Source organism: Pseudonaja textilis, chromosome 2 (genome assembly GCF_049901715.1).
Source record: "Pseudonaja textilis isolate UNSWEBS1 chromosome 2, rPseTex1.2, whole genome shotgun sequence".
Lineage (NCBI taxonomy): Eukaryota > Metazoa > Chordata > Lepidosauria > Squamata > Elapidae > Pseudonaja > Pseudonaja textilis.
Window position 1 is genome coordinate 240,989,825 of NC_141991.1, and position 544,957 is coordinate 241,534,781.

General features: G+C 39.9%; 2 protein-coding genes and 4 long non-coding RNA genes across 26 annotated transcripts; 4 read left to right on the top strand and 2 right to left on the bottom strand.

The window, feature by feature from the left end:
- Positions 1-18,151: 18,151 nt before the first annotated feature.
- On the bottom strand, positions 18,152-26,918 carry LOC113445126 (uncharacterized). The gene is made up of 3 exons (XR_003375328.2): positions 26,739-26,918; positions 21,285-21,447; positions 18,152-18,366 (listed from the first exon to the last, which is right to left on the bottom strand). It is a non-coding gene; the product is annotated as an uncharacterized LOC113445126 (long non-coding RNA).
- Positions 26,919-65,268: 38,350 nt separating this feature from the next.
- NEDD4L (NEDD4 like E3 ubiquitin protein ligase) lies at positions 65,269-366,583 on the bottom strand. Of its 19 annotated transcripts, none has more exons than XM_087927429.1 (32): positions 366,124-366,583; positions 262,311-262,384; positions 213,437-213,518; positions 211,478-211,516; positions 203,410-203,463; positions 146,907-146,957; positions 139,850-139,911; positions 139,623-139,722; positions 137,587-137,753; positions 128,212-128,344; positions 125,731-125,904; positions 121,570-121,644; positions 118,582-118,641; positions 113,737-113,868; positions 112,326-112,445; positions 109,004-109,204; positions 105,150-105,227; positions 99,580-99,634; positions 99,433-99,489; positions 93,625-93,683; positions 92,159-92,224; positions 91,050-91,279; positions 87,697-87,818; positions 84,409-84,479; positions 82,860-82,955; positions 79,743-79,816; positions 79,159-79,219; positions 77,317-77,376; positions 73,806-73,913; positions 73,509-73,605; positions 71,205-71,277; positions 67,141-68,631 (listed from the first exon to the last, which is right to left on the bottom strand). In XM_087927429.1, exons 1-32 carry the CDS (start codon positions 366,169-366,171, stop codon positions 68,529-68,531), a joined length of 2,982 nt encoding a protein of 993 aa, XP_087783555.1. In that variant the 5' UTR covers positions 366,172-366,583; the 3' UTR covers positions 67,141-68,528. The 19 variants fall into 19 exon arrangements, with proteins under 19 accessions (XP_087783549.1, XP_087783551.1, XP_087783550.1 ...); XM_087927432.1 differs by lacking the exon at positions 366,124-366,583 and adding an exon at positions 278,332-278,405; XM_087927433.1 differs by lacking the exon at positions 366,124-366,583 and adding an exon at positions 278,266-278,353.
- Positions 80,640-82,320, top strand: LOC148127439 (uncharacterized). The gene is made up of 3 exons (XR_015742405.1): positions 80,640-80,767; positions 81,793-81,871; positions 81,953-82,320. It is a non-coding gene; the product is annotated as an uncharacterized LOC148127439 (long non-coding RNA).
- LOC148127440 (uncharacterized) lies at positions 95,203-99,660 on the top strand. Its single transcript, XR_015742403.1, has 2 exons — positions 95,203-95,372; positions 99,235-99,660. It is a non-coding gene; the product is annotated as an uncharacterized LOC148127440 (long non-coding RNA).
- A 439-nt stretch (positions 366,584-367,022) lies between the features above and the next one.
- On the top strand, positions 367,023-406,846 carry LOC148127441 (uncharacterized). Its single transcript, XR_015742407.1, has 3 exons — positions 367,023-367,839; positions 404,201-404,349; positions 406,718-406,846. It is a non-coding gene; the product is annotated as an uncharacterized LOC148127441 (long non-coding RNA).
- Positions 406,847-445,024: 38,178 nt separating this feature from the next.
- Positions 445,025-540,471, top strand: ATP8B1 (ATPase phospholipid transporting 8B1). Of its 3 annotated transcripts, none has more exons than XM_026715318.2 (28): positions 445,025-445,392; positions 484,347-484,538; positions 489,470-489,567; positions 491,039-491,152; positions 491,655-491,753; positions 492,346-492,407; positions 498,416-498,488; positions 498,924-498,994; positions 500,091-500,173; positions 502,055-502,213; positions 502,823-502,911; positions 504,761-504,951; positions 507,295-507,503; positions 508,984-509,027; positions 511,262-511,418; positions 514,816-515,004; positions 516,651-516,763; positions 518,563-518,727; positions 522,011-522,122; positions 522,290-522,365; positions 524,853-524,985; positions 525,692-525,980; positions 529,736-529,959; positions 531,083-531,166; positions 532,384-532,629; positions 534,248-534,386; positions 537,516-537,646; positions 538,596-540,471. In XM_026715318.2, the coding sequence occupies exons 2-28, from the start codon at positions 484,361-484,363 to the stop codon at positions 538,824-538,826; spliced, it is 3,759 nt and encodes a 1,252-aa protein (XP_026571103.1). In that variant the 5' UTR covers positions 445,025-445,392; positions 484,347-484,360; the 3' UTR covers positions 538,827-540,471. The 3 variants fall into 3 exon arrangements, with proteins under 3 accessions (XP_026571103.1, XP_087783570.1, XP_087783569.1); XM_087927444.1 differs by lacking the exon at positions 445,025-445,392 and adding an exon at positions 445,497-445,649; XM_087927443.1 differs by lacking the exon at positions 445,025-445,392 and adding an exon at positions 469,146-469,270.
- Positions 540,472-544,957: the final 4,486 nt, after the last annotated feature.

Below are 544,957 nucleotides of genomic sequence, written 5' to 3' on the forward strand. Positions count from 1 at the left end.
TTTCGACGGCGCTTGAGAAAGTGCTTCTGGATGAGCTTGTCTGTCATCGGTTGGAAAGCGGCGTTTGGGTGCTGAAGGAATCATCGCGCCTTAGTTTCATCGAAGGGGGGGCGCAGCTTCGAACAAAGAGTCGTCCTGATGGCAGTGGAGTCTCGCGTTACTCAGGAGGAGATTAAGAAAGAGCCTGAAAAGCCCATTGACCACGAGAAGGTACAAAGGAGGAGTTGAAGGTGGCAGGGAGAAGCGGGGGACGGCTGGCTGGCCGGTCGCTTGGCTCGGCTCACCTTGCCTTGGTCGTGCGTGGTGATGCCGGTACTGGTCCATGGATCATTTTGTACCGGGCCGCAAAGAATGAATAATCGTGAAACTGGTCCCTGGTACAAAAAAGGTTGGGGACCACTGTCCTAGAGCATGGAAAATAATATTGGGCATTGTAGTACCTGTAAACACCATGTTGTGGATCCAGCCCTCATGGTGTAACTGCCTGAATTTATTGAGATCCTTTGTTGATACCAAAATCTAAGGAAAGTTTCCTTTGGAAAAAAATCATTTGCAGAACATGGGCTCTCGCTACATTTGATTCATTAATCAAATGTTGAACAAGTGTCATTATCAGCAAGTGCTGCAATCAGTTGCCATGACAATTGGCAGCATTGCATCCATTATTTAAATGGAATAATAATGAAAAAGAAAACTGTTCAGGAGCTCATCAGTCTCATAAGTACATCATGACATATCAGAAAGAGACGTGATTTAAAAAAAAAAAGATTCTGGTTTAAAACTCTTTTGTGGTCTGCTTGCTGCTTTGAAAAGTATCTGGGAAAGATTTGCTCTTTATGTACCATACCAAAAAGTTTCTTGTAGGTTTGGATGTTTCTTGTAAGTTTGGATGTTTACCGAGAATTAAGGATAGTTATTTAAAACTGCAATCTTAGTGCTATAGGAAAAGTCATATTCTTTTTGAACAAAATAATAGAATATTTATTTATTAAACTGTAACATTTAATACAAATATAACATTTTATACAAATTGGGGCTATGCATGGATCAACACTTCTATTTTTATGCAAGTTGACTTCCAGAAGGGCTGGCCACAGAGAGTCACATCCTTAATCGTTACTCTGCTGGACTTCAGGTAGTCCTCAACTTACAACAGTTCATTTAGTGACTGAAGTTACAACAGCAATGAAAAAAGTGAACTTACGACCGCTTTTCGTACCGATGACCATAGCACTGATGACCCTTGGCAACTGGTTCATATATATGACAGTTGCGGTATCCCAGGGTCATGTAATCCCTTTTTGTGACTTTGTGACAAACAATGGAGAAGCCAGATTCCCTTAACAAGCCCGTTACTAACTTAACAACTGCAGGGATGCTCTTAACTGTAGCAAGAAAGGTTGAAAAATCATCCAAATGTCACTTAACAAATGTCTCACTTAGCAATAGAAACGTTGGGCTCAATTGTGATCGTATGCTGAGGACTACCTGTACTGAAATACGTCAAATAACTCAGAAGATACAACTGGTCCAGAATGCAACAGTAGGCTGGCAGGTAAGCGGATCCCATCCCTGCAGAAAAACACCTGTTCTTGATCATCACACCGGACTTCCAGGCCCTCTTTAGAGTTCTGTTTATTACCTCTAAAGCTTTACACGGTACAGTGCCAGGTTACCCTAGAGATGGCCTTTTCCAAGATGAGAGAGCTGATCTTACAAGGTCTTCAAGAGAGGTCATCATCCCTGTGTGAACGCAGGAGCGGCATGGGGCCGAATGCAACTCACCTCATTTGTGGCTCTGTGGAAGATGGCATCTCTGGAGACATGTTTGATCGCTCAGTCTCCCAGCCATTAACCATTTTTAGAAAGGAAAACTATGCTTTAGGAGAATTATGCTTTATTATGACTTCTGCTTATTGTTGTTTATTATTATGACTTCTTATTGATGTCCTTGTTCATATTGTAAGTTTGAGATTTGAGTTTTAGTACATGGCTCAGAGTTTTGATACTGAGAGTTATGAAAACACTGATAGAGTACTTATAAATACATAAATGTAGGAAAGTAGTAGTGGTCGTATTCTACCAGTTTGGCCCGGTTCAAGCGAACCGGTAGTAAAAAAATGTTACAGTTCGCCCAAACTGATAGTAAAAAAAACAGCTACCAGTTCAGCCAAACTGATATTTCTTTTTTCCCCCTCCCGACAATCAGCTGTTCCAATGATCAGCTGTGCCAGGATCCTTCTTGCTGTCTTACTGCTTCATCCACAAGGCTTCCCTGAGGTCCAGGAGGTGCGTGTGTGTGTGCTGCAAAAAAGCCATGCCCACCCAGTCACATGGTCATGCCCACTTAGCCATGCCCACAGAACTGGCAGTAAAAATATTTGCATCCCACTCCTGCAAAGTAGGTAGGGAGGAAGGAAGGAAGGAAGGAAGGAAGGAAGGAAGGGAGGGAGGGAGGGAGGGAGGAAGGACTTATGACCAGTTGCTGGTCTTAAGTTGGCCTACGACCAGTTTGCTGTCAACTTACGACCAGTTGCTGAATCGTACTTATTACCAATCCAAAAAAGTGGATTATGAGTTACAGTAGATCTGAATTTCTGATGGTTGGGGCACCCCCTTGCAATCAAATGACTCACTTCGGGCACCATAGCAAATGGACTTCATTTACAACCATTTGCAACATTCCGCGGGGACATGACCGCATTTTATGAACATTTTGCAGAAAATTGGTGGTTGCTTCTGGTTTTCGGTGCAAAATTGTACCCATAGCAAACCATGGGTTTACTTAACAACCACTGAAAAAAAGATTGTAAAATCAGGTCAGTCACATAACTGTTTTGTTTTATGATTGTTACAACTTATGACTGAAAAGGACATACTCCATTATGGCTGTAATTTAAAGACTACTTTTACATTCATTAATAAATGTTGTCTAAGATCTACTTTAAAAAAAGATCAGCTAAATTCAGTTAGACAGCCTTGGCTCCAGACTGCAGATGTGAGATTTTCTTAGGAATATTTAGTGAGACGTTTTTCCTGAATGGGCCATTATTATGCTTCACCAGAGGAGCAGTTGGGTAACAATTTCTTAAATTCTGAGTAGACTAATTCTAATGCAGACTTTTTCAGCTGGGAACTCTGGGAGTTGAAGTCAACACACCCTAACACTGCCAATTTTGAGAAACACTGTCCTAATGTGTGTGTGTGTATGCACGTGTGCAGAATAATCCATTAAATCAAGGGTCTTCAAACTTGACAGCTTTCAGACTTGTGGACTTCAACTCCCAGAATTCCTCCTCTAGTCATGTTAGCTCAGGAATTCTGGGAGTCAAAGTCCACAAGTCTTAAACTTGCCAAGTTTGAAGACCCTTGCATTAAATAATAATAAAGAAAAATTGTAGAAGCAATAAATTCTTGAGCCATGCAGTGGTAAGTTAAATTTAAAGCAACTTACTGGAGCTTTGGCACCAAACAGTCCTGCAAAGATTCCTTCCTTCCTTCCTTCCTTCCTTCCTTCCTTCCTTCCTTCCTTCCTTCCTTCCTTCCTTCCTTCCTTCCTTTTCTTGAGATATCTTGTCTGTTTTCAAACTGCTTCAATTTTGGTGAAACTGGATTTTTAATTTAGCTTTGATATATTTTATGCAATAATTGCTTTGTATTATTCTCTATTTTATCATTTTAATAGTTTGGCATGCTCCATGTTCACAGTAGAAAATGGTATGCGGATGCCTATTGCACACATAAACACGAAATGCAATTTCAGCGTGGTTTTCAATAGTGTGTGGAAAGGGAACTTCATGAAGACAGTGGTGTCACTCAAGCAGCAAAAGCCCAAAGGGAACATCAGGCCAGCCATAAAACAAACTTACATAGGAAAAGGAATCAAATAAAAGGTATTAAAGAAGCCCTTTAGACAAAAGCCCAAGTAATTAAGAAAACTAGACAAATAAGAAAAGAAAACCCTTACAAACACAGGACATGCCAAATCAGCAAAACAAACAGACAAAAGACACAAAAATATATATAAATTACAAAGGAGACAGGCAGGAGATTGCCACAAAACAAATATAAGAAACCATTGTAAAGCTAAAAGAGATTAGGAAGAAACCGATAATACAATCAAACCACCCCGCAAAGTTAGCCTTCCGCACCCCACGGAGTTTGTCCTCCAGCGGGAATAAAGACAAATCCTGACAGGATTTGAAGCATTAAAATACAAATACAAGCACTCATACACAAAAAGGAGAAAAGGGTATAAAAACCAGGGACTTACCATACGAAGGTAGCTAGCCCAAGAATGCAGACTTCTCGCTATCTCTCACCTTCCTGTAAATAAAAAGATCCAGCTTTTAAGCAGTTGTCTGTATCCTTGAGCTGGAGCTCTCCCAGCGGGAAAATCGAATCCTCGGAAGAAAGGCATTTTGACACCTTTCAACAAGTGCAAGAACAATGATAATAAAATGCATTTAGCCTTTGAAATATGAGCTTGGCTGATTGGAAATGCAACTAAAAAGAACAAAGAAGTCTAAATTGCAGATTTAATCCAAAACCCCTTGCAGCTGCCAGGAACTTTTAATAAATGTCAACTTTGGGTGTTATTTGAGTTCAAAAAGACAGATTTGAGATGTCTGTTTGAAGGAGTGCTGTGACATTCTGGGGCAGAGGAGCATTTTGCTTTCAGGGAAAAAAACCCATTTGCTTTTAAACAATGGTTAAATGTTAAGATGGTTTTTTACCACAAGTACTAAGACATGTTTAATGCTTTTAACAAAGTGCTTGGATGTATTAACTCCTCAAAAGCCTGTAAAACACAGGTGTCAAACTCATGGTGTCATGTTGCCCTCATGTGACATATCACATTTTTTCCTTCACAGAGCTGGGGTGGGTGTGGCCTGTGCCTGAAGCATTTCCACCCCACAGGCCTGTTTGATAACTCTGCTGTAAAGCATTTCATCTGTTTCGGTTCATTCCCTCAGATTCTTGTCATCTCCTATGTCAGTTTTTCTCAACCTTGGGCAACTTTAAGATGTATGGACTTCAAGTCCCAGAATCCCCCATGGCTGGCTGGGGGATTCTGGGAGTTGAAGTCCATCCATCTTAAAGTTGCCCAAGGTTGAGAAACCTTGTTTGACATGAATTACTGTAATTTCATCTACCTGGGGCAGGCCTTGATAACTATCTGGAAATGTCAATTTATGCAAAGCTCAGAGGCCTGCATGCTTATAAAATAGTCTTGTTACTGTCGTGTTACCCCTTTGCTTGCAGAAACTGCACTGACTACCAGTCTATGCAACTGAAAATAATAATATTTAGTGTTTTCACCCCTTCCCCTCCAGCAGGACCCCCTGATCCTAAATGCATTTACATCCTACCATTTTACTTCTGACATATAAAATGCAAAATACTTTCAGCTATATTTTTTTCCATCTAGCGATAGATTAAAATGGATTATTGTAGCACAGGTAGACCTCGACTTATAACCACAATTGAGTTCAAAATTTCTATTGCTCAGTGAGATATTTGTGTAATTAAGTTTTGTCCCATTTTATGACCTTTTCTTGCCACAGTTGCTAAGTGAATCACTGCAGATGATAAGTTACTAACAAGCTTGTTAAGTAAATCTGACCAGGGATAGGCTTCAAAAATTTTAGCAATGGGTTCTCTGCCGGTTGCTGGATGGGCGTGGCCATGGTGGGTGTGGCCTAGTCAGCCTCCTGCACCATGGTGTGTGGGGGGGAGGTTTTGCCCTCCCCAGGCTCCAGAGGCTTTCCTCGCGTCTCTGGGAGGGTGAAAACAGCTTCCCTGGTCTCCGGAGAGTCTCTGGAAGTTGGAAATGGGCCCATTTCCACCTTTCCTGAACTTCCAGGAGGCCTGTTTGTCACCCTCCCCGAGCCTCCGTGCACCCCCTGCACTTACCTGCATCCAAAACAGACTGCGTGGGGATTCCTGGGAGGGGCATCGAGGAGTGGGCAGGGCAGAACAGAGCAGGGCCAGGCAAGAGTGGGATTTGGGGTTTCCCACAAACTGCACAGAATTTTAGCTAGGGGCTCTCCTGAACCCCTGCGAACTCCCTGAATCTGGCATCCACATTGACTTTGCTTGTCATAAGGTGCTAAAAAGAGATCACAGTGACCACGGGACACTGCAGTGGTCATAAATATGAACCAATTGCCAAGTGTCTGAATTTTGATCATGTGACCATGGGGATGCAGCAACTGTGGAAGCAACAGTCACGTTTTTGTCAGCGCTATGGTGACTTTGAACGGTCACTAAATGAACTGTTCTAAGTCGAGGGCTATCAGTATTGAACGTTAGGATCCTATAACTCCATGAGCCCTGGCAGTTGCAAATGATGTTGCAAATTTTGATCACATGACCCCTGGATGCTCCAATCAATGTAAATACATTCCAGTTGCCAAGCATCTAAATTTTGATCACATATCCATGAGGATGCTGAGAGGATTGTAAGTTGAGGACTGCTCATTAGTCACTCCTTCCAGCGTTGTAACTTTAGATCAGGGGTGTCAAACTTGCATCCCACAGGCTGGATGTGGCATACATTGGCCACACTCACACCCATTTTAGCAGAGTGGGAGAAAGTCACGATACGTCACGTGATGATGCCGTGAGTTAGACGCTCCTGCTGTAGCTGGTCACTACACGAAGAGTTGTAAATCGAACACCAACTTTACTAGTTGTTTTCATCTACAGCAGGGCTGTCAAACTCGTGGACCGCAGGCCAGATGCCTCACAAGCTGGCCATGCCCAAGCCCGGTTTAGCAAAGGGGAAAAAAGTCATAATACATCACTTAATGACACTCTGACGACGCGAGTTTGACACCCCTGATATACCAAGATGGGCTGCAAACCCCATAAATTGGTTCACTTGCATATTTCAGGCATGCTCAAATTCTAAATTCTAAAAAAAAAAAAATCAACTAGCAAATGTTCCCATAAGGTATTTAAGCATATTTAAATGCTTAAATATAGTATTTGCTTCTGTGCACCATTCTTATTATACTCTCTGCTGGATGTTCACGAAGACCAATTATCCCTTTTAGAATGCCATGCAAAATATTTTTTTTCCTATTTCCTTTTGCTTTTGATCCCCCATGGAAATGTCTTAAGAGCAATACTGTCAGAGCAAAGGACTCTCTTGAGGGACAATTAGCAAAAGAAAGCAAACCAGCTCTGCTTACTATTCTTTTCACCTGACTGGAGAATTTCTCAAAAGAGCTTCCTTTGATTTTTGAAGTAGGAGCAGCCATTTCTCAGGGCCTTCCTCACCTTTACATGTTGGCTTAAAATTTGTCATTCAGTTTTTGGTGTTGCAAACTCATTAAAACCACAGTGTGATTGGGTTTCAAGTGAGTTTAGCTTGTTTCAGATTAATCTTTTGTAACTAAGACCTAGGCTCATCTGTTTTGTGTGAAACTGATGGCTGGATTTGTACAATTGCAAAGGCTAGTTATTGTACAAGTCATTATTTCACCTTATGTTGCCTTTGCTCAAGGTTTATGGTTTATTATGTCCTAATCCAAAATGGCCACCAGATGAGATATTTCAAATCTATTTTAACTTCATGTAATGTGAATACAGGCTATATGGGCCAAACTAAAAACCACTGTCATCTAGAAACAACTTCCATTAGTTTGAATGGGGCTTCCCTATTTGTGAATGGAGATGAAGGTTATCTATTGTTGTTATTCAATCAATCAACTATTTGTGATTATATGTTGTAGATATTCAATCAATCAAATTAAGATCAATCAAATCAAGGGGGTATAGTGGCCTAAAGGGGTCTGACGACATAGCAGTTAAGATGCTGGACTTGTTTACCAGAAGGTCGGCAGTTTGAAACCCCAGCAGCATGCAATGGAGAGGGCTCCTGTTCTTGCTCCAGCCCACCTAGCAGTTTGAAAGCATGAAAATGCAAGTAGATAAATAGGTACAACTTCAGTAGGAAAGTAGCAGCATTCTGTGTGCCTTTGACATATAGTCATGCTGGCCACATGACCACAGAAGACCATCTTCAGACAATGTTGGTTCCCTTACTTAAGAAATCGAAATGAGCACCAACCCCTAGAATCAGACATGACTGGACAAGGGAAACCTTTTCCCTTTTAAATTGTTGTTATGATTACAGTCAGCCTAAATCAATCCGCTGAAGGTCATGGATTTTAATCTTCTGGTTCAATACAGGTGCTAGATAAATGTATATGTAGATGTGGATATGAGACTATGGAGGCAGATGTAGTCAAAATGTAGATGTCGATGGACTTTCCAGTCTGAGTTGAAAGAGAGTGGCTGGCGCAAAGTTACTCAGGCTTCTTTGGTTCCTAATGGGAGGGCTAGAACCTTTTTGCTCCTACTCCAGCACTTTCCAGCACTGCAACATAGTGGCTTGCATGTACAGATATGTTTAGAATTATAATTATGAGTTTATGAGTAGATGTAGTCTTTGTCTCTTTCAAATCATTCATGCAGTTGAAATGGAATTCCCTAGATTCTTGGTGGAATTCCGAAGCTTGCATTGCAAAGGTTGTCTGGAATTGATTTTTCAAGCACAGAGATTAATGCCTAGCTTTGATTCAAAAACAAAGATTTAGGACAGGAGGAGAATTCTTGGGTAGTTGTAGTGGTACAGATATTTGAGAGCATATATCAGCAAAACCAGCTTTCCTTTTCCTTTTCAGCTTTTTAATAAATTCACCATGCTTTATTTGGTTGCTAGGGCAATATATTCTTGAAGTATCTTATTAGCTTTGCTTGAAAAGCCTATTGAAAGGGGGAAAAAAACCACTCTAAATTTTCCTGAGCTACAGTGATTTAAGGTTTTAGAGAGTTCACCCTTCTCCGTACACTATCAGAGTTATGTAACTTCTTGCAATTAGAGAGACTTACAACTCTTGATTTAAAAAAGCCTAAACCCATGTTAAGCATTGGTAAATCAATCCCTGGGTGCAATGGCTCAGGGGGTTAAAGGCTTGTTAGCTGGAAAGTTGACAAACCGGGTTCAAGTCCCAAGTGCCACACAACGGGGGGAGCTCCTGTTCCTTGCTCCAGCTCCTGCCTCCCTAGCAGTGTGAAAGTATGCAAATGCATCTAGATAAATAGGTGTCACAGTGTTGAGAAGAACCTTGTGGTGCAATAGTTAGAAGGCAGTACTGCAGGCTACTTTTGCTGACTGCCAGCTGCCAACAATTCAGCATTTATATTCTCACCAGCTCAAGGTTGGCTTAGCCTTCCATCTTTCTGCGTCCTTCTGAGATTGGTAAAATGAGGATCCAGATTGTTGGGGACAATATACTAACCCCGTAAACCACTTAGAGAGGTTCGTAAAGCACTGTGAAGGGGTATATAAGTCTAGGTGCTATTGCTCATAATGTTCCATGCACCTCAGCGTATAGTGATGGCCACAGAAGTGTCTTCTGACAACTGGCTCTCATGGTTAGGAAATTGTCATGGTCCTGTTGGAGTTTGAATCTGAGGGGGAAGACAAACACCCGACAGGGAGTGAGAGAGTGGCTCCATTGCTGTGGAAGAAACTGGGGAAGGGCAAAGTCAGGCTGGGCAGAGCAGGGAAGAGGGAGAACAAGGGAGAGGGAGTTCAGAGGAAGACCAAGGCCCACCCCGTCCTCATCATAGAGCGCTCAGGGAAGAACGCAGAAGAGAGCAACATGGATGGCATGGCTTATGAGGAAGAAAAGGGCCCCAATTCCCTTCACAAGGCACACCTGGGGAGGGCATTTAAAGGAGAGGCAGTTGGGAGGGGTGTTTGCTGAATTCATCGAGTGTTGAGAGCTGTGATCTGCATTCCTGGCTTCCTCCTGACTGTTTGAATTATTGCCGTGCTTCTGTGTGCTTATCTTGCCTTGCTGGAATTATTGCCATGATTCTTCTTGGACTCTTTATCTTGCCCTGCTGGAGTGACCGATTGCAGTCAGTCTGCTTACAGCATTTGGACTGGAGTATCTACAGCCAGAGATTGCTGCAGGTTCGTGGGAGAGCTTTTCTCCAGGCCAGAGAGTAAATGGGACGTTGGGGCAAATAAAGGGACTCATATCTGTTATCTGGCTGTGTTACCTTTGTGCCACGCCCCAGATCATCACAGAAATGGAGATGAGACTACTCCCTAGAGTTGGATCTGACTGGACAGGGGAAATCTTTACCTAAGTGAATCTGCCTGTTACCTGCTGAATTAATAATGTATTGTGGACTCACTTCTTTGTAGATAGTACTGTAGCTGGGGATGAATGTCAATCATCTAGCCATTCTAAACAAGTAAGAAGTAAAGCAGAGAGATGCATTCTTGAATTTCAGTGACTCACAGAGGACTGTCTGGAACTTGCTTGTAGTGCTTGATGAGGAGAAGAGCAACAATTGGATAGGATGCTTGAGTTCAGTGGTGTCTTTTGCTCCTGGAGGTAAACTTGGCATAATGCTGTTCTTTGGGACAAAAAAAAAAAATCTAAACCAACTGAATAGCAATAATAACAACACCACAAAATAATTTAAAAATTCACTGTAAAATTGTCAAGGGTACAGTTGTTTTTAAACAAATATTAAGCAAGAATGGTTGAAACCAGCTTCCAAAAACTGAAACTTCAATGATATCCACACACACACCCGTATTTTCCCCCTAACTTTCTATTGCATTGTATGGCCTAGAACTTCCTGTTGGTTTTTTGTCCATATGCTGAACAGATCTGATCCTGGTTAAAGTACAGGGGATGAATGCATATTCTCTTAAGTGGGGTCCTCACTCAGTACTGCCTCCTGGTTCACTTTCATGGCAGCAGAAACTTCAGGAGACCTTCTTAGACTTCTTGCAAAATCTTGTCAGACAGGGCCATCTCTGATATAATAAATCAATGGTGCACCATATTTTGTAAGAATTGTGATAGCACATTGCATTGAACTTGGAACCTTAGGGACAATCAGTGATTGATGTTACTTTGGCCTGGAAGGTTTGCTCTGGTAGCAATCTGATCTTCCCACTAAACTTTGTGCCACCTTTGGTTTCTGAGTTATTGTGATGACCCAGGGTGGGATACAAAACAAACATAGTCACAGAAAACTGGTGAAGCCCCTTTTATTCCTTCAGTTTGCTTCCAAGCTCCGAATATCTTTGACGGAAGATAAAAACACTCCCACACAAACAGTTACATGAAGAAGGAAAAAAGCAACACAAACCAGGCAAGAGAAGGGCTGGAAGATGTCCACAGATTACACAAACTGGGAAGGACACCAAACTCAGAGAGGAACTATAAACTAGAGATATTTACATGCTTTATTTCCAGCATTTGCCAGTATGCAGGTCCAAACTCTTATTCAGTTGTCACAGCTACAGCCCATGAAGAGGATCAAGGCCCTCTCCTCCCAAGTAGACCATGTCTCTCCCTTATCCTCTCCTCCCTGTGTGCATTAGGATGCATAGGGGATAGGCCTGGGTCCTCCTCTGACTGCTCAGCCAGCCTCTGCCCTTCCCCAGCCTCCTCCACAACCTCTGGAGCCACACTTCTACTCCCTGTCAGCTGTTCCTCCTCTTCCTCAGAGTCAGTCTCCACCAGGAGCATGACAGTTATCTTAAATTTTAAAAAACGAAGACAGAATGCTTTGTAACGTAACTGTGTGGAAATAGTGTGCTTCACTATTCTTCCTACACTAGGCATACCATATTTGGCATACCAACAGATACAGAACAATAACCTCCCTAGATCACAGTCCTCACTTCATTTTCCACAGAAGTTACAAATCTGGGAGGATTTCCAACTCAGAGACCTGTCATTTCATAGGAGCGTAACCTTATCTGGAACCAAAGACCTGTCTGTCTTGCTAGAAGCTCTCTGAGCTTGTTTTCCCCTATCCTGTCTGTCACAACTTCCTGGCCTTGGTTCAAGACTTGAATGGCATTTCTTGTCTGACTTGATTTGACAATATACAACTCAGTATTATCCATGTATTATTTTTATTATTATTATTTTGGTTTATATACTACTCCACTTCTCAAGACTTCAAACCAGTGGCGGAATTCAAATGTTTTTACTACCAGTTCTGTAGGCGTGGCTTGGTGGGCGTGGCAGGGGAAGGATACTGTAAAATCTCCAGTCAGAGATGGTATTTGCTGGTTCTCCAAACTCCTTTCCGCTACCGGTTCTCCAGAAATGGTTAGAACCTGCTGAATACCACCTCTGCTTCAAACAGCTTATAATGAGGTCAAAACATAAAAAGCCAACAGCATAAGTTAAATTTATGTTTTACCGACAAAGACATATTTTTAAAAACCACCTAATCTCTTCCCTGGTGTAGCCAACAAAGCGAGGGGAACCTGTGGCTTAGAGGTTAATACATTTATCTAATATGTAAGCAGCCTGGGTTTGATCCCAGAAGGGTATGGCTAGCTGATAAGAGCTAAATAGCTTGAAATGGATCTATATTAGTCTCCCTTTACTTCTTTGTCGGTAAAACATAAACTTAACACAAAAATGGTTTGTCTGGATTGGGGCTGAAAGATGAAAGTGGAAGCAGTATGCTCCATCCCATATTGGGGTAGACCAGGTTGCCCTGATAGTCTGGTTCCATCAGAGAAAAAACACAACAGGTTAAGCATTACCAGAAGACTCTGATGTGTCACCATTTGGGAAGCAGAAACTATATAAATCCATATATATGTTTTCTGAGGTTCTCGCGGGTATTTGTATGTGGATCTTTGGTTGTTTGGGTTTTCTCCCATGTAAGATTGGAAGTATCTAGGCAACGTTTCAATGAAGTCTCATTCATCATCTTCAGGCTTGTGTCTTCGGCTCTGTGCTTCTCATTACTCTAAGAAGCACAGAGCCGAAGACACAAGCCTGAAGATGATGAATGAGACTTCATCAAACGTTGCCTAGATACTCCAATCTCTCTCTCTCTCTCTCTATATATATATATATATACACAGATGTCTCTCTTGGGAAATGTGCCAGCCCTCCCAGGTAAACTAAACAGGAAACATGACTAGACAAACTAATTCTCTAATGTAAGGTTACTTTAACAGAATCTTGCAAATCTGAAAGTACAAACTTCTCACCCCCAATTTTAACCACCTGATTTATTAGGGCAGGTCCTTCCTAAGTTTCTTTCTCTGACCATTAAACTGGAGAGGTTTCCCCTTCTCTTCTCTGATTGTTACCTAGGCAACACCTGCCCCCCTCATCCCCCAATTTCATCCACACATTCCATTATATTGTTGGAAGAAATATCCATCTGGTTCAGTTCCAATCTGGGAGAGAGACACTGGAAACATGGAGGCTGATTGGAAAGATGGTTTAATGATGAAGCAGAACCACATGAATTCTGGTGCAGCTGACCACATGGAGTTGAGAGTGGGAGGAGTTTATACCTTCTCTTGGGCTTTGCACTTGAGCTTCCTGTGCAAGAACATGTATTCTATTGGCAGCTGTTAGACTCCCATGGGGCCGTGTAGGGTTTATCCAGGGGTCATAGCTGGATTTATAGGTGAAGTACAAATCCTAAAAATTTGTCTGAGCTAAGTTTCGTTGAAGTTCGGTCTGCTCTGGGGTGATGCAATGTCTGAAATACCCTTAGGAGGTTGTGCTATGTGCCTTCTGCTAAATGGCATTGGGTTAATCCTATTATGTCCTGAAGGATAATCCCATCATCTTGGAGCTGAAGGTCTTTTGTTTTGTAGATAGGCTGCTCCAGTTTTTTTTTAATGGGCACAAAATATCTGCTGGGGGCTGGGAGCTGAAGCTCTGAGTTTCTGTCTCCCTTAAGATTTTTTTATTTCTCTTTTAGGGGAAATATTTTATCTTTCCTTTTTAAAAATATTCCTCAAAATTTTTCATTTTTCTCGGAAGGGGGTGGTGACTTCCCACAATGTCATAGAGAAGGGATGGTCTAGAAGATAGACAGATAGAATTCTTTCCTGGCCAAGTGGGATCGGACACACAAGGAATTCGTCTTGGTGCAAACGCTCTCCGTGTACATAAAAGAAAAGAGACATTCGTCAAGAGTCAAGAATCATATCTAACTGGGCGTCATTTGAGGAGCCCCTACAAAGGCTCATACAGCTATCCTAATTGGGGTCCTTAGCAAAGTCTGCTGGAGGGGATTGTTTCGGTCTGTTTCCATCTTAGGCATTTGCTTGTATCTTCTAAATCAGGGTCTCCAACCTTGGCCACTTTAAGCCTGGAGGACTTCAACTCCCAGAATTCCCCAGCCAGCAAAGCTGGCTGGGGAATTCTGGGAGTTGAAGTCCTCCAGGCTTAAAGTGGCCAAGGTTGGAGACCCCTGTTCTAAATAGTTACAGGTACTCCTTCATTTGCAACCATTTCTGAGCCCAGAATTTCCATTGTTAAGCAAGACAGTTGTTAAGTGAGTTTAACCCCATTTTACAACCTTTCTTTCCACGGTTATTAAATGAATCTGGCTTCCCCATTGACTTTGCTTGTCAAAAGGTGATCATGTGACCTCGGGAAACTGCAACCATCATAAATACATGCCAGTTGCCAAGCATCTGAATTTGGATCACATGACCACGGGGATGCCACGATGGTCACAAGTATGAAAAATGGTCATAAGTCGCTTTTTGCAGTGCCATTGCGACTTTGAGTGGTCACTAAATGAATGGTTACAGATCGAGACCTACCCGTAGATGGGATACATCCCGATGCACCTGTTGTATGGCTGATTTGTCACAAAGACAAACCTCCCACCTTAGTACCCACCAGTTTCACCATCTGTCCTTTAAATTTAAAAAAAAAGTCAATAAAAAGAAGAATCTGATGCCATCTAAAGTGAAGCACCATTCACAAACCTTAGCTTTATTTCCTAGAATTCCTCTGTCCAGAGATGGCAGCTTCTTGATGCATCTCTGGGCTGCCAGAACCACTGAAACAAGTAGCAAAAAATAGATGAGGGAAAGGGCTCCTACGTGCTGTTCCTATGTCTGCCTCTCCTGCCTTTTCATTGACAAAACATTTTACTATGTGTAAAAGACAAAGAACTCTAAAACATATAAAGACAAAGAAGCTAAAACATATAAAGAACGGTTGCTGGGATTAGGTATGTCTAGTTTGAGGAAAAGAAGGACCAGGGGAGAGATGATAGCAGTGTTCCAATATCTGAGGGGCTGCCACAAAGAAGAGGGAGTCAAGCTATTCTCCAAAGCACCTGAGGGCAGGACAAGAAGCAATGGGTGGAAACTAATCAAGGAGAGGAGCAACCTAGAACTGAGGAGGAATTTCCTTACAGAACAATTAATCCGTAGAATGGCACTTCTTAAAAACTTCCAGTGTTGGAAAATTCATAACTGCCTTCAGAAGTTATGAATTCTCCAACACTGGAAGTTTTTTAGAAGAGATTAGACAACCTTTCATCTGAAATAATATAGGGTTTCCTGTTTGAGAAGGGGGCTGGACTAGAAGACCACTAAGGTCCTTTCCAAGTCTCTTAATTCTATTCTATTCTATTCTATTCTATTCTATTCTATTCTATTCTATTCTATTCTATTCTATTCTATTCTATTCTATTCTATTCTTCCCTTTTACTTATCTCTCTCCAAGATAATGTATAGCTCAATTATAAATAAGGCTCTTTTGTCCTCTTTAGCTTTTATAAAAAAATCTTCACAATCTTTTATTATATTAGCATTATAAAATTAGCATTCATTCATTCATTGATAACTAACTAAATCCTAAAACCTCAAACATAAGCAGAGTTTCTTTTTAATGGGATGTTCTGCTATTTAATTGCTCAGAGAGCTTTGGGTAGTCTGCTTACACTTATCCTCTAACAAGGGCTTATATTGAATTCAAATCTCCAATCTCTCCTCCCACATAAACCCCCTGAGCTTTCTTTTAAAAAATAAAATAAAAATAAAGGATTGGCAGCTCCAACCCAATATATTCTATAGAATCTACTTCTATCTACTTCAGAAGAATCTGGCTAGATATTCTTTATCCTTCTATTAATCCTTTATTTAAAGGATATTTAGCTAGATCGTTTAGATAGGGAGCATCCTATAGGATGGAAAAGGGACTGGAGACAGAAGGCAGATAAGCATGCTGATTCCATGGCAGCCATTTTATGAATGGTTGGATGAGCTCTCAAAGCAGCCATTTTGTGGAATAGCCCAAAGATGTATTGATCTCAGAATAGTTGTCTATGGAGATTCTCAGTCATGCAGATCATGGTTGTCCCAAAGGTTTGAGGTTGAAGAAGCTTCTTGGATGACAAGTGAAAAGTCTTCAAAGAAAAACTGGAAAATCCAATTGCTTTTTAAATAAAAGCATCTTTGAGACAACTCAGAAAGGTTGATTCAAAATCTTCTCAGTGACTGGCCTTGCTCTTCCCTGAGATCCAGCCGGTTCCTAATCTTCTAGCTTTCCAAAAAATCAAGAAGACTTGGCTTTTCCTCCAGGAGTTGGGTAGCATGTGACTGAACCCAATATAGTTGTGGATATGCAGTGATTGTTATATTGAGGAGCACCAGGATTTTCTGCATTTTTTACTGTTTTCATTGTTTTTTAATGATTAAGAAGTTTTGGAAGATATTTCCTAGTCCTGAGGAACTAGGTAATGAGTAATCTCCTAATATGATACTTTTTAGAAATCCAGAGGTTTAACCTAGATCAGAGAGACAGGAAGAGACAAAAAACCCTTGCTGATTCACAGAGATGTTTTAATTATTTGTTCAGATAGAAATGAAAGATTCTTCTTCCAACAGAGAACTTGCATATAATTGTCTAGATGCTTGTTAGTTGGCTATATCACAATCCTTTGCATTAAAATGGTTTCTCTCATGTACCTGTGATTACCAAATGGTTCTTGCTATAAAGTACAGGATGATGTATTTGAGCAGGGTAATTGAAAGACTTGAGAGGTATTTTGGAATGAATGAATGGATATATATCTGAAGTTCAGGTTACACAATAGATTTTTAAATGCAAGCCTAAGACACTTGAAGAACTTCTTTAAAAGTAGAAGCTGTAAATACAGAACACACATATTTATAAACACTTTTATTATACCAAATGAATTGGTAAGCCAGAACTGGGCTCCCCCTTGAGCAGAAGAATAGATTAATAGAAAAACTGGCTTTGATAGCATTGTTCAGAGACAGCTATGATTATACCAGCATAAAAACCTAGTAAATACATACATAAACTTGATTACATAGAGTAAACTTTACAGTGCAACCAACTGATAAAAAAGTACAGTGATCTATTATTAGAGATTTAGTAAACATTTTGCCTTTATATGAGGTGGTGATGTCAGTGATGCTTTTGATGAAATTTCCAGATCATATTGGAACAGTAGTCAACAGTGATTTAATTAGAGATTGAATATTAACATGCCCAGTTGATTGTATTTGCAGCCCAAATTTTATTTCAAAGAAATAAAGATTATGGAATGTTTATTTTGCAGTTATGGCAATGGATCTTGGCTACTTTTCTGCCAAACTTCAGACAATGTGAGAAGTTGGCTACGATTTTCTTTAATATTTGGCGAAATGATTAATGTATTCACAGCTGAGCTGCTTGCAGCTGAGTCCCCAAAAGAATTATGCTTCCATGATCCTGCTTATTTATCTCAGATCAATGCAACAATAGAGCTACTGCTTCAGGCTAAAATGACCATAACTATTAACTTATTAATAAATGGAATAAATACTTAATAATGTCATTTGGATTGGAGAGGGAGGGAAGAAAAAGAGAGACAGTGGTACGTATTTATCCCTTGACATTTTGGTAATGAAAAACAGAGTTGTCTTAACATGCTATTGTGGTATTCTCTCAGATAATGCATTTCTCAAATATTCTTATCTTCCTCTGTTACCACCAACACCTCCTCCTCCTCCTCCTTTTTTCCTGCACCTGATGGTTTATCTAACAGTAGCTATTTAGTGTGATAATGGCGTTTGACAGATTGAATACAAACACCATTGTCACACTCCAAAGCTCCAGCAGGAGAGAAATCTCAGAGGAATGAAATATTCATAACAGTCAAAAGGACCTGTAATGAAAAGAAAAAGGGCCAATGATCAAAAATGGAATAAAGACAAGTGGGGAAAAATATTATCAACAGAAACAACACCAATTTTTAAAAGAGAACGGTTTGGAATAAATTATAAACTTAACATCAGTGGCAATGTTGGTAAATTATTTTACTTCTGTTTTTGTTTACACTCTTTTCATTTCTTCCTTTTTATTGTTGTAAAGCCACCTAGAATAGACCCACAGCAAGATAGGCAGCAAATACATTTAACAAACAAACAAATAAACAAACTCTTCAATGAGTTAAGATTTGTCTGGTACTGAATGGGCTTCTGTGTCTGTTCTGATCAAAGTCACTTTATAGCTGTTGAAGAAGAAAATTATGGTATGCTTGTCAACATTTCTGCTTAGTCAACTTTCTTTTTCAACTTTTCTATTGCACTTTTCAACTTACTCATTAAATCACTAGAACATAGCAACTTAAAACTCACTATATTCTAAGAAGATTTGGAGCTACATGCTCAGAACAAGAGATTTTGAAGAACCCTGATGGAAAAGAAGTCTAGGCAAGGTCTTTAAATCTTGAAGGAGAAATCGGAGGTCCCATGAAATGCGATGTTGAGGAGGCTATTATAAATAATTCCAACAAAAAGGGAAAAAATGGAAGAAATTTATTGATACATGGAGAATTCCCTAAATGTTGTTGTGGAAAAGGGACACATATAAGAAATGGAAGGACAAAAATATAACCAAAGAGGAATTTGAGGCAGACTCCAGAAACAGTAAGGACAATGATAGAAGGCCAAGTATTCTGAATGATTTGAAGCTTGCAAGAGGTACCTAGAAAAACTACAAATGAGTTCTTTGGCTATGTTAGAAACAAAAGGGGAACCAAAGTGATTGCATATACCACTAGATGGATTCGCAACTGGCTGGCAAACCATACTCAGCGAGTAGTCCTTAATGGGTCTAAGTCTACATGGTGGGAAGTAAGCAGTGGGGTGCCACAAGGTTCCATCTTAGGCCCAGTACTCTTCAATATCTTCATTAACGACTTAGATGAGGGAATAGAAGGGGAACTTACCAAATTTGCAGATGACAGACTAGAACACTGGGCCATATCTAATAAAATGAAATTCAATACAGAGAAAAATAAAGTCCTACACTTAGGCAAGAAAAGCCAAAAGGACTCATATAGACTGGGTGAAACCAGACTCAATAGCAGTAACTGTGAGAAGGATCTTGGAGTCTTAGTGGACAACCAGCTAAATAGGAGCCAGCAGTGTGTAGCAGCAGCCAAAAAAGCTAATGCAATCCTAAGTTGTATTAACAGAGGGATACAGTCAAGATCAAGGGAAGTACTAATACCACTCTATAAAGCCTTAGTAAGACCACACCTAGAGTACTGCATCCAGTTTTGATCACCACATTATAAAAAAGATGTTGAGGCTCTAGAAAAAGTACAGAGAAGAGCAACCAGGATGATTAGGGGACTGGAGGCTAAAACATACAATGAACGGTTGCAGGAACTGGGCTTGGCTAGTCTAGTAAAGAGATGGACCAGGGGAGACATGATAGCAGTGTTCCAATATTTGAGGGGCTGCCACAGAGAGGAAGGGATCAAGCTATTTTCTAAAGCACCCAAAGGCCAGACAAGGAATAATGGATGGAAACTGATCAAGGAGAGATTCAACCTGGAAATAAGGAGGAACTTTCTGGCAGTGAGAACAATCAACCAATGGAACAGCTTGCCCTCGGAAGTTGTGGGAGTGCCATCAGTTGAGACTTTCAAGAAGAGATTGGACTGCCATTTGTCAGAAATGGTGTAGGGTCTCCCGCTTGGGTGGGGGGTTGGACTAGATGACCTACAAGATCCCTTCCAACTCTGATTATCTGTATCAGAGTAGCCCTGGAAGGAGAAACTGGCAATGGTGAGAACTTTTGAGACTTTCATTTCTTGGAAGAAAAATGGAGTCGGCCATGGTGGAACTACAATTTAGGATAGACAAGAAGAGGGTAAGAGTGAACTCAACTAATTTAAATTAATGCAGTCCTTCAGAGTCACATGGATTATATTGCAGGCTCATTAAATGAGGTGCAGTTCACTTTAACAACTGTCTTGTTTAGCAATGGAAATTTTGGCTTGCACTGAAGTCGTAAGTTACGGACTACCTGTAATATGTTCCTATCATCATCCCAGCATTATTTTGTTATAACAATAGCACTAAAAAAAGTCTCTGTAAATTGCTGGTGCAGAAATGACTCTACTGCAGAACAAAAGGGAAATCTCATGAAATAGAGGTGGCTTAATAGTGTTTCAGCAGGAGTGCCTGTAATCAGATTCAACTACATTTAAGAAGTCAGAGAAGTAGAATCTTGGCTATTACTAACACTGGATCTCCTAGGGGCATTCAATTTTTATTGACAGAGATTTTTATACTATAGCTTTTAGTGGTAACATCAAGTGATAATTGGAAATTAGAAAAAGAATAAAAAGGGAAAAATGGAAAAGTCAAAGTCAAAGAAAGGGAAAGAAAAAGACAAAGAAAAATAAAGAAGTGACTTCTGATCTTTGCAGCAGTTACAAAAAAAATGGTTATTACCCTTTCCACCCTCCCAAATTACATACCTTCTTCCCACAAGTGACTCTTTTTAATCGGTACATTCTGAAAGCACCAATTCATTTGTGTCCATTTTCAGCAAAATAACAGTCTTTAAAGACTTTTAAGTCTCTTTTAAAAATAGTTATTTTTTCCTTCCCCAATCGCTAGCCATCACCGAGTTATTATATAGCAACCTAATAATGATTGGATGATGCTTGAACAACCCTGTCTTTCAATCTTTGGAACTTTAAGACATGCATAGCTGGCTGGGGGATTCTGGGAGTTGAAGTTCATATCTCTTAATATTGTCAAGGTTGAGAAACAAGAGTAACAACGTCCACTCTAACTACTATTTTGGGTTTGAAGAGAAGTGTAATACCAGGGAGTATAGCTTTTGGAAACAGAATTACAGTATAAGTTTAAAGTTATATATTTACTACCTAGAGAACCAGTTTGGTGTAATGGCTATGGCACTGGAGTAGGAACTGGGAGTCTGTGAATTCTAGTACCACTTTGGGTAGGAACGAGAAATCAGTTGGTGAACTTGGGCCAGGTGCTCTCTTAGCCCTAGAAAGCAGGCATTGTGAAGCCACTTGTGAAAATGCTGAACTCAAAGACACACACACACACACACACACACACACACACACACACACACAACTTAATTAATGAGCATTACCTTCTTTCTCTCTTTCATTATTGTTTTGGAGTTTTGTTTAGTCTCCGACCTTAATATCAACCCAGTAAGCATATATAATCAATAAAAGCGAAGATGCATTTAAGGAAACTTCCAGGATTTTTGCTTTGAATGGGTAATCCTCCATTCTCTTGACCCACATGCTCTGCAAACAGAAGAAGAAAGGGTTTTTAAAAAAATTGAAGATAAAGATCTTTAGTATCCTTTTTACTTTTACTTTCTTTTTAAAAAATCCCACTTGAAGACGGAGCAGTTTTCTTTTTTGCTTTTTCCATCTGCAACACTTATTTTGCTTTTCATTCGAATTTCAATAGTCCTTTGGAAAATAAAATAAAATAAAGAACAGTCTTTAACCAGGCTGATTAAAGCGCTATTGTGAGGAGAGGCCATTTCGAAAATAATTAGTTTTCACTAGGAATCGGCATTTCCTTTTAGTAAAGGTCCACTTTTTATCCTTTTCTTCAGGAAGAAAACCCAGGAGATGTTTTGTCAATCTTTTGAGAAATAAAATAGGGAATTTATCAGGGAACTGAAAGGTAATGTTATCTCGCTATTGTTGAAAGCTTGGCTTTCAATAAAGTGGAAAGTCTTTCTTCTCCCTGCCCGCCACATTTGATTGAATGCTTCTGAAAGAAAAATCAAGATAATTGAAGATAGTTTGGTTGAGAATCAAAGACTGAATTAATAAAGACATTCAACTGACTCAGAGGAGAATGCCCGAATAATATTTCACCCCAAACAACCATTGGTTTGCAGGTATGCATACAAGCTTTTGCCTGCAAACTTAGCAATAACTTGTAGTGATATTACTGACAAAACTCAGTAAAAAGAAGAACATTTACTCTGAATGCTGAAGGTACCAGATTAAATTCCCAGGATATCCAGGTAAAAAGAAATGGGTTGCAAACAACTTGAAGAGCCACCGCTAACATGTAATGTTAGATTCAGTGAAAAAACTGATGTAATGTTCAGCCAGGTGTTTTGTGTGTGTGTTCTGGTGAAGAACTAGTCCACGTTCCTGGCTTTTTTTTTTTTTTTAGCCCCTGGCTGGCATTTAAAACCTGGAGTCAAAAATGGGAAAGCAAGGTGTATCAATCCAGCCTTCTCTACCTCCCCTACTTAGTACCTTCCGTTGAGTTCGGTCAATCTCCATAATTCCAAATCAACAAGATCCTTGCTTCCTGGGATTTATGCTCAAAGCATTTAAAGAACAAAGCATCCAAGGGGGCTGTACTAATTAATTAATGGGGAGGGGGGGAATCAGTTTTCTGTCAGAATCAGCTTCCAGTTAAGAAGGTGCAATCCTCCAGCCGTGTTCAAGATTTTCCAATTTTTCTCCCATTTTTTTTCTCAGCATTTTTCTTTCTAGTAAGAATCATTCTATAAAGCCTTAATAAGACCAGCCTAGAATATTGCATCCAGGTTTGGTCACCACATTATAAAAAAGATGTTGAGACTCTAGAAAAAGGTGCAGAGAAGAGCAACCAGGATGATTAGGGGACTGGAGACTAAAACCTATGAAGAACGGTTACAGGAACTGGGCATGGCTAGTCTAGTGAAGAGAAGGACCAGGGGAGACATGATAGCAGTGTTCCAATATTTGAGGGGATGCAACAGAGAGGAAGGGGTCAAGCTATTTTCCAAGGCACCTGAAGGCCAGACAAGGAATAATGGATGGAAACTGGAGAGATTCAACCTAGAAATAAGAAGAAATTTTCTGACAGTGATAACAATCAAGCAGTTGAACAGCTTGCCCTCGGAAGTTGTGAGAGAGTCATCACTGGAGGCTTTCAAGAACAGACTGGACTGTCATCTGTCAGAAATGGTGTAGGGTCTCCTACTTGGGTGGGAGGGGAGTTAGACTAGATGGCCTACAAAGTCCCTTCTAACTCTGTAAATCCAATCTAAAAAGAGGATCTGATGGAAAACCTGTTCAGTGCCTCTGGACTGACAGTGCTTGGAGCCTCTTTCTTACTTATTCCCAATGGCCAAAATGTATTTACATAAATAAGGAATGAGGCTCTTTTTCTCATTTGCAATTTACAGCATTACTACAGTCCCCCCTCAATCACATGACACAGGACTTATCCAGTTTTGTGTTCTAAATAGGCTTGTGTCCATGTTTGGAAAAGCAACAGCTTCATTCAACACCAAACCATGTATTATATAAACTTCATTATTCTTTCCCCTTTCTGGGAAAATGGTGTTCATGTGGCCTCTGCAATTTTGATCACTCATTATTACATTGAATGGAGATGTGTTGGGTAGGAGATCAACCAATCAGCATTCCCACCATATCCTAAAACCCACCCATTCATCTCCCGTACAAGAAAAGATAATCTATCTTACCAGCCAGTCTAGTCAGCAAGGAGGATAAGTAGTAAATCATCATCCTTGAAAGATATGAGTAGTGCTGAGCTAGGCAGCAGATCTTTTATAACCCACCTGTGGAAAGTAGGGTACACTGTGTACACAAGCAGGAGTGTCCATGGAGTCTCGGGGTCAAAAAAAGCCAAGATGTGATAAAAATCAACCACGTGATAAAAATCTGCCTGGTTTTTAGACATGTTGCCCAATGTACACGTCTAGTTTCTTCACATAAAAAAGAGGTAGTAAGTAAGCTTGGGAAAGGAAGTTCTCTTTGGAACAGACAAATTAGAATTAGGCAGTTATTGCTGCAGATAGCCCAAGTCTCAATAATTATTTGGAAAGAAATTAAGTCTCCTTTTTTTCCTTTAGGATCCTAGACCATAAAAAGGACCATATGAGCTGGTAGAAAGTCATAGCAAGTATAGTTTAGCTTTTGAGAGTATGGGTGTTAAGCTGACTTTTATATAGGCAGTCACCAAATCCAGGTTCAGCACTATATGAATTTTTCCACCTGGGTCATTTGTTACATTTCTCTGAACTGGCACAATATCTGTAGTTCTTTTGGAGTCAAGGAGAAGCCAAACACAAAGATCTGTGCACTTAAATCATATAGGTGTGTGCTTGTATGTGAGCACATGTAGAGGTTCTAGCTTGGCCGTCTGAATAAGACGAAGCACAGGAATAACGGGGAAAAACGGCATAGACCTAACCTGTCACCAGAAGAAGTGATGCTGTTTATTTATGGCATTTTCAAAATAAGGCTGATAATAGATAACAGATAATCAGAGTTGGAAGATACCTTGTAGGTCATCTAGTCCAACTCCTACCCAATGAGAGACCCTACACCATTTCTGACAGATGGGAGCCCAATCTCTTCTTGAAAGTCTCAAGTGATGGCGCTCCCACAACTTCCAAGGGCAAGCTGTTCAACTGGTTGATTGTTCTCACTGTCAGAAAATTTCTCCTTATTTCCAGGTTGAATCTTTCCTTGTTTAGTTTCCATCCATTATTCCTTGTCTGGCCTACAGCTGCTTTAGAAAATAGCTTGACCTCTTCCTCTCTGTTGCAGCCCCTCAAATATTGGAAGATGTCTCCCCTGGACACATCTGGTTGGCCATTGTCTGGCACTGTGGATTGGCCATTTGCCAGATCTCATAGCACTTTCCTTATGTTCTTATGAGATGAATGCAAGAGATAAACAGAATTACTCATTTTATGTTCACAAGAACTATTCCCAAAATTGGGTACCTCTTAAATTTCCCAGAGGTCTTAAGACAGAAGATTAAAATGGGACCTCAAAAATGTTTCATTAGAAAATGTGTGGGAGAAGTCCAGTTGAATAATAGCTAATAATCTATCCTGCAGATTCTCCAAGAGTGGCAGATGTTATCATTTGTAGTGTGATGCCATCTCAGAAGCCATTGTGTTCTAAAAATACATAAACAGAACCTGTGAAATATGAAAGTAGAAAAGGCTGGACAAGCAAATTTAGATAGAGGATAGCTAAAGCGAAATGTATCGGCTCTATTTAATATCACTGTGTATCCATTTTGTCACTTATTGAAGAAGTATTTTCTGTTAGCCATTTAATTCTTTTTTGAGATTTTAAGGAAAAAAAGAACCAATTAAATGTCTATCAATAAGCGACAAAGTGGATGCACAGAGATATTAAATAGAGGTCTAAAGAAATGTACAAATTAAGGACAAGAATTACAGAATCCACTTTAGGGATCAGCAGGGATTAGATCCATTTGCTGGAGCCTGCTGTCCCCAGATATCTTGGATTATGGAAAATAGGAAGAATGGACATTAATCAGCCATAGTGCAGTGAGAAAATATATTATTTGTTCCTCTGTTAAATTGATAAAAATGAACTAAATGAAACTACACCTTGTTGCTGCTATATCATAGTAAATTATCTCAATGAAAATATTAAAATGTTTGGGAAGGAGGGGGCAGAAGGCCGAACCAGCAATGAAACTAAGCTTTTTTAAAAAATGAGATTTTCTCAATTCTTTCCCCTAGTGTGGAAATCAGGGCCCCACTGTTGTGCATCGGTTATTCAAAGGAAAGCAAGCAATAAATGAAGGATTAAAAACATGTTTTGTTGCTTTATCGTTATTTCAGAATTGTGTGGTTGCAAGATGTGCAGCTGGAGAAAGGGTTATATATAAGTATAGAGTAGAAGTCTGCAAATTATTGCTGGTCATTTCTGGACATCAAAAGAATCTTTTCATCAGGTTCTTGATTTCCCTCTGGTGGAATTTGGGTTGAAAGAATGATGTGAATGCAGAATAAAATTTTCTGCTCAATCCATTGGAGACAAAATACCAATGAAATACATTGCCATCTTTGGACTGCACAGAAAGAAATATATGAAAAAGCTTCTTGTTATCATTTATACTGTAGTCTGCAATGAAAATATCAAAATATGCCTATTATAATCACCCCTTTAATTCTGACAATGACTAATCAGTTAAATTGCTTGTTAATAGCACAACTGGGTTTTTTTCTATAGCAAGAAATGAAGCAATCAGGGTTTAGTTCTACCATAACATTGGCAGCCAGCAGGAAGGGAGGGAACAGTTGTTGGGACTTCATACAAAATCCTCCTTTTTCTTTCATACATGGGAAATTCCAATTTGAGATTTTTCATCTATGGAGGAAAATTTGTGATCTTGCAAGAGTTCACCTCCCTGGTATCTGGTCTATGGAATTAATTTTTTTTCTCTCTTTAATCATGTTTTCATTGACAAAAGGTCCACTGAGAAATTGGGCTGAGAATATTTCCTTCCTTCCTTCCTTCCTTCCTTCCTTCCTTCCTTCCTTCCTTCCTTCCTTCCTTCCTTCCTTCCTTCCTTCCTTCCTTCCTGTACTGCTTGTTTGTGTAACCCCCTAAAGCAATTAGTATCAGGACAATAAGCAACCCTATAAAACCATATAGGACAATTCGATAAATATCTCAATATTATTTTGCTACTCTTCACTAACAGAGGTTTTCTTGAAGAGCAAATTGTTTAGCCTTCAAGTCCTTTTTAAGGAAACAAACCCATTGAAATCACTCACCATTCCACATAACGCTGTACGATCCTATGATTTTCATCCACCGTTAAAGGTTTATGGCCTTAACGCATTTTCTCTCCAAAAACAAGTGAGCGTCTGTCTCTCATATACGTGGCTGTACACTTACAGTATTACGGCAGGAGTTCAAAGTGTCTGTTTCAAAAAACTCAACCCTGCCTGGCCTTTATGGGATCCAGGACTTTTAAATAAACAAACCGCTCTGATAAGTCACATTAAAATATTGATCCTTGTGGGATGGTTCTCAGCCCTGTACATAAATGAGGGCTGCTACTTAGACATATGGACAGACACACAAGCAATAGCAACAACAGTGACAATAATATTCCCTCTCTTTGGTTAGGACAGTTTTAGAATAACTTGAGGGAAGAAATAAAAAAAAAAAAAAAAGATAAAGCGAGGCAATACAGAAGTACTTCCAAGCAAGTTAAGCTGAGTCTTCAAATACCTGTACATAAAATCCTGTAAAAGATAACAATTGCAGGTGTTTCATGTTCTGAGATGGAAGCCGAGATGATTAGTGGAATCCTTCAGGTGACAACTAGAAAACGTGCATACAAAATGTTTTATGAGTTGACTAGGCCCAGGCTAATGCCGGCATGTTAACTTCTAATAAATCCTTTCAGGTTTTGGGAGTGTGGCTCGAGCCTCATGATTTAATTGGAGTAAATGCCGAAATCCTGACATCAGGTGCATTAGAGCACAAATTTTACTTCTAGCCATTCTGGCAACCTTTTCGCTGACAGTAGAAAGGGGCCTTATTATTCTTATTCCACTTGCTGAAAAAAAATATAGAATATACATAAAGCATTTTTTAAAAAAATATCCAGATGTAAATTATTGTTAGGTCTAGCCCTCCTCTTAGAATTATTTCCCATAGTATCCAATCTAGTTTTACTTTATGACATTTTTGTTACAGTTGTTAAGTGACTCATGCGGTCATTAAGTGAATCATGCAGTCATTAAACAAATGTGGCTTCTCCCATTGACTTTGCTTATTGGAAATCAGATGGGAAAGTTAGAAAGGGTGATCACATGAACCCAGGACAATGCAACTGTCATAAATTCACTCCAGTTGTCAAGTCCCAAATTTTGAGTGACCATGGGGATGCAATGGTCATAAGTGGGAAAAATAGTCGTAAGTCCCATTTTTCAGTACCCTTGTAACTTTGAACAGTCACTAAATGAATGGTTGAAAGTCAAGGACTACCTGTATATAGACCCTCAGGTCACCATAAAGGTCAACAAGATTGCTGAGATATCCCATGCAACTCTTATAGAAAACAATGCAAACAACAAGGAACAGCAATCTTAATAGTTGACTTGTTAAAACGCACAGCAGTCTTGCCACTATTCTCTGCCAACCCTGTTTTTTTTTTTTTTTTGAAAAAAGAGATGTCTAGTTCTCTCATTAAACCAGCCGTGTCCAACCTTTGTGGCTTGGCGGTCCAGCTGGGGAGGGAGGGGTACTGGACTGTGTGAGTGGCGGGCCGGTATTCACGCACTCCTTGTACAAGTACATGGCCCAGCACCCATGTGTGCAGCTCGATTTGCACAAGTGGCAGACCAGCATGCACACATGTGAGTGCCCACCGGCCCTCTGCTTGTGCAAGTTGAGCTGAGCGTGCATGCACTCCGGCCAGCCACTTGCGTGGCGCAATTCTAAATAGGCCATGGCCCGGTGGCCTATTTAGAATTGGGCCACCAGGTCAGTGGTCTCCACTGGGCTGGGGACCACTGGTGGTCCACGAGAAAAATTTGGTGGTCCGCAGAGAAATGTCATCCCCAAAGCACCCCCCAAAAGCAATTAATTCAGGCAGCACGGGAACACAAGGCTGTGCCACCCTCATGGCCTGTGGGAGCACAAGGCTTGCATCGCTTGCATTGCAAAGAACATGAGGTTGTGAGGGGAGGGGGAAAGGGCAGAGTGGGGGAACTCGCCCCATGTGCCTGACCTGGCCACTGGGCTGCTTCTTTCTGCTTCTTTCTTCTTCTGCTTTTGGCTGCATGCAAGGAAACCAGCAAAAGTCTTTCTCTTCCCGCAAACTCCCCCAGAAATGAGTCTTTGGGACCCTGCAAAGTATTCTGCTCCAAAAGACTGCGCCGGCATGACAAGTCTCACAAAGACTCATTTCTGGCAGAGTTTGGGGGAGAGAAAGAAAGACTTCTGCTGTTTCTGCTGCTTTCCTTGCATGAAGCTAAAAGTCTTTCTCTCTCTCTCTCCCCTGAGAACAGAGCTGGAGCTGGTATCTTGCAATCCCAAATAAAGAATGATCGATCGGTAGGAAAACAGGGTGGGGAATTTTCCTGCAGACTTTTTTTGGGGGATTTTCCCAGGGTCTCTGGTCCACGGGATATAAAATTATGAGTTTGGTGGTTCCTGAGGTCCAAAAGTTTGGCGACCCCTGCTCTAGATGGTCTCTCACAAGAGTACTGAATGCCAGTTTTAACAAAGGTTTAGCATTGTTCCACTAGGACGAGGAATACATATTAATAAAGATCTTGCCCAACTCAGTCATCAGAAAGTAGGCCCCAACAAACAGACAGGAGGAGGTGTTCGCAGCAGCCAATAGGAACTGGGCAGTTGCTATGTCACAACCATCATTGCTGCCAAAATGCTAAAAATTGTGCACTCAGCAAGTTGGGATTGGGAGATAGAAAGTATCTGATCAATATGACATTAACTAAAAATGAAGTTACACTGCCCCAGGTATGCACTGGGGATCAGCTGAAGGTAGCCTCCTGAGGACACGTCCTTAAAGCACTGTTTCTCAACCTTGCAATTTAAAGTTCACTCAACTTCAAGTTGCCAAAGTTGAGATAATAAAGAATGGTGAGCGAAGCATCTTTGACAAGCCAGAAGAAGAATGTGTAAATGAGCCCTAAGAGAGGAGGCCTACTGGTTTTAAGTATCTTGGACCAATACCTCAGTGGAAGCATTGGGAAGCATCTGGGTGTCCTGGGTGGCAACTACACAAGAATTAAACATAGATGAGAGGCAATATTTTCTGCCTTGACAAGGGATACAATGTGGATTTTTAGTTGTTTTTCTATATGATCTTTTTGGCCTTGTGAAGTATGACCACACTATATTAAATGAACCACTGCGTTAGCATCTCAGGATGGAATCAACCCAACAACCCAGGCTTGTTATTAGAAAATTGTATTTTAGTTCTAGAACTTTGAAGTGTCGGTAATATTGGGTGAGGGGGTATTTACTTTTTTATCTTTGAGTCAATGTGGATTCCTGGACATGTCTCTGCCGTTTTCTTGGCACAACATTTTGAGAAGTGGTTTGTCCTTGCCTTTTTCCTGGGGTTGGGAGAAAGTGACTGGTCTAAAGTCACCCAGATGTCTTCATGCCTAAGGCAAGACTTGAACTCACAGTCTTCCAGTTTCTAGCCAGATGCTTTAACCACTAGAATTCTTTATAGAATTGTACACTACACAAATTTTAGAGAATTCTACACTACACCAAATTCTCTCCCACTCTAATTTTTTCCCCCCATTTTTCTCTGATGTTTCTGGCTTGTGAGGGGTAATTTTCCTGACTGGGAGGATTAATCTTAGCAACAAGAGAAACCACTGTAAGGAAGAGGAAGAATTATACACGTCAGTTGGAAACATAGAATGTAAAGGTTGGAAAATATTTAGGCTGCTGGTCTGAGCTCAAAGTTTGGCAATTTGGTTGCACGTTTCATCATCATAGTAGAGACCATCCACTTTAACCCCCTGCCAACTGCAGGAATTCATTTCTACAGCTTTCATTACAGATGTCCCTCCAGCCTCTCTTTAAATACCTTGATCAGAAGAGTCCCTAACCTCTCAAGACACTCTGCTCCATTGTTGAAAAGCTCTTACCATTACAAATGCTTCCTGATGTCCAATCATTTTTTTCCCCTAGTAATTTAAACTCATATCTTCTCCAGGTTCAATCTCCCCAACTTCTCATGAATGACATGTTGCCATCTTGGTTGTTTTCTTCCACATTCCAATTTGTCATGTTTTCCCCTAAACGTCACTGCTGTACCTTTTCAATCAGTGATTTTTTTTTTTCAACCATAGAAATCCATATGCAATATTTATTTATTTAAAGACCTATCTAAATATATTTCCATTTAAAATTGGAGCAATTTGGACAAGCTCTCAATACATATTTTGGAATCCTTAGCTGGTTATATTGGAGATAAAGGGAACTGGAGTCTCAGCACATCTGGATGGTTGAAATCCAGGCCTATTGCTGAATATTAAAACTGTCGGCCAAGGGAAATTACACCATGTTATGCAGCAATAGTTACGTTAAAGTTCTGTTGGATGACGAGATGGAAGACTGTCAGGGTATGGAAGTAATATTGGGGTAATTGTTGTTGGGGAAAACTGGAGGAGAGAAGGACATGTATGCAGCCTTGAGTTCCTAGAGACTTTCTGGGATGGGGATCTAACAGATAAATAAATAAACATGTTGTGTATCTGTGGGTTTATGTGAATAGGCCACTTCTTTGGCCAGCAATAAAATCAGGAATATTGAGAGTACATCATGGTTTATTTATAGAAAGGATCAATTGCAAAAGTTGGCAAGGATGAACAACCAGGATCAGAAATACAAGGAAAGTTGGTCTACAAGAAGAACCCATGAAAAGCAACAATTCCAGCAGGAATGTGTGTTTTGGTATTGGTGTTAGCTGTGGTAAGATGATTTCCTTAAAGAACTTCCTTCGTCCTTAAAGAAGGACATCTTGTGGGCAGAGAAAGAATGGGACTTTTTCTGTCTCATTTCATTCTTTGTGTCCCCTTCTGATATTTTACATGAGAAAAAAAATAACAACCACCACTACCAAAGTTGGCATCTCAAAAACTTCCTTTGGTAGAACTTTGGCCAGTCCAGTTAGACTCAATATGTTTAGTTCCCTTCTTATTACTAGTGAAAGACTACCATGGGGATTTCAATGGAGATATGGTAGATACACTCTTATTTTCAGGGGGAAATGGGGAACCTTTATCATATGCAGAGAGGACCCTGTCTGAAATCTAATTTAGTACTTTATGTGAAATCTCAAGTAGTCATTTTTTTCCCCCAAGGCAGAAAATAGCAACTATTGTTTTCACATTGCAGAAGAGATGTGAAATCAGATATCACCTTCAAAAGCTAACTCTTTATAAGGGCATAAGCTTTTGTAAACAGCTTTATCCAATGCAGAAAACAGATTTGTTATATGTTGCCATTCATTAACTGGGCTCTGTCACACACTTCCATATTTCAGAGTTTTAAGAATGGATTCCCAGTTGCTGGACAATTGGGCAAAAACAATGGAGAAAAAAATCTTACCAATGTAGATTATTGATGGAGGGCATTCAAGTTAGACTTCTGGACTTGGACCTCTCCTGATTTCAGAAAAAAGAGATGTTAAGTAACCCTTAAATGGGGTCGATAACTAAGAACTCTTCTACTAAATTAGATCTGTGGTCCATCCAAACCAGTTTATGGCGCCTCCCACAAAGAATTGGTGACATGTTTCTTTCTTCAATTTCCTTCTCATTTCCTCTTTTTTTTATTCTTTCTTCCTATTTCCTCTTTCATTAAGTGGCCTAACAATTGTTTAAATTCTCTGTGGAGCAAAACAGAGGAGGATGGAGAGGAAGGAAGACTGTTCTTGGTCACCACAATATAAAAAAGATATTGAGACTTTGGAAAGAGTTCAGAGAAGAGCAACAAAAATGACTAGAGGACTGTAGGCTAAAACATATGAAGAACAGTAGCAGGAATTAGGTATGTCTAGTGCCTAATGAAAAGAAGGACTAGAAGAGACATGTCTTTGGAGATTCTCAGTCATCCAGCTCATGGTTGTCCCAAAGGTGCCTTATCCAAGAGGCAACTGGATTTTCTGCATTTTCTTTGAAGTTTTGCTTCTCATCCCAGAAGATTCTTCAGCTCCATTCCATTCCATTCTCCACCATCCAGTCAGAGCTGAAGAACCTTCTTGGATGAGACGCAAAACATCTTCAAAGAAAAACCAGAAAATCCAGTTGCCTCTTGGAAAAAGCACCTTTGGGATAAAAGAGACATGACAGTAGTGTTCCAATATTTGAGGGGCTCCTACAAAGACAAGGGGATCAAACTGTTTTCCAAAGCACCACAAGGCAAGATGAGAAACCATGGATGGAAACTAACCAAGGAGAGAAGCAATCTAGAACTAAGGAGAAAATTGCTAACCGTGAAACCAATGGAACAATTTGCCTTCAGAAATTGTGGGTGCTCCATCACTGGAGGCTTTCAAAAAAGAGGCTGGACAATCATTTATGTGAAATGGCTGCTCGAGCATGGGGGTTGGTCTAGAACAGAGGTGGTCTTCAGCAGGTTCTGACCAGTGCTGGAGAACGGGTAGTGGAAATTTTGAGTAGTTCAGAGAACCAGCAAATCCCACTTCTGACTGGAAATTTTACAGTCTCTTTCCCCTGCCACACCCACCAAGCCACGCTCATAGAACCGGTAGTAAAAAAAAAATTGAAACCCACCACTGGTTTAGAAGACCTCCAAGTCCCTTGTAACTCTCTTATTCTATATTTTATATTCTCTTCTGGAATGAATGACTGATTGACTGACTGACTGACTGACTGACTGACTGACTGACTGAATGAATGAATGAATGAATGAATGAGTCTTACGTTGTTCCTATTGAATGCTGTGTCCTGCTTTTCAACATGGGGAATCAGACTCCGGCCAACATATTTTTCAGCAGAAGCAAGCCAGGATGGGCAACCTCAGGGATTCAGAAAATCCCAACCCAACGGATCTGGAGGGCACCAGGTTGTTTTCTCTCTGCAGATGTGCACACAGCAGACTTCCCAGAGATGTCAGAGTCTAATACATAAGTTGTGATTATTCGGATGCTTTTTTTTGGACGCCATATGTAGGCCCCGCCATCTGCTGATGCCTCAGAAGACTCTGCAAAGTGAAGCATCAAAGCAGGAAAAGGTTCAGGGACCCACAGGATCCCTGCTGCATTCCAGGAGCGCATCGTTGCAAAACTTTTCCAAATGCGCCAAGGCTCTATGTTGAACTAGATAAGGAAAGAGCTCTTTTGTTTGTTTGCAACTGATAGCAAAGGGGACAGATGCTGGCTTCCAAAGAAAGAAGAAAGAAAAAGAAAGAAAGGATGACCAGCTATTCTGACCATTCGGACATCGGACTCCAGACCTCTGTGACAAAGCTATTCAAACAAAACTATTCAAACAGATGCCAGCTGTGCAGGTGACATATAGCATACCTCCCCCACACAGAGAGAGAGAGAGAGGGATGAGGAGGAGAGGGAGAGGGAGAAGGAGAGAGGGAGAGGGAGAGAGGGAGGAGGAGAGATGAGAGAGGGAGAAGGACAGAGGAGAAGGAGAGGGAGAGGGAGAAGGACAGAGGGAGAAGGAGAGGGAGAGAGCAAGAGGGAGAAGGAGAGGGAAAGAGAGGGAGAGAGAAGGAGAGGGAGAAGGAGAGGGAGCGAAGGAGAGGGAGAGAGAGAGAGAGAGAGAGAAGGAGAGGGAGTAAGAGAGGGAGAGAGGGAGAAGGAGAGAGAGAGGGAGAGAGAGGGTGAAGGAGAGCGGGGGAGGGAGAAGGAGAGGAGAGAGAGGGAGGTACTGGATTATCCCAGCCTAGTTTCTTACCAGAAGCAGCCAAAAAGGGAAAGTGGTTTTCAATAATTGCTGATAGCTTGTCATGATCTGAGGCTCAACCATCCCAACGGGTTATATATTGGAGTCTGGCAGGGAACCGTTGCGTAAAAATGAGGTCTCGTCACAACACAAGTAGGCCATAGAGAAAAATGGGTGAGAGAGAGGAGAAATGGGTGAGGGAGAACTTTGAAATACAAAGCAAGCAGCAGACAAAGAGCCTCAACAATCAAACTGGATCAGGCCTGCACAACTCACATTATCTGCAATGAAACATTTTATTTAAGAGTTATTACTGTGCAAGAGTTACAGAATTAATGTAGGAGCCTCTTCAACTTTACCTACTTTCGTAGCTGCAACTGGCACTGAGAGCGTCTTATGCCGATATGCTAAGCATTGTATGGGGGAACAGGAAATATTAGCAACCCAGCTACAGGAAATGTTTATTTTCACCAAAATGCTGAGACATCTCATTTTCTTCTGCCCATCAGATAACAGATAACAGATAATCAGAGTTGGAAGGGATCTTATAGGTCATCTAGTCCAACCTCCCACCAAGCGGGACACCCTACACCATTTCTGACAGATGGGAGTCCAATCTCTTCTTGAAAGTCTCAAGTGATGGTGCTCCCACAACTTCTGAGGGCGAGCTGTTCCATTGGTTGATTGTTCTCACTGTCAAAACATTTCTCCTTATTTCCAGGTTGAATATCTCCGTGTTCAGTTTCCATCAGTTATTCCTTGTCTGGCCTACAGATGCTTTAGAAAATAGCTTGACACCTTCCTCCCTGTGGCAGCCCCTCAAATATTGGAAGACTGCTATCATGTCTCCCCTGGTCCTTCTCTTTACTAGACTAGCCAAGCCCAGTTCCTGTTTTAGTCTCCTAATCATCCTGGTTGCTCTTCTCTGTACTTTTTCTAGAGTCTCAACATCTTTTTTTATAATGTGGGGACCAAAACTGGATGCAGTAGTCTTGGTGTGGTCTTACTATAGCTTTATAGAGTGGTATTAGTACCCCACTTGATCTTGATTGTATCCCTCTGTTAATGCAAGTTAGGATTGCATTAGCTTTTTTGGCTGCTGCTGCACACTGCTGGCTCATATTTAGCTGGTTGTCCACTAAGACTCGAAGATCCCTCTCACAGTTACTGCTATTGAGCCTGGTTTCACCCAGTCTATATGAGTCCTTTTGCTACAAGCTATAGTAAGGAGGTGATTTCTTGTATCTGTTTTTAAAAATGGAATAATTGGCAGAATTGTAGAATGAGCAACTCTTAGAAGCCGCAAAGACATCCAAATGGCATCTGTGTGGTGATACTGTGGCACCAATGATACAGTGATGTCATTGCAGCTTGATGTCTGACACATGTACATAAGCCCTGTTATTTGCACACTGGCAATAACATCCCAACCCCAGTGTGAATGTTGGACACCCTTCCCTCCAGAACACTAATGAATCCAGGCCATAATGTGAATTGTTTGACTGAGACATGGTAGATTGTGTGAATGTGAACCAAGCCATTTTAGGATTTATGAATCATGTCTTATACCGTATCATGATATACAAAGCCAGCCACTTGCAATTAAAATATATAATCACTTGTTATAACGTGAACCTAGCCATTAAAAAACTGTCAACTCATAAAACATTTATATGCCTGTTTTAGAGTTGCCAGAAACAGAAAGGGAGGGGAGAGAAAGAAAGGAATTTGAAAGAACAGTGCAGCAGTTTGGAACCAAAAGTGTATTCCATTTTTATTTATTTATTTATTTATTTATTTATTTATTTATTTATTTATTTATTTTGATTTGTCAATCGCTTACAAGATAATAGGTATAAGTAAAAACATAGTTATGAACACATGGATACATATAAGAAAAATAAAAGAAACAATAGGACAGGGACAGTAGGCACGTTGGTGCGCTTATGCACGCCCCCTACAGACCTCTTAGGAAAGGGGTGAGGTCAATAGTAGACAGTCTAAGGTTAAAGTTTTGGGGGTTTGGGGAAGAAACCACAGAGTCAGGTAGAGTATTCCAGACATTGACCACTCTGTTGCTGAAGCCATATTTTCTGCAATCAAGTTTGGTGTGATTAACCTTGAGTTTGTATCTATTGTGTGCTCTTGTGTTGTTATGGTTGAAGCTGAAGTATTCATTGATTGGTAGGACATTGCAATGTATGATTTTATATACCATACTTAGATCAGACCAAAGATGGCGTAATTCAAGGTTTTCTAGGTCTAGAATTTCAAGTCTGGTGGCATAAGGTATTAAATAACGAGCAGAGGAGTGCAGAACTCTTCTTGTGAAATATTTCTGGACTTTCTCAGCTGTGCTAATATCAGATACGTAATGTGAGTTCCAGACTGATGAGCTGTATTCGAGTATTGTTCTAGCAAATGTTTTGTATGCTCTAGTTAGTAGTATGATATTACCAGAGAAAAAGCTACGTAGGATTAGGTTAACAACTCTTAATACCTTTTTGGCTATGTAGTTACAGTGGGCTCTAGCACTTAGATCATTAGAGATGAGTATTCCAAGGTCCTTTACAGAGCTTGGATCATCAACAAGATCTTGACTATTCAGCTTGTATTTTATTTTCTGATTTTTTTTTGCCAATATGTAAGACAGAGCATTTATTTGTTGAGATTTGAAGGTGCCATTTGTTTGACCATTCTGATACATAGTCAAGGTCTTTTTGAAGGGTAGCAATATTGTCTATGGTATTGAACAGCTTTACATCATCAGCAAAGAGAACACAGTTGCTCTTAGTATGATCACAGAGGTCATTTACATAGAGTATGAAGAGAGTTGGTCCTAAAACACAGCCTCGGGGGACACCACTATTGACAGGTATAGAATTTGATAGGACACTCCCAATTTTGACCATTTGTTATCTGTTGACGGGAATGCTTCTATCCAGTTATGCAGTTGTCCAGAGATACCATAAGATTTTAGTTTTAGGAGTAATTTGTCGTGTACCACTGAATCAAAGGCTTTACAGAAGTCTATGTAGATTGCGTCTATTGTTTTGCCCTGATTGAGTTGTGTAGTCCATATGTTTTTGCAGTATAAGAGTTGCAGATTACAGGATAGTTTTTTTCTGAAACCAAATTGTTTATTAGAGAGTAGGTTGTTTGTCTCTAAGTGGAGGATAATGGATTGGTTAATAATTGATTCCATGACTTTACAGGTGACGCAGCATAAGGAGATTGGTCTGTAATTTTCAACTAGGCTAGGGTCTCCCTTTTTGAAGATGGGGATGACCGAGGCTTGTGACCATAGTTCACAAGCTGCAAGGATCTGGTCCTGAAAGATTTTTCAGAGATTATGCTTAGAGGTTCTGCTATGGCAGTGGATAGCGTTTTTAAGAAGTAGGCACATATTCCATCCGGTCCAATCGATAGAGATGGTTTTAGATTGTGTAGTGCTTTTTCAACATTTTCTTCTGTAAAATCGATATGTATTAGTTCATTGTAGTTTTCTATGGTTCGACTAGGAAATACTGGGCATGATCCATTGCTGTTTATAAATACTGAGCCAAAGAATGTGTTAAAGAGGTTGGCTTTAATGGTGTCGTCGTTGCAGTCTTTACCATTAGTTCCTATCAGGGGTGGGATGGACCTTGAGTCTTTTAGTTTGTTGTTTACAAAATTGTAAAAAGCGTGGGTGGAATTGGTGCATAGAAGGTTTTCCTCTTGTTTAATGTGAAAATTGGTGCATTCAGTCTTTATCTGGTGGCATAAATTTTTGTATCGGCTTTTGAAGTTGGCAACGTGACCAGATTTGTTTTTCCGCCAGAGTGATCTCTTTTTGGATTGAAGTTTCCTTATTGTTATGCGTAATCTGTTTTTTTTTTTTTTTTGGGAGTTGTTATTGGTACATATAGTTTGATGACTCTTTTGACTTCAAGTAAAAATATGTTGTAATGGTCTTCAACAGTATTGCATCTAATGAATAGAGATTGCCAATCAAGGGATGAGAGATCATTGTCTATAAGATCATAGATGCATTTTTTGAAGCTATAATTGGGGATTACGTCATTGTGATTATTTTTGTGTGGGCCTATGTTGAGACAAAAGTCAATCATATTGTGGTCACTGTTGGAAAAGGGTTCTTTAGTTTGTATTCCGTAAATTAAATTCAAACTATTGCAGAAGATGATATTGAGGCAGTTGTTAAGTCTAGTATTATTGGTTACTAGCTGTTCCAGTCCCAGATTTGTAACAGCATTGTAGAAGGTTGCATGTATGGGTTCAGTTGTACATTCGTTTAGGGTCCAGTTAATATGAGGTAGATTGAAGTCAGCAAGAAAGATAAAAGTGTGTGGGCAGAATGTTGCCCATGTTAGTCGTGAATTTAGCTAGTTTACATGTTCGATGTCATAATGGTGCTCTGTAACATAGTAAGAATCGAAATGTGATATTTAAGGATAGTTCACAGATGATGGTCTCAGGAAGAGCAAGCTCCTGGGTCACTTGGAGGTTTTTTAGATGTAAGGACTTTTTATAGAAGATAGCAACACCACCTCCTCTACGAATTTCACGATCTGATCGGTAAACATGATAGTCTCTTACTGTGGTAATGGAGTCAGGGAGAGATGCGTTGAGCCATGTTTCACAGACAAATAGGATGTCGAATTTAGCCATATTTAGTAAGAGGAGAAATTCAGGTATTTTATTCACAAGGCTTCTTGCATTGAGTAGCTTCCATTTAAGGCCATTATTATCTTGCAAAGATTATAACTAAACAACTGAAGTTTCTGCCATGTAAATCTCCATCTGGAGAACATAACTGATGACTCTTTGGCTATGAAGGTGTTTTGTTGGAGAACTTGATGTATGATACACCCAGATGGGTGGGGGGAAACCAGGTGACAGTGAATTACATGTCTCAGAATTGGCTTTATCTAGGTCATGCCGACATGTTAAGTCCTAATAAATCCTTTGAAGTTTTTGAAGTTTGGCTCGAGACTCATGATTTAATTGGAGTAACTGCCGGAATCCTGACAGAAACATTACTGCATTCTTTTCATTTCTGGGCTATCCCTCATGAGAAAGGATTCCCACTCTCTCCCTCCATTTTTGAAGCTCCTGAAAATTTTCAAAACCTGAAAAGAGAAGAGGGTGTATAGATGAGGACAATGATTCATCTGTAAAATATTTACAGGCCCCTCACATCTGACATAAGTTTCAACTCCTGCCCCCAAAATGACACTATAGAGCACTGCACACAGTGGTGGGATTCAATTTTTTTTTTTACTACCGGTTCTGTGGGCGTGGTTTGGTGGATGTGGCAGGGAAAGGATAAATCTCCAGTCAGAGGTGGTATTTGCCAATTCTCCAAACTACTTAAAATTTCTGCTACTGGTTCTCCAGAACTGGTCAGAACCTGCTGAAGACCACCTCTGACTGCACACCAGAATAACCAGACTCAAGGACAGTTTTTTCCCGAACACCATCACTCTGCTAAACAAATAATTCCCTCAACACTGTCCAACTATTTACTAAATCTACATTACTGTTACTATTAATCTTCTCATCATTCCTATCACCCATTTCCTCCCACTTGTGACTGTATGACTATAGCTTCATTGCTTGTATCCTTATGCTTTATATTGATTGTTTCCTAGTATCATTTGATTGCTTACTTGTATTCCATGACTATCATTAAGTGTTGGTACCTTATGATTCTTGATGAATGTATCTTTTCTTTTTATGTGCACCGAGAGCTTATGCACCAAAGACAAATTCCTTGTGTATCCAATCACACTTGGCCAATAAAAGACTCTATTCTATCTATTCTATTCTATTGTGAAAAATTCAGTTTCTGTAACCACAGGGAGACAAATGTTTAGCCTACCAGATCAAAGGTGCAAAATGCCAGGTGCTCACTAGATACAGAATGTGGAATGTTTTCTACAACTCTTTGTTGCCATCAAAGGGTCAGCCAGATTTTTGCAGAGAACAAAAAAGATCAGAACACATCCTGTTCAGCAGCCTATAAACTGGGATTAACACCAGACAAATGATCAAGCAGAAAACAATATGCTAATCGAGGAACCACAAAGGAGAAAATCACATCCTCACCCATACTAGAAGAGCAAACTAATGTATATAAACCAGGAGGAAACTCCACACTCACTACCACTGATGATGTTACCTAGTTGGGTAATCAAACATCTGCAAGCAAACTGCCAAGCTCAGAAAGCACCAAGGACTTCACAGTTCAACCTTGAGCTACAAATAATATTTTTTTTCTATTGGAACTCTTCTCCAGCTTTGAACCTCAGCCTTCAACTTGCAAGAAAATGTACCCCATCCAGTGTGTGGGTTCAGGGTCCTGTGCTGTCAAACCTTTGGCCACCTGCCCACAGCCGCCCCTACCCCCCCCCCCAACCAGAGTCCAAGAAAGAGTACTCAGCTAAGGATCTCATACTATTACTGCATTGATAAATATCACATTGTGTCGGATTTCCCTTTGTCACAAATCTGGAAGATAACGATCTCTACTGAAACTGGTGAACCGCTTCTCAGAGCCATTGAAACTCTCCTATTACTTGGGTTAGCCAATCGGTTGGGATGAATTGCTTTCCTGGGAACAGCTGCTGTCTCTCTCCATTAATTCCTCATGGGATGGACCTTTGGTTTCTTGTTTGAGCTCAGTGGAGAAAGCGAGGTGGGGGGGAGGGAAGCAAAAGGGAAAGGGAAGGAAATAAGCACCTTTGATTTCTTTCGCACCAAGACAAATAAGAATGCAAATAAAATGAGGAAACCCGTTGCCTTCCTAAATGTCTGCTGTGGGGCAGAGACATTGTGTGCATCGTGATACCAGCACAAATGATACACCTCTGTAATTTTTTTTTTTCTAGAATGGAATAAAATTCTTTATTGGCCAAGTGTGATTGGACACACAATGAATTTGCCTTGGTGCAAATGCTCTCAGTGTACATGAAAGAAAAGATACATTCGTCAAGAGTCAAGAATCATAAGGTGCAACACCTAATAATAGTCATAGGGTACCATAAGCAGTCGAATCATACTAGGAAACAGTCAGTAAAAATCATTAGGATATAAGTAAAAAAGTTATGGTCGTATAGTCATAAGTGGGAGGAGAAGGGTGAAAGGAAGGGAGGATTAATAGTAATAGTAATGCAAACTTAGTAAACAGTTTGACAATGTTGAGGGAATTATTTGTTTAGCAGAGTGATGGCGTTTGAGAAAAAACTGTCCTTATGTAATTTGTGCAATGAGGACCCAGTTTCTATGATGGCATTGTGCTTCATCCCATCTGCTATGATTGCTTGTATTCTTGCACTCTGAATTCATGGTCCATTATGCTGGGGAAGGTCAAGAGAAGCCAGATTGATTGAGAAATGAGATCATTTATCAGAAGCTTTCAAAGCTTCACTTTGCACAGACAGTTTCATTTTGTCATGAATAATTCCTATAAATATACCCAGATATCCATAAATCCATGTGGTCTTTTAGGAGAAGATTCCCCACAAGACAAAGACAGAGATACTGTCAAATGTGTAGCATGGATCTCAAATTACACATAGTCCTCAACTTACAACCACAATTGAGCCCAAAATGTCTGTTTGTTAAGCGAGACATTGGTTAAGTGAGTTTTGCCTCGTTGTACAAACTTTCTTGCCATCGTTGTTAAACAAATCACTGCAGTTGTTAAGTTAGCTACATGGTTGTTAAGTGAATCTGGCTTCCCCATGGACTTTGCTTCGCAGGTCACAACAGGTGATCACGTGACCCCAGGACAATGCAAGCGTCATAAATATGGACCAGTTGTCGAACATGTGAATTTTAATCATGTGGCCACGGAGGAGGCTGCAATGGTCAAAAGCAGCTTTTTTCAGTAGTAATTTTGAACGGTCACTAAAGGAACTGTTGTAAGTCGAGGATTATCTGTAAATGAAATTATAATTGCAGCAGTTATTTCGGGATACATGATAAATCATCAGGTTCTTTCACTGGCTGTCCCCACAAGGTTTGTACAGACCTGATAAAATCTCTCCTTCCTTCCTTCCTTCCTTCCTTCCTTCCTTCCTTCCTTCCTTCCTTCCTTCCTTCCCTCCCTCCCTCCTTCTTTCTTCCTTCCTCCTTCCCTCCCTCCCTCTCCCCTTCCTTCCTTCTTTACCTATCTTCTTTTTCTTCCTTCCCCTCCTTCCCCTCCTTTCCCTCCCTCCTTCTTTCTTCCTTCCTCCCTCCCTCCCTCTCCCCTTCCTTCCTTCTTTACCTATCTTTCCTTCCTTCCTTCCTTCCTTCCCTTCCCTTCCCTTCCTTCCCCTTCCCTTCCTTCCTTCCCCTCCCTCTCTCCTTCTTTCTTCCTTCCTCCTTCCCTCCACTCCTCCCTCCCTTTCCCCTTCCTTCCTTCTTTCCCTACCTTCTTTTCCTTCCTCCCTTCCCCTTCACCCCCTTCCTGGCTAAGTCAAGGAATAGGGGCAGTTTTCGCATCTTCCAACAATGGAAAATCAAAGGTGGTCCAATTCAGCCAGGCTTCTAGGAGATGAAGCCACTGGAACTTGATATTCTGATGTTTAAAATGCTTTTAAGGATTCGACTTCTAAGGATTCAAGCTTACCCCCTCCTGGGAAGCTTATTTTTATTTCTCAAAAGCAATCTGCCCGTTTTCTCCAGTTAGTTACCCAGCAGAGAAAAATCATGTGGATGATGAATAATAGTGACTTATTTACACACACCATCTGTGCGCAGAGCTCTTTACAAAGAGCAGGTTTGACAGGTTAAGTTTTGCAATCTAAAAATAGGTCCAGGGAATCTTAGGATGAAAGATAAACATCATGAATCTGGCAAGACTCTGGGTAGAAACTCTGGATTATTTCAGTAGCACATTTGCATTGTGGTTAATAAACTGCTGTATGAGAAACTTGTAGGAACACAGAATGACGATGTTTGCTTAAGTTAAAAGCATCCATAGGATCTTGCTTCTTTTGGCATTTTAACAAAAACCAGTAACTCAGTGGCTAAGATGCTGAGCCTGTCGATCAAAAAGGTCGGCAGATTGGCAGTTCGAATCCCTAGTGCCACCTAATAGAGTGAGCTCCCGTTACTTGTCCCAGCTTCTGCTAACTTAGCAGTTTGAAAGCACGTAAAAATGCAAGTAGAAAAATAGGGACCACTTTGGTGGGAAGGGAACAGCGTTCCGTGTGCCTTTGGCATTTAGTCATGCCAGCCACATGACCACGGGGACGTCTTCAGACAGCGCTGGCTCTTCGGCTTTATAACGGAGATGAGCACCACCCCTAGAGCTGGAAACCATTAGCACATATGTGCAAGGGGAACCTTTACCTTTACCTAATGTTGTATTGCAAACTCTACCCATCTGGGACATGCATGCAATATTGTGGCACATATAGGGAAAAAAAAGCAAGGCTTGCACATTGTGCAACTGTGATGCTGCTGGTTAAATCTGATATCCATTGTTTCGTCTTAACATGGATGCTATTGGCATATATTTTCCGAATTCAGAAAAGAATATGTGAATGAAAGACTATGTCGATCATGATTCTATTTTTAACTCCAGCTTTCAAGGTTGTATTCCCATGTAGAATCCCCATCCTTTTTATGATTTATTTGTTTTTTGGAGACCTGGGGAGTATTTCCGAGAGCAAACAGATGTTTAGCCTTGAAGAGAAGATGCCTTGTAGCCCAGACCAGACAGGCCAAAAGCATTGGATCACTAGATAACACATTCAAAAAATTCACAAGTCTCTAAATGTTTGCAGTGTCCCTGTGCCCTGGGTGTGGACACGGAGAAGGGAGCATGGTGTATGATAAGGAACATTGGGCTGGTTCGTCCAATCAAGCAAGAAAGGATATTTGAACTCCCACACTCTGCTGAGCTTCCCAGTCTGATGCTGGCACTCCATTCTGAAGTTCCAAGACAAATCCAGTGTGAATTGGGAATCTGTCTATTATTCCAGCTTTGCTGGCTGAGGAATTCTGGGAGTTGAAGTCCACAAGTCTTAAAGTTGCCAAGGTTGGAGACCCCTGTATTATTCCATCCAATTACTCTCCATCACCACCTTCATGCTTGAGGCTTCCTCAGCTATGGAAATGTTCTCAAAGTTAGACTGTTTAGTTAATTAATGGTAGCATGCATGAAAAGTCCAGGCTCATAATCGACAAGGATTGAGAGTGGAAGAGAAATCCATTAGCATTTTCCATCTGTACACAGCTTCTCAGAAGAATTGTAACAGAAGGCTTCAACGTTTCAGATCCGGGAAAGTTTTTCTTTTCCAGAGGTTTGCTTGAGCAAGCATTGCAAAGTATGAACCTTATTTGCAAAACAAAAGTCCCAGATGACATTTGCCCATATATTATTCATGGACCAATTGAGTTTTGCAGCATACAGGCCGCTCCTTGTGTTGTTGCTGTTTTTAAATTCCTGCCTTGTTGATTTCATTAATGTATTAATCAAGCTTACAAGATGGGAATTATCCTCCCAAAGAAAACACATATTTAATACAATTAAAAGATATAAACCCTTAAGGTAAATGAAAACAGCACCTTTACCTTCAAGACATAAATTTATTTCAAAGGGGCCTACCTAAGGAAGGTAATAATCTTACCTCCTCAATGCAAGATCAAAGGACTATTTCAGAAGTTAGGAGCAATACAAATTTGTAATCACAGAATCATAACATTATGAAGTTGGAAGGAACCCTAAAAGTCACCAAGTCCAACTCTTTGCAAGATACAGGTAGTCTTCAACTTAATTTTTTTTCATTTAGTGACTGTTCAAAGTTACAACGGCACCAGTGGTGGGATTCAATTTTTTTTTTATTACTGGTTCTGTGGGCGTGGCTTTATGGCATGACAGGAGAAGGATACTACAAAATCCCATTCCCTCTTCACCAGTGGTGAGATTCAAATTTTTTTACTACCAGTTCTGTGGGCGTGGCTTGGTGGGCGTGGCAGGGGAAGGACACTGTAAAATCTCCAGTCAGAGGTGGTATTTGCTGGTTCTCTCAACTACTCAAAATTTCCGCTACCGGTTCTCCAGAACTGGTCAGAACCTGCTGAATACCGCTTCTGCTCCCCACCCCACTAACCTACTTTCCAGCTCTGTTCTCCTGGGCAGGGCAACAAAAGAAGACCCAGCCAATCAGCTGGGGAGCTGATCATCTCAGGAGGCAGAGAATAGATGGGCGAGGGGCCAGTCAGAGGTGGTATTTGCCGGTTCTCCGAACTACTCAAAATTTCCACTACTGTTGTGGTTAGCCGGCAGCAGGTGCGGACGGCTGAGGAGAGCGAGGATTCAGATGAGGGGCCAGGACCATTAGGGAGTGGATTGCTGCCTTCAGAGATTGTGGAGGCTGGCAGCAGTGATGAGGAGGTTCTCGAGGAGCCTGTGCCAAGTGCGCATGCGCGCAGGATTGCTCATAGGAAAGAGCAGTTACAACAGCACAGGCGACTTGGGAGTAAGGCTGCAAGATAATGGGTCCTCCTTCAAGAAGATAAAAGCCGGTGGTGAAACTAACCTTCTTTGCAGAAGGCAAAGACGTTTTGAACTCAGCCTTGTGGACATTCTAGTATCCTGAGTTTGTATTTGAAGATTCTTATTTTGCAAATTATTTCTTGTCTGTTACCTTTTGGCAAGTCTCGCACAGTTTGGCAAGGCTTGTGCTTATCACAGCTAATTATTTTGTAAAAGCATTACAAGGTTTCTGTTCTTTTTGGAGTGTGTTTGATTTGTCAGAAAAGGGCATGGGTCAGAACAGGTACTGGGTCTCCAGAACTGGTCAGGACCTGCTGAATACCACCTCTAAATGGCACTGAAAAAAATGGCTTATGATAATTTTTCACACTTATGACCACTGCAGCATCCCCATGGTCATATGATCAAAATTCAGATGCTTGGCAATTGACTTATGATGGTTTATGACGGTTGCTGTGGATCATGTCATCCCCTTTTGTGATTGCCTAATAAGCAAAATCAACGGGGAAGCCAGATTCATGTAAGAATCATGTTATGAACTTGCAGTGATTCACTTAGCAACTGTGGCAGGAAAGGTTGTAAAAGGGGGCAAAGTTCATTTAGCAACAGTCTCGCTTAGCAATAGAAATTTTGGGTTCAATTTTGATTGCAAGTTAAAGCCTACCTGTATAGGAAAACCAATTAAACTATCCTTAAGGTGGGTTATTCAGCCTTTCCTTGCAATCCTCCAAACCTTCATAGATTATCCCACAGTTTTGCACATCTCATCATGAAGGAGTTTTTCCTTACTGAATAGTTAAATGAAACCTAGGAAGCTGCCCCTTATACCAGAGGTGGTATTGAGCAGGTTCTGACCAGTTCTGGAGAACCAGTAGCGGAAATTCTGAATAGTTCCGAGAACCGTCAAATACCACCTCTAACTGGCCCTGCCCCCCTGTATTCTCTGCCTCCTGAGTCCCAGCTGATTGGCTGGGTCTTCTTTTCTTGTCCTGCACAGGAGAACGGAGCTGGAAAGCAGGCTAGTGGGGTGGGGAGGTCAAGAGATTTTGTAGTAACCTTCCCCCAGGAGTGGGGAGGAGATGGGATTTTGCAGTATGCTTCCCCTGCCATCCCCACCAAGCCACGCCCACTAAGCTATGCCTACCAAGCCACACCACGCCCACCACATCATACCATGCCCACCAAGCCACGCCCAAAGAACCAATAGTAAAAAAATTTGAATCCCACCACTGCCTTATACCCATTATTCATTGCCCTAGTTTTTGTGGCAATTGAAATACAGATAGTCCTTGACTTGCAATGGTTTGCTTAGTGGCCATTCAAAGTTACGGTCAACCTGGAAGAGGGGATTCTCCATTGACTTTGCTTATCAGAAGACCACAAAAGGTGATCTCAGGACCACAGGACACAGCAACCGTCATAAATACAAGTCAGTAGCCAAGTGATTGAATTTTGATTATGTGACCATTGGTGCTGCAACGGTCGTAAGTGTGAAAAATGGTCATAAGTTCCTTTTTTCAGTAACTTTGAACTGTCACTAAATGAACTGTTGTAAGGGCTATCTGTATTTGTCAGCCTAAGAACTGCATTTTTTCTATTTTTTGCTGTAATTTTTTTTGTCATAGATGCCAAGAAAGAGTCTGTCCTCATTGTTCAGGTTTCTGAAGCCATACTTGCTTTTCTACCTATCTCCAATTTTTCTTTCCCTCTGTACCAGGGGTGTCAAACTGAAGGCCAGATCCAGACCATGGGGTGCTTAGATCTCACCTGCAGGGCCGCCCTGGAAACAGCGAAGGACCGGCCCGCGGTGCTCCTGTCAGCGAAAACAGAGCTCAGGAGAGCCACATACGGACTGCAGGATGCTGAGCTGGCCACGCCCACCCTGGCCACGCCCACTTAGCCCCCCCAAGGTCAAACACAACCCTGATGTGGCCCTCAATGAAATTGAGTTTGACACCCTTGCACTAAGGCTAATTTTCAGCCTGAAGAAGAGTTATACAAAAATTGGGTTGGTCCCAACTTGGTTTTCCTTTCGATATTTTTTATTCCAACAGATCAACGAAGCAGCAAACCTTTCAGAAATAAATCAAATTACTTTAAAACTATTTCGTGTTAAAAGTGTAACTTCAATCTAATCTGTAAGTTTGTAAGTTTGTAATCTGTAAGTTTATAAACGAACCAGATTGCTTAATTTTTCTTTCCCAACTCTTTTTTTTCATGTCAGTGTCAATCAACAATATATTTAAGAATCTAGAGAACTGAACACTTTTTCAGTGAAACTTAAGTTTTTATTTATTTGGCCAATCCCTTTAACTATGTTAAATTGTGCTAAATGCCAATTCCAGGTACAAAGTTTCCGTGAATTTTTAAAAATGGATACGTGTCAATGTGGTTTTGGGAGTGTCGTGTGTTAACCAATGAATGATAAAATGAGAGGGGTATATCCATTTAGCTTTGAGTCTGTAAATCACTAGCATTGGCTCCTAGTATGTCTGAGATCGATATTTCTGATTATCGCATCAGCTCTTTCATCTGCTGGTCCTCCCTCTGACCTATGCACTTTTGGAACAAGTAGTTTTTGTTGCGAACGAGTCACCCACAGAAGTACAAACATTTCAACCTTTGGATCATTTAAGATTTGATGCCAAAAAGATGCTTGCAGGAAGTATAATTGCATAGCTAACTCATGACTCCAGAATTTTATCTATAGAGATTCTCAATCATCCAAGTCATGGTTGTCCCAAAGGTGCTTTTTCAAAAGGCAAGTGGACTTTTTTTGAAGGCATTTCACTTCCTGTCCAAGAAGCTTCTCCAGTTCTGGGAGTTTAAAGAGTTTTGTACCATACTTCTGTACAGTACAGCCTACAGCTGCCGTGCAATTCAAGAAAAAGATGTGGCTGTTTTCAAGAGTGGCAGAAAAGTGCTAGGTTTGATTTCCAATTGTGTCATAAGTTGAGGACTACCTGCATGCATATTGCCTATTTCAGAGTGGTATTCAGCAGGTTCTGACCAGTTCTGGAGAACTGGTAACGGAAATTTTGAGTAGTTCGGAGAACCGGCAAATACTGACTGGAGATTTTACAGTATCCTTCCCGCCATGCCCATCAAGCCAAGCTCACAGAACCGGTAGTAAAAAAGTTTGAATCCCACCACTGGCCTATTTGTATAAAATAGGGACGTGGTGGCTCAGTGACTAAGACACTGAACTTGTCGATCAGGAAGGTGGGCAGTTCAACCGTTCAAATCCCTAGCACCATGTAACAGAGTGAGCTCCCATCATCTGTCTCAGCTTCTGCCAACCTAGCAGTTCGAAAGCATGTAAACATGCAATAGAAAAATAAGGACCACTTTGTGGGAAGGTAACAGCATTCCATGCGCCTTATCAGCGTTCAGTCATGCCAGCCACATGACCACGGAGATGTCTTCGGACAGCGCTGGTTCTTCGGCTTTGTAATGGAGATGAGCACTGCCCCCAAGAGCCGAAAATGACTAGTACGTATATGCGAGGGGAACCTTTACTTATAAAATTTCTATTTCTATTTCTGTAAAATATGAATAAAACTGGTTCAAGAGGAATGGCTTGATAAGAGATATGCCTGAAGAGAGAATCAGTTTTGGATGAAGGAAGACTGACATGAGAACACATCAATTGATTCTCCCTTCAGGCATATCTCTATCAAGTCACTCCTCTTGAACCAATTTTCCCTATATATATTTCCAAGAAAAACTGATTTGAGTATTTAAAGAAATAGCCAATATAAAGTACTGATAATCCTCGACTTACAACCACAATTGTCCAGAATTTCTGTTATTAAGCAAGGCAGTTGCTCAGTGAGATGTCCCTGATTTTACGACCATTTTTGCCATGCTTGTTCAGCAAACCCCTGGAGTTGTTAAATGTGGTCATTAAACGAATTCAGCTACCTGCATCGACTTGGTTTGCCGGAAGCTGGCTGAGAAGGATCACTCTGGGATGCTGCAACTTTTGTAAATACACACTGGTTGCCAAGGATTGGTTGTAAATCACCTTTTTCAGTGCCATTGTAACTTCGGCTGCTAAACGAATGTAAGTTGAGGGCTACCATAACCATAGGCAGAATCTCATGAGGACTTTCGCTACTTTAAAGTGATAGTTTTTTATAGATGTGTGTGTGTGTGTGTGTGTGTGTGTGTGTGTGTGTGTGTGTTAGAGGGAATGGTTTGCAGAGGGAAAATGACATTTTTCAAATTGGAATGTCCACAAGTCACACACAACCAATATTTGCCAGGCATTGATCCCTCTTTGTTTGTTATTACTCTTTAACTTTGAGCTAAGGTTCAAAGTTCTGCCCTTTTGTTTAAAAAACTGATTTCATGGCTTGTCCTCCTCCTAATCTAACACATGAGAGAATGCCAGAAGGATGGAGGGTAGAGAAATAAGGCAGAACCAGCCGAGTGGAGTTGCTTCTCATACCGGCACAGAAAAGGACATAAATTACAATTAGGCCCCTGGACACGACAGAACGTGGCTAAAATGAGCACATTATATAGTATAGGAATGCAATGGGAAACATCACACAAGCTCAATTTTCCTCCGTGTGAGCTTGCACGAAAGAGCGGCCTTTAGGCGTGTTGCTGGAAGATGCCCCTTGCAGAAACATGTTTCCAGTGTTCACAGCTGTCATGCTTCAATGTGCACTGACTTGTTGTCTGTGCAAATGCACATCAAGCCTGGAAGGTGCAACTTTTAGTCGTTTCAATGCAGTGGTTTTCCATACAGAAGAAAGTTCTTCAGCAAAAAAACCTTCTCGATCAGTGATGGATAACCTTTTCCACATCGCGTGCTGAAAGTGCCTGCACCCATGATGCAATGTGTGTGCTCCCCCCGCCCCCTGCACATGCACGTATGACCCCCCCATGCCGCGTACCTCTGTGCATGCACATGCGACCCTCCTGCACACCACGCCCCCTGCGTATGCGTGCGCATCTTCTGCGTATGCTTTCCCCCACGCATATGCAGCACATACCGGACAATTAGCTGGTTGGTAGGGGGCACACATACATGCACAGTGGGGCTCATCTGGGTGACCTCTCGCATGCCAGCAGATATGGCTCTGCCGGCCACTTCTGGCCCGCAGGCCATAGGTTCGCCATCACGGTTTGAGATTTTAGGCAAGCTTCATTCAGGCTTAATATTTGTTTTTACAAAATGACACTCCTACTGACTTTATTTTTATTATAGCTATATCACTCTAATCCATGGGTGTCTAATCCACCACTCTAATTACGGCTATATCACTCTAATCCATGCCGTGTCACGTTGCCGTCATGTGATGTTTCACGGTGTTTTCCCCTTTTGCGGAGCTGGGGTGGGCGTGGCTTGCACGTGATGCATCTGGCCCGTGAGTCGCTAGTTTGACATCTCTACAATCCATACGGTCTCTGAGAGGCTTGTTTAGTCATTGTCTCTAAGTAAAATTAAAAGAATAGAGCAACAATTACAATCATAATGAAACATCTGGTTTCACTTACACCCCAGGCACTTAAAAACTAGATAAAATAAATACCTCACTAAAAGAGGGAACATATTTATTCCCCCCCAGGGAGGTTTTCATGACTTTCCTACTGCCCAGAATAGGGGTCAATTGGATGTTGAGGAGTATATGCCAATTTTTTTAGAGCTTGGATTTGTGGCTGGGAAACAGACTGGCACTGCAAGAATTCAGGCATTGCTCTAGTCTAGGGCTCTCCAAATTTGGCAACCTTAAGACTTGTGGACTTCAACTCCCAGAATTACCCAGCTAACCATGCTGCCTGGAGAATTCTGCGAGTTAAACCGCAAGTCTTAAAGTTGCCAAGTTTGGAGATCCCTGTTCTAGTCTATCCTTGCGCCTGAACATCTTCTCAAATGAACTAAATTATGAATTAATTTGTGGAGGGTATTGTTTGGTAGGTAGGTGTCAAGGAATAGGACAGTGATGGTGAACCTATGACAAGGTCACCCAGCTGGCATTCACGCCTAAGGTGGGACTAGAACTCACAGTTTCCCGGTTTCTAGGCCAATTTCTCTTATGTGACGTCTTGGATGACAAACTAGCATTCACCAACATCCAACAACTGTTCTTGAAAGAATGCTCCATTCTTACATGCTTTTCAAAGGCTACGGAGGCCATGCAAAAATGGGGTGTACTCTTGTGCAGCCTCCAGGTCAGGGGTGGGCAATTTAATTTTCCCAAGGGGCCACATGAGAACCTGGCCTGAAAAAAACAGAAGACTGTGATTTCTAGCCCCACCTTTGGCCATGAAAAACAGCTGGGTGACTTTGGGCCAGTCATTCTTTCTCAGCCCAACGTATCTCACAATGTTGTTGTTATGGAGGGAAAAAGAGGAGGAAGAAAGATTATGTATGTTCACCTGCCTTGAGTTCTTTATAGAGCAATAAAGGCAGGATACATTGTTTTTAAAAAGAGCAGATGTCGAAAGATGGTATAAAGATAATCAAAGACGATTGAGCCTAAAGATCCAAGAAAGAACATTGGGGAAGAAGATATGCTTCTACAGGAGCTGATAGGAAGTGACAGAGAGCCAATGTGGGGTGGCACAAGAGCTCAGACATAGAGAAGAGGCTTCAAGGGTGAGTGCATAAGGTCACTCGGGAATCCATAGAAAGGATCTGGTATCCTCCTCTCCAAATTAAAGGCAGGGCAGGGGTGTGTGCAGGGGTGGGCTTCAAAAATTTTAGCAACAGGTTCTCTGCCCGGTTGCTGGGTGGGGGTGGCCATGGTGGGCATGGTCTAGTCAGCCTCCTGCACCACGGTTGAGGGAGTTTTTGCCCTCCCCGGGCTCTGGAGGCTTTCCTCAAGCCTCTGGGAGGGTGAAAATGGCCTCCCCAAGCTCCAGAAGCTCTCTAGAAGCCAGAAACAGGCCCACTTCCGGCCTTCCTGAACTTCCCGAACCCCTGCGAACTCCCAGGGTATGTGTATGTATGGAGTCTTCCCCCAACTGGTCAGTAAGACAGACTGGTTACTGGGGGACGTACATTATATGAATGATGGGGTACACAGAATGTTGGTTCAGGCTGGCACTGAGAACTAGCGCTTAAGTGTCATTGGAGTTCTCCCCAATACTTAATACCATGTTCTGGACCTCTGACCTCATGCTCAGAACCTGGACCCTCAGAGGCCCAGACCTTTGGCTGCTGCTGCTGAACACCAGTCAGTCAAGTACAAGCCCGCCCCCCCGTTATTTTTATCCCAATTGGGGAGGAACAAGCCAACCTGGCATGCACTACTGAGACCAGGCTGACACCAGAGTGTCATTCTTCTCTTGGAAATGCATCTAGTTGAGTTTAGGGTTTGGATCCAGCCAAGGCCACAGGGCAGGGGAAAGAAAGAGAAGTACTTGTAGTCCAAATACAACCTTAAAAAGAAACAGCCCAGAGATTTGTTTATATTTTATGATAATATTTCGTGTTGTTTGTATTGTAGCAGTGAATTCTTTGGTTAAATCAGGGACTATTGATAAGTATATAAGGTAGATTTTTTTTCCCCTTCTTAATTTGTATCTTTAGTTTGTATTTGATTAACTTTCTTTTTTTTGCACTATTAAAATTTGTTTTGTCAGGAAAAAGAAAAGTGAGAGAGACCACATCATTTAAGGTACAAAATGTGTCAAATTCTATAACTCTTTATTAAACTTTTTAACAGATTGGATCATTGGGGTACAACACTTCATTTTGTCATATCGATCTTTTGCCATGAAAAAATAATAATCAAAAGACAACTGTTTCTCTTAACAAAATACAGTGGGGGGGAAAAAAAGGACGATCATCAATGAAAGAACATTTTTTTTTTGGTACCAATATAGCCATATATTTAAACAGATTCCATTGATGCACATGGACTTGTCTACAAGACGACATTCAACACCGTGTATGTGGACTTCAGCTTATACAACTGACCTTCTTTTGTTCTCCTTCCTCATCTGCTACTTTGTGTGGTTCCTACCGTGATCTGAAGAGCTTCCTCAAGATTTGAAAATAGAAAATATTCGATTTGGGGTGGAGGTAGAGATGCTAGGAGGAAAGTACTCTCCCGCTTATAGGTAGTCCTCGACTTACAACCACAGAGGAGTCCACAATTTCTGTTGCTAAGTTAGACAGTTGTTAAATGAGTTCTGCCCCATTTTACAACCTTTCTTGCCACTGTTGTTAAGTGAATCACTGAGTTTGTTAAGTTAGTTAAGTGAATCTGGCTTCCCCATTGATTTTGCTTGTCGGAAGGTCGCAAAAGGGGAACATGTGACCAGAGGTGGTATTCAGCAGGTTCTGACCAGTTCTGGAGAACCGGTAGCAGAAATTTTGAGTAGTCCGGAGAACCGGCAAATACCGCCTCTGACTGGCCCCGCCCCATCTATTCGCTGCCTCCCGAGTCCCAGCTGATCAGCTAGGTCTTCTTTGGTTGCCCTGCACAGGAGAACGGAGCTGGAAAGCAGGTTAGTGGGGTGGGGAGGGAATGGGGATTTTGCAGTATCCTTCCCCTGCCACGCCCACCAAGCCACGCCCACAGAACCAGTAGTAAAATAATTTGAATCTCACCACTGCCCGGGACATCATAAATATGAGTCACTTTTTTCAGTGCTTCGAACAGTCACTAAATGAATGGTTGCAAATCAAGGACGACCTATAGCCAGCAATGTTGAATAGAAACTTACAATCTGTCAATCTGTTTAATTTACTTTATGGGTATTTATAGATCACTTTTCTATCTACAAAGAATTCAGGGTACGTTGTATTGCCACCTTGACTTTTGGAACTACAAACAACTTGCAAAATAATTGTTTCAGGTTGCTTCTCTTTTTCAGAACTGGTTTTACAATCCCAAAAGTTAGGCCACGTGGCGAATTTCATTGGGAACAACTAGAACCTTTTGCTGTGATCCTCACTCAGACTGAGAGATTGTTTTGTAAATTTTTAAAAACACAGCGAGGTCACCTTCCAAAGGTTTCACGTGGATTCTGAAGCAAGAACAGATCTTGCTTACATTCTTGTTTTATCTAATTCATGGGTCTCCAAACCTGGCAACTTTAAGACTTGTGGACTTATGTAGCAAGTGGCATAAGCAAGGAGTAAGGAATAGAGAATTAATAGAAAAAGTAATATGCAATAATTGCAATGTAATAGAAAATTAAGTATAACACTATGGTTAAGAAATGTAAATGAAGTCTTCAACATTGATGCAACTGTTTTTTTTAAAATTGTTGGAAAAACTGAATAAAGTTTAATTTAAAAAAAAAAACTTGTGGACTTCAACTCCCAGAATTCCTCAGCCAGCATAGCTGGCTGGAGAATTCTGAGAGTTGAAGTCCACAAGTCTTAAAGTTGCCAAGTTTGGAAACCTCTGATCGTAAGAATAGGATTTGGAGGGTGGGGGGAAAAGAAATTTCACTGACTCTGCTTGGGATATTATGTGCCTGGAAAGATTTAAATAAAAATAAAGAAATCTACGGAAAAGACCAGTTTAGGATTATACATTGAAATCATGGACGTGAGGAGAGGACAACCAAGTTGTTTTCTTTTGCCTTGTCTCCCAACACATATGTATTATTGCAGCAAAAGAAAACAAACTGCTCATGAATGGGTTTTTTCTTCTAAACAGTGATGGATACCTTTTTCAAGATTCAACCATCGGTTCCAAGTGGCTTGGGAACAATCACAATCAATCAGCATTTGTCACCCTGGCTTTACAAACCCCTCTCTCTCAGCAAAATCAGGAAGAGAGATGAGTCCCATTCATCCATCACTTCCTCTCTAAAATCCAGCAGTGAATTTATTTTATTTTATTTATTTATTTTGTCAAGCAATTATAAGATTACAGGTATAAGTATAGACATAGTGATGAGTACATGAAATGGATTCATATAAGAAAAATAAAAAGAAACAATAGGACAGGGACGGTAGGCACATTGGTGCACTTATGCACGCCCCCTATATTATATCCTATATTGTATGGTATTGTATTGTAATATTATATTATATTATATTATATTATATTATATTATATTATATTATATTATATTATATTATATTATATTATATTATATTATATTATATTATTATATTATATCCTCGGCCTGTCAATTAATATGTAGTTTCAATAGAAGAGAATATTTGAAGCTCAGGGTTAAACTGTGTGGTCCTTGATGCTCTTTGAGCTTGGTTGTTTTTTTACCCAACTAGGAAACTTCATCAGTGTCTACTTGGGTAATGAATCATCTGCAATAAAACAACAATGTGCAGAAAGCACCAGGGACCCCATAATTTGTAGTTTAACACTAGAAGTTCTTACATAATCAGAGCTAGTGAGTGTGGGGTTTGATCCCTGTATATATACTGTTTATATACCTGTTTATAATTATATAATTATAATTATATGATCAAGGAACTACCAAAGGGAAAAAAACCCCGCACCTTTACCAACATTGACAGGGCTAGTTACTGCATGTAAACCAGGAGCAAAGCCCATACCCACTAACTCTGATTATGTTACTTAGTTGGGTAATGAGATGTTTTCAGCAAATAACCAAGCTCAGAGGACATGAAAGACTCCACATTATACATGACTTAGTCCTTCTAATTTCTTTTGGGCAGGTTTACCAAAATGAAGAGAATCCTGATTTTATGATACCCCAGCCAAGAGAAGATTAAATACACGTGTGTGTGTGTGTGTGTGTGTGTGTGTGTGTGTGTGTGTGTTCAAAGTCTCTTTTGCCTCCATTATAATATCCTCAGCGAATTTAAGCCAATCCTTCAATTAAAGCTTCATTATTCAGGGGACAAGACTTATGGGTCTTTTTTTCAGGTCAGTACAGTAAAAGGAAAGAATGAGTGCATCTCAATCAATTCTCTTGGTTTTCTTAGTCAACAGTATCATCAATCAAGATATATTCAGATGGAAATCTGACTTTTCATATTTTCATTCTCTACTTACTATAAGACACAATTGACCTAAATGATTGGGTCTGACCTTGGAATCACTTCACAATTGTCATCATGTTTTAAATTTAAAGGTAACAGAAAGGTTGGGAAAGGTTCAAATACAGAGCATGTAAATTTAACTGAAATTCACTGAATGACATATTCGGTTAAATACGTCAGTCCCTCCACACTCAATGGCCATAAATGGATAGATCACAAGACAGGACTTGCGGTTAATGGCACCATCAATTCAGAAAATGTGCTCCTTTCTCTCTCCATGACAACACGGCTTTGCTCAGGTTGCAACAAGAATTTGCTTACCACCTTAAATTCAATTAACTGCAGATTTGCCTTAGTTGTTTTTTTTTACATTTGTTTCAATTCTCTGGGATTTCATTTTCTTTTAAAGCATTGTCTTGGGTTTTCAAACCTTTTCATAACTGGATTAGACTTAGATACTTAGCTGCACTTAATGAAATTATTGCACCCAATTAAAATTAACCTAATAATTAGATCTTTGTAGCAGTGGGAAGAACTTGAAGTCTTCAAATCAACTTTTTCCTAGAAAGTGGAAAAAGAATGAAACTTCTATGGGCATTCTCTAAATTTATGGGAGTGCTTTATCTCCAAATGAAGGTTAAATTCCCAAAATATCCACATTTGCTAATGTGGAGCTGCTTTCTTGTCTCTTTGGCATCTAAAACCCTGGAAGCATAAATTAATTTCTAAAGTGATTTAAATTCATGGAAGCAAAGATCACCAAGAGGGGAAAAAAAGCTCAGTTAAAAGAAAATACTGGCACTAATATTAATATCTAAAGATGCATATCCTGGATACTCATGCATACAAATTGATCAGACAATAATAATGTTGCTTTGAAAAGATAGCCTGTAATTATAAATAAAACCCTGCAGGTAGGGTTGGTAAAATTCTTCCCTAAAATCCTAGATTCAAATTCAAATTAATGTTTACAAGAGTGCATTTAATGGAGCAGTGAGCTGGCTTGCTATGGGTGATGACTTTTGAATTTCAGAAGGCTATTTGCCAAGAGAAAAGAGGCAAATCTTTCTCAGGCTTTCTGCAGAAGCAGCACAGCCAAATCTTGATCAAAATTGGGAATTCTGTCATTTAAAACTTAATTCGCTGTAGCTGAAGGATCTAAAAAGTGACTAACAATTCAGCCAAATGGATAAATAAGGTCACCCAATGGTTTTCAAACATAGACTGGACAACCGTTTGACTGGTTATAAGTAGGGGGTTGGACTAGAAGATTTCCAAGAACCCTTCCAGCCCTATGTTTCTATGATTTTATGGTACTTCTTCACATCATATTCCACTCTGCTCTGCTTCCCAATCTGAAGTTGGCACTCTGTTCTGAAGATACTGTTCTGAGTACTTGAGATTTCACAGCCTTGCATGACACATTAATAAATCATGACGTTAATTAATATCATTTCAATTTTGGAAGTTGCCTTCAAAATGTCAGCAAAGGTCTACTAACACCATTCTGTAAAGAAATAAATACAATATTTGGGAACTGAATAGGATGAACAAAACTAATTTAAAAATAAAAAGCTCACGGTCCAACTCATCCTTTTAGAAGTACTACTGAACACAATAAGACTCAATTGTACAATGCTTAGAATTGTGCCTGTAAGGATAATACTGCAATTTCATTCTTTCCCTACACTGTCCCAGTCAATAGTGCTATTAAATTGGGGCAGGAATCCAGGACAGCAGATTGATGTAATCTTTCACAAAATAGCACTAGCACTTAGACTTATATACTGTTTTGCAGTGCTTTACAGCCCTAAGTGGTTTGCAGAGTCAGCCTATTGCCCCCAACAATCTGGGTCCTCATTTACTCATCTCGGAAGGAGGGAAGGCTGAGTCAACCTTGAGCCTGGTGAGATTTGAACTGCCAAATCACAGGTAGCCAGCAGTCAGTAGCAGAAGCTTGCAGTACTGCACTCTAACCACTGCACCACCATGGCTCAAATTTGCTTGTCAGAAGGTTGCAGAAGGGGATCATATGACCCTAGGACACTGCAACAGTCATAAATATGAGTCAGTTGCCAAGTGTCTGAATTTAATCAGGTGACCCGAGAGATGCTGTAATGGTTGTAAATGTAAAAAGAACGGTCATGGGACACTGTGGCTCAAAAAAACCCAAAAGAAATGTATGCATGATTGCATACTCTCGTTTTGGTACACAAATCCTATTAGGAAGAAATCACAAAGAAGAAACCAGTCTTCCATAATATTCAGCCAACATGAATCTAGCATACAAATTTGTAGCCAGTGATGATGGTTTCTAAAGTTTTTTTTTAAAGTGTGGAAACCAAGATTGTTTCAAATAACAAAAATTATGTTCAGTTGATGACATCAAGATTATGGAAGGGGGAAGAAGACTTATGAACAATTATGATGAAAGCTCCAGATGTTTTAAATGGAAATGAAAATATTCTTGATATCCCCAATATATAGTCCCATTGAAGAGACCAATTATTTGTTTGCCACTCCAGAGGGAGAGATAGTTCATATGAACTCATAGTACAGGAAATGAGAATTGCTTGATAGTAAAATGTAGCTCAACAATGGGAGAAATTACTGCTAGGGTTAGAAGAGCCTATTTCCCTTGAGATCTTCAAACATAAACTTGAAGATTAGCTCTCTATATCCCGAACAGAACAAAATGTTCAATCAAAGAACCTATCATGGCATTTCCAATATAATACCCTTTAGATGTGTTGGGCTACAACTTCCAGGAGCAACAATCTAAGTATCTGACAACACACTTGAGCTGGTTAGTTGAAATTCAGACAATGGACTTCAGTTGGTTACTAAATCATGCCATATTTTAGACTTGAACAATACCCTAAACTAACCAATGAGATTGTGTGCATGTGCACTCAGTCACCTCCATGACCTGTTTAAATGCATTGTGTACCTTTGAGTTGTAATATACTTAATTTGGTGTGGTAGTTAAGACTTCCTGATTATATAGAAGCTGCAATTCCAAGGCTATTAATAGCTGTATTGGAAGATTATCTGCTTGCATATCAACCTCAGCCATGCTACATACAAAGTATTGGAAAACTGATATTTCCCCCCACAATCTCTCCATGCATTTTTCCCCTTCAATTTTTAAATGTAGTTTTCTTTCTAAAACTTCAGAATAGTAAAGAACTTTTTTTTTGGGGGGGGGGGGCAATATTTGAGCATCTTAATCTCAGCAACTGCCCCAATCTACTGGTCTAGCTTGTTTTCATGTTACTTGTAGTAACTTGCATGTTATTAAAACAGCAGAGCTGCGTGCTAGGCTGCTTATATTTCCATCAAAGCATACAAATGAAGAAATCCAATCTTCTTTCATGGGTTAAAGTTCCCATTGCAGATAAAATGCCAACAAAAAGAGCAAGCTTGGAGATGGACAGTCCTGGCACCACATGAGTGGAAAGGGCAAGTACACAACCAGTTATCAGATCAGTGGCCTATTGGGGGAAGAGCAAAGGGCACAAGGTGAGGAGAGGCACAGATATTTTGATTGATATTTTCATTGATCAGTCAGCGGTCTAAGATGAAAGAAATAAAAAGAATCTTCAAGACAATTTCCTTGAAGGGATAGTGCCTGGTTTTAATGAGGTTTAATCCTAGCTGTCTCCAGATTCCTAACTTTAGCTACCATTTTTGATGCCCACCATGTACCTGATGGAAAGTGGGATGGGGACTACTGATAGGTGACTGGTATCAGTGGTGATACAGAAGATTACTGGCACTCACTGACTGTGACAAGAGCACACTGGGATTTAGCTTGCTATCACAAACCTGGAGGTTGTTTTGCTTCCCATAGCTATTAATCTCAAAGCCTATTTCCATCATGAGTTGTCTTTCTAACATTATCTTTTGGTAGTTCACGGCCATTCCACCCTGTTACCCAACCACCAACAAGGAGTTCTCATCACTTGTGAAGATGGCTCCTTTTCATACAGTAACAGTTGACTGTATGGGAAGATAAAAATCCTATTTTAGTTTCTTTTCTGAGTCTGGTGAAGCCTGGGATTCAACCAGGCTAGATATGAAGAGGAGAGAAATAAAGAGATTGAAACTCATTGCTATGCCCCATCATTAACTGAGATCTATTCAACATTTATTTCCAAAAAAATGCAAAGAAATTATACCATTTGGGAAGGAGGATATGAACCACCTCTCTAAAGGTACATCTGGCAGTTATGACTCAATGTCAGAAGAGTTGGTAAAACAAACATATTTTGGATTGGCTCATAGGCAATTCAGTTCAATATTTGTATTTCCCTGGCCACCAAAACTCTGGGTTGCTTCTGTACTTATCAATGTACTTGACTGGGCCAAAGTTCAGACTTTGTTCATAGCAGGATCTGTACTGGACATCTGAAAGTTCCCGAATTTGTTCATATATACATCTGTAATTTCCAGACAAATGACTGAGAATGGAAGAGAATAACACACAGCATTTCTCTAAAATGTAATATTGTTATTTCCTTAGAGATGTTGTCAAATTTTCTCCACGTAATTTAACTATGAACTAGAAATGGGGTTGTCTCATTCACATTGAAGATTCAAAGAAGATGCTTGAAACAAAAGAAGCTAGAAGCTCAAAGGAGGGCATACCACCTCACTATCTAACGGGTCCCCAAATTTGGCAACGTTAAGACTTGTGGACTTCAACTCCCAGAATTCTCCAGCCAGCTATGAGAATTCTGGGAGTTGAAGTCACAAGTCTTAAAAGTTGCCAAGTTTGGAGACCTCTGATCTAAGGGCAGTCACCTTTGAAGTGTGATTCTTGGAGGGTTTATTTGCTGGATGAAATCAACTCTTTCTGAATTCCTTCCCTGCCCAATTATTATGGTAGCTTCATCAAGTTCCCGTGTCTTTCCTCTTATTCCAGAAGTTACACTGTACCTTTTATTTTTGATATTACATTTATTTGCCTTCAAACCATCTCTACTCTGTATTGAGGTTGGGTTGTTTTTTGCAGTTCCTTTGGAAAGAGAGGAATTAAAACAGAGACTGTTCGGTCTCATATATACATATGTGGTCATGGAGGGGGCTTTATTTTATTGAAAATTAAATTTGATGAGTAATTATAACTATTATTCATCTATTTTGTTGCCCTTGTCTGCCTTTGTTCAGTATCTAGCAGGAGCATGCAGACACAAATGCTTGGAGCACATATTTATTCAGGGAACAAGTTTATTTTGCCTGAAGTTGACAAGTTTCATTGACAAAACTGAAACTGGGCTTTGCATAAGATTTTTTTCTGGGGTTATAATTCACTTCTACTCTTCCCTTTTTGTGAATAAATGAAATTTAGGGTCTTCTTCCTTTAAGGTAAGCATGAGAATAAAAGCACAGCATTAGAATAGGACTAATGGAAGAGTATACAAGATGCGTCTGTTTTTGCTGCCAGGGCATAGAGATGCTACTTGGTATCTTTGTGCATTCACAAAAATTAGGGTATGAAGACTTCAGACATTTCAGAAAAATAGCTGAGTCCTTAGAACTCAGGTTTGTGACACCAAAGTTGAATAACAAAGATACCGTTTTCTCTAACCTAGCAACTTCAGATAATGTTGGACTATAACCAGCAAACATAAAGTTCTATCTCAGGCCTCATTAAGCCAAAGGCAAGTAAAGGTTTCTACTTAGATGAGTTTTTCCTTCGTCAATTACTTCCATTCTGCTCCTCCATTCTCCAACAAGATGTTCCCCATTAATTTTGGAGCTGAGCTGAAATATAGCTTTGTATCTCCTCCCCCTCTCTGTGACAGACAAACATGCAGAGAGACACACTGAAATATCTATGGATATTCTCAGTCACCCAGGTCATGGTTGTCCCAAAAGTGCTTTTTCAAAAGGCAACTGGACTTTGTTTTTCCTTGAAGATGTTTTTGCTTCTCATCCAAGAAACTTCTGAAGAAGCTTCTTGGATGAGAAATATAATGTCTTCAAGGAAAAGCAAAGTCCAGGTGCCTTTTGAAAAAGCAACGTTGCGACACACTGAAATATTTTCAATGGGTCCAATTATAGCACCATTCCTTAGGGTATAGACCAAAATACGTTCCACCTGAAAAATTGGGAGCATGGGAAACTCAACATGGTAGTACTAATGTATCTGTAGATAGATTAGTACTTTAGGGAATACTAATCTATCTGTATTTTCAGAAGACTCCCAAGGCAAAAAAATGGCTAACAGCTTAGGATCAAGGTCCATAATGGACTTTTGATGATGTGCTGAAAGGTCATTTTCCAAAAAAAGCGGGTGAAGTCCAAATAAAAACTAACTTAGATCTGTTTCATTGACATTTATGCTTTAAGTAGTTAATATCTTTGCAGGTATTCCTTGATTTATGACATTTGGGACCAGAATTTCCATGGCTAAGCAAGGCAGTTGTTAAATGAGCCAATTTTACAACTTTTGCCATATTGTTAAGCCAATCACTGCAGTTGTTAAAGAGAATTAGGCAATTAGTAAGCAAATCTGACTCTCCACTATGGACTTTGTTTGTTGAAAAACAGCTAGGAAGTTCACAAATGGTGATCATGTGACCCCAGGATTCTGCAACCATCATAAATACATGCTGCTTGCTTAAGGCCTGAATATTGATCATGTAACTGTGAAGGAGCTGTGATGGTCGTAAGTGTGAAGAATGGTCTCACTTTTTTTTATGTGCCATTGTAATTTTGAACTGTCACTAAATGAATGGTTGTAAGTTGAAGACTACCTGTACATGAATACGGAGTAATTGCACTGATTTATTTGTCCAATTGATTGCTTACTGTGCCCTATGATTACCATTAAGTGTTGTACCTTATGATTCTTGTTGAATGTATCTTTTATGTACATTGAGAGCATATGCACCAAAGACAAATTCCTTGTGTGTTCAATCACACTTGGCCAATAAAGAATTCTCTATCTATCTATCTATCTATCTATCTATCTATCTATCTATCTATTCCTGCAACCACTTATCTCAATCCATTTTAATATTTCCCCTCTTCTACATCATTAAAAGTTACAATGGTTAGTTTCTGGACTTCTTTTCAGGTTTTGCAATTCCTTATTTGTTGTATCCTCATAATCAATGACCAGAGTAGTTTTCTGCTGGTCCTTCTTTCCGTTCCCTTTGGCCTCCATTGTGTCTCTGGGGCTGCAAATAAATGCAAAAGATTTAAGATTTTATTCAGCCTGGTTCTTTGATCCAATATGCTGCCTTGGACACAACATATAAGGAACAGGGTTGTTAAAATTGTGGTAGGGGAGATAGAAGGGAAGAAGTACTTAAACAAGATTTCACCCAACTGATAATGTGATTGTTTTCCTGTGAATTGGGTGGGTTATTTTTTTTTCCAAGAATATGCTCATCTGAGCGTTGCATTATCTTGCTAAATATTTACTGACCTTTTTGTGTGTGTTACAAAATTGGTCCTTTTAAGTCTAGGCATAGAATGATTAGCCATTTTTAAACTAGTTATTTATTTTTAATTATTGCTTTATAAAAAAATGTTTGATCCCATCCTTAAACAATACTCCAGCCACAGAGTTTTTAATCCTCACAAACTATTGAGACATCCTAAGGCATTCCTTTTTTTCTCATCTCCCTTTTCCACTAGGTTTTTTTGTTTTTAGTTAATTAATTCTACATTTCAACCTTTCTGATCTGGCTGACCATGCTGCCTCAAGAGTTCTGGTGTTGGGTTTTAAATTAGATCATGTACCAGAATGTTTTCTATTAGGGATCCTGTCAAAAAAAAATACAATAAGGATGAGCTATATTTGATTATACATATTATTACTGCAGCAAGGATAGCATTTGCCCAGAATTAGAAAGAGACAGATATACTGAGTGAAGACAAAGTAATAAACAAAATCTTGATATGCGCTGAAATGGACAAGCTAACTTTAGAGTTGAAAAATAAAGACAAGCCGGCATTATTATGCAATTTGGGATAGATTCTATCACTGGTGGGAGCAGAAAGGAAGGTCTTAAGTTGGTCTGCTGAGAGAGTAAATGAATGTATGAGATGAAAATAGGACCAATGATGTTGGAAAATATATGAGCAAATAAATGTATATATGCATATATTTGAATAATTGTATATAGGAAAATATATATCTATGCAACACTGACCAAAAGTTAAGTCAAACCGACTTCACTATGTTCAATGTTTGAATTGTTTTATTCAATAAAATATTTAAAATAAAAAAAAAAGAGTTCTGGAGTTGGAATCCCCACATATCTGGAATGCAGCTTCTTGGAAACCCAGTTACATGAGACCAAGCCTGACTGAACTCATTGGCTCTTATTTCTGAATGTGCCACAATATATTGATAGGGTCAGCATTCCGGCAGTTATTCCAATTAAATCATGAGCCTCGAGCCACACTCCCAAAACTAAAAAAGATTTATTTGAAGGTAACATTCTACATCTGGCATTTACCTGGCGTAGCCAACTCTGAGATACGTAATTCATTGTCATCCTTGATCCTGCTTTTCCCCCCACCCCTCTGGGGGTATCATCCAATGAAAAATGTCCATTGCCAAGAGTCATCAATCATGCTCTCCAATTAGATTTTTTTCCCCGGCAGAAGCTTCAGTCATCTAGTGTTTGAAGAAAATATGAATGGAATGTACTTTCGATTCTACACTGCTGCCTGCTCTTTGAAACTCCCACCCCCTTCTTTCCGTTGTCAACTATAAAATGTGTATACAAAATGTTTTATGAGTTGACAGCCAGCCCAGGTGGGAGAACCAGAAGTTGAAAAAGGAAAGTGGACTGAATGACTATATCTGTTCTTTCACTGTACCTTTGAAATGATCTTGTCGGAGTATTAATTTACTGGCAGAGACATAGTTAACTGTCAGTGAGTAGGCATGGTAACAGACCAGCCAATGGGAGCTGACCTGGAAAGTGAAACTGGAAGTTTTCTCTGCTGAAGTTACTTGCAACATGTTTCTGTTTGAGTTTGCTCCATATTGGAGAAATCTACAACTGGTTTGTAAAATTTACTTATTATGTTTATAAAGACATTAAATGAAGCATCAGCCATCTGTTTTTATTTTTCTGATGCTGAATTAATGCTGCAAAACTCTGAATAGATCTGATGAGAGTTTACTCTTCCAGACTGCCATCAAATCATTTCAAAATGCACAGGTAAGTTGAAAGAACAGAAAGGGAAAAAAAAGGTCTTTTCTACCATGGATATCCAGTAATTATTCAATTAAACGTGCACCTGTGGTATAGCAACGTCTGAAAGGTATGCTGTACTTAGAAGAAATCCAGTAAATACGCTTGTTGTCTTTACTCTGAGCCAGAAGGTGCTTCTGATCTAAACTGGGTTGTACCAATATTTCGGAGAGAATCTAATGAAAAGAAAGACTAGGAGGGATGACCTGATAGCAGCGTTTCACTATTTGAGGGAGTTTAAGTTGTGGGTGCTCCATCACTGGAGGTTTTAAAGAAGAGATTGGACAGCCGTTTGTCTGAAATGGTATAAGATCTCCTGCTTGAGCAGGGATTGGATAGAAGACTTCCAAGATCCCTTCCAACTCTTACCAAATCAAGGAATGGGGAAAGAAAAAGGGAAGCACCACTACTACGAATCTTGTTTGTGAAAATGCCTACAGTAATTACTCAAGCATGAGCATTACCTCCAGCAAACAGTCTATTTTGGCTGAGTGCATTTCTAAGTTTCAGATAGTGTTGAAGGCAAGTACTCACAACACAGTTTCCACTGGGCTGAGCTGGGCATTTACAAAATGGCTGCCATGAGAATAAAATTTTCCTCCAACTTGTTTTGCCTTTGTCTAACATTCCTTGCTTTCTTCAAGTGTATCCTCTCTCCCAAATCCATGGACAAGCCATCATGTATCTACCCAGCAGTTTCTAAGAATGACTGTGAAGCCTGTGTGATGACCAGTTATAATAATGAGCAAGGAAGCAGTGAACAGTGTCAAAACTGGTCCTTTGCTTAGCTGAATAGCAACGCGTCCATTTACTTTTCCTTAAAAGCCATATTTAGAAAAACTAACGCTTGTATGCCATAGAGATGTTTAGAAACTATCTAGCATCATCTTAGTAGCCTATTTAAGCCTTCAGCCTTGTTGGATAGTTACTCATGGGTTGAGTTTAGATTTGAGGGCAAAATTACGTTGCTCAGCTTTGTGGGTTTATCAAATATGTTCTGCTCCGAGTTGTCTTCCCATGGATGAGAAAAAAAATCTGTTTGTTCTTTCCCTCTTAAACTATTACATAACATTTACAAGACAAGCATTATCATTTATTCATGCAACATGTCATACGTTATAAAAGTGGCTAGATAACTGCATTTATTAAATAAATTTTGGTGGGGGTGGAGCCCAACACCACAAAATACAACTAATATCTCTAAGTTCAGCTCTCTCTAGTTTTTCCCCCTCCGTACTTCAACAGCCATTGCCAGATTTCACAACTGAAAGATATTGCACCAAAAAGACATGGGCAAGGAGAAGGCATACTATCACATTAATATTTATGATTTAAAAAAAGAAAAAGATCTCCATGTGGTACATAAAGTGCTTCTAGAAGTGGTGCAATCAGAAATTAAGGGAAAAATCCTTCTCATTTAGATACTGACAAATGCATACAAACAGAAAAGTACTTTTTACAGCCTTGAGATCAAGCAAGATCAGGATTCATTCAAAATGCCTCCATTGCGAGAGGAAAGAATTGGTAAATGTCACTATACAACGAACAATCAAACATTTCCCCCACCCCACCCTCAACGACAATAGTGCCCAAACCCATCACCAAAAATGCTATAATACATATAAATACTATTAAGAAATAGGGAAGCAACTTCATTACTGAAGGAGAGATTTGGCATGCTGGAATATGTCATGGTTTTCCTATAACTATCCAGGCGGTTTGTAGAAATATTGTCTCCACCCCATCACAAATTTTGCTTTTGTTGCAGTTTGTGAAACCACAATGCACACATTTAAAAAGGCATTTGGTACTTTAGGATATTTCCAATTGCAGAAAATATCTTACAAAAAAATATTACTTATTCTAAAAAGACCAGAAGAGCATGATGCTAAAAACAATAAAAAGCAGATTTTTGGGCAGAACCGAACGCTTATGGCATACATACAGTCTAGACAAATTAAGAGGAAAACAAAATGAATTCATTCTTCCAGTACATTATTGTTTGTTTTAATTGCAAGGAAATAAAACTCGAAAATCACTGTTCCAAAGTAAACGTGAACTTGTAATACTATACCTGTAAAATGATTAATTCCATTCATTGCCATTAAAAAGTATGTAAAACATTTATTAAGGGCTTTTGCCTACAGAGGCATGACATAAATAGACAAGTCCTGTTGAAATGTCATTAGAGTATACATCAACCAGTGGGTAATTTGTTGTGGAAATTTCAGAAATCCACAAGTGAAAGACAGTTATTTCCCATTGCTGGCTTCAGACATCGGCAATCGATAGAAGCTTCTTGCTCCACTGTGCAATCGTTCTGCTCCATCTCCTGAAAAAAGTCTGCTGGAAAATCAAAAAGTGCTTGCAGAACTTGCTCCGAGAACAAAATCTTTGTTTTACTAATAAGATAACAAGAAGAATAACAACAAGAAGTAGTAGCAGGAGTAGGCGCCCACTTAATCCACTCCTTCAAATCCTTGAGCGTTTTCAACAGCCATAAGAAGCTTCTCTCGCAATTCTTCGAAAGATTCATACGGAGGTAAGTCAAGGCGATTAAAGCTGCAATGGAAGAGGGTTGTGAAATGGAGTAAAGGCAGGATTGTGTTTGTTTCAAATTAAGTACCTGGTTTTTCAGACAGTGAAAAGACTCATGGCATTTCTGAGGAATTTCACCTTTTTAAAAACAAAAAAAACCATGTTTGGAAGGAACCGCTCTTGAGAAGTGACCAATGAGCAAAATTCCTAGCTAGATGTTCAGGTAAAACCTGGTCAGTTCTAATTCTGCAATGAATTTGTGTGGCCCTCAAACGAGGAAAAACTAAGATTTGCAGTATTACATGTAGCCAATTGACAGACTAAATCTGAGTTCTTATGTGGACTTGTAGAGAACAGAAATGGAAGAAAGATTAGGTTGTCATAGTTTGATAGATTTCTTGGGTGGAATTCTGTGGGTGACATACCACAATTATAACCAATAGTGGCCTTAGCTTTTTTCTCCATCAAATCCTCCATTTTTTACCACCAGCCCTCTCCCTCTGTGCCATTTCCCAATTTATTCAGAAATACCTCCCAATACTGAGATGTAACTTTTCAACAGAAAAATTACTATCTGCTCTGATAAAGCTATAAAATCAGTATTATGGCTCAGCAGTTATGATGCTGGGCTGGAAAGCTGTCAGCTCGGGTTCAAGACCCAAGCATTCTGTGATGGGGTGAGTTCTTGTCCTGTTCACCTAGCAGTTTGAAAATATGGCAATGTAAGTAGATAAATAGGTACCACTTTTGTTACAGCACTCTGCAATGTCATGCTGGCCACATGGCTGAAAAATGTCTTTGGACAGCACTGACTCAATGGCCTTGAGATGGAAATGAGCATTGTCCCCTATAGTCAGCAATGACTAGTGGTGTAAAATCTGCAGGGACTCCATCCCCTTCTTCTCTTTCCTTCCTTTCCCTTTTTTAGATATAAGAACTGCATTTCCCATGTTAGTAGCATGTTAGATAAACCTGGGAAAAAGTGTTAAAGGCAAAAAAAAAATTATTTAAATATAGGCTAAATATAATTAATATTAGTCCTCGTTTATTTAATAATAGTACCATGACCCAGATATATCAAAATTACATTTTGATGTAAATATGGAACACACATATAAGATCTCTGAAAATTATCCTCTTCGCTAGATTTCTGGAAAAATGCGAAGTAATCATCTTTCCAATTCAAATTTAACTGAAACCGCTATCCTATCAAATCATTCTGCCATGGGTAGGCAACAAGTTCTTCTTTGGATCTCCTGAACTTCAATATCTTTTATCCCTAACAGCAAGTCCAAAGGAGAGGATTTCTGCCAGCTGTATTCCAAATTTTATGGAGGAACCAGACCTTTTATTCTTGCAGACTGTCCTTTCAGGTGCAAATTAGGTATGCCAGAAGCAACAGCAGCCACAAATACTTGAGCACATGGTTGCCATGATCTTAGCCTGTTGATTACTAATACTTAGTTCTTTCAAAGAGTATGACAATCTGTGCCTAAGAATTGCTTCTGAAACATCCCTTGTTTCCTTGAAGGGAACTCTGGGGGAAAGAGTGACAGGTTTCTTGACTTGTATGAGATTGGAAACCCCTTCCAGATAATTTCATCTAAGCACAAAAATATCTTGGTGGACCCATTGAAGAATACACTTTCTTCAGCATATATTTCAGTAAGTTCTCAGCACATGCAATTTGTGACAATGAGAAGCCTCAGTCGATGCCTTTTTCACTCCCACATTTTCTCCTTCCTTCCTTCCTTCCCTTCCTTCCTTCCTTCCTTCCTTCCTTCCTTCCTTCCTTCCTTCCTTCCAATTTTCTAGAGAAGAAGCAGGTCTCTGCTCTTTCAGATTTTTCTCCCCTCCTTTATTTTCCCCCCAATTATTCCATTTTTTTTTAATAATGAAGGAAAGAAAAGAGTTACTTGTTTGAGCCTACTCTGAAAGAAGCGCATCGGAAAAAAATTAAAACGCTTATCAAATTTGACTTCTTTCTATAGACTATTTTTATTTTTAAGAGTTTTGGTAGACTGTCTTAGAATTAACATTTGCTAATATTTCTCCTTTTCTGAACTACTCTGGAAATATGGCATAAGGTCACCTGGAAACTTTTCACCTAAAAGCTTCTGGATTGATGTATGAGAGATCAGATTTCCTTACATCTGTAACCACAATATATTAAAAACGGGGATTGGGGATTGCCTAGGTTGTATTAACCAACATATATTTGTAAGGAGGGGGTATTCTTTAACAATTGGTGCTCAGAACACAGTTCTTTTATCTCTGCTTAATTCTTTACAATTGCCTGTAAATTTTATGGAGTGAATTTTATGAGAATTTTATGGAATGAAAAACAGTAAAGTTTTATGGCTGTGTCTTCTAAAATGTCTCCCTTTTCAAGATTTCACAAGAGTCTTAATAGCAAGAACATTTTAATTACTGCGTTTTGCATCCATAAATACAACACATCTAACATATAAAGGTTAACGTGGAAGGTTTACATAGGGAAGAACTCCTATCTCATTCAACTGAAAGTGAATTCCTTGGAAATGTCTAGAAAAATGTCAGATTTAATTACTGTAAATATAATGCTTGATTATACTCACCAGGTGTGAGCTCTGGGTAACTTATCAGGGCTTCCCCATTGCTCTATTGTAAACAGCTGAGGACCGTTTGAACCTAGTTCAAGAGAAGGACATCAATGGGTCATATGGTCATATGAACAGACTTGTAAAATTGCAGCTTGTAACATTGTTTACCTCGTTGACTTCAACTCTGCTTTTCAACCAGTTAGGAGTTTCAAGCAATCCCACTATGCCTAAAGAAGCGAGGTTGAGGAAGACTGTTCTAACTCAGCTGAGATCTCTAAAGCAGTGGCCCCCAACCTTTTTTGTGCCACGGCCCGGTACCAGCATCACAAAATGATCCGCGGCCCGGGACCGGCATCAGCACGTATGACAAGGCAAGGCGAGCCGAGCAACCGGCCAGCCAGCCGTCCCCCACTTCTCCACGCCACCTTCAACTCCTCCTTTGTACCTTTGTCAATGGGCTTTGCTTTGGGATGGCTTCAGGACGATCGCTCGTCTCGCCTTGCCTTGGGTGCTGAAAGAATCCTCGCGCCTTAGTTTCATTCAAAGTCCCCCCCCTTCGATGAAACTATGGCGCGAGGATTCCTTCAGGACCCAAACACTGCTTTCCAACCGGAAAAGCTCACCCGGAAGCACTTTCTCGTCAAACAAGATGGCGGCGCCCAGCAAACCAGCGGCCCGGTAGGAAATGTTCCACGGACCGGTACCGGTCCGCGGCCCGGTGGTTGAGGACTCCTGCTCTAAAGAACAGTGGCTCCGGTTACAAATATGTCTAATAATGTGTTTGCTTTTCCTATTAATGAACTAAACTATGAAGAGGAAGCCAAGAATTAAGTAGATCAAAAGGATCAGGGGCTGAGAACAAGATCACATATATGCTCAAGAATGAATTAAGCCCCAAACCAGTCAGTCAGTAGGGTTTAAAGTAGAAGAAAGCATCACATGGCCCAGATTCTTCTAAAAGACTCACCCTCTTTATACGTTGATCAAGACATGCTTAGTGTTATGAGTTGAGAACCAATGAATGAATGAATGAATGACCGACCATCCATCCATCCATCCATCCACCATCTCATCCCTCCCTCTCTGTAGACATTCAGTGCATTCACCATTCTGTGTATGCTGAATTCTGTTTGCTGAATGCTTAAATTCCAATCTTCAGCAATTTCCATTGAAAAAAGGATTTGATTTAGGAAAAAAAAGCTGAAAATATCTGGATTCAATATCTGGAATCTTGGCAAGTCCTTAGCAGGAGGAACTACTTTTTACCAGAAATGATAATCTTCTGGTAGTGTAATGTTTGTTTTATAACTTTCACAGAGTTGCACTTTAGTATTACTTTTCCGACTTTTCCAACATTAGCAACAGAGTGGCCCCCAAGGCAAATAATTATCAAACATATGAAGTGGAGCAAGCAGTAAAGGACACTTCCCGGTGTACTCATGTGTTACCACCTCTACATAAATTGCATTGGTTGCCAGTAAGTTTCTGGGTGCAATTCAAGGTTACCACTTTAAAGACCTTCATGGCATAGATTTGCTTATCTGAGGGACCATCTATCTCCAGTGGCTTCTACCAGCCCAGTAAGATTTGGGCAGAGTGGGTTTGCTCTAGGTCCCTTCAATTAAATGCTGTCATAAGGGATCAAGAAAGTGTTCCTTCTATCATAGCCCTTGTCCTCTGGAAATGTATCCTCCACCCCAAGACAATGACAGTGTCTTTTTCTTGGAGCTCCAGAAAGGCCTTAAGGCCTGGCTGAACTCCTAGGCCTGAAGGTCAAGGGACTGCTATCTATTGGTCCTGTTCACGCCCATCTTAATTTTGTACTGTCTGTAATTCTAATTGTTGCAGTTTGAGCTGCTTGTTTCTGTTAAGAAACTTTCAACTGTTTTCTGGGGATTTTGTAAGCTGCCCAGAGTTTGGTTGTGGGCCTGGTCTTTTGGAATGCCCTCTCCCCTGTGGACATATGATTTCCATGTTGATAGCTTTCCAAAGTAGTTCAGAACAGAACTTCATTTGGAGGAGTTTGGGTCATGTCACCATCTTAGTTGGCTTACAGATTATCTTGGTAATTCAGTTTGTATTCTTTTTAATCATTGGTTTGAGAATCTTTTTAACTGTGCAGTTTTATTGTGTACTTTTTCCTTTGAACCAACGAGAGACCTTAAGGATCACGGAGGTCTATAAATGGGGTTAATAAAGAAATATTTTCATACCTTTGTATTTAGGATGGAAAGAATAGGTTGTTCACAAGAGAGCAATTTTCCCGATATCCCATGTAAGTAATTGGAGACCATCAAAATCACTTTCACAGAAACTCACCGTAAAGTTCAGCAAATCCGTTCATAGGCACTCGTGACGTCCCAGTTACAAATTGCAAAAGCCGGATACGTTTTTCAGCATCCATCAGTAAAACAGCCTATAAAACATATTATTATGGAAGTTGATGAATGAATTACCAGTGAATCTCACACCCAGGGGCTTACTGCTTTTAATAAGGACTTTGCAAGTGGTAAGGCAATTTGAGAACAGGCTGCAATCTTCTTTTTTTTAAAAAAAATAAATAAAGCGGTCAAATGTTGGGAGTTAAAGCACAGCATCAGAATGAATCATTGTTACCTTCCAAAACCACTGAATGACAGGGTGGTTTGGACAATATCCGTTCTTGTAGATTGCGTGTTGCCTCCAGTCATTCACATCAACATCGCCAAGACCGCACATCAGCAACTGTGAAGGAATGACATTGCTGAGAAAGGAAATCAGGACATGGACTAGGAGCATTTTGGGGGCTTTGATTAAAGAAAAAAATGCATATATTTTTATTTCTACTTGGAAACCACTTCTGGATTTTGTGCTTGAGGCGGGAAAAAAATGAAACTTTGATTTTGGTTACAAATTGTATCAGATAGATTTGTTGTGATAGAAATGGCTTAATGCCATATTTTACTCCACTGAAGGAGTTGGAAGTCAATGCCCCCTTTTTCCTTTTTCCATTGTTGTCATGCCCCTGTCGGAGTCCGAATCCAAGGAGGAAGACGAACAGCTGACAGGGAGTGGGAGTGTGGCTCCTTTGGCTGTGGAGGAAACTGGGGATGGGCAAAATCCGGCTGGGCAGAGCAGAGGAGAGGTAGAACAAGGGAAATGGAATTCAGAGGAAGACCCAGGTCCACCCCCTCTTCATCCTAGGGCACATAGGGAGAAACAGACAAGAGAGCAACGTAGGTTGCGTGGCTTACGGGGGAGGAAAGGGCCCTGATTCCATTCATTAGCCACACCTGGGAATGAGAGTTTAAAAGAGATGCAAGTTGAGTGCGGCGTCTGCTGGGAACAAACGTGAGCTTATCTTGTGTTGACTTTGGTTATCTGCGTTCCTTACATCCTCTCAACCGTGTTACTACCTTCATGTCTGGCATTCTTTCTCTTGTTCTGTTGGACTAATTACCTCATCTTGCCTTGACTGCATTTACAGCTTTTGTTGACCACGTTTTGGACTTGATTCTCTGCAGCCAACGGCTGTTCCTGGGAGAGTTTTTCTCCAACCCAAAAGGTAACCAGGACATTGGGGGCAAAGTTGGAGCTAATAAAAGGGACTCCTACTGATTATCTGACTGTGTTGCCTTTGTGCCATGCCCTGGGTCATCACACTTGCTTTCCTTCAATATCCATTTCCCTTTTTCCTTTCCTAATTTCCCTAATATTTGCTTTTGCATTCTTTTTGTATGTCATATTATAAATTAATAAAACTATGTAAACATGTTATGAGCATTTTTGCCTATTACAGAGTTGTGATCAGGGAAGTATATACATAGGTACAGTATATACGATATACATATGTGTATATTAGTCTTGCAATCCTTGTAGATTATGCACCAGTCAATATTTTGAAACCTTTCTCTTTCAGTAACATGCATAAATAGAACTGTTTTACCTCTATTAAACAAAAATAATAATTTCAGAGCAAACGTTGCAACACATTAGTCTCAGTTAAAATACAAGCTCACATATAGTAACAACAAACAATCCTTTCTGTGTCCCAAAGATACTTCTTTTTTTCAAGAGGCAAATGGACTTTCTTGTTTTTTCTTTGAAGAAGTTTCGCTTCGCATCCAAGAAGCTTCTTCAGCTCTGACAGGATACTGGGGGATGGAAGAGTTGAAGAAGCTTCTTAGATGAGAAGTGAAAACGTCTTCAAAGAAAAAAACAAGAAAGTCTTGTTGCCTCCGGAAAAAGCACCTTTGGGACAACCATGATCTGGATGACTGAGAACTTCTACAGAATCCTCTCTGTATTTACTGAGTACTAAGGATTACTATATTATTGTATACGGGACCAATATATTAATTTTTATTTATTAAAGTTGCATAACTGCCCATCTCACAAGAAGTGACTTTGGGTGACACTTAATATTACAGGCTGTGGCAGGCTGCACGAATTCTACTAACTTTTTTTCTATGGAAAAAGAACAAAACTTCTTTGTTTAGTTGATTTGTATCTTTTTTTAAAAAACATTCCTTCGAGGAACATAAAAGTTTGAAAACCACATTCTACGTTTGTTTCCTTCATTCCCCTTTTATCCTCTGCATACTATGTTTTATTCGATCCATACCCTGGAAAGCAGTCATTGCTGCTGTAAGCCCAATTTTTACTTTTACCTGCTTAACTAGGAGTAAGTAGGTGTGAATGTAATGAGATAATTTTCTGAGTAAAATCTTACACCTGTCTGTGCAGATCAATTTTGCACAATTCCAGCTAAGAAGCTTCAGGGAAGCAATTACACATGATCATGTGATCGCCATATAAAAATCTTCTCTGATGGTTTCCCCAGAAAGTCAATGGAGAAGCAGACAGGGAAGACCAGAAGGTTCTGCCACCTTCCAAGAAAACTCCCTCTCATCTCTAGGGGCAGCTGAAAATGCTTCACTCCAAAATCCAAACTGGTTTTTCAGTTGCAAGGAGAAAATCTTCAGAAGCCAAGCAGTCCTAAGGCCCTTGGGCACTGTTGTGGCCCACCAGTGGCCAGCGGAGCTGGCGGCAGACTTGGGCAGTGAGGAGGTTGGGGGGAGGAACGTGGGCCAGTCCTGGAATCTGGGGAAGGCTCCGATGAGTGCTCTGCATTGGAGGCAGAGATGAGGCCAGGGCCGTCCGACAGTTATCAGCTGCCTTCAGTGGGGCAGAAGAACAGCTGGAGCCTGTTCCCGATGTGCGCATGCACAGAGCTGCCAGGAGAAGGGAACAATTAAGGAACAAGGGTCGACTCAGGAGTAAAGGCACAGGTGGACAATGAATGGCCCCCCTCCCATAGGGAATAAAGAGGAGCAAAAGGGGAGTGGTTTTTGCAGGAGACAATTAGTTCATTCATTTAGATTTGTTCCCGACTCCTTGCCAAGTATTTTTGCTTGCACTTGGAAGCTATCGGTCTGGCAAATCTCCAAGCCTGATAAGGTCTGTGATTGTAAATCACTCTTGAAAGACTGTTTGCCAGGACTCTGCTGGATGTGAATGAGGGGAATTCATAGCCTAAATAAAAAGGGATTTTGTCAGGCCGAGGAGTCTGCTTCGTGATTTTGTGAAGCCTAGGTCAGAACAGGCACCTTCCCTGAACCCACCCCCTACTCTCTCGTGCCTTTGCTCCCTTCCCAACTGGCAGCACCTGTGACTTGCAAGTTCCTGCCAGCTTTGCCATGATTATGGGAAGCTGCAGGAAGGTGATTCACTTAATGACTGGAACATTCATTTAACATTGGCAATGGGGACTGCCTGGATTGCTGTCATTAAGTGAAGCAATTGTCATTAAGTGAAGCAATTGCACTTGACGGCCACTTACCAATGGCAATCCCAGTTCCCAATTGCTGTCATAGGTCAAGGACTACCTGTACAGGATTGGGCTATGGCTTGTTTTATTTTTTTGTAACTTACTTAAATATTTAGCTGGCAATAGGAACTTCAAAAACATGCTTGTGCGTTCTTAAATAGACTCATCTAAAGCAAGAGAATTGTAGGATGGCTATTTATGCATGGAGAAATCTTCACAGAATTTAGGCCAACACGTTTTTTCCCACTCCACTAAAGACATGCAAAGATCTTTCAAACTGCTTCCACCAAAGAAACCTCTGGCTTAAAGGCAACTAACCTCCAGTTCGTTTTCATCAAAAATTTTAATTAAGTCTGTGGGCAGGAGTTCTGTAAATCCCTGAAACAGGAATGGGGAAACAAGAGAGAGAAAAACAAATGGATTTCAATACATTTTAAATATATTTACAGATTAACAGAGTTGGAAGGGACTTTGTCGGTCATCTAGTCCAACCCCCCGCCCAAGCAGGAGACCATACACCATTTCTGACAGATGGGAGTCCAATCTCTTCTTGAAAGTCTCAATTGATGAAGCTCCCATAACTTCCAAAGGCAAGCTGTTCCACTGTCAGAAAATTTCTCCTTATTTCCAGGTTGAATCTCTCCTTGTTCAGTTTCCATCCCTTATTCCTTGTCTGGCCTTCAGGTGCTTTGGAAAATAGCTTGACCCCTTCCTCCCTGTGGCAGCCCCTCAAATATTGGAAGACTGCTATCATGTCTCCCCTGGTCCTTCCCTTCACTAGACCAGCCATGCCCAATTCCTGCAACCAGCCATTATATGTTTTAGCCTCCAGTGCCCTAATCATCCTGGTTGCTCTTCTCTGCACTTTTTCTAGAGTCTCAACATCTTATTTATAGAATGGTGACCAACACTGGATGCAGTACTTTAGGTGTAGTCTTACTAAGGCTTTATAGAGTGGTATTAGTACCTCCCTTGATCTTAATCCCTCTGTTAATGCAACCTGGGGTTGCATTGGCTTTTGGGGATGCCGCTGCACACTGCTGGCTCATAGTTAGGTGGTTGTCCACTAAGACTCCAAGATCCCTCTCACAGTGACTGCTATTAAGCCTGGTTTCACCCAGTCTATATGGGTACTTTTGGTTTTTCTTGCTTAAGTGTAGGATTTTACTTTTCTCTACATTGAATTTCATTTTGTTACGTCTCATAGTTTAGCACTGCTGATGCATTTTAACAAGTAAAAGCTCAGAGGAGAGCTACAATAAATCGCTTTAAATTCAGAGAACTTGGGAGATGTGGGGAAAAAGTGAAACACGGGAGGTCTGGGGAAAAAATGTTGTCCTGTAATCTCAGATACTTAGGCAGCTTCCACAGGGAGTTGCTCATCCTTGCCAAGAGTAATTCCATGTGACAGATTGTGTGCATTCAGCTCTGCCATGGGTTCGGGTTCCTAGGTCTGTTTGAATTGGAGCTAAAATGGTTTATGCCAATCAACGAGGAAAGAAAGAACGACAGGCAACCTTCACCCATTTCTTCTGCTTCTTGAATCGGAACATAAAGAATGATCATGCAGAACTCAGAAGGATTTGGCGGTGAAGGAATAACTGTGATTTTTAAGATGAAGTTTGGTGTTCTGAGTAATAAGCATGGCTGGGTCCCACCGCAATGGACAATTTATTCTCTAGGTCATAATTTTATTTTTGAAGGCAGGGCACTAATTTCCTACTCCTGCCTCCCCAACTTTCCCCACAGAATTCACTGTCTTCCTTTGATTGCAAGGATGTAGAAAGAAGAAATGGAAAATGGCTCCACTGAGCTGAGGGAAGAAGGAAGGGAGGGAGGGATGCAAGATATTCATCTAGGAGTTTATATGAGTACATATGAAAAATCATACAGCACTGATTTTCATATGCGTTCACATAAACTCCTAGATGAATATTTTAAATCTCTCTCTCGCCCTTCTCTGTCTCCCTCCTGTCTTTTCCTCTCTGCCTCCCTCCTTTTCTTTCCTCCCTTCCTTCCTCCCTTCCTTTCTTCCCTGCCTCCCTCCTTTTCTTTCTTTCTTTCCTTCCTTCCCTCCCCCTTTCTTTTCCTCCCTCCCTCTCTCCCCAGAATGGACCAGGTGGCAAAGACAAACAATGTATTGTCCGTGAAATATCTCACCTCAAGAAATGCATTCATCTGCTTTTGAACCCTGTTGACAAATCTCCATTGGATGACTAAGCTACAGGACACAAAGAAAAATGCAACATTTCATTAGGACAAAAACACAATTATTCAAATAGCTTAAACCACTTCCCCTAACTTTATCTTGGTTTCCATTTTGACCTTCAATAATCTTTCATTTAACTGAAATGAAAAAGTAAATAAAAGAGATGAGGCAAATACAACCTTCACATTTCAAGATCCGATTTTACTATCTACAAAACACATGAATACATAGAGCATCTGGGTAATTCCTAAGATATTCTTTTAGAGTCCAATGGGATGGTTGTAGAATATTATTGATGAATTTAAAGGAGTAATTCAAAGCGAGTTCTGTTCTATTTTTATATCCGGGTATTTAAATAAGATTTGCTTATGTCCCTTAAAGTGAGATGCCCAAGTCTACAACTGCTTCTAAAAGAGTCTGAATTTGTATGGTTTCTATGGTAGTCTTCTTGAAATCCATTTTCACCTTCTAAGCCATCCCAATTGCTAAAACTTAAACTGACCAAGTAAATAGTTTTTTTTTTAAAAAAACTTACTCTATATATTCCCTTTTATTTTCATTTGTGACCATGATTTCTGACCCGTTTGGCTTCAAGTCAACTTGATACGTCTGCAAAGACAGAAAGATAGATAAATAGACTTATTTTAGAATGATTAAACCGGTTAGTTAACAGACATTATACTTTGAAATGCACCATTTCTTGCTCTTCTAATACAATTTTTTTACATATAATGGGGATCAAGCTATTTATAGAAGATTCTGATTTTAAATATCCTTTCAGTTATTTAATTATTTTAGTTGTTATTGACAAAATGTTCTGGGCTAAGGTTCCAAGAAGAGTTGAACAGATGTAGTTTAATTGATCAATCCGAATCAAGCACTGTGTTTCATTAACAAGCTAAAGAGAAGACAGATTGGCATGTCATCTGCTCTGTTATAAAAGGATTAACAACATTCCCTAGGGACATCAATGGCAGTTTTTGGAATACCAATCAAGTACTGTTGGGTATCTCTGCAGACCCAACAGAGCTGTTTTGTTTTAGCTGTAGGATTAAAAGAAAATGGATGGCTTAAACTTCTTCAAATAAAGTCATAAATCCCAAAGGAAAGTGTGCTGATCACGGGCAAATGTTTCCTAGGTTTTTTTTTTTTTAACTGATAAGCAACAGGCAGACATCTGTACGTACATTTATAAATTCAGTTTTACACAGTAACAAGAAAAAAAAGTACACGTTGCAATTTTTGTTGTTTAAAAAGGCAAATCTAAAGCAATGCATTTGAATAAAAGTTGAGTCACACATGCTGCATGAAATGAGCCTTAACTATGTTTCCAACACACACACACACACAGACACACACAAGATTAAATACCTAAGAAAGGCAGTCTACTGGGCACATTTTCAACAATTAATTAGCCAAGATAAATAGAAACCAAGAAGTACTGAACTACAGCTAGCAAATAAAGAATACCATACAAGGAGTTAAAGAAACCAACCATCTAAAATATAACAGGACACCAAAATTTTAGCCACTGGGCACCAGATCCCCATTTCACATAAGGTAACAATTTTTTTAAAAAAAAAGCTGCTTAAAATTACATGGTGTTTTATTTGAAAATGGAGTGGTTGTGAGACTTAATTATCTTAAAATATTCTGACCATTTAAAATTTATTGTTTGAAAGTCGGTGGGATCTATCAAGGGATATTATAGGTTCTCAACTCCCAGAATATAAAAATAATACGCCAGACAAAATTTTAAATGTTCTACATATCAACCTCCCAAAAGAAAGTTGGTTTAATCCAAGGGTCTTCAAACTTGGCAAGTTTAAGACTTGTGGACTTCGACTCCCAGAATTCCTGAGCTAACATGACCGGAGAAAGATTTCTGGGAGTTGAAGTCCACAAATCTTAAAGCTGTCAAGTTTGAAGACCCTGGTTTAATCCAAGGAAAGGGGTTGAAGAAAACGAGTTAGACTGCAATCTAAATCTAATTTCCAATCAGTTTCAAAGAAGAGTATTATTTGAAATAACCAAGGTACAACATTCTGGTACTGTTCACATTATGGCATGGATGCTGCAGCATTTGAGCAGTGTGGTGGCCTAGAGGTGGAGCTCTCGCCTCACAATCAGGAGGCTGTGAGTTCGATCCTCAATTGAGACAGATATTTCTCTCTCTGGGCAGGATGCAAATATATCTGCTCAATATAGCTCTGCATTGGTGACATGAAGGGCATCTGGCCAGTAAACACTCAGCTCCATTCAGCTGCCCAGACTCCACCTCGCAAAGGATTATGGGGTTGTTAAAAGATGATGATGATGATGGATGTTGCAGGGTTACATATCCAAGGTTGCAAATAATCAACATAGTTAAGGGATTTGTCTGGGCAGGCTTCTCACCCTTCAGGGAAAAATAAATGTTTTGAGAAGCTCAGATAAGCAAACATGCATACATTTTGAATTTAATATTTTTTATTCCCACATTGTGGGAAAGCTCCAAATTAGGTGTTAAAAAAAATGTTACCCTGTCACGGCAAGCTAATTATAAAGAAATATAATCACGGGCATGCTTTTTTCCTCTGTTTCAGGTCTGAAATAAAAAACTGACCTCAAAAGCAAGGTACAAAAACCATAACAACCGCAACAACAATAGCCCATTGGAGATGGGTAGGTAATACATTCAAATTAATAACAATAATTTATTTATTGTAAAACTTATGTGCCTATAACATCTACCATGCATTCTAGTCTTCCATTAAAAACATTCATCTTCACAATGAAGGAAGCTACAATGGCTACTTTTCCAAGTTCATCACAAGCTTACTCATCTGTGACTTCAGATGTGGCAATAAGCCGTTGCTAAGGTACATTCTGGCTAATAAGTTTTTTTCTCAAATTACAGCATTTCACAGGAACATCAAGAGTGCCTGTTAGCTTGTGGGGGTTACCCAGAAAGGACATTTTCATACCTGACATTAAACACTGGCAAAGTTAACTAACACATATCAAGCTTCTTAATGAGAATAATTCAGAGAGAAACATTACCGTGATACAATCTCCAGGAAATGTAGAAGTGAGATTTATATAAGAAGCTTTTAAAAGAATCACAAGTTTTAACTTGCAATGTTTACTTCCTTGTTCTATGTAAAAGAATATTCAAATCCAATAGCTAAACGTTTAAAAATCTGTTCATGACTAAGGTAGAAAAACTTGGACTGAATGCCTTTGCTTTGAAGGACTGAATGATGGCAAGAGTTTTCAAATGTTGGGATTACAAAATACAAATATTTCTTCTTGGGAAAGAAATCACACATTTTGAATAATTACAATTTAATCAATATATTGGGGACACAGAATATATTATTTATTGAATATTCTTTCTTCCTCCTGTTTTATATTATATAGGTAGCCAGTTTTACATAGTGATTAAAGTAGCAGACTAGAAATTGGGTGACCATAAATTCTTGTCCTCCCTTGGCCACAAGACAACTGGCTGACTTTGAGCCAGGCCCTTTCTCTCAGCCCTAGGAAGCAGACAATGGCAAACCACTTCTGAAAAAACCTTGATAAGAAAACTGTGGGGACTAATTTAACCAACATTGAAACCAACATTTTAGAATAATGAAAGAAAGCTGCTGGAATAACATGAACATACCTGTCCAAAGTTTTCTTCATCTATGCAAAACATGAGATCCAGTTCTGTGGGATCATTTTCCAGAATCCATTTCAAGGAATTATAATATTCACTATCCTGCGGGAAGAACATTGTTTTCCATTAATCAATTCTTTTTGGAAATGTAACATTAATATATTGAAAGATGTCTACCAGCTAATTTATTTTGGCTCAACCAACTTGACATATACCTAGTTTTCTTAAAATGTGTCAAAAGGTGGATAAGGTGAATGTGATAGAAGTCATATAATCAAGGATTTAGTTCTTTTACACAGCAAATATAACTTCTAAATTGGTCATTTGAATCTTTCAAATGTCAGATAGCCAATTTGAAAACCCATCAAATGAATCATTTTTATTATGCTTCTGGGCTTCTTCAACGGCTGCTTTCTTTTGCCATTAATCCTATTAGCTACTCAGAATTCAACACAGTGAACTATTTTTATTTTCTAAAAGTGAAATAATGAGATTGAAAATTGTAATACAGGCAGTCCTTGATTTGAAACTGTAGTAGAGTTTAGAACTTCTGTTATAAGTCATGGCAGTCGTAAGTCAAGGCACGCAATTTTATGATCTTTTTACAAAATGGTCATTAAGCGAACACTGCAATCATTAAGCGAGTCAACCCACCTATGGGTGGGTTTTTGTTTTGTTTTTTGTTGGAAACTGACTAAAAAGGCCAGCAAAAAAACATCATAAATCATGTTACATGACCATAGATTGTAAAGCTAAGATGGCTGCTAAGTGCTCAGAATGTGGTCATATGACCACGAGGGGGGAGGGTTTGCTATCGTCAGAACCCTGGAACCAGATTGTAAAAACAGTTTGGGAGAGTCCTTTGTAATTTCAAGGGATTGCTAAGTGACTGGTCGTTAAGCCAGAACTACCTCTCCCTCCAATTTTTTAAAAAAAGGATCAATGTAGTATTTGGTAAATTGACACGAGGTTGATGTATTGCACACAAGATTGAATACCACCCTTGTCAGGTTTCCAAGTGATGAAATATGTCTTAGGTGGCTCTATTCTCTCTTCGATGAACCTGTATAAAGCCATCCTGTGAAACTATTGTGTAGGATGATTTAAACATGAGTCCAAGCACCACATTTTCATCAGTGCATCCAAATGCTTGAAGTGAACTGGATAATTAAATTCTTCACCCTTTATTAAAAGAGTGCTAAATTTATTCAAGAATCCTAAAAATGCTCATTATTTTCTTTCATGGAAGTGCTTCGAGCAGCTGTCAAACATCTAATTTAAAAAAAAAGCCTTATGAAAATATTTTGCTACTTGTTTCATTTCATGCTGAATCTAATCATAATAGAAATTTGAAATTGTTACCTTGGTAGGTGTATTTTTTTAAAGAGAGTTAGAAAGTAAAATCTAAGCAGTACCTATCCCTGATCTCATGATACTAGTCAAGCATTGAACGTTAAGAGTTTCTGGGAAATAGTGACATTAAAAAAAAAATTCTCCACAGAAGAAGCAATATACATAATTGAAAATGTTAATAGGGTTTCCAGGATTTACTCACCACAGATTCCATGTCGTTTAGGGTTATTGGTTTTCCCAGCATCATCTTATAAAAGGGCCTAATGAAAAAACCTGTGCACAAAAGAACAAAGTTCAATTAAAAATGGTTCCTTCTTATAAATGACCACTTTATTATCTACAACAGGGCTGTCAAACTGGCTGTCCGTAGAGTGGATGCATCATGCATCTGGGGGGGCGGCGGCGGGGGATCCCGATACGTCATATGACGATGTCGTGACGCCGTGAGTTTGATACCCTGATCTACAAGGTTTGGTTTTAATGAATAAAAAAAAAATTAATTGTGGATCTAGCTCTTAATTTATGAGTTGATTAACCTGAGGTGTGTGTCAGAAAACATCCATGGAGTTACATTTCTTGAAAATCCAGAAAAAAATGAGCAATTTCTAATAGGAATCAAGTGAGAAGAAAAAGTTATATTTGTCTGAGTTTGGGGATATAATTTATTTCTTGTGTGTGTTTTTGTGTAGCAACAGGGAAGAGGAAAACAGCTTCAAAAAAAGATAAACGATCTTTGCTGCAGATGATCCAAATTTAAAAGATGCATTGGTATTTATTTCAACTGAATGTTTTTCTTTATGTAAGGAACAATGGTTGGGATTTATCTCTTTGAGGCCACTGTTAGCTGTGGGTAGAAAATTATGATAATCTTTCTCCCTCAAATATGGCTGCTGGGAAGAATGAACAAACTGTAAGTTTTTGCTATCCACAGAGTAGCTAGGTCTTGAAAAAAGATAAATGATGTTGGTTTAGTGCTACATGAATGCATTCAGTATGAATCATTTTCTGAGAACAAGCTTAATGATTCTCAGTGAAAAAGTTCTCCAGAGCACAAAATTATACTGTTTCTTTGTATGACTTTGTAGCTTAGCTTGAAGATACTAATCAACCATTAGTGTCTACGCCTATCTGGAGAATCCCAATACTGTATTCAAGGTATTATCTGATTCATGTACTAGAGAAGGGACTGGGAGGTCTGTTCTATATAAACAGGACAACAAAAAAATAAAAGTAGAGAGCATATCTATACAGTTATGTGAGGCAAGAACTAAAGAATCAGGTTGAAATTCAAATCATTTCTTAATTGCGTAGCTTTAGTCCCAAAGGTGCTTTTTTCAGGAGGCAACTAGACTTTCTTGTTTTTTCTTTTGAAGACGTTTCACTTCTCATCCAAGAAGCTTCTTCAGCTCTGACAGGATGGTGGGAAATTGAAGGATTTATATTCTTGGATATAACCAAGAACCAGGTTAGGTGACCCTGAGGGCACAGATAAACCTCCAAGTGCTTCAATGACACTCTAAAAGGATGCAAATTACCAGCTGCCTGCAAGGAATATAAATCCTCCCATTCCCCCACTATCCTGTCAGAGCTGAAGAAGCTTCTTGGATGAGAAGCAAAATGTCTTCAAAAGAAAAAAACCAGAACGTCCAGCTGCCTCCTGAAAAAGCTCCTTTGGGACAATCATGACCTGAATGACTGAGAATCTCTACAGACTGTGTAGCTTTAGGAAACTGACTGAACATCTGGGTAGAGATCTGCATCTTATTCCAACCAATCTCAAAAGACTGTTTTTCATTAGGAAGAAGACACAGAAAGATTATACTGCAGTGCACATCTGGCTACCTTTTACAGAGATTTTAAACACTTCTGCGGACAAAGAAAAAAGAACATAGTTCACAATGTGGCCCAGTTTATTATCTTTATAAGGTACTGGGGGAGAGGGGGGTCAGTCCTTGAAACTGGTCTTAAAAAAAAACCCAGCAGCTGAGAAGGGCCATCATTTGTGTTGAAAAAGAGCTACCCAAATTGCTGGTGACTTTTTAAGCTGAATTGAAGGTGTTCATTTTGATGTAAAATCCTTCTTGTGGCTTAGGTGAAATTTATCTGCAGGACTGGCCATTTCCACACAGCCTGACCCACCATCTTAAATCTTCAGCAGGGCATTCTTTCAAGTTTTACCATAGGTTTGTGCAATCCTAATAATGCATTCATTAGAAGTCTGAAATTCACACTGAGTAATATTTCAGAGAGACTTTTTTATAGCAAAGTGTACCGTTGATAAATGACACCAGAGAAATTAACTAAGGACTTCCCGTCACTGAAGAAAATGTGAAAAACATGAATGAACTTGTGAAAAGGAAAAAAGGGGAAAAAAGCAAAGAAACATAAAAATATTCTTCGATAATGCAAATAACTTTGAAGATTAGTATTGACATCAGAAATCATTTTATTGGGATTCGTGGGCAAAAAAGACTTATGAGAAGTCTGGTTTTATATAGCGTAAGGGTAGCAAGATTATTATACGCACAACGATGGAGAAATATTCAAATATTCACAATGGAGAAATTGATTGTGAAGAGGGTAGAATTAGAACAGCTGGCAAAACTAGTCCGATAAAACAATAAGAACTTTTTATAAAAGTCTGAAAACCTTTAATTGCCTTTTTGCTAAAACACAGAAAAAAGATAATTGATGATTTCTAGATTTGAGGGATGAAAAAAGATCAAACAAAGGCCTGAAGGGATTATTGTAACATAATAATAAGGAGGGAAGAGAGATAATGAGTTTGTTTATACATGTAACTGATATAAAGAAGTGTGGGAATTGTCACTTTAATTTCTTTCTTCCTTTCTTTGTTCCTTCCTTTCTTTCTTTTCCTTCGTTCCTTCTTTTGCTTTTTTGTTTTTCTTTCTTTATAAACTTCTGCATTTGACTTTTAGCTATGTAAAGAAAACTTAATAACACCTTCAACATCCTCAAACAATAACATCTGCTTCACCCAGGTCCTTGGAAAGGACTAGATAGGTGAATGAAAATGCCAAAACTAAACATCTGGCTATGTGAACAACCATAAAGGACTGAATAGGTGAACAAAAATGCCAAGTCCAGTCTGAACATTTGCTGAGTGTGTGATGAACTACAACATAATAATAAATATTAGAAACAGGCATAGAGTTCTATTTGGAAAGGGGTGGCATATATAAACTACTGAATAAAAAAAAAACTCAGCTCAATGGGGAAAAATACTTGAAAATTATTTAAAAGGAGCACATGGGAAGAGAATTTCTTTTTTTTTTCCTCACACACTTTCTGCTTTACAGCTCCATCATAACAATTTTATTGTTTTTCAAGGCATTTATGGGAAGGAAAATATGTTTGTACTCGCAGATTCTTCTGAATGATTTGTATCTGTTACAGTATTTTACTTCCATAAAGCACTCTACTTCTGAGGCCCAAATTCTCTTTTAGAGTTATCCTTTATTCAACTCACCATCTAAAAGCTTTCCATGATATACAGCCAATCCAGCAACACGACCAATAAAGGTGAAGTAAGATAAATGGTCTTCATTACAAAGTCCAGAATTAGGATTGATCTGAAGAGTATAGTTGTCCCTTATTGAAAAAAAAAAAGAAAAAGAAAGAGAAATGAAAGGATGAGTTTCTTACGTACTTGATTTGCATTTTCCCTCAAGCTACACAAATATACCTTTATATTACTTGAATGCTATAACTTCCGGATCCCTTCACAAGTGGATTACTGCCTTCCTGTCGAACAGGCAACAAATAGTAAAAATAGGAAATGCCCTATAAAACCCTGTACCAGTTGTCAGCGGTGTCTCCCAAGGGAGCGTTCTAGGATGCAACATTCTTTACACTCTATATAAATGACCTTTGTGATCACCTTATTAGCAACTGCATCCTCTTTGCTGATGATGTAAAACTATTCAACACCACCATCAATGCTACCATCCTTCAAAAAGACCTTGATTATGTGACTGAATGGTCAAACAGTTGTTAACTCCAAATAGAATAGAATAGAATAGAATAGAATAGAATAGAATAGAATAGAATAGAATAGAATACCTTTATTGTCATTGCATTCTACAAATACAATGAAATTTGAAAGCTACTCCAGCACAGTGTCTTAAACACCACATCACAATCACACTACAGAGTATTTAAAAATTAAAATAATACAATAATAATTAAAAACCTAGTCTAAAACCTATCTAAAACATATAGTAAGTTAGATAGTTTAAAAATGCCACTATATACATAGGGCTAAATCACATATGCATTGTTTGATTCAAGACAATTATTGCCTTGGAAAAGAAACTGTTTCTCAGTCTATTAGTCCTCATTTTAAGACACCTATAATGCCTCTCTGATGGTAACAGTTCAAAATATGAATGTCCAGGATGAGAATGGTCTGTGGAGATTTTTAGTGCTTTAGAGAGGAGTCTGGTCTTTGCAATCTCTTCCAAAGAAGAAAGAGAGCAACCGATGATTTTTTTGTGCTGTGTTTACAACTCTCTGGAGCATCATCTTATTCACTACAGAGCATCCAGCATACCACACCATTACACAGAATGCCAAAATGCTCTCGATGGTAGAACGGTAAAAAGTAACCAGCAACTTCTCACCCAGACCACTCTTTTTCAGCAGCCTCAGAAAGTGCAGCCGCTGTTGGGCCTTCTTTGCAGTGGCCATAGTGTGGACTGACCAAGTAAGATTGTCAGAAATATGAATTCCTAGAAATTTAAAACGTTGAACTCTTTCCACACAGTCTCCATTGATATATAGTGGGAGAGGCTCTGCTTTGCATCTTCTGAAGTCTATAATCAATTCTTTGGTCTTTTTGATGTTCAGAGCGAGGTTATGACTCTAGCACCACAAGACCAGTCTGAGAACCTCTGACCTATAGGCCGTCTCATCTTCTCCTGATATGAGTCCCACCAACGTGGTGTCCTCTGCAAATTTTATTATAGAGTTAGTGGGACAAGAGGGAATGCAGTTGTAGGTGTAGAGCGAATACAATAGGGGGCTCAGCACACAACCCTGTGGAGAGCCAGTGCTGAGAGCAAGAGTGGAGGAAAAATAGCTGCCAATCCTAAAAAATCTTGACCAACTAATGTTCTGTCCTACACATAGAGACACTGGTTGAATCCCACTCCTGGTTAAAATGGTGAGATAATACTTCTAGGAAAGGAAGTATTGGTGAGGACAGTTTTAATGCAAGAGTTTGGGATGAGGTGAACTATTATGGGGTTGAGATTATGAAGGCTTATCAGTATCTCTGTGCATATATCTGAACGTATAACTAGTACATTTTATTAATAGTTCATTGTACCCAATGGCATGTCTCCAGATTCTAACATATTTCTACGCTGATTCTTGAAAAATCTTCAAAAATAAATTTTACCTGCAGAAACATTCTCCCTAATTCTTTACTGATTTCAATTGAGAAATCAGTAAGGAATTAGGGAGAATGTTTCTGCAGGTAAAATTTATTTTCAACCAGGTCTCTTTCTAGGTAAGCATGTTATTAAAAATTCTTACTCTACATGATAAGGCGGCTCCTGGAATTAGTTTTTTATATGTGAAAATATCTGAATAAGAATTTGTTTTCTATACTTCTCTCTTTATGTGTTTTTTATTTATTTATTTATTCTAATTCAAAATTAGAGAATGGAATACTGGAAACTCTTGTTATCTTTCTTGCTTCTTTCACTACCAGACAAATTTTACTTGAATTCATTAAGCACCTTACATGTGATTTTCAGCAGAAAGGGAAAAGGCAAACTGAAACAATGAATAAATAAATATTTGGTTTGAACACAGTGGAATGTGTCCCGACTGGCAGTGCCACTTAATTCAGGGAATTCTTGTTTCCTATCATTAAGGGCTATTTCAAAATTGTTCTCTCTTTTATGTTTGGTACTGCAAAATTCCAGCAAAAACAGCTGGTCCTTAATTAAATCTCTTCACAAAAGAAAAGGTTCTTGCAAACTAAAGCCAGACTAGGTAATATACATGACTAACAAACAAAAGGCAGCAGCTGGAGACAACTGGCCCAAATCAGTATTCCTTAGTATAACGTAGTTCAAAGTTCAAAACGGTACCTCTTCTGTTGAGCAAACACATTAAGATTTTAAACATAAACACGCTGAGGGAAATAAATTCATGGCATGTACTATAAAATACACTGTCCAAATTACACACTGAAAGTTATGGAAAACATTTATTACAATTAAAGACAACAGAATCCAACATTTATGTTGCTAAGCGAGACAGATATTGAGTTTTGCTTCATTTTATGACCTTTCTTGCCACAGCTGTTAAGTGAACCACTGAAGTTGCTAACATGGTTGTTAAGTGAATCTGGCTTCTCCATTGACTTTGCTTGTCAAAAGGTCATAAAAGGTGATCACATGACCCCAGCACACTGCAACCATCCTTAATATAAACCAGTTGCCAAGCAACCACATTTTCATCACATGACCATGGGGATACTGCAATGGTCATAAGTGTGTCATAAAAATGATCATAAGTCACTTTTTAAAGTGCTATTGTAACTCTGAACTGTTACTAAATGAATGATTGTAAGTCAAGGACTACAGTACCTGAACAGAATGATTTTTGTATTACTAATTTGTCTTTCTCTTGTAAAGTGGTATGGATGTTGTTGTTGGCTTTCTACCAGAAAGCAATAGTGAAAAACAACAATATAAAAAAAATGACTGAATTCATCTAGTGTAGCTGTAGGACTATGTCATCACTTATCTTACGGTAAAACCGACGGCCAATAAATGTCATAAACAAATACATAAATAATGTACTTACGTTGCTGAATATTCAAAGAGGCCATAATAGGGGTTAAACATTTCCTTGGACAACAGGAAGAACCATTCTCTGGCCACTCCTCCATAGTCAAGGCCTTTTTCTGATTCAAATTCTATCCAGAGTCTGGCTTTTAATACATCAGGTCTCTTCACTGACATGATTCTTCTATACGATTCTTCAAAAATATTATTTCTGTGGAGTTTCATCTCAAATCTGTTTGGTATATCAGCCTTCAGGGAAAAAAGAATATTCTATATATTGACTGGTCTGACTGCATTTTCCATATCAGCTATTTATAAAATAAATTGTCTAAGAAATATAACTAGGCCTTGTTTTCTTCTTTTGAATATAGTGCAGTGTTGGTGGGGGTTCAATTAAAAACATGTAGACTTCTTCTAGGTGGACAATGTGTCCTGTTGAACTGCAAATATTTCATGAAAAACATTACTCAAGGGCCTTTCTCATGGCCAGTCAATGAGTAGGTGTCCAGTCTTTCTTGTGGCCAAACCTAAAAGACCAAGGAGATGGACTGTCCAGTGACTGGACAGTGAGGGTATGTTTCCACAGCAAACTTGCTCACTCAACTGAAGTTAAGTAGATCAATGTCACCTCCAGGCTCATGCCTGAAGTCCCTTAGATTGCCTACTGTACATGGGAACTTTTGTGATGAAAGAAGAAGGAAAGAAATTTAACAACCAGGACAATTAAAGACAGGTGTTTGCTGTCTTAGCAATGGACTGGGGATGACATCAAGGCCCTCAGAAACGGTTACTAAAGAATTTTTCTGCTATAATGAGCAAGATATGTAGACGAATCCTTAGTGGCTGGAAAAAAAAAACAGTAGCAAAAATGCATGTGGATATGGTTGACCCTACTTTACAGGTAAAGAAAAGGCCGCCTGTGAAGTGATTAAATGGAAATTATGGGCATCTGGCAGCCTAAGGAACAATGGAATGGAAGTTGAAAGAGAAAAAAAAGGAAACAGAGAAAAATTCTGCAACTGCAGAGTGCCATAGCAAAATATATTGTAAAAATCAACATATATTAAGGAAGGTTATATTCCCTATATGGAGGCTACCAACTTTATTATAAAATAAATATTTACTTACTGGTTTCTTTAACTTCTTCCTGAAGTAGTCATATTTTTGTTTAAATTCTCTGGAATATGGAACAGCCTGGAAGACATGAACATTGTACTGTTAGTGTAAAGAATAAAATGATCATGAAAGAGCCATATTGGGGTCATCCATTTCTCTCTAATTATTCATTTCCTTAATCCTTCATTTCCTTAAACCTGTTGCCAATGAATCACTATGATACATATTCTACACCTGTTGAGATCTGTGATTTCCTACCCTTCCAGGGGCTGAATTTTGCACATTTTAAATTGCCCAATTGTCTCAGTACATATTGAAATAGTTCTGGTTACATAGTTAGCTAAGAAAGAAAGATGCATTCTAAAAAAAAAAAAGAAACTTGGGTGAGCTAAACTTTCACCAGAGCAAGAAACAGATGGAGTTTTTATGTGTTTGTATGATGAGGTCAGGACAAAACAAGAGCGTGTGGTCCCATGCTATTTTTGATCATTCTTCCTGAAGAACAGCAGAAACATGAAAGAAAAGTTCGCTCCCTTGATTTTGATCTTAGAAAACACAAATGTCAATGAGGCAGTTGTCCATATTCAGTGCACTCTTACTAAATAAATAAATTTATCTTTTTTAAAGTCATGTCCTTGGTCATGTGGTCACTGGTAGATAGTAGTCAGCTTGGATATTCGTCTACTTTGGTAACTGTAGAATGAACAATTATGATTTGTTTAAAGTTCATGGATGGACACTTTTTATGTTGGAACACACTTCATTCAATACAGGTGGCACTCAACGTAACCAACCTTAAAAAAGACTGTCTTCTGTCTATCAGATTCCTAATAGGCAGATGAGTATGACTAGAAGCTTATGTATGATTTGGAATGGGTTATAATCCTCTCTGCAAAATTAAGTTGACTGTTTGGGATTCTTTTTTCAGCATTTAGAACTATCCAAAGAGTGGTGGCTCAAAGGGGACATGGTGGCTCAGTGGCTAAGAGCTTGTTGATCAGAAGATCGGCAGTTCAGCGGTTCGAATCCCTAGTCAGTGCGGTGTAATGGAGTGAGCTCCTGTTACTTGTCCCAGCGTCTGCAGTTCCCAGCCTAGCAGTTCAAAAGCGCGTAAAAAATGCAAGTAGAAAAATAGGGACCAGTTTGGTGGAAAAGTAACAGCGCTCCGTGTGTCTTCAGCATGTAGTCATGCCAGCCACATGATGACGGAGACGTTTTCAGACAGTGCTGGCTCTTCGGCTTAGAAACTGAGATGAGCATTGCCCCCTAGAGCCGGAAAGGACTTATCATGCATGTGCGGGGGGAACCTTTACCTTTTTAAAGAGCTAAAGTGTTGGATGAGAAGCATGGGAGATACTAGTGCCACTGTAAGGGTGGGCAGAGGTACAAACATCAAAGTCAATCATTTTCTTTCCAAGTTAAAACTATTAATCACAGCAGTTTTTGCAAAAAATAAAAAATATCCATGCAGTACTTACTGGACCTGTAATAGCAGGATTCTGCAACCTGGGATCTTCCCACTGGGTAATTTTATTATCTGAAAATTAAACAAGAAAAATTGCAACACTTTTTTCCCCCTCTCGCATTCCATTTTTAAAACAAAAACAACCACAACCAAACAACAACAGTCAGGTACTATCAAAGAAAAAAAGGACTTTATATGTGAATATGTCATTTTAAAAAGCAGCAAGAAGGATTCGACTATTTTTCGGTCTCATGTAGCCATTCCAAATCCTGTATAAACTATTCTATAATGCAGAGACTGCATTCTGACAATGGGCAAAGTATTTTGAATTGAACCATTTCAGCCAGCTGTTCTGGGCTTGAAACAGCTGTCTGACGCTTCCAATGTTTCCAAAGTGGTTGAGGAGGGGAAAAAATCCTCTATCAATGTAGAGCAGTAATTTTGCACTTGGAAATTTTGAAGTTTGAATGGTTTGAATTCAAAATATTTTGCACTGCGATGGCAAATCCTAAAGGGAAAATATTTGAGTACACTGGTTTCAGCATGATTGCAATAGATTTATTACATATATTATGTGATGTATTTGCAATCCCTAACCAGCACTGGATTTTACTTAGGGTATTCCAACCCTCCTTTGGAATAACAGAATCCTTTAAGAAATGCTTAAGTCCTTTTCTTAAAGGTTGATTCCATCTTTTTTAGAAAGAGGAGTGTCAACTCAAGGCCTACAGGCTGGATGCAGCCGGCGGGGTGCTTAAATCCAGCCCATGGGGCCAGTCCGCAAATATCAAGGGACTGGCCCACTGGCAGCTAAAATGGGCCACCTTGTGCCTCATTTTCACCCTCCATGGCCTCCTGCAGTAGTCTGCCAGCTGAAACCAGGCCAAAAACAGACCCAAAACAGGCTGAAATGCAGGGCGAACATGGGCGAAAAATGGGCCACACGGCCTGTTTTGGCTTAGCAGGGTGCTGCAAGAGGCATCTGTCCTACCCCCCCCCCCGCCACCAACCCGCAGAGGAGAACTACGATGCTGATCCATTTACAGCATATTTATTTGCCTACAATTAGGGAAAAGATTTCTTTATTCTGAAATCTTTATTACAGAGACCAGAGCAAGGTTAGGAATTTAAGGCATGCAATAAAGAAGTGACATAAGAATCTGGAAAAAGAGTTCCAATAATTTGTCATTCATTTAAAGCTCTCCTTCTACGCTCTAATAACCTCTAACCAATTCTTTTTTAAAAAAAACAGGGTGTTTTATGATGGTAAAATATAAAACAATGGATGTTGCTGTCCATGTTATGATGGGGAGGCACTTAAGCTGGTACTCAAATCATGAGATTGGGCAATCACAGGAATTCTGGGCAACTAATATAAAACTGCTTTCCACAGTTAGTTGCCAAATGCTCTCCAGCCTGGTTGTTTGACTTCTAATTGCTGGTGTTCTAGCAAAAATCTAATAGAATTGTTTGGAAAGCACACTTTGCTATTTTTCCTACCCTAGCTACAAGCTATTTTGTTTGTTTTATACTTTTTGGTATCTTTTTTTCCCCACTGTGTTGAACACCTTTTAATAAGGAACAAACAACCCTTCTCCTGTGCAAATAATTTAATACCTGAGGCAACTTCTGTTAACCATTGCTGCCTACAAGGCTGAGCAGAGGGATTTGCCTTACAATATTCTCACAATGACTCTTCCAGGGAGGGAAGAAGGAAGGAAGGAAGGAAGGAAGGATCATTATTGTTCCCTCATCAACCAAGTAAGTTAAGAGGATGTGGGCCCTCTTGCTAAATAGAATTTGGTTACAGTGCAGAGATGTTTAAAGAAACTACTGTCATTTATTTTTACTTCTCTCTATCTAGTCTAATTCAAAATTCTTATTTCATAAAACAGATTGTATATTTTCTTAGTACAATCATTTTTTCTTAGGAAACAGCTTTATGGGCAGCCCCCACAAACAAGGAAAAAACAAAATCTTACATGGCTTTCTGGAAGGATAAGATTGAAACGGGTTTCTAAGTACAAAATGCATTTTTCCAGGAAATGGCACAGCACAACATTACAACATATTGTTGACATTCAAGAAGCTATTAAGGACCTGGCTATTTTCCCAGGCTTTTCCAAAGTGACGGTGGAACCCCCCTCACTGGATGTGGTTTTTCTGATTATGTGTTGTTTTAGGGATGTTCATGATTTCTTTTTGTCTTTTGTAATTAAAAACAAAACAAAACTGTAAGCCATCAGGAATACTTGGAAATTGGACAGCCTGTCAATTGTATGTATGTATAAATAAATCAAAACAAAATACAGGTATTCCTTGACTTATGACTTGGTTGCTTAATGACTGTTTGAAGTTATGATGAACCCTCTCCAAAATCCACGTAGAGCCTGATTTAAAAGTTACAATGGCTGACACAACCTATGGTCATGCGATTTTATTTTTGGTGCTCATCTTTATGGCAGTTTGCAGCATTCTGCAGTTAAAGTGACTGCAAGTTTCAATGTTTTTTCGACTATTTCTGGTGATTACTTCTGATTTCTGGCAAAAACACCCTTGGGTAAAATAGATTCATTTCACAACTGCAAAAATGCCAAAAAAGAAAAAAATGAAAATCAGATCCGGCCATGTGATACCTCAACTTATGACTGTAACAACCTATGACTGAAATCTTAGGCTTAATTACAGTCATAAATCGAAGACTATCTGTTGCACTACTGTAAACTTGTGTTATATGACTGGGCTGCATTTCCCCCCTAGAAACTCCTTCTAGACTGATGAGTCAACTGAGGACACATTTATCAGAGGAAAATTATAAATGATTCATATTGATAACACCCCATTCCACTTTGCTAATTGGCGAAGTGGTTTAGATGAAGCGCTGTTTGAGAGCACGATGGAATCAAGAATGCTTAAAACCATTTTTTTTAAAAAAAAGACAGCTGTAGTGGTTAGCCACAAAAACTTCCATCATTCACAGTTAAAACTACCTTTACTTTGGCCCTAACAAATGAATTTCCCAACTGTAACTGTTAGGAACTTAAAAGTGAAGTAAATTAAGATTTCTTTCAAATTTTCAGGTGTATGCAATTGGTAGTATTTATTTGCTAGATTTATATCCTGTCTGTCCTTTGGGAGTTTAAGGCAATGTACACAAGCAATATACCAAACTTATATGGTAGGTTGGTCTGAGTGATGGTAATGATCCTCAAAGTTATCGGAAAGGTTATATGGACATTATCAATTCACAACTGCAATGTGTCAAAAAATCATTGTTTTTGTTGAGACCTTCAGTGATTGCCTGAAAATGTCTGATGTATGCAAGTTGAACTTAAAAATCCACTTTTCTAAAACAGTCACTGTTTTAGAAAAACAGTCTTGTTTAGTCTTTTTTTTTTTTTAGAAAAAGAGTTTTATGACTGTTGTATCATCACTTTCACAGTTGGGCTCAAATGATCTCAACCAGTTTTGGAATCTAGGGCTGATCTTTTTCCAGTTGGGTTATGATTCCTTGTAACCTACAACTGCATAACAAACTTGTCTCCCTTCCTTACCTACCCACCTCCATCATCTCAGTTAAAATCCTGGATCAGTTTCTCAGCCTTGGCAACTTTTAAGTGCTGCCTGGGGAATTCTGGGAGTTGAAGTCCACACATCTTAAAAGTTGTCAAGATTGAGAAACAGTGGGTTAGCCACTCTATGATGAAGATTTGATGGAGTGGGCTGCAGCTCATGAAAGCTGATGCCTTTTAATAAAATGTGTTAGTTGGAGAAAGTGATACCAGACCTCTCTTGATTATTTACTGTTGTAAATTTAAAACAGACCTCCTCCTGCAATGCCAGAGTTAGACTTCAGCCTATGTCCTGAGTATTAACCCAACAACGTAAAGTCTGGTCCTCTTAATTAGCAAGTAGCTCAAAAGAACTGTCTGCTCCAGTTTTTGTTACATAAATGCTGCTTTGACCAATAAAGTTCTATCTGGCTTGGCATCTATAGCGCTAACTTTTCCAACCAGAATAGAAGTTCTGGGGGAAGGAAACTGTTTTTCTTCCCGTAAGTTATTAATCATTCCTCATTTCTATGAAGTGAGGATGCTGAGGCCAGCAGCAATTCTTCTACTGCTGCCCTGATCCTATGGTTAGTATCAGATATGCTCCTTCCCTGATGGGATTTGAGAAAATGCTACAAAGACTTAATGCATAATTGCTGCTATTGTTTTCATGGGATTGTTTATATGTTGAAGTTATTTGGTTTGGAGGAGTTGAAGTTGGAGTAATTTATTTTAACATGCGTTTACTTTCTTTGCAGCATCTTAACATTTTCTTACATTTTCATTATCGTATTTATAATGCTTTCTCATGTTATTATTACTGTAAACCTCCAGGAATCCATATGGTGCATTCATATAAACGTGATTCATAAAATAAAATCATTAAAATAAAATAAAGTCTGAATCCAGCACTAAACTGGCACGGCCATCTGTCTTATCTTACAGGATAAAAAGATGCACCAAGGAAGGCGAGAAATATAAATGATTGCAAGGCTGCAGTGATTCAACCAAGCTGGTTTTAAGACATTTTTAATTCCAAACAAGGCTGAGATTCACTGAGCTGTGCCTGATTTTACTCTACTGTCTTTATGGCAGCAGAAAACATACGTATTTCTACTGCTGCTACAAAGGGCAAGGCCTTAGAACTGATGATGACAGGAAATATACAATGTACCTATTTCAAGGAAATATACAATGCACCTATTTAATATACAATGCACCTATTTCAGTATCAGTGCAAAATTTTTAAAAAGGTGACAACCATCTGAGGAAGAAGAACTATTTAAGAGGAAAAGGAGGGTCAACAATAGAAAATGCACTTCTGTCTTCCAAAAGTAGTGAAAAAAAAATTGGCCATGTAGCACTTAGGCATTTTTTTAGTTAATTCTATAACAAATCTAGGAAGAGGTTAATCTGGTTCTAAATGTTGTCCCCATTTTTATTTTATTTTAAAGGATATGGTTTTGCTTAAAAACTTCATGCATTTTCAAGATTCAGCAGCTACTTTATCCAGGCATTCTTTATAAATAAATTAACATTATGCAACTAAGTACCATTGTTAATTGATGGATATTCAAAGACAACAGAGATTAAAACACTGATGCAATAATTTTAGAAGGTTAATTTTTCAAGTTTCATACAGATGTTTTCCTTTCTATATTTTCGCTCAAGGGCATGTTGAGCAATTAATATGCATTTATGATTTTTTTTAAAAAAAATATCACAAACATTCCCAGTTGAAGAACAATTATTTCTGTTGCCACTTGAAAATCAAAACACAACAAAGATCCACACACTTGTTCAGAAGTGCTGTAATAGGACATATCTACAATGAAACGCCATTTAGACTAGGACTTCAAGGAACAAAAGTAGATAGAGATTAACAGGGTGGGTGCAAACTAACATGCCACAAATAGAAAATAAGGTCAGAACTGGTGTTGCCCCCAAGACCTACTTTAATTAATTTGTGAGGAGAAAGATTCTAGCAAAAATTTCTTCTACTACTTGTGTTATATTCAGACTCATGGCTGCATTATTCTTTTTTTTTTTCTCATCTTATTTTCTATTCCTAGAGTGTGCTTCCATTTATTAATAAGTGCATATAAGCCATGGGATCCATCCACAACATCAAAGAGAAAAAAAAGAAAAGAAAATCCAAAAAAACTCAACAAAAACAACCACAAAGAAGAAATGTTAATGCTTCACAAGATCAAATAGGGACAAAGCTTGATGAGCCAATTAAAGCAAGCTTTTGGTGAATTGTACAGTACCGTAAGAGGGCACTAAGTCTCGGGTATGAATCTCGCCACATAGTAACACCTGGCTTCCTAAATGAAGAGTAAAATTACAAAGCTTTCACTTCAATAAAGATTACCGCCCTTCATCTATTCGCTTGTAGAGCCTGCATGCCTACTTACTATGATCTATATAAAATGTTCTTCCATCCAAATGAATCCTTTCCTCCCAACCAGGCTGTAATTAAAGAACAACAAAAACAACATCAGCAGCAGAATTAATATTTATTCCAGCATTATTATGTTCAAACACTTCTAGACAGGCATATATTGTAGCTTCATTTATTCTCCCTTACATTTTAAAGAATGTTTCATGCATTATATACAAAAAATTGAAACTGTGGAGTTCACCAATATGACCTAATCTGTGTCTAGCAGAGTCAATTTTGGGGGGAAATGCTATCTTCTGATGTTGAATAAGAAGGAAACTAATTCCAAAGGACTCTATGGGGATTTGTTTCTTCCAGTAAATAGATTGTTGTAACCAATGGTTTATTGTCAGTCCCCTGACTTAGGGTGCCACTGAATCTTGCCTATAAAGAAGAATATTTGTAGCTCAGGGTTGAAATGAAGGATCCTTGGTCTCTTTGAGCTTGATGGTTTCCTTGCAGATGTTTCATTATCCAAACTAGCTAATGTTGCATATGTAGAACACATATGTAGCACTTATATGTGAAATTATTCTTGAACTAGTCCAGAAGTAGCACCCTTTTGAGGTGGAAGGCACCTCTGTACAGTTTTCCCACTGTTTCTAACACTCCCCTGAATCCAAATTAAAGAGTACAAATAAAATAAACAGGTGAATATAATTTAAATAATTGAAAGGTAGCCAAAATATGAGATGTATCGTAAGGACAAAGAAACCTTCTGAAAATTGGCAATCTTGTGCATAGTGATCATTTTAATTAATCCATGTTATAAGAGGTCAGGGATTAAAGCAGTACCAACTCTCGAGCTATTTGCTTTCCAGGAAATGCTACGTCATTTTGCTTTTCCAGGTGCCTATAAGATCTCAAAGGGAGAAGAGAGAAAGCACATCTTCCTCTCTCTGCATCAGGCGTGGGAATGAGATGGCTTCTATTTCATTAAAAAGAATTACAAATGTAATTTAAAAAAAATTATTCATTTCATATGGGTATGTATGTATGTATGTATGTATGTATGTGTGTGTGTGTGTGTGTGTAAAGAGATGGCTTCTATTCAGCAGTGGGATCCTACCTGTTCCACTACCAATTCGGTGATCGCGTGTGCATGCGCATGCACCTAACACGTGCGTGCACCTTTCCTCACACCAGTTGATGCCTGCAGCACCAATCAGCTGACGGGATAAAGAGGAGAAAAGCTCAGGGTTGGGTGGGAGGGCCATCCTGCGCTTTTCTCTTCTTTCTCCTCTCAGCTGATTGTCAGACTTTTTCCCTCCTCTCAGCTGATCATTAGGGGCTTTTTTTTTTTTTTTACTACCGGTTCGAACCGGTAGCATGCCACCACTGCTTCTATTTCTTAAGTTGTGCATAAGTGGAAATGGCCAAGAGTACAGCTGCTTATGCAGCTGCCTCCTCCAAAGCTCGTATGTTCCTAGACATTAACTTTCTTTTTAAAAAAAAATCAAATAATTTCGTTCCATCTCATTAGCATTTTGTAAGAGGGAAGAGTCAGAAAATGTGTTTTTCAGGAAAATGCCCAACTTGCCGGTTGGAAGCTTCCATCGAGAAGATGACACATTTTGCAGGACTTTTGTTTGGGAAAAGGACTTTTTTGTTTCCTCCTTCTCCAGGGGTGGGGAAAATAAAAGAGAAGAAAGGGTATTGTTCTCACATAGATTTTTTTTTTTTTGGTCAAAAATTGCGAATATGTCTTCTTCCCATCTCCTCACACTGGGATGCAATACTTGTGAAGTCCCTATTTGCTGTGTTTTTTGGTGCATGGGATGTGCTTTTGTAGCTGGATTGAATTTTCTCCTTACTGTTTTCTGAGTTTAATTGTTAGCTATCCAGAGTCATTCTGGAATTAGGTACATCTTAAAAAAAATACCAGCAACAATGACATTGCAGGAACTAAAAAAAAAAAAAAACACCCCCCATAGAAAATATCATGGATTAAACTACCCCTTTTCCTCTAATGAGGACATGATATACTAAGGTTGTGTTCCTCCCCACTGTGTTTTTTGTAAGAAGGAGCAGCAAGAGATGGCTGGAAGTTTCTGTGCTGGCCTTAAGCAGAGAGTTAAGCCATTTTTACTCTCCACAGTTGAGGAAGGAAAAAGAAGTTTTTCCTGTGAATTAAAACTTTTGTAGACAGAGGAGAAAAATCTGAACAAAAAAACAGAAAACAACTACCTTTTGTTCATTCCACAGAAAGCAGCAAGGAGATGCTGTAGGTATGCTGTAAGAATTCTTTTAAACAGCCCAAATCACAAGAAAGTAGACAAAAAAGCCCTTAAAAATAGAGCTTTTGAGAGCACTGCAAGGGCTTGCTAAGTGAGAGAAGGCATTCACTTAAAGAAAGGGGATTTATCTAATTGTAATTGCAACTAATGGAACCTTTTACATATAATCTGGAGTATCTACATTCATAAGAACAGCATGGTAAGGATATTAATATGTTCTTACAAATGAGAAATGTAGAATTAAATAGAGAGATAATACAGTAGGTGATGTTAAAATAGCAAAAGAACGAAGGCTTTACTGTGGTGTGCAAGACAGGGAAAGGAATTTTTATTCCATTCCTAAAAAAGATGGATGTGGATATTTTTAGGTTTACAATAGAAGAGACACACTTTAGTATCTTGACTTGTGAATAATATTTCTCTTGCTTTAGCCAATCATTAAAAAGTGAATTCAGATGTTCTAGAGATTCATTATATTGTTTAAAGTCTGATAATGAAAAAATGATAATTTTGCTCCTAAGAAAGTTAATGTAAGATAATAATGCAGAAGCCCAGGTTTTGAATATATATATTAAATATGGTTTAACTGAATTATTATCTAATGCAAGAACAATCAATACAAAATGACTCCCTGATGATGATGTATTTTATCATTATTTTAAAAATGAGAACCAGGAACAACACATGGATATAACAGACCCAGACTATAAGCCTTGGGCAGAGATTCCATACCAATAATACCTGAATATATACAGTAGTTATTTCCTGGTTTTGAGAAACAAATCTTTAACCACAGAATCAGACCTTCCAATTTCTACTCTAATTATGGAAGACTTTCCTAGTATCTCCATGGAGATCTCTGACTAAAAGCTGGGACAACCATTGTCAGAATAGATAGCCCTCATTTAGACCTCTACTATTTACTCTTCTTTTTATATTATTATCCCAGTACCCAAATGAATTTAATGGGACTCACAACTAAATCTTAAGGTAGGGTAGTATAATAAGTCCTATGGAACCATGGATGGCATAGGAATCTAGCTGTGTTTTTTGATGATTCCTGGATCCAATCTGTCAGAAATGGTGTAAGGTCTCGTATTTAGGCAGGGGGTTGGATTAGATGACCTACAAGGTCCCTTCCAACTCTGATTATCTGTTATCTGTTACCCTTACTGTATGTGCCTCCCCAAAGAGAAGTGGGTCCTGAATAAAGGTGTGACTTTTCCTGTAACAGATGCCAATTATGGTTAGTCCTTGTTTAATGTTCACTCATCCAACAACTGTTTGAATTTAAGACAACTCTGAACAAGTGACAGTTACAAACGGGCCTTATACTTACTATACTACTCATACTATACTATGGTCACGTAAATTGCTACCTTGCTTGATGGCTTCTCATAGGCAAAATCAATGGGGAAGCTGGCAGGAAGTTGGCAGATATGATCTTTGTTTAATAGCATGTGTGGCTCTTGCTTAACAGTGGCAATTGGATAAGCCAGAATTGCCATCACTAAACAGTACAATCACATACCCTTTTGACTTACTACAGTAGTACATTGCTTAAGGATTGGTTTTCTGATCTCAGTTAGCATAGTTTAACCCATATGGAACATTTGCTCAGGGAAATTCAGGCCAGCTTGTCTTCCCTGTTCTTAAGTGGCTATAAAGACCATGCTACCTGTCCTACCTATTGGTTTTATCATAATATATATCTTTGTTTCTGTTTTTTAATCTTACTTCATTATTTGTAGCTTTATTTTTTAGATTGCATTTGATGAGCAAAGGGTTAATAATGAAGGGTCAAAAATGAAGTAATGCTAGACTCCAGCTTTAATTCTAGAAAGGACACATCTGTCCATAACTGATATGGATGCAGCACTCAGGATCCAAGGGAAAACTTTAATATGCCTTCAGAAACAGGTGTGCTTGCCAAGAGACACACAGACAATCTTTTTGAAGCAGGCTATCCTGGTCTTATAAGAACAGACAGTTGTTTTCAATCTTGGAAAAGTATTATACATTTTGGATGAGAAGTGCTCAATAGTATATTGCAGGGGTCTTCAAACTTGACAGCTTTAAAACTTGTAGACTTCAACTCCCAGAATTCCTCCTCCAGTCATGTTAGCTCAGGAATTCTGGGAATTTAAGTCCACAAGTCTTAAACTTGCCAAGTTTGAAGACCCTTGGTATATTGTAACAGTTACTGATGATGGATTGAGAGAACATGCTTGCAATATTGAGACTTTTTTCCCGTGAGACACAATTCTATTTTTGAGACATAAATAATAGAATAAATACTGTTACTCAGTAAATGTTTTTATTTAAACTAATCTCACTAAGTTCAGGTCAAATTGATTTGAGTTACTTGCTCAGCGTTCCTCAAACTTGACAACTTTAAGACGTGTGGACTTCATCTCCCAGAATTCCCCAGCAAATATGCTGGCTGGGGAATTCTGGGAGCTGAAGTCTATATATCTTAAAGAAGCCAAGGTTGGGAAACACTGCTTTAAATAGATTGAGCTACATTAAACTAACCTGGTTATCGGTTCTTTTAAAAAGTCTTAAAATGTATAGACGCCTAGCTGTGATGAAACTGTGGTTTATCTTCAAGAGGCAAACAAACTGAGAAGGGGAGAATCCAGACCACTGAAAATAACAGGTTCCTATTCTTTCTTCTGAAAAGAAAGCAAAATGGGAGCATTTTGCCTCTAAGTGTAATCTTGCAAAACATCTTCCACTCAGAGAGAGGGATGAAAGCTAAAATTGCAAATGAAGCCAACCAAATAATCGGCTGAGTTTGCAAAGATCAATAAAACAGAGAAAATGGAAGCAGACATTTAAAAGCAATCTGCTGTCTATATTATGAAAACAGCCAACTTCTCATCCTGCAAGTAGTATTTTACTTCCAATTAAATCCTTTTAATGGTTTTTGATGGTTATGATGGCTACTACTCAAGCAAATACTTTTGTTTGAGAAATAGCCTTCATAAATGTGGGACCTGCAAAACCGTAACCTTTGTTTTATGGGAAATTTGCCATGTTGTATATCACAAAGAAAGCTCAGGGGAACCTATCTGTTCATAGTGAAGCTTTTTAGTGCTGCAAACAAATTAGAGTACTGATATAATTATTCAAACCATACATATACACACACCCTTCTCTCTTTCTCTGTCCTAACTGGGGTACCTTCCAGATAGGTACACTCAACAATTCTGTGAAGTGCATCCATGTAAGGAAAAGTTGCCCAACTACATTTGCAACATGCAAAATGCTCTATTATTTCAAAGAGTTCAGGGTGCATACTTACAGGAAGAGGGCCCAAGTCATTTGGGTTTAAAGCCGCTTTTGACCGCAAATGAACTGGAAATTTCAATCGGGGATCTTCCTGAAATGATAAGCAAACTGTTGTAAGAACATCTAACTGGAGATACATGTTTATCAAGGCCTATGATACTGAACTTCCTCCCTCCTTTCCTTCCCACTTAGATTTCAGAGTGTATAATTTTTTTTTTGTGGCAAAACATTTAACATTACTTCTTTTGCGCATTAATGCAAGCAAGTTATGCAGCCAATTTCAATAGAGTGTGATATAGTTACTTTTTCAGTAAATTAGGTTAGACATGACTTCATTTACCAGAAGATTGTATAACAAACTATTTCTTTTGCTCCTGTATCTGCAGAAAAATTGGAAAGAGAAGCACTGCATTATGCCTTGGCTGTGATCCTGAGAAAACTCTAAGGAAAGAGATTTCTACAGCAATGAGCAGAATCAAGTTATTCTGATCTCATGCAGCTATATTTAAATAGTAGAATAGAATAGAACTCTTTTTTTTTTGAAAATTTTTATTGATTTTTAAAAACGAACATAAACAAACAAAACATAAAACATAAAAACATAAAATATCTTTTTTGAAAGCAGCATAATCCCGGGTTACATCTCTTCATATAGACACAAATTCAAGTTCATGCTCATTTTTATATTCCATTCTATATCTTATTACTATTCTACATTTTCTATATAGCTTCTCCCCTCTTTTAACTTTCTTAATTCTATTTTATTTATTTCATCTCAATTCAAATCATTATACTTATATTCTTTATCTGTCCTGTTTCAACTGCCTACTATCTTTTCTCATTAAACAAAATTTCTCCTGTAATCACTGATTCGAGTATGATGCCTTTATATCTTTCCCCTAAAATTATAACACTGTATTTTGAAAAAAAAAAAAAGATAAATGTATAATATAATTAAAACAACAATCCATTCCAATTCAATTCTATCATTAATATTCATTTAAATCTTAACATTTTACACATTACTTTTCAGATAAATATCATAGTTCCTACGGGAACACTTATAAGCTTTCCATAGTTAATTCCCCCCCACTTCACTTATATTTTGTAGAACACTGAGTAATTAAAATGTTTCCGTTCCTTCTTAATTCAATTCTCTCATTTATTTTATTTCATTTATTTTGTTCACAAAAGTTTCACTAAATTACACTGACTATTTTATCCCTCTTTTTAATCATATGTTGTTTCCAATTTTCTAACATTTCTATTACAGATATAACAATACAATCTTATGTACCTTCACAGAATCCCCTTTTCAGTTAAATTTTCACCCATTATCTCTGAATAGGTCCTGTTTCTTTACATCTTGTTCCAAACCTTTATAACTTCTCTTCCTATCCTTCTTCCCTTTCTTCTTCTCTCTCCCCTTTTTACTTCCCTGTCCTCTTCTGTATTCCCCTTTTCTGTTGCTTTCCAACATTATATCCACTGTTCACCTTATTTTTCCCTTTTTTGGCTGTTTTTTTAAGTCTTAAATTCTCCATTCTCTTTCCCCCCTTTCCCCTTTCTTCCCTTGTTCATTAAAGATGGCTTCTTCTTTGTCCCAATCTTCTTGTTGCGCAGTCTTTTCTTGTAGTTTCTTGTAGTTACAAATCACCATTTCTAAGAATTGAAAAACGGAGCCAAAGGAGCCCTTTCCTTCTTGTGCCTCTTCTTTATATTTTTTAAATTCCATTTTCAGTTCATCCAGGGGTAATGCCATTGTAGAATTTTTTAAACAACCACCCAATTGTTTTTAGTCATTCAAATATAATATCCAAAAATCCAAAAGTCACCAAGCAATCCAAATATACACAAGTTGTTTCTTTTTACACTTTCTTCTTTTTTCACTTTCTCTTCCTGGAGTTACTATTTGGTTACAAAGTTCCAGTTAAAATGTATCTTTTAGAACTCTTATTGAGATTTTACTTTAGATTCTTTTAAAGTCCGGGCAGTCTCCTCCTTCCAGATCCTGCCCTTATTCTTTTCCTCTCCCTTCCTGCTTATAGAAAAAAGGATTTTTTAATGTCCATAAATCTTTATTGTCCCTTTGGCATTTAATTAAATTTTCAGCTTAATTACCTATTGGTGCCAAAGCGGATTTTTCCCATTTCTTATTCAGCTCTCTTCGTTGTCAATGTGAGGAAAGAGAGAGAAGAAAAAAAAAAACACTTTCCCTTTTCACTTTCTTTCGCTGCTTCTGACTCTTCTTTGGGAACGATGTTATCTTTTATAAAATTTAAATTCCAGGGTACCTTACTTGTTGTTTTTTATCCCGGTCAGCCAAAACTTTCACTTCTTATCTTCCTCCTGCACTTTCTTTTCCGGTTGAGTGCTTCTTTGAGGTGGCCATTTCTGACCACCGCTCCTACTGCCTTCAGGAAAGGGAGTTTGACCAGCTGAGGAGGAGAGATGCAGCTCTCCTCAACCCTGCTTGCGATCTCCCCCCTCTTCACCACCTCTACGGGGTGGCTTATCCCCAAAGCCAGCTGGCTCGGGGCGCTCCAGCGGCGAGCCAAGGCAGAAACCGCGCACGATTGCGGATTCCTGCCCGCCGCCGAAGCCCTGAAAACCCGAAGCCAGAATAGAATTTTTTATTGGCCAAGTGTGATTGGACACACAAGGAATTTGTCTTGGTGCAAATGCTCTCTGTCTACATAAAAGAAAAGATACATTTGTTGAGAGTCAAGGATCATAAGGTACAACACTTAATGATAGTCATAGATTACAATAAGCAATCAAATCATGCTAGGAAACAGTCAGTATAAATCGTAAGGATATAAGCGACAAAATTACAGTCATACAGTCACAAGTGGGAGGGGATGGATGATAAGGAGTGATGAGAAGATTAACAGTAATAGTGCAGACTTTGTAATAGTTGAACAGTAGACTAGGGATATCAAACTCGCATTGTCATGTGACGTATTGCGACTTCCCCCACTTCATTAAACTGGGCATGGATGTAGCCAGCACATTACGCATCCAGGCAGCGGGCCGTGAGTTTGACAGCCCTGTATTAGACACGTAAGAGAGCCAATTTGGTCATGGTTAAAGCACCTGGTTAGAAATCGGGAGACCATGAGTTAGGACCCCTGCCTGAGGCATTACTAGGTACTTTGATACTTATTTAATTGTAGACTGCCTCTCTCATGGCTCCTTATTCTACAGCGATATGAATAGCCACACAGGAGTTAAAATAACAAATCTGATTGTCCTGCATGTTTCTTAAGACAAGGAAATATATATGGCACTTGCTTCTCTTTTATATTACTCCAAAATGCTGTGTATTATCATGTAATCTTTAGTTCCTGTTGGAAATGATGAAAGACTGAATATTTTTAGCCAGAGTATGATTTTGGGTAAGAAAGAGATGCAAGGTGGATAGACTCAGTTACAGTAGCAAAACTGTAATCCACTTATTGGATTGTGGGAAAACTGAAGGACCAGATTAGGGACAGACCATCATAGAGAAAGTCAGTCTACATGACTGCAATGAGAGAATGATTTTATAATCAATCAAATCAATCAATAAAGCAATGATCTGGGGCACAACGCCAGATGTTTAAACTATTATAAACTGAATCCATAACAAGAAAAACACGGTTGAAACTTGTTACCAGAAAACAAAAACTAGAAAATTTGGAAAAAAAACAAACACTGTGACCAACCACCCCGCCTCCAGCCTTTACTTAATGAAATTCCATTTTAAAAATAAATAAGTTGTCTAATCTTTGGATTGTCCTCTGCTTAGTGATGATGGGAAAGTAGTGTTTCTCCCTTCCTCTGCAACCTACTTCTACTCACCCAAAAAGTGAAAGTTCATCTTACCCATGTTGTGGTCTTGGTGTTGTGGTCAATGAAAAAGGGTCTGCCGTTGGGTGCTATTCGCATCTCCCAGCCAGGAGGTAAGAAACTTTGGGTCAATTTATGCTGTGGTTTTGGAGAATTATATGGAGATGGCTGAGGAGACTGTGGATTAGAAAGGGTGTCCTTCACGGCTCTTCGTACAGGAGAGTCCTTGAGAAGTCCCTAAAGAAACAAGAGATGTTAAGACAGCCATCACTTTGGGGTGCAGTATGAGTACCACAACCTACTCAAGATTCAAAAATTTAAATGACAGAAGATGCCTCCAACATTACAATGCCTGGAAAAGAATATACTTTCTATTTTCCATCGAAGATTCTTTGAAAATTTCCCATTCGCACCAATTTAGCACTGTACCAATTAAGAACATTGGGTATGGAATCCATGGGATTTAAGTTGGTAACAATTCTAAGAAAGATGAAGTATCTTGGATAGTTGGTTGCTCTGTTCTATAGCTTCCTTATTTTATAATACAGGTAGACCTCACTTAATGACCATTTGTTCAGTGATTGTTCAAAGTTACAATGGCACTGAAGGAAAGTTATGACCAACCTTCAAAGTTATGGCCACTGCAGCATCCCCTGCAGACACACGATCAAAATTCAGGCACTTGGCAGCCCACCCATATTAATGACTACAGCATGTGCTTTAATACAAACCCCCACCCCATCCACCTATCTCCCTCTCCTCTCTGCCTGTCTGACAGCCCTGCACTCTGTGCCGCTTCCTACTTCTGCTGCCCCGGCTGACTTTTGCAAGGGCTTCTGACACCACGAGGCTCCACCACTCTCCGCAAGGCTTCCCTGAGGCCTCTGAGAGGCCTGGCAAAGTCTCCACCACATGTATAAATATATAACTGAGTCCTGCCAAGTACTCCAGTGCTGGTGACCACAACAACAAGCAAGGCCTCCGTGAGGCAGAACAATAGAGTTGGAAGAGACCAACTCTCTTCTCAAGCAGGAAACCTTATATCATTTCAGGCAAGTAATATCCAAACTCTTCTTAAAAGCTTCCAGTGTTCAAGTACCCACACCTTCTGGAGACAAGTCATTCCACTGACTAATCGTTCTAACCATCAGGAAATTTTCTCCTTAGTTCTAGGTTGGTTCTCTCCTTGATTAGTTTTCTTCCATTGCTTCCTCTCCTGTTTTCAGGTACTTTGGAGAATAGACTGATCCACCCTCTTCTTTGTGGTAGCCATTTGGGCAGCTGCTAGCCATTTGGGAGGCCGCATTTGCCCTTTCTAAGGGTCAGCAACTGTCTCAGCTCAGGACACCTCATTAGCAGTGGAAGGAAGAAGATGGAGGAGGTTAGTAGGGGTAGGTCATGGCAGCAACGACAGAGTGGAGGGCAGTCAAAGGGGCAGAGGTGAGGGGAAGTTAATCAGGTGGGGGAACTGAAGCCGAGGCAAGCATAGAACGGTAGGAGAAGCCTGAGGTCCTTGCCTAATGACCACAGCAGGGACGTTTGGAAATGCCATCATGAAGTGGTATGGTCATGTGAAGTTTCGCCTAACGAGTGCTTTACCTAATAACAACAATTTCACTCCCGATTAGTGTAGTTAAGCAAGGACTACCTGTATTTTCTTTGAGGTTGATAAACAATCCTGCATACAATATTCCAAGTCTACGGTTGCACGCTATGTTTATAGAAGCATTTTGGTTTTCTATCCCTTTAACAATGACTCCCACCACACTTTTAAATGTATAACTGAGTCCTGCCAAGAGCTCCACTGTTGGTCACCACTAGCTCAATTTCCATCACAGGAAATTTGGATTCCCCTCCCTTTCTATATGCATCACTTCATGTATACTTATCTTGAAATGTATCTGCCTCTAATACAATCTTTCCAGTTTGAAGAGTCCCTTTTTGTTGCATACAAGATAGCAAAGAAGTGATAAGCTCATCTGCTTTACAGTAGGGGGTGGGATCCATGAATTTTCTAAATTCTCTTATCCAGTCATGTTTCCCCTCCTAGGTTAGACATGCACAGATAGTTCTTAACTTACAAGCATTCATTTAGCAACCATTTGAATTTACAACAGCACTGAAAAATGTGATTTACAACCAATCCTCCGCACTTTTAAATACTGCAGCATTTCCATGCTCACATTATCAAAATTGGGAATTTGGCAACTGGCATGTATTTAGAAGAGTCAATTGTGACCTTTCCAGCTGGCTTTGCTTTGAGTCACGGTGGCGCAGTGCAGTATTGCAGGCTACTTCTGCTGCCTGCCGGCTGCCTGCAATTTGGCAGAACAAATTTCACCAGGCTCAAGATTGTTGGGGGCAATAGGCTGACTCTGTAAACTGCTTAGAGAGGGCTGTAAAGCACTGTAAAGCGGTATATAAGTCTAAGTGCTATTGCTATTTGCTTAACAACTGTGTCATTTGCTTAACAATCATGTCAAAACAGAAGTAAAATTGGGTGTGACTCTGTGAAGATGATTAGCAGTGGAAATTCTGGTTGCAACTGTAGTTGTAAGTCAAGAACTATCTCTAGTACCCAACCACTATCAGTGGAAACTGCAACTAATGCTAGTCAGGAAAGAGAGTGGGAAGCTCACAGAAGATAACTAAACAGTCTAATAACCCTTGAGGTGGAGGAATTTATCAATCAACCAACTAATCGATTTGGATGCCATCTCAATCACAAAGTGACTCTGGACATTTTATAGCATAAGATGAAAACTTCAAATTAAAAGAAGGACCAAAGTCAGTCGCTATACTCCACCAAGGGAATGTTGGAAGAGCCAGGTTTTTACAGCTTTATGAAAGCACATCAGGACTGGGGCCATGCTAACCTCGGGAAGTACACTATTCCATAGGATCTATTCCACTATTCCACATCATACAGCTATTAGAAATCAAGCCCTCACTTTTCAAACAAATGGAAACAATATTGAAAGTAAAAAACATCAAATGTGAAACATGAAATACCCACAGAAGGCACCAAAATGTGTAGAACGTTTCTGTTACAGTGAGCTTACGAGATGTGAAGGAATACTCAAAGGAGCACATTACCTATCAGAAGATGAATATATTAAGGTTGAAGGGAGATAATCACTGGAAAAGCAAACCAATCTTAAATTGTTAAAGGCGGAAAAGTAGTCAGAACAAGCAAGTGTAATCTTTCAAAATAAAGACAGGTACAAATATGACTGAGATACAACAGAGACATTGTAAAGCTGGCTGGAGAAGAGAAATGGTGAGGAGAATTAATGAGACGGGAAGAATGAAAACGCAAGAGGCAATCAGGCCTGGTTTGGGGAAGAGAACTTCTCACCTCAAGCGGTGCAGATAGTGTGACTGTGGGAGTACTGAGGCTACGAGGCCGTCTTATCTGAGGCTCGCTTAGATGGTTGTTACTGTTTGATGTTGACCCAGAAGCACCATCTTCAGCAAGCTATATTAGAGGCAAACACAAGTTAGCTACAAGTTAAGACTTCCTTTACCAAAAACTGAACTATATATAATAAAGGATGTCTGAAATCAATAAATCATGATGAGCACTCCTTACTCATTCCCGCTTTCAATAAAGCATTCCAGTGGTGGGCATTCCAATGTAGGAAACATACTATAATTGGAACAATCTTCTATATGCATCCCAATATGGTTATTTTACTGGTATTTTTGAATGAGTTTTCTCTCAAACTGGAGATGGCATGGATGGCTGTTGTCTTCTACATGCCCCACAGAAACTTCTATTTAAAAAGTCATTTATGACTATGTGCTTGAACCAGTCTTTTGTCTATTAATCAAAATTTGGAAAAAACCTCCAATTATATACTGTTACCTATAAGTTCCCTTAACTGGTGTACATGCCAACTTGTTTAGGTAATATCTTTCTAGCAGTTTCCTCTATTTCAGGGGTGTCAAACTCATGGTGTCATGTTGTTGTCAAGTGATGTATCACGACTCCTCCTCCCCCTTTGCTAAACTGGGGTAGGTGTGGCCAGCGTGTGATGCATCCAGCCTCCAGATGGCGAGTTTGGCACCCCTATTTCTATGATTCTAAATTATTGTCTATGTGCCTTTCCATGTTCCTTGATAAATCATTTACATTTTTATTTCATTGTATTTCTTGGCTTAAGAAGTTCAATGGTATTAATCACAGATAGCTATGGAAATGCAAGAATTAGTAACTTAAAATTGAGGTTTGAAAAGGACTGCTTTAGAATGGAAATTTATTAGAAAATTATGTTTAATTTGATCTCATGTTTAATGCAGCTAAACTGTAATTAAGGAGTGGGTTAACTCCGAGGAGGAAAGAAGTGCAGCTTGGAGCTAGCTTCAGTTTGTTAATTGCAATTAACAATGTTATAGCCCCAGGAAATTGCACTTGCACTTGCACTCATTGCAAGTTGACAGCTACAGTTTCATTGAAATGAGCAGGGAAAGAGAAATCTGCTTTTAATCATCTGGTTGAAAAGAACATGGTCTTGCATCGCCCACCTCACTCCTATCAATAGTGTGGGCTTGTGTTATGCTGCAGACCTGCCAAAGTTTGATATACATGAGATTTGGCACTGGCCCTGTGCCATAGCAGATTCTGCCATAGCTAATGCACATCTCTTTTCACTGAGAGATAATTATTTCATCAGAACTTGTCCTCCCCCATAGTTTCCATCTGGAATCTGAAAGAACTGCAAATGATTATCAAAATCTCACTGCTTTGCTGGAGAAGAAGTTCATACCTGCATGACAGGCCGAGTCCAGGTTGTAGTGCGATTGTTATGATTGACATAATAAGTACGTCCCTTAGCATCTTTCCTTTCTTCCCAGCCTGAAGGTAAGCCCGGTGTAGTATGAACATAGGCCACTGATGGCTGTTTATGCAAGAAATTACCATAGAGTTAACTTTGTGGCAGTGAGTCATTTTTACAATCAACAATTGCAACAGAACAACTGAGAAGATATGTGTTGGCAGAACCCTTCCTTAAAAGGGTCCCTTTCGGAAAAATAAAGATTCAGTTTTAATCACAAAAGCAAAGTTAGCACATTCACACAAGTAGATAGCAAGGCCCTGAGATTCACAGACGGTATAAATGCTGTCCAGTTTGACAGAGGTAATTGCCATTTTATCCTTGCTGAAGATGAGATCTGTTCATTAAAGGTAGACAAAGGAGCAGAAGAATATAAAAAGCCTGGACATAATCAGTGCTCAAGTACAGTACTAGAAGGAATGAGAACAAAGACAGTTAGAAAAGCTTTTATACTTTAAATGATGAAAAACTTATTTCATTGGCTTCACTAAAACGGTACCAATCAGAAAAAATGGTCCCTAGTGTTTTATTGTAAGTGACTTTGGCTAGGTCACAAGCTGTGTAGTCTTCACTTCAAAGACATCAGTTAATTACTAAACTGACAGGTTCATTATATTGTTTAATATATTTAATTGGAAATTTCCAACGCTTTGAACATTTTTCTTTAAAGCTTCCTGCTAATGGCTGCATCCCCTTTGAGCATTTTGATGTCATTAAATATGATTTAAACGTGACTTCCATGAGGAAGAAGTGCCCTGTAATGATCAACTTTGGAATCTAGGATTCTCGTGTTGCAACATTTTGCCCCAGTTTGCACAATGAACCCTGAAATAACTGGAAGATTGAGACAGCCTGCCATTCTTAATATGGACGAATAAGATATACAATGCAACCTGCCATGAGATTCTGCCTGGACAAGAACAATAAAAGAGCCGTGGTGGCGCAATGGTTAGAACGCAGGACTGCAGGCTACTTCTTCTGCTGCCTGCTACCTGCCTGCAGTTCAAGTCTCACCAGACTCAAGGTTAACTCAGTCTTCCATCTTTCTGAGGTCGGTAAAATGAGGACCCAGATTGTTGGGGGCAATAGACTGACTCTGTAAACTGCTTAAGAGAGGGCTGTAAAGCACCGTGAAGTGGTATATAAGTCTAAGTGCTATTGCTATTGCTAATAAACCATATAAATATGCATCTGTACATGCATGAACTCTATATTTATATACACTAAGAAATGGGTACATATTTCATGACCTCATATGCATGTATGCAATCATACATCCTTTTTTTTAGAAGTTAATGAAACAGATAGGAGCAAGGGAAGCTTTTGATTGAAGCTGAACAATCTTTAAAAATACCAAATAATGCTTGTAGTTTTAATGACAAGCTAAAACATGGTTACTTGTGTAGATTAATATTATTAAAAAAAATACTCCCCTTTCTTCCTTCCATGTTAAACATTACTTGTGTAGATTACAAAATATTATTTAAAAAAAATACTCCCCTTTCTTCCTTCCATGTTAAACATTACTTTGCAATTTTGACAATCTGATTTTGTATTGTTTTCTGATTCAGAGTCACTGTGTTATAAAATAATAGCAGGCCATGTTTATTAAAGCTTGTGATCTTTATATGGAAATAATGACACCTTGAAATAATTTCCCGTACATGAAATGAACAAAATTTACTATTTTTTACATAATGATGCCCTGATACACATTTGCTAGAATGAAAACAAACATTTTTAAAACTCCTTGTAAAAAAGTAGCTAAGGAGAAATATTTCCTAGTTTGTAAAAACATGGGATTCTTTTAAAATGAGGAAAAGGATCATTGCATCAGTCTAAGATGAAAAAAAAACAACGAACTAGGAAAATGGGCTACTCAGCGACATCAAGTACAGTATATTAATAGAATAATGCCAGAGTGTGTTAAATCAGTTTGAAAGCCAAACAAACTTTATTCTCAGGTAGCACCTCATTTTTATGCATAGGCTTTTGTTCCAAAAGTGACTTCCCTGACTTGAAAACCCCCCTAATTTTAATTAATATTTTGCAAATGGAAAAATATTGTTTGGAAACTGAGGCCTCTGGATGCTATCTAGAACTCCTCCTTCTGTCTTCTCAAAGCAGTATGTTCAGTGTTGAAAGCTTTGCTAGCGTATCATGCCAATAGCTGCCTAGCCCATGACTATGCTCCAGTAATAGTGGGTTAGGAATAGGAGATGTTAAGAGATACAAATTCGTCCACCATAACTGAGGAAAATGCATGTGACTGCATTCCGTTCACATAGTATGAAATACCACATTATTGTTCTTCTAGATCACAGTGTCATGTGACATATTGCAACATTTTTTTCCCTTCGTGAAGCTGGGGTAGGTGTGGTCTGAGCATGACGCATCCGGGTCGCGGGCCACCAGTTTGACACCCCTATTCTAGATTATAAAATCATGGTGAGATAAATAAATTGAATAAATAAAACACTTCTTTAAAAAACCAACAGTGGAACTTGATATCACAAGTATTTCCTTCCTTCCTTCCTTCCTTCCTTCCTTCTTTCCTTCCTTCCTTCCTTGGCAGGAAATTACTAAACCATTTAACTGGATATATTCCAACACAGTCTGAACCTTTTAAAATAAAAAATAATACTAAAATGTGATTATTCCTGATTGTTTTTAATTCTCCCTCAACTTGAGTCATGTTTTTTTTTATTTTGGATTGTAACATAAATTTGGTAAATTTAGAACTTCCTTTTTCAGCAGGTAAGCCTCCTCCCCCCCTCAGATGGGCTTCTCTGATGGCTGACAGCTGTGGAATCCACTATAATAGGAATCCATAATGGATTCATCCTACTGTATCATATAACAATGTACAGCAGGTTCAAAGGGAAAAATATTCAATGCACGAAAATTGTCTAGTTTTCATTGACATTTCAAAATCTGTAGGTTAAAACGTGGATGAGACCTCAATAAACAGACTAGTACAGAAGCGAAACAATGTCTCTTGGAATAAAATAAATTATTTGCTATTCAAATGAGAGTCCTTTCATGGAGTGTTCTTTCCCCCAACACATGTGATACCAAGAGTAAAAACTACTCTTTAATAACAAGAGATTTTCCCTGATTCTTTCTATTATCATTACTCCTCCTCTATCCTCCAATTTATAAATAAACATAGACAATGAGAATACTGGCTCCCTGTCTTCTTGGCATCTCTATTCTTGAAGAAAAGCCACTGAAAACCATTGCAATTCATTCTGATTACTCTTATTACTTGTATTGTGTCTTACCGGTAGATGCCTGTTGGACTTTTGCAATAATCTGATTTATAAGTTTTTGAGTTTGGGAAATACTTGAAGTAGCTGGTTTGCAAAACCTGCCAGCACAAACGAAGCATCTCTCTCCAAATAATTAAAGCTTTTTTTTTTTTGACAAGGCTCTTATAGTTACTTTGAAAGGAGTTCAAGTTTGCCTTCACATGGGTGTGCATGCTTCACTTTGTTGCTGTACAAGAGTGAAGGAGGTGTGTGCATGCACAATAAGTCCAAACAACCCACACCAGGCAGTTGTAGCAGTTGCAAGAAACATGATTGGTTTAATAATTCAAAGGTTTGTGCTGATACATGTTGCAAACCACTCCCTTTAAATGCTCTGTGCAACTTCATTGGTATAAACCAAGTATATTTCTTCAAAATTTGTTTTAAGAATTTTCTGCCCCTTTCTGTTTTCTACAAAATTGACATCCCTGCTTTGTTGCAATTATCCATTCCTATTTTGCTATATTCTCTGCTTGATTCAAATGAGACAAAACTCACACAGGTGCATCTCCGCTACGTGGAAGTCAGAGATGGGATAATTACTTGCTCATTAGGTAATCTACAGCTTGTGAAGGGGTAAATTCTACTCCACCTCTAATTTTTCTGCATCTAAGCACACATGGATGATTCTTTTGTCTTTCAGTAACGTCTCCAATATAAAAGAAGAAGCTGGGAAGCAACATTTTAATAAACTTTCAAAATGCCACATCTGGAGGAAGAGAAGAGAACTTGCTATCAGAAGTAACACCATGAGAAATATCCAATTAGATACTGAGAATGTTTCCATAGCAGGCTGAAGTAGCCGAACAACTACAGAAGATACTCAAGCTGGGAAAATGGTGGGAAGATGCAATCATTTCACTACCACCAAGGTATGAAAATGTGTCTACGGAGATTCTCTCAGTCATCCGGATCATGGTTGTCACGAAGATGCTTTTTCAAAAGGCAACTGGACTTTCTTTGTTTCTCCTTGAAGATCTTTTGCTTCTCATCCAAGAAGCTTCATTATCATTCTTCAGAACTTCAGAAGAAGCTTCTTGAATGAGAAGTGAAATGTCTTCAAGAAAAAACAAAGAAAGTCCAGCTGCCTTTCAAAAAAGCACTTCTGGGGTATGGATGTATGGTATCCGTAGAGTTGCCCAAGTAGGGAATCTTCTAAAAGCAAACTGGGCCCAGTCTAAAAGCAGAAGCATCTCCAGCAAATCCACCAAGGCCAAAATGACAAGAGGTGTCAGGTGAACTCATTGTGCAAATGCCACACCTGCCCACTTGCCTTCCAACGTTTGATACAAGTATTTTCATCATGACATCGCATATGTTTTGTCACTTGCTTTGTTTTGTCACCATCCATCCCTGACACTCTGAAAAAGTGATATTCTGACAACAAAAGGAAAAGAAAAGAAGAGAGATTTGAAGAAGAGAGGAGGAGAATGATATAGATTTGGCTGGATAAAATTATTATTACCGTCGACTCTTCACCCCCAGTGACCGTGGAAGAACGAAGTCTTCTAGAGGGGCCACTTGGCTGTTAAATAATAATAATTGTTATAGTTAAGGGATGATCAATAAGCTAATTTGAAATAATGGCATCTTGATAAACATCTTCATTTTATAGCAGAGAACAGCAGAAATATATATATATATATCTTTTAGACACACCATTCTATTGTCTATTATATACTAGCCCTGGCTAAATATGTAGAGACTACAAATCACATAATTCCTTGCCATCATAGTAGTTGGGTAGGTATATATAAAATAGGCATCAGAAAAGAGAAGGCAATGTGTCCTTGATCATGAATTTTTTCTCCCCTGCAGAGAAGACAAAGACAGTACCTACAACGGGAGTGTGAACAATTAAATGAAGCAAGTTGGATTTGGCCACAGCCAATGCAAAGATTTCAGTAGAGACAAGCTGAAAAAGAAGAAGCTGAGCTTAATGATTTTCCCAGAAAAAAATCATAATAAAATACAGAAAAAACGGGATGGGGTGGGGGTAGGGAGAAACCTTAGCTGCTAAAAGGAGAAAAATGCTGTGCATATTTTTTTTTACTGTTCAATCACATATAGGAATCCCAGATTAAAATAACGAAGAGTTATATTTTTGCCCGTGAAATTTGCCCCAGGTTAGTGTGAAATTTGTATTCCCAGAAAAAAAAAAATCTTTGTGGAAACAAGATAGAATAAGTGAATAAAGCATGTTGCAATATAATTTTCATATGGATTAAAGTGAGAGAAGACATATTGAGGATTACAGCAAAGCATCCAATCCAAAGATACAAGCCGGAGACCTAATTTAGAATTACCCAAGACCTACATGTAACAGAGATTCAAGTTTGCACAGAAAGAAGAATGCGTAAATAATTGTTTGATCCATATCCAATGTGAACCAGCCTTATCTTTTCTATCTAGGACAACATCTGTTCCACCTCAAATGTTGGACTGCAACATATATCGGCCCAATTAGCATTCAATCACAAAAAACAGGTTCAATGAGGTTAAGATTCAAATCATAGTGAAGTGGCTCACAGATACTCTGTTATTATTGATATTTTGTATTGTATTTTGTTTTGTATTTGTATTGTACCCATGAAGCCCAAAGTTACCCAAAGCATATAAAATATGCATTTCAGGATAAAATATACATAGCAATGACTATTTCTTGATGAAATACTTTTTGAAATACATACACTGAAATTTTATATCTTTTCTTTTCTTTTTTTTAGAAATAACTAGAGTGGAAAAACTCTGTTTCAAGGGTGACATACATATTTTAAATATACCCCTAAATAAAAAGGAAACAGGAGAGCATGGATCTGAAAATGGACTGATGCAAAAATGATGACAGCAAGCTGCTCAATTGGGCTTATTTGTAGGAGAAGAGCAAGCAGAGGTAGTGGGCAGAGTTAAACATGTCATTAGCTAAGCATCCTTACCAGAGGTGGTATTCAGCAGGTTCTGACCAGTTCTGGAGAACCAGTAGCGGAAATTTTGAGCAGTTCGGAGAACCAGCAAATATCTCCTCTGACTGGAGATTTCCCCTGCCATGCCCACCAAGCCACACCAACAGAAGGGGTAGTAAAAAAAAATTGAATCCCACCACTCGTCCTTACATTGCCACGAATGATTCAAGTCCAACTTCTCTTAAATTCCATTGATCTTATCAGGCACCAATTTAGTACTGAATTTCAATTGACCAGATTCTTGGTTATAGCCTTGAATCAAGCTTCTGCCCCCCACAACTCTCACCTGCTCTTCTCCTATAATTTCCAGGTATGGTTCCTCCTAGTAAGCAAGAAGTTATTTTATTTTGTGTAAATCGGCTTGATGGATAGGCATTTCTTAAAATATGCCCACACTGCCATTATGTGACCTGAGGGGGGGGGGATTGTCCCCCAAATAAAGTGTGGTACCTCCAACCCCAGGTGATATAAAGTACAATCAATGGTGTTCATTTTAGAAGGGCAAAAGCAAAGGAACATTCAAATGAATCAACAATTTAAAACAAATCTTTAAATAGCAATAAATCCCAACTCCAGGATTGTGGAATTAGAGATGGAAGGCCTAAAAAAAAAACCAGAAAATTTTGAGGGAAAAATGGGGGGAGAGAAAGCCCCCGTTTTCCCAATTTTCCACTATTATGTATGTGGAATACATATTCTTTTAAAAAAAGAAAACACTTTTTAGATGGTTGACAGGCTTCTTAATGTTTGACAGGAAAACTCTTTCTGCCTTATCAACCTTCCCTTTCCTTAGAAGCTCTCTTGAGACCATGTCCTGAGTCCCTCTCTCTAGCAGATTCCTACATTTCTATCTTTGTACAAATGACTACAAACTACATTAAAACCACTAATCCAGAACTGCCTGGTTTTTAATTGAAATGGCCTTCATTCACAGACATAAACCCACAGCTAAACCTTCTGTCTGTTTGGAAGCTAAGCAGGTATGATCCTGGTTTGTACTTGGATCTGTCCATTTTTGACCAATTTTTTTAGACTGGACTGGAAATGTTGTGTTTATGGTAAAGAAAAGTACATAGTAGCCACGGGGAGTGGGAGCTCAACTCAAGGACAACAATTTTTTTGTACACATGGAAATACATCTATGGTTATTGTAAACAATCACCTTCCAAATGGGAAAAAAAAACCCACCAGCACTGAATTTCAAGGATGGTTGAGATCCTCTAAGCCCATGTAGCAAAGTGATGATACTACCATCATAGAAAGGATTTTTCCAGCCAGTAGAAATGGTATTTTTGCTCTGCATTTATTGAAGTTAACTAGCCTTTTGATTAAACTCTCTTTCCCAGAACTAGGCATTGATATCCATAGCAAAAAACAAAAAACAAAACCCTCCTATGCAGCCAAACGTATTTTAATAGAAATGCATTCCTAAAATTTGCTAAACAAACAAACAAACAAACAAATACAATAGCCAAGAAATGTCTACTTACCAGTGATAAATGTGACTGTTCGGCAACAGCATCAGTTACACTACAAGATCTCAACCTTGCAGAGGGATCTCTTTGCTGGAATAAAAAAAAAAAGATTGTTTTATATACATTGTGACTGCATCCTATATACATTTTTCCCTGGCATCCTATAGCCTTCATTCATCCACTTGGTAAGTTGACCTTTCTTCCAGCTAATAGGTTAATCTACCCTTCTTTCGCTTGATTTGATTGCCAGAAAACTTACTTTCCATTTCATGAACAATATCTTGAATTCAATTTTAAATGGCAGAAATATATACATTATTAATTTATATATAGTATTGGAAGGAGCCAGCATGGATAAGATAAAAATGGTACCCTTGCTGGAAATTTAATTTCCTCAATTCTGGGCAGACTGTTGATAGGACAAAATAAATAAGGTGGAAAGCTATTCATGAGTGAAAGAGAAAAAAAAAAGATTATTTCACGAACATTCACTTTTCCCCATCTTCAGTGATTCCATTTATTATTTGGGGAATGTGAACAATTGTCAGTATTTTCTAAGGATGGTACAGAGAAATAGCTTAAAATCGTATGAAGCATCTTGCAAGATGATGAAGATTCTTGCAAGATTGGTGAAAAATATTTGCCTTTGAAGCATGTACAATAAGTAACTTAAAATATGTTTCCATGCCAGAGTTGTGCTTCCTTACTAGTAACAGAGTCCTCCTATTTTTCATAGTGGAACACTTAAATTATACATCAAATAAATCCACTTACAAAGGAATAATTCCTCAGTACAATAAAGATAGTCCTCAACTTATGTCACAATGGACCCCCAATTTCCTATTGCTAAGGAAGACAGTTGTTAACTGAGTTTTTACAACTTTTCTTACCACAGTTATTAAGTGAATCACTGCAGACATTAATAACATGATTGTTAAGTTTCCTTATTGACTCTGCTTGTCAGCAAAAGGGTGATCAGGTGACCCTGATTTATTTAGTCATAAATAAATGTCACTTGTCAAGCATCTGAATTTTGATCACGTGACCTTGGAGATACTGCAACTGTTGTAAGTGTGAAAATCAATCATCACTTTTTTCAGCGCCATTGTAATGTTGAATGGCCACTACACTCATCATAGGAATATCAATTTAAGTAGAACTTCACAGCCTTCGGACAACAAAATAATCTTTTTTGGAATGTTTTCTCTGAGCTTAACATCCCTATTTGTTGAGGGTCAGGGTTGTTAGCCAGATAAGATGTGAAACTGATATGTTGCCTAGAATGTCTTAAATGAAGGATTTTTGTAGGAAAAAGGATTTTCTTAGGAAAAAGCATAAATTAAGCCTTCATAGAGTACACCAATTCTTTTCATATCAATAGGAGCACAATGCAATGTAGCAAAATCAAAGTGGAAATTTAGGAATGTCAAATTAATTTTGATAGATTTCAGTTTGAAAATTCGTATTACTGGAAAACTAAATGAAATAGATCATGGGTAAAACTGATTTATTCTTAACTCTCCATTAGACCGAACCATTATAAATCTATAATCACAGCTATCATTAGAAGCTTGGTTAAAATGGAAATATATTTCCATTTCACTATTCAAATGCAAGGATAAATTTGCTCTATTAAATGTTTATCACAGAAAGAACAGAGACAAATTCCAATGTGGTTCAGATTAAGCAGTTTTTTTATCTTAATCTTCATAAATCATTTGAATAGTAGCATGTTCATTATTTTTTAATCATAAGGAACATTACTTTTACATAAAGAATTTACATCTTGGAAGTCTTAAAACTTTGGTATTAAGATTTAGGAGAGGAAACTGAATGGAGCTAAGAATGCTGAAGAATTCCTTTTAAATACATTTCAACAAATCATAAAGAAATGGTTTTGAAATGTCTAGAGTAGACTAGTAATTTACTGGCAGCATTATTTTCCCATCATACTGCATCATATTAATCTAAATCATTTTAGACTGAAGTCATGAGCAAGTTTTGGTGTCAACGTCTGAAGTGTTTGATTAAAAGTTGATGAAATTGAGAAAATTTCACAAAATGTCTTGAATGAGAATGCTGCAGTAAGTCAGCTGTTCGAATTTCCTAAAGTACAAAAAATGGCAAAACTGAAGTACTTCCTAAAATACACAAAATTAAGAAACTAGTTCAACTTAGATTATTAATAGCTAGATTTGTTTTTACGATGGGACTGCACAAAGAAAGCACAGCATTGGCTCAATGGTAATCCACAATGTGGAAATGGCACTGAAGAAAGAATTATCTCAACAATTTTTGTTTAAGAGATCCTCTGATAAAGATCAGGCTTACTCATACATGAACACTATTTAGTATTGATATTAATACATGCTTTCCTGATAAGTTACACCCATCAATTCAAATGTCATGTTGGGTAATGTTTTTATTCTCCTCAACTGTATTTGTACATTTTATACTCCTTTATAAAATATAAATTTTCTTGTTAATTATGGATTACATATTTTTGTTCTTTCATAATATTGAATGTTGTACAGACATTTCTTAAGGCCCCCCCCCCACTTTAGTTTTGAAAAAAATATTTTCTATACTTTGGTTTCTTATTACAGTACTTAAATGTTAAAAGGGCAAGGTGATGTGCTGTCCCGTTAAATGTATAAATGACAATTTGCTAAAAGAAACTTCCATTGAAACTGAAACTGTTGTTTATAATTAAAACAGCCCAGTACAATTCTGTATGGTTTGCCAATTGCACAGTGGCAGATAGGACAGCGCTGCAGAGGGTTAATGTCATTGCCAAGAAGATCACTGGTTGCCCTCTCCCTTCTTTGGAAGAGCTTTATAGCTCTCGCTACCTTAAGAAAGTTCAAAACATTCTCAAAGATCCATCTCATCCTGAGAACCCTTTTTTCGAACTATTACCATCTGGCAGACGGTACAGGATAATGAAAACAAGGACAAATAGGCTGAAAAACAGTTTCTATCCCAGGGCAGTAGCTCTATTGAATTCTACTGTATAGTGCAGTGTTGGTGCGGTGTCGGGGGGTTTCGGTTCAATGTGTGGAGTGTGAACAATATATGTTTGTGTTTATTTTCACGGTCATGATATCCACTTACGATGGTGTTTGATTTCATTGTACGAGGTGCAATGACAATAAAGTAAACTAAACTTACACTCACTGGTGTAATATTCATCCCAGCCCATTAATGCAGTTAAGTTAAGAAAGCAAGCCAAACAACCTTTTGATGCACTAACATACTTATCTCAATACACAGGTGTTAGTATAAATTTTCCAGTTGTATGCCACATTTATATATGAAAATAAATTATTAAAATTGTGAATGAGGACAAATGTACGTGTCCCAGGATAATGATGCAGAATGCAATGTGGGTGAGTCGGTCACCGAGAGCAGAGGTTTATCTAAAGAAGTTTCCTGAGGATGGAGAAGTTCAGCGCGAGTCTGATAGCTCAGAAAACTAAATCTCTGGTCCCTGTGAGGGAACCAGATTGGATTCTGTTAAAATTATTATATGAATTTAACTTCTAAAATTAAAATTCAAAAAAAGGAAAGAAAATTCCACCTGGTGTTTATTTACTTATGTCAATGAAGCATTCAGAGAACTTCTACTTGTTTTATCAAGTCCGCTAAAATTATGAGTAAGAATAAAATCTCTTCCAAATGAAATCACAATACACATTTAATAACATAAATATTATTACTCATAAATATTAATATTATGCATAAATATTAATATTATTACCAGTTATGGTCTTTACTGAAAAGTAGGCTGACTGAATTAGGATCAAAATTGCTTTGATTTATTTGCTCAATTTGCAACCTTGAAAGATGTATGGACTTCAACTCCCATGATTGGCTGGGGAATTCTGGGAATTGAAGACCATACATCTTAAAAGTTGCCAAGGATGAGAAACTCTGGCTTAATTCAATGACTGAATTCTGTGGAAATTGCCCTCAGGGTAAGTATGCTTTGCATCATAATTGTGGAGTAGAATGGTCCAATAGTTTCAATTAAACTAAGACAAGCAAAAATACACCCTTGTAGCCTGAAGCACCATATCCACACAACATTACCAGTTGTGCTGACTCGGAGGTAAGTTCTACAAATCAGAACGAGCATGTTAGAACAGTAGTAAAACAAAAGTTCAAGTCTCTTACAATTATAGAAGAGAGTTGTTCCCCATTTGAATCTGGAGTGATCTGAAGTCTTCTATTCAATTCCTCAGAGAACTCCTGAGGGCTGGTCCGAGAGACAGGGGAAGCAGGAGGAGGGGGCAAGGACAGGCTCAAGGAATCGCCACTGTTCACTTCTTCAGAAATGGTTTCCCAAGGCTGATAAAAAGAAAAGGCATCAACAATGAATATGCCGATCTTCTCTACAATTTGCTTGGCTATCAATTAAATCTAAACATCAATTATATACTTTTAAGACTTAGAGCACAATTAACCTCTGACAATCAACTTTGGCTCTCTCTATAGATCCCGACAGATGAGGGTGTAATTAAGAATGTGCAGAAATGGATAGACTAACGCTTACTATTAAGGACAAAGAAGAAACTGAATACTTTTTGACATGGGACTTATTTTATCCATGGTTAGACAATAAAAACATAAGGTAGAAATGCAGGGACATAAAAAGGATAAATGTTAAAATGGAAATTTGATAAAATAGACAAGCTAAATATTTTACTGTGTTTCTCATATAATAAGGCTGGGTCTTATTTTTTTTTTGAGCCCCGAAAAAATGGCTAGGCCGTCTTTTCGGGGGTGACTTAATTCCCCCCTCTGGCATCTTCGGGCGGGTGGGCAGCGATGGCTTGGATGTTGACCTTGGCGTTGGTGGGGCACTTCGTATCGGGCACCATATCCAGGTGTGCAACAAAAGTACTTCCAAACGGCAGGCCTCCACACCATTCCCCCCCCATTTTGCATGTTTTAATATAGGCCTTAATATGGGGGGAGGGGCTTAATTTCATTTCATGCCTTTAAAACATGCTAGGACTTCCTATTGGGGGAGGCTGTATTGTTGGAGAAACAGGGTAGTTATTATAGTATTAATGTTATTGTGATGAATGCTATTGTAAACATTTTTATTACGATTGCCTAAAAACAATTGTACCCAGACAAAACACTGTTTGATTGGAATAGAATTTTTATATGTTATACAAATAAAGTAAATAAAACATGAAAAAAAAAACTTTGGCTCTCTATATACTATACTTTGAGGATTGTGTAAAACATTATTTCTCAACCTTTGCAACCTTATGATACTAAGGTCTTCAACTCCCAGAATTCCCCAGCCAGCATGCATGCTCACTGGGGAATTCTGGGAGTTGAATTCCTAACATTTTAAAGTTGTAAAGTTTGAGCAACCAGGGAGAAGTACAGGGAGAAAAAAATAAAGCTGGCAAATAGCAAAAAGCAGGGTTCATACAAAGGATAAAAAAGTGTAGTTCTCCATAACCATAGATAGCAATCAAGGAAACTATGAGAGGTGTATTTATTTATTTAGTCAATTTATTTGCGACCCATCTCAACCACAAGGTGATTCTGGATGGCTTACAATATTAAGAAGAATAAAACATGGGAACAATAAGTATACAACAGGAGCAAATACTATTAAAATGTGAATTATCAGCTATAAATAAAGCGAAAAGATGGGGGAAGGGAGTAGGCTGAGGAGGGAAGGAGGTTGGATCTGTTATTAATCAATTAACACCTCCAGCATGATGTTACTCCATTGGAGCCTGGTCTTCAGGCTCTTGTGGGAAGTTAAGGTGGATGGGAGCTGACCTCACTCTTGGGCACAAGATGTTCCAATGGCTAGGAGCAAAAGCTGAGAAGGCTTTTCTCCTTCCAGTTGTCTCTCCCCGCCTACTCTTTTACTTTTATGTCCTAGGACATGGATTATTGAAGTATTTATACTTCTGAGGAGTGGAGGATAACATGTGTCCTAGAAAATACACACTTTGATGGCTATTAAATGCTCCATAAACTTACACAATTTATTCCCTATAATTTCCTTTATTCAGTAGAACAGCAGTCTACTACTCTTTAGCGGAGTCTATTCAGAAACTCAATCCGGTTGTTCAGATAGTTTACTGTTGCAAACATAGCACTACTTTTCTGCAGGATTTTGGGTTGGGAATGACATTTAATCAGTAGAAGGGGCCCCGATTGGTGGTTTAATGTTTTATTATATTTTATCTTTGATAGCTTTTTATTAAGTGATTTTAGCAGCTTTATGCCTTTTATGTTGTTAAAATGTGAGTTTGCTCGATTCGTTTTACAATACCATGGCATATACAAATTTCAATGGATTAATTAATCTAATTCAGTTTTTCTTCTTAGCTCAAGTACCATTAATAATCAGAAAAAGATGACACAAGAGCAATCATTTACATTATTTCAACATGTCTGTTCTTTAACTCTCCTTATTTGTGTACTTCAGCCCTATCTTTGATACAAATTTCATTTGAAAACCTGTAAGTCCAAATTAAGGCATTTTAAAGGGTCATTTTGGGTTAGGTCATGAGAAATCAGGGTGGTACATAAGTTTTAACACGGCAATAAATAAACAAATGAGTACATTTAGTTGGCCAAAACTATGAAAGGATCCATTTCAAATCCTGCACGTACTTCAGGGGCATCACCACTCTCCAAGGGCTCAGGGTCCAAATCCTCACTAATGTGTCTCCTTGATCGAAACCTTCGGTGGGCAGCCTCTTGATTTATCTGCCTGATATTATTGTCAGATTCAGAAGCCACATCCCTGAAATGTCAACGGTTGGTGAAAGAGACATGAGTCAGAGAAGGAAGGAAGACATCACTAGCTGAAATACTTCCAAGTTAATACAAACACCACACACACACACACACACACACACACACACACACACACACTCACTCAGCTATTAAAATGTCAGAGCCTCTCAAGTCTCTTCTGCATCTGATAGTTATTAACAATGGGAGACAAATGATAAATTATGTCTCAAAATCTCTGGCAACTCAAATTGAATAATGATCAGTTTGTCCTTCAAAGCAAATAAAAGCTTGTTGTCTCAAGCGATTAGCCTGATTAAGGGTAAATTTCAATAATCAAAGCAGCAACAATTCAGAACGAGGTCCAAGCTGATACAACACACTTGAGGCCGTGTATAATTTCAGCTCATCCTGTTGCCTTATTGATACAACTGTGTTTGTTGTGCATCCTCTTTAATTCAAGAGAAGATCATCTCATGTTCTATTCCTTTTTTTTCTCTTTTTTTTTTGAAGAAAATTGGTTTTAGTGAATGTTTTAACTTACTACATCTTTAATAATAGTTTGGTTCTGCATGTGAAATAGTCTCATGAATGATTTTTCTGGGAATTTCTCACTCTCCCCCAAGATTTACTGGATAAGTTGGGTGGCAATAGGAAACAATAGAAGATAAAAAAAAACCTACAGACACAAAGACATAGTTGTGTTCTGGATGATCACAATTATTTCATATAAACAAATTTTGGACACAGTATGTTTCATATCATATTTTAGCTTTCACCAACTGAATAAATAAAAAATCCATAATTTTGAAAAGGATCTACAGGTTACTGTCAGACAACATGTTGTCTATACATACATTTCTCAGTTTGGTTCCTGGCATTCCCAATTAAAAGTTCACACAGAGAAACTACATAAAACCACCACTGGTATAAAACACCATTCTCAGAGTAGATACAGCTCAAGAGAAGTTCACAATTCCTCTCTATTCTGCCTGGTCTGCCTGTACCAAGAATACTGTATCCAATTCTGAGCATTATAATTTAGAGAATATGTTCTCAAAATAGAGGGTACGCAGAGGAACCAAAATGATAGGGGCCTTTGTAAAAAGAAAGCTTATGATAAATGTCTGGAGGTCTTGAGTGTGCTTAGCCTGGAGAAGATTGTAAAGCAGAGATGTCAAACTCAAGTTCTTAGATCTGGCCAGTGGGGCCATCCTGGAAACAGTGAAGTGGTGCCTCTGCCAGCGAAAACAAGAGCTTGGGAGGGCCGTGTGTGAGCTCCATTTTCACCAGCAGAGAGCTAGCAAAACATACTAGCAAAAGTGGCGTTTGATCACACGAGTGACATCGAGCTTGCCATGCCCCTCCCCCCGGTCATGCCCACCCCTGGTCCTCCTAGGTCAAGCACAACCCTGATGTGGCCCTCAATGAAATCGAGTTTCCTGCTGTAAGGAGACATGGCATTTGTCCTTAAGCGTCTGAAAGGCTATCATGTAGAAGATGGGGCAAAATTGTTCAAATTTATTCCAGAAGGCAGGAAAAAGAAGCAGTGGATTTCAATTAGAAGGAAGGAATTTTTGGCTGAATATCCAGGAAAAAAAAATTCTACTAACAACAGCTGTTTAGCAATGGAATAGCGTACTTAAGGAATTGTGGGCTCCCTTTGGCTGGAGATGGTTACAAAGGCTGGATGGCCAGTGGCAATAGTTTGGAGTAGATGATAACCAAGGTCTCTTCCAACCCTCACATTTTATATTTCTAGAATTTGCAATGTGACACCCCATAAATCTTTGTGACTACAAATTCCGTAATACCAGCTAGTATGGTAAACGAGCAGGAATATTGGGAGTTGTAGGTAAAAAGACTAATGGAACACACTCTATTGTAGAAAGATGGAACTTATTATATTGGGCTCATAGGTATCTTTTAACTTATATGTTCAAATACTTTTACCCTTAAATATATTCCATATCACAATCCTTTTATTTGGTTTAACACTTTTAACTTTCAATTGCTATCAATGCCACAATCTTAGATTTAATTAAATCAACTTCCCCGCCATACTGAACAGCACAGCTATTTTAATAATTTGGTAAACAATAATCTATCTAGGTTATTTCTACAACTGAATGTTATAGGAACCAATGAAGATCAAACAAACAAGCTGGAAAAAAAAATCAAATGGCATAATGAGTCAGACTCAAAGGATAAACAAAACACTTTTCCTGAAATATCTGTATCACAGTGGACAGAAGCAAACAAGCAAACCACTTGCTTGTAAAAAAAACAACAACTCTGATATATAAAATACTGTATATCCAGTCTCAGAAAGGATTCAGAGTTAAACTTTGAATGTGAAGAATTTGTGATTTAAAGGCTAATGAGCTACATTTTCTTGCCTGCCTCATAATGATTATTTACCCTTCCAAAAGAATTTCCAGAATTCTCTTTGATCCTGTCCAACCACTTGCTTCTAGTTCTTCAATCTCTACTTTACTTTCATTTATTAGTATCAGCCTTTAGATGTTCAAAGGGCCCTGTTAAGGCATGCAAATCGTGAATCGCTTGAGCATAAATCTCATGTCCAAAGAACGGGCTGGTTAATAATCACTATTTCATCACTGCTTCAATCACTAAAAAGGGTCAGAAACTAGAGGCTACTGAGCTTTAAAGGGCCCTGTTCCAGACCAGAGATTAAGTTATCTCTCTGTCTCTCTGTATATGTGTGTACATATATTGTGGGCTGTTGCAATAGTGGAAATCCACAGCCCTTCTTTAAAGCATTATTTTTATTTTGAAATAAAATCAAAAGTATACACAATGGTAAAAAAGAATATACTGTATATATAAACCATTTTTGTTCCTTTTTACAACCCTGTAATCTCTTAGTTCAGGTAGAGTCAGGGCAACTGACGGAGCCGAGCATTTACTGGCTGGATGCCCTTGCTAACCCTATGTGGAGTTTGCAGCAGATATTTTTTCTTATTTTTCCCTAAGAGAGGAACATCTGTCTCTACCTAGGATTGAATTCGCAACCTTCCGAGTGGGAGGCAAGCTTCTTCACTGGTAGCCCCCACTGCTCACACCTAAAAACCCAGTAATGGCACTAAAATAGAAACAAGGGGAGCTATTTTATTTCAGGCGATAGTTTACGGAAGCATCACAAGCAGGATTCACAAAGCATACATAGTAGTTCATAAAGTACAGGACCAAAAGATAGAAAAAAAATAGACATCTTTCCCCTTGTGAAGAGAAGGAAGACATGCCACACTAAAGAAAGCCACCATTTCCTTCCACTCCAGTATGCAGGCCATGAAACAAACACAGGAGCAATTTCATTGAACATCAGGAACAACCTGTTACTAACAAGAGCAGTTTGACAGTGCAATCCATGAGCCAGAGAGGTCATGAGCTCCTTTCATTTATTTTATTTATTTAACAAATTTATTTGCTGCCCATCTTGTGGCTCAAGATGACTCTGAGTGGCTTTTCAGTAAATGTGCACAATCAAAGGTTACACATCCATTTACTGGAGATTTTACAAATTGGAATCTTGTACTAGCTGGTCCCTTCAAAATAATTCTATCAGCAAAACATGTGCAAATCATGAGGCTGTAGCTTAATCAGAAAAAAAATGCACAGAATGTGAACAAAACCCCTAAAAACAGCACCTTTCTATGGAACAAACTGAATATGTGGCACTGTGTAATTTTCTTTAAAATGAGAATTTCTTCTAGCTGAATAGATGTGTACATCATTAACGTCTTCCAGATTTTAGCAATCTGCTGTGTTTAGAAGTTTGCTTGAGAGGCATTTACTCATAATGCTTTAAAAATGATTTACTGTAATATGGCCTTACTGTTTCCAGAATTGTTTACAAAGGTCTCCACACAGGCATCCAGGGTTGTAAAGTTTAAAATCACAAAGAAGCATTAGAGAAGTGCCATTTAAGGTGGCAGTATTGCTGGCCATAATCAGGATTCTTGTTACAGAACTCTGCTGAGCATGCCAGCTGAAAGTAAACATCTAAGTTCATCTGCCTTCCACTCCTTCCAACAGCACAGGTAGTTCTCAACTTCTAACTATTTGCTTAGTGGCCATTAAAAGTTAACATGGTATAGAAAAAAAATCCAACCAGCCCCTCTGAAGCTCCATTTCAGCCTGCAATGAGCCGGGAGAGGCCTCCCAGAGGCCCAAATGGAGTCCCTCTGAACCTCCATTTTTGTCCAGCAACGTGAATGTTGCAGAGCCTTTGCGGTTGTTCATAAGGGCCAACAACTGCCGTGGTGCTGCAAAATTTGTAGTTTCGGGACTTGTTTGTAAATGCTAGGGGGCGGTTATCACATAACTTTGAACATTCGCTAAGGTAATGCTCGTAACCCCGGGATTACCTGTACTGATTAATCAATTCACAATTTGCAAGCTGTTTACAGATTCTAGGCAGCTTACCCTGAATGACAGAGCATCAGGTATAAAATACAGAGTATTTCATGTATAATTTGACTCTCCACAGCCAGGCTAACACTGAGAATTAAGGCGACTGTCATTCTAATTTGCCCCAAGTTAGAGAAGGCTGCGCTCAATGAAAACTAAAACAAGGCACACAAATGATGTGCCCAGATAATGTATCAGGACTGAAAGATGCACTGAGATTGTCAATGTGTCCGGCTGATATTAATGCTCAGGGAGGGAGGGAGGGAAGGAAGGAGAATAATAGCCAAATTGTTCTATGCATGCCTATCAGTGCTCAGTAGAACAATTATCTTTCCTAAAAGGAATCTGACCTCAGTAACAGGATAATATATTTCTACACAAGGCATTCCAAATTTTATGACTGCAGAGTGCCATTTGCTTTGCCCTTGGCTTTGGTTCTGGCCAAGCAAATGTTGACCATAATTTGTACCATTTGGCTAGGATTAGAATCGACGGAAGAAATGGAAATTTATAGAACAAGAAAAGGCTGTTATTATTGAGCCCAAAACTTCTGTGGCTAAGCGAGGCATTTGTTAAGTGAATTTTGCCCCCATTTTACAACCTTTTTAAACCAAAGTTGTTAAGTGAATCACGGCAGTTGTTAAGTTACTAACGTTAAGGGAACCTGGCCTCCCCATTGATTTTGCTTGTCACAAGGTTGCAAAAGGGGATCATATAACCCCTGGACACTGCAACTGTCATAAATATGTCTTAGTTGCCAAATGTCTGATTTTTGATCACATGAACAAGGGGATGCTGCAATAGTTGTGTGAAAAAAAACAGCCAAAAGTCACTTTTTTCACTGTTGTTTTAAGTTTGAATGGTCACTAAATGAACTGTTGTAAGTCAAGGACTATCTCCACTTCACTGAGTTAGCATTAGTTGATTGTAAACTGCCTTGAAACCTGGGGGTCAGGACCACGGGTGGGAGGCAAATAATTTCACTACGGATTCTGTGGGCGTGGTTAGGTGGGCGTGGGTAGGTGGGTGTGGCCATGGGACTGGGTTGGCATGGCTTTTTTAGCCCACACACCCCCGCGCTCCATTTATTTGCTTATTGGGTCTCAGGGAAGGCTCCTGGGAGGCTGTTTTTGCTCCCAGAAGGCTTCTCTGAGGCCCAGAAGGCCAAAAATGAAGTGCTGGAGGGGGGGGGGGGGTTACTCCCCTTTTTTGCTTTCTGGGTCTCAGGGAAGCCTCCTGGGCAAAGCAATAAGATCCCGGCACAGCTGATTGTCGGGAGGGGAAAAATAAATAAATAACGGTTCGGCCGAACCAATAGCTGTGTTTTTTTACCACCGGTTCGGCCAAACAGTAATACTTTTTACTACTGGTTCACCTGAACCAGGCCAAACTGGTAGAATACCACCACTGGTCAGAACAAAAGACAGGATATAAACAGCAATTTACCATAACCACATTCGTGATGGAAATTCTCAAGAGGGAAAGACTTTTAAAAGAGGTCAGACATGCAATGGTGTTTTGTGGTTTTGAAACAGGTAATTAAAGACGGATCCAGAATGAAGATAGCATGTTACACATTCTAAATATTCCATAGGAATGGGAAATGAAGAATTGAAAGTCTATGCAGTTTCTCGTGCTTTTCCAAAAAGAACTGGACTTTCTTGGGTTTTTTTCCTTGAAAATATTTCGCTTCTCAGAACTGAAGAAGCTCCTTGGATGAGAAGCAAAATATTTTCAAGGAAAAAACCCTAATAAAGTCTAGTTGCCCTTTGGAAAAGCACCTTTGGGAGAAGAATAGAAAGATAAGCTTAATTGAAAACTACAGTTCTACAACAGGAATGGGCAATCTGTGGCCTTTGTTTGCTCTCTTTTTGGTGCAGCCCTCAAGCAAACATCATAACAGAGATTCATCCATTTGCTTTTATTGCACAGAGAGGAAGATAGCAAGCAGACACTGAAGAAATCAAAAAAGAAAATAAAGTTTCAGAAAATGATTTGATCCTTTTTTTCTATCCCATCCACCTTTGGGGTTCACTCCCCAAAATTTGCTCTGGAGAAAATCTGCCCTAAAGTAACAGCATTATTTCTACTGTGAACACACACTATGTATTCTCTCTTTCTCTCTCAAGAAAAAAAGAGCACCATTTACTGAATCTATTATCAGCAATATTATAGTGGAGACAACTCCCAGATAGAGCAATAAAATGTGACAAATCTTTACAAGAGCAAGAGCAAGCATCCATCCTAGAGGGATAATTTCCTCCTCATTTTGCAGTTTCACAGCCCTGAAGACTTCTGAGAACTAATCAATACAGCGAAGCAGACTACATTTTATGGAACTTAATTGGAATGTTGACAGGAAGCCCATTATAAAGCCATGCTATAATTAAGGCTGAGAATCAGTCTTTTAGAAATGCAGCCAACTTTCCAGAAAGGTCCTTGCTTCCAAAGAGTGCAAAATTTGACAAAAAAAATCTAGATCACAGTGCATTTAAAAAACTCTGTTTTAAGACAATGCACATTTATAAACATGCTATGTAGCAGATGTATTGATTTCCTGTATAACTCAGGTCTTAGTAGCATTTCAATTATGGAGCCCTACTCCCGAACACAATAGATTTAACAGTCCAATCATATTCATCTTTACTCAGGGGTAAACCCCACTGGACTAAAATAGATTTAACCCTGAAGTGTTTTTCAGATTAGATTAGAGCCTGCAAAACATCAATAAACCTTAATAATTTAACTGAGCTTTGAATTGGGCGGCAAATCACATAAAGTTGGAAGGAAAATAATGAACAAATTAAAGAAACAAGAATTGGGATAAGTATAAAAGAGAGAAATTATATGAAAAAATATTAGGACATTAGACTTTTATTGTAACTATTTTTTTTTAACCTATCATGCTCCATAGTCAGTAAATTACAAGTTAGGTTTATAAATTAATAAGGTTTTAACTATTTGGACTGCAAAATCACCCCTTGAAGATCTAAGGAACTTGAGGACTTGCATGGGAGTCACTGAGGCTCTCCCCACATTTTGGGGGGCATGCTCAGAAAAAAGAAAGAGATACTGAAATAGATGAACAGAGCCTTTAAGAAGACACAGTACATCATAATCATAAAGTGGTTAGAATGCAGTATTGCAGGATAATTCTGCCCACAGCCAGGAGTTCAGTCATGACTGGTTCAAGATTGACTCAGACTTCCATCCTTTCAAGATCGGTAAAATGAGGACCCAGATTATTTGAGGGCAATAGGCTGACTGTAAACCACTTAGAGAGGGCTGTGAAGCACTGTAAAGCGGTATATATGTCTAAGTGCTGCTGCTATAACTGCAAGCGTATTTTTGGAAGGACTCCTCTGAATTGCTCCTCCAAATTTAGGCTGTTTGCACAGCCTACAAACAAACTGACTGTAACTGCAAAATTGAACAATGTGAACTGAAAAAAGCCCCACCCTTTATAAAAATCACAATTCTCAAAAGAGTCACAACATGAGCTTGCTGTAGCCCCATGATTATTATAGGTTAATTCATTAATCGCTGCAGAATGTTTGTAAACAATGCTTCCTTTATTAGAGACAAGATTTTAACCCAATTGACAGATTCAGATCATTTTACCTCAGTTTAATAAATCTTAATTATCTATGAGCCTTTCCACACACCACTCTTTTGCACTTCCCATCATTGTTGAAGACATTGAACTGAAAAGTGGAATGGTTTCCTGTTCTTTCTTTCTGAACTGCATGCTACCTGTGTGATGCAGCAAGCCAGGAAGATAAACCAACCATTGCTTCCCAGTCAGATGAAATAGGAAGCTGAGTTAATTGGAGGCTTGATTTCTATTATATAACACAAGGAGAGAAAATCTGTAGGCAGATGTCTACAAATAAGACATATGCCTATAACATGTTTCCTCCTTCAACTGCATGGCAAAAATCAGGCCAGGATATTAAGTTTAGATTATTTGTCTGCTTGTTTTTATTCTGCCTTTATTTTGGTTAATTACAAAACACATACTTAATGCTCCCAGTTGTTGTTTCCCCCACATCAACAGCTTTGTGAGGTAGACTGGGGTGAGACACCAAATTGGCTAAGGAAGGACTAGAACTTACAGTCTCTTGATTTCGGGGCCAGCATCTTCACCGCTACATCAAACTAGCAGTCAATTAGATTATCTCTATCTATCTAGTTAGCAATAGTATAGTCTACAAGCAGCAATCCCATTTCAGAATATGAAGTGGAAAGAAAACCTGGTTAGATCAGATCAAATGTCCAACTTGTTTTCAATTATAATGAACCACTGAAGAAAACCCACAATCATGCTATGATAAAAGCACGTTTATCCTATGATCATAATACGAAATAAATGAGAGCACATGTTTATCCCAGTATGATTCTTTGGAGTTCACTGCTTATGACCACAGAGATTCTAGCTGCTGATTAAACCTGCACTTCAAGATTAGCCTTTTAGACTGTTGTTTCTCAACTCAGGAATTTAAAGTGTTGGTGTGATGTCAGAGGTTCAATGTGTGAAGGGTGAAGGATGTGTGTTTGTGTTTATTTTCATGGTCATGGTCATGATGTGCACTGAAGATGGTGTTTGATTTTGTTGTACGAGGTGCAATGACAATAAAGTAAACTAAAGATGTATGGACTTCAACTTCCAGAATTCTCCAGCCAGCCTGGGAGAATTCAGTTCTGGGAGTTGAAGTTCATACATTTTTAAATTGCTGAAGTTGAGAAACACTGTTTTATATCAATGGATACAACATATATACAATAGCGAAGATAGGCTATGTTCAAACAGGAACTTACATCAAACTTGGTCGATGCCACTGTGTTGTTCTGTTATTATGATTGACATAGTAGGTACGTCCAAGGTTGTCCACTTTCTCTTCCCACCCAGGAGGTAAGGGAGGTGGAGGCAATTCTTCTTGGCGCTGAGAGGGGGAATCTCCAGAGTCAACTACTTCCCAGCCATGCTTTAAAGAGAACAAATTAAAAAGCTACGTTTAAAGCCTGAAAGTCTTTATGTGCACAATTATCATTATAAACAATGGAAAGAATCTTTCATTGCCTCTATTTCTGATCAACATATTAATCTAAAATGAAGATGAGCCAGAATTTAAGATGATCCTTCAAAAAAGGAAAAACGGTCAGAAAAAGCATGTTTACATGACATTCCCAAGTGAAAGATAAATTATTCGACAAAATATCTGCTCCACTTTACAGAGTCGATTGCATCAAATTTGTAGCACTTATAGAGCAAACCATTTGGACAAGATCTCATTCTGGTGAATGCAAGGAAACAGAACAGAGCTTCTATCCATAAATCTAAGACAGTGATAGAAAGAACATGTTAAAGAAAGTGCTTCTCTAAATGCACTTTCAGAGATGTGATTGCCAGGGATATCAGAATTGCCAAATTCTCAAATCCCTGGCAGGAACATTAACTGAGTCAGGTACCTATTGCTGATCCTACAGAGCATCTTTAAAGTGGAAGGCAAGGGTGCAGTTTCCTAGTCAACCTAATCACCTTTGAAAGCAGTCTTATGCACACAGCACATTAAAGTATGCATGGGGTTACCAAAGATCAAGCTGGAGTCAGCATTTACATGCAAATGCTTATATTTGGAGCTATATTTTAACATGAAGCTCTGCAGAGTTTTACAGTTGCCCCCACCAAGCTAGCACTGCTAATTAGAATAACAATTCAGTTCTGAAACGATGCAGGAAGGAATGCATGCTTGCTTCATATCCTGGAAGAAGAATTCATACAACTAGGTTTGAAAAAAATGCTTCATGATAAAGGCTTGTACATAAAGGCTAAAATAGTTCAGATCGGAATTATTCATCCTGAGGATGATGAAAGTAAACTTATTCTGCTTGCAAGGCTGATTTAGTTTAAACTGTGATGTAAGAAGGGGGCAGTATCTACAATGGTACTGCTTAATCACTTTCTGAAGTCACAGTAGTCCACATATTGTAGTAAGGTATTGGAGGCCTCTTCAGTTTTGGCAATGTAATTCCTCGCGGTGACCTAGCTAGGTGACCTGAAAAGTAGTAGGCTAATCCTCTAGACTAGGTGTACTCAACTCTGGTCCATGGACCGTCACTGATCCGGAGCCCTCCAGGAACTGGGAAACATAAGCAAGCAAAGCCCCATCTGCGCATGTGTGGGATCTAGGCATCTCACAAAACCACACCCAAGATGATTAGGGGACTATAGGCTAAAACATATGAAGAACTGGAGGAACTTGCAGGAACTGAGCATGGCTAGTCTAGTGAAGAGAAGGACCAGGGGAGACATGATAACAGTGTTCCAATATCTGAGGGGCTGCCACAGAGAGGAAGGGGTCAAGATATTTTCCAAGGCACCCGAAGGCCAGGCAAGGAATAATGGATGGAAACTGATCTAGGAGAGATTCAACCTAGAAATAAGGAGACATTTCCTGGCAGTGAGAGCAATCAACCAATGGGATAGCTTGCTTTCAGATGTTGTGAGAGCTTAACCACGAGAGGCTTTCAAGAAGAGATTGGACTGCCATTTGTCAGAAATGATGTAGGGTCTCCTGCTTGGGTGGGGAGGGAGAAGGGTTGGACTAGATTACCTACAAGGTCCCTTCCAACTCTGTTAACCTTTTAACCTGCCCCCACCCGTAGAAAAAACGTCCTTCATGCAACCGGTTCCGATAACCCAAAAGGTTGGGGGCTACTGCTCTAAACCAATATTTCCCAACTCTAGCAACTTTAAAATGTGTGGACTTCAACACCCAGAATTACTCAGCCAGCAATAATCCAGTCAACTTGGTGGGGGAAAAAGACACATATGTCTGATTCAAAGGGCTTACCTCTGAATCTTCTCTCTGATCACTGTCATCCTCCTGACCACCATTTTTGGGCATGTAAGCCATCTTCAGCCTCAAAAATCCTTTTACTCGAGATTTGTGACTATAGAAAGAAGAAAAAAACCGTTGTAAATATAGTTGTGATTTAGAATACTGTACTCATTGGAGCTAGATAAGCACTTTAAACAGAGGGAACAAATATATATAGGGTATATAAAAAAAGATCTCACCTTCTTGGCCTAAGAAGGAAATCTTTAAACGTATAAGGTCTTTCCATAGTTGGGTCTTCAGTCTATTGGTGTAATAAGAATAGCAAATAATTAATGCTGAAGGGCAGATACCTAAATATCCTGGTGACAATAAATTAAAATCTTAAATAATAATCAGAAGTGCTTTTTCGGCATGGACAGCAGTTCCATAACTGAGCATTTCCACTAGATGTCACCCTCAATGCCATTAATTGCTCAGAAACAACTATCACAATTTTGGTGTAAAAAAACATGGGGGCTGGGAAGATAAAGACGTATATGTTGAATAACAATTGCTATAAAATTACATGTGCAGGCATTCACTCAAACTTTCTCATGAACTATTTACTGGGATCAAAAAAAACCAAAAAAACCATTTGACCCTGTATTGTCCAACAACTTAACTCTAAATAATATCGTAATAATGGATTAAAAACAGAATGGCTAAGTTTACATGTTACAGCTTGTCAAGTGAAAATACACTCTTCAGAAACAAATTCACACTACCTAAAAAATACCATGGAGAGGAAATTTGAAAAACGTTGTTTGAAGAACGTGAGGTGGAAGCTCCAGTTCTGGGCCTAGAATGGTCCTCAGTAGCCTCTAAAATTCAATCCCTGACATCTTCACATAAGTTTGAAAAGGACATTGTCTGAAAATGTGGAAAACTGTTTCTAATATTGCTGAACAGATGAACCAGTATTTTTTTATATCAAGTATAAGTCCACGTCTTACATTCTTTCCCACTATCACCCGACTCTCCTATAACAGATTTTTCTCATAAATCTTACTTTTAATAATCTCCAGACAGTTATTATTTGTGAACGAGCTGTGATAATGTTACGACTCAGAGATGTAATCTTTCGAATGGAAAGACTTTGCATGTTTCTTCAATAACTCAACATGTTCAAGCAATTCGCCCCTAGTTTAAAGCAGAGATCTGAGGACAAAGAGTCTTCCCAAACAATTCACATAAAAGACCTGGTGTGTGTGTGTGTGTGTGTGTGTGTGTGTGTGTGTTATGTCTATGGGAAAAAGATGCTTCCTTTCATGTGGAAAAAGAGAATGAAATGGAGAACGGTAATTCTGGTTTTAATACTGAAGAAAGCTGTTTCAGGATGAAACAAATGCATTAGAAGTTACTCAAGGCTAGCTACCACAGGTTCTAAAGGTGTTAAATTAAGAAATATTTCAGGTTTAAGATTGCAAAATAATTTGCAATTCCACACCTACATTATCAGTATTTGGACAGTTGTCAAATTTAAATAAATATAAATCACAACAGGGCTCTTTCTATTTGAATAGTTTGTTACTTAAAGATACCTTTACAGTATGTTGATTTTCTATCCAGCTATGGTTTCTTCTGGAAATGGTTATATCTACAATTACTATAATTCCCTAAGAGCTTTAGATGGTGGAAGGCGGAGGTGGCATCGCGACGATACGGCATGCGATCTTGGAGGTCTGAGATCGCTGCTGATATCTTTGCTCCTGGACGGTCCTATCGGATCTAAACCGTCCCGAAGAGACGGTGAATGTAAAGAGCGCATCCTGTTGATCCCAGGGATACCGCAAAATCCCTGGTAGTTCCAGGAGAAGCTCTTCTTGCCAGCGGCAAAGAGGCAGCCATTAAAGCTGCTGAAGTTGGGACAGCTCCGAAACAAAAGAGAATGGAAAGAGAGAGTGTGCCGGTTTGGTGAGAACTTTTTCTTTATTCTAAGAGCTGAAAGGACACCCTAAGGAAAAGAAAGAATCTGTAAAAGTTTTGACAGAAGTGATTAAGCGGCAATTTTAAACAGGAATGTCAAATAATGTTTTTTTTTCTCATTGCTGGATTTTCTATACATGATCTTATATTTTGAAACTGGACTGGTTTTTTCTTTTACATCTATTTTTTTTTCCTCCTTTTTGATAAGATAGAGGGAAGAGCATGGGAAAGTATTATTGCAGGTGCTCTTCTGGGTTTCTATCAACAGCTGGAATCTGGTGTTGAAATCTAGGGGGGGGAAAGGTGATAAGTTTTTGGAGAAGAGAGCTATAAGAGCCTTGGATAATTAAACAAAGTGCAGTGTGCTGTTTTTACTTTTTCGAAGTTGTGCTATCCCTCCTCACCAGCTTTATTGTATTTCATTTTTTCTTTTTCTTGTAATAACTATTTGAGTTTTTGGCTTTGTTGGAGCTTGTCTTTGTTTTTCTTTTTTTCTTTGGAAGTTCAATCTCTACGTTTGCTTTTTATTTTAAAGGGAAAGCTTTAGTATTAATGTTTTTTTTTTAAGGGAATAGCCTTTTTTCCCCTTTCCTGGTATTTTTGTTTTTTCATCTACCTTTCTGGTTTATTCTTATGCACTCTTTTCTATTTGAGACCTTTCAATTGGATTAAGGTGTTGAAGAACCTGAAGAATTTTTCCTTTTCCTTTTTTTTCTTATTCTTTTTCCAAGCCTTTTTCTTCATCTAACTACTGATTGGATTAAGGTATACAAGAACCTGAAGAAATTTTGTCCTCCCCCTTTCCCCCCCCCCCCTTTTTCCCTTTTTTTAAATCATTATTATTGGGCTTCTTTTTTCTACTATTTTTATTTTGAACTATAATTGGTTACTTCACAATTGGAAGAAGAACCTGAAGATTCTGAATTGCTTAAAATGAGTAGGAAATTTACAGCTCCTGGTTCTTCAACTTCTGCAAATCAAATTCAAGTTTTGTTTTAGATTCTAGTCTTCATTTTGGAGGGCCAGAAGGGAAATGCTGCGCATCCTTTAATTCTGGTGACACAGTGTATTGAGAATGGCAACCCCTCTTCAAATAATACAGTCTCCATTGCAAAAGAACTGAAACAACGCTTAGCTTCACTCTTCCATCAGTAACACTTGGGCAGCAAATGGCCTTAACATGTGGTAGCAAATGACAACATTTTCAAGAATTACGGGATGACTTATCATTATTGTTAATCATCATGCTGGTGACAGGCCCTGCTGCGATAATGATTTTAAAACTCAGAAAATGTGATTGGAAGAATATTAAGGAAAATGTAAAAGAGGGAAGAGATGTAGCATGTAAAAAATAAACCTCAAAGTAGGGGGAAAAAAAACCCTAAAATGGTTCCATCTTTGTTTTGTGTACCAGTGCAATTACAAGTCCTCTCTCACAGGCCAATGGAAGAACAATAAGTGAGATTAAAATTGCAACGCACTCTGTACTGTTAGTAATAATGATTAATGATAGGAGCAAAGAGGTGCATTAGCAAATTAAAGAAACTGGAAAGATCCTGGGAAATGTGGCAAATGTTTAATACAGATACTTAACTCTAAAATGAAACTGCATGGACATGTCTTTAAAACCTCCAATACTTAAGGAAATCGACTAGAACAGCTGCAGCAAAGACGTACTAAATTCCCAGACAAAGATGAATTTATACGACTCAAGACACCAACGAAAGTCCTAAAACAGTCTAGAATTGTTCTCCTTTTCCACTCATTACCAACTGCAAGTCTCAGCAAAAACTTGGACTCTTTCCTGACCCAATATTTTAGTTGTCGACTTAATACCCAAAAGTTTCCTTATCAAAATACTTGGCACTGACTCCTTCCCTAAAGGAGAATTATTTTTCCCATTATGACATGATTCAGTTTCATTTATGGGGAAAAAATGCCTTTCAGAACTGGATTTGTATGTTATATGCAGGGACCAGCAAAAGTGTTTTCTCTGGTTTTCTCTAAAAAGCCCCAACTGAGAACAATCGAAACGTATCAACCAGCATGTCCTTTGTGGGAATACTTACTTTCCTAAAGAAATTCTTGCAAATTCATGTGCACAACACTATCTCTATCTCTCCGTCCATCTATCTATTTATCTATCATCTATATTTTCTTTCTGGTTCTTTCAAATACCTATCCAGACATACATCTTGAATTTATTGCTGAGAAGCTTGTGCAGTTAAAATTTTGCCAGGTAACATCTGCTAATAATTTTACACCCCTCTGGAAATTAGATATTTACTTCTTTACTGGACCACCCCAACTTTCAGCCTCTTAAGGAACTATAATACCCAAGGCTAACACAAATATACTGGGGGGAAAAACAGCTGACAAAGCTGAAAGCAGCAAATTAATTCCTACAGAACAGCTGCCTGGCAAATAATTGAAAGTCTCCATCTAGTCTGTTATTGCTGAGTTATATAGGCCTTGAAATCCACTATCAAGCCTCTTCCCTGAGCACCCACTCCTTATAGGTTCCTGTTTTTCCCCCACATCAGGAAGATGGAAAGGAGGGCTTCTTAGGAACTAGGTAGGGATGGACCAGAAGGGGCCAATCTAACTTTCTATCATGATTCTAGGAAAAATTTACACAAGCCCTTTTCTAAGGATTAAACACATGATATTTAGATTAAGATTTTCACTGTCTGCAACAATTTGTCTTCTTAGTGGAACTTGCTAGCCAAAATCCGTAATTACCAGCATGAGGTGGGAAATGTCCAAAATAATTCTCCATAGTTTATTTTCAGTGGAACAAATTCCATTTTTAGAAATGCATTATTTAACATCATCACTGATTAGTATTATATAAATGAAGGAATGCACATTTGAATTGGATGCAAATTTAACTATTTGGCATTGAATACCACAAGCTGGAATAAGAGTAAATTACTATTATCATCTATCTGTCCATACAAAGCACATGTGCATGCAGCTGTCTTCCGTGGATTCAACTTTTTTCTTTAAAATCTGAACAATGTAAAGAAATGGTTTTGTACTGAGTTACCAACTCTAACCATGTAAAAAGTTGTATTTGGTGCTGGTTATTCGGTAAATGAGAAACGCCTGATAGGGGAGCCGAAAGAACAGCATATGAATAATGTGACTATTTCATCAATGCCACAGAAAAAAATATCCCTCTTCATCTTAACACAAACCAGTACGTAGCTGATCATGGGGAAAAAAGGGGAAAAGACTGGCTTCTTTCTTTTCAGTTGTTTTAAGTGAAAGATCCTAAACCTCTTTCTTAAAAGATTATTTATTTAATTTTTTAGTATGATTATGGTTCATTGTACAGTCAGCCAGAGTCCAATTCCACTGGATATGGAATTGTTATTCCCTAGGGCAGTAGTGGCTAATCTTTTTGGGCTCCTGTAATGAAAATTGTGCATGTGCTTACGCGCATGCCAGCACCCAGAAGGCAATGTGCGCGCCCCCACTCCCCTGCACATGCACATGTGCACACGATCTCCCTGCCACTCCCTTACCTGCACTGCGCATATGCACGCCTCCTGGCTGATTTTTGGCCTGTTTGAGGCCTTTTTCGGCCTCAAGAGGCTCGAGGGAAGCCTCTGCAGCCTTTGGAGGCCAATAAACAGGCCCATTTCGGCCTCCCAAGGCTGCAGAGGCTTCCCTCAAGCCTCTGGGAGCCCAACAAAAGCCTCAAATGGGCCAAAAATCAGCTGGGAGGTGCACGCATGTGCAGGTAAGTTTGGCAGGGGTTCACGTGCCCACACAAATGACTCTGCGTGCCATAGGTTCGCCATCATGGCCCTAGGGAGTCCTTCCTAAGGACCTGGGATATAGTATTATTACAATTGTTTATATTTCAATACTATATATTAAGCTCTGCACTACATAGTATTGAGGCATCACTCCAAACAGTTTGGCCAGCTTACCACAGCAGGCTATACAATTAAAACTATTGAAAGCACAACACAACATAACCATCTCAACTAAAACACAAAAATAGCAATACAAGAAAACAAAGCAAGGACTTCATCAACACTCTGGGGAACTGAACTGGATTTTAAAGGCCTTCTGGAACCCAGGAGAGTCTGGACTTTTCTTATTCATTGCACAGCTCAATACATAGTTTTCTTTAAAATGCCAGCTCCATGTGAAATCCTTAATTTGTCAAGATGCAACATAATATTTTAAAGTTCTGAACCACTGCAAGCCAATGGTAAAAAGAAAAAAAGATTTCATTTAACAGTCAAACTGAAAAATCAATGTGCAAGAATTCATATGCAACCATAACTGTTTGACATTGGAAAACACGCTAGTTTCTATTTAAATTTCTGGGTTTGCTTCTTAACTAATGTTCATATTTATTACAAAATGTTCACACTTCCCTTTTCTTTCTGGTAAGATCAATAAAACCACAAAGCACATGAAAAACAAAAAAGATGAAGAGGCTTCCTACATTTATAGCAAAGTTGTCTATAACTGTTAAATAAATCTATAAAATTAGCCTATAACCTATTCAAGTTTAAATAAAAAATCTGCTAATATACACCTATGAAAACATTCGTGCTTCAGATCCACATGTGAAGAGTTCAATTAGCTATTTTATTGCTCGTGCCTATAACACAGGAATGTGTTCTCAGATTGGTGGTTTGAATCTGAGCAAGACTAAATAAGGTTCAACAGCGTTAAAAGGGGGGGTTAGACCTTGCCCTTTTGTGCCTATATAGAGATTCCAGACAAATTCCCACTTGACTCCTCCCCCAATTCCGCCAGTCTCTTTCCAACAAGTTGACAATGGATTTTGTCATTTTAAAGGTTCATCATAAATCATAATTGGGATGGAAACATGATATTCCCATTTGACTAAACAATAACAGTAGATATGGAACATCTTCAGACACTTCACTACTTTTTAGAATCAATCATGGTGCCGCATTGAATCCAAACCCATATAAATGCTAGACAAAATGCAGAATGAGCAAGTAGCTGTCTATAAGCAGCCCTCACTTAATGACTGCACCATTCAAAGTTACGACAGTGCTGAAAAAGTAACTCACATTCATGACCATCACATTTAAGGTGCATGGACTTCACTCCCAAAATTTCCAAGGTAGCATGCATTCTTGCTGGGGAATTTCGAGAGTTGAAGTCCGCACATCTTAAAGGTGTCATGGTTGAGAAACCCTGCTCGACAAGGTGAACTTTGTGGACTTCTAATGAATAACAGTAAAGATCTTACAAATTCTGCCAGTTTTGACTTAGCTCACTCTTGATTTACCTTCTACAAAATAGAGAGGCCAAAGCATAAAAATTTCTTACCGGAAGATGATTAAGTGGCACATCCACTTGGCCCAGAAAGTCGTCTCTGGTCTGTTAACAAAATAGAAAAGATTTATTGTTAAATCAGTATAGATACTGACATTAATATCAAGTCAGTTTTTTAAAGCCATCTTAAATTATACTTTAATTATTATACACTTTAAAGTCTTGGCTTTGTCAGATAATTTCAGTTACCTATATTTTATCTAATACTTTTGTCCTTGAGCAGCACGATTAAATATGTAAAGAGACAGACCCTAAAGCTAATAGTAAAGGGAGATATTTCATTCTCCCTGCCAATTTCAAGCAACCATGGTCAAAACCCCCCCTGCAGAACTGAATCTTGGAGGTAGATGAAGTCACCTGATCATTTTATCTTGCTTGATTCACTTCAAAACAGGCATTCTATTCTTTAATGATAACATTTGATAAAAAGAACAGAAAAACAGTAATGCTTATTATACATATGTACAATGCGCACTCCAGGATGTTCCCAATGAATATTAGGATTCTCATGCTGGGAAAAGCAAGTTATTCTGCCTGAAAAGATTAATATCTCATTTAAGAATTACACGGATCCTGTCACTTCCTCTATATGTCATCTTCCCTGTTTGCTGCAACAGAAATATCTAACTGATATGGAAAGCACCAAGAAATTTCTAAAGAAGGAAAAGGAGGTGGAAGAGAAGATGATATACAGAGAGAAATTAATGTGTGTACAGTATACAGTAGAACCTCTGGTCACGAACGTTTCTGACCACAACCAAATCAGGTTCCAATCAAAGAATTCACAATTTTTTTGAATCTGGTCATGAACACATACTTGGGTGGCCACTGATCCAGAAATTCCTGAAGACAAAACATTAGAAGATTAAGAAATCGCCAAAATTATGGAACAAATTATGATCGTGACCAGAGGCTCTACTACAGCTGAAACACAGGATATTGGCATCAAAGTTTGAATCCCATTAACTTAATATTTCCTTCCTGTGAAGATCTCCCCAACAAGAATTTTCTAGAGATGACAAGAATTGACTTCTGCATGGAAAATGTGCTCAGCTATTTAGCTACAGCCGATTCCTGCTTGATAGTAAACTCTGGATTGGTAATGCCTCCCAGTGGACAGTTTGAGGCAACCCCAAAGAAAACAGATATTTTAGGAGTGACAAAACCAATCTCCGAGTTACTTTTAATCCCTTTGCTAATGTATTGCTAATGGACTGTATTGCTCAGATACGAGGAAGACTAGTCTATAAACACTATTGAAATTAAACCAACTATCAGTCAGTCCAATGCTAGTACTGATTGGGTATGGACTGGAAGAGGCTTGCAATAACACTATAGCCATTCTCCACATGCATTTAAATATGGATAAAATGCCTCCTCAATTTTTTCCGGCCATGCTTGTGTTGGGCCATCTTCTGGACCAACTTTAGGAGCTAGGTCTGGAGGTACAGTCTACTTCTTCTAGGGTAAGTCTCAGCCAGGATGGCTTGATGCTTTTCCTGTTCCCATTTAAAATCTACATGAAACCACTGAATGAGATCATTCATTGGCATGGGATGCCGCTGAAGATACACTGATACTCTGTCTTGATATTTGGAGGCTATAGGTCTTTGGTGAGGAAGAACGGCTTCTGCAAGACTTTGGTTTTTAAAGCTTCCTAGATCCAGGGATTTTCCATCTTTGGTTGTGACTGACACTGCATTCCCACAGAAACAACTGGTGTGCAAATTAGGTGTACTCTTGGGACTCATGGCTTCTTGGCTCCTAAAGAGCAGGTAGCAGCTGTGACCAGGAGTGCTATGGGCACTTTTACATTGTCCATGAATTGTGCCCTTTCCTGGGCCCAAAGATCACAACACATGGTCATTCATGCCTTGATCCCATGGTATGTACATCCTTTCTTTAAAATAAATTGTATTAATTTTCTATTAATTACATTTCTTAGTGCTTATTAAACATTGTGTGGTTATTTTGCTTAACAATACAGATCCCATTTTCACTCTCCACTCCTTTTTTCTGACCACTGCTAAAATAAGTCCCATGTTTGATAATATTCTGTGTCTTCTTTCTGTTTGATTTTTTAATGTAAGTCTATCCATTTCTGGACAATATAATATCTTTTTAATTTTTCTCTTCGTTTTCTGGTGTTTCTTCATTTTTCCAATAGTGCATCCTGAACTATTGTAATGCTACTCTACATGGGCCAACCTCGAAGAACATCTGAAAATTGCAAATGGTTTAAATCGTAGTGGTATGGGTGCTTCCTGTTCACCCCTGTTACAACTTTATAAGGTGAGTTCCACTGACCGCTTCCCAATGAACTTCTGGATGCAATTCATAACATGGATCCTGGATCCTTGAAGGACCACATCTTTCTGGTTCAAGGGCATGTTTTGGCCTGTCAATTAAAAATGTCTCCTTTCTATCTGTGAATCAGCTGTCCAGAAGAGTTGTTTGACAGTGGGATTAACCTGGGAGGAAAAAAACCCACAAAAAACATCCAGCAGCTGATCACCGGAGCTGCCAGGTAAAATGAGAGAATATCTCCACTTTACTAAGAAAATTCTTCTCCCTGTGGATCAGCTGTCAGGTTTGGGGAATTATCAGGTTCTGCAAATAAGTTACCTGCAAGTCTAGCCATTTCTCTCTACCCTCCGCCTCCCCCAGTTTATGCCCCAGTTACAGCAATCTTGTGAACGGTAAATGGCTTTTCATGCTGTTAACAGAAAGCAGGAGGCTTTTACCAATGATTTTGCTTGACTTGTCTTGCATCTCCAAATTCATACTGCCTTCACCCAGCAGTACAACAGAATGGGGGGGCTATACTCCCAAGACAGGAATCACTAGTGAGCATTAAAAAAAACAACTCTATTTCGGAATAGTTTTCTGTCTGCTCAAGAACGACTGGGAAGCAGCCGATAGCATTTATTTTAAGATAAAGAAGAACAGAGAATCCATCCCTAATATCTGAGAATATTTCAGCATGTACAAACAGGAAGGAGATACAAAGATGCTGTAGCCCAGAACTCTGCATAGCTATTATAAATAATCTCTCTATTCCCATCTGGAAACCTGAAAATTTGCAATCTCAGCAAGTGCAAATTCAGAACCCAAGAGGCGTTTCACTTTGCAAACAGATGTCCATAATGCAATTAATATCAACAAAGGCGGAGAGAGCATCATGTCACAAAAATGTTTATTCTTTAGAAAGCTAATATTTTGCTTGTTTGTATATTTATATTTTTGTTAAACGTGGTGAGTATATTTTTAAATACAGGTCTTTTACAGAAAACGAAAGACTTTGAAGCAGAGAATTGTAGAATTCAGATTAGTCAAATATTATAGGACAGAGTTAATAATACAAAGCATTTGGAAACATGTAGTGTAAGCTAACACAATGGCTAATTCCCACACTCCATTAAATCTTAATTTGTTTGGATTTAATGTGATGTGTGAACTTGCTCATTAGGGCTTAGCATCCCACACAAACATGTTGTGATTTGCTTAAGAAAACCACAAAAAATAATTCTGGCTTAGTGTTATTCATGGTGGCAGCCAGAATATTATAATCTTAAAATACATGTCAGCTTCACCTTATATATGCACTGAAAATAACAATAGATTCATTCGTTAGCCTATTTTTAAAACTAGAAAATCTGAAAAAGGCTTCTTGAACAATTTGGAACAGGATTTCCCACTATAATTAAAAAAAAAAGGTTTTCCATTTTTATTTTGCTCCTGAAGAAGTAAGGATTCTGTCCACTTCTGTATGTCCGTGTATACCTCTCCTAATTGTGTCATGTCCTATTATGGAAGGACCTCTTAAAGGCCTACACCCATCATACACAGAGAAACCTCACCATACACAAAGGAACTTCTCAAAGTTGTGAACCATCATCTCACTGGTGTTATCTGCATGATTAATGAAAACAGAATCAAGCATGCTAATGGCCCAAGGCTTCGCCTTTAATTTCCATCACTGATGTATCCCTTGATAAAAGTAGATTTTGAAACCATTTAAATTGCTATCTTCTTATAATAAGGATTAGGCTATAAACTACCCCTAACAGCTACAGTATTTCATACTCAGCATGATGTCCATAACTTCAAGCTTCCCAACTGTGAACACATTCAAACCTGCTGCTATGACTAATTTGAGATTGCAAACAGTGATTAATCTTCATATACCCTGTTGAAATTAAAGCCAGTCTTAGTATAAACCAGACTTATTTTAACCATTATTTGTTGAACAGCTACAGTGGATTGGTCCAACACAATCCTAAGAACTTCTTCATTTGTTTGCTTGCAATGGTGTAAAGACCTCCTGCAGCCATTTGTCTAGGTCAGGGGTGTCAAAGTCAAGGCCCCGGGGGGTCAGATCCGGCCCATAGGGTGCTTAAATTTGGCCTGCAGGGCCGCCCTAGAAACAGCGAAGGACCGGCCCGTAGTGCCTCTGCCAGTGAAAATAGGCTTATGAGCTCCATTTTTGGCCACATGCAATTCTCCCAAGATCTGTTTTCGCTGGCAGAGGTGTGCAGGAGGCCATTGCAGCCAAAAACAGAGCTTGGGAGCCCGTTTTCATTGGCAGAGCACTTGGGCCACCACAGCCACCCCTGACATGAGTGACATCAAGTTGGTCGTGTCCACCACAGCCATGCCCACTCCAGTCCCCGGAGGTCAAACACAACCCTGATGCGGCCATCAGTGAAATTGAGTTTGAAACCACCTTGGTCTAGGTCCCAGGAGATGGCCTTCAGACTTCCTGTTACATTCCATCTCTGGTGTGTTTCTGATTTTTATGCTTCCTGTATAACAAAGAGCAATCTTAAAGTGGACTGGAATTATGGAATACCAACTGGTTGGAATATACTTTCCTTCCTTAGCTGCTTTGATTCAAGAATTTGTCACTTAGCACTATCTCCTATCCCATATAAGTATATGCCTGATTGGATTCTATATATGAGTCTGACTGAATGTTAGCAAAAACTTCCTAACTATTAGAACAATTTGACACTGGAATCAATTGCCAAGCTAGGTGAGAACTCCACTTTGTTGGAATTGCTCTGGGAGAGGATGAGCACCTGTTGTGGATATTTTAAACTGGATTCTTGCACTAAGCAGGGGTTGACTCCAATAACTTCAATCACTCTTTCAAGCTGATACCCAAGGAAGAGGGAAAAGGAAGGAAGGAAGGAAGGAAGGAAGGAAGGAAGGAAGGAAGGAAGGAAGGAAGGAAGGAAGGAAATCTAATTCACTTTAATTGGCATAATATTTTGAGCTACTTCTTCTGTCCTTCTACATTTATATTCCCATTTCCCTCTTCTCCTTTTTTCCTCCTTTCTATCTTTTCGTCCATCTCACTTCATATAAGCAGCAGGGAGCAATATCCAATGTTTTCCCCCTTATATTGTTCTAAAAGCTGCTTTTAAAGGTCATGAAAATTAATGTAATATAGTGAATGCAAATAGAAACAACGAACTATGTTGGTTTCATGTATCGCCCCAGGCTAGTTGCTGTTTGCTACAAGGTTTTCTGAATTCTGTTCCATACATTCATGGGAACAGTAGAGATTCTGGGTGACCTAGAAAGCCAAACAGGGCCAGCTCTGGTTAAGGTTTGGATGGGGAAATCATCTGGGAAGTTAGATACCATCACAGTAGAGCAGGAAACCAGGAAAAGGGGGGAAAACATGAATAAAGCAGAGTTCTCCAACCTTGGCAAAGCTGGCTGGGGAATTCTGGGAGTTGAAGTCTGTCAGGCTTAAAATGGCCAAGGTTGGAGACCCCTGGAATAAAGCAATAATTCATTTCTATGTTACACCAGGAAAACTGCATGGATGTATCTGTGTAAGTCATCAGGAATCATGCTCAACTTGAAAATGATTATACATTCTTTAGGTCTAAATGTATCACAGTCTGCCGAAATTAAACTCTGCTTCTTCATCCTAAATAAAAACTAAAATTAGATCTTCTGTAGTTTGGCTAGGACATTCACATTCCACGGTGGTGTCCATATATAGCTCCTTAAAGAGTGCTTCCCAGGCCTCCAGGGAGGATGTGGCAGTCCACCATCAATGGACCATTGCTTTGGGAGCTTGATGTGATGTGCCAGAATAGGGTTGATTGAATAGGGCTGATTGTTTGGATATGACTGCCTGGGTGAGATGTGTCCAGTTGTTTCTCATGGCTTCCTTTTCCTTGCATGCCAGCAGTTGTTTATAGCATTATTATTTTCCTGTTGGAGAAGGTCCTGTGCAGCTGTCACTGTTGCGTTGGATATATAGGCCTGGTAGGTTGTAGCGAGAGCTCTTTTGGCATCCTGACAAATTGACAATTAGATCTTGGCTTCCGATGCACTCAATTATCACGTCCAAACGAGAAACGTCCCATTATGAACTGATTTAAATGTGGGGTACGGATCATGGATGGTCAATTGAGGTCCATGAGATGGTTAACCAACTGTGACGTTCCCACATTCACAGGGCAGAGCCTGCTTGGAACCTCAGCCCTGGTTTCTTGACTGTACCTTGACAGTCTACTGAAGAGCACCTTCTTACTGATTTAGTTCCCACCTCCCCATATGTTCTTTGGCTGGTTGGTTCGCAAGAAGGAAATAAGCAGATTCACTATGACATAACGCAAGGAACACCCTCCCCCCCACAAATTTCTCAGAATATATATAATCTCCCTTCCTTGTCATTCTTGTATGTGTGTGTGTGTGTACACACACATATACAGGCAGGGGTGGGATTCTATCGGTTTGGGCGAACCGGATGTTAAATTTACATCTGGTTTGCCGAACCAGTAGTGGAACCGACCAGCTGGCCCTCCCCTCCCTTCCCAGGAACCTCCACGTAGCCCATTTTGGATGCAGGTAAGTGCAGGGTCAATGCGGAGACTCTGGGAGGGTGAAAAATGGGCAGAACTAGAAGATCCAGAAATCAGGAAACGTCTCTGTTTCCTGAGGCCCTCTGGAGCCTGAGGGAGGCCATTTTCGCCCTCCCAGAGGCCCATGGGAAGCCTCCGGACCATGGGGAAAGCGAAAAATGGCCTCCTGGAAGTTCCGGTAGGCCACGCCCACCATGGCCATGCCCACCCAGCATCCAGGCAGCAAACCAGGTGCTGGGATTTTTGATTCCAACCCCTGCGTACAGATATGACCCTTTTTCTGAGGTTTTATTTGACTTCTGTCTCTTGTTGAAGACAGGGAAAATTTTCCATTTCTACATAATGAATATTTTCTGTAGTGTTTTCATCATATTGACCACAGCAAGCAATCCATGAGTTATTACATCCTTATCAGAATAATCTCCTAATTATTGATTCCCAATAAGGATAGGAAAAATGGCGATGAATATCAAAAAGAGGAGCCGATGTCTGTTGCATGAGTTGAAATGGGACAGGACAGGACAGGACACAATGATTTGCTAATGGTAATCCAGTAAATTTAATAATCTGGAAATAAAATATCAGGGCTCTCAGTTTCCAAGTTCAACCCTTCATTAAATCTACTACTTTGGATCCATTGCTGGTATGGCTATTGAGACCTCAGCAACACACATTGCAAAAATTAAGGCTGTAATCCATTATAGTTATTTAATACTGAATTCCACATAGTGGGTTAAAAGTTTCATCCGAGCAACAGTTCACAAGACTGTACTACAGCGTGAAGATATTTATCAGCAAAACAACCTTGCTTCTTTCCAAGAAAAAAATAGCTCATATTCTGCAATATATATATATATATATATATATATATATATATATATATATATATATATATATATATATATATATATATATATATATATATATATATTTGTTTTCTGAGGTTCTCATGGTATTTGTATGTGGATCTTTGGTTGTTCGGGTTTTCTCCGCGTAAGATTGAAGTATCTAGGCAACGTTTCGATGAAGTCTCATTCATCATCTTCAGGCTTCTGTCTCCGGCTCTGTGCTGCTCAGAGTAATGGAGATTGCAGCTGCTTCCTCCTTTTAACTGCCAGTGGGGGTGGGACTTGATTGGGTGGGGGCTTGGCTGTGTTCTGATTGGTTGGGGGGCTAGCCGTGTTCTGATTGGTTGGAGGCGTGTTCTGTTCAGGTGGGGGCTTGGTTGTGCTCAGGTTAGTCTTAGTTGCTGGGGGATTTGAGCTGGAGAGTTGTGATCTTGCTGTTTGGCTTCTAGTTCGTGGTCCTGCTGCATCTTCATAGTGGGTGTCGGTTTGCTTCATGTATGGCTCAGAGGGGTTTGAAGTGGGTAGTGATGCAGCTGCAGTGCAGCTTCTGGTCCATGGTCGTTTCTCATTTTCTGAATGGGTGGGAGTCTGTTTTCTACATGGAAGTGTGGTGGTGGCATCTTGTGTGGCTCTCATGGGTGTGGGTCCGGTGTCCTTCTTCATGTTAGGTACTGTCTGTTCATGAGGGCGGGTTTCCAAATGGCTGGAAGGCGGGAGGTGTCATCTCGTTTGTTCATGCTGTGTGGCGTTTTTCTATCTCTATGGCTTCTCTGATTATTCTGCTGTTGAAGTGTTCGGTTTTGGCGATAGTTCTGGTATTTTTAAAATCAATTTCATGTCCTGTGGCTTTGAGGTGTTGGACCAGGGAAGAGGTCGTTTCTTCTTTTTTGATTGAGTTCTTATGTTCTTCAATGCGTGCACTTATTCTTCTGTTAGTTTGTCCAATGTATGTGGTAGGGCAGGCAGTGCAGGGGATTTCGTATACTCCTTGGTTTTCTAATTCGATTTTGTCTTTGGGGTTTCTTAGGATGGTGGATATTTTTCTGTTTGTGCAGAATGCTGTTTTGATGTTGTGTTTTTGGAGGATCTTGCTAATTTTGTCTGTAGTGCCTTTTATATATGGGAGGAGGGCTTTGCCGTTTTCTTGTTCTCTGTCTTGGATTTTGGTTGGGGTTTCTTTTTGGATTAGGTGGGTAATCTTCTTTCTTTGGAATCCATTGGCTGCAAGTACGTTGGTGAGAGTGTGTAGTTCGGTTTTTTGGTGTTGTTCATCATGCTAAGCATTTTGTTCTGGAGATGAGTGTCTTGGCTACGGAATTGATCTGTGCTGGGTGGTGGTGTGAGAGTGCATGTAGATAGCGGTTAGTATGTGTTTTCTTCTGGTAGATGGTGTGTCCTAGGGAGCCATTGGATCTTTTGTATACCAAGACATCTAGGAAGGGAAGTTGATTGTTGGCTTCTGTTTCCATGGTGAATTGTATTTTGGGGTGTAGGCTGTTGAGGTATGTGAGGAAGTTGTTCAGTTTTTCTTTCCCGTGTGGCCAGATTATGAAGGTGTCATCTACGTATCTGAGCCGGAGTTTGGGTTTGTGATCGTATTTTTCTAGAGCTTGTGTTTCAAAGTGTTCCATGTAGAGGTTTGCGATGACAGGTGAGAGGGGTGATATATATATGTGTGTGTGTGTGTGTGTGTGTGTTTTCTGGGGTTCTTCGGGTATTTGTATGTGGATCTTTGGTTGTTCGGGTTCTCCCACGTTTCTCTTCTTTCTACGCGGGAAAACCCGAACAACCAAAGATCCACATATATATATATATATATATATATATATATATCTTTTAAATCCTCTGCCCTGTTCCTTCTAAGACTATCTATTGATATTGTTTCTCCAAATATAGTGTAACAGCTTGTTAAGTCACACTAAAGGGATTCTTCTCGTTAATCAGAAATATTTGTCACCTTTGCCTATGTACTGCACAAATCACACATCGCAAATCAATGCACAAATCAAGTCGTCATAACGACTTGGGTAACTGACATTTTTGTTGCTATTTTTAAGGTGCTAAAATGCTGCCAGTGCCTCTTTCCACCTCAAGTTAACACCTAAGTTATTGTGTGCAAGTACATGCCCAGGAATATGTGTGTGTGTGTGCGTGTGTGTGTGTGTGTATCTAATATGAAGACTACACTGAGACCTCTTCAAGTCCAATGTAGAATATAATAACTCTTAAATGCCATGATACTTTCAACAGTGACAAATGAAGAAAAAGCAACTATTTGTAGAATGTACTGTACAGTAACACAGGTAGCTTTTGACTTACAACCACAATTCTGTTCTTAAGCAAAACATTTTTGTCCAATTTTATGACCTTTCTTGCCACAGGTATTAAGTGAATCACCGCAGTTGTTAAGTTAGTAACATGGTTGTTAATGAATCTGATTTTCCCCATTGACGTTGCTTGTCAGAAGGTGGCAAAATGTGAACGCATGCAACTGTCATAAATACATCCAAGTTGCCAAGCATTTGATCATGTAACTATGGGGATGTTACAAGGCTGTAAATATGAAAACCGGTCGTAAGTCTTTTTTTTTCAACACTGTTGTAACTGTGAATAGTCACTAAATGAATGGTTGTAAATTGAAGACTCTCCGTATGGTGTAACTAACCATATCTTCTCAGAATCATTATTGTTAATTTTAACATGTTGCTTCTCTGTAGTTTATTCATATAAAGTCATGTACTAATGGAATCTATGGAGATTCTCAGTCATCCAGGCCATGGCTGTCCCAAAAGCGCTTTTTCAGGAGGCAATTGTACTTTTTTGTTTTTTCTTTTGATGACGTTTCGCTTCTCATCCAAGAAGCTTCTTCAGCTCTGACAGGATAGTGGAGAATGGAAAGATTTATATTTCTTGCAGACAGTTTGCTGGTCACTTGTATTCTCCACCGTCCAGTCAGAGCTGAAGAAGCTTCTTGGATGAGAAGTGAAACATCTTCAAAGAAGAACCAGAAAGTCCAGTTGCCTCTTAAAAAAGCACCGTTGGGACTAATGGAGTCACAGGAAACGGCAACAAACTGGAATAAAATATATCCTGCTTTGATCCTTGACAGGCTTTTCTCTATTGCTAAGTTAAGTGTTCTTCACTCTGCCTTGAGTTGTATCACTGTAGCAAATTTTACCAACCTGAAATATTTATTTATCTAATTTCTTTATAAAATTTATAGGCCTCCTATCTTACCTCAAGGTATTTTGCTGTCCTCAGTGCTAATCCTTTATCCTACTTCTATTGCCTTTGTTCTCCATTGCCATAAGTCAACTTACTAAATTCTGTCAGAGGTAATGGGCAGCAGACTTTAATAGATTTGCTTCACTTTGAGTTTGCCCTTGGATAGTGTTGGAATAAAGAAGAAAACCACCACCTTAAAACCTACAGACAAACTACAGATATCTTAAGCCTCTCATTCAAGCACTGGGAATAAAGTAAAATAAACAGCAGAAAACAGCTGTTTCCAAGGATGTTTATGACTTTCTAGGCAACTATCTACAACAGGGGTGTCAAACTTGATTTCACTGGGGCAGCATTAGTGTTGTGTTTGACCTCGGGAGGCCGGAGCAGGCGTGGACATGGTGGGAATGGCCATCTTGATGTCACTTGTGTCAGGGACACCTGTGGCGGTCAAGTGCTAAAATAGGACTTCCCTCAGACCAGTGGTGGGATTCAGCCAGTTCGCACCACTTTGGGAGAACTGGTTGTTAAGTTTCTGACCAGTTTGGTGAACTGGTTGTTGGAAGAAATCATTAGGACAGAGAACCGGTTGTTAAAATATTTGAATCCCACCACTGCCTCAGACCATCCCTCACTCTCTTTATAATCTCCTTCTTTCCTTCCTTCCTTCCTTCCTTCCTTCCTTCCTTCCTTCCTTCCTTCCTTCCTTCCTTCCTTCCTTCCCTTTCTTTTTCCTTCCTCTTTTCTTCTCCTTTCTTCTTCCTTTCCGTCTTTCCTTCTTTTTCCTTCCTTGTCTCTTCCCATTTTCCCTTGTTTTTCTTTCCTCTTTCCCTTTCTCCTTTCCTGTCCCTTCTTGCATGCTCATTTCCAGGGCAGCCCCGTGGGCCAGATCTAAGCACCCTGCAGGCCAAATCCAGCCCATGGGCCTTGAGTTTGACACCCCTGCTCTGCAACAAACCTTTGTGTTAACGAAAAAGAGTTAACAATATGTTTACTTCCAACCAAAAGCAGAAAGTTGTATTTTCACCTCAAACAACTGCCAGAACTCTGTATTAGGTGATCGTTAATTGATTGCCTCTCCTTTCAAAGAAGTGCATGTAACAGTTACCCTAATATATAACTTATTAAGCAACTTATGGACTTTTGACATCAGTCAGGAAGGATCTAACCATTTTCCCCACATCTTCTTTGCTGAAGGATTGTTTCTGAAATTAAATTGCAATTTTGGAGTAGATTCTGAAGACTTGTCTGCTAGTGTCTTTACATGCAATACTGTCATCTTAAACTTGAAGAGAAAGTACACAGAAACAATCCTCTCCTAATTATTTCTTACAATTATTCTTCCCATACAAATTGTTAATATTTATTTATTTGTATCCTACCTTTATTATTTTTACAAATAACTCTCGGCGGCAAACATATCCAACACACCTTCCTCCTCCTATTCTCTCTACAACAACAACCCTGTGAGGTAGGTTAGGCTAAGAGAGAGTGACTGGCTCAAAGTCACCCAGCTGGCTTTCATGGTTAAGGCGGGACTTGAACTCCGAGTTTCTCACTTTCTAGCCTGGTACCTTAGCCACTAGACGAGACTGGCTTTCTATTTTCCACCTCATCCTTCTATTTTCCTTTAATGGTTCATCCATCATCCATGATGGAGTTTGTGCCTTTGGTTTAATGACCTGTGAGACTCCATGCCAAAATAAATGAAAGAATCTATTAAACCACAAGGAGTGCTTCACAGCCCAGTGTATGAAATAGGTTTACAGTATAAAAATAAAATCTGTAGAACTGGCACTTAGTTATAGAGAGAAAACAATGGGAATTTCAGTGGAAGCAAAGCATTAAATGTATTTTGAACATTACATATAGAGAGAATTGATACAAGATTTTCCGCCATTGGTGCATTACTCCATGATTAAATGAATAATTCATTTTTCTAAAAACTTCTAGAAATGTAACAGACTGGGTCTTTTTTTAATAGTTGAGGTTAATGCAGTAAAAAAGTGGGCCCCCAACATTTTGGGCACCAGTTCTGTGGAGATAGTTTTTTCCCACAGACTGGAAGGGACGTGGTTTCATGGGTACCTGCATCCCGCGAATAAGGCTTTGCTTGTTTGCATGGCCCAATTTTTGCCATGTCATGGCCCAGTGCCGGTCCACGGACCAGGGGTTGGGGACCCCTGCTGTAAAACCCAACAATACTGGAAAATGATTAATAAAATAATAGAACTGGTTTTGAAAGTTCTAATTCCATTATATACATGGCCAGATTAGAAATTTGATAAGCAAAATAAAATAAATTACAACCTGGGATGTTCTTATTAAATTTCATACGATATATTCCTTCAAAATTCACTGAACCAGCATTGTGTATAATATTGTCCCATTTCAACATAAAGGCAAAACTCCATATCAAAATCAATAGTCCCCAAGGAGGTCCTCACTTCTTTTTAGAGCAGCGGTCGCCAACTGGTGGGCTGTGGGCCACTGGTGGGCTGTGAGAAAATTTTAGTGGGCCGCAGAGAAATCTCACCCCCAGAGCACCCCACCAAAGCAATTAATCCAGACTGCACAGAAACACAAGGCTGTGCCACCCACATGGCCTGCGGGAAACCTCCCTGCCCACTCACTCCTTACCTGGTAAACTTGCCTGCTAAATTGCTATTTTTTCTTTTTCCGACCATTATCTGTTCTGCTGTGCTGGGAGATTTAGATTAGCTAGGAAGCAGGAAATGGTTGGATTTCTTGCTTTCTAGCTAGTCTTTAGACCTTCAGCTCAGCACAGTCAAACCTCCCTTAGGACTGAAGGTTTGTTTGCAGGCAAATTCAGTGCAGACTGACGGCAAGCAAATTTGAGAGACTGAGCTAGCCGATGGCAGATAGATAGATCACTGAATGATTCTGTGAGCAACTCAATCTGCCTGCCTGCTTTGCCTACTTTGGGGTAAAAGTTGCTCTTTTTTTAAAATAAAAAATTCAATATTTACATGCATGGTGTGTTGTGAGTTAATTTTATGAGTTTGCTTTCAAGCAAATTTTATGTGACAGACTGAGCTAGCCAATGGCAGATAGATAGATCTCTGAATGAATCTGTGATTCTGTGAGCAACTCAATCTGCCTGCTTTGCCTGATTTTGGGTAAAAGTTGCTCTTTTTTAATAAAAATTTCAATATTTATGTAAATATTTATAATATTTGCATACAAGCCATGCCCAGCCAGTCACATGACCACCAAAACACACCCACAAATTAGGCCATGCCCACAGAACCGGTTAGTGGTCCCTGGGATCTAAAATTATGAGTTTGGTGGTCTCTGAGGTCCAAAAGGCGACCCCTGTTTTAGAGGACTACTCTCTTATTGCTCTTAATAACCTGGAGGCATCAAACTATTATTTATTAATAATTTCATTTGTATTATGAAATACAAGATAGGTGTATTAGATCCTGGTTCACTGGATTCTAGCCTTATGATGAAAATCATATCTAATTTCATTCACCTCTATAATGTACTGTATTTATCATTACTCTATTGGTCTTTCAAAGGTTTCACTGAACTTTTGAAGCTTTACAATGCCCTTCAAAATCAGAGCTTCTTGCAGTCTCTGTATCACTGATTATGCATCAAGGCTTTATGATATTAGCAGTATTGTTCTTATACATGTTTAACAAATTTAACTCTTTCTGGAATATGTTTTGATTGTTGGTGTCATGGTGCCCAGAGTCACCTCTGAAAGATGGGCACTCACACATATTTCATAAGTAAGTAAATAATGCTATTTTTTAACATTGTATTGTTAAAAAAATAAACTGGGTTGACTTTTTCTGAGGGATGCATCTAACAAAACTCCAAGGTAACCTTTTGTGATGAATCCTCAGTTTGGACTTTATCACTCTTTATATGGTAATAATTTTTCCTCCCATGTGCATTGTTTGCCATGGGTTTACTGTGAATCACCTCTATTATGTTATAAGGCCTCTTCAGTTTGAAGAATTGCCTTCATAGCAGTGGTGGGATTCAATTTTTTTTATTACCGGTTCTGTGGGCGTGGCTTGGTGGGCGTGGCAGGGGAAGGATACTGTAAAATCTCTATTCCCTCCCCACTTCTGGGGGAAGGTTACTACAAAATCCCATTCCCTCCCCCATTCAATAGCCTGATTTCCAGCTCTGTTCTCCTGTGCAGGGCAACAAAAGAAGACCCAGCCGATCAGCTGGGAGTCGGGAGGCAGAAAATAGATGGGGACGGGGCCAGTCAGAGGTGGTATTTGCCCGTTCTCCGAACTACTCAAAATTTCCACTTCCAGTTTTTCAGAACTGGTCAGAACCTGCTGAATACCACCTCTGCTTCATAGCTATTTTCTGTTCTCTGTGTTTTAACTCTTGTCTGGAATTATCTGCAAATTTGAATACTTCACTCTCAAGTGTAATTTTAGAAGACTTAGGAAAGTGAAACAGCAATAGTTTCAGATCCCAGGAGGTCTCCATTAATCGCATTTCAACATCTGACTGTCAATTTATTCACAATTTCCTTTCTATTCTTTAACCAGCCATCAATCTACTAAAAATTCTTGCTCTCAACAGTTAGAATTCTACACTGGCTTTATCAAAATTATTTTCAACACCCAGATAAAATCTACCAATCAGTGCACCTGAATAGTTCTTTACTTCTAAATGTTACTTTCTGGAAATGTTACTTGTCATCAATATATTTTGTTCTGCACGTTTAATATTGTATGGAATAATGATTATAATAAGGAATTAGTGACTGCCTGCTGTTTTAGAAATTTGTTTGCTTCTAACATATTCTGCCTATATAATTGCAGGAAATAGATACTATAATAATATTTAACGCTCAGCTGTTACAAAAAGAAAAAATCTATCCCACAATGGACAACTTTAGAAATTCAACTGTATTGTTTTATTGATTTATGTATTCATACAAGTATTACACAGAACATCATCTCTCCTAACAGGTTCAGGGCAGTTTATTAGTTATTTATTTACATTTATTGATCACCCAACTACAGTAGATTCTGTAATATCCCACTGTGAAATTCTCAAAGCCTATTTAACCTAAATAAAACAGCCCAAGACTATCAAGCAGTCAAATAGTCTGTGGAATAAAAGATGGCATTTGATTTGTTTGTTTGTTTTATTAAATTTATATGCTGCCTATCTCCACGATAAGTCAACTCTGGCCAACTTATAGATCATAAAAAGATAAATAGAAGCAATTAAAATTTTAAATTACTGTAAAGTCTTCCTGACAACCAGAAGATTAGGGGCATTCTTCTTTTCAGCCAGCAAGGTGTTCCAAATGGAGAAGAGCAGCCAACATCATTGACCTCCCAATCCCTCACTTTCCATGATGGGAGAAACACTCAGAGAGTAGAGTAGAGTAGAGTAGAGTAGAGTAGAGTAGAGTAGAGTAGAATAGAATAAGCTGGAAGGGACCTTGGAGGTATTCTAGTCCAGTCCCCTGATCAGGCAGGAGAACCTATACCATTTCAGATAGATAAGTGGCTGTCTAGACTCTTCTTAAAGACATCCAGTGATGGAGCGCCCACGATTTCTGGAGGCCAGCTGTTCCACTGGTTAATTGTCCTCACTGTTAGGAAGTTTCTCCTAATTTCAGGTTGGTTCTCTCTTTGATCAGTATATGTCTAAGACTGCTGTCACGAATGAGACAGATGGAAGAAGGTCTTTGTGTGCATGTATGTATAATTTCTAAGAAATGAAAAGTGATAAAACTTAAAATCCCAGTTGGGAAGAGAGAAATGAAAGAGAAGAACGGAACTGGGTTTTGCTTTGGGAGCCACTGAGAATTTGATAGGGGCCAATGGAGTTGCTGCTCAACTTGTTTATATATAAATAAATTGAAAGCTACTATAGCAGTTGTCTCCTCAAAAGGAAGCCATTAACAGGTACACATTGTCCTTGAAGCTTCTCACCAGCTCTGGGAAGCCAAGACACACAATATATGATATTATACAAATCTTTCTTGATGCATGTTCAGATGTTCCATTGTGCTCTTCTTGTCATTTTTCTTAATTTACTATTTCAGCTGCTGGTCTTCACCAGAGGAAACTGTTTTAGCAAAGTCCCACTCCAGTTACACGCTGGTAACATCCCATTCCATATCATTAAGTTCTCTCTCAGCACTGCTTCATAAAATGCCACCCATGCACTTCCCAACAAAAGTTGATATTATATTTGAAAAAAAGCTAAGGATATGCTCTTACACACACACACAGACACACATCATCACCTGGGGGTGGGGGGGGAGAATTAAAAGACTGAAAATATTAGGCCCAGCAACTGGGAATTCTGATCTATATCTTTCTTTGAACCATGTGAGAATGGCAAGGCAAGGATCACACGCTCTGCTGAAAAATGCCTATCAAGGGAGGATTGGCTGCAGCCATTAATGAAAATCTTGGCAGTGCAACAACCAGCATTCATTGCCCTTTGGAAGGGCTAATACTTGTGTAAATGTTAGTCTCGTTGTTCTTCTGACATTTGTTTCTGTTCTGTGTCAGTATCACAGACCAAGAGAGATAAGAAGGGCGTATGGCTTGGAGGTTGGAGGTGAGACTTCAGGATTGAGTGGGAAGTGTTGAAATTCCTAGAACGGGGCCCTGCTGATGTGAGGAAACAACACTTTAAGGTTACTGACCTGACCAGCACATTCATGCTCAGTGTCAGAGTACAGATTTCATTTAGTGTTACATGACAGCTTATTATCCGCCTGCCACCACAAAATGAGAGTCTATCAGGCTCAATGCAGGAGGGAAACAGGCAAAACGAAGAGCAAAATGTGAATATTGCTTTGATGACCGAAACACTGGCTGAAATACTTTATATAGGAAGTTAGGATATACAGGGGCCCTCAACTTACGATCATAATTGAGCCCAACATTTCTGTTGCTAAGCGAGACATTTGTTAAGTGAATCTTGCCCCATTTTACAACCTTTCTTGCCTTTCACTTGTTAAGGGAATCACTGCTGTTGTTAAATTTGTAACCCAGTTGTTAAGTGAATCTGGCTTCCCCATTAACTTTGCTTGTCAGTAGGTCGCAATGATCACATGACCCTGGGATATTGCAACTGTTATAAATATGAATCAGTTCACAAGCATCTGAATTTTGATCACGTGACCATGGGAATGTTGCAATGGTCGTAAGTGTGAAAAACGATCACTGGTCATTTTTTTTCAGTGCCATTGTTAACTTTGAATGGTCACTAAACAAACCGTTGTAATCCAAGGACGACCTGTCTATGCTAAGAATAAAAGCAGTTGGGGAAAGTATGCATAGCATGGCTTTTCGAACACTTTCCAAGCATCTGTATTTCTAAGATGGATGTATTTTTATGATGATTATGATCAAGATTTATGACTTATAGCTTTGATGTACACTAAGAGCTTATGCACCGAAAACAAATTCCTTGTGTGTCCAATCACACTTGGCCAATAAAGAATTCTTTTTCTTTATTTAAAAAAAATCTGTTACTGAAATTCAAAATATTAAAAAGTTTACAAAATTCAAAATATTAAAAAGTTTACAAAAATTTCTATAATAGAAGATGCATCAATACCTTTCAACATCATTCTATTCTATTCTATTCTATTCTATTCTATTCTATTCTATTCTATTCTATTCTATTCTACTCTACTCTACTCTACTCTACTCTACTCTACTCTACTCTACCCTACTCCATTCCATTCCATTCCATTCTGCATAATGAAATAATGTGTGGTGTTTGGGTGCAGTATTTCTGTTCTCCTGTGACTTCCATCTGTCTGTGTTTGTCTGTTTGTTGCATGTGTTCGTCTGCACTGGGAAAGGCAGGCTGCATCTTCTGTAAACCATGTGACTGGGTGGGAAGACGGAAGGGAGCTTAGAAAGAAGCTGTGGGCAGTATTTTGAACCCTTGCCCAACTGGTTCTCCCCCGAGGATGCACTGGGTGCGTTTTTTTTCTCTGCAGCCCCCAGATGGACTTTGAGCTATTTTTAAATGCTACTTCCCCCAACCCACCCCCAAGCTTCTGTTGCCATACCGATATTCATCCTTGTCTGATTTCGGATAGTTAACTTGCTGACAAACGTCCAAACTCTTTACATAATTTCTTTCCGAGATACTATTGGGTTGGAAAAAAAGATACAGGGAAAGTAGAACCTTGCCTGAGACTATCTAGAGATACTTCTTAGGATGAGGTTTCTGCAGGGGTGGGATGCTACCAGTTCTGCCCGATTCTATAGAGCTGGTAGCTCTGAAGAGCAGCAGACACCAAACCGCTTCTGTGTTTGATGCTGTTTGGCCCGCCCGGGCTCTTACCTGTCCTTTATTTCCTGCTTTTTCAACCTCAGCTTCTTTGCCCGGCACAGCTGAGGTTGAAAAAGCAGGGAAAAAGAGGCTTTTCAAACACTGCGCACGTGTGTGCAGTGCTTTTCAGCTGTCCGGGCGGCACGGGCTAAGGTTTTTTTATATATTTTTTTTTATGCACGTGCGTGCAAAACATAGTCACCAAACCGGTAGTAACGCCGGCTGAATCCCACCCCTGGGTTTCTGCTAAGAATGTAAGCTGCATTGGCTGTCATTTGTCAAAACTTCCTGACTTAGATTTATGGAGATTCTCAATCATCCAAGTCATGGCTGTCCCAAAGGTGTTTTTTCCAAAAGGCAATTGGGCTTTGTTAGTTTTTTCCTTGAAAACATTTTGCCTCTCATCCAGGAAGCTTCTTCAGAATCCATTCTAACTGATTTCACACCAGTCAGTTAAAACTGAAGAAGCTTCTTGGATGACAAGAGAAACATTTTCAAAGGAAAGAAAAAACCCAAGAAAGTCCAGTTGCCTTTTGAAAAAAAAAAGCACTTCTGAGACTACCCTCGTTAGATAGGACAACTCTACTACTTTAAGTTTTTTACTTACTTCCAAAGATTATTTTTCTCTGCAGCTAAGCTGTTTAGGACTAAGAACTGAACATGCAAGAAAATGTTTTTTTTTTTTTCCAAACTGAAGAAAACACAAGTCAAGAAACTATGCAGTCTTTCACAGTACTCACAATTTAAGAGTGAATTTATAATATTATATCAAACACTTCTGGACATGGAAAAAAGCCTTGGACACGAAATACAATAATAAGTACGTTTAGACCTATCACTGTACAAGGAACATAGCTCACAAGTGCAGATTTAGTTTTGGATACTGTGGAAAAGTATCTTAACTTGATTTTACCTGGAATCTCTCTAGATTAGGAGTGTCAAACTCAAGGATCATGGGCCAGATCTGGCAGGGTGCTTAATCTGGCCCAGGGGCCACCCTGGAAACAGGGAGGGACCAGCCCGCAGTGCCTCTGCCAGAAAGTTGCAGGAAGCTGTCATAGCTGAAAACAGAGCTCGGGAGCCCGTTTTCGCTGGCAGAGCACTTGGGCCACCCCAAGCCCCCCTGACACGAGTAACATCGAGCTGGCCCCCCCCATCCTGCCCCTCCCCGAGGTCAAATACAACTCTGATGCAGCCCTCAATGAAATCAATTTTGACACCCCTGCTCTAGATACATTGGAATTCAACTTCCATAATTGATGGCTAAAGTTTGGTTTGATTGATTCTGATGTTGGAGACCCTGCTATTCCAGCATTTTAGGAGCCAGGAAGTAATTAGGATATATTCATGCCCAGTTTTGATTATCATTTTTTTTGAGAAATGTATGAAATACGGATAATACTGACAAACTATCAAAAAAAAATTCAAAATCATTTCAGATTATATTTATAAAAGAGGTAGAGGACGATTTGTGTCATTGAAATTGTCACATGCATTCCCATGATGTATACTCTTGCTCCGAGCTGTATAACCCTCACGAGATTCAAAAGTCAGTAAGTATATTTTAATAAATACTGTATTTGTCATTTGAGCTAAAACTATAAAACCGGCTTATAATAACAACGGCCAATGTGATCACTAGCACATCTCCATACATTATTTTCCTTTCAAATAAGCTGCTTGTTCATTTTAGCTGACAACTAATTTGGTTTACTTCTCTTCGATCAGTGGGTAGAATTGGAGCACCTTTTATATTTTGCACATTTCTGTCCTTACAGAGCAAGCTTCTCTGTTTAAAAAATACATTTTATATGCAGATAGCAGTTGCTTAGAAATGAATAGGTGTAGCTCTAATATACTGTACATTTCAACCAGCTTCTATTGTAGGGAAGTACAGTAATCCTCAGCTTACAACAATTTGTGTAGGGACCATTCAAAGTCACAACAGAGCTAAAAATAGCGACTGATTACTATTTTTTTTCACACTTACAACCATGGCAGTATTCCCGTGGCCATGTGATCAAAATTCAGATGCTTGGAAACTGGCCTGTATTTATGATGGCTGCAGTGTCCAGGGCGATCCCCTTTTGCAACCTTTTGACAAACAAAGTCAATGGGGAAGCCAGATTCATTTAACAATCGTGCTTCTAACTTAAACACTGCAGGAATTCATGAATTCACTTCACAACTGTGGCAAGAAAAGTTGCAAAATGGGGCAAAACTCACTTAACTGCCTTCCCAAACAATCGGAATTCTTGACTCAATTGTGGTTGCAAGTTGAGGACTACCTATAGATGTAAAATAATATATATTTGTAGACAGAGTTTTTTAAAATAAGGAAATGGAACAGAAAGGACTGAACACTTATAAACAGATAAAGGGAGCAGGAGGAATGGATGGACTTATATATGCCTACATTGAACCAATATATGTAATTCATCAATTATGGCCATTCCCATGTGCAATATTTTATCTTAAACAAAAACTAAGAACTAATCCAATTTATCATTGCTTTTCATTTACTGATCAAGAGTTATGCATAATTATAATTTTGATGAGGCAAACATTTTGTGTTTGTTTCATTGCTTTTCTGAGATTCATCTTCAAGAATGCATGAAAATCAAACAAAGTGGGGAACTAATTTTTATATTCTGGAAGCTAACTGGCATGCAATCCTCTTCCAAAATCCATGTCTCCTTATGAAAAATAGGGTCACTCAGCCAAAAGAAAAAGAAAAAAAAAGCTAATAAGAAGATAGAAGCTGCTTTGCTAACTTAAATTTATAGAAAAGGAATTGGAGGAATTTTAGGACTGTACCATTGCTAGCCTTAGGATTTCTACACATTATGACCAACATTTCTTCTTTTTTTTTAAAAGAGAAGCATGCATAGTTCTCAAACATTTGCATACTTATACTTCAAAAAAAAAGTGCAGTGCATTAACTATTTTAAATTTCAGACTTTAGTTTGTTTGGTTTAGCAACTGTATTGCAAAAAAGTGTTTATCCATTATTATGCCATCTAAAAGGAAAGTGTTTTTTAAATTAGAATAACTCATTGCCATCTTGTCAACTTTTTGTCTCATCAAATGCTCTAGTTGTGTTGCTACACTCATTTGCACATTTCTCCGAGTGCCGACTATCCAATTACTCCAAGATATTTTTAGCCTGAATATTTAAAATAAACGTTTTATCCTCTGCTGTCCTTTTCTTTGTAAACAGTGGATCTTGCAGCAGAACAAGCCTATTCTTTTCATAATGCAGTGAACGGGACACTGATTGAAAAGGGATGAATATGCCAGACAGAGAATGTTACAGAATGTTAAGCGAGTGTTTATAGAAAAAGCTGCCTCTTATTGGTTTTCAGTTTTGTAATGCAAATAGAAAATTCTGGTGTAAACTGGGTTAAACACAGACCAAATTCACTTAACATGCTAAGCATGGCTTTGAAGAAACTATGGCTAAAACTCTCACTTGGTCAACAGAGTCCAAGATGATCCAGCAAAATAATATACTGGTCTCTTTTATTTTTACTGAAGTCCCAGCAATCTTTAGCCAGGCTAGCATTTTCTAAATTTCTTTTGATTTTCACCTATTGTGATCTGATCCAGGTTTGGGAAACAGCACACGGGTTGAGAGCAATTTGATATTTCCACTAGTCCCTTTGTTTTCAAAGCAGCTCTATCGAAAAATAAAATGGCAGCTGCTAGTCTCTAGTTTTATTTGAAGTTAGAAAGTCAATTCCACAAAACCTTCTTAAAGATAAATGGACCTAGTACGTGGATTTGAATGACAAGTTACAGCAGTCCACACTGAACATGAAGTGGTTCAAATCTGAAGCCTTTTGTACATCCCAGCTTAGCACAGCACTGTAACATTATTGTACATAGTATAATGTATTGTACAGACATAGTCAAAGTCCTGCTTCCCAATAGGAAAATATATTTAAAAGTATCATAATTAGTTATAAGGCCTTGACTGAGTGTTATGTTTTAGCAGCCATGTGAAGCTTGGAAAAAGGCAAGTGCACAAAATTGCACAGTCACCCCTCTGCAAATATTTCACTCATTCCTACAGTCACGGCAGAATACCAAGTAGAGAAACCTTTTGAACACTTAGAGTACATAAATGCAGGCATGGAAATATGTCTCCCACAGAAATATGTGACCTCTGAGGCAACCGCAAATGACACATGAAAAGGAATGCTGTAGAGCTGGAAAAGGTACAAGAAAACACAACCCAAATTATTGTGGCACTGCAGGAATTTCTTCTTTAAGAGGAAAGCTGCCTTCTGCTCTTAGGAAAAATGGCAAGTGAGGAGGTTATGACGGAGACACATAAACTATTGAAGAGAAAATATATGGAAGATGCTTCCCCAAAGGGGAGGCTATGAAGGTTGGTGGTCTAGGAGTAAAGATGGTGGAACCTGAAGCGGAGTGATAAGTCCAGAATCCCTATGTAGCCACAAGAGAGCTAGATCCAATCCCACTTGAGTGCTTTTGACCCTTATCTAACTTGTAGCAGGTGCTGACTGTTAGTTTAAAACAGTGGCCCCCAACCTTTTTTGTGCCACGGCCCGGTACCGGCATCACAAAATGATCCGCGGCCCAATACTGGCATCAGCACTCATGACAAGGCAAGGTGAGCCGAGCGACCGGCCAGCCAGCCGTCCCCCGCTTCTCCCCGCCACCTTCAACTCCTCCTTTGTACCTTTGTCGATCGGCTTCGCTTCAGGACGGTCGCTCGGCTCACCTTGCCTTGGGTGCTGAAAGAATCCTCGCGCCTTAGTTTCGTTCGAAGCCGCCCCCCCCCCCTTCGATGAAACTAAGGTGCGAGGATTCCTTCAGGACCCAAACGCCGCTTTCCAACTGGAAAAATTCACTCAGAAGCACTTTCTCGTCAAACAAGATGGCGGCGCCCAGCAAACCGGCAGCCCGGTAGGAAATGTTCCACGGACTGGTACCGGTCCGCGGCCCAGTACCAGTCCGCAGCCCGGTGGTTGGGGACCCCTGGTTTAAAAGATTCCTGCACCTGATCATTGGACAATTTGAAACTCATAAAAGAAAGCATGGAGGCAACACAGAAACTGGATGTCACACAATACAGGATACCTTAAGGAGGGATTAAACCAATTCATGGAAAGTAAGATTAATACTGACTACAGTCCTGTCATTCCCTCCACAATCAGACACAGGATGCCTCTTTATGTCAGTTATTGGGATTCAAGAACTTCATCAAAATGGATTCAAAATTGGCTTTCCCTAAAATTCTAGTTGGCCAGGATTAAAAGAGAATGATGAATAGGTCAGATTGAGGAGCCTATGGTCAGTCAGAAACTATTATTTCTACAATTTCACTCAACTGATTTTCATAGCTAGAGCTGTGATGACCGGAATTCACCAACAACTAGAGGATGATTTGGTTGACCTTGTAGGGTTCTTCCTATGTTTTGAAGTATCTGAGTATCCACTGAAAGACTGAGGGTATTGCAAACTAAGAATACAACTCAGCTTAATCTATTTTAGTACCAATTATCAATAGCTATATAGAAAGTTACAACCATTTATGATGGTGCACAGTGTCTGGTAGTGCTTACAGATTCTAAAAGCTGCACAATTTGGAAAGGATGCTGTCCATACTGTAGAGATATATTCTCTTGCCTCCAAAGATATTAACATGTCATTAGGTTCCCATTTTACATTATACTGGAATCACATTTTAACATTCCTGTATGATGTAGGACTGTTATTCCAGGGCCAGTAGCAGTAGATACCTTTTCTGAATAAGCTTGTTCTATGTAATGCCACCACACTGGTTGTTCTATAATTTCAGGAATTTCAAGTATATATGCAATGAACCTGCCTTCTCTAGAAAGTGATCTTACCAGTTTGGTTCAGAACAAAACTATTACCAAGCAATCAGCAGAGAAGGATATATGTGAAGAAGTAAAGAAATCAATAAAGGAAAATAGGATAAGCTCATCACCCATGCTTTTGTCAACTGTAAAAGCTGTATGTACTTTTCAGTCAGCATCAAAAGGAAAAAATGTGCAAAATGTGTAGCAACGTGCACAAACAGCCCCTAAAGTATTTGGATAAATATGGCATTCTGAATGTTTCAAAATATAATGTGCTTTTTAAGTCTTGGATTCTCCTAATAATACAGTTTTATTTATCTGGGTTCTATTGGGCATTCTGTTCTCGGATACTCAAGGCAGCATTTATTTATTTCTACAATAAAATAATTTAGACCGATATATAAGACTTGCTTAGCAAAAATTGAGCTGTATTATTAATTGATTCAAATGGTTCATTTTTTCTGTATCTGGCCACCCTAAACTGTTAATAATGAAATGCCTTTAAAGGAGACAAGCACGTCTCCTTTAAGCACCATCCCACCCCCAACCATTTTTTCCACTGTTAATCCCCTTGTGTTTTCTGCAGGAAGTCTCCCTAGGAGGAGAATCCAATGTAAATCCATTCTACAGAGGAATTATTGAGTCTGTCATCTGCACCTCTATAACTGTCTGGTACGGTTCTGCAACCCAACAGGACAGACACGGACTTCAGAGGATAATTAGGACTGCAGAAAAAACAATTGCTACCCACCTGCCTTCCATTGAGGACCTGTATACTGCACGAGTCAAAAAGAGGGCTATGAAAATATTTACAGACCTCTCAAATCCTGGACGTAAATTGTTTCAACTCCTACTCTCAAAACGATGCTATAGGGCTCTGCACATCAGAACAACAAGACACAAGGACAGTTCCCCCCGCTCTCCGAATGCAATCACTCTGCTAAACAACTAATTCCCACAACACTATCAAATTAACTGTTAAGACTGTATGACTATTTGTCTTCTCATCCTTACTAGTACCTATCTCTTCCGACTTATGGCAATATCCATGTTGCTTGTATCTTTACAACATATTGTTTTATTGTTTCCTAGTATGATTTGATTGCCTATTAGTATCCTATGACTATCACTAAGTGTTGTATCTTATGATTCTTGATGAATATACTTTATTTTTTCTTTATGTACTCTGAGAGCACATGCACCAAGACAAATTCCTTGTGTGTCCAATCATACTTGGCCAATAAAGAACTCTATTCTATTTTATCCACCGACTGAAATTATACATTTTAGAAAAGGACATGCCATGATTTGGCTAGGGAGGTTATGACAGAGACACATAAAATAGGAAAGAGAAAATACATGGAAGATGCTTCTTGGTACGACAGCAAAGCTAACAGGGTGTTCTCATAGCACAGCGGCACAGCATATGCCTCGCATGCAGAATTTCTCAGATTCAACTCCTGCTACCTCCAACAAAATATTCTGGCACCCAGAGAAGAGATTCCTCCTCTCTGATATCAAGAAGTTCTTCTAGTCCAAAGATACACCCTGCTCTTTCTCTTGGCTGAGTGCTACAAAAGTATGCAGCAATTTGATGTCACCAAATGCTATTTATGCTGCATTTATGCTATTAAATGCAGAATGCAGACCTTCTCAGTCACCATTTCCAATCATTAAAAAAGTCTTCACTTCTAGCCTAGAAATGTAGAAGAGAAGCCTCATATATTGGAAGATTCTTGCTTTCACCCATGGTTTTTCAGAGCAGAAAACCACGCAGGTTGGAGTAAAACAAAATTGCAAAATTAAACTCATTGCAAAATTCAACTTTTTACAATCAAAAGACTTGCTATAGAATGTGAAGCTTTTTACACACGGCGTAAACGTATTTCTGAAGCAATGTTTACATTCTCCAGAGCACAATTTTGCTTCCAACATGATACAACATGGAAATATTTTCCCTACCATTCCCTTATAACCTCCCCCAAAGTAACATGCTAATCTATAAGATTAATGCATAATATTTAGGAAAAGATAATCATGGAGAAAATCTATTCGGTCACTAAGAGCTATTCTGACTGATGGCATATAACCAATCTAACATAAACATACACAATACACAACCTTTTCTAAATCAGGAATGGTTCACTGTTTTAGAAGCCTCTAAAAAGTTGTGTGAGAATGTAATAGTACAAAGAAGAAATCAGATCACAGGCTATGGATGGACTGATGGACTGAAACTAGTTATTTGATGAACTGGGAAGTTGATAACTTTTGATAACTCAAGAGAGAGACAAATGAGCTGAAATGCATCAAGTTTTAAAATATCAATTTTGCTCTTGATTTTTAACAGGGGGGCGGGGGGAAACTGTGTGTCTACCTATCTCTCTGCCTAAACTTATTTTGTCCAATTATAGCACACAAATCTGAGGATACAAAATGGATCCTGTTAACTTCCATGCGTCTTGCATTCATTATTTATTTACTATATTTTAAACAACATTTGCATCTTACCCTCAAATGTCTGTAATAGCAAAGGATTCTATCTGTAGCAAGAATATATTCAGCAATTACAGTTAGATTTGCTCCTATTTTCCCATTATGAAAATCAGGAGTCTAGTGTTTAATTTCAGTAAGATTGCTTCAAAGTCTGCATAATGAACCTAAATTAATGTGCTCCAGTGTCCACCTCCAGCTATAGGCTCCTGTTAGGCTCCAATTTTTAACACTAAATATGCAGGTTATGCCAACTACCTTTTACTCCTGCTGCTAATCTTACTCTGACTCCCTGGAGATGGGGTAATTGTTTTGTTCCCACAAGAATATGAAATAAAATTGCACAAAATATTTTTTAATTCAAACTACGTTAAATTCAACCCACACCCTGTTTTGAGTTTGAAATAGCTATCTGTATGCAAAACAGGCATTTTGCATTGGAAACCAGGCATTTCAATCATTTTGGAAGCCTAAAATTATTTTAAGCCTAAAATATTTCCATTATGATTGAAATAGCCTGTATTCTGAATATAAATCAATGGTTTCACATTCAAAACAGGGCACTTTGAATTTTAAAATGGTTTATTTGAAATATTTTGCACATACCTGTAGGGAATGTAAACTAAAGACAAATACAATACTGCTTGCTTTTCAGTTTTTAATTCCTACGCGAAGACCCTGAAGCCCGAGAATATGGAAAAATATCACATCTTCAAAAAGATTACATTCATAAATATCTGCATCATACACAAATCTGTTGGGAGAAGGAAAGTGAGGAGAAAAAGAACTAACCATTTAATCTTGAATCTTTCATACATCTATCATAGTAGTGGATGAGAGGAAAACAAATATATAGCCTGCCTGCCTGCCTGCCTGCCTGCCTGCCTGCCTGCCTGCCTGCCTGCCTGCCTATCTATCTATCTATCTATCTATCTATCTATCTATCTATCTATCTATCTATCTATCTATCTATCTATCTATCTATCTATCTATCTATCTATCTATCTATCTCAGTAGCTGGCATTGTATACATCTGCACAGTGTATGGTCTAGATCAAACTTGGCACAATGAAACTGACACCCCTGTTTTACACTAGCTATGAAAAGTTTTTCTACAATGACTATATGAAACAGCAAGCAGACTTCATCCAAATGTAGTTTGTTGTTATTTATTTAGTTAAAAGTAAGATTTAGATACTGACCGTTTATCATATCACAAGAGGATTTTGAAAAGCAGCCTGGCTTAATCTTAGTGCACATTATTAAGAAATATACAAGGCTTCCCTACAGTCCCTTAATTACAACATCAAAATCACAATAAAAGAACATATGCCCCCATCCCTCAAGCAAGAGATGAGCATTTCAAGTAAGTCAGGTGGGCACATCTGACCAATTTTGTTGCGGTTTAGAAAATAAGCAGGGTTGAACCTGGTTAGTATTCAAATTGAAGGACCTGAGGGAACAGCAGGGTATAAGCAAGTCTAAGATATTGAGAAACAACTTCTATCCTATTGACCACAAAATTACATAGCTGTAGCTTATGGCTACCAGGATTTCAGCCCAACTGAAAGGAGGACCTTATTTTAAGAAATGAAATAATTATTTTCATGGTAGGGAAATGGTGAATTTAAGGCACATGCCAATCCCCTTACCCTAAACCACAGCAATTAATTTAGCCAGCACCTAAACACAGCCATTAATTTTGAAGATTTAATGAAATTAAACCAACGTAACAAAGGACAAAATAAGCAGTGAAAAGGACAAAGCTGCAGAGACAATATAAACTAAACATTAATCCAAAAACAGTGTGTCCTTCAAAAGTGGAATTTATAGTCACATAATGATTCACTATTCTTGCACCAATTGCTGTTAATAGCATGTGTAATGCAAGTTAGTTCTGAGAATTTATATACCAGAAAAGAACTCTTTGCATATGCTCTCTGTCTATACAATCTGAGTTTATAAAGTCAGTTATTCATTGTACGTTTAAACTGGAATCAGTTGAAACAGCAGTTTATGAGAAGCTGACAAACTTAGAAATCAAGTTTTCTAACTGGTTAGTATCCGGTTTGTAAAACACAGATTTAACTGGGGTTTGTTACATCTGACTATATAAAGAAGTGATGAATCATAATTACTTATGAGACACTACTGGGACAGGCTGCTTTATAGAGATATAAGTCAATCTATCGATGGACAATGAGAGATAAAAGCAGGGGTGGGAGTCTACCAGTTCAGACCAGTTTGGGCAAACCGGATGTGGTTCGCCGAACTGGTATTTCAACCAACTGGCTGGCTTCCCGGCCCCTCCCAGGAGTCTCCACACAGTCCATTTTCAATGGAGGTAAATGCAGAATTCACGCGGAGGCTCTGGGAGGGGAAAAACGGGCTTTCTGAAACGGGCCTGTTTCCGGCTTACGGAGGGCCTCCAGAGTCTGGGGGAGGCTGTTTTCGCCCTCCCAGAGACCCAAGGGAAGCCTCTGGACCTTTGGGAGGGTGAAAATGGCCTCCCCTGGGCTCTGGAGACCCACCGGAAGCCGAAAATAGGAAGTTCCGGTAGGCCACACCCATCCAGCAACCGGGTAGCAAACTGGTTGCTTTGATTTTTGAATCCCACCCTTGGATAAACCACTGACACCACTGACTTTTTTGAAATCTCAAACTGTGATTCTAACAATTGTTTGCTGACCATTACAGTTGAGACCCAAACCAATCTAACTACTGATCTGGTCCATCCACCTAGAACTAACACTCTGCACTTCGATTTGAATGCAGCATTCCAGAAAGTTCCCATCACCTCCCACTTGATACTCTTATAAATAAAATGCTACTGAAAATCCAAGTGGTTCAACTGCAAAGCTTATATACAGTGTGAACTGAGAGTTGATTCTGCTAATGTTTCAATGAGCGTTTTTTTTATATATATTCTCTGCAATGTCCTAACAGCGAACAGGTTTGAAGAGTGGACAAGCAAATTTGTTTGATGCTTGTTTGTGTTTGTTTATAACATTTAAATGGCCACCCAACTCAGCCAAGGTTATTCTGGATAGTTCCACTCCCTCACCCCTTATTAACAATACTTAACAAAAATAACACAAAACCACAACACATGAGCCTATGAATAGTTATGAAAGCTTATACCTTATTTCAGATTTTATTTTTTTTAATCTTCTACATCTAGATTTGGGATTATGCTACTATTATTACAGTTGGTTGCAGTCATCCAGATGTTTAGAGCAGATCTGGAGTTGAAGTTCATAGGTCATAAAGGGGCCCTAGTTATCTGCCATCCAACATAAATCAAACATGCATACATGTGACATCTGAATATACTGCTTCCTAAATTCAACTAGGTCAGTCCCTATCTATTTTTTCTCCAGATGAAAAACAACAAACTTGTTTTAGTAACAGGAAAATCCTGCAAAAAAATTAAGGAGGTTAAAGATCTTCAGGAAGCATAATTCTACAATCCTGAAGTTACCTGACAGGAGATTGTGATTCCCTTCTTCTTGGACATAGGGTTCTTTTTAAAAATTAAAATTAGGTTTATACAAGTCCAGTTAGCCACATAATGACCACAAAGGAGAACTAGAAAACCATAAATCTGTCACTAAGAGGTTCTCCAGATATTGGTGCCTAGATAGGCCAGGAGGTGGAGATTGGTGCCTAGATAGGCCTTGGAGGATGACATTCAGAGGTGGTATTCAGCAGGTTCTGACCAGTTCTGGAGAACCAGTAGTGGAGATTTTGAGTAGTTTGGAGAACTGGCAAATACCGCCTCTGACTGGCCCCGCCCCCATCTATTCTCTGCCTCCCGAGTCCCAGTTGATTGGCTGGGTCTTCTTTTGTTGCCCTGCACAGGAGAACGGAGCTGGAAAGCAGGTTAGTGCATTGGGGAGGGAATGGGGATTTTGCAGTATCCTTCCCCTGCCACGTCCACCAAGCCATGCCCACAGAACTGGTAGTAAAAAATTTTTTAATCCCACCAGTGATGATATTATAGTATTCTAAGTTTGACCACATTATCTATGTTTAATAGTCTTATAATCTATAATTATGATAAACTTTTACCACCTGGAAAATGTTACATCTGGGGTCAGTAAATTAAGGACAGAAACAGATCTTTGGGAAAAAAATCAGAATTAGAAACCCAAAGCGAGCAAACAGAGCCGCAACTGCAAGAAATGATGATGGGATTGAGTACATAGTGAAGAGAATCAAGAATCAGAACTTTCAGCTGATCTAAGTTGGCTTGGTCTAGTAGACTTTTGAAATGGTGTTAAGAAAACTGAAATAGGTCCACCGTGCTTGTTGAAGGATTCAATGTTTCTGAGAACACTTCAAGTCATCTCTCATTCAACCCGGAGTTCATATATGAAAAGTCTTCATTACAATAATCCTTTGGCATTGTTTCTGTCCTTCAAGGGCAGTGCATTATGAGCTGCTCCCACATGGAATCCAAAGATACTACCAACGTGCTGATCAAAAGTCACACTCTGGCATTCTTTAGCAATGTTTAGCATCCAGAAACTGGACCCATGTGGATTAAGGCAGGTTGAAGCTTCTGTGACCAAGGGAAATAGGAACCACCAAAATAGTCACAGCAGAGTGAAAATAAACACAAAGCACAGACAGGCCAGCCAGCACCAACATTTAGATCTGTACTACAATTAAATCAGTTTTGCTCTTGATCATCTCTCCAGAAGTCTGGCCATTCAGGAGTTTTTCCAAACATATTCGAAAACCACCATGCTACAAAAAGCTGTGCCAAGCTTTTGAAGACAAGCTGATTTGTATTCCCAATAATTAAAGAGATAAATTCTGTATCTTGTGAAGCTCGGGGTGGGGGGGAGGGGAATGAGAATGGCAGATTGTGATCTAAATAAAGAATGCAAAATTAGTCTTCTCCAGGCTTTGTATTTTTGCATCAGTTCTACAAAACGTCTGTGTGTGAGTTTGTGTTTTCTAGGAACAGAGACACACACAAAAGCCTTTTTAAAAGCTTAAGGAGTGTGGATGTAGATCCAGAGTCTGAAATGCTACCTTCTTTTTTGTCCATAAGTATGAGAAAGGGCAGAAGATTCAAGGCAGAACATTTAATTTTCAGGCAAAATGTCTCCACATTCAATTCTTTCCCTCTAGCAATTCTATCTATGTCCATTCCTCTACTCACAATGGAATTCCCTAGGCCTCCAGGCTTGAAATTTTGGACTTGGGACAATCTGGAACTGCGCCGCCTGAGGTCCAATCTAAGCATAGTACACAAAATTGCCTGCTACAGCATCTTATCTGTCAACGACTTCTTCAGCTTCAACCACAATAATACACGAGCAAACAATCTATACAAACTCAAGGTAAACCGCTTCAAACTCGATTGCAGAAAATATGACTTCAGCAACAGAGTGGTCAACGCCTGGAATGCTCTACCTTTCTCCGTTGTTACAGCCTCAAACCCTCACAGTTTCAAGCGCACCAGCGTGCCTACTGTCCCTGTCTTACTGCCCCCATTTATCTGTATTTACTTCCTTTGTTCATGGTTATGTTTATACCTACACTTGTTATCCTGTACATGTTTGACAAACGCATAAATAAAAATCAATCAATAAAAATAAAAAGGTGATTTGAAGATCTACTGATGGCTAGCTACATTCAGAGGCCATCCTAAGACTAGGGAAGTCTAACTTAGAACATCTAAAGGTAAAGGTAAAAGTTCCCCTCGCACATACATGCTAGTCGTTTCTGGTTCTAGGGAGCGGTGCTCATCTCCATTACAAAGCCAAAAGAGCCAGCGCTGTCCAAAGATGTCTCCGTGGTCATGTGGCCGGCATGACTAAACGCCTGAAGGCGCATGGAACGCTGTTCCCTTCCCACCAAAGTGGTTCCTATTTTTCTACTTGCATTTTTACATGCTTTCGAACTGCTAGGTTGGCAGAAGCTGGGACAAGTAATGGGAGCTCAGAAAGGTCAGCAGTTCGACCTGCCGAGCTGCTGACCTTTCTGACTGACAAGCTCAGCGTCTTAGCCACTGAGCCACCCGGTCCCGTTTATAACATCTAGAGCAGCCCAAATTTTAGCATTCTAAAAGGGCTTCCTGGAACTTGCATATAGCTACAACTATTTGTTAACAGACGGATCAAACTTATAACAGCACTGAAAAAAGTGACCTACAACCTGCTTATGACTTTTGCAGCGTTTTCCATGATCATGTGATCAATATTCAAGCTCTTGGTAACCAGCATCTACAGATAATCTTCAAGTTGGAACAATTCACGTAGAGCCTGTTCAAAGGTACGTCACCGAAAAAAGTGACTTATGGACGTTTTTCAGAGTTACGACTATTACCACATCCCCATGGTCACGTGATGAAAATTCGAATACATGACAACTGGTCTATATTTATGATGATTAACTTATCAAGTGCAGTGATTTACTTAACAACGGTGGCAAGAAAAGTCACAAAAAGGGGGCAAATTCAATTAACTATGGCCTCACTTAGCAACAAAACTTTTGGGCTCAATTATGGTCGTAAGTCGAGGATTATCTGTATTTATGATGGCTGCAGGTTACTGTGTTCCAGATGCATGTGCTTGTCATTTGTAGCCTTCCCAGCCAGCTTCCGACAAAGTCAATGGAGGAAGCTGGATTTGCTCAATGACTGCATGATTCATTTAACAACTGCAGTGACTCGCTTAACAACTGTGGGAAAAAAGGTAATAAAATTGGATATGATTCACTTTACAAACCTTCTTGCTTTACAACAGATATTCTGGCCCCCCAATTGAGGTCATAAGCGGAGGACTACAGATACTGTGAAACATGTTTTGTAGCAAGTAGATTCCAAGTTCAATCCCATTAATGTTCAGGTATGGCTAGAAAATATCCTTGACTGAAATTTAAATTATTGCTTGTCAGGAAAGTAACAGTGGGATAGATGTATCACCATTCTGGCTTGATTTAAGCTGGCTTCTTATGTTGTTAAAATTCATAAGCATGGACCTTGAGTGAAATTAGAACTGAATCCAATAGCGAGGCGCTTAGCTTCCCTATCATATGCCAAATAGTTATAGATTACAGTTAAATGTCCTTCTGTATGTAATCAGGCACATTTCTCATTCCTTTGCATCAACAAATCCAGTGCTTTGAAAAATTATCTAGCAATTCTTCCTCTTATTTCAAACGAGAGAAGTTCCCTGAATACTTTGTACAGAAAGAAAATCTGCAAGTATATGTATGTTGGTGAAGGAGTATAAAAATGTTTTGAATGCTCTTAGAAAAACGCTAACACAATTCACTTAAACTATTGTAGCAGAGTGACTTTGACAATCAAGAATAAGCATTCCTGAAATCCTTCTGGGTTGTCTGTGAAAGAGTGAAAGAGATATTGCAACGTTTACCATCCCAATGATCTTTGGACTCTGAAAAATTCAGATCCAGAGCAATCTCAAGAAAGATCTTCACCTCCTATTTTCTCTGTGCCCTAATCTTTAATGAAAGTCCTTTTTTATATTTCAGGCACTGATTGAGTCAAGAGAAAGAAGCTTTTTTTGTGACAGTTATACTGCAATGTAGTCTTTTAAAAAATAATTGGAAAGCTCAGTCTTCTCTCTTATGATGTCCTGTCATATTCGAAACCTCTTTGAGTTAAGTGTCAGAGAGGGAACATTTTATGAATTGTCTACTCACGAGAGAGCCTGCTGCACTTATCTTTTTTTCTTGGTTGTCAAAAACCAAAAAAAGAGAACATTTTCATACCTTTTAACACATTTTACTTGTTGCTAGCTACTCTGAGTAGTAATTCACTAAAAGAAAAATGATAAATGGTATAGAAAGTACAGTTTCAATGAAGCTTTGCATTGAGAAGGAGTTATCACTTACAATAATGATTTAGGAAAGAAAAGCATAGATCAAATAACACTTATAATTACATTTTTATCTGCATTGCTAGGTGGATATATATTTGTACATGCATCAAAATGTACATTCTAAATCACATTCTGGATCAGACCATTAATTAATAAGAGAATATCGTATAGTTCCACAGGAAAAAGATTAGAAATTTCAGACAAAGTTACGAAAATCCTAGGCATTTTTACACTTGTACATTACAACGGCACAAAATGGAGATTTTATATACAGGTCGTCCTCAACTTATGACCACAATTGAGCCCAACATTTCCACTGATAAGCAAGAGAGTTGTTAAGTGAGTTTTGCCCCATTTTATGATCTTGCCAGGTTCCAAGCATCCCAATTTTGATCACATGAGCAGGGGGATGGTGCAACAGTTGTAAGTGTGGAAAATGGTCATAAGTTACCTTTTTAATGCTATTGTAACTTGAATGGCCACTGAACGAATGGCTGTAAGTCAACCTATATGCTGCCTAGTGAGATGACTTTGGAGGAAAACAGGCTAATGTAGCCATCTACATAATTCTCGCTTGGTACACTCATGTTCTAACTCCATCTTTTCATTGTTATTACGTAAAAATCACCAACATAGCACTTAGTCTCTTGAAGATGCCAAGTACAGCCATGAATTTCAGCTACCCCAACCTAATGGAAAATTCCAATGAATTAAGTTCCAGAGAGGTGGCTCTGTTATTTTACTGCAGAAAAGCAGAGATTAGATGTGTACAATTTTAATGACACAAACTTTCCTGAGTTGAGATTATTGTAAACAGGCAAGAAATGTTCAAAAAACAGACGGGCATGATTATAATCTGAAAGACTTGCAACCAAGGAAACAATAGATGAACTGCAAAGTTCAAACGGATGCAGAATCCAATCCAATAAGGTAAGATACAATTAATATAAACATGAGTCATTCTTAACTGGAAATCTCTGGAAATGAATAAGCCATAGCAAGGTCAAGAAGTGAACAACTAAAGAGGACCAATTACTTACTGGAGTAAGCTAGCCATTACTGGATTCTGCTGAGTCAGAGTTCTTGGGTATCACATTTGCTAATGTATTCCAACTCAGGAAGGCCCTGGAAACTCCTGGAGTATAAGATAAAGGACTTTGAAAGCTCTGTTGCAACATGCATGGAGAGGTAGAAAAAAGCAAGTGTTATCATTTTCAAAGCCTGCGTGTGTTTCATCTCTAGATCCAGTACGAACCACAAAGTCCATCTAAATGACAGAAAGATACTGCTAGGCCTATTAGCTTCATTTTGTAACCCAGAAAGGCTATCTTCTGTGTCAAATATGCCGATTGAGGAGCCCTTTTCAGAAACCCTTCCTTGGCTAGGATCAAGAGTCAGCGTTTGCAACAGACACAATAACCCTATCCTCAGACAGTGCTTCAAGGAGGGTTGGAAGAGATGTTGTTTCTCTGTGTCCTATAATATATGTGGGTACAGGCACAATTTTGTTTTTATTTATTCAGCTATGTTTATGTAGTGTATATTGGAAGTGGTCTGAGAGCTGTATGCAATGGTTTAGCAATATGTGAAACAGGTTACTTAAAACAAATAAGGTAAGTAACGTGTACATTAATGTAAATGGATTTCTTTTTACTTCTTCATAACTAATGCAGCAATTTGACTATGTTTTTAAATTGAGCTCACAGAAATCAAAGCAAAACGAGGACATTTATTATTTTAAAATTGTATCCAATATATAAGTCTTATGCTCAAAGTTTTGTTTTAATACTTTTGTTCAAATTATTTCCAAATTTATTTAGGTGACCATTTCCATTACAAATTCCGCTCATAAGCTTACTGCTCAGTTTTTGCAATGTTTACTCATTTAAACCATAAACAATTTCTCATGTACAGTTTCAATTTTCTTTGAAAACAAGATCCAGCTATTTTCTTGTAAGTACTTTGTCTATTTAAACTTACTTTTTAAATAAACCCAACTAAATTCCCTCACAGGCTTTAAAGAACCATACGTCAGAATTAACCTCTAAAGAAAGTTGTATTGAAAAAGCAGTTACTTTACGTTTTTTAAATAAATGTTTATTTTGGAATGTCGGGACTGGCCATATCTTCATACCATCTAGGGTGCACTACTGAAATACACATTATTCAGGCTTCCTTTTGGAAATGTCAGCTCATTTATATTACAAGTTACTCTGATTTTGGGGACAAGGTGATTCACCTCCAATTTATCTATTTTTTTAAAAATTCCTTAGTTAAAAGATCAGAAATAAGCTACAGGTCTAAATACCCCTTTTTGATGTCAACAATATCATGTAATTTCTTTGTCAGTCTGTTTTAGTATGAAATATATACTTAGCTCCTTACATAATCCAGTGCTCTATTATTCAATGTTGGCAAAACCAATTATGATTCATCTTATCAGGAGATGGGCAGCATATAAATTTAATAAAAAAATGATTATATGATATCAGCACTCAGCACTCATGAAAAACAAACAATCCAACTCCCCAAACAATGTTTGCTCCCCAACATTCCATTTTCCTGATAATTAAAATAGATTATTTTGTGCTATTTCAAATTCTGTCTTGTGACACATTTGAGTTTTTGCCATTGTAAATTGTTCAGATTCTACACACAGAATCACTGATAATCCCAGCAGCAGCTCTGCAACTGACTTTAATATGACACCTAGCACTGTCCTGTCAAATGACCAGAACTAGTTTTGAAAAGTCAATAAATACTTCTCTGAACTAGCTTAATAACATACTGTTACCTAGAATTTTAGGTTTCATTATTAGCATTTTAAAAGATGTAATTCTTGATTTACCACCATTGTTTAGTGATCGTCTAACCCTAACCCTAACCCTAACCCAACTATACCAGCCTATAGTTGAACCACATGAAACTGAAAGGAAGGTCAGCTCACACCATAGAAATAAATACAGAATATTTGCTTCTCTGAAAAAAAATGCTTTGAAGAAGTTCTTTTCCATATTTGTTCACACTTCTAAATGATGCAAGTTAGTTTCAAAGAATAGAGAATAACAGGGAGTGAGAGAATAGCTTACAAAGATTCAACTAAAAGCCTTAATCAAATTAATCAAAGAATTTGATTAATTAGACTATTTTTATCATTTCTGTTGCAAATACTACTATAACAGTTGAAGATAGCATGCATATCTGTACAAAACTGCTTTATCTTACACATTCTAAAATCTGTGCTGTAACAAGGTATGCGTTGTATAGCAGTGGCATAGATAGGTTGACTAAAAAAAATTCTTTTATGTTAATCTCTACAGATTTATGCACTTGGTTATTGACCAAGTTTTCTTTAATCAGACCATATTCCTGGGTACAATCCAGTCTGAGCATCTTGTCATTTTAAGGAATTAACCAATGCATTTAAAGGGACTAGGTTATACTACATTAGTGTAAATTAAATCTATTACTGTTGCACAATAGTACAATGTTTTGCTATTTTTAGAAGAGCAAATCAGTTGTTGACAAAAGAAACTGAAGATTTCAGCTAAATCAAAGAAATCCAATAGAGATTCAAAGAAATGGCTTTTTTTTACTAGTAGCACAACCTTATTATGGATGTTTATACAACTGCAAATGTTATGGTATTCAACAAAGCTTATATTTACATAAACTTTTGTGTATATATATATATTTCTTTGGGAGCAAATTCTATATTATGTCATTAAGTTCAAGGACTACAAAAAGTTGCTACTGGTATGTCATTATGAGTAGAAGCAAAGGGGATAATGTTAAACATACTCAAATACCATTTACTAATAAGTTATAATTAAAGGCAGATTTCTTTCTTGCCCTGTCTTGTCTATGTTTCTGACTGATCAACCACTGGCATGCAATTCAAAGGCAGTGCGTTCTGCAGCATCACGAAGCTGAGCATCTAACCAGAACCTATTGAGAACTTACTCCCCAATATGCATGCAGAGGATTAGACTACTATTTGAGGTCAGAAGAACCCAGAAAATAGTCTACCTTTAGTTGAGGGAGCCAGTGTTGTCTGAAGACCGTTTATGTGGTCATGTGGCCAAACATAACTGTATGCCAAGGCACACAGAATGCTTTTACCTTTTCACCAAAGTTGTACCTATTTATTTAGTTGCATTTGCATGTTTTCAAACCTCTAGGAAGGCAGGAGCTGAAGCAAGTAATGGGAGCTTACCCCATTGCGTGGCACTCAGGGCTCAAACCCAGGCTTTCTAACTGACAAACTCAGGGTCTTTAACCACTGAGCAACTGTGCCCCCTAGGGAAGAAATTAATGCTATCCTAAACTATTGCAGAAACCCAGATTGAGCTCTTGCTTGGAATAATAACCCAAGAAGAGTCTTGGTGGATTAGGCTAACAGTCCATCTGGTAGAGCTTTCTGAAGGATGCCCTGGCTAACCCAGTGCTTTGACAATGCTCACAAGCATGGCTTGAAAGGAGATATCTAATTTCCACTGTTGCTCTTTAACAGCTGGTATTTAAGACATGTTGCCTGGGATTTAGAAAGTAGTAAATGGCCATCATGATGAGTAGAAACTGATAGCTTGATCCTCCTTTCAACTGTCCACTCCCTTTTTTCAAACTGATTAAACTGATGGCAAATATTGAGACAAATTCTAGGCATGCCAAAGAAATATGCTCACCAAAAGCATTTGCAAGCTGATCACTGTCCGCAGGACCGAGGCCATGGGAAAAGCTGGGCTCAACCATGTCCTCTATATTGTAATTAATAATGAATATGTTGACAACTGTTCTAACTGGCATAACCATTTATGTATTCTTTGTAGAAAGATACTTCTGGAGATGGCGTTTTGTTTTCCAGCCACGTTCCACTTACGTTTGCAATTGTTATGGTGGCATAAACACTTACCATTTTTTCCATCTATCTGGAGAAACTATTATGCTGACGTTTGTGACATTCCTGGCATGAGAACGGATGGCTTCTGCATCAATTGGATGTGTAAATTAATGGTAAATTAAATAATCTAAAATGAAATTTGTTTTTATCAGGAAAGGGGAAAAACACAACCTTTCCTCTCCTCTTTTATTAAAATAAAAATCCTAGTAGAAAAATTGCTAAAAGAAATGATCTTAAGATGGATGGATGGATGGATGGATGGATGGATGGATGGATGGATGGAAGGAAGGAAGGAAGGAAGAAAGGAAGGAAGGAAGGAAGGAAGGAAGGAAGGAAGGAAGGAAGGAAGGCAGGGGAGTGAGGCTTCACCCAGCTCTTTGCAAGTAACTATTCAGAGATATTAACTTGTATTGTTAAAAAAGATAAAACTAAACAGAGGTAGTAGAAAGTATCCTGTGGCAGCAGGGGCAGAAGGAATGGGCAATCTGGTAAACAGATGCTTTTAAAATGGCTATATAGGTAGTCCTTGATTTGTGACTGGTCACTTAGCAACTGTTCAAAGTTCTGACAGATCTACCCTGGGGGGGGTGTTATTTGTGACCAGGATTCAAAGTTTGAATGGTTGCCCACCCACCACAGTCACCTGACCTCATTTTGAGCTTTCGGCAACTGGGCTGCGATTTGTTTGCTGCGTCCCACTGTCACAAGACTGCATTTTACTGACAACTGTATTTACTTCCATTTTTCGTCAAAACCAGTCCATAATCAACCCTGGCTACAAAAAAGGTTTTAAAATTGGGTTGGTCACGTGCTTTGCGACAGTCATGAATTATGACTGTGATAGGAAGGCTCCATTATACAGTCGTAACTCAAGGACTACCTGTAGTAGATCTTTGTGAGTGCATCTACTATTTCTTCACAACACTCCAAATGTGCTCACTGGTTCTCAAAAATAGGAGCCCAGATCTCATTATCAATGTAAAAATCCTATTTTTGAATTTATTGTTCACTGTAAACATAAAATCAATTATTATCTGCATCCTCAATTATTTTGGAAGTATCCCACAAATGAATTTCTACTTTTGAGGTTCCTTACAGCAGTAAGTAAGAATGTCTCGGAATAAGTATTAGTAATAGCATTTTTTTAATGGCAACATTAAGCTTATGGGTGAGTAAGAAAGAAAGAAAGAAAAAAGAGATGGCTTTATTTATCTTAAGCTATTCCTCAACAACTTGAGGCAGGTTTACCAACTAAAAGCAAAACACTAAAGGAAAAAAAAAGTTGACAGAGGATAATGCACAAATCTGAGCAGCCATCATTTTATTATGAACAAATAAAATGGAAATTTAAGGAGAGGAGAACCCGAATGTAGCCAGTCTCTTTGCAGAGCTGATGGAAAATATTTCCTTTCCAACATTTCATGGCTGTCAGATGCAATATGCATGGGACATACATCATCATCATCATCATCATTATTTACATTTATTTGCTACCTATCTCACCATTGGGCTACTCTAGTATACTCTAGAGCAGGGATTACCAATCTTAGTAACATGTGGACTTCAACTCCCAGAATTCCCCAAGCAGCTATGACTTCAACATGGGAGCTGAAGTCCACAAAGTTGCCAGTATATCAGTATATCAGTTCTCACAGAATAGCTGCTTGATCCAAGCTCCATGCCACAGAAAATACCCTCTTTCTTTTAACATTTTCTCCACTTCAGCCAAACAAGGCAGTTCTGAAAACCAACCAAATTACAGGCACTCTAAAACAGAGGTCCCCAAACTTGGCAGCTTTAAGGCATGTGGACTTCAACTCCCAGAATTCTCCAACTGAAGTTGAAGTCCACAAGTCTTAAAGTTGCCAAATTTGGAGATCTCTGCTCTAAAATATTGGCTTTTGGGAAATCTCCCCTATTCCCCCCCAAGAACAAACTGTTAATCCTTGATAAAAAAATCTCAGAAACCAAGGCAGTCTGAACAGAATTTCAGTTTCCAAAAGTAGTGTTATGAATGTTCTGCGCTTTGAACTTTTCCCATGACTAATACAAAAGCAATAAATCATACACAGATCTATGCAAGTATATTTTTAATGTACTTTTGGGAGGGGGGGGGGGAGGCAGTTAAGTTCCATTCTGCTTTTTCCCATTTTCAGGGATGCAAATTCAGTAAGGAACTTTTAGACAGATAAAACCTTCACTTTGGTGATTTATAGCCTTATCCCTGCCCACCCTTTACTGCAACCAAGGAAAAAAGGAATTCTATATTTCTTATTTTTTGAACAGGGAACACCTGGATAAACTAGTTTTGCCAACCTGGGATCTTCCACATGTGTTGCACTGCAATTCCCAGAATACACAGTCAATGATCTCACTCGCCAAGTATTCATAGAATTGCAACTAATTACATCTGGTGAACTTCAGATGCACAGCCTCCAACATCTTGGGCTTAGTGCTGTGCTGAGTGAACCCAACCATTGATGGTCCTCCATTTAGCATCCATTATCTTTGAAATAACGGACAATGCATGCTGTATAATTCAGGTAGTTCATGTAATTTTACATCTTCTTCTGTTAAACGTCATCCTTTCCCCAAATGGTTTGTTAAATGTTTCACTGTAAGCTGTCTACGTATTTAGTATAGTTTAATGCAGGGGTCTCCAACCTTGGAACTTTTAAGATTTGTGGACTTCAACTCCCAGAATTTCTTTTCCCTTTGCTGTGAATTGCTGGCTGAGGTATTCTGGAAATTGAAGCCCACAAGTCTTAAAAATTCCCAAGGTTGGAGACCCCTCATTTAATGCATAAATCTAGGGGTAGAAATGAGATGCAATATTCCATAGCTACATCCCCCAACTTTCTGCCCTCCAGTTATGTTATGGTACACATCTGGAAGCTTGGTACCAAGTTGGAAAGATCTCTACAGTATTCAGTATTGAACCCCTAAGGTCAATGTGACTATCCAAGGAGTCAATTATTATTATTATATATACTACTAATAGTTACAGTAGTATTTATTCAATTATTTTCCTATAATAAATGCTTGTGGGTCGGTAAACAACCTGAAACTTTTTGAGTTTGGGGATACTGCTCTAGAATTACTGTCTTGAAATCTTTGAATTTATCCACTGAGTTTGGAAATAATTAGAACAATACATTTGCTAAGCTAAATATAAATTATTCATTTCAATTTAATTAAAGCCAGAAGTCACATCCTGCTTTTACACCATAGTGTAATTTATGTGATAATCATCATTCACTGTTGCATAGCAGAAAAGGCTTGGACTTCATTAATGGGTCCAGCCAAATAGGAATTTCAAACCCAACTGTTTCTGCAAAAAAGTTTGTTGACATTTCCTAATCATATAAAATCAGCAATGTGCGCCACTTGATTGTGGTGCAGCCTTAAATCCAGACTGTTGGTATTTTGTAGCAAACCAACAGCAAAGGAAAGAAGAAGGTTTCAAATAAGAGTGCGAGAGAAACAACTTACTGCTATTCCAGTCCCATGGAAAATTAAGCTGGCAGCACAAATTAAGGACATAGGCTTCTTTGTGCCTCCTCCTGTTTCAACATCTGTTCTGGCTGCCCTGAGAGCCAGGCATCTTGATCAGGGTCACCTAGCCAGAAACTATCCCAACTTGCTATTCAAACAGAGTGCACACCAGAAAATTCATGCAAGATCACAAAAGCCAAGAGAACAACAGATTCTTGGCAAACTTAATGAAACCTTGCTGCTTGGCACAACCGACTCTTCTTTGAATTGGCTTCCTCTGGCCATGCAAAGACACAATCTTCTAAATATTTCCCTCACTGTTATTCAGGGGTAACAAAAGGCTGGGGAACAAATGGAAAATAAGCACTCCATGTTGACGATAAAAGAACAACCCAAGGCTTCTGCAATCTTTTGCCTTGTTAATGAACACTTTCAGACTCTTGGAACATGAGTTGTTTACACACATATCTAAAGTGTGTGTGTGTGTGTGTGTGTGTGTGTGTGTGTGTGTAGACAGACAGGTCTAACCTATGTTAAAGCATCCAACAATGCATACTAAAAATACAAGGTAGATATTTTTTCAAATAGACCTGGGAAAATGGCTTACGGGAGCCATTTTCAAGCATCGATTTTTAAATCAGGACAATGTCAAGCTTCCAGACTCAGAATTTTCACTGAAGAGCGAATCAGTTTGCTTAAACTTAAGCCCAAAAGATCTGTATCACCATTCCTGGTTTATGTCTCTCACATTATCAAGATCAACTCCTTCCCATATTCAGAACCAGCAGACCAGACGAAGGTTCAGGTCCAAAGGAAAGGTTTTTGGATTTAAAAAAAAATAACCTTGTGAATAAAAAGCTGTAGGGAAATAGAAGCCTGGTCAACAAATGAATCCTGTTCAGAGCAGTGTTTTTCAACTTCGGCAATTTTAAGTTTTGTGGATCTTAAACTCCCAGAATTCCCCAGTCAGCCTTCAATTCTGGGTATTGAAATCCACATATTTTAAAGATGGCAAGATTGAGAAACTGGTCTAGAGAGACTGTTAGATTACTTTAGTAGGACCTGGGTATGATCCTAGAATATTTAGTATTCACTGTTAGAGCAATACCTGAACTAGTTCTTAGCCAATAGATAAGAACTGAAGTCCGTTTATAATCTATGTTTGCTAGCTTTGTACTTTTTCTGAATTTTTGTGACCAAACCTAGCTATTTTCTCAACCATGCTTCCAGCTGATTATGAATTTTCAATAGTCTACCTACACAGATCATGATATTAAAGATTTTTGAGGATGTCCATAAGCAAACAGAGCAGGAAGAATATCTCCTTTGCTTGCTATTGCTTCAAAGTACGTTATTTTTCTAAGAAAAATTAATTATGCTACCCACAGGATAAAGCAATACAAAACAAAGCTTCTCTGTAATCTAAGCAATTCCTTAAGACCAGTAAGACTGGAAAATATTTTCATAATGTATGGTATTTTAAAGAAGTTTCCCCAACCTCACTTCCTGATTGACTAGAAATTCCTAATTTCCAGCTGCCTTTAAGAAAGTCAATCCCAGCACAGCTGGAATATGCCTGATGGAAGACATCAGGTTAAAGTAACTTAATAACTTACTGTATTTTATATCTAGGTCATGGCCACAGCACTGAAATTAAGCAAAGAGCAATGCATTTATCTGATATATGGAATGCTGTTGCCTCTTTTCATCCCTGTGCAGTTAGAAAGTTAAAAAAACTCCAAAATCTCTATGAAATATCTACCTTGTTTAGAGCTTCTTGATATGAAAATTTACATCCTAAGATTGACTTTCCAAACCAAATGAGGTTGCTAAGCGCTTTCCCGTATTGTTGAAGGTGAATTCTGAAGACTGTGTCTTTCTGAAAACTATTCTTTCTGTAGCCTTCCTTCATGAATATCCCAAATATGCAGTTTGTGTTCGTAGTGAACATTCACAATTTGCTTCATTGTGTATGTGTGTGTGCGTGTGTGTGCGTGTGTGTGTGGAGAGAGAGAGAGAGAGAGAGAGAGAAAGGGAGGGGATTGCATTTTCCAAAAAATAAGCATCGGGCATCTTAATTTCTGAAACAAGCCCTGCCAATAGAATTTGTATACTTTGCACTCAGACTGCTTTGAAAGATGAGTTACCTCAAGGCAGATTACCAATTTTCTTCGTGGAGGTGTAATGTGCCTCATTTGGTTCTTAAAACTGAGAAGTAAATTGACTGTCCTTGCACTTAAAACTATTTTCTTTTGTAAGAATAGCTCATTTCTAACTTTCTGAGAGAGATACAGAGAGAGAGAGAGAGAGAATTAAATTAGTTTGAAGAGAAATGACTTGGAATATGTGATGTGCCTGAAGCGAAGTAAAACCTTCTTTTCCTGCAGTAAAGGGCTGCTGTTGTCTAAAGGCATATTGGAACAGGCTACCCTGCTGAGTCTGTAGCCAAAAATGATTCTGGCAGAGCTTCTGCTATGGGCAGCCTGACGCCACAGCCCTTCCCTATCCTTGCCACATGAGCCTTGACAACACGTTGCTCTATCCAGAAAGTCTTCACATGGTTCTTTAGCATTAACAGTGGGATGTAATCTGATGCAATAAAAGACAGATGCAGGCTGCTGTATGGACAACCACATTCCGGTGTTCTGTGAGTCTCCACATCCCAAAGCACTTCCTTAACAATATTAGCATGTCCGGTCGTTTTCCAATTCATGCCACGACCCTTTGCCTTCGTGCTTCTACATATTGATAAAAGTTGCAAAACATTTGAATACTCCAATGTGCAAAAATATATCTTTCCCCACTTTTCTTCCTCTTTAATACAGCCAGATTTAAAAATAAAAATAAGGGAGAGGTTTTTGATATTATCAGCTGAGAAAGTCGGCAACATGCTTTGTGTTTACAAAAAGATTTAACTCTTACATTGTGGGCTGCAGGTTTTCTTTTATTTCTCATTTTCTGATAACAAGGATGAACTACATCCTGGCTCCTTTAGATATCCGAAAGGTCATAAACACTCTATGGCACTAGGACTACAGACGCCCGCGTGCATGTTTTCACTCTAGATAAATAAGGCTTGAAGCAGCTGCTGCCCACAGACCAAATCCTTATATCTTATATCAACCCAATGCATTCACAGTAGCCAAATTGGACAGGATAAAACACATTTTGTCCAAACGGCTTTTAAAAAATTTATTCTGCTCTGCTGTTTCAGTTTGAAAGGAGATGACAAGCCAGACAGATTATTCCAAACAAAATGGAGGTCATATGTAGCTATCCTTTTCGAATAGCTGCTTGAAGCAGTAAAGATCCGTATTTAAGCCTCCATGTACCACAGCAGTAATATTAGTTTGCAGACACTGTACTGGAAAGTTTTCTATTGTGGGCCAGGGTAAAATGAAGATCATAACTGGGAAATGGAAAATTGCAATTCTCATTAAATATCCCCAGAACGATCATTCGATGTGGTGTAGTAGTGTATGGTAAAAACAAATGCTACTTTTTTAAAAAAAACACCTTTTTTTTGTAAGCAAAAATTTAAGATTGGGCAATTCTAATAGGGCAATTCAATCGTGCTAGAATTATTCAAAGTTATCAATACAGTTCCTTTTTTTTACCTAGTTTAATTGGGCCCTTCTCCCACAAGAACTTGTAATATAAATAATTGTGTTTTATTGCCAGGACAATTTCAATTGCACTGTTCATTTAAAAATTCTTTCCCAATGTCCTTTTGACAAATGAAATTTTGTGGGTAGACCTGCGTAACAGCAAACAATCATATTTCCAGATGAGAAGAAATTCTGTTGAATAGATTAACCATTTGTCTAAATGTAAGGCTGGTTCTTATTTTATTATAAGGGTAGATATTACTTTGGTAAGGTTAATGCCGATGTCATTATTAACAAAAAAAGATTACTAAAATGAAACCCTGCCACTTGGTTTTAGAAAATACATTTACAGAGTAGATAAAACACATATATGCAGAATTAAGTCATAGCAGGCATCAAAATAATCTAGATCATACATTGCAAAAATGAAACCACCAACCTTTCCCCATCCTTTGGGGATATTTGACTAGTTCTACTTCAGACCTAGTCTGATTCTAAAAAAAACAATAATTCAAGATTATTGTATAATGAATATCCTAAGAATGATTATTACAACATTTCTTTAAAAGTCTTTCTTCAAATCATATAAAGAATGATTTCACAATAATAAGCTCTAATTCCTGCAACTTCTTTAATATAATAATCCTGGTATATATCCTGCAACACCACAGCGATTTTTTTAAAGAAAAAGTAACCAATAACCTAGTTCAAACGTAAAGGTGAATTACAGAACTAAGTATTGTGAAAAGAAGCTTTATACTTTTTAAAGTTATCTCTTTATTCCCATTGTGAAAAACATTCTTAATTTATTGCCATTTAGTAAACAAGCCCCTTTCTAAGCAATGGTTTGAATTAAATACAGATGGATAACAACAGTTTTTTGAATCCCAAACTTTAAAAAGTTGTTCATAGAAAAAGAAAAAAATGAAGTATTTCTATTGACTTAAGAAGAAAAGTGGGAAAAGGTGTTGAATGTAGTTTGTTCACTTTAGCATCAAGATCTGATTGGGGTACCAACCGAGTCTTTTCTTCCTCTCACACTAGGTAATGTAATATAAAATTTGTGTTCACTTATTGCAGCAAGTCAATTGATGCAGTTATGGTTTACTGAGTGAACCTTAAGTGGCTGCATCTGCACAGCACGGTATTTCATAAATGACGGCTTACTAACCACACTAAATGGGTTATGAAGGCATGTCAGGGCAAAACTAAACCAACCCACCTAGGTTTTGTGCAAAGTAGGAACCCAGATGCATTTACATATAAGCATCCTCATCAGTTTTTATTTATTTACCAAATTTAGGTACCGCCTATCTCATTCTCCAAGTGACTAAGAGTGTATTTTTTTCCAGTGTTTATTTGTAAGCACGGCTATTTGTTCTTGAACATTAGCTTAAATGAAAAAGCCACAGGCAATTTAGAGATATTTCTGGGAAACCCTGTTTTAGCCACTATTCAACCGCTACTCAAACATCAGTGTTAATGTACAATGGAAAGCATAAATCAGTTCTGTCCACTCAATTTCTGTCAGGGCATTCACTGCTGTTCAAAATGTAAAAAGAATAACAAGCAAGCATTCCAAAATATAGACCAAATGAACATTAGGATAGTTACTGTATAGTACCATAACATAACTATTTCAATGAGAAATCTCATACAATAACCGGTATCTATGCCTTTATCATCTAAGAGGCAACATTATGTAATACGGTTCTAATTTGCACAATTCTATAAGTTTTTCTGGTGAATAATAGTGATCTAACAGTAGACTATAAAAAGTGAAAAGAATTATTTGGAAGCAAAACGGTGCTAAAGTTGGAAACGTCCTCCTGAAATTTTAAACTATACCATAAAGAATTATAGAGTTTTATATACATACAATTGTATTCTATTGTATGCCATGGTATACATACACAGACTCTTCAACAGAACTCAGATTACCAAACACAAATTAATTATACTAACCGATTATATACACAATATAATATATTCTGTATAAAATTATATACAAAACCTACTTCATTAGACAAAAGAGAAAAATGACAAACCTAATAAATTTCTTTGCATACTTTCTTTTGGTCTGATGCTTGCTTGTAATATTCCTCTTGCTTACAGATACAATATTGTGTATACATATTTTAATCCGCTTCCTTGCTATTTTGCTCATTTGTTAAACAAAATGAAATGGTTGCACAACATTGCAAATTTTCTTTTTATTCTTGGACAAAAAGGAAACTGCAGTCATTGCTTATTACTATATAAGTCACCATGTGTTAGACAAGGGGTGCAAAATTGTGTCTCTTCCCTGGGCTGGACTACAGTTTCCCTCTTCTGTATCTATTGGCCACGTTGACTGGAATTAATATGAGATTTGAGTTCAACATTATCTTGGGAGTTCCAAGTTTTTCAGCTTGGTCCTGGAATAACATTTTTGTTATGGTAATTCATGAAAAAAAAATTGCAATGAAAAGTGCAACATGCCCCTGAATTTTTATTCCAAAGAATGGCCCATTGTAAATAGATTCTGTTTAAATGTAAATGATTGCCATTTCTGTATTTTAGAACCCACCTACTTTCTAAAAGAGTATTGTAAGATACAGATATAAGAGATTATTTGAGTAGCCACCAACTCTCCATAGCATCCAGTTAATATGCTGCAATTCACTACAGATGGAAAGTATCTGTCTTTCTTGCTTTATATAATGGCTTAATACCAGCTACTATTAACTTTCTCATTACAGAGTTTGCTTTTGGATTCTTTAGAGGGATTAGAAAAAACTTCTTAAATCTAAGATGAGATAGATATGGACTTTAAAAAACTTCTTGGTGTGTATGTATATAACACACACACACACAAATACCATAGAAAAACATGAAGAAGCCCTCCTCTTGATAATAAGTTTAAATTTTGGGGTGTATTTTAATAATACAGTATAAAATGCATATTTTAAACAGTCAGCTATTTTCCTAACCTAATTTCTCAAATTTTTATCAGGAGCCCTTTGGAACCATGCAGATAAGTCAAAAACCTTCATAACAAGGAATTATGTATATTTAGCAAACAACATTGCAGAAAATATACAGAATGAAGTATTTGTAAAATTCCTTCAAAAAGATATTCACAGGATGGTGGAAAACCCTTATCTGGCTGCCATTTGCTCATTCGTTGATTGACAATGCCATCAAATTGTTTTTGACTCCTAGCAATCACATGGCTTTTTAAAAATTCTATATTTCATAATATTCTACTCTAAAGTAATGTAATATGAATAATGGTTAAGGCACCCAGCTAGAAATCAGGAGACTGTGAGTTCAAGTCTTGCTTTAGGCATGAAAGCCAGCTGGGTGACTTGGATCTAGTGAGTCAGACTAACCCACCTCACAGGATTGTTGTTGAGGGGAAAACATATACGTTACATCTTTGAAACAATTGATGAAAAGTATTTTTTTTAATAGAGGCATTAACGTAAAATCCTTAAGATGTTTTTTAAAAGGACAGCCCCAAAAGTTTAGAGTGAAAAATAACCTCAGATCATATTAGTGTGATTTTAGTATGCCTGCAATGAAACCTGGGGGATTGTAGCAAGGACAGTAAAATCTCAGGATAAGCAGAGTTAAGTTTAGGATTCATTACTTTTCCTAAAACAGAAAAATAACAGGGACTGTCACAGGCACAACGTGCAAATCATTAAAAAATATAATTTGCTAACCTTTCCGTAACAAATGTTGTTTCAATAGACTAAAATTTGGGATTTTATCACTAGTGTCCTAAATGTTTTCAAAACACACACATGCTCCAAGAATAAAAATTAGTGTAGAATAAAGCTTTTATGTAATTCCTCTATTAAAGCAATATTTAGTACTTTCTTCTTCTATCGACAGGCACTAATTCCATTACACATGAGCTAGAGCAATGAGAAGACCCTAAACTTGGCATGGTTTCACACAATATTTATTATTCCAGATTCCACATCACCTCGCTTGCAAACTCCAATGACCAATGGTTAAACTGCAGCCATACTAAAATTACATAATAAGATTCAGGCTTTAATCTTTCTTGATTGATTTGAACTTCTATGCCACCCAATCATGTAAGGGTCTCTGGGACATTATAATCATTCAGAACACATTAATGAAAACCTCAGTCCATTTAAAAACTGCATAAAAGATTACGCAAAAGTATAGATTAGAAAAAAACCAATTCATGCAACAGGTAAAAGAAATGATAGTGGCAATGAATACAGCATAAAGTTATCCTAATTTTAAAGCAGAACCAAAACAGTTCATTTTGAAAATATCAAAATAATTATTTAAATGCTTGGAAAAATAAAATGTTTTCATCTGGAGCCAAAAAATAATAAAAAATGCCAGTAGGATAATGTAGAAACCTGGCAACGTTTCTATTGTACAGTATGCTGTAAATCTGATTCCTATTTATATTTCAAAGCTGAAAGTGCTTGTTCATTGTTACATCTAATTATTGTAAAACCGAACTGAACTGAACAAATCAAAACATTCTGAGGTTCCATGCAGCTTTTTCAAGTTGCTAGGAATTTATAACTAACCGTCCAATGTACAGGAATAGCTTAATTAATAGTACTCCTATTTAAACAAACAATGGTACACCTATTTAAATACCTAAAAGTATTATAACACCATTAATTTTAAACTGTAACCTTGGTTCTTTGATAGTTCAAGTGTTTGTGCATGTATTCGTCTCTCTCTCTCTCTCTGTGGTGAATACATCATATATTAGACAGATTTCAATTATTTCAAGCTATGAAGATTGCAGAATTTTTGAAATCCTAATTTATTATCTGGGGCACCATTTATAAAAAGTGATAAAGCAGTTTACAGATTTGTTACAAAAAAAGAATCCCCATTGTGTTTAGATGATGTAACATTAAATTAAGTAACATCTGAGTCACTAGCAAATATAAAAACACTTCTCTGGATTTAGTCATAGCTTAGCAAAGGAAGATGCTCCAAGATTATTCTGGATGTATACAGTTCTTTCTAGCAGTGCAGAATTGTGTTGCAAAATTACATAATGCACCCTGGATTTATTTGTTTACTTATAGATTGCCCAGCCAGCAAAGTGAACCATTTAAGTTGCCAGGATATTGGTGTTTCTACTTACTGATGAGTTGGCTGCCAGTGGAGCAGCTGTATTTGAATTTTCTTGCCCACATGGTTGGTTCTTCTCACGAGTTACGAGAATTCTGAAATGCTGCTGCCCTGCGTTTTGATCTGGACAAATTTTAAAAGTGCATCCTTGCCCCGGGGAAATCTGCTCAACTGAATTGCTTCTAGCCATGTCGGGGCCACGCTGGTCATTTCCACAATGGACATCTTCTTCCATTGGGCTAATTCGCTCGGCCGGCGGTTGAACTGGATATGAGGTGCTCCTCCCCAGCCGTATCCGTGGGTACCTGACTAACCTGTCTCCCTTTGTTCCTGTGAAACCAAAATTACAATATGCTCCAGCGCTATTGGACTGAGACTGCTGCAACTGAAGAACAAATAGCTTTTTCCCAGAGTTGGCTGACCCATCTGGCAGGTGTTGCAAAGACCAGCGCCTGGGTTCTGAGCAAGAAGAATTATTTTGGGCCTCTGGACCAAATGGCATCAGCGTAACTTGAGGCATATCTACACTTGAAGCCCGATGCTGAATCCTTACCCGGCTAATATTTAAATCCAGCGCAGGTTTGTTTACATTGTCCTCTTGACTGCTGGCTGCACCCTCATTATTCCAGTTGTTAGAAGGTAACGTACAAAATATTGTGTGGTTAGAAGATCCTCCATTGATCTCGTGTCCCATGTTCTCAAGTTCTCTCGTTGGAGAATCCTCTGGAGTTACCTGTGAACTACTTGGAGAAGAATGGCTCCCATCAAGAGAGGTACACCGCTCTCCTAGACCAGAAAAGGGACATGGCTCCTCTGGAGGAGACCCAGATTCACTAGCATGTCCATTCACAGCATTGCGCTGAAGGGAGATCTGCATGGATGAGCTCCTCATGGGGCGCGCATCAATGCTGTTCAGAAGCTGCGGGATAAACATGGACGTGCTCCTTTTCAAGGAGCCACCTTCCTGCAGACGGCCGCTGCCATCTTCACAATCGATTCTGTGCCTGGAGAAAGGGTGAGGCCCATTCCTTCTTGGCAAAGTGTGGAATGCCATGAAAAAGTCGTCATTATCCTCCCTCTCGGGGTCTAGGATCTCCAGCTCAGGAGCTGTATTGCTTCGCCCTGAGCCAAAATGAAACCGCAACCGATGGGCCATGGTCTCGGGAGAAAGAAGAGAGAGAGAGGGAAAGCAACAAGGCCAGGCACTGCCAGCCGTTACGAACGAAAGACATAAACTCCAAGAAAAAGTGTCCCATCTGCCAAAGTGTTAGCACTGCTGCACTGATAGCGACAGATAGCAGAAATAGCCCAAGTGGCAAGCGACATTCCATGCGTGATTGGGCAAGACCAATCGGTGCTCCTCCACACTGTGACATGGGGTTGGAGGGCTGGGGTCACATGACCTATTTTCCCCTCTCCAATACAAGCGTCTATTTCCCTCTCCCCCTCCCTTTCTTTCTCTTTAATACCAGCAAGAGCCTGAAACAGCACCTTCCCAGCTGCTCCTTTTCCATCAGAAAGGATCGGTCCCAGTGGGAGATCTCTCACAGCTGACTAAGGCAGCAAGCACACTCAGCTCTGCTATAAATCTAAACTGCATCATATTTGCAGAACACTTTTGAATGGCTGCAAAACAGAAAGACGAGGAGCGGAGGGGGTGGAAAACCACAGACACAAACTCACACAGAGGAGTGACTTCCTCTCTCTTTTCCCCACCCTGTCGAATTGCCCTTGTTATGCTATCAAAATTCTCAGGGCTGACCACATATTGCTGAAATGACTCAAGGAAGGCATGTGCGTGTGCACACAGTTAGAGAGACAAACACACCCAGAGAGAGAGGGAGAGAGAGAGAGAATGTCTGTGAGAGATTTTGTTCATGTAAGCCTCCCAACGTCTTTTGACTACTACAAGTAAAGAGTAGGATATCACTTATCACTCTTTCTTCCCTTCTACTGAAAAGTAATTTAAATGCTCCTCTTTCTGTCTTAGCAATCAACACAGATATCAAGTTGCCACTGCAAACAAACCGCAAAGAACCTTCTTCGACCACATTCAAACTTTTTTTCAGGAGAGAAAAGGAAAGAGATTCTTACATGCACAATTCAAGAGGCACCACCATCCATCTTCCTTGTTCCTGGGTTTTAGAAGGCAGGGCAGGCGATAAAAGCTGGAGCAGGGGTAAGCATGAAGGATTGTACAGAATTTGAGTTAAACTCCATGCTAAACGATGGCAGCCTTCCAGTGTGAAAGTGAGCAGTGTTAGAAAGGTTGAAGTGCCAGCAAGAAATAGAGCTCTGCTTTGTTAGGAGCCAAGAAACGTCAGAAGTACAGACAGATGGACTGGGAACCCAAAATTAAACAATGCCCAAACTTGATTCTGCTCTGAGTGGTTGTTAAGAAAGGGGTGGGCAGAAGCAGACATCCGACAGTTTCAAAATCTGCGGGCAGCACGAATTAAAAACTGGGTCAGTGAAACTAAAGTGTTTATTACGGAGATAAAATAAAACCACTTGGTTTTCTGCATAAATGAGAACCTCGCAGCAAAAGCTAGAGAGAGAGAGAGAGAAAACACCATGGGAATATCCACCGAGAATGATGTCCTAAATATTGAAGACTTAAGCATTCTAACGATTTATTTCACGTGAGGAAAGAATCAGTTTCCAAAGGGGACAAAACTTTCAGTAATCAAAATACCAAAGGTCAGCAAAATCCTATGTTTTGTTAAACATGCAAGAGAAAAGCAGGACTAATAACACTGATCAGATCATCTCCCACTGGTTTGAATAAAGTCTGTAACAATCTTTAGCATATTTAACACAATTTGAGGACATATTTTCATCTGATTTGATTAATCAACCAATTATGATACTATAACTACATTTGTAACTTTTCTCCAAAGGCTTCAGTGTTTTAAGCACTTACAAATACAAGTTTGGGACTTCAGAGAGAAGTGATTGGTGATGAATACAAGCTAGCAAAGAACAGTTGAAATTCCTGCTTAGTTCTCATTTTACTCCAAACCTTTTTGTATACTCTGAACTGTATCTATAGGCTCCATTACTTACAACATGGTATTCCTAACAGTGTAGATATCTGCAATAACTCACAATAACTGTTCATTATAATAAAATCAGAGCAAAATTCCCCAAGGAAGGGAGATGAGAGGAAAGGAAGTACATAGATTAAAAATAAATAAATGGTACTTAACATTCATTAGACCATAAATAAAAGGAACATTAAATGCATTTTTAAAGATAGGTCTGGTTCAAATTATAAGCTGAAACATCAGCAACATAGAGACTACATTGCCAAGTAGGTTGGACTAAACAAAATTGCGAGCTACCATAGAAAAGCACCTACATTTATTAACTACTTCCTGGACGAAGGATAAAACAATAGCTCTTCACCTGAGTGGATTCATATGGAAGCTTGCAAGCCACACCATACTTCAGTATTTATAGAAACCAAGTGCATGGCAGCCAGCTCAGGTTAGTTGACTCTTTGTTAAACTGGTCTCTCATCAAACCTTTTTCAACATCCTCTTCCTGGACCCAAAGCCTAGGCATCTTACTGCTTAATTGAATTAGCTTGTTTTCGACCTCTCTACTAACTCTCATCCAGTAGCAAAAATGAGTTACCACCATTAAGTCCAAGGTTCTGAAGGGCTTAATAGCTATTTGCTATCTTCTTGTCAATCTGAGGAGGAACTGTATTTATTAGCCTCTTACCACTAATGCATATTACATCTCTCTATGACCCACTTTTAAGAAATATTTTTCCCAGTGGAGAAAGGGAGAGAAGGAAAAATGAAAGGTATGGCACAATGTTCTCGTGCATAAAATCAATAACCATAAGGGGGGGAAATACTCACCAATCTATTTTCATCAAACACTTCAAACAGCAGTCTATGATTAGATGGATTTACCTATAAGGGAACAAACAGAGAAGTCTATAAATCCAAACTCATTTGGCTCTTGCTTTTCTTTCCCTGATGAGACTTGTTTTAAAAATGGAGGTTTATTTTCTCCAAGAGTTCCAAATTGGATGTTAGGTCATATATTCCTTAAGTGAAGCCCCAATATTTAGCCGAGTTTGGTCAATCACAAAAAAACTGAACAAAGTCATATCTGATCAGGATTGGATATGATGAGAGAAGCTAGGATACCCCAAGATTATAAGTAAATTGAGAAGTTGAAAAAAAAAAAAAACTATCAAAAGGTGTCAGTGGCCAAACACTTCTTGTTCCCCCACCTCCGCAAGCAAGGCATAAGGCCAGACAAGTTGGGAAATGACTATTCCTTTGATGTCCATTGATCCCTTTGGAGCTGTTCACAGCCCTTTGTTGTTTTTGCCATCCTGAACAATTTTGATGACTCTACTAGTTACACCTGATCTCATATCATTTCTACATATATTAAAAGGCATTGAGCCCTGGAAGTCCCCATTCATTACATCATTGTAAGAAATGTCCATGGAGTCCTACTCTTGATTTTCTACTCTTCAACCAGTTGCTTATCCACAAGAGGACTCTGCTGTGTTATTTCCCTGCTGTGTTATTTCATAGCAGTTGAGCTTAAGGTCAAGGTAAAGGGTCCCCTCACACCTATGTGCTAGTCGTTTCCAGCTATAGGGGTCAGTGCTCATCTCTGTTACAAAGCCGAAGAGCCAGCGCTGCCTGAAGAAGTCTCCGTGGTCATGTAGCCGGCATGACTAAACCCTGAAGGCGCATGGAACGCTGTTACCTTCCTACCAAAGTGGTCCCTATTTTTCTACTTGCATTTTTACATGCTTTCGAACTGCTACCGTGTTTCTCATAAAATAAGGCCGGGTCTTATATTTTTTTGAGCCCCGAAAAAATGGCTAGGCCGTCTTTTCGGGGTGATTTAATTCCCCCCCTTGCATCCTCATCTAGAGCGCCCCGCGGGCAGCCTCGCCACCAGCCACTCCTAACGGGTGATCATGGTGAAGCGCAGAGAGCTCCCTACTCCCACCAAATACCTTTGCTGCAGACCCAAGACCTTTGGCACCCGCCGCTGTTGCTTTCCCGTCTGCCCATTCTGCCGCCATGTTTGGAAGTGCTGCTTCCGTGTTTGGAGTGCCGTTGCCATTTGGAGCACCACCGTCATGTTTGGAGATCCCACTTCTGCGTTTGGAGCTGCCGCCGTGTTTGGAGTGGCGGCGGGTCTCCAAATGGTGGTGGTGCTCCAAGCAGCGACAGTGCTCCAAACATGGACGCAGCAGCTCCAAATGCGGCGGCAGCTCCAAATGCGGACATGGCAACTCCAAACAGCAGCAGTGCTCCAAACAGTGGTGGGGTTCCAAACGCGGAAGCGGCAGCTCCAAACGCAGTGGCAGCTCCAAACAGCAGCAGTGCTCCAAACAGCGGCAGCGCTCCAAACGTGGAAGCGGCAGCTCCAAACGCAGCGGCAGCTCCAAATGCAGAAGCGGCAGCTCCAAATGCGGAAGCAGCAGCTTCAAACGGCAGCAGTGCTCCAAACAGCAGTGGTGCTCCAAACGTGGAAGTGGCAGCTCCAAACGTGGCGGCAGCATGGGCAGAAGGGAAATCAACAGCGGCGGGCGCTGAAGGTCTTGGGTCTGCCGCAAAGGTGCTTGGCAGGAGTAGGGAGCTCTCCGTGCTCTACCATGATAGCCCATTAGGAGCAGCTTGTGGCGAGGAATTGCTCCTAATGGCAAGTCCCCCCGCCCTTCCCCCCATTTTGCATGTTTTAAAATAGGCCAAATTTGGGGGGAGGGGCTTAATTTGATTTTATGCCTAGAAAATATGCTGGGTCTTCCTATTGGGGGAGGTCGTATTGTTGGAGAAACACAGTAGGTTGGCAGAAGATGGGACAAGTAACAGGAGCTTACTCCGTTACACAGTGCTAGGGATTTGAACCACCAAGCTGCTGACCTTTCTGATCGACAAGCTCAGCATCTTAGTCACTGAGCCACCACGTCCCTTATAGCAGTTAAGCTTACTGAGAAGTCTTTGATGAGGGACTTAATCAAAGGCTTTTTGGAAAATCTAAGTAGATGATATCTGCTGGCTTGCCCTTATCTACTTATTATCAACCTCAAAAATACTTTTGTAGGTTATTTAGACAGGACCTTCCCTAGTGAAATCTTGTTGGATATTCTACGCTTGTGTCTATAAATGTTTGATATTTTATCTTTAAAAGTAGCTTCTGCTATCTTCCCCAGAACAGAAGTTAAACTGACAGGCCTACAATTTGCTGCATCTCCTTGTGAATCCTTAAAAATTGGACTTCCATTGACCAACATATAGTTTTCAATTATAGTGGACAAGCGTAGAGACATATTTCCTATTTCAATTTGGAGGTCTACAATTTCAGCTTTAAATACTTTAGTAACCTTGCAAGTAGCTATTGTGGTGTGCCAATTGCTCCCTTTGTCAATAAGGCCCAGCATTTTTTTTTCTCTTGTCACCACTGTATGATTCAGTTCATCTGATTCCCTTCTTGAGAGCAGTAATTCAGATTTAGGGAATGGCCCCAATTTTTCTCCAATGCAGACAGAGGATAAAAATTGTCCAGCTTCTCTGTAATTTCCCTTTCCAGTATATCACTCCTTCTTCATCCAAGGGACCAATGAAGCTTATTTGAAGAAGCTTAACTGGTGTGGCAATGTACTGTTGTTGTTGTTAGCTGCAAAGTTGTGTCTGACGCATTGTGACCCCATGGACAACATTCCTCCAGGCCTTCCTGTCCTCTACCATCTTCTGGAGTCCATTTAAGCAGGCCTACTGCTTCAGTGACTCCATCCAGCTACTTCATTCTCTGTTGTCCCCTTCTTCTATTGCCCTTAACTGTTCCCAGCATTTGGCTCTTCTCCAGCGAGTCCTTCCTTCTCATTAGGTGGCCAAAAAATTTGAGTTTCATCTTCAGGATCTGGCCTTCTAGAGAGTAGTCAGGGTTGATCTCCTCTAAGACTGACCGGTTTAATTATGATTTTATTTTTAATTTTTACCCCTCTACTGTCTCAAGAGCTCTTTGATCCCACTCCTTGGTTGCTAAGCAACAGAAAGTCCAGAAGCTAGCCCAAATCAGAAAAACATTCAAAAATACATTAGAAACCTCACCTAATACATGGATAAACTCCTCTACATGTCTCCTTTTTATGACCAATAAGCTTCCGAGTTTAGCATTTTCTACTTTTTCTCTGCCCTGAGCAGTTCCAAGAAACATTACTAACTTAACAACTGAAGTGATTTGTTTAACAACTGTGGCAAGAAACATCATAAAATGGGGCAAAACTTACAGTCTTGCTTAGCAAAATAAATTTGGGGCTCAATTGTGGTTGTAGGTTGGGGACATTAGGATTACAACCTTAATTGCAAGCTAGATGCTACCACATGAGCCCTCAGACACTCCTATAAAATGTAAATAGTAGAGAAATACAGCTGAATGAAATTATATTGTTGTTAGTTACACAATCAGCCAGCTGTTTTGACTGGATTAAGCATTTTATTCCTTTTCCAAAGGCCTAGTATAGGCTGGTGTTGTTTGATGCTGTTAAAAAAAAATAACCCTAACCCTTTGCTATTGCTATTATGATTCTGTCAATGCCAACAATGTTCAAGTCGTGCTCCAGTTATTTTGGGATTGTACCCAAGGCACCTATCATGATTGGTGCTAGCTTTGCTCTTTTTTTGCCACAGTAATTCTACTTCTATTTGCAGGTCTTATTATCATCATTTATCCAGCCAACAAATGCCAGTCTTTGCACCGGAGTATAATCTTTTAGTAAGTGGGTAGTGTGATTGTGCATGCTCAATTTCATGATGAGGCAAGTCCCTACAGATAAGAATCATTTCATTAGAATGCCATACGAACTATCACATTTCTGATATACTTGTGGCGTCTGGTATTTTTCATCATCCGTCAATTTTATGTTCCAGGTTTCTATAACTTGGCAAAAAAGCAGTACATCTGCAAGCGACAGATTACAGGTTTGATTCCTTGCATCTTTCAACAGGAAATAGGAATGATAGTACTTTGAAGATGCCAGGGGTTCAGTCTGGGATCTCTTATAAGCAAAGTAGAAGCTCTGTTCTTGGCTATACAGATAGTCCTCATTTAGTAACTACAATTGGGATCTCCAGCTCGGTCATTAATAAAGGAATTACTGAATAAACAGCAACTGTGCTGATAATCTTACTGCAACTTTCCTTTACTTTACAGACCTGGAAAGTTCATAAATGCCAATGGCCACTAACAAGACAGTTGTTAAATGAGGACTACTTGTAATTCCTCTCACTGTGATAGTCCTAATACCTCTGAGTTTAGGGGAAGCTTCCATATGTAACACTAATTATAAATTGCCATATCTTTTTTGTTTTTAAATTCAGGCTAAAACTGAATTAACTTCGGGGCTCTTTCAGATATTTGATGGTTCGTGAAATACAATGCTATAATTGGCAATAGATTAGAATCTATTTTACTGAATAGATGTCATCACATCTAATAGCTGCAGGTAATCTTTCTTCCTCATTCTTGCTTTCCTGGGGTAAACATGTCCTACAAAACTAGTAATATTTGACACACACACACCCATCCACAAATCAGGGACAGCTTTACTATTTTTCTTTGTAGCCTTATCATTTTATGAATTTCATCAAAATACTTTCAGACAAATACCAAAAGTTGGATAAACACTTTGAATTAACCAACTGTATTAAAAATATGGGCTTACTTGGAAGCAAGTTCTACTATGCCCTAATGGGACTTATTCCCACGTAAACATATATAACATGGCCATTTCAGAACTGAATCCTATGAATGCTTACTTGAAAACAAACCCCAGTGCAATTAACTAGGTTTACTCTGCAGTGTGGGAGTTCAGCACTGCAAGCTTTATTCATATAAAGTGCAAACTGACCAGACAAAAATTCTGCTAGAAAGATTCCCATGTATTAAACTTTGTTATGGTTGGAATGGAAAAAGCTAAGACCAGACACTCAGAGCCAAAACAATTCCTAGGATTGTGCATTACTAATCAAAACAAATTTGATCCACTCTCAACCCTGTTCCTCTCCTCCCACCCTTTTTCTAGCCATTCCTTAGTATTAGAAAGATTTAGTGTTACTACAAAATATCTACAGAAATCTAACCTTACTTCTCACTGTTTAATGCTACTATAGAAATCTGATTGAAAACCATTTATAATGTTACTGAGACAGTGCCAAAATACTGTTTCTAAAACACTGAGCATAAAGCAAGCCAATTGGATAGACACCGACAGACTACTGAAAAAGACAGTAGCAATTCAACATCTTACAATGCCTCAGTCTGTTGGCAGACAGCTGCTCCCAAAGATTAAATTTAAATTGCTTAAATTTTACCTTGCCCTTTTTCTGCATGAGTGTTTTTTTTCCCTTTCACTCTCTTTTTAAATAAAATTTAAGAGAAAAGTGAAACAATATACTTTTTCATGTTAAGGGACTTCAGTTCACTAAGCTTGAAACAATGTAATTTCTAGATAAGGAACACTTCTTACAGCATAAATCAACTCCAAGTAACTGAAGAAGACATTTGTTGGAGACAAAAGAGTTGGAATGTTTGTGTGTATATAAGAAAGTCTCACTTATGGAAGGATAAACATGTAATGTGGAGGATACAGAAGTAATACAAAGAGTGAGAGTTGATAATCCTGGAATCCTGAGAATATGGCACATGACTAGGGATGTCTTCACTAGCACACACTAAGAATCTGGATCACGTATGTTGCAAGAAATTATGTTTTTGTGGCACATTTGGGCATGACCTAGATGATGTGAGCTATCTTATAGCCCAATACTCTCTCTTTCTTCTCTTAATCTATTAATTAATCTGGTAGATTAGGAAACATGCTACTCCAAAAGCTGCAGATTACACAGGGCCGTGATGACGAACCTATGGCATGTGTGCCACAGATGGCACACAGAGCCATTTGTGCCGGAACGCGAGCCACGGGTTTACCTCACTGCGCATGCACGAAACGAGCCTATTTTGGGGGCTGAAGAAGCTTTCATCAAGCCTCTGGGAGGCCGAAAAAGGCCTCAAATGGGCTGAAAATCAGCTGGGAGGCACAGTGCAGGTAAGGGGCCAGTGTGGGGGTGGGATTGTGCACACATGCATGGGGGGCATGAGGAGGGGTGCATTGCCTTCTGAGTGCTGGCACACAATTTTTGGCACAGGAACCCAAAAAGCTTAGCCCTCATTGACATAGGTACTATAATGTAAAATTAGAAGGCACTAGTGTGGATAAGTTTTAAAAAACTACCAAAGCACTATATGTCCCAAGAGGCAACTGGACTTTCTGGTTTTTTGTTAAAGACGTTTAGCTTCTCATTCCATTCCCCGCCATCCAGTCAGAGCTGAAGAAGCTTCTTGGATGAGAAGTGAAACATCTTCAAAGAAAAAACAGAAAGTCCAGTTTTCTCTTGAAAAAGCACTTTTGAGACAACCATGATCTGGATGACTGAGAAAGCACTATATGTTATAAACTAACATTTTCTATCTCCCACTGGTTTTGTTTAAGTCAGGGGTGTCAAACTTGATTTCATTGAGGGCCACATCAAGGTTGTGTTTGACCTCAGGGGACCAGGGTGGGTGTGACCAGTTCAACACCACTCGTGTCGGGGGCGCCTGCGTGGCCCTAGCGTTCTGCCAATGAAAACAGGCTCCTGAGCTCTGTTTTCATTCGCAGAGGCACCACGGGCCATTCCTTCGCTGTTTCCAGGGCGGTCCTGCAAGCCAGATCTAAGCACCCTGTCGGCTGGATCTGCCCCCCGGGCCTTGAGTTTGACACCCCTAGTTTAAGTGAAATGAAAACACGAAAGACGTTCTAATAATGGGGAACCATGTTTAGTGGTAGTCATAGTAAGACTACATACATCTCAGATTTTATCCCAAATATTTAAATCCATCATCCTTAGAAAGAAAGCGCAAATAATACTAGAGTGGGATGGCTTGGAATGAAGCGATTTCCTGCGTTATTACCCCCTCCTATGAAAAGCTCTCCCATTGAATGTGCATCTTGCAGCACTGGGATTGGAAATTCCCGTTCTTATTTGAAACGATCAGGGACGAGCACGAGGAGTCTCGGTTATCCAGTACCTTGAAAGTATGTGATGGCTTGTTGGCCTGACACACTTAAGCCAGCTCTCCAGCAAGTACACCATGGTCCAGTAACAATTCAACTACTCTTGCCACTGAATAAAGGCTAGCAAGCCCTCAGAACCCCAGAGATTACAACTAGAGTTTCCTATAACTACCGCCATCAAAGGGACACGTGTGGTCAATTGTGTTGCCAAAACTCTTGCACCTTTGTAAGATACAACACTTCAAAGTATTCCTGTCCATCACCCAAGAGTAGTATCCCTTCTGATCAATCTCTAACAATGTACCCAACCTTGCTTGCATAAGTTCTTGAGATGTCAGGTTATGATTAACCAGAAAGTGGCTCAAAGAAGAGACACGACAAATCTGGAAGATCTAGTTAAATATTTGGAACTTTAGATCTGGTTAAAATCAGGGTCTTTTCTCATGCACATATACAATTTCAGTTCTCGTCTCTGTAAATAAAGAAAAGAAACACTAATCTAGCAGTTTTTGACATCTTTCAACCTGGTTCATCAACCTAAATTCCGACTTGTACACGAGGATCTGGTTCTTTTTAATTAAACATGGTTGCCTTTTTAAAAAATCTTTTTCTCCATCGCTCTCTGTTTATCTTTTCTTTATTCCTCTGCTCCGATTAAAACTATGACAGTTAACTAAGAAAATGGAATGAAAACTATAACATTCTGGCTACCATCCAGAGCTATTTCTGAGGCTACCTAAACAGACCACATAACTTTTTGGGGGCAAATTAATGGTATACAAGCATTACTGAACAACGTTCAATGTAGTGTAAAACTTCTTAAAAGCAAAACTTACTCTAAAATAAAATTCTTCGTTCCATTTTGGATTCAGAGTCTGTAAGAAAAAAAAAGAGGTGGAAATTTTACTAACATAACCCTTTAGAAAATGCTGCAAATATACAGTACAATTTGTGTTGAATTACAACAGAGAGAGGAAGGAGGGAAGGAAAATCACTGGCACAGCTTTCATCAGGAATAAAGACATTGTTATCTAAAGGCTTCAAATTCATTTGCTAACCAAACTACTTGTGGGAGGCCTTGTGAAGTGGGATAAACCAGAAATAGACACCACTATTATTAGGAGCTACTACACAGTGGGAGCTGATCAGTGATGACCTGGGCGGAGATGTCTTAATAAAGAGAGTTAAATATTTCATTATTAAAAATTCTTCAGCTGTCAATGGGGGAGTTACTGGAGGATAAGGTGAAGAATATGCCAGTAGAAAGATTACCCCCAGTCACATTATTTACACAAGCATAATTTATACTCTCCACTCTAAAAAAGGAAAGGAATTCCAAGAGATAAATTTCAAAATATGGTTCAATAATCTTATTTAATTGGTCTGACAATTAACGCATTGAGAGTACCCGAGAGAACTTATAAGAGAAATCTTTTAAGCAAAAAAAAACAACAGATTTTTTTAAAGCATGAAAAACACTTCAATTTATATATTTTTCCAAATAGCAACAGCATCATGAGATAACAATCTTTTATTCATTTTTAAAGGCCAGGAACAGAACAAACAAACCTGATAAACTCGGTTTGGTAATTAACCTGAGAAAGAGAATGCCAACATTAACAAAGCCTTAATATTTATGATTGCCTTCTTTCTGATGTGTAGGAAAAATGGAGCAAGGCATCTTTCCATTTATCTATTTAAATATGTATAATTTAGAATGTTACCTGATCTTGAACCAAGACTATTAATAACTGTAGTGACTAAAAGGTGAACTGTGGCCTAATATTCAGTGAGACCATATCAGAATTAATGTTACACGTTCTCTGTCACTGAGATTGAAATACAATGTCCTGAATCATTGATACACCATGCCAATGGAATATTATTAGTGAGCATCTACCTACTACACAGGGCTTGCTGCCAGATTGATGCAAAAATTCAAAGCACCACCAGATGGCAGCAAAGATACATAAAACTCTTAACACTTTTCTGCCACCTACTGTCCCTCTGGATTTCTGATAATCCTAAATTTTGCCGCCTAGATTTTCTATTCTTCAAAGTCTAGCAGACCAGCTGGTGGATTTATTAATAAAGACTTTTGCAAAGGCAATTTCAGCTTTATGGAATTCTTGGGTATTTTTGTTATTTATTTATATCCCATCTTTATTATTTTTATAAATGATTCAAGGTGGCCAATATATCTAATACTCCTCCTTCCTCCTGTTTTTCTCACATCAGCAGACTTGTGAGGTCCATTGGGTTGAGAGAGTATGACTAGTCCAAAGTCACCCAGCCAGCTTTCATGCCTATATAGGGCAGGTCTGGAAGTCAGGATCTAGTATCCAGCCTAAAGCTTTAACCACTAGACTGGGTGTCAGCAACCTGCGGCTCTTTGGGCCCTCTGCTGTGACTCCCTGTTGGGTGATCCTACCACTGGCTGGTCCCGCCCCTCACCTTCCCCTCCCAGTCACTCCTTACCTGGCCTGAGAAGATAATGAGAGGGAGGGGGGAGGAGGGGGGGACCCATTTCCCACAAAAAACACCAGGAGCCACAAAACCTGCCCAGGTAGGCGTGATTGGGGGGAGTCACGTTCAGTTCGCTATGTCCATCCAGGTTTTGAAGCTCCCAAGTGTTCTCTTTTCTGTGGGAAACAGGTCCAAATGGCTCTTTTGAGTGTTTAAGGTTGCAGGCCCCTGCACTACACCAAACTGGCTCCCAGATTAGAAATAACTGCTCTTTTTAAAACACACAAGAAATACAGGTTTTCAAATGCATGCTTATTACTTCTACTTACTTTTTTAATAGTTTTTGTTTGGACCAGGGCAAGTTCTCGGTTTTCATCTGCTACATACAATGACAGTTTCACGTACGGATCACTGCAACAGAGAAACCCGCTGTTAACATTACATTAAATAATTTAATTTCCTAAGACATTGTTAAGCTGTTGTATTTATTTACTTATATGAAATTTGTATTGTATAGCTGAAACCAGTTCAACTCCCCGAGGCTTGCAAGAAAATGAATAAAATAAAATATCGACCATAATGAGAATAAAAACAAGCATTTAAAAAACATCAGTGACTCACACTCATGTATGCCCACAATTTAAGAAATTCTCTATGACTCTCTCCTTAATACCAGAGCCTCAACTCAACAAGTCAAAGCCAACAGCAACAGTAATAGCAAAAATAACCTTGAAGACCAAATGATGAAGGTGAAGATCACATCCAGAAGCCCTCTGGAAGAGCTCAGCTTGTTCTAGCTTCTAGAAGTCCACTATTGAGGGGACCACTCTAATTTCTAGAGGGAACCTGTCCAAAGACCAGTTAACATAACTGGAAATGTTTTCTAGCCTCAGAATACCTCATGTATTACAAAAATTTGATGCATCTGTATGGCTTTGCTTATTGGCCTCAGGCCTGGATGGAAGTCATCCTGGAAGGGTTACTGGATTAAACAGAAGATTCCACCTCTTCTCTACTACCTTAGCTGTTTTTCTGCCAATGTTAACATCATATCTACTCGTCTACTGTTTTAATCTTTCATAATATTGTTTTATCAGATTGCAAGCTGCCCAGAGTCACATGACAATGACATGGGCGTCATACATATTTCATAAATAAATAAATATGATTCTGGCAAATGGCCATCTAAACAATTCTTGAAAACCTCCACTGATTGAACACCTATAACTTTAAGCTGTTCCATTGGTTAATAGTTCTCACAGGAAATTCCTCTTTAGTTCAAGTTGGATCTTTCACTGTTAAGGCTTCCTCTCGTTGTAATTGTGTTGCTTTTTTTGTATTTGACAAGTTACTACTCTCTTTGCAACTTTTTATAACCATCCTCATCAACACTTATAGATTTTGATCGGCCTTATTAATCAACTTCAACCTGCTCTTCTGCATAATGCATGAGAACAATTTTTAATTTTCTCACAACTGACAAATCCAATTAGCTGCCTTTTGTGTATAGAGAGGCTTCTACTTCAATTCATTCCAGAGAATCCTGTTCTCAACTCTGAACCTCTTTCACCAAGCAACGTTCTGGAAGGCTTCCTAAAATACAGTTTTTGTTCCTCTGTAAAGCCATTCTAATATATTACCCAGCAGACCACTGGTTTGACTTTTCTTACAAAGCAGGGAGCTCCCTTGGCAAGCAGGATTTAAAGAGGAGCTGACACATTTGGAGAGAAGGAGGGGGAAAAAATGGCACCCCTGGGATTTAATATCCATCGATTGATAGAATGTCATCAGCTGAGAAACACGGCTCTAACTCACAGAAAATATTTTCTTCCCCTTGGCTTTATAAGTAGCAATGCTGTAGCTAGAAATCAGGAAGCATATTTGCTATGTCTATCTTCATGCACTACAGTTTTGTTGCTACAGAAGTCCAGAGTTTGAAGTCTTTGCAATGAACAAAGAAGTAGTTTGTAAGGGAAAAAAATCCCAATAACTGTTGAGTAAGTCAACAAAATGTGAAAAATTAAAACATGTTTGCTGGGTTTATACATCATGCTGCCTTTAATCATAGGTAAAGGTAAAGGTTCCCCTGCACATATGTGCTAATTGTTTCTGGCTCTAGGGGGTGGTGCTCAGGGACGGTAGGCATGATTGGTGCTCTTATGCACGCCCCCTACAGGCCTCTTAGGAAGGGGGTGAGGTCAATAGTAGACAGTCTAAGGTTAAAGTTTTTGGAGTTTGGGGAAGAGTCAGGTAGAGTATTCCTAACATTGACCACTCTGTTGCTGAAGATGTATTTTCTGCAGTCAAGTTTGGTGTGGTCAACCTTGAGTTTGTATCTATTGTGTGCTCCTCTATTGTTATGATTGAAGCTGAAGTATTCATTTGCAGGTAGGACATTGCAATGTATGATTTTATATACTATATTTAAATTGGACAGGAGGCGGCGTAGTTCTAGATTTTCTAGGATTAGAGTTTTAAGTCTGGTGGCATAAGGTATTCTACAATGAGTAGAGGAGAGAACTCTTCTTGTGAAATATTTCTGGACTTTTTCAATTGTGTTAATATCAGATACATGATATGGGTCCTAGACTGATGAACTGTATTCGAGTATAGGTCTAGCAAATGTTTTGTATGCTCTAGTTAGTAGTGTGATGTCACCAGAGAAGAAGCTACGTAGGATTAGATTAACAACTCTTAATGCCTTTTTGGCTATGTAGTTACACTGGGCTCTAGCACTTAGATCCTTTGAGATGAGTACTCCAAGGTCCTTGACAAAGTCTGGATCCTCAACAAGGTCTTGACTATTTAGCCTGTATTTTATTTTCTGATTTTTTTTGCCAATATGTAAGACATTTATTTGTTGAGATTTGAAGTTGCCATTTGTTTGACCATTCTGATACATAGTCAAGGTCTTTTTGAAGGGTAGTAGTATTGTCTGTGGTGTTGAATAGCTTTACATCATCAGCATAGAGAACGCAGTTGCTTTTAATATGATCACAGAGGTCATTTATGTAGAGTATGAAGAGAGTTGGTCCTAAAACACTGCCTTGGGGGACACCACTGTTGACAGGTACAGAATTTGATAGGACACTCCCAATTTTGACCATTTGTTGTCTTCTATCCAGTTATGTAGGTGTCCAGAGACACCATAAGATTTTAGTTTTAGGAGTAGTTTGTCGTGTATCACTGAATCAAAGGCTTTAGAGAAGTCTATGTAGATTGCATCTATTGCTTTGCCCTGAACGAGTTGTGTAGTCTATATGTTTTTGCAGTGTAAGAGTTGTAGATTACAGGATAGGTTTTTTCTGAAACCAAATTGTTTATGAGAGAGTAGGTTGTTTGTCTCTAAGTGGAGGATAATGGTTTGGTTAATAATCCATGACTTTACAGGTGACGCAGCATAAAGAGATTGGTCGGTAATTTTCAACTCGGCTGGGGTCTCCCTTTTTGAAGATGGGGATGACCGTGGCTTGTGACCATAGTTTTGGCAAGGAACTGGTCCTGAAAGATTTTTCAAAGATTATGCTTAGAGTTTTGGCTATGGCAGTGGATAGCTTTTTTAAGTAGTAGGCACATATTCCGTCTGGTCCAATAGATAGGGATGGTTTTAGATTGTGCAGTGCTTTTTCAACAATGTCTTCTGTAAAATCGATATGTATTAAATCATTGTAGTTGTCTGTGGTTCGACTAGGAAGTGCTGGGCTTGATCCATTGCTGTTAACAAATACTGAGCCAAAGAAAGTGTTAAAGAGGTTTGCTTTGATGGTGTCGTCGTTGCAGTCTTTGCCATTAGGTCCTTTCAGGGGTGCGATTGAGTCTTTTAGTTTGTTGCTTACAAAACTGTAGAAAGCACGTTGAAGGTTTTCCTCTTGTTTAATGTGATAATTAGTGCATTCAGTTTTTATCTGGTGGCATAGATTTTTGTATCAGCTTTTGAAGTTGGCAAAATGACCAGAATTGTTTTTTCACCAAAGTGATCTCTTTTTGGATTTTTGGTCATGTGGCTGGCATGACTAAATGCCGAAGGCGCACTGAATGCTGTTACACCTTCCTACCAAAGTGGCCCCTATTTTTCTACTTGCATTTTTACATGCTTTTGAACTGCTAGGTTGGCAGAAGCTAGGACCTGTAATAGGAGCTCACTCCATTATGCGGTGCTAGGGATTCGAACTGCTGAACTGCCGACCTTTCTGATCAACAAGCTCAGTGTCTTAGCCACTGAGCCACTGTCTCCATTTAATCATAGTTTACTGAATAAATCATTCTTGACTAGGTTTACACAACATGCTAAATAAAATCCAGATTACATCTGAACCTAATCAGTCATAACTGGTCACATCTCATCATTCATTAAACGACTCATTCATAAGATTTATGATCTTGGTTGACTAGCTTGTTATGATAGTGGGTGAACAAAGCTGTTAGTTGGATGTTCCTGTCCTGATTATCTTAACACCCTTCTATGTTAAGAAGAATGAATGATGACACTTGCTTCTCAAAGCACAGAGTCCATGTGAGCTAAATCATCACATACAATGTTATAGAGATAATGGATGAAGTTGTACTCATTTATTCCTCCATCTTGGGACAATTTGGTCACAAGTTAATATCTGCCAGAGGACCTGTATTATCTGTTCGGTTGAAGCTGATGTTAAACTCCAGTAGGCCCAACTTCTCCTGTGCTTCTTTGATTATCATTGGCATGAACCTTGGATCTCAACAGCATGAAAGGTCCAAGCCAATGCTTTAAATTCTACCCCCTCCCACCAATTAAGTTTCTCAATCTTGACCACTATAAAACAGATGGACTTCAACTCCCAGAATTCCCCAGCAAGCATTGTAAGGCTGGGGAATTCTTGGAATTGAAATCCACTCGTCTTTAAGTTCCCATGATTGAGCAATGCTGGGTTAGTAGAATCAACCACCCTTTGTTGTCAGTGGTGATGACCATCAGAGTGATGGATATGACCTATCTCTATCATGATACCAGGCCTTAAATCATATTGAAATAGACCTAAATAATTCATTTAAGAAATTCTGCACTTGATGGATGAACTGAGTCCAACATTTCTGGCTCAAGGTTTTCGTTTCATGGTGGCTTTACTGCAGATGTCTAATTGAAAGTAATCTCATGTCTCTAAGGAGAGAATTGCAAATTGTCCCGCATGACTTGCACTCTGCCCACTTCTACTTAGATTATATAACTTTCTTATAGAAACTATGGGTGAGCTGCCAACTAAATTTGCTTATTTTGCTTTTCCCTCCCAATTTTTTCCTATGTATCTTTTTAAAATATAATGAAGTCTTACTTGCTCTGAGAAAAATGTAATATATACAGAGCCAAGGTTGGTATATCAGTTAAGGTGCTAGCTCAAAAACCAGGATACTGTGAGCTCTTGTTTCATCTTAGGGATGAAACAGGACTGGGTAATTTTGGGCCACTCAATTGCTCTCATCCCAATCTACTACCCAGGGTTGTTGTTGTGAGGAAAAGAGGAGGAAGAAGGAATATGATGCATGTTTGTTGCTTTGAGTTACTTTTGAAGTTTTTTTTTTTTTTTTTTGCTGTTGTGTAAACCTCTAGAACAGGGGTGTCAAACTCAAGGCCCACAGGCCATTTCCGGGCCACAGCGTGTTTAGATCTGGCCCTGGAACAGCAAAGGACCAGACTGTGGTGCCTCTGCCAGTGAAAGCAGAGCTCAGGAGGGCCGTGCCCAGTCCTCGTGAACTCTGATTTCACTGGCAGAGGGTTGCAGGAGGCCATCGCAGCCAGAAATGGAGCTCGGGAGCCTGTTCTTGATGGCTGAGTGCTCAGGCCACCACAGGCACCCCCGACATGAGTGATATTGAGCTGGCCATGCCCACCTTGGCCACGCCCATCCCATCTCCCCAAGATCAAACACCACCCTAATGCAGCCCTCAATGAAATCGAGTTTGACACATCTGCTCTAGAACATCATCCCCCTGAAGTGAGATCAGCCTCCATCAATCCTTAGACCTTTCTGGAAAGCCCTCAGAACATGTTTGCTTTTTTCAACCAGATCTGAGGAACCCCTGATGGGACATAGCCCTTGTACTGGCTGCATGCATGAGATTTTAATTAACCCTCTCACCATATTGACTATACTTTATGCTGATTATTTAATTGCCTTAATTGGTTTTTATATTCAATTTTAAATGGTTGGTTTTGTTGTATGCCACCCAAAGTCACCTTCTATGAGACGGCCAGTCAAGCAAATTTGATTGAATAAATAAATTAAATATGTATTTTAAAGAGGCGTCTCTTAATGCTGGAAAAATCTCCTCTCAATCAGCATCCCTTTATCTCAAAGTTATATAAGTTTCCAACACTGGGCCATGACTAATATACAAGTATATTTAAACAGTTATGTAACGGTGACTTATCTGTGCTGATTTGCAGATCATTCTGTACAGAAGCTCAGAAAAGTTAAAGAAAAAGCCATCAATACAGATGATTTAGGTATCATGTAGGATGAATGAATTGATCTAAGACTGCTAACTGAACTGCGAGTATCAACCCTGAAGTGGACCTGGCTGAAGCCATCTTGGAGGCTTCAGGGTTGACACACAGCATTGGGAGAGGGGAAATAGTTGGATGGGGTTTATAGCCAAAACAATACAGTTTTCCTGTGGGAACCAAGGACATTTTCACAGGTGGCTGGCCAGAGGAGGAGCCGGTAACCCAGCAACTAGCCAGCTCCTGGATTGGACAGCGTGAGCAGTGACTTGGGGGAATGGGAAAACTTTTACTTTTAATTAGGTGAAAGCCGCAGAAAATCTCAGAGTCGACTTTCACCAGTTTGTGCCAATATGATGTACCCAATAAACTGTTTTTTGAGGAACTCAGGTGCCTCCAAGTTTGTTTTCAATGGGTGCATTACTTGGAATGCTGACAGCCAGTCACTAAGTACACATTTATGGAGCTTCTCCCTGTAAAAGAAAATCTGTTTCTATGCATATTTATAACTGAGGTTTAGCAAGTCTCCAAATTGTAAATATATAAAATTAAGTTCAAGGGGGAAAAAGTTTGTTGCAGCAAACTTTTCTTATTTGTTTTTTTTCTCCCGATGTTTTGACTACCATTTAGATGCAATCTTAAAACAAAACTAGCAGATTCCATACCTGCTTTTCCCATCCTTAAAAGCAACCCTAAAAATAGTTTATTTTGGCTTGGCATTGACAAAGGCAAAGTGGAGCCATGAAATTTGATTTGCTTTGAAACAACTTTTGAGGTGAAATTCAAATCAGGATCTTTCAGAATTATGGTTGGCCCTCTTAGTTGCTACGTATACATTAAAATGCTTAGTTGTTCCAGACTGAGTACATCTGAACTCATGGCACTTTAAATAGCCAGAATGATTTTTCAATTTATGTTTTATTTATCAAATTTATACTTGCTGCCAGGACAAGCTGCAAGCTGAGGGATTTCATTCTTTTGAACAGGTGAGTTACTAGAAATGCAATGCTTTCACACTAAGAATATATTTAATATGGTAGTTTCAAAATAGTTGTTTGCCCCTTTCTAAATTCTTACTGTTGGCTGAAGCTACTTGGTATACAAATTACAGCTAAATTTCATATTTGGAAAGTTTCTGCATTGCATTTTAAATTTCACGAACAGCAGGAATATTTTAGAATAATTTTGTGACCATAACACTGAAATATTGTATGATTTCAGCTTTACTGATTTTGGAAATTAACAGACAACTCTGCTGCTGCATCTTCCTTAGTTAATTTAAATGCACACATTTTCTTTCATGAAAAGATATTTTTGAATCTTTTATTTATTTATATCCTGCTTTTATTATTTAAATAAACAATTCAAGATGGTGAACACACACAGTACTCCTTCTTCCTCCTATTTTTCCCCACAACCACCACCATGTGAGGTGAATTGGGCTGAGAGAGTGAAATATAGGAGATGAAAGAAATGTTAAAATTCCAATTTTTAATAATAAAACAACTTGAATCTGCAAATATATTTAAGTAGGTTCTCTTAAAAACCTCATTCTGTTCAAACGATTGAATTAAAGGAGCTTCTGAATTTGAAGATTTCATTCGTCACTACTGCCCTTGAATTTATTATTCATCTTCATCCATCTATTATTTACCATCTTTCCCACCCCCGAAATATACATGCTGCTTTCTCCTCTTTCTAATACACCTATGAGCTAGATTGGTAGGAATGAAGACTGGCTCCACTGCAGAATTCTGTACATGAGCCTAAAACTCCAGAGTTTCTACCCAGCCTTCCAGATAGATTGGCTTCCGCTTGCCAAATTCCCCTACAAAACTGTGTTCTAGTCCAACATCAACCCACTACATCTCTAACTTTTACTATAAGCCATCTAAAGAAGTTTAATCGCTGCATAACCTATTTTCCATAGAGCTGTCTCGAGTGTCCAGGTTGGGAGGAGCTCCAGTCTCGGCTCTTCCAGGCTGAGCTTGAAAATTGAGGAACGCCCCCTCACCGTCACATGGTCCTCGGGCACTCCCCAGGTTTTGCTCAGCCTCGTGGCTAACAGGCTGTTTTTCCCTTGCTCCGGTCGTTCAACATTCTAGGCCTCTTCTCTCATCGCTTTTCACGTGGATCACGGCAGGCAGCGCAGGAACTCAGGTTTGAACTCCCCAGGGAGTGTTTTTAATATCCGAGCCGTTTCTTTAAGGGGAGAAAGCGAGCGCGAGCGCTCCCCGCCGTTTGCCGCCTAATCGCTCCGCGCGAGGCCGCTTCGTTTCTGCCTGCCTCTCCTCGCCTTAGCCGCCGTTCCCCCCGCGACGCCTTCTAGCCCAGGGTGCGCTTCCCTGGTTCTCCCAAGGGCTCTAATCTTCCCTGGGAGTTTACCGCCGCTGGGGCTGCCTCCGTTACTTGCGGCCTCCATCTTGGGCCCCCTGTGGCATCCGCCATCTTGGGTGTGCCTGGGCGGCCGCCATCTTGGGTGTGCCCTGGAGCGGCCGCCATCTTGGGTGTGTCCTGGGCGGCCGCCATCTTGGGTGTGCCCTGGAGCGGCCGCCATCTTGGGTGTGCCCTGGAATGGCCGCCATCTTGGGTGTGTCCTGGAACGGCCTCCATCTTGGGAGTGGCCGCATGGCCGTCCGCCATTACTAGAGGCCCTTTTACAGGCCGCAGCCTTAACTGACTATTAGGCAGCCTGGGATTCCCTTGTCTCAGCCTGTCTTTTATTCTACCAACAGGCCTCCTGTAGAAATAGGGTCTGTTGGCCCTGCAGCTTTTTCCCCAGCAGGCGAAGTAGCAGCTCTGCCCCCTCACCCCTTCCCGGTCCGTCCGGCAGGGTAGCTGCCTGGCGTTCACCTTTCTGGCTGATTGGTCTCTGGGCTAGGCCCTGGTTCGTACCAAACCTCTATTTTAAACAGAAAAATTTTTTTTACTAAAAGGGGGCGTGGAAGCGTGCGTTGGGATTCCCGGCCTCCCGTAGGCCGCATCCAGACCTGGTTTCAGCTTACATTATTCCCTTCTGCCTGCGGCCCCAGGGTCATTGGTTTTTTTTTCAGAGGCCTACCAGTAGGCCGCATTGCTTCCCTGACTCCTGGGCAGATCCTGGGACTGCTCAAATACCTTGCAATTCTGCCTAAGTCTCCCCAACTAAGGAGTTAGTTGCTTGCCATGTCCCTTCCCGGTTCGCCCGGCAGGGACAGCTTGGCGTTCATTCTGGCTGATTGGCCCCGGGCTAGGCCCTACTTCCCAACACGTTACAGAACAATTCTGTGGCCTTGACAAAAAGGGGTGCAACACGAGCACTGGGAGTTCCAGCCTCTGCTTAGGCTGTACCCAGACCCGTTAACCGCCTCGCATTAACCAGAAAATTTTTTTTCCTTTTTCTCTCCTCTCCAGATGGCAGACGACAATACCTCTCGTGGCACTTCTCTGAAGGCCAAGGCCAAATCCCACCACCTGCGCAAACAGGCACAGGAACCATCCAAAGCTTCCCAAAGGGATGCCCTCAGGCGACACAGGGCCCTCGAAAGGGAAATTGACAGACGCTCTCAGGAGTCAAGCTCTGTGTCCCGGGACCCTTCCGTTCCATCAACCTCCACCCATCCTCCTCTCCCCTCCCCTCCTGCTTCTGCTTCTCCCCACAGCCTGGACAGGCCCCTGAGGTCACCTTGCCCACCACTGCTGTAGAACTGCGCCCGGAGGAGTCTCTCCCATGGCGGAAATACCCAAAACCTAATGCAGGCTATGGAGCTGGCCATCCGGCAAAGGGTAGCGCAACAGATGCAGCAGCTGGCCGGTCTGGCTCCTCGGCCCGGCCCCCGAGGCCCTAGGATCAGCGGCCTCGCATGGTCAGGCAACTCCCAAGAGGACTTAACCTTACCTTTGGAGTTGGAGGGAATGGAGGCCCAAGAACCCGGGGACCCTTCCCTCTTTGGGGACGCAGCAGGACCTTGACATGAGGTCCCTCATAGGCAGTGAACTCTTTTGGGAACAGGTCCCCTAGAAGGGGACATGTCGGAGGACGAGGGCCTCCCTCCAGGTCAGCCAGCGTTTCTAGGGCTCTTTAAACCGCACCTATTTAGGTCCCTCCTGTTCAAAGCCAGGACCACCTCGGGCCTGAACCCCCTCCCCACCCACCCAGCGGCGGCAGGGGTTCCTCCCGACTCTCTCTTCTCTCAGCCCGTGGCGAAACTGAGGTGATCCCTGTCCCGCCCATATTCTCAGACATGGTTTCTAGGCAGCTGGCCTCCTCGGGGCCCCCTCCCCCAACGCCCAGGACAAGCGGTTTTTAACCTGGAACCGCAGTTCTCCACCTTGCTCGACCCCCTTCCCGTGGGCGAGCCCGTGGTGGCCTGGTTTCCCGCTCTACTCCCAGCGACTCACTCGATGCTCTCCAGCCCGAGGACAAGCGAGCTGAACTGGCCCTGTGCCGCTCACCTCTCTGACGCTTGGGCAGTCAGGGCTTCCACTGCCGCGTCGTTTTTCACCAGGTCTTCCATCAAGTGGCTCCAGCAGCTCAAGCAGCATGTCCCCACAGCCAATCTCAGGGCGCACCAGGACATTGCCAAGATCCTGGCCGCGGCCGAGTTTTCGGCAGACGCCACCTTCCAGGCGGCAAAGTTCTCCACCAGGGCCATTTCGTCCCAGGTTACCGCCCGCCGTCTACTCTGGCTCCGCCACTGGCAAGCGGACGTTAAAAACAAGACTAAGTTAGCAACAGCCCCCATCTCTGGGGGAAGTTATTTGGACCGGTTCTCGACCCATTCCTGGCCGAGACCCGGAACAAGCGCAAGTACCTCCCTTCCCTCTCTAGGAGGTCCAGCTTCAGAGGCTCCCCCTCTCCTCGCCAGGGTTCTTCTCCTCCTCCTCCTTTGCCAGATACTACCGATCCTCTCCCTATAGATCTCCCTACCGAGCGGAGCGGATGGGTCCGGAGGTACTTCTTCCAGGAAGCCCTCCCGGGATCCGGGAGAGGTTCGCTCCGTGTTCTCGATAATGCAGTCGCCCTCAGGCGCTTGTCCTTAAAAAAAAAAAAAAAAAAAAAGAGGAAGGAGTGCGAGAAGGCCTTCTCTACTCCGACCTTTAACCCCTGCTTGCAACAGGCTCCTACCCCAGGAGCACTCTTGTCCTCCTCACCCTGCCCTGGGCAACTGGTCGGCAACACATCTACCCCCATTCAATGCTAGCCGGGGTCCCTTCTTGCGCTCCCGGGCCTCACACAGATCTCTGCGCCTCCCCTCCTTCTCTCTGTCCCAGAGTTCTCCCAGGGGAATTCCCAACACGGGTCGATCTTCCCAGTTTCTTGAATCCCGGTCCCAGTGCACACCTGTTGGCCTCTTTGGCGGGACTGCCTCCCGGATAGCTCCGCCTCCTCTTTAGGCCCCTTGTTGAGACATTCCAACATCCAGGGTTTCTCCTGTTGGGCATGCCTTCCAGCGGGTCATCAGGGTTCCAGGAGAGATTCTATTCCAGACGGGGCCCCACCCGCAGGACTAGCCAAGCTTTGGTATGTCCCAACCTGGACACTCGAGACAGCTCTATGGAAAAGGGCGTTGGTTCTTACCTGATACGCTTCTTTTCGTAGAGCTGTTGAGAGTGTCCAGCCCACCCGTAGGCCGTCTGGTGGGAAACCTGGCTGTTCGACCGAGCAATCTAATATATTTTTTTCCTGAGTGTGATGAGAACAGGACTTTCCTTCTCGTCTGTGCAAAAACCTGGGGAGTGCCCGAGGACCATGTGACGGTGAGGGGGCGTTCCTCAATTTTCAAGCTCAGCCTGGAAGAGCCGAGACTGGAGCTCCTCCCAACCTGGACACTCTCAACAGCTCTACGAAAAGAAGCGTATCAGGTAAGAACCAACGCCCCTTTTCATTGAAAGGATTTATCTCCACCGAAAAGTAGCCAAATAAATTATTTTGGGGCATGGACCTGTTTGAGTGATGCTCACAGGAGGATCACAAATCCTATTAATGCCAGAGCATAGACAGAACACCCACAGTACTCCTTCTTCCTCCTATTTTAGCCCTGTATAACATGGAAAACATTTAATCAAGCAAAGCTATCAAAGAACAACAATCTAGTTTTCCCAGTCTTCTCAAGAAAGAAGGCTTCATTTTTTTTTTGTTCCATGGCTGATTTCAGGGTGTAAGAAATTAGCTCGGCTGCATAAAGTCCAAGTTCCTTATATGTTTAAGTAGTTTATTTTAACCACTACAATGCATCTGTGGACTTCGAGGGAGGACAAAAAAGAGTATTTATGCTTTTGAACTTTGGTGTTGGCGAAGATTCCCAAAAAATGCTGTGGACAGCCAAGAAAACAAACATCAAACAAATCGATCCAGAGTTCTCAGCTTGAAGCACAAATGACCAGGCTCAAATTATCCAATTTTAGACATATTACGTGAAGACCTAGTTCTCTGGAAAAGGCTATAATGCTGAGAAAGGTATAAGAGATGAGAAGAAAATGACCTGCAACAAGGTAGACTGACTCAGTTACAGTGGAAAGGGGTGCACTATTGTGAGAACTGAAAGACTAGGTTAGGGACAGATCGTTACGGAGAAAATCTATCTATACCAGGGGTCTCAAACTCGATTTCATTGAGGGCCGCATTAAGATTGTGTTTGACGTCAGGAGCTGTGGTGGCCGTGGACAGCTTGACACCACTCATGTTGGGGGAGTCTGTGGTGGCCGGAGTACTCTGCCAGCAAAAACGGGCCCCCGAGCTCCATTTCCAGCTGCCAAGGCCTCCTGCCACCCTCTGCCAGTAAAAACGGAGCTGCGGGGGGAACATGCGGCCCTCCCAAGCTCCATTTTTGCTGGCAGAGGCACCGCGGGCCGGTCCTTTGCTGTTTCTAGGGCACCCTGTGGGTCAGATCTGGCCCCTGAGCCTTGAGTTTGACTCCCCTGATCTATATGGTCACTAAGAGTCAACACTGACTTGGCACACAATCAAATAAACAATAACACATGTCATTTTGGTTTTGAAGTACAACCAGAGTTATATTTTGACATTGTTGTAATTGCTTATTATCACTCACCAATATAAATAAATATTAATGTTTATTTTCAGTTGAGTCAAACTCAAGCCTTAGTGACTTTATGGATATGATAAGAGATAGATTTATTATTACTGATCTTAATTTTTTATCCTGCTTATACCTAATAGTCATACCTAATAGTCCTGTCTACTATTTTTCCGCACACTAACCACCTTGTGGGATGGGATGGGCTGAGAGAGAGAGGAACTGGCCAAAAGTCATCCAGTTGGCTTTCAAGTAAATGGGAGGGCTAGCACATCTGTTTTCTAGGCCAGCACCACTGCACCAACCTGTTTCTTTCTATTTATCTTATATTTATATTTAAATTATTTGTTTTTATCTACGTATGCATCAATTACAGATGAGGTGTATTCAGGCAATTTGTTCAGTCTGTACTTTAAAGGAGAAACCAAGTTCATACTTCCCAAATTAAATACTGAATAGTACAGGTAGTCCTCTACTTACGACCACAATGGAGTCCTACATTTTGTGTTGCTAAGCAAGACAGTTAAGTGAGTTTTGCCCCATTTGGTGACCTTTCTTGCCATAGGTGAATCAATCATTGCCATTGTTAAGGTAGCAACACGGTTGTGGTGTGAATCTGGCTTCCCCATTGAAGGCTGCAAAATGGGATCATACAGAATGGAATGGAATGGACTAGACTAGGATTCTTTATTGGTCAAGTGTGATTGGACACACAAGGAATTTGTCTTGGTGCAAATGCTCTCAGTATACACAAAGAAAAGGTACAGTCATTAAGAATCAAGAATCAGAAGGTACAACACTTAATGATAGTCATAGGGTACAATAAGCAATCAAATCATACTAGGAAACAGTCAATATAAATCGTAAGGATACAAGTGACAAAATTATAGTCATACAGTCACAGGTGGGAGGGGATGGGTGATAAGGACACTGCAACCATCTTAAATGTGAGTCAGTTGCCAAGTGTCCAAATTTTGATCATGTGACCATTGGGATGCTGCAACAGTTGTAAGTGTGAAAAATGGTCATAAGTTGCTTTTTTTCGGTGCCATTATAACTTTGAATGGTCGTTAAACGAACTGTTGTAACTCAAGGACTACTTGTAACATAATGAGGTTCTCCATAGTTTTCTGCTTTAAAAGGAAATACGGATAGAAGAGAACATTCGTAGCTCAGTGGAACTGTGGAGCCCTTGGTGCTCTCTGAACTTGACTGCTTGCTTGCAAATGTTTGATAACCAGGTTAGCTAACAGCAGTGGTGGGATTCAGCCAGTTTGCACCACTTCAGGAGAGTCGGTTGTTAAGTTTCTGAGCAGTTTGGTGATCTGGTTGTTGGAAGAAATCATTAGGGCAAAGAACCGGTTGTTAAATTATTTGAATCCCATCACTGGGTAACAGATTAAGACTGAAGATGTTAACTGGTCTTGTAACAAAACACCTGCAAGCAAACATAGGAACTCAGGAAACATCAAGGTGTCCACAGTTAAAAGAAAACCACAAGACATATATAAAAATCTATATATTGAAATACAGTGCATGCAAGAAAAGCTTACTTTAATTGATATACCCAAAAGATAGTAGTATTTTGTTTAAGTAGAGTTTGATAATGGAAACAGATGGCCATGACTTTATGAAAAAACACATGCAAAATGGGTATGAACTGATAAAATACAAGGAAAGCATTTTACGCATGTTCCTAAAGCAGAAAGGAGAATGCTGATGCCCGAAAGTGAGCTGGATTGAAATTATGGTCCAATCAGTGCTTAAGAAGACAGAAAGGAAATTCTCCTTCCATTCAGTGGAAGGAGATTTTCTCGCTACTAATTGTGGCTTTTTTACATAATTATGGCAAGTACATGTAATTCCAAAATATGGAATTCTAGGAAGGAAAAACTTCTAAGTCCCCTGTTGCCAGTTGGCCACTATTGGGGTTTTCGTGACCAACAGGAGCAACAAGAGACAAAATTAAAGGTTTGTACAGAAAATGATTCAAATTCTACAGCCCCCACCTCCTCATAATGGGAATGGAATACAGGAGTACAAATAAAACTGCCCTGGGAAATAATCACCCAGTTAAACGTGCCTGCTGCCACTATAAGCTACAAGCAACATTCAGTGACTAATTTGCTCTGATGCTTTAAAGAACATTCTATTTTTAGAGCTTGTCAGGTCCAAGTTTACAACTCAAGACACATTCCTCCAATCAATGCATTAACCTGGAAGATTTGCATTAGCAAGCAAGCAACTGCCCCATCAGCATGAACCAGTCAATCTCCTCTTTCCTAAATGATTAGTACTTATATAACATTATTCCCAATAGAAAGTAAGATGACTTGAGATAAGACTGCCATCTGATTAGCCAAAGGGAGCTCCATTCTCAATATAATTGACGCAGCTGTTCGGCAAATTACTTTAGCAATAATCTCCACATGGAGATTCTGAAGCAATCACCCCACAAAACATCTATCTTCTTGGATCAGTGGCCCTCTCCTAAAGAACAAAAACCAGAGAGTGAAAGTTGCTGGTTGTCTTCTTTCAAGATCATCTGAAGTCACTTTCATCTGGGCCTTCTCACTAGCTACAATTTGATCTCCTACTACAATGGCTGTAGTGCCAAGAGTCACCCTTCCTGGTCCCTTTATTGTTATTTATTTATTAAGAAAACAGCTTGCGGAGCTTCTAAGAAACGGCACCTGGACAAACGGCGCCTCAGGTGAGCGGCAGGCTTCCCGCGCGGGGGAAAACACTCCCCTTGCAAGCGGCTGGAAGTTAGAGGGCTACAGGGAATGGCTAGAAGCTAGAAAAGAATGGAAAAAAGCAAGTCTCCGCAGCGCTTTGACAGTGCTGCAAGATCTAAACTGCCAGCACTAAATAAAGTAGTGGAGAATCTATGCTTCTGATAGAAGATCTAGAGCCAATCTTTGCTACAACCTCTTAGGGCAAGACTGAGTCATGAACTGGGGAAAGTGACAGTTGACAAGGGGTGTGGCAAAGATTATGGATTCAGTCTCTGGGCAGAAAGGCCTGTGTCAACCCATCCGTGGATTCTCCAATCGTCATGCTGGAGAAATGTATCTGGCCAACTCCAGGTGTCTTATAGAAATAAACTCCAGGCATCTTATAGAAATAAAAACTGGAATATAAAACCCAATAAACCTTCATCCACACCCCCAGGCAGCAACAGTCTTGATGGGTTCTGTATCACCCTGGATCTTCAAACCCACTGGCAAAACTAGGCCTTCAGGGCTTTTCAAAAGAGAACCAAAATGGGGGTCAATTTTATCTCTGTGGGGATGATGTTCCACAAGGAGAAAGTCACCAAGGAGAAGCCACTTTAGTTCCATTAGATCAGGGGTGTCAAACTCAGGTTGTCACAGTGGCGTCACGTGACGTATTGGGACTTTTTTCCCCTTCGTTAAACCGGGCTTGGGCATGGCCAGTGCATGATGCATCTGGCCGTGGGCCGGGAGTTTGACAGCCCTACATTAAATAGACCTTCTTAATGGGGAGGATCTGTAACATCCTTTCCCTCTTCACTCTGGTTGGTCGGGTAGATGTAACTAAAAAGAAAGATGGTCCTCCAAATAACCTGGCCCCAAGCCACATAGACTTTTAAAGGTGACCATCGTCATCTTTAATCGGACCTGGAAGCAAATCAGCAACCAATGCAGCTCCTGTGAGGTGACATTGTGTACAAATATCTAGACTTGTGACAAAACAAAGTGGGATGCTGCATTTTCAAGCAAATTGAACCTCCAGATACCTTTTAAGTCGTTCCATGTAGACCACAGGTGTCAAACTCAATCGCATCACGTGACGTATCGTGATGTATCACGATGGGTTTTTTTAAAACCTTTGTGGAGCCAGGGTAAATGTGGCCTGCACATGACATATCCGGCCTGCAGGCTGCCAGTTTGACACCCCTGCTATAGATCGTATTGCAAAGTGAAAATGAGAGGTGATTAGGATGTGGGGGTAACTGAGCAAGGCCGGTTGGTCGAGGAAAGGGCACAACTGATGCACAACCCACAGTTGCGCAAAGGCCTCCTTGGCCATGATTTTAGGTCTATATACATAGACAGTGATAGTCTTACTGTAGCAATGCTAAAGTGTGAAACTTCAAAAATGGTCCTAATATTTCAATTACTCCAGAACAGGGCAGCGATATTAGACTGTTCACCACTGACCAATGCAGTCCTTTATTTTGTCCATGGAGATTCTCAGTCATCCAGGTCATGGTTGTCCCAAAAGTGTTTCTCATCCAAGATGAGAAGTGAAATGTCTTCAAAGGAAAGCAAGAACGTTCAGTTGCCTCTTGAAAAACACCTTTGGGATTACTTTATTTTGTCTGTACTTTGACGGCTGCCATACCAGTGGTGGTATTTTACCGGTTCGGCCAAACTGCTTGGCTCCGATGATTAGCTCCTGGGCCCTCCCACCTACCCTAGCTCTATACTGACCTTTATTTCCTGCTTTTCAACCTCAGCTGCTTCGCATGGCACAGCAGAGTGCCGCGAGTCAGCTGTTTTACACACAGACCTTGCAGCAGAAGGTGAGTTGCAAATGCTGTGTCCACGCAAACCGAGCGCTCACACCGAACCAGTAGGAAAAATTTTTTTGAAACCCACCACTGTGCTTTACTGCTTTGAGACCCAATTCTGGCTGACACCTATAAAGACTTAAAATGTTTTGGGTCAAGCTCTCTGGATAAGCAACTGCTTCCATATTTGGGCAACTGCAATTTACCTAAAATATGCAAGTGAGATCCTCTTTCAGGAATGAGGGCCAATGAGGCAAGGCAGATGACTGCCAAAGAACTAAGTGCTGTTCCACCTTTAGAACCTATTCTGCAGAGAGGCACACCTGAAGCCTACATTGTTTTGGGGGAAGGTACCAGATGGAGGCTTTCATTTTCTCAGCCTTTTTATGAACTACTTCAGTTATTTTAGAACTTCAGGTTTTTTGTAATGAATTTGGAAACTGTGTAAACACAGTTACAGTATGTGATGCTCTCACTATAATTTTCCTATTGTTTTAATACTGTTTATTTGGGTGGGGGGAATAGATTGACTTGTCTGGAGAATATTACCATTGAGCAAATATAATAAATGACAATGATGATGATTGAAATGACAATTTTCAGGGGAACTTTCCTGTGCAATGTATTATGAAATATATTAACCCCATCACGCTCATATAATGAAACCAAGTTACTGAGGTGTTTTTTTTTAAGGCAGGGCTATGATTGGTGGAAACTGTTAAAGGGTTACAATACTGTGACTGGGAGTTCCACAGGCAAAAGGTAGTCATGCTGTTTTATCTGAAAACCGGTTAATGAAAAATACACTTTTTAGCTTCTGATGGAAAATGACCTCTTGCTCCCCTCATCCAATAAGACCTCCTCTCCTTCCACCTTAATTAGCTTATGGCTAATTTCTGAACCTTAAACTTTCCTGTCAATACAGGTGCTGTCTATATAGATGCCAATCTATAGTTTCCCTCATCCGCAGTGGTAATAGTATATAGGAATGACCTTGGGAGACAGGAGGAAGGCCCACAGAATAGCAGCCTTCTGATAAGATGCAGCTCAAGGGGAAAATTTGATGGAAGACATTCCCTGCCTTCTGGGAATCTGGACAATATTCAAAACCTTCCCTAGTTTTCCAGTGACTAAAAAGAGAGGAAGGGAGGAATACTTTCAGTCTGGCAAAAAACTCTGTTAACTTATCCTTACAATGAAGTAAAATTAGTCCATCTGGGCGTGCTTCTTGTCTGAACTACCTCACAAAGCTGACAACAGCCCAACAATTGAAAGCTGCTCGGCATGTAAATCTACAAAAACTTGCCTCCAATCCCTTGCTGGAATGCCTTCCTGAGATACCCAAACCCCAAAGCCTCAGGAACATGGAAATAATATCCCATCTTCAGAAGAGGACGAGGAGGAGGAGGAAAAGGAAGAGGAGGAGGAGGAGAAGTGGTAGTTTGTAAGGTCAGAAGTAAGGTGCCTGAGGGCTGACTTCCTTCATCCTATTTCCTTCTTTGTCATTGCTACAATCTGTAGTGATCCTGGTACCTGCTTTATCCTGATAGGGGAGAACTGTTCAAACTGCAGACTGGAGGTTTGAGGCCTCTGAATGATTCCGATGAGCAAGGAAATGCACTGAGGAGGAAAGAGAGAATGTCCTATGGTTGACCTCCGTCTTTCTTGGGGGAGGAGGATTCAATGTGCTCGTTGTCATCTTTTCACGGTTAAGGGCCTAAGTATCTTGGGACCAACATCTCCCAGCAATATAAGACCCAATACAGCACATGTTCTTCATGTTCTCTCAATTAGAGTCATTCATAGAAGCATGCATTTCTGGTAATTTCCCCTCTCTTTGGAATGCTGGTAGTCTTCGACTTACAAATGAGCTCAACATTTTTGCTGTTAAACAAGACAGCTGTTAAGTGAATTTTGCCCCCATTTTACGACTTTTCTAGCCACAGTTGTTAAGTGAATCACTTCGGTTGCTAAGTTAGTCACAAAGTTGTTAAGTGAATCTGGCTTCCCCATGGACTTTGCTTGTCAGAAGGTCGCAAAAGGTGATCACATGATCCCAGGACACCGCAAACATCATCAATATGTGTGCCAGTTGTCAAGCATCCAAATTTTTATCACATGACCATCGGGATGCTGCAACAGTCATAAATGTGAAAAATAGTCATAAGTCATTTTTTTCCACTGCTGTTGTAACTGTGAACAGTCAATAAATGAATGATTAACTACCTATAATAACTCTCCAGATGTTCAAATGGCCCCCTATCTCCCAACTTTAAGAAAGACTGTAAAGACTTGGTTGTCCATGGCTTGTTATGAGTATTCTTTTGCAAAATGATGTGGGTGGGGTTTTTTTTTGTTTAAAATGATCAGATTCCTGGTTTGTGCATGGTGAATTGTGGAGTTTCATCCTGATCAGCTCAAGTTTGACTCAGCCTTCCATCCTTCTGAGGACGGTAAAATGAGGACCCAAATGGTTGTGGCCAATATGTTCACATTCGTGAACAGCTTAGGGCAGTGGTAGCTAACCTTTTTCGGCTCCCGTGCTGCCCCCCCCTCAATCCCCTTGCACATCTGCATGTGTGACCCCCTGCAGGTGCTACGCATCTCTGCGCATGCATGCGTGTCTCCCACACCCCCGCCCCTACGCATGCACACCAGATACCTGACAATCAGCTGTCAGGCAGCAGTGCATGCGCAGTAGGGCTCTTCCAGGCAACCTCTCATATGCCGGCAGAAGTGGCTCTGCGTGCCAATTCTAGCACACATGCCATAGGTTCACCATCACAGGCTGAGAGAATGCTGTAAAGCACTATGGAGCTGTACATAAGTCTAAGTGCTACTGCCAATTTTCAATTGTTAGTCCAATTCTTTTGAATGTTTCAGTTTTAATGATAGTTTCGGAGAGATATTTTTATAACAATAATATTAAAAATACATCAACAGCAAGCTCGGATTTTATTATATTATACACACATGTGAAGTCATAGCTGCTTATTTTTTTGGCTGATGTTGGCTTTCACACACATCAGATTCTTTCCAAGAACCTAAGATATCATAATGTATTGGAACAGATCCAAGCAAGATCTGTGGCCTTTTGCAACTGATAGTTGCAAAATTTTGTCAATACCCAGATTTTCTAAGTGTCATCCAATAATTTTTGATAGGGCACCCAGTGTATCGATAAGCACGAGGACTGTCACAGCTAGTTTATGCCATGATCTTTCAATTTCTTTCTTATTATTTCCGATCATGCTGCCGATATATTTTTCTTTGTTTATTTTTAACTCAAATTATGGATTGGTACAAATGTATACTTCTCAAGATCTGATTGAAAGGGCTTACGGAGTCCTGCATTTAAACAGTTTAAAGCAGCGGACTCCAACCTTGACAACTTTTAAGACTTGTGGGCTTCCCATAATTCTCCTGCCAGTGGCTGAGGAATTCTTGGAGTTGAAGTTCACAAGGCGTAAAATTGCCAAAGTTGGAGACTCGTGGTTTAAAAGTTGGAAAATCTGATGACAATGAATTCGTTAACAGAAAAATCCTGATTTCTAAATGTTTGGATCCCTCCTTCATACCGGACATTCAGCTTACTAGTTTTCAGAAATAATGCCCGTGTATCTTGACTGATGTTGAATTCACATTTTGTCTTTCAATAATCCTGCATGGTCTTCCTAACAGAGGCCAACCAGTATTTTGAACAGGAAGAACTAAAACATTTGGTCCTTTTATTCTTCCTGGGTGTGGCTTCTCCCAAAATAGAAACATGGGTGTTGAAATGTTCAAAAGTGTAGATATCTATCAGCATAAAAATAGTCCAGGTTGTTTATCCAAGTACCTAGTGCAGTAACTTGTTCCGTTTAAGCATTCACTTTGAACCTCCAGATTACAATTTCCGGAACTCACAGTGGTTGTAGGCAAAAAAGACTTAACAGCCTGGACTGAACGATCAAATCTAATCTACATATAATATTTGGCCAAAAAACAGCGGTCCAAAGCTCAACCGTAATGCCTGGTGGGTTGAAGCAGAACATGGACAAAGAGGAAAGGTAAACCCAAGATTATCAATTAAAAAGGGAAAAGAATAAAGTATTTTCCAAATGCTGTAAACAATATAAAGGTGATAATTCTCTTTGGAATCTCATTTTTACACAGCATTTCAGCAAGAGATTACTGAACCACAAGGGGACACAAAGTCATTTTAAAATGACCAGAGGTCATTTTAAACACAAAGTAAATTAGCTATAGGATGGAAGAGAGACACCAACAAAAGCAGACAGAATGAACATTATTCTTTTCAGAAGAACAACTTGCCTTATCTTCCTGTAACGCTACCTAGCAGGAAGTCCCAAGCAAAGAAACAAGTTTTTCATTATATAACTTCTTAAACTGAGTCACTTATTTTATTTGTATAATGCGGCCACCGGATTGATAATTTAAACAGATTACCAGATGGCTTTAAAGAGGCCTACAGGTAGCAAAACTGGCTGTTTTATAAACATAATCAAAGTTAGGGCAACCCCACCAGAAGGGGACGGATGCTGAAGGACCACCGAAGGTGTGTGCAGCGTCGCCAGGGCTTCCTAGTTAAGCAATTCTTTGGAGATCCACAAGAGGAAGAATGAACAATACATAAAACAGGAAGTAGAAAAGGGAGAACAGACAGGCTGCCCTGTTAAGAGGAATCCCTTTAGCTTCTCTCTTTAAACCTTTGCATCACCATCAATCCCCAGCAGTTAGTTCCACGGATCCATTTTCTGCTCTCCAAACCTCTCTTGCGGCCTACGTTAATTAGATATCGAGTACCCGTCTAAAGAGACAAATACCACATTGCTAACAAGGGAGTAAACAGCAACACACTTGCTTCTACGGAGGAGCACAGCAGCAGGCCTGCAGCACAAGGTGGAAACAGGCAATGAATGCAGTGCAGATTCTCCGTATGGAGAGAAGGGATCTGAAGGGTATCTTTTTTTCTTTCTGCTTACCTTCCTCCTTCCACCCAGAGCTACCCTGGATCCAGGAGCCGTGCAGCTGCCTTCCTCTCCCAGCTGGGAAGGAGATCCTTCCAAACAACTTCCTTATGTAGGTTCCTTTTTAGGCACTAAAGGACAGAAGGCACACCTCCGCCACTCTCTTAGAAATCTTCCAAGACTCCCTCGCGCTGCTGAGCTGGAATTCAAGGAGCTGCAAGCTATAATGAGGATGACTCACAGGGAAGACAGCAATGCCCGTCTGTGTGAAGGAGGCTTTTAAGCAAACACAGATCGGGCCGCACCTTTTGCTGCCTCCACCAGACAAGGTAGTAATTTACAGCCAGACTTCCCCAACTGGGCGCCCTCGGCAAGCACTTCTCTAAAAACCCTCCAGCCACAGAGCCAGAGCAAGCTGGAACAAAAGGAAACACCAGAAGGGACAGGAGGCAGGAGAAAGTCTTCCAGGGTTGAAAGCAGAGGTGGTCTTCAGCAGGTTCTGACCAGTACTGGAGAACCGGTAGCGGAGATTTTGAGTAATTCGGAGAACCGGCAAATACCACCTCTGACTGCCCCTGCCCCCATCTCTTCTCTGCCTCCCGTGTCCCAGCTGATCGGTTGGGTCTTCTTTTGTTGCCCTGCACAGGAGAACGGAGATGGAAAGAAGGTTAATGGGGTGGGGAGCAGTGGTGGGATTCGATTTTTTTTTACTACCGGTTCTTTGGGTATGACTTGGTGGGTGTGGCAGGGGAAGGCTACTGCAAAATCCCCATTCCCTCTCCACCCCACTAACCTGCTTTCCAGCTCCGTTCTCCTGTGCAGGGCAACAAAAGAAGACCCAGCCGATCAGCTGCGACTGGGAAGGCAGAGAATAGATGGGGGGCGGGGCCAGTCCAAGATGGCATTTGCTGGTTCTCCAAACTACTCAAAATTTCCTCTAACGGTTCTCCAGAATACCACCTCTGGTGTGGGCCTTCCATGATATCCTCCTCCACCCCAAGACACAAAGCGGGATAGAATGGATTATAGTCACTAAGTGAGGCAATAACAAGAGTGCCTCACTTAAAAACCACCATGACTTACAACCATTGCCATGAGCCACGGTGACGCAGTGGTTAGAATACAGTACTGCAGGCTACTTCTGATGACTGCCGGCAGACTGCGTGCAAGTTGGCAGTTCAAATCTCACCAGGCTCAAGGTTGACTCAGCCTTCCATCCTTCCAAGGTGGATAAAATGGGAACCCAAATTGTTGGGGGCAGTAGGCTGTAAACCGCTAAGAGAGGGCTGTAAAGCCCTGTGAAGCGGTGTATAAGTCTAAGTGCTATTGCTATTGCTAACACAATCCTAAGTCAAGAATTGCCTATATGTGGACTGGAAATCCCAATATGTTGGCTGGGGAATTCTGGTAATTCAAATCCACATATCTTGCAACATTGTCAAGGTTGAGTAACAGTGTGTTAGCGTATGAATTTGGGGATCTTCACGCTCTATGACAAATCTACATTTCAAGGTGGTTGTGACGTGGAGGTTATAACATGGTAACAGATACCCAGATACCTCCTGCAGAGACGTGGGTGACAACTGTACTCAGAACTGAGCCATGATTAAAGGAGATTCCCTACAAAACCTTTCCAGTAAGGCACAGACGATTTATGAAGGTAGAGAAAGACGCTGGCTGGCTGCCACTGGCTGCCATCTGTACATTACTGAAGGCAAACACACTGGTGTATAGAGAATGGGATGGTATGTGCAACCTTGTTGTTTGCACATGGATCAATTAAATAGACTTGTGGCATAATGTTCAAATCAAGAACTGATCTTTCATACCCCGAGGAATTAAGCAATACTGAAAGAAAGTTTGTTCTTGGCTTATTGGAGCACCATGAAGCATAACCCTGGCTGGCCGTAATGCAGAACTTTGCCTCCCAAGAGAAAGCAGAGCAAGAGGAAACAGCACAAAGTATGTGCTCATTCACAAGGTGATTTAACATGCCTGGATTCTGGGCTTATTGTGAACTTACTGTGGGCATAAGTCCATATAGATTCACAAGTAAGAGGAAGTATAACGGAGGTCAAAGAGCTTCAGCAAATGGGCTTATTGATTTGTCTGCTCATTGCCTTCCCATCCCACCTTTCATTTAGGAGCAAAAGAAAGTGATTCACGATGTCCCTCCTATTGTATCTATCACATCCATCTTGGGAAGTTGGGCTAAGAGAGAACGGCTGCCCCAGAATCAGAGAGCGGCCATCTTGAGGATAAACGAGAATGCCCCTCTCCCCTTACCACCCACTTCTAGTCAGCTGTATTCACCGTTACTCTACAACTGGTCCTGGAGTGGTAAATAGGGCAACACCAGAGGTGGTATTCAGCAGGTTCACTAGTTCTGGAGAACTGGTAGTAGAAATTTTGAGTAGTTCAGAGAGCCGTCCAATCCCACCTCTGACTGGCCCTGCCCCATCTATTCTCTGCCTCCCGAGTCTCAGCTGATTGGCTGGGTCTTCTTTTGTTGCCCTGCACAGGAGAACGGAGCTGGAAAGCAGGTTAGAGGAGTGGGGAGGGAATGGATATTTTACAGTAACCTTCCCTGCCATGCCCACCATGCCACACCCACAGAACCGGACATAAAAAAAATTGAATCCCACCACTGGGTAGCATTATTTATTATCTATCTATCTATCTATCTATCTATCTATCTATCTATCTATCTATCTATCTATCTATCTATCTGCATGCCATCTTGATTATTTTTACAAAAAAAATTAAAGAGTTGTACCTATCCAGCATAGCTTCTTCCTCCTGTTTTCAACCACAAAAAAACCCAAAACCCAACCCTGTGAGGTCGGCTGGGCTGAGAGAACGTGACTAGTCCAAAGTCACCCAGCTGGCTTTCAGGCCTAAGGTGGAACTAGAACTCACGGTCTCCTGCTGCTTTCTAGCACGGTCTGCGAGGTTTCCTGACCCATTTGCCTTTTGGATCTTTTTAATTTGGAGTGGGAAAAAATGATTACTTGAAACGAAATGGCTGTCGTCTTAGAAAAAAATCCCTAGTCTTTCTGGGGAAAATGATGGGCAGGTGCAATTCAGTGCATCATTTCAAGCTGAGTTCTATCTGCCCCCTGGCCCTAGATCAGGGGTCCCCAAACTTGGCAACTTTAAGACTTGTAGACTTCAACTGCCAGAATTCTGGGAGTTGAAGTACGCAAGTCTTAAAAGTTGCTAAGTTTGGAGAGCTCTGCCCTAGACAAAGAGAAGACAAAGAGAGAAGGATGGAGTAAGCAGGATGACAGGGAAGAAAATGGGCACTTCATGTATAAAAACTATATATAAAATAGTATATAAAAACTATTTTGTAAAAGAACAACCTGCCTTTCAAGGCTCACACCATACTCAAAATCCCAGAAAAATTGGGGACATGTAGAATCCAGATTCATCTCTATCACCTTTAATTTCAAAACTTAATTGTCCCTCGAAAGAGCCATGGCACAATGATTAGGATGCAGTATTGCTGGCTAACTCTGCCCACAGCTCAGAGTTCACTCAGCCTTCCATCATTCTGAGGTTGGTAAAATGAGGATCCAGATTACTGGGGGGCAGTAGGCTGACTCTGTAAACTGCTTAGAGAATGCTGTAAAGCTGCACGGAGCGCTATCTAAATATAAGTGCTATTGCTATGTATTTTTCTGGGAGAAAGAAAAAGAAAAGTCTTGGACATTTCTAAAGGAACAGAGGAAAAAGAAGAGGAACGAACCTCCTTTGCTCAAAGAGAGCAACTCAGCATTTCAATTCTCCAAGAATCTCTTTATCTAGAATGAGCCGAAGTGGAAAATAACCCCTTTTATTGGATTCATCATTTTCGCTTGCAACTTATATATGATTAAACCAGGATTCAGAAGTAGTGGGAAAAAGAAAAAAGAAAAATCTAAGATATTCTTAAATCATGAAACCCAACGTTGTTTAATGCCGAATGCCACCCAGAGTCACGGTGGGTGAGTTGGGCACCTATACACATTCATTTTAAATAAATAAATAAGTAAAACAAATAAATAAACTCACAGAATTAGTAAGACCACACCTAGAGTACTGCATCCACTTTTGGCCACCACATTATAAAAAAGTTGTTGAGACTAGAAAAAGTGCAGAGAAGAGCAACCAGGATGATGAGGGGACTGGGGACTAAAACCTATGAAGAACGGTTGCAGGAACTGGGGTTGGCTAGTCTAATGAAGAGAAGGACCAGGGGAGACATGATAGCAGTCTTCCAACATTTGAGGGGATGCCACAGAGAGGAGGAAGGGGTCAAGCTATTTTCTAAAGCACCCAAAGGCCAGACAAGGAATAATGGAGGGAAACTGATCAAGGAGAGATTCAACCTGGAAATAAGGAGAAACTTTCTGACAGTGAGAACAATCAACCAATGGAACAGCTTGCCTTCAGAAGTTGTGGGAGCTTCATCACTTGAGACCTTCAAGAAGGGACTGGACTGCCATTTGTCAGAAATGGAGTAGGGTCTCCCGCTTGGGCGGGGGGGGGATTGGACTAGATGACCTACAAGGTCCCTTTCAACTCTGATTATCTGTTATCTGTTGAGCATTTTGTCCTTAAGAACAGCTGTGCTACAGAGCACCTCTGTTCATCAAAGCCCAGAAAACTACTGCAGAACCCTTGAAATTATAAACAGAGGGAAAACGGAGGGGAGAGGGTGATATAAAATCTGTGAAATCCAATTCACAGATGTCAGCAAGTGTGTGCAGAAAGAGGCAGGGACGTTTAACAATTAAGAGTAGAGCTTTCTCTCCCACCCCCCACGCTCCCATGGTAACTCTGGCATGAGCATACATCATAATGAGACGAAATAGGCTGTGGCAAACTCCAAGCTCCCTGCTGCATCGAAATAACAGATGGTGCGCCTCCACTCCATGATGATAAAGAAAAGGGGGCCCTCTTTTTACCTCCTTATCTCCCAAGGAGGAGCCACACATCGTGCTGAGCTCTAAGTATTCCTGAGTTCCTTAAAAAAAAAAAAATTCTTGATCACGAGCCTTTTCATCAGGACAAGAAGCAATGGGTGGAAACTAACCAAGGAACTAAACTAAATCTAGAACTAAAAAGAAATTTCCTGATTGCTGGAACAATTAACCAGTGGGACAACTTGCCTCCAGAAGTTGTAAATGCTCCAACACCGGAAGTTTTAAAGAAGAGATTAGATAACCATTTGTCTGAAGTGGTGTAGGGTTTCCTGCCTAAGCAGGGGGTTGGACTAGAAGACCTCCAAGGCCCCTTCCAACTCTGTTATTCTGTTCTATTCTATCCCAAAGAGCGAGCCAGATTTAAATCCAAACCAGCACTGGAGAAATACTGATACTCCTTATGACCACAACGCCCACTGCTAAGCAAAGCAGTCTTTAAGTGAGTTGTGCCCTCTTTTATTACCTTTTTGCCATGGTTGTTAAGCAAGTCACCATGGTTACGAAGTGAACAATACCATTATTAAGATTATTAGTCTATCGATCAGAATAGAGCTGGAAGGGACGTCGGAGGTCTTCTAGTCCAGCCTCCTGCTCAAGCAGAAGAAGAACCTATAGCATCTCAGACAAGTGGCTGTCCACAGTGGCACGCAGAGCCATTTCTGCCGGCATGTGAGAGGTCACCTGGAAGAGCCTCACTGCGCATGCATGTGCCCCTCCAGCCAGATAATTGTTGGGTATCTGCCGTGCATGCAGAGGGAGAGACGTGTGTGTGGGAGACGCATGTGCAGAGGCATGCAGTGGGTTGTGTGCACATATGCAGAGGCGTGCGATGTGGGGAGGTCATGCGTGCATGTACAGGGGGACTGGGGAGTTATACGCGCATTGCATCATGGGTGCAGGCATACAAGCATGCACACGGGCGCGCTCAGGGGTGGGATTCAAATTTTATAACAACTGGTTCTGTGGGCGTGGCTTCATTGGTGGGCATGGCTTGGTGGTCATGTGACTGGCTGGGCTTCGCCAACTCAATATCACTCACATCAAGGCACTCATCTCCTTGCCTGGCCTCTCATGACTGTGGAGATGCTGCAACAGTCGTAAGTGTGAAAAATGGTCATAAGTCACTTTTTTCAGTGCCATTGTTACTTTGAATGGTCACTCCACACAAGCAAAGTACCAGCAAAGGAAGGGAAAAAAACTCCAGAGGAGTTCCTGAGACAGGACGTCTAGTCCTGCCAAGAATGTAATAAGGGTTAACGGAGAGGCAGTTTCTGTAAGCAACACCAGAATGTTTCCTTCCTGCCTTCCTTACAGGATTAGCTCAGTAATTTCTTCTAACAACCGTTCTCCAAACTGCTTAGTATGTTAACAACCGGTTCTAGCGAATAGGTGCGAATTGGTAGAATCCCACCCCTGGGCACGCTTTTGGCACACAACGTGGAAGAAGTTAGCCATCACTGCATTAGGCCTTGGGCTGTTACAGGTGCCAAGTGAGACCCGAAGGGCAACATCTGTTGGTGCATGCATGAGAATGAGCAGCAGAGAGAAGCCCAGGTACAATCTGTGCATATCTCCACACAGTTCTAGACACACACACACACAGACACACAAAACACAATTCAGGGGAAGCAAAAAAGCATTTCCTTGTTCCATCCAGGAAAGAGAACAAAATCCAATTCCTTTGAATGGAAGCAATAAACGTGTGAGAAAATTTCAGGTTTCCTGAGTTTCACATTCTTCTAAAGATACCTCGGTTTGGCTGGGCTGGGGAGCAGCCTTTCTCCCTCACAAAGTTCACACGCTCATTTGCATGTCTGCATGCAAATTGGATGCAAATGTTTCCAAATATGGGCAGGTTTGTTTCCAGTTTTGCCTCCGCACCTACAGCCTTTTGCAAACCTATTTTTGCCGGTACCGTGCTTTTTTTATGGTAATTCTCGTGAATCCAAGCATTTTGGGTTTTTTTTCTCCCCTTCAACCCCACCACCACCTTATATAAGTCGCTAATCATTATTGCTGAACCGCATTCTGAAAATTCAGAGAACCGTGAATTTCAAAAGGCAAGCAAATTTCAGGCTGTGCACTGATCCAAAAATGCAAAACCTGTAAGGAACAGAGGACAAAATGCATTTCGTTTGCATCTGAATGCAACCCTAATGAAAGAAATGAATTTCACCCCCACCAACCCCCGTCCATTCCTAGGGAATGGCTCTGGAAGCATAATAATGTGCAGACTTTCTGCGGAAAGATGGAGATCCAATTCACTGATCGGCTGACAGACAAGATGCCCAAGATATTCACCGTTTGCAAGGGCGTAAACTTTATAAATCAGATCTTACTCTAGAGCAAAGATCTTCAAACTTGGCAAGTTTAAGACTTGTAGGCTTCAACTCCCAGAATTCCCGAGCTAGCATGACTGGAGGAGGAATTCTGGGAGTTGAAGTCCAGAAGTCTTAAAGCTGCCAAGTTTGAAGGTCCTTGCTCTAGAGCAGAGGTCTCATTCTCGCGGCCCGCGGGCCAATTGCGGCCCGCAGGACGATATCCTGTGGCCCCCACCGTGATATGCAAGTATAATATTAGTGTATAATATAAATATAAAGTATAATATAAAGTATAATATTATGTGGCCCAGCCTCACCCAGACTCTGCCTCCAGCGGCCCCCAGGTAAATTGTGTTTGAGACCCCCGCTCTAGAGGCATCTACTTGCAGAGGTATGCCATAATAAAAGAAAGGTATGTTGCATGAGTTGTAAGTATGTATTTCTTCTCTCTCATTTTTGGCATCTTTGAGTCCGTTTTGGACTCCTAGTGACGGACTAGTCCCTGAATTTTTCCTGGCAAGGTTTCTTGGAAGTGGTTTGCCATAGTTTCCTTCTCAGGGCTGAGCGTGCATGGTCCGCCCAAGGTCACCCAGTTGACTTCATGCCCAAGGGGAGACAAGAACTCACAAATTCCTAGTTTCTATCCCGATGCCTTAACCACCACACCAAACTGTGTTTGTTTTCCACAGGAACTTTAGCCAGGGGGAAATCTCTCCTCGTTTTATCTTCCCATGAACCGTCTAAGGTAAATTTACCCACCGAGCTTCCTGCCTCTCTCCAATCATAGGCTATCAATTATACTGGGTAGCCTATGGTTCTTGTACAAACCAAGTACAATAATAGCCAAGAAAGCAAAGGCAGGTAGGGATCCCTGTGAGGGGTAAAAGTCAAATTGGTAGGGCTCCTAGCATCAGAACAGGTAGAAAGGAGAAATTGAGTAGCCAGAATTAACAGCCTCTTGGGAAAACAAGTAAATCTGTTTACTGAACACTTTTATACCAAGGTGCTTTGGAGTGTGAGGCCTTCTGTATAGTATGATGAGGGTTTGCCCAAACAATGACAAGAATGAAACGACAAAAGAGATCCCTTGAAGCTGCACACCAGAGATATTATTTTAATATTTCCTCACATAAAAAAAAATGTTAATAATGCAGACTCACACAAAAGCGTGCAACAGTTGTTAGCGTTTATCAAAAAAAAAAATTTCGTCTGCACTTTTTAAAAATTTTCTAAGACTGATTTTCTATATCATAAGGAGAAATACGGGTTTTCTCGAATAAACTGGCAGCCACCTATATCGATTTTCAGTTTTTAAAACCATGCTGCACAAAGCAATTTGTCAAATAATCCTAGTTTGACTTTCAGCGCTGCTCTTACAACTAGGAATCTAAATGTGTGTCACTGCAAACTCAACAAAGGCCCACGTGAATTATACTGACTTTAGGCCTATTTAGTCACATTCAAAATCAAATTGAGCGTGCTACAAATAATCCAGCAGGAATTACTCTCACGGACACAATTGATCCACTATCAGAATTTGAAACCAGTCATTTATTAAATGCTTCTATAGATTTTTCAACAAAGTAGATTGGATGTTTCTGTTCTTTTCTTCAGTCACAATAAAAGAAAATGAAGAAGAAAAGTGTCACACCTGTGTTATAAATTCACCCTCTGCCTTGGCAGGTCAAACATCCAAATACATTTACAGAATGTCCAAATGCTACATAGAAAGAGGAAAAGAAAACTCAAAGCAACGTATTTCCTCCAGGGAAAGTGTCAATCTAATGGTTGCCTATGTTTTATGAAAACATACAGGACACTGAGCACTGATACAGGCAAAGAAAATTGCCCAACAGGTTCCCAGAATGCACCAAAATTGGGAGAATGAAAAAGATTAAATGTGAGAGACGCAGCATGCATCTGAAGAATGGGGCAGGCGGGACCAGCCAGGAGTGGGATTTGGGGAATCTCCGAACTATCTAAGAATCTTAGATACGGGCTCTCCCGAACCCGTGCGAACCTCCAGCAGCCACATCCCTGGTTGTAAGGCAGCTTCTCCTTAACGTAGCATCACGTCTCAACAAAAAGTTTCCATAACCATAACCAATAACCATAGAACAAACCCAATTTTGTTTGTAAGTCATGCTGGTCACAAACATGGACCGCGCTAAACGTGACTGCAAGAAATTTTAAGTGTGGTTTTAGCTGTGATCATTAAGCTAATGGAACAGTCATAAACTAAACAACATGATCAGGAACTGAACCTACTGTTCGCTGTGAGATATTTTTGAAACAAACAGCAGTAAATACCAATTTCAATCAAAGACGTTATAAATCACAGTCAAGCGACTACAGAATGCTGCAAACGATGGTAAAGGGCCAGTTGCCAAGCATGTGAGTGAGTAAGAGTGTGTGTGTGTGTAGGTTGGAACTTCACATCTGGGTTTTAAATAGCATTTTGGGGTCCATCACAACTTTGTTCACTAAGTGGCCAGTTATAAGTCAAGGATTACCTGTACAGTAAAATTTTGATTTTACAAATGTCTGTTTAGGAGACTGGGATGCAGTGGACAATGTTTTTCAGACCGTATTGCACCAACCACAGACAAATTGGGTTGTTTCCAAAGCTCTAGACAATTCACGTAACTTTATATTTAGCTGTTTGATAATTTTACATCACTGCACACTTATGCAAATTACATCAATTAGATCATACGTATAAATAGCACAGGCACCCCTTCACACACTCTGTAAAAAAGTTTCACTGTAGAGAAGGATGATAGAATTAATCAAGAGGTTAATCCAACTGGTTTACATTTTAATGCAATTTTCCCAAAGGGAAGCTTTTAATTTGAATCCTGCATTCAGCATTCTGGCTGAAAAACTCTGGAGGTTGAACTTCCATGCACACGCAAAAGGCTTCTCATTGGAGAAGGTTATTCCAATAGACTTAATTAAACTAGGTCTATGGGGGGTGTTGCCTGGAGGAGATTATACTACACATCATGTCACATCAGATGTCTTCAATGTGACATGGGAACACAGGAAAGAGATATGTTAGTGGCAGGAGCAGTTATGCCTTTAAGACAATAAACTGTTTGACATTACGGTTTTGCTTTAAGAGACTCGTTTGGATATTTCCACTGAGCTAGTAAAAATACTACCTAATGCAACTATGTTCTACCCTTGGAGCATGTCCTGAATTACCAGCAATCAAAGAAGTACACAACATGTTCTGCTTTCATATAGGTCACACAGAGTCAATTAGCGACCTGGGCAATGCTAAAGAAATCTTTAAAAAGTTAAAAACGGAATCCATGATAAGGAAGAAGGTAACTTCCATTCTGGTGATCAGGAAACTAGCCCCAGATGCATAATCAAAGGGAGGTGTGAGAACATGGTTAATTTGGGTTTGAAATTGAAAAAGGTGCAAACATCATCACTATCCAATCAGACAGCTTCAATCCCAAATATAATGTGCTGAAGACCAACGAGTAAACTACACAGCTTGACACACTGTTTGATAATATATAAAGTATGGTAAACGTATTTCCTTTAAACCAGGAGTCCCCAAACTTAGCAACTTTAAGACTATGCTGGCTGAGGAATTCTAGGAGTTGAAGTCCACAAGTCTTAAAGTTGCCAAGTTTGGGGACCTCTGCTTTAAACTTTCAGATGTTAACATCTGCACTTATAATATCTCTGGCTGAACTAAGTCCAAAGCAACTCTTCTTCTGTCAAATGTGGTCCCCCTATTTCTATCTAGCTGTACCTGTCATTTCAATGGGTTAAGGCAGGGGTGTCAAACTTATGGCTCTCAGGCCAGATGCATCATGCAGTGGCCATGCCCATGCTTGGTTTAACGAAAGGGGAGGGGGAGTCATGATATGTCACATGATGACGATGTGATGACACAAGTTTGACACCCCTGGGTTAAGGAAATCCTACCGTATGAACAAAGCACTTTCTTCTCTAAGGCAAAGCTAGCATATAAAGTTGCCTTAAATTTCTAAGTGTCATCCCCAAAGGAATTTGTACCTAGAAATCCTAAGCTGTTCTATGCAACCAAGGGAGACTATTTCAGAGTCTGAAATGTTTCATACATCCAATGAATCCCACTCAGCCCAATGCCTTATGACAATGACCAGGTGCTAAAATGAAATTTTTGGGCCATTGCAGACCTAATTCTAAGCTAAGAAGAGTTACTGGGAAATTGGTTTCCACAATCAAAACAATCCAATAAATATTTCCGAATTAGATGAAAATATTTACATCGCTCAGAACTGAAAATCCAACTTGGAAACAGAGATATAATGGTATACAATAACCAAAGGAGGCAAAATTGTGCATTTCAATTGTTTTGGTTTACACAATCTTTTACCACTGGCATGATAGATCAGATTTAGGCAAGTTCCAGATTATTTTAAATTGTTCAGGTTGTTTACTATTGAATTAAATGATTGGCTTTCCGCTTGTCAATCTTACATCGATGTCGCCATTCAAGCTGGTCCCCCAAAGTCCCTTCACATACTTCAGTCAACGTAGACTATCCAGACCCCGTGTCTGCAGATACATTCCCCTTGTTAAAAACTCCTGACTCCAATTGTTTTAACAACCCTATAAAACACAGTAAGCAACCACTCTGTTCTCCCTCTAAATAACCTTATTGTGCACACTAACTAAATTGGGCTCATAACATCACTCCCTGAAGTGACTGTTTATAAAACATAAACTGCACCAAGGACAACACGTGGAGAGCAAGGAAGAAAGAACATGGATTGCCATCATGTTAAAAGGGCTTCCTTAACTTCCAAAAGGGATCCAACAACAGTATGTTCATCACAATGCCTCTTGTGTACTCCCATCCAAAAAACTACTAGGGAAAGTGAGAAGCAGGAAATAATCAGAGGACCGGAGGCTAAAACCTATGAAGAACAGTTGCAGGAATTGGATATGTCTAGTCCATGTGTCAGCTATCCATGGCTCTGGAGCCACATGCGGCTCTTTGGGCCCTCTGCTGTGGCTCCCTGTTGGGTGATCCTACCACTGGCTGGCCTCGCCCCTTACCCTCCCCTCCCAGTCACTCCTCTCCTGGTCTGAGAAGGTAAAACACAAAAAACAGAAATGAGAGGGAGGGAGGGAGGGAGAGAGACAGAGAGATTTCCTACAGAAAACACCGAGAGCCACAAAACTTGGGTGGGCATGGCAGGGTGTTGTATGTCATGTGACGGGGGAGTGATGTTGAGTTGGCCACACCCACCCAGGTTTTGAGGCTCCCAGTGTTTTCTTTTTCTGTGGGAATCGGGTCCAAATGGCTCTTTGAGTGTTAAGGTTGCAGAGCCCTGACCTAGTCTAATGAAAAGAAGGACTAAGGGTGACAGGATGGTTCTCATATCTAATGGGCTGCCAAAAAGAAGAGGGCTCAATCTATTTTCCAAACCACTTGAAGGCAGTGCAAGAAGCAATGGATGGAAATTAATCAAGGAGAGAACCAACCTAGTACTATGGAGAAATTTTCTGCCAGTGAAAAGAATTAGTGAAACAACTTGCCTTCAGATGTTGGGAGTGCTCCAACACTGGAGATTTTTAAGAAGAGACTGGGCAACCACTTGTCTGAAATGGTACAAGATTTCCTGCCTGAGCAAGGAATTGGACTAGAAGACCTCCAAGGTCCCTTCCAACTATGTTATTTTGTTATCCCCAACTTTTGGACCGGAAGCTCTATTGGTCTTCCCAAGCCTTGGGTGCAAACTCTCAATCCCTCAAACTATTTCCATTTAACATCTTTCTAGAAAAAAAATAAATCTAACAAAGTGCTTATATAAGAAGAATTACATTATTCGATGTAAATTCAACATTATGTTGTGCACAGCCTGCTGTTCTTCTTTCCAACACAAAGACAAGGTGAAAGTAATTATGGACGCCTGGTTTACACTGATAAGTTTTCTGGAGCCAACAACCAATATTTCTTCCAATGAGAAATAATATCAATTGTCCTGAAGGGAACATTGAGCAAGTGTGATCTAGAATAGAATGGCAACTTAAATGAGCTACTGGATTTTTGCCTAAAATTCAAAATCCTTTATCTCACCACCACTCACTTGGAGACAGTGCTTGCTCTTTTTTGCTGAGAAATGTCTTAGGCTCACATGGGAGTACCAAAATATTCCAAGGAAAGGTTGCAATTCAGTGTAAGATGGAACCGAAATATGACTTAATTTCCATTATACGTGTATGGGAACAGGAGGAATGAAAGCTAAATGCCTTCTGTACTTGCAGAAAGAGCTAAAGGGATGGTGTTGCTAACTTATTTCTCTTGGCTCCATGCCCCAAATCCTAAGGAAAATGAATTCAGCACACAAATGTTTGGGTGAGCAAATTGGATGAGCGGAAAAGGTACTTTTTTTTAAGAGAATGCACAGGATTCAGAATTTACTGCCACAGTAATTGGCAAGAGCTACAGACTTTGCTTGAAAGGGTGTAAGACCTATCTTAGAATCAGATTACTGACTCAATCAGCTCTCTTTTGTTGACATTGGTTAGCAAATTTAAGACAGGAGTTTCTTGTAGATATTTAGAAATGAACTGTGGCCAAAACATGTGCTTGAGCCGTGCTCTTTATGGAGGTTTCACAATCATAGGAACCATATCACATTTAAACCTTTCCACAGCTGGACAAGATCAAGAAAGTGTGAACTACCTGGATTTCAAGGAAGCTCTCCTTAATGTTAGTCTGGGGGCAGAAACAGAACGTTTGAAATTGCAAGAGGAATTTATAACCCTCCTTTTATAGTGAGTTCATTCAGTTGAACTGCTTTCTAACTATCTGAAATACTTCTTCCTTGATTTCTCCACACCTGGACTGAGTTGCGTATAAGATAAGCAGCAAAGGACTTGGTTCTATCTCTTGTTTGCTTAGACCTACTCTTCGTTTTATGACTTTGCAGCTCTCACATGATTGTTAATTGTGTGCAACAGCCAAAGGAGGACTTACTGCTCTCATAGGAGAAACATGGGAGTTGGATTTGATGAGCTTTATCTGCTCCACCAAGGCCTCTCTTATGAAAGAACTGGCTTTTGCAAAGCAAACAAGTATGGTTGGAAATATAGTTACAGGTTCTCCTTGACCACAGTAGGGCCAGAGCATTTGTTAAATGGCATGATAGTTAAGGAAGACATCAGGTGACATTCTCTATTGACTTTGCTTGTCAAAAACTAGCAGGGAAGGTCACAAACTGCAATTTTGTGACTCCAGCATACGGCAACCATCATAAATGCACAGTGGTTGTAAGCAGAGGTGGTATCTAGCAGGTTCTGACCAGTTCTGGAGAAACGGTAGCGGAAATTTTGAGTAGTTCGGAGAACCAGCAAATACCACCTCTGACTGGAGATTTTACAGTATCCTTCCCCTGCCACGCCCACCAAGCCACATCCACAGAAACAGTAGTAAAAAAAATTGAATCCCACCACTGGTTGCCCAAATCACAATTGTGTGTCTACCATACAACCATTGTGCATTTACGATGGTTGCAGTATCATGGAGTCACAAAATTGCCATTTGTGACTTTCCATATGTGACACTGCGACAGTTTAAATGCAAGGACTGGTTGTAAGTCTTTTTTTTTTTCCAGTGACGATACACCTTAGGTAAAAAACAAATGGTATAGTAAGTCACTTATAATTATCTACCACCTTATCCTGGGCAATCTGTACTTAAAATAATGGCTATTCCTGTACAGATGAAACGTTGTATTGGTTAAACAGGACACTGGTTTCGAGTGACATAATTAAAATGATCGTCTCACATCAACAAGTCTCAAACTGAAATAAATTGGTTTCAAAACATATGCTGTTTGGATATTATAGAATCGCCGAGCTGAAAGAGGCAAATTAGTCTACTAATTCCAACTCTCTGCTCAACGCAGGAACTTAAATTAACAGGTGGTTTCCCAGCCTCCACTTGAGTATTTCCAGTAATGGGAAGTATTTTTTCTTGGTAACTAGTTCGAATGAAGAAGTGTTTGCCACGGTGAAGTTTTTTTCCCTATTTAATTTTAGAATCTGTTTTCTTAGAACTTAAAACTGTTGTTCCATTTCGACAAAATTACTGTTGAAAGTGTGGGCCCAATGGCTCTTTTTTTTTAATTCCTTGAATTAATCTACCGGAAATTTTTGGTTTCTTTACAGAAATACAGGTGTCACACATACACGTGGGAACAAGGTTGGAGGATACTGATATAAGAAGGCTTTGCTGATCTAAACAAGTATAAATGACAAATGGCCACACCTACTAAAAAAAAAAATACTGATTTCCTTTAGAGTCAAAGATGAGCAGTGTCAAATGTCTTGATCCTTAAAAATGTTCAGCCTAATTCTGTCTTTATTATGAACTATTTCTATAGCCATGCTTTGCTACGAAACTATGTGGTTGGGCCTAGTTTTGGGGTAGGAAAATAAGAGGTGGGGATTTTGCCTCTGCCTATCAGCATCCATCGGTATTCTTCTGGCTAATGTTCTGTCAGTGTGAGAGAGTTGATGGCTGTTTTGAAACTGAAACAGTATTTGCTGTGTGAGCAAGGAGACAGCAAGGAGCCTGGGCATGGTTTAGCTCAACTGTTCAGTACTAAAGCTAGTTGCTGCTATGAAACTAAAACTGAAACTCCTCTCTTCTGCTTGTGTTTTGCATTTGGAACAGATTTTTTTCAGGTGGGGAGGGGGAATAGAACTCCTTAGCATCAGAGTGTGTGAATAATAATATAGGAAATACTAATGCTCTGATGGTCATTTTGAAAAATTCTTTCTTAGTGAGCCCCAAGAAGCCAAGAGGAACATACGTGCTAAATTTCAAGTTTGTAGGCTTTACGGTTCTGGATATTTTGTGATGATGTGTGAGTAGTATTTTGCTTTTACATATATAGAAGATAACTGTGTAGTGTATCTAATGTTTCCTCTTCCTATTTTCCTTACAACAATCCTAGGTAGATTGGGATAATAGAGACTGATTGACTCAAAATCTCCCACAAACTTTCATGCATAAAGAACAACTAGAAGTCATCAGTTTTCTAGTTTACCATCTTATCCACAGGACCAAACTTCCTATCCTGTCATTATGTAAAAGACTATTTGATTTAATCTATCAAAGAATATTATATCAATTATATGATACAGTTAATTAAAGGATTAAAACACCACACATTTGTACACAGTCGATACAATATTTTCAATGCCAGAAGCGTGTTCATTTATTTTTAGATACTATTCTCATTCATTTAATTTTTGTACATATAGTAATGAAGATTCCTGAATGCATTCAGATGCAGAATGCTATGGTGAACTTGGTATTTGCTTTCTACAGTTCTATTTAAAACAATGTTTTTAATATATTTTTTTAAATGTCCCTGTTGCATTATAAAATTAAACTTCTTTTATTTTCTTATTTTAAAGACGAATTCATTTGAATCAGCTGATTAAGCAGAACACACCTTGATTTCAATGGTTACAATCAATGGGATCACAAAATAACCAAATCAGAAACTTGGTTCATCATCATTAGTTAGACTACTAAATGCAACATAATACCACAAGCAGACTTAATGTGATAGATTTACAGTGCTAGAGTATATACTGGTATATATACATATATATATATATATATATATATATATATATATATATATATATATATATATATATATATATATATATATATATATACACATACAGTATATACAGTATATCAGTATATATATATATATATATATATATACACACATATACATATATATTTGGAAATGTGTGCTAGTTTATTACTTATCTGGGGTTAGAGAATTCTTTTTATTGATTGATTATTGAGATGTACAGGTAAAACTCAAAAAATTAGAATACCGTGCAAAAGTTCATTTATTTCAGTAATGCAACTTAAAAGGTGAAACTAATATACGAGATAGACTCATTACATGCAAAGCAAGATAGTTCAAGCAGTGATGTGTCATAATTGTGATGATTATGGCTTACAGCTCATGAAAACCCCAAATCTACAATCTCAGAAAATTAGAATATTGTGAAAAGGTTCAATATTCTAGTCTCAAAGTGTCCCACTCCAATCAGCTAATTAAGCCATAACACCTGCAAAGGGTTCCTGAGCCTTTAAATGGTCTCTCAGTCTGGTTCAGTAGGAATCATAATCATGGGAAAGTCTGCTGACCTGACAGTTGTGCAGAAAACCATCACTGACACCCTCCATAAGGAGGGAAAGCCTCAAAAGGTAATTGCAAAAGAAGTTGGATGTTCCCAAAGTGCTGTATTAAAGCACATTAATAGAAAGTTATGTGGAAGGGAAAAGTGTGGAAGAAAAAGGTGTACAAGCAGCAGGGATGACCGCAACCTGGAGAGGATTGTCAGGAAAAGGCCATTCAAAAATGTTGGGGACTTTCACAAGGAGTGGACTGAGGCTGGAGTCAGTGCATCAAGAGCCACCACACACAGACATGGGCTTCAAATGTCGTATTCCTCTTGTCATGCCACTCCTGAACAACAAACAGAAGCGTCTTACCTGGGCTAAAGAAAAACTGAACTGGTCTGTTGCTCAGTGGTCCAAAGTCCTCTTTTCTGATGAGAGCAACTTGTGCATCTCATTTGGAAACCAAGGACCCAGAGTCTGGAGGAAGAATGGAGAGGCACACTCTGCAAGATGCTTGAAGTCCAGTGTGAAGTTTCCACAGTCTGTGTTGATTTGGGGAGCCATGTCATCTGCTGGTGTTGGTCCACTGTGCTTCATTAAGTCCAGGGTCAACGCAGCTGTCTACCAGGAGACTTTGGAGCACTTCATGCTTCCTTCCGCAGACAAGCTTTATGGGGATACTGACTTCATTTTCTAGCAGGACTTGGCACCTGCCCACACTGCCAAAACCACCAAAACCTGGTTCAATGACCATGGGATTACTGTGCTTGATTGGCCAGCAAACTCACCTGACCTGAACCCCATAGAGAATCTATGGGGCGTTGCCAAGAGAAAGATGAGAGACATGGGACCGAACAACGCAGAAGAGCTGAAGGCCGCTATTGACACATAACCACTCAGCAGTGCCACAGGCTGATAGCTTCCATGCCATACCACATTGAGGCAGTAATTGCTGCAAAAGGGGCCCAAACCAAGTACTTAGACTAGGATGCTTATACTTTTCAGAGGTCCAATATTGTTCTATGTATAATCCTTGTTTTAATGATTGCATGTAATATACCGTGTTCTTGGAAGGGCTGCACCAAAGGAGGCTCATTCAATCTTATTCTACACATGTTGTGCATTGACAATAAAGGTTTGAACTTTGAACTTGAACATTCCTGTCTTGACAGAATACCCCACACCAAAGTATGTTCAGAATCAGAGTACAATTTCATGGGCAAGAAATAGGTTTTGCAACTCCAATGTCTCCATTTTCTGTCCAAGATGCCTCCAAACCGTCTTTAAACCTTTGGAAGTTTTCAAAAGTTAAAGAACTTATCAAACGAAAGAATGCCATTTCGACAAAACGAATGTACAGTCTTGAAACTAAGGAGACAATTACATTTTGACAGCTACATCTGAAGTGGCGAATTTCTACCTATTCTTCAACATTTTTAACAGGCGTAATATTTTGCCAAAAGAGTTTTTGCAGGTTCTTTCTAAAATGTTGCACCTTTTAGGTGTCCAAAGTAGAAACATAAAAACTAACTAACGTCAGACTTTTACATTCCAATCTTGCCGCAATGAGTTCTGGAGAACAGTAAAAACCACAGCAAGAAAGCAAAAGCTAGACCCACCACAAAAATGCTTCCAGAAAAGGCATTTATTGAGTAATTGTTCTGCCTCAAAGCATGGAATCTTACAAGCGTTACTGATGACACAATGCCCTGCTTTTATGTTTCTATAACTTCCGGTCTTAATCTATAACTTCTTCTGTCTGTCTATCTTACCACAGAAAGTTCCATTCAGGAAGAAAAATAGAAGTTGCTACAAAATGCCTTGTGAACAGAAAGTAGTAAGAGCTGGCAACTAAAACATGATTTAACTGAAAAACAATCAATTTCTAATCTTCGAGACAGGCATTAATCTGGAACGAATCAAATAAATGCCTTTATTATGACTTGCTGTAAATCAGGGGTGTCAAACTTGATTTCATGGAGGGCCACATCAGGGTTGAGTTTGACCTCGGGGGCCAGGGTGGGTGTGGCCAGGGTAGGCGTGACCAGCTCGATGTCACTCATGTTGGGGGCGCCTGTGGTGGCCAAAGTGCTCTGCCAGCGAAATTGGGCTCCCGAGCTTCGTTTTCGGCTGCAACGGTTTCCTGGAACCCTCTGCCAGTGAAAAATGGAGCTCGAGCAGCCCTCCCATGCTCCATGTATTAGTACCTCACTTGATCTCGATTGTATCCCTCTGTTAATGCAACTTAGGATTGCATTAGCTTTTTTGGCTGCTGCTACACACTGCTGGCTCATATTTAGCTGGTTGTCCACTAAGACTCCAAGATCCCTCTCACAGTTACTGCTATTGAGTCTGGTTTCAGTCTGTATGTGTACTTTGGGTTTTTCTTGCCTTAGGACTTTACTTTTCTCTACAATGAATTTCATTTTGTTAGATACGGCCCAGTGTTCTAGTCTGTCAAGATCCATCTGGATCTTGAGCCTATCTTCCTGACAGCTTAGTATTATCTGCAAATTTGGTAAGGGTTTCAGAAGAGCACAACACTAAGAGCACCTGAGTTTGGGGGGGGTCTCTGCAGATGACATTCCCTTGGCAACAGGACACTCCCTTATCTCAATTTATTGAATATTTTCCGTCTTTTTACAGGTGAGTTTAAGCTGTTAATGTTCGTCGTCCAAATCCTACACTCATCTCCCATTTTTTCACTTATACCTGGGCTTTGTATTTCTAGTTGATCTGATTTCTTTTGGTTCTTCATACCTTCTTTCATAGTTTTCCAGCTTTTTTCCTCTTCCCTTCTCATTTTCTCTAATTCGTAGTGCTTCCCTTTCCGCGGTCAGCCTTCTCACCTCTCTTTCTTCTCTCGTATCTCTCTTCCTTCCTCTGATTCTCCTCTTTTGGTCTTCATTGTCAAAATATTGTTTATAAAAATCCTCCGCTTTATCTATCGAGGACACTCCCTTATCTCAATAGATGGGGAGAGTCACTAAAGGCCTGAACCATGTTGATGGGTGTGTACACACATACGTACACACTCACTCAGAAGGAGAGGAGGGGAGAGAGGGAGAATTGTGGGAATGTTTGGGAAAAGGATTGGAAGGCAGTGCAACTCCCGAAGGAGAGGAATTAATGGATGAATCTAGGTACACCCATAACTACCTAGGCAGCCACATGTTCCACTGGTTTTAGCTTTTGGAAAGCCTTCAAAGGCAGTCCAGTTCAAAGAAAGTGGCAGGAGTCCAAACATAAAGTGACATGAAGTGACTGAATACAGGTCGTCCTTAACTTATGACCACCATTAGCTAATGCAATCTTAAATCGCATTAACAGAGGGATACAATCAAGATCAAGTGAGGTACTAATATCACTCTATAAAACCTTAGTAAGACCACACCTAGAGTACTACATCCAGTTTTGGTCACCACAATATAAAAAAGACGTTGAGACTCTAGAAAGTGTGCAGAGAAGAGCAACCAGGATGATTAGGGGAATGGAGACTAAAACATATGAAGAATGGTTAAAGGAACTGGGCATGGCTAGTCTAATGAAGAATCGGACCAGGGGAGACATGATAGCAGTTTTCCAACATTTGAGGGGCTGCCACAGAGAGGAGGAAGGGGTCAAGCTATTTTCTAAATCACCTGAAGGCCAGACAAGGAACAATGGATGGAAACTGAACAAGGAGACATTCAACCTGGAAATAAGGAGAAACTTTCTGACAGTGAGAACAATCAACCAATGGAACAGCTTGCCCTCGGAAGTTGTGGGAACACCATCACTTGAGACTTTCAAGGAGAGATTGGACTGCCATTTATCAGAAATGGTGTAGGGTCTCCTGCTTGGGTGGGGGGTTGGACTAGATGACCTACAAGGTCCCTTCCAACTCTGATTATCTGTTATCTGTTACAATTGAGCCCAAAATTGCTGTTGCTAAGCAAACGTTTATTAAGTGAATTTTGCCTGATTTGATGACCATTCTTGCCACTGTTGTTAAGTGAATCACTGCAGTTCTCAAGTTAGTAACACCGCTGTTAAGAGAGCCTGGCTTCCCCATTGACTTTGCTCGTCAGAAGGGTCACAATAAATGATCACATGCCCCAGGACACTGCAACCGTCACAAATAAGAGCCTTTTGCCAAGGGTCTTGAATTCTGAACACGTGAGCATGGGGATACTGCAGCGGCTGTTAAGTGTGGAAAAAAAGGCCACGTCACTTTTTTTTCAGTGCCGTTGTAACTTTAAATGGTCACTGAACAAACTGTTGTAAGTCGAGGACTACATGGATAGCACCTCCTGGCCCAGGAATGAAAGCAATTGGCACATCAGAGTCATTTGGCTTTCATCAGATATGCAAAGAGTCACTGGGCTGAGATGGGCGGCTCCAGAAATGGAATAAGACAAACTAATGAAGCAAATCTGTTCACAGCTTCCAACTCTATTCTTGTAAGATTACGCACATTGCAAACCAGTTTTGATCGAAGAGCCCAAGCCCAACTTCCAAGCGGAACTAAACATGCATCCTTCAGCCTCTGAATTCAGGAGACTTTGTGCATAGCTACTAACGCTTTCGCAACCACGTCATTCAATTATTACCTCTTACTTGCTGATACTGGAGGTGGATGAATGTTTTTGTTTGGTTTTTTTTTTTTTCTAACAGCTTAGCAAACTGCATAAATCTAGCCAACCTGGTTAGTTCGGTGCTGAGCAAACCGAGTGAATTCTGAACACTGCCAGCAGCAGCCTAAAACTGAACAGGATTCTTTCCAAACACAATTTTCAGAGAGTTCCTTCAGCAAAATTTAATAAAAAGAAAGGGGTGGGGTTACAAAAAAACACACCCCATCAATTCAACTACTCTCCAGTAACTAAGTTAACTGAGATTGATTAATTATTTTGAATTATATGCCCACCCATCTCCCATTAATGACTCAGAAAGGCAGCGTAAAATCAGTCTTGTATGTAAGTTGTGCTAACGTTGCCCTGGTACACCAACATGTAGAACTTAAAACAGAGGTGAGGGGCCTTCTTGCTATTGATCAGGGGTATCCAACCATGGCAAGTTTAAGACCTATGGGCTTCAACTCCCAGAATCCCCCAGTCAGGAATTCTCAAGAGTTGAAGTCTACAATTATTGAAGTTTCCAAGGTATCCAGGTTATAAATTATAGGAATGGACATAACGCATGTCTATGATAGCTTGGTTTGGCATTTTTTCTCATGTAACTAAGTGCTTTACTTATTAATTTGATTTATTAATTTAATTTGCCTTGTTTTCTAGGCAGCACATAAAACACATTATCCTCCAGTCGCACAGAACATGACTCTCAAAGATGGCTGAGGTAATCTCTCAAAGCCCTCAGTATCAAATCAGATTAAGATTAAGCACAGGATTTGGCCCCAAGTGGGTTCCCCATTAACTTAGGACTCTATTTTAGATTCAACTGCACATGCATAAATAGCAGCTACACCGAGGCAGATTATCAAAACACTAAGAGGGGTCAAAGGGAGCACTTACAGCATGAAAGTCTCATTAAAGAGTAGCCCAGCATATCTGAATGACCTTGTGTTTAGATATGGCTTAACAAGCAACAAGCTCAATTAAGGTTGTTTGCCTGATATAGCTGGATTTACCTTGCAACCAGATTAGGCTCAATGGGTACCAGGCAAGGTAGCTGGATTTTCCAATGTAAAGTCTGTGAGCTCATCACTGAAAGAAATGTTTACTGCTTGTGCAATAATAGGCATTTGAACTTTCCAAGGCCTGTTTTTCAAGCTTTGACAGATATAGGCTTCAATTTCCAGAATTCCACAGCCAGCATGTTGGCTGGGGAATTCTGAGTGTTGATGCCCACACGTCTTGTAGCTGTTGACGTAGAGAAACACTGCTCCAGGGCACAAGGACTAGTCCCTGCCAGGTTCCTGACTTTCCCTGTCTTATTTTAACCCTGTGACTAGATTGGTTCAGTTGACAAAAGACAACCCCATTTACTGACTCCTCTTCCATGATGCACTGTTTCGCCCACTTGAAAGTTACAGTCACGGGAGTTTTAGTAGAAAAAGCTCTTATTTCCTCCATGCTGGTGGAAATTCCCTAGTCGCATCTAGAGACCTCTTGGAACTAGATAACATGCCAGACATTCCCAACAATAATACTACGGGGTATATTTTTTTTCCAAAGTTCAAACTGCTTTGCATAGAAGGTGCTCTAATAACTCTCAAAAGTTTGTTCACTATCATTATCCCATAATAAACATGAGGAAGAATTGCTTAAGATGGGTTAGGTAAGGCTATTTGTTAACTACATTTTCAACCTGCAAATAAATAAATAAACAAGTAAGTAAGTATGTATGTATGTATACACACACACACACACATTATCTCAACAATAACAAAAGTACTTCAGGTGGCTTCAGTCTCAAAAGGATATAAATGGAATAGCAAAGAGTATCAGTAAGAAAATCCAACACAGGCACTCCTCGAGTTATGACTGTTCGTTCAGTGATCATTTGAAGCTACGACAATGCTGAGTGAGGGCACTTATAAACGGTCCCTGAAGGGATGGCCGTTGCAGCGCCCATGTGGTCACATGATCTGGGCAGCTGGCAATCCATTCGTGTTACGATTGGTTGCCATTTGCAACATTCCCTGACAGCTTCTCCAGAAAGTCAGTGGGGAAGCTGGCAGGGAAGACTGCAAGTCACTGGGGCAAGCCTCTGCACCCTGGGCTTGCTTCACTTGCATGCGGCACGCATGCTCCACTTCCCAAGCCTTCCTGTACCTGCACACCCATATGCACGCCCCATACCCTTTTCCCACAAACTCTCTGCACTCATGTCCCAAAGGTGCTTTTTCAGGAGGCAACTGGACTTTCTTATTTTTGTCTTCTGAAGATGTTTCGCTTCTCACCCAAGAAGCTTCCTCAGCTCTGACAGGATAGTGGAGAATGGAAGGATTTATATTCCTTGCAGACAGCTGTTAATTGGCATCCTGTTAGAGAGTCACTGAAGCACTTGAGGGTTTGTTTGTGTCCTCAAGGTCACCTGAGTAGTGCTCCTGGCTCCTGTGGTCCACATTTCCCTCCCCCTCTGGAAACCCATTCCTACTCCCACACCTTGTGAAATGGTGTTCACAAGTGATGTGGCAGTAGGAATGGATTTCCAGAGAAAAAATTGCAGAGTACAGGAACCAGGAACACTTCCCAGGTGACCCGGAAAACACAGATAAACCTCCAAGTGCTTCAACGACGCTCTAAACGGATGCAAATGACCAGCTGTCTGCAAGGAATATAAATCCTTCCATCCCTCACTATACTATCAGAGCTGAAGAAGCTTCTTGGATGAGAAGCGAAATGCCTTCGAAAGAAAAAAACAAGGAAGTCCAGTTGCCTCCTGAAAAAGCCCCTTTGGGACAACTGTGACCTGGATGACTGAGAACCTCCATGCACTCATACAAACACATGAAGTCTTTCCACAGGCTGCCTCTGATTGTATGCACCCACGTCTTTCCCTGGCCTTTATGAGCTCATGCTGCAATAAGCACTCTTTTCCCTGACTTACATGCTATCTTCCCCATCCCCCTGAGACAACCCTCTCCCCCCGCGTTCCTTAACTGGGACTTCCTCCACTTCCTGCTTAACAAACCATGTCTTAAGATATAACAATAACCGAGTCTGCCTGAACTCTCATTGGTAGGCCCTGTGGCCACGTAACATCATGCTTTACAAGCACATCGCTTAGCAACAGCAACCCCAGTTCCAATTGCAGTTGTAACTTCAGGTCTACTGGTCAGGGGTGGGATTCTATCGGTTCGGACTAGTTTGGTAGAACCAGTTGTTACGATTCCCGGTAGTTCGGAGAACTGGTAAAACGGGCCTCTGCCTGGCCCCGCCCCTCTCCACCCGCTTCTCTGCTCCCTGCCCAACCACTCCTTATCACGTATGCACGACATCGTGCACATGTGCAGCAAGCTGACTGCATTCTAACCCTGCCCACCCCTCCTTATCTCAGCCATGAGTGCTGAGGGTGGTGGCAGCATGTTGGTGGCAGCCTAGGCCAACCTGGGAGACGGGACTCAACCGGGGCTTGTGGCGGCAAGGGTGAAGGCGGCAGCGATAGCCCGTTGGTGGCAGCCTCGCCTCACCCAGGAATCGGGATTCAACTGGAGCTGGCGGCAGCACCAGCATGTAGGCGACCAGAGCTTGCAGAGCCTCACTTACCTAGGGAAATTATGGTGGAAGGCAGACAGGGATGGCTGGCGGGCAGGCGAAAGCAGACTTACCCAGCCAGCAAGCCACGCTCACCCAGTCACATGACCACCAAGCCACACCCACAAATTAAGCCACACCCACAGAACCGGTTGTTACAAAAATTAAATCCCACCCCTGCTACTGGTACAACATCATAAGTACAGAGAAGACATTGCCACAACAACATCACATGTTTTACCAATCCATTTCTATGAGATGTAATTAAACAGCTTCTAATGTAAAGGTTTTCCAAACCAGCTGAACATTAACATGCTCTGCAAAGGCCATAAAGTGAGATCCACTTATGGTATGGCATATGAAACCCAAAGAAACTGCATCGGAGAGCAAGAATGATACAAATCACAGCATTCTCTATTAATTTCTAGGGAATTCTTTAGGGAAACAAAGCCCACAACGGTTTACACAAAATAAAAGCCATTGTCCATTATCCCACAACAAAATCAACAACACAGCATACACACCTGGCTCCAAAGATGTCCTTTTTGGCAAGGTCTATTCCAGCTACGACTTTAACTCGAAGGACACGAGATTCTTCCTGTTGTGTGAAAAAGAAAAAGAAAAAAGAGCAAATGAAATTTTCATTCATCGCGTTTAAATCTCACCATGCCTAGAAGCATTTCAATTACACCAGAAAGCTGTTTGAAATATAATCTCCCTCAGATATTGTGGCTTACCATTCCTGACCACAACCCACATGACCAAAAGAGGCAAGTAGTCCGAACCATATCAAAGTCACCAGAATTGAGAAAGATTGAGAAGAAAACCACAAAAGGTGTGTTGAGCTGCTTAAGAGTTTATCTAACACTTCTGAAGCAAGGAAACTTTTCTGCTTGCAGGGGTAGAAGGTTAAATGTGATGGTCAGAGCAGTTCACTCATGGAATCTATTACTATGGGAACATTCACTAATAGTGTACAAGGAGTTGGGAATATAATGCTCTAAAGGTAAAGGTTCCCCTCACACATAAGTGCTAGTCATTTCTGGCTCTCGGGGGTGGTGCTCATCTCTGTTACAAAGCCAAAGAGCCATCTCTGTCCGAAGACGTCTCCGTGGTCATGTGGCCGGCATGACTAAACGTTGAAGCAGAGGGTGGTATTCAGCAGGTTCTGACCAGTTCTGGAAAACCGGAAGCAGCCATTTTGAATAGTTCAGAAAACCGGCAAATACCACTTCTGACTGGAGATTTTATAGTATCCTTTCCCTGCCACATCCACCAAGCCACGGCCACAAAGCCCGGTAGCAAAAAAATTTGAATCCCACCACTGCGTCAAAGGCACATGGAACACTGTTACCTTCCCACCAAAGTGGTCCCTATTTTTCTACTTGTATTTTTACATGCTTTCAAACTGCTAGGTTGGCAGAAAATGGGGCCAGTAACGGGGAGCTCCCTCTGTTACGTGGATTTGAACCGCCAAACTGCCAACCTTTCTGATCGACAAGCTTAGTGTCTTAGCCCTTGAGCCACCGCATCCCTCAATGTTCTACATATTACTTTAACACATTAAGCAGGTGGTGAAACTAGATAACCTTCCAAAGTACCCTTCAAGTCCACATTTTTCCAACCTTATGTTTATTCCATCCATTTCCTCTGTTACGCGCATGTTAACAGAATTTTGCCCAGTGTAAACATTTTTTGAGAGATGTTCTCTTTAAGGCAACTGTATATTATCTTGTATATTTTAATGTCCAAATATTTTCATTGCTAGATTCCAAGAAGCGCAAAACACTAAGGGATAATTGTGTTCCAATTTGCATATTCTGGAACTACGGCAGGGATGGGAGTCAACTGGTGTTACTACCGCTTCAGTACTTGTGCTGCACAAAGCAGCTGAGGTTGAAAAAGCAGGAAATAAAGGACAGGTAAGAGCTCGGGCCGCCAGGTGGGCCAAACAGCAGCAGACACAGAACAGGTTCTGGGTCTGCTGTTCTTCAGAACTACCGGTTCTACAGAGCAGGGCAGAACCGGTATTATCCCACCCCTGAACTACGGTATTTTTAGTTATGCAAGCTGAATAAAATTCTCTCTAACGGGGAGATTTAGAAGCAGACGATAAACTGATAAAACACTAATTTTCAGCTCTTTCATAATGAGTGCTCCAAGATTTACTCACTACTTACAAGAAACTTAAGAATTTTATAAATGAATTGAAATAGTTTAAACCAGCGTTCCTCAACTTCAGCAACTCAATTCCCAGAATTCCTCCTGCCAGGATGCTACCGAGTACTAAATACTGAAGTTGTATAGGCCAAGCAGAGCTAGAACGAATAGCAAGGGAGCTGTCTATGGGTATGCAGGTACTCCTCAACTTACAGCAGTTCACTTAGTGACCATTCAAAGTTACAACGGCACTGAAAAAAGTGAGTTATGACCATTTTTCACACTTATAACCATCCCGGGATCGTGTGATGCCCTTTTGTGACTGTCTGACAAACAAAGTCAATGGAGAAACCAGATTAATTTAACAATTGTGTTACTAATTTAAGAGCTGCAGTGATTCGCTTAGCAAATGTGATGAGAAAAGTCAGAAAATGGGGCAAAACTCAACTAATTTCTCACTTAACAACATAGATTTTGTTGACATAAGTTGAAGACCACCTGTACTTATAGGTTCCAGGATGTCTTCCTCCGCCACACTATGAGAAATACTGCTTAATGTTTAGATGAGAGTTTTCAACTTGGCAATTTTAAGATGTGTGGACTTTAATTCCCAGAATTCCCTGGAGAGGGGAGTAGGCCAGGGAAAGGATAAAATCTCTTAAAACTGGTCTATACTGTTGCATATACAAACTGCACCTTTATTTATTCATGAGAGACACCCAGTCAACTGTAACCTAAGTTTTCATGAGAATAACTGGGCATGAGTTTGGCCGTTCCACAGAGAATAACCGCAATGCTTCTTGCTCTTCATCTAGGGAAGAGGTGGCAAAAAAGGCCTCGATTCTGAATGTTCTAACGCTAACCTCAGACAGAAGTTTCCTTCAGGGATAGGGTTCAAAAATCCCAGCAACCGGTTTGCTGCCCGGTTGCTGGGTGGGCGTGGTCATAATGAGCATGGCCTACTGGAACTTCCAGGAAGGCCATTTTTCGCCTTTCCCTGGGTCCGGAGGCTTCCCTCGAGCCCCTGGGAGTGCAAAAATGGCCTTCCCGGGGTCTGGAAGCCCTCTGGAAGCCAGAAACAGGCCTGTTTCCAGACTTCCAAAGGCCCGTTTTTCGCCCTCCCAGAGCCTGTGTGTGTAAGTGCAGGGTCCACACAGAGGCTCTGGGAGGGCGGCCTCCCAGGTGTCTCCATGGGCCGCATGGGGACTCCTGGGAGGGGTGGGCGGGGCCAACCAATTGGTTCAACCACCGGTTCAGCGAATCAGATGTACATTTATAATATCTGGTTCGTCCGAACCGACTGAATCCCACCCCTGGTTTCATTTATGGCTCTCAAGTTCATGATTGATTGCTCCCCACCAATTTAAACTGTTACTTGTTTTGATAACATTCTTAGACTACAGGTAGGATACAAGGTGCTTTACAACTTTGCTGGGAGGGGTGCAGAACAGGTGGCAGCACCTAGTTGACCAAGGCTGATCTCAGACCAGGTGAGCACAGTTGGGCTCAGTTGGCACTTGGGTGAGAGTCTTTTAAATGGAGAATTTTTAAAAGGGGGTGGCGGGGTAGGGAATTGCAATGACTTCCATACTGCTGCCAAGAAAGCATCTTAGATGTCTTCATAAACATGGCTCGATGGAGAATTTACATGCTCAGACTCCTATTGTTTAACGATAACAACAACTGAAAAGCTTTTTCCTCCAGCATGCCGGGAAATCTGGAAGTTCACACATCTTAAAGTTGCTAAGGTTGAGAAATGCTACTTTCGATGATTAAATCGGAAGGTGCTGAAGGAGGAGGAAAAGTTTCTTGTTTAAGAATAGCAATACCAGTTAGGCTTGTATCTTGCCCCATAGCACTCTCTGAGTTGTTTTCAACGTAAGCATTATTTGTATAAGCCCCCAACAATCTGGACCCTCATTTTACCGACCTCGGAAGGGTGGAAGGCTGTCACTTCTTGGGTGTATAAATATTGCACTAGTTATTGTTCGTTGCTCTTGTGTGGCAAGGAAGACCCGAATATTCTCATAAATAGTTGCCCAAACTGCAAATAGATCCAACGAGCCCAAAAGGAGCCGTCCTTATTTCAACCTCACCCATATTTGACTTTATCCTGAGAAAACTATGACTGGCATCTGGTTTGCATCTCTTTTTTTTCTCCAAGACACATATAGCCCCCGGAAGTTTATTTCTTTCCTAATCTTCCAGAAATTAATGAAAGCCATTTCATTCCACTAAGGACGCGAAGGTTTTACTCTCCATCTTTAATGGTTCCATTATTGATTACTTGTATTGTTTGGCTTTTAAAATGTGTTTCAAGCGAATTAATCTTTTCATCGCCTGAGAGGCCTTGGAGGCAGAAATCAGGCTCAAACTGGGAAGAGGTGGGGGAAAAGCTCAGTTTCCCAACAATAGCCAAATCTATCAACTATAACAGCAGAATTCTGGAAACTGCAGGCTGGAAGGACACCAAGTTACAGAACCACTTTCAATTATTTTTCTGAAATAAAGAAAATTTAGGTTAAATAGAACAGAACTTCTGTTTAGAAGGACTGTAAGCTCCATTCAAAACCAGTAAAGAGTTGCTGGCAATGATACACACGTATACATACACACACACTTGCTATTTCACAATTGATTAAGTCCAAGAATATGGGTCCTTGACCAATTGCTAACAATGACATGAAGTTAGAATCCCCCGCCAAAAAAGGCTACTTATGTCCTGTTTTCGATGTTACACATACACTCCTGCGGTCTCAAAAATGAATTTTGGAAACTTCACAACTGGCTCATCTTTATGGACATTTGTGGCATCCCTTAACCACATGACCAAGGTTTGCAACATTTTGGGGTAGTTTCTGGCTTTTACTTCCAACAAAAATATAACCACTGGGAAGAACCAATTTGCTTAAAACAACTTGTGTGCTCATTTAATGACCACCACAGAAAATGTCATAAAATCAGGTCTGGTCATGTGATCCCACAACTTACAATTATAATTACGACCATAATTCTGGGTTCAACTACAGTCATAACTTGAGGACTACTTGAACTATAATCTACCTATTACAGTATCACCCAGATACTTTTCTTCTTTGAATGGGAATCTGAAAACAATTCTCTTTCATCAATTGGTATATAGAAGCTTTTCCATTTCACCAGCATTTTTAGACAGCTACAAAGTGTGGAAGACACAGAATGTAACCTGAGAAATCCACCTTCCCCCACTCGTTTTTATATTAGATATATTTATATGTATTCTATATGTCACTCATCATACTTGGAAGCGATTCTAGGCAATTTACATTCATTAAAAACCAATAAACAATATTAAAATGATAACATAAATTAGTTTAAAAATAACAAGATGGGAAGGAAAGGAACAAGATTTTAGGAACTGGATTAAAGCAAGATTACTTGCCACCAGGAAACATACTGTATGTTGACATATTATTATTATTATTATTATTATTATTATTATTATTATTATTATTATTATTATTATTATTTTGCCTTGAATTTTTTTCCAGTTGCTTGTTTAAGTCGAATCATACCCAAACTTGCCTTAATAAATGGAAAGGAAAAGAATTTAAAAAATGAGATTAGGTTTATCTCATTGGTGTTTTAAAATTGATCGGGATAATACTTTAATAATTGGGGAAATTTTTTCAAAACAGAAATATTTGCACTGAATGGTACCCTGTGAAACAAAAGAGTGTCTCTCAGATATTTTAACCAAATATATCAACAATGGGAACTACTGGGAAAGTGACAACGGGAAAACAAAAAAGGACCTTCACAAAGGCACTCATCCTGCAATTCTACTGTTCTTTGTTTTTTAATTCTAATTATTTTTTTAAAAAGTTATGATATATATGCATGCAGGTGTACATCCCAAACATAACAATAAACAATAGTAGTTAAATTACTACGCACCTCACCTGCTCACCAAAAGGTGATTAAACAAATTATATTATATTTTAAGCATTATGTGCATACTCAATCACACTTCCTTTTCCAACACTCTTTTCTGTTTCTTTCTCAAGTTATGATGGACCTAGATCAATGCACAGACTAAGCCCCATTCCTGCTTCTCCTAACTAACTTTCATAGTTGTGCTCCAGAGTAAAACAGCGGCAGGAAAAAAAATGCAGATGAACCAAATCATTTCTGCCATGATGTCTCCAATTTAAACTAAGCTGGAAGATGAGGATTCTAAACAAAATCTAATCACCTGCTTGTCTTTGGAGTCTGCAGGAGATCTTGGAAAACTTGCAAAAGTTTCAGGCTGTTTTATTGGAACGGGGTGAAAATGTGCTGCTTCATCTTTTCAAACAGGCCCCCTGGTGGCGCAAATGGCTGACTTCAAGGCATAATATTTGGAGTTTGCCTTCTCCATTCTGCCTGAGGCGGCCCAACTCCACAGCCCTTTAGCGGCTGTCTGGTTATTGCAATATGGTAATCACTGAAGAAATATTCAGCATGGATGACACATAGGCTGCAAAACTGGCCATCCAACCCTGTCAGAAACCTAAAAGGCAGTGTTTCTCAACCTTGGCAACTTTAAGGTGTGTGGACTTCAACTCCCAGAATTCCCCGGGCAGCAAGACTGGCTGGGGAATTCTAGGAATTGAAGTCCACACATCTTAAAGTTGCCAAGATCAGAAATATGCTGCCTTAAAGGTTTATAAGCTGGCTGATCATATACAAATCAGTTGGCAGTTCATGCTATCATTCCAGTAAAAATAAATATTAGCCAATGTTTGCATCGATATTTTCAAAAATTTCCCTCAAAGAAAGTATTCGTTATATCTTTTTGGAAAAGCAAACTTGCACCGAATAGTCAACTTCCCTTTAAAAAAAAAAAAGAGGAGTTTTTGTACCGAGTGGTTGTTGGTTGGTTTGCCCATAAGATATTTTATTTCTTTTCTTTTCCTGTGGGAACAAAACACCTCCATTGTGCAATTTTCTTTAATCCCAAAGCTGCTGCTTCGGAGCAAGAAAATCATTTCTTTCTCCCCTCTTTAAGGAGGGCACAACACAATCTAAAAATAGGCCAGAAATAAACATTTTAATCCTCAGGCGCAAACATATATATGCTTTGCAGAAATATATACAAGGCTATTGTAAAACCCTCTCCCCACATCGCAGAACAAAAACATCTCAGCCCTTCCAGGCATTGAACCTAAATAGATGATGTTGCCTCACCAACTAATAAACACCTACAGAAGTACAGGTGGTCCTTGACTTACGACCATAATTGAGCTCAAAATTGCTGCTAAGCGAGACAGTTGTTAAGTGAGTTCTGCCCCATTTTTTGACAGTTCTCACCAGAGTTAAGTGAATCACTGCAGTTGTTAAGTGAGTAACAGTGAATCTGGCTTCCCCACTGACTTTGCCTGTCAGAAGGTTGCAAAAATGGATCACGTAACCGGGTGATCCCACACTGCCACCGTTATAAATACGAGTCAGTTGCTAAGTGTCTGAATTTTGATCACATGACCGTTGTGTGAAAATGGTCGCTTTTTTTTTGATGCTGTTTTAACTTTGAACCATCATTAAATGAATTATTATTAAGTTGAAGGCTACCTATTAACTGTCTGGGCCAAAACTCAAAACAGATAAATGAGCTTATTTCTACTTTTTCATTCATACATTCTAACACACAACTCTAGAATATATCAAGTCTTGAAATGACGAGCTTTACTCCAGTAGATATTTCCCCAATTGCTGCAAATAAATTCAGGAAAAGAGATTTACATTTTAATTACTTATTCCTCTTGGATGTCACATAAGAATTATGGAGGAATTCAGTCAGTACCTGATTAACATCTCCAAATCTTAAAATACTACTCCCGTGCCAAATTTCAACTTTTTCAGAAATTTCTGGCACTAGCACAATACACAATTATGCATCTATATTTTTATTAGAGGGAGTGAAAGTCTTAAGAAAAACAATCACACACACACATTAGGAAGAAAAGATTAACTTACACATATTCAGTGGTGTGATTCAACTGTGCACGCACAGCATTTAGAACAGACAATTTTTAGCGATAATATTTACCTTCTGCAGCAGCCCCAGTGAGTAAAACAGCTGATGCGCGGCAAAGTGCTCTGCCGCGGGAATCAGCTGTACTCAACAACAAGGAAATAAATCACAGGGAAAAGGGCTGGTTTGGGTCGGTGGGGCCAAATGATCACTGGAACTACTGGTTCACCCAAACTGGTCCGAACCTGTAAAATCCCACCCCTGTATGTATTGGGAAAAACACAAACAGATATTCCCTGACTTATGATCACAATGGAGACCAACATTTATGTTGCTAAGTGAGGCAATTGTTAAGCGAGTTGTACCTGATCTTTTTTGCCACTGTTGTTAAGCAAATCACTGCAGTTATTAAGTGGTTGTTAAAGGAATCTGGCTTTCCCCACTGACTTTGCTTGCTGGGAACTGGCTGGGAATGGTGATCATTTGACCCCAGGACAGTGCAACTGACATAAATGCATATCAAGGGCCTGAATTCTGATCATGTGACTGTGGGGATGCTACGATGATCTAAAGGGTGAAATCCAGTCGTAAGTCACTTTTTCAGTGCTGTTAGAACTTCAAATGGTCATTAAGCAGACAGTTGTAAATTGAGGACTACCCGTACAGGCTGGATGTAGAATACTTTAAAAAAAAAAGATTACCGATAGCAAAATGTTATAATGAGAAAAACGAGAAAACACTCCCCCACAAACAGTTGCGAAAAGGAAGAAATGCCGCTCAAACTCAAAATACATATAAATTATAAATAGAAAAAACAACACAAACCACACTGAAGCAATAGCAGGATAAGGGCTTCAAAACGTCCACAGATATCAAAATACACACACTGGGAAGGACGCCAGAACTCAGATAAGAACTGAAAGACTAGAATTATTTCACACTTTGTTTCCAGCACTGGGCAGTCTGTCCTTTTAAACAGTCCTCACAGCTGCAGCCCATAAAGGGGATCAGGACCCATTCCTCCCCGTAGACCACATCATTCACGTTTCTCCCTTATTCGCTCCTCCCTGCGTGCCCTAGGATGAAGAGAAAATGGGCCTGGGTCTTCCTCTGAATGCCCAGCAGGCCTGTGCCCTTCCCCAGTTTCCTCCACAACCTCTGGAGCCACACTCCCACTCCCCGTCCGCTGTTCCTCCTCTCCCTAGAGTCAGATTCTAACAGAGGCATGACACAGATCTCAAGAAGATAGGAAGCAGGAAAAACTCCCGTAGTTTTTATTTAATCTTAAACACTAAGAAAAATACATGTCAATGAGGTGCTTGAAATGCCATTGTCCAACAGGATTCAATGCAATTAAAAAGCACACCACAAGGTATAGCTTTCTGGCAAGATAAGATTTCTGGCTGATTCCTCCCCCCTTTCCGTTCACTCATGTCTGATTCTCTGAGACTTCCTGGACAATTCCCAATACTTTTATTGGCAAGGATTTTCAGAAGTGGTTTGCCATTGCCTCCTTCCTGGAACTGAAGGAAAACGACTTGGTCCAAGGTTACTTTGTGCCCAAGCCAGCGTTAAAACTCTCAGTCTCTGGGTTTCTAGCCTGATTCCTTAATCACTATATCAAACTGGCTCTCAAAAAAGGCTGATAAACTCAGCAATTAGCTTAATTGGATCCCCAATTCATGGAAAATGCTGACAGGAGAGAGAGAGAGAAGCGACATTTATTGCTGGACTTAATGCTGTCAGCAAAGAAGCTTAAAAAAGCAACCTGTTGCTCCCTCTTCACAGCGTATCCCTTACAGCATTATTTTTATGGCTGGCATGTGCTTTTTTATTGCAGAATCACAGAGTTCGAAGGTCCCTGATTGAACATGCGGACAGACCCTTATTCAGTGGAGGAACTGCTAAAGCACTTCATGCCTAGCTAGCCTCTGTTTGAAAAACCTACCTGTACTGAAGGGGAACATAGCAATTTATGGGAAGCAACTCTTATCATCACGAAATTCCCTTAATAGCTAACCAGAATCAACTTCAGAGGTAGTATTCAGCAGGTTCGGAAATTTTGAGTAGCGCGGAGAACAGGAAAATACCACTTCTGACTGGCCCCATCCCAATCTATTCTCTGCCTTCCAAATCCCAGCTGATTGGCTGGTCTCCTTTTGTTGCCCTGCACAGGAGAACGGAGCTGGAAAGCAGGTTAGTGGGGTGGGGAGGGAATGGAGATTTTACAGCAACCTTAGTTCAAAACGTAGTCACCAAACCGGTAGTAACACCGGTTGAATCCCACCACTGTTTAGGACCCTTTGAAATTACAACAGCTTTGAAAAAGTGGCTTAGGACTGTTTTTCACACTTACGACCATTGCAGCATCCTCATGTTTCATGTGATCAAAATTCAGAGGCTTGGCAACTGGCTCCTATTCATGGTGGCTGCGGTCTCCCAGAGTCATAAGATCAACTTTTGAGAACCACTGACAAGCAAAGTCAATGGGGAAGCCAGATTTAACAACTGCAATGTGTCACTTAACAACAGTGGTAAGAAAAGTAGTATAGAGTAGAGTAGAGTAGAGTAGAGTAGAGTAGAGTAGAGTAGAGTAGAGTAGAGTAGAGTATGGTGGGGTGGGGTGGGGTGGGGGTGGGGGTAGAATAGAATAGAATAGAATAGAATAGAATAGAATAGAATAGAATAGAATAGAACAGAATAGAATTCTTTATTGGCCAAGTGTGATTGGACACACAAGGAATTTGTTTTGGTTCATATGCTCTCAAGATACATACATCAAGAATCATAGGTATAACACTTAGAAGTAGTCATAGGGTTGTCAAGGCTCTGACAATCCACCCCCATTCAAATCATGAGTCTCTAGCCACATCTCTCAGAGTTTAAAAAAATCGTTTATTAGGAGTGAACATGTCTGTGTTACCTGGGGGCAGCCGACACTGAGACAGATCATTCATCTCACCCTTGACCCTGGTCTTCCTCCACCCCCTGGATGTATATTCTCCAATGGGACACATCCATAGCCAATAGTCATCAATCGTGCTCTCCAGTAATAATCTTGCGGGCCAGAAGCTTTTGTGGCCTAGCAATTATCTATAAAAATATTTAAGGTATGCATTGCTTCCCCCACTCCCTTTCTACTAACAACTCTAAAAGACCAGAGAAATATTTTTGAGTTGACAAGGGTACTATAAATCATACTAGGAACATATATATAGGAAACATATAAAACATATAAATTATACCAGGAAACATAATAATAAGCTAGGGCTTATCAAATCATACTAGTAAACAGTCAAAATAGTAATTAAAAATTGTAAGGGTACAAGCCACAAAGTTACATTCATACAGTCATCCTGAAAGGAAGGATAAGAAGATGAATAGTAATAGTAATAGTAATGCTGGCTTAGTAAATAGTTTGACAGTGTTGAGGGAATTATTTGTCTAGCAGAGTGATGTAATAAAGTAATAAAAATGAGGCAAATCTTACTTAACAACTATCTCGCTTAGCAGCAGAAATTTTGAGCTCAATTGTGTCTGTGAGGCCTACTTGTATCGCACATTGCTTCCAAACTAACTCTTCTGTATTATCAAGAGTGAAAAACACAATGGTAAAGAAAGAGGTGATGAGGCAAGAGCGGCTTCATAATTCTTTGTGCTATCTAAAGCTACAATATCCACAAAGAAGGCCAGAGTCATTCACTAACCTTGTTGACTTTCCGGACTAGCTTGCTCGGATGCAATAAGCCTGCCTGATCAAAAAAAATGAGGCAATGTAGAAACAGATAGCTCTACACCAGTTGCTTATTCACAGTGTGGCTTATTAGGTGAACTTCCAGTGGAATCAAAACATAATAACATTTCAGATAAGAGAAAATAAGAGGAGCTGTCCCACCAGCACAGAGAGCAATTGTTCTCTATTCTTCCACGCTGCCCATCAATCACCAGAATGCCCCCAGCAAATCTCAGGAGGCCAGAAAAATCCACATCCTTTCTTACAAACAGCAAGAGCCATAAATGAAACTGTCAACGGACTAATAATACCTGAGAGCAGCAGCTGTCTGCTTCTTCATCTATTTTTCCTTCAGTGATAAAGAAAGTGTAAATATTGGCTCTAATGGTGATGATAGTCCAGTAACTTATGCAATCATTTTAATTACTCTCTTAGCCCCTTGCTTATGGTAGCCACCATGACTTGAGAGAAACTTAGAGCCTTAGTAAATAAACAATAAAGTTAGAGTAAACTTTATTGACACTCTGAATGTACACTAATCGGCATACATTAAAATGAAATTTCATCGCATATGGCTCTCAAAGGGTCTCCACCTCCAAAATACACTACATAAACATGACAAAATAAACAAATACAAAATTATGCATTTACCTACATATATAATATGACATTGTATGACACGTATTATATGACATATTTTATATGAATGTATTGATATTCACGAATTTGCCACTAGGATCCCTAAGTGCAGGGGTGTCAAACTCTATTTCATTGAGGGCCGCATCACCGTTGTGTTTAACCTGGGGGTGGGGGCATGGCCAGCTTGACGTCACTCCTGTCAGGGGCACCTGTGGTGGCTCGAACGCTCTGCCAGCGAAAACGGGCTCTCAAGCTCCATTTTTGGCTGTGACAGCTGCCTGCAATCCTCTGCCAGCGAAAACGGAGCTAGGGAGGGCCACACACAGCCCTCCAGAGGTCCATTTTCACTGGCAGAGGCACCACGGACCGGGCCTTTGCAGTTTCCAGGGTGGCCCCACAGACCAGATCGAAGCACCCTGGGGGGGGGAGTGAGTTTGACACCCCTACCTTAGTGAATCCGAGAACCAAGAATATAATTTATTCTAAGCTAGACATGGCTTCCGTGCAAGCTATTACAAAGTAAGTCAATGGGACCAAAACATTCTGCAGATCCCAACTGCAAGGCCCAGAGGCAATACTGTAGGTGCCCCAGGACATCTCTCTTAGCACCGGCAGGCCTTCTGCCCTACTCCACTTTGACATCATATGTGCAATATCAACAGCAATAAAACAGTAACTAGTAGTACATTGCAAAGAAAAACAACCATCGTTGGAAACACCTTCATTTATAAGAGCGTCAATTGAAAATACTGCATTTCTTCGAAAATAAGACCGTCTTATATTTTTCTTCTCCCCCAAAAAGACACCAGGTCTTATTTTCGGAGGATGCCATCCACTGACTAACCTCACTTGCACGCGTCACCCCCGGCCTCCTTTTTGCTGTCAGAGGCCTTCAGGAACTTTTTCTTCTGTGGCCAGCAAGGCTTTCCTGAAGGCCTCTGAAGCCAATAACAGAGCTCTGGATCGATCTGGAGCTTTGTTATCAGCTACAGAGGCCTTCAGGAAAGCCTTGCCAGCCTTGCTGGCTGCAGACAAATTGGCCCGGCAAGGCAGGTGTCGGGGTGTGCGAGGCCTGGTTACAACGGTCCAAAGACAAGTAGTAGGGTAGCTCCACCCCTCCATCCCCAACCTAGCTTAATTTTTACACGTGCACTCTGGAGTCGGCAGGATCTTAATTAGGGCTTATTTTGGGGGTAGGGCTTATATTGGGCGGACGTGTAAAAATCAAGCTAACAATTACTTTCAGGGTACGTTGTATTTTCGGGAAAGCAGTGTAGAGAATAACTCCACTCAAGAGCTTTATAAATATGGCAGTCTATCCAAAAAAAGAAAAGACAAAAAGATGGGCATTAATAATAAGCTTAATCTAAGGGGGTGGGGAAGGATGGCTGAGAGAATATGGTTCATCTGTTTCCTTTTCGATTAGTTAGTCAGTCAGTCAGTCAATCAGTCCCAAAGGTGCTTTTTAAAAGGCAGCTGGACTTCTGTGGTTTTTCCTTGGAAAACATTTCTCTTCTCATCCAAGACGCTTCTTCACTTCCCCCAAAAAGTAAAGACGCGTCTTGAATGAGAAGCGAAACGTTTTCTAAGAAAGAGCCATGGACACCCAGCTGCCTTTTGGAAAGCACCTTCAGGACAATTGTGACCTGAGGGATTGAGAATGTACATAGACATTCCATCAGTTAATCAATCCATCTGTCCAATTTCTAGGCCATCCCTCTCTAAAATGAATCTGGGTAGCTTCACAACAAAAACAAGTGAAACAATAGAATATAAAAAGAACAGCAGCTACCTGGAGGGAGCAAATTAAAAAAATGAAATAAAATCCCTCATCCTGACTTAAAAGGGCCTGAATACACATTAACTGAAGACTTGGCAGAGGAAGCAGATTTTTAAGGGTTGTTCAAAGGCAGGTAGGGGGAGAGCTGTATGAATCTCGTGTGTGTGTGTGTGTGTGTGTCTGTGTCTCTGTGTGTGTGTGTGTGTGTGCGTGCACGCACGCATGGATTGTTCCAGGTACAAGCTGACTTTGGGAGAGCAGGAAGGGTTTTGTTAGTGGCTGGCAATTCTCAGGGAGGTTTGGTTGGCTAGTGACATGCTTATACTGCTGGATTCCAAACTTGATTGCGGGAAATACGACTTCAGCAACAGAGTGGTCAATGTCTGGAATACTCTACCTGACTCTGTGGTTTCTTCCCCAAACCCCAAAAACTTTAACCTTAGACTGTCTACTATTGACCTCACCCCTTTCCTAAGTCTATAGGGGGCGTGCATAAGCGCACCATCGTGCCTACCGTCCCTGTCCTATTGTTTCTTTTTATTTTTCTATTTTTCTTATATGTATCCATGTATTCATAGCTATGTTTTTATTTATACCTATTATCTTGCAAGCAATTGACAAAAATAAATAAATAAATAAAAATATATAAATATAAATATAAATAAATTCCAAAGTCAACTCTGCTTGCATTCCCAGAGCAAGAACTCAAAGAATGTAAACATGCAACTACTTTCAACGGACGGCTCAAACACCAGTTTCTGAAGAGTGAGAGAGACAGTAAGGCAAAAGTAAAAGGCTGAAACAGCATGAGACGGCCCTGAATCAGGAACAGAGGTACTGTCCTCAACTTATGACCACAGTTAGGAACATAATTTCCATTGCTAAGCAAGGGAGGAGGGTTTATTAAGTGAGTCGCATCTGAATTTCACGACCATTTTGTCCCTGGTGGTTAAGCAAATCACTGCAACTGTTAAGTGAATCATGCAGTCATTAAGCAAATCCAGCTCCCCCCCATGGACTTTGCTTCTTAGTTTGAAAAAGCAATGCTCTCATTCAAATACACTTGCAATACTATAAGTCCATCTTCCCCAACCTGATGTCCTTTTCTATACGTTTGAAGGGGAAGCTAAACCAATGGTAGCCTATAGCAGACAGACTCATAGCCTGCGAGTCCCAGCTTCCAAGCGACATGACAAGCAGATTGGGAATACTAAACTTTTTCTTGTCCTTGGGTGACAACTTCTAGATTGGCTGGATTGAAAACCAGCCTGATCCAAGAACGGCTGGAACTCTATAAATGCTTGAATAAACAGACACATCCTCAGTTGTTGCGTAATGCAAGGCAACATGGGATCGGCTGCAATTTACACCAAGCAGATGCCAATTTGCCATGGTGCACCAAAGGATGCCCACTATTAGCCAACTCTACATCCTCACCAGGCTTCATCTGGCATGCCAGGGACTACACTATGTTCAAAAAGCATGCAGGATTAAGGTGGAGGTTAATAGCTCATAGTAATTAAATATGAAATGGCACACAAACCCTCTGCAAAGCTTTTTGCACTTATTCTTACTTCTCCCAGCACTCATAAACAAGGCCAAATTTCTTGGGTCTCTGGAGGCTAAATAATTCCTATATCTTTCGGAAACAATGCAAAGCAGCTTAATTTTAGGAAGGGAGGGAGGAAGAGCTTTTAGACTATAAACACTTGAGAAAGGTCTGAATGGCCCAGTTTTAAAACCGACCTTAAAAATTCCCTCTCAGAAGATATTGGATCTATAAGTGAAGATAAGTGGCTCAGTTCCAAAGACATTTAATGCAGTTTATTTATTCAGCAACAACTCAAGGTATTTGCAAGTCAGCCAGAACTTTTACACTATAAAGTTGGTGTCTGTGCTATTATACAGATTTTAAAACTACAGTCAGAAATATTAATTATTGTGTTGGAAAAGACTTAATGGCATCTGGCTAGAAACTGAAGCACCAGAAATAGCTTTATGGGATGATGAGCTTGGCATAATTAAGGTAAATGCCAGTCTTTTAAAGTAATCCATCTTAAAGGGATAAGATTCTAAATGTAGCTGGAATTCCAATTTAGCTCTTTATTTTGTTTCCCCACTGATAATAATCCCAGCTTGCTAAGACAACAGGATTTCTCCTATAGTTTTTCCTACCTCAGCTGGTTCCGTATTCCAGGTGAACCTTCTCCTGCGGCCCCTTACTTAACTGGCTCCACTTACCTTTTTTTCAAGCACAGGTTCCCATTCACCACCGGTGAGAGCTGCACACCAAAAACTGGAACTGCTTCCTCGTTGTGCTAGCCAACCAACACCACTCCCACTTCAAGTTTAAAGTGGAGAATTGAGCAACGTAAACCACCCTCCTTCCATCAACCTGGGTGTGCCACCTTTACAACAGCACTTGAAAATCCTGGCATTGAAAACCAGGCATGTGTCCTGGAGCTACGGTGCTACCTTGTGGAGGGGGGGGGGGAATATAAATGAGGCTAGGCAGTGCTGTGTTTTGCAGCTGCAGAGAAAGTCGCTATGAAACTTCTGCCTGACACGGAACACTGGAAGCTTCTGGAATTGATCTGCCACTAGGAAACGCTTTGCCTAGATTATTTCTCTGTGACTGACCCCGATAAAAGATTTAGAAGCTAACCCAGTGGAAACAATAGGCTACTCTAATGCTATTTTATCCCTTTTCCTCTTACTGTATAATTACTTTATATGTTCTGATGAATGCTAACCGTAGACATGAATAGTGGTTTGGTTTTCCTGATAAAAAGAGGAAAACTGCCACTGGTGTTTTATTACAGGTTCTTTTCGGAATAGCTCATCGACTATGTCCTTTGAAACATAACTGGATTTTTGCAACGAAAACTGGGGGACTGGCTTGGCTTTCTATATAGATATAGTCACAGAATCACAGAATCCATAAGGCTGGTAAGGATCTTGGAGGGTCTTCTAGTCCAGCCCCCTTACAACCACAATTGAGAGCAGAATTTCCATTGCTAAGCAAGACAATTGTTACCTGAGCCGTGCCTGGTTCTTATGACCTGTTTTGCCACAGTAGTCACGCAATTCACTACAATTTGTAAAGAAATTGTGCATCTGTTAAGTGAATCTAACTTCCTCCATTCATTATGCTTTTTGGAATCCGGGTGGGAAGGTCTCCAATGGTGATCACACGACACTAGGATTCTGCAATTCTAAACACAGGTTTGCAAAGCACCTGAATTTTGGTCATGTGACCATGGGGATGCTGCAGTGGTTAAGACACTTTTCTCAGTGTTGTAACTTTGCTAAATGAATGGCCATAAGCTGAGAACTACCTGTATTTTTTTTTTTTCATTCGCAGCCTCCTGGTTCAATTTCACCACTAGCCAAACCTGATAAAGGCTTTGGGAAATTTGCAGCATTGCTCCCTTCTGTGAGGTCCTAATGAAGAGATTAATCCTTGTGACTTCACTGTTCATTTTTTATCATCTGAAGCAGACTAAGGCTATCCCTTATGAAACATTGCCATTATCTTTTTGCAGGCTTCACATAAAGTACATTAGACCATTGGAGCCTTTCCCAAATATCCAGCACAACGGTGCTATACATTCGCCGCCAAGTAGACAAGAGTCCTGTGTGTGTTCATTCCAGACAATTATTAATCAGATCTTTATGCAGCCAGATACAGAAGCCTAGAGGATGGATTCTGCAGAAGTTTTAGATTTTTTCTCAGCTCTCTTTTACCCTGCGTGGGAATCAAACTTGCTTTGAAAGAGGCGGAAACTCCATAGATCCGTGATGGCAAACCTGTGGCACGTGTGCCACAGGCAAACTTACCTCACTGCGCATACGGGCACCTCATAGCTGATTTCTGGGCAGTTTGAGGCCTTTTTCGGCCTCCCAGGCTTGAGGAAAGCCTCTGCAGCCTGAAAAATAGGCCCGTTTCATCACTTCTGGTATTAACAGGAAGTGATGAAACGGGCCTATTTTTCAGGCTGCGGAGGCTTTCCTCAAGCCTAGAAGGCCAAAAATCAGCTGGGAGGCGCAGTGCAGGTAAGGGGGCGGGGAATTGGAGCATGCATGCGCAGTAGGCGTGCGCATTGCCTTCTGGGTGCTGGCACACAAGGACACGTATGCAAGTGCATGCACAATTTTTGGCACAGGAGCCCAAAAAGGTTAGCCACCACTGCCATAGATGCAGAGAGCTAAAGAAATGTCCTAAAGCAGGCAAACTCAGGGCTTTGTTAGCACAATCCTATTGTACTTGAGTCTCGTTTGTACAAGCAATTAGCTTCACAGATTCTTTCACCAAGCCTGGGCCAGACCAACCCATAGAACAACTAAACAATATACAAGAGCTTGAGCTGAAGTGCGTCTAATTCTGCATGCAAAATCTGGAATGAAAACCAGGCACCCGCAACTTCTGAAACCTTAGCCAGCCAGGCCTACAAAGAGTTAATCCCAGGTTGTAGTTTTCCAGCTTCTTGGGAACAAATTTGTAAAGTGGGCAACTCGGAAGGAAGTTTCTAAAATGTTTTACTATTTTTGGTACAGCTCTAGGCCCTTCCTGAAAAACAGTGATATAAAATGGAGGAGGAAGGGGAGGGAGAGGGAGGGAGAAGAGGACGCACAAATGTTTTCTGGAAGCATGGTCTCTTGCTCTAGGACTCCCTGCCCCAACCCAGTGCCCTCCAGTGACATTGCAATTCTTGTTACTCATTGTTTGCACAAGCAACAGGCAGGCTGGGAGGTACCTGGGGTGGGCTGCCTGAAGATGCTAACTACTTCAAGATCAAAGAAGACGAGCGGATAGCGAAACAGCTTGCATGCAATAATAATAAAATAATATTGCGAACGTTTACCTTTTTTATGACCTGCCTTCTATCTGGCTTTTAGCAGTACTTAGCAGAATTAAACACCAAGAAAAGAAAAAGGAAAACAGGCTGCAAAAGATGGTCCATTTGTACTTATTCTATAAGGGGAGTCTGCCCTCGTGTGAACCAACCAGAGCATCTCAACGAAGGGCAGAATAGATAGATAAGCCATCAATCAAGAAGAGGTCCACCTCTCAAAAAAGAGGATTCACACATGCAAGGGAACAACTCTGAGCTGGCCCCTAGAACAGGGTTCCCCACTTTTTCTGGGTTGGCGGCCCAGAGCGGGAGAGGGGAGAAAGAGGGGATGGTTTGGGGGGGGGGCAGGTGCATGTGCATAAACACACGCAACATTCACGGCAACGCTCACCCAAGTGGGGTCACAACAAGGCTCACCCAAGTGGGACCGCCCCCGCAATGAGACTCCCGCAAGTGGGGCTGCGACGAGGGACCACACCCGCCCGCAGTGAAGTTTGTGCGAGTGGGGCCATGACTGACCGCAACGCTCACACGAGTGGGTCCATGTGCATGCACAGATGCGTACGCTCCGGCCGGTCACTCATGCAGTCCGATGGCAATTAGGCCATGGCCCAGTAGTGGACCAGGCCCCACAGGATGGGGATCCCTACCCTAGAATATTTTGATTTCTGACTGCTGTGACATAGCATCGGCCTCCTACTTGAACATCCTGGGATCATGTTCACTTTAGCTTTAGTATGTGGTGGTGGCGCAGAAAAATAGAAAGGTTCTATAAGTATATCTAGAAATCAGTACAAAATGGGCAAATCTCGTTTAATATCTGAAGAGTTGTTACATTTAATGTATAGCACTGCCTGGGAAATTTGCTGGATTGAGTAGTTGAAAGATGAGCCTCTAGGGTAGTGTTGCTCAACCTTGGCAACTTTAAGACGTGTGGACTTCAATTCCCAGAATTCCCCAGCCAGCCATGCTAGGGAATTCTGGGAGATGAAGTCCACAGGTCTTAAAGTTGCCAAGATGGTGTCCCTGCAGTTTTCTTGGCAAGGCTTTTCAGAAGTGATTTTCCATTGCTTGCTTCGTAGGACTGAACGAAAGTGATGGGCCCAAGGCCACCTAGCCAGCTTTTGTGCCCAACATGAGACTAGAACTCACCATCTCCTGGTTTCTAGCCTGATGCCTTAACCCAGGGATGTCAAACTCAAGGCCCACGGGCTGGATCTGGCCCACGGGGTCGCCCTGGAAACAGTAAAGGACTGGTCCATGGTGCCTCTGCCAACGAAAACACACACACCCCCAACTCCGTTTTCAGCTGCGAGGCCTCCTGCAATCTTCTGCCAGCGAAAACGGAGCTCCATTTTCGCTGGCAGGGCGCTCGGGGTACCACAGGCATTCCTGATATGAGTGATGTTGAGCTGGCCATGCCCAACCTGCCGCCCCGGTTCCCCCACCCCGCCCAAGGTCACACAACCCTGATGTGGCCCTCAATGAAATCAAGTTTGACACCCCTGCCTTAACCAGACTATCCCTCCTTGTATTCTTGAATTAAACAATTCTTATGGGTGACTTTATTCCATCTATAAGTAAATTGTTTTGGGGTGCACTGAAAGGTGGGGGGATGTCTTCATAGGGAAGTCAACAAAGACACATTGACCACCGCAACCACGTGATTCAAGTCCTGTTTGTTTGTTTTTTACAACTATCACATACATACAAAAAAGAATGAGCCTTTGCTTATGCAGCCATCTCCACTATCTGGAGTTTTCTTACAGACACATATGAACACCCATGGATAACTTCAGGCTGCTCTCTGGGCTAAACATCTCTAATTACATTATGTGCCATAATTTATCTTAAAAGTGCAGAACTTTTCCCTTGAGAATCAAACATAATCCAGCTGTTAAACGAGTCTCAAAAATTACACTTGTACTTGTGGGGAAACTCAGTTTCATGCAATCGTTTCATTTGTTCAGTACAAAACAATAAGAGCTTTTCATGGACACTAAAACACCCTTAATCTTTAAAACACCCTTAATCTTTTTTTCTTTAATCCCCTCCGTTACAGTGTAAACAGAAATAAGAGCAACCCACCCAGCTTCCAAATGACTTTCACTGAAAATACTTTCAGGAGTTTTGAGATACTTTTATTAACTCTTCCGTTAAGCTCCAAAAGGTACAAGGTTTTATGAAACCACTCAGCTAACAATTGAGGCAACCCCACCCCCACCCCAAAAACAGAATATGCAACGTAGTTAAGTAGCAGGCAAATTTTGATGAATCCATAATCCCATCAACAAAAAATACAGTAAGATGAATTTCTGTCCATTCCAATTACACACTTAAATTTAAAATAAAGGGATGAGCCAACCTTCACATTATTTTCCCCCTTCTTATTCCTGACATATAAAGGAGGTTTTTTTAAGTCTTGTTTTTACCATATAGTCTTCAAGACACTCCAGTCACAACCTGAAACTAAGCTTTTGCTTAAATTAGTACCTCATCCAAATCCTTTTTGATCAGAGTACACTAAATCAAAGCACTCTTGTATCCTTTTCATGAAATTTGCTTTGGAGGCAGTCTAGTGTCAAGCTCTTATGAAGAAAGAAATTCTAATTGTTCAAATAAACAAACATAGCAGCTGTTAAGTAGTTCTAGACAAAGGTACAGTTGATTTAAGGTTCTGCAGACAGGTGCCATGTATTCACTCCTAAGCACCTTTCAAAGTTTCAGTTCAAAGTACTGTGCATGCGCGCGCACACACACACACACACACACACACACACACTCCTATGGAAGCCATATAATTAAAAAGCAAAGAGAAATCAGCATAAAGCTAGCCAGAACATCTGCAATATTGATGACCCAGCAGATGCCATTCAGTCCTTCAACTACGTTATTTGCATATTACATCTGTTGGACCCATAGACACCAATTCCAGTTCTACCTGAACGTCATACTACTGCAGAAACTTGCAAAACTGCAGCATTTCTTTAGCACATTTAACCACTTGATTCCTGAACAGTATGCTGAACTTTCCGATGTTTTGCAATGGCATTAAGCCCCTGGTATGCGGAAGCTATGGAGAACAAAAAATTTCCACTGCCCAGGGAAGCAGGGGAAAAGCCACAGGTTTCACATACATTGTTTGAAGAAACATTAAGTTAATATGAGGTCTGGTGGTGCAGTGGTTAGAATGCAGTATTGCAGGCCAACTCTCCCCATTGCCAGGAATTTGATCCTGACCTGTTCAAGGCTGACTCAGCCTTCCCGCCTTCCAAGGTCAGTAAAATGAGGAGCCAGATTGTGGGGGGCAGACTGCTGTAAAGCATTAAGATACTGCTGTAAAGCATTATGAAGCAGTATATAAGTCTAAGTGCTATTGCTATTGCTAAGTTTCAAGAATGAAACTATTTATCATAAATTTCAACAGAAGGGTGCAGGCCAAGGAGAAAGAGTTTGTGGAAGGCGTTGGGATCAGTGGCTATTAGCCTTGATGGCAGTGTGATTGCCCCTGAAGCCATCTGCTGGGAGGCTAGTGGGCTTCCTTCTGCAGATGGTAGACTCATAGTCGGAAGTGTGATCCATCAGAGCATGGCTTAGGTTCTTTTGGTCACCATGAGAAGACAAAGGTTCAAGTCCACCCTCAAGTAGAAAAGTTCACCAAGTGTTGTTTGAGTCAATCATTCTCTGGAGCCTTTGGTGCTCTCACAGGTTGGTAGTTTGCTTGCTAATGTTTCATTATCCAACTAGGGGAAGATGTTATCCAGTTGGGTAACAAAACATCTGCAAGCAAACCACCAACCTCAGACTCCACAGTTCAAGCTTGATCTTCATATATTACCTTCTATTGGTACCAATTATTCTCTCTCAGCCAAACCTAAGTCATAGGATTGGGGTAATGTAGGAAAAGAGAAACAGTGCCTACCTATACTATAGCATTTTCAACTCCGGAATGAAAGTGAAAGAAGAAATGTAACAAGCAAGTAAATAAACAGGAGATAAACTATACCCACAGAAATTGGCAGCCTCTGGTTTTGTTTTGTTTTTTAGTTGAATGATCAATGCAGCACTGAACAGCAATCATATGTATTCATTCTTTGATTGCAATATGCCATTTTATCACAGGCATTCTGGTGCCTCATTTAACTAAACACTCAGTTTACGAAGGAATTTAAGAAAGCTGCCTTGTATGAACATCCCCATTTGATAGAAAGTAAGCTTCCATCCAAGTATCCATGAAAATGATTGAAACGTTCACTGGTTTCCAAAGCTTCTTCAATCTACTTGGATAAGCAGCGAAACGTTTCAAACAACAATAACAACAACAAAATAATAAGTCCAATTGCCATGATTCAACTTCCAGACAATTCTACCTGGATGCCTGAGAATCTTCATCAACAAGCTCTTCTGCATGCATGAAATAGGTGGAACTGGGGCTGTGCCAGTATGGCAGCATTTTTGTCACCTTGATAAAAATAACACATATTTGCAGATCTGGAAAACTGATCTGAAATACACCCTTTCCCTATGGCAAGAAAATGCCTTTTTTTTCCTAGGCTAAGAGCTTCGAGTGGCCTTCTGAGATAATACCATCCCAATAATGTGAGGGGGGCATGAAAGATGTATGCAGTCTGAAGAGAAGCCAACCAATCAACATGATAAAGCCCCAGATCCACATTTTGGTTTTCTTCAGCAAATCACTGAACCATGGGTAACTTATTTCCAAGCTATCAATAAAAGAGAATTATTCCTTCTGTAGTTGGTGAGTCACTATGAGACAGAAGCACTGATGATATTACTTAGTTTGGGTAATGAAACATCTGCAGGAAAACAACCAAGTTAAGATATCATCAAGGACATCGGATTTCCCAACTAGACTAAGCCTAGTATCTAATGCAGGGGTGTCAAACTCAATTTCATTGAGGGCCGTATCAGGGTTGTGTTTGATTTTGGGGGGGAACGTGGCCAGGATGGGCATGGCCAGATTGATGTCACTTGTGTCGGGGAAACCTGTGGTGGCCCAAGTGCTCTGCCAGCAAAAACAGGCTCCCGAGCTCCATTTTCGGCTGCAATGACTTCCTGCAACCCTCTGCCAGTGAAAATTGAGTTTGGGAGGACCTCCCACAGCTCTCCCAAGCTCCATTTTCATCTGCATCAACCTCCTGCCACCCTCCTGAGCTCCATTTTTGCTGGCAGAGGCACCACAGGCCGGTCCTTTGCTGTTTCCAGGGCAGCTCCATGGGCCAGATTGAAGTACCCCATGGGCCGGATCCAGCCCCCAGGGCCTTGAGTTTGACATCCCTGATCTAATGAAATCTGCCTTTAAATAAAAAAAAAAGAGGTTCATGTGTGACATTGTTTTAATTGTTAGGTTCTACACTGCCCAAAGTAATGTTCAATGACAATAAATAAACAAATAATACCAGCGTCCACAGACTTTTATCAATTGGGCTGTGGTACTTATTGTCCTATCTTTTTTTCCATTCCAATTCAGAAATTTCAGCGAGGGTCCACTTTGGCCCAAATGGGTGCAGCCATAACACCGTAGATTTGTTGGGGGTCATCTGAAAATATTCCCCCCATACCAGTACAGAAAGTCATGTGGGAACACTCTGTAGAGCCCAACTCACAGGCGTCTCTGTTGCTCTCTTTATAGAGAATCTCAGTGACATCCATCTATCTTGAAGGCATCGGATAGAACAAAACATATTTGTAACTTCTTCTGTCTGACCCAAATTCTGATGTATCCTGCCAGACTGTACTTGTATTTGTTCTACTCATCTGATTTACAATTGAAGAACAGTATTCATCTTAGTCAGAAGTGGGCAACTCTTGACAACTTTACGACCTATGAATTTCAACTCCCAGAATTCCTGAGCCAGTTGTCCACCACTGATCTTAGTGATTGCCTCTATTATAATTTTATAAGTTTTACTGTCAGTTGTGTTTTAGTGCTTTCTTTTTATTTATATTTATAGGGGTTTAGTAGTGTTTCTGTACATACCTAACATGCATATGTGATGCATCCTGTTCGTTCTGTCTGTTAAGGCCATTATAAAGATTAGGCCTAAAACAACCCTGTTCTAAGGTCCTGAGGAAATCCTTCGCCCTGCATTCTTTACTCATTCATGCATGAATAAGAACTTCCTAGGTGGCCAACTCGAGTGATCCTTTTCAGATTACACAATTCCTTAAGTAGCTACGAAAAATGAAGCAATAGCAATCATGGAATACCACAGTCTCCATGGGGGAGACTTGAGCAAAGCAACTACAAAGTTCCTGGTTGGCTGTTTTATTTATAGCCATGGAAACTTCAGTAACCATGTTTGTTTTAGATGTGATGGAAGCATAGAGGCACTTGAAGAGAAATTTGTGGTAGAACAGGTTTAAAAAAAAAAAAAAACCAAGGAAACCTAGAAGACCTGAGAGCCTGCAAAAATTCTATAGATTCCTAAGAGACATTTGGAGATGATAATTTAGAATTTTATGCCTGATCTTCAGGTTTATGTTTTTATGTTTTATTAGATTTATATCCTGCTTCTTCTCCGGGGCTCAAGATGGCTTAGGTGGGCTCTCTCTTGATTTAATTCTCACAACAAGCTGCATTCAACATTCCTCTTTCTTTTCTTCACTTGTACCAAACTTTAGTTTTCCATTGCATCTTTTGAAAAACCAAGGGTGGAATTCAGACGAGGTAGCATGCAGATTATATGCTTGCTATAATTGCACATAGTTTGAATGAAATTCTCTTGTAAGATTTGCCTCAAAAGAGAAAAAACATCCTTCTAGGTTTTCCTGAAATGAGATATCTACAATGTAACTTTAAACCCTTGTTTTGAGATACTATTAAATGTCATTTTTTAAATTTCACTTGAGATTTTAAACATTCCAAAAACGTATTATAATCAATGGCAAACTAGATTTAGATCTTATCAAAACAAAGAAAGCTGTTGTGAGATAGCTTGATATTTAAATCTTTCTCACATAAGATATTGAATGAATTTAGCTGAAACATAGCCAGTTATGAGATTTGGTGGGGGGGCGAGGGTGAGAATCATAGTACCTCAAAGCTGTGAATTAAGGAATACTTGATTCAAGAATCAAGAACTATAAAAAACAACCATACTATAGATCTGTCAACAGCTTTGGCTTATTTGGGATATAATGGTGAAGTTGCTTTTCAAGTCAAGTCAATTTCTGATTACTTCACCAATATGCATCAGGTGGGAGTTTAGGACAACAGTGTGTAACTGATTCACCAATACCATCTTCTAGGGCTTTTAAATACCTAATTTTGCCTAAAATCAGGATACTCTACACATACTAATTAGATCAGACCTTGCTTAGCTTCTGCAATTGGTAGAACGGATATTTTAGCATACAACATTACTGCAAACTTCTTCCCACACCACCAGCTTAATTTTCCCAGATTGTTGCTCTCCAGACTAATATTATGCAAAAAATACCTCCCCTCCATTGGTTCAACTACTATATTTCATTCAATCTTTCAAAAAAAGACTTCGCTTTCAACTTTTCTTTCAAATCATTGGTAGACTTGAGTTAATTAGTCAAAGGATTTGTGTGAGTGTGGGTGGGTGTGAGAGAGAGGAAAGAGGATGGATGGATGGATGGATGGATGGATGGATGGAAGGAAGGAAGGAAGGAAGGAAGGAAGGAAGGAAGGAAGGAAGGAAGGGTTAAAGAAGCAAGGTGACTCTGCTTCTTTAAATCAAATTAAAACAATAAAATAATTAACATGATTAAAAGCAATTTTGGGAGAGAGTTAAATGTAGTTCAACCAACATGCATAATTTCTGGTACCAGGGGAACCCAAATCTGGTGGAAAAAAACCCCCATATTTTGAGGTTGTTCTGAAAGGCCATAAATCTTGGAGCTAACCTCCCTTCAGGGGTGGGAGCGATAGTCCAAGTCTGGCCAGTCAGACAAAACTCATTAGGACCTGCAACATACCTCTCTTGATGGATCAGGCAGATGTAATTGGAGAGGTCCCTCAGATAACCTGGCCCCATGCCTTGTAGGGCTTTAGAAGTTAAAACCAGCATCTTAAACTCTGCCCAGAAGAAAACTGGTGTAAGAAATTTTGAGAAATTGCAAAGCAAGTGTTGGCTGAGACTCCAATTCCCCGAATACCTAGACAATATGTATTTAGCCCCAGCCCAAGAGGAAGGCACAAAGGCAGGGAAGACTGTTATCAAACCTTCAGATTTATGTGATTCCATCATTCACCTTGATCATGAAATGGAGAGAAAGGAGTTGCAGTTAAAACTTCTGAAAGATGCTAGATGCAGACGGTGATTTCAGAAATTTTTCTTATATTGCTAATGTTGATAAAAAAAATGGATAATGGAAAACTATTATCCAGTCATGCAAAACAACTGACAAGCGCTAAACAGTTCTCTTAATTTCCTCTACAGTAGCTCATTCATTAATTTTCTTCTGTTCACCAGTCATCAAGTAGGTCCCATTAAATCGAGGTCCTTTAAAAAGGCCACTTAACTGTTTTTTTCCCCTTAAAGGCTGACAAGGCAGCACTAAAATATAAAGCATTGCTCCCGAAGAAGATTAAGGGCCTTAAGACTGCACTCTACAGATATAAAACTGAAGTGAGAGAAAAATGGCATAGAAAATGTTTGATGTTTCCCTAAATCAAAAGAAACCACTTGGTATTTTCCTTTTCAGCCAATGCTTTGGTCAATTACTGCATAAGAGGCAGACAGTGTGGTAATTGCAATACAAAACAATAAAACATAAAACAATGTTTTAGTCCTGAAATTATATTTATAGTGGAAGTGAGAAAAAAAATTAATGAGATCCCACTGAATGTCTGGGTTTATTCTTCACACTATACTTGATGTTCATCTAGCGCAGGGCAGTGGTGGTATTCAGCAGGTTCTGACCAGTTCTGGAGAACGGTAGTGGCAATTTTGAGTAGTTCGGAGAACTGACAAATACCACCTCTGACGGGAGATTTTACAGTATCCTTCCCATGCCACGCCCACCAAGCCACACCCACAGAATCTGTAGTAAAAAAAAATTGAATCCCACCACTGGCGCAGGGGTGTCAAAGTTGCATTTTCATGGTGGCATCACATGACGTATCGTGATTTTTTCCCCTTCGCTAAACCGGGCATGGGCGTGGCTGGCGCGTGATGCATCTGGCCCGCAGGCCGTGAGTTTGGCCGCCCTGATCTAGTGCCATGTGTGACTCCAGCCACAGAGGTTTATTTAACAAACCTTTATTAAAATAAAACATGACTTACTGTATTGTATAAATTCAGCCACTTGTAAACAATGGACTTTGTAAGAAATTGGCATGAACGCTTTTTTACAAACAAAAACCAAAGCCACAGTGATTAGAATTCTGACCTGATATAAGAGGCAACATGATCTGGGTTTGGAGGAAAAGCAAAAAGATACCACATTAAATTTATAGGGGTAGTCTTTGACTTACAACAGTGGTGGCTAACCTTTTTCAGTTCCTGTGCCGATAATTGCGTGCACCAGCATCCAGAAGGCAATACGTGCTGCCATCCCCTGCGAATGTGCGTGCAATTCCCCCTCACGCGCAGCACGTCTGCGCATGAGGTTCCCCCTTGTACGCAGCACGTCTGTGCAGGCACGTGAGATTCTACCCCTTGTACACCAGGTGTCTTTGCGCATGCATGTGATTCCCCCCTCATGCGCCACGCAGCTTTGTGCATGCGTGCGCAATTCCCCTTCACACACATCTGCGCATGCATGCGTGATTCTCCCGTCTTCTGTACACACCCCTCCACATCCCTGCGCATGTGCGCCAGATACCCGACAATCAGCTGTTGGGCAGCGCATGTGCAGTGGGGCTCTTCCGGGTGACCTCTCGCATGCCGGGGGAAATGGCTCTGCGTGCTACTTCCAGCATGCATGGCATAGGTTCGCCAACACGGACTTACAATCATTCATTTAGTACTATTCAAAGTTACAATGGCGCTGAAAACAATGACTTCTCACACTTAAAACTGTTGCAATATCCCCACAGTCACGTGATTTAAATCTGGATCTTTGTCAATAAGCATGTATTTACAATGGTTGCAGGGTCCTGGGGTCATATGATCACCATTTAGACCTTTCCAGCTGGCTTTTGATAAGCCAAGTCAATGAGGGAAGCTGTATTCACTTAATAACTGCATGATTCACTTAACAACTTCAGGGATTCACCTAACCATAGCAAAAAGATTGTAAAATCAGGCCCGACTTACTTAACAACCACCTTGTTTAGCAACAGAATTTTTGGTCCTAACTGTGATTTTAAGTTGAGGACTACCTATAATTGCTTTCATCATCCGATGTGGTTTGTTTGCCATTAAGTTGTTTAGCATGCATGATTCCCCACCCCTGACCCCCATTCTGAGTGTTTTTTAAATACTTTTTGCCTTTCAAATTTATAGAATACTAGCACAGGGGGAAAAAACAAATCAGTTCAGAAGAGAACTTTATGGGAGGGTGACAAAATGATAGATTTAATGACATGTTCTAGGAGGAACTTGCAATGTTCAGTCTAGAGCAGCGGTGTCAAACTCAAGGCCCACGGGCCATATCTGGCCATCTGGAAACAGCGAAGGACCATCCTGTGGTGCCTCTGTCAGCGAAAACAGAGCTCCGGAGCTTGTTTTTGCTGGCAGAGTGCTGCAAGAGGCCTTCACAGCCAAAAACGGAGCTCGGGAATCCCTTTTCACTGGCAGAGCGCTTGGGCCACCACATGTGTTGCCAATACAAGTGACATTGCGCTGACTACACCCACCCTGGCCACGTCTACCCCACCCCCCAAGTTCAAACACAACCCTGATACGGTCATCAATGAAATCAAGTTTGACATCCCTGGTCCAATTCAACTGGGCTAGAAAAACTACTACAACTACTACAACAACTACTACTGCTACTACTACTACAACTAATAATAATAATAACAACAACAAAATAAAAACTCAGTCAACTGAACATTTAAAAATGTTCATTTGACTGAATTTCATGTTGATGATGATGATGATAATAATAATAATAATAATAATAATAATAATAATAATAATAATAATGTATTGTGTAAGGACAATATAGAAATAATGTGTCCACCCATTTTTACAAGCATGACAAACTGACTCAAAATTTCTGGCCCCATAAAGGCCAATTTTTCACAATGGAACATCCTCAACAACTATTTCTCATAATCCTCACCCCCCACCCCAGTTTTCAGATATCTAATTATCTACAGCAGGAATACCTTTATTATTTTATTACCACAGACCTTCAGCCATGTTAAAATTACTAACATAGGTTACTCAGAAATTTCATCTGTTTGCTTAGAAGTTTAATCATGTAAAACCAATGTATGATTCTAAAGTGGAATGGATTGGGAACATTTAATCTAAAATTAAAGTCTATGGGAGCTAGTGAATTGTAGTGGTTAAAGCACCCAATAAATGTAGGGACTAGCCCAAGAATCAACACTGACTCAATGGTAGAAAAATACAAAAAAAACATACCATTGTGTTATTCTGCTAATATGTTAAATATAGTAATTCAATTGTGTGCTACTGAAAGCCTAAGGATTCCAAGAGAGGCTTATGTTTTAGTTTCCTCAAACATTTCAACCACACAATGCACACTTTGTTATTTCTTCCGTCTTTTCCCTCAACCAAATATTTTAATTCAACCACTTGACTAACTCAAAAAATAACCCCAATATTTACACTGTTGTAACTCAAAGCATCTTGTACATTTATGTAACAGAGCCAAAAATGGAAGCAAAATGAACACACTAAATCAGAGCTCCCTGGAATTAGAAGAGAACATTTTTTGACTCTTTTTTCCCCTCAAAGTACTCATCTGGCTTTCCTGAAAAACTTTAAGGAATTGGAAATGAAATGCTTTAATCCAAGGCTAACAAAAAACATAGTCATGACTTAACACCTGTTTACACGTCCAGAATAAAAATCAAATACTGACCAGTAAAAAAATATATGATAGTTATCAAGGGCTATTTTTGAATACTCATTGCAGTAAATACACAGAATATTACGAATACAATATGAATATTTTGAATAAGCATTGCACAGAACGGAATAGAATATTAATTTGCACGTAATTCATAAAATTCAACTTAGACGCTGCCTAATTCCAAATCAAAGAGCCAGATTGGTGTAGTAAAGTATCAGACCAGAAACTGGGAGACTGTGTGTTCTTGTGCAACCTGAGGCACTAATCCAGTTGGGTGACTTTGGGCTGGTCATTTTTTCCTCACCTCTAGGAAAGAGGCAATGGCAAACCACTTCTGAAGTCTTGTGAAGAAAAAGGACTAGTCAAGGCACTCTCCAAGAAATGGACATGATTGAAAGGGGAAAACAAAAATTAATACTGGATGGCTCCCGGTACTAAAGCAGAATGACAAGCATAAAATCAAACATAGATGGTAAGAAATTAAGCAAGGTAGCAAATCCAGTTAGCGATAACAAAATATCATACAGCCAGGAAAGAGCTGCTGTCCTTAATTTAGATTACTCTTATCTTAAATTGAATTAATTTTTTGTTTGGGAGACAATGCCAAGAGTGATCCTCCATCCAAAGGAAATAATTCCTGATGATAAATTGAATTCCTTCTCAAGATGGATCATTGCCTTCGTTGCCCTCCCAGTCTGAGCAACAGTCCTGCTGCTTCTGCTTGTGATCTCTCACAAGGTTGGGATTTGCTCCTGTGCACGCTGATCTTCCTCATCTATCAACTGGCAGGTTTAAATCCAGGAAGCCCTCTCTGGCATGCGCTCAACAGCTGCCTAACAACGTTGACATCATCAACTCACAGTGGAAAGTCAAATGGGCTGCTGAACGCCCAAATACAGGCAGTTACGCAGATGGCCCTACACAAATGGTGCCAGGTTTTGACCTTCCTCGCCAGCATTGGTCAACTCTGAACAGGATCCGTACTCAACATGGTGCCTGCCAGTACTCGCTGTTTAAGTGGGGTCTTGTCTCTATCCCTCAGTATGACTGTGATGCTCCTTGACAAAATATCTATCACATTGTGTCTGAATGACCATCAAGAGCCTACACCGGCCCAATGTCTGATTTTTTTTCAACGTAGACCATCCTGTCCTTGAATGGCTGGGTGGACTGGACATTAACATTTGAACCACTGTAAGTCCACGTACTTGCCATATGCTAAATAAAAATAATGAGACTGCTGCCATTCCAAATTTTCAGAAATAAGTACACCAAAATTTTCAGAGGAGAAGTGTCAAGAGAATGGTGTGTGCTGATTGAGGGGATTCTCACAAAGGTCTGCTTGATTTGCTGGCAAAGTGTACGTATGTCACAGTATAGTGTAGAACAGGGGTGTCAAACTCGCGGCCCGTGGCCCGGATGCGTCACATGCTGGCCACATCCAGTTTAGCAAAGGGGGGGAAATCTTGATACATCACGTGACGATGCTGGAACGACATGAATTTCTATACCCCTGGTGTAGACTCAACACATAGGAAACCAATTTCTCCTATGGAGGGGAACTTGGTAATCCTCAATTTATGACTGTAACTTACTCTGCAATATTGGTAGTAAGTCATGATGGTCATTAAGTGATCACCATACGATTATGTCCGATTTTATGACCTTTTTTTGCAGTGGTCATTTAGGGAATTAGAAGCTATAGGCAGTCCTCAACATACAACGGCAAGTAAGCCTGCGATTTTGGAAGTAAGTCGTGACAGGACAATGCCTAAAGGAACAAGACATAAAGTGGCACCTGCACTGCCATCATACTTCATATAAAAATAGTCACATTTTGATAAAGGATTTTTTACCCCACTTTTGTTTTTAGAAAACCTATGGGGAACTTCCTCTGAGTCTACTCTGAATATGAGATTTTCAGAAGGAGATGTGCTTTTCTACCAGGCCTGAAGTCTCAACTGAGGTGATTTTTTTTTAAAAAAATCAATGACCTTATTCTGCAAAAGAAAAAAAATACACACAAGCCTGAAGCATAATTTCTTATAACTGAGAGTTCATTCTCACTAATACATAAATGTTTTGATTGTTTCCAAGCTACTTCAGATAGACAGCTGGGGCAGCGCATAATGGAACGTACTGTAATTTGTACAACTGAATTGTGGGAGCAGAAGAAACTTTACTTTCGTACCAGTATTTTTTTTTTTTAATATTTTGTAAGCCAATTGTTACACCAAAGACCAATCCCAGAACCAAAGAACTGGTTTTGCCTCATTTCCTAACTTGAGGACTTGCCAGGAAAATAATCAAACAGGTTTTCTTGTATGCAAACAGGATTTTCTGATGGAAAAGACCCTACAAATAGTGCACCACATAACAGTTGGTACTGATCTTGGCAATCACGGCCCTAAGACATGACAGTCATAAAACAGGTCATTATGCGCCCCACCCATTGTTTGCTGTGGGCCAATTTTTGCCAGAAAGCAGAAGTAAATATCACTTTCTGGTAAAACCCTTGTATATTACAGTCACATGACCACAGGATGCTGCAAATGGCCATACATGCTGGCCATTTGCTGAGTATCCAAAATGTGAGTATGTGACTGTGATGGGAGTGGCCATTTGAATTTGGAACCAGGTTGTAAGCAGCTTTTTGGGGGAGCGGGGGAAAGGGGGGGGAGTCCATTGTAACTTTGAATGGTTGCTAAGCAACTGGTTTTAAGTCCAGGACTATCTTTGTACACTGATCAAATATTCCAGGCTATCCTTGAAGATAGGAACACATTTTACTGCTAGTAGAGTCCCTGTATTCAAGCCGTCTTGCTTCCATTTCAAATGCATTTGTAGAAAGGGCAAGCAGCATTTATGGGAACTTCTAGTAAACCTCTCTGCAGGGCAGCAATGTTTAAAGTCTGGGCTGTTATCTAATAAGAGCAGGACAAAAACAGGAAAGTGACTGCAATGAAATCTTGAACTTAGAATTGCTCCCGATTAAGTGCTGATTTCCTAAGGGAACGAGTTTAAAAAGAAGAAAAGCAGCAAAGAACTGGGTTCATGTTTTATTCACATTTCAAAAAGCTGAAGTCATTCAGCTCCGAATAAGAATAAAATGAATCTAGAGCCTCACAAGTATACAGGAGAGTAATTTAGGGTAACAATTCCCACATTTCATGTTTAGTCCAGGAGTTAAGTCCTTTGCAAGCTAGCTGGAGAAGAGAAAGGAAATTATTCTGCCCTGAAATGAGATCAATTAAGTAAATTATAAATCAGTGTTGCTCTTATTTTGAAATGGCAATATTTACTATTTGCTCTTCCCAGCAAAATGTCATTGTCTATCAGTTAACCCACCATATAGACCTGCCTTACAGAGTATCTATTCAAAAATAAAGCCAACTGAATTCACTAGAGCTATTCCTGTGGAAGTAAACAGAAGGGTAGGGCCAATCTTAATTGATACTAGACAATCCTTGCCCCATGAAGTCATCATTTCAGAGATACTTCCTTAATTAAGAGAGAAACAAAATGCAGGCAGATAAAAAAATAGCAGTGGGAGTAGGAAGGATATGGCTTTCCCATTGAATTTCCTTGTAGGAAGTTTCTTTCTTTCCTCCCTCCTTCCCTACCTGAGGGATTATTAGAGTGCCTGAGAAACTGTCATGAAATGTTGAAAATGAGAATCACATGACCAAAGCAGCAATCTGACTGCAGAAGCAATCTGAAGCAATCACAATTTCCCCAAATTTCATTCCTTCTGGAGTCATGGCTCCTGGATTTTGGATGTATTCTGTAAATTAGCCCATCTGAGGTATTTTGATTCAAAAACCGTTGCCCAATGATACAGTGTCTTGTCCAGTTACAGGTTATAGAAATGAGAGTTTTAGCAATGTATAGATATCCTGATGCCTGTGCTGCTCCCTCCCCACTCCTCCCGGCATGTATGGCAAGAGTTCTATGGGTGTTTATTCATCCTCTCCAAACAGGTCCCCAAAAAGCAAACCCAATGGGCACACTTGAAGTCCGGGAAAGCAGTTCACAAGTCGAACAGGTCAGGATATGTGGCACAAGCACACAAGGCACAGAACTGGGAACATTGCTCCAGTAACACTGACGTCCTCAAGGCAGGATTAAGTAGGCAATGCTGGTGCAACCCTTCATGAGAAGCGAGGCTGCCTCCTTTCGAATAGTCTAGCTGATACCTGTCCCCCCTCTGCTCTATGTGTCCTTGGATCAGGAGGAGGTGTGGACCCCACCTCCTCCTCCTCACTGCTAATGGGCGGCAGCTGCTTCCAGTACTCGCTTGGAGACTCCCAGGCAATTTGCTGGAGCTGTGGTTTGCCTCGCTCAACCTGTCGCTCCTCCAATCGATCCAGCTGAGGCTTAACGCATGGGCCTGATGGATACTTGCCCGTGGGCCCCATGAGCATAGGGCCCCCATACTAATCTGTGTACGTTAACCCTTCAATATGTACAGCAACGTATTTATTACATTTGACGGCATTTTTAAATTAATACTAACGTGCAAATATACCTTTAATTTTATCGACCATTTACATTTTTATTCCTGTGAGTGGTTGCCAATACACTGCTTTGCCCGAGGCCTATAATGCTGTTAAGACAGTCCTGAGCTAGCACTCTCTGAGGCCCGATCCAGACCATCACTTGGTTCTGCACTTACTCTGCCGACTCAAACTTAAATTCACCCTCCTCCTCTGAACTTGCATCTGCAGTAAAAAGTAACAATTCCAGCCCGTTTGAATACTATGGTTTTCAAGATGGCTGTATATATGGATGCTGCGGCTGGCTGCTCCTTCTTTCAGTGTATGGTGTGTATCAGCTTCTATCCCAGGGCAGTAGCTCTGTTGAATTCTACTGTATAGTGTAGTGTTGGTAGGTTTTCGGTTCAATGTGTGGAGGGTGAAGGAACTGTGTTTGTGTTTATTTTCATGGTCATGGTCATGATGTGCACTGAAGATGGTATTTGATTTTGTTGTACGAGGTGCAATGACAAAAAAGTAAACTAAACTAAACTATATCCAGCACTTTTTCATGCTTCCAGAAAGTCAGTACAGACCCTTGGAATCAAAACAACTTCTATGCTGCCCTTGCCATGCTCAAAAGACTACAGAGCCAGTGGCATACATCAAAAGACTAGGGAGCTTGGATCACATGCCCTCTGGAATCCTAAATCTTTTTTCCATGGTGCTAAAAGATTTTTTCAAGAAGGAACTCCCACTAAAAAAAAGGAGAAACATATGCTTGATCTATTATGGCATTTCACCAACAAAGAAGCCAAAGGATAGCCAGGGCAAAGTATCAAGCAAAGAAGAAGTTGCACAACTTTTAATTGAGAGCAAAGTCTTGCTTAGGCAAGGAGGAGGAGGTGAGGCTGTAACAACTGAATGTCTTTATGCAGGAAATGTCTTCCTGACATTCAGATTGCAGCTGGAGTACACTTAAAGCTATTCAATTTAAGAAGCAAATAGGAAATGTAAGAATTGGGCAAGAGAAATAGGGTCATGGATATGCATTCATGTCCAGTCATAGGCTACTACCCCTTATCATAGATACAGTTATTTAATACGGAGCAATTAATTCACTCCAAAGAATAATGTGTTACAGGAAACCTGGGAAGTAGCTCCACAATTCAGATGCCAAACTGGGTGTGCTCCTGTGATACGCAGTTGGAATTTAAAGGGCTGACTTGAAACTACTGCTCGGCAGCCGTGTCCCTGCAAATGACTAAAAGGTGAGGTGGTAGCTCTTGAGGGTGTGCTGCATTTTGGATTCCACTGGAAAAAGGCACCTGGGGTTGCAAATATAGCAACCGGTTTGCTAATTCTGGAAGCAGCCAAGTCTTTTCCCAAATGATGCAGCTGTTTTAAAGAGCTACAGACCAGTGTTACGTGCATCCTTATGCATCCTCAAGCAATTCTGGGGAATCTAATCTGTAGTGCAATTGTGTTAACAATTACTAATTCATCAGGGATCAAATGATTGAAGATCCCAAAACTAGGATCCACCCCATTGCACAGAACAGCTGAATATGCCTTGGTTACTCATGGTTCATCTTTTACACCAGGAATGGTGTCCAGGCAACTAGATGGCTTCATGTATCTTCTTTAATACTTGCTAGACTCTCTTTAAATGTTGAAAATAAATAAGCTAACATGCGGTAAAGCAAGGGTATCAAACTCGCGGGCCCGCAGGAGGGTTGTGTAATGTGCTGGCCACGCCCACCCCCGGTTTAGTGAAGGGGGAAAAATTGTGATACGTCACATGGTGATGACATGTCGTTGTAAGTTTGACACCCTTTCTGTAAAGACATTACAGAGGGTGGTGAGCACAGCACAAAACATTGTGGGCTGTTTTCTGATACCACTAGATGACATCGCTAGGGCTCGATGCCTTAGAAGAGTGAGGAAAATCCTCAGGGACGACTAACACCCTGGTCAGCACTTCTTCACTCTCCTACCACCGTGTAGGAGATATAGAAGCATAGCCAGCCGCACCAACAGGCTGAAGAATAGTTTCTACTGTAGGAGATATAGAAGCATAGCCAGCCGCACCAACAGGCTGAAGAATAGTTTCTACCCGTGGGCTGTCAGACTTCTGAACAGAAAATAACTTCATCTCAATTTCGTATGATTGACTTGTGGGGCTGGCACGTTGTGCAACAAGTTCACACAGTGTAATAAGATTGAGTCTAGGCTAGGGACTTCTGTTTTCACTGTGAGTTGTGTTGTGGGGGGTGCACGCAGGGAGGCTCAGCCAATCTCATTGTACATGTTGTACTCTGACAATAAAGGTAATAATAAGAAACTGCGCTCTTCTAACATATTCATTTACACTAATATCCTTGGGCTGCACAAAGTTTCCAATGGGTTCAAGTAGATAGTTGACCTTCTGGATGCTTTGCTGAAATCACGTCCCCTTCTTAGCCATTTTATGACTGCACCTTCCACATTCTCCCAAAATTAAATCTGTTATCCTTGGTGCAAAAATAGTTACCCCAGTTAACAATATCACCTATTCTCTGTAATGGGTGTTCTCCTCTACTTCTAAACAAGCTTTAAAGTAATAAGACAAGCTGTTACTAAGAGCAAGACAACTCTTTATTGCTTTCCCTAGGCCAAATGTGGGTTTGTACATTCATAGAGAATTTAATTCAATTTAATGTTTGATTCCTACTTTAAGTTTTACTGTAAACGAAAATGTGTTCTATCAAGAGCAGGATCAGAAATAAACTCAATTCTGTTTCAAATGGGGTAATGAAGTATTTATTTTTAGGGTAAATGAATTGTACCTTACAATACTGAAGGAAGTTATTGGGGTCTTTGAGAAACTCTGAAGAACTGAAATGCCAGATAACTGGAGGAGAAAAATGTAGTAACCCTATTTGAACAGGTTGGTACAATGATCAGAAATGAGAAATTCCATTCTATACAGTATAATGAAGGTATCTGCATCTGCGGAGTGGCAGAGGTAGAAGAACTGGCTCACATATTATTTGATTGCTGCTTGTATCAGAGGGTGAGGGACAGGTATCTTGGCTCATATATGAAACAAATGGCCCATTGGGAACCCCATATTAAAACAACCGCACCTTATGTGCAGGCAGAATTTGAAAAAACATTGAATACAGCACAGTAACTTCAGTAAAATAGTTTGGCTAAGATTGGCATAGGTAGGACTGATTGGGTCAGATTGCAGGGGTGAAATATAATTTTGTTTTATTTCTCTATATATCAAATTATTGTATTTTATTCCAATTTCTTTTTAAATTGTTTTTATAGGATTTTATTAATAATTTGTATTTGGAATTCTGTATTTTGATATGGCCTATTGGCTAATCAATAAATTAAACTAACTAACTAACCCTGTTTTCAAACGTGAAATGAAGTCAACTTTAGATTGGAGCTGGACATCAATACTTAGAGAGGATTCTAAAACAAAGGAAGAGTTAAATCTACAAGCAATTTGAAAATACTGTGGTAATTCCCAGATGTCAGTATATATCTTCAAGAACAAGTTTTGTCAGATTAGCTGTATTCATGTTTTTAAAAATCAGGAAACTTCTTTGGTAAATAACTTGATGTTGGTTTTTGGACAAACCCTTAAAGGGGATTGAAATATTAAAGGGCAAATTAAAAGAAGTTGGTTCATTAGCTGGTTTCAAGATTAATAAGCAGTAGACAACAAAGTTAACAAAAAATAAGAAGATCCAACAGAACTGATGAATAAAAAATGTTTTGAGATTGAGAAAAAGGTAAAATATCTGAGTATCACTATGACAAATATGAAGGGTATGCTATTTCAAAACAAGTATGTTAAGACAGGGAAAGAAGTTAAAAAAGAAGTGTTAAGATGGAAGAAACTACAACTGATGTTGCAGGGGAGAATTTCTATAGTAAAAATGCTTAGAATGCTTAGAATTCTTGCTTAGAATGATGCTTTTGTTTCAGACAATACCTGTTTTGACAACTGATGTGCTACTTAAACTGTAGCAGAAGGCTCTAAATTTGTGTGGCAGGGGCATTACAAGATTAAAAGAAAGAGAGAAGTTGGATCTACCTGATTTGAAATTGTAATTTGCAGTTTGCTGTTTGGTTTGAGTGAAAGAATAGGTGCTGTTGAGAAATAGAAAGGTCTTGGGGTTAAATCTGCACCAAGACAAATTCCTTGTGTGTCCAATCACACTTGGCCAATAAAGAATTCTATTCTGTTCTGTTCTGTTCTGTTCTGTTCTGTTCTGTTCTATTCTATTCTATTCTATTCTATTCTATTCTATTCTATTCTATTCTACTCTACTCTACTCTACTCTATTCAAAGCACAGGACCTGAAATTTGGATAGCATGGATAAAACAGTAATAGCTTTATACTGCATGAACAGCTCCAGTCTCCTTTTAGATGCTAACTATCTAAATTGGTGGTCATCAGGACATCACATTTCAATCATGAGTTCCGAGTTCCAGGCATGTCAGCGGATCACATGTAAGAACTGAGAAATGATTGTCCCATCAGCTGACAGGCTCATGTGGTAGGGGAAAACATGCCGAAGCAAATGGATCTTTAATTGAATCTAATACAGCAGAGAATCTGCATGCTCAGGTTGTTGACTGCCAACAGTGACCTCTTTTGGACGAAGTGTGGAACCACAAGAGGAGGGAAAAATGCTTGTTTTCCCATTCCTGGAAAATCATGTGAACTTGTGCAGCCTAGCATTCAAGTTATTTACCTTACATTCCTAAGGGGGCACAAGTCCAAGTTTGTTATTGAAAGAACACCCTTTTGCAAAAATTAAAAAAACACAGAAGTACAGGTTCTCATTTGTCATTTATGCCCTCTTCTTCTGTAAATAGATTCTAGGAAGGGCAAGAGGAGGGAAGGGGGAGAAAGAAAAGATGTATAATAAACCAATTAACTTAAATAAATCTTAAATCTTCAGTTCAGCCACAGCAGTTACCAAAACATTGTCATCACTGGTTTTATAGCATCTGAGTCATATCAAGAAAGAGAAGGAAAGTATTATAGGAAAGTCTTGGCATCAATGCAGAAAATATAACCTCTTGCTTGTTTGCTCACCTGACCACTCGTTGTCATGGGCTTCAGAGAGACCAGTGTTGAAGCCCTTCAGATGACCAAGCCCAAAATATTTTAGGATCGACTCTCATCCAACTGGACCATGCTACTATTCTTGTCATCCTGAGCATATGTTAAACTGGTAATAATGAGGGAAGGGCTGCCATACAACGTATTTGGAAGACACCATGCTGGAAAGAGTCATTCATAACTTCATTCTGAACACAAGAGTTATATATACAGTCTATAAATAACTCTGCAGAACTGAAGATCGCGCTCATAGAAAAATCTTCGAAATACATGCATGTTTCTCTGTGTGCGTCTAAATCTCTAAAGGAAATAGTTATTTGTATAAATGCCAGACTTTGCGGCTCACTTCCTTTAACAATAGATAAATGACCCAGTAGTAAACTGTCGTGGTAACGCCCCATCACCATCTCTTTGAAACTCAAAGCACTGTGTCAGGATTCCAACAATCGCTCTAATTAAATCATGATTCTCGAGCCAAACTTCAAAAAAATTCAAAGGATTCATTAGAGGTGACGTACTGGCACTGCCCTGTATGAAGCCAACTCTGGCACACGTAATTTACAGTCACCTGTGACCTTGTTCCCCCACTCCCCCCGGGTATCTCATAAACCAGATTCTCCAATTGAACACGTTCACAGGCTGGGTGTCATCATTCATGATATCGGGCAAAACCTCTGGTATTTTAGTTACAATCTTTTAAAGATAAGAGTTGGAATGTACTTTTGCTTTCAACTGCTCTTCCAGATTTCCTTCCTCCCCCGCTTTTTTTATGGCAACTACTAAAACAGGCATAGGAATGTTTTATGAGTTGACCCACTGTACCAGGATTTAGTATACTTTATTGTCATTGCACCTCGTACAATGAAATCAAACACCATCTTCAGTGCCCATCATGACCGTGAAAATAAACACAAACACACATCCTTCACCCTCCACACACTGAACCAAAAAACCCCCATACCGCACTGACACTGCACTATGCAGCAGAATTCAAAAGAGCTCCTGCCCTGGGATAGAAGCTGTTTTTCAGCCTATTTGTCCTTTCAAGTCACACCTGCATACTTCTTTCTATAAGGAAGTCACAATAAGAGGAGATGAGGACAGCTGGAACCTCTGGAGACTTTTCATCTCCACAGACAGATTCCTTCCCTTCTGCCAACTGTTCTTCTGCTGCTGCTTCTCGGTGTGCATCATCCTTGGCAGTGTTCCCCTGTTGTGTGCTGGGTTCCTAGGTTCTCTTGAGCTTCTCAAGGCTGTTGTTGCACACTTGAACATAAGAGTGCAGCCATAACAACAGCGTGCCAGAAACACTCCTAGAATTTGTAGGGGTAACTATGGCATCCAACAATGCATTCAATGGAGGAACCAAATTAAAGCATTCCAGAGCAATAACTACTGAACCCCTGCCTGAACACACCCACTGAAGCAGGAGCCTATCTCATGCTGGGTAACTCAAGGCATCATCACACTGATCTTATTGTTAGAAAGTTTTGTTCTAACATTCAGTAGCTGCTTTTAAGCCATTATGCCACATCCGCAGGGTCAAACATGCCATGAACTATTTTTATAAGACATTCTTTCAGATACTTGCATAGAGTTCTCTGTTTCTTTTTCTTTTTAAGGTACCAAGCTCTTGCAATCTCTCACTTCCTAATGCCTCATTTTTGATTCCTACAATGGAAGAATGGATGATAAAGATGAGTTGTTAGAGGTGGCAAAAGTGATTATTTTTTCTGAAGAAAAGAACCTATTTAGTTTTGTTTCTACAGTAGAACCTCTGGTCACGAACTTTTGTGACCACGACCAAATCGGGTTCCATCCAAAAAAAAATGTTTTTCTGCGGCCGATTTCTTCTTTCACACTATTTTTTTTTATAAGTGCCAAATCGGTCACGACCAAATCGGATTGCAACCAAAGTTATGGAACGAATTAAGGTCGTGACCAGAGGTTCTACTGTACTTGGAAACCACTTCTGGACTTTTTGCTTGAAACTGAACAAAAACGAATCTCTGATTTTAGGTTTTGATGGCTAGAATGACTTTGATGTTATAGAAATGGCTCAAAATATCTAGAAATATAAAGCAAAAGATTGAGATTGTAATTTTTTCTTGTATTCCAGTGCACTGAAAAAAAGTCAGAAGTCATTGCTTTTATCTTTGCACTCTACTTTCTCCTTTTTTAACTTTCAACTTTTCTTTTTGTGTTTTTATCTTATAATAAATGTTAATAAAATACCAAAAAAAAAAAAAACCCCACCCCACTTTGGTCCCCTGCTTACTTCTGTTGCCCTTCTCTGAATATGTTTCTATTTCATTACACTTTTTTTGAAGCTATAACTATAACCATAACTATAACTATAACTGGACTCAATGTTCAAGACTGGTATGAGGAAGCAAAATAAAGCAGAATCATTCATTCTTTTAATTTGGAAATTACACATTTGTTGATGTGGTCTAAAATTGCATTTACCTTTTTTTGCAGCTACATTACATTGCTGGCTCACGTTCAATTTGAAATCAAGTACCACTGAAAAAACATTTTCATCAGTGCTATTGTCAAGCTGGGTATCCCACATTCCATACTGTGCTTTTGACATTTGATATTAAGCACAAAAAAAAAATGTGCATTTGTCTCTGTTACTTTCAGCTCATTTATCTAACTTAGTAACGTCATTTAGAATGTTCTACAAAAAGAATTAGTTAACCTATCCAATTTTGTGTCACTTTCAAATTTAATAAGTGTTCCTTCCCATCTAGGTTATTAGTTAAAAAAATACCAAATGATAGAGAATCCATATTTAACGGAGGTCACCTGGAAATGATTCAAGGACCATATTCCTGTATCTCAGATAAATCCACATAAACGTGTAGGATTTATCAATGCTTACTCTCCGCTTTGACAATCTTGTTGCTAAACTTAGCCAAGATTTGGTGTTCTCCTTTTTTCCATAAAGGAACTCCTCCAATGCACACAGATGGAGTATCCATTTCCCATCACAATTTCTTGCTTGCACTGTAAACTTATTTAGAGTGATTGCTTGAACTGGGGTTTATAATAGATTTTAATAAAACAGCATGAGGATCTCCCCCAGAAATTTTTTTAAAAATGAATGAGATATAATGTAATAATTAGAAAAAAGGGGAATATCCCATTTCTTCAGGAAGGGAAGGGGAAGGAGAAGGGGAGGGAGGGGAGGGAAAGGAAAGGAAAGTCTTATTCTTACAATACTATGATTCGTGTTCTTGTTCTTACAGGACTTTTTGTTCATGTTCCATTTTTGTCTTTAGGCAACAAATCTAGAGAGTGCATACAGGACTTGGTTGATCCAAAAGAGGAATGGGTTATTCAGAAACAGATTTTCATTATCTGGAATCGAGGAGGAGGACCCGAACTGTCCTGTTCTGTTCCCAATGTCCATTTCCCCCAGCCACAGCACTGTATTATGCTGAAGTTTTTTATGCTGAAGGGTAATGATGTCCAATGGCATCAAAAATCACTGCTCCTGCCAAATGCTACGGATGGTACCCATCTTGATTAAGCTTCTCTGCTTTCCGGGTGACAGGCAGCTCTTGATATTTTCTAAACCTCCACAGGAAGCACCAACACTACTTAGAATTATTACCTCACCCTGGGCAACTGTCTCTATTTACTATATCTTGAAAAAAGCATGCAGCCTTGTTCCCCTTGAGCTGAATACACCAACAAGTATTAAAATACTGCTCCACTCTTGCCAGAATAAGCAACAGGCTCATGTTGTTTGAAAAAACATAAATTCCCAGCAAGGTTTTTATTTGTTGACAACATTCTCAGGTACTAAAAGCACAACTTCCAAAACTGACATTTTTTTTGGCCTGCTACCAGAAAACAATAATAATAATTTTTTTAAAAAAAAAATACAGAGATTCGACTTCCTTTAAATGATCAATGGTTTTGCACCTTCCGTTAGCGTGAACTCATGTGTTATATTCAAACTCCAGAAAAGTATTTCTGCCTAACTGAAGGCTTTATACAATTCAAGGAAAAGAGTATCCCAAGAAGAAAGCTGCTCCTTAAACCAGTGAGTAGACTAATATCAACTCAATGGGTAGTAGCATCACACAACTAAGTTTGCTTATACTTACTGTGTTTCCCCGAAAATAAGACCAGACCTTAATTTTTTTTAAAACCAACAGACCCATTAGGTCTTATTTTCAGGGGATGTCTTATTTTTACAGACAGCCGGCCGCTCCCTCCCTGCTTGTCCTTGGCCACAACGGCTTACAAGGCTTCCCAGGGAAGTCACACTTTTCGCCCAGATGGAGAAATGACGGACACTCGAAGCTTTGTCAGCTTGCAAATGGGACACTTTGAAACAGAGCTAAGCGCACTGGGCTCACCTGCCTCCCACCCTCCCACCATGCCTCTGCCTCCCTCTGGTTCTGCCGCACACTTTTTTCCCAGAGGGAGTGTCCCATTCTCGCTCCGTTCTCAAGTGCCGCATAGGTGCCCAAACGCTTTTCGCCCAGAGGGAGATGAAGCTTCATCTGTTTGCAAATGGAGTGCTTTGAAATTGAGCAATTAGCTCCGTTTCAAACTGCCCCATTTGAAGCTTTGTCTCCTTCTGGGTGAAAAATACGTGGCAGAGCCAGGCAGAGGCAAAGAGGTCCCAGTGGGCCACCCACACCATCCCACCGTCTCTCAGGTTGCCCGCAGCCACACTGCACAGGCGCCCACGCGGGACCTCAGGATTGCCTGCCTCCCCCGTGCCTCCGCCCTCGCCTGCTACTGGTGCCACCACCCAAGGCTCCTGCGAGTCTCCCATGAGCCAGGGAGCCACACAGCATGTCTGAATCGTCTGTGTCTCCCCCTCACCTCTGCCTCTGTACTCAGATTTTTCTCCACTGCACTGAGGGGCCGGCAGGCTGCGGCTGCTCCCAGACACTATCAGCCATCGCACAATCGCTGCCTCTTGTGCTAGCCATGCCCATCCCCCCCCCCGGGCTTATTTTTGAGGTGGGTCTTATTTTCAGGAAAACATGGTAGAAGTCAAGTAGGGTGAGACCTGGTTAGTTTTTTCAATGGGATTCCATTGAAAATTCATGGTGAAACTAGACAGAATCTGAGAAGGCACCAATAGCACATACTGTACAGGTAATCCTTGATGTACAACCACAACATTTCTGTTGCTAAATGAAACATTTGTTAAGAGAGTTTTGGCCCATCTTACAACCTTTTTTTACCACAGTTGTTAAGTGAAACAATGCAATTGTTAAATTAGTAACACAATTGTTAATTGAATCTAGCTTCTTTGACTTTGCTTGTCAGATGGTCGCAAAAGATGACGCCGGGACACCGTCATAAATACGAATCAGTTGCCAAGAGTTTGAATTTTGACCATGTGACCATGGAGATGCCCGAATGGTCAAAAGTCATAAGTCACTTTTTTCAGTGGCATTATAACTTCTAACGATCACTAAATGAACTGCTGTAAGTTGAGGACTACCTGTATAGTAACACATTATAGCCAACACATGATTTCTTTAATTATAATATGACGTCTTTTCAATTAAGGGGATCATCCTTATTAAAAAAAAATGAATATATTATAACTAAAGCATAAAAGAAAAACAATTTAAACTATATTTTTAGGTAGTCCCTTCTTATTATAAAGAAAACTTTAAATATAAGGAAAGGCATCAATGCGACACAGTGGGATGGATAGTATGTCATTTGCAATTTAAGACAAAGCAAAGGTGACTAAAGAGACTTCCACATCTCTGATTAAACTTCTGATTAAATCCTCTGCAGGGCAGAGTGATTCTTTAGAATAAGAATAAGAATAGAACAGATCTGAATAACAACTTTATTGTCACTTTGAATGCGCACTGATCGGCATACATTAAAATGACACATTTTAGGAGAAAGGTGAAAATCATCCTCTTCCAGTAGGCCTTTGAGGCATCACTTTAACCTTACAACAGACCTTATTTGTTGGATTATATGTGTTTAGGGCTATGTTTCTCAACCTTGGCCACTTTAAGATGGGTGGACTTTAACTCCCAGAATTCCACTGCCAGTTTAGGGTATTTATGTTGCTTTATAACAGGAGGTTGTATGCTTTCTATGGTGTTTTTTCCTGCTGTGAGTTGATGCTTGCAGGGCCAACAAAAACTATAAATAAATAAAACGGTGCCCTCTCTATAACATCACACCAGTCTTTCTTGATTTAATGGAGAGGGTCTCCTAGGGGCCATTTTACACACGGTACAGAATCGTATGTTTGAAGCAGTGAACAAGTTGAAACAAGATAATCCTCAAAGTATTCTTGTTTGTACACCAGACAACTGAATTTTGGAAGCCCCAAGAGATATAACTAGGGGCGGGCTTCAAAAAACTGAGCAAAGGGTTCTCTGCCTGGTTGCTGGGTGGGCGTGGCTATGGTGGGCATGGCCTAGTCGACCACCTGTACTGGGTGGGGGAGGATTTTTGCCCTCCTTAGGCTCCGGAGGCTCTCTGGAAGTTGGAAACGAGCCCATTTCCAGCCTTCCCAAACTTCTGGGAGGCCCGTTTTTGCCCTTCCTGAGCCTCTGTGCGTACCCTGCACTTACCTGCATCCAAAACGGGCCATGTGGGGACTCTCGGGAGGGTCAGGGTGTGGTGGGTGGGGCCAGTCAGGAGTGGGATTTGGGGGTTCTTTGAACTGCACAGAATCTTAGCTAGGGGCTTTCCCAAACCCCTGCAAATCCCAGCAGCCCACCCCTGGATATAACCCATTCTGGCCTTTCCCAAATGCTTATAGTCAGCATGTTAATGTCTTCTTCCGTTTTCCAGTTGATTAAATATAATTGTGTGCATGTGTGGCAATAATTATACCTTCCAGCAGAAAGGTATCACTGCTGAATTATTCCATACAGATTGAATGGACTCTGGTACCTTTTCTGCTGGTGCATTCAAGGAGTTGTAGCACACAGTTAAAATATAGCTAAGATATCAGGCAAATGAGTTGTGTCAACATTTCCAGCCTAAATAAGATGCAGCAACAACAACGAAAATCCACCCCATTATTTTGTTAATGCAATGACAGGATAACCAACAATCACTTCTGGTCATGAAAACCAACTTCATTGCCCTTCCAGTTTAACAATGCCTAGGTTAGGCTTAAGCTTAGATTATCCAAGGTGTTTCTTTCAGTTGAGTTGAGATTACTGGTTCCAGAATGCCCAGCCAACCTCATGCGGGGAATTCTGGATCTACTAGTTTTCAACCCGCTGGAAGATAATATCCCGTGGGATGCTACTGAAGCTATCAGGAGCAAAATAAAGATTTGGTTACCAAATACAACCCTCAGCAAATCGCATAGATTATTTTCCCTTCGTTGCTCCTTATATCAACCTTGGCATCTAAAGAACATTCTTAAATAATAATAATGATGATGATAGTTCTGGAAAGAACAACATCTGGCACCAGAAATAACAGAAGTTAGGCAATTAGAACTGATTTATGAATCGAAATACAATATTTACAGAAGCAGAACTGGAAGAACTAACTGCAAAGGTCTACTCAGGGTAAAGAAATTGAAGTCCTGCCAGAAGCAGCCCAGACTGTAGAGGCAAACCAAGGGTAGTCAACAACAGTGGAAGACACCATAGATACTGAATCATTTTCATTCCCAACCCAGGCACCCTCTTTTCCTCATTCTCCTGAGAAAGAACAAAGCCATCTAATTAAAAAAGAATTGAAACAAAGAACAACTGAGCAGCTAGAACAACACCAAAACAACAGAACAAGGTTGCCTACACTGAAGTTTGTTCCAATGAAAACATCTCACACTATTAAAAGGTACCAATACTGTAATACCAAACATACGAAGCAGCTCATCGCAAGAAACAAGTGTACAGCTTTACCTGAATACCTGAATGCAAAATCAACAAACAAGAAAAAAGGTCCAACAGTGCACGACCAAAATGGAAGATCAGGCTGGAAAAAAAGATCAGCATGCTAAGATCAGATGCAAGCATGCTAAAACAGATGAAAAAAGCAGAACAAGAAGGCCAAAGAATACCCACTTAAGAAATATCAGCTAGAAACAAGGGAGATGAAGGAAACCCGAGAAGTAATAAAGCAGAAAATAACAGCTACAGTCAAGAAGATCAGCAGATACAAACTTTGAATTGCACTCTATAGACAGAATATCCAAATGCTAACCAAATTCTTTTGGATAATGTACAGAATCTTTTTTTTGCAAACAGGACATGGCTAAAATAGGGATTGGGGTACAACTGGATTAGTAACTTTCCAAGGGCAATTTGTACTCCCCACTGATGATACCAAGATCAAGATCTAGTATTGGCATGACAACCATCATCACGTAATTTTGTGTTTCCAGAAAATCTTCAACATTCATAATGAAGACATGATTTAAATTGACGAGGTGGTTGCTAGGAGACCTCCCACTCGCCAAGGTCTTTCCACTTTTGCTTCTCCCTCTCTCCCGAGTTCCACCACCTCCTCGCCATGTTTCACCCACTCTTAAGCATGGCTTGCCACTATTCTCACCCCATAGGCTGCAGCTTCCTCTTCCTGCCTGCTTGTTCTGTGTATCTAGCAAAACAAGTTAGGAAGAAAACATGAGATACCTGATTCATCATTTCAGAATGCCGGGTCCATCACTTCTTGAAATGAAAATGAATTCATGCAGGATGTCAATCTGGCCACAAGCAATCCTAAGGAGTTTGTGATCCTGGACAGCATTTTATAGAAATTCATGTAATTTTTTTATTTTTTTTTTGCAATGATTTAAAGCAGGAGTGTCAAACTTGATTTCATTGAGGGCCGCATCAGGGTTGTGTTTGACCGGGGGGGGGGGAGCATGACCAGGGGGCATGGCCAGGATGGGCGTGGCCAGCTTGATGTCACTCATATCAAGGGCGCCTGTGCTGGCCTGAGTTCTCTGCCAGCAAAAAAGGGACTCCCAATCTCCGTTTTAGGCTGGGATGGCCTTCTGCCACCCACTGCACAGAGGTTTGCAGGAGGCTGTCCCAGCACAAAATGGAGATTGGGAGGCCGTTTTTTTCTGGCAGAAGCACCACAGGCTGGTCCTTCGCTGTTTCCAGGGGGTCCCCGCTGGCCAGATTCAGACCACGGGGCTTGAGTTTGACAACCCTGATTTAAAGTATTAAGTGGGCCTGTGCTCAAGGCACTCCTATGTTTCAATTCAGATCTGCCTTTTTCTTTAGGTTTATTTTCTCCTTCAGTTTTCACCTTTTTTTTTGTACAGCCAGAAAAATAAAACAAAAATAATTTCATACTGACAATTACAGTTGCCTAAAATAAAATTATCTTGAATAATATCCTCATCTTCCCTGCAATGACCTTTTGCTCCGTAACAGCTGAAGACATCTCCCTTCGTGTAAATCCCTCTCAATTCTTTCAATTAAACTTTCTTGATTATCTTTTAAGCTTATTTGAAGGCTATGTCACTGATCATTTTATATCAGATTCCACCCATAATGTTTCCATAATGCTTGTTATCTCTTTTCCTCCTGCTGCATGTTATTTCCCTTTCACGGAACCGATTTCAAAAGCATAAAGGTCCCGTTTCTTTCAAGTCAATTTTAACTCCTGATGACTCCATGGAGACATCTTTCTGGCTTTCTTGACGAATGTGGGAAAGTAGTTTGCTATAGCCTTCTTTCAGATTTCTTTTTTGTAAATTCCCAGCTTAGACTACAGTCCTGAGATATTTTGATGGGCTCCTATCCATCCCAAGTTAGCATTGGCCAAGATCAGGCAAGTTATTATGACAATCCAGTTTACATTTTGCATATTTCTAATTACAGATACAAGGAACATGCACTTGTGAAGGAAACACATTAACATGCACTTGTGAAGGAAACACATTAACTACCAATTCCTCCCTCCCTTTGCAATTTTTTGGGACCTTGTTCATGTTTCCTAAAAAGGAGGACATATTTAAGAAGTTTGGAGCTACCACTGCTGGGAACAATATGACCTTCTCATATTTTCAAGCTCCTAAATACTGCCTGAAGTAGAACTACTATTTAATCATGAACCTGGGCCAAATTCCGAACAGCCAAGTCATATGGCCTTTGCCCAAGTACCCTAGGCCAGATTCTACTGCTTGTCTACTTGGGAGTTCTCCAGATAATCTGGGACGATAAGATGTGGTTAGAAAGTCAATCCAATACATTTGGAAGGGCACCTAAGTGATGAAGGAGTAGGAATTATGCCCAACAATTTCCAAAAATCAAAAACCAACTTAAAAGTAAGGATGCAAAGACATCTTTTGGAGATAAGGACAGAGAACAAATCACATATGGGTAGCTAGCTTCACTGATAGCATGGATTAACTGCTTTGACTGTGACAAAACAATTTTAATGAAACCCATTGTGGGAAACCAGAAGCCTTTGGAGAAAAAGTGTGCAGAGAAAGGATGCACAACCTGAAAACATCAGGGCTTGGATGCCACTTCGAAGGACCCTTTGAGAGTCCCCATTAATTGTATGTCTCCCTCTCTTTCTCTCTCTCTCTCTGTAGATACATAGATACAATAGATATATGGATGGATGGATGGATGGATACAGAAACAGATAGATGATGGATGGACAGACACAGACTCTTAAAATGAACTTAATTACTTGTCCTGTATTAGCCCTTTGAGACAATTCAGTCTAAGAAACTCATTCAAGATTAACTGTAAGCTTTATTTATCAGGCTGTACTACTGAATCTTGTGTATCTGATCCCTCTTTTACCCGATGGAATCAGAGAGAATCCAACCTAAGTTTCTTCCTAATAGTATTTCCTTTTACAGGATTCAAGATATGCTTCTGCCTCTTTTGTTTGTCTAATGACTTTTGATTATTTCCTTAAAGGCCAGTTCTCTACCTCCTCATATCCTCTATATAGAGCAGGTGCATCAAACTCAAGACCCATGGGCCAGATCCAGCCCGTGGGGTGCTTAGATCTGGCCCGTGGAGAAACAGCAAAGGACCGGCCCGTGGTATCTCTGTCAGTGAAAACAAAGCTCTGTTTTCTGTGGCAGAGAGTTTCAGGAGGCCATCGCAGCCTAAAACAGAGCTTGGGAGCCTGTTTTCGCTGGCAGAGTGCTCAGGCCACCACAGGCGTCCCGCCATGAGTGATTTCGAACTGGCCATGATCACCCTGGTCACACACACACACCCTGAGGTCAAACACAACCCTGATGCGGCCCTCAATGAAATTCAAGTTTGACACCCCTGATACAGAGTCATGGTAGTTTTCTGTCTTCTAACTTTATCCTTGTAACAACCTTGTCAAGTGGTTTGGGTTGAGAAGGTAAGAGTGATCACCCCAATGTTCTGACCCAAACCTGTTTACAAGAGAGCAAACACAAGACAAAGGCAGAAGCACAATCTTTTAATGTTTCATCTATGAATTCTGTTTCTTCACAGATAAAAGGCTGCTTCCAACTAATTAGCTCTGACAAGAAAGAGCCTTGCCAAGTTTTTGCAAGGCTGCCAAAAAACAACAGATAAGAAATAGTTTACAACACAAGAGTCTTCAAATATCAACTAGAATGTCCACGAGGCTGAGTTTCAAAACGTCTTTGCTTCCTACAAAGAACGTTCACTGCACAGCTGGCTTTTATCTTCTTGAAGGAGGGGCCATTACCTTGCAGCTTAACTCCCGAGTCACCCGTGCTGTTGTAGCTGCTCTTTCCTGCGAACAATCCTGCGTGCATGCGCACTTGGCACAGGCTCCTCGGGAACCTCCTCAACATTGCTGGCAGCCCCCACTATCTCTGAAGGCAGCAGTCCACTCCCTAATGTTCCTGGCCGCTCATCTGACTCCTCGCTCTCCTCAGCCATCCGCACCTCCTGCTGGCTAACCACAACATCCAAATCATCCAGTGAGTTCCATGGCTTGGAGACATTGAATTGGATATTTACCCAGCATGGAACAATCAACATGGCTAGCAAGGTTTAGGCTGAATCAGGATCCTTCAACCTCGGCAATTTTAAGATGTGTAGACCAACTCCCAGAATTCTGTCTAAATATATTAGACTTTGCTAAGGCTGAGAAAACATTGGGTTAAAAAGAAATGCTTTCTCCCTTTATAGAGTTGCCCTGAGCATATGCAAAACAGAGAAGGAAGGAGGATCAAAACCAGGGCCTTATTTTGCAGAAATGGAGGTTTAATATAAAACAAACTCTCTGGGCAGCAACTCACGTTCCTCCCAAATAATTCAACTGCGTGGTTTTTTTTTTTTCCCCATTCAGGCGCTCATTGATGAAATGGTACTTGACACTGACTAGACTGGGAAGGCGCTCATTAGAAAACCCAGCTCTTATTTCCAAAGACAAAGCATCAGCTCTGTACGTTTGGAGGGGCATTCTGGTTACAAAACGCAGCTCATCCAAGCTGAAGAAAAACCACATTCAGAATTGGCAGGCTGCAGAGGGGTGGCAGCGAGTTCAAACATTCATGAAAAAAGAACAGGACTTTGTCCTTGGGAAATGCAGATGTGCTCTTTTCCCCACCAACCCCAGCCAGAGCAGCAAAAAAAAGGGGGGGGGATTAATCAGCCCAGTCGATCTTTCTTTTCCCACTAGGCACACTGCACCAAGGAAAACCATTCTTCTGTTAACATCTCTCTTTGCATTTCCTGCCAAGATCGCCTGGTTTTCTTAGCCTTTTTTTTTTATTAGAAAGAAAATGCTTTCTAAGCTAGGCTTTCTATGCTCCAGGGTTCTGGAAACTAAATCTCTTGTTTAGTCTAACGAAGAAGAAGACTAAAGGGAGACGTGATAGCCATCTTCCATACACTTGACAGGCTGTCAAGGGGAAGAGGGGGTCAATTTATTCTCCACGGCACCTGAGGGTAGCGAAGAAGAAATGGGCAGAAGATCGATCCAACCTGGAAGAAGACATTTCTTGATAGCACAATTAATCAGGGGAACACCTTGCCTCCCGGAGTTGGGCTCCGGTGCTCCATTGGTGGAGAGCTTTTCAAGAGAAGATTGGGGCAATCATTTGGTCCAGGATTGTCCAGGCCTCGGACAGAGGGTTAGACTAAAAGACCTCTAAGGTCCCTTCCAGTCCCATGAATCTATTATACTAGGCTTGCCTCGGTCTTTCCAGCTGTATCAGGATAAATGTGCCCTCCCTTTGGTCAATTTCACCTGGCTCCTGATGCTGTATCAGCTTAGATTGTCCAGTTCTTCCTAGGGATTCAGGAGATCAGGCTAGAGTGGTGTGATGGCCTAGAGGTGGAGCTCTTTGCCTCACAATCAGGAGGCTGTGAGTTCGATCCTAGGTAGAGGCAGGTATTTCTCTCTCTGTGCCTAATGAGAATATATCTGCTGAACAAAACTTTGCATTGGCATCAGGAAGGGCATCCGGCCAGTAAAACACTCTGCTAGCTCCATTCAGTTGCCCAGACTCCAACCCGCAAGGGATTATGGGGTCGTTAAACGAAGATGATGATGGTGATTCAGGAGATCAGGCTATTTGCCATCCTTACCACATGTGGGGAGGTTGTGCGGAGACCTGGAAAGTAATGGAAGGGAGATTGAACATAAACTATCAAGAGCAGAAGGGGGAACCTCCAAGAACTGTGTTGGCAAACCTATGCCACGCGTGTCAGAAGTGGTACGCAGAGCCATCTCCCCCGGCACGCGAAAGAGCGCCAGGAAGAGCCCCACTGTGCATGCATGTCACTGCCCAACAGCTGATTGTTGGTATCGTGCACAGGGGGTGGAGGGAGGGTGGGTGGGAGATGCTGCACACGAGGGAGGAATCGCGTGTGTGCAGATGCACAGTGCGTGAAGGGGAATCTCACCTGCATGCGCAAAGATGTGCAGCATATGTGGGGTAATCATGTGCACATGCACAGATGCACATTGCATGAGGGGGAATCGTGCATGCATGTGCAGATGCACAGCACGTGAGGTGGGTTGCGCACACATGCGCAGGGGCGTGGGGGCCCCAGCATGCATTGCTTTCTGGGTGCTGGCACACGAGCGCACGCAAGCGAGTGTCCAATTATTGGCATGGGAGCCGAAAAAGCTTAGCCACCACTGTCCTAAAAGATTATCTCATAAATGGCAATTCAGCAAAAGTGACAAAGAAGACTTTGCGTCAATTATAGTACTACACGTTCTTTTTGCAGTTTCTGTTATGTATATGTAAATAACGTAGCTGGGTTGACAATATATAAACTACAAATATATATGTTTGTAGCTTTAAGGAAAAATACCGTAATGTATTATGCTGTGTTCTGGTTGGTTAATTATGATACATGTTGCCATAAGAGGGAGCTATAGATCATGGTTTAACTATCTTTCTCTTTTTCACTGATGATCTCTCTTGATACTGATACCGACTGACTATGGACTAATACTGAGTAACCCTGTTTATTTTGATATTCTGTTGATATCAAAGGTTATTTGTTGTATTATGGTTTGATATTTGTCTGCTGTAAAAAACATGGAACCGGTAAGAAGACTTTGTAAGTAGATGTAAGAAGACTTTATAACTGGATATTTCTGGACTGTTAAAAATGTGTATGACATGGACTGTTTATTGGACTGTGCTATTTCTTAAAGTAAACATTAACACAACTTGTTTAACTCTGTGTGGCTGTATATTTATTCATAATTGTTCTCATAAACCATTTTCTGTGTGCATATCCCTTTTATAGAAGGGTTACTCTGCACATATCCTAACGGTTTCCAAGATTCTGAATTTATTAATGCATCTATCTATCTATCTATCTATCTATCTATCTATCTATCTATCTATCTATCTATCTATCTATCTATCTTGCTTCCTGGATCTTGTCCAGCTGTGTGGAAAATGACTTAACGCTCCAGGGTAAACATCCTGAACGAACTCTAAAATTTGGTCCTTTGGATGCAGCCCTGATCCTCATATACTTCCATAAATGCAAGTTGCTCATATTTTTCTTGATGTGGATTCAATGGTGGACTTATATACTGCATAATATGTTTAACCACCATTTGTTAAATCAATTGTGGGTGACCCACAACATCACAGAAACCATAAACCAGGAGATGCACAATTTCTGGAGAAAGCATGGGCATCAAGGACTGGTTATAACATATGTTGGAAGTTCAAAAATTGAATGGGATCAATAATAAGGTTAACACCTTCAAATATTGAGATTTATTTTACTTGGTCAGATGACAATGCCTAGTCTACCTCTGTAGATCCCCCAAACTAAGGAAAACTACAAGAAAATACCAAGAACTACTGCTAGACTTGGAAGACAGAAAAATATCCCCAAAGAAGTCAAATTGTTGCGAAGAAAATTACATGGGTCTGACCATGAAGTCACCAGGAATCAAACTCAATTAACTCACATGGAGTTAATTAATACATAATCTCTCCATATATTGAATAAGTTTTCAATCACATTAAACAAAAATGCAAATTCATAGTAAATTTCTAAAGCTGGTCTGATGGCCAAAGCACTTGGCCTTTAGACTGTACATCTCTCCACCAATCATAGTTTAAAAGCAACACTTTATAAACCACCATGATGGGACTTACACCACTCAAAGGCCAAATCAAACAATTCAGCCCCAGCCGAATGTGTACACCCAACCTCTATAGATCAGCTGTGCTGAAGACAAAAGAATAACATAGGATTTGTGGATCGAATATTCCCATCTCTTCTGGCAACTCAATACTTGCTCTTCCTAAATTACAGGTTAATGGAAATAATACATAAAGAAACATGCAATTCAAAAGCATTGTGGGCAGACTTCAGGCTTTCAGTTCTAATTTGCGGTTTGTTTATTTTTTTGAGTGAAACACAAGGCTCGGAATGCCCTGGCGAGTACAATAGATTCAGGATTAAAGAAGGGTGAACCCAGAAGACTTAGATTTATGTTCCTTCAAATCAACATTCAGTTGAAGAGCACTTCCACATGGACATTTGTTCCTGGGCCAGCTTGATGTAACACAGAGGCTCATGTTCTGGATGCTATTGTTCTGACCTAGGCTTCCATAGAAAGCATAAAAAACAATCTTATTTCTGGCAAAACCTTTTACCTCCATGGCTGTGAATTACGTTCATTCACAGCCTGCAAGGCTTCACAAACAGTCTTTCAGGGGAATGTTTACAAATACCCACCTTATCACACTTGGAATGTGGCCAGATAACTAATTGCCAAACGCAGGGCAAGGCCAAACTTGACACAGAGTCAAACAGAACTTTTCAAAGCTTGAATTGACTAGACAAACTAACTGCTTCCCGCAAAAGCTCACGTCCCGTTCGCTCCTCTTTTATGTCCTATGGGAGGAACCAATCTTTTATGTCCTATGGGAGGACCCTGCTTTCTCAATTGTTCTTGTCTTCTGGTAGCCCTGCGCATGCGCAAGCTGGGAACCGGTTCCAGAAACACCCACACACACACACACTGCTATCTGAGTCTGAAGGCAGCTGATGATTGTCAGCTTGCCCTGGACCCATCTCTGCCTCTGATGCAGAGCCCTCATCTGAGCCCTCCCCAGCCTCCAAGACTGGCCCAGATTCCTCCCCAACCTCTTCACTACTGTCCAACTTTGATGCCAGTTGCATCAGCCGCCAGCGGGCCTCAACAGCTATTCACCCACCTGTCAAGAACTACATTTTTTTGTGGAGATGTTGTCTAAAAAGTAAAGTCAAGGTGGAATCCATGACCATGTGATTGAAACCCTGCTCAATTTTACATGTTACAGCCCTCACATCCATGGATATTATCCCTGCTTAACAATCTACTGCAAATCACAAAAACATTTAGCAGAAGTTTGTATTGCAAAAGGCCTGAGGAGTTACTGGCTAACAAGATAAGGCAGATATGGATCTAACTTTGCTGGATGACATCATACCCTTCACATAAAACTTCCCCAAATCCTTCAAATTTCAACTCCCAGAATCCTCCAGCTGTTGCCTAGTTTTCTGAGCTGTCCTACACCTCTGGAAGATTTCTACGTTGCAGAAGGTTGCACTACATTGAAAAAGAACAACTCAAGCATGTTTTACAAGACTCTCCTACACCTTGTTAAGCCAGTATTTGTATTTTGCCCCTGAGCAGTCAAATCAAGAAGCCTATAGGTTCCTGTTTTTCTGGACTGAGAAGCTATTTTATCAGCTTTATAAAGCCGGAAGTTTAGAAATGAACTTCAATCCATTATAATTTCCTGTTTTGGTCAACACACAGTCTTGAGAATCCCTGGCTGCAGCCTGTTGCAGGAAAGATAAGGAAAAGCTTCGTACAGCTGAAGAAACCAAGATAGGATCATTCAAATCTGGTTGGCTTTTATTTAAGACAAGCAATCCCCAAGCCCAACCTAAAAAGCTATATATCACAGGAGGTGTAACAGTGGCTCTTGGTGCCAGAGGGCAGCGTTCTGGATCCACCAGGCTATTAACTACCTGAAACAATTCAACTGGATGACAGTTTACAGAAGCAGAAGCTCCGGGAAAAGAAAGAATATATGCCGCAACTGGAGCATCAGCTCAAACATCATCTTCCAACTGCTTTGCTCAATTCCCATCCCATTAGCTTCCTCCCCTTTGTAGGAGGGCATAACGGCTGGCGATAGGATGGCAGGCTTGCCCATCTCACTCTACCACTGCTCTACTGCTGAAATCTAGGGAATGGCTATCGAGCTGTCAAAACAAGGGAAAGTCTGCCATGATTTCTGATAAGTGATCAAAGCTCACTGAGAACGGGGCAGATTAACTAAAACATAATCTATCACAAACTGGATGAAAAAAAAAATCCAGCTTCGATACAAATTCTGTCATGCCCCTGGTGGAGACTGACACTGAGGGAGAGGAGGAACAGCTGACAGAGAGTGGAAGTGTGGTTTCAGAGGTTGTGGAGGAGGCCGGGGAAGGGCAGAGGCTGGCTGGGCAGTCAGAGGAGGACCCAGACCCATCCCCTATCCATCCTAGGGCACGCAGAGAGGAGAGGATAAGAGAGAGACGTGGTCTACTCAGGAAGAGACGGCCTTGATCCTCTTCATGGGCTACAGCTGTGACTACAGTCCATGAATAAGAGGACAGACATGCGTATGGGCGAGCGCTGGAAACAAAGCATGGAAATGTATCTCGTTTATGGTTCCTCTCTGAGTTTGGCATCCTTCCCAGTGTGTGTTCTGTTATCTGTGGACGTCCTTATCTTCCCTGGTTTGTGTTGTTTTTTCCCTCCTTATAACTGCTTGTGTGTGAGTTTTTTTTCTTCCGTCAAGGATATTTGGAGCTTGGAAACAAAGTGAAGGAATAAAAGGGGCTTCGCTGGGTTTTTGTGACTGTGTTTATTTTGTATCCCCCCCACCAGGTCATCACAGATTTCTATTATTTGTTAACAATGTGTAATATGCCCACGTTCAATAGTACAGTTGACTTAACGCGCCCCATTTGAAATAAAACTAGAATTATCTTCTGCTCTAGGGCAGAGACTGTTTCTAGGTCCAATTAGATTTCAGACAGCAAAAGCAGAACAATCACTTGATATCTCTAATTCACTTAGGAAAAATTACACAGCAACCAATGAGCATCAACTGGTCCCTCATCAAGTCAGGATCTCTGAGTTTTGGATATTATGCTATGATATGTTTGCTTACAATGGAGTCAACTGGGCCTTTATCATCATCTTCACTCACCTTGGTAGTGCAGTGGTTAGAGTGCCAGTACAGCAGGCTACTTCAGCTTACTACCGGCTGCCTGCAATTTGGCAGTTCAAATCCCACCAGGCTCAAGGTTGACTCAGCCTTCCATCCTTCCAAGGTGGGTAAAGTGAGGACTCAAATTGTTGGGGGCAATATGCTGACTCTGTAAACCGCTTAGAGAGGACTGTGAAGCACTGTAAAGCAGTACATAAGTCTACGTGCTATTGCTATTGCTTTAACGACAACATAAACCCTTGCTGGGTGGTCAGGGCAACTGAGTGGAGTTAGCAGAGTGTTTTAATGGCCGGATGCCCTTCCTGTCGCCAAAGTGTTTTGTTCAACAGATATTTTCTCAGTGTGCCCAGAGAGAGAAATATCTGCCTCTACCTGTGATTGTGAGGAGAGAGCTCCACTTCTAGGCCACCGTTAATACACTATTAATACAGGCATACCTCAGCTTACAGCTACTTGTTTAACAAGGTTCAAAGTGATGATAGTGCTGAAAAATGTTATTTACTGTAAGTTCTTTGCACTTATGATCATAGAAGTGTCCTCACAGTTACATGATCAAAATTCAAGTGATTGGCAACTGCCATGTATTCACAATACTGCAGCATCTTGGGGTCGTGTGATCACCATTTGTGACCTTCTTTCCAAGGGGCTTCTGATAAACAAAGTCAGTGGGAGAAACTGGATTTGCTTAGCAATTATGATTTGCTTAATGACCAGGGCACAAAAGCTTGTAAAATTGAGTACAACTTCCTTAACAATGGCATCACTTAGTGACAGAAATTCCAGTCCCAACTGTGATCGTAAGCCAAGGGCTACCTTTAAACCATGATCTAGCACAAAGTGTGAATCCATGGTCAATGTAGCACTGGCATCATTCGTTGGCTGGTTGCATGAACTCCAGAATCTCATTTCCTAATCATATAAGTAGTTATTTTAGTGGTTCAGCAATGGCAATGGTTCAGGATAGCTCAGATAAATAATAGATGTATTTTAAATAAAGCTAATATTTTGAGCCTTAAAGTAGGCTTAACCAGGCTAAACCTTTCAAGAAAGCACTCCACTGTTCCAACGGGAGAAAAAAAAACAGGAAAGTCAGTCCCATAACTACTCAGCTGCATAGTATGACTATTCTCACTTTTTATTTCTAGTCTTGTAGCATCCATTAATCTTTCTAAGCAAAAAGCAGAGTAGCCCTTACTTAGCATGGAAAAAAAATGTGATTACCAATTCCTTTGTTAATCTAATTCAAACAAAATATGTAAGTCAATTTATGAAACTAATCCATTATTCTCTGATTTGGCACTCCTTCAGTGTCCAACTCCCCTTCCTTTTGTGAACAGGATATGAGGTTGTGGGAAAACATGGACAAGTAGAATGAGTTGTTCTTGGAACTGGTCTCCCATTTTGCTGATAGCCGTTTAGCTAAAGGAAGTTGCATTGTCAAATCTTGGACTCTAGCCTGTTAGCTCCAGCCAAATTATGGTCGAAGTCAGTAAGAGATTGTCTAGCCATATAACAGAAGAGATTGGACTGTATTTAAGAGTTTGCCAGGGTTCACCGTTGGAACTACATTCAAACGTGTGTGCACGAGGCTTCAAAAGGAGCTCTCCAAAGTGGGATAAACATGACATGTTTTGGTGAACAAAACTTGCCTTTGCATTATCTCATCAGCTTCAAAATTTGGACTTGGATTTTTTTTTCTTCTTGCTTCTTTTCCAGGAACCAGAATTTACACTAGCAGGATACTTTGAGTTGCCAACTCAAAACAGAAATGGGAAAGAAGACTGAGTCAGTTGAACAAACCGATGTTTTAACTACTGGAATGCAACCATATAGTCATGCCAGCTACATGACAATGGAAGCATCTTCGGACAATGCTGGTTCCCTTGGCTAGGAAATGGAAATGAGCACTGTTCCTTAGACACAACTGGACAGGGAAAACCTTTACCTTGTTTATGTGACACATAGGCCCTTCAGATGCTGTTAAAATATAAATCCCAGTTCCTTCACAATGCCAAACAAGGAGTTCAACCACCATGCCCCTCCCTGCATTTAAAATATTAGCTTTATTTTTTTAAAAAAATATGCTTAATGCTCACTTTTAATTTCTTTAAAGATGGGGCAAATGAAGGTGGTAATAATTCCTTGTTCCTGAAGCAAATGAAGGAATCAGAGATGTTTAGGGCAGGACTTTTGCCAGCGATGTCTCTATTTCAGAGATTGTGTATTTAAGGGAAAGGATGCGGTGGCTCAGTAATTAAGACACTGAGCTAGAGCTTGTTGATCAGAAAGATCGGCAGTTCAGTGGTTTGAATCCCTAGCGCCATGTAACGGAGTGAGTTCCTGTTACTTGTCCCAGCTTCTGCCAACCTAGCAGTTCGAAAGCACATAAAAAATGCAAGTAGAAAAATAGGGACCACTTTGGTGGGAAGATAACAGCATTCCGTGTTCCTTCGGCATTTAGTCATGCTGGCCACATGACCACGGAGATGTCTTCGGACAGCGCTGGCTCTTCAGCTTTGAAACGATGAGCACCACCCCTAGAGCTGGAAACAACTAGCAGGTATGTTTGAGGGGAACTGTGATGACCCGGGGTGGGATACAAACGTAGCAAAATCCAAAATATAAATAAATGTCCTTTAATGCCTCCAACTTGGCCCCACTGTTCAATAATACTTAGTTGGAGATAAAATGTACTCAAAAATAGTCTTCAAAAGAAAGCAACACAGTCCGAACTTAATGAGCAGATAGAGGTGAAATAAAAAAACTAAACAAACTACAATGATGAAATTTCCACAATGGAAAAGGAGAAGTAATTACCAAATTCAAGGAGATAACAAGGCACAGTCTGTTAGAAGGACACCAATCAAGATAACTTCAGACCAAAATAAAACACGTTTCATTTCCAGTGTTTGCCAGTAAGCAGGTCCAAACTCTTATTCAATTGTCACACCCGCATCCCATGAAGAGGATCAAGGCCCTCTCCTCCCGAGTAGACCATGCCTCTCCCTTATCCTCTCCTCTCTGCGTGCCCTAGGATGGAGAGGGGATGGGCCTGGGTCCTCTTCTGACTGCTCAGCTGGCCTCTGCCCTTCCCCAGCCTCCTCTACAACCTCCGGAGCCACGCTTCGCTTCCACTCCCTGTCGGCTGTTCCTCCTCTCCTTCAGAGTCAGTCTCCACCAGAGGCATGACTGGAACCTTTACCTATATTTAAGGGAGCAAGCAGTCTTGATTCTCTTCTGGGTAACAAAGGAAATCATAATGAATCAAGGCAAATCAATGAATCATTTATATAAGACCATTCTTGCTTTTACAACATTTGGCCACAATGAAGTCATCTTAAAAAAAATTGCATAAATCCCATCAAGTCCTGTCAGTGACTGAAACCATATCATTTTCTTAGCTGAATTCATCATACATGCTAGCAGCCTAACTAACACCCACTCGTTTCTTTGGGATTCTTTGTAGCTGCTGATTCTTTGGCTACGAGTTCCAATAGCTTAATATCTTTCAAATTCCATTTTTTGGATGACATCCATCTCACATCCAGGCATAGAAGAATGACTTCAGTGAATTTTTGATACCAGGGAAGGCAACTACAAGCACAGTTCTCAGCAGATAAGAATATTCCCTGCAAAGTAAACGCAATTTATACTCAACATTGTTGTGGGACCTTGAAGGAGGAGGATAAGAAAGTGTATTGTCACTTTTGCATGCTGGTGCTTGGGAAGACTCCTGGCAAGACTGTGGATAGCCAAGAAAACAAACCAAGAAATAATTGAACCAATCAACCCAGAGTTCTCACTCGAGGCACAGGTTCAAATTTAGACACATTATGTAAAGACCCAACTTTCTGGAAAGGCTCAAATCCTGGGAAAGGTGGAAACAGAACACAACTATCACCAAAATAGATGGATGCAGTTATGGTAGCAATAAGCACACCCCTTGGGAGTCCTGAAAGAACAGGGAAAGAAGAAGGCCATGGAGAAATATCTTATCTAGATTTGGATCTTAGAGGAGTCAAAATGATGACATGTAATCAATCTTTCTTTCTTGTTTGTGTATGGACAGACTGGTTCAATTTCATAGTGGAAATTTCCTACAGTCAAGGAAATTTTATTACTCTGAGAACTAATGTAACCTAGGAGTGGAGTCCATTACGCACTAAGAGCAAAAACCGCTCTTCAGAGTTTTAATGGATCTGCACTTGAAACAATGGGGGCAAAAAATCAATGTTGTGTGTTCCAATTTTTACCCCACCCCCAAGAATTATGGGGATTGTATTCTGCACTTAAAGAAATTTCCAAACGATTTTAGTTCCATGTATGCAAAGAGGATGATTACAGTTTTAAGCTCACATGCTACATATAAGCATGTATAATCAATGAAACCAGTGATCAGAATGTTCCCTAATTTAGCATTCTTCAAATATGTTTAACTGCATCTCCCAGAATCCCCAGCCAATATATCTGTTCATAAGGGGAAGTTCAGAGAGTTGCAATCCCAGCACATATAGCAATAGCTCTTAGGCTTACATACTGCTCCGTAACGCCCTGCAGCAGTCTCTGAATGGTTTACAGAGTCAGCCTATTGCCCCCAAACAATCTGGGTCCTTGTTTTACCAACCTTGGAATGATGGAAGGCTGAGTCAACCCTGAGCCCATCAGGATCAAACTCCAGGCTGTGGGCAGAGTTTGCCTGCAATACTGCATTCTAATCACTCTGCAACCAAGGATCATATATGTAAGGCTAGTATTATTTTATGATTGCTTAAAATAAGAAAGACAACAATTAAAAAGTTATCCTGAGAACCAGCTGCTTAAAAATGGAATACCTACAAAATATAAATCACCAGTTGTGTTATACTTTTTCTTTCAAACAAGATTGAAATGGACCAAAATGTAACAAGATAGAGATTACCTGTATATACTGGCACCATTTTTTAAAAAAAATTAAACTTGCCTTCTTTCCTTTTCAGAGAAAGAAAAGCACCTTAATTGTTTTCTTTTTTTAAAAAAAACATTGAACACAGGTATCCATACAAAGAGTGGCAAGAGTTTCTTGATTCTCGCATCTTCCAAGAACTTCCTTGAACTGTGTGATATTTTTGGCCAGTTGTGCCGAAAACCCCTGTTGGATTTTCCAGCTGTGCACCATTATTTTTAGAAAACTTATTGATTTAAAATATATCTTTATCTCTGTACTTAGGATACAGCCCCTGACAAGATGTTCTCTAAAGCTGAGACTCCTTCAACTATTAAATGTCTCATCAGAAAAGAATGAATACGCCCAGTGGAAGTGTATTCCACTGGGGGCAGAAAATTTGACAAGAACACCAAAGTAGATATTTTTCTCTCTTTGAGTTCCACCGCTGCACAACACATACGCCACCGGCCATGCTAAAATGGCACCTGTTGATGCCTTTATTGAAGAAGGAATTTGTGACTCAAGCCAGCCAGCTCTGTGATGATCATCTGCCTGATTCTGACAAGCCACCTGTGCTAGTAAACAAACATTTAGGATCCTAATATAGCAGACTGCAGAACACAGAGCCACAGGTAGTTATTTATTTCCTGGCACCCAAAATGTTAAACGCCACAGGCAACGAAGGAACAGAAATCTCATTCAGATACAAATAAATTTGGAAGTGGAGGAATATCAATAAATGGGTTTCTGCAAAGTTGGATTCAATATCCTGAATCAAAAAGTTGATTGCTTATTAGTAACCTCGTTATGTTTTGCGACCCAAACTAAAGGTGCATCTCTATGTGTAAGCTTTCCATTTATTTAAGAATAGAGAGTCTCATTCAGACAGGTGCTGTCAGGCCCCCAAAACCAAGAAAGACATGTGGAATTACTTTTGAGCAGTTTGCTTTATTGTTCCTCACCTAGACACAAATCTTACAAAACTTAAAGCATCACTCTAGATCAGGGGTGTCATACTCAAGGCCCGTGGGCCAGATCCAGTCTGCGGGGTGCTTAAATCTGGCCCATGAGGCGTCCACATGGCCCGTTTTGGACGGCTGAAGGCCGTCCAGGCTGAAAACAGAGTGCGGGGGGGGGGGCTCATGCAATGGTAGGAAGTGTGAAAAATGGTCATCAGTGCACTTTTTCAGGGCTGTTTTAACTTTGGTCACTAAACGAATGATTGTAAGTTGAGCACTATCTGTGCTCAACTTACTTATGAAGCCTGATGTTCAACAAGGATGTGAACATATACTTCAATTCCTACTATACTGTCCCAGCCAGTCTATGGGAATTGGATAGTTACTTAGGAATTATGAGCTGTCCCCTTGAGGGAATGCATCATGGTAAATGTAGTTAAAGGCATCCTGGGAAATGTAGTCCATGTCACTTGACCACATCTGTAATCCTGACTGGTCACTAGTTTGACCCTCGATGGGTTGGGGGAAGTTTTCCTCATTCTTTGTCTGAACTCTCTAACTCATGGCAGCTTCTTTCTATCGCTACGAGATGGGTTGGGAGATAACCATCTTTTACTACAAGGCAGATATACAAAGGATTGGTCATTAAAGAAGAACTTCATCACAAACGTGAGTTATGAGGATACCTGATGAACCAATAAATGTAATTTTTTATGGACGTCTTGTTGAGTTATCTATCTGCATCTGTACAGCTTCGCAGAAAACCTACCATGGACGGATGATTGCAGAAGCTGACGGAGTTGGCAGAAATGGCAAAACTGGCTATTTTGATTAAGGAAAAGAATATAAGAACCTTTGTTTCCACATGGAGACCGCTTCTAAACTTTGTGCTTGAGGTGGAAAAGAATGAAATCTTGAATTTGGGTTTCACCGATTAGATCACGGGTGTCAAATTCAAGGCCTAGGGTCTGGATCCGGCCTGTGGAGTGTTTAGATCTGGCCTGCAGGGCTGCCCTGGAAACAGTGAAGGACTACGGGTGCCTCTACCAGAGAAAATGGAGTTAAGGAAGGCCGCCTGCAGGCCTTTCAAGCTCCATTTTCCCCATCAGAGGGTTGCAGGAGGAGATTGCAGTCGAAAACGGAGCTCGGGCCACCACATGCGCCCCTAACATGAGTGATGTCGAACTGGCCAAGCCCACTCTGGCCCCTAAGGACAAACACAACCCTGACGCAGCCCTTAATGAAATCGAGTTTGACACCCCTGGATTAGATTGACAGATCTTTATATTACTATGAAAAAACAAAAAGTTGTGGTTTGATGTTAATGCTTTATTTTACTGCAAGAGAAGGAGTCAGAAGTCAACACTTCTTTTTCCCAACCCTTTCTCGCTTTTCTTCTTCCCTATTTACTTTTGTATTTTGTATCTTATCTTATATTAACTCAATAAAACATTACAACATGAAGGATGTGAACACGTAACTACATATTGTACAGGTCATGGTTTAAGGCCTGGGCTGTACTTCTGCTATCTTTTCTTGGCCAAGTTAACAGAGATTTCCCCCTATACAGAGAATTATGTATTAGAAATTGACTCATTTCTGTAGCATTGGGGGGGCTCTTAACTTGGTTAAGATAACCAGTCAGAGAATGCACTGAAGATAAAGGTTGCTTTTGCAATCAGCTGCAGTTGGCAAGGACACAGCCTACTCCATTCATCCAGTGGTGGGATTCAATTTGTTTTTACTACCAGTTCGGTGGGTGTGGCTTGGTGGGCGTGGCAGGGGAAGGATACTGCAAAATCCCATTCCCTCCCCCACCCCACTAACCTACTTTCCAGCTCCGTTCTCCTGTGCAGGGCGACAAAAGAAGACCTGGCCAATCAGCTGGGACTTGGGAGGCAGAGAAGAGATGGGGGCGGGACCAGTCAGAGGTTCTCCGAACTACTCAAAATTTCCACTACCAATTCTCCAGAACTGGTCAGAACCTGTTGAATACCACGTCTGCTTTCATCCCCCCCCAAAAATATCTGTATATCAAGGCTGGCCTATACTATAGACAGCTGCTGCAGAATGCAGAATTTTAGTATGTTATTAATTGTGTATAGCTTTCATCTTTATAGGAAGCTTTGATATGCATGAATCGGAGTTAATTATTCCACATTATTTTTATTTTAAAGGCAAAGATTGGGTTTCCACAGCAACTCTTCAGGGTTTGATTAAAATTGTTAATGAAGAGCTAGGCTAGCTCGTAGCAGCCTTCACTTCATTAGAGGGAGTTCTTGGCCTTGTTTTTAAACCCTGGAAATGTAAAAAAAAGAAGAAGAGAAAGGATTCCACCACCACCACTCCAAAAAACAACATGCCATAAAAGAAGAAACAGAAAGCAGCTCTGTTGCTTGGAGGACCGGTTAGGTTTTCTCATTCAGCTTTAGGAGAGTCAAGACGGACATGAACTTTCCATTCAAAGGCAGTGAAGAAATAAACAGAACCCACCGAGCAAGTTCTACTGGAAAAAAATAAATAAGCGAGAGAGGTTAGAAGTTGGGGAAACCAAGTGTTTGGGATAAAAAGGAAGCTGCGAGGAGGAAGGACATGACATTTCCCAATCTCAAGAATTTCCCTCATCTTTGTTGCTATTTTTCTTATTGCTTAATCTAGCAGCTCTGATAATGACAGAAAAACGAGTCTTGGAAAGGACCTCCGAGGACTTCTAGTCCAACCCCCATGCTCAGCAAGGAAACCGTATACCATTTCAGATCAGAGCATACTCTTTTTTTTAGAAAGCCAAGGACCACAGTGGTCTCAAGCACCAAGAATCGACATGTGGAGCAATATATTCTATGCAATATCCTTTATTGTTCCTCACTTACAGATACTTTACAGATTAAAGCAACTATTTGCATCACTATAGATCAGGGGCCTCCAAACTTAGCAACCTTAAGAATGCGGACTTCAATTCCCCAAATTCCTCAGCCGGCCATGCTGGGTGGGGAATTCTGGGAGTTGAAGTCCACTAGGCTCAAAGTTGCCAAGTTTGGAGACAACACTCCCCCTCCAATAGATATATTCTGGGAATAATTAGGGAGGCACCTTCTTAGCTCTCTTCCCTCCATCCAGATTTTCCAAGCTTTACTGTCTCGTTGCCCTCCCTCCCTTTGTCCCTCCCTCCTTGGTATTCAGACTACATTCCACCACAGCAGCAATGTAGAACAGTGGAGCCAGAAGACATATATGGGTGGAACTGGGCTTTCTCATTTATTCATTTTTTTATTGAAGAAAATTTATTATATGGCTGACCAACTCATTCCCAGTGACTCCAGGCGGCATGCCAAGAGAAAAACCCAATATAGATAATCCTCGACTTATGATCACAATTTATGTTGCTAAGTGAGGCATTTGTTAAGTGTGATTTGCCCCCTTTTATGACCTTTCTTGCCACAGTTGTGAAGTGAATCACTGCAGTTGTTAAGTTAACGAACCTGGTTTCCCTGTTGACTTTGCTTTTCAGAAAGTCGCAAAAGCTGATCACATGACCCCGGGACTCTGCAACTGTTATAAATATGACTCGGTTGCCAAGTGTCTGAATTTTGATCATGTGACCTTGGGGATGTGGCAATGGACATGTGAAAAAAGGTCATAAGTCACTTTTTTCAGTACAGTTGTAACTTCGAAAGGTCACTAAAACAATATATTGTAAATCAAGGACTATCTGTACAAAAACAATAACACATACACACACCTGGGCAACAACAATCAAATAAGCCACTTGACAGGCTCCATCCCAGTCTGGGGTCCCTAGGCCCTTTGGCAAAATCAAACCTTCAGATTATTGCAAAAGAGATTGTCAAAGTAGGGGCCAGTCTTATAACAGTAGGGATTATGTTCTACAGCCAGGGTCTTCACACTTGGCAAGTTTAAGACTTGTGGACTTCAACTCCCAGAATTCCTGAGCTAACATGACTGGAGGAGGAATTCTGGGAGTTGAAGTCCACAAGTCTTAAAGCTGTCAAGTTTGAAGCCCCCTGTTCTACAGGGAGGGAGCTACCACTGAGAAGGCCCTTATTCTTGGTCCCGCTAGATGGACTTTTATAGAAGAGGGGGCCTGTAGCATTCCTTACTTCCTTGCTGTGGTTAGTCGACTAGATGTGGCCAGGCAATTTCCTTCCAGTGGGGTAGGAAAATCTTTAGGGGAGTCCTGACCTTTTAAAACTACATGAATACCCAATCACTTTGATGCCTTCTCCCTTCAAAACACGGGGAATATATGTACAATACATTCAGCAACAATCACAGGGGGGATTCAGGAGATTCCCAATAAGGGCTTTGGCCCTTCAATTCATCATCATTAATACCAGGGGTCTTCAAATTTGACAGCTTTAAGACTTGTGGACTTCAACTCCCAGAATTCCTCCTCCGATCATGTTAGCTCAGGAATTCTGGGAGTTGAAGTCCAGAAGTCTTAAACTTGCCAAGTTTGAAGATCTTTGATTAATACAGATTTTCAATCAGCCTTTCTCAGATTTTTTTACCCTGGAGGACCTTCTGAAATAACTGTCAGTCTCTGAGAAATCCCTGCATAAACATTATTGTGGTCTGAAGCTCAGGATATATGTCACCACGATCATTACATTGTATATACAATAATGTAGTAATAATGAACAGGGCTCTTTGGGGTAAACAATAGAATTTGTTTTCATTTATTCTGTTTATTTTGGCCAGCTTCCTAGCCTATTCTTTTTGTGGCTTTACTCTGCCCAACAAAGTTTATCAACTATAATGTCAATAGTGTAGGTGGGGAATAATTTCAGGCCTTCCTTTTTTATAACTTCCTCCTTGATTTTTCCCCCTTATCCAAGTAGGCCCAAAAGCCTTATGGCAAAACTTTGCTGCATAGCACACTAATGAGGAAAGATACATGCCAAAGGTAGTTATCCTTAGTTCATCCTTCTTGAAATTAGCATTTCTTTTCCTTTTGTGTATTTTTAAAAATTCATGAGGCAAACCTAATAAATCCATGTTAAATAAATGGCTTTATCCAAAATGGGATTTATTTTTCTAAAGGTCAAATCTGGTAAAAAGTTAAGACTGATTTTTTATTTATGGTTTTTATGCCTATCTGATCTCCAAACAGCATCATGAAAAGAAAAATCCAGCTATTCTCCTCCCATTTTACTAAAACAGAAGAAAAATATTGGCAAAATTCTCAAGTGGTACAGGATTCTGGCATCATCCTCATGTTTTTTTTTTTTTAAAAGACGTTTCCATTTTTTCTTTCAAATCGTTGGTAGACTACAATGTTTTTGTTTTCATTCGATTTGAGTTAGTCAAGGTCTGTGTGTGTGTGAGAGAGGCGGGGGAGGAAGGAAGGAAGGAAGGAAGGAAGGAAGGGAAAGATCTTGTATAGAGAAAGGAAACTTTTAGGGACATATAAAGCAGATTTTGATAGTAATTATAAAAAGAACTTTAGCTGGATGACATTTCATTTCAGTGAAGATTTGGAATGCACAGTATGCCAATTCAGCAGCTGCAGAAAAATTCTCTCCCACGCATCATCTTCCACGCAAGAGGAGGGCTGCTCACAAACACCTCTCACAGGTGCAGAAATCCCAAAGGCAAACATTGGCAATTGAAAAAAAATACTTCCAAAGGAGACAGTGGGGAAACCACTCTGCTACTGAAAAAAAATCTTATGATTAATGGCCTCACAAATACAATCGATCAACCAACCAACATAAGCTGATCAATGCAGTCACTAGGAATCATGCTCAAAATAAATTTATCCACTACATTTATTATAGTCACCCACTTCAGTGGACTGTAGGCAATGGTAGGTCCAGCCCAAGAGAGCAGTCAAGCACATAATTAAGTTCCTTCGCGCTCACAAGAGGTCAAAATCCAGCCATCTTGAATTTTATCGACTCTTATTCATTACCGATTTGTTTCAACTGTTAGTAGTTCAGATTTGTGTTGAAAATGTTTGCATGCCTTAAACCTGTATTCATTTGGACCACCTTGGCTCCTGATATCAACTTGCAAAATATAATACTAAACTAAAGCAATTTAAAATACAGAGCAGTGGTTCTCAACTTTTTCTTCACCATGGACCACTTGTAAATTCCTTTTGTGGCCAGGGACCACCAAGACTTAACTCAAGGTTTAAAATGTAACATTTCTTCAAGGCTTCACACCCCTCCTGAAATGATATTGTGGATCCCAGGGCTCGGCTAACCACAGACTGAAAACCACCAACATAGACAAAACAAAACAAGGTGCCCTGGATAAAAACCATTCAAACAAATTGAAAGGGCTCTGTCAAAACACATTAACTCCCATTTATGCATATATGTGTGTATAGATGTGTGTGTGTAAAGGTAAAGGTAAAAGTTCCCCTCACACATACATGCTAGTCGTTTCTGGCTCTAGGGGACAGTGCTCATCTCTGTTACAAAGCCGAAGAGCCAGCGCTGTCCGAAGATGTCTCCATGGTCATGTGGCCAGCATGACTAAATGCTGAAGGCACACAGAACGCTGTTACCTTCCCACCAAAGTGGTCCCTATTTTTCTACTTGCATTTTTACATGCTTTTGAACTGCTAGGTTGGCAGAAGCTGGGACAAGTAACGGGAGCTCACTCCATTACAAGGTGCTAGGGATTTGAACCACCAAACTGCCAACCTTTCTGATCGACAAGCTCTAGCGTCTGAGCCACCGCGTCCCTAATTGTGTGTGTACATGCCCATAAATCCACATAGTTATACCGGAGAGAAATTTCTGAGTTTGCAACCAATCATCATAAATTCCAAGTTACATCCTTCTCAATATCTTTTACAAAAACCTACTTTCTCTCCTGGTTCAAAAGTTTAGATCAGGGGTGGGGAACGATGGCCCTTTTATGACTGGTGGATTTCAACTTCCGGAATTCAAACACTTTGGAATTGATCATCTAAAAGGTGGGGAACAATGGTCCTTTTAAGACTTGTGGAGTTCAATTCCTAGAATTCCAGAGCCAGCCATCCTGGTTCAGGAATTTGGGGAGTTGAAGTCTACAAGTCATGAAGGGACCATGGTTCCCCATCCCAGTTTAAACTTTTGGGGCCAGCACTGCTGTTAAATATTTTCTATTCTACAGAGAAAATGAAGCTTGCAGACTGGATGCTGAAGAGAAATTTCAGACTGCATCCTCCTTCTGTTTCTGAAGCATTCTCTTCTATTACAAAATTCAGAATACATTCCAGGATTGCTTGGTTGCTATGCAGCCCAGCTGAGTACCATGTGTCTCTTGCACAGGCCTGGTATCTGAGTGAAGCAAAGCAATCTTAAATCCTGCAGATTTGCAGGATAATCTTTACACGTGGCAAGATTGGGAGCCTATAATTATAATGCACCATTCAGCTTTTCAAGCACATGTAAACAAATAGAGGCAGCCTGCTAAACTTCAGTTTGCATGAGAGAATTGCCTGGGTGGAGACGGCGCCACATCTTCCCAGGCTGACCTTGGCGACGGTCACGTTTATCCCCAGGAAACAGAAATGCCTGCTCTCCAGTGCAAGCCACCGTTAGGATAAGTCTCCTGGAAAAAAAAAACTCCCTGCCAATCAGAAAAAGAGATTACAGAAAGGCAAAAACAGGTTCTAGTTAAAGGTAGGAGGATCTACCTCCCAAACAAGCTTGTCATTGCAAAATGTTCCTCTTATTGAGATTGGGATTAGCTGCTATTAGCTCCTGGTGTTAATCTGAAAAAAAAAAAACCCAAGGTCACCCAAGAATCCGAGGGAGGGATTAATGAGTATTAAAATACAAAACTAATCTCTGTCATTGGCTGTTTTATTAAAAAAAAAAGCCTATGGACTACCCTCCTTGACCACTAGCTATTCAGAGGGTCATGAAGAGTAAAAGGAGACGACTGCATTATTCAAGATGTTGGTTATGACCTTTGAAGCCTTTCATGATTTGGTACTGGATTACTTAACAGGACTGTCTCTCCCCAATTGTTTCTACCTGTCCTGCCTGATCTGGCAGGAAGGACAAGCTCTGTGCAGTATCACCTGGTGTGATGGAATCTCCAGCTAGAGTAGAAGGTGGAGTAAAGAGGCATTTTAGCTTGGAGTCATTCCATAGGAGGAAATGATAAGAGGCCAGACTCTTGAAGCTTTTGTGGTTTGGTTCTGCAACCCAACAGGACTGACACAGACTTCAAAGGATAATTAGGACTGCAGGAAAAACAATTACTACCCACCTCCCTTCCATCGAGGACCTGTATACTACACCAGTCAAAAAGAGGGCTGTGAAAATATTTACAGGCCCCTCATATCCTGGACATAAACTATTTCAACTCCTTCCCTCAAAACGACGCTATAGAGCACTGCACACCAGGACAACTAGACACAAGAACAGTTTTTCCCCCGAAAGCCATCACTCTGCTAAACAAATAATTCCCTCAACATTCTCCAACTATTTACAAAGTCTGCACTACTCTTACTATTAAACTTCTTATCACTCCTTATCACCCATCCCCTCCCACCTGTGACTGTAGGACTGTAACTTTGTTGCTTGTATCTTTATGATTTATATTGCTTGTTTCCTAATATGATTTATTGCTTATTGTACCCCATGACTATTATTAAGTGTTGCACCTTATGATTCTTGACAAGTGTATCTTTTCTTTCATGTACACTGAGAGCATTTACACCAAGACAAATTCCTTGTGTGTCCAATCACACTTGGCCAATAAAGAATTCTGTTCTGTTCTGTTCTGTTCTGTTCTGTTCTGTTCTATTCTATTCTATTCTCTGCCTGTTCCCAAGAGAATGGATAGTCTGATGAGATTCTTGTAATTAGAAGAACAGCAATATGGGAATTATTTTGGCCTACTCATTGAGTTATTCTGTTCCTTGAGCCTGATAGCTAGGGAGCATTGATTGGTGGACCCCATCATCCCCCTGAGATTAGATCAGCCACATCCCAGTTGGCCTTTCAACTTGAAGAATGAGCCATGGTGGCACAGTGGTTAAAATGCAGTATTGCAGGCTAACTCTGCATTCCACTGCCAGGAGTTCGATCCTGACCGGCTCAAGGTTGACTTAGCCTTCCAAAGTTGGTAAAATGAGGGCCCAGATTATTGGGGGCAACATGCAGACAATGTAAAGAACTTAAGAGAAGGCTATAAAGCACTATGGAGCGAAAAAGAATAGACTAGAATAGAATTCTTTATTGGCCAAATGTGATTGGACACCCAAGGAATTTCTCTTGGTGCACATCTAAGTCAAAGTGCTATTGCTATTGAAAACTTGGTTTTGCTATTACAAGGTGGCACATTTGTGGTAGAGAAAAAAACATTAGAATCCAGCTACAGTTTTACTCACAGGCTAAACAAGACACTGTGAGTGTTTACATTCAACCATAAAAATCATGTTGTTGGAGCTGCAGGTGTTGTTCTGTTTTAGGTAATAAATGCTGCCTGTCCCATGTTCTCTAGTGTGATCAACCCCCATTTCTGTTTACAAGGATGCAATTAAGTCTAATCTAGCTGTGATGCAAAGCCAGTTCAAGGGTTGGGTTGAATGTTATGGATTGGACTCGGCCGCTGATTACGTTCTGTGATTTTTAAAATGTTTATACTACAATGTTTTTATGTTCTTTTGGTTGCTTTTATTTGCATTTTTGCTTATTTGGGGTTTTTTTTTAGTGCTGTTTTAACAGCTGTGAGCTGCCCGGAGTCACATATGTGAGATGGACTTATGTGTTAATATGATATGTGAGATGGACATATGTGGTAATAGTGTTTCCACTTCTACAGGTTTTCTGCATGAATTTGGTGGCTTGAGATTGCTCTCTACAGGTAGTCCTTAACATACCACTTTAATGAAGCCTGCCCAATACAGTCTAAGTTATGAGAGTTGTAAGGCAAATTACCCACATGACCAACTCAATTTAACAAAAAAATTTTTTTTGCAGTCATTAAACTAACATTGCAGTAGTTAAGCAAACCAATTGCATAAAATGTGGTCACATGACCATAGGCCAGTGCAAATGTCCATAAATGATTGCTGGGCACCCGAAATGCAGTCACGTGACTGGGAGGGATGGCTGCCAGATCTTCAGGTTGTAAGTACCCACGGGAAGTCTGTCATAATTTAAAATGGTCGCAAAGCGACCGGTTATAAGACAAGGTCTACCTGTACAGGAGGTTTGCTAATAGAATTGCAGAAATCAGAACTGGGCAGTAAACACTCAAAACACCATAACTGGCAGCAACGTCAAGCTGCCAACTCATCTCTGTTGTGCTCTTGAGTAAGCAATTTCTCCCTTGCTCTTGTAGTTAATAATCATGTTGGTCTTGATCAGGGGTGGGATTCCAATTTTTTAACAACCAGTTCTGTGGGTGTGGCTAGGTAGGCATGGCTAAGTGGGCATGGCTTCTTATCTCTTTTTTTTTTTTTTGCAGGAAACACACCCCCCCCCATTTTTTTGGCTCCTGGGCCTCAGGAAGCCTCCTTGGGGGCATTTTTGCTCCCAGGAAGCTTCCCTGGGGACCAGAAAGGCAAAAAATGGAGTGCTGGGGGGGTATTCCCCCCCCAACGCATGCTCCTTTTTGCCTCCTGGGCCTCAGAGAAGCTTCCTGGGCAAAGCAGTTAAGACAGCGAGGGGAATCCCGGCACAGCTTATCATTGGAACAACGGATCGTCAGGAGGGTGAAAAAAACCTTAAGGAGTGACTGGGCGTGGGAGAACGCAGTCAGCCATGTCGGGAACGCCTGCAATGTCGCACATGCGCGATAAGAACTGACTCGGCAGGGAGAGGAGGGAAGAGGCACGATCTGCCAGTTCTCCAAACTGCACCGAATCATAACAACCGGATCCACAGAACCAGTCTGAACTGGTAGAATCTCAACCCTGCTTCTGATCCGAGAAGCTTCTTCAGTTTTGTTCTACCCACCATTCTCCTCACCATTCAGTCAGAACTGAAGAAGCTTCTTGGATGAGAACTGAAAAGTTCCCAAGGGGAAAACCCAAGAAAATCCAGTTGCCTTTTAGAAAAGACCTTTGGGACAACTTACTCAATCACTAAACATCAGCAAAGATGTCATGGTAGGTCTGGTAACTCTAGGCTACCTGAAATAAGGCATCACTTTTATCCAGCTTAACTCCTTAGCAGAAATGTTCCCAAAGAAGATTTCTAAGCAGCGAAGGAGAGAGAAAAGGGAAAGGATTTGGTTTTTTTTTTTTCTCCTCTTCCTATACTGACAGCTAAGAGACTTAAACAAGGAATTGGGAAAAAAAAATCCACTTTGACATTAATAGGCATTTAACGCTGAAAATAAAAAGTCAAAGGGATAATAAAGATTTCTGACAATTAAAAGCTTTTGAAAATAGGAAAGGAGAGAAAAAGAATAAAAGGGCAGGATCTGGAAGGGAGGAGACTGCCTGGAATTAAAAAGAACTTACAGCAAAATCTCAACAAGACTTCCAAAAGATACATTCTAACTGAAATATCGCAACGAAGAGAAAGAGAAAGAAGAGAATGTGGAAAAAGAAACAAGAAGATATAACTCAGGACTATTTGGATTATTTGGTGATCTCTGGATTCTTGGTTACTGCATTTGAATGACTAAAATCAATTGTGTGGTTGTTTAAAAGTGTTTAAAATGGCTCCACTTCTTCTAAAAGAACTTAAATGGAACTTAAAAAGTACAAAGAAGATGCACAAGAAAGGAGAGATTCTTTTGGCTTCGTACTGCAGTTCTTGGAAATGGAGATTTGGAACTATGGGAAACAACAAGAAATGCCTGCAGAACAAGAAGATTGGGACAAAGAAGTAGTCATCTTTAATGAACAAGTAATCTCAGGTGGGGAAAAAAAGGAAAGGGGGGAAAGAGAATGGAAAGTTTAAGGTTGGGAAAAACAACTCCAAAAAAAAGAAGAGTGAAAAATAAGTATAAAATCCGAAAGCAACAGAAGAGGGAAATGCAGAAGAGAGAATTAGAAGTAGAGAGACAAGGGGGTAAAAAGGGGAGGGAGAAGAAGAGAGAGAAGAAAGAAAGGAAAAGAAGTTATAAAGGACAGAAACAAAATATAGAGAAACAGGGCCTATTTAGAGATAATGGGTGAAAATCTAATTGAAAAAGGGATTCTGCAAAGGTACATAAGACAGTAGTGTTATATTAGAAATAGAAATAATTTCAGAAAATATGAAACAATGTATGATTAAAATGTTTGATAAAATAGCTATCGTAACTCAGTGGAATGCTTGTCAATAAATAAATATACTAAAATGAATATAAAACATATGTGAAGAGAAATAAGGGAAAAAATAAGTATGGAGATTATACGTGTCTTTAAGGAAGTATGATATTTAATTGAAAAGAAATGTTAAAGATGTTAAGACTTTAATGAATATTAATGCTAGAACTGAATTGGAATGGAATGAGGGTTTTAATTACATATATTTACAATCTTTTTTTTAAGAATATAGTGTGTATTATAAGAATATACCAAGCAGAATTTGATTGGAAATTATGTATTATGTATTATATTGAATGTCATAACCTTAAGGTATATATCGAACTTTAAATAAGAGTTGAATGGATAAAATTGAAAGATATAAAGGTGTCATACTCCAATTAATAACTACAGAAGAAAATGTGTTTAATGAGAAAAGATAATATGAAATTGAAACAGAACAGACCAAAGTATAAATATAATGATTTGAATTGAGATGAGATGATCAAAATAGGATTGAGAAAATTAAAAGAGGGGAAAAACTATACAGAAAATGCAAAATAGTAAGATATGGAATAGAACACAAAAATGAGCATGAAATTGAGTTTGTGTCTGTATAAAGAAGTGTAACCCGGGACAATGCTATTTTCAAAAAAGATGTTTTACTTGTATGTGTGTGTGAAAACCCAAATAAAACTTTTAAAAAAGGGTTTTTTTAAAAAAAGAAATTAGGTGGTTACCCAAGCCCCATAACCTTTCATTTCTTTCTCTTTAGGAGAAAAGAGGGGGAACCATCCCACTGCAGCAACAGAGGGGAAAACAATGCTGAAAATAGCAGGTTGTGTTTACAAAACTGTACCTTGACATTTATCATTATAGATATGTATATAACATTAGGCTGAGGTTGCTTAGCAGCATTCTCAAAGTCTCTGAATCAAGCAGAGAAACCACCAATGCCCTCCTCCCGCATCCAAATCAAACCTAGCAGTTATCCAAGTGTAAGCCACACTATAAATAAAAATGCACACTCATCACAGTTCCTCATCCAAGGCTTAAAAATATTACACCTGCTAAGGTGCAGTTCTATTGTCCCAGCAGTGTTTTTTCCAAAAGCAACCAAAGACTTTCTTGTTTTTTTCCCCTTGAAAATGTTTCGCTTCTCATCCAAGAAGTTTCTTCAGTTCTAAACTTTAGAACTGAAGCAGCTTCTTTGGATGAGAAGAAAAATGTTTCTGAGGTTTTCACGGGTATTTGTATGTGGATCTTTGGTTATTCGGGTTTTCTCCCGCGTAAAATTGGAAGCATCTAGGCGATATTTCGATGAAGTCTCATTCATCATCTTCAGGCTTGTGTCTTCGGCTTTGTGCTTCTCAGAGTAATGTAAGCTTGCAGCTGCTTCTTCCTTTTAACTGCTAGTGGGGGTGTGACTTGATTGGGTGGGGGCTTGGCTGTGTTCTGATTGGGTGAGGGTGTGTTCTCATTGGTTGGGGGTTTGGCTGTGTTCTGATTGGTTGGGGGGTTGGCTGTGTTCTGATTGGCTGGGGGTGTGTCTGTTCAGGTGGGGGCTTGGTTGTGCTCAGGTTAGTCTTTGTTGTTTATTATCTATCTATCTATCTATCTATCTATCTATCTATCTAAGCAAATTTATTTGCCACCCATCTTGCGGTTCGGGCGATTCTGAATGGCTTACGTCAACATAAATCACTCAAATATTCAATGATTATAAATATATAAAAATGGATTAAAATTGCAAAAATTAAAACAAACTAAAAAAAAAGGCGTTTGGAGGGGAGAGGTGGAGCTTTCATTCCAAAGGCGGGGCCAGAATTCATAGTCTCCTTGTGATTGGCCCAAAGTCACCCAGCTGCCTGGATTAGAACTCATAATCTCCTGTCTTCTAGCTTGGTGCCTTAACCACTAGACCAAACTGTTCATGATTATGCTTAAAATGAACTGAGATCATAGTCATCCGGGAGCAGAACTCGCAGGGCTAATCAGAGTTTACTTTTAAGACATATACAATTTTGCACTGTCAGGGCTTAAGTATTCTGAGATTGATGTACCAGAATATACTTAGTACAAAATCCACTCGACTTATTGGGTTAAATTTCCAAATAAACATGCAGACAAGTTTTTAAAAATAAAAACTCACTTGGGAAACAACTTCCCTTGAGCGAAAAACAGCAGTTTTTATATTGTATACATATAATAAAATTCCATTTCCTAAGTTATAAATAATTCAACGTATACTATAAATTAGTAATGTGCATTTTGAGGTGTGACAAGCAAATACACATTTTTTTCCTCCAAAAGCCAGATAGGAGTAGGGGATTTCTAAAGCTCTGAATATGTCCAGATGTTTCATATCTCTGTTTGGCATGAGCGTGGCCAAATGAGATCAAGCCCAACAACATCTCAAGAAGGCAAAGCAGTGCTAAACGCCAAAAAATTCCAAAGCTTTGGGGGTGAGTCTTGAAATCAACCGTGTTAAAACAATCTGTTATTGGAGTATATTGCTCATTTCTTCTACCACCGCTGCTGACAGCCGTGACATTCTATTTCAGAGTAGGAAGTGCAAGATATCTCAAGTATGTGGACATCTTGGCAGAAGAAAGAAAAAATAATGAGCCAAGGGTCTCCATCTCAGCTTCCAGAGAGTCACGGTAGAAGGTCACTGATCTTCAAAAGATGAATCAACCATCGCCACCAAGATGTGCTCCAAATGTGACAGTGACACCACATTGTCATTGCGCAAATAAATCCAATGCAAATACTTAAGTCTAAAAGTCTATAGAGATTCTCCGTCATCCAGGTCAAAGGAGCTTTTTTTCAGGAAGCAACTGCACAATTAAGTGCCAAATTTCCATTGCTAAGCAACTGTTGCAGCATCCCCCTGGTCAGGTGATCAGAATTCAGATGCTTGGCACCTGGCATGTACTTATGACAGTTGCACTGCCCCAAGGTCAAGTGATCACTATTTGTAAACTTTCCATTTGGCCTCTGACAAGCAAGTAGGTTAGAAACCAAAATAATCTGGCTACCCTGGGGACGTTCGAGACGGCTGGCTTTGCTGATTGACACTTGTACGAATTAATTACCTGAGAATTAAGTACATATAAGTAAAAATGGCTCAGTGTTAATCTTCTAAAAAAATAGATATATGTCATATTCATTTCTTCTCATTGGTATGTTATGTAGATCCCAAGATACTCTACCTCTCTCCTGCACAGCAAAAGCTGTGAGACAGTCATTTTTATGGTTTCCCCAAGTTATGACTTGGGAACATACAAAGAATGGTTGCTGGAATTGGGTAGGTCAAGTTTAATGAAAAGAAGGATGAAGGATGACATAATAGCAGTCTTCCAATATCTCAAGGGTTGCCACAAAGAAGGAGTCAAGCTATTATCCAAAGCACCTGAGGGCAGGACAAGAAGCAACAGAAAGAAACTAATCAAGGAGAGAAGCAATCTAGAACTAACAATCTAGAACTAACTAGAACTAACTTCCTGACAGTTAGAACAATTAATCAGTGGAACAACTTGCCTCTAGAGGTTGCAAATGCTCCAACATTGGAAGTTTTAAAGAAGAGGTTGGATAACTATTTGTCTGAGGTGATGTACGGTATCCTGCCTAAGCAGGGGGTTGGACTAGAAGACCTCCAAGGTCCCTTCCAACTCTGTTATTCTACTCTACTCTACTCTACTCTACTCTACTCTATTCAATATAGGAAGTCCTCGACATGCAACAGTTCATTTAGTGACTGTTCAAAGTTACTATGGCATTGAAAAAATTGACTTATGACCATTTTTCACACAAACACTGCAGCATCCCCATGGTCACATGATCAACATTCAGATACCTGATCACCTTTTCTAACCTTCCGACAAGCAAAGCCAAACAAGGAAGCCAGATTCACCTAACGACCATGTTAAATGTTATTAAATTAACAACTTCCGTGATTCACTTAGAAACTTTAGTAAGAAAGATCGCGAAATGAGACAAAATGCACGTAACAAAATGTCTTACTTAGCCACAGAAAATTTGGGCTCAATTGTGATTGTTAAATCGAGGGCTACCTGTATTGTCCCCTTAGACAGTGTATAGGAGATGCTATCTGATTTAACTATTTTATTTCATAACTGAAAGCAGGGAGAAGAAAGATGTTACGCACAAGATGGTTTGGACAATGTTATTGTACAGGCCCAAAGAATTGGGGCAGAGTTTCTGAGAACTACCGTGTTTCTCATAAAACACGACCCATCCCAAAAAGAAGCCCCAGCACTGTTTTGTGCGCATGCGGTAAAATGAAGCCCTGCCCCCCCCTGCCCAAATTTGGCCCTATCTAAGCGCATGCGCAGCCAGTTTCTCACATCGCTTGCATTGCGGACAATACGAGGTAGTGAGGGGACGGGGGGGAAACGACCAGAGGGGAAGAACTTGCCCCACATGCCCTGCCTAGCCACCAGGCCACTTTCGTGGCTGAAAGAAGCAACCCACTCACCCCACAGGCTCAGGAGGTCACAAAATTGGACCACTCGACCCAGGGCTACCATATAGCCATCTGCAATAGGGACCTTTTTTTGCAAAAGGTCTTCCTTGCTGCCCTGGGCCACATGGTTCGGGACAAGCAAACACTAAAAAAAAATGTTACGTACTTCAGGCAGCATGGGGCGCATTGCTCACCCACACACTCCTTGTCCGCAAAAGAAGCGGCTCGGTGGCCAGGCTTGCTGGAATGGACGAAGGCAGACCTTTTTTGGGGGGGAGGACAGCTACCAGTATCTGGAGTGACTGTTACAGGTAGGCAAGGTGTGCAAGGCGCATGGGTCACGTCACTCGCTCTTTTTGGCCACGAAAGAAGCGGCCCCGGTGGCTAGATGAGGCGTATGGGTGGCATTGCTCGCTCTTTGCGGCCGCGAAAAGAAGCAGCCCAGTGGCTAGATAAGGCGTATGGGTGGCATTGCTCGCTCTTTTTGGTGGTGAAAGAAGTGGCCTGGCTGCTAGGCAAGGTGTGTGGGTGGCCACGCTCGCTCTTTCCGGCCGCGAAAAGAAGCAGCCCAGTGGCTAGGCAAAGCACGTGGGGAGGAAATTAATACACCCCTTGAAAAGAAGGCCTAGCCATTTTTTCAGGGGTCAAAATAAAATAAGACCCCGTCATATTTTATGAGATACACGGTATGGAGGGGGAGATCAACTTGGGAGATCACCAAGTTGATCTCCACCACCCCCCATATAATGTTGATTGTCAGCTGAAAATAATACTGGATGACATAAAACTCAGATTAGGAGAGAGCTGCATTAAACAAGCACTTTGCTGCATGCCGCAAATACGAGGCTCACAACAGACAAATGCTGATTAGTCATTAAAAGCAGCTTTTGAAAGTAAGCCTTTGTAAAAATCCAGAATTACCATACTTCAGAGACAACCATAAACTAGTAATTTTGCTATTATGTCACAGCAAGAGAATAGGCAGTTTTATACACAATCGCTTGCATCCCTGACACTCACAATTTTGCCATTTGCTTGTTATGCATAAGCAACTAAAGGAGATGCTCTTTGCCACAGGATAGAAATTTCTATCAAAGCTGCAACGGACTCCAGATTGTTATCGTGAAGCTCCACTTTATTTCGGAAACAGGAAACAAAATACCGATGCAAATTTGCACAGCACCTAATCTCTAGCGGCAACTTATAAAGGACAAAATAAGCTCAGACAGGTGAGAAGTGGCCTTACTTTCTTTATATCTGATAGCCCTGATTAGCAATTTTTGGGGACAAGCAAGTTTGACCAATACCACTTATTTGTACAGGGGAGAAGCTGTAGCTCTTTTAAGGACTAACTGTACGCATACACACACTACTTCATTATATATTCAAAAAACGAAATCATATCAATCTTTATTCAGTCACAGACCAGCAAATAAAACACAAGGCTCACAATTAATTAAGATAAAAGGGGAAAAATATAATTATTTGAAATTAAATACTTTAATACATGAGAAGAACTAATATTTGCTGGGATGTTGGAAATGCTGGGCGATAGGCAATGAAATCACGTGCATCCGTGATGCTTTTTAAGTTTTACTGTTTTTTTGAATAATCACCTGGAAAACAAACATCCTGCAATACTGAAACTGCCAAGCAGAAAATGTTGACCCAGAAAATTTTCCAGCCTGCGTGAGAGTTAGTTAGAATGTGTTAAAAAGACAACATGGTAACCAACACTATACTTATGTTAAGACTAAAATAAAACAGCCTCCAGAACCAGCTAGGATGAGTTCTTCCACATATTCTTTACACATTGGAGATTTAACTTCTACCTTCTGAAGCCTGTAATTCTTTCAGGGATCCTAACTTTCTCTATCCTTGGAAACTCACTATAAGGTGTTTTCCTCCTGACACCTCCAGTAGTTCTTTATGTACGCCATAGGTCTCCAAACATGGCAACTTTAAGACTTGTAGACTTTAACTCCCAGAATTCTCCAGCCAGCACTGGAACCCCTGATGCAGACTGTAAGAACTAGCAGAAGATAAAGAGCCATGGGAACAGGACCCTTACTTTGCTCTCATACTAAAAATTTCACAAGTCTTCATTTCCTTTCTTCTTGGTCACATTCCTTGTCATACTTCCAGCTGGTTTCAACAATTCTGCTACTACACCTGTCAAAGTCTGGGTTCATGTAACATGCTAAGCTACAAAGCATTGTCCAAGGTTGACACTGATCAGGTTTATCAGCAACCCTAAACTTGAGACAGTTTGATGTAGTGATTAAGGCACTACAGGCTTAGAAACCAGGAGTTAGCTGGGTGATTTTGGGCTAGTCATTCTCTCCCAACCCTAAGAAGCAACAGACAACGGCAAACTACCTTTGAAATCTTGCCAAGAGAAGCTGCAGGGGCTTGTCAAGGACCTCACCAGGAGATCAACACTGACTCAAAGTCATCAAAGAAAAACCCCAAATATACAATGGTATGCATAATCATTTAACTGTGGCTGGGTGATATTCCACACAGCTGACCACATCAAGAAGCAAGGACAGCATGATTTCAGAATGACATCTTTAGTGTTACTCAAGGTAAACATGGTATCTCAAAAACTGGTCCAACTTCCCAGATAGATTTCTAGATTCTCAAAGTCTATTTACAGGTTGCAAGGTTTGCAACTGATGTAGTTGAGTCTACTATACTATGTAAATACAACCAAAAGGATACTGATGAAAGACCATCATCAATGCCTCCTCCAAATAATATTTTTCCTAATCTGAATCAAGAATCAGTATGAAACTTGCTATACACAGAGTGTCAAGTTGTCCACTCTATCAACAAGAACTGAGAATTAAACCTCAAACCTCCAATCTTTATATGGCTTCATTGAATTCCTATGCTAGGACTAGATTAGGACTTGCTAAGACACAGCTCAGGTAGATAAAGACCTTTGTTGCAAAAAAGAAGAAAGCCAAATAAATCAGTTGACTGCCCACTTCAGGTCTACAAGTGCCCCTTATGCCCATAGTGGTTCAAACCCATGGCTTTATCTTTCCATTCTGTTCACAAACAAATGATAGTTACTTGGAGCCTCAAAGCTGAGCAGTTGTTAAACATTTATGTGACTGCCAGCTCTAGGTGAAGAACCTCTAGCTCTTATTTCTGACATCCAGTCTCAGAGGGATTTTTTTATTATTATTATTTTCCCCACTCTTGCTCATGACAGCTGTTCTAGACAGAATTCACTGGGGACAAGGTTGATTAAGGAATCAATATTCCATTTCCCTTTAATAATTAAATTTTATGCTCTCTGTTACAGGAGTTCTCAAACTTTCCAATACCGTAAGCAAACGCAAATGCTCCAGAGAAGCAAAGTAAGAAATAATTGACAGTCCTTCCTTCCTTCCTTCCTTCCTTCCTTCCTTTCCTTATCTATCTACCCTCCAGTTAGCCATGAGTCGTCGTCCCCCCCCCCCCCAAGTCCAGTTTGAGATTTTCTACTTTAGGCTACTCGGTACATTACTCTGGCAAATTGAGGCTGAAAAGAAGCAAAATTCAAGACATGGATGGCCAAGATGCATTTTGCCAGAGAGAGGAAAGAAGAGGCCCAAGTTTCTATAGTAGCTGCTGCCTAAGCAAGGCTACGCAAGTGAACCCTTTAACTAAATATTTAGGTTACTACATGCCATCCACCTTAAAACTTGCAACTTTAGTTGGCAGCCCAGCACCATTTCCACTTTCAAAGCTCTCTGGCTGAATTTACCCATGTGTCTATTTAATAGTGCCATCGTGTGGGACCCAGGAAGGAAGACCATATTCCCTGAGATCTGTTCAAGCCTGATTCCTTTTCTAAGGCTTGGAAGACAAGGATGTTTGGGATCTGGAGGAGGAATGAGCTGATTTGATAGCATGTGGTCCAAAAGATGTTGCCAAGGGAACAGCCAGATAAGAGATGGCATAGCCCACAACTGGATAATGGCTGGAGCAAAGGATCCACAAGGGACCGTCCTTAATTTCTCAGAGTGTAAAGGAGACGGGGAGAATTAGGCTTTCAGATTGTAAGATTCCATCAATGTAATTTTACAATAAAGTAGAATTAGATCTGATTGTGACTGGGCAGCAACAACAGGGGCCGAAAGCTATCTCCATGCCATGGAAATGCAAATGCTCCATTGGATATCGGGCATCTCCTTTCCTGACCACATCACAAATGACACCATTTGATAGCATTTTGGTGTGGCACCAATGACAGAGAAGATGCGAAAAGGCTGACTCTGCTGGTGTGGACATTTCAGAGAGCAGCACCTTCTACCATGGCCAAGGCTGCCTCCCAACTAGAAGTCAATGGCCGGTGACCTCATGGGCATCCAAAAACAAGATGGCAAGACACCATCAACAAAGCCTGCACCATGGAAACGCAGCTGACCGTGCAAAGTGGCCTTCAATGATCCCAAAAGCAGACTCTGCACCTGCAGGAATATGCTAGGAAGAAGAAGATTTGATGGTGATTCCTATGTGGTTTATCCTACAATGCCAACAGTCCAACAGCGTGGTTCTATGATTTGCTTATCGTTTCAGCTAGGTTTATGCTTAGCTGCCATTATTTTATTATTAATTTGTTGCTTTCTTCAATATCTTTTGCTTGGGTTTTTAATTCTGTGTTTGCCAGTCAAAATATTTGCGTACAAAATGGATGGCCATATAATGTGATATAATAAAGCGTCTGTATATTATCTTGCACCGCAGTGTCTGACAATAAAACGGCTATTTCTCACAGGCAGGGGGTGCCTTTTTTCTGCCTCCTTTTAAAAGCCCATGACAGTAGATCTATTAAGCATTTCTAAGAAGAAATATATTCATGTCCATACAGAACACCCTATTTCCCCAAGCAGGAAAAACAGAATAAAAAAAGAAAACCCAGTTCTGCTCTCCTGATGGAAAACAAAACACTCCTCTCTACAGCCTCAAACCAAAATGTTAAAAAGAAAGAAAGAAAACCGTCTTACAATATATCCAAGTTGCCAAAGGAACTGGACTTTGGCTAGTCTAGTGAAGAGAAGGACCAGGGGAGACATGATAGCAGTCTTCCAATATTTGAGGGGCTGCCACAGGGAGGAGGGGGTCAAGCTATTTTCTAAAGCATCCAAAGGCCAGACAAGGAATAATGGATGGAAACTGAACAAGGAGAGATTCAACCTGGAAATAAGGAGAAACTTTCTGACAGTGAGAACAATCAATCAATGGAACAGAAGTTGCCTTTGGAAGTTGTGGGAGCTTCATCACTGGAAGCTTTCAAGAAGAGACTGGATTCCCATCTGTCAGAAATAGTGTAGGGTCTTGGGCGGAGGGTTGGACTAGATGACCTACAAGGTCCCTTCCAACTCTTGTTAATCTGTTAAAGATAAATGATCTGGAGACCCTTCATTAACTCTGGTTCATTGAATACATTACACTGGACTGTTTATCACAGCAAATTAATCCAAGATCCACTGGTTTACAGAGCCCACTTCCCAATGGCTTTGTTCCTGGTATCTCTCTAACCCTCTTGGTGGCATGTGTTGGCAGAATAAAAATGCAGCAGGTTCCCTGGCACCAAGGCACAGGTTCATGTATGCTGAAGCAGCCTCAGATGCCACCCAGAACTGCCAAGTTCATGCACACTCTGAGATTGGCAAACATCTTCATGTAAGACTCGTTTTCTGAAACCCGTTCCTCACTTCCCAAATTACTAACACTACAATTCTTGTACCAAGGGATCTTTAGCCAACACCAGACATCCTACAGAGCTGGTTCACAACTGACCCACAACAGGCCAAACTCTGGACTTCCAACTTCGCTTGCTTTTTTTTGCAGCTCTGCATTCAGGGAGAAGAACAGAAAGCCTCATCTCAGCATCTCCAAAGCACAGAGGCTGCCTTGGAATGGAAACAGTGGCAAGCTACCTTACTGAGATCTTTCTCACATTTCTATTTGCTACTAAGAATCAGACAGATCACGCCTTTAATGCACAAGGAAGTTCTGCGCATGTCCACACTGAGTGCATGAAAGCACTGGCACAAATATCAAGATTCTGGGCCTAGCTTACAATGCCAGCTGAGTCACAAAGCAAACCAAGAGATTAACAAACCCCACAGTGTAATTTACATGAACTATAAATTTGATCCTCCATTCTACAAAGAACAAAGACAAAAAGAAGAACAGGTAGCAACATCAGAGTGGGCGGCCTTTTCACAGACGGTGGCATTTATGGATGCTATCAAATAGAAACTCCCAAATATAAAATGTTACCAAGTTAAAAAAAAAAGATCTTACAAGAGGTAAAGGGACGCGGTGGCTCAATGGCTAAGATGCTAGAGCTTGTCGATGAGAAAGGTCAGCAGTTCAGCAGTTCGAATCCCTGGCACCACGTAACTGAGTGAGCTCTCATTACTGGTCCCAGTTTCTACCAACCTAGCAGTTCGAAAGCATGGAAAAATGCAAGTAGAAAAATAGGGACCGCTTTGGTGGGAAGATATCAGTGTTCCGTGCATCTTCGGCGTTTAGTCATGCTGGCCAAATAACCACTGAGACTTCTTCAGACAATGCTGGCTTTTCAGCTTTGTAACAGAGATGAGCACTGACCCCTGGAGCCAGAAACGACTAGCACATATGTGCGAGGGGAACCTTTACCTGTACTAGAGGTGACCAATTACAAAGGCAATCTCTTCCCAAAAAACCTTGCAAATTTTCATCTGAAATTGTGAGAAACGTTGTGCAAAACAGCAACTGCGCCTAACATTTGTCTATAATTTAGGAATCCTGAACATGCCAACCACAGGAGATGAATGTGCCATCTGATACAGACATGCTACAGATACTTATGTTATTGTACTAACAAAACATGGGTGAGCACACAGTTTTACACCATGCAATATTTCATCACATGTAGATCAGAAAGAAAGAAAAAACAAGTAGGTACCATGTTGTTATGTTTGTGGTTGAAGAATAGTTGGTCTAGAGCAGTGGTGGTATTCAATTTTTTTTTACTACCGGTTCTGTGGGCGTGGCAGGGGAAAGATACTGCAAAATCTCCATTTTCACCCCACTCCAGGGAAAGGCTACTATAAAATCCCATTCCCTCCCCACCCCACTAACCTGCTTTCCAGCTCCGTTCTCCTGTGCAGGGCAACGAAAGAAGACTCAGCCAATCAGCTGGGACTTGGGAGGCAGAGAAGAGATGGGGGCAGGGGCAGGGGCAGTCAGAGGTGGTATTTGCCGGTTCTCCAAACTACTGTAAATTTCCGCTACCGGTTCTCTAGAACTAGTCAGAACCTGCTGAATACCACCTCTGGCAAAGATGTGGATCAGATGGTTTCAGTGCTGCCATCAAGCCACTGAACCGGGAGGTGGCTGCAGAACATGGGTGTGGAACTGCTGTGAAAAACTATTGTCTTTGGAATAGGATGGAGTGGGGGGTGGGTTGAGCTTCTTCTTGAAATACTGGTGCTGCAAAATATATGACAGAACTCAAGTTTGACTGCAGAATTTTCATGCACCGTTGCAGATGAACAGGATGATAGTGTGAGGGTCTAAGAAGTAATCCCCTGTTGCCTCCCAGAAAGAATCCATGGTGCACTTCCAAGCATGGGTGGCCCAGGCTGGGTCCAGTCCGTTAGGAAGAGCTATAAACATTCCTTCGTCCACAGGAAGGTTAGGATTAGTAGCATCATAAGGCACGGTCCACCCCAAACGGAATTGCTTGGCCTTTAGTAGAATGTAAATACTGTACAGAATCAATTTTAAAACATAATTGTCACCCTTTCCTTTGGGAGAAAAAGTGCTAAATATGCTACATCTGGTAGGCACGATATATCTGGCATAACACGACGAACCCACTCGTTTCTCTTTCAGTTTTCAAAGAGTCACTCAAAAATGTTTTTGGGACGAGAAAAGTTCAAGGATCGAATGCACAGGTATAATGCGCCTCTATCAGCCCTTAATGTGCTTCTATAGATTGAAAAATCCTACACAGTTCTTTCCAAAAAATGCCAAAGGACAGATCACTGGTCGACCTTAGTTTCTATCTAAACACTTCTCTGCATGTCAGTGACAATCTTATTTAAAAGGTGAAGAACTCTGAAAAGATGGTGCCCACAACAGACAGAAGTCAACATGACTACACCGTGAGCTGGCTTAACCAGATCAGACTACTGTCTATTGAATCAAGTTCTGTCTAGTGGAAGTAACTCTCCAGAACATTAGGTAGACATCTTGCTCATCATCACCCACATCTCCTTTTGAATTCAGAGCACAGGTTCCTCTAGCTAAGAAAGTTAATGCCAGATTCCCATTTTATGGTACGCCAAAGCAGGTTTTTTTTTCTCGTTGGGGTTTACTGAGGTTAATGCAGCATGGGTGATGGCTTTGCATGTTGTATGAAGCTTGTCAATTGTGCTTTTATTCATCGCTTGGCAACCCACATGAATCAGGTACATCTCTGAAGCATGCCCAAGACCCAACAGGGGCTTCCACGCTATTGCAATGAAATTGTTTCAGAACGCTATGGAATGCTTCTAGAATGGAGGTGTCAAACTCAAGGCCCACGGGCTGCGTCCAGCCCTCAGGGTGCTTAGATCTGGCCTGCAGGGCTGCCCTGGAAACAACAAAAGACTGGCCCGCGATGCTTTTGCCTGCAAAAATGGAGCTCGGGAGGGCCGCACACAGCTCTCCCGAGCTCCGTTTTTGTTGACAAAGGGTTGCAGGAGGCCTTCCCAGCTGAAAACAGAGATTGGGAGCCCGTTTTTGGTGGCAGAGCACTCAGGCCACCACAGGCACCCCCAACATGAGTGACATCAAGCTGGTCACACCCGCCCCAGCCCCCTGAGGTCAAACACGACCCTGGTGCGGCCCTCAATGAAATCAAGTTTGGCACCCCCATTCTAGAAGATTGATGCCACCAAATAGGTTTCAAACCTCCAACCAGAAAAGCTCTGTTCATGTAGGTGAAGATGATTCATATTAGTAAAAGAGAATATTTGTAGCTCGGGACTGAAATGAGGGGTCCTTGGTGCTCTTTGGGCTTGGTTTCTTGCAGATGTTTCATTACCCCAACTAGTTAACATAATCCCCAGTAGCACAAAATTAACCTTATGGGGGTTTTTTTCTGCTCATCATTTTGTAGCAAGCATCTTATCTCTGTAGTATCATCCAATCCAGGACTACAAAAAACTCCACCATTAGCTCATAAAATGATGATGATAATAATGGTATTATCTTGTTTCCCTGAAAATACGACGTACCCTGAGAATAAGTCCTAGCTTGATTTTTACACATGTGCCCAATATAAGCCCTACCCCCCAAATAAGCCATAATTAAGATCCTGCCCATTCCAGAGTGCACAAGTAAAAATTAAGCTAGGGAAGAGATTGGGGGTGGAGTTGCCCAAATACTTACCTTTGGACAATTGTAGACAGGCCTCCCATACCCCAACACCTGCCTTGCTGGCCCATTTCTTCTGCAGCTAGCAAGGCTGGCAAGGCTTTCCTGAAGGCCTCTGTAGCTGATAACAAAGCTCCAGATCTATCCAGAGCTCTGTTATTGGCTTCAGAGGCCTGCAGGAAAGTCTTGCCAGCCACTGGAGAAGTTCCTGAAAGCCTCTGACAGTGAAAAGGAGGCTAGGGGCAATGCGCGCAAGTGAGATTAGTCAGTGGATGACATCTTCCAAAAATAAGACCTGGTGCCTTTTTCTGTGGCAAAAAAAAATACAAGGCAGGGTCTTATTTTTGGGAAAACACAGTATGTACTAATAAATATAGAGAGCCACCCATCTCACATTCATGATTCTGGGCAATTCAGAGTTAAAAATAACAAAATAAATATGTACAAATAAATAACCATAACCAATATCAAAAATCAACCATGAAGCATAAAATGCAGGAGCGTGCCAGCCAGTTATCTTACAACAATATAGCCATTACATAAGCTCCATACCTCCATGAGAATCCCAATAATAACCAACCAGTTCTCTGCCTGTATCTGTAAACATTTATTGTTTTGTGATCAACGGATCATTTGGGAAACACAGTTTTTTCACATTGTAAGAATTTTGTTTCTTAATCCCATTTCAAAACAATATGTAGGAAAAGACACCGACCAGGTATAGGTTTCACCCACACATGGGTGAAGCCCATGGTTTGTAGAAGAAGAAGTCCAAGATTAAATTGCTCACCCCTGCAGGATAGGCATGGATTGAGATTGGGGAAGGATTCTGTTCTCCAGAAGATAAACCATAAAGTTTGACCGATCCGTGGCTTGACCTGGTCATAAGGAATGTTCAATGTTCTGATGGCCGTAATATGTGCTTCTTTCAATGCAACAGAGGTACATAAGGTCAACAAAATTTGCATCTATTAGTCAATATCCTAGAAATGAATTTGTTGCATGGTACATGGAATTAGTATTACTGCACTGTTGTCATTTCACAAAATTCCCTAGAGTTCAAAGAAAGTCATCAACTCCGTGCAGGAATCTGTATTATACTATCCATGATGAGTTTCTATCCAATCTGTGTCTGAACCCATTCAGGGAAGCAGACAGGGTGGATACAAATCAATGATTTTTTTTAAATTTTAATCAGATTTTTTTATTTACCTCAAAAAAATTTAATCAAATTTATTTTAATAAAATGCTTTTGGAATAAAATTCTATCCAAAGATAGTTTTTTTTTATTTAAGATACATTAATAATTTAATTTATTCAGCATAAAATGGAGCTTAGTTATGTAGCATGAGCCTGTATATCCTGCAATACTTACATTTTTGGTAAACTCATCCAATGAATCCAAGCTCTTCAAGCTGAGATATCATGCACTGCGCTGATGCATTCACATATTCAGCAGAGATGACAGTTGCTCTTTAAAAATAATGATTTAAATCGAGTTGATTTAAATCAAGCCTTTTTACTAGTGATTTAAATCATGATTTAATATCGACTTGATTTGAATCAAATCCACTCTGGAAGCAGACCTTGATGCTCTTTAAAAGCAGCTTTAGCCACTGAGCCATTCTTCCTCTTAATGTGTGTGTACTTTGTGCTACAACTGAATCATTCATAATATAGTTCCTTCTCCCTTGTGTAATGGAAATGTTCATGCAAAGCCAGAGATGTCTATGCAGCACAAAGATTATAGGCATCGTGTCATGCAGAGGCTATTTCAAGATACACCTGTAGTAGATTAGGCTAATCGCTAATCCTCCCTGTTCATAAGATTTTTTTTTTCAAAGAACTACTAGAAAGTCAAGCTGCAAATCTTTTGCATTTACAAAACAAACGCTCGGGATTTCTCACGCACAGAAATTACTGCTTCAGGGTTACTCAATAGATTGAGATTTAGTCGAAACAAGATTATGGATATAGATTAAATCAATCCGGTGCACAAACTATGAATGGTCAAATTCTGAGTCTGAAGAGAGAAAGGTCTCCAACCTTGGCAACTTTAAGACTTGTGGACTTCAACTCCCAGAATTCCTCAGCCAGCTGGCTGAGGAACTCTGGGAGTTGAAGTCCACAAGGTTGGAGATCCCTGGACTAGTACTTATTACTATGTAAAAGTAAAGTTGAGGTTGTATGTTATTACCGTGTTTCTCACAAAATAAGGCCAGGTCTTATTTTTTTTGAGCCCCAAAAAAACAGCTAGGCCGTTATTTTGGGGGTGAGTTAATTCCCCACTTGCATCCTCGCCTAGAGCACCTGTGGGCAGTCATGCCTCGCCACCAGCCACTCCTAACGGGCGATCGTGGTGGAGCATGGAGAGCTCCCTACTCCTGCCAAGCACTTTTGCTGCAGACCCAAGACCTTCAGCGCCCACTGCTGTTGCCTTCCCTTCTGCCCATGCCGCTGCCGCATTTGGAGCTGCTGCTTCTGTGTTTGGAGCACCACCACTGCGTTTGGAGCTGCCACTTCCGCGTTTGGGCCACAACCGTCATTTGGAGCACTGCCACCGCGTTTGGAGCTGCCGCTTCCATATTTGGAGCACCACTGCTGCTTCCATGTTTGGAGTGCTGCTGCCATTTGGAGCACTGCCGCCGCTCCAAACATGCTCCAAATGTGGCGGTGGTGCTCCAAATGGCGGCAGCGCTCCAAACGCAGAAGTGGCAGCTCCAAACACAGCAGTGGTGCTCCAAATACAGAAGCATCAGCTCCAAGCACAGCGGCGGTGCTCCAAATGAAGAAGCGGCAGCTCCAAACACGGCAGCAGCACTCCAAACGCAAAAGCGGCAGCTCCAAACGCGGCGACGGTACTCCAAACATGGAAGCATCAGCTCCAAACGTGGCAGTGGTGCTCCAAACGCAGAAGCAGCAGCTCCAAACATGGCGTTGGTGCTCCAAACGGCAGTGCTCCAAACGTACTCCAAATGATGGTGGTACTCCAAACATGGAAGCGGCAGCTCCAAACACAATGGTGGCATGAGCAGAAGGGAAAGCAACAGCAGCGGGCACCGAAGGTCTCAGGTCTGCAGCAAAGGTGCTTGGTGGGAGTAGGGAGCTCTCTGCACTCCGCCATGATCCCGTTAGTAGTGGCTGGTGGCGAGGCATGGCTGCCCACGGGCACTCCTAACAGCAAGTCCCTCCAGCCCTTCCCCCCATTTTGCATGTTTTAAAATAGGCCTAAATTTGGGGGGAGGGGCTTAATTTCATTTTATGCCTATAAAACACGCTGGGTCTTCCTATGGGGGGGGTTGTATGGTTGGAGAAACACGGTACCTTGTTTTACTATACTAAAAAGTCAAAAGTCAAATGTTTTTCATTTTACTCTACACTTTTACTCTCCCGTTTTTCTTCCCCTACTTTCCCATTATTTTCATTTTTCTTTGTATTTTTCATTTTGATAAACTAATACAATTTGTAAACCAGGTTAAATTTAAATCTTGCCTCTCCAAGAAAGCAAGGTTCCTTCCATAATGATCTCCCTTCATTTTACTCACCCAGAGGAACCCTATGAGGTAAAAATTGAGATATAACCAACCTAAACTCAGTCAGTGAGTTTCCATGGCTGAGGGTGGACACAAAGCTGTTTTTTTCCATTCTTATCCAAATATCTTAACCACTACCGGCTGTCACAAAACGAAAGCTGACAGCAGATATTACGGAAGAAGCTGAGGTTTTTTTAAAAAAGAAAAAAATGCTGTTGCCTTGAGACAGTGCTGATTTGCTTCCTATTTTCACAGGCCTACAAAATTTGATTTCATTTGGAATTAACTGGCTCACACGAGAACCTGCCAAGTTGATTCCATTCCATCTTTTTCCTGATTCTGTAAGGCTTTCTCTCACTTTCTGATTTAGGCACAGGAATGTGTTTTGTAATCATAAATAATATTATCCTTAGAATTCTGAACTAAGAGTGTGTCTATACTCCATCCACGTCATAGATGCAAGCACATGATCTTTCAATCTGATTAGAACAAAATGGCACAGCTGCTAAATTATAAAAAAAGATTCTTCCATTCAGGAAAAAATATCCTTTGAATATTTATCTGTATGCCTATCAAACCTAATTCTGATGCCCCAGAGATCTGCACATTGATACAAACGATTTCCAGGTTTGTTAAAAGTCGGCCACACTTCTTCCTCTTTTGTTTGAGACATTTGTTTGTTTGAGACATTTCCTTATTTCAAACTCACGTAAAAGTGAAGTAACAACGGCCAAAAATAACAGGCTCAAGATGTTATGAATTTCTGGGGGAAATTTCTAAGCTCTGTTTGTCACTTTCACATGCTTTCTCTTGGGTTCAGTCTGTTGGATTTACGTCTGGTGTGTGCATAACAAAGATTATTTGATGCACTTCACATAGCTCTTACCATTACATTACCATTACCATCCCAGATGGGCCGAGAATGCAGGCATTTCTCAATGTTGCTGCACCACAGCTCTCTAGCCGTGCAGCTGAATCTGCCAGCTTGGTCAGCAACCCGAAGAAGACTACAAGTTCCTCTCCTCTGTTTGGGTCAATCTTAGGGAGCACCCAAGCCCCAAGAATGACTGTTGAACTTTCTACTTTGGGGGGCAGGAGTGTGTATCGTTTTGTAGGTGCCAAAATCATACATTCATTCACTAATTCAGTCTTTCAGGATGCTGCCGCAATCAGCAGTGAATAAGTAAAATTTTGCAATGAACAATAAAATGTAAAATCAATACCATATAATACTATGAACTCAGGGGGGTTCAGTTAACATCAGCTGCCAAAATGTCATCAGGTAGGAGCTAACCTGGCCCTTGGTAGGAACCTATTCCATAAAATAGGGGCTACCACAATGTCCTACCGGTCAACGAATACTTCAGCTTCAACCATAACAACACTAGAGCAAACAATAGATAGAAATTCAACGTTAAGCACACCAAACTTGATTGCAGGAAATACGACTTCAGCAACAGAGTGGTCAATGTCTGGAATGCTCTACCTGACTGTGGCTTCGTCCCCAAACCCCAAAAACTTTAACCTTAGACTGTCTACTGTTGACCTTACCACTTTCCTAAGAGGTCTGTAGGGGGCGTGCATAAGCTCACCAATGTGCCTACCGTCCCTGTCCTATTGTTTCTTTTATATTTTATTTTTCTTATATGTATCCATGTATTCATAACTATGTTTTTACTTATACCTATTATCTTGTAAGCTATTGACAAATATAAATAAATAAATAAATAAATAAAACTATTGTCTTAACCCAGAGGTCCCCAAACTTGGCAACTTTAAGACTTGTGGAGTTCAACTCCCAGAATTCTTGAGCAAACATGACCGAAGGAGGAATTCTGGGAGTTGAAGTCCACAAGTCTTAAAGTTGCCAAATTTGGGGAGCTCTGTCTTAACCTCTCAAATTTGGAGACCATTAACAGATTTTGCAGGGAACATATATCCAACAAATCAACTGCCTGTGAAGAATATGATCCTTTTGCCTTCTTCATGGGGCTTTATAGATCAAAACCAACATTTTACTTAGAATCTGTTGTTGGAAATTGCAGGCCCAGTACCAAGATGTCACAGAAAAGATTCTCTTTCGACAAATCAGGATTTGCTGCCTTCTGACCCAACTGCAACTTCCAAGTGTTCTTCAAAGCAAACTGTAGGGCTAGAGTTGTGATACAAAGCTGTGTATCACCAGCATACACATTTATGTAGATTAGCTAAGCTGGCTGGGGGATTCTGGGAGTTGAAGTCCTTACATCTTCAAGTTGCCCTGGTTGAGAAACACTGATGTAGACATTAAAAAGCAGAGGGAAGAGTCTTGAGTCGGTGTGTGTGTGTGTGTGTGTGTGAGTACTGGGCTGACCTGTCCCTTCCCATTGACCACAATCTGCTCAGGTAGGACTGGAAAACATGGACTCCAAGGATTTCAGAAGATGACCTATGGCTGGTAGTAGTAAATGTTGCTGAGAACAAAAGGAGACTATCTCCTCCCCCCCACCTCCAGGGAACAACACTGGCAACCAACCCATGTCTATTCCTGAATGCAGATTAAAAGGAATCTAAATAATCCAATTCTTTTAGGACGCTTTACAATTGACCTCCAGCCACCTTCTCATCAACTTTCCTCAAAAATGGAAGGCTGGAAACAGGGCAATGGTTAGTCAAAACAGGGCCCAGACAAAGTTTTTTGGGGGGACGGGATACCACTGCTTCTTTTTTTTTATAATATTTTTTATTATTTTCCATTAATACAAATCGTAATTACATTTTCGACAGTGTTTACATCCACATATGTTATTGTGTCATATTTCTATCATCTATTTGTACATATCACCAATAATTATTAGATATACATATCATCAATATATATTTATATATCTCACCAGTGATTATTAATATCTAACTTTATTTGCTCTACGTATCTACATGTCTATGTATCACTTGCTTCTTTTAATGAGGCTGGCATTCCTCCCCCCCCCCCACACACACACCATGTCCTGGGTCACTACCATCACTGACCTCCAAAGGGGCTCTAAGGCATAAAGCTTTAACCCACATGGGTCAGAGGTCATGTCCAACAACCGGCCTGGAGGACAGACATGCTTCAAAAGGCATGTGGGGCTAAGATAAGAAAAACGGATGCCAGTATTTTTTTAAAATAAAACATATTTGACAAATTATCCATAGTGGCTTATCTTCTAACCACCCAATCCTCACAGGGTTTCCACAGGATCTCCCAAGGTAACTTAAAAACAAAGGTCTTCAAACTTGGTAAGTTTAAGGCTTGTGGACCTCAACTCTCAGAATTCCTGAGCGAACGTGACTGGAGGAGGAATTCTGGGAGCTGAAAGTCCACAAGTCTTAAAAAGCTGTCCAGTTTGAAGACCCCTGACTGAAAAAGTCACCGATTTAGACTTCAAATGGAAAGACTATGTTATATGGTTTCATTCCAATTTTTACCATCACCACATTAAGGGAAAAAAAAAAAACAAGTGACACGGGGAAATAAGCAAAAGAACAGCAGTAGGTTATTTTGCTAAGATTAATCTTTCCCCAAACACCTTGTTTTTTGGCTGTGGTATTTGGAATTCTAGAATTTGAATCTCACTGTATCTGGAAGGTATCTTACGTAAGAAATCTTGGCTATGCAACAACATGCGCTCCACCCGCAAATTGTTGGGTTTTTTACGTGTTTACTATCGTAGTTTCCAACTTGTGCAGTTTCTCCTTTTTGCCCTATGGAGTGCCCAAGTCTCGGCTGTTGTTATGAAGGTCAGCCTACCCCAATTGTACAAAATTATCCCAAGCAAAGGCTGATAATGCAGGTTTTCTTTCACATCATGTATCCATTTCACCTCGGGAAAACTTCCCTACCTATAAACACATCCTGTTTCTAACACCAGAGGAACCTACTACACTCCTTCAGCAAGAGGCCATAAATCATCTTTGGTGCAAACAATTGCTTGTCAACTTGGAAGACTTCGTCAGCTTGGTTTAAAACAGTGGTGGATTCACCAAGTGCCTGTTCTTTTTCTTTAAAAAAAAAAGATTTTAGAATAAAATACAAAAATACGAAAACAAATAATAGGACACAGTGGGGAGGAAAAGGGGAAAGAGAACTGGGGGGGAGAAAAAAGACATTCACTTCCGACTGCCTCTGTTGCAGCAGAATAAAGCATTAACTTCTTTACTTTTCCATAGTAATATAAACTAGCCATTTCTCTATCAACAAATCAGTCTAATTGGTAAAACCCCAAACCAAAGGTTCATTTTTTTTTCCACCTCAAGCACAAAGTCCAGAAGCGGTCTCCATGTAGCAACCAAAGTACTTATATTCTTTTCTTTAATCAAAACAGTCAATTTATGGTCAATGGTCTGCAAGGCCGGAACTCTGAACTATGGGATAGCAACTTACGAAATGCACCTAAGCCTCTTACTCCAGCATCTCTGAAGAATGGATAACAATGAACAGGTTCTCGGTTGCAAGTACCTGATCCTTAAGCAAGGATAAATGATTTGGGGAAGGACAGAAGGGACTTTCACCTGTGGGCAGCATTCCCATTGATTTCAATGGGAAGCATCCTAAGTAAGCCTGACTGAGACTCCAAAATAGAAGTCCAGGTGATTTTCACATGTGTAGATCAATAAGTTTCCCTATAATAATAATATTCTATCTTCTATCCACCTATCTTCTATATATCTCTATCTCTATCTATTTATCTATCTATGCGAAATACCAGTCACGCATCATCACAAAATCTCCAGAACCATAGAGCCTACAAACTTGAAATATGGCACGTATGTTCCTCTTAGCTTCTAAGTGATCACTAAGAAAGGATTTTTTCAAAATGACCATCAGAGCATTAGGATTTCATATATTATTAACACACTCTGATGCTAAGGAGTTGTACTCCCCTTCCCCACCTGAAAAGGAATCTGTTCCAAATGCAAAACACAAGCAGAGGAGAGGAGTTTCCGTTTTAGTTTCACAGTAGCAACCAGCTTTAGTACAGAACAGTTGAGCTAAGCCACGCCTAGGCTCCTTGCTGTCTCCTTGCTCACATAACAAATACTGTTTCAGTTTCCAAACAGCTCTCAATTCTCTCACATACTGACAGCACGCTAGCCAGATGAATACCGATGGATGCTGGAAGGCAGAGCACAATTTTTCCCCTTATTTTCCTCCCCCAAAACTAAGCCCGATCACATAGTAGCGAAGCATGGGTATACAGCTAGTTTAGTAATAATTAGGAAGAATCAAAAGAAGTATGGATTCAAAAGGGAGCAGAGACAAAAGAAGCCAATCTTAACCCAAACATAAAATTCCTGCATGTGTTCCTCAATTAGAAATTTTGATTTTTAGAATCATAATATTTCCACTCAGCTTCCACTTAAGAGATGGAGCAAAAAAAGACAACCACCAGCAAACCACATCCCTGTTCGTTCAATACTCTTCCAAAGCTTGCCTTTTACGGGTTCGGATGCACCGGTTTGCAATTTTCACACTCCTTGACAACGTGCAACTTACACAAGCTACCTGGAAGTATCTGAATAGGAGGCATAAATAAAACAATTGGTTGTGTTGGGCTGCAACTCAAAGGAATCTTGATCCATTCACAGAAGAGCAAGTTTTTGACAAGCAACATTCTCTTTGTTATGTGCCCTCTTGCCAGATTGAAATAAGTCATCCTTACTCTTTGGGCATCATATTATTATTAGACATTACGCTGGTTTCTAATCAAATACAGTTGACTTTTCCCCTAAGATTTCCACCTTCTCATCCAAAAGTACCCCCTAACGATTCCACTACAATGCAGGAACAAGGTTTAACCAGGGCTGCATTATACTTAGATAAACCATGCTGGCTAGAGAATTGAGGGAGTTGAAATCCAGATCTCTTAAAAGTTGCTAAGGTTAAGAAAAGCCGCTTCACACCCTACTACACATCCTATTGCTACAGAGTTGTTTTCTCCTTTTATACAGAAAGGGAGAGGGAAGAATTAGGAAGCAGCCTTTCTGAACCTCCAACTTTTGACTTCTCAGGATGAGGCCATTATTATCCCCTGAATCAAAAAGACAAGAGAGAAAGAGAGCTCTAATGTTACAACCCCCGTAATAAAATAAACATATCGGACTGCCAGAAGTACAAACTGCGACAAACTCATCTTCAAAAAGTACCAATTCATATTTGACCCCAATTCAGGCACAAAAGGCTTTTGTACAATTTAACAGCTTGTAAGATTTATCTCCTGTGAATTTTATAGTTAATAACAAACAGCTGAAAAAAAATCTGGTTCCAGCAGCACCAAATGTTCAGGACAAGAAGCAATCTTTAGCCTGAAGACACTACACAGGGAAAGCTGATTTCATGCAGCAAAACCTTTTTATTTAGCTGAGAGTTGGGCGATACCTTTACCCATGCAACAAAATCTCCTCGTTTCATATCCGCTTGTGTGCCTCCAGAATCGTGAAAGTATTATGTTGGCTGATTGTTTCAGGTTTTTAAAACAGCTAGGACCTAGAAAAGGAACTCAAGAGCAATAATGAATTAGCAACAATGCTGCCAATATCTAATCTGTTGGCTTCCCAGATAGCCTACGGAGCCCTACCAAAGTCCTGGGTTTTGTTGACTTATTTCTAAGTCAAAATGTAATTTGTTTCGTTTGGGTGCTACTAAGGTCAATGTCAACCATGGTTGACTACTAGGCTACTGCGGGTCAATGTCAAACCATGGTTACACCAGCTGACTTAGTTATATACACTACGCTTGAGATTTTAACCAGCACGCACACTACTGATCATTTACTGATGTGTTTCCAAATAATCTGAAACAGAAAGATATGGTGCCATTTAATCCAGTATGAGTGTATTGTTAAATGCACCTTTAAGAGTCTCTTCAAAGGCAATATCACACACACACACACACACACACACACACACACACACACACACACAGAAAAAACAGAACACTGGAGCCCAGCAGATGTTAATGAGTTCATATGTATCATCACTCCTTGGAAAGAGTGCCAAGAAAAAAGCATGCAACGGAAAGCAAAGAACGGATTCTCCAAGAAACTTAAGGATCACAACACAAATCCTATCAATCTGTAAAGGGGAGGAGGTAGGACTGGACTTCGGGATTTTTCTGTGGGCACAAGAAGATGGATGGTTCCTCCACCCAGCTGAGCTTGGGTTCCTTGACTTGCCAGCCTTCCTCCCTTTCTCTGACATGCCAGTTTCCGAGCAGGGAAGCGAGGGTCCCCGAGCAATTCAACAAAGCTGCTTCCTTCCTTAGATCTGCCCAGAAATGGCTTTGAGAAAAGCGATTCCTTGAATAAAGTAATATCTAAAAAAACAAAGAGGTCAGTAAATCGGGGAGCCAGCTTGTTGGGGGGCAATGTGCCGGTTCTGTAAACTGCTTCGCGAGGGCTGTAAAACACTGTGAAGTGGTATATAAGTCTAAGTGCTATGGCTGGTGCTATTTAGGCTCCAACATCCTCTCATTTTACAAGCTCTGGCTCTCAGTCAGCTCTCCCAAACTGGGATTTCTTTATGGTTTGGAGGCTTCCCTTTTCAATTTCTTCCTGAATCTGCCTCTGTGGGAAGAGCGGGAAGCCCAGGGCTCTGCTCCGAAGAGAGAGGTCCTATGTGGGCATCAACCTGTCCACTGGCTCTTTCTAACAGCAAATATAAACAATTACTTCCAGCGAAAAGATGCTTCTAGGAAGTCTGTTCTGCAATGATTTTAATTTCTTCCTACGAACACACACGCACACAGACGGGGGGGGGGGGAAATGCCCATAATTTATTGGCTATGATTCACTAACACACCGACCTTCCCATGGACAATGAAAGGATTTAAATTCCCTAGAGTGGACGGGTGGGGGAAATGTCAAATATGCAAATGCTTCAAACCCCCCCACCCCCCCAATTTCCATCCGAAATGCAAATGAACAGGCATTTTCCACTGGAAGGCGATCTTCAATTGAGGAGGGGGCTTTATGAGAGAGAGGGATGCTATTCCCCACCCATTCCATTTTCCAAATCACCTGGTTCAAGATACAGGATCTGCTGAGGCGTTCCCCTCCTTTCTCTCCCTTCCATAGTTCTCATCCTTAAGCCCCCTGGATTCGAAAGGAAGCCAAACCTGTTATAGCCGAAATTTCCTTCATTGCCATCTCTTCCACTTTACCGCCTGTGTTTATAATGTCTAATCTTTATTTTATTTATTTATTTTGCTTTGGGAAAGCAGATGCTTACACGGGAAGACGCTTGGAAAAATACCTTCCCTGGAGGGGGAATCCCCTCAGCGAGGGCCTTCCTCTCTCAAGGAAGGAAGGTAGGAAGGAAAGGAAGGGAGGAATGAGAAAATGAGAGGGGAAAGAAAGAGAGAAGAGTGAATAAAGGGAGAGAGGGAGAGAGAAAGAAAGAAAGGAGGGAGAGAGAAAAAGAGAGGGGAGAGAGAGAATAAAGGGAGAGAGGGCAAAAGAAAGAAAGGAGGGAGAGAGAAAAAGAGAGGGGAGAGAGAGAGAGAGAAGAGAGAGAATAAAGGGAGAGGAGAGAGAGGGAGGGTGAGAGAAAGAAAGAAAGGAGGGAGGGAGGGAGAAAAAGAAAGAGAAGGGAAAGAAAGAAGAGAGAGAATAAAGGGAGAGGAGAAGGGTGGGAGGGCGAGAGAAAGAAAGAAAGGAGGGAGGGAGGGAGGGAGAAAAAGAAAGAGGGGAAAGAAAGAAAGAAGAGAATAAAGGGAGAGGAGAGAGAGGGGGAGGGCGAAAGAAAGAAAGAAAGGAGGGAGGGAGGGAGAAAAAGAAAGAGGGGAAAGAAAGAAAGAAGAAAGAGAATAAAGGGAGAGGAGAGAGGGGAGGGCGAAAGAAAGAAAGAAAGAAAGAAAGGAGGGAGGGAGGGAGAAAAAGAAAAAGGGGAAAGAAAGAATTAAGAGAGAGAAGAGAAAGAATAAGGAGAGAAAGAAAGAAAGAAAGAAAGAAAGAAAGAAAGAAAGAAAGAAAGAAAGAAAAGAAAGAAAGAATCGACTCGGTCTCCCGCAGATCGGGCAGCATGCTTTAGCGGGGATCGCTCGGTCCCTCGAAGCCAGCCCCACGCCCTTCTTTTGGGGGGAAAGAAAGCGGGAGCCCCTCCCTCCCTGCCTTCCCTCCACCGGTCTCAGACAATCCCGCTCGGCGCCCTCCAGGGACCGCCACCCCCCTCCCACCCGCGCGGCTGGGGAACTTCCCCGCTCGCCAAGCCGGAGAGAGAAAGGAAGGCAGGGGGGAAGGAAGGAAGGAGCCGGCGAAGCGCTGAGGTTCCCCCATCCCGCCCTGCGCGGCGGCGGCGGCTGCAGCCACCTCCCACCCCGTTTCCCGACGGCCGGACTTACTTCTTCTTCCGAAAGTCCGTAAACGGGGTCGAGCACTCCGGTCGCCATGGGTCCGGCGGAGGCTGCAGCGGGGCGTCCCCCAGTCCCCGTCCCCGGGAACGAGGCGAGAGCGGCGGGTCCCCGGGCAGCTGCGCCGCGCCAAGAGGCGGTCGGGGCTCTCCGGGGGGAAGGAAGCGAGCCCTGCGGCAGAGGGGGGCAAATTCCAGCGGAGGAAGCGGATCCAGAACTGGCCGGCAGCGCTGGGGCACCGCCGCCGCCGCCTCTTCCCCGTAGACTGGCCGAGGTTGCCAGAAGCCTCGGGGGGCTGCAGCCGGGAGGCTTCCCGCGGCTCTTTCCTTCCTCGCTGCTTCGGCTGGGCGTCCGGTGCAAGCGACCGCCAGCGAGCCCTCGCCTTGGCCAAGGCTGGCGAAAGCAGCAGCAGCAGCGGCGGCGGCAGCGGCAGCAGCGGAGGCGGCGGCGGGGGGGACGCGGGAGCGGAGCCGCTGGCCGGGGCGGAGAAAAAGCTGCGCGAAACCCAATGGCAAACGGCCCCAATAATAGCGGGTGGGGCTGGAGGGAACTTCTGTGTTAGGTTGAGCGGCGGGCTCGCTTTCTCTACGCATCTACCGCACGTGGACGGGAAGGGAGGGAAGGGGGGGCTCGGGTGAGGGGGAGGGAGAGAGAGAGAGTGGCGTGAGCCTGAGAAAGGAAGGAAGGAATGGAAGGAAGGAAAGAATGGAAGAAAGGAAGAAGAAAGGGGAAGGAAGGAAAGAAAGGAAGGAAGGGAAAGAATGGAAGGAAGGAAGGGGAGGAAAGGAAGGAAGGGAAAGAATGGAAGGAAGGAAGAAAGGAGGGAAAGAATGGAAGGAAGGGGGAAGGAAGGGAAAGAATGGAAGGAAGGGATTATAAATCAGAAGCCCCGGTTATACGTCTCCGGCGTGGGTGTGTGTGTGTGGGTATCTTTGCAGCATGTGCGCTGGCAACGGAATCGCTACTTCCTGCGTCTCCCTCGGATTGCACGAGTTTGCAATAGGATGCAAACTCCCTTTTTTTTTGAAATGCGCGAGGGCGTCTGAACGTGTGCTGGACGCGTTTGTGTGCGCGCAGGTCCTGGGGCGTGTGGGCTAGTATTTGCTTGATTTCCCAACCTGGGATTTCTGACCGGGCTGCCCACCTGTCAGAAATGGTGTCGTTAGTAAGGTCTCCTGCCTGCTTGGACGAGGGTTGGACTAGATGACCTACAAGGTCCCTTCCAACTCTGTTCATCTGTTTAAAATGTCTATCTGGTTGTGTTAGCCCGAATTGGGGTGTCCACCCGTCTTAATGTACGCATTTTTTATTTTTTATTACCGTTTCGTTCTCCCCGCGGAACTTGCAGCCCGCGCCGGTTCTCCGGATTCCCGAGTCGAACTCTTGAGGTTTAAAGGCGCCTCTCGGTGGACAAGTTTGGGAACGGCCGCTCTTCTTCTGGAAAAAAAAAAAAGGAATTCGCAAGCCGGCGCTTTAAAAAAAAAAAGTAAATCATAAAAACGTTCCAATAAATTAGAGCGCGCGAATTTGTCTAATCAGTCCGCGGAAAAATCTTTCGCCGAGTTTCGTCCTCTAAGGATTGTAATGAAATTCGACTGCTCCTTTCCCGGTGTGCTTGACTACAACTTCCATAATGCTCAGCCAACGTTCTGGGAAGGGATCCGGGTGAAGGGAAGACTGCGTTGCGCCGTTTCTTTTATCATCTCGGTAAATCATATATATGTGTGTATGTATATATATGACATTTCTGATAAGTCTGTTCTTTCCAGGATTGCAATGTTTGTGTTAGAAACAAAAATGAAAGATGTTTACACACAAACAAGTGCCTTTCTCAAGAGCTTATTTTTCAGCCCATTAAAACCATTTTCTTCGTACTGTTCATTGAATCAACAAACCTTTATTATATTTTGGATATATTCTTTCAGTGTAGAGTAAACTTACTAGTTATTAATGGTTAAGCCATTTATTTCTAAATGTTCGTTCCTCTTCTATAGGACTTTGATGGCACTGAGGTATTACATCTACGTTGAAGGAGGCACCCCAGAGAGATATTGGGGCAGCTGGATAAACCACACCCCCAAAATCAATTATTCAGTCTTGCTTAACAGGACAGATTTTTGAACATTTAGGATATTGTGATATATTGGCCAACCATCTCCATCTTGAAATTTTTCAGCTGATACATTCACCCACTACACCAAGTCAAGACTTGTTAATTGTGCCTTGCTGAATAAATCACAGACACCGTGCTGGATTCACACAGTATCTTTAATAGATTAACAGAGTTGGAAGAGACTTTGTAGGTCATCTAGTCCAACCCCCCACACCCAAGCAGGAGACCCTACAACATTTCTGACAAATGGCAGTCCAATCTCTTCTTGAAAGTCTCAAGTGATGAAGCTCCCACAACATAAACAACCCATGTTTTACAAACCATGATATGGCTGTATGAATCCAGCTGACAGAGGTCAAAAGAATATTTGGCTTTTTCTGTACAGATTTTTATTTTATTTATTTTTATTTATTTTGATTTGTCAATCGCTTACAAGATAATAGGTACAAGTATATACATAGTTATGAATACATGAAATGGGTACATATAAGAAAAATAAAAGAAACAATAGGACAGGGACGGTAGGCATGTTGGTGCGCTTATGCACGCCCCCTACAGACCTCTTAGGAAAGGGATGAGGTCAATAGTAGACAGTCTTAAGTTTTGGGGGTTTGGGGAAGAAACCACAGAGTCAGGCAGAGTATTCCAGACATTGACCACTCTGTTGCTGAAGTCATATTTCCTGCAATCAAGTTTGGTGCGGTTAACCTTGAGTTTGTATCTATTGTGTGCTCTTGTGTTGTTATGGTTGAAGCTGAAGTATTCATTAACAGGTAAGTCATTGCAATGTATGATTTTATATACCATTCTTAGATCAGACCGAAGACGGTGTAATTCAAGGTTGTCTAGGTCTAGAATTTCAAGTCTGGTGGCATAAGGTATTCTATAACGAGCAGAGCAGTGGAGAACTCTTCTTGTGAAATATTTCTGGACTTTCTCAACTGTGCTAATATCAGATACGTAATGTGGGTTCCAGACTGATGAGCTGTATTCGAGTATTGGTCTAACAAATTTTTTGTATGCTCTAGTTAGTGGTGTGATATTACCAGAGAAAAAGCTACGTAGGATTAGGTTAAAAACTCTTAATTGGCTATGTAGTTACAGTGAGCTCTAGCACTTAGATCATTAGAGATGAGTATTCCAAGGTCCTTTACAGAGCTTGAATCATCAACAAGGTCTTGACTATTCAGCTTGTATTTTATTTTCTGATTTTTTTCGCCAATATGTAAGACAGAGCATTTATTTGTTGAGATTTGAAGTTGCCATTTGTTTGACCATTCTGATACATAGTCAAGATCTTTTTGAAGGGTAGCAGTATTGTCTGTGGTATTGAACAGCTTTACATCATCAGCGAAGAGAACGCAGTTGCTTTTTTTTTTAAAAAAGTGTTATTATTGTTTTTTTAGACAAACACAACATAAAAACATCGAGCTATCTTCCATATATGTACATACAATGTGTCGGTTGGTTTACAAATTGTTTTGTGCATCCACTTCATTTCCAATATTTTTCAGATTTGTTCTTGAACATTCTTGCTATTTTTGTTGGGGGAAGATGCCACCTGTAAAACATCTTATACAAATTTTCTTTATAAGCTGTTGACATTGTCATTTTATAATTTTGAGACCACAATTTTTGCATTTTTCTAAATCAATCCCACATCCAAAATTTTTCCCCCAAGCAATCATTGTTTCTTTGACTTGTTCTTCTTCTAGCTTAATTTCTAATAAATATCCATACAATTTTTTAATCACTTTTTCATCAGTACCTGTCAAAATCTTATCTAAATCAGTCAATTTATCATAGAAACCTTCTGTTTTAGAATCTTTATCATATCTAGAACGTATTTGCGTATATGAAAACCAAATCATCTTTATACCTTGTTCCTCTAGTTTTTGTATAGATTTAAGTTCACCCTTTTCATTCAATATTTCACCATATCTAACTGTTTGTTCCTTTTTGTATATTATAGGGTAAGAAAATGCTTCGATAGTTGATAGCCAGACTGGAATTTTCAAATAACATTGCCTTTTAGTCTTCTCCCAATTTAACCACAGAGCCTCCCGTATATAATGTCTTCTAAAGTACCCCTGTGTTTTAGTTCCTTTGTACATAGGAAGGCATGCCACCTCAAAGAGAACACAGTTGCTCTTAATATGGTCACAGAGGTCATTTATGTAGAGTATGAAGAGAGTTGGTCCTAGAACACTGCCTTGGGGGACACCACTATTGACAGGTACAGAATTTGATAGGACACTCCCAATTTTGATCATTTGTTGTCTGTTTGACAGGAATGCTTCTATCCAGTTATGCAGTTGTCCAGAGATACCATAAGATTTTAGTTTTAGGAGTAATTTGTCGTGTACCACTGAATCAAAGGCTTTACAGAAGTCTATGTAGATTGCTTCTATTGTTTTGCCCTGATTGAGTTGTGTAGTCCATATGTTTTTGCAGTGTAAGAGTTGCAGATTACAGGATAGTTTCTTTCTGAAACCAACTTGTTTATTGGAGAATAGGTTGTTTGTCTCTAAGTGGAGAATAATGGATTGATTAATAATTGATTCCATGACTTTACAGGTGACGCAGCATAAAAAGATTGGTCGGTAATTTTCAACTAGGCTGGGGTCTCCCTTTTTGAAGATGGGGATGACCGTGGCTTGTGACCATAGGTTAAGCAAGGAGCTGATCCTGAAAGATTTTTCAAAGATTATGCTTAGAGGTTCTGCTATGGCAGTGGATAGCTTTTTTAAGAAGCAGGCACATATTCCATCCGGTCCAATAGATAGAGATGGTTTTAGATTGCGTAGTGCTTTTTCAACATTGTCTTCTGTAAAATTGATATGTATTAGATCATTGTAGTTGTCTGTGGTTCGGTTGGGCATGATCCATTGCTGTTTACAAGTACTGAGCCAAATAATAATAATAATAATAATAATAATAATAATGCTTAGTTGGCATTTAAGTGCTCACTAATTATGTATGTAACATCACTACAGATTACTGTTTAATCATAAATATGTATTATATATGTGAGAGCAGTTTTATTAAGACAAATGTTAGAAATAGGCTGCTGTAACCTGCAAAAATGTCTGTTTGAAATTACTGTACCATAGGCACCTTAACAGCAATGTCTGCAAAATATAAAAAGTGTCAGTATAGCAACCATATAATTGTTTTTATATGCATGACATCACCACAACAATCAGCATTTTCATATTTTTTGCTTTTATTTTACATTCTTAACATATACAATTAACATCTTTAAATTTAAAAAAAAGAAACCAAACAAAAGAAACCCCTTATTTAAAAAAAGGAGAATAAAATTTCCTAAGTTGGGTCATCACATGACTGAACTCAGTTTTATTATCTTTTTTATGATGGCCGTTAAATGAATCACTGCAATTGCTAAGTCAGTCACGGGATCTTTAGTCCAAATCTAGTTTATTTTATTTTATTAGAAAAAAAGTTGCAAAATGCATTCACATGACCACAGGGTGCCACAACTGGTTGCAAATGCAAGCCGGATGAAATGCATCTGACATGCACTCACTAAACTCTGGGGTAGGGTGGCAGTCGTAACTTTGAGGATGGGTTGGAGTAACTTTTTTCCAGTCCATTCTAATTTCGACTGGTTGGTAACTGAGAGGTTAGAACTTGAGGGCTACCTGTAATCCAGAGATATCAAACTCAAGGCCCGTGAGCTGGATCCAGCCCGTGGGGTTCTTAGATCTGGCCCCTGGGGCTGCCTTGAAACAGTGAAGGACCCGCCCATGGTGCCTCTGCCAATGCAGCTCGGGCCCTGTGCAGCCCTTCCAGGCTCCATTTTTGGCTGTGATGGCCCGCTGCAGCTCTGTCAGGGTAAATGGAACCTGGGAGGGCTGCATATAGCCCTCCTAAGCATTGTTTACACTGGTAGAGGGGTTCAGGAGCCGTCGCAGCCGAAAGCTGAGCCTGGGAGGGCCGCGTATGGCTTCCTCGAGCTCCATTTTCGCTGGCAGAATGCTAGCAAAACAAACTACTAACAAAAGTGGTATTTGATCACACGAGTGATGTTGAGGTGGCCACGCCCACTCTGGCCATGCCCCCCAGGTCAAACAACCCTGATGCAGCCCTCAATGAAATGGAGTTTGAGTCTTTGAGATAGCAGGAAGACAAATTGAGCAGAGATCGGGGGGTTTACTGGTTCTCTTTGTAGCATGTGGGGAACTCCAGCCCCTCCCACCATGTAAACAGCATGTAAAAAGTTCCGTTGCTCACAGAGAGAGAGAGAGAAAGAGAGCCGATGAGAAAATGTAGGCTTAAATTAACATTGCATATTCACTCCTGGCTTCAATATTACTTTGCTTTATCACAAACCCTAATTACCAGACTTTATACAGATGGGCCTCAGGAGATCATTTTTTACTTTTCTGCCTTCCGCACAGAGGTGGATTTGAAGCTGTACAGATGCAGATAGATAACTCAACAAGACGTCCATAACAAATTACATTTATTGGTTCATCAGGTATCCTCATAACTCACGTTTGTGACGGTCTTCTTTAATGACCAATCCTTTGTATATCTGCCTTGTAGTAAAAGATGGTTATCTCCTAACCCATCTCATAGCGATAGAAAGAAGCTGCCATGAGTTAGAGAGTTCAGACAAAGAATGAGGAAAACTCCCCAACCCATCGAGGGTCAAACTAGTGACCAATCAGGATTACAGATGTGGTCACGTGACATGAACTACATTTCCCAGGATATCTTTAACTACATTTACCATGATGCATTCCCTTAAGGGGACAGCTCATAATTCCTAAGTAACTATCCAATTCCCATAGACTGGCTCGGACAGCACACTTACTGTAGTCATTTGTTTACTAATAGATAACCTGGAAATAAGGAGAAACTTTCTGACAGAGAACAACCAACCAATGGAACAGAAGTTGCCCTTGGAAGTTGTGGGAGCACCATCACTTGAGACTTTCAAGAAGAGATTGGACTGCCATTTGTCAGAAATGGTGTAGGTCTCCCACTTGGGCAGAGGGTTGGACTAGATAACTTACAAGGCCCCATCCAACTCTGATTATCTGTTATATTCTCCCGTAATCAATACAAAATATTGTAAAATATTGCAACACCTCATATCCTAACCTTTTTTTAACCATGCCCTGCGTACATTTTGCATCAAATATAATGGTTTACTTGTTTGATAGGATTCATCCATCTATAGAGGGTGACTTTAATAGTAATCTTGCAGAATATAATTATCTTATTATCAATGTATAGGCTCTGTTGTGAAAGATTTGAGTACGGACAAATCCCTGCATTCTTCTGGACAAAATGGCTTCCTAGAACTGAGGGAGAAGGACTGGCCTAAGATCACACAATGGCTTTGTGCCCCAAGGCAGGATTAGAACTCACAATTTCCTGGTTTCTACCCCGATGCCTTAACTGCTACACTACATTGGCTTTCATACTGTATGTTATCATTTATTTATTGTTCGTTTGTTTCTCCCATCTCAACGCCATGACTCATTGTTTCAATACAGTGTTAAAAAAGAATACAGCATTAACAGAAAACGAGCTGTTTCTGATTTCTCAGCTCAGTTTCATATAATCTCCCACGTTCTGTTGATCCAAATTATAATAGCACACAGTTAATTTTTTTACCAATGGCCTGAGACTGATAATCAAATAACTGTTAATATATGAGCAATCATGAGACTTCTTTGGAAGAGAAGCAATATAGAAATAGAAACAAAATGGGCTATAACTTTGATATAGTAAAGGAGCAATATCGGTGGATTTAGGGCTAAATTGTACATGTTCATAGTTTTTGCTTCATTTGAGATTGGGTTTCAGTACACAATACAGTTTTTAAGTGAGACCAGAAAAGAGGCATTTTTGCATGTTATTTGCTTCAGAAAAATCTGAAGTGTTATATAAGTACCACTTACAAATAATCATTTAAAAGTTTTCTTAAAGTGTAGTCTTCAGCTTATGAGTACAATCAGGAAAGAACCTCCATTGCTAAGCATGGTGGTCATTTGATTTGTGCCCAATTTTACAACTTTTTTGCTGTGATTTATTAAGCAAATCACCATGTTTAAGTGAATCCAATGGCTGTTAAGTGAATTCAGTTTTCCCCATTGACTTTGCATGTTGCAAGTCAACTGGAAAGATCACAAATGGTGATGAACGTGACCCCAGGACACTGCAGCCATAGTAAACACATGCCAATTGCCAAGCACCTGAATTTTGATCATGTGGCCACTGGGACGCTATGATAGTCATAAACGCAAGGAATAGACCGTTACAACTTTGAACGGTCACAAAACAAATAATCGTAAGTTAAGGATTACCTGTAACACAGAGAATTACTTCAAGTCTGTGATGCCAGATTCACTTGTATTTTATTAAAATAGGTTTCATATTTTGATTCAGTTTTAAATTTTCTTTCATATGGTCAAATTCCTTCTTCTGATCTGTTAAACACTAAACGGAGTCCTAAATCCACAATATCCACATCACACACAGTGAGGCAATGTAATAATAATATGGTTTACTTTCAGTATTCTAAAAAAAGAAATCTGGGCTTACTATATTTCTTGCTTAATGTTATGGTTGGTTTGTCTGCTTTTCAAAGTACCCTAATTTATATAAAGCCAGTCTATTCCTAGACTCTCATATTTATCCACACAAATTTATCTGTTTATATTTCCTAAAAGGGAGATATAATACACCTGGATTTTTTTCGTTCTTCAAGAAAATACATTGCTAGTATGAATTGAATAGTACATTTTTTATTAATCAGTCCTGGGATAGAATGCATGTATGTTGCCATAGGGGAATAAAATATCTAGATATCTGTTTTGCTTTCTATTAAAATCATCAGAGGCAAAGTAGAAGCATATATATTGATAGAATATGTTAGAATTAGGGATTAAAGTTAGTTCAGACCATGGGAATGAATAAACCTGTCTGTTTCAGTTTCTTCCAATTTACAGGTGAAACTCAAAAAAATTAGAATATCGTGCAAAAGTTCATTTATTTCAGTAATGCAACTTAAATGGTGAATCTAAAAGCAAGATAGTTCAAACCGTGATTTGTCATAATTGTGATGATGATGGCTTACAGCTCATGAAAATTAAAAAATTAAAAAATGAAACTAATATATGAGAAAGACTCATTACATGCAAAGCAAGATAGTTCAAGCCATGATGTGTCATAATTGACATGATTATGGCTTATAGCTCATGAAAACCCCAAATCCACAATCTCAGAAAAATAGAATATTGTGAAAAGGTTCAATATTCTAGGCTCAACATGTCCTACTCCAATCAGCTAATTAAACCATAACACTTGCAAGGGGTTTCTGAGCCTTTAAATGGTCTCTCAGTCTGCTTCAGTAGGAATCATAATCATGGGAAAGTCTGCTGACCTGACAGTTGTGCAGAAAACCATCACTGACACCCTCCATAAGGAGGGAAAGCCTCAAAAGGTAATTGCAAAAGAAGTTGGATGTTCCCAAAGTGCTGTATCAAAGCCCATTAATAGAAAGTTATGTGGAAGGGAAAAGTGTGGAAGAAAAAGGTGCACAAGCAGCAGGGATGACCGCAGCCTGGAGAGGATTGTCAGGAAAAGGCCATTCAAAAGTGTTGGGGACTGTCACAAGGAGTGGATTGAGGCTGGAGTCAGTGCATCAAGAGCCACCACACACAGATGGATCCTGGACACGGGCTTCAAATGTATTCCTCTTGTCAAGCCGCTCCTGAACAACAAACAGCATCAGAAGCATCTTACCTGGGCTAAAGAAAAACAGAACTGGTCTGTTGCTCAGTGGTCCAAAGTCCTCTTTTCTGATGAGAGCAACTTGTGCATCTCATTTGGAAACCAAGGACCCAGACTCTGGAGGAAGAATGGAGAGGCACACACTGCAAGATGCTTGAAGTCCAGTGTGAAGTTTCCACAGTCTGTGTTGATTTGGGGAGCCATGTCATCTGCTGGTGTTGGTCCACTGTGCTTCATTAAGTCCAGGGTCAACGCAGCCGTCTACTGGGAGACTTTGGAGCACTTCATGCTTCCTTCCGCAGACAAGCTTTATGGGGATACTGACTTCATTTTCCAGCAGGACTTGGCACCTGCCCACACTGCCAAAAGCACCAAAACCTGGTTCAATGACCATGGGATTACTGTGCTTGATTGGCCAGCAAACTCGCCTGACCTGAACCCCATAGAGAATCTATTGGGCATTGCCAAGAGAAAGATGAGAGATATAAGACTGAACAATGCAGAAGAGCCGAATGCCGCTATTGAAGCATCCTGGTCTTCCATAACACCTCAGCAGTGCGACAGGCTGATAGCTTCCATGCCACGCCGCATTGAGGCAGTAATTGCTGTAAAAGGGGCCCAAACCAAGTATTGAGTACATATGCATGCTTATACATTTCAGAGGTCCAATATTGTTCTGTGTACAATCCTTGTTTTATTGATTGCATGTAATAGTCTAATTTTCTGAGATTGTGGATTTGGGGTTTTCATGAGCTATAAGCCATAATCATCACAATTATGACAAATCATGGCTTGCACTATCTTGCTTTGCATGTAATGAGTCTCTCTCATATATTAGTTTCACCTTTTAAGTTGCATTACTGAAATAAATGAACTTTTGCATGATATTCTAATTTTTCGAGTTTCACCTGTACAGTCTTAAGGATGTTCCATCTTGTTTCTCTCTGTACAGTTTAAAAGCCAAAATATATATGAATGTCCATGCACATTTTTCAAAGATACATATTAGTGATATAAGTGCATTTTTGGCAGCAGTTGTTTTTAACAGTGTTCTGAAACTGTTTTTTCTCCATATGTATGCATTTTATGTACATATCTTTTGTCCAAAGAGCTACATTTTAAGTACAAACTCCAAGGGATAACTGCATTCTTCTTTACATACTGATTCCAGAAGTACAAATATAGTAAAAGCTTGATAGAATTCTCCCCAGTTTATTCAACAGAAAATTCAAAGAATACCTTTGATTTTCTGTATCAGCGCTGGCACACTATTACAAATCTCATAGTAATTTGGGAACAGCAGAACTACACCAGCACTATAGAAAGAAAACTGCAGAACTCACATTCATCAAAAGCCATGTTTTTCACACTTGATTACTTTAAGATATGTTGACTTCAACTCCCAGAACTGCTCAGCCATTCCATGAAGAATTCTGGGAACTGAAGATCTGATATTTTAAAGTGGCCACGTTTGGAAAACACTGCTCAAAAGATTTCAGACTGTTTCAGAAAAATCTCCACAAATGTAAATGGGTTTTCAACATATTATAAATGCTAATGGATGAAATGCTTGCAATCTGTCTCACATGTAAAGCTGGTTGAGGAATTCTGGGAGTTGAAGTCCACAAATCTTAAAGTTGCCAAGTTTGGGACCTCTGATGTAAAATTTTGGTGGTTCAATGTAGAACATTTGCTTAAACCACCTGGTGCCATTTAAGTGACAGTAGATGCTCTACAATTCATACCACCAATGTTGCAAGTCCAGATCCGAGGGGGTAGAAAAAGGAGGATCTAAATTTAAAAATATTTATCAGGTACAGGTTGTCCTCAAGGTTATGACCATAACTGCAGAAGGACAATGACATTGGAACTTCAACACCAGCTTGCAATTAACTTGGGGGAGATAGGTTGTGCATTGTAACTTCAAATAATCGCTAAGGAACCAGTTGTATAGCTTAACATCACTGACCAACCACCTTTCATAAATATGCATGATTCTCAATTTTTTAAAAAAAAAATATCAAAGGAAATAGTGGCCCCTTAAAATGGAACACACTTATTATTGCTAGCTTTTTGTGGACAGCTATTCATTCAATTCCCGGCATCTGTCTAGACCTGAGGGCAGAGGATTATGCATGCAGGACTCTCTCACATGCTGGTGAAAGAAAAGAAAGAAAATGATGAAAAAAGGAGCCCCTATCGCCTTGAGTGGCCATTAATATTAACAGGTGCAGCAACAGACATTCTTGCGATGAATGGCAGACATATATAGGATAATAAGAAACATTGTTCTCTGTGGATAGTCTTTGAGGAATGGATGGATTCTTGTTCAACTCTTTTCCAATGTTTGTGTAATTCCTTTTCTCCAAGAAGGCCACCTTAAAATCAGTGGCAAAAAGGCTAAGGGGATTGAAATGCCCCCCACCCACACCCATTGGTTTGGTTTTATTTATTCATTTATCCAATTTATTTGCCAATCATCTCATTATTCAGGCTGAATGTGGCTGTTTCCACTGCTCAAAGAAAACCACAAAAATTTTAAATTTTGTAGGCTCACACCCACTCAGTTTCACACAGACCTTTAGAAGAGGATCAGATAGTGTTTTCGGAAGAAAAATGAAATATTTCTGACTGATCCTTAATTCTGTAGCACAAATGCAGAAAAATTAGCATTCTCACACACATGATGGCACCAGAATGATTGGCTGGTAGCTGCTTTAGCATCTCATTTATCACCGAGATTACTGGTTTATTTTCTTGCAAAGATTACATGTATAAATTCCTCTTTAGATATTCTGCTCAGGATAATGGATGGTTTACAGTGCACTAAATATCAGCCTGGAGTTCACTTACATGATCCTGCTGATAAACCACTCCTGTGATTCATGAAAAATCTGCAAATTTCTTGGAAGGTGAATTAGATCCCTTCTAATTAAAAAAAAGTCTGTTTAATTATTCATGCTTCTCCCAGTTAGAAATTACAATAAAAACTTCAGAGGAAAATTTACAATGATCCAACAGGCACACCAGTTATTACAGAAAATGTCAGATACACAAGGGTGTGAGTGTAGAAAGAACCTAGAAAGAACCAATACTCTACCGAGCATCTTCTCTGCAAGGTGATTAAACAATTGCCCCCTTCTCTCCAACTCCAGATGTATTTGTAAATATCTTTACTTAATATTGCCACCAACAGTTTTGGGTCCTCATTTTACCCACCTCAGAAGGATGAAAGCAGGGGTAGGATTCTACAGGTTTGCACCTATTCACTAGAACCTGTTGTTAACATTCTAAGCAGTTAGGAGAACCAGTTGTTAGAAGACATTACTGGCCTAATCCTGTAAGGAAGGCAGGAAGGAAACATTCTGGTGTTGCTTACAGAAACTGCCTCTCTGTTAACCCTTATTACATTCTTGGCAGGACTAGACTTTCTGTCTCAGGAACTTCTCTGCAGTATTTTCCCCTCCTTTGCTGGTACTTTGCTTGTGTGGAGTGACCATTCAAAGTTACAATAGCACTGAAAAAAGTGACTTATGACCGTTTTTCACACTTACGACTGTTGCAGCATCCCCAAAGTCATGAGAGGCCAGGCAAGGAGATCCGTGCCTCGGTGTGAGTGATGTTGAGTTGGCCACGCCCAGCCAGTCACATGACCACGAAGCCATGCCCACCAACTAAGCCACGCCCACAGAACCGGTTGTTAAAAAGTTTGAATCCTCACCATGCCTCTAAGCCACAGAAAGAGCTACCTACAAGTTATGGCTTGGAGCATCATGGACGACTAAATGTCTTCTGTCTTCTCCACCATCACCTCCAAGTTCTTCATTTAAATCTCTCATAGTGTCTCAGAGAACACATTGTTTCAGGCCCTGACATTTAAATGGAGACTTACTCCACAGAGAACACAAGGCACAAGCAAATAGAACATTGTGTGTGATGGACAGGAGGTGGAAGGAGGGAAAACAGGAGCTGTAAACCAGGAAGCTCAGCATGGCCAGAGATCTTCTTAATCCCAAGGAGACAATGGCATTTTCTTTGTCAATCATGATGTTCTCCTATGCCTGAAGAAGAAACTGTGGTGATTAATGCATCTTGATATTATGGCAAAGAGGTGAAAAGGGAATTCCTTCTCAGCCACAGCTGTGGCTCAGTTATGACCTGAAGCACCATCTACATAATAATAAAAAAAAATCTGCAGCTGTTATTCCATTCACTAAGATGACTAATCCACTATTTATTTTCTTTGTCCCAACAAAACAATCCACTATATGATATCTTCAAGCTGTGGTGGTCTCTGGATTCCTCCCACGTTGCTCTATTGAGACCACTTCTTTTGTCCAAGGAAAATTCATAGCTCCCACTACACTATCCAATTCACTGCATGGATATTATATATTTCAGCAGGCGCTTCACCCACAGGGCTGTTGGAAGAAGGTAGGGAGTGGCATTATTATTATTTATCTAGTTATTTCAATTTGTTACATCCACCCCCTCCGGTAGACTGAGAGGCTCACAAAATCCAGAAAACAATAACTGATTGAAAACTATGCCTCACCTTGAAACAATAGCAACACACCAAGCAGTACAATACCTGAAAAATGGATTTGATGCAATTAATTTGGTAATAGTTTGATCACAGGTTAAAATTTAGCCTCTGATTCATTGGTGAACCAGGTTCATCCTCCTCATGGAGCTTTGGCTTGCTTTAACCATGGTTAATTAAATAAACCTGGCTGGGTTTAAACCTTCCAAATCAAGCAAAACATGATAATTTGATAGAACATGAGAACCTCATTTAAAATATTCATGATGTAATAAGGCACTATTGACCTCACCCCATTTCTAAGAGGTTTGTAAGGGACGTGCATAAGTGCACAATTGTACCTACCATCCCTGCCTATTATCCCCCATTTATTTGTACCTATTTCCTGTATTCTTACTCATGTTTATACTTATACCTATTATCTTGTAAGTGATTGACAAATCAAATAAATAAAATCCAGACAGTTTCAGCCTTCAAAGTCTAGTTCTGCAAGAACATCCACTGTTTGGGTTTGTGAGTGCCAAGAGATGTTGTCTGTGATTGCACAATTGAAGCTCTGCCCCTTTTATATGTAGAAGGGGATTTGATTGCAGATTTGCAGCCATCTTGCCTTCTTTGTACCTCCTGGTGCTCCTTGCTTGCATTTATTTGACTTTTGTAAAGGAGACTTTATTTAAAATTAGGTGATATCTATATTGCTTCTGACTTGATTCAGATTGTATTTTGCTGAGGTCCAGATGACTTATTGGCCCATCCTTTCCTTGAATGATCTGGTTTACATTATGTTAAACTGTGGTTTCCCAGCTTGGTTAAACTTGGACTTGTGATTTACAAGCTACAAGTAGCTACATTCACTTCAGCGGCTAGCCCAAATCAAACCAACTACAGGCTTAAACACAACGGCAAAATCAGCTTTATATGCAAAGTTATGAACACATTGGGGATGTTTTGCTTTGCTGAAGAAGCTATTATTGAATGGGAAGGTTTTTAGCCTTTATTAAGCAGTTAAATTTGGAAGGTCAGTGGTAATGCATTCAACAGCTTCACTAACTTCATTAATTCATGGAAGAAGCTTCTTTGATAGCCATCCACCCTGAAACAGATGCTCTCAAGCAACTAGAAACAACAGGACAATGTTACTAATGTGGGGATTAGATCATGGTACAAACCTGTGTACCTTGCCCCCACGTGTAAATTAACAGGCCCCAACAAATTCACAGATTATAGAAGCCTGTATAGATTCTTCCTCCAATACAATATATGTCACATCATTCACTAGCAATGTCCCACTGCATTCAATCTACTCATCACAAAATGTCCAGAACAGTAAAGTCTACAAAGTTGAAAATTGGCACCTATGTATCTCTTGGCTTCTAGGTGCTCACTAAGAAAGGATTTTTCAAAATGACCGTCAGATCATTACTATTTCTTCATACAGTAATTAACACGATCTGATGCTAAGGAGTTCTACTCCCCCTCCCCACCTGAAAAGAACTCTGTTTCAACTGCCAGTTGTCTCACATTCTATTACCTCAGTTCAAACTGGCAGACATTCCACTCCTTCACTCAGGAGCGGCCTGGGGCTCCTTACAATACTAAGCATCAGTACCTCACCAAAATGTCTACACCTTACCACCTATGAAACTGCTTCCAGACTCAAGGTGGTGGGAGTGATATTCCCTTATGTGTTTCAGTCACTGACCACCGCTGAGCCAACTGATTGTGAACTGGATTTCTCCTGCATAGCCCAATCACATAGTGTGGTGAAGCATGGGTATCCAGCTAGTGCTTGATAAACAAAAGAATTAAAGACCCAGGTTTGACAGCAGGACTTGAAGCAAGAATAATATGGGAGCATTTTTCCCTTTGAAGATACTCCATTGCAGATTTCAAGGCAGCTGTTTTGGAATAACAAAACCAAGCCAGCATTACAGAGCAAGAGGTTGCTGAACTCATGCCAACGTTTTCAGATTCTCTCAAGAAATCTCAACAAACACAATGGATATTGAATATGTCCCAATTGATAAATTGTTGACAACCTGCATAACCATCTTGTCTTTGTGCTTCACAGTATACCTCATCCCATTTAAAACCCTGCATCAGTCTAAATCTTGCAATTATAAGATGTGTGGTTGTCAACTCTTAGAATTCCTTTGCCAGAACAGATTGGGGAATCCTGGGAGTTGAAGTTCACATATTTTAAAATTGCTGAAGTTAAGATACACCAGGCCAGTCTTTGATGTAGCAGCTCATGAAAGCTGCTACCAGTTCATACAATTTCTTAGAAAAGGTGTTACCAAACTCTAACTTTAGGCTTCCATTGACTAAATGGCTTTCTTCCTCCTAAGTAAGCCATTAGGAAGTACAGTTGCCCTAAAGTGGCTAGGAAGCTCTAATAATTATGAATGATTAATTTATCTGGCTAACTTAGCCCTGTAAGCATTTCATTCCATGATAAGCAAGCTGATGCCATCCAGATATTTTTTGAACTACAACTCTAGTCATTTCCCATGATGGTTGCCTTAATAGGATTTAAAAAAAACTGGAGCAGATTAGCTTGCCTGTCCTTGAGTTCATTAATAGCTGGTTTAATTATAGATCAAAACATGCTTGTAAGATCACTGTTTCCCCATCCTTTTCACAGAGGCTCCGTCTGTTAAAATCAATAAATTGACAGTACAGTACTGAGGTCTCCTGTAATTATTGGCTTTCTAAAGGATAAAAAATATGGATATTACAAAGAAGCAATTGCTTTTATTTAAAAATGGTTCTCACATGCATAATTTGCAAAAGGGAGAAAAATAACCTGGTAAGTTATGCAGGACACAATCCAGATCTTGACTATATTGTGACTTGTTGCAATATGCTTCTCTAACCATGTCTTCAGGTGCAGACACCAAGCTAATCTGCACAAATCAAGAAAACTCACAAGTCAGCTTTCTTCTATTTCATTTTGAACACGGTGAGATAGAAGTGACAATATTTTTTCCACCCATGTTCTTAATCAAACGCTTAACTGAAGAAATAAAGGCAAATGAAGAGGCTCACTCATAAAAACATGTCATGGGAGACTGTTTCTATCTTCTGAAAGGAATGGAGATTACACAATTCAATGCTCCATGTTTAGAATGGAATAGAATAGAATTCTTTATTGGCCAAGTGTGATTAGACACACAAGGAATTTGTCTTGGTGCATATGATCTCAGTGTACATAAGATACATTAATCAAGAGTCAAGAATCATAAGGTACAACACTTAATAGTCATAGGGTACAATAAGCAATCAAATCATACTAGGAAACAGTCAATATAAATCATCAGGATACAAATGACAAAGTTACAGTCATACAGTCACGGGTGGGAGGGAATGGGTGATAAGGAATGATGAGAAGATTAATAGTAATAGTAGTGCAGACTTTGTAAATAGTTGGACAGTGTTGAGGGAATTATTTGTTTAGCAGAGTGATGGCGTTTGGGAAAAAACTGTCCTTGTGTCTAGATGTTCTGGTGTGCAGTGCTCTATAGCATCATTTTGAGGGAAGGAGTTGAAACAGTTTATGTCCGGGATGTGAGGAGTCTGTAAATATTTTCAAAGCCCTCTTTTTGACTAGTACAGTATACAGTATACAGATGGAAGGCAGGTTGATAGTTATTGTTTTTTTCTGCAGTCCTAATTACTCTCTGAAGTCTGTGTCTGTCTGGTTTGTCTGCAGAGCCAAACCAGACAGTTATAGAGATGGCAGACTCAATAATTCCTCTGTAGAACTGGATCAGCAGCTCCTTGGGCAGTTTGAGCTTTCTGAGTTGGTGCAGAAAGAACATTCTTTGTTGTGATTTTTTGATGATGTTTTTGATGTTAGGTGTCAATTTTAGGTCTTGTGATATGATAGAACCTAGAAATTTGAATGTTTAATGTGGAAGTTGACATATCTTTATTTTCTTAGGATACATGCTTGGATTTTGGCAGGCTTTTTATCTCTTAAGGTAATTTAAGGTAATTGGTTGGCAACCACTGGTCTAAAGCACTGTTTCTCAACCTTAAGATATGTGGAGTTCAGTCCCAGAATTACAGGCCAGGAAATTCTGAGAGTTGAAATTGCTGAGGTTGATAAACATACGTCTAAGGCATGAGATGTTTCAGTCATGGTTTGCTGAACAAGCGATAACTTGGATTCATACAATACACTATTGTAGGTTAAAATGTATGAACCAAGCCCATTAATGGTTTTAAAATTGGTTTATGGGCTGGCATGTTATGTGAACTCAGCCAGTGGTAATTTATTCAACCAGCATGTTAAATAAATGATGGCTTAACATGAAGGGTATAAATCTGCTGCTACCCTATGAGCTGTTTTTCGCTTTAAAAATGGCACATTTGTGTCTCTTGGGCCCTTTGAAAGCATTAATTTGAAATAAGAGCCAGGCTCATTAGATTCAGACAACAAAAGAATCTGTGATTATGGAATTAGTAAAAAAAGCCTTGAATGAACCAGACAAACAAGATAAGAGCTATAAATAGCAGTGATTACCAAAACAAAAGCAACAACCTGAGGCAGGGATATGACTACAATAAATCATCCAAATATTTGCAATATTGTCACAGAACAGCATGATAGCTTGCAAAATCCGATTGCTGAAATAGATAGTATTCTTACCAAACACGTGAAGAAGCCTGGCCTGCAGTCAAAAACATGATAATCTGCTTTAGAGAGCAATATATTTTTAAGGGCACTGATCCCACTTACGAGCAAGGAGACCCTTAAGGGACACATTATTTACCTCAAGATTTAGTTACAGAAAGATAACTGGCAGCTTTCAATGATGCCTTCTAACACTCTATAAATTATCCAAATACACAAGCTCAGGATAATTTGTGTTATTAACTCCCAAAACAAATTGGTAGCAAGAAAGCATATTATAAAAGGACAACCTAAAGTCATTTACTTATTGGATTTTTATCTGCCTTTATTACTTTAAAATTTAAAAGCCAAGTAGCACTTACTCATCACCAAATCTCCAGAACTGTAAAGCCTACAAACTTGAAATTTGGCAGATATGTTCCTCTTGGCTTCTAGGTGTTCATTAAGAAAGGATTTTTCGAAGACCATCCAATCATTAGTATTTCTTATATAATAATTAACACGCTCTGATGCTAAGGAGTTAGACATTCTACTGCCCATATGAAAAAAACTCTGTTCCATCTGCCAGTTGCCTCCTATTCTGTTACCTTAGTTCAAATTGGCAGATGTTCCACTCCTTCACTCAGGAGCGGTCTGGGGTTCCTTACAGTACTAAATGTCAGTACCTGGCCAAAATGTCTACACTTTCTACCTATGGAACTGCTTCCGGACTCAAGGCAGTGGGAGCAATATTCCCTTATGTGTTTCAGTGACCAACTACCACTAAGCCAATGGATTGTGAACTGAATTTCTCCTGCATAGCCCGATCATAAAGCACAGGTATCCAGCTAGTTACTTTATAAGTAACTCAGGGCAGCAAATATACCTAATAGTCTCCTCCTTTTTCTCACAACACCACCGTGAGGTGGGTTGAATGAGAGAGTAACTAGCCCAGAGTCACCCAGCTGGCTTTCATTCCTAAGGTAGGACTTGAATTCATGGTCTCCCACTTTCTAGCTTGGCGCTTAATCACTAAATCAAACTGTTGTGGTTCGCCGGCAGCCAGTGCAGATGGCAGAGGTATTGAACAGTGAGGACAAAGAGGAACCAGTCAGGGACTCTGGCAAGGACTTGGACAAGGGTCTTGCATCTGATGCAGAGATGGGGCCAGGACCATCTGAGAGTGGGTTCTGCCTTCGGAGCTTTTGGAGTCTGGCAGTAGCAAAGCAAAGGACCTTGGGGAGTCTGTTCCCAGTGCGCGTGTGCGCAGAGCTGCTAGAAGGCGAGAGCAGCTGAAGCAGCAGAGGTGACTCGGGAGTAAGGCTGTGAGGTGATTGCCCCTCCCATCAGGGATAAAAGTCAGCCCTTGGTGACGTGCTCTTTGCAGGAAGCAAAGGAGTTCATTAGATTCTGATTCCATAGTGAAGCCCTGCGAACACTGGTTTGTTTTCGCTGGAACTCCTGTCGGTTTATATTCTAAGTAATTGGACTTCTGTGCTCTTATCTGGAGGAACTGTGTCTAATGAGTTTTGTCTGGGAATGCAAGTAATTCCCAGTGTTGCATTAGAAAAAGTTTTACTTTTAAATTCAGTCGGTGTTTTATTAAGTTTGACAAAGCCGGGGTCAGAACACAAACTAGCTCTCAGTATATGTATAATATATATCTAGTACAGGACTGTATAGGTTGGGAAATGTGGAAGAGGCCTTCATCCTGCATGACAATGGCTATGATGATGATGATGATGATAGATCTAGTTCAGTCAGCCAGAAGTTAAGACTTACAGCTTCCAGGATTTCCTACTTTGGTAAAAATGATTCAGGCTAAGGAGATATGAAGTCCAAATATTTGGAGGGCCCCATAATGCCGATCTCTGCCATGGGAATTCCGGTGAATGGTGAAGTCAGCGCTCTTCCTGTTTTTCACAAACAGATTTAACTCTCTTCTAATAAGAGAACGATATTAGCCCTTCCTGCCTATATCCTTTGTCTCCAAATTAGCTTCTCTGGGTTTCAACAAGCCCACTGGCATATTTCTTGGAATCTTCCAAACTTCTTCTCTCACTTGCTTTTTTTAAAAAAAATTATTTTTAAAAATTAATGGGAAGCTTGCATTGCAAAGAAAACAATCCGCCTCTAGCTTAATCTGTACTATCAACAATTCCTCTAGGTCCCAGTAAGACTCTGGAAGCATTCTTAGAAAATAAATTCCTAATTAGCTGCATTTGTATACTCTGGAAATGTGTCGTCTATCTGTCGTTAAAAATAATAATAATTACCTGACTTAGCCACTTCAGGAATGTACCTTGAGGCGATGCTGTGTTATTGGACACATTCAATATTTACTTTTTGGTGTGTCCAAAATAGGCTCTTAAAAATGTCCCCCTTCCTTCTACAAGCTCACTTGAAATATTTCACCATCTTTTACCCTTTATCAGACCTTGTTTGTCACACTGGTAAAGGTAGTCCTCATCTTATGACCATAGTTATGCCTGTTTTGTAAGTTGTGCCAGTCGTTAAACAGGTCATTTCATGATGAATCCAATTTTATATTTTTTTGTGAGCATTTTTTTAGCAAGTGCTATGGTTGCTAAGAAAACCCATTTGTCTACAGTACAGGTCATCCTCGACTTATGACCACAATTGAACCCAAAATTTCTGTTGATAAGTGAGAGTTGTTAAGTCAGTTTTGACCCAGTTTATGACCTTCCTTGCCACAGTTGTTAAGTGAATCGCTGCAGTTGTTATGTCAGTAACAATGTTATAAAGTTGAATCTTGCTTCCCCAGATTGACTTTGCTTGTCAAAAGGTCGCAAATGGTGATTGTGTGACCCCTGGATGCTGCAACCATCATAGATATGAAGCAGTTGCCAAGTGTTTGAATTTTGATCACAGGACCACAGGTCGTAAGTGTGAAAAACACTCATAAGTCACTTTTTTCAGTGTTGTTGTAACTTTGAAGGTCACCAAACAAATGGCTGTAAGTGAAAGATTACCTGTAGGGTTGTTGTTGTTGTTGTTTTGCCAGAAACCAGACATAAATGCCATGTTCCAATTTTTAAAAAATGTAAATTGAGGTCATGTGACTGTGGAACATGGCAAATGCTATACATGTGGGCTGGTTGCCAGGCACCCAAAAGGAGATCATGTGATTGTGGGGGAGGCAGCTATTGGAGCTTTGAATCTAAATCATACCTTTTTTTAAAAATTTGCCCTAACTGGTTGCTAAGTGACCTGGGGTGGGATTCTACCGGAGAACCGGTATCTCTGAAGATCAACTGGGAGCGAACCGGTTTGCTCCAACGATCAGCTGTTGGGCCCACCTGCCTATCCAGGCTCTGGTCTGTGCTTTATTTCCGGGTTTTCCATATCAGCTGCTTTGTGTGGCACACCGGATTGCCGTGCATCAGCTGTTTTACATACAGGGCTTGCAGCAGAAGGTGAGTTGCAAATGCGTCCATACGTGTGAAGCGCCCGCACACTGAACCGGTTTTTATACCGGTTGAATCCCACCCCTGTAAACGACCAATTGTAAGCTGAGGACTAGCTGCATTGTAGTTGTCCCCCACAGAAATCTTCAATTCCAAGATTACAAAGGGCTGAAAGAAACCAAATACCCCTTTCCCTGGATAGCTACGCAATCTTGGGAAGCTGCTGCTAGTTGAGGATAGACCAATTGAAGCAGCCGATTCCAAAATATTTTTGCTTTTCCGAGTGAAGGATAGCAGAGCCTTCTCCCCCGCCTCCCATCAATTCAATCTTTATTATTATCTAGTCATGAACCAGCCATACACACATACACACACAAAATAAAACATTAAAATAAAGCAAAACCGAACAGAACAAGGCATAGTAATAGGTTACAATTGGCTGTGAAATCAATGGGTGAGCAAAGTCTCCCTAATTTTACAGACAGCGTAACAAAACTTAACTACATTCAGAGAAACTGAATTATACTGACCCAATAATAGTAGTTTTACATTAAAAAATGTCAGAATTTCTGGGATATTTAATCAATCTATAAGTGAGGGGGCTATATAACAGGATATGAGCTGTAGTTTCGGTGGCTCCTGGTCCATAGGGGCACAGTTATAGCTCATATGAATTGTTTTTATATTAGCTCTTCAGAACAACTGTGGGAAGAGCATTAATGCCCTCTAAAATTTAGAGACAGTTAGCTATAAAAGCCAAAGTACCACTCACTCATCACGAAATCTCCAGAACCGTAAAGCCTACAAGCTTGAAATTTGGCACGTATGTACCTCTTGGCTTCTAGGTGACCTCATGGACATCATTCCTCTGGACCTTCCTGACCTCTACCATCTTCTGGAGTCCATTTAAGCTCACCCCTACTGCTTCAGTTACTCCATCCAGCCACCTCATTCTACCATCCCCTTCTTTTGCCCTCAATTGTTCCCAGTATTAGGCTCTTCTCCTTCTCATTAGGCGGCCAAAGTATTTGAGTTTCATCTTCAGGATCTGGCCTTCTAGAGAGCAGTCAGGGTGGATCTCCTCTAGGACTGACCGGTTTGATCGCCTTGCAGTCCAAGGGACTCACAGGAGTCTTCTCCAGGACCAGAGTTCAAAGACATACAGAGTAGATAATCTATTTCAGCTTGGAACCCTATGAAATACTGTCATTTGAGGGGTCCTTGGTTGCTCTCCTTTCAGTTTAAACATTTTATTAGATTATTATAGAATAAATCGATACAAAAATACAAAAGCAATAGTAGGACCCTGTGGGAAAGAAAAGTGAGGGGAGGGGGGAAAGAAAAAAAGATAATAAGAGAAGTTGTGAAGCTGGCATATGTGTGTGCCACCTTGAGTTATTTGTAAAAATAAGAAAGGCGGGATACAAATAAATCAAAATCAAATATATAATACACCTAAATTGTGAAGGGTTCTTGGTGCTGTCTGAGCTTGGTTGTTTCCTTGCAGACGTTTCATTAACCAAACTAGGTAACATCATCAGTGCAACTAGTTTGGGTAATGAAATGGCTGCAATAAAACAGCCAAGCTCAGAGAGCATTTCAACCCTGAGTTAAAAATATTCTCCTTTATTGATAATTCTATCATTTCAAAGTATGACATGGAGCTTCCAGGCTAAATCCTCCAAAGAGCAGTTAAAGGAATTGATCTGTTTAGACTAAATAAGGGAAGGCTAAGAAGAAATAAGATTGTGGTTTTCCAATACATGAAGGGATGTCACAAGACAAAGCTGTGGATTAATTTTCCATAGCACCCAAAGATAAGAGGAGAGCTAGTGGCTGAAAGCTGAGCAAAGAGATCAAACTTGAAATAAGAAGGGATTTCTTGATGAAGAGGGTGTTCCATCACTGGAGGTTTTCAAGAAAAGATTATGACCAGGATGATATGAGGATTCCTGACTGTACAGATGTTGAAAACTACCTTCAAGGTTCCTTTCAACGTTATGATTATAGGATTTCCTGATTTCCTATGAATGAACAATTACTGCTTCTTTAGCTCTTAAATGTATTAACAAATTAAAGCAGCATTGTTTGTAAATGGCAGCTTATTCCAGTTACCTTCTTCTCAAAACAGAAGAGGATAAGTTCACACTAAAAAAATTCAGAAATCTGGATTTCACCTTAGCACAGGGTTTCTCAACCTTGCAACTTTAGGACACAGGGACTTCAACTCAGAACAACAGGTTTGGAAGAAACCTTGGAGGTCCTCTAGTTCAGTGGTCGCCAACCAGTGGGCCGGGGACCACTGGTGGTCCACGAGAAAATTTTGGTGGTCCGCAGAAAAATGTCCCCCCTACAAAGCACTCCCCCCCAAAGCAATTAATCCAGGCTGTGCAGGAACACAAGGCTGCACCGCCCACATGGCCTGCCCACCCACTTCAGCCAAGCACAAACCTTACCTAGAGTAGAGCCTCATGAGCTGAAACTGGAAGATAAAACCAATGGTGGGGGAAGGAAATCTGCCCCAGGGTGGGTTGCTGGCATTGGTGGGAAAGTCAGTCCCATATTCCAGAGCTGCAGTAGTCACAAGACTGGTCCTTTGGACATCCTGGAGCAGTTCCTCCAGTCTATGGCAGGCTGGTGCACCTGGGTAAAAGAGCAGCTGCTCCAGGATGACCAAAGGGCCAGTCCTGTGACTATTGCAGCTCTGGAATATGGGAATGACTTTCCCACCAACCTCAGCAAGCCACTGTCAGTCAAAATTCATATTAGTGGTCCGCAGGGTTTAAAATTATGTGTTTGGTGGTCCCCGAGGTCCAAAAGATTGGCAACCCCTGTTCTGGTCCAACCCCCTGCTTAGGAAGCCCTATCCCATTTCAGACAAATCTCTTCTTAAAAACTTCCAGTGTTCACAACTTCTGGGGGTAAGTTGTTCCACTGATTAATTGTTTTAACTGTCAGGAAATTTCTCCTTAGTTCTAGGTTATTTCTTTCCTTGATTAGCTATGCTGGCTGGGCAATTCTGGGAATTGAAATCCACATTTTAAAGTTGCCAAGGTTGGGTAACCTTGACTTAGTAGATCATATAAAATGTGTTGCTTGGGCAAACAAATGATCTATGAGCTTAAAATATAACCTCTTTGGACCAATAAATTACTTAACAAAAAAAAATATCAGTATTTTCAGCTCTCTGAAAAAAAGGAAAGGTGGAGACAGCAGAAAAGCCGTAAAGCATGTAATACTAATTACTCAGAAAATGCACCAGGATAGCATGTTGTCTAATTTAGTTGGTGATGTAAAGTAAATGGAAGGAGGAAATGCCGAGCTTAGGGAAAATATAGGGGAAGTTATAATTCAGTTGTGGTTGAATGATGTCACTCCCAAAAATACCTAAGCAAAGATTAGTAACTCGAGTTAAGCACGAGTCTAGGAGATTGTCTTGCAGCTCTGAGCTCAAGCCATCCCATTTTAATTTGAAATCTTTCATAATCAAGAGGAAAAAAAAATCTTGCTGTTTTAAGGATTGCCAAGAGACCTCAAGACCAGATCTCTAGAAGGACTTGAACTCTGTAGGAGGCTTGTACACCAAAACTTTATTTTTAGAGATGTATTTTCCTATGTTGAACAGCATTTCCTTGAACATGGAAGGTCTCAGTCTCAGGCAGTGTTTCTCAACAACATTAAGAATTGTGGACTTCAACTCCCAGAATTCCCCAGCCAGCATCCTTTTTCCTTTTCATGATCAAAAGCTTTCCATGTGGATCTGGTCAGCTACTATGCAACCCAAAACCTGAGACTGAGCTATTTTTATGTTCTATAGCAGGGGGCCCCAAACTTGGCAACTATAGCAAGCATAGCTTGCTGGAGAATTCTGGGAGTTGAAGTCCACACGTCCACAAGTTGCCAAGTTTGGAGAACTCTATAGGAAAGAGAATTGTAAGGCTTGACAGTAAACTTAGCTTTAAATACAAGTAGTCATTGATTTATAACAACAACTGAGGCCAGGATTTCTATTGCTAAGCGAGGTGGTTGTTAAGTAAGTTGTGCACTTTCTTGCCACAATTTTTAAGTAAATCACCACAAGTGTTAGGTGAATCACAATCATTAAGCAAACACAGCTTCTCCCGTTGACTTTGTTTGTTGGAAGCGGAAAGTCACAGTCATGATCACAGGACTCCTGGACACTACAACATAAGGGGAAGGCCAAATATAATTCACTTTTTTCATTGCTGTTGTAACTTGGAATACTCACTAAATGCTCATAAGTCAATTCTGACACAGCCATGCCTTGAAAAGAGAGACGATTGCTATTTTCCCTGATGACCTAAACCAAGGGTCTTCAAACTTGGCATGTTTAAGAATTGTGGACTTCAATTCCCAGAATTCCTGAGCTAACATGACTGGAAGAGGAATTCTGGGAGTTGAAGTCCACAAGTCTTAAAGTTGCCAAGTTTGAAGAACCCTGACCTAAACCTTCTACCCTATTGTTGCTGCTGATATCAAGAGCAAATACTTGCTTTGTACATGTATTTGTACAATTGTACAAAATGCTACATATGGGGAAAGGCCCAGCATGAAATAAAAACAAAGACAGATAATCAGAGAGTGGTGGATATAAGCAGAATTAATTTCAGCTTTTTGCCTACTCCAACCACATAGAACAGGAGTCTCTAAACTAGGCAACTTTAAGACTTGTGGACTTCAACTCCCAGAATTCTGCATCCAGCTGGGTTGATGGGAGTTGAAGTCCACAAGTCTTAAAGGTGCTAAGTTCTGAGACCCCCGACCTAGAGTTTTCTCACATAGGTTGGTTCCCATATGCAGCCAATGCTGATAAAGAGAAAAGCACAAAAGCTATTTTCAGAGTTGTGCGCTCACATTTCCAAGCTCCCTGTGCTAAAAGGGCAGGTTTTCCTTCTACCAATCCCCCTTTTTCTGCCCCATTTGAACCTTGCAGGTGGCAGCAGGAGGAAAGATGAAAGGGTTCATCACCTGTGCATAATGAAGCCTCTTTCATGGACTCACAAACCCGGCATTCACAATTAGAAACCAACAAAAAAAAATCTCATGCAGAGGAAGACAAAATTATTTTATTAAAAACAACACTAATGGGTGGAAGAAACTATCCACAGTGAAATGAAAATTACACAACTATTGCTGGAGGGCCAAAATGCAGCTTGTATTTCAATGAGGACATACTTCTTTAACCTTTTCTTTTAATTAAGTCTTCCCTGGGCTCTTATTGCACCACACTCTTGCCGCAATTGTTAAGTGAATCACGGCAGCTGTTAAATTAGTAACATGGTTGTTAAGTGAATCTGGCTTCCCCATTGATTTTTCTTGTCAGATTGCGAAAGATGTTCACATGACCCGGGACACTGCAACTGTCATAAATATGAGTCAGTTGCCAAGCATCTGAATTTTAATCACGAGACCATGGAGATGCAGCAACATCTCCAGTGTGAAAATGGTCATAAATCACTTTTTTCAGGGCTGTTGCAGCTTTGAATGATCGCTAAGCAAACTGTTGCAAGTCAAGGGCTACCTGTGATCTTAATGTATACCAGAGGTGGTATTCAGCAAGTTCTGACCAGTTCTGGAGAACCAGTAGTGGAAATTTTGAGTAGTTTGGAGAACCGGCAAATCCCACCTCTGACTGGCCCCGCCCCCATCTATTCTCTGCCTCCCATGGAGTCCCAGCTGATTGGCTGGGTCTTCTTTGGTTGGCCTGCACAGGAGAACGGAGCTGAAAAGCAGGTTAGTGGGGTGGGGATGGAATGGGATTTTGCAGTACCCTTCCCCGTTACACCCAACAAGCCACCAAGCCATGTTCACAGAACTGGTAGTAAAAAAAAATTGAATCCCACCACTGATGTATATCCTTTAATGTATTATTCTCCAAAGCGCCAGAGAGCAGGACAAGAAGCAATGGGTGGAAACTAATCAAGGAGAGAAGCAACCTAGAACTAAGGCGGAATTTCCTGACAGTTAATCAGTGGAACAACTTGCCTCCAGAAGTTGTGGGTATGCCAACACTGGAAGTTTTAAAAAAGAGATTTGTCTAAAATGGTATAGAGCTTCCTGCCTAAGCAGGGGATTAGGACTAAAAGACCTCCAAGGTACCTTCCAACTATCCTTTCCTTTCCTTTCCTTTCCTTCCTTTCCTTTCCTTCTCTTCTCTTCTCTTCTCTTCCCTTCCTTTCCTTTCCCTTCTCTTCCCATGTCCTTTCTTTTCCTTTCTTCTCTTCTCTTTTCCCTTCCTTTCCTTTCCTTTCCTTTCCCTTCCCTTCCCTTCCCTTCCCTTCCCTTCCTTTCCTTTCCTTTCCTTTCCTTCTCTTCTCTTCTCTCCCCTTCCTTTCCTTTCCCTTCTCTTCTCATGTTCTTTCTTTTCCTTTCTTCTCTTCTCTTCTCTTCTCTTCTCTTCTCTTCTCTTCTCTTCTCTTCTCTTCTCTTCTCTTCTCCTTTCCTTTCCTTTCTCCTTTCCTTTCCCTTCTCTTCCCTTCCTTTCCTTTCCTTTCTCTTCCCATGTCCTTTCTTTTCCTCTCTTCTCTTCTCTTCTCTTCTCTTCTCTTCTCTTCTCTTCTCTTCTCTTCTCTTCTCTTCTCTTCTCCTTTCCTTTCCTTTCCTTTCCTTTCCTTTCCCTTCCCTTCTTATTCTTATTCTCTGTGAAATTTTGAGAAAGGTGGGTTTATATATAAGATACGATCTACAACTGAAAGTTTCCTTACATTTCTCCTGGACTCTGTCTGAACCTTTCCAAAGGAAGATTCGCTCAGAGTTTGAGAAACAGTGGTTTCTCTGGAAAGACAACAACCAAGTTCACAGAGCAGCCAGAACCCCTCACAAGCTGAATCTCAAAGAAACTTGAGGCCTCTTCAAAACATGAAACTAATCTGCGATTCTGAATCTGACTGAAAGGGGGGATGGGGGGAGATCAAATGAATAATTAGAAATATAATAACTTTATTTAGTTCAGTTGGACTCAGTATTTTGATATCAAATGGAGTCTTTGTCCATGTGCCTGCCACCCATTATTTTTCAAGTTGCAGCTTATTTGGGCCCACAAAACTGAATATTCCTGCTTTCAATTTTCTACTAGGCATCCATTTCTTTATTTTTTACAGCTCTTCCTCATCCTAATGCCCTCCAGATGTGTTGAACTAATTTACTTATTTATTTATTCATTGGTCCTTGTTATTTATTAATTACCCCTTAATTATTTAGCATATGCTAATGATTTCTTTCATTAATTTTTTGGGTACAATATTTAATAAAATAGTCACAATAGGAGGAAATCAAAGAAATGCCCCATCTCCAATGAAAAAAGGAGCCAATTAAGAGAAATTTAAGAATGCTGCAAAATATTTGGACAATCATGAGGAATCTACCACAGTAGAAGTTGGAAAAAAAGAGGAAGCCACATTTCACAAGATGGGCTCAGAAGTTAACTAGGGACAAACATGGCCAGTACTTTAAGGGAATACCACCAGGAAAGAGACAGTTTTGACTGGTGTTAAGGACTCAAGATAGAAAGCTAGGAGATTGAGTTCTACTTCTGTCTTAGGCATGAAAACCATCTGGATGACTTTGGGCCAGTCACTCTCTCTTAGCCCAACTCGTCTCACAAAAACATTCTTGTGGGGAAAATAAGAGGAGGAAGGGTATTAGAACATAGACTCATAGGGCTGGAAGGCTCTTCAGAAGTCTTCTAGTCCAAACCCCTGCTCAGAGCAGGAGACTTTATACCAACCTGGTCAAATGGTTGTCCAATCTATTTTTGAAAACCTCCAGTGATGGAATACCCACAACTCCAGGAGGCAAGTTGTTCCATTGGTTAATTGTACTCGCTGTCAAAAAAAATTCTCCTTTCTTCTAAATTAGACTTTTCTTTAACAAGTATCCATCCATTACTTTTTGTCCTATTGTCTGATGCTTTGGTAAAGGTAAAGGCAAAGATTCCCCTCACATATACATGCTAGTCATTTCTGGCTCTAGGGTATGGTCTCCATCTCCATTACAAAGCCGAAGAGCCAGCGGTGTCCGAAGACATCTCCATGGTCATGTGGCTAGCATGACTAAATGCTGAAGGCATACAGAATGCTGTTACCTTCCCACCAAAGTGGTCCCTATTTTTCTGCTTGCATTTTTACATGCTTTTGACCTGCTAGGTTGGCAGAAGCTGGGACAAGTAATGGGATCTCACTCCATTACGTAGTGCTAGGGATTTGAACCACCGAACTGCTGACCTTTCTGATTGACAAGCTCAGCATCCTAGCCACTGTTTTGGAGAATATGTCAATCCTGTCTTCTCTGTGGTATCCCTCAAATAATGAAAGACAGTTATGTCCTCCCAATCCTCCTTTTTAAGCCCTCATTTCAACCCTGAGCTACAAATATTTCCTTTATCAGTGTGAAAGTTGTGCCAGTGAGATGAATTTCTGGTCACTGTATGAACACTGACTATCTTTCTTGACTTCTTATAGCATTATCTTACTTCCAAAGACATTCCAATAACTACTAATCTCTTTGCTCCCATCCATCACTTGATATATCTTCCTCTTCTTTTCTTAACATCATGGTTTTTTAGTCCATTGCCTATTCACATCTATATGTCCAATATATGTGAATTTCTGCTTCCATTCTGATGATCATTTCAAGATAATGGTCAGTCTTTAATTTTTCTTATACTCATGAAATCACTGCCTTGGTAACCATCTCTGAATCCAGAATTCAAAGGAATTTTTCTCACACCATCTCAAGAGTCCATCTTCTATAGCTGTACTATATAAATGATTGATTCACTTATTCCGATTGTTGTCATACTGACATATGCTTTGTGACTTTGTCTTAATTCATTGTTGCATTCCTTCCTATGTAGTTTTGGTTTAAAAATTGCTTTCTAAAAGTGCAACAGAAACATTGAGTTCCTTCTGAGTGGTTATGATGGAGGTTCTTCTTCAAACTCATTGGCTTCTGCTACAGACACACTGCAACAACTAGCTGCCACATTTTCTTTCTTTCTATGATTTGCCTTATTTTTCTTTTCAATCATCCATTCTTTAGATGCTAAACAGAGCCTTTCTATGGATGGAATGATCCTTGTTTTTGTTTTTTTTACACCAATCTGCCAGAGATTATTCAAACAGCATGAGATTAATGACTCTCAATGTCTGGAAAATTTTGTCCACTCTGGAATGTTAAGAGCTTTCAGCTAATAAGGGGAAAATAAGTGTCAGCATCTGATTGGAATGCTGGTGGAGAAGTTGAAATTTTGCAATAGCTAGTTAGCTGGGAGTCCAGTGTAGCTGAGTTCATTACAGTTTGAAATACCAATATTGCCAAGTTGGATCCCAATTTGGGAAGCCTTTCTAAAGCTTCAAATGCTACAAAATACAATGTGATTTATTAGTGCCTGTCCCTACTGCTTGGAGAATGAGTCACCCCTTTTCTGTAACAATGCCATAGGGCATTGTCATATGAAAATAGAATACTATATTCCTTCCTTGTTTATTGCAATGTTTTATTAAGCTTTCCTGCAAAGGAGTTATTGGTGATTACAAGGTATGCCCATACAGTGTCTTAATTAAAAAAAAACAAAACCTCTTGCAACTTACATTTTTCTGATGAAACCATGTCATCTATCATGCAGTGGCCAAGCTTGAGCTGAGCAAATACCATGCCAGTTGTTGAAATAATAACAAGAGCAAGATCACTGCAATCTCAATATTAAAGGAAAGGTCTTGAAACGGCAACTACACAACATACATTTAAAAGTTCCTAGAATGGTTTCCCCCACAGGGGGAAAAAAAAAACACATTTGCAGCTTTGCAGTGAGGGCCATTTATCTTGCCTGGATTTGGCCTGTCCAACGTAATCTTGAAGGGGAAAAAATACGGAGGTTTCCTGCCCCGTGAAGACTGCAAGATCAGCAATGATTTTTATCAGGGACTGTCGCTATCCTTGTCTCGTGAGTTGAAAAATGTCAGCCAACCTTCTGGCTTTTCAGAAGACATTAAAATACTGTATCTATTTATTCTGCAGAGCCTTTGAGGGCCGGTGATCTTGGGCTGCTTTAGTGAAATTGTCAATGGTTTTAGTTGTAAGACAGTTTGAGCCAGGGGTGGGGCTGCTGGGGGTTCGCAGGGGTTCGGGAGAGCCCCTAGCTAAAATTCTGTGCAGTTTGGAGAACCCCCAAATCACACTCCTGCATGGCCCTGACCACCCCGCCCCTCCCAGGAGTCCCCACATGGCCTGTTTTGGAGGCAGGAAAGTGCAGGGCATGCACGGAGCCTCGGAGAGGGTGAAAAATGGGCCTCCCAGAAGTTTGGGGAGGCCAGAAATGGGCCTGTTTCTGGCTTCCAGAGAGTCTCCAGAGCCCAAGGAGGCCATTTTTGCCCTCTTGGAGGCTCAAGGAAAGCCTCTGGAGCCCAGGGAGGGCAAAAACACCCTCCCCCATCATGGTGCAGGAGGACTAGGCCACGCCCATCATGGCCACACCCACCCAGCAACCAGGCAGAGAACCCTTTGCTCAAATTTTGGAAGCCCACTCCTAGTTTGAGTCCTTTGGGGAATTGGGGGTCTATCAAAAGTGTGTGGGATGGGGGAGGAGGAATGAGATTCCAGGGGAGGAAGTAGCAGCAAAATGGTCTCCTTTGTGTACAGGTAGCACTTGATTTATAACTATTCATTTAGTGACAATTTGAAGTTATAACAGCACTGAAAAATGTGACTTATGGCCAGTTTTCACACCTACTGCAGCATCCCTAGAGACACACAATTAAAATTTAGATGCTTGGCAATTGGCATATATTTATAACAGTTGCACTGTCCCGGGCAATGTAAATAGCCCTCATGTGATCACCATTTGTTATGTTCCCAATCGGTTTTCAACAAGCAAAGTGAATGGGAAATCCAGAATTGCTAAACGACTGTATGATTGACTTAACAACTGCAGTGATTCCTGTAATAACCATGGCAAAGAAGATTGTAAATTGGGGGAAATCACTTAACAACTGTCTTGCTCAGCCACAGAAATGTTGGGCTCAGATGTGGTCATTTGTTGAGTACAACCTGTGTTAGATCGGTGGATCGGGTCAGCTCTTTATTGTAGCATCTGAACAAGGACTGTTAAAGTGTGCGAGCTGCTTGGCTTTATACAGCCGGCCGGCGGCTCGGCGGCCAATGGCAGCGCTTTGAATCTCCCGTGATCGGCTCGGCCAATCGTGGTAGATTCTTAGCGCTCCAATCACAGTCATTTAATGGACCAATCGGGTTGCGGTCCGGGTGGACCAATCAGAATGCGAGTCTTCAAGAATGTTAATACAGAACAACCTGTATTTCAAATTTGTATATATGTGACAGAGACCTCCCATCTAGTTTTGGTTCTGGATTGATTGGTCTTGAGCAAAATGGACACATAAAAAGCAATAAATATAGACATCTACAAATAATGCAGTACTCTTCAGCTTGGGAACTTGTGGACTTCAAATCCCAGCATTCCTCAGCCAGTATGAGGAGTCCATAAAGTTGCCATAAAGAAACATAGAGCTAACATAGAGGTAGACAACTATGGCAACTTGTGGACTTCAACTCCCATAATTGGCTGGCTCAGGAATTATGGGAGCTGAAGTCCACTGATCACAAAGTTGCCATAGTTGTCCATCCCTAATGCAAGAGATAGCTTCCCTTATTCCAAAGAAAATGTAGGGTTAAAGACCAGGCTAAGAGTTGAGTTAACAAGGTTAAGAAGTATCTTCTCCCTTTTGGTGCTGATGAAAAATAATCAGGAATAGGAATGAGAAATTAAATGAGGGAAGAGGAAAATATTCTGATCACCCTATGGCCCTGAAAAACAATAAGATCTATTTGCCCAGAGAGCATGCAGCAGATTGTTGTTTTGTGATATTCCCAGATATACAAGTTCCTCCATTATTTGGCAATTTTATTCTGTTGGATTCTCAGCCTATGTATATTTGTGTAAGATCTGTGGAATAAATCTGTCACTACATGATTGACGGTTCTTTTTATTGCTGGGTGTGTGTGATTTTAAGCAGAACAATTTCTTCAACACACTCTGAGATTATGGAAGATTATTTTTTCCCCCTTTTTGACGTGTACAACTATATTTACAGGAATTATGGAAAAATCAAATTATTTACAACAGGGCGTCCAAACTTCCTAGTAAAGAGTCTCTTTCCTCCTCCTATCTCTCAAGAACTTTCTCTGCCTTTCTCTCAAGGCTACTGCATTCGCCACCACCCAGCCATCTATAATTCTAGAGGCCCCAGCAAAAGTCCTATATTCTGTTTGGAGTACTAGACTTTAAGAAGGATTTTATTTATTTATTTGTCAAGCAAGTATTAGATAACAGGTATAAGTATAAACATGACTATGAATACATGAAATGGATACGAATAAAAAGAAACAATAGGACAGGGACGGTAGGCACATTGGTGAGCTTATGCACAGACCTCTTAGGAAAGGGGTGAGGTCAATAGTGGACAGTCTAAGGTTAAAGTTTTTGGGTTTCAGGAAGAAACCACAGATTCAGGTAGAGTATTCCAGACACTGACCACTCTGTTGCTGACGTCGTATTTCCTGCAATCAAGGTTGGTGCGGTTTACCTTGAGTTTGTATCTATTGTGTGCTCTTGTATTGTTGTGATTAAAGCTGAAGTATTCATTGACAGGTAGGACATTGCAGTAGATAATTTTATGTACTATACTTAGATTGGACCAAAGGCAGCATAGTTCTAGGTTGTCTAGGTCTAAAATTTCAAGTCTGGTGGCATAAGGTATTCCACTACAAGTAGAGGAGTGGAGAACTCTTCTCGTGAAATATTTCTGGACTTTCTCGACTGTATTAATATCTGATATGTAATGCGGATTCCAAACTGATGAGCTGTATTCAAGTATTGGTCTAGCAAATGTTTTGTATGCTCTAGTTAATAGTGTGATATTACCGGAGAAAAAGCTATGCAGGGTTAGGTTAATAAACTCTTAATGTCTTTTTGGCTATGTAATTACAATAGGCTCTAGCACTTAGATCATTAGAGATGAATACTCCAAGATCCTTGACATAGTTAGGGTCATCAACAAGGTTTTGATTATTCAGCTTGTATTTTATTTTCTGATTTATTTATTTTTTTGCCAATATGTAAGACAGAGCATTCAAACAAACTGGCAAATAATGGTATTGAGAATGATTAAAAATTAAATGTGTCAAGGACTGATTGAAGGAACTAAATAGTCTTGAAAAAAGAACACTGAAGAAGATAGCATTCTGAAGAAGGTAGTTTCTAAATGTTAATAAATCAAAGATAATTGTAGATTTTAGAAAGAGCCGGCATAGTCATACTGCACTCAGTATCAAGGATGCAGCTCTAGAGATGGTCAACTGTATTAAGTATCTAGGGGTGCAGATAACTAACAATCTGAACTGGTCTCTCCACACGCCATCCTCAGTGAAGCATGCAAACCAGCATCTGCATTTCCTGCTTTGGATGAAGACAGCACATCTTTCTCCTTCTGTCCTGGCCACTTTTTACAGAGGCACAACTGAGAGCGTTTTAACAAACTGCATCATTGGTGGCAGCAGATAGAAAGTCCATACAGAGAGTGGTAAGGACAGCCAAGAAGATTATAGGAAGCTAACTTCCTGTTATTCAGAGTATTGCTTATAAGCGCTACATACTTAGAGCTCAAAGCAGTATTAGAGACCCCACACACCCACTTGATGGTCTGTTTCTGTTGCTCCCTCCTGGGAGGAGGTATCAAAGTATTTCTAGCAGGACTACCAGAGTCTACCACATCTTTGTTCCCTAGACCATCTATCTGGTAAACTCGAAGATTTGTTTTTCTTGCCATGTAGCAATAGCAATAACACTTAGACTTATATACCACTTTATAGTGCTTTATAGCCCTCTCTAAGCAGTTTTACAGAGTCAGCCTATTGCCCCCAACAATCTGGCTTCTCATTTTACACACCTCGGAAGGATGGAAGGCTGAGTCAACCTTGAGCCTGGTGAGATCTGATTGCAGGTAGCCGGTAGTCAGCAGAAGTGGCCTGCAGTGCAGCACTCTAACCACTGCACCACCAAGGCTCTCGGTGTACATGTATACATCCAAACATCCAAACTAAACTGTGTTTTTTCTCTGTGTCATAAAATATATGTGGGTATATGGGTAAACGCATATATTTTATTTTTTTTATTTATATTTCTGCCATGTTTATGTAGTGTATATTGGAGGTGATGACCCTTTGGGAGCTGTATACAACCAAATTTCATTTTAATGTATGCCAATTAGTGTACATTTAAAGTGACAATAAAGTTAGTCTAACTCTAAAGTCTATTCTTCAAGTACGATACCTGAAAGTGTGTCATACACAAGGTGGAGGTTATAGGCAGTCTTCTACTTACTTATTTACTTACTTACTTACTTACTTACTTACAGTTCTGATTTATTTATTTGATTTGTCAATAGCTTACAAGATAATAGGTATAAGTATAAACATGAGTAGGAATACAGGAAATGGGTATGAATAAATGGGGACAATAGGACAGGGATGATAAGCATGATTGTGCACTTATGCATGCCCCTTACAGACCTCTTAGGAATGGGGTGGGATCAATAGTGGATAGTTACAACATTAACTTACTTACAACATTAATTTAGTGATTGTTTGAGGCTCTGAAAAAAGTGACTTACAAGCAATCCTCACACTTACAACTGTCACAGTGTGGTCATTTGATCAAAATTTGGGCACTTGGCAACCGCCAATGTATTTATGACAATTGCAGTATTTTGGAGTTGTGTAATTTCATTTGCAACCTTTCCAACTGGCTTCTGACAAGCGAAGTCAATATGAGAAGCTGGATTCGCTTAACGATTACAGGGCTTACTTAATCACAGCAGTGATTTGCTTTACAACATGGCAAAGGGTGGTAAAGTGTGGTGCAACCCACTTAACAATTGCTTGCTTAGCAGTGGAATCCCAGCTGTGGTCGCAAGTCATTGACTTACCTGTGCCTTTTGTGCTTTTTCCTAGAGGGCTGTGCATGGAATCCTAGATTATAGGAAAATAGAATCTACTTGGATGTCAGGGGAACAAAATGCTAACAGAAGGAGCAGTTCAACAGTGGGATTTTATACTGAAGAGATGACCCACCCTTGGCTGGATATGGACAAACACAGCCTGGGAAATTACCTTTTAGATTCTTTAAACTGTATTCCTGCAACAAGCAGAAGTTGGAGCTGAGAGCCTGAATGGCTTTCTCCAAAATTGTCCCCTACTGATTGTTAATTGTTCATATGCCACTTTCCCCCCTCTTCTCTGTTATTTCAGGGCACACAATTGCTCTTAAGAAAATCCACCCACCTCGTAACACATAGCTATTCACCAGAAGCGAATCTTACTCAGCCTCTCTCTTTCAACTGGGTCTAAAAAGTTGCTGTTATTCATGAGAACAAAACCTTAGAAGGATGTGAGTAGAATTCTTAATGCAAGCATCCCCGAGACTCCTCCATTAAGGCTGCTGTTGGCTTTTAATGATAACCAGTCTGATCTGATCCATAATATATCCATCTTCCTTCTAGTGGTGATTTATCTTGAAGATTCCATACACTGTGTAAACAGATTGAGAGATCATGATAGAACAATGGATACAAAGAACATGGATCTTCAAATTGATGGAAAATTGGCTAACAAAGTGGACTGCTGGATAAACAAGAAAGTCCTCTCTGAGGTATAGTTTTCCTTTCTGAACTATATTTAGATAAATAATGATAGGATAAAACGACCAACCATTTCCTTCTGAACTAATAACAGTACAAATTTTGAGATTATATCTGAGTACGTATTATTTGATGTGGATACTTGCCTAAATGATCAAATCTCCATGTTATTTATTTTACCAGTACTTTGAAGTAAAGATTAATATCCACTAGACTATATATGCAAAGAGATTTACAGAAAAAAAAATCAAGAAAGATTGCAGTTCTATCTTGAATGAAGCAGGGAGATAGATGATGAATGAATGGATAAATAAATAGACAAGGTATGACAAACACAAGATTTGTCAAAATATTTTTAGAGTAGTCTAGTTATTGTCTCACATCTGAATTTACGTTGGGCATTTATAAATGGTTAGGCATAAATATATGCCCAGTGAAGGTCTAGTCCTGCCTTAGGCATGAAACCAGCTGGGTTTGAATCAGCAACTCTTTCTTATCCTTAGAAAGAGGCACTTCTGAAATCTTGCCAAGAAAGCTGCATAAGCCAGTCCAGTCTGTTGCCAAGAGTGAACAGTAACTCAAAGGCACAAAAAAATAAAAAAAATAAAACCACCACCTGGTTTTCAATTCATATACGATAGCCCTAATAGATGCTGCCTTCTGTTTAGTGTTGTCCTCTTTGTTTTTGTGCCAGTAAACCTGTACTGTGCCTCATTGGTCTTTGCTGAGAGTAGAAGCAAATGTCACAATTGTCACTTGTGAAGTGAAGACTGTATCTAGAACCAATCAATGAGAAATACAAACTGGCCAGAACAGTTTTGGGGAGATTTACTTTGAGACAAGTTGGTTGCATCACATTGTGCAATTTTCTATTTAACCTTAGTTTGAATATGCTACCGTTGATTTTCACCATCTGTAAGCCAAAAAACAGGCTTAAAAAAGAAATCCATGACTGGCTTTTCCAAACCAACTAAACCAAAATCAAATGATCTCCCATTCTTCTTGGAATATAATTTATGGAGCCCACTAAATCTCAGCTGAAGCTGTCTGGACCTGTCTGAAAGACACAGTCACTTAACTGAACTGAATTCTTTATTGGCCAAGTGTGATTGGACACACAAGGAATTTGTCTTGGTGCAAAAGCTCTCAGTGTACATAAAAGAAAAGATACATTCATCAAGAGGCAAGAATCATAAGATACAACACTTAATAATAGTCATAGGGTACAATAAGCAATTAAATAAGTCACAAATAAATACAAAAAAAGGAAGGCTTCATCCTTTTCTCTGTTTATGTTCTCTCTATCTGTAAGCAACAGCATCTTAAACAAGCATTTCCTGCCATTCTCTGGAGGACTTGATGTAGAAAAGGAAGTTGAATCGCACAGAACGGAACATTTGGTCCTCAACCTGTAACATTCTTTTCAGACACAAATAGCTAAAGGCAAAGAGGATATTTTCTAAATTTAATTAGCTATTTCATATGGCTGCCCATCTCACGCGAAACGACTCTGGGCAGTAAACAACCGTTAAATTGTTCACTGCCCAGAGATGATTGTGTACGCTATTTATGAATCTGACATGTTCAATCAGCCTGTAAATGAACCATCTAGCCCATGATAAAAGAATGTTAATGTCCCTTTAATGATTGCAGATGAGATCTGAACGGGCAATTTGCATCAGGGAGAAGCAATTTTCAAAGGCCCTCTGCAGAATCTGTGCAATAGAGTTGCAATTCGCAGCTTTGTAGAAACAGGCAAGAAAGAAGTGGAGAGCTTTGAAATAACAAGAAAGAGATGGACAACACTAGGACAAATGCCATATCACATAAATTGACAATATTATCTGCAATTATAGAAAGTTTAATTGGTGTCAACAGAAATCACTGAAATGAAGGAAATGGGGTCTTCCAATTACTGACAGAGAGGAGATCATGTTTTGGTATTGCTAAATTGCAAACCAATTCACAAACTGTATTTCACATTATAGTTATTCATTTTTTCCCCAAAAAAAGTCATATTACATTTAAAGATGTAAAAGCTGCACTAAAATCTGTACCTTCATGAAAATAATTCACAGAATGCTTAGTAGGGGAAATTTTACTCTAAAAACATGACCCTTGGGTTAACCCAGGAAGTGTTTATTATTTTGGAAAAAGCAGGCATAAAAATACAAACGTTGTACAAGCCTGCCTTTTAACTACAAAAACAGAGGGGTGGGGGGGAAGAATGTGAGAAGAAAACTCAAATTGACGTGTGAAATAATAAAAAATGAAAAGAAACCCAAACTGACAGATTGTAAAAATAATGGGAAAAATTGACAGACTGCAAAAATTATAAAAATTGACACTGACGGATTCCGCAATTCTGTTGCTCTGTAGGTTTCTGCAAAGCTTCAAAAAGGACCTTTTTATTTGATGAAAATTCACGCGAAGCACCCCTTTCTAACTGGTTTTGCAAGACAACAAATCCTTCTAAGACTTTTTCTGACAGGTCTAACAATAGGAGAGGCCTCTGGCTATGTTTTGCACATGCACAGAAGCCTTTTCTGATGCTGCCAGTTAGCTCTCTGAAGCACTGGAGAAAGCTCTGTATTGGTCCTTCAAGTGTGAGATGATAAGCTCAAGGTTTGTTCATCATCTAGGATTCAGCCTCGGTCATCTTGGGCAATTGAAGGTGAGTAAACTTCAACCCTCAGAATTCTCAGCAATGTGTATGCTGGCTGTGAAATTCTGGAAACTGAAGTCCATATATATAATTGGAAATTGCCAAGATTGGGAAACCCTGGCCTAGAGACTCTGGTCAAAAAACATAGCATTGAAGGTTGAGATCTAGTTGGTTAGTGAGCATATCACCCTAGAACAGGGGTGTCAAACTCATGGCCTGTGGCCCAGATGCGTCACGTGCTGGCCCCACCCCCACCCAGTTTAGCGAAGGGGGGAAAGTCCTGATACGTCACATGACGCTGCTGTAACAACGCGAGTTTGACACCCCTGCCCTAGAACTTGATTTGGGTGAACGGAATAAGGAGTGGGTTAAGTGAAGCTGATTGCATGGGAAAGTAGAAGAAATATTTCCTGCATTTTAATATTTTAAGGATTGGGACATGTTTGGAAAGCTGTAGTTTTTGTCAGCAGGATCCCACTAGTTTCATCATTCCAGGAGGGAAAGTATCATGAGACCCTGGTCATGAGTTCAGCAATGCATCATATGAAGAAAGGGGCAGACTAGCATCGTAACTCTTCACCACTATTTACACATAGAGATAGATACAAATTAACAGAGTTGGAAGGACCGTATAAGTTATCTAGTCCAACCCACAACCCAACAGATCCTACACCATTTTTGATAGATGGTAGCCCAATCTCTTCTTGAAAGCTTCCAGTGATGAAACTGCCACAACTTCCAAAGGCAACTTCTGTTCCATTAGTTGATTGTCCTCACTGTCAGAAAATTGCTCCTTATTTCCAGGTTGAATCTCTCTTTGTTCGGTTTCCATCCATTATTCCTTTATTCCTATTTCATCAATCTGTCCCTCTGATAACCTTTACTGTTACTGATCTTTTGATTAATCACATAGGAATTGTTTTAACGTCTTCTTATGCTTAGCAGGATAGACACACACATACCCACGTGGGACATAAGCAACATAGCAGAATAGCCTGGAGAATGGAAACATTTCTCCGAGCAAGTGTCCTTTGACTGAGAAAACATCAAGGAAGAAAAGCCTTTGAAGAGAATGAGGAAAGAATCAAAGCCGTAAAAATAGACCTGACCTAAACAGTGCTACCCATCTACCTTGCACTAATAGTTCAGTCGTTCTTGGAATGCCAATGATTTTGTAGCTAAAATGGCACCATCCGTTTATAAAAGGATGCATTCTTCAGGCTTGGAAGAAGTTTTCCAGAAGACCAAAAAAAATAAAAATAAATCCCACCTCTATGGCCCCTGGGAAAAGAAAAATAAAGACTCTCTAAAGCAAGGGTGTCAAACTCATGTTGTCATGGCAGTACCACATGACGTATTGGGACTTCTTTCCCCTTTGCTAACTGGGCGTGGGTGTGGCCAGTGTGTGACACATCCAGCCCGCGGGCCGAGAGTTTGACAGCCCTGCTCCAGGTTTGATATGCATGGCAGGCACATGCTGAGTGACTGTTGTGCTATGCATGGTTTCTGAATGGTTTCCCCCCAATCATAGTTGCTGAACACGAGGTAGGAGGGAAGAGGCTTAACAGAAAAGAATATTTGTAACTTAGGTTGAGCTATGGATCCTTCAGTGCTCTCTGAGCTTGGTGGTTTTCTTGCAGATGTTTTACTCCCCAACTAGGTAACATCATCAGTGATAGAAAGGAGTAGGGTTTGCTTCCTGTTTATATACAAGACAGGCTTGCCTGTCAGTATTGTTGGGAGGAGTCTTGGTGGTTCCCCGTTTACTATTGGATTGTTAGTCTGACTGGGCTATTGTTTACTACTTGAGGTTTAGAATGGAGGCACCACCAACATTCCAATCCGCTACCCAACTGCATTTGCCGTAAGGATGAATGGGGATATTATCCCCAAACACAGCAGTCCTTAATTTGACCTGGCTCATTTTCCAATTCAATCTTTCTTTCCCAGGCTTCTTTCCCCATGCCATATTATATTCAATGCTCTGAGACTTCTTGTGATGATGGACAGACTGTCGGGCAGGTGCTGAGGCTCTATTAATTCACTTCCAACATCCCACTGAGGCGAAAAGAATAAAGATGGAAAGCTATGGAGGAGGAAAACATAGATGGCATGGATTCCTTTGGAAGACATGAGAAGCTGGCTGAAGGTCTGAATGTTTTGTTGCAAGTCCAAATAACACACTGAATGAGTGAATGAAGGCACAGAAAAAAGGGGAAAAAGACAGCCGTGAGTGACTGCAAATAGGGGAGGAAAACTGCAGTGTAGGCGGAGGTGAAAATTGACACCAGATTAGAGGCAGAAAAATCAGGAGTACCCCCTCCAATGGCCACTGAATCATAAGACGTTTATGACTGTCAAACTCTGTCCATTTATATTTTAAACATGTATCGGAATAACTTGTTTTCTATAAGGATGATTTCTAGCCCATGCCATGTTATAAAAATATTCAGCAGTGGGTGATGAATCATCTCACAGATATGCCCATGTATGAGAATAGTTGTTCAAATAAAAGAGTTTGCTGACATTTTAAGTGTGTGCTAATAATAATAAAGGGACGACGGCTCACAGAAGTGAGAAGAAGCCTTAAAAGGATTTGCAATCGTACCTTAGAAAAAGAGACAGGAAAGACTCTGAAATTGAAATTGGAGCAACAATGCAACTACCAGCAAGTTTGCTATGAGATTCCCAAGTCTAGTCTTTCTCAATTAGCTGCCCACCAGACGCAGGGTTCCAAGTAATAAATCCATTTCAAGAAAGACTCCGAGGCAATTGAATTCCTCAAAGATTGCTTTTATTGGAAATATCATATTGGCACATATCTGGTGAAAACCGACTCTGAAAAATCCCATGTTTTTCACCTTATTAAAAGTAAAAGATCTTCTACTTTCTCAAAGCAATCAGTTACATGGTCCAATCACCATGCACTCTGACATGGCATCACTCTGTCTTCTTCCGATCAGGTGTGAGAATGTCCTTGGTTCCCAAGAGAAGGTATTTTGTTTTGGCTACAAAAATCCCTCTATCTCAAATCCCCACTCCCTGACCCTCAGCTCCAATGTGTCAACATTGAAGAAGACAAAATGGCTTCGGTCAGGACAGCTTCAGGGTTGACAAAAACCACAACTCCATAGCCATACCCAATGAATTTGGGGAGTTACTGTATAGCCTTGACACCATATTGGGAAGAATGTACAAATATTTATTTATGTATTCATTACAAAGTCCAAAGGCTGCCCCAATCCCTTACAATTCTGGGCAATATAAAATGCAGTAAAATATAGCAATAGAAATAGCACTTAGATTTATATACCGCGTTATAGTGCTTTACAGCCCTCTCTAAGTGGTTTTTACAGAGTCAGCCTATTTCCCCCAACAATCTGTGTCCTCATTTTACCCACCTCGGAAGGATGGAAGGCTGAGTCAACTTTGAGCCTGGTGGGATTTGAACAGCCGATAGTCAGCAGAAGTGGCCTGCAGTACCGCACTCTAACCACTACACCACAGTGCATATTTTATCACAAAATATGATAAAATAAAGAAATCATTACAAGTCTATTATTCAGTTATCAAATTTCTATACCACCCATCTTAGGATCTAAGTAACTTTTAATAGTTCACAAATAAAAAGTCCATAAAACCCATTCAAAAATAAGCAAAGTTGAATAAACAAAGTTAAAACCACCATCATTTAACAATCAGATCACCATATAAAGGTTTGGAGATAGAACCAGCTCTTAAGTGTTCCTTTAAATAGGACAACTGGTTTATATTTATGATGGTTGCTGTGTTCGGGGGTCACGTGATAATATTTTGCAAGCAAAGTCAATGGGGAAGCCAGATTCACTTAACAACCGTGTTACTAATTTAACAACTGCAGGGATTCACTTAACAAACATGGCAAGAAAAGTCATACAATGGGGCAAAACTTAACAAATTTCTTGTTTAGCAACATAAAATTCTGGGCTCTATTGTGGTCATAAGTCAAGGACTACCTGTAATTAAATTGAACTGTTAAATTGTCCCATAGCTAGTTGGCTGCAATGGGTTGGCTGTGGTGAGTTGTCTATTCCAAGGTGGAATCAGTCAAGAAGTCACTATCGTATTCAACCTTGTGACTGAACAGGGTGCAAATTATGTTTGACTAACTTATAATCTCCAAAACATACTTTTAAGCTCAAAAACAGGAAATAAAAATCTCTTGGAGGAGAAAAAAGGCTATGTTGGTGGAGATACCAAGAAGGACCTCTTTGAAGGAACTAAGTACATGGGCAGGATTATGCAGAAGAAGGTGGCTCTTCATTTATGCAAGTAATTTTGGGTTTCTACATAAAATCAGAACTGCCCACAGAAATGAGCAAACATCTAATTTAGCTTATAGGCACACAGAACTGGATAGAACCTTTTAGGCTCTTTAGCTCAGAGTAGGTATCCAAATCAAAGTTTTCTGGATGAATGGTTCTCCAGCCTCCATTAAAGCACATTCAGTGAAGAGAATCATTAGCTTCCTTGGTAATTTGTTCCATCACCGATTTGCTCAGAGAGTTAGGAAGTTTGACTTAATCATAGAGCTGCTGCAATGGTGCAAGAGGTAGAACAGGTCTGCAGAACTCTATAAATAATCATATTACTGATGAAATGAGATAAAGTTACATTCCTCTCCCTCTCTTTTTACTTCAGTTTGGAAAGAACCTTTCAGGAGAGAAATACTTTTGTTCAAAAAGCATAGATTTTATTGAAGAGGATACCGTAGCTCATTTTAAGATGAAAATAACATGCTGGCTGAGGAATTCTGGGAATTGAAGTCCACAAATCATAAAAGGGCCATAGTTCCCCACCCCTGACCTAGAGGACTTGGGGATTCTGGGAGTTGAAGTCCACGCATCTTAAAGTTATCAAGGTTGAAAAACACTGGTTTAGAGCAATGTGTAGGTTTTAGTAGTGGGATGGAAGTAGTTAAAAGAAACAGAATTCTTTGGAGAAGCCATTTTAGATGAAACTCAGTGCTTTATACTGCTTGATGTCTCCCCATGAGAGTCCTGAGCAACTAGACTTTTTACAGTTTTCACCATGGGTAGGAACACTTAGCATTACACGCCTACGTTCCTGTTTGTTTCTTCTGTATTTAGTATTTTTCATATTGCATACTAGAAGTAGACAACATTTTTCCAATCTGGAGGAGGGCTCCTTTTTTCTCCTAAAGCTTCTTTTCCCCAATCTTCAAAGATGGAGCAGAGACCAAGTGATATCATCAGAGGGTGAGGAATCATAGGCTCTTGTTTCGTTTTGAAATCTTTTTTTTTAAATGATTAGTGCATTAAATAGGTCACAGTCTTAACATACCTATTTTACAGCTTTAAAAAAAATCAGCAAAAATCTGGATTTGGCATCGGCATATGGTTAACAGCTGAGTGGTACATCCAATTAAGTGATATAAAATAAAGTGTCCTCCTCTAAATGCAGAATTTAAATCTTTTCACTGTGACTCATCCATTTTTTTTCCCATAATCACGGGCATATCCAACTCAATGAATGCAAGTATTATGTTTCCAACTTGACCTTGGGGCACATACAAGTAAAGACACGTATGTAGGTGAACCAAGCACATATTGATATTTAATAATCACTGGGCTGGTCTAAACTCTTATGAAACAAGGCAGTTGGAGAGGCCATTCAAGTGGTGGGCAGAGCTGTGTGTTTAAGAAAGAGAACGTGACTCACTGCTGTTGTATCTCTCTTATACTTGGAGTAGAACCTGCTGAAGTAATGCCACAGCTGATCTGACTAACCCTGCTGGAGAACAATTCATTTCTTTTACTGTTAGGTCATGAGACCATTCCAGACTAGAGTATGCATAATTTGGATCTTTCTTGGAAATTTAAAGAAACATCACATTTTAAAACAAAACACTGCAATTAAGGGCTTCTATTCAGGCTTTCAGAATACTCCATTCTACTAGCCAACCCAGTTTTTCATTCTTAGTCATACAAAAGTCAGCTGGAATTCTGCCCACACACTTTCCTGTAAATCACGGGTGTCTTAACTCATCGCATCATGTTGCCGTCACATGATACTTCATGACATTTTCCCCCTTCGTGAAACTGGGATAGCCAAGGCTTGCATGTGATGCATCCGGCCCGCGGGCCGTCAGTTTCACACGCCGACTCTAAACATTCCCATGTATTTCTGTAGGTACCATCTCCACTAATATGCTATGCACTTACTCTTAGGAATGATTGATTTCCTTTGTTTCTCATTGTTCTTGTGCCCAACCCTTCATGACTCCATGGACCATAGCACACCAGGCCCTCCTGTCCTCTATCATCTTCTGGAGTTTGGCCAAAATCATGTTGTGTTGATCGCACAATCTAACCATCTCATCCTCTGCTATCCTCTTCTCCTTTTTGCTTTCAATCATTCCCAACATTGGGGTCTTTTCCAGTGAGTTCTCTCTTCTCATTATGTGGCCAAAATATTTTAGCTTTAGCTTCAGTATCTGAGTTTCCAAAGAACAGTCAGGATTGACTTCATTTAGGATAGACTGATTTGATCTGTTTGAAGTCCAAGGAACTCTCAAGAATCTTCAACACCACCGTTTCAAAGCAACTTCTTTAGGGCTCAGCCTTCCTTATAGTCCAACTCTCACAGCCATTCGTTACTACTGGGAAAACTGTAGCTTTGACCATACGGATCTTTGTCAGCAAGGTGATGTCTCTGCCTTTAATATGCTTGTCTATGTGTAAACCCAAGCCCTGGAGTTACTAAACATGACTTATGACTTAGTCATGAATCTAACCATAAGAACAGTCCTGCTGGATCAAGTTAACGCCCATCCTAGATCAGAATTTTGTTTTTCATGATAGTCAACCAGATGCATCTGACAGGTATGCACAGGTAAAAGACAGACAACCTTGATTCCTGGTAAGTGGCACTTGGAGGAACATTGTTCTCATTCCAGACCTACTCCTTGATTGAGATGACCTCCGTGAATTCATCCAATCCCCTTTAAAACCATTCAATTAGTAGCCCTCACAGGCCTTTGTGGTGGTGATGGTATGGTTAGGCATTCTCTGCTAATTAATGTTGGTTAATGATGTTCTTTATGAATTGGATGAAGTTAAAATTTTAATTTGTTAACATTGTTTTGAATCCTTATACACTGCCTAGAGCCACTTTCTAGAGATGGGTGGCTCTATAAATTGTTTTAATAAATAAGTAAATAAATATGTGCTTTATGAAGAAATGTCTTATTTTGCTTTCTCTAAATTACCTTCAGGTTCATTAGAATTTTGAAAAAGAGAGAAAAACTTTCTTCTGTCCATTTCTTCAGGCCATAATTCTTGATCATGTCCCCTTTCTCCCAAAGCACTTTTTCCAGGCTATGCAAGTTATAAATATTTTTTTTCTTGTAGGGAAAACATATGAGTCCTCTGATATAAACCTTGCAGCTTAGTTCACAAAATACTTTAAAAATATGTCACGGATCAATGCAACAAGTGCAACTTTAACAATTGTTTATTGTCATATTAAATTGACCTTATCATGTGAACCAGGCTATTGAATACAGTATATTTTTAATATTTACTTTCCCCAGTCTCTCCCTTTCAAGATCAGAAAAACACAGGATGATAATGGCTATAAATTATAGAAAATTATCAGGAAAACACCAGGATGTTGAAAGCTATGTTATGGTTTTGATATTGGCCAAAGCCAGGCTGACTATCTAAAAAAGCTCTTACTTGAAAATATTTTCTATTTGCTTTTACTCAGACTTTTATTTTGGTTCTCTGGAAGATTTCTGAGTCACTATTTTTTTGTTGACTTTTGAAGTTATTATTGCTTTTGTTGGACCCCCAAACCATTAGTGTAATTTATGGATTTGATTTTATTGTGTATATGTATATAAACAGACATGCTGCTATAAGCTGCTTTGGGATTCTTTTGTTTTAACTCAAGCAAACTATGTTTCTAAAATAAAGTTAGATAAACAGTGCTGTGTGAAATACAGCTTTGGTGGAGTCAATGAGTCACAATCTACCTTCTTTCTCACATCCACCCAACATTTTAGGGATATGTGGTTATGGGTTGGAGGCAGATATCTCGCTTTTTAAGATATCATGTCTTATATTTCCAAAACACAAGGCCCTAAGCAGAGGTGTCCAACCTTGGCAACTTTAAGACTTGTGGATTTCAGCTTCCAGAATAGGGCTGGCTGGCTGGCTGGGGAATTCAGAGAGCTGAAGTCCACAGGTCTTAAAGTTGCCAACATTGGACACTCCTGGCCTTAAGTGTGCTAGAAAAAAAGTTCAAATCCTCCCTAGATGATTATTCTAGTCACTTTATTTCAAACCTAAGTGACCTTTAAGTCAAAGTTTGGATGATAACTGGGGCTGAGGATGATGGATATGCAGCTGCAATAAATGTATACATGAATCTCACATCTGAGTCATACGTTCCACATGGGTGACCACTTTTCTGCCATGTGATCTCAACCTGCTGAGTCAAGGTTTTGGATTACTTTGAACAATGGTATCTGTTGTGTACTCCCCTCCCAGTGGTGTGGGAACTGTATGGAAAGATCGACACCGCCATGTCTGATCATGTCTATGGAGATTCTCAGTCATTCAGGTCATGGCTGTCCCAAAGGTGCTTTTTTCAGAACTGAAGAAGCTTCTTAAATGAGAAGCGAAACATCTTCAAGGGAAAACAAAGTGCAGTTGCCTTTTGAAAAAGCACTTTGAGGACAAGTCTGGAGATGGATGTTCATGATTTACCTGACATGGTTACCTGTGCATGTAGGCAAATCCTAATGCACTGTTCTATTTTTCTCAAAGCTTTTAGAGAGTATAGGCAATGAAGATGATTGCTTCAGGTCTCATACCCGAAGTTCCCCCATCCAAAATATCATTTAGTATTTCAAATGATCCAAAGACCAATCTTTTTCATTTGCAGGAAGCAAAATGAATCGATATTTCAGCTTTCCCCCAGATGCCACCAGTTGCTGAGCTGCTGAGTTCAGTAGATAAAAAAGCAATTTAGAAATATATTCTAATCGATGTAGGATGCCAGGAACAAAAAGTGGGGAAGGAGTAGCAATATTTAAAGATCTTTCAGAGGCTTAAAAAGGCCCTACATGGTCAAGATGTCAATGCTAACTTCTTGCTAATTACATAGAAGATAAATTAAGGTGAGGCATCTGAAAAGTGAGTTAATGATTTGCACCATTTAAGTTTCACGTTATAAATCAAATTTGTTATTAATTATTCCAGAAACTTGTTACTCCATCTCAGGCTCATTTTTAGGGTGTTTGTGGAGCTCTTGACAATTTTTTTTCTAGATGTTGTTTATGAGGGTTTATTTTCTGGGCAGTCATGTTCCTTTTCAATATACATTGAAAATCATATATATTTAAAAATATTGTAAGCTATGTTGTAAACTTTTTCTGGAGCTCAGGGGAGAGGAGCTCGATATCTAAGTAATAATAATTAGAAAATTAACTATTCATCACACTAAATTTGAAATCTTTTTGTTGGGCTTATGTTTTGTGTAACCATTGTTTATGGTGTCATGTAAGTGCAAATCCAGCCAATTCTGGTTCATTTATTAAACCACCATGGTTAAACGCTCCAATGACTTAACAGAATGTGCAATCTTAATCTTGGCTCACAAATCACCCTGAATTATAAAAATTATAGGAATTGCCTGGAAGCTGAAGGGCACCACAATAGACAATGTTGTCCTAAAATCTCAGTCTTCGGTATGGTTGCCAGATCTGGATTGCAAAAAGCAAGCAGCATTATTTTATTTTTTATTTTTTTATTTTTGTCAAACATGTATTAGATAACAGATATAAGTATAATCATGATTATTAATACATGAAATGGATATGAGTAAAAGGGAACATTAGGATATTAGATGGCTATAAACAACTTCTGTGCTCTTTGCTGCCATCTATTGGCTTTTTTGGACTTATGACCATAACTGGGACCAGAATTTGGTTGTTAAGTGGATTAAGCCTGATTTTATGACCTTTTTGCCATAGCTGTTAAGCAAATCACTGCAGTCATTAAATGAATCAGGTGGCCATTAGGCAAATCCAGGTTTCCTCTCCATTCTCTCCCCTTTGCTTGTCAGAAACCAGCTCAATAGGTCTCAAATGGAGATCATAGGAAGGTATAACTATCATAAATATAGGCCAGCTTCCAATTGCCTGAATTTTGATCACATGACAATAGGGAAACTGAGAAAATCAGAAATGTAAGGACCAGTCATAAGTCACTTTTTCAGTGCTATTGTAACAATACAGTAGCTAAACTAAGGTGTGTAAGTAGAGGACAGCCTTTATTTGCAACCCTGACTTGTTCACCCTAGACTTCAAAGAACCATGGAAGGTTATCATGAAAGGGTTACCCAAAGGATGGAGGCATGGTTACAACATGTCTACTAGCACACCCCTAATATTTTATTGAATATTAAATCCTTAATTTTAAAGAATCTTAAGAAACAAGCTCTTCTCCTCTTTGGTGAGTAAGTTCATTGTGCAACCAGTGGGAAGCAGAATACACTGCTATTGCACATTCTTTTAACTGCTTCATGGCCTCATTATAACTGCTTAACAAATTGAACCTTGATATACTCCTCCTAAACTTCAGATAAGGTAAACATTTAAGTTGCATTTCAAAGGGAAATGAAAAAAAGAAAAGGTAAAGTTGGATTTGCTTAACAGCCTGCAATTTCTGTTGTACTATTTTTTTCAATCCCTTTTGATAACTTGTGAAAGGTACTTTTTTTCAAGAGGTAAGTAGACTTTCTGGTTTTTCTTTGAAGACGTTTCGCTTCTCATCCAAGAAGTGAAATGACTTCAAAGAAAAACCAGAAAAAACAGTTGCAAAAAAGACCTTTGGGACAACTATGACCTGGATGACTGAGAATTTCCATAGACCTAACCTGTGAAATTGTCCTATGGGTGGAGACCCACTTAAGACTTTATTGGAAGAGCGGTATCATTTCCGCTCAAGGATGGCTCATTTTTATGAAGGTGTATAAAATCATGTGAATGTGAAGATTGTTTCCTATATAGTAACCATCTACCATGATTTACAACTGTAGCTGTAAGAATTTTCATTGCTAACCAAGACAAATGAGTCATGCCTGACTTTATGACCTGTGTTGGCAGGGTTAAGCAAACATAGTTGATAAGTGAATCGCATCCTTGTTAAGCTAATCCAGCTTCCCCATTAACTTGCTTGTTGGAAACCAGCTGAGAAGATTGCAAATAGTAATCACATGATACTGGGACACTGCAACTACCGTACACATATACACCTGTTGCTAAACTGTTTGAATTTTGATCACATGAATGTGAAGATGCTGTGACAATTGTGAGTGGGAGGACCATTCATAAGTCACTTTTTTCTGCTCAGTTGTAACTTTGAATAGTCACTAAATGAATGGTTGTTAGTTGAAGACTAACTTCCTCTTTCTGAACCAATAATTTAACTTCTGGAAGTCATGACAGCCGGGAAAACCCTTGTCCTTCATCTCTTCACTTTTTTAATACTTTTCAGCAGCCTATCCCTACATGCGGATCTCCAAGCCTGATTTCTGCAGAAAAGAGAAAGGGGATTGATTTCTGGACCTGCCTCTCGGTTGACAATATATTTCTGCCAGTTCAGCTGAATTGTCCTTTGAATAGTCAATGGCTTAATGACACTGGAGATGGAGACACTGGAGACTCTGCTCCAGTGGTTCAAGTCCTAGCACTGTGTGAGCTCCCACGATTCCCCTCAGCTTTCGCCCTCCTAACAGATCAAAAGCATGTTCTATGCGAGTATATAAATAGGTACGATTTCAGTGGGGAGACAAGTTGGTACTCTGTGCAGGCAGTCAGACTTCTGTCAGCTCTGAACCTTCCTGGTTGCAACACCCGTTTGCAAGGTGGCTACAGGGAGGCAGGGGGCCTTGGATGAGGCTGCAGGAAGAACTACTTACCTTCCTTTCTGGTGTGAAGCTAGCTCGCCTTCTTCTGGCGCACGATGGGAAGTGCACAAGCATGTACGTGACAGAGCTGGTAAACAAGCAACCAAGCTACTACTGTTCGATAACACTGTAGTCTCCTGGCTAATGTAACAATGCCATACATTAATAATAATAAGGGACGAGCCAAGGCAAACATGCAATCTTGATTGATTAAATCTGTTTCTGGGCAAATAATGTTAAACATTGTTAATTTATTTTTCTCTCCCCTTCTTAGTAATGTGGTTAGCAATTTTTGCTTTCTTGCACATGCCAAATTACAATTCAACAGCAACTTTTGGAATTCTCTGGAGCTACACCCAAATTTTTATTTATTAATCACACTTCCTTCCTGCTGTAATCAAAACAACACTTGGTGGATTAGTATTTTAGGAGGCTCACAAGGTTCTGTTGAGGTGGTGATGTGTTACTTCGGAACTGAATAGGTGCTAAGCAGGTCAGCTACTCTGAAACATTCTGGTTAATTCTGATGAGTGAAGTTTGGATATTAGCTTACAAATCTTATCAAGACAGAATTACTTCTAAAGATAATATTTTCTGCATTTGATTGATTGGACTCTAGTCCATGCTCTTCCCTTAATGCAGACATCAACAGAAAAAAAGTGAAGATGCAACAAATAGTCTCTGGAAGATTTTCAATCAATTTCAAGGATTCTATACTCACAATAATCACAGGACTTAATAATATTGATGACAAAGTCCTCTTTGCAAAAGTTGATGGCTGTTGGGGAATGCTTTGCACAGAGCAATTTGCTTTCCTTGAAAACTGGCACACAGACCCTCAAATGAAATTGAAGTAACTTGTCTGTAATTTCAAGAGATTAACAGAACTCTTGAAATATTGATGATATTGCTCCAAAACTTAGTGTTTCAAGAAAGGATAGTGGGTCTTGATCTGATATTGCCTGACTTGAGGGGAATAGGTTTCTACCTTCCCCCGCAATTTCTGGACATGAGCAGGTGGCCACAATATGCTCTATGTAATCATTTTGTAGTTTTGCTCTATTTAAAATTACACAAACTGTGTTTCATTGGGACATCGTTTCAGAGATATTTCCTGAAATATATCTGGCAGGGATCATGAAAAACCTTCCTCCGTCCTCTTTTCTCAGCAGGTAATGGCTGTCCCTGGATAAGGGAGGGAAGAATTGCAAGACTGTCTGGGAAACAGTCACAGAACACTGAAAATGAAGATCCTGTGACCACAGCAACAGCTGGTAACGCTGAAGCAACCACAACTTCTCCAAATTTCATTGCTTTGAGAGTTATGGGATGCCAATTTTGGATGCATTCTGCAAGTTAGCTCATTTGGGATATCTTGGTTCAAAAATTGTTGCCCTAAGATACATCATTAAAGGTCATGACAGTGAGAATTTGAGTAATATGCAGATAAATGTAGATCCTATTGGCAAAAAAACTACTTTAGAAATCTCTTCCTATGGAAACACATTCATCCTTAAGATTTCCAGAGTTCTTTCTGTTGCAAATTAATACAGGACAGCTATCACATCTGGCTAGAGAATTCTGGGAGTTGAAGTCCACAGGTCTTAAAGTTGCCAAGGGTGAGAAATACTGATCTAGATGGCAGCAAGGCAATATTGAAATTTCTGCCATTTAGCCGCTGTTTAATGGTTAGATGGAATTTTGCTACTCTAGACTTCCTTTCCAGATTAATTAATGTAGTGAAGGAGACTGGATTTATTCAACTAATGCTGTTTGGCAACAAGAAGAGTGGTGGGTATTTCATTATGGCACACATACATGCAAACATCCAATTTAGGTTTTCTGGTGGTTGACTGTAAAAACTACCTTTATAAACCGTTGTATGTCAAGCATAAGAAACCAGGAACTACAAAGAGATCAAAAGTATTATGAGCTTATTTCATGCCACCAATACACGAGAATCTTATCCACTAATGGCCAAGGCAAATTGGTGCTAGATGGAATGGAATTTACAGGAAGGTGGACTTAGGACTTCTGAGGGAGCATAGCGACTCCGCCTTTGGGCTCAGCCTGGTCAACTACATGTTTCACATAATAGAACAAGGTCTGAAAATTGACACAGTTATAATGCATCATATTCAGCATTATTCACCTCCAGCAAGTGATGATTAGCATTCCTGAAGGCTAACCTGTTGTCAGCAGAACCTGGAAGCCATCCTTAATATGAAATGGCATTAAATCAATCAGAATGAGAGATACTTTTTGGTTTATGAATAGCAAGCTTGCAAATCAGGAAGACCCCTTCCCTCCCAACATATACCCGCCCTTCTCTGGTTAGATTCAACCCTAGTATCCTAGAGCTGAAAGGGCCTTGGAGGTTCTCTTCTCCCAACGCTCTACCCAAGGCAAGAGTGCTAATACCACCTCAAATAAATGCTTGTCTAATCTTTTCTTGACAACCACTAGTGATGAAGCACCACAACTCCAGAAGGCAAGCTGTTCCCTTGCTTAATAATTCTTACAGTCATGAAAGAACTATTAAAATTTCTGACAACCTGTAATATGATTTGCTTGATAAGTTGGTTTGCAAAATATGGTGCATCATTTAATGTACTATGTAAGCCCAACCAATAATGATTTAGTCATACATCATAGTTGAACCACCACCTACTGTGATGGGAGAAGTTCACATAAGCACGCTAAAGCTAAAACACGGTTCACCAGTTTAGTTTATCATTTAGTGTGCTGTGTGAACAGAGACAAATTTAGTAAAGTGCAGTTCTGCTGACCATAATGAGTGTGATCAAGCATCACTCGTGTTTTATTCAACAAATCATCATTGAAATAATCCATAATGTGATGCAAAAACCAAGCCAGAAAGAAGCAAACCAGAAGAGGAAGTTATTACTATGATGGTGCAGAAAGTGAACGAAGCAATTATCTGTTTCTCAATTCTTTAATCGAAAAAGAACAGCAATTTCCACATGTTCAGAGGTTGTGTCTTTATAACCTCATTGCATTGAAAAAAATTCCAACATCAAGACAGCAGAGGGCAACCCTTAGTTAAATTTGGCCAATCTCGCTTAGTTAAATTTGGCCAATCCTGAAACTGCTACATCAGGCAAAGTCTGATTACTACTTGGATGAGGTCCACCAAGGAACTCCAGGGCTGTAAGCTAGATTGGAAAGGTGCCTAATGGTTAAGATGCAGGGCTTGTCAACCAAAAAGTGGGCATTTCAAGATCTAAGTATTGCACGATGGGGTGAGCTTCCCTTCTTGTCCCAGATCCTGCAAATCTAGCAGCTTAAAAGCATGCAAATGTGAGTAGATAAATAGGTACCGCTTTGGTAGGAAAGTAACAGCATCCTGTGCACCTCGGGTTATAGTCATGCTGGCCACACCACCCTGGAAATATCTTCAAACAACACTGGTTCCCTCAGCTAAGAAATAAAGGTGAGCTCTGCCCCATAGAGTTGGACATGACTGGACAGGAGAAACCTTTACCCTTTTCTTATTTTAAAAGACAATAGGAAACCAGTTCCAAACTGGCCAAGAAAACAACATGTTGGCCAAGAACTCAGGTTAGTGAAGTCTTTTGTCTTTACTCTTTACCTTAAACTAAGGCTAAATACTAACACTGGTTAGAATCAGATTGGCCAGCACAGAGAAACGATATACCGCATATTTCTCCATGAGTCAAAGACAGATGAACAAGGATGCCCATTAAAAACAGAGGTGACATTTCTAATGGTTAAAAAAAGTCTCTTTCAAACTGAGCTAATCTTCTCCTACATATTCCTGCAATTAGCTCTTTTTAAAAACTAATTGTTATCCATTTTCTCCAAGCGTCAAATAAGGACACAAGAAAAAGACATGAAATGTGTAAATGCCATTGAATCAGTTCAGATCTGATTGACAGATTACTTGTGTGTCTAGAAAACTAAGACAATTAGGAAAAATAGAATGAAAAGGAATAAATACAAAAAACACTAAAGCTTTATTTCTGTATTATCAAATAGACAGACAATGACATCTTTATCAAAGTCATAACTTCAATTTTTAAGCAACAAACTGAGCCACATGGATGTGTACTTTCTGAGCTTCCCTTCTGATTGATCAAGAGCCAATTGAAAGACCAGAAACTGGTAAATTTCATTAAGCCAAACTTCAGACTCTGTCATGCAGACATCCTTCCAAGAATATATCATCGCTGTTCATCATCACCAATTTTGCTACAGCCCCAGAGCTCTTCATATGAAAATGAATGATGGATTTGGGGATATAATTTAACAGTGCCTTAACAACTTTAAAAAACTTTAAAGTTGAACTTCCTCCCAAGAAGCTAGTTTAATTTTATTACTTCTCCAAACCAGGGGTGGGATTCAATTTTTTTAACAACCGGTTCTGTGGGCGTGGCTTAGTTGGTGGGTGTGGCTTGGTGGTCATGTGACTGGGTGGACATGGCTTGGTGGTCATGTTATTGGCTGGGCGTGGCCAACTCAATATCACTCACATCGAGGCACCATCTTCTCGCCTGGCCTCTTATGACTGTGGGGATGTTGCAACAGTCATAGGTGTGAAAAATGGTCATAAGTCACTTTTTTCAGTGACATTGTAACTTTGAATGGTCACTCCACACAAGCGAAATACTAGCAAAGGAGAGGAAAAAAACTCCAGAGAAGTTCCTGAGACAGGAAGTCTAGTCTTGTCAAGAATGTAATAAGGGTTAACAGAAAGGCAGTTTCTGTAAGCCATACCAGAATGTTTCCTTCCTGCCTTCCTTACAGGATTAGGTCAGTAATTTCTTCTAACAACTGGTTCTCCAAACTGCTTATAATGTTTACAACCGGTTCTAGTGAACAGGTGCGAACTGGTAGAATCCCACCCCTGCTCCAAACCTCTTTCAAACATCTGTTGGGAAGTCCAATATGCACAAAGAATTATTTGCTGTTGCAGTTGAATTAACTAGGAAACATATTTATCATTTCTTACATCTCCAGGCCATTGCCTTTGTCATACAAGATGTTCACATTCCTTATTCCAAACAGATTATATATTATCCAAATTTTTGTAAGGTTTTTTTAAACTGTTGATTGTTGGTTTAATGATTGTTAATTTAACCTCTAATGAAAATTGTCTGCAATATATTCAAAACTAGTGGAATTTCAAAAGTTGGTCCCTGAAAGTTTTGTTACTAGTAAGAGCACTTCTTGCCAATGGCTCTCAAATTCTTTCCTTCCTTTCCTTCCTTCTTCCATCTATCCATCTACCCATCCATGCCAGGGAGATCAAGGTTGGAACATTAATAATTCTGAGAAGTTCAGTGGGTCTTTTCTGGATTATGTTTGTGAAAAGTATTTGAACTGAGAAAGTTCTTAGAACTATTTTCTTTGAGCCCGTAGAAAGTTCCTCTTTGTGCTAACAGCAGAAAGAGAAGGCATCTCTATTTTTTTACATCTCAGACCACTTTGTTACCAAAGAAAACTGCAACAGCCCCACAATGCACATATTACTAAATGCACTTAATCACCTTCATGATTAATTATGTGGCATCAAATCAGTGACCACCTACACAGGTTTTCTCCACAATCTTTTCATCCACAATCTGGCCCTTCAGGTTTTGCCTGCATCACCACTCTAACAGAGCCTTCTATCTTGCACCATTATCATGGATGTTTACAAATATAAATTTTGTTTATCATAGGCAACAACATAGCTACCATTATGCTAATGTTACCAATGTAATAAAAATTCTTTATTAATAAAATACTAGATACTTTATATCCAGAACATTAAAATCCTGATAAGTCCTGCTTTATTGAGTAAAGTTGTGTGAAGTCAGTTTTCTCACTAATATTAAAAATTCTTTACTTCTCACTGATATTATTATCAAGCATTTCAAGTTTCCTAGGGAATTCTGCAAATACTATTCTGATTATTTATAAAAAATGCTAGCAACCAAATGATTTCCCCAATTTTCTTTAGAGACATTGTAGCTCTTTTTTTTTTTACTGTTGGGTCCTGGGAAAAGTGTTGAGCAAATGTTTGCACATCAGAAAGAGAATTATGCAGTAACCATGCCTTAACAAATTTCATTCTGACAACACACAAGGGGCAGCCATAGGGGATCAACTGTTGCTAAATAGGTTAAGGGTTCCTATTGGTTAGTTCCTCCCTTTCTATCTTTTAGATTACTTGCATCATGTAGTACCCCTCCATTTATAAATAGTAGAGGTCTGTATGATAACTCTGAAACTTGTGGTCTTCAAGATGTAACTAGATTACTATTACCAATGATAATTGGAAATTATTGATGCTGAAGAATATTAGAGTCCAACATCTAGACCAGGGGTGTCCAACCTTGGCAACTTTAAGACTTGTGGACTTCAACTCCCAGAATTCCTCCCAGAATTCCTCAGCTTTGCTGGCTGAGGAATTCTGGGAGTTGAAGTCCACAAGTCTTAAAGTTGCCAAGGTTGGACACCCCTGGTCTAGACCAAGGCAGGTTACCTAGCTCTGACATATAATTGATATTTCCAGGTGTTGAATTGAACAATGATTCTTTATCTGCCTCTTTGGTCTTGCTAGACTGTAGAAAAAGCAGATTGTCTCAACTAAGAGTGGACAATCACCACGTGTGACTTTCTGGGCGTAAAGAGGACCATAATATAGATGGGATCCCATCATAACATACACATCTCTAGGGTGTAAATGGAAGGTGTTTTCATGGTTATTGTTTGATGCCTCAACAGGTGGCAGTGCCTTACAAACTTTGACTTGTCTTGGGATGCTAAGGAGGATCAACCTTAGTAGTTCTTGAATCAGCATTTAATCTCCAGATCTGTTGGAAAGAAGAATAGGAGCAATAATAGACCATCTTCATAACACAAAAGTGATTACATGTCAAGAAAAAGGCATGAATGTAGTTACCAAGATCTCAACTCATTTTTAGATTTATATCTTATTCAAGAACCTACATTGCAGTTTTCCTCTGTTTCCTTGGCTGGAACAATATATTCAACAGTTATGGATGGAGATGGTTCTGAGAATCACAAATAGAGAAGTTTGCATTCGACCCTGGAATCTGAGGTTGCCTACCTTCTATTCTAGACTGTCCTTCATTCTAGACCAGGGGTGTCAAACTGGATTTCTTGGAGGGCCGGATTAGCATTGCAGTTGTCCTCCGCAGGCTGGCTGGGTGGGGGGGAGGAAACAGGATGAACGGCTTCCTGCAGCATCCTGCTGATCCAAATGGGTAATTGGGGGACCACCTGCACCTTCCCCATACCCCATTTTTTCTAGCAGAGGCACTGCGGTCTGGTCCTTTGCTTTTTCCAGGCTGGCCCCATGGGCCAGATCTAAGCCCTCCGCAGGCCAAGTTTGGCCTGTGGGCCTTAAGTTTGACACCCCTATTCTAGACAATGTTTCATTCTGGATCCCCTTCTTGGGCCAACATCTGCTCTGAATGCCCTTGCTGAACAACATTCATATCACAATATCTGTGGAGATTCTCAATCATCCAGGTCATGGTTGTCTCAAAGGTGCTTTTTTTCCAAAGGCAACTGACCTTTCTTGTTTTTTTTCCTTGAAAAAATTTCGCTTCTCATGAACTTGGAAGAGAAGCAAAATGTTTTCAAGAAAAACCCCCCAGGAAAGTCCAGTTGCCTTTTGGAAAAGCACCTATGGGACATTCATGTCTCAAGAAAAAACAAACAATGAAGGTGGTGAAATGTGTTGGTTAGAAATCAGATAGGAAGCTGCAGGCAATGTCAGCATTCAGGATAACACATAACGCCATTGTGTCTGGTGTCAATGGAGGTTTCCAATCATTTCCTTTTCCGGCCCTGGAGAAAAGGAATATTTCATTCTTGTCTCTGATGCGGATTTCACAGCACAGTACATTAAACGTCTCTTTGCTTTCCTACAAATTATTCACCAGATAGTATATATCAATTGTCCCCTAAGACAAATTAATTTTGCACTAATTATAGCTCAGAAAACCACTAGTACATAATATTTCCCAAGCATATTGAGAAGAGAAATTGCATGCACCTATTATTTATTCAGCTGGATTCTTTCTTTTTTTTAAAAAACTATGTGGCTATGTGCTTCATTGGAAAAATGATCAGGAAGGACAAAAAAAGCTAAATACAATTATAAAGGATAGTTTCTTTTACTAAAAATGGTCACTTGGACCCAATGAATTAACCCTCCTGAAAAAGGCCAAAATGTTTAGATCTGTTCAGTCTGTGGAATTATTTTGCAAAACTTACAGGTGAAATTGGAAAAATTAGAATATCGTGCAAAAGTTCAGTTATTTCAGTAATGCAACTTAAAAGGTGAAACTAATATATGAGATAGACTCATTACATGCAAAGCAAGATAGTTCAAGCTGTGATTTGTCATAATTGTGATGATTATGGCTTACAGCTCATGAAAACCCCAAATCCACAATCTCAGAAAATTAGAATATTACATGTAATCAATAAAACAAGGATTGTACATAGAACAATATTGGGCCTCTGAAAAGTATAAGCATGCATATGTCCTTAGTACTTGGTTTGGGCTCCTTTTGCAGCAATTACTTCCTCAATGCGGCGTGGCATGGAAGCTATCAGCCTGTCGCACTGCTGAGGTGTTATGGAAGACCAGGATGCTTCAATAGCGGCATTCAGCTCTTCTGCATTGTTCGGTCTCATATCTCTCATCTTTCTCTTGGCAATGCCAGGTGAGTTTGCTGGCCAATCAAGCACAGTAATCCCATGGTCATTGAACCAGGTTTTGGTGCTTTTGGCAGTATGGGCAGGTGCCAAGTCCTGCTGGAAAATGAAGTCAGCATCCCCATAAAGCTTGTCTGCGGAAGGAAGCACGAAGTGCTCCAAAATCTCCTGGTAGACGGCTGCGTTGACCCTGGACTTAATGAAGCACAGTGGGCCAACACCAGCAGATGACATGGCTCCCCAAATCAACACAGACTGTGGAAACTTCACACTGGACTTCAAGCGTCTTGCAGTGTGTACCTCTTCATTCTTCCTCCCAGGTAAGACGCTCTGATGTTGTTTGTTGTTCAGGAGCGGCTTGACAAGAGGAATACGACATTTGAAGCCCATGTCTATGTGTGGTGGCTCTTGATGCACTGACTCCAGCCTCAGTCCACTCCTTGTGAAAGTCCCCAACACTTTTGAATGGCCTTTTCCTGACAATCCTCTCCAGGCTGTAGTCATCCCTGCTGCTTGTGCACCTTTTTCTTCCACACTTTTCCCTTCTCCATAACTTTCTATTAATGTGCTTTAATGTAGCACTTTGGGAACATCCAACTTCTTTTGCAATTACCTTTTGAGGCTTTCCCTCCTTATGGAGGGTGTCAGTGATGGTTTTCTGCACAACTGTCAGGTCAGCAGACTTTCCCATGATTATGATTCCTACTGAACCAGACTGAGAGACCATTTAAAGGCTCAGGAATCCTTTGCAGGTGTTATGGCTTAATTAGCTGATTGGAGTGGGACACTTTGAGCCTAGAATATTGAACCTTTTCACAATATTCTAATTTTCTGAGATTGTGGATTTGGGGTTTTCATGAGCTATAAGCCATAATCATCTCAATTATGACACATCATGGCTTGAACTATCTTGCTTTGCATGTAATGAGTCTTTCTCATATATTAGTTTCATTTTTTAAGTTGCATTACTGAAATAAATGAACTTTTGCACAATATTCTAATTTTTTGAGTTTCAACTATATTCTGGCTGCTGCTGTCTGTCTCATCCAAGCAACTGTGGAATAACAGCATGTTTTCTTTACTTTCGCTCATGTGAAATGGATTGGGTTCAGAAGCAGTGATGTCATAATAAGTACAGGAACTCTACACAGACATATCTAATCCTTTCCACCTAAAAATGCAAACCTATCCTGTATCTATCCCAAATAATTCTGTGGTCACAGACTGATTACAGGTAATTCTCAACTTACAGCTATTTATTTAATGACTGTTCAAAGTTACAAGGGCACTAAAAAAGTGAATTATGACCATTTTTTACACTTTCCAATAGCAATACCACTTAAGACTTATATACTGCTTTATAGTGCTTTTACAGCCCTCTCTAAGCACTTTATAAAGTCAGCCTATTTTACCCCACAATCTGGCTCTTCATTTTACCCACCTTGGAAGAATGGAACGTTGAGTCAACCTTGAGCCAGGTGAGATTTGAACTGCCAAATTGCAGGCAGCTGGTAGTCAGCTGAAGTAGCCTGCAGTACTGCACTCTAACCACTGTACCACCAAGGCTCATATCATTGCAACATCTCCAAGGTCAGATGATCAAAATTTGGATGCTTAGCAACAGGGATGTAATTTAACAATTGCAGTGTCCTGGGGTAATGTAATCACTTTTTGTGACCTTCTGACAAGCAAAGTCAATGGGGAAACCAGATTCATTTAACCATCCTGTTACTAATTAACATGTATTGATTTAGAAACTGTGGCAAGGTAGGAAAATGGTGCAAAATTACCTTAACTGTCTTACTTAGCAATAGAAATTTTGGCCTCAGTTGTGATTGTAAGTCAAGGACTATCTGTATACAAGCCCAATTTTTTCTTCTGTGTCATATTTATAATATGAATTATGCTGCAATCGAGGTTACACAACTTTCTGGATGAAATTTGGCTCTCAAGGAGCCAACACATAGCTTCTAAAACTGCAATGGAAAACTCAAGTATGAGATCCAAATGTCTAAAAGCCAGAAGTTTTATTTAATATTGTGTGGGATGGAGGTAGTTGAGGCAGGGGGCAGAGGTTGGCTAGAGTTCAGCACACACGGGCCCAGAAGGGAAATAAGGATAAGCAACACTAAAGTTATAAAACAGGAAAGCACTCTCACACAGGAATTGTCATTCTGGATTGCGTTAAAGGGAAACAAGAGAGACAACCATTGGAAGGTTGTAGGTGTGCTTATGTTTTCAGATAAGTGGGGATTTTCCAGTGTGGGTTGCCCTATCAGAACAACAAACAGAACAGAAATAATACATAGAAAAGATTTAAGACACCAGGAAAGAGGCTGTGTCAGTGGGCAGCAAACTGATGTTAGTTTTGTTCTTTTTTAAGGAAATGAAGTCGTGTCCTTCGGTTCATTCCAACACAGTGATTTCATCCATCAGTGAAACAGTGGATGCAGGTGTTAAGAGAATGTATGTCCAAAGTTTCATGGTGAATCATTCTACAGAAAAGAAAGACCATTTAGTAATTAAAGTGGCAGGTACTCCCTTACTGGCTCTGAGGACAATTTTGTTTAATTCACCTCTCTTTGTCCCCAACAGTGAAAACTCACAAGGAGAAACGCCAGAATATTATTACATTAACTGTTTTGTATAGTAAAAGTATACTGACTCATGGTTCATCAACTCATGGATTCTTTTCCCTGATTTATTTTAAAAAGCCATCAAGCCTGACTTCTCTCACTGCATCTTGTAGTAGCAAAAATCCAATCTTTGGATTTTGTTGTTGCTGATTTTGTTATCAAAAGTCTTGGACTCCTGCAAGTCCATGCAGTTTTCTAGACTATCTTTTTCAGAAGTGGTTTGCCATTGCCATTCCTAGGGCTGAGAAAGTGTGACTGTCACTCAGTTTGCTTTGTCCTTAAGGCGTAGCTAGACCACACAAATCTCCTGGGTTGATGCCTTAACCACTGCCAAACTGACTCTCTTTGTTAGGCATTGGTTAATGAAGTACTTTATTTTGGGCTGTCCTAAATTAGGATGGCAGAGATGCCAAATAACTTTAAAAGCCTGTGCTGTTTAATTCAATTGGGAAATATAATTCAATTTGGGAAATGGTAAACTGGAGAATGTTAAACCAACCACTTATAGAAGAATGGCCTCTGAATTATTCTTCTGCTCAGTAACTATCTGCATTCACCCTCTTCCGAATTAGAGATGGAATTTTGACTTTAGACTCATATTCTGCTTTGTATTAGAGGAATCTCCACAAGTAAAAGGGGAAGGAAACTAAACCCCACGAAGAAACATGGAACAAGCTTTGTTTGAGTTTAATAAATGGTACGGAATCCTTTAATCAAATCCTTTAATGGAAAAGAAGATTTGACTGGAAAAACTTCCTAATAGCAAGACAAGAGTGGAAGGGGGAGCTCTCATTCACTGAATCCATTCGAGCTGAGGATGAACACAACCTCTGAAATCCAACTTTAATTTGGATTTCTGCACTAAATAAGAGGTTAGACTCAAATCCATATCCAATTCTACAAGTCCAAAGAAATTGCAGCAGCTGATTAAATTAACCTGCCAAACTTACTCTAATTTCTTAGCTGGTGTAGGAGTATTTCTGTGGTCTCTCCTGCCCTCTATGGGTTATCTTTAAAATAAAAAACTTTTTATATTGTATTAAAAAACTGGAAGTTGCTTGAAAATATATTAGTGATGATCTCAAGAGAAATGATTTTATAACCCTTTTCATTCCCTTTGCAAGACTTGCAGATGCATTAGCTTTAATCTGGGCTTGGCCTTGAAACAGAGTACTATACTATAGGTATCAGATAAAGAGTTGCACGCCAGCTAGGTAAGCGTATCACACAGATAGTTGTCTACTGGAAGAGAAATTCTGTTTAGAGCCTTCACTGCTATTGTCAGACTTCCCAGGTAGATCAGACAGGAAGCATGACCAGATAAGTAATTCTACTTTATTGTAAAGCTATATTAACAGATATATTAATCTTGCAAGTCTGATAGTACAAACCTGTTTTTTTTTACAGCCTTCGAAATTACCAAAGTTCCTTTCTCAATTTATTTCTTCTCCCCATTACAATTAGCCCTCAACTTACAACCATCATTTAGTGGCGTTCAAAGTTATAATGGCACTAAAAAAAGGTGACTTAAAACTGATCCTCGCGCTTATGACTCAGAGGTGGTATTCAGCAGGTTCTGATCAGTTCTGGAAAAGGGGTAGCGGAAATCTTGAGTAGTTCGGAGAACCAGCAAATACCACTTCCGACTGGAGATTTTACAGTATCCTTCCCTTGCCATGCCCACCAAGCCACGGCCACAAGAACCAGTAGTAAGAAAAACTGAACCCCGCTGTTATGACTGTTGCAGCATCTGCATGGTCACATGATCAAAATTTGGGCCCTTGGCAACCAGCATGTATTTACAATGGTGGCAACATCCTGGGATCATGTGATTACCATTTGCAATCTTCCCAGACAGCTTCCAATTTAAAAAAAAAAGTCAATGGGGGAAGCCAGATTCACTTAATGACCAACATGATTCAATTAACAATGGCAGTGATTCAGTTTACAAAAGTGGCAATAAGGTTGTAAAATTGGGCTCAGTTTACTTAACCACCACCTTCTAAGCCATGGAACTCTGGTCCCAATTGCCATCATAAGCTGAGGACTACCTGTAGGAAGCTTTAGGCCACAAACATCAAACTCGATCACGTCACATGACTTTTTTGCTTTTGCGGAGCCAGGGTAGGCATGGCCTGTGCGTGATGCTTCCGGCCCATGGGCCCCCAGTTTGACACCCCCGCTAGGTTATACCTTCTCTTACCTGATGGTCCCTAGATCGCATTTTTTTCTCCCCCTCTCTGTCTCCTATGGTATTCCCATATTCCATTATAGTGCAGAATGTGGGACAGACGAACCAGTTAAAAACTTCAAAGGGGGAATAAATTTCTTTATTAAATTGCAACCAGGATCTCAAACCAGAGGAGCCCATCCTTCTTTAACACAAATCTTTCCATTCTTCCCAAACTTTCGTACTTTTTCTTATATTCCTTATCCACCTTGGAATTTTCAATTGCTGTTTGCTACCAACTTATTACTGATTAAGAGAATCAGTCTTCATTTCTGCATGACTGGGGTGGTTTGGTCTTCTTACAAATACTCTGGAGCTGAGAATTGATTTGCTCTTCCACTCAAGAAGCATTCTGAGAATCCAGTGTAAGAATGAAATCCCATTGAAGGGTTGACTTTTTTTTCTTTTTACAGCTGCATGAACTGCCTTTTCCAAATGATCAAGACATTGTTACAATCTCACCTGGAAAAAAAATTACTTTGCAAATAAATAAGACATCAAAATGGAAGGCTGAGCCATTTCTTCCAGAGACAAGGAAAAATGTATGTATTCTTTTGGAAAACATGTGTGCTCTGGCTGGATATGTTCTACCAGAATTATGTCTGTTTATATTTGAATAACTTTGAAGAAAAGCAGAGATGTTACAATCTCTTATTTAAAGAAGAGCAAGCACTGAAGATTTATGGAACACTTGTCAACCCACATTCTTTATGCATAAAATAGACAGGAGGCTGGCACAGGAACATGGCTGCAGATACCTTAAAGGTTATTCAGTCTGACCCTACTGATGCACAAAAATTACTGCCATAGCACCTCTTGACCTGTGTCATCCAATATTAGTATAATTCTCCTGAACATCTGTCTAGACAAATATCAGTGAATTACACAGCCAATTTGGAGATGCATGGAATTTATCCTTGCAAGCTATTTGACTATGACTCTTTATGGTTACTTATCAACATTAAATGATATTTAAGAATGCAGTGTTACATAGATCTTTCTCGACAGTCAGTTCCACTGAACTTTATTTTTACTAAGTTAGGGTTAGGTTAGAACAGTACCATTAAGAACAAAAGTCCAACCAAAATTAATTACTTTTAACTTCTCACATTTGTTCCACTGGGAGAACTAAATAACTGTTTACATTTCTTAAATGGTCTGAATTACTCTTATCAGTCCTAATATAATTGGGTGTATCAATAAAGAAGAATATTTATAGCAGAGGGTTGAAATGAGAGGTCCTTGGTATTCTCTGAACTTGGTTTGTTTTCTTGCAGATGATTCATTATCCAAAGTAGTTGCACTGATGATGTTACCTAGTTTGGGTATTGAAACATCTGCAAGAAAACAACCAAGCTCAGAGAGCACCAAGGACCCTTCACAATTTAGCTGTATTGGATCAGATCTATATATTTGATTTTGATTTATTTGTTTGTATCCTGATTTTATTGTTTTTACAAATAACACATATGCAATACAGCTTCTCTTATTATCTCCACAACAATAGCCCTGTGAAGTGATAATGAGTGGCTGGCCCAAAGTCACTCAGCTGCTTTCATCAGTAAGGCAGGCCTTGAACTCACACTCTCCTTCTTTCTCGTCTGATGCCTTAATTACTAGAGCAGGGTGTCAAACTCATGTCATCATGTTGTTGTCACATGACGTATCACGACTTTTCCCCCCTTCGCTAAAAAGAGGGCAGGGGTGGCCAGCGCATGATGCATCCGGGCCGCTTGACACCCCAGTACTAGAGTCTAGATCCGTGGTGGTGAACCTATGGCACATGTGCCAGAGGTGGCACACAAAGCCCCCTCTCTGGGCATGCGAGCTGTCGACCAAGCTCAGCTCCGCCGCGCACACGCCTCCTGCCAGCCAGCTGGTCTTTGGATCTCTGCGACACATGAGTGGATGTGTGCAGGGAGTCGGGGCACACGCATGGGAAAGGGCGCACACACGGGGGTCACATGTGCATGCAGAAGGATGGGGTACATGTGGAAGGCGTAGAGATTTTAATACTACATCAGGCTGGTACCCAAGAAAGATGCTCAGTTTCTCTTGCTGAAATGAGATCCCCCTTCTAGTCCTTTGGAAAGCCAATCTGGTGCAACTAAAAATAGGGAGACCAGGAGTTCTGATTCTACCGTAGGCACAAAGCCAGCTGGGTGACCTTGGGCCAGCCTCTCTCTCTCAGCCCTAGGAAAAAGATAATGGCAAATCACTTCTGAAATCCTGCCAAGCAAAATTGCAAGGACTCATCCAATCATGAGCAGTCAATACAGATTCAAAGACATATACTTATCACCCAGTCCTTTAAGTAGAGTTAAGTGGAAGAAAGCAGCGGAAGATATCCGAGCACTGATTACATTTAGAGCACTTGGCTACCGGCTCAGCTTTATAGTTATTTGGGGTCCCACAATTACATGATCAAGATTTCCCCCCAGTTTCTGGCATTTTCTGGAAAAATAATGCCCCCAAGGATAAATGGATTCATTTAACGAGCGCAGTATTCACGTAACAATCATGGTGTATGCTTAAACTCTACGGGAGAAAAAAGGTCATAAAAGCAGGCACAATGACATGGTGACCCCTTCATGCCAGCATGAATCTTATGGCCATAACCCAGGGTTCAGTCAAAGGCTACCTGTATATGTTCAGCTTTGGACCTCACTCAAGTACAGCGTCATTCTGCTATTGACCTTTTTCAGGCTTTATATGAGCTTGAAAAAAAAGATGATGCTGCTTCAAGGAGCCGATTCATAATATAACCCTTAAAGCAGCCAGCCTTTTTTTTTTTTTACAGAAGCCTAAAAAAGACCAGCTGCTTTAATCTACACCGAAGACTTTTTGGATTCCTGCAGGATTTAAAGTACTTCTGAATCATTTCCAAAGCATGTACAGCCTTAAACACATTAACCTGTAATATGCTAAGACACCTCTACTGAACCGCCTTTTCTTGGTTTAGCCAAACTAATTTGGAACAAAGTTACAGATAATGTTGAGTTGAAGTTGCCTTTCAATTCCAATTGGTCATGAAGCTAACACACATTTTCTCGGTTGTTACAAAACTGGAAACTTAATGCGATGGCCTCCAACTGAATTGCAAAAATGAAAAGGGAAGGGACTGTATGTGCTGAACAAACAGTTGTGCTCATCATAGAGTGGTCAAGCCTTCAGGCTAGAAACTGGAAGATCATTCTAGACCTTCCTTAGGCATGAAGTCAGCTGGTTGACCTTGAGCCAACCATAAACTTCTCAGCCAGAGGAAGGAGGCAATAGAAAAACACTTTTGAAATCTCACCAAGAAAACTGCAGGGACTTGTCCAGTCAGTTAACAATGACTTGAAGGCAAATAACAATAATAATCATGGTTTGTTATACTATGATTAACCATTGCCCAAAGCCCTCAAGGTCTTAAACCTAATGAAAGGATTTTGAGTACAATAGGGGAAGCTATTCAATAGAATGCTAATTTAATTAGCAATAGCACTTAGATTTTACAGCCCTCCCTAAGCAGTTTACAGAGTCAATATATTGCCCCCCAACAATCTGGGTCCTCATTTTACCGACCTCAGAAGGATGGAAAGCTGAGTCAACCTTGAGTCGGTGAGAATCGAACTGCTGGCAATCGGCAGAATTAGCCTGCAATACTGCATTCTAACCACTGCGCCACCATGTCTCCTTATATTATTAGACAATCCATTCCCTATCCTATCCCTAAACATACAAAAATGGCTTTGTATTAGCAGTGTTCAGCAATATGATTAACTGGTATTGACTGTGCACACTAAAATAAATTAGCAGAAAATTCTGGGTTTGTCCTATATGTTAAAATACAAAAAATTCAACCAGGACTAAATATTTTTACCTCAGAAGGATGGAAGGCTGAATCAACCATGAGTTGGTGAGAATCGAACTGCTGGCGGTCAATAGAATTAGCCTGCAATGCTACATTCTAACCAATTTGCCGCCATGGCTCCTCACTAATCATCATGATTATACCAAATATTTAATCTGAGTAGTAAAGCCTTTTCCCCCCTAGATTTATTATACATCACTGGTATCAAGAAGGCTGGTGATGGTACCAAAATGAGTGAGATGATGGATTCAGAATTATGATGCAAGTTCCAACACTACACATTGGCAACATACAAAAGGAGCAGGATTTGCATTGCTATCTTCTTGCCTGCTTTGTTTCAAGTTACATTTAGAAGTGGGAAGATATTGCATTAATAACTTGAAGAATGCTGCACACTCTTCTGGATCTAATATTTCATTAATGTTAACCATAGTATAGAAATAAACCATGATTGGTGAGCCTCACAGAGCATGCAAAATAAAAACCAAATAAATTACATTGTCATAGTATTTGAAACTAGCCTGTTTTTTAAAAAATCAGCTTCCACTTCATGATTTAACAGTAGGATGAAGGTATAAAGTATGCCATGGTGTTTTAGAGATCTACAGAAAACTTTCACTGAGATGAAACAGACTAGTTAGCAGAACTGGGAGGATTTTAAAAAACTAAAAATATGCGATACCAAAAAGAATTTATAACCTTATTTAGGCAAGTATTACTAGGCTAAAAATTTCCATTAATGGGTCTAGCAAGAATTCAGCCTGATCTTTGAATAGATGAGGATGAGATTTCTCCGGAGTAATTTAGAAAATTTAGAGCTCAAAGCATTGTTAGAGACTCCACACACCCATTTCACGGTCTGTTTCTGTTGCTCCCCTCTGGAAGGAGGTTTTGAAGCATTTCTAGCACGACTACCAGATTCTGTAACAGCTTTGTTCCCTATGCCATCTGTCTGGTAAACTCATAAGATTCATTTTTCTCACTATGTACATGTACACATCTGAACTAGACTGTGTGATTTCTCTGTATCATATAAAATATGTGGATATATGCAACATTTAGGGCACAGGATGGGGGATATCACAGCTAAAATACCAGGCATGAGGTTGAAGAATTAATATGTGGTAGAGCTGGATTGGAAGAAAGACAAGTTTGGTCTGTCGTATATTATTGAGCAATACGTGCAGAACTCATAAAAAAACACCAGGTGAGAAGGAAAGGCTACATCAGGAAGTGATGTTCTCCTGAAAGCTTTTACAAGATTATTATGAGGAAATAAGGTAAAAATTTCAAATGATTTCACATTGGAAGACCTAAAGTGAGTTTGAAAATGTGTGGAAGTTCAGTTGAAACACTATCAATCAGCTATCTAAGTGGATAATAAAAATCAGTAGTAAATGCTCTCTAGGTTTCGAGAGATGCTGGCTAACTTTCTAATGATGAATTAGAAAGATCTGAACTCATTACCAAATCCATTTAAGCTTCTCAACTTGCACAAGACTTCTTTGAAAAATAATTGCTGAAACTGGATTAGATCAACTTGGGTGTCTTATTGTCAATTGGTGCCCGAGGGATAATCTCATGGCATTTGAGCAACCAAAACAAGTTCTATGTGAGGAAAAGTCGTAGATAGAACAACTACAATGATATCCCTTTTCTTTTTATTTTATTGTACTTTAACTTTTAAAGACATTTTCTACTTTTTCCTCTGACAATGCATGCATTTTTTCCATCTGTCATTATTTTAAATCAATAAAATAAAAAACAAAGAATAACATGGATAATTCACTATTGGTTGGAACCAAGTCTCTCACCTTTCTCCACAGCTCAGTTAATCTGCTATCCACCTGTCCTTGAGCATCCTAAAACTATACAAGGGTTAACATTTGTTGTTTCCATTGCCAGTCCCTATCCTTCCCTTACCACTAGAACAGAATGGAAGTGTCCTTATTTGAGGGCATTCAAGATTATGCTGTAAGAGACTGAGAAGTAGCTAGAGAAGAAAACCAGTGGATGTAAGAAGCGGCAAACCAGTCCACAGCTGAAGGACATGAAAAAAACATTGCCTTAATTGCTTGCCCAGAAGTCTGGCTGGGAATTCTACCATTTTCAAGACTATTTCAAGTCCCATATAACCCCCAAACAAGAACTGGAAAGAAATTTCAGAGTGGCACCTTTAATACTAGCAATCTAGTAGTAATTTTTAATAAACCCAGAGAGAATTTGGGAAAGATTCCATGGGTGAAAATCTTAAAGAGGAAAACAACTCAAGAATCTTGGGAAACTCTGAAAAGTATGATCATAGAAGCCCAGACCAGCACAATACCACTGAGAAAGAAAAACAAGAAATCCAAGAAGAAACCAGCATGGCTGCACAAAGATCTGTCTGGCAAATTGAAAGAAAAAAAGGACAAGTACAAAAAATGGAAAGAAGGACATACAACTAAGGCAGAATATCAGCAGATAACCAGAATCTGCAAAGACGAAGTCAGGAGAGCAAAGGCTCAGAACAAACAAAGACTGGCAACAAAAGTCAAAGATAATAAAACAAGTTTCTTCCAACATATAAATAACAAGAAAAAAATCAAGGAAACAGTCAGTCCACTAAAGAGAGAAGATGGCAAGGAAGTAACAGGCAACAGAGAGAAAACAGAACTGCTTAACTCATTCTTTGCATCTGTCTTCACACAAAAAGAAACTATAGCTCAACCCACCAAAAACATAACTGTAAAAGACAGACCAGAAATAAAAGTTAAAATAAGCACCCCCCAAAAATAGTAAAAGAACACCTGTCTGATCTTGATTAACACAAATCATCAGGGCCTGATGGATTACATCCCAGAGTTTTAAAGGAGCTGGCAGAGATCATTTCAGAACGACTGCACCATATCTTTCAAAAATCCTGGAGCACCGGAGAACTACCAGAGGACTGGAAAAGAGCTGATGTGGTTCCCATCTTCAAAAAAGGGGGAAATAAAACAGACCCAGGAAACTATAGACCAATCAGCCTAACATCAATACCCAGGAAGATACTGGAAAAGATAATAAAAAAACAGATCTGCCAACATCTAGAAACAAGGAAAGTAATAACTAGCAGTCAGCACGGGTTTAAGAACAGATCATGCCAAACCAATCTTATTTCATTCTTCAATATAGACTAAATTAGTAGACCAGCAAAATACTGTGGACATAATATATTTAGATTTCAGCAAGGCATTCGACAAAGTAGACCACAACCTACTTCTTAGTAAGCTAGAAAAAAGTGGAGTAGATAGCACCACCAGTAGATGGACACGCAACTGGCTGGCAAACCGTACTCAACGAGTAGTCCTTAATGGGTCTAAGTCTACATGGAGGGAAGTAAGCAGTGGGGTGCCACAAGGTTCCATCTTAGGCCCAGTACTCTTCAATATCTTCATTAACGACTTAGATGAGGGAATAGAAAGGGAACTTACCAAATTTGCAGATGATACTAAGCTGGAAGGACTAGCTAACACCCAAGAAGATAGGCTCAAGATCTAGATGGATCTTGACAGACTAGAACACTGGGCCATATCTAACAAAATGAAATTCAATGTAGAGAAAAGTAAAGTCCTACACTTCAGCAAGAAAAACCCAAAGTACACATATAGCCTGGGTGAAACCAGGCTCAATAGCAGTAAGTGTCAGAGGAATCTTGGAGTCTTAGTGGACAACCAGCTAAATAGGAGTCAGCAGTATGCAGCAGCAGCCAAAAAAGCTAATGCAATCCTAAGTTGTATTAACAGAGGGATACAATCAAGACCAAGGGAGGTACCAATAACCACTATATAAAGCCCTAGTAAGACCACACCTAGAGTACTGCATCCAGTTCTGTTCACATTACAAAAAAGATGTTGAGACTCTAGAAAAAGTACAGAGAAGAGCAACCAGGATGATTAGGGGACTGGAGACTAAAACATATGAAGAACATTTACAGGAACTAGGCTTGGCTAGTCTAGTGAAGAGAAGGACCAGGGGAGACATGATAGCAGTTTTCTAATATTTGAGGGGCTGCTATAGAGAGGAAGGGGTCAAGCTATTTTCCAAAGCACTTGTAGGCCAGACAAGGAATAATGGATGGAAACTGAACAAGGAGAGATTTAATCTGGAAATAAGGAGAAACTTTGTGACAGTGAGAACAATCAATCAATGGGACAACTTGCCCTTGGAAATTGTGGGAGCACCATCACTGGAGACTTTCAAGAAGAGATTGGACTGCCATTTGTCAGAAATGGTATGGGATCTCCTGCTTGGGCGGGGGGTTGGACTAGATGACCTACAAGGTACCTTCCAACTCTGATGATCTGTTATCTGTTATCTGATATAGTCAAAGGCTAAAAACCTCCAGTGTGGGAACATGCCTTTAAGAATTGACTAATTAAGTAATTATGTAGTCATCCAATCAGCCTTAGGCAAGGAAGGCCCACTTCTATATCTTCAGTTGCCATGTCATTCTGTAAACAAAGGCTTGGTAATAAGGATGATAGCACTTAGACTTGTATATCTCATGCCATAGTTTTTTACAGCACTCTGAGCAGTTTACAATGTTAGCATATTGCCCCTAACAATCTGGATCCTCCTTTTACTGCCCTTGGAAGAATGGAAGTCTGAGTCAAACTTGATCCATTGTCAAGGTTGAACTCCAGGCTGTGGGCAGAGCTATTGTGCAATACTGCATTCTAACACATTCGATGTCTACACATATTGTTGCAACAACTTTCAAGTTAGCATGTCTTTGAGCTATTATGGCTATAATTCTGTAAAATTCCGAAGAGCCATTATAATGCAGCAAAGAAATATGGAACATTCTAAATTTTTGTAGTACTAATCTCAATGTTGATGGAGGACCATAAGGGTCTGATAGATCATAATGGAGGCCACAATCTTCTAAAACAGGATTTCCTAAACTTGGACACTTTAAAACATGTGCAATTTAATTCCCAGATTCACCAATTCTTCTCAATTCCCAGAATTCCCTAAACAGCATTACTAAGAAATTCTGGGAGATGAAGTCCCTATGTCTCAATGTTGCTAAGGTTGGGAAACCCTGTTTTAAAACCAATATGTTGCACCATTGCATCTAATCCTAAAAATACTTTTGCAATCTTGAATACAGGCTATCTCCCATAATTATGAATATGAAAAGTATTGTTTTGATGGATGGCTGAAATATTTCAAACAAGCTCTCTGAAAATCCATATGAATGGTAACTTTCTTGCATGGATTGCAGCATTCAAACAAGTAAAACTATTACTAGGCGATCAATGTACCAAAGCTAGTTACTGTTCTGTCTACATACATAATACCAGTTCCCAGGAGATCCGGCAATCTTTCAATCTTTTGGTGTTTTTTTACATTACTTAATCTGAGAAATTTTAGGAATGTAGGGGGCTGTTTTAATCAAAATAATTAACTCTGCAGAATGAAAATGTTCATTATAAGCCCATGATGGAGAGTAGTGTTTCATATATGTGGAGAAGCATTGCAGTTTCTTGCAGCACACCCTGAATTGTGCAAGGCAGCCATCAATTCACCTTCACCTTATATCCTCTATAAAAACAAAACTACAACTGCCACGACTTCCTGTCTGCTAGCTGCCTTTGATGAAAAGGTTTGTGCCTCACATCTGGCTAGGTTAATGTTAGAATGAATTCCAGGTCCCTCCATTTGTCCTGACAACAGATGCATAAACATTTCTCAGATGAATGAGAGGTGAGGGAAAGGCTATAATTCTTCAAAACACTTCAGGAAATATTTGTAGCTACGCTTCTGGACTTGATTTATATTACTTTTTTTCTTTCTTTCTATGTCTGCAATGCATACCATTGCTGACTCACATCTTAAATTCAGGTCAAGAATTTCAAATAAAAGCCTAGATAGTTTGGATGCAATATATGGTTTGTTCCAGGGTTCCAAATTATCTTTGGTGAAACTGCCAAAAGTTTAACACATATATGTTGCAATTACAGTATCAAATTATATTATATAAGGGGCTGCCAAAAAGAAGAGGGGATATTCTCCAAAGCTCCTGAAGGCGGACAAGAAGACATGGATGGAAGCTAATCAAGGAGAAAAGCAACTTAGAACTAAGGAGAAATTTCCTGTTAGAACAATTAGTGGAAGGATTTGCCTCCAGAAGCTGTGAGTGCTCCATCACTCATTTTTCATTTTCAAGAAGAGATTAGATAACCATTTGACTGCATTGGTATAGGATTTTCTGCCTGTGGGTTGGAGTAGAAGACACCCAAGGCAGTGGTGGGATTAAACATTTTTTTTTACTACTGGTTCTGTGAGCATGGCTTCATGGGCGTGCCTTGGCTTGGTGGGCGTGGCTTGGTGGGTGTGGCAGGGGAAGGTTACTGCAAAATCCCCATTCCCTCCCCACCCCACTAACCTGCTTCCCAGCTCTGTTCTCCAGTGCAGGGCAACAAAAGAAGACCCAGCCGATCAGCAGGGATTCGGGAGGCAGAGAATAGATGGGGGCGGGGCTAGTCAGAGCTGGTATTTGCCAGTTCTCCTCAACTGCTCAAATTGGTTCTCCAGAACTGGCCAGAACCTGCTGAATACCCCCTCTGTTCCAAGGTCTCTTCCAATTCTATTATTCTGTGATATTACAGGCCCACCAAAAACAATACCAGTAGTCCACAACTTACAACCATTTGTTTCACCAATATTCGTGTTGCAACAAAAAGTGTAACTTATGACTGGTCCTAAGTTGCAACAATCCCCCAACTTCATGTGATCAAAATTCAGGCACTTGGCAACTGGCATGAATTTACAATGGTTGCAGCATCCCAGGGTCATGTGATCATCACTCATAACTTTCCTGACTGGCTTCTGACCGGCAAAGGGGAAGTGTAAAGCTGGATTGGCTTAATGACCGCATTATTCATTTAACAACTAGTGATTCACTTAATCATAGCAAAATATTAAATATAATTGGGCACAATTCAATTAACTTGCTTTGCAATGGAAATTCTGGTCCAAATTGTGGTCATAAGCCAAGGACTCAGTGGTGGGTTGCTGCCAGTTCACATGGGCTCACCTGTAGTTACGACCATTGGTTGGGCCCGCCCAGGTGCTATCCTGACCTATATATTTAACCTTTTTGCTCGCTGACCAGCTGCTTTCGGTGCCTTGCCAGATCTGCTCACCCTGGCTGTCGTGCACAGGAAATCCCCTTGGTTTTGCAGTGCGATCACTCACATTTTTGGCCAACTGGTTGTTAAAAGTATGTGCAGCCCACCTCTGCAAGGACTACTTATATCCACTTTATCATGCAGATTCATGCCTGGAGTTTTCTTCTCTCCCACTATCTCTATCCAGAGCTAGAAGAAAGTGAAGGGATAGCACTCAGACCTACGGCAATGAAGACTTTTCAAGTACAGAGAGAAGATAAATGTGGAATTAGGATCAAGCAACGACACTGTTATCATGAACCACTTTGTGTAGATAATATAATAAATGATTGTTTGGGGGAAAAACACCTACATGAACTTGTTCTGCCTGACTAGCTTAATTTCTGCACATCTGCACATTGTGCTACTAAGGCAAACTGTATCGTGGTTTGTTCACTTTGGGCCTATAGGATATGAAAAGCAGCTACAACTCATTCCCTGAAGTGCTTCACTCTAAAGCTTCCATTAAGCAGAAGTTTCCACACAGTCTGTTGAATATTTTTGCACAAGGCAACTTAATTTGTAAAATGCTCTTTAAAAAGCAGGGGCTGCCTGCATTGTTTCTGGAAGCAGCTTTTAAGAGCCTCCGCTTCCCTTACAAGATCAAAGAGAAGCAACCTCCTGACGTTTTTAAAGCCCCAATGGCTTACCAGGTCTTCCGAATTCATCGTGGTTTGAAATCATGGCTTAGCAGATGTAGCTGTGATTTATTCCTCAAGCCATAATAAACAACTCCCACACTTTGGCAGTATTTGAACCACAAAGCTTGTGTAGATAACGGCAACAGCAGCCATTCAAATTAGCCCAGGGTTCAGTCTTTGGCTGAGAAAGTTTGGGGGCAGAGTGGAGAAAGTAGATAAAATCACGAATAATCAGTTTTCACGCGGTTATGAAACCAACGGATCCCAAATCAGAAAAAAAAGGAACAAAAGATGCGAAAAACACCGTAATAGCTCATATTCTTCTGACGTTATATTTCGCCAACCATTTTGGTCCTTTCCTTTCTCTCCTTCCCCATTAAGGATCCCGTTAAGTCGCTAAAGGCGCGTGAAAAAGAGGACGGGAGAAAGAATATTACACGCCCGGGATTCTCCTCAGCGGCCTCCCAAAAAATAGGTTTCCCTCCGCAATACCCCAACGCGCAAGCGCGCTCCTGAGAGTCCACCGGCTCGCCAGGTGCGGGGCGCTTGCCTGCGGCGCTTTTTCGCACCTGTTCCTGGCGCCCCTCCCTCCCCCCGGCGCGCTCGTGCGCGCCGCTCTCCTCGGAGCTTGAGCCGGAGCCACTCTCTCGGGGCGAGGCGAGGCGAGGGGCGGTGCACCCCGCTACCTGAGCGAGTGACGTGGGCGCTTCCTGGCAAGGGGATGGGCTTCCTCTTGTCAGAGGTGCCAGGGAGGGACGTCGAGGGAGGGGTGTGTGCGTGTGTGTGTGTGTGTCTGTGTGTTTTCCTTCCTTCCTTCTCTTTCTCTCGGAGTGTCCAAACTGGACCTGCCTCCGCTTCGCTTCGCCTCCTCCCGCCTCCCGGGTTCTCCTCTGGCGGAGCAGGCGAACCTCCTTACGCGAGGACACGAAAGAACGAGGAGGAGAGGAAAGTTGGAAAACTTGTTCGTCAACTCCGCCGGCCGTGCAGCCGCTGGTGGCCGCGGAGAGCGAAAAAAGAGAGCGAGAGAGCGAGGGAGAGCGCGCGGGCGCGCCTGAAAAATAAAGAGCATGAAAGCCAACTGAGCGACGGGTCGCAGAGGGGGGTTCCGCGTGGAGGCGCCGGGGGTGGTAAGCGAAGGGACGGCGAAGGGTTGTGGGGTTGGGGTGGGGAAGGAGGGATGCCGCGGATCGGGCGGGGAGGGGAGCCCCGGAAGGCTTTCCCGGGGCTTTGTTCTCACCTGACAGTCCGCTGAACGCGCCGCTGCCTTGCGGTCGCGCTCCGTTTCTCCAGACGAACCTGTCGCCAGACTGGACTACAAGTCCCACCTTCCCCGCTGCCTACCAGTGCGACGGACGTTACTAGGGTAGCATCTGGCGGGCACCAGGTTGGCGAGGGTGCGGGGGACAGCAAGAGGGGCGTGAGGGGCTGACTTGAGGGGGTTGCTGGTGGCTGAGGGTCTCTCTCCCCCCTCCCACTCCCTTCTCCTCAGATCTTTAATGCCTGTAATGTTTTTGTCATGTTTTGGGCATGTGTTGGGGTGGATTTGTGCAGGCAAAATTGTGCCCCTTGTCTGGCCATGGAACATGTGATAGACAACTTGAAGTTTGGCCTTGAACTAGTAACTTTGTGCTAAGTGCAGATAAGAGTGCAGGTGTGAATTATCTGACAGATAACAGATAATAGATAATCAGAGTTGGAAGGGATGTTGTGGGTCATCTAGTCCAACGCCCCCCCCTCGCCAAGCAGGAGACCCTACACCATTTCTAACAAATGGGAGTCCAATCTCTTCTTGAAAGTCTCAACTGATGGCGCTCCCACAACTTCCAAGGGCAAGCTGTCCCATTGATTGATTGTTCTCACTGTCAGAAAGTTTCTCCTTATTTCCAGGTTAAATCTCTCCTTGTTCTATTTCCATCCATTATTCCTTGTCTGGCCTACAGGCGCTTTAGAAAATAGTTTGACCCCCTTCTCCCTGTGGCAGCCCCTCAAATATTGGAAAACTGCTATCATGTCTCCCCTGGTCCTTCTCTTTACTAGACTAGCCAGGCCCAGTTCCCGTAACCGTTCGTTGTATGTTTTAGCCAGTCCCCTAATCATCCTGGTTGCTCTTCTCTGTACTTTTTCTAGAGTCTCAACATCTTTTTTGTAATGTGGTGAACAGAACTGGATGCAGTACTCTAGGTGTGGCCTTACTAGGGCTTTATATAGCGGTATTAGTACCTCCCTTGCTCTTGATTGTATCCCTCTGTTAATACAATTTAGGATTGCATTAGCTTTTTTGGCGGCTGTTGAACACTGCTGGCTCATATTTAGCTGGTTGTCCACTAAGACTCCAAGTTCCCTCTCACAGTTATTGCTATTGAGCCTGGTTTCACCCAGTCTATATGTGTACTTTGGGTCTTTCTTGCCGAAGTGTAGGACTTTACTTTTCTCTACATTGAATTTCATTTTGTTAGATATGGCCCAGTGTTCTAGTCTGTCAAGATCAATCTGGATCTTGAGCCTATCTTCTTGGGTGTTAGGATAATTATTCCATCCATCTAGATCTCCAGGTTGAGTTGGAAAACTTAACTCTTTAAAGGACTTGCAAAAAGGCTGAAGGGGTTGGGAATAATCCAGATCCTGGGGATTTATTTATTCAGTGTATGGCATATCATGCACAGACTAATAATATATGCTAACATTTAACCTAGATTAGTAAAACACCATAACAAATAAGTGTTAAAAAGATGAGGGTGAAGGTTCATTCTCTGAGCTTGTGGGTTGGTTTCCAAACATTTCGTGACCAGGGTAGGTACCATCTTCAACAGAGATTAGGGGGTATCGGTTGTCCTTCCATTTATAAGGGCTTTGGGTGTGGGTGTGTCCAGTGAGGGTCTTGTAATGGGTGAGCTATCAGTGAGAAACTTGCAATAGGTCTTGTGATAAGGCGTCATCAGTGAGAAACTTGCAATAGGTCTTGTGATAAGGAGATTACATCAGGTCAGGGTCATTGAACTGGTGGTGGTGGAGTTGCGTGGATTGGTTGAAAGTCTGTCTCTGATTGGCTGTGCAGTTGATTTAGGATTCTGAGGGTTTGTAGGCATGTTTATTTTTTATTTATTTTATTTGTTTATCAAACATGTACAAGATAACAAGTATAGGTATGAACATAAAAATGAACAAAGGAAGTAAATACAGATAAATGGGGACAGTAAGACAGGGACAGTAGGCACGCTGGTGTGCTTAGGCCCGCCCCCTTTAAGGACCTCATAAGAATAGGGTGAGGTCCACAGTAGACAGGTTGAAGCTGTGAGGGGTTGAGGCTGTAATCACAGAATCAGGTAGGGCGTTCCAGGCATTGACCACTCTGTTGCTGAAATCATATTTTCTGCAATTGAGTTTGGTGCGGTTAACCTTGAGTTTGTATTGATTGTCCATGTATTATTGTGGTTGAAGCTGAAGAAGTCGTTGACAGGCAAAATGTTGATGGAATTGCTTGTGGAGTATTAAAAAGATGTATGTTCAAATGCCATTGTCTAGCCCAGGTTTGCCAACCTTTTGGACCTCAGGGACCACCAAACTCATAATTTTAGATCTCAGGGACCACTAACGAGTTCTGTGGGTGTGGCCTAATTTGTAGGTGTGGCTTGGTTGGACATGGCTTGTATATAAATATTATAAATATTTATATAAATATTGAATTTTTTATAAAAAAGAGCAACTTTTACCCAAAATCAGGCAAAGCAGGCAGGCAGATTGAGTTGCTTGCAAAATCACAGATTCATTCAGAAATCTATCTATCTGCCATTGGCTAGCTCAGTCTGACACATAAAATTTGCTTGCAAGCAAACTCATAAAATTTGCTAGCAAGCAAACTCACAAAATTAACTCACAACACATCATGTGTGTAAATATTGATTTTTTTTATTTTAAAAAAGCAATTTTAACCAAAAATCAGGCAAAGCAGGCAGATTGAGTTGCTCACAGAATCATTTGGTGATCTATCTGCCATCGGATAGCTGAGTCGCTCAAATTTGCTTGCCGTGAGTCTCCGCTGAATTTGCTCGCAAGCAAACCTTCAGTCCTAAGGGAAGCAGAGCCGAAGACTAGCTAGAAAGCAAGAAATCCAACTACTTCCTGCTTCCTAGCTAATCTAAATCTCCTGGCAGAGCAGAAAAGATGATGGTCGGAAAAAGGAAAAATAGAAATTCTAGCAGGCAAGTTTGACAGGTAAGGAGTGAGTGGGCGAGGAAGGTTCCTGCAGGCCATGTGGGTGGCGCAGCCTTGTGTTTCTGTCCAGCCTGGATTCATTGCTTGGGGGGGGGGTGTGCTCTGGGGGTGAGATTTTTCTGCGGCCCACTAAAATTTTATCATGGCCCACCAGTGGGCCAAGCCCACCGGTTGGCGACTGCTGGTCTAGCCTATCTAGCTACTGAAGCATAGCAACTAGTTAGTATAGTTAGTTTATGACTCACTGGGCTATTAGATGAATATAATAGTAGGAGTTAGCTCACTGGGTTAGCATATTGGGCAATTTACATGTTGCTTTTCATTTTGGGAAGAAACCCCCTACAGTCTATATCAGGGGTCTCCAACCTTGATAACTTTAAGCCTGGCGGACTTCAACTCCCAGAATTCCCCAGACAGCTGTCTGGGGAATTCTGGGAGTTGAAGTCCTCCAAGTTTAAAGTTGCCATGGTTGGAGACCCCTGGTCTATATCGCAAGAGTTGGTCCTTTCCAACAACCATCTGACTCTCTGCCTACCCAAATCTTCATTTGGAATGAAGATGTTACTTGTATGAGTAACAAAATGTCTCAGTTTTAATAAACTGTGATCCAGTTGCCATGATTTAACCCTTTTAAGATATTGAAGTGCAGCATTGTTTATATTTTAAAAAAATCAGGTGACGGTATATGCTTTCAGACGGTTACAATGTCATCTACAGTTTGATGTGGGACCTCTCAGTCGCACTGAGGGGAGGATACTATGCCCCACTCATACGGAATTCCAGCAGACGCTATGTGAGGTGAGAATCGTATTCAAGATTGTCTGTTGCTGACATGATAGTTCAAAGCTGACACTCTTTTGTGGGTCATTTATATGTCTTCCTATGTGTGGGCGTTCAGTGAGCTTTCCATTGGGAATCGATGTTAAAGTTGTGCAGATGTGCAAGTGATTTTGGGGATACCCCAAGGAGATTTAATTCAGTTAATTAAGAGCACAGGTACATTTTTGCCCATTTGCTTTTGAGTTTTCCCCACTTATGTTGAATCCATATGACACAGTAGGGTGGCTTGGTTTGAGGTCCATTCATTATACTATTTGAAACTACTTGGCGTGGTTAATTGATGGCTCAGTGGGCTGTGGGGATCCAGTCAGATGAATATAATGGTGAGATTTAGCAAAGAGTGGGTTAGCATATTGGACAAGCAAATCTTTTGCTTTTGTATTAAAAGAGTTTGCATGTATAATGTGAAATACGTTGAAAGAAAAAATATAGCAAATGTGGAAGAGAAAAAAAGGAAAAGACACCAAGGGGAAAAAAAGATAAGAAAAGAAAAGATGAAAAAATATATAAACAGTTGGCTTTTGAACTTACGCTTGAATTGTATCCTCACATACAATTCCAGAAAGAAATTGTTGGTTATTAGTATGAAAAATTTGAATTGTATATTTTTTCAAGATATTTATCTATCTTCTATCTATCGCCCATCTCGTTTTGAAGCGACTTTAAAGTTAAGACATGGAATAAAATTAAGGAGCATATGTTAAAATGGGAGAAATTAAAATTATAACTGTTGGGGAAATTTTTTATGATAAAATGGTGCTTTTGTTTCAGGAGGATATGTTAAAATGGGAGAAATTAAAATTATAACTGTTGGGGAAATTTTTTATGATAAAATGGTGCTTTTGTTTCAGACGATAACTGTTTTTTGACAATTGAAGCATTCAAGCAAGGGCAAACACAATATTAATAATATAGGACACGTAAACATTTCAAGGATGCACAAAGCTCTTTTCCCAGGACTCAGTAAAAAGTATTCTCTCATCTTCTACCCCTCATCCTTCATTTAATGAATTCATGCACAGACTGGGGTTTTTGTTATTGCTGGTTTTATTAACTTAGCTTTTTATGTTTTGATTATGTTCAGTGTATTTTTAAAAATGTTGTGAATAGAAGTCATGAAGGAACAGCATTAGAAACTTTCTAAGTACGGGTAACATATCTTTGAAAGTCATTTTTACCTTATTGCTGCGTTCTAAAAGATAAACTCTACATTCAAGACCATAGTTATAATCTCTCTCTTTATATAAAAGCGAAATACCACTCATGCATCATCACAAAATCTCCAGAACTGTAAAGCCTATAAACTTGAAATTTGGCACGTATGTTCCTCTTGGCTTCTAGGTGCTCACTAAGAAAGGATTTTTTGAAATGACCATAAGAGTATTAGTATTTCGTATATTATTATTAACTGATGTTAAGGAGTTCTCTCCCCCTCCCCACCTGAAAAGAAATCTGTTTCAAATGCAAAACACAAGCAGAGGAGAGGAGTTTCAGTTTCAGTTTCACAGCAGCAACCAGCTTTAGTACAGAACAGTTGAGCTAAGCCACGCCCAGCCTCCTTGCTGTCTCCTTGCTCACACAGCAAATACTGTTTCAGTTTCCAAACAGTTCTCAACTCTCACACACTGACAGGATGCTAGACAGATGAATACCAATGGATGCTGATAGGCAGAGGCACAATTTTTTCCCCTTATTTTCCTCCCCCAAAACTAAGCCCAATCATATATTTTCACAGCGAAGCACGGGTATAGAGCTAGATTATATGTTATTCAAATTCAGTTTTTTACCCCTATTTACCAGAAAAATAGAAGTCATGTACATTTGCACAATTAGTAGGCTTGAGTGACTTTTCACTCACACAAAGGCAATTTCATGGGGAAAACAAAAACATAGAATCATAAGATTGGAAAGGACCCCAGGGATCTTATAGTTGAAAAACCTGCTCAAGGCATGAGCCTTATACATTCCCAATCAAATGGATGTCCAGTCTATTTTTGAAAACCTCCATTGTGACCCATAACTCTTGAGAGACAAGCTATTCCATTGATTAATTGTTCTCACATCAGAAAATTTCTCCTTACTTCTAGGTTAGATTTCTCTTTAATCAGCTTCCCCCATTACTTCATTCTCAGGTACTGTGGAGAATAAGTCAATCCTTCGTGATAGCCACTCAAGCATTGGAAGACAGTTATCATGTTCCCCTAATCCTTCTCTTTGATAGGCTAGACATACCTAGCTTTTCAACCATTCATCATATGATTTAGCCTCTACATCAGGGGTGTCAAACTCAAGGCTTGGGAGCCAGTTCACAGGGTGCTTAGTCCACAGGGTGCTTAGATCTGGCTTGCAGGACTGCTCTGGAAACAGCAAAGGACCAGCCCATGCCCAGCCCTCCCGAGCTCCGTTTTATCTGGCAGAGGGTTGCAGGAGGCTGTCACAGCCGAAAACTGAGCTCGGGAGCCCATTTTCCCTGGCACAGCTCTTGCGCCACCACAGGCATCCCCAACATAAGTGATGTCGAGCTGGCCATGCCCACCCTGGCCACGCCGCTCACCCCGAGGTCAAACAACCCTGATGAAATCGAGTGACACCCCTGCTCTAGATCCTTTGCTGGCTGACTAAATTTTGCAAGGTAAGGAAGGATGAGTGGAGTTGCTGAAACCTCAGAGGAGCTCTTGACACTCTAAATTTTTGCTCCAGGGCTGTTCTTGAGTGTGGAGGTGTGTATTCTTCCTTTGCATTCACCCATGCTGTACAATTATTTTTGAATAAGCACAATTAAACAGAATGATTGCCTTCATTCTAAGATATAATATGGTTTGTTCCGTTTGCATATATTTAGCTACTTGTGTGGCTTTGTGTTGTAGGAACACAGCCAAAGATATCCTATTCAGTAAACTGATTTTTTTTTTCATGGATGAATGATGGGAACTTAAGCTTTTTATTACAGGACTAAAATAGCTGTTCAGGAAGATTGGTTTAGAAATCTTTTCCTGATGTATGTTGCTTACTTAGCTCAAGACATATCTGTTGGTGATTCACCAGAGCAGGAATTTCAGCAAGTTCCAACTAGACTCGAAAAGTGAGGTTGGTTAGTCTGGAGATACCACTGTTTAGTCCAGAATTCAGTATGACCTTCTTCAAATATGTACACTATTTACCCAGAGATTCAGATTTTTCCATGTTATACATGGCAAGTAAATATAAGTTTTTTAGAAGTAAAAGGGGGTTATTTTCCATTAAACAACAATTAGACGTTATCTGGGTTGGTGAAATTGTGACTTTCACCCCTGTCCCTGACAGTGTTGCTGTTGGCACCTTGGTGTTAAAACAAAGAAAATTTAATTTTTTTTTTCTTTAGGAAAAATTACATAGTAAACATGTAGGGACTGGCACAGTTCGTGTTTTGTTTCCATAAGTAAGTATAGCTTGTAGCAGTGTTTTTTTTTTAAAGCATCCAGGCTAATTGACTTTAATTAAAGACTACATTGGATAACAAATTAGATCGAAGTTTAACCACATCATGTCAATTTTTAGCATGTTACAGTTGAATTGAATTGAGGAACATTTTCTAAAATCATGGGATGCTTAAGAGCCAGGCTGATTTCTTGGCAGCGATATAGAAATGGTTTGTCATTATCTTTAAAAGTTGTTTTCCCCTTATCTTGAGATTTCCTAGTACTCTCCTATCCCAATATACTAGCTCTGACCCTGCTTAGTGTTTTTCAAAATTAATCAGGTTCTCTGTCTTTGAATAATATTTCTGCTAGAAGATTTACAGTGGTCATAAGAACATCAAACAGTATGAACAATTTACTGGCTCTGTATAGTCTGTATTGTGTTTCCAGACTATTCTACATTAATTTCCTTGTGCTTATGGTCTCAGAACAGTAGTAAGTTTTGCCTGTGTAACTAAAGGACATTGGTATGAGTTTGTCCCTTAGCCCATTGTCCTGGCTTAAAGAACATCAATTTATCGCACAATTATTTCTTTTGTTGCAACAGGAACAAAATAGAAGAAACTATAGTAGTGGAAGTATGACATCAACATTTTCTCCACATTTAAGCACTTTATGTATATTCAATCAGTGAAAGTGAAATAACAAATTTGTACACCTTTAAGTATTTTGAATTACACAGGACTTGTAATAAACATGCAAAGGATTAGATTGGAAATCGGATCGCCTAAGAAAACTACAATATACAAGAATTGTGTCCAACCTTGAATGTAGAATTGTGTTTGTGCAGAAATCTGGGAGGTTTTGCCGACAGTGGAAGTCAGATCTGTTTATGTGACTCAAGATAATAAAGTAGATTTTCCATCAGAGAGGGAATTTTGTTTGTGCAAAATAAACTGTTGCAAACAAAAGGACAATCAAAATGTAGGAGAAATAATCTGTTTACTAGGTCTGAAATAAATCAAGTGATGGTCTTTGAGTAGACCAATTTCAGCTTATAAAATAATATAAATATATTGAATTAAAACTGTAACTCGGAAAAAGATAAATCACCAGTTTGTGTTTGATCTAATCAACTTGTATATAACCTGAAAAATAGGTATCTAGTCTTTGATGGATTTTATATACTGTATATTTATGTGGTAAGCATGTATTTATCTGTATGTACAGTATATTTGTGTGCATGTACAGCCTTAGTAGACCAGGAAGTAATGCCAATTGCATAAGTTTTCTTTTACACAGTGTAAAAGGATCTTGATGGAACAAATAGTTCCTTGAAAGTTCCAATTTAGAAGATATGGATAGGGTAAATGACATCATTTAGGGCATTGAACTCAACTGAACCATTTCTGCATGGAAAGAAATAAACACAAGTAATCCTCAACTTACAACCATTCATTTAGCGAAAGTTATAACAGCGCTGAAAAAGGTGACTTAAGACCAATCCTCACACTTATGACCATTGCAGAGTCATATGATCTTGATTCAAATGCTTGGCAATTGGCATGTGTTAGCTATGGTTTCAGCATCCTGGGGTCATGATTACATTACTATTTGTGATCTTCCCAGCTGGCTTCCAACAAGCAAAATAAAAATAAAAAATCTAAATCAAAGATCTCATGACACTCTGTGTCATGCCCTGTCGGAGTCTGGATCCAAGGAGGAAGACAGCCGACAGGGAGTGGGAGTGTGGCTCCGTTGGTTGTGGAGGAAACTGGGGAAGGGCAAACTCCGGCTGGGCAGAGCAGGGAAGAGGTAGAACAAGGGAGAGGGAGTCCAGAGGAAGAGCCAGGCCAACCCCCTCTTTATCCTAGGGCACGCAGGGAGGAACAGAGAAGAGAAAATGTGGGTTGCATGGCTTATGGTGGAGGAAAGGGCCCTGATTCCCTTCATTAGCCACAGCTGGAAAGAGTTTAAAAGAGGTGCATGCTGAGTGCATGCTGAGGGCGGCGTTTAACACAAGATAAATGTGAGTTTATCTTGTGTTGACTTTTATCTGTATTCCTGGAGTCTTCCCAACCATGTTGAGTTATTGCCATGCATTCACATCTGGAATTCATTCTCTTGCCCTGCTGAACTAATTACCTCATTTTGCCTTGATTGGACTTATAGTTACAGTTTTTGTTGACCACTTAATTCTCTGCAGCCAAAGGCTGTTCCTGGGAGAGTTTTTCTCCAGCCAGAAAGTAACTAGGAAATTGGGGGCAAAGTTGGAGCTAATAAGGGGACTCCTACTGATTATCTGACTGTGTTGCATTTGTGCCACGCCCTGGGTCAAAACATTCTGTATTAATAACCATGGAAAAAATGTCATAATATTGGGAGCGGTCACATAATGCCTCATTTAGTGACTGCACTGATTAACAACACATTTTCTAATCCCAGTTGTAGTTGTATGTCAAGGACTACTTGCATTTGCAAAACTCTTTAATGAGGTAGGTTAGTAGGAATCGCAACCCAGGAAAACAGCTTATTTTGCTACAGTATGGATTCTTGCCATAAGACCAGGACTTTAAATGAATTCTGAAGAGTATTGTTTTAATTAAGAGTATCTAAGGGCAACAATTTCTTGTTTTAAAAAACTGTTTACTGTTAAAAACAGTTTTTAAAACTCTATTTTTTTTCCACTATATTTTGCTGTTCTCCTGTATGAAATTAAAAGTGACTGCAAGATTTGCCCCACTGCGAGTGGCTTTCGCAGAAGTCAACTTTTACCATTTCTTCTTATATTGCCTGTGATTGCGGTCTAGAAATAATTAAGATGTCTCTGAAGATTTAAGAACAGAATGAAACTAATGGTTTAGTCATATTTTTCATTTTTTTTCAACCTCAGCGACTAATTCAAACCTTGTGCTAATTGAATGGATTGATGAATCACACTAAGCCAAAAACAAATAAACTAACTTTCCATTACATGTAAATTGAGGTAGTTGGTTTAACAAGCTAAGATAATGGTTTACTCATTAAAGTCTATTGAAAAAAATATCACCATCATTAACATTCTGAGGCACAAACAAACAAGCAAACCATTTGGCTTTAGTGTGGTAAACTTGGAGTCTAATATTCAGGGGCTTTAATATATTTAAGATCACATTTAGTAAGATGTCCAAACTGCAATTTAGAAAAGTGGGAATAAATCACAGTGAGACTTGCATTCACATTTATTTATTTATTTATTAAATTTATATGCGACTCCTCTCACTTTGTCAAGTAACTCTGGGCAGCTTACAATTAAAATAATATAATAGATATTAAAGTAATAGATATTAAAAATACAAAGTCAAGAAGCAAAAACAGCAAAGTCAGTATGCTACAGCAATAGTATCTTCTTAGTTAATCCACCAACGTTGATGATCCACCAGCATTGGATCCCAGACTGGCCAGAGGCCAAAAGAGTGGGGCAGAAATATATACTATAGTGTGGAGGCCAAAGCAGAAATATGCTGTATTTGCCTCAAACAGAAATATATTCCATTGTATGGGAGGCCAAAGCAGAAAAGATTCTCCTTCTAAATTTTGTCAGCTGAAACTCTTTTAACTAATGGGGTCAGTAAAGGTTGCCCTGTCCAGTTTGTCTGACTCAATGCTTATCTCTGTTTCTTAGCTGAGGGAACCAGTGTTGTCAGAAGACCCTTCTTGTGGCCATGTGGCCAGCATGACTATATCCCGGGGCACACAAAATCTTCCCATCCAAGTGGTACCTATTTATCTCCTTGCATTTGCATGCTTTCAAACTGTGGGCAGAAGCTGGAGCAAGGAATGGGAGCTCACCCAATCATGCAGTGCTCAGTTCTCTAACCTGGCCTGTCAGCGTTCCAGCTGACTAACTCAACGTCTTTAACCACTGAGCCATCATGACCCTATGGGGTCGTAGCATGCCTCTTCTGCTGGGCTGAGTGGGCCAGGTTGATAACATTGAGGAGAAATGGTTCCTCAGATAACATTGTTCTATATCGTGTAGGGCTTTTAAAGGTGATATAACCAAATGCCTCCGTTTTTTTATCCAACACAATCATGATAAAGTCCTTGCTTGAAATATAAACCAACCACAGTTTCATGAAACTTCTAAACCTGAAAGAATTGGTGCTCTTTTTCTTTTCTTTCCTAGTATTGGGATTGCATAGAGATCTCTAGAACCAAGCCCCAACTCTGGTTAGTATTTTGGAGATCAGCCCACTGCGGCGGTAGTATGCTACCAGTTTGGCCCAGTTCAGCTGAACCGGTAGCAAAAATGGCTACCGGTTTGGTTGAACTGGTAGTAAAAAAAGCCTCCAACAATCAGCTGAGAGGAGGAAAAAAAGCCTTAGAGGATCAGCTGAGAGGAGAAAGAAGAGAAAAGGCAGGATCAGCCCTCCCACCTGCCCCTGCGCTTTTCAGCTGATTGGTGCTGCAGGCCTCAGCTGGTGTATGGAAAGCTGCGCATGTGCATTAAATGCGCACGCACATGTGATCACCAAACCAGTAGTAGAACAGGTAGGATCCCACTGCTGCCCCACTGTGATATGGCACGTTGCAGAGTAGTTCACACATCATCATAGTTTAATATATGTGAGCTCTTAGTTAAAACTATGGCTACAGCAGGGTTGGGATTCTACAGGTTCTCAGACCGGTTTGCTAGAACCGGTTGTTAACTTTCTAAGCAGTTCAGAGAACCTGTTGTTGGAAGAAACCTCCTTTTGTTTTTTTTCTACCCTTCTTGCATTCTTGGCAGTATGCCTAGACTTACTGTCTCCAAAGGAGTTTTTTTTTTTCTTTGCTGGTACTTTCTTAAAGGGGAAGGGTTGTTTTAAGCTTTTTACACTGCTGTTGGGAGGAAATACTCCCCTGTTGGAGTTAGCACTTTGAAGAAATAATTGAATAATGAATCAGAGCTGCTAGAAAGAAGCTTTTAATGACAAGGAACCAAGATGAGTGACATTCGGTAAGGCTTCTTGGCTAGCTAGAAAGATTGACATTCAAACGTGAGTTTACATACCCTTCCTGAGTTTTGATCTAAAACTGGTGACCAAAGTCTAAAACTGGTGACCATTCAAAGTTACAATGGCACTGAAAAAAAGTGACATAACCACTTTTCACACTTACGAATGTTGCAGCATCCCCACTGTCATGAGAGACCAGGCGAGGAGAAGTGCCCCTTGATGTGAGCGACGTCGAGTTGGCCATGCCCACCCAGTCACATGATCAAGCCACGCCCACCAACTAAGCCATCCCCACAGAACCGGTTGTTTAAAAAATTGAATCCCACCCCTGGGCTACAGTGGACTATATTTAGAGCAAATTAACCCGATAGCCCTCATTAGAACCTTGTAGGAAATTTTAGATGTCCTGATAGTGAAAGGTAAAATTATGGTAGTTAGATGAGAGGAAAGGAGACAGATTAGTTAAGCTTCATTCAGGATACACTGTAAAAAAGAAAAAAAAATTCCCTGGATTTGTAGTAGAAAATTTTCCACATGAGAGCAGTAATTACTAATTAGTCATAGTTTATGCAAATCCTAAACAATGAACAAGGCCACGTTCATGGACCCGTAACACCAGTCACTGTGGGAAAATGACACTTCTCATGTGCCGAAACATATGACACAAAAAATATAGAAGCAAGGTAAGTGAGGAACGACTGATTCATTATTTGTTTTACTCTGATGTCTTAAAAGCAAGGCTAACAATGGGAAGCAGATCTGGTAGAGGGAATGTGTACAATTGGCCACCTTTATCATTAGGTCCATATACAAAATTTCAGCCAAGTAGAACTTATCTAATAAATCTGATAGGGAATCAAAACTTGTTTGATCATTTTTACTGGATCAAGGAGACTTCTGAAGTTGTGATTGTGAGACTTTCAATTTCAAAGGGATTGCTTCCAAGGCTTTATACTTCAGCGTCTTCTGCAAATGTAGGAGTTATATTTATCTTCAGTTATTCATATGGCTATGGGGTATCCTTGTAAAGTTGGTTACATTAATTTATGTGTGTGATTTTTCTCCAGAATTTAGCTGTGTTTATCTTTGAAATAAAGAATGAGAACCTTGTGGCAGTTTTAATGAATGGCAAAAAATTATAATCTCTGATCTAATGTTAGTAGTCTTTCCAATTCTCTGCACAAAGATTTGTCATCTCTGTTCTAAAATGTACTACTTTGGAGTTGATATGTTTTCAAGATTCCAAAAAACTTGATATGCACTGACAAAAAACCTTACCACATTCACTCAAGCAGACCAGTATTATCATCCTTGTAAATAGAAAATCATGGATGACATTTAAATAGGATTCTTGACAATCTCATCTCAGCATTTTTAAATATACTTTATTACTCTGCATATTGTAGAGATTATGATGCTTCTTGTTCTTTGGGTTCTGGCATTGATAACTAGAATTGAACATAGAGATCCAAAAATTTAAATGAAATCTAGCAGCTCTGTTTCCAACTATCAAATTATATTAAATGACATTGGCTTTTATGAGGTCATTTAGATGCATTTAGTGACATGTGTGCTGTGGCTCATGAAAGCTCTTGCCTTTTTATAAAATATATCAGTCCTAAACAAGTACTATTATACTCCTTTGAATTTTGGCTACTTAAAAACAAACATGGTTCTCCTACAACAACTTTATAGAAATCCAGTAACTTTTAGAAGATTTGGTGGCTTGTTCCGCACATTTCCTTTCTACTTGCTGCTAATTTTCATTTCTTAAATTGTTTGGTTCACGATTGTCACCTGGACTGCCTTCTACCAATCTTATCAATAGTTTTTGTACCAATGGCCTAGTGGTGAAAATGCTTGCCTCCCACTCGGAAAGTTGAGAGTTCAATCCTAGGTAACTCCAAAGGGCATCCAGTCATCCTGACTCTATCCCAAATTAAGAGATTACAAAGTCACAAAAAGGGAATTTTTATTTTGGTCCAAAGCTTGTATTGTGTGTGGATACTTAAATCAGCTTGTCCATAAGCAGACTGACACTAAGGAAAACCTGGTGTGATGGGAGAAGCCAAGAAAGGAAAGATTGAGTTTAAAATGGGCTGGATTTGATTAGGGGCCTCAAAGAATTAAAATCCAGATTTTTTTCCCCTCCAATTCTGATGGAGAGGCAGATAGCAAAAATGTTGTCAGTTCTTCCATTCTAGATTCCCCCTCCCCGCTTCTCATGATCATGTGATCCAAAGTGGACCTGCTATTAAGGGATTGGAAAGAATTCCAGAAGCTACTCTTTGCATATTTTCCCTACCTTGTTTAATCTGGGATTTCTGTGCCGCCTGCGTTGTTTGTGAGGCCGTAATAGACGTGAGTTTGAAAGTTATATTACTAGGGCTGCCTGTGTATTTAACTTAAAAATCTCCTGCAGCCACTCTCAGTTTATCTTTTGGAATGACTTCTAAGTTAAATCCTTTTATTGTGGGTTTTAAAAAGTAGAAAAACAATTCTGATAAAGCACAGGTGAAAGGGAATAATGTATTCACAATAATGCTTTGTTCTGTAGTTCAGACTTGTGTAGAGGCTATCTTTAAGAAAACTCAAACCCTCTAAAATCTATGAAAGTTGAGATGCATTAATTACATTTTGCTTGTAAAACTTCGTTTCAGTGTCATTGGTAAGCATTATGCTATCAACCAGTTAATGTTTCTTAATTCACATTTATTGTATTAAGCAGACTTCTGCATTATGCGGTATAATCTCATATTTTTGGATGCTAAAAATTAGGAGAGAGAATGTGGCATCAAAAGAACCAATGTATAAAGACTGAAAATTCAGACATGAGATCTCTCAAGATTTATTATTTTGATTTATTTGGGCGTACTGGGAATATAATGTAGATACATTGTGGTGCTTTGGTAATGTATTGCCAAATCTTGTAGATTAGCCCAAGTTTGCCCAACTGCAGTTTGCTGAATTGAAGCATCTGATTGACAAAGCCAAAGTCAAATAAATCATTCTGATGTGATGATGAACTTAGCACATGATTTTCCCATCACATCCAGCCACATTCTTTAACTGAAATTTTTTCTTGCATATTGTATGTACTACTCTTGAGTAATAGTCTTAGCAAAGCTGTTAAAGGTCTTTTTTGTTTATTTTACTTTTGTGCACAGAGTAGATTCTTGCTATATTATATAACGCAACAAATCATCTTTACAATGATGCTCTCTTCAGTCAGGCACAAATGTTCTCCAAAATAGATAGCTTTTGTAAAGACATACGAAATTTAAACTGTTAAGTGTCTCACTACATTTAGACTGAAAAGCTTTTAAATGTTACTTGTGCATGCTTACACACCTGTTTTCATTATCCTTTATCTATCAACATCATCGCATTTTTAGACTATCTTTGATTTCATATTAAAATGAGATAAGCTATATTGATATATTGTTATCAGCTCAGTCAAGTTTGTACCATCCAAGAAATGTTGCTGGGTTATCTTTCTTTGTATGATTTATTGGCTTTCAGTTCCCTAATAGTATTCAGTTCTTTTACAATTCTTTTTTTTTTTACACAATGTGATGTGAGTTTAGTTTGGATCTGATATTTATGAGAATATGTTTGAATTATTATGAATAGACGTTGGCCAGGAGTTCATTTATATTTGCCTTGAAGCTCAGAAGCTTGGAACTATCACAAGTGAATCTTTATTCACACATTTTATTTATTTCAAAAAGAAAGTTTTCTAACACAATGGTAAAGTTAGTAAGAGACATTGCCAAGAAATACCACATTGAACACTAATGTTTACAAAAATAATAGACTATGAAGAGATAAAATAAAGAATCCATAAATATCTGTACTTACATCTATTATTAATACATTGTTTAATCAAGCCATAATACATAGGTTTATGTACCATGGTAACACATCAATAATGATGTGCAAACTGCAGTGATTTGTATAACATGCTGAGTGAAAAACAAACACTATAGCATGTGTGACATACTAAACCGAGGGATGGGATGCTGGGGGTTTGCAGGTGTTTGGGAGAGCCCCTAGCTAAGTTTCTGTGAAGTTTGGAGAACCCCAAAATCCCACTCCTGGCTGGGCCTGCCTACCCCACCCCTCCCAGGAGTCCCCATGTGGCCCGTTTTGGATGCAGGTAAGTGCAGGGCGGGTGAAAAAGAGGCCACCCGGATGTTCAGGAAGGTCGGAAATGTGCCCGTTTCTGGCTTCTGGTTTCCGGAGCCCGGGGAGGCCGTTTTTGCCCTCTCAGAGGTTTGAGCAAAGCCTGTGGAGGGCAAAAAGCAACACCCCCCCCACTCGTGCAGGAGGCCATCTTGTCAATATTTGGATAAGGCTCAGATAGTAGTTAAGATGAAACACTTAGAAGAGCTAAACAAGATTTGGGAAAGTTTTTTTTACAGTATGTATATGTGTGTGGATTTACACACATGGCTTGCCTATGCATACTTAGCATAGCCATGGTCCAGCATGTCATCTGAACCAGAGGTGGTATTCAGCAGGTTCTGACCAGTTCTGGAAAATTTCGATAGCAGAAATTTTGAGTAGTTCAGAGAACCAGCAAATACCATCTCTGACTGGCCCCGCCCCCATCTATTCTCTGCCTCCCGAGTGATTCTAATTTTGTATTTACCTTAGGCCCATGGTCACCAAGCTTTCCAGCTTGGCAGCCCAGCTGGAGGCTGGGCGATGTGTGAGTGGCAGGCAAATGTGTACACGTGTGCCCTCTACTCACACAAACAGAGTTTTCTGCACAACAACAAGCATCCGCCATTTGTGCGAGTGGAACTTCGTGTGACTGCCCATGTGAATACCGCTTGTGTGAGTGGAGCTTCACACGCGTGTGCTTGCCCATTTCTCCTGTGGCCAGTTTTGAACAGCCCTCACCCCAACCTTAGGCCATTAACAAAGCACAGAATGAGATGAACCAAATGTGATTTCATCAAATATAATTTTAAAATATATTTTCCCTTCTGTTTTCCCTTTTTCTTAAAAGAAAAACTAGCTCAGTATATTAAGAAACTACACAGATGCACACATACACGTGTACCGATAGTCCTTGACTTACGAATACAATTGAGCCCAAAATTTCTGTTACAAAGCTAGATATTCATTAAGTGAATTTTGTCCCTTTTTATGAAATTTCTTGGCACATATGTGCCAAGTGAATCACTGCAGTTGTTGTTAGTAACACGGTTTAAATGAATCTGGCTTCCCCATTGACTTCTGACAAGTAGGCAGAAGGTCATAAAAGGGGATCACATAACCCTGGGACCCTGCAACAGTCATAAATACGAGCCAGTTGCCAAGCATCAGAATTTTGATCACATGACTATGGGTATTCTGTAACGGTCATAAGTGTAAACATCATAAATTGCTTTTTTCAGTGCTATTGAAACTTTAAACATTCACTAAATGACCTGTTGTAAGTTCAGGATTATCTGTATCCTTTTCAAATTTGCAACGAAAAACTTAAATTTATCATATGAAGATGTACTATTTTCAATAGTCTATATCTACTTTTCTTTCGCTTCCCTTTTTCAGTGATGGGGTTCAATTTTTTTTACTACCGGTTCTGTAGGTGTGGCTTGGTGGGCGTGGCAGGGGAAGGATACTGTAAAATCTCCATTCCCTCCCCACCTCACTAACCTGCTTTCCAGCTCTGTTCTCCTGTGCAGGGCAACAAAAGAAGACCCAGCCGATCAGCTGGGACTTGGGAGGTAGAGAATGGATGGGGACAGGGCCACTCAGAGGTGGTAGTTCCGAACTACTCAAAATTTCCGCTACCGGTTCTCCAGAACTGGTCAGAACCTGCTGAATACCACCTCTGCTTTTCATTTTACATCTATTGGATTGAAGTCAAAGCTATATATCTGTTTAGTTTCTTTCTAATTTTAAATGCTTCATAATAATGAGTAGACTATAAAACCCCCCTCTTTTATTCTTTAAGAACTTATGGCAAATCTGGATCTACAGTTCGATTACATTCCAGTCATAAAGGAGCCGTCAAAACTTAACTGCTCCATCAAAAAATTTTATCTAGTTCTTTTGATGCTATAGTAAGTCTTCTCCTAGCGGGCATGATAAGTGCTATTGGAACTGTTTCCCTTGGTGTTTTAATGACTAGGAAACTTATTAGGATTTAGGAGACTTCAGGTTTTGTTTCAATTGTTTTCTCTTTTATTTTTATTATTCTAATAAGTTGGTCAGAACCCTGTTGGAGTCACATTTAAGTTTGCATTAATAAAATAAATGCATAACCCTGATGAATGATAATGCTACTGCTTTGACTTACTGTGTGTTGTGCGGTGTGAGCACAACCTTAAGAGGAAAACAGGATTTCTGCACTTCTGAACACTTGTGAAGGAGAGGAAAATTTGGTAGATATGACTTAAATAAGTTTGAGAAAAGACATAGTTGGGAGTGCTTTCTCCAGCAGTCACAAGTCAGGTGCCCTGCCCTCATTTGCATGTCCTTGAAAGAGGGAAGTACAAAAGTAGAAAGAAATGATACAAATTTCATGGAAAGTCCCATGTTGCGGAGTCTGTTGTATTAAAGATCTGTAAATATTTATGATTGATCTAAATGTATTATCAGCAGGGCTTGAGGTCTCTTTGAATGGATTACCTTCGTGCGTGTGTGCGTGTGTGTGTGTGTGTGTGTGTGTGTGTGTGTGTGTGTGTGTGTATGCACATACATGCATTCATTCTTCCTGACACTTGCTGCTCCCGAATTTCTGAATTTGCATCATTGCTTCTTCTGAATGCAATTTATCGGGATTCCCAGTCATCCAGGTCATGGTTCTCCCTAAGGCTCTTTTTCAAAAGGAAACCGGACTTTCTTTGTTTTTCCTTGAAGATGTTTCACTTCTCATCCAAGAAGCTTCATCGTTTCTTCAGAGAAGGAAAAACCTCTTCAAGAAAAAATGAAGGAAGTCTGGTTGACTTTTGAAAAAGCACCTTCAGGACATTCTGGATGTATGTTTTTAAAGAACATAATTTTATTTGAAGCATCTACTTCCTACTCATTCCCTCCCAGAAGTTCTGAATTTCAGGTATAAGGGACAGTTTGCAACAATTTACTATACATGGTGTAAATGTACAACCAGTTCTAAGTGCTGTCTGTCAACTTACCTGGCTTTTACCCAAGCACATCTGTTTCCACGTGATACTTATGACAGTTCAAATTGCTCAGATTCCTTTTAAAAAAAAACACACAAATGTTCATTCTCTAGCAGTGAACAGCTTTCACATTTTCTAGACACACTTTTCGTGACACATTTCAAATAATGAGCTATACTCTGCCTTTATGTAGCCTCCTCCCCCATGAATGTATCTGTACAGTGAGTCCTTTGAAGCCAAATATGATTGTTGAACATTATATAACAGAAAATGTACTTCCAGTGTTTTGAGAAAAGTGTGCCATATGATTATAGGGACATAAATGGAATGTATTCATTTGCATATGTGTGCATATGGCTAAGTGTTACACAGAAGGGAGGAATCTTGCACGAGAGATGCTGCTGTTAGACAATACAGCAAATTTTGTCTGGTGTTCTGTTAAACTGGTGGTTTTTATAGCTTGCCATAAAATTTTTGAATTCAACATAGCCTTTTGTAATGTTTCTGAAATGACATGTATGCAATATTTGCATTGGTTGTCGTATATTTTCTATCCATTTCCTTGTCTTCTCTGGCCAAATCTCCCTCACCTGACTATCTTTCAGAACACTTTAGTGACTTAAATTCAGATGAAATCTGATGTACCTTTTCTGTCTAAGGAATTTTATTAAAAGCCATAAGCTTTCAGGAGCTACAGTTCACTTCACCAGATGCATAGACTGAGTAAAAACTGATGTGGATTTGAATTGGGAAAAGGTGGAAGAAAAGGAAACAGGTTAGATTCGCAGATGTGAAACAGATTACAAGTACTTTATCAGTTAGCAATTGTAATGTGTTAGAAACCCATTGCTACAAATTAACAATTGTAATGTGTTAAAAACCTGCTCTGTTTGTTGAGATCTTTTGATGTGTGTGAGTTCTTTCACTCAGCTGTTCTGTTAAAGTTTCATTTTTACCAAAATGGTCAGTTTGAAATATGCAGTACAGTAGCCCGGGAGTTTGAAATATTATAATATTACTTTTCTCCTGTTTTGAGGTCTATTGTAAAATTAATTTCTGGTCCATTAATTCTTTGGTGTAAAGTTTGTCCCGTTTATCCTATGTAGAATCTAGAAGGACATTGCTGGCAAATGATGGCATTCATCACATTGGAAGAACAATATGTGAAGGGACCTCAGATTTTCTCCTCACTTTCTCAACTCTGCCCTTTCCCAATTTAAACCCTACATTAGTTTAGTATTTCATAAACTTTCATATAGGTAGTCCTCAACTTACAACAGGCCTTTTAGTGATCATTTAAAGTTACAGCAGCACTAAAAAAAAAAGTGGCTTATGACCGTTTTTCACACTTACAACCATTGCACCGTTCCCATGTTCCCATGATCAAAATTCAGAAGCTTGGCAACTGACTCATTAGGGTTGCAGTGTCTTGAAGTCACATGATCCCCTTTTGCAACCACCTGATAAACAAAGTCAATGGGGAAGCCAGATTCACATAACAACCATTTTACTAACTGAACAACTGTAGTGATTTATGTAACGACTGTGGCAAGAAAGGTCATTTAACAAATGTTTCACTTAGCAACAGAAATTTGGGCTCAATTATGGTCACATGTTGAGGACTACTTGTACTAAATATACTCTTCTTTATGATATCCCAAGATTCTTTGCTGGTTCTGTTAAATTATGGGTCCCTAATCTATTAGCTTTGCTCATTCTTGCTCTATATCTACACTGCTAGAAGTAATTGCAGAATTCTAACAATGCAGAAGTCTATATGGAAATTTCACCATTCCAGTTGTAAGAAACATGAAAGGAGGAAGCACGATAGGAAAAAAAATCTTTCTCTACTGTAATTGTTGGAAAACTAGCACTAAGTGTAACAAGGTTCAGATTGCATGGCCTATTAGAAATTGCACAGGTAATTTTCGACATTTTTGAAGCTGTGATGGTTGTGGTTTGGTTTTATTCTGTGTCAAAGTTCTTTATGCTGTGTTTGGATGAGATTTTTCTTATCTGTTGGTGTGAACTTAGAATTGGTGGTGAAGCAGTGAAAGGAGTAGATATCTGTAATTTTGCTTCCTTGGAATGAAGAATAAAAGACAAAAAGCATGTTGAAAAATAATAGAGATTAATCCTAGGGTGGAAGAAAATGACCAGTTTACACAAAATCATAAAAGAAAAAGGCAATACAAAAGCATTGCTCTTTCCAGAAGTTATCTTGTCACTAGTATATAATATACAGCTCTGGAAGTTGAATTACTAAAAGAGTATCAGAATAAATAGAGAGCCTTTACTGTTACAGATTTGCTGATGTCTTTGAAAGTTCCATGGAATCAAAAACTGAATCAATACACAACAAAATAAAGACTTAACAATTCTCTTGAGTGTTGATATATTATAGATCATTTCATGGCAGATGATTTTGCTTCCTTATGCAGTTGGCTGTCCACTGTGAGAACAATGGCTGGCCTAAATGAGTTAGGAGTCCAGTCCAAAAGGGCAGATTTTATCTTCACAGTAAATCTGTACAGTGATCCAGATTCAAAGGACTTATTTAAAAAAATGTAGCACTTATAGAAAACTCTCAAAGAATCTGTGGTTCTTCTTGGGGTCATGCACCATTATAAAAAAGAAACTTTAAAAAAAAATTGAGTATAAACATTAAAAATATTGAACGTGGTGGTCTTCTTTGATGCACATTTCAGTCAAAGCATTTTACATTTAGAAAGATTCAAAATATATAAACATTAATGTACACACACACACACACACACACACACACACACACATATATATATACATACATACATTTAAGCTTTGTACCTTTTTATTTCTTTTTCTTATTCCTCAGGTATGAGGTCTCTCACCTCTTTCCTATTTCATCTTAAATTCTTATTTCAATTTTGTGAACTCCCCTTCATGTCGCTCTAATAATAGAATTTATTCCATACTTTATAGAATTCTGATTTATCTTGTTCCTTCAATTCTAGTGTCAACCTATCCATTTCGGTGCATTGAAAAATCTTATCAATCATAGCATCTTCACTAGGGATTTCATTTGCTTTGGGTGTCCTCTGTATCATCCTTTCCCCTTTATATCCAAATTGCTGTACAAATATACTGATCAGGAAGAAGAAACTCAATATATTATGCATGTGCTTAGAAACAGCTAAATAACTAAAAGAATGATTACGCCCTTTAAGATTGAGGGAAGCAGGAGAAGACAATGGATAAATGGATGGTTGGGATCAAAGAGATTGCAAAGAATTACGAGTTAATAGTACAGACAGATCAATATGCACCAGTCCATGTAGTTATCATAAATTCAACAATGATATTTATGTGTTCTTTCATAATGAGGTTGCATTTATTTATTGCTTATTTATATAACAGAACTGAGCAGAATGAGTCCCACCATGATAATTCAGATATTCTCTGAAATGAACCTGGATATACTTGTTGGATGTCTAGCAATTTGGTTGGAGTTAAATTGGCTAAATCTCTATCTTGGAAGGTTGTCTATGAACATTTTTATTATTGAAATTTTGGGCTTGGACAACCTTGAACTACGCCACCTATGGTTAGACATAGTATACAAAATTATCTGCTACAATGTCCTACCAGTCAAGGACTACTTCACCTTCAATTGCAACAATACAAGAGCACACAACAGATACAAACTCAATGTAAACCACTCCAAATTTAATTGTAGAAAGTACGACTTCAGCAACAGAGTGGTCACATCCTCTAATCCCCACTCCTTTAACCTTAAACTATCCACTGTTGACCTCACCCCATTCCTAAGAGGTCTGTAAGGGACGTGCATAAGCACACAATTGTGCCTACCATCCCTGTCCTAATGTCCCCATTTATTCATATCTATTTCCTGTATTCTTACTCATGTTTATACCTATACCTATTATCTTGTAAGCGATTGACAAATCAAATCAATAAATAACAAATAAACATATTTGGTGCCCCTGTAGAGAAAGATCTTATTTCTCAGCAACCAGTTACCTGAGATACTGGTGACATGGTCCATGTTTTAAAAACCATTATGTCAGGAGCTGTTTTAGAATCACAGACATTACTACCTGTGATTTACAGGACACCGAACAGAATGAGTTGTTGTCACTTAACTTCCCATACTCATGCTAGTACCAGAACAATAATAACACAAGATTTATGTGTTGCTGACACATGAGTCTGAAGGCTTGTTCTTCTGACTACTTTGGCACGTGATAGATATTAGAAAAAGACAAGCAATGTGTGTAGTTGGCAGCATTGCCTTAGTTGGTGGCTGGGCAGCTGCTTCACAGAGGTAAGCTTACTAGTGAAACTTCTATTATTTGGGCAACAAGTGGTGGAGATTTTATTTTCCCGGACTGTGGCTTCAGCAACAGCATGACCCATTCGGGCTAATGGGTACAGGTAGGGGATTTGATGCTGATTTTCATCTATGACATATTGTTCCATGATGCTTTGTTTTAAGCTGCTATATTTCAAATTCTCGCAAATATATTACAGTGGAAGGGCAGGTTCATATTTATTTTAAATAAGTCAATGTTAAATTAGTATAGGGAAGAACATTTAGTATAGTAAAGAAAAATAGGGGGATTAAACAGGTTTGAACTAGTTGCATTCTCTTTTCTGTCCGTGTCTTTTGTCAAGTTTTATATTCTGATTGAATAGAGTCAGTCTAAAATCAACATTCCACGTTACCAAATGTAGCCAGAAGGTTCCAGGTTCCTATAGGGAAGCCTGAATAAATAGCTATAAATTTAACTGACAGGATGCATGCTTGCCAACGTTAAATTAGGTGTGTCTTGATTCCAGGTAGAGTGAATATTATCAGGCATGTACTTGGCAGAACCTCATATTGCTTTGCTATTCAAGTTGCCTTACTTGAAATATTGTTGAGATGCTGCTGTGAGTGCCCATAAGATAAAAATAGATGTTTAATAGCATAATCTCAAAACTGAAAATATCTAATCCATTTAACAGTAATAGAGAATAGTGTATTTTTTTAATCCCATCCCGTCACTCAACAGACCTCTTGGTCTCATCTTATTTGCTCTTCTGGCCAAATACTTTTACAAGCAGTCAGTGCCTCCAAGCTGAAAACGTGTTTATATGTCTTTTAAATAGTCACAGACTAGATTTTCAAGCTTTCTGCAGTCCTGGGCATGTGATCTTTCCTTCTGAACGCACAGTATGCTGTAACAGAAGAATCTAGAATTAGGAGTTTAGAATACTTTAAAAAACACTTTTTCCTTTTCATTTTTGAGTACTGTATATACAAACTGTTGTACACTCAGTGGGTTAACTCATTATTTCTGGGAAATTTTGTGGTTGATTGTTGGCTGTATAAAGAGAGAAGGCAATTAATTACCTAGTTGCATCCCGAAAGTATAGCTGTGTTATCTTAGGGTATTTCTGATGAGGATTCTGGTAGAATAAAGGATCACAATAAATCTCTTTTTGATCTGTTGATATGTAGGTGGTGTGTTATGCTTTCCCACTGGGATTTTTTGGTATTGTTTGGAGAAAAGCCATGATAACAATAGCAGAAGTTATTCTTTCATACTTGGGAAGTGTTTTCAGCAATTACGGCAAGTAATCCAATGTACCCTGTTTTCTCACTTCTCTGTTTTCGCCCTATGGCATGACATGGCAACTTGCAAAGAAATTGAAATGCAGCTGTGGGATTGCTAGGTGTTGTAGCACACATGAAAAAATAGCAATAACAATAGCACTTTGACTTATATACGGCTTCACAGTGCTATACAGCCCTCTCTAAGCAGTTTTACAGAGTCAGCATATTGCCCCCAATAATCTGGGTCCTCATTTTACCGATCTCGGGAGGATGGAGTCTGAGTCAACCTTGAGCCTGGTTGGAATTCGAACAGCCAAATTGCAGGCAGCCGGCAGGCAGCAGAAGTAGCCTGCAATACTGCACTCTAACCACTGCACTACCACGGCTCTATGGTCTAAAATAGACCATAAAAATATGGAACATAGATTGTAAGACACTGAACACCACAACATTCCCAGTTTCTGAAATAGCAGCTTAGCTCAAGGCAATGTTGTGTACTGGCATTACAAGGATTGATGAAGAGAAGAGTTCATTTTTGGTTTGGAGCTGCTTCTCCATGTCAAGTGTTACTGGTAAATAATTGGAATAATAATTGGAACTGTTACATTTATTTTAAAAATGAAAAACCCTTTTCTCTTTGCTTCTGTATAACAATAATCTGCAGAGTGTGTGTTTGTGTCTTTCTGTGTGTGTTTGTTTATATTTCTTAGTGTTGTGTAAATGGTAGGGATGCTCCATGTTTTACACCATGCAGGAATTGGTTTGTATGGCGAAGGGAGAGGTTAAAGAACAATGTGCCACAGAGATAATGAAGTTAACATGGCATTTTAGCAGCTTGCCTGAGCTAAATGCTAGGGATTAAAGTCCTTTCCATTTTGCAGCATAATCAGTTATAGGAATTATCCTAATCTAATAACATTTAAAAACTAAGAGATAAGATAAAGATAGGGTAAAAAGTGTCATAGTACCATTCATGGTTTTTTAAAAAAACAGCAGGAAATAGAGTAATCAATAGGCAAGATCTTCTCCAAAGTTCAAGGCACAAGGTTCCAGTCTGTCTCGCAAGGGATAGGCAAGAACCGTTGCCAAAATTCAGATAGTACAACCTATCCAGGGAGTCATGGTAGAACTTTGGTTTTAAAGAACCCCATCGTCATAATGCTTCCAGTGCTTGAATGAACCCAGGCCAGGTTCATTTCCTGGATTTTGTTCAATCACATGGAGTACATCCTTGACTAAGGATGAGTGGATAGATGAATGGATGAAATTCTCAGTAGAGAAGAAGTAGATTAGTATGTCCCAAATGTGCTTTTTTCTGGAGGCAACTGGACTTTTTTTGTTTTTTCTTTGAAAATGTTTCACTTTTCATCCAAGAAGCTTCTTCAGCTGTTCTTCTTGGATGAGAAGTGAAACATCTTCAAAGAAAAAAACAAGAAAGTCCAGTTTCCCCCTGAAAAAAGCACCTTTGGGACAACCATGACCTGGATAACTGAGAATCTCTACAGACGTTTAGCTATGCAATTTGGGATGAACACTCTTTGAATGGTGTGGGAGTAGGAATGTGTTTCCAGAGAAAAACTGCAGACTACAGGAACCAGGAGCAGTACTTAGGTGACCCTGAGGACACAAATAAACCTCCAAGTGCTTCAAAGACCCTCTAAAAGGATGCCAATGACCAGCTGTCTACAAGGAGTATTATATATAATTCATTCCATTCCCCACTATCCTATCAGAGCAGAAGAAGTTTTTTGGGTGAGAAGCAAAACATCTCAAAGAAAAAACAAGGTCCAGTTGCCGCCTGAAAAAAGCACTTTTGGGACGACCGTGACCTGGATGACTGAGAATCTCTACATACTTTTGAGTAGATCAGTACTTGAGATACAGGAGAGCAAATAGATCATATTTCTCAGAGGACCATTACTTCAGTCTTTATCTGGGGTCTGGTGCTTATCTCAGAAGTAGCACTGCTTCATTGCTTTCGTGAACTTGGTGGTTGGATCCTTGCTTCATGATCTGAGTCTCAGCTTGAGAGTAGCCATCTCCTTAAAATAGCCAAGTCTCTTTTTTTCTTAAATTCATAAAACTGGGCTGCTTTAAAGAAAACCTGTGTTCACTTTCCCAAATAATCCAAATCACATCTGTTTTCTCATTCATTTCTGAAGCATGCACAGCCTCGATCTCCCTACAGTTTGCATAAATCTTCAATTATATCTGTAGATTATATATTTTAAATAGAAATCTATTCTATCATATTGGGGAAGACTCACTAATTTGACTGCAGTCTGCTTGACCAGGTGCTAAATCCTTGGAGGTGACTTCAGAGTTTTCTCATATGGTGCTTTATATATGTATATATATAAAAAAATCCTACTTGATATGGATTAAGTAGTCTTTCTTTATAGGGACCGTGCAGACTTTTTGAAACTGGAGCACAATAGCCAAATTTGCACACGCTTAACCAGATCAATTAAAATCAGATCAGACAAGCTTAGCTGAAAAGAGATCAGCCATTGCTAAATTGGACTGATTTTACATTTGTGTATTTTTCTCTGGGTGGATGGATTTAGTACATAGGCCATAGGGCAATCTCAGCCCGTTTAATTATTTTGGCATTTGGCCTATTGTGGGAAAATTAATTTATTCAGAAATCAAATTAACCAGGTTGGAATTTGCAATAATTTATGGATATATTCAAAGAGTTGGATTAATTTTAACTACCACAAGGGATCCAAAGGACTCAAATTGTTTCAACTTTGGATGAAAAGGTGGCAATATTAAATGTTTTGGCCCAGGAATAGCATATGTTTACTCTATATGTTTAGTTTAACTTTTCCCCCCTATCATTTTGTTTTATGCAAGAAATGGCTTGTGGATTTCAAAGAGGCAATGGTAAATGTATTTCTCAAGTTTATCCTTTCCCAGTCTGATTTCTTTATGATGTGTTGATTGAACATCAATACATGTTATTCCCATATCTGTATTTGTTCCTCTTGAGGATGAAGAAGGCTGATTTAATGTAATACTTCACTGGTCAAGACTTATATTTATGCAAAATAATTACAGATCTTGTGTCCTGGGACTTAGCATACAATCAGAGCTAAATCCGAAAGTGCTGTTGTGATAGAAGATTTTATTGATATGGCTTTGCAAATTTATTCATCTATTTCATTGAAGTAATCAGGAATTCCTCCAATCTTTTTGGATGGGTGAGCATGTTATTGGTTTTATAACTTCACAAATGACTGAATGTACTCAATTACAAAACAACTGTATATAAGAAAACAAATAATACCCTTGTGTTTTCTAAGGCTATTTCTAAGGCCTCGAGAGCTTTGTTAGAAATAAATTAAGCTTGAGGCTGTTTTTTTATTTTGCTACTTTTCATATTTTTATTTTTGCTTTAAAAAAAAATCTGAAAAAACAGGTAGAGCAGGGATCTTGTTAGCTCCAAGCAACAAGTCAGAATAATTCTTTCTTCTGTGGTACAAGAACAACAAAAATAACTTTCGAAAAAGAGCGGTCACATACAGGTAATCCTTGACTTACGACCATAGCTGAGCCCAAAATTTCTGTTGCTAAGGAAGATCGTTAAGTGAGTTTTATTTCATTTTACAACCTCTCTTGCCACAGTTGTTAAGTGAAGAACACAGTTAAGTGAATTTGGCTTCTCCGTTGACTTCGCTTGTCAGAAGGTTGCAAACGGTTTATCACGTGATTCTGGGACACTGCAACCATCATTATTGCCTGCCAGTTAGTTGCCAAGCATCCAAATTTTGATCACATGACTACACAGATGCTGCAGTGACCATAAGTGTGAAAAATAATCATGTCACTTTTTATCAGGGCCGTTGTAACTTTGAAAGGTCACTAAATGAATGGTTGTAAGCCAATGGTTGTAAGCTACTGCCTGTAGTACATAGATTGGACAAGCTGCACCAATTGTTGAGTGCCCGCCAATGCATATATTTTCACATACATGCAGACCAAATCAGCAGTAGGAATCCAGTCATCCAGTCTTTACCAAACCATTCACTGTCAGAGGTTCAGTTGCCTCATTTCTTGCTACTCTTGGGTCCAATTCCTGAGTCCAATTCTCTCTCTCTCTTTTTTTTTACAGTTTTATTAGATTTTTATTTTTGAATATACATCAATATTGATACATGAACAGTGTGGCCTCTGGGTATAATTCATTTTGATACAAACAATAATAATAATAACAACAACAGCAACAACATTAATCAAAGTTATATAATTCTAATATTGATACGTTTGTTTTAGAGTAGTTATTCATTATTTGAATATTCCATTTTAATGCCAATGATATTATTAAGCATACATAGTAATGCCATCTTTCAACCTCTAGTCTTTCCATCTAATTATTACATATATTCTATTATATAAAAATTATACCTGCTAATATTCCCCTATTTCTTAGTTCTACCTCTATTCTAGTTTCTAGTCAGGCCACCATTACTAATCCTAGTGTTAATTCTTGGATCCAATTCTCAATGAGTGAGGGTTACATCCCTCCTCAAAGATTGACCACTCATATTGCACAAACTCCATCCCTTTGTTTCTCTTAATATTTGGTAGAATTTTTTTTATTATGTCCTGGCATTGTTATGCTAAATATTTCTCTGACTTGTTTTGTGGGTAGAGCATTTTACTGCTGTATATGCAAAATTATTATACATATAGCTAACAATATTAAACTACCCTGATTTTTGCAGCTCTTCACTTCCAGTATTTTAATACTGATATTTAACAGCAACGTTTTGTACACGGCAGTGCAATTTTCTGTTTGTTTGTTTTTTAAAAAAAAACAGGTTCAAATCTAAAAATAATAGATAAAAATGTCAAACCTATTGCTCGGGGGCTGTCCAAGTTTTGCTTATCCTTTTTAGTATGAAACAAAAATGGAACTGTTTTTTGTACCTCCACTAAAACAATTTCTTCGTTAATTTCCTTGGTTTGGTGGACAAGCCAGAGTAAATATTTACTCAGCCCCAGGGACACTGTGAAAGGCAGTGTGGTATGATGGCTCAAGTATTATTAGACCAGGGAAAACTAGATTCAAGATTTTGCTCAGCCCTGAAAGTAATTGGTGAATTGTGGACAATCATTTCTTCAACTTGACCTGTCTTGTAGGGTTACTGACAGAACCTGATCAGGCAGGGAAGGTATGTTGTGGATGTCACCAGCTAAAGAATTCTGAGAAGCAGGGTCTAGGAAAATAGCTTTCTCTGCTGTTACCTCTGTACTGTGGAACACTTTTCCCTACTCCGGAGGTGAGGTGGACACCCAGTCTTCAGGCCTTGCTTAAAGGCATAAAAACATAGCTCTGCTATCTAAAACAGAGGTGGTATTCAGCAGGTTCTGACCAGTTCTGGAGAACCGGTAGTAGAAATTTTGAGTAGTTCAGAGAACCAGCAAATACTACCTCTGACTGGCCCCGCCCCCTCTATTCTCTGCCTCCCGAGTCCCAGCTGATTGGCAGTATAGTACAGTATCCTTCCCCTGCCACGCCCACCAAGCCATGCCCACAGAATCGATAGTAAAATTTTTTGAATCCCACCACTGACCTAAAAATCCTCCCCTACTGCCTTTTAATAAATTTTTTAACATTCCTTGCATCCTTTAAATTTTATGCACTGTTTTTAAGTTTTAATATTTTATTGCACGCCACCCGAAGTCCCTATTGGAAAGATAATGGGCGTTTCTTAAATATGTAAAATAAATAGATAAGAATAAAATGAAGGAAATACTATGGAGACCATACTGAGATTCTGGAGAAAAATTGAAATTTTAAACGTTAACAGATAAATAAAATAGGTCCATTCAATCCAGGACAGAATACAAGATAATAATAATAGACATTATGGAATGGTTGTCTTACAGATAATTGGTTTTCTTTTGTAGTCTCTTAATGTGATATATCAGACCTTCATAGAGAAAAATCTATTCATTTACTAAGAGTTGATGCCAATTTTATGGCACATAATTGATCGATCAATTAATCAAACATGTAGCCTTGGAATTAAGAATAACTTCCAATTCCATGTTCTATTTTCTTGCATATTACCGCAAAGTTTAGTTTTATAGATTTCTTTTTTACTGTTTCCCTTTGAAGTAGTGCTGTTATGAAAGACTTGATAAGAAACAAAAGATGTTAACTTTGTGCCAGGATGCCAGCAAATCTATGAAGTGCAAAGTCTGAAAACTGAAATATACTTTCCTGAAATTTCCTTAGTAGCTTTGAGTGTCTCAGTATGACCTTTGCTCTTTTGTTTGCATTCTGTATTCATATTTCCTCAATTAAAATCAATACTTTATATTACACCTACTCTCATTATTTGCAAAATGTGAAATAATTATCAGCAAGACTTTTCTCAGCATAGGAACTCAAAAAGATTTTCTTTTCCTGAACAGCTGAAGCATAAGCAAGCTTAATACAGCAAATTTGTGTGGCTATTTGGGTTCCTTGTTAGAAAAAATGTGCTATTTCTTAGTCACATATATCAGCCATATATGTCAATTGCTATTTTTCCTAATTTTGCTGTGCAATCCTTCAATTAAAATAACCATGCCAAATGGCTATGGGTAAAAGTAACAGGACATATGACCCACAGCAGAAAATTAGGAATTACTAAGTTGGTTAAATGCATACGGTTGTAAGAACTCAAGCACTATTTAATGGACAATCCTAGAAAACAGAGTGCATCATATCACAAAAAGTTCCAAATATCTGAATGCAGGATCCAATCTGGGTCGGTCACCGGGGTAGGAGATTTAGTCTTCTGAGCTTTTGGACCTTTGTTTCCCAATCCTCAGGGACCTTCTCTCTCATCACTGGATCCTGCAACATTGTCCTGGGACAAGTATATATTTGCCTTCACTGGTGAATATCTGAATGATTAAAAAAATTGTTTTAAATGTGCTTTGCTTGGACGTCTTAAACTATATGGCTCCTACATACCCACAGGTGTTAAAAAGGATGTGTAACAGCTATTTGTGTTTGAACTCTGGGAAGTATGATTGCTGTTCCTTCAGCAAACACTCTTTTATTAAACTTTGAAGACACTTTCATTGCTTACCTTTTCACCTATTCCTCTGGTGTTTGATGTTCAGAGCTCTAAATGGTTTACTCTGTATAATATCTATGCAAATTGAAGAGGTGATCTGCAGGATATGGTGGAGTTGGGAATGAAGCAATTAATTGCTTAGAGGTTGCTTAGAGGAAGGATCACTTGTAGGGAAAAAGTAGACAAAAGCCTTTTCTTCCTCTTTCACAAGGTTATAATTTGATGGAACTAAATGCAGGGAGGTTCATGATTGATTAAAGGACTTTTTTTTCCCGCAAAAGGATAATTTTGCATATTCAAACTGGGGAGTCGACTACTGACTGCTGAGTTTAAGGACATCATTTTTTTATTAAGTTTATAAAATACAGTTCAGAAAAAAAGTTAGAAAACTAAAAAAAAGGAAAAGGGAAGTGCAGAGAGAAAAAAACAAAAAGTGATCACGTCTGTCTTTTTTCAGTGCGGTAAAATTAAAAAGTATATAACTTCAACCTTTTGCTTTGCATTTCACAACATTTCAAGCCATTTCTATAACAACAAAATTATTCCAGTCATCAAAACCTAAAATCAAAGTTTAATTTTTTTTTCAGTTTCAAGGAAAAAGTCCAGAAACATATTCCAGAGATTAAGGACATCATTTAAAAGTATTTTAAAAGGAAACTAGACAAATCTATAGCCGTACAAAGTCAATTTGCTGTTTGTCAATGAAAATCTCTTGGTATTACTTCTGAATTGTCATAATTGTAGCCAACCTGCATGCATCCAGTGTAAAAAAGCGTTTAATTTTCATTTCCAAAAGGAATGGTTGAATATAAAGCAATAGTTGCACCTGAGGACAAATGTTATCATCTTTGTTAAAGTATAGAAATACAATAATCTAATAAATATAGAAAAAAATCCTGTTCCCCTTACTATGTTCTTAAAGGCATAGCAGCATAATTAATTGTGCATTCTAAAAGTATAATTGCTATGAGTTATTTATTTTCTGCTTCCCGACAAACCAGTGAGGTTCTACATGTTCTAATGTACACCCATGCATACAAGCTGAACTTCACTCCTAAATCATCTGCAATGACGGTTTTCCTACCTATAAATTAATCTAATGGATATTCGTTGTTGATGCTTTATTTGTGCACCAATTTGAAGTAATTGCAAAGCTTCGGGAAAGAAGAAGCTGCTTGTTCTGGTCAGATGGTGGGATTCATATCTGTAGCATTAAATACCATAATGTTTTGTTTCTTTTTTTATGGATATTTCCACTGTAAGGTTTAGAATGGGGAGAAACATCATTGGGAATGAGATTATTGAATTCAAATTTAGAGTTCTGTATTCTGTGTACAGTTTGCTTTTCAGACACAGAACGGAACTTTGTTTTTGCTACACCCTTTTAAAAAACAAAATAAATTACAACAGTTCTCTTTTTTTAAAAAAAAAGCTGCTTAACTTATCCTGCAAGAAAGCAAAATGCCTTTTACACAAGTAATTTCGTGCCAATTACAGACAGCTTACTCTTATACTATAGAGTAGCCTTTCCCATAATATTGAATAATTACGAAAGTGAAGAAACTCTGATTCTGGATTATTGCTATTTAGATTATGGGCCCCTGCCTTGTGTTATCTAATATCATTGCTGTATCTAGTTGGATACGACATATCCTGCAATAACTCCCCTGGATTTTAGATAGGGCTCTCTGCTAAACCTGCTGAGAGATATCAAGAATTTGGATCCAGAGTCACTGGCGTACTATATACAGGTGGCCCTCAATTTACAACCATTCTTTTAGTGACCATTAGTAGTTACAGTGGCACTGAAAAAAATGACTCCTGTCAGTTTTTCTCTCTTAACAACCATTGTAGCATCCTCATGGTTACATGATCAAAATTAGGAGGCTTGGCAACTGGCATGTACTTATGACGGTTGCGGTGTCCTAGGATCATATAATCAGCTTTGGCGACCTTCTGACAAGCAAACTCAACAGGGAAGCCAGAATCACTTAACAACTGCAATGATCCACTTAACAACTATCTCAAGAAAGATCATAAAATGAGGCAAAACTCATTTAACAACGGTCTTACTTAGCAATGGAAAATTTGGGCTCAATTGTGGTTGTAAATCAAAGACTACCTTTACTCCACAAGCATTGCCCTACTGAGGAAAGAAGGAAACTAGTTAACATAAACTTTTCCAGAGGCAATGTTTTTTTATAGTGTCTTTATTTGTTATGTGAAACATTAGTGGGAGGAAAATGAAGACAATTTTTCTCTTTCTAAAAGTATGCAGTTTTATACTAAACATTAAAAAGGACTGCCAACGTGCATGCCAATTGCTTGTTGTTGTTTTTTACAAAGGTGTCAAAATTTAATGGAAAAGGAGGATCTGGTTGTGTGTGGGTGTGTAAGACAGTTTGCAGAATTGAATTAATTGTCATCTTTTCAGTATCTTCATGAGGAAGCACTCAAGGTCATAAATTTCTTTTCTTTGAGAACATCTAACACCCAGTGCAAAGAATTGCAAAATAGTTGGCTAGGTGGGGGTGTTTTTCTTTCCTTTTTAAATAACCCTGTTAGGCATTAACTATGCCACTCCCTACAATATAAGTCAACCAGTGTTTGCAGAAAACGTAGGTATAGAAGTCTATCGGTATTATTTGAGTTCAGATAGAAAGAAAGCACCTTCATAGGGTGGAGTTTATAAAATATAGAGACATGAAACCTTGATTAAAGTCATGTAAAAGAATAGAAAAAGAAGACCTGAACTGTGATACAGATGTCTCTTACTATAGATTAAGGGGTGTGCAAAGTTCTTTTTCAACACATCTACTGTCTTTTCTTTTGTGTGTGTGATACCTAGAATTAAACAAAATGTTTGCCAGCATTTCAAATAAAATTGAAAGTGCCAAGTATTATCCAGATATTCAACCAGCCTTTATGAACCTGGTACTTTTTAGGTATATTGAAGCTGTGTCTTGTAGAATTTACAGTTAGGATATGGAGTTGGGAACTTGGACATATGTCTACCTGGTCCCCTGGAGTAGGAAGGCAGAATGTTGAGGTTCCCAATTATGAAGGAAATATATCTGGTGGAACCTAGGAAAATGGCCCTCTCAATTACCAAATGGCAACCTCCATGCGCCAGTACCCCACTACAGCCAGCCTACAGAGACAAGCAATATTTCTATTTTAAACTATGGTAAATCATTTTTCTCTACGAGCAAATTCAGCTGATCAAAAAAAAAAAAAAAAGATGAGAGCAAGAATAAGTCTGGTTACTCCTTGGATGGAAGTCTCCAAGAAATCCTTGACAGTAAATTGTAGACTGAAATTGAAAAACATTCTTGAGAAAGAAAATGGCAAAATCATTTCCCTATTGTTGCCAAGTGGGCTGAATGAATGGGCCCATGAAGTTGATAAGAGTTGAGCTCAAGATTTCAACTTTGCGCTCTTTCCTGATAATATATCTTTCTTTCTTTCTTTCTTTCTTTCTTTCTTTCTTTCTTTCTTTCTTTCTTTCTTTCTTTCTTTCTTTCTTTCTTTCTTTCTTTCTTTCTTTCTTTCTTTCTTCTGCACAGATGAATATGCTTCTAGTTGTACATTGTCCTTTGCATTTCTGAGGTAGAATTGAAAAATGTTAAACATTTTCAGCCAAAGTGGACAATATAGGGTTAAGAGCATTGGACTAGGATTAGGAAGATGTAGATTAACAGAATAAATGAGTTGGAAGGGACCTTGAAGGTCTTTTAGTCCAACCCCTTGCACTAGTAGGAGAACCTATATCATTCTGGACAAATAATTGTCCAATTTCTTCTTAAAACCCACAATATCTGGAAGCAAGTTTTTACACTGATTCAGTTGTTCTCACTGTCATGAAATTTCTCCTTTTTTCTAGGTTGCTTCTCTCCTTGATTAGTTTCCATCCATTGCTCCTTGTCCTGCCTTCAGATACTTTGAGGCATAGGTCCCTCTTCTTTGAGGCAGCCCCTGAGATATTGGAACACTGCTATCATGTCACCCACTAATCTTTCTTTTATTTAAACTAGACATACCCAATTCCTGCAACTGTTTTTCATATATTTTAGTCTGCCATCCCCTAATCATCCTTGTTACTCTTCTCTGCGCTTCTTTCTAGAGTCTCAACATCTTTTTTATATCGTGGCAACCAAAGCTAGATGCAATATTCCAAGTGTGGCCTTACCAAGGCATTATAAGTGGCACTAACACTTTACATAATCTTGATTCTATCCCTCTCTTACTGCTGCCTGTACCTGAGCATTCATAAAGCTCATTTGGTTAACTGGGGCAATCGCACTTACTCATCCAACTTATCATGATGCAAGAATCACATTGGAATGAAATTCTGCACAGACCCTTTGAGATCCTGGATGGAGGGGAGTACAAATACCAGTAACAATATTAACTTTTATGATAGATATAATTATTATCATACTGAAACAAGAGCTCTGGTCTCTTCTAAACCTGTTTGCTTTCCTCCCAAGTTTTCTACCTTGCAATATTTTATACACATGCATGCACAAACGCAGTTGCACACAAACACCCAAGATTCATTTGCTTTCTCTTTCATTCTATGTACAAGTTTCTAAAGAGGTTCAGCTTGTGTTTTGTTTTTTTTTGCTTGATGATTGACGACTCCTCTTTCTCTCACAAACTCATCGTGGCTGCCAGATTCCAAAAACCAGCAAAGACTTTTTGAGATTCTCTAAGCAATTTCCTTTATTGTTCCTCACCTGCCAAACTTAAGCAGGCTATTTGCACCATAAAATGTAGTATCCTCTGGAAACTATTAGGGAAAAGCCATCTTCTCCCAACCAAACTATCTAAACTCTGCTGTCTCTTGTTATTTGGAATGTGCTCCTGGGAATCCAGATTAGATTCCATTACAGAGGCATATAGTATGTAGTTCTTTTTCTAATTTTCTTCACAAGAACCACCCTGTGAATTAGCCAATCCCTGAAGCACATTCGCCCATTGAGTTTCCATGGGTGGAGGTAAATTTGAATCTGGGCCTCCCCAGTCCTAGCCCACTATACCATGCTGGTTTAATATTGCCTCCATAAGTTAAAATATTTTGGTGTAAGGATGAAATGATTATTGCATATAGCAGTAGTTCTCAAACTTTTCTTTACCCCAGACTCCCTTTAAATATCTTTTGTGGCTATAGATCATAGTCTAGGACCCCCAAGACTTAACTCAAGATTGAAATCATAACATTTTTTTCAAGCCTTCACCCCCCCCTCCCAGTGACAATATTGTGGGGGGGCTCCCAGGGTCCATGGATAACAGTTTGAGAATAACTGGTATAAAATATTTACACAGAAGGAAATCCGTGCTCTTATTTGTTCTGTTGATGAAGATTCTCAGTCATCCATATAGAGTTTCCATGATTCAAATGCCAAACATTTGTTCTAATTGTTGATCAACATATCATAGCCATATTTATCAACATAATGTTCTTTAGGTGCTTCAAATTACAACTGCTATCAGTTCCAGCCAACATAATCAGTCAGACCGATGAGAATTGTAGCCTCAAATAATTGTAAAGCCCATGTCTGAAGAAGGTTACATTACAGAATAAGATTTAATTAAAGTAAGTTTTAACAGTTTCTGGTTAAACCAAATCTGTGGGCCTGGTCAGAGCTGACTTGATCTTTGGGAAGTATGCCAAAGAGGCCATGACAAAGTTTAAATCTTATTTAGCTTTAATTAATTGTATATATTTTATATGATGATACATAACATTAGTAGAGATGGAGTAAAGAGGAAATGGTACAGCACAGCCACATTAATTGAATTTTTAAGATCCTTAAATTATTTATCTTGGGTTCTGCAACCTCTTTTGTTATTCCCCACTTTTATTACTACAATTGATCATGTTTTATAAAGTGGGCATGCATAATTAATATTTCAATTTATCAATTCAAGAGCATCCACACTTTTTTTGCATATAGACATTTCTAGAGCTATCCTGTTAATTATTGATATGCAAACTGGTTTTGTCCCAGCATTTCCGGGAGGCTGAACTTCTCTGTCTCTAATTATGATACATTTTGAGTCATTTGATGGACGCTGACCTGTTGGCCTGTCCTGTCTCCCTCAGTCGGATCCCTTGAGGTCCTCTTTGTAAAAATGTAACCCTCCGCCTGTTAGAATTTCCCAAGGTCTAACTTTCTCTATGTCCAGACCTATTTGCTAGCAACCATGGTCTCCACTGCCTAGCTAGAATAAGGCTAAATGTTAGAAAAACAATGCTTGTCCTGAGAAAGATCCCAGTTCTATAGTTTTGCCCTTTATCTCTAGTTTTTTTTAAATTATGATTTTTGTTTATTTTCCTGCAGTGCACTAGAATTGTAGTGCTTCAAGGCTTAGTTCCTTTATAAGACATTTTCACAACTGAATTTACTTTACTATCCCACTTAGTTGATCCATAGGATGATTTTCCATATATAAATTGTTGCTAAGTTTGAAAGAGAAATAGCATCTCAAAGCATGACCGGTTGGAGTTCAAAGTCAGATTTCCTTGTATTTTAGTTTAATTAAAATTAATGAACTAACTCATACGTTGACATGGGATTTAGCTACAAAATAATAAGATTTAACTTCATCATAAAAAGGTAGGTGGATATTTATTTGATATTTATTTATTAGCTGCAGAGGCTTTGCCCTGAATGATAAGGGAAAGGATTCCATGCACAGGTTCTTTTTTAAACCACAGTTTGGGTAAATTTGTTTTAGCTGGTCAAATTTGCTGTGATGAAAAATGGCAAGAGGGAATTCCATGGCAGGTTGATACAGATCTATTTTTACTTTCGTTTTTCAGGATTTGTTGGCAGGATGAATATAGAAAGAGACTCTGAAACGACCTTTGAGGAAGACTCTCAGCCCAATGATGAGGAGGTCCCATATAGCGATGATGAGACGGAAGACGACCTGGACACTCAACCTGACGTTGAGCCAGAACAGAACTATATTAACAGAGAAGTGGAAGCAACTCGAGAGACGCTTCGAAAAGGTGAGAATGCAAGAAATTATTACCAAAGACTAGTGATTATTTTGAAGGATTTCTCCCCTCCTCTTATAATAGAGTAGAATAACAGAGTTGGAATGGGACCTTGAAGGTCTTCTAGTCCAACTCCTTACTCAGGCAGGAAACGCTATACCATTTCAGGTAAATGACTGTTCAATCTCTTCTTAAAAACTTCCAGTATTGGGGCATTTACAACTTCTGGAGGCAGATTGTTCCATTGATTAACTGTTCTGTCATGAAATTTCACCTTAGCTATAAGATGCTTGTCTCCTTGATTAGTTTCCACCCATTGCTTCTTGTCCTGCCCTCAGGTGCTTCAGGGAATAGGTTGAGCCCCTCTTCCTTGTGGCAGCCCCTTAGATGTTGGAACACTGCTATCATGTCACCCCTAATCCTTCTTTTCATTAAACTAGACTTAGCCAATTCCAGTAACTGTTCTTTATATGTTTCTGGGCAACTAATTGAACTACTTAAATAATTACCCTGTATTTCCAGAAATATTGAAAACGCATTCTATTTCTATTTTTTTTACTGTTTGCAAAAGAGTACAAGGACAGGTGAGCTGGACAGATTCTACAGAAAGTATAGTCCTCGACTTACAACCATTTAATGACCATTCTTAGTTATAACTGCATTGAAAAACGTGACTTAGACTTCTGGTTTGAGCTTCTTTGGCAACAGACCGAAACCACGACTCTGCACGGTTTCGATCCATGCTTGCCACTGGAGCGCCCCGAGCTGGCTGGTTTCAGGGTTAGCCACCCCATAGAGGTGGTGAAGAGGTGGGGAGACTGCCTGCAGGGTTGAGGAGAGCCACATTTCTCCTCCTCAGCTGGCCATTACTCCCTTTCCTGAAGGCAGTTGCAGCGGTGGTCAGAAATGGCCACCCCAAAGAAGAACTCTACCGGAAAAGAATGTGCAGGAGGAAGATAAGAAGAGAAAGTTTTGGTTGACTGGGTCAAACAGCAAAAGCAATAAATAAGGTACCCTGGAATTTAAACTATAAAGAAAAAATAACACTGTTCCCAAAGAAGATTTTCAAGCAGTGAAGGAGAGAGAAAAGGGAAAGGATTTGTTTTTTTTCCCCTCTCCTCTTCCTTTCCTTATACTGACAGCTAAGAGACTTAAGCAAGAAATTGAAAAAAAAATCCACTTTGACATCAATAGGCATTTAAGCTGAAAATAAAATGTCAAAGGGATAATAAAGATTTCTGGATATTTAAAAGCTTTTGAAAACAGGAAAGGAGAGAAAAAGAATAAAAGGGCAGGATCTGGAAGGGAGGAGACTGCCTGGAATTAAAAAGAACTTACAGTAAAATCTCAACAAGGCTTCTAAAAGATACATTTTAACTGAAACATGGCAACAAAATAGTAAAACCTCAGGAAGAGAAAGTGAAAAAAGAAGTAAGAAGAAACAGCTCTGGAGTATTTGGATTACTTGGTGACTTCTGGATTTTTGGTTACTGCATTTGAATGACTAAAATCAATCAGGTGGTTGTTTAAAAGTGTTTAAAATGGTACCACTTTTAGAAGAACTGAAAACGGAACTTAAAAAGTACAAAGAAGATGCACAGGAAGGGAGAGGTTCTTTTGGCTTTGGATTTCAATTCTTAGAAATGGAGATTTGGAACTATGAGAAACAACAAGAAATGCCTGCAAAACAAGAAGACTGGGACAAAGAAGAAGCCATCTTTAATGGACAAGTAATTTTATGTGGGGAAAAAAAGGAAAAGGGGGAAAGAGAATGAAAAGTTTAAGATTTGGAAAAACAACTCCAAAAAAGAATAGTTTGAAAAATAAGTATAAAATTAGAAAGGAACAGAAGAGGGAAATGCAGAAGAGAGAATTAGAGACAAGGGGGTAAAAAGGGGAGGAAAAGAAGAGAGGGAAGAAAGAAAGGAAAAGAAGTTATAAAGGACAGAAACAAGATACAGGGCCTATTTAGAGATAATGGGTGAAAATCTAATTGAAAAAAGGATTCTGCAAAGGTACATAAGATAGTATTGTTATATTAGAAATAGAAATAATTTCAGAAAATATGAAACAATGTATGATCAAAATGATGGATAAAATAGTTATTGTAATTTAGTGAAATGTTTGTTAATAAATAAATGTAATAAAAGAAATATTTAATGATTTATAAAACATAAGTGAAGAGAAATAGGGGAAAAATTAATTATGGAAAGATTATATGTGTTCCCAAGGATGTATGATATTTAATTGAAAAGAAATGTTAAAGATGTTAAGACTTTAATGAATATTAATGATAGAACTGAATTGGAATGGAATGAGGGTTTTAAGTACATATATTTATAATCCTTTTTTTAAAAGAATATAGTGTGTATTTTAAGAATGTACCAAGCAGAATTCGATTGGAAGTTATGTATTATGTATTATATTGAATGTTATAACATTGTATACATTGAAGTTTAAATAAGAGTTGAATGGATAAAATTAAAAGATATAAAGGTGTCATACTCCAATTAATAACTACAGGAGAAAATTTGTTTAATGAGAAAAGATAATATGAAATTGAAACAGGACAGACAAAAGTATAAACATAATGATTTGAATTGAGATGAGATAATCAAAATAAAGTTGAGAAAAGTAAAAGAGGGGAAAAACTATATAGAAAATGCAAAATAGTAATAAGATATGGAATAGAACACAAAAATGAGCATGAAATTGAGTTTGTGTCTATATAAAGAAGTGTAATGCTATTTTCATGACCATGCTATTTTCAAAAAAGATGTTTTACTTGTATTTTGTGTGTGTGAAAACCCAAATGAAACTTTATTAAAAAAAAGAAAAACGTGACTTACGACTGGCCTCGCACTTACAACTATCATAGAATCCCTATGACCATTGGAGCAAAATTTGGATACTTGGAAAGCAGCATGTATTTATGTTGGTTGCAGCATCTTGGGGGTCATGTGATTACCATTTGCGATCTTTCCAGCCAGCTTTTGACAAGGAAAGTCAATGGGGAACCCGGATTCGCTTAATAACCATGTGATTCATTTAGCAACTTCAGTAATTTGCTTTTTTTTAAAAAAACAATTTTATTTGGGATTTCACAAAACAAAAAGAAAAAAAAACATCTTTTTTTTAGTGAACAGCATGGTTCCAGGTTTTCACATCTCCATACAGATGTAATTTCAGTTACATATTAATCTTTCATATTCCATTTCTTATCTTATCACTACTTTATATATTCTCTATTTATTTCAAATACCTCCCTCGGGCTTGTTTTATAGTTTTCCCTTTCATTTCCAGATCTATTTCATTTTCTTTTCAAAATGTCTGTATCTTCATGGTCATTATACTTATACCTTTATCTGTCCTGTTTACAATTTCACTACATATTCTTATATCATCATTCCCCCCCCAAAAAAAACACAATTACTCGACATTTCAAGTATTACAAAGCAAGGGTTCCCTATTAATTACCATTTAGAGTGTGTCACCTTCATATTTTAAGATTATTTCCCTTTCAAATCCCATTAAACATTCAACTTTTAAATTATCCCCTTAAAACAATTATAACGATCACCTATATTATAATATAAATCCCTTTTCAATCAGATTCCTCAAGGTACTTCCCCCTTAAATTTCAATTAAAAAAAGAAAATAATTAATCAATTCAAATTCATCCTAGAAACTGATATTAATCTCCTTACAATCCTTCTCATAATTCAATTATATTTTATAGATCATTAATATACATTAATATTCATATTTTAACTCCAGTAATTTGCTTAATAACCATTGAAAAAATGTTGTAAAATTGGGCGTGACTCACTTTAGAACTACCTTGCTTAGCAATAGTAGTTCCAAATGTGGACGTAAGTCAAGGAATACTTAATAAAAATAGTTTGGAACTGATTGAAGTATTAAGCATGCTAAGGGTGAGTTAGGTAGAGTAGTTCAAGATAATTTTATTTTATTGGCCATATCCAACAAATATAGGCGTACACACACACACACACACACACACACACACACACACACAATTTGGAAGAGTTTCTGAAGGAGTCATTGATGCCAGGGTATTTGTTCCATCTTGGTTTTTTTCAATGTTCCTACCTTGCAGAAAAAAATAGCACTAAAAATAGAATGTGTTTTCAATATTTCTGGCAATATGGGATAGTTATTTAAGTAGATCAATTAGGTGCCCAGTAATAAACTTAACAGGTAATCTAATTTAGGTCTTCTTAGATTCCTGGGACCTTTAACTTTTCCATGCCTAGTTTGATGAACACAAAAAAACCTTCCATCATCAAAAGTCAATAATTAATTCAGAACATTTGCAGCAAGGAAGAGATTATCAAGGAGATTTTTCTTCCATCAAAATTCAACACAATAATTGAGATACATTTTTTGAGGATATTATAAACAAATAATAAATACTTATGCGAATAAGGATTAAAGCACAGAAAAACAATGATTAGATTATGTCAATTTTTCAATTGGATTTAGTAACTGCATAGCAAATAGATGCCTTATTACAATAACTTTTCAATAAGCTTTTCAGTTAAAAACAGAACAAATGGATGACGTAACTGTGGTTCTTTTCAGTAAGGTGTCCTTTTTTCCCCTCCAGGTAAAATTAATTTTACCATTCAGCAGCTATCCTGTTCTCCCACTTTTAGCATTTCTCTGTCAATACTACATATTTTGTTGGTTCACCAGTACTGCTAGTTTGCATTTATAGAAGCAAAATTGAACAGATATTTCTGAATGTATGCAAAATCAAGGATATAATGCAGAACTTTTGCCTTTTGAGCGTTGTAAATGCTGCTTTGAGATTTAAAAAAAGGGGGGGGGAGGCATGTACACTCCCACTTAATACAGTAATGAAAACCTGTTCATTACTTCCAATTATTTACAAATTAAATATTTTGCTGTGTTTTCAGATTGCAGCTGGCAAGTTAAAGCAAATGACAGAGCTTTCTATGAGCAACCCCAATTTAAGGAAACAATATTCCTTTGTATTCAGAAAAGTAAATATGCGGTAGGTAAACACCTCTATATGTACCGGTAATAGTTTCTTTCCAATAGTTCTTAAGCCTCTCATCGAAAGAGAAATCTTAATTGATTAATTGTTTGAATTTTTGTACAGTCATGGATTCATTAGTCCAGACTTTCTGAAAGTAGCACTTTCTAGATATATTTGAGTGCAGTTCTTACTCTAGTGTATTTAGCCACTTTGTCTAGCAAATATGCAGAAATATCCAGGAGAAAAAAGAAATTGGATTCCTCGGTTAAGCTTATCTTCATTTTCATGTAGTATTCATGCATTGCAGCTGGCATTTAACATAGTTAAAGAGCCTAGCGGTTGGTACACTGGAGTTTTCATCAATCCTAAGATTGCTGTTTTCTGTTTCGTTCTCAAATGAGAACTTGTCAAAAAAAAGAAAAATCACCTTTGCAGTTTGAATTACTTAATTATTTTCTAAATGCCATTAACTTTTTTTGTGCCAGAGAATTCAGTTTGGCCTTTTGGAAGCTGCACTTTCAAAGTTGGTGTTTAGAGCTAAATTGGAGGTGATTTCCTTGTATTTTAGTTTAATTAAAATTAATGAAATAACTCATACATTGACATGGAATTTAGCAGAGGAAGAAAAGCAACATATCTACCAAATAATAAGATTTAACTTCATGGTAAAAAGGTTCCATAGGTGGGTATATATTTGAGAAAGAAACAATAGACTCCTATGTAAAAATATTACTCAGGGATTTAGAAAAATGTACAGTTTTTTTTTAATATGGAGAAAGTTAAAATTGTCTTGATTAAGAAGAATTCTTCCAAGGTTTAATTTTCTGTTCCAAATGCTTTTATTAAAAATGAAAAACAAGGTATTAAATTCCCAACGTTGAGACTAGTTTGTTGATTGAAACTGTTAAGAGTAGCAATAGCAATAGCACTTAGACTTATATACCGCTTCACAGTGGTTTACAGCCCTCTCTAAATAGTTTGCAGGGGCAGCCTATTGCCCTCAACAATCTGGGCCCTCATTTTACCCACCTCGGAAGGATAGAAGGCTGAGTCATTCTGAGCAAATTGAGCAGCAGAGTTTATGAAAATTCCTTTGTATACTTAAAAAACCTCAACACTTCCAAAAGTAATGATTGCAGAGAATATTTATGAAATCCATTTATGAAATAAGCCAGGAATGGGGGTTGCTTAGGGTTCCCAAGGCAGCTTTCCAATATTTGATCAAGTGGGAAAAGCTTGATCCCTTCAATGCCTTTTTAAAGTGGGTTTTATTTTTATTTTTTTTATGTGGAATAATATGTGGTGGCATAAGACTTTTTGCAAAACATTAAAATCCCGAAGACTGTTTCAGAATAGTCTGGTTTGTGTAATACACTTGCATATCAAATCACTTTGGTTAATAAAGTTTTATTTAAAGTACAAAATGAATTGATATGATTTCTGTATTAATGCTTTAACTAAAGTGATTTTTTTTTGTCTTCCACAGGGGAACGCCATCAAAACCTACAAGTATAACCCAATTACCTTTCTGCCATTGAATTTGTATGAACAGTTTAAAAGAATTGCCAATTTCTATTTTCTTATTCTACTTATTTTACAGGTATAGTAAATGTTGACATTTATTATGGAGTAAGCAAGCCCCCTTTATAGTCAATTTTAGAGTTGCAGATTGACTCAGTATACATCCACCACCAGTGTAAAATGGATGATAATCTGGGAGACTGGATTCTAGGACTTTGTGGTTTTAACCGCATGAGGGAAGTGGGAAATGCTAATTTTCAGAAAACAAATTGCGTGTAGCAACATCGGAACGTGTAGCAACCTGATCCTAATTTCCTTGTTCAGCTTATAGACAGACACACATCTTAGCCCCTGAGGGCAAGTGCAATAATGGAGCATTTTTGTGTTAATACCAAAAATCAGTACTTCCTGCTAGGGAAAGGAGTTTTCTTGCTTCACCGCTGTTAACCTTTAACATCCTCCTAAGAGGAATAGCATAATCTGCCATCAGGAATCTATCTAAAATACATAAATGACTTGGGATATCTATGTGGTGCCTTACAAAAATAATTAACTGAAGGGTTTTGTTCTTTTCACTGCAGACAATTCCTCAGATAACAACTCTGTCTTGGTATACTACATTGGTTCCGTTACTCCTGGTCTTGGGTATCACTGCAGTTAAAGATCTAGTGGACGATATTGTAAGAATGTTTCTCCTTTGCTATTCACTTAAAAAAAAAACTATTAAGAGTGATTAAATTAAATTAAATTTAAAAAAGGAAAGGCATGACTTTACTTCTCAAAAGAGCCAGTTTGGTTGTAGTGGTTAAGGTGCTGGCTTAGAAACCAGGAGACTGAGAGTTCTAGTCCCACTTTAGGAGTTCAAGACGGCTAGGTGGGTTTGGGTCAGTCATTCCCTCATACCCCAATCCACTCAGAAGGTTGTTGTTTTTGTGGAGAAAATAGGAGGAGGAAGGAGTATAAAATTTATTCACTGTCTTGAGTTACTTATAAAGTAATAAAGGTGGGATAAAAACAAGATAAATAAATAATTATCTTTTGCAATTATTATGTGGGTACCTTCCTGATAAGCAATTATTTAATTGCCTGAATTATTATTATTTTCTGCTTATGGTCCTCTGAAATATTTGATGCCTTATCCCCATCCAACAAAAGTAGGAAGAGATCTTGTGGGAGAAGTGATATTTTCAATATTATGATCATTATTAAAACTTCTTTATGTTAAAATAATGAGAGTCTTTTTAATCTTCTTTCATTTATTTCTCCTTTTAGGCACGGCATCGGATGGACAATGAAATTAACAATCGAACATGTGATGTAATCAAGGGCAAGAGGTACTACAGTGAGATTTCTATATAATTATATAATTATGTTTTCTGAGGTTCTCGCGGGTATTTATATGTAGATCTTTGGTTGTTCGGGTTTTCTCCCGCGTAAGATTTGAAGTATCTAGGCAACGTTTCGATGAAGTCTCATTCATCATCTTCAGGCTTCTGTCTCCAGCTCTGTGCTTCTCAGAGTAATGGAGATTGCAGCTGCTTCCTCCTTTTAACTGCCAGTGGGGGTGGAACTTGATTGGGTGGGGGCTTGGCTGTGTTCTGATTGGGTGGGGGTGTGTTCTCATTGGTAGGGGGTTTGGCTGTGTTCTGATTGGTTGGGGGGTTAGCCGTGTTCTGATTGGTTGGAGGCGTGTTCTGTTCAGGAGGGGGCTTGGTTGTGCTCAGGTTAGTTTTAGTTGCTGGGGGATTTGAGCTGGAGAGTTGTGATCTTGCTGTTTGGCTTCTAGTTCGTGGTCCTGCTGCATCTTCATAGTGGGTGTTGGTTTGCTTCATGTATGGCTCAGAGGGGTTTGAAGTGGGTAGTGATGCAGCTGCAGTGCAGCTTCTGGTCCATGGTCGTTTCTAATCCTAATCCAAAAAGAAGCCCCAACCAAAATCCAAGACAGAGAACAAGAAAACGGAAAAGCCCTCCTCCCATATATAAAAGGCACTACAGACAAAATTAGCAAGATCCTCCAAAAACACAACATCAAAACAGCATTCTGCACAAACAAAAAAATATCCACCATCCTAAGAAACCCCAAAGACAAAATCGAATTAGAAAACCAAGGAGTATACGAAATCCCCTGCACAGCCTGCCCTAACACATACATTGGACAAACTAACAGAAGAATAAGCGCACGCATTGAAGAACATAAGAACTCAATCAAAAAAGAAGAAACGACCTCTTCCCTGGTCCAACACCTCAAAGCCACAGGACATGAAATTGATTTTAAAAATACCAGAACTATCGCCAAAACCGAACACTTCAACAGCAGAATAATCAGAGAAGCCATAGAGATAGAAAAACGCCCACACAGCATGAACAAACGAGATGACACCTCCCGCCTTCCAGCCATTTGGAAACCCGCCCTCATGAACAGACGAGTACCTAACATGAAGAAGGACACTGGACCCACACCCATGAGAGCCACACAAGATGCCACCACCACACTTCCATGTAGAAAACAGACTCCCACCCATTCAGAAAATGAGAAACGACCATGGACCAGAAGCTGCACTGCAGCTGCATCACTACCCACTTCAAACCCCTCTGAGCCATACATGAAGCAAACCAACACCCACTATGAAGATGCAGCAGGACCACGAACTAGAAGCCAAACAGCAAGATCACAACTCTCCAGCTCAAATCCCCAGCAACTAAAACTAACCTGAGCACAACCAAGCCCCCTCCTGAACAGAACACGCCTCCAACCAATCAGAACACGGCTAACCCCCAACCAATCAGAACACAGCCAAACCCCTACCAATGAGAACACACCCCCACCCAATCAGAACACAGCCAAGCCCCCACCCAATCAAGTTCCACCCCCACTGGCAGTTAAAAGGAGGAAGCAGCTGCAATCTCCATTACTCTGAGAAGCACAGAGCTGGAGACAGAAGCCTGAAGATGATGAATGAGACTTCATCGAAACGTTGCCTAGATACTTCAAATCTTACGCGGGAGAAAACCCGAACAACCAAAGATCTACCTTATATAATTATATATATATATATATATATGTGTGTGTGTGTGTGTGTGTGTGTGTGTGTGTGTGTGTGTGTGTGTATGTTTTCGTAGATTTTCACAGGTACAGGTATGCAGGTCTTGGCGTGTTCAGGTCTTTTCCCGTGTAAGATTGAGAGCATCTTGGCAACATTTCAATGAGGTCCCACTCGCCATCCTCAGGCTGGTGCTTTCGGCTTCGTGCTTGTGCCTGTCATGTGTGGCAGCTGGTGATGCAGCCGTGGTCTGGTTTCTGGATGGTGGTTGTCTTTCATCTATGGGATGGGTTTGGGTTTGATTCTGGAGAGGGAGAATGGTGGTGGGTTCATGTGTTGTTTTGGGTCCTGTGTTGGTTTTCATGGCTGGGACTCGTTTGTTGGTGAGGGCTAGTTTCAAGATGTCTGGTAGGCAGGAGGCATCGTCCCGTTTATTCGTGTTAAGGGGGTGTTTCTCTATTTCAATGGCTTCCCTGATTAATCTCTTGTTGAAGTGTTCAGTATTGGAGATTAATTTGGTTCCCTCAAAACCAACACCGGACCCAAAACAACACACGACACCACCATCATTCTCCCTCACCAGACTCAAACCCAAACCCATCCCATAGACGAAAGACAACCACTGTCCAGAAACCAGACCACGGCTGCATCACCAGCTGCCACACACCCTAATCCCCAAGCAAACGGACGCATGCCATGAACACATATCCAGGCCTCAAACTCAGAGCCAAACCAAAACCCGGAACATCACATCACAGCCACCCGCTCAGGATATCACATCACAGAACTCAGGAGGTTATACCACAAAACCTCAGGATGTTGCAACACAGCCAACAACCCAGGAAATTACAGCACAAGACCCAGGATGTCACAACAATAGAACTCAGAAGGTTATCATACAGCCCATGACCCAGGTCATTACGACCCAGGAGGCTGATAGACAAACAGCCAATCCTCAGCCACACATGTTCTTACGAAAAAGCCAGCCAATCTGCAAACATCAGCTCCATCAACCAATCAAGAAATGACAACACAACCAACCTCCCCACCAGTATATATAGGGAGACGGCAGCTCTGATTATGCTTTGCTCACACAAGCACGAAGCTGAAAGCACCAGCCTGAAGATAGCAAGTGGGACCTTGTTGAAACGTTGCCAAGATGCTCACAATCTTACATGGGAAAAGACCCGAACATGCCAAGACCTACATACCTGTACCCGTGAAAATCTACGAAAATATATATATATATATATAGTTGTGGGAACACAATACAGAAGCCTGATGATGGCAGATAAGATTCTGCCAAAACGTTGCTACAACTTTAAAAGCACAACTATAATGACGTGGGAAAATACCCGAACAAAGCTGAACACCATATATGTGTGTGTGTGTGTGTGTGTGTGTGTGTGTGTGTGTGTGTGTTTTCTTAAGTTTTCATGGGTACTTACATGTATGGCATTCAGCTTTGTTCGGGTATTTTCCCACGTCATTGTAGTTGTGCTTTTAAAGTTGTAGCAACGTTTCGGCAGAATCTCATCTGCCATCATCAGGCTTCTGTAAATATATATATATATATATATATATAAATATAAATAAATATATATATATATATATATATATATATATATATATATATATATATATATATATATATATATATATCTCAATCATAGATTTTCATGGGTACAGGTATGTAGGTCTAGGTGTGTTTGGGTCTTTTCCCATGTAAGATTAAGAGTATCTTGGCAATGTTTCGGCGAGGTCCCACTCACCATCCTCAGGCTGGTGCTTTCAGCTTCGTGCCAGTGCAAGCAGTATGTGATTGGAGCTGCCGTCTCACTATAAATACTGGTGGTGGGGGCTGGTGTGTTGGGCTGGTTGGCTGCGCTGCTGCCTCTTGATTGGTTGATGGAGTTGATGTTGGTATAATGGGCTGTGTGATGGTCTTGTGAGTTTTGTTGTGGAGATATCCTGGATCTTGTGTTGTAATCTCCTGGGTTGTTTGTTTTGTAGTGATCTTTTTTCCATTAGCCTCTTGTGTTTTAACAGCTTGGGTAATGGGTTGTGTGATGGGCTTGTGAGTTCTTTTGTGGTATCCTGTGTCCTGCGTTATCTCCTGGGTCGTTTGTGTTTTGATCTCTTTTGCATTAGCCTCCTGTGTAGTAACGACTTGGGTAATGGGTTGTGTGATGACCTTGTGAGATTTATTGCTGTGGTATCCTTGGTCTTGTGCTGTGATATCCTGGGTCATTTGCTGTGTTGCAACTTCTTGAGTTCTTGTGGTGTAGTTTCCTGGGTTTTCTGATGTGATATCCTGAGCAGGTGGCTGTGATGTAGCATTCTGGGTTTTAGTCTGGCTTCAAGTTTGGGGTCTGGGTCTGTGTTCTTGGCGTGTGTCAGCTTGTTTGGTTTTGGGGTCGGGGGGGTGCGACAGCTGGTGAAGCAGCCGTGGTCTGTTTTCTGGATGGTGGTTGTCCTTCGTTTATAGGATGGGCTTGGGCCTGGGTCTGATGAGGGGGATTGGCGGTGGTGTCCCGTGTTGTTTTGGGTCTGGTATTGGTTTTCGTGGCTGGGACTCGTTTGTTGGTGAGGGCTAGCTTCCAGATGTCTGGTAGGCGGGAGGTATCATCCCGTCTATTCATGTCATGGGGGTGTTTCTCTATCTCAAGGGCTTCCCTGATTATTCTCTTGCTGGAGTGTTCAGTATTGGATATTAATTTGGTTCCTTCAGAATTAATTTCATGTCCTGTGGCTTTAAGGTGCTGGAAAAGGGAGGAAGTATTTTCTTCTCTTCTGACTGTGTTTTTGTGTTCTGCGATGCGTGCATTTATTCTCTTGTTGGTTTGTCCAGTTTTTGTGTGTGTGTGTGTGTGTGTGTGTGTGTGTGTGTATGTTTTCTACATTTGCAATGGTTATTAACTTGGGAAGGGGAGGCAGGAAAAATGAGGGTACCCTGGGCACACATGCTAACTTCCCAGTTAGTGAAACATTTCAAGTGTAGGATTATATTCATGATATTTGAAGTTGTTAAATGTTTCATTTCTGTCTATCATGCAAATATTTGATTCTCAGATTCAGGCAAATTTCTGAACCTGATTTCTGAAATTAAAAGATTGCTTCATTTAACCAACAGCACTGGTTTTGTACAAACACACCATTGCTTTTAGCTTTCAATCTGGTTTGATTTAATTTGAATTGATTTGGAAGTTTAGACTGGATCAGTGTTTTAAATCTGATCAGCTTAATTTGAATTGAACTAGTAATCTGACTTGAATCCAGTTTGTAAAAGTCTCATGTTTACACAGCAGTGAATTGGTGCCAGTCATTAGATAATTTTCAGCCACGTGCATACCAACTAAATAAACAGTTTCCCTGAATGTTGCATAGCTGAATTATTTTAATGTCATTTTTTTTGAAGTAATAAATTGAAGAAGAAAAATCAAGATCCAATCTGGATCGGTCAGTGGGACCAGAAAACTCTTCCAAGTTTTCAGATTCGTGCTGGAGCCCATCTTCAGGGAACTTCTCTCTACTGGAATATGTTCTTTGGACTATTCTGTGCTGTGCTTTAAATATGTGGTGCCTTCCTATTGGTTGACTGATGTGTTGATGGCTGGCAATTGACTGTTGTTTCCTTGTGCTGTGAAGCCCTCAGCTCCTAAGTACTTGATAAACTGGTGGTCAAGCATGAAGCCAGGGAAACAGACCCCTTGTCAATTAACAGGAGTGCTGATTTACCGCCAACTTGTCAAGTACTTAGGAGCCTAGGGCTTGCCAACGTGAGGAAACAACACCCAATCGCCAGCCATCAACACACCAATCAACCAATAGATATGACTCACAGAATCTTGCAACATTATCCTGTGACATGTATATTTGCCTTTGTTCATAAGAAAAATAAAACAATTACATATTTTAAACCAGTATCTATAATCCTGTACATTTAGGGGTATGTATGGCCAAATGTTTTTTTAACTTTCTGTAATAAGAAGGAGGTCAATATTTAAATGAGAAAGAGAACATGAAATTTAGAAATAATAAACTATAATTATTTCTTTTCACACTTCTTGTATTATGCGAAATGGCACAGTGATGCTCACTGCTGAAAAATATTGTCCCCTGAATCATAAATACAGTGTTCAGTATACAGGCTAAATATTTTTTATAGGGAAGTTTGTATTATTAGTCTATACATTTTTGGAGCAAAATACAGAGGCTTTTCTTTAATAATTATGACATTATAATTTTACTTCTACATGTATAATGAACACATTTCTATATGTAAATATCTTGTTACTTAGTTTTCAGAACACAAAATGGAAAGACATTGCAGTTGGTGATATCATCCGTCTGGGGAAAAATGCCTTTGTTCCTGTAAGTACAAAAGCTTTGAAGGTGTATAAATCAGGGGTAGGATGCTACCGGTTCTGCCAGGGTCTATAGAACTGGTAGCTCTGAAGAGCAGCAGACACCAAACCGGTTCTGTATCTGCTGCTGTTTGGCCCACCCGCCTGCCCGGGCTCTTACCTGTCCTTTATTTTCTGCTTTTTCAACCTCAGCTGCTTTGCGTGGCACAACTGGGGTTGAAAAAGAAGGGAAAAAGAGGCTTTTCAAACACTGCGCGCCCACGCACAGCGCTTTTCAGCTGTCTGGGGGGCATAGTTTAAGATTTTTTACATGCACAGCACACAAGATGTACGTTGCTGAACCAGTAGTAACACCAGTTCAATCCCCCCCTGGTATAAGTTTACACTGAAAATTGAAATGTCATGCTTATGTACATTTAATTCATTTTCTTTATTTAACTAGGCTGATATTTTATTGTTGTCCAGTTCAGAACCCAATAGCTTTTGTTACGTAGAAACAGCTGAATTAGATGGGTAAGTTTTTATTCTCACTTTCATTCTCCAAACATGCCCAAAATATTGCTTGTGGGCTGTCTTAACAACAGAGTTACATTCTTACAGAAGGGATTTTAGGGGACATATTTAAATATTAAAATATTATATTTTACAATTTTATCTTTTATTCCATTTTGCATGTATAGGACATGAATGAAGCTGAAGTAATGTTGTTAAAATAGTACTGTATATTGTTTGTACATTACAGTTTATTATTGAGAATATACGTAGATCTTGCTTTTTATAATTACACATCTAATTCTGTTTGAAGCATATAAAATATAAGTGAGAGAAATATAGCATGACCAATCTGTCAAAATTTATAAATTGTGTTTTTTTCTTGTAAATTATGATGAGGCTAGTGCTTCTTCTTTTAAAGAAGAAATTTATCACTCTTGTGGTTGAGTTTGTTTTGTTAGCTGTTGCTCTCTAATTTGGTTCAATAGTATAATCACCGCATAAATAACATGAACAGGGTGACCCGAACAGCCATAAGCAGCCATTTCCCATTGTGATACAATGACAAAAAAAGAGGAAAATTTTATATGCTGGTTCTATATGCAGTAGTTCCCATTCTCATTCAAAACCTATTTTCATCAAGTCTATTCAGCAAGTTTGTTTTTTAAAAAACTGCTTTATGTTTTATTTTCCTCAGGAAAATGATGTAATTCTGCCAAATAACTATGAACCACAATATTATATCTCTAACCATCCCATGCAATGTACTAGTCTGCTTTGTTAATAAAATGCATTCTGTTAATTAGATTTAACGGAGGAAGTAGTAGAGCAGCTTTTAATCTATTGTGTAATTACTTGGCCATGGGGCCCGTCTAGAAATTGGAATACAATTTATTTTGAGATATCATGCAGGGAAGGCCTATAGATTTTGCCACTGTTACTTTATTCATATTTGAAATAAAATAACCAGAAAAATAGAAAAGACAAAATGTAATCAAAAATAAATAAATGCAGAGTCTTAAGCAAACTTAAAAAAAGAACTGAAATCCTTCATTTATCTTATTAAACTTTGACGAATGAAACTTATCTTTTTTCTCTCTCTCTCTCTCTCTGCTAGTGAAACCAACTTAAAGTTCAAAATGTCACTGGAAGTAACAGACAGGTGCCTTCAGGAAGAAAGTTCACTTGCAGTATTTGATGGTTTGTTCAAGCATACTTTCCCTTTTTAATCTCTAAATTATCTTTAGAAATTTATCTTCCATCAAACCCGAAGATTTTTATCCAGTCTTTAAGATAAGGAACTTTTTCACGTGTATACCAAAAAAACATTTTAACAAGGGCTCAATAACCAAGAAAACCCCATTAACATTAGGCCTGTTGTTCCTTTTTATTTCTTAGTAGAAGCCATTAAGTTTGAAACATTTTTCCATTACAAAAAGCATATATTGTTTTCTGTGTAGCTACTTAGCTTCTACATTCTGAGTGTCTCAGTCGTTTGTAAAATTCTCCATAAACTGCTTTATTAGATGAAATTCTGCAAGAGGTGCTTACATTGATAGAAAAACTGATGTGTGTTCCTATTGCACATCATGGGGCGGAAAATATTAAATTTCTGCTAAATTCAATGAGTTGCATCTAACCTCGTGAGAATGCCATGGAATTCATTCCCTGCGTTCTTCTCCCAGTAACCTTCCAGCTGGTCCATGTGGAGGAGAACATTTAAGGGCTCCTCTAAATAGGACGGACGTGAACTTTGAATGAGGGAAAATGGGCAATGGTTGGATTGCCCATTCATAATTGGATTTACTATCTTTGAGAAGAACTCCCATTCCATATAAGATGTCTCCATCTCCTTTGGGGAGAGAGTGTCCTTCCTTCTTAATTCCCTATGCTACTGCTGTTTGTAAAAACAGTTCTGAAAGCCAGGATACTTTACACCTTTTATCTTATTAACCATTAGGGGCATTAGACCTCAAGGAAATATTCACTGTTGCTTCCTCGTTGCTCTGGCCTAAAAGACAGATGCATCCTTACAGCTTGGCTCTTATATAAGAAAAATGCTTTACTGTACTTCCTTTTTTAACCCCTACCATGAGAATAGAAAGTTCGGAGACACGAGTCTTTAATAGCAAACGGTAATTATAGTAATAAACTTAATTGTCATTCTGACCATGATCCTTTGTCTCCAAAGTGGTATATAAGAACTTGGTTCTGCTAAATAAGTTCATACAAATGTTCATACAAATAGGTTGTGCAAAATACAGATTCTAACTAGGATTCTTCAGATTTTGTAAGGCCCTTTTCCAGAGCCTTCTAAAGTTATAAGCAACATTTTCAAGAGGCTTTAAAATAGGAGTATCAAACTCAATGACCGGGGGGAAGGGCGGATCCATCCCGTGGGGTGCTTAGATCTGGCCTGTGGGGCCACCCTGGAAGCAGCAAAGGACTGGCCTGCGGTGCCTCTGTCAGCTAAAATGGAGCCCTCCTGAGCTCTGTTTTCGCTGGCAGAGGGTTGCAGGAGGCCATCACTGCCAATAATGGAGCTCAGGAGCCCATTTTCACTGGCAGAGTGCTCAGGCCACTACCGGTGCCCCCAACATGAGTGATGTCGAGCAGGCCATGCCCACCCTGGCCCCTCAAGGTCAAACACAACCCTGATACAGCCTTCAATGAAATCGAGTTTGACAGCCCTGTTCTAAAATGTGTATGAAAAGGAGTAATTCCCTGTAATTACTACCGTATGTGTGAAGTACAGGCAGGCTTTGTTTAGTCATTACCTTGTTTAGTGATACAGTTTTGAAGTGATGTCAAAGTAACTTTGACCAATCCTCACATTTATGGCCTTCTTGGAAAAGTTGAAATAAGATCATAAGTAGAGCCACAGTTTCACTTAGCAATCACTTCGCATAATGACTGAATTGCCAGTCCCAACTATGGTAGCTAAGCAAGGATTACTTGAATTGCATGTCATCTACCGTTCACTTGCCATGTAGAGCAATCTGCCATGAAAATATTTAAGTACAATGTTGTGATCCAGAATCTTTTCTTTCCTCTTTCTGCTCTTTTTTAATAACCATCTAGGCCTGGTAGAGTGTGAAGAGCCCAACAATCGTCTAGATAAATTTACAGGCACCTTGATATGGCGAGGAAAGAGATACGCTTTGGACTCTGATAAAATTTTGTTGCGTGGTTGTAAAATCCGGAACACGGAAGTATGTCATGGACTTGTCATTTTTGCAGGTATCTATCTAATGAATGAAATATCACTTGCTGGCTTTTTTATGTAAAAAGAGATCATTTTCTCACAAATGTATATTCAGTTTTTGCAATGGTGGGATTCAATTTTTTTTACTAGCAGTTCTGTGGGCGTGGCTTGGTGAGCGTGGTGTGGCTTGGTGGGTGTGACTTTATGGGTGTGGTAGGGGAAGGATACTGTAAAATCTCCATTCCCTCCCCACTCCTGGGGGAAGGTTACTGCAAAATCCCATTTCCTCCCGGCCCCACTAACCTTCTTTCCAGCTCCATTCTCCTGTGCAGGGCAACAAAAGAAGACCCAGCCAATCAGCTGGGACTCAGGAGGCAGAGAATAGATGGGGGTGGGGCCAGTCAGAGGTGGTATTTGCTGGTTCTCCAGACTACTCAAAATCTCTGCTACCAGTTCTCCAGAACTGATCAGAACCTGCTGAATACCACCACTTCTGAGTTTTTGACATGTTAAGACTACGATAAATAATGCAACATAATATGTTGCCAAAATATTCTTATTATACACCTAAGAAAATAAATGTGTATTGTTAATATGTGTCTGAAAATAATGACATTTACACTGTAGTTTTTATGTGATTTTAGGGGCTGACACAAAAATAATGAAGAACAGTGGGAAAACACGGTTTAAAAGGACCAAAATCGACTCTCTTATGAATTATATGGTGTACACAGTAAGATATTTCAGTTTAGTTTTCCTCTTCGGTATTTAGTTAGAGTTAACAAAAGCTGTAGCACAAAATTGTTTACTGATCTGTTAAAGTCAAATATTTATCAAGAAGAAAGCTTCTGGTTTCCTTACAACCAGTTCTGTCAAATAGAATGCAGGACCCATATTTGCAAGGAATGCATCAATACAGATAGTTCTCAACTTACAACCATAACTGGACATGGAATTATGGCTGTAAGTCCTGTCAGTCTTTAAGTAGGTCACCATATTATCACACCCGATTTTATGCCTTTTGTTTTAAAGCAAGGATTATTACACAAATTCTGCAGTCAATAAACAAATCCAGTTTATGCAATGGGTATGTTTTTGCCCAAAACTTGAAGTAAATGCCAGAAACCGGCAAAAAAAAATGCCAAAAATCACTTTGATGTGACCCTGCAAGCAGCCATAAAAAGGAGCTGGTTGCCAAGCATTCAGATTGCAACCATGTGCCCAACCATGTGTAGCCATCAAAACTCCACAACCAGATTGTAAGTACCTTGTGGAAGGGCTCTGTTACAACTTTGAACTCTTGCTCAGTGACCAATCAATAAGGGACGGCTACCTCTATATCGATTGATCAGCAGCCTATTTAGCAAGAAAAGCAAAAAATCAAAATAAAATCCACATCTTCTACATAATACCTCTTTTTTAATGGAAATAGTGAAAGAAACAGCCAGCTGCTCCTAAAAGGGGAGAAATGGCTCTTGCTGTTATGAAGTTCTTCCTAAAATCTGTTCAACCTATTGATCCTTGTCTTGCCACCGGCCGCAACAGAAATCGGCTCTGTCCTTTTGACAACTCTAAAACTCTTTCCGTTGTGACGGCCTAACTCACTTATTGAAAAATTATTACCAGATTATTATCACTTAACTTTAGACCAGGGGTGTCAAACTCAATTTCATTGAGGGCTGCATCAGGTGGTGTTTGACCTCAGGGGTGGGGGGTGAGGGTAGCCAGGCCATGGCTGGGATCGGCGTGGCCTGCTCAATGTCACACATCGAGGCTCCATTTTTGCCTGCGACGGCCTCCTGTAGTCTTCTGCCAACAAAAACAGAGCTTGGGGAGGCCATGTGAGGCCGGCTTTGGCTCTGTTTTTGTTGAAGGAGGGCTGAAGGGGGCTGTCACGGCTAAAAAGGGAGCTTGGGCGGTCTGTGTGCGGCCTCCCGGAGCTCTTATTTTTTGTTGGCAGAGGGCTGCAGGAAGCCATTGTGGCCAAAAACGAAGCCTGGGCAGACCGTGTGTGGTCCTCCTGAGCTCCATTTTTGCTGGTACAGGCTTAATGGGCCGGTTCTTCATTGTTTCCAGGCAGGCCCATGGGCCAGGTCTAAGCACCCTGCCGGCCAGATCTGGCCCCCAGGTCTTGAGTTTGACACCTTTGCTTTAGATTTACTTCTTCAAGCTAAGCGCGGCCAACTCTTTTAGTAGTTTCTTATAGAATTTGAATAGTGAGTCATGGGAAGCCACTGTGAAGATTATGGATATTTTAAAAAGTACATCTAATTATTTATTTTGTGCACTGTACTATACAGTTTCTCATCTTATTGTTTGGATTTATATCAAACAAATGCACAAAGTGGTGGCACGTTTATTTTTGATATTAGTTCAGCCTTTGTGCTGCTGAGTTGCCCAAATCATTAGATGTGCTACATCTCTTTCTGGGACAGAACATTCTAAACTCATTTGCAATAGCAATGGCAGACCTGTTTTTCTCCCCTCTTCAAGCACCAGTGTGTGAATCTGAGATTCTTCATGATATCTAGGGGATGGAATATTATTTCATAAACATGGATTTGGTTGTATTTACATTTCAGATTTTTGTACTACTTATCCTGGAGTCTGCTGGTCTGGCTATTGGACACACTTACTGGGAACAACAAATTGGCAATTCTTCTTGGTATCTCTATGATGGTGAAGATAATTCCCCTTCATACCGTGGCTTCCTTAACTTTTGGGGCTACATCATTGTGCTAAACACCATGGTTCCCATATCCCTCTATGTGAGGTAAGAAAGACAAGAACTTTTATTATGGTTTGAGTATAAGCTTGAAGTTGTTCTAATAAATCAGAGATTCCAGTTGTTTGGGGGGGCAGGTAAATATTTATTTTTGGCTAGGATGGCATGGGCAGTCATAAAATACTTAATTGCACCAGTTCATTTTCTAATAGTTATTATTATTATAGTTATTAGAAAGGAAATTGGTGAAATTGTTCTCTACCACATTTCTCGTCTTTGAGGATGGCCTCTGCCAACCAGCTGACATCTATTTCTCTGGACAAGTGGCTAGATTTCAGATTGTATAAAAAATACCTCTGGGCATATGGGCCTAAAAGTGTTCATGAAAATACGCTTGAGATATTTATTTGTTTAAAAGAATTTTTTAAAATAAAGTGTGAGGCATGTAGATTGTAAATTTCATCCCACAAAAATTCTTTTCCACTCGTTTCTCCCACAAAATATGGAGAGGAGGAAACAGGTTGATGCAGACAAGTATTAAAACTCTTTCCCACAGTATGACATTTATCTAAAAGGAAGGCAACTTTGAATTTAAGAACAATTATAAACACAATGATATCCTTTCATTCTGCTCTTTGGTCATTTTTTCCCTCTGAAAGAGAGGAAAGGACACAGAGAGTACATTATCCTATGTCACTGCAGTTGATCCTGAATCTTAATACAGTATTATAGATTCCAGATTCACTGGCTGGACAGGACCGTCTCTTGCATTGATACTTTAATCCAAGGGTCTTCAAACTTGGCCAGTTTAAGACTTGTGGACTTCAACTCCCAAAATTCCTGAGTTAACATGACTGGAGGAGGAATTCTGGGAGTTGAAGTCTACAAGTCTTAAAGCTGTCAAGTTTGAAGACCCCTGCATCAATGGAGGTACATCTTATCCTTTAAGCAGGCCTAGGGGATAGTCAACTATCTTGGCTGGGATTGTACAAGATGCTAACCTAAGGAAGATTTAACTTGTTTAATTTTATTTTTAAGTAACTTTTTAAATTAAATGTAAAAAACAAAGAAAAAATATACAAAATTATAAAGAAAAGAGGAAAAAGCAAATAAATAAATATATATAGGGTAAACAAAGATATTCACAGAGACACTTGCGTTAATTTTGTAAATCAAGTCCAAATTTAGCATATTGTACAAATACAGTTACAAGCTGCTGTCTTTATTCTCTTCTTTCTTTGCATATCCAAAATAGTTAAAGAGAAACAGAAAAACGTGTCTCTTCTCTGATTAGGATATGGTAATTGGCAGGTTTGTAAATAACAATAGCACTTAGACTTATATACTGCTTCATTGTGCTTTACAGCCCTCTCTAAGCAGTTTATAGAGTCAGCATATTGCCCCCAGCAATCTGGGTCTTCATTTTACTGATCTTAGAAGGATGGAAGTTTGAGTCAGCCTTGAGCTGGTAAGAATCAAATTGTTGGCAGTTGGCAGAATTAGCCTGCAATACTGCATTCTAACCACTGCACCACCATGGCTCACTAAATGTTAATGTATGAAACGGGTATTTTGATTTAAAAATGGCTTTGGATTTAGAATACCAGACAGTTTTTCTTAGCATTTATAGAATCATAAGAGTTGGAAAGTTGATTATTGACACACATTCTTATTTACTCAGTGTGGGACTCCAGATTATTCACAGATGGCTGATGAGCCACTACACATATACATATTTGGTGAAGGGAACTCACCCCGTCTGTCAGGAATTGTCCCCAGGTTTAAAAATGGAATATGTATGAAAATGCATCTATAAAAATTTCACAAATTCTATAGTTTTCTACAATCCCTTCAGAAATTGCTTGATGCATTGGTCATGTCAAGGTTCCAACTAACGAGCCCAAACAAATAAGAACTCCAAGGTGGGATTCTTCCTCAAAAGACTTCTTTATTGGGTACATTGTATCAGCACGCTTAAATGCAAAACCAACTCTAATTATTCCCCAGGCTTACAGTATAATTAAAATAGCATATGTCCCCAGTCACGTTGTCCAATAAAGTCAATTGGTGGGCTTCTTAGGCACTCCCCTATTTTCATCTGACACCTGCAGGGATGACCTTGGTTCCCATGAGAGGTCTCCAAACTTGACAACTTTTAAGACTTGTGGATTTCAACTGTTGAAGTCCACAAGTCTTAAAGTTGCCAAGTTTGGGGACCCCTGCCATACAGTGTGGCAACTGAAAAGCATGAAAATGACATAAATCCAATTCAGTTTGAAATTGACAGGTCATTCCTTAGTACTTCTGTAAAAGTCCGCAATTCTTGTTAAATGTTTCTTGTGCACTGAAGTTCTGAAAACTGGATAAACTTTGTGGTTTCTTGCTTTCTAGTGTTGAAGTGATCCGTCTGGGCCAAAGTTATTTTATCAACTGGGACTTGCAGATGTATTATCCAGAGAAGGATACAGCTGCAAAAGCAAGAACTACCACTTTGAATGAACAGCTGGGACAGATCCACTACGTCTTCACAGACAAGACAGGCACACTGACACAGAATATAATGACCTTCAAAAAATGTAGCATAAATGGACAAACCTACGGTAAATCCAGTTTTTATTACAAATGATTGCCAGACATCCACAGTATGGAGAAAAAAACCCAAATAATTGATTGCTATGAAAATCATACTGAAAGGATGTTCATCAAATGTTCCTCATCAAACTAAAAAGATCTGAGGATTAAACAGGATGCCACAAGGTTAAGTCCCCCATTCTTCAATATTTTCATTAATGACCTGGTTGATGAGATGGAGGTGATGCTTATCAGATTGGTACATAATTTAAAAAAATTGTGGAGAATAGCTAATTTCCTGAAAGGTAGAAATTCTGAACTAGATTATCAACCAATTTGGAGAAATAGGTTGAAAAAACAGTATGAAATTTGATAGACAAGTGCAAAGTTCGTTAGTTAGAAATCAATCGCGCAGGTATGGGATATGGGATATCTAGTTAATTAATACTTGTAAAAAAATTGTTGCAATAGTTGATTTCAAGTTAAGTATGAGCCAGAAGTATGATGTGATTGCAAAAAAGGCAAATGTTGTTTTAGAATAAAATCCACAAAATTATAATTTCTAAATTATACATTTCCCTTCTGCTTGGCTTCACTCAAAATCCAGATCAAGCACTGAGTTCAGTGAGTATCTACACCTCAAACAATATTCAAGCCCCAGTTAAGATCATCTGCCACACTGATGCATTTAGTACCATATTTTCCCCAAAATAAGACCTAACTAGAAAATAAGCCCTAATGTGTCTTTTGGAGCAAAAATTAATATAGGACCCGATCTTATTTTCAGGGAAACACAGTATGAAGAGAAATTGAAGGAGCTGTTTATGGTTAGCTGTGATAAAAGACTACAGTGGACAGCTACAGCAGCACTGAAAGGATGTCAATAGAAGTGTTCTCCCGTGCTCCAAAATGCATAACATGGAATAGAAGGCAGATTCCAAATGTTAGGGAAAAGGCAGTGGGCTCCTTTTTATTGGATTGTTGAGTGTTCAAGTGGAAGCATCAGTGTGGGATGCTTATATTTAGATTCCTGAAATAAGCAAAAAGGAAAATTCAAAAGACTCCCAATAGCTCTCCCCACCTCTATGATGCCATGAACTATTCCTTCACTGGTTGGTATGATTAATTTACAAGATTGCCCACCACAAAGATAAAATAACCTTGGGTGACTGTAATGAATTCATTAGGCAAATGAATATTTACAGTATGGCATGACCAGATGGTAACTGTGCAAACAAGAATTTCCCTTTCTCCTGGAAACCCTCGGCAGAAGATTAGGTTGATCTACCAGATATTTTTGGCTATGTCCACATGGAGTTACAGCTGGAAGATGAAACTGCTGATAATCTTGCCTCAGCTGTGCAAATTCCCATCAGGGTCTTTTTCTATGCATCGCTGACTTCCTACGGTATTCTTAGAAGCAGATGGTTGAAGGATAAAGGTTGAAGGTTCTTCTGATAAAACAAGATAACGCTTGCACCAGAGTTGATATTTTATTTTGCTTTTCAGGAGACAGCAGGGATAAAACAGGTGAAGAGCAAAATCATTTAGAAGTGAGTAATTTCAGCATAAAACTATTTATTTTTTATTTTACTTTTATCTAGTTAATAAATTAATATGCTTCTCACTATCCAAAGTGACTCTCTGCAAATTTGGCAGAATTCCGGGAGAGAGAATCTATCTCCTGCGTATGTCTTTTACCGCTTCAAAGAGAAGTGTAGAGGGGCAGGCAGGCTTATGCTGTTTCTAATAGGGTAGGGCAGTTATGGCTAACCTTTTTGTCATTGCGTGCCGAAAGTGGGTGCATGCAATGCACATGCAATCCCCCCGTGATCTCCCCACCCTCTGCGCATGGGTGCATGACTCCCCATGCTCCCGCCTGCGCATGTGCCCTGCCCCCCATGCATGTGCCGCAGATATCTGAATATCAGCTGGCTGGCGGAAGGCACATGCATAGTGGAACTGAGCTGGGGTGATGGCTCATGTGACAGCAGAGATGGCTCTGCCTGCCACTTCTGGCAGACATGACATAGGTTCACCATCACCGGGGTAGGCCATGGACTGCACAGGAATATCTTTTTGAACCTTGGATGGTGAGTAGTGATCCATTATCTGTGAGCTAATATTTATGATCCCAGGGACAAACTAGATCATACTTGGAATATATATCACCTTGCTCGGTTTACTTACTTAGAATTTAAGCACTGGATGCATCAATCTAAATTAAATTCCTCATGCAAGACATGAAGAAAATCTGGTCTTTCTGTCTCGTTCCCCTTTTCTTCTCAAATTTCACTCCTTTCTGGAGCCAGTGAACGTATCTAAAGCAGAGTTAAAGGCAAAGATTCCCCTTGTACATACGTGCTAGTTGTTTCTGACTCTAGGGGAATCAGGCTCATCTCCATTACAAAGCCAAAGAGCCAGCACTGTCTGAAGACGTCTCCATGGTCATGTGGCTGTCATGAGTAAATGCCGAAGGTGCACGGAATGCTGTTACCTTCCCACCAGAGTGGTCCCTATTTTTCTACTTGCTTTTGATCTGCTAGGTTGGCAGAAGTTGGGACAAGTAACAGATGGTTATAAAAAGGCAGAAATGGATGGTTACAAAAATGGAAAGAATCCGTTTGTCTCATCTTGCATAACCTGCTTCTGACTGGTGTCAACAGGTTCTTAAAATTAACTGAAAATAAAATTGGAAATAGAGTAAAACAATGCAAATTCGGTTGACCATCTAACTAGCCCTGACAAAAAATATTTACAAGGATTCAAGGAAGCCATAGATGATGGTGATGATGATGATGATGATTTTGCTACCTGAAATAGGTAGCTTTGTGGGATTGCATATGGCAAATTTAAAATGTGTTATCATATGGAAAATTTGAGCCAGTGCATCTTTTTCCATTGGTGGATTATTGATGATTCCCAGTTCAATAAATCACAGTATAGGTGGGCACTACTTATGTTTTACTTTGGTTGTAAATTAATTAGACTAGGAGCCCTCCGTTGTTTGTGGCTGGTAACCCTGGAGGAATTTTAAGAGGTTATGGCCTTGGGAATCAAATGACTGTCAAGAGCTATTTTTACCAGAAGTACTTTTCTAGTCTCTTACGATACAGGTAGTCTTCAACTTACAATCATTTGTTTAGTAACTGTCCAAAGTTACAAAGCACTGAAAAAAGTTGACTTCCGACTGTTTTTCACACTTACAACCATTGTAGCTTCCCTTATGGTCACTTGATCGAAATTTGGCTACTTGGCATGTATTTATGATGATTGGCATGTATTTATGATGGTTGCATGTCCCAGAGTCACCTTTTTTGATTATCTAACAAGCAAAGTCAATGGGAAAGCCAGATTTACTTAACCACTGTGTTATTAACAACTTCAGTGATTCACTTAACAACCGTGGCAAGAAAGGTCATAAAATGGAGCAAAACTCACATAACCACAGTCTTGCTTAGCAACAGAAATTTTGGACTCAGTTGTGGTTGTAAGTTGATGTCTACCTGTATGATTATCTCAGGGTTCTCTGCCCCTCCCAGGATTTCATTATGAGAAGATGGACATTTACCTTTAAGGCAGTGGTGGATATAAGGGCCTTAATATTCAAAATTAAATATTCTGAAAAGTAAAGATAATAGTTCATTTATCATTTGGTGTTGTAGCATGCGTATGGGAAGATTGGAAACCAGGGGTGCTCTGTTAGGGAATTCGGTCAAGGGATTAGTCATTATTTAAAATAATGCCTATAATTACTATGTTGTATTTTATTATTATTATTTTTTAGCAAGTGGATTTAAGCTGGAATATGTATGCAGATGGAAAACTTAATTTTTACGATCATTACCTGATTGAAAAAATTAAAACTAGGAAGGAAACTGAAATTCAGCAATTCTTCCTCCTTCTGGCAATTTGTCATACAGTGATGGTAGATGCTAGTGATGGTAAGTGCTACCTGGCATGATCTGGTATACTCCTACTCCTGTTTCCCCAAAAATAAGACCTAGCATGTTTTTATATGTGCACCTAATATAAGCCCTACCCCCAAATAAGCCCTACTTAAGAGCCTACGGAGCCACCCACCCTCCCATTCCCTCTGGTTGCTTGCAGTGTCGCAGTCACAAGGTGCGGTGGGGGGTGGAGCCCTGCAGCTAGGCTTCTATGCCCTGACACCTACCTCATGGCAGCAGCAGCAGGAACCATGTGCAGCAGGAGCCCGTCTGGCCACAGGCTCACTTCTGCTTGGTTGTGTGTTGGTGCTGCGGCTGTGACGTGAGGCAGGTGTTGGGACATGGATGGCCTGGCTGCAGAGGCTCTGAGGTAGGCAGTGCCACCTCCTCACCTCGTGGTAGCAAGCCTCCTGTCCTGCCACAAGTAAGCAGAAGTAGTGAGCCTCCCATACATGGGGGGAAAAATAAGACAACCCCTGAAAATAAGCCTTAGTGCTTATTTTGGGGCCCAAAAAACAATAAGATGGTCTTATTTTCAGAGAAACGTGGTATTTAATGTGTGCTGTACAATGCCAAAGAATCTTATTTGTTTATTCATTTTGAGCAGCTACCCACTTCATATTTATGATTAGGTGCTTAATTTTCGAAGGCTGTTATATCTTTATTTTTCTAAAGTATACATTATTGAAAGGAACATCTGACCTACTATTACAGATATTACATCTGACCTACTATTACAGATATTACATCTGACCTACTATTACAGATATTACATCTGACCTATTATTACAGATATTACTATTACAGATATTCCTGTCAGAAATGATCACATGATCATTTGTTGGCCAATATTTGCAATGCCAAGAAACCATTTTTCTGACATTGGTGCTCAAAGCATTCTACTCCTTCTTATCTCATAATTTTCCACCTCCTAAACTTTAGTCCATATTAAACAAATTTATCTTGGTTATCAAGTGAATCAGAAGCATGCTTGCTTGCATAAAATCCTTTAATTGCTCCTCAGTCCTGTATGAGGTTTTTCATTGAACTATGATTTTTTTAGTTCAGCTGAATGAGAAACAATCATTAATTAGGTTTGGAATAAATCAGATTATTGAACCAACTTCACAGTCGGTTTAATGGCAATGAAGATACAGGTGGTCCTTGACTTACACAGTTCATTCAGTGGTCGTTTAAAGTTACAATGGCGCTGAAAAAAAGTTGACTTATGACCGTTTTTCACAATTACGACTTTTGCAGTATCCCCATGGTCACATGATCAAAATTTGGATGCTTGACAACTGGTTCATATTTATGATGGCTGCAGTGTCTCGAGAACATGTTGTTCTGGCTCACCTTTCTTCTTTCTCAAAAGATGAAAGAGTACAAACTCACACAAACACAGGCAGGCAAGCTGGCTCGGACTTCACAGAGTTAATTCTTTGGAACTGATAACGTCCTTGGCATTCCAACACGCTCTGCCTGTCAAGTCCGAACTGATAACAAGTAAAAAGCTTCTTACAGAAAATTACAAGGCAGACCACAAGAATCATTCACAACGAAAAACCTGAAGTAAGATTAAACGTTGTCCCGTAGAAAGTTCCAGCCGACAACACACCCACTTCTATCCCCTGTGGGGTGTGGCTCAATGACTCAGCTCACTCTCTAACCCTCCCACGCCTCCTACGTTGCTGCTCACGTTTCTCCCTATGACTCTGCCTAGGATCAAGCCAACATTCTTCCTCTTGACTCCCTGACAGGGGCTGCTCCGATATGCCTTCCTCCTGATTAATCTCAGGCTGTTCCTCTCGGTTGTCTGATGAAACCTGAGGCATTATCAGGGAGGAAGGCATTGCCAGAGAGGAAGGTCCTGGGCAGGAAGGCATTCCCAGTTCCTCCTCCTCATCTTCCAAGTCCTCTTCCTCTAACAGCACAGGCTCGGGTATCGGAGCCACAACATCATGTAATCCCCTTTTGCGGCCTTCTGACAAACAAAGTCAATGGAGAAGCCAGATTCACTTAATCAACCATGTAACTACCTTAACAGTTGCAGTGATTCACTGAACAAATGCCTCACTTAGCAACAGAAATTTTGTGTTGTGATTGTAAGTCGAGGTCTTCCTGTGCCCTTTTTGCCATCATACTTGTACAAGCCACATTCCAATGATAGAATATCTTGCCTGAGACTCTGCTAAAATCTGGGGCTCAGAGGTGACTTTAGATCAGGGTTATCAAACTCGTGTCCTGCGGCCTGGATGCATCATGCATTGACCATGCCCAAGCCCGGTTTAATGAAGGGGGAAAAAGTTGTGATACATCACATGATGATGCCGAGTTGTTGCGAGTTTGACACCCCTGCTCTAGATGGTCCTATATATTATTTTACCAATATGGAAAACATGTGCACAATGAGCCAATCCGCATAAACCTGGTGTAATACACTAGTTAAGATACTGTTTTGGACTGTGGAGAATCATGTAATGTCCTAACTTGAGAGCTATTGCTCTCACTTAACTCCTACTAGATTAGTCCTTGCTTATCAGTGGAGACCAAGTGGAGCAAGTGGCCAGTTTTAAGTTTCTGGGTGTTACCATAAAAGAGGACCTGACCTGGGGTGCTCACATTGCAGCATTTGTCAAAAGGGCCCAGCAGAGATTATACTACCTGAGACTTCAAGAAACAACAATTGAATGAAAAACTGCTGGTAGCCTTCTACTGCTGCACCATGGAGAGTATTTTAATTTATTGCACCTCTGTATTGCTTGCCAATTGCACAGTGGCAGATAGGAAAGCACTCCAGAGGGTTAACGTCATTGCCCAGGAGATCGTTGGTTGCCCTCTCCCCTCTTTGGAAGAGCTTTATAGCTCCCGCTGCCTTAAGAAAGTTCAAAACATTCTTAAAGATCCATCTCATCCTGGACACCCTTGTTTTTGAACTATTATCATCTGGCAGAGGGTACAGAACAATAAAAATAAGGACAAATAGGCTAAAAAACAGCTGCTATCCCAGAGTGGTAGCTATATTGAATTCTACTATATAGTGCAATATTAATGCAATATGAGGGGTTTTCAATTCAATTGTATAGAATGCGAAGGATGTGTGTTTGTGTTTTATTTTTATAGTTATAACGTACACTGAAGATGGCATTTAATTTCGTTGTATGAGGTGCAATGACAATAAAGTAAACTAAACTAATTACAGAGTTGTTGCTGGAGAAGATGACCCAAAGGGCAACTCTATTTTTGCCACTTTGAGCTTCCAGGAACAAAGACTGGTGATGATAAATAAGCCAAAGAATGAATATATGCAATAAATAAATACTAGGAATAAGGTAACTGCAGGATCAGTTTGGAAGGCATGTAAAAAATGCTCATTTTTTTTTCCTTCAAGGTGAGCTCAACTATCATGCTGCTTCTCCGGATGAGGGGGCATTGGTAACTGCAGCCAGAAACTTTGGTTATGCTTTCCTCTCACGCACGCAAAATACCATTACAATAAGCGAAATGGGAACTGTGAAAACCTATGACGTGCTTGCCATTTTGGATTTCAACAGTGACAGAAAAAGGATGTCTGTTATCAGTAAGTCAACAGCTTTTTTCCAGTTCTAGAAAAAGGTAATACCACAGAGTTCTATTTCAGGAAGAAAACACCTCAGCTTGTCTGTCTTAAGAGGAAAATAATTAAAATAGATGCTGTTCTAGTATAACTTCATACCAAATGGTCATATCAGCCTTACTTCTCCCATGCAGTCAAGTTCCATGTTACCTAACCTTGGGACCGTGAAGATGGTATCAGCTTAACAGGCTATTCCTCTTGCTCTTCATGTGCTAAGCAAAATAGATGACAAAGTCCCTTAAGGGCAAAGCACTATAGCTATATAATTCACCATTACTAGGATTAAAATCTTTGGCAACGTGAGACTTTTGCCCTAAGGTTTGATTGTATTTATTCACATCCCAAGGACTTGGAACAACTTAATGTACCCCTCTTCCCTAATTGCCTTAATCAAATTGAGCTCTGTGAATCAGTTAAGGGACTGAGAGCTATTTTTAAAAGAATTGGCAGTGACCAATTCTGTATTTCTGTATTTTCACTGTGATCTTCCATTGTCTACATGCCAGCCTGCAAGGTAGCCCAACAGGAAGCATGCCTAGGGAACCAATTCTACTTTATTGTAAGGTTACATTAACATAATCTTGCAAGTCGGAAATTAGATTTCACCCCATCACCTTTACAGCTCAAGAAGCTAGGGTGGGGCCCCTCTTTTGCTATGCCCATAGTCCATTTGTGGGCTACGCTGCCTTTTATCCAAACTCTCTCCTAGCTGTGGCTCGCCTCTTTCCCCTATTTTCTAAGGTGAATCCCACATGCTGCTTCCATAATAATTAACATGTACTGCCCACAAATTGTTGGTGTCCTTTGCAGTGTCACTTGGGCACTTCGAAAAAATAATTTTTTTACTGATTAACTCACCAATCTCTCCAATGACTTTGAAATGCACCATCTAATCAGTAACTTTTCAGAGTGAGATGAATAGCGTATAAATGTAATAAATCTATCAATAAATCAACTCTCCACTCTAGAATAACGATCACTTCATCTCCACTTGCATACTATGCAAAAAGGAAATAAATCATCTTTTCTTCATTGGTCCTCTACTAAAAAGGGATCAACATGCACCTGATCAATTTTATCCCAACTCCCTTTATTTAGGCTACTGTGGAGAATAATTGTCATAATCTGAAAGAGTCAAAACAGCTCAGGTCAATCCAGGTTGCATTTAAAGTGGAATCAGTAAGGTGGTGTATGTTTGTACAATTTATGCAAAAAAAAAAAAATCATTGTAAAGTGTTGGTGGTGGTCTCTGCAAAGCTGTCAAACCACTATTCCCCTTAAAGAACCTGTAAACAGAACATCTGAAATTCTGAAGCAAAAGGAAGGAATAATGTCTGCCTATGGAAAAAACAGCCTCCCAAACTCTGCAAGGCTTCAATATTTGCAAACTGAAACATCATTCTTCCTGCAGCTCAGCTAGAAAATAATTGGTTCACTTAATGATGATAATAAAATTCTAAAAATGATTCTGAAGTGTTGCAAAGATTCCTGTTTGGCAATGTTCAAGTGTAAGACTGCATGTATTTTCTGTAAAATATATCTGTTTTAATAACTTAGCTTCGGTAAAGCAACGGGTTCCTTTTCCAATTCTTTCTGTTTGCTTTTTGTAGCAAGAGATCCCAATGGGGCCATCAAACTTTATTGCAAAGGAGCCGATACAGTGATTTTTGAACGGCTGCATCCAAGAAATCCTAACAAACAGGATACCGAAGATGCATTGAATGTAAGTTGGAATATCTTACCAGGATAACTATTAAAACTAGCTACAAACTGAAATTTGTTTCACTATACAGTAGCATTTTTCTGAGATTGAAGTAGAAAGGCATCTGAGAGTGAAATGGATGGTATTTAAATGTGATGAATTTGATAAATAAAATAAACAAACAGCTGCAATACTAAAAGTCAGGCTCCTGAAGACAATGGATTTTTCTTGTACCAATATGAAATTGCACTGTTTTGATAAGCTTCTTGTTCTTATTTTTTAATGTAGTTGTTAGTATCGATTTTATATCATAGGTCCAGACTAAACATCATTAATATACTTTTTAATTTTTCATAGTTGATTTGCCTGTATGTGCCTCCATTTTTTCCCTTTAGAAGGCATCTAGTATTAATACAAATGAAAATGTCTGACTTTCTTACTCATCTCATGGTTTGACTTCTGTAATGCCTTCTGTCTAGGAGTGCCCTTAATCTAGAAGCTTCAGCTGGTCCAGGATGCAGTGACACAAGCAGTAATAGATAGTGCCTTGGTATGCCATTTTAACAAACAGCATCACTGTTTGGTTTGGTGGCAGCAATGCCTCAGATAGAAAGTCCATACAGAGAGTGGTAAAGACAACCAAGAAGACTATAGGAAGTTCACCTCCCATTATTCAGGATACTACTTATAAACACTATGTGCTTAGAGCTCAGAGCATTGTCAGAGACCCCACACACCCACTTTACAGTCTGTTTCTGTTTCTCCTATGTGGGGGGAAGCTTTGAAATATTTCTAGCAGGACTACCAGATTCTGTAACAGCTTTATAAACTTTTTCTTACCATGTACATTTATACATCCGAACTAGACTGTGTTGTTTCTCTGTGTCAAATAATATATGTGGATATATGGCTAAATGCATTATTATTTATTTATTTATTCATATTTTTGTCATGTTTATGTAGTGTATATTGGTGACCCTTTTGTGCAACGAGATTTCATTTTAAAGTATGCCAATTAGTATACATTCAAAGTTATTCTAAGTTCTAAATCTAAAACCTTTGCTTCAAATTCACACAGATTGTCAGTTTGCTTCTGAGTACAATTCAAGGTCCTAGAGTCTAGACTTTTTAATTGTAGATATTTTCTCCTGTCTTTATTATTTTTATAAAAAAACTCAGGATGGTGAACATATTTAATACTTCTTCCTCCCCCTGTTTTCCTGACAACAACAACCCTGTGAGTTGCGTTGGCTTGAGAGAGAGAGCAACTGGCCAGCCAGCTTTTATGCCTAAGGCAGGACTAGAACTCACAATCTCCTGATTTCTAGCCTGGTACCTTAGCCACTAGAGTTTAAGTAAATCACCATGGTCACTAAATGAATCCATGGCATTTAATGATCCCATCGTCCACAATGTGTGTTTTTCCCGGAAACTGGAAATAAATGCCCCTTTTCACAAAAAAACTTTCATAAACAATGGTCACGTGATCACAGGATGCTGCATACAGTCATAAATGCAAGCCAAAATGCAATCACATGACTGGGGGCAACCATCAGAACTTCAAAATCCAGGTCGAATTGTAATGTTGAATGATTGTTAAGTGACCAGTCTTAAATCAAGGATTATCTGTATATACAGTTCTTCATTTTGATTGTTGTGACCTGCCAAAGGCGTTAAGAGTTGAGTAGCATATAAGTTTGATAAATAATAATGATGATGATTAGAATGAATGAAGATTTTTACCTTTCATCCCCAAAGAGAGTAAGTTCAGATCAGAAACAAATACGTTCTTTCAGCCATTGTTTTTCTCTCTTTGGCAGATCTTTGCAAATGAAACCCTTCGAACATTGTGCCTTTGCTATAAGGAAATTAGCCATTATGAATATGAAGCATGGGAGAAGAAGTTCATGGAAGCTTCTCTGGCCTTAGGAAACCGGGAGGCAGCTCTGGATAGAGTGTATGAAGAAATTGAGCAAAATCTAATTGTAAGTTTGATGGGGACCTGAGATAGGAGGTTTATTCTTTGACCTTCCATTTGACCTTGCAAATGTTTCTTAGGAGGTCTGTCCCACTTATATTTTTTCACCCTGATTTTCCAGTCTACACAATAGTTACAAAAGCACGTATATTCTTTTTATTGCTTTATTATTATTTTGAAAGCATGTGAGTAAAGATAATATAAGTAAAAGAAATATATTAAAAGATGCCCGAGAACAGGAAATAAGGTATGAATAATAAAACACAGGTGTGTAAACAATGGATCCGAGGCATTCATACAAACTAACATATTCCAGTATTAAAGATTATAATTGTCAGGCCCAACCCAATTACAACATAGAACAATTCAGTCAAAGTTCAGTCCTTTGTTTGTTCACAGCATATAGACAGAATCTTGCCAGACAAAATCTTTATTGCTTTTACCCCAGAGATTCTAGGGAGTGGCTATTCCAACTTTCTTCCTCTGCCTCCTATTCAGCTCAGGGCTGGGCTGCCCAGTGGTGGGATTCCACATTTTTTCCTGCCGATTCTATGACAACATGCTTTGCCTGCGTATGCAGCACTTAAAAACCACCCTCTGTATCAGCACTAGTCAGGTGAACTGTTTTTAGCTCAGCTGAGGCATAGCAATCTGCTCTGCCAAGTGAATCAGCTGAGCTAAAAAACAAGTATAGGACAGGAAAGGGCGGGTGCAAGTGGGTGAAGCCAGCTAGAGGTGGTATTTGCTGGTTCTCCGAACTACTCAAAATTTCCGCTACCGGTATGCCAGAACTGGTCCGAACTAGCTGAATATCGCCTCTGGTGCTGCCTCTTTTCTTAACCTCTCCTTGAAATGTGCTCCTTCATCCTTTCTGGAAAACGGCCACCACTTCACTACTGGCCCATTACACTATCTTCCCCTTTGTAGACACAATACATCATAATAATATTGTAGAATATTTCATATTCTTTCTCTGTAAAAAAAAAACCCTTCATTTTTATGACCCTCTAATCCCTTAATTTGAGGTAGAGTTGGGGTGAATGGGTGGAGCTGAGCGTTTACTAGCTGGACGCCCTTCCTGATGCCACGCAGAGTTCGTAGCAGATATTTTTTTTCTTTGTGTCTTAGGAGAGAGAAACATCTGCTGCTACCTACTCTCAACCTTCATACAAAATCCAGATATCCCATTCGGGTTTATACATGTTTAATCACTGATGCAACTATAAACTATAAGCAGTATGTTAAACAAATACTGGAAGTATAGATCAAATTAAGATATAACTCTTTAATAATAAATTCAAAGGTTGGATGTGGAACAAATCCAGAGTTCGCCTTATGCCCCTAAAATAGTTTCCAATAAATTTACATATTTTCATTGAGGAGTTTTATCCTTCTAGCTAAAGCAACTTTCCCCAACGTGTTTCCTCTAGTAAGTTCTCAGCTTGCATAGATGAATTCTAAGGACTTTGGGTGATATACTCTAACATATTTGAGTGGGAGGGAAACCTGACCTAGAAAAAAATGTATAAATGTAATGTAAAACCTGAGCTCTAAGACTACCAACTATGGCCATACAGAGGCTGCAGCCCAGAAAGGAAAACAAATGCAAGTGAGATGTTGATTGTCCTTTAGCTCCTCCACTTTTTGGTAGTGAAGGTTAGAGGTAGCGTCATATTTAGGATGTCAAACTAGGAATTAGAGAAACCTGGATTCAGATCCTCATGTAAACATGAAGGTCATTTGATGTTGCTAAGATAGCTGCTGTGTCTTTCTCTCGGGGTAACCTTACTCATGGGATTGTAATCAGATAGTGTTTGCTTGGCATAAAAGAAGAATGTAACATAGGAAGAAAAATCCAGTCCGGTTCCAAGACAGAAGAAAGATGCTGGAAATAAAATGGAGGCTGGCTGGTTGGAAAGAAAGTGTCTGTTTATTTGGTTGCCAGAAATTTCAGTGACAGAAGCACATTTATAGGGTAGCTGACCAAATGGCTGAGTGAATGGATGGATCTTTATACGGTTCAGATTGAGATGCTCCAGGAAGTTGTGCAATGTAGTGAGCCTTGTGTCTTTTGCTTTTCTAATGGTGGTGGTTTAATCCTGTTAAGTCCTAGAGCTCATGTCCTGTTCTGAGAATGTGGGTGGGGGATGTAGATTTTAGGAGTCTGTTTTTCTACTTGGAATCCCTTCTGGGGGAGCTGGGCTGGAGGTGTTTTTGTTTATGAATAGGCTGGCCTGGATTTCTTAATGGGCACAAAATATCCATCTCTAAAAACTTCAGGCATCTGCTGGGGGCTGGTTTATTATGCAGAAAGACTGGGGCTGCTTTCTGCCTTTAAGAATGCGTCCCGCCATTTCTCCTTTAAGGAAATATTCTATCCTGCCTCTCATAATATTAAGAATAAAGAATATTTTAATTGGGGGGCGGGGGGACTTCCTAGCAGGGTGTAATGGTGACTATTTTGGTCCTGGATTAGGAGCCCTGGTGGCACAGTGGTTAGAATGCAGCATTACATGCAAACTCTGCCCACAGGCTGGAGTTCAATCCTGACAGGGTTCAAGGTTGACTCAGCCTTTCCCCAAACCCCAAAAACTTTAACTTTAGACTGTCTACTATTGACCTCACCCCTTTCCTAAGAGGTCTGTAGGGGGTGTGCATAAGCTCACCAACGTGCCTACCGTCCCTGTCCTATTGTTTCTTTCTTTTTAAAAAAAATTTCTTATATGTATCCATGTATTCATAACTATGTTTTTTTATACCTATTATCTTGTAAGCAATTGACAATAAATAAATAAATAAATAAATAAATAAATAAATAAATAAAATAAAAGGCCTTCCCTCCATCCAAGATCAGTAAAATGAGGATACAGATTGTTGGGGCAATGTGCAAATAATGTTTGTACATTGTAAATTGCCCAAAGAGTCCTATAAAATACCATGGGGTGGTGTAACAGTTTAAATGCTATTGCTAAATTCCTATTAAATAGAGACCTCATTAGGGCCAATCACCTTTCTCTTAATCTATCCTATTTCTGGAGATAAAATTAGAGATACCCCCATGTAAGACAACTTGAGTATTAAAAGATAGGGTGGGATGTAAATAATAACTAAATATTATTGAGGTACACTAACATCCATGGTCATATCCTTCAGTTCGTAGTTTATCTCATGGAATATTAGGATAGCCAATTTTAATATTTTGACAGTTTGTGTGAATGATAAACCATTAATAGCTGAAAGGTACTTACTGTATCCATGTTAAATAAACCTCATCCTTTCTTAATCTGCAGCTTCTAGGTGCCACAGCAATAGAAGACAAGTTACAAGATGGGGTGCCAGAAACCATCTCCAAATTGTCAAAAGCAGATATTAAGATCTGGGTTTTGACAGGTGACAAAAAAGGTAATTTGTATAATCAGTTGCTGCTTATTTTCACCAAGGTAAATTATCCATGGGCAGCAAATAATTCTAACATTTATTTCTTTTTAATTGATGACTGGATATATTCACCTGCATGCATGGGAAAAAAATGAGAAAACAAACTGTGACTTGGCATTTTCCCCTTACAGAAACTGCGGAAAATATTGGTTATTCCTGTGAACTCTTAACAGATGAAACTAATATCCACTACGGAGAAGACATCAGGTAAATCCATTTTAATGCAAGAGATTACATTAAAAGCTATCTAAATGTTTTGGATTTGATTCTAATAAGTACTTTGGATTCCCCAGGGTGCAATCCTCTGCATTAGCTGCCAATGTGCAACAACTTTGCGAAGTGACAGATGCGTTCTGTATCTTTGTATCTCTAAATATGCTCAGAGAATTACAAGCCAAAGTGACCAGGGGCTGGTTAGATGAGACTAATGGCTAGTTGAACATTCTCTGAGTTGAGAGAATCACTCTGATGAATGTTGGTATGGAACATTTAATTTGGTGTTTTGCCAAGTGTCAGAGCAGTAATCAGGTACCCAGGTAATTGGTTCTTTTGGATCCAGAGACAATAAGCGCACCAGTAAATAAAGGGATTTTAAGTTTTATTATTAGCTAAAGCAAATAGATTTAAAAGCATAACGTGAAAAGTATGCAAAAGTATGCAAGTCTAAGATGACTTACAAGCTACCAGGAACTACTTAAGGACAGTAGCAGAAATACCCCAAGGGTGACCAGTCTCCACAGTATCTAATGCTAGATTCTGTGCATAAGCACCCCACAAACAACAACAACCCCATGGTTTTTATCAAAACCTGGCATCAGGACTTCATGACCCTAATATATAAAATGAGCGCAAACTCACACTCTACTAGCTGATGATGTTACCTAGTTTGGTAATGAAACATCTGCAAGAAAACAGACAACCTCAGAGAGCATCAAGGACCCCACAGTTCAACCTACAATTATACTCCTCTAACAGTAAGAAAAAAATTGTTATGTGATGATTCCTCCCTCTTTCTTTCCCTTATTAAGAAAACAAGCAGATTAGCTCAAAGTGAGCTCTAAACTTCTAGACATTTCTTAATTCCTCCTGCTTTCCTTTATTAAGTAAACAAGAGTAAAAGAAAACAAGCTGATTAGTTCAAAGTGAACATTAAACTTCTAGTCTTGTCTTAATATGAAGGAGAAATCACAACTAAACACGAAATAACAATGGTCTTTCTCGTCACTGTAATTGGGCAAAGAGTCTCCAGGCCTAGCTGTTGAAGTAATTCCCCATTAGGAGAATGAGCGCATACAGGGAGACATATTGAGAGAAGTGTTTGAATAATACACACACAGCACACAGGTACACTGTACAGTAAATGTAGGTTTTACTTCCAGAAAGTTTAAGTAAAGTTCAAAATAGGCAGTCCAAAGTCATTCACAGGTAAGATCAGTCAGTTTTTAGTCCAGGATTAATCCAATAACAAAATCCAGTTTCAAAAACAGTTCAGTAACAGACTTACATCAAATCCATGAATATCAGTCAATTAGGAGGAACGGAAATACTCTCCAACAGAAGGAAAAAGAGACTCACTGAGATACACTCTCTTCTGAGACTAAGACTAAGACAACCCAGGTTTCTGGCTCCATCTTATGGCCATTTGAGAAACCTCACACAATTACAGTTTTGCATTTTCTTAAAGATACAGTATTAAAATGTCTATCCTGGTTTATATATTTCCAAACCAAATAGCTGTTAGGTGACTTATATCCCTAACACTAGCCATATATCTAATTAAGTGATATTGTGGCAATTGTACAATCTTCATTTACATACTGTTGTTGTTGTTAGTCTTGAAGTCATGTCCGACCCATCACGACCCCATGGACAACATCCCTCCAGGCCTTCCTGTCTTTTACCCTCCTCCGGAGTCCATTTAAGCTCACACCTAATGCTTCAGTGACTCCATCCAGCCACCTCATTCTCTGTCATTCCCCTTCTTCTTTTGCCCTCAATCATTCCCAGCATTAAGCTCTTCTCCAGTGAGTCCTTCCTTCTTGTTAGGTGGGCCCAGAATTGTTGTCAAAATGAGATACTATAAATATCTTAGTTGTGTTTTGTAGTGCTGACTGTGTTTGGGATCGAACAAGATTGCAATGCATTCTTGTGTATTGAAGCCACTTTAATTGACAATGAAAACATGGTAGCCTATCTTCTTTGGCAAGTTAGAGCAGTACCAGAATAATATATGAGGTTCTTTTCCTACTTTCCATGGCAGATATACTTTTCAAAGTCTTAAAGAAGAAGTTGCTCATATATTGTGGGATGAAAAAGAGGACAGGTAGAATTATCACCTCTCTATTGCTGTTCCTCTGAATCAACTCAACTGTTCATTGTTGATAGGAACCAAAGAAGGTGTGCTGTTTCTGGAAGTTCTTGTTTGGGTGGATAACTTTTTATGATGAAATCCAGAGATTACACAATTAAGCAATTTACTCACCTTGTAACTATCGAAATAGAATAGGGTTCTAGCAAAGCAGAGTGCCCTCTGAAATACATTGCACACCTTAAACTGCAAAAAACCATCTGCTAAATCCTCATGATTGAGGGTTTTTAAAGACATACTTGGTTCTGTTTTCAGTCACGATGACTTGATGTTTTTTTACATGATGGATTTCTAAAAACATGTTTCCCCTTACCACATTTCCTTAGCGCTCTTTTGCAAACAAGGCTGGAAAACCAGAGGAACCTAAGTGGAGCATATGACAAATCTTCCAATACAGCCAATGAACCCTTTTTCACAGAAGGCAAAAACCAAGCATTAATTATCACTGGATCATGGCTGGTAAGTAGGAGTCATGGTGTCACAGTGGTTAGAATGCAGTACTGCAGTCTACTTCTACGGACTGCCAGCTGCCTGCAATTTGGCAGTTCAATTCTCATCAGGCTCAAGGTTGATTCAGATTTCCATCCTTCCGAGGTCGGTAAAATGAGGACCCAGATTGTTGGGGGCAATAAGCTGGCTCTATAAGCGTCTTAGAGAGGTCTGTAAAAAAAACCTGTAAAGCAGTATATAAGTCAAAGTGCTATTGCTATTGCTAAGTTCTGGGTTCTTACACCTGCTACTTGGGGGTAGTAATGGAAAAAGAAAAAGTTTTGAAACTTGTTACCATCAAGATGTGCTGAGTGTTGATCATTTTGGGAAATGGGGGATTTTAAGAACTGTAATTCATCTGGAGAACATCAGAAAAGTTTTAAAAGAAAGAATTAATGTGATTATTAGGTCAAATATTGTTTTGGTTCCAATCTCATGATCTCTTGAAGTCAGTTTTGCTTATTTTTAAAGACCATTTTTACTAATAACAGACATCTGTCCTTTTGCTACGATTAATTATTTTTCATGCCTTTGCATCATGTGTTCCTCTGAGTGAGATGGGCATTAAGAAATATGATGTCTCCATCTCCATCCATCCATCCATCCATCCATCCCTGTCTGTCTGTCTGTCTGTCTATCTACCTACACATTTATAGAGATGAATCTTTTTTTGCAGAATGAAATTCTTCTGGAGAAGAAAACGAGGAAGAAGAAGCTCCTGAAACTGAAATTTCCCAAAACAGTGGAAGAGAAGCAAAGGCATAAGGAGACAAAGCGAAGGATAGACTTGTGCAAAGAGCAACAGCAACGAAACTTTGTGGATTTAGCCTGCGAGTGCAATGCTGTGATTTGCTGCCGAGTTACCCCCAAACAGAAAGCCATGGTGGTCGACCTGGTAAAGAGATACAAGAAAGCCATAACCTTGGCTATTGGAGATGGTGCTAATGATGTGAATATGATTAAAAGTAAGTCAGGGGTAACATTTTCTTGTTGTTGTGGGTTTGTTGCATATAGCTGAGTTCTGTTTTCCGAAGAAGGTAGGAAGATTTCAATGCATCTTCACACTGAATCAAGGAACACAGAAGGTAGAATCATAGAGCTGGAGAACATATTGGAGATCTCCTAGTTCAACCCCCTGCTCAAGGCAGTAGACCTTATACCAGAGGTCTCCAACCTTGGCAACTTTAAGACTTGTGGACTTCAACTCCCAGAATTCTCCAGCCAGCATAGCTGGGAGTTGAAGTCCACAAGTCTTAAAGTTGCCAAGGTTGGAGACCTCTGCCTTATACCATCCCAGTCTAAGGGTTGCCCAGTCTATTTTTGAAAACCTCCAGTGATTGAGCAAGCTAATCCATTAATTAATTCTTCTCACTGCCAGAAAACTTTTCCTTACTTTTAGTTGGTTCCAGGGGTGGGATTCAATTTTTTTAACAACTGGTCCTGCGGGCGTGGCTAGGTGGGCATGACTAGATGAGCATGGCCATGTGACTGGGTGGGCGTGGCTTCTTCTTCTTTTGGCAAACAACCCCCCCCCCATTTTTGGGGCCTTCTGGGCCTCAGGAAAGCCTCTTGGGGGCATTTTTGCTCCCTGGGGCCCAGGAAGGCAAAAAAAAAACGGAGCCTGGGGGGGCATGTAGCACTCCCCATGCTCTGTTTTGGGGCCTTCTGGGCCTCAGGGAAGTCTCCTGGGCAAAGCAGTAAGACAGCGAGGGGAATCCCGGCACAACTGATCATAGGAACAGCTGATCGTCGGGAGCGGGAAAAATAAATACCTTAAGGAGTGACTGGGTGGGGAAGAACGCAGTCAACAATGTCGGGCATGTGCATGATGTCGCGCATGTGTGATAAGGACTTACTGGGTGGGGAGGGGAGGGGCAGCTGGCCAGCCAGGGGTATGATTTGCCCATTCTCCGAACTGTGCAGAATCATAACAACCGGTTCTATAGAACCTGTCCCAACCAATAGAATCCCACCCTTGGTTGGATCTCTTAATGACTCTTCTAATGCATCATTGTCTGTTTCAGTCTGGGTATCTAACATTGCTGGGCACAGTTATTAGATTCTACCTTATCCATGAAACCTTCTGGAGGCACTCAATTATGCTTCTATACTGCACAAGATTATACAACAAAGTTCAGACAAGCTTTTCAGTATTCTTTTGAGTTTTCATAGAAGACAGAGGGAGTTTTTGTTTGCCCCAAAATACATCTTGAAAGAGAAGAACATCAATAGATGGAACCTCTGACCTGTTTGTCAAGGTCTAGTCCCTTTCTCAAGGCTGAGACAGACACAAAAGATAGAGGCAGATTGCCCTTAAGCAAAGCCTTTGAGTGTCAGGTGAGGAGGACTTGCACATCAAATCTGACTCGTGACTACCTATAGGAATTATACTGGCACTTTCAGTTTCTTAGGGCAGGAATTCAGCAGCTAACAGTTCCTTGTTCAGAGGCTGGGAAATACAACACCGTCTGTGAAATTGTTGGGATAACACTGTAATGAAACCACTGTGGGTATAAGAACATCCTCAACTTTGTCTACACTTCACATCGCTTCACCCTAGTATGCAGTAAAGATTCTTATGTAGCCAGGCTGTGTTGAGTATCTTGATAGCTTCTGCCAAGGTATTTGGCACTTCTGCTCCTTGACAAACAGGCTGATGCAATAAATAAATACACTGTTTGGTTCATTGCTTCTGTTGAAATATCTTTCTATATTCTAAATATAATAAACCCTAAATTTAATGGATCTGGGTTTAACAGAATGGGGTTTAATGAAAAACAGTCTGCTGGATCCAGGATTTGTCTAAATGTAAGGCAATAATGGACTTGCCCTATTGTTTAATGAACTATTCCAACCAACATTCACAGCTTCCCTCAAAACTGAGGGCAAGGCAAGAAGCAATGGGTGGAAACTAATTAAGGAGAGAAGCAGTTTAGAACTAAGGAGACATTTCCTGACAGAACAATTAATCAGTGAAACAACTTGCCTCCAGAGGTTGTGAATGCTCCAACACTGGAAGTTTTTAAAAAGATTTGTCTGAAGTAGTGTAAGGTTTCCTGCTTAGGCAAGGGGTTGGACTAGAAGACCTCCAAGGTCCCTTCCAACTCTGTTATTGTATTCTATTCAAAATAGATATGCACTGCTATCATAAAGTAGGTTTTCTCCTAGACAAATGTTTTTGGAGGCTCAAAGAAACCATTCCCATTTTAACTGAGATTTGGCTTGGCTCTTAATATTAGCCTGTTAAAGTTAAAGTTTGCTATAACATTTCTTTACATAGATCTTTGTTGAAGCACTGGTATTTCATTCCCCTAGGTTTGTGAAAAACAACCCCAGCCCCCTGTTTATCTCAGACTTGGCAGTAAAGCCAAGCCAAACTTGGAAGAAAAGTTATACCTTTTACGTCACTAGAAAAAAAAAAAGACTTTAAAAAGAGTTTCTTCAAGGCTTTTTCATCTCAGGAAAAAAACAACCCATCAGCAGTTTTAGGGTGGAAATTTCTAAAGAGAAAAGTTGAGAGGTTTCTGAGACTAAGTTTTTCCTTACCATTGTCCCCTGGTCTCTGTACCTTAGCATTTCAGTTGCTCTAGTCTCCCTTTCACCATTGAATTCATAATTCTCCCCCGAAACTGCCAATTCTCTGATTTGCCAAAACAAAAATTAAGAGCCAATCTTGCCAACTAATTTGTGAAAGCAGAAAAAAATATTTTAAAAGCGTGCAACATTTTCTTTTTAAACATAAGCTGAATTTGAAGCTTAAATATCAAATTGGAATCAGAGTTGAAGCAGGACATCTTTAACTCTTATTCCATACAGTCTTATATGGAAATACCTAATAATTTGGGACCTCTCTGATTGATTGACACTGTCATTACCTTAAGCAGGGAACATTCAATGTGGCATGGATACAGTTAAGGCTTAGTCCATACTAAATTGACTTTATATGGTTTTTTAAAATCTTTGATTGAGAACCGCCCAGAGTTGGCTGAAAGATGAGCGGCTATACAAATGTTTTAAAATAAATAATATAATGAAATTGAATTGAAACAAAATGAAATAAAACTTCTCTAAAAACTGAAATACTTGATTGACCAAAGAAAACCCAGATGGCTGCTGAAGATCAGTATCTTTGAGCCTGTCTGATGAAACTAGTTTTAATTATGTTTTCTTACATCATGCATTATTTTTTTTGCCTTATTATTTCTTACTCCCCTTTTCCATGTTACATAAAATCATTTCCAAGAAAAGGCATGAATGTGTTTGTATGCATATCTCAAACTTTATTCTCATGATAGTAATGGTTTTATGCAAACTATTACTGTTGTATTTTATTTAATTCCTCAGCCTACACATTCTTTGCATTCTGTGCTTTCATTCTTTTTGTCTGTTTCTGAATTTCATATTATATTACACAATAAAGTTTTGTTAAAATTTTAATAATGGAAAGCTTTTTAAAAATAACTCGTGCTACTTGCATTCCTGAAATGCGCTTAAAAAAAAAATCACTCTACAGTTTTGGGAAAACACAGAGATGGCCCAGATAAAAATAATAATGAAGGCTACATGACATATTACACAAAACTAGGAATTATTTTGTTTTTGTTCCATAACATTTCTTGAAACATTTATTCATTACATATTTTTCAAAAATAAATTACCCAATAGCTGATTGCAATAAATGAGCTAGCTGAATGGTGTGTATTTTTTATTGTTATTCCAGCTGCCCACATTGGTGTTGGGATAAGTGGTCAAGAAGGGATGCAAGCCGTCATGTCCAGTGACTACTCTTTTGGACAGTTCAGATATCTCCAGAGGCTGTTGCTGGTTCATGGACGATGGTCTTACATTAGAATGTGCAAATTCCTTCGGTATTTCTTCTATAAAAACTTTGCTTTTACATTAGTGCACTTCTGGTACTCCTTCTTCAATGGCTATTCTGCTCAGGTAAAGGATCAGGAAAACTTGGGAAACTTTTGCAGCAATCAATATTTACTAATATTTATGAATTTATATGTTTCTGTTGATTTGTGCAATGAAAAAGGATTGGAATGCGTTCGGATAGATGTTCAAGGAGAGTTAGCCTTCACTTTACTTAACTTGTTCAGAGACTGTTCAAAGTTATGATAGGGATGAACAAGGGGTCCTTGAAGTTCTAGCTGCCATAGCATTTGACTTGATAATTTAGCATGCTCATCCCTTCTATCTTATGGAATTTTCTTCCCCCTGAAATTACCTCCACCCCTTTTGATATTGGGGGAGTCCCTCAAGATCTGGTTATGTCATCAGGCCTTGGGCTTCCAGAGAAGACATGCTTAGATAAAAGTCTGTAGAGATTCTCAGTCATCCAAGTTATGGTTGTCCCAAAGGTGCTTTTTCAGGGGGCAAGTGGATTTTCTTGTTTTTTCCTTTTGAAGACATTTTACTTCTCATCCAAGAAGCTTCTTCAGCTCTGTCTGGATGGGGGGGAATGGAAGGATTTATACTCCTTGCAGCTGGTCATTTGCATCCTTTCAATGACCCTCTAAAGAATGCAAATGACCAGCTGTCTGCAAGGAATATAATCCTTTCATTCTCCACCATCCTGTCAGAGTTAAAGAAGCTTCTTAGATGAGAAGCAAAATGTCTTCAAAAGAAAAAACAAGGAAGTCCAGTTGCCTCCTGGAAAAGCACCTCTGGGACATGCTTAGATAGCTTCATTGTTGAGCTGACCATTCTTATTTATTTAAGAAAATTTATATGGCCACTCCCTTGCTCTCTGGGTGGCTTACAAAAATAAAAACCCAGTATACAAATAATAATTTTTTAAAAACCAATACACTCCCTCCCTGGTGACAACAATCCAACAAGCCACTTGATTGGCTCCATCTCATTCTGGGTTCCCCTCTTTGTATATTCCTTTTGATAATATTTACTTTTTAGCATGTATTTTTACATTATTTTAAATTTGTTGTTTTATTCAATTGCTGCTTGTTGCCAAAGTTGCTTGTTCTGATATGGATTAAGTTTATTTAAATACAACTTAAATAAATGTTTTTAAAGGTGTAACATATTTTCTTTGCAATTACAGACAGTGTACGAGGATTGGTTTATCACACTATACAATGTATTATATTCCAGTCTACCAGTTCTTCTCGTTGGATTACTTGATCAGGTTTGTTTGAACAATGAACTAAAAATTTATCCTTAAAAGTTGGTCATTGCTTCTCTGTGCGATGCAACCATGGCCTCTGAAATTTCTGTTGAGTAAATTCACACAGTACAATAAGCCATGATATGGGTTTTTTGGTTTTGTCTTAGTGCATTACAGCCACTATGTCAAGCTTATCCATTCCATTGCAAACCATTTCCAAGTGTTTGGCACTGTATTGCATTAATGTTGGACAAATAGTGCCATCATGTGGCTGCTTTATTAATGTCACACCTTTGAACCTGTTATTTGCCTATGAAGTACCCTTGATATCATTAGAATCCTTCGTAGGAAATCTAGCAGTTGCTAATGCTAATTCCCTGAAAGAACAGATTAAAACATAAACTCATCACTTGCCAAATATGGTGTGGAAATTAACACTTTTCTTGTATTGGTTCAGTCTGAGAGTAGGGAGTCTTCAATTAGTGACTGACTTGTTTATCAGATAATAGAGCTGGAAAAAAGACCTTCTATTCAACCCCTTATACCATTCTGGACAAATGGCTGTCCAATCTCTTCTTAAAATCCTCCAGTGACAGAGCACCATAACTTCTGAAGGCGAGCCGTTTCACTGATGAATTGTTCTCACTGTTAGGAAATTTCTCCTTCATTTTAGGTTGCTTCTCTCCTTCATTAGTTTCCATCCGTTGCTTCTTTGTGGCAGCCCCTCAGCTATTGAAACACCGCTATCATATCGCTCCTGGTCCTTCTTTTCACTAGATTAGACATACCTTTACATGTTGTGTACTTATGTGATGACTCAGAGTGTGAGTGGACCCATACTAAGTATTGAGCATGTCACTGGTCCCTTCGGAACACTTTTTGTGTTGATTTGGACATCCAAAGGGAGAAGGGCCTGTGCATGAACATTGCAAAGTGGAGCTTGGGTTCTCTTTTTTTTTTCTATAAAATGGGTAGGCAGAAGGCTTTAATAAGTCTTATCCGGAAGTTAACGTGCAACTTCTCAAAGAACAGAAAGGTGAATCTAGCTTCTTTTTAACATTTTCTGCAGATATTTTGCATTGCCAATTCATTTTTGCCCACTGACACATTAGCTAAAAGGTTGCTGTTTTCTTATTGCATGTGATGTTGTACATCTGTTGTGGGGAAGTATAAGGTGATCAATGATTTTCAAGCAAAACCACAATGGATTGTCATTTGTCTCGCTTCTTTCAATTCAGGATGTGAGTGATAAACTGAGCATACGGTTTCCTAACTTGTACGTCTTGGGACAAAAAGACTTGCTTTTTAACTACAAGAAGTTCTTCTTAAGCCTGCTGCATGGCGTTATAACATCACTGATCATTTTCTTCATACCGTACGGTGCTTACCTACAAACCATGGGACAGGATGGAGAAGCTCCTTCTGATTACCAGTCATTTGCGATCACTGCCTCATCTTCTCTTATATTTGCAGTTAATTTTCAGGCAAGTCAACCAGCCTTCGTTGTTCCAAAGAGACAGTCTTTGACTTATGACCATGAATTTAGCAAGCATTCAAAGTTATGACGATGCTGGGGGGAAAAGTGACTTATATGAGCAGTTCTTGCATCTACAACCATCACAATATCCCACGATCACCCACCCCATGATTAAAAATTTCATGTACTTGGCAACCAGCATGCGTTTACAATAGCGGAAGCATCCCAATGATTGCCTTCCAAGTAACAAAGTTAATGGGGGATGCTGGATTCTTTTAACAACTGCATAATTCATTTAATGACCACAGTGATTTGCTTAACAACTGCCACAAAAAGGGTTTGTAAAATTGGGCATGGCTCACTTAATAACCCCCTCCCACTTATGACTGTATGAATGTAACTTTGTTGCTTATATCCTTACAATTTTTTTAATTATTATTTTATTGACTGTTTGCTGGTATGATTTGATAGGCCCTAGCTTATTATTAATGTTTCTTAGTATGATTTATACGTTTTATGTTCCTATATATATGTTTCCTAGTATGATTTATAGCACCCTATGACTACTTCTAAGTGTTATACCTATGATTCTTGATATAAGTATCTTGAGAGCATATGCACCAAGACAAATTCCTTGTGTGTCCAATAACATTAGGCCAATAAAGAATTCTATTCTATTCTATTCTATTCTATTCTATTCTATTCTATTCTATTCTATTCTATTCTACCCTACCCTACCCTACCCTACCCTACCCTACCCTACCCTACTCTTAGCAAAGGAAGCTCTGTTCCCAATTGTGGTCATAACTCAAGGGCTACCTGTCACTCCTTTAAAATGCCAGCTTGGCATTCATGATTCACAGCTGGAGACTTTGTAATTCTTGCTGATGTCTTTACCAAGATACTGTAAGTCTTCCCTTCCCGTCAAACCTGGTAGTTTTTTTTGCCAAAAAAGCTGAAATGCTGACTGGAGGAACTCATTATTGTGGAGAAATGAACTAGAGGCAGTAAAATCAGTAGGAAGGAAAATTTGAGGATCTGTATTTCTCCCTCCTCACGCTGAGATAGAAATTGGACAATAGGTGAATCCAATCGGTTTTCCACATTAAACTTCCGTTCCCCAACCAGTCAGAGCTGAAGAAGCTTCTTGGATGAGAAGCGCAAACCAAAAAGTTCATTTGCCTCTTGAAAAAGCACCTTCGGGACAACCATGACCTGCATGAATGAGGATCCCTATAGACTTTCCATATTAAACATAAAGAGAATTGATTCTACTCCAGAGGCTCCAGGAATTTATATCTTCTTCCCAAATAACACGATGTAATTGGATTAGGACAACAAGTTAATATATCATTCTCTTCTAAACATTAGAAGTTAACGTATATATCAAACTGCCATCACTCATCAAGACTTATACAAGCAAAACCGTTTTGGTAGCTTTCCCACTTTGCTGGCAGATTTTTTTAAAAAAATCTTGTCATCCCCTTTCCTTCTTAATTTCTCATTTTAATCACATCGTCCCTACTTCCTAGGGAGCTGACTGGTCCACAGTTTCAAAAATGCTGCTCTCTCCCATTCTTCCTTCCCTTTATGAATCTCTCATATTTCTGTCTCTTTGCTTGTAGATTGGAATGGATACATCTTACTGGACATTTGTGAATGCCTTCTCAATATTTGGGAGTATCGCACTTTATTTTGGCATCATGTTTGATCTGCACAGTACTGGGATCCACGTCCTCTTTCCTTCCGTGTTTCAGTTTACAGGTTGGTACTGATTTCTTTCTTTCTTTCTTTCTATCTGCAAACAAGTTACTGCCTTAAAATGTCAAAATTGTGTATCCCAGTTGACTTTTTTTCTTTCTTTCTTTCTATCTGCAAACAAGTTACTGCCTTAAAATGTCAAAATTGTGTGTCCCAGTTGATTTTTTTTTTTAAAAAAAGAAAAGCTTAGTAGTGCCTCAAGGTTGGACTGAAAAAGATTGCAAGCTTCAAAAGGGAAGAAATTTAAATGACCCTACCAGGGATGGGATTAAAAATTTTTTACCACCAGTTCTGTGGGTGTGGTGGGCGTAGCATGGCTTGGTGGGCATTGCTTGGTGGGCATGGCAGGGGAAGGATACTGTAAAATCCCCATTCCCTCCCCACCCCACTAACCTGCTTTCCAGCTCCGTTCTCCTGTGCAGGGCAACAAAAGAAGACCCAGCCAATCAGCTGGGACTTGGGAGGCAGAGAATAGATGGGGGCGGGGCCAGTCAGAGGCGGTATTTGCCGGTTCTCTGAACTACTCAAAATTTCCGCTACCGGTTCTCCAGAACCTGTCACAACTGGCGGAATACCACCTCTGGACCCTACACAATATAAAGAATGTAATGAAACTTGGAAGTAATACAGATAGTATTACTCGACTTACAACCACAATTGAACCCAAAATTTATGTTGCTAAGTAAGACATTTGTTAAGTGAGTTTTGCCCCATTTTACGACCTTACTTGCCACAGTTGTTAAGTGAATCCCTGAAGTTGTTAAGTTAGTAACATGGTCGTTAAGTGAATCTGGCTTCCTCATTGATTTTGCTTGTTAGAAGGTTACAAAAGGCAATTACATGACCTCGGAACATTGCAACTGTCATAAATATGAGTCGGTTGCTAAGCACCTGAAGTTTGATCATGTGACTGTAAGGATGCTGCAATGGTGTAATTGAAAAAAGGTCATGTTACTTTTTTTCAGTGCCATTGTAACTTTGGTCACTCAGTCAGAGATGATATTCAGAAGGTTCTGATCAGTTCTGGAGAACCGGTAGTGGAGATTTTGAGTAGTTCGGAGAACCGGCAAATCCCACCTCTAACTGGCCATGCCCCCATCTATTCTCCACCTCCCGAGTCCCAGCTGATCGGCTGGATCTTCTTTTGTTGCCCTGCACAGGAGAACGGAGCTGGAAAGCAGGTTAGTGGGGTGGGGAGAGAATGGGGATTTTGTAGTAACCTTCCCCTGCCATGCACACCAAGCCACGCTCACAGAACCGGGAATAAAAATTTTTGAATCCCACCACTGCACTCAATGAATTGTAGGTTGAAGACGACCTCTATGACAATAATGCTGGATTAAAGTATATTTCACCACTTCATGGGTCTATTATTTGATTTAATGTTTGAACTCATACCTATTTTGTTTTGATTTGGTAGTTAGATTTAATAATCCCATTTTTCCCGCAGGAGCTCAGGCACCTTAGATTTTTATTCCCACTACAACAACCTTGTAGGGTAGACTAGGATGAGAATGAATGGCCCAAAATCACCCAATAAGGTTTCCTGGCGGAGAACTGAGTTGGACCTGGCATTATGCCAGGCATAGTGCCAACTTCTTAACCACTGCCTTTATTTATGAGATTAAATGAGTTTATACTTTTTAAAAAATCAATATGTTTCAATAAAAATAAATAAATAACAATTAAATAAACTCATCGTTTGCACAAACTACAATTTAAGTATGATTCCTGGAAGAAGCCGTATAGCTGGATCATACATTCTATGAAGCCAAACAAATCAAAATGCTAAACCCAAAAGGTATTTTTATTTAGATTATGCATGAACCAACCATTATGTTGAAAGACAACCAGTTTCTGAGCTGCACAAAAACTGTGCATGGAGAACAAGTGCAAAAGAATCAAAAACGTAATATAAAAAGCATATATTCCACTTACGACCGGTCCCTTAGCAACAGTTTGAAGTTATGACGGACCCCAAAAAGGTACTTACCACCCAGATTTGAAGTTCTGATGGCTGTCCCCCTCAATCACATGACTATATTTTGGGCATTTGACCACCATCCAACATTTACGGCTTTTTGCAGCATCTTTCAGTCACATGTAAATTGCTATTTACAATTTGTTTGTTTTTTCAGAAATCTGTATTTAGTTCCCATTTCTGGCACACAAAAACCCCACCCATTGCAGATAATGGGTTTGCTTAACAACTTTGGCATTTACTTTATGGCTATGGTGATTTGCTTAATACTACCACAAAAATGTCCTAAAATTTGGTTGATCAGATAATGAACCACTGAACCAGTGGTACAATTTACGACCGTAATTCTCTGGCCTCAATCATGGTCATAAGTCGAGGACTACCTGTACTTTACAAACAGAAAGGTATCACCTGTGTCACCCCCCCCCCAAAAAAAACCTACAGTAGTCATATCACAATACAAAGTTCTGATGCATTTTTAAAAACAGAGCAACATGGCGTCACTGCAATGGAAGCTCTGCCCTCCTCGCATATATGGGAGTGGATCTCTGTGTGATGGGGCTTTCATCATTTGCTCATGTCCTTGGGATGCCTCTGTTGTTGCACCTTAAAGATTGCTTTTAGGTTTTGTTGGTTTGAAGGAACTGCACATGCATTAGCCACTGTTCAAACACAAATTCAAAAGGAACAAAAACCTTGTAATGCTTTTACAAAATAATTAGCTGTGATAAGTACAAGCCTTGCCAAAAGATAACAGACTAGAAATAATTTGCAATACAAACTCAGGATACTAGATTGTCCACGAAGCTGTAGTTTCAAAACGTCTTTGCCTTCTGCAAAGAAGGTTTGTTTCCCAGCTGGCTTTTTTCTTCTTGAGGGAGGGGTCATTACCTTGCAGCCTTACTCCCAAGTCGCCTGTGCTGTTGTAACTGCTCTTTCCTACAAGCAGCCCTGTGCGCACGTGCACTTGGCTCAGGCTCCTCGGGAACCTCCTCATCACTGCTGCCAGCCCCCACAATCTCTGAAGGCAGCAGTCCACTTCCTAATGGTCCTGGCCCCTCATCTGAGTCCTCGCTCTCCTCAGCCATCGGCACCTGCTGCCGGCTAACCACAACAGCCACCTAATTGTAACTGTCATGTCTCCTTCCCAGGTACCGCTTCAAATGCCCTTCGACAGCCATATATCTGGTTGACCATAATACTGTCTGTCACTCTCTGTTTGCTGCCCATCATTGCCCTCCGGTTCTTGATGATGACCATCTGGCCTACAAAAAGTGAAAAGGTATGTAGGAGATTCTGGTTATTAATCCAAGTTACCAACGAGTTGAAGAAGAGCTGGTTAGGGTTTTTTTTTTTTGTATAATCATGAATCATGAGTTGTGTGTGGTGCGGTGGCCTAGAGGTGGAGCTCTCGCCTCACAATCAGGAGGCTGTGAGTTCGATCCTAGGTAGCGGCAGGTATTTCTCTCTCTGGGCACAATGAGTAAATATCAGCTGCGAACTCTGTGCTGGAGACAGGAAGGGCATCCGGCCAGTAAACACCCAGCTCTGACTCCACCCCGATGCAAGAGATTACAGGGCCATTAAAAGACCAAAAAAATAAATAAATCCTGAGTTGTGATAGTCTTAAAGTGGGTCACCCATATGACCACCCAGTTTTGCAACCTTTTTTTTTTAACGGTCATCAAGCAAACCTATTAATCACTATCTCCCAGTTTTGCCAAAAACCAGAAGTAAACGTTGGTTTGGGGCAAAACCAACATAAAATGCAGTCACGTGGCTCAAAGGGCCATAAATGAGAACTAATTGCTGAGCATTGGAGGGGGTGGCCATCAGAACTGCAGAACTGGTCATAGGTACCCATCATAACTTTGAATGGCTATTAAGGAATTAGTGATAAATTGAGGTCCACCTGTATTTAGAATAATGGGAACAAGCCTGAACTGTGGGACCCTCCATTTGTCTATGACTCCTCCAGCACTTCAGCCATGGGTAGGAGTGCAGGAATTTCCACACCCAAGTTTGATTGAGCATTTGCTATATTGTCTATACTTGAAAATTTATGGCTCCAACAGTCAGTCACAGAGAGGGATTTTTTAAAAAATAAATAAATTCTTTTTTTAAAAAAAATCACTCCTAGTGCTCCAAAAATCCCAGGAGGCTTAGAGGTTGAATCTTCTCTAATAACTGCTACTGAACTTTAATCTGTTCTACAATTGTCTCCTTTAAAGATTCGGAAGAATCGCAAAAAGTACAAGGCCGAAGAGGAGAAGTGGAAGCGAAGGCAGAGCGTTCTCCGTCGTGGGGTAACGGGTCGTCGTTCTGCGTATGCCTTCTCCCACCAGCGAGGTTACGCTGACCTCATCGCTTCTGGGCGTATCATCCGTCGTAGGCGAGCTTCCCTAACAGCAGTTCTGGGCAACAATTTGGCCGAAATTAGGCGAGCTGAAGAAAACAGTTGATGACTTGCCCAATCCCACAGAAAACAGAGGAAGGGTAGCACAAAAAGTTTTATTTTTTTTTACAAAGGACGGTGGCTTCTTTTTCTTTTTTTGAAAAACACGTGCAGGATTATGAAGGGAGTCTAATTATTTTTTCCCCCAATTGCTTTGTTCGGGACTAAAATTGGACAGACCGAATGGCTGAGTATTTTTAATTCTCCGTCCTTGCATAAACATTGCTTTTATTTGGAACTGAGGGATATCCTTATGCCTTGGACTTCAAGCCCAACAATTTTAAGGTGTTTTTAAATAGTAGTGTCTGAGTGCCATTTCATTCCGTTAATTTATTCTACCATCATATCATTCTTCTTTGGCAGCCTAAGAATGATTTTTTTTTGCATTTTTTGTGCATTTTAGAGCATAATGGACTATCCAACAAAGTTGTACTGGTTGATCGGAGCTGCATGCTCTTAGTAATGTTCAGACATTTGGGTAGCGAAAGTTCAACAGGCTTTCGAGTTTGTAATTAAAGGTGTCTTCCCCAGAAGTTCCTTAAGGAAACAATAGCTTGTTATATATTTTCAGGAAAACAACAGCTTTTACTTTGGGCATTGTGGGGGTCTCCCCTCTCTAAACATGTAGCAGCTTTGTAGCAGCAAGAATGAATGTGCCTTTCCAGTAATGTATTTTATACCCGGCCTTTTCACCTTTATTACAAATCTTACTGTATTATTTGTATTGGTTTGAGAAATAAGAAAGACGGAGTCAATCTGTGGAGATTTTCCTTTTGGGTATGTTGGTTGATTTCATCCGTGGGTTGTTCTTGGTGATGGGAAATGGCCACCTAGCCCATTAAACAACAGGAGGTGATTCTTATATAGCACTGTCTTTTATGTTGGAATGAGTTCTGTGAAGGAGTAATATCTGAGCAGCATCATGCTTGAAGATGACAATGTCAATTTCACCACATTTGAAAGAAAGCGCATAATGCATTATTCAACAAAAGTTATACTGGTCAATCAGGGCTGCATGCTTTTAATAATGCTCAGCCATTTGGGCACAGAAAGTTCATGTTCGAAATCAAAAACATCTTCACCAGAGGGAGTGATACGTCTTGGTTTGTGGGAACGAGAGGCACAATTTGAAGCATCCATCACCTGGAGCAAGAGAATACTTTTCATTTAAGATAAATCTACTACATGATTTTTTTTAATAGTAAAGAGGACGATGTTCTTTTTAAAAATGTATTCATCTACACATTTCAATGTGTTGGGACTTAAAAATGGTTTACATTTCAATACTCTTAGTATGCACCAAATGACCCTGTTTCAATATTCACAACTGTTCCTCAGATTTGTGTAGATGGATGAACAGAACTCATCCCTAAGGAACATGGACTTGGCACATTCCTTCATTTTTACTATTGAATGTTGAAAAGTTTACAGCTTTTTGGTAAAAGACAGCAGATTTTATTTTGATTCAAAAATTGATTTTTCTATTCAGAAATGAGGACGAGGTTAGTCTTTATCTTTCAGACGTTTAATCTAAGTGCAATATTTGCAACTTTTAATACATTGATTGTACACGTGTATCTCAATTATAAAATGTAAATATTTTATTTCTTAAAGCATTATGTATATATAAGTAAAGTGCCTTTTAATCTTTTTATCTGGTGTGAAAGGAAGTATTTTCATTGCTTTGAATGTTTTTATTAAAGTGTCCTTGGTATTGTAAGTATGCACACATGTAACATTTGCTGATTTTTATAGAATTGGGGGCAGTAAAAGAGGAATCATCCAGAGGTGGGATACTACCGCTTTGGCCTGGTTCTATAGAACCTGTAGCTGCGAAGAGTAGCTGACACCGAACCGGTTTGGTGTTTGGCCCACCCGCCTGCCTGGGCTCTAGGCTGTCCTTTATTCCCTGCTTTTCCCTCCTCAGCTTCTTTGTGCGGCATAGCTGAGGTTGAAAAAGCAGGAAAAGAGGATTTTCAAACTGAGTGCAGCGCTTGTCAGCTGTCCAGGCGGCACAGCTAATGATTTCTTGCAAACGCTGCACACACGATTGTCCGCAATTGAGAGAACCCGCAAATCACTCCACTGGCTGGCCCCTCCTCTCCCCGCCCACTCACTCCTTACCTGGCACAAGAGCCATCCAACTTGCCTGGTTTGGTAAGTTGCTATTTTTCCTTTTTTTCCCTCCAACCATCAGCTGTTCTGCTCTGCCAGGAGATTTAAATTAGCTAGAAAGCAGGGAATCTTCGGATTTCTTGCTTTCTAGCTAGTCTAAAAGCAGAGCTGAACCTTCCTTAGGACTAAAGCTTTTCAGTGCAGACTCAGGTAGCCAATTGCAGATAGATAGATCTCTAAATTAATCTGTGATTCTGTGAGCAACTCAATCTGCCTGCCTGCTTTGCCTACTTTGGGGTAAAAGTTGCTCTTTTTAAATAAAAAATGTAATATTTACATACATGGTGTGTTGTGAGTTAATTTTATGAGTTTGCTTTGTAGTAGAAGTTGGGAGGAAGGGGTCGAGCTATTTTCTAAAGCTCCTGTAGTCCAGACAAGGAATAATAGATGGAAACTGAACAAGGAGAGATTTAACCTGGAAACAAGGAGAAACTTTCTGACAGTGAGAACAATCAACCAATGGAACACCTTGCCCTCGGAAGTTGTGGGAGCGCCATCACTTGAGACTTTCAAGAAGAAATTGGACTGCCATTTGTCAGAAATGGTGTAGGTCTCCCGCTTGGGTGGAGGGTTGGACTAGATGACCTACAAGGTCCCTTCCAACTCTGATTATCTGTATCTGTATCTGTTCTTTTTTAATAAAAAAAATCAATATTTACATAAATATATTTACATACAAGCCATGCCCATCCAGTCACATGACCACCAAGCCATGCCAATCAGCAAGTCACTCCCACCCAGTCACATGACCACCAAGCCACACCCACAAATTAGACCACACCCACAGAACCGGTTGTTAAGAAATTTGAATCTCACCCCTGGAATCATCCATATCCCATATCAAATTCTCTTCCAGTTGGACCAGCAATCAAGAAAATTCTGATTCCACACAAATGGCTGTCCAATCTCTTTTTAAAAAAACTTCTATGGTGGAACACTCACAATTTCTGGAGGCAAACCATTGCACTGATTAATTATTTTCACTATTAGGGAAATCCTTCTTAATTATAGGTTAGATCTCTCTTTGATAATTTCCATCCCTGTCTTGCCCTCAGGTACTTTGGACAATAGCCTGACCTCCTCTTCTCTCTGATAGCCCCTCAAATATTGGAAGGCTGCTATCATGTCACCCCTAGTCCTTTTCTTTGTTAGACTAGACCAGGGGTGTCAAATTCAAGGCCTGTGAGCCAGATATGGCCCCTAGGGTGCTTAAATCTGACCCTGGGGCCACCCTGGAACCGGAAAATGCTTGGGAGGGCTGCATGTGTCTCCCGGGCTCCATTTTGGGCTGCAACAGCCTCCTGCAGTCCTCTGCCAACAAAACTGGCTCAGGGAGGCAATGTGCGGTTCGCCTGGGCTCCATTTTTGCTGGCAGAGGGTTACAGGAGGTGGTCACGGCCAAAACGGAGCCCTGGCAGGTCGCTCCCCGAGCTCTGTTTTTGCTGGCAGAGGGCTGCAGGAGGCCGTCGCAGCCAAAAACAGAGCCTTAATGAGTGATATCAACCTGGCCATGCCGACCCTGGCCATGCCCACCCCAGGCACGACTCATCCCGGGCATGCCCCCCTCAGGCACAGCCCCCCCCCCAGCCCCCAGGTCAAACACAACACTGCTGTGGCCCTCATTGAAATCAAGTTTGATGCCCCAGGACTAGACATACCCAGTTCCTGCAACTGTTCATTGTATATTTTACGTTCCAAAAACCTCTTGGAATTCCTATCCTCTGGAAGGAGCATGGCTTTTAAGAAAGCTTTAAGAAAAGACAAGAGATGCGTTGTGGTATATTACAAAACTGAAGAGTAAATTTTCTCCAATTAGGTTTACTGCATATATTAGATAGTCAGAACAAAACAACGTAAATTTTAGTATTTCTCCTGTTAGTAGCCAAATTAATTGTTACTATAAAACATGAGAATATCTAAATATCTCAGTGGAATGAAGGTAAAATAAGATACGTTCCATAAGTTTTTTTAAAAAATCCTGCTGCTTGACAATTGGCAGAATGGTGGGATTTTATTGTTTATACAAAATAAAAATACTCTTGTAGCTGTAATAGACATTATGGTAAAGTTAAACATCATGCCAATTTTAAATTTAATAAATGTAATGTAAAAAATATTTTTCCCCAAAAAAATCCCTGGATATAACTTGATGGCTTTATCAGATTTTGTGGCTATTCAAACAAATTGTTGGCAAATGTTGGAGGGGGAAGTTTAAGCTCTCACCCCCCCACACCCCGCCCAATTTCCACAATGTGGGCATACTTAAAAACTATGAAATGTATTGCCAATCTAGCCACTTTAAAAAGCAAATGGGACAGGTGCCATGGAGGGTGTGATTACTAGTAGGAATGGCTGTTTATTATCTCCTGGATTCTGGTTTGCACAATTAGCTGGGAAGCAAAATGGGGCAGGGGTGCAGCCCTCGAATCCTGGTTTGTGTGCATCTCTTATGCATCCAGGTCTCTGCTGTATGATACAGAGAAGACCCAATAGGGCTCTTTTGACCTGGTTCCCAGTTTGGGCTGCTCTGATTCTCATGATCATTGGAGGGTTCTGCATCTTGGAAACACCACCTAAGCCTGTCCAGATTCTTTCAGTTTTCCATGAGAGCCAAGCCACGTTGTTGAGGTAATTCCCCGTTAGGAGAATGAGCGCACACAGGGAGATGTAGTGAGAGTGGTGAAGAATAACACACAACCAGCACACAGATACACTGTATAGTAAAATGTAGGTTTTTACTTCCCTAAATGTTTACTTACTTAAATGTTTAAGCAAAGTCCAACAAGCAGTCCAATTCATTCACGGTTAAAGCAGTCAGTTTTCAGTCCAGGGATAATCCAAATAACAAAGTCCAGTATCATAAACAGTTCAGTAAAAGACTCACATCAAAGCCAAGAATAACGAGGATCAGCAACAGTCAATAGGGAAATGCAGGAACTGCAACACTCACAGAACCCAGGTTTCTGGCTCCATCTTATGGCCGTTTGAGGAACCACACCCATTTACAATTTTAGCATTCCCTTAAAGAAACAGTATTAAAATGTCTATCCTGATTTATATATCTAACATATTTACTGTCCTAAAAACCATGGTGGCTCAATGGTTATAATGCAGTATATTTCAGGCTGACTCTACCCACTGCCAGCAGTTTGATTCTGACCGGCTCAAGGTTGACTCAGCCTTCCATCCTTCCAATGTGGGTAAAATGAAGACCCAGAGTGTTTGGGGGCAATATGCTGACTATGTAAACCGCTTAGTTTTAGTTTTTAGTTTATTTTATTGTCATTGCACCTCGTACAACGAAATTAAATGCCATGTTCAGTGTATGTTATAACTGTAAAAATAAAACACACACATTCTTCACATTCTATACAATTGAATTGAAAACCCCTGATATTGCATTAATATTGCACGATTGCACAGTAGAATTCAATATAGTTCCTGCTCTGGGATAGAAGCTGTTTTTCATCTGCCAGATGGTAATAAGTTCAAAAAAAGGGTGCCCAAGATGAGATGGATCTTTAAGAATGTTTTGAACTTTAAATTTAATTTAAATGTTAAAATTTAATTTTAATTAAATGCAATTTAAATGTTTTAGAGAGGGCTTCAAAGCACTATGAAGTGGTACGTAAGCCTAATTGCTACTGTATTCCAAAGGTGCTTTTTCAGGAGGCAAGTGGGCTTTTTAATCTTTTATTTGAAGATGTTTCGCTTCTCATCTAAGAAGCTTCTTCAGCTCTGACAGGATAGTGGGGAACGGAAAGATGCTGGTAATCTGCATCCTTTTAGAGCAGGGGTCTTCAAACTTCACAGCTTTAAGACTTGTGGACTTCAACTCCCAGAATTCTTCCTCCAGTCATGGTAACTCAGGAATTCTGGGAGTTGAAGTCCACAAGTCTTAAAACTGGCCAAATTTGAAGACCCTTGCTTCAGAGGGTCGTTGAAGCATCAGGGTCACCAGAG

Coding starts and splice junctions, on each gene's coding strand:
- NEDD4L (XM_087927423.1), bottom strand. CDS start 200,693: ATGGCCCATCGGTTGCGGTTTCATTTTGGCTCAGGGCGAAGCAATACA. Junction 99,635..105,149: donor ATGACTTGGGCCCTCTTCCT/GTAAGTATGCAC, acceptor CTTTAATTACAG/CCTGGTTGGGAGGAAAGGAT. Junction 92,225..93,624: donor ATCCTGCTATTACAGGTCCA/GTAAGTACTGCA, acceptor CATGTCTTCCAG/GCTGTTCCATATTCCAGAGA.
- ATP8B1 (XM_087927443.1), top strand. Junction 515,005..516,650: donor AAAAAGGATGTCTGTTATCA/GTAAGTCAACAG, acceptor TGCTTTTTGTAG/CAAGAGATCCCAATGGGGCC. Junction 522,123..522,289: donor TTTGACAGGTGACAAAAAAG/GTAATTTGTATA, acceptor TTCCCCTTACAG/AAACTGCGGAAAATATTGGT.